Source organism: Artibeus jamaicensis, unplaced genomic scaffold, assembly GCF_021234435.1.
Source record: "Artibeus jamaicensis isolate MK-2021 breed Jamaican fruit bat unplaced genomic scaffold, CSHL_Jam_final contig_786, whole genome shotgun sequence".
Taxonomy (NCBI): Eukaryota; Metazoa; Chordata; class Mammalia; order Chiroptera; family Phyllostomidae; genus Artibeus; species Artibeus jamaicensis.
Genome location: NW_026521971.1, coordinates 9,375 through 586,090, shown reverse-complemented (window position 1 = coordinate 586,090; position 576,716 = coordinate 9,375). Strand labels below are relative to the sequence as shown.

The following is a 576,716-nucleotide window of genomic DNA, read 5'->3' as shown; positions in this document are numbered from 1 at the left end:
TGTAGGTGACTGTCCCCTTAGCTCTTGCTGCTTCTAGGATTCTCTCCTTCATTTTAATCTTGGCTAATGTAATGATGATGTGCCTTGGTGTGTTCCTTCTTGGGTCCAACTTCTTTGGGACTCTCTGAGCTTCCTGGATTTCTTGGAAGTCTATTTCCTTTACCAGATTGGGGAAATACTCCTTTATTATTTGTTCAAATAAGTTTTCCACTGGTGGCTGTGCCTTTCCCCCTTCTGGTACCCCTATAATTCGGATGTTGGAACGTTTAAAGATGTCCTGGAGGTTCCTAACCTTCTCCTCATTTTTCTGAATTCTTATTTCTTCATTCTTTTCTGTTTGATCATTTTTTTCTTCCTTCTGGTCCACTCCCTTGGTTTGAGTCCCAATTTTCTTTCCATTACTATTGGTTTCCTTTGTATTACCATTCATTTCAATTAGTTTAGCTTCCATATGTTTCTCTAATTTGTGACTAAAATCAACCAGTTCTGTAAGGATCCTGATAACCAGTGTTTTGAACCGGGCATCTGAAAGACTGGCTATTTCTTCATCGCTTAGATCTATCGGTTCTGGGGCTCTGAGTTGTCCTAGAGCCATTTTTGGTCTATTCGTGCTGTTAAGTAAGCGGAGCGAAGCCTTAGTTGTTTACCAGGACGGGGAGACCGAGGTCGCTGGTTTGTGATGCTTTGTGTGTGGGGGCGTGGTCAGAGAGGGAGCAATGGCGGTCCTCTCCGCTAGCCCAGCCCATCCAGTCACACCACGCGCCTCGGGCTTGTTTATCCGATCGGAATTGTGCGAGGCTGCTGCCCCGCACAGGCTTCCCTTCTCACTGGTTTCTCCGCACGTAAATGCGTGACCGACCGACCCGCCGCGCCTCTTCCCTGTGCGCGCCTCTTCCCTGTGCGCTCCCGTAGCTAGCTCGCTCACGATGGGTGCTTTCAGCTGCTTGCGCGCTCACCGCGCACCACCCGGGAATTTTTTCTTGCTAACCTGCTCCGCTGCTGGCTTCGCTCCTCCTACCGGTCCAGCTGAGTATCTAGTTGTCCTTTGGACTCCGCATTGTCGATTTTCTGTGTGGCTTGGTTGTGACTGCTGTTAAAAATAGTTGTTCTTAGATTTGGTTGTGCACAGAGGCAAGGTGGTTCCTCCACCTACGTCTCCATCTTGGCGGAAGTCTAAATAAAATCTTAAAAAAATAAAATCATTTACTCATCATCAATTAATCAGCATGCTGCTGATGCCTATATTCCCAATTTCCAGTTGCTGAGTTCATCTAAATCTATGGGTTGTACTTGTAATATCTTGATGCTCTATTAAAATGACAGTCTTGGCAAATAAAATTTTCAAATCTACTTTGCAAATATACACAATGCCTTTGTAATATTGCTTTGAGTTTCTAAATAATAGCCTCTCTTCTTAGTTTCAAAATAGTCTTAAAGAAGTATTTACCTTTTTTGTCATCTATAAAGCATTAATCTGTCATTCCATTGTTTTTTTTTTACACACAGTACAGTTTTCATTATTGGGCAGAAGATAATAAGATGTGTTAAAGGGGTTCAATAAATTTTCCATATTCTTTTCTCAAAGTCTACCTACCTATTGGAATAAACTAGAGGTTCTTCTAGTAAGATTGCCATTTAAAAAATTATGAGTTTTAATATTTTGGATCTCGAGTTGTGGGACACAGATTACACTTTTGTGCTTTACCCTTTACGTCAAGAATTGCAGGCCATTCATACCTGAGGTTTGATATTCACACCCTTTATCTACAGGATTATCATAATGTGAGACTGCTCCAAAGAAAAGGCACTGGTAATGGTCATGTCTGGTTTTTCCTTGCCTATTCCACCTGTTTGTAGCTCTGTGATAGCAAGTTACTTAGTTTTTTGAGCTATAATTTCAATGCCTTTAAATGTGAGTAATAATAGATATTTCACAGAATTATGTGAAACTCAAATAAAAATATGTTTGCTAAGCACCCACTTGGCAAGGAGGCTGATGGACACTTATGGGGTGAAAAATGAATGGTAGCCATCAGTGGCTACCAACGTGGAACCATGAAATGGTACCCACGGTCTGTTGGAGAAGCCCTGGTACCCAGGCCTGAGGTTGTTCTTACCTGGAGCGCCGGGTGTCTGAGACACACAACAGTTTTGACCATGAGTGGCCCAGGAAATTGTACTGGGTTGGGAGGTCTTCAGAGGCTTCTGTGAGGATTCCTTACTAATGTGGCTGCTAACATTTGCCTCTGATTTTCGATGGTAACATAGAGAAGTCCTCCAAATTTTTCTGAGCAGTTCCTTAGCAGTTCCACGGCTAGACTTGATTGTAAACAGATCCCCTCATATGTGATAATAGGCAACCTTGCTGACATTGAGCCGTGAAAATGTTCTGATTGATCCACACTCCATGATTACTACATTCTTACAGCCACTGCTAAACTATATGAGAAGACTGTCCACCTTTTGAATGACTTAGTAATTGCCTTGAATTTATACACTAATTTCCAAGCCTATATAATTCTGCAAAAGAATGGAAACATTTCCAAGCCAAGGAAACATTCTGCAAAATTTGGGACTATTTGAATGGCAGTGTTCTCTTCTATAGGAACTAAGCATTTCTATAGGTGTCGATAACCTCCTTAAGGAACAGACGGTGTATCCACCCATACCTGTCTTCAGTATCTATCCCACAGGTATATGTTGGTGCACTAAGTATATTATGCTAGGCATTACTCAGACCCACTCTTCCAGTTCATCTTTAAATCACCATCAGAGTTACCATTCTCAAAGCCAAACCTGATTATTTAAGTCCCAAGCCCCCCACCCTCCCAAATCTCTGTCAGTTCACTATTGCCATCAGGCAATATTTTCAAGTGCATTATTATAACCTAGAAGATTGACCCTGTTCTCCGCAACTTAAGTCCACCTACCTACTGAAGTCTTCCCTGGTACTAGCAAGTGGCATGTCCTTTCTTTCATCCCTACCCTTGTAAACAATGTTACTATGGCCTGCAAATTCCCTGCTCCTTTTTACTTTTACTTTAAGGCAGCTCACAGCTCACTTCCTCAAGCTCCATGTCCTCAGTGCTCCGATGCCATATTATTCATGCTTTATTTGAGCTCTTTTCATGCTACGTTGTATTTTATCTCAAAGAGATGAAAGGGAGAGATGGAAAAGGATGGAAAAAAGGGAGGCAAGGCTAGAGTGATAGGCTGCAGTGGGAGTAGAAAGAGAGAGTGGGGAAAAGGAGGAGGAAAGATAAAGAGATAAAGAAAAACCACCATCCTATGCATCTGGGTGTCCAGAACTCTTATAGTCCTGTGCTGTCCACTCTCGAAGTGGCCCACACACAGAGCCAGGACTATGTCAATAAGTGCCAGGAGAATGGGAACCCACAGGACTAATTTGTTATTGATCCTTGGAATGTCAGCTTTCCCTGAAAACTTTAAAAACATAGGTAATCATACTATGAGATTAGCACACAGGAGAATGTCAATTGTGAATGAATGGTTATGATATTCAAATTAGTTTTATACTTACCCAGGTTTTCTCAAGCTCAGCTCACTAACCCCGTTTTCTAAACCTTGGCCTACCTGTTTACCCTGTTCTTGTAAGAGTGAGAGTGGCTTTTAAGTGACTGCAAATGAAATTTATTTTACCATAGTATTTAACATGTCCTGTTCATAAATTTTAATAGGAGCAAAATACCATGAAAATAGAAATGAAATGATATGAGACACTGGAGGGAAAAAGGGCTACTCTCAAATAGTTCACTGGAGAATTGCCGATGAGTAACATTTGAATTTGATCTTGAAGGATGAGAAGAGAATCCTTTGAGAAGCAGACACCAATATGGGACTACTCATGCTAGCGATTTATTGGAGGAAATATGAAGAATAAAGAGTGAAGATTTAAGAATCGATAGGGAGTGTCTCAGATGATGAGAGCATCTCAGTACCTTTTGGTAAGAGAATGGAAGCGCTTCAGACAACAGCATAGTTCTGAGAAAGTCTCAGGTAGGATGGGGGTTCTTCAACTAAGCAGCTGTAGGCTAATACTCAGAACGGGCTTGGTCACTGGCTAGGAGTAGCCCAGCCGAAGTGGGGCCTCAGCATCCACAGGGCAGGCTGCTACAGGCTACAGGTTAACTCTGCTCCCTTAGCAGGTCCTCTTACAGAGATCTGAACAGCATACCTCCATACCTCCATGGCCACCCTAGGGATCAAAGGTGGTCAGGCACAGAGAGAGAACTTGTAAGACGGCTATGAGAAATGGCAAGATCATAGATACAGCACCTATGAGAGGAGCAATGGAAATAAATTTGAAAAGATAGCCTGAGACCAAAACTTGAAGAATCTTGACTGATAAAATGGAGCATTTAGATTTCATAATCTTTCATTATAATGATTCATTACAGGTTCAATTTTTTAAACAGAAGGATCATGTTGTCAAATTGCCTTGTGAAAGAGTATCGCAGAAATTTACACCGTTGATTTTAGGGAGGGCGTAGATTTTAGGCAGCAGTTCTGGTTTATGTCTAGAGCTCAGGGCCCAGAGGGAAGATTTAAATTACCTGCTGAAGTGAGAATTAAAGTTGTGAAGCTGAATGACGTTACCTAGAGAGGCCTAAGTCAGAAGAAAATGACCAACTGACATATATGTGTTTAATTATGAGAAATCATAATTCATGTGTTGAGGAATATTATCTCTTATCCTATTTTCAAAAATTGTACGTTAAATTATTTTTTAAAAAAACACAACATTTGCCCTCTAATATATAAGGTCAAATTTCATTTAGAATTTTTCCTAAAATGAGACATATGAGGGAAATATTTGAGCACAAATCATTAAATAACATCTGTACAAATACATTTATTTCTCTTTCATTCCTCTTCCTAAGATGATAATGGTGCAAATGAATCAAATGAATAGGTCATCCAGTGCAGCTTTATAATTGAATTGACAATACATACATAATGATGCCTATCTGTATGGTGTCTTTAATAAAAGAAATCCTTATCAATTAATGCTATTCAAGTGCACACTAGGTATGTAGAATACAAAAAATTTTAGTGAGAAAAGAATATCTTACTGTTTGGTCCTGATCTTCCTCAACACTCACCTGTGCCACACATTTACACACTTACACGTGCCACTTTCTCTCACCTCACCCTTCTCCCTCCGTGTCTGTTCCAGTTCTTCCTCCTCTTTTTACTTTTCTCCATGTTTCCCTCTGCTTGTTCCTTCTATTCCTGTCCTGCTCTCACACAGTCTCTGAGTGAGCCATACACACAGGAGTTTTCTTTAGCAAGAAAGTGCTTATTGAGGGACCTTTCTAAGATAAATTCATCCAGTTTGGAAGGCCTACCCTTACCTAATAAATATAAAATTTCTCTGCAGAGCTTGGTCAAAATTTTGAAATATGGCAGGCAAAACAAACACCCAAAAGACTTGAGGCTTACAATGAGGTCAGTAAACTTGAGAAGTTGAGGGCGAGCGACGAATTGGCCAAACTCCAGACCAAACAGTCGGGGTGTAAGGCAAACAACCTTCATCTGCTTGTGGAATGCAGGCCTCACCAGCTGAAAGGGGCACAAAGGCATGTGGGGAAGCGACGGCAGCCTTGTTTGTTGCTACAGGGTTGAGCCACTTAGAAACATCTATTTTACTTCCTAGAAAATCATGTCTAGCACTTTGACCTGCAGAGAGGAAGGGTTTCAGGAATAGTTGAAGTGAGTTTCTTGTTTGAATAATGGGGACCTGATACTTAATTCCCTGGTTGACTTGAGATGGGCAGTAAAAACCCATTCAATATGCACAGACTGTTGGTCATAGCTGCAAAATGTGATTGCATTAAAACTGGAAGTATTGCTGGGCGTTGAGATGATTGCTGAGACTGTTTTTGAAGTCTCCATGCTTAACCAAACTGCGTATCATGTTTTCTTAGTCCAGCTGAGCTGTACAATTAAAACTGTCAAGCTCCAAGCCTTAGGTGTAGAATAAATAGGATATTACAGGTCTAAGGACAACCTCCAGCTTTTGGTGCCACATGGTTCCTTTCAGCTGTCACAGGTGCCACATTGCACGACCTTTTGAATTCCAGGTGAATCGCAAGCTCAGTTCTGAGATCAGGGCTGAAGCTGATCACATGCCTTATTTTTTCCCTTCCTTTAGCAATTTCATTATTCAAATGATTAGAAACAACATTACCTTTCTCTACTTCAGCAGTTTTTCTTGAAGATCAAGATTTATAAAGCCAGATGACTCAAAGCCTCATAGTTTTTGACAAGCTAAGCAATATCCTTCTGAAAATTTGACTGGGCAAGGTACCCAACTAAAGAAAAACAAGAAATGAAATGCAACAAAGATCACTAAGACTGTTAACTTTAGCAAATGTTTTAAAAAATTACTGTAGCCAGAAGTAAAGAGGAGAAACCAGGTAGAAGGACCAGTGAAAAATTAGTGTTCATAGATAGATTCAATTGCCAGAGGTTCTTTCTCAAGCAAGCAGATTATACTGAAATTTATTGAGTGGAAAGAGAAGAAATCAATGGAAATCTTGCTAAAAACCTGTTTGGAAATAAACTTCATAGAAAATGGGAACAGCATGATGATTCCAAGTGACTTACATTGTTCAATTCTGTAATGACTGTAATTCTATTCATGTTGCCCTTGCTGTTTCTTCTACAGACTCAGAGAAGCAGACACCCTTGATCTTGTTTCCCCCCCCACTACACATACACTCCATCAGTAAGTTCTGCTTTCCCCACCTCAAATGTGTTCTGAATCTCTTCTCTCGTCTGCCTTGCTAACACTCTTGTGCAGACCACAGCGTCTCTAACCTGGGGGTCTGCAGTGGCCTCCTCACTTCGGGCACACTCCTGCTGCTCCTCACCCACTGTATCTTTGTACAGCAGCCATATTAAAATTAATCCAGTGATGGTCCTGATTGAAACTCTTCTGTGATACACTTGGAATGAAACCTGTGTCCTTTGTTTCTTATGGCCCGTGCACATAAACCTCATGATGATCAGTGCAAATGGGCGGGGCATATTTTGTGATGTCTCTGAGGAAGTGAGACTGGCATGAGAACAAGGAGATGAAAACAAAAGAAAACAGAGGGATATAGGATTTATGCTATTCTTAATTTTAAGTTTTAAAATAACTTTCAAATGTGACACTGATGATCGATTTTAGCTATTATGTAACATTAATTTGTTGATTTGGGAATCTTTGGGACAATTGAAATTTTATTCTGAAGTAACAGTGTTAGTGGCAGCATATGCGTGTGCTGCACGCATGCAGTTGTGTGTGTGGCGGGGTGTCTTGTAAACAGAGGGAAAGCACCTTGGCTCAGCAGACAAACGGAGGCTAGGGGTTGGTCCTATGAGCTGGTTGCCTAACCTAGCAGTGTGAATGATGAGTGCAGGTATATAATCTCTTACTTCAAGAACTAGAATATGCAAAAACAGGCATAGTCATTTTTCTTTCTTATCATTCCTTTAGGTCTGATCTGAGCAGGTTGATAGACAGTTTCATCTTAGCCAGGATGAGGACTCAACCTGCCCTTGCCCAAGGCTGTGCAAAGATCCTAAACATCTTTGCAGCAAAGGATGCTGGAGAAGTCATCCCTAACTTGGGTCTTTACTTGCCCGACCTCATACATTCATTAAAGCCCAGCAGCTCCTGAAATTCTGCCCATTACTTGGGTTTGATTAGATCAATTATCAGAGAAGATGCTGGAAAAGTTATTAAAACTTATTGGAAAATGCACAGAGGTCATATTATTTCACCGTTTTCAAACTTAAGATATAAGGAAGAGAGAACTTCAGTGTTATTTAAACTAACCTAGGCCATGGATATATTTTAATAAAAAACAGAAACAAAAAATACAGACACGCCCATTACATCTCAACAGTGAATTGCAGGTTCGAGTGAATGCAGTGAGATGGAGGGAAAAATACAGAGTCAGTGCCCAGTCAGGGCACCTGCCTGGGTTGCAGGCCAGTTCCCAGCAGGGGACTCATGAGAGGCAACCACACATTGATATTTCTCTACCTCTCTCCTTCCCTTCCCCTCTAAAGATAAATAAATAAAATCTTTAAAAAATAAAAAAGAAACATATTAAATAAATAAATAAAAAGAGTCAGTGTAAGGACAGTAAAAGAAGAGTTAAAAGATTTCATTTCACTGTGATATACTTTTATGCCCAGAAAAATGAAGAGACTTTAGAAATATGCAGCTAGAAGTAACAATGTATTTTAATAATACCGATGGATAAAAGATAAATGTAAAAATTTGGCACTTTTTCTCTATATAAGCAGTATTATAGAGATATGGTAGTGAGAAAAGTTAATTTGTGATTCAAAAGAATGATTTAGAATACAGAAAACTAGAAAAATTGTATTAAATGCTATTATAGTTTTAAGGCAATAGAACTACCTGAAAAAATTATAAATTTTTAAAAACATTAAAACAAAGTTTACACAGAGGTTCTTTCATATTGTTAGATAAAAAGAGAGCATCACAAAAGTACTAATTCTCTCCAGAAAACAGGAGAGAAATCTGACATGTTAAACAGAATTCCTACAGGTATCTTGGAGGCAGCAGGATTAGATAAATGTTTTTATGTTCGTATGGAAGAAGAATTAGATGTATAGGACAAAACGGCTATTTTTGAGGCAGGACTGTTTCACAGGTCTACATAAGAATATAGTGTATTCCCTGTCCAGCTTTTCTCAGCCGTTACCTTAGTGCCAGTCTCATCAGACAGAACGTGATTATTTTAATAGCATTCGACAGCGGCACTCAAGCAAGCATCTAGTTAACTACACAGTGCTTTTTTCCTCCTCTTTCTGCAGCAGCTGAGTCCCACACTGTTCGGTGCGGCAGTGTACAACAGCTTTGGTTTCCGTTTGGAGGAGCCACCAGGAAGAATACACGTCAGGAAAGCCTGTGAAAGGGGCTGACCTTGCTGGTCCCTGCCCCGGCCCTGCCAACCTTATTGTCTTGTTGTCTGCCTGCCTTTGCACCTAGCTGCCCAGTTTGCATTTTGGTTAAGCACAGCCAAACTTGATTTAGCTGTTACACTGCATCTTCAACCCATCTTCACCCTTGGAGGGGCTTTCTCAGTGCACATGTAACTGTACTCGCCTCCTGCTTAAATACACCATTGGATCCTTCTTGTCCGGAGGAGAAAATGAAAACCCGTAAGCTGCCATTTACTGCCCTCAGCTGTGTCTCTTCCCTCAGATCCCTTTCCGGTACATAAAATGTCACAAAGACCTATGAAAAGTCCTGAGCAATCTTCCAAATTACATTCTGAAGCCCCTTCTTGGCTATTTTAGGACTCTCAGCTCCTTTATCAATAGCTTTTATTTAAAAATTTCTACTGATTATTTACCTCAATTCCGGACAGAGAGTGCTTTACTTAAATACAGATGCAAGTCTATTCTTCTTTAGCCCACATCCTTGTAAATGAATGGAAAATATCAGACATTCCATACATGTGGGTTCCTGATTACACTATACGCCGACTAAATTTCCAAACACTTTCCACCTACAGTTTCCTTTGCTGCCATCAGCATGTCCTCAGACAGAGCCATGAGATCCTCCTGTCTATGAGAACGCCTGGTTCTGTCCACACCGAGCACTCCAGATGTGCCAGGGCAGGTACTAAGCACTGGACATGCATTTCCTCCTACAGCTTGTAAATATCCCAGTGAGGGGCATTACGCTGTTCTCATTTTACATTTGATCTCCAGAGCTACACAGAAAATAAGTGAATTGCCCAAACTACACAGGTAGTGAGCTGTGCATTGGGGTTTACCCCAGACAGTGAGATTCAAGGGCTCCCTGTGCAGCCCTCTTCTCTGGTGTAGCTGCTAATCTAGATCCAGGTTTTAATCGCAATTCTGCTGCTTATTACCGATGTGACCTCAGGGAAACCTCTTCGATTCAATTAATCAGTTTCTTCATTTGTGAAATGGAGGTAATAATTACCTCCCTCAGTGATTTGTTGTGAGAAATAAATGTGTTGCTGTTCAGATTATTCTAAGCCATTTCTTCTTAGAATATGAGGTCTCTTTGCTTGTTCATATTTTATGGCATTCATTTTGGGGAATTAGGATACGATGTAACATGTCTTTTCAAATTAAAATTAGTTTTATTCAATTTTCAGCTTTGGATGATTGCATAGAACACTCTTAATGTTCTTTGCTTCAATAGTAGGACTGTGGAGTTAACCACAATGAAACAGCATCCACCCCAGCCCTTATGAGGATTAACCAAATCCTCTCATAATTAAATGGGTCAGTTAATTACACATGTTCAATGAAATGATAGAAATGCTCATATCTCCAAGGACTTCACTTTATTTGACTCTGACTGAACATGAATTTATTTTGTTAATCAGAACAAACAAAAGTAGATTTTTTGCTTCACCTGAAAATTTTACTTCTGCATAAACCCTTTGAAAAATATTCCCAACATTTCTGAGCAAAATGTTTAGAATCTTTCTAAGCCAAGCTAGCATAAAGAAGGAAAATATGGCATTCAGGATTGACTAAAAAAAAACCCCATTGCTTAGTAATAAAGCACATCTTCAAGAACAACAGCATTTTTCAATGTATAAGGTCGTGAACAAAAGAAGATTTGAACTATGCACACATGAAACTTGACATTGATAGATCTTTCTGGGAACTGAGGGAGCCTCTGTTTAAAAATACAACCAAGATTAACAGGATATAATCAGGTTGCAATTTAGCAACTTTCAAAATAGTGTTAAATGGTAATATTCAAGTGTTCTGAAGTAAAGCTACAAGAATTTTTGGTCCCATTCCTAAAGTGGGGCCATTGTTTAGGAACATAACTAGCAATTGCATGTGGTAATTTGTGACAATTACCACTACTTTCAACTCTAAGAATTCCCAGCTGCACGCAGCCTTTCTTAGAGTCTCGGGAAGAAATTGAGTGACTGGACCTCAAAATCCATAAACACAGGTCTGTATCCACGTAGCCCTCCCCCTCCATTTCCTCAATAGAGGAACCAAGAAATGAACATTTATTAGTCTTCAAAGGGAGAAGGATTTGTTAGAATTCTGAACACAACATACACTATTGTTAAAATTCTGAACACAACATACATTATTGTTAAAATTCTGAACACAACATACATTCCTTCTCGCCTGTGGAGCCCAAGGCCCAAACCGATAGCTTTAGAAAACAACTGCTTTTACTGTGATAGTTCCAACAAGGGGCAGAGGATCTGCAGTCACACAGGACTTGAAGGACTACTCTGTGACCCACATTTGTTTTTTCCAGGAAAGTAGCATCTTTTCACTACTTCTTTCTATAAACACTTCAGTCAGCACTGTCCCCCCATTGCTTGTCTTCAGCTTTGTAAGAGAAAGGGGCTCTCAGATCTGATAGTTCTTAGAATCCAGGGTCTGGGGACTGGCCATGTGTCAGCCACTCATGCGTTCGCTACCTTTCTTTTCTAGGCTTATGCTTCTGTCCATCAATTAAAACTCTCAAGGATCTGATTTTACTTGTCTTTTGGCTAAATAATCACTTCCAATAGGTTTTTTTCCCCCAACAAGCCCCTGTAATTTTAAGCTAATTAAATAAAATAGCAGCATTTTTCAGAATAAGGATGGAGAATCAGGGTTTTGGTTTATGGATCCCTTTTATACCCTTCCTAAGGGTGGCTCTGAATGCCAACATTCCTTAAACATCTTGAGAGACAAATATGTGATTATTCAGAGAGGTAGAGTGCTTGGACCCTTCTCTTCCTTTTCTTGCTATTTGTCTTGACTTACAAGTATAAACTAAATACTACATATTTAGTTTGTTTTCAATATTTGCTACCCATGTCCTATGGTTGATTTATAACTTAAAAATGATCCTTTCTCCTTTTCTTTCTCATTTACAGTTAAACTAAATTTGAATGAAGGCGATACTTGATACACTTGCCAGATTTATAGTATTAAGTCATAACCAGCTGCTTCAGAGAGTCTGAAGGCCCAAGAATGGGCTCAGACTTGCACAGGGAGACTGCCATCTGTTCTTACAACTACTCATCCATTTTCCTGACATGGACTGCTAAGACCCATGAATTTAGAGCATAAGAAAATGTTACCACAGTACAGACAAACACATTCAATAATTGCCTATAGAAAGTAATTTTTTGATGAAAGGATGGTGCTAACAAATCTTGTTTGTACTAATTGATGCTTCTTTAATAACAGAAGTGCTCAAACATACTGAAAAAGTTTCATAGCAATATCTGATTAATTCAACAAGTGTTTACTGAGCACCTACTTTGTGTGAGGTTGTTCAAGGCACTGAACACGACTGTGAGCAAGAGGGACGAAAGGCCCTGACCCATGGAATTTATATTCTTATGCGGGAAACAGTCAAGACACAAACATGTGTGAGTAAATATACTTATAAAATGTTAGGTTAAAGTGATAATGAAGTAAGTATAAAGCAAGATAAGTGTACAGAATATGGAGAACCATACATGGTGATCAGAGAATGCAGAAACTAAATGAAATGAGTCCTGAAATCAAGAATATCTTTGGAGGAGTCTTCCAGGCAGGAAAAAAAATGCAAGAACAAAGATCATAAGGGAGGAGCATTTGTGACTTGTTTGGGAAACAGCTGCGGAGCTGCTTGGAGAAGTAGTTGAAACCTAGGTCACATGAAGCTCAAAAAACTCTAAGAAGAAGTGAAGATTTATGGGAAGGAGTCATGGTACACCAATAGCGATTTCTGGATGGGAGTGATGCATTCTTACTACAGTATTCTGCATGCTGTATAGAGAATGCGTTGGGGGAAGCAGTTTGTTTTGGATACATTAATTGTGTGTTGTAGAGTAGGCCATGGCATACCTTTCGTCAGGAGTTCTGGAGAGGTCAAGACCAGAGGATTAAACTGGAAGTCATCAGTAAATACAGATAGTTCTTAAAGCCATGTCAGTAGACACAGATCAGTCAGGTATCATTGCATGTATGGAAGGGCAAACATCTCTATGGCCTAGGGCTCCCCAGCCTAGTGGTCAGAAAAAGAGTCACCTGTTTTAGGAGGTAGCAAGTGGTCAACTGTGTGAAATGCTGAGAGGTTAATATTATTGCCAAGTTGCCAAAGCTTTGGAACCTAGAGATTATTGTAGATATTTTACAAGGTTGCTTTTAATGGAGTAATAGAAATAAAGCCTCATAGAAGTGAGTTACTTCTCACATATTTTTTACTAAAGTTAACATTCTGCTTTGTTTCAAGTCTGTTTTTAAAATAAGTAAAATTTTGCATACACAGGTATAGTTTGAAACCTTCCTTTCCCTTTTCTCTGCCTTTGTTCCTGAAGTACAGTGGATGATCCTTGTATAAATCCTTGTGTATGTGTCAGAGAGCTTTTAGTACATAAACCTATAAAGTTAATGACTGGTACTTAAATTCTCAATTTTATCACACAGTCAACTGCCACCCAAGAAAACAAGGTATGAGTATATGCATATGTTAAAATACTCATTTTCTGCCCTGGCTGGTGTAGCTCAGTGGATTGAGCACCAGCCTGCGAAGCAAAGGGTCATGATTCGATTCCCAGTCAGGGCATATGCCTGGGTTGCAGGCCAGGTCCCTAGTAGGGGACACATGAGAGGCAACCACACATTGATGTTTCTCTCCCACTCTTTCTCCTTCCCTTCCCCTCTCTCTAAAAATAAATAAATAAACTATTTTTAAAAATACTCATTTTCTTTCATATCTCAATTATATTGTTTTCTCTTAGGTGATTTCCTTTTACCTATTGTCTACTTCTCTATTGTCCCTTTAGCTGTGTATATTGTGTTGCTTTTTGAATTTATCAAGTTTTTAATTTTGACATATACATTTAAATATTTTTAAAATTTATTTGGTTAATTTTATAAGTCCATTTGTTTTACTTTATAGTATCTTTTAAAAATGCATTTGTAACTCCTTTATTTCTTTATGATGTACATTCATGTCACATTCTCTTTTAAATTTTCCTACTTCCTGGGGTGCTAATTTTTGTCTTCTCGCACCTGTTGATCCTTCCTTGAGGTGTTTTGTTTTCTCGCACCATGCACAAAATTTTATTGGACTACATCTACCATGAGAGATGTCTATCCTACGAAAATCCCCTATGAACTGTTTTAAAAATGTTGCAATGGCGCAGTTTGAGCCCTCTTCTGCTTTTGATGGTCCTGGACAAGTTTATGAGCCTTTCGTTTTATTCTACTTGAACAGCACGATTGTACACTTATGAGTGTTATAGGTCTGGGGACTCAATTTTTATTTCTTTCAAAAATGTATTTCATCTATATTCCATGTGCCCGTAGCAGGACGGGTGGCACCTACTCCAGCAGAGTCTGCTTTGTTGATCGTAGTAGCATACTTTATTGCTATCGAATTTTATATTTAATTCAGTCACAGGTATCAATTATTACCATTTTTTAACATTTTCTGTTTCCGTGTCATTCTCTAGGACTGAATTCCCCATGCTTTTGTAGCACTTCCAGCAGTTTTGGATAAGCCTGCTCTGCTCATGTCCTGGGACAAGCTGGAAAACAGCCCTTCAGGGACTGAATTCCCTGGGCATGCCTGGGAAGCCTGTGGATTGGAGAGTTTCTTAAATGATGGTGTTTTATACCTGTATCTGAATACTGGGCACGATAATTTGTTGAGACTGTACCTGAGTTTTTTGAAGAGAGTCAAATTTAGTACTTAAACTTCTGAGTAAGCAACTACACTGTCCTAAAAATGCACATGAAGTATCTGCCAATTTTAAAACTCAGTATTGAGTTTATTCTCTCTCCCTGGGAAGTCATGAAGGCGAACACAGAGTCACGTGACTGCACTGATTTCATCCCAGGCCAGTATGTCCTCTGAACTGTGGGGTGCTGTATGTTACCAGGAACTGATTGTCCACGGAACTGACAAAGTATTTGTCCTCACCAGGCAGGCTCCTCCTTCTGTCCATTCCATTGTGAAAAGATGTCTTACTATGTATGGCATAACTACAGGATTTTTACTGGAAGGCACAAAAACAGTATTTTCTTGGCTTGGTTAATAACAAAAAGAAATCCTTGAGCTCTGTGTATGCAGGAGAAAACAGCAGCATCGGGCTGCTGCTTTGGAGCTTTGGAGCTACCATGTTACCGCCCATCACTGCAGAACACATCAATCAGCCCCAACTCAGATTTCCACTCCCCTGAACACCTCTCTGCACATTTCAGTTTTTCAATTCAGCATAAGTGGAAAAAAATTCTTCAGGTTTTCTGCTGAATAGGTAACTTCCTGGTGCTCATTCTGTGGCACCTCAGCTTTGAATTTTGTACTTTAAAATAAATGCTCTTTCAATGCTAAATATACACCTCAATTTAATGCTCTTTGTTAATCAAGTCCAAGCAAATCTTTGAAAAATACACTGGAGTTCATATGGTTCCCTAAGGAATGTTTCAAGGCCAATGTGAAGATAAGATTGATATGACACCCCTGCACACATTCAAAAGTTACCCAAAGCCAGGTCTTAATGGTTTCATAAGCAGTCGGTATGAGTGATGCTGCTGGTGGGAAATTTACTGCAATAAATAATTGGGTACACAGAGCAATTCCTCCTCAATATATCATTCTGTTATTCCTCAAGGAAATATATAGTGAATCACATGTGTGGATAATTTACTAAAATGAAATAAATAGGTATGATTTCTTTCCAGAAAAGTAATGTAGCTGTGTCTGGAAGTAAAGCAGATAAATATCAAACAGTCTAATAAATTGCCTTCTCAATTCTTTCTTTCTTTTTTTTTTTTTTTTTGCCTTCTGCTGTCCATGTGGTGTTCCATTTGGGTTTTACATTAGCTTTCAAGGCTGCAGTTGAGATCATGAGATCAGCCAATAACAACAAACAAACAAGCGGAAAGAGTAAGCCAAGAGTGCTACTGGTGCCAGCATTCCACAATGATGCCTCTTTTCCTTGTCACTCCTGCTGCTGTCTGATTAGAAACAGCAACTAAGGACCCACTGAAGGTGCAAGAGTCTTACCTGCTGTAATCAATATCGAATTTGACAAATGTGACAACCTGTCAGAAATACTGATCTGTGGATTTTCGCAATTAGGCTAAACCAATTTATACCTTATTTGTCTGCTGCACAAAAATTGTGCAGCCACTCCCAGCCTGCAGTTCCTGATCCTGAGGGTTCCTGAGTTAAGAAATGTCAAGAGCCAAAATACTTGGCAATGATGGGAGAAGAGATACAGCAAATTCTAAATTCAGACCTTTCCAAAATATAAAAACAGATTAGTTAATTGAGTACTAATATATGCCATGAAGCTCTTGCTGATCATGGTATAGAGACTATCTAAAGTATAATACAAGCTATTTTCAAATGAGGTTTACTGCCATTAGCTTGTGACCTTTTCTAGTGCAATTATGGAGACTATGTCCAGAACAAGTCATGAGAAGATGCCTCTGAGGATATGCTACACATGGTCTCATTCCAACTCGCCAAGCCTATGCTCATCTTTCAACCCTGCTCTACTCATACAGCAGTCCTTCCCTATCTGAGACTTCGCTTACTCCATTTCAGTTACCCACAGTCAACTGCAAGTCAGGAAATACTAAATAGAAAATTTCAGAAATAAACAACTCCCAAGTTTTAAATGGTGCACCATTCTAGGTAGCACCATGAAATCTCATGCTGACCTGCTTTGTCCTGCCCAGGACGTAAATCATCCCTTTGTCCAGGACACCCCAGACAGCTACTAAAGTGAGCAGCAGGCCTGAAGCCAGTTCCTGCCTGTTAGTCACTTAGTAGCCTTCTGAGTTATCAGATCGACTGATGGGGTAGCGTGGTGCTTGTGTTCAAGGCACCCTTATTTACTTAATCATGGCCTCAAAGCACAAGTTAGGATCGAAAAGAAGCCATAAAGTGCTTGTTACACCTATTCTCAGAAGGTTATTAGTACCTTGACACTTCATCAGAAGGACTAAGTCACTCACCTCACTGCATCTTACCACGCAGCCCTTTCATTCCCTTACATGTCACAGGGAGAAAGGTGAGTGGCGTGCAATAATGGATTTTGAGAGCAAGACCACATTCACGTGACTTTTATTATAGTATACTGTTATTATGATTGCTCTGTTTTATTATTGTTTATTGTGGTCAATCTCTTACTGTTCCTAATTTATAATTAAACTTTATCACAGGCATGTCTGTGTAGGAAATATGTGAACATAGGGTTTGATACTATCCATGGTCTCAGGTATCCAGAGGGGATCTTCGAAGGTATCCCCCAAGGATAAGGGGGGAGTTTTTAAATAACTTTACATTCACACAATCATTTATGCTGAAGTGTTTTCTCATCCACTATCTCTTAGGATCTATGTATAATTATATATTGCACACAAACAAGACTTCAAAATAAATCTGGGTGACAGTAAAATTCACACTATTATTTGTTGTTTTTAACCACATCCTTGATTTATAACCAGAGTGGGAGGCATGAGCTGCACTTGGGAGAAGAGGATTAAAATTCACGACCTTCATGACGACTTTAAGATAGGTTAGTGGTAAACAGAAGAGATCCTGTACGGGAAAGTATCCAGGGTGAATACAGGAAGCATCTCAGTCTGTTCAACCTGCTGTAACAAAAGACCACACACAGATTGGCTGATTGGTATAAACAACAAACATTTATTTCTCACAGTCCTGAAGAATAGGAAGTTAAGGGTAAAGGCACCCACAGACTGAGTAGCTGGGGAACACTGGTGTCGGGGTTGGACGCTGCCTTCTCTCTGTGCCCTCCCAGAGGAGAAGAGGCACGGTCTCTAGTTCCATGCATGAGAGTTCTGACAAACAGTATCTCCCAATGCCATCACACTGGGGGTTCAGATTTCAAAATATAAATTTCAGGGGGACAAAATTTAAAAATAAAACTGCCTTTGACCCAATGATTCCACCTCTGGGAATATATCCTAATAATCCAGAAACCACAATTCAGAAGACGCACCTCTGTGTCTATGGCAGCATTATTTGCAATAGCCAATATCTGCAAACAGCCCAAATGCCCATCACAAATGAGTGAATAAAAAGCTGAGGTACATTTACATGATGGAATACTGCATGGCCATTAAAAAGAAGGGAAACCTTATCTTTTGGGACAGCATAGATGGACCTGGCATGTATTATGCTAAGTGAAGTAAGCCAGTTATGTTACTGAACAGGGGTCCAGTGGGGGAGCAATATTTGGCCCACCGAGGGATGCCAAAAACTGCTACAGAACAACAGGGGCCCCTCCCAAGGACGGTATACTAATACCTACTGGGCTCATCTGTCTGCTGCCAATTGGAAAGACATCTCTCAATGCCAGAGATTTGTGAAAAGAAAAGGAAAGATTTAAAGCTGTACAGACTTAAAGTAGTGATCTGATGTCTCCATAAAAATATCGAAGTACTTTAGGATAACCACAGATGCCCACAGCACTTCCTTCTCCCCCTGCCCTAATTTCGGGTACTGTATCTCAGGAAAAGAAGCACACGTCTGTGTTTCAGGTCGCTGGCACTGTGAGCTGTGTTGCCGTCCAGGCATGATCTCCAGTTAATCCAAAGTCATGTGGCACCTTTTCACTGTCCACTGGCAAGAGTTCTTCATACACATTTTTCCAGGCAAAGTCCCTCCTGCTTCCCAGGCCATATGGCCAAAGGGAGCATCCCAAAGCTGAGTGGGCCTCTTCTACCAAAGCTGCAGGGGTCAGGACTCTGACCAAAAGCGTGTGGCTTTCTTCTTCACCTGGCTGCAGAGGTCCCCATTCTGGCAAAGCACGTGGTTCTCTTTCACCTGGGCAAGAGGGGGTCCTAACTCTGCCCAAACAGCATGGCTCTTTCACCTGGCTTCAGGGGTCTGCACTCTCCCAAAGCCACGTGGCTCTCTCCTAATGGCTGCCCCGTCTGCCTTTATTTTATTCTTTTGTTTGTTTTTTTAAATTTTATTTAGTTATTTTTCAAGTACAGTTTTTTGTGTATTTCTCCCATCCCAGCCCCCCCCCCCTGCCCTGTGATCCTCACCTCCCTCCCATTTCCACCCCCCTTAGTTCTTGTCACTGTGTCCTTCCTATTTGTCAAATTCTTCCCCCTTTTCTCCCTTAAATTCCCTTCCCTCTCCCCTCTGGTCACTGCCCATTTGTTCTCTATTTCAGTGTCTTTGTTCTGTTTGCTTGTTTGTTTTGTTGTTTAGCTTCCTGTTAAAGGTGAGATCACATGGTATTTGTCTTTCAACGCCTGGCCTATTTCACTCAGCATAATGCTTTCCAGTTCCATCCATGTTGTTGCAAAGGGTAGTAGCTCCTTCTTTCTCTCTGCTGCATAGGATTCCATTGTGTATATGTACCACAATTTTTTGATCCATTCATTTACTGATGGGCACCTAGGTTGCTTCCATCTCTTGGCTATTGTAAATTGTGCTGCTATGAACATTGTGGTGCATAGGTTCTTTGAGATTGATGTTTTAGGATTCTTGGATTATAATCCTAGCAGTGGAATTGCTGGGTCAAAAGGCAGGTCGATTTTAATTTTTCTGAGAAAATTCCATACTGTTTTCCATAATGGTTGTACCAGTCTGCAATCCCACCAACAGTGGACTAAGGACCCCTTTTCCCCACAACCTCAACAACATTTGTTTGTTGCTTTGTTTATGATAGCCATCCTGACTGGTCTAAAGTGGTACCTCATTGTGGTTTTAATTTGCATCTCTCTGATAGCTAATGATATTGAGCATCTCTTCATGTGTCTCTGGATGTTCTGTATGTCCTCCTTGGAGAAGTGTCTGTTCAAGTCCTTTTCCCATTTTTTAATTGGGTTAGATGTCTTCTTAGAGTGGAGCCATGTAGGTTCTTTGTATATTTTGGAGATTAAACCTTCATCTGAGGTATCATTGGCAAATATGTTTTCCCATACAGTTGGCTATCTTTTTAATTTAATACTGTTTTCTTTAGCAATGCAGAAGCTTTTTATTTTGATGAGATCCCATTTGTTTATTCTTTCCTTTATATTCCTTGCTCTAGGGGACATATCAGTAAAAAAGTTGCTGCGTGAAATATCTGAGATTTTCTTGCCAATGTTCTCCTCTAGGACTTTAATGGTGTCACGGCTTATATTTAAGTCTTTTTATCCCCCTTGAATTTATTTTGGTGTATGGTGTAAGTTGGTGCTCAAGTTTCATTTTTTTGCATGTAGCTGTCCAGTTCTGCCAACACCATTTGTTGAAGAGGCTATCTTTACTCCATTTTATGTTACTGCCCCCTTTGTTGAATATTAATCGACTATAGAGAGTTGGGTTGATTTCTGGGCTCTCTGTTCTGTTCCATTGGTCTATCTATGTGCCTGTTTTTATGCCAGTACCAGGCTGTTTTGATTACAGTGGCCTTGTAATATAGTTTGATATTAAGCATTGTGATCCCTCCTACTTTCTTCTTCTTTCTCAAAAGTGCAGCTGCTATTCAGGCTCGTTTATGGTTCCACATAAATTTTTGAAGTGTTTGTTCTATGTCTGTGAAATATGCCATTGGTACTTCAATAGGGATTGCATTGAATCTGTAAATTGCTTTGGGTAGTATGGACATTTTGATGATGTTAATTCTTCCAATCCATGAACACGGTATATGTTTGCATTTGTTTGTGTCTTCCCTGATTTCTTTCTTCAGTGCTGTGTAGTATTCTGCATACAGGTCTCTTACCTCCTTGGTTAGGTCTATTCCCAGGTATTTTATTTTTCTTTTTGCTATATCGAATGGGATTTTTTCCTTGATTCCTGCTTCTGCTGATTCATTGTTGGTACAAAAATGCCTTTGATTTCTGGATATTGACTTTGTAACCAGCTGTTTTGCCAAATTCATTAATTAGTTCGAGCAGTTTTTTTGTAGAGTCTGTAGGATTTTCCATGTACACTATCATGTCATCTGCAAACAGTGACAGTTTTGTTTCCTCCTTTCCTATTTGAATGCCTTTTATTTCCTTTTCCTGCCTGATCGCTGTGGCCAAAACTTCCAAAACTATATTGAATAGAAGTGGTGAAAGTGGACATACTTGTCTTGTTCCTGATCTTAGTGGAAAAGCTTTTAGTTTTTGCCCATTGGGTATGATATTGGATGTAGGCCTCTCATATATGGCCTTTATTATATTGAGGAATGCTCCCTCTATTCCCACTTAGCTGAGTGTTTTGATCACAAATGGGTGTTGTACCTTATCAAAAGCTTTTTCCATGTTTATTGATATTATCATGTGGTTTTCTTCTTTGCTTTTGTTTATGTGATGAATTACATTTACTGATTTGCGAATGTTGAACCATCCTTGCATCCCTGGGATGAATGGTCATGGTGTATAATCTTTTGAATATATTGTTGGATGCGATTTGCCAATATTTTGTTGAGGATTTTAGCGTCTATGTTCATCAGTGATATTGGCCTGAAGTTTTCTTTCTTTGTTGTATCTCTATCTGGTTTTGGAATTAGGATGATGCTGGCTTCATAAAAGGAGTTTGGGAGTTTTCCATCCTTTTGGATTTTTTGGAATAGTCTGTGAAGAATAGGGGTTAGCTCTTCCTTAAATGCTTTGTAGAATTCTCCTGTGAAACCATCTGGTCCGGGGCTTTTGTGTGATGGGAGTTTTTTGATTACTGCTTCAATTTCTTTTGCTGTTATTGGTGTATTCAGGTTTTCTGCTTCTTTTTCATTGAGTTTTGGGAGATTATATTTTTCTAGAAATGTGTCCATTTCCCCTAGGTTCTCAAATTTCTTGGCACACAGTTCTTCATAGTAATTTCTTACAATCCTTTCTATTTCTGTGGTATCAGTTGTAAGTCTCGGTCCTGTTTCATTTCTGATTGTGTTTATTTGTGTCTGTTCCCTTCTTTTCTTGATGAGCCTACTTAAAGGCTTGTCTATTTTTGTTTATCTTTTCAAAGAACCAACTCCTGGATTCATTGATCTTTAGAATTGTGCTTTTAGTCTCTATGTCATTTAGTTCTGCTCTGATCTTGGTTATTTTCTTTCTTCTACTTGCTTTGGGCTGTTTTTGTTGTTGTTCCTTGAGTTCTTGTAGGCGTAGAGTAAGGTTGTTTCTTTGAAATGTTTCTATCCTCTTTAGGTAGGCCTGTATTGCTATAAACTTTCCTCTCAGGACCGCCTTCACTGTGTCCCATAAGTTTTGAGTTGTTGTGAGATTGTTTTCATTTCTTTCCAGAAACTTTTTGATTTCTTCCCTAATTTCATTCTTGACCCATTTGTTGTTTAATAGCATACCGTTTAGTCCCCATGATTTTGGGTATTTTGGGTTTTTTCCTTTTGGGTTGGTTTCCAGTTTTAGTCCCTTGTGGTCAGAGAAAATGCTTGGTATGATTTCAATATTCTTGTATTTGTTGAGGCTCGTTTTGTGTCCTATCATGTGGTCTGTCTTTGAGAATGTTCCATGTGCATTTGAAAAGAATGTGTATTTAGCTTCTTTGGGGTGAAGAGCTCTGTATATATCATTAGGTCCATTTCATAAAGGGTGTTGTTTAATGCCACAATGTCTTTGTTGATATTTTGTTTGGAAGATCTGTCCATTTTTTATAATGGGGTGCTAAAATCCCCCACTATAATTGTGTTGCTGTCAATATCTTTCTTGAATTCCTCTAAGATTTTCTTTATATATTTGGGTGCTCCTATGTTGGGTGCATATATTTTTATGATGTTAATGTCTTCTTGGTGGATTCTCCCCTTGAATATTATGAAGTGACCTTCTGGGTCTCTCTTTATGGCCCTTTTTTTGAAGTCTGTTTTGTCTAATATGAGAATTGCTACCCCAGCTATTTTTTCTTGTCCATTTGCTTGGAAAATTTGTTTCCAGCCTTTCACTTTTAGTCTGTGATGGTCTTTGGTCCTGAGGTGGGTCTCTTGTAGGCAGCATATGTGTGGGTCATGCTTTCTTATCCATGCAGCTATTCTGTATCTTTTGATTGGAGCATTTAGTCCATTTACGTTTAAGGTTATTATTGATAGGTACTTATTCATTGCCATTTTTGTACCTGTGTTCCTCTCTGTCTCTCTCTTTTCCTTCCTTTCCTTAAAGCAGTCCTTTTAGTATTTCTTGTAGAGCTAGCTTGGTGGCGGCAAATTCTTTTAGACTTCTTTTGTCTTGGAAGCTCTTTATTTGGCCTTCTATATTGATTGATAGCCTTGCTGGGTAAAGTAGCCTTGGTTGTAGGCCTCTGGTTCTCATTACTTGGAATATTTCTTGCCATTCTCTTCTTGCTTGGAGTGTTTCCATTGAGAAGTCAGTGGCTAACCTTATTGGGGCTCCCTTGTATGTTACTTCTTTTTTCTCCCTTGCTGCCTTTAAGATTCTCTCTTTGTCTTGGAATTTTGCCATTTTAATGATGATGTGTCTTGAAGTGGGCCTCCTTGGGTTCCTCTTGAATGGGACTCTGTGTGATTCCTGGATTTGTGTGACTTTTTCTCTCATCAAATTAAGGAAATTTTCTCTCATTACTCGTTCAAATACGTTTTCTATCCCTTGTTCTTCTTCTTTTCCTTCTGGTATTCCTATTATTTGGATATTATTATGTTTCATATTGCCTTGAATTTCTCTTAATACCTCTTCATTCTTTCTGAGCCTCTTTTCCCTTTCCTGTTCTTTCTGTGAGATGCTTTCTACTTTGTCCTCCAATTCACTAATCTGATCTTCTGTGTCATCTACCCTATTTTTAATGCTTTCTACTGTTTTTTTTTTTAATTCAGAAATTGTATTCTTCATTTCCTCTTGGCCCTTGCTAATAGTTTCTGTTTCCTTTTTCATGTTGATATAGTTCGCGGTGAGATCATTATAGCTCCCCTGTAGTTTCTGGTAGCTCATTGTGAGCTCTTTGAACTTCCTGATAACCAGTGCTTTGAATTCAGTATCTGATAGTTGACTTGCCTCTATTTCATCTCACATTCTTTCTGAGGGTTCCTCCTTTCCTTTCATTTGGGGATTGTTTCTTTGTCTTTCTATTGTTTGTGAGACTCTTCTTGTTAGCCTCAGCTTCTTAGATTAATCTGTTTTGACACCCTGGGTTTATGGTGTGAACTTTTGTGGTGGAATGCCTGTGAATTTCAGTGGTGCAGCCTCTTTTGGTTATCCTGTCGTTCTCTGCTTCCACCTACTCAGATATGCAGCAACTTTTGGCTTCTCTCCTACAGCAATGTGCAATTTGTCTCTGTGACTCTACTATTGGGAGGCCTCTTCTATGGGTCCAGCTCTGGTCATTTCATATTTTCAAGTTGATTGTGGGTAAAAGAAAGAAAAGACAAGAAATAAAAGGAAGAAAGAGAAAAAAAAAGGGTAGGGCAATGGAAGAAAGAGCAGTAAGTTTAGAAAGAAAAGAAGAAGAAATAAAACAGAAAATCCGAGAAAAGAGGACAAAAGTATCAGAAGATGATACAGTAATAAAATTTAAAAGAAATAACTGATTAAGTCTGGTTCCTCCGTGACCGTCGAGGTTTCTGGTCCCTTATTTTCATAAATGTTTGGCAACTGCTGGCTTGCTGGCTTCTCCTCCTCTGATCGGACAGGTTTCTCTCCCTTTTGTACTAGGAACTGGTATCTGCTCCATCCTACTCCATTGCCATCTTGAAAGCCCCCCTCGCGTCTGCCTTTAAATCCCTGCGCCAATCCTCCTTTGCAGCCCCATTTCCGACTCCTCCCACAATTAATTATACCTGCCATTATCTCTGTATTATTACAAGTTTACTGGGATGCCATCATGAGTCTGGGCAGGTGTGGCCCCATGGTGTAGAGCCAATCGACTCCAAGCTCTCACACAGGCGCTGTAACTCAGGGGACTAGCCCCCAGTTATATTCTGGGTAGTAGCCATTCTCTTCTCCCTGGCTCAAAGCATAACCACAGCTATTTAACATACCTATGAAACCAGTTAAAGGTTATAGATATGTTAAATGACCATTCCAGAGGTTAGCTGTGAAACTGTTGCTATGCAAAACAGCTCTCAATGGCCCTGCTCCATTTGTCCCTTGGGAGTGGTGAGGACATCTTAATATTTCCTAGACAGCCTGAGCTCTGGACCCCATTCCAAATTCTTTTTGGAGGGGCCCCCTCTCCTGGCTGCACCCTGTTACAGTTAGAGAAAGACAGGTACCATATGATCTCACTTATGTGTGGAACCTAATGAACAAAACAGACTGACTGAACAAAATAGAAATAGAAGCCTGGACACATGGAACGGACAGCTGTCAGAGGGAATGGGGGAGGAGGGACTGAATGAAAGAAGGTGAAGGGATGAGCCGAAGAACATACATTTGTAAGCCATAGACGGAGACCACAATGTAGGGCTGTCCAGAGGAAAGTGGGGGTGAGGATGGGGAAGGTGGGTAAAGTGGGGGCGCAATGGGAATATCTGTAATAATGTAAACAATAAAAATAAAGAGAAAAAGTTATTTTTTTTCTCCCTCTTAAGTGAGAGAAAACTAACACACAGAGGTCTTGTGAAACAGACCTATTTCTCTTCCATTTCTGAACTCTACAAGATCAGAGAGGAGCTACCAGCAGGCTCCAGGGCTTGAGCCCTATTATTTGATTTCTTTATTCAGTTAATCGTTTGTTCAATAATTCCTCTGTTGACCAGTCTTTCTTTGCCAAGTACGGTGCAAAAAACGGAAACACAAATGAAGTATGAACAATACCGTCTCTCACAGAGCTCTGATTCTGAGAGTGCCTGGGATGGGAAGTAACAGGCTGCAGTGCCCAATTCAGGTCTCTGTGGAAGGTGAGTCTGGGGCAAGACAGCACCGGCTGAAGAATAAATAACAAGTCTGGCTGCAGTAACTGACTGCCGAAGTTCCTTTTAGCTCCACAAGGAAAAGAGCTGCTCTAAAGGGCGAAGTGAGAACAGAAATTGAAATTCCAGAGACACTTCTGGATATCCAAATTTGAGTAAGAGAAGTCAAATATTTCTCCTAGGCAGAATTTACATGAGCACTGTAATCAGCAGTTGAATTTAAGGGGCGGAATTAAGGCTGATAGCTAGTCTTAGATGCACACATTTCTTTAAATCTCATTTTACATTTATTTCTATGTTACAAATGTATTGTGTTCAAATGTGCATTTTGTTATTATGATAAAGAACTCCATTCAGAATATGCAGCATTATGAAGATCTTATGCCCCTTTCAAGTGCCTGCTTCTGAAGAGGCTGTCCACAGATGTAAATTTAATGTAAATTTGCATCTGTGGACAGGCTCCCAGAGCTGCAGGGGCTGAGTGGGCGAGGACAGGTCAGACTGCAGGGATTTATGTGAGGCAGTACCAGGAAATAATCAGAGCAATGGTATACGGAAAAAGCATGTCTGTATTTTTAAAAAGGGGAAAAAGTAACCCTAAATTTATCCTCTAGCAGAGATTTACAAAATAACAATTCTGATAATCTGAACCATAGGAAATAATACTCATTTCCTTAGAATGTGCAATAACACGGCTTGGAGAATGGGCCAGTAGATCAGGGAAAGGGATGTAAGAAATACGTCTACATGCAGGGAATCAAGGACCTCAGGCAGAAAACTCCGGTTGTTTAAAAAGGGACCCTGCTCTTCGAAATGACATCTTTTTTCTTTTGCTATTCAGGAGACTACTCACTTTCTACACTTACATTTTTGGTTGTATTTTGAAATGAGCCGAGTTGTAAAGTTAACAACTTCTATGCCTCTCATTTTTATTTTTGCCTTTTCTCGCCTTTGCCTAAGTTGAGCACATTTTAATATTCTTTTCTCTAATTAATTTGGTAGTCTTAGTAATACTAAGATTTTGTGTTCTGTTGATGTTCATTTTTCATTTCTGGCATTAAAACGTTTTGTATTTTACAGATAATGCACGATTTTATAAATACGAGGCTGGCAGTGAGTGCCCTCTGGGTGCTTCCTTCCTCCCGTGCGTCTGCCCTACTCCTTCACTACGAAGCTTTCACTTCCTCTCCGCATCCGTACTCAGACGCCGTGCTTGCCAAAGCAGTGAGGAAGTTCAGGTTCTATACTATCCTTATATTGTTCCTTTACCTAGTTTTTCAATTTCACGAATAGTTAACACATGTATTAAAGAATCCTCTGAACTTTAGAATCCATTTGGAATTGAATTGCAAAGAATTCTAATGCTATTTCACATATGCTGTTTGTCTTCCTATTGTGAGATGTGTTCAGTTTAATTTTTAATGGTTAGAATGCTTTCTTGAACACTTTCTCAGTTAGATAATTTGGCTGGTAACTTGCTAAATCTTTTCATGACCAAAATGTTTCTCTTTTATTTGACAAATAAATTATATGCCAGCTGGATATAATTTTCTTATACCACAATCTTTCACTCTTAATATTGTGTAGACAGCATAGGGTTTATTTTGACTTCTTTACCCTTTATTTGTAACTTCTTTCTGTTGGTGAGAAACCTGGCTCTCATCCACCAAATAAACTTTTTCTCAATCCTATAATACATATAAAGTTCATTCAGAATTGAATTGTCAATCCATAACCCTGTAAGAAACAAATTCCATAAAATGTAATGTTTGTATATAGTAATTTTTCAAATCAACCATACCATTTGTGAAAACTGTAGAGTCTTGGGCAAATGATATTTTCCAAAGTTACTTAGGTGTTTTCTTCCCTGCCTCCTTCAGGGCAGGTCTCTTATTCACTTAAAATAGAGTTAGGATCACTTGTTGCTCTTTGTACGTTAAGTCTCCCAAGTCCCCTTCCTGGCTGCTGCATACTTATCTCATTGAATATACAGACTGATGCATTTATTGATTGATATGTAATAGTTATCATGGTACTACAAGTCAGAGAAATACAAAAAGGGTTACTCAGGAAATGTTGCTCCTCTTATTACTTCTACTCCATTCCTACTTTCCCATTCTTTCTATTCCACTCTTACTGAGAATTCATGTTAGAACCTCGTATGTTGTCTAGTTGTTGACCACAGAGGTTACAAAAAAATTGGCTCTATAACTATAAATTTGTATGAAAACATTTTAATTCAAAGTATCGTTATAAAATGTGTATATTCGTATATTTTTATTTTTCTAACATTTTAGTTGAAAAAATTCTTATATTTTTTATATTCTTTATATTCTTTAATTTTTACAAATTAAAAAGAAAGTTCTGATACTTGGGCACAAGTAACAAGCCAACATTCTCACAGCTGGTAAATGACCCTTAATTCCTTTTTCTTTTCGACTAGGCTGTATTTACTGGACTTTTATGTCTTCCTTTATGAGTTAATGGTCCATGTTCTTTGACCATAGTCTTAAAACATAACATGTTTGTCTCTTTGATTTTTTTACAAAGCTCTTTATAATACAAATTAAATTTCTCCTGCACTGACAAAAATATTTTTCTTTGCCATTTGCATTTTAAATAAGTCTATGCTGTTTTGGAAGGTATAGACAGTCATTTTTAATGTATTTAAATGCATTAGTGTTTTCCATTTTTTGGCTTCTTGGATGCCTACCAAGACAGAGGATGTTCAAGAGCCAAGAGAGAACAATACACCAAGTGAAATAAAATCACGTTACCCTCCCCTCTAATTCCACCCCCAACCTGAAGGAAATGGGCACAGTAGCCACAGGGAGGGAGGAGCACAACAGTGTGAAGGAAGCCTCGGGCTCTCTAAGCTGCTCCCCACAAGGAAACAGGCCTGGGGGTTCACTGAAGATAACATAATACCTTTATTTAGGCCTCCCTTTTTGACACCTACAAATGAACGAAGTCCATGGACTCTGTCTAAATTATTTCAAATGCAGGACAGAAACACCCATCACAGCAGCAGGTATAAGGGCAGTAACAGATGAATGGGGTTGTGATACTTTATGTGTCAGCTGGACTGCCCCTTGGGGTGCCCAGATATTTAACTACATATTATCCTGGTGTGTCTGTCACAGGGTATTTCTGAGACATTTAACATTTGTATCAGGTAGACGGGGGAAAGCAGACTGCCCTCTCCATTGTGGGTGACCCAAATTTCTGTACATAGCATTTTCCCAGGATAGATTACCTTAGAACTTGAGAAATTGCATAAACTCCACATTCATGAAATGCAAAAGAGGCAGTTCACTTTTCCTTACAATGTGTGCTAAGAAGAAGATTACGGGACTAATAAAAAACCTGTTATTCCCCGTTATGCCCTTTAACATAGAGTAATTCCCTGAATTACTTTTCTAAATATGTTTTTACCTTGGCAGCTGGCCAGACAATGCTGCTTTATATTTCTAGTGATTAGCTCAAAAGTAAAGTAAATGGAACATTCTATAATATTTTAGAAATGTGAAATTATAAAATGGCATCATAGGGAATGCATAAAAATTTCCATTTTAATAAACTAAATTATCCATAAAATGCTAAAGAGAAGAAAGGTAAGCCACTTATGACTTCAAGATATTTTCAACTCAGATGCATAAGACATATTATAAATGTTAATAAAAGAAAGAACCTCTTTCATTGCAGCTTTATCCTGCTTTTAGGAAGACTTGATTCAAATCAGAAATAAAACCTACACACGCACATCAAACACCAACACTCCCTCACACATCTGCACAGCTTGCGGCCTCACGCCCTTGAGTCTTTACTCCACTGTCACCTTTTCAGCGAGACCTTCTGTAACCATTCCATGTTAAATTGAATCCTTCCCCTCCCCTTTTCTCCCCCACACTCCCTCTTCACCTTAGTGCTTACCACCATCTGGCATCTTATTTACTGTCTGTCTCTCTCCACCAAGAGTGTAAACTGCTATGAAAGCAGAAACTCACCCATGTTGCTCACCTGTCCCAGAACATTGCGTGACACACCATAGGCACTCAGTACAACGATGGCGTTCCCACATATTTTATGTTTCTTTTTGATCCATTCACCTTTTTCACCCAGCCCCGCAACACCCCTCCCCTCTGACAGCTACCTTTGAGTTTGTTACTATTTTGTTTGTTAGTTTATTTTGGTCACTAGATTCCACATTGAGATCACATTATTTGTCTTTCTCTAGCTGGTTTATTCCACATTTTTCTTTTTTATGGCCAAGTAGTACCCCATTGTGTAAATGCACCAAGCTTTTTTAACCACTCATCTACTCATGGGTGCTTGGGCTGCTTCCCAATCTTGGCCGCTGCAATGAACACAGGGGTGCGTGCATTCTTTCAAATTAGCGACCCACGTTTCCTCAGATATATCCCCCAAAGTGGGACTGCTGGGCTGTACCAACCTGCATTCCCTTCATCTCACATATTTTAAAATATACCTTTTAAATTTAAGCATCTTTTATGATTTTCTTTGATATAGAGTTTATTTGGCACTTTATCTTTCAAAATATATTGAAATAAATAAATTTCAAAAATTTTGCTACCAATTTCCATCTTAATATTTTGTTATGAAGTAATGCTACCAATGTGCTGCTTTTTTGAAACTATTTTTCATTCTGTGCTTGGTCTATATACTCATTTAGGGAGACTTCGTCAAATCTATATACTTCATGATTATTTTGTCTGCTTCATGAAATAGTTATCATGAGAAAATGTGTTAAAAATTTCCCGGAAAATATCAGATTGTAGATTTATGTCTTTCTCATTGTAGTTGTGTTAAAGCTTTACTGTATATATCTTGATAACTTCAGCATTATCATATCTTCTGTTGAATTACATCTTTTAAAGTTTTATGGTGATCTTTCATTTCTAGTGATATTTCTCCCCACAATAAGCTATTCTCATGTAAGTACAGCCAGATCAGTTCTACTATTATTTACATTTGTCTTGTGTTCTGTTTCCCGTATTTTAACTTCCGATCTTCCTTTGCCCCACAGAAACAACATGGGGAACAGATTTACAAACCTGGATGTCCTTTACTAGCCAGAGAGAATTAATGTGACTATCAAGTAATTTAAACCCAAAGGAAAACAGTGACCTAATATGATGTTATGTCTTTGTATTTATATACTGTATCTTCTGTGTGGTAGTGAGTGCCAGGATTTATGGTGGGCACAGGAGAATAAATATTGACTGACATGAATGTATATGATTCTTTTGACAACTCTGTCAGATAGTGAAAGTGTTATCTTTATACTGCAGGTAGGGAAATATAGGCTTTGAGAGCTGTGAATGATTTTTCCAGCTTACTCAGATGGCAGTAAGAGAACTGTAATAAATATCTTTGGGCTTCCAATTTAGGTTTCTTTTCCTCCATTATGATGCCTCTCCCTAGCACTGACATGTGTCAGGTAGGCAGATATGGGATGTGGTTCCAGATAAAATAATGGGGATGTTAAGACACTAAATATTTGCTACTCACCACAGGCTCATTCATGAAGCCACCAGGACAAAAACCATCACTGAGTCCCGTTGCAAAGGAGCATAATGGAAATAGTTAAACTGAGATAGTCATGCTAATAAATGAAGAAGAGGAAAATTACAACACAGAAAAATACATCTGTGGTAAATCTCTGAATGTTTCCTTTCTCCATAGTTTTAATGTAATCTCCTACCAGTGTATATACATGCATCACTTTAGTAACTAAAATGAAATAGAAGACCACTGGAAAAGTCATAGCTTTAATAACAAAATCACTGTCTTTGCTTTTAGTATGTGCTCTCTCATTTTATTTAATAAACTGCAGGTGTTTAAATATTATCTCTTCACAGTGAACAGAAACATTCCTATGAAGTAAGCTTACTTTATGAAGCAAAGTAGAGAAACAGCTTTGTGGAGTTTCATATCTAAAGCAATTAGCTGCAATGTCTAGTTAAGGAAATATACCATCCTCATTAAACACATGAATGGTAAGAAGCCATTTCCTTAATGAATCCCTTTTAAGGAATATTAAAGCCGACTTTACAAACAGCCTTACAAAATCATTTGGACTAACCACATTTATTTAGCCTGCCAGATTATCAGCATCCTCACCTATGTTTAAGCTTCTTCTGTGCTCTGAGAAACTCACCCTTCCTCTTCAGCATCCTTTTTCTTATTGCTGCTCCTGGCAACCTCCCTCTGAACCCCTCCCTTTTGCTCTTAAGCTCTGTCTTTTTTCCATTTTCTCTGTGACCACTGTGAGGAAGGAGTAAATGGTAATGAGAGTGTGCCCTTCTTAATCCTCAGTTTTACTTTGTGGACATTTTCTTGGCTGACAACATCTGTGTCTTTCTACAACTACACTCACAGGCTCTGTAGAACGTCTAGGCTGACACAACATCCCAGCATCTCCGTTCAGGGATGCAGGCTTCCCCATAAACATAACCTTCTGTCATTGACACTCCTGATTTTTACTCCTTTTCCTGGACATCATTTTTAGCTGCTGTCAACATGATATGGTATTTGGAACCATATTGAAGCTCTCAAGGTACATGGGGAGTATATAGCACCAACAGATATTTATTGAGATTCTTCTTTTGGCTTTACACAGTGGTTAGTGCTGAGGTGCTGGGTGTGGGCAGTTTGAAACTATGTTTTATAAACTGAAATAGTGATATCAGGAATAATTACTAGGTTCACAGATATGTGTGACTTGTCATCAGGACAGTGTCAAGATATGGGGAAACCCAGACAGCTGAGGAATGTGAGTCGAGTTCTATACAGTTTGCATCATAGACTTTAATTCTACTGCAGAGCAGTAATACTAGGTGCCCTGGAAGTATATGTGGTCTTTGATGGAAAGAATTACAGAGAACACAACAACAGCTGAACCATGTGAAACATCTACCTGTGGAAGTAAAAGTGAGGTTATAATGCAAGGAATTAAAAACAGAGCATGATAAACTGCCAGAAATAGTATAGCAAAGCCTAGGCCTTCTTAGTGCTGCAAGAAAGAGATTGAAGGTCTGAAGAAGACTTTATCTCTCTTTATCTTCATTAAAAGCAAATCAGACTTTCTGGGTCTAAGATGGCAGTACAGGCAGATCCTGAACTCACCTCTTCCCACAGACACACTGAATATACATTTATCTACATATGAAGAAATTACTTCTGAAGAATAACTAAGGGTGGATTGAAAAGCTTCTGAAAAACAATAAAAGGGACCACATAGAGAAGGGCAAGAGAGATGAAAAGGAAGTAACCATAGGAACCCTACCCTAAAGGAGCAACCTGCAATTGGGAGGGATATCACTATGGGGCTGTACTATGGCGTAGTGATAAAACGGCAATTTAAAGGGCACCTAGACTATTCATAAAAGAGTACATTTACTAACCCCAAGGCACTGCCAAACAAGTTGGAAGCTGGGAGAGCTCTCCAAATTCTGTGAGAACTCTCTGGGATTAGAGGTGCCTATAAATGCCATTGTTTATGTTCTCCCTCCACCCAGATAGTACAGCAGGAAATTAGTCTAAACACTCTAGCCAGCCTGAAAATCCACCATAGTGCAAAACCCCAGGCCATCTTGGCCAGCATATGCTCCCAAACTGGCCACCTGGATGCCATGGTGCCCCCAAACCACACACTGCAGGACACCTAGCCCATGCTTACCCCAGATCCAGCCAGCTGGCCTGCCAGGGTATTCACATCAGTCTCAGCTGGCCTGCCAGAGCCACCAGCATATGCAGAATACACAGAAGTCTCACAGCTACACAGGTCACTCCTTCAAGATCGGGAGAGGTAGATGTTCCACCCAATCCACAGAAATAAACAGAGGGTCAAACAAAGAAAAGAGACTGAGAAATATGTTCAAAATAAAAGCATCACAAAAAATCCTAAACAGAGATAAATAATTTGTGTGATAAAGAATTCAAAGAAATGATAAGGATGCCTACCAAACTTGGGAGACAAATAGAGGAACATGGTAAAAACTTTAAAAAAGAGAAAATATAAAAATGAACCAATAAGAGATCAAGAACACAATAACTGAAATAAAAAATGCACTAGAGGGAATCAATAAATTATATAATCCAGATGAGTGACCTAAAACACAAAATAGAGAAAATCATCTAATCAGAAGACCAGGAAAAAAAACAATAAAAAAGGGTAGTTTAAGGGAGTTCTGGGATAACATCAAGCAACTACTATTTGCCTCCTAGGGGTCCCAGAAAAGAAGAGAGAGAAAGAGGCTGAGAACTTATTTGAAGAAAAAAATGGCCAAAAATTTTCCTCATCCAGGGAAGGAAACAAATATTTAGGTATAGGAAATACAGAGAGTTTCAAACAAGATCCGCATTAAGACATGTAATAATTAAAATTACAAATGTTCAACAGAAAGAGAGAATCTTAAAGGTAGCATGAAGAAAACAACCAGTCACACACAGAGGAATCCCATAAGGTTCTCAGCTGATTACTCAGCAGAAACTATGCAGGCCAGAAGGAGTCAGAGGAAATATTTCAAGTGCTGAAAGAACTTACAACCTACAATACTTGTCTACACAGTTAATCATTCATAACTGAAGGAGAGAGAAAGTTTTTCAGACAAGCAATAACTAAAGTAGTTCATTACCACTAAAACAGTTTTCCAAGACATGTTAAAGCATTGTTTTAAGCAGAAAAGGCCATAACAAGAAATAAGATATATGTGAAAGAAATAATCCCACTGATAAAAGCAACATATAGCAAAGATAGTGGATCACCTACTGAAAAAGCTAGTATGAAGGTTAAAAGACAAAAGTGGCAAAGTCAACTATAATTACGATTAAGTAGTGAGGAGATAAACAAATTAAAAATATCTAAAATATGATAAAGTGTTGAAACAAAGTATACAGGGGAGATTAAAAGTTGCACTTTTAGAATGCATTCAAATTTAAACAACTATCAACTTAATGCAGACTGCTATACATATAGGTCAATATATACTAATTTCATGGTCACCACAAACCAAAAACTTTAAAAAGTACACAAAAATTAAAGAGAAAGAAATCCAAACATAACGAAAGTCAGCAAACCACAAAGGAATAGAGCAAGAGAAGAAAGAAACAGAGAACAAACAGAACAGAAACAGACTCATGTGTACAAAATGGTATTGGAAAAAAATACAATAAGATCAAATTCAAGGAGTTCATCATCACCAAGCCCTTATTATATGAAATGGTAAAGGGACTTACCTAAGAAAAAGAAGATAAAAAAGATGAACAGTGAAAGGACAGCAAACTCACAGTTATTAACAACCACACCTAAAATAAAAGCAAACTAACAGGACAGCTAAATCAGGAGCAGAACCATAGAAATGAAGATCACATGGAGGGTTAGCAATAGAGGAGTGGGAGAAGGGGGGAGAAGGTACAGAAAATAAGTAGCACAGACAGTAGGTAAAAAATAGATAGGGGGGCAAGAATAGTATGGGAAATATAGAATCTAAAGAACTTGAGACATGTGGTCATAAACTAAAGGGGGGAAATAGTGGGGGAGGGGGTGTGCAGGGTGGAGGGGAATGAAGGGGGAATAGAACGACTGTAATGGCATAATTAATAAAATATATTTTAAAAAATAAAATAATAATTAATTTTTAAAAAACCCTGATAGTGGCCAGAAGGTAAGAGATTGGGGAGATAGGTAAAAAAAAGGTAAAGGGTTGTAAGAAAAAAAAAATAACATGTATTTATAAAATAAATTTCATGGAGATATAATGTCCAGCACAGGGAACATAGTCAATTACATTGTAATAATTGTGTATAATGACAGATGGTCACTAGACCTCTCACGGTGGTCATATCATAAAGTAAACAAATGTTGAATTACTATGTTATACACCTAAAACTAATGTAATATTGTATGTCAACTACGCTTCAATGAAATTAACTTAAGTTTCACATTCACAGCACAATCATTCAAAGGTAATTTTCAAAAATTAAAAAATGAATAAAACTAAAGAATTTTTATAAAATACAACTATTCTTAATTTGTCTGTGTGAAAAACAAGGCCTGCAGGGATTGAAATGTTCTCACTGAGAGACCAACAACTGATGACAGAACTGGAGTTCTAATCTAGGTCTTGTTCTCTCACACCTCTGTCAACCAGGTCCCTTCAAAGTGAGGCAGGGGGAGGATATAAACACACTGCTGCTCATTTAAACCTAAGTAATGGGAAAGCCACTTGGTTTAACAAAAAGCAGCTGGTGTGAGAGGTCAGAACACTTTGCATGACTGAAAATTCCCGTAAATCTTCCTTCTTTTTGATAGGGGGTCATCAGAAGGAGTAAAATTTCCATAGAAAATATGGTACTTTTCATTCATTAGGTCTATAATTAGGTCTATGTTAGGAATAGGCAGAATCTGTGTTAAGATTAGTTGATAAATAATAATTTAATCATGACTTAAAATTTTTGGCACATTAAAATGTTCTTATATTTTACCCAAAACAACATTTTCTCCTTGTAATACATACATTAAGGTCTAGGATAATATTAAGAGGGAGATAACTATTTGCCCCAGATATTCAGATATTTGTTCCAGAGAACCAAATGGAGCGTAGATAATGTAGTCTTTAAAAAATTTGCATTTCTTTCTTTCTTTAAGTTAAAAACAATTTTTTAAAATTAAAGTTTACATTCAGTATTATTTTGTATTAGTTTCAGGTGTACAGCATAGTGGCTAGACAATCACATACTTTACAAAGCGATTCCCCTGGTATTCCCAGAACCCACCGGGCACCAGTGTAGTTATTACAATGTTGTTGACTATGTTCCCTGTGCTGCCCTCTACACATGACTATTTTGTAACTGCCAACTTGTACTTCTCAGGCCCTTCACCCTTTTCACACAGCCCCCCACCCCTTTCCCTCTGGCACCTGTCAGTCTCTTCTCTGCATCTATGAGTCTGTTTTTGTTTTGTTTGTTCATTTATATTGTTCTTTAGATTCCACATGTAAGTTAAATCATATGGTATTTGTCTTTCTAGGACTAATTTCACTTAGTATAATACCCTCCTGCTCCATTCATGCTCTTGGAAATGGTAAGATTCTGTCCTATTGTATGGCCAATAAATATTTCATCGTATGTGAGCACCACCACTTTTTTTATCCACTCATCTCTTGATGGGCACTTGAGCTGCTTCCAGATGTCGGCAATTGTAAATAACACCACATTGAACACAGGGGTGCATATATTCTTTCAAATTAGTGTTTTGGGATCCTTTGGATATATTCCCTGAAGTGGAATCACTGGGTGATAAGGCAGGTTCATTTTTAATTCTTTGAGGTAACTCAATACTGCATTCCATAGTAGCTGCACCAGTCTGCATTCCCATCAGCAGTGCATGAGGGTTTCCTTTACATCCTCACCAACACTTATTGTTTATTAATCTATTGATGATGGTCATTCTGACAGGTGTGAGGTGATATTTGATTATGGCTTTAATTTGCATGATTTCTGTGATGACTCGTGATGCTGAACATCTTTTCATATGTCTATTCACTACCTGTATGTCCTTTTTGGAGAAGTATCTATTCAGGTACTTGGCCTATTTTTTGATTGGGTTGTTTGTTTGTTTGTTTGTTTGATGTTGAGCTTTACAAGTTTTTTAATAATTTTTTTGAAGTTAACCTTTTATCAGATGTATCATTGGTGCATATGTTCTCCCATTAAGTGGGCTGTGTTTTCATTTGGTTGATAGTTTCCTTTGCTGTGCAAAAACATTTCAGTTTGCTATAGCCCCATTTGTTGATTTGTCTTTTGTTTCCCTGGCCTGAGGAGATACATCAGATATTGCAAAAAAAATACTGCTATGAGCATTGTCTGAGATTTTACTGCCTATGTAAATTACACTCTCTAATAAGAACTGGGAGTGTTTTCAGGAAAAAGACATTTGGAACTCAAACACTGTTCCCAGTCAAGGCACTCAAGGGGCCTGTCCAGTTACTCTGCCTCATTGTGAGCTCTCATCTGGTAATAAAATGTGACCCTTCAGAGTCGGGCAGCCATGGATTTCAATCCCAGCCCCCCCATCATTAGGGCTGTATAACCCTGGGAAGTCATGGGTTAATTTAACACCTTATTAGCGTCACATAAAAGTTGCCCAGTGGATTCAACTACCTAGAAAATAGGAACATTATCCAACTCCAAAGAATCTATCCAATCTGTAGAAATATATACCCCAATACCAGATGGTAAAATAACCTAAGACAAAAGTAAACCCAGGTGCCAGCAGAAAAAATATCACCCATGCAGGGAAACAGAAGGCTACGAAGGGTTTGCCATTGCTCTTGGAGACAGTTGTCCAGCAGAGAGCACGGCGGTCCCCTTTGGATCTCCTCCCCAGTTCCACCATGACTAAAAAGATGGCCCTCACAATGAATTACATTTAGGTAACAAGCTTTATAAAGATTCTGTGCTAGGGAGGTATTATAAACCACAACAACTAATTATGAAAGTTTATCTTTCTGGACCTATATTCATTTTAAATCAATATTAAAGTACAACGCAACTGATGTAGAATTATGGATTATTTGAGTACCATTTATTTCAAATGCTTTTCAGTTTTGGAAAAATTTCCAATCCTTTTAGTTTGTCAAATTGAACAAAGAATATAGTACAGAAAAAAGATAACCTTTAAATTAGAAATAATTGATATATTCCCACTAACATTTTATATCCTCCCCTGAGTGCCTATGAAATATTCTCACTTTGTCCCTCCTTAGAAACCAGTGGGAGTGGTCTGTCAACTCGGAAGACGAGAGACTTCCAAGTGGCCAAGTGTGAGTGTTGACTCATGTGATAAATAAGTGGTATGAGACATGTAAAACAGTGAGTATATGTGTTCACTTAACAACACAGAGGACGTAAGATTTTTAGATCAAGATACACCCTCTATTGTGAACTACAGTATGTGTGTTTGGTTCCAACTTTTAAAAAAACATTTTAGGGAGTGTGTCTCTCCTTCTTCCATTTTCCATCTGTGCTCCATTTCACCTTTCTGTAGTGATAAGTGCTTTATACTTGTCAATTAAGTAAAAACAATGTCATTGGTTTACACCCTAATCCAATATGACTGGTAGCCTTATAAAAAGAGGATGTTAGGACACAGAACACAGAGTGAAGACCATGTGAACACACGGGGAAGAGTTGACTGTCTACAAGCCAAGGAGAGAGATCTCAGAAAAGACAACTCTGCTGACACCTTGAACTTTGAACATTAGCCTCCAGAATTTAAGGAAATAAATTTCTGTTGTTTAAGCCATCCAATCTGCAGTCCTTTAGTATGGTAGCTCTTACAAACTCATATACCCCATCTCAAGATCGTTAACTTATTCATATCTGAAAAATCTTTGCTTACGTAAGATAATAATCACAGGTTCTATAGATTAGAACCTGATATTTTTGGTGGGCCATTTTTTAACCAATCATACTTTCATTTTGCAAGTGAAGAAGAGCTTTGAGAGATGAAAAGAAAATTTATAAGTATCATATATTTATAGTCTGAGGCAGGATTTAATCAAAATTTAGTTGACATGAAAACCAGGGTACAAAATCAACTATGGTACTTTCACAGTACCATCTGCTATGTCCGCTCAAGAATAGAAAACTGGAATCATGGCAGATATTGATGAAGAAGGACAGTGGGGTAAGCAGCAAGAGAATATTTTACTTATCTGTGGTGTACAAGATCATTTTGATGTAGCAATTAATAGTATTTGCTGACAATACAGTAACCAGAAAAAGGATTTACTGACCCAGTGGTAACAGCCTGTGGATCTCACAGCTGTAAATAGTAGATGTAGGGTAGAACATGGAGCACAAAGGAAAAAGTAAGAGTCCTCAAAGGAAATTCCAGTACTAAAATCCTGGGCATTTATTGCTAACCCTTTTCTATGGTTTTCCAAATATACATTTCAAATATTGATATGATTTAAATGACTCATTAAATAGCTTATACTTTTACATAATTACTCATTTCCAACATATTGAAAAGATTAAACTTTGCCCATGCATTTATCCTCTACCATGTAAAATAAAATAAAAACCCTTACAATGAATAAACCCCAAATCAATTCTATAGAAATGACAATTTGGCAGAAGGCTTTATAGTCCAAAAATTTGTTACATTTTTTTGAACTGTATTTTCAATTATTACTGAAAACTGTTCAAGCTTACAATTTGAATTCTTTCATGCCTGACCTTATTTTGAGCCTGTAGGACTAGGCTAATTTGTGAGTTGAAATTTACTGGAAATTCATTTCAATTTTTTAAAAGATTGTATTTCTTTATTTTTAGAGGGGACAGGATGGAGAAAGAAAGGAAGAGAAACATCAGTGTGTGGTTGCCTCTTGCATAGCCCCTGCTAGGGACCTGTCTGGCCTGCAACCCAGGCATGTGCCCTGACTGGGAATCGAACTGGCAACCCTTTGTTTCACAGGCCTGTGCTCAATCCACTGAGCCATATCAGCGAGGAACCATTTCAATTTTTTAAAATATTTTATTTATTTATCTTTAGAGGGGAAGGGAAGGAGAGAGGGAGAGAAATATCAATGTACGGTTGCCTCCTGTCTGTCCCCTGATGGGAACTGGCCTGCAACCGAGGCATGTGCCCTGACTGGGAATTGAACCGTGATACTCTGGTTTGCAGGCCCACTCTCAATCCACTGAGCTACACCAGCCAGGGCCCATTTCAATTTTTATAAGCAGCAATGTCAGGATTTTCTGAGTTCCTCCTATCTAGAACTATTATCAATAATTAGTGATAGTTGGTCATTGTCAATTCTCCATGAATTACTTACATGTAAGTTATGTGGATTTTTAATCCATTTGGAAGAGAATTTTTTCTTGGCTTTAATTTGTCAATATTTTGGTTTTTCTGATTTCCTCTCTCCATAAACTCTGCTTTCCTTTCTGCCCTCTTCTGTTGTGGTAGTGGAGTTAACCCACTGTGGGACTATTCACCATCTCCCTCCTTCCCCAGTATAGCAGCAGCTTAACTTCATGTCTCCTAACAAGGAAGTTATAATGTCAAATATAACTTATATGAAGCACAAGTTACAATATCAAATATCAAACATAACTTATATGAAGCACAAGCTAGTAATATTTAAAATGTTACAAAGAAAGCCTATGTTTTACCTTTGTTCAGATGATTATCAGTCTTGGCTCAGCTCTAGGAACTAGCTGTTTCCTAGGACAAGTCACTGGAGCTTTCTGGAATTCACTGGCCACATTTATGAAATAAGTAAGTATGAGTACATGCTTATGTAGTGTTCGGTTCTGCGATTCTTGTCTAATCATCTAAGTTTAAACTACTAGAGGTGGAAACATACCAGCAAGATCATCAAGGCTTCCAGAAAAAATAATTTGAATGGAGTGAGTCATCTATACATTTAGCCACTTACTAATCGATTAAACAAACTTTTACTGGGTCCTGTAGCAGGTTTTTAGGACACAGAAATTAATCAGACTTAATCTCTGTCCTAAAAAATCTTAGCAGAATTTTATTAGGGACAGAGAAATATGGAAAAAATGCAGCTCTCTAATAAGTATTACAAGCATTTGTATAAAAACACAGTGGTCACAGAGAAAGTCTACAGATCATTATATTTGGAACATGGAAGAGGTAAGGTTATTTGGTTTTAAGTAACAGGCACCAACTTTAGCTAGCTTTCGTTTACACAGAGGGGCTAATGGTAAAGATTGAGGATGTCTACAGCATCCATGAATGAAAATGCAGTTTGGATTCTGAAAGGCATGGGAACTAGAAGCTAAAAAATGATGTCAGAATTATCTCTTAGTTCTTGTGCCGATTTCTCTCTACACATATGAAAATCTTCAGTAATAAAGAGAAATATGGAGACAATATAAACCATTAGAGCACCAGTATCAGAATGAAAAGTTGAGAAGACTACAGGTTCAATGCCAAACTTCTGGTTTGTGGAGTTATTTAGATTATGCTCTTAAGTACCAACCTTGAGATTTAAGATGTGGGCAGAGCTAAGTGTGAACACAGCAAGTTCGTCCTGGCATTTGTTGTATGTAAAGTCACTGTGGAGAGTCTAGTTGGAGATGACCAATGAGCATGTTGTTATGTAGAAATGGAACTCAGCAAAGAGGAAGCGGCTAATAAACAGATCCACCAAACTCGGTGTTTCTCAGATGATGGCGGGATATACTTTGGGAATCAAAATGAGAGGCAATATGTGCAAGTGTAGAGGTGGGAAGGATTACTATATGCCTTAGTCACACTGTAAATAAGTCTAAATAATGAACAATAAATGAAGAGACCAAATGAGGTGACTTAATCAAGGAAATAATTTTTTTTTATGTGTCAAGTTCATGTGTGTGAATATTATCTTCTCGGTCAAACTATAAAGGCAGCTACCACGTTATCATTATGTGATAATATTGTTTGGATTAGTATGGTGTAAATGTTTTATAAACATTTGTTGAATGTATGAATGAAATAGTAGTAACACTTTAATATCAGGTATTAACAATATATTAAGGAAAATACTGTATTTGAAAAAGGCTGTTTTGTCTGAGTGGCTTTGTCTGTACTCAACATTTCAATGGATGGGAAAGTTGATGAGAGACACTGTGCTGATAATAGGGTGGTAGAAAAATAGAATCAGCCCTGGCTGGTGTAGCTCAGTGGATTGAGCACGTGCCTGTGAATCAAAAGATCAGGGTTCGATTCCCAGTCAGGGCACATGCCTGGGTTGCAGGCCAGTTCCCAGCAGGGGTCAGTTCCCAGCAGGGGATGCACAAGAAGCAACCATACATTGATATTTCTCTCCCTCTCTCCTTCCCTTCCCTTCTAAAGATAAATAAATAAAACTTAAAGAAAAAGAAATAGAAAAATAGAGTCAGTAATTCTTGAGCAAAAGCTTTGTGTAATCAGACAAAATAGATGACCTAATAGTGATGTTTGTCTTTCATAGCTAAACATTTTGAACTATACAAATACCTTTAACATTTGAAATTTATACAAGGAAAATGAATGTGTTATTGCAAGTCTGAAAGTCTCTCTCCTTTAACCCACTGAAATGATAGATTTTATAACTTGACGTTTGGTCTCATAAGTTTGCTTAAGAACATAATTATATTGAACAGAACAGGCTGAAGACGGTTATTTTTTAGCATCCCATATTTTCAATCCTGACCATCAGGATAAATGTCTCTAAGAGAATTTTTGGTACTCAGTGTAAAGGAGTGTAATTGCCAACAAAAAAAAAAAATTGCAAAGGGGACATTTTTTTGCCTTTACCTGATAGGCTATCTTGTTCATGAAATGAAAAGATTCAAGGTTATCAAATGCCTCAAAACTGATAGATAGATTTAATGCAATCACAAGCAAAAGTTAGCAGATCACCCTGGCCAGGTGGCTCAGTTGGTTAGAGCATCATCCTGTACACCAAAAAGTTTGTGGGTTACATTCCTGGGCAGGGCACGTACCTAGGTTGAAGGGTTGAACCCCAGTCAGGAAGCATATGGGAGGCAACTGATCAAAGTTTCTCTCTCACACTGATGTTTCTGTTTCTCTCTCTCCCCACTCCCTCTTTCTCTTCCTCTCTCAAGTCAATAAACATATCCCCAGGTGAGGATTAAAATTTTTTTTTTTAATGTTAGAAGGTCTTTTTGTAGAATCTAACATGCAATTTTGAAAACTCACATAGAAATACCAAGAGCTAAAGATAGCAAAGACATTCTTAAATGCATGCTACCGAGTAGCAAGTCTTAGAGTAAAGCCACATTATTTTAAAATGTTTTGGTCTTTTTATGAGGTTGGTCAAATTGTCCAATGGAACAGAACACATTTGGGCAAGTAACTAATATACTTATGGACATGTGATTTATGACCAAGACAGCACTCTAAAGCAGCGGAGTAAGTAAATTTTTTACAAATAAAAGCCTGGGTCAATTGAATACAACAGAAAGAATAAATTAAACATTATCTGTTCCTCATACTATATATAAAAGTTAATTGCAGGACAATTGTGAAGCTAAATATGAAACATAAAATAATAACGCAAGTAGAAAATAACATATACAAACACCTTCTTACTTAGATAACTAAAAATTTCTTAAACAGGTCATACAAAACACAAAATGGATAATGAGCATGATTGACAAACTGAACTATATTAAAATTAGGGAAGTCTGTGCATCAAAAGCCATTCTTAAGAAAATGAAGAGTAAAGACACATAATGGGGAAAAAATTACACAACATACAACCCGTGATAATACAATAAAAGATCAGAAAAATATTTAGGGATCTGGCCAAGATGGAGGCATAGGTAGATACATTTTGCTTCCTAAAACAACCAAAGAAGGACAATGACCAATTTAAAAATAAAAGCCATCAGAACTGCCAGAAAAATCAAACTGTATGGATATCCAACAACCATGGAGTTAAAGAAGAAACATCCACCCACACAGGCAGGAGGGGCAGAGATGGGCAGGCTGGGCAGAGGATGTGTGGCAAGGTGGCAGCTAGTGGAACAGATGGGTGAGGCAGGGGCTGGCAGACTGGGTAGTCCCACATTGATGTCCAGATAAACTGGGAGGAAAAACTGGGGGACAAGACAGATGGCATAACCCGGGGTTCCAGTGTGGGGAAGTAAAGACTCAAAATCTCTGGCTGTAAAAACCTATGGGGGTTGTAGCAGTGGGAGAATCTCTCAGTCTCACAGGAGAGTCTGTTGGAGAGACCCATAGGGTCATAGAATGTACACAAAACCACCCACCTGGGAATCAGCACCAGAAAGGCCCAATTTGCTTGTGGGTAGTGGGAGAAGTGACTGAAAGCAGGGTAAGTGCTGAGAAAGTGGCGTTGTTCCATCTCTGGCCTGTTCCCCACACATAACCCCAACAAAGTGCATTGCCCCACTCTGGTGAATACCTAAGGCTCCAACCCTTAGAATGTAATAGGTGCCCCAAGGCAAAGAAACACAGCCCAAATGAAACAGATCAAAACTCCAGAAAATGAACTAAGCAAAGAGGAAATAGCCAACCTATCAGATGTACGGTTCAAAACACTGGTAATCAGGATGCTCGCAAAAATGACTGACTACAGGTGCAAAGCAAAAGAAGTGAAGAAGCCTATACAAAGTGAAATAAAGAAAAATATACAGGGGAGAATCCTAGAAGTAGCAAGAGATAAGGGGACAGTCACCTACAAAGGAGTTCCCATCAGACTCTCAGCTGATTTCTCAAAAGAGACCTTACAGGCAAGAAGGGGCTGGAAAGAGGTATTCCAAGTCATGAAATCCAAAGACCTACAACCAAGATTACTCCATCCAGCTAAACTTTCATTTAGAATGGAAGGACAGATAAAGTGCTTCTCAGATAAGGTCAAATTCAAGGAGTTCATTATCACCAAGCCCTTATTATATGAAATGGTAAAGGGACTTACCTAAGAAAAAGAAGATAAAAAAGATGAACAGTGAAAGGACAGCAAACTCACAGTTATTAACAACCACAGCTAAAACAAAAGCAAACTAAAAGGACAGATAGATCAGGAGCAGAACCATAGAAATGGAGATCACATGGAGGGTTAGCAACAGGGGAGTGGAAGAAGGAGAAGGGGGGAGAAGGTATAGAAAATAAGTAGCATAGATGGTAGGTAGAAAATAGATAGGGGGAGGGCAAGAATACTGTGGGAAATATAGAATCTAAAGAACTTGAGACACGTGGTCATAAACTAAAGGGGGGAAATAGTGGGGGAGGGGGTGTGCAGGGTGGAGGGGAATGAAGGGGGAAATAGAACAACTGTAATGGCATAATTAATAAAATATATTTAAAAAAATATACAGGGAACCAATGGTGAAGGGAAGGAAAATGGGACTCAATGACTTGAAACAGATGGAAGAATAAACATTCAACAAGAATACAATGAAGAAACAAGAATTAAAAAAAATGAGGAGAGGCTTAGGAACCTCTGGGACAACTTCAAATATCCAACATCTGAATGATAGGTGTAGGAGGAAAATAGGAAGAGCAAGAAATTGAAAACTTATTTGAACAAATAATGAAGGAAAACTTCCCCAATCTAGTGAATAGACATGAAAGTCTAGGAAGCTCAGAGAGTCCTAAAGAAGTTGGACCCAAGGAGGAACGCACCAAGACGCATCATAATTAAATTATCCAAGATTAAAGATTAGGAGAGAACATTAAAAGCACCAAAAGGAAAGGAGAGAGTTACCTACAAAAGAGTTCCCAGAAGATTATCAGCTGATTTCTCAAAAGAAACCTTGCAGGCAAGAAGGAGCTAGAAAGAAGTATTTGAAGTCATGAAAGGCAAGGACCTACATTCTATATCCAGCAAAGCTATCATTTAGAATGGAAGGGCAGATAAAATGCTTCACAGATAAGGTCAAGTTAAAGGAGTTAATCATCACCAAGCCATTATTATATGAAATGTTAAAGGGACGTATCTAATAAAAGGAAGACCAAAAATATGAACAGTAAAATTACAACAAACTCACAACCAGCAACAACCGAACCTAAAAAACAAAAACAAACTAAGCAAACAACTAGAACAGGAACAGAATCACAGAAATGGAGATCACAGGGAGGATTATCAGTGAGGAGGTGGAGTGGAGAGACTAGGGGAAAAGGTACAGGGAATAAGAACCATAAATGGTAGGTACAAAATAGACAAGGGGAGGTTAATAATAGTATGAGAAATATAGAAGCCAAAGAACTTATATATATGACCAATGGACATGAACTAATGGTGGGGAATTCTGGTGGGAAGGGGGTGCATGGAAGAGGGGAATAAAGAGAAAAAATGGGACAACTGTAATAGCATAATCAATAAAATATACTTTAAAAAAAGATCAGGAAAATATTAAAAAGCAAAATGTGTGAAAAGGACATGACAAAATGACCTAAACATATGAAAGGATGCTCAACCCTTAGTTATCAGAAATAATAATTAATATCCAAATGAGGTACTATTATACATATACCATAATGGCTAGAATTTAAAAATACAGACAAAAATATCAGAACATGCTGTGGAAGTATAAATTAGTATAGTTGGTTAAACTATTAAGTCTGGAGTGACAGCAGCATCAGAGAGGCATGAGATAATCCTTTTGTCTCTTCCCTTCAATCTACATCCAGTGGGACACCAGTATCTCAAAGCAGTTCCCTCTGCTTAACACACAAATGCATCAGAGAGATCTGTACATCCCAGTCTCTGCAGCTGAGCCCATATGCCAGTGAATCCACAGCAAAGATAGAGTGGAGACCATGAACTCGGCCCCCATCAGGGCCACAGTGGGAAAAATTTAACCAGGTAGCAGCAGCATAGACACCCACGTCTCCAGCACACCCTACACACTTGGTTGTGGTAGTGCACCCACTCCCAGAAGCGCTGGTCACCCCTGTGACTCTAACCCCTGGCTGCAGCAGTGTTTGTGGCCACAGGGAACCACACAGCAGCAGCAACGGCAAACAGCAACTGTGGCCACCCCTGACCCAGCAGTGCCCCAAACCTCACCTCTCTAGCCGTGGTGGAACATGACATCCTAGGATTCAGCAAAAGTGCCCAACATTATGGTGACCCTGGCAGCAACACCATGACTTTAGTGATGCCAGCCACAGGGACTCTAGGGGCACAAGCCAGAAAAACAAGGGCACCAGCAGTATGTCTGGCCAAGGGAATGGGTCATGGAAAGTACTAGGCTCTTATATGTAGACGCGGGCTCAAGTAAGAGACCAAAAATCTTGTGCTATAGCACCATCTCCTGGAAAACAAATGCACGGGGGAGGAACAACTCATCAAGCACATGAAAAATCATGGTTAACTTTGTACCACAAAAAAAATGACAATTCTCTAGAAACCAAAATTATAGAAGTTTGTGATCTGACAGAGAATTCAAAAACAGCTGTCCTGAAAAAAAAAAACTTACCTAGGTACAAAGAAACTGAGAAAAGTACTTCAATGAGCTCAGGAAAAAAAAATTAATGAACAGAAAAACTTTACCAAAGAGACTGAGATTTTAAAAATTAATCAAACAGCCCTGGCTGGTGTAGCTCAGTGGATTGAGCGTGGGCCTGCGAACCAGACAATCACGGTTCAATTCCCAGTCAGGGCACATGCCTGGGTTGCAGACCAGTTCCCTGCAGGCCAGTTCCCAGCAGGGGACGCACAAAAGGCAACCATACATTGATGTTTCTCTCCCTCTCTCCTTCCCTTCCCCTCTAAAGATAAATAAGTAAAATATTTAAAAAAATTAATCAAACAAATTCTGGAGCTGAGGAACTTAATAAATGAGATAAAAGTGCACTAGAAAGTATTAGAAACAGAGCAGATTATATGAAAGAAAGAATTAGCAAGCTTGAAGATAGAAATCAAGAAAATATTTATGTAGAAGAGCATAAAGAACTAAGATCTTTTTTTAAATGGGGGAAAAAAACTTCTACAAGAACTACCAAACTCCATTAGAAAAATGCGACAATAGGATAATGGCTATCCTATAAAGGAGAAGAGGTGGAGGGGTAGCAGAGACCTAATTTAAAGAACTCCCCAAACTTGGAGAAGGAATTAGATTAGATATACAAGTCTACCAAGCTAATAGAACACCTAATTATGAACATTGAACGCCTCAATGCAAAAGACCTTTCTCCAAGACACATTATATAAAACCTTCAAAAGGCAACAGCAAAAACAGAATTTTAAAGGCAGCCAGGAAACAAAGATAGTAACTGACAAAAAAACACCTATGAGGCTATCAGCAGATTTCTCAGCAGAAACTCAATAGGCCAGGAGAAAGTGGATTGACAGATTCAAAATACTGAAAGATTAAAACTGTCAGCCAAGAATATCCAGAAAAGTTATCCTTCTGATATGAAGCATAAATAAAGGTTTTCCCAGACCCCCCAAAAAAGCTTATGTAGTTCTCTGCCAGCAGACCAACTTTACAAGAAATGTTGACAGGAGTTATTCTACCCGAAACAAAAAGTACACAAATCTTTGAGTAAGGTGATAAATAGAATCAGAAAACTGCAGCTCTATTTCAGAATAGGTGTTAAAGACTTAATTACAGCATAAAGGTTAAAAAGGGAAAAAGCAAAAATAACTACAGATACTTCAATCTGGTCACAAATGCATGATATAAAAAGGGATACTGTGAGACAAGAAAAACATAAAAGGGAGAAGGAAAAGGACAGAACCTGTATAGGCAAATGAAGAAAGAACACCGCTAGCAGAAAACGGCCTATTTATCTGTGATGAGATGTTTTATACAAACCTCATGGTAAATACACATGCACAAAATACAGAGCAGAAACACAAAACATAATAAAAAAGAGGACACTAAGAGCAAGCAACACAATAGAAAAACCACCAAACTAAAATGACAGAAACACAAGGCAAAAGAAACAATGAAGATACAGAGTCATCAAAGTGGCAGTATAAGCCTCTCTATACCCTAAATGTCAATGATTTGAACTCACCAATGACATGGGGCAGAATGACTGGATGGATCAAAAGACAAGACCCAACTATGTGCTGCCTTCAAGAGGCTCATTGCAGTTCTGAAGACAAATAGAGGCTCAACGTGAAGGGGTGGAATGCATTACTCTAAGAAAGTGGTAGCCAATACGAAGCGGGTGTAGCCACACTTAATATCAGACAAAGTAGACTTTTTAAGTGTATTTTATTGATTATGCTATTACAGTTTTCCCCTCTTTATCCCCCCTCCACCCTGCACCCCCCAACCCTCCAGCTTTCCCTGACCCCTTAGTTCATGTCCATGGGTTGTACACATAAGTTTTTTTGAGTTCTCTGTTCCCTACACCATTTTTAGCTCTCCCCATCTATTTAATGCCTACCAATGCTTCTTTCCCTGTATCTTTCCCCCCTATTCCTCCCTTCCCTCTGCCCACTGAAAATCCTCCATGTAGTCTACATTTCTCTGATTTTGTTCCTGTTCTAGTTGTTTAATTTTTGTTTTCATCTTTTTTCTTTTATTTCTTTCAGGTTAATTTGTTGATAGTTGTGAGTTTGTTGTTATTTACTATTTATATTTTTGGTCTTCCTTTTCTTAGATAAGTCCCTTTAACATTTCATATAACAAGGTCTTGGTAATGATGAACTCCTTTAACTTGACGTTATCTGGGAAGCACTTTATCTGCCTTTCCATTCTAAATAATAGCTTTGCTGGATAGAATAATCTTGGATGTAGGTCTTTGCCTTTCATGATTTCAAATATTTCTTTCTAGCTCCTTCTTTCCTGCAAGGTTTCTTTTGAGAAAATAGCTGATAATCTTATGGGAACTCCTTTGTTGGTAACTCCTTCCTTCCCTCCTGCTGTTTTTAAGAGTGTCTCTTTAAATTTTATTTTGGGTAACTTAGTGATAATATGCCTTGGTGTGTTCTTTGGGTCCAACTTCTCTGGGACTCTTTTGCCTTCCTGGACTTCCTGGAAGTCTATTTCCTTCACCGGATTGGGAAAGTTTTTCTTCATTATTTGTTCAAATATTTCTCGCTGTTGTTCTCCTTCTAGCACCCCTATAATTTGAATATTGGAACATTTCACATTGTCAAAGAGGTTCAAAATACTCCATTTTTAAAAGTTCTTATTTCTTTATTCTGTTCTGGTTGGATGTTTATTTCTTCCTTTTGTTCCAAATCACTGCTTTGAGTTCTGATTTCCTTCCTGTCATCGTTGGTTTCCTGAATATTTTGCTTCATTTCATTTTGGATATCTTTCATTTGTTATTTTTTGACCATGCTCATTCAGTTCTATGAGCATTTTGATTACCAGGGCTTTAAATTCTCCAACACATAGGTTGGCTATCTCCTCATCGTTTAGCTCTCTTTCTGAAGTTTTGCTCTGTTCTTTCATTTTGAGCCTATTTCTTTGCTCAGGGCACTGTTAAGTTGTAAGTTGTAAGGGGGCAGGGCCTTAGGTATTCACCAGGACAAGGCAACTCTCCTTGCTGCCCTAGAGTGCTGCCTGTGGGGGAGGGGCCAGAAAGGGAACAATGCAGCTCGCCTGCTGTCTCTATCCCACTTTTCAATGAACTCTCACGTGAGAAGGGGAGTTTCTCCTGTGGAGGTGACCTCCATAGTTCACAGCCCACTCTGAATCTGTTTCCCCATAAGTCAGCCCCGCCTGCATGGTCCATAGCCTTACCAGTCTGGTTTTTCTGTTTGACTGGGGTTATTGCAGTTCCATGCAGTTTGATTTTCTGGCACTTCTGGTTGTTTATTGATTTTAGATTGGTTATTATTCTACTTTTGGTTGTGCAAGAATGCAAAGGGTTTCTACCTACCCCTCCATCTTGGCTGGAACTCACAAAGTAGGCTGTAAGCCAAAAAAGGTATATGGCTTTATATAGATATAAAAATATCTCTGTGTGTGTGTATATATATCTGTATATACTATATAATGTCTATATATGTGTGTATATAATTACATATATACAGATATTATATAACAATAGACATAACAATGAATATCAGTATGGAGTTACCTCAAAAAATTAAAAATTAAATGGCTTTTTGACTCAGTGATTCCACTTCAGGGAATATATCCAAAGAAACCCAAAACACTAAGTCGAAAGAATAGATGCACCTCTATGTTCACTGCAGCATATTGACAACAGCCAAGATTTGGAAGCAACCTAAGTGCCCATCAACAGATGAGTGGATAAAAAAAGCTGTGGTACATTTCCACGATGGAATACTATTCAGCCATAGGGGGAAAAAAGAAAGAAGGAAATCTTACCTTGTATGACAGCATGAATGGTCCTGGCGACCATTATGCTAAATTAAATAAGACAGTCAGAGAAAGACAAGTACCATATGATTTCACTTATATGTGGAATCAAGTGAACAAACAAACAAACAAAATGGGAACAGATTCATAGATACAGAGAACAGACTGATGGGTGTCAGAGGGGAGAGAGGTTGGGGGCCTTGGTGAAAAAGGAGAATGGACTAAGCAAAGAAAATACTCATACAGTGATGGAAGGAGACTTGACTTGGGGGGTTAGCACACAATACAATATACAGATGATGTATTATATAATTGTATGCCAGAAACTAGTATAATTTTATTAACCAATGTCACCCCAATAAATTCAATAAAAATATAAAAATATATATGTACCTAATACAGGAGCACCAAAATGCATACAACAATTATTAAGAGATTCCCAAAAGGAGAAAATGACAGCAACACAATAATAGTGGGGGACTTTAACTTACCTACATTAATGGATACATAATTCAGACAAAACGTCAACTGGTAAACATTGACCTTAAATAACACAATATATCAGATTGACTCAATAGATATAAATAGAACATTCCACCCAAAAGCCACAGAACACACTTTCTTCTCATGTGCACATAAACATTTTTAAGAGTGGACCATATGTTGGGACAAGTCTTAATAACTTCAACACAATTGAAACCATATCCAATATCTTTTCTGACCACAATGTTATGAAACTAGAAATGAACTACAAGAAGAGAAGTGGAAAGGTCACAAATATTTGGAGATTACACAACATGCTCCCAAAGAAATCAAAGGAGGAATAAAAGAAATATATGGAGACAATAAATGTCTAATCACTCTGCTGTACACCTGAATCTATTGGGTTGGTGAGAGAGTCTGTTTAGTTTTTTCTGTAAAAAAAAAAGACATGTTTTTCATTTTCATCAGTAACTTGACTGGGTTGAATATTGTGAGTGGGCTGGCTATTTCTCCCATATGGGTCTTGATTTAATCACTATCAGTTTCGACTAGCCTACCCGACTGCAGAGTTTCATCCAGCAAGAAATCTCCAGCACAAAACTTTACAAAGCACTTTGACATGTTCAGCAAGTCATAGCACCTTCTCTCTACACTGCACAAACCTATTTTTTGTATTTCAGTTGCATTTTTACCTTTCTTGAAATAATGAAGACTATGCTGAAAATGTTGAGTATTTTCTTCATTCTTCAATATTAAATGGCTACACAAAAATTTACTAATTTTGGTAAGTTTTTTAAATGCATGCTAATATAACAACTGTCACAACACAATCTAACAAAACTGTTTCAAATGAAATTAAAGACAACTAAGCACCACTGGAGTCTTCTTACAGAAAAAAACTAACAAACTTTTTGCCCAACCCAGTAACATAATATTGTATGTCAACTCTAATTAAAAATAAACTTTTAAAATAGAAAATAAATATATGGAAACAAATGAAAATAAAAATATGACATACCCGAACCTATACAGTATAGCAAAAGTGGTATTAAGAGAGAAGTTTAGAGCAATACAGGCCTACCTAAAGAAAGAGAAAAAATCTCAAACAATCTACCATTATAGCTAATATAACTATAAAAAGTGGACAAACATAGCCCGAATTTAGTAAAAGGAAGAAAATAATAAAAATCACACAGAAATAAATGAAACAGAAACTATAAAGACAACAGGAAAAAAATCAATGAAACTAAGAACTAGTTGCCTGTAAAGATAAAGTTGACAAACCTTTACTAGGCTCATTAAGAAAAAGGAGCAAGGGCTCCAACAAATAAAATCAAAATGAAACAGAAGTTACAATGGATACCATAGAAATAAAAGGATCTTAACAGACTAATATAAACAGCTATACACCAACAAGTTGTACAACCTAGAAGAAACTGATAAATTCATTGAATCATACACCTTTCCAAGACCAAATCATGAAGAAATAGAAAATCTGATCAGATTGATCCCAGTACAGAGATTAAAACAGTAAGAAAAAACCTTAAAAAAAAAAACACCAGGACCAGACTACTTCATTGATGAATTCTACCAAATATTCAAAAAATTAATATGTATCTTTCTCAAACTCTTCCAAAAGAAATGAGGGGGAGAAAGTACTTCTTGACCCCTTTAATGAGGTGAGCACTATCCTGACACCAAGACCAGGCAAGGACAACACCAAAAAAGAAAACAGAACTCACAGAACTACTACTAATAATAATAATAGTAATAATAATAATAAACCATTTTAAAAATGGGCAGAAGATCTGAATAGACATTTTTCCCAAAGATGACATACAGATGGCCAACAGGTTCATAAAAAGATGTTCAATATCATTAATTATTAGGAAAATGCAAATCAAAACCTCATGAGATATCACTTCATACCTGTCACATGTCTATTATAAAAAGACAAGAAACAACAAGTGTTGGAGAGGATGTGAAGAAAAGGGAACCCTTGTACACTAGTGGTGGGATTGTAAATTAGTGCAGCCACTATGGAAGACAGCACAGTGATTTCTCAAAAAATTCAGAATAGAACTACCATAGGATGAAGCTATTCTACTTATGGGTATTCTTTTAAAGAAAGCAAAAACATCAATTTAAAAAAGATACACAAATCCCTTTGTTGATAGTAGAATTATTCACAATAGCCAAAATATGGAAACAACCTAAGTATCCATCATTGGATAAATGGAGAAAGAATATGTGGTATGTATTATATATTCATCCATTAAAAAGATGAAATCTTTCCACTTGTGACAATATGGATCAACCCTGAGAGTACCATGCTGAGTGAAATAAGTCACATGGAGTAAAACAAGTACCTTATGATTTCACTGATGTGGAATATAAAACAAAATAAAGCTAAACAAACAATGAACAAATAAAACAAACAAAAAAACTTGTAGATGCAGGCAACAGTTGGTAATTATCAGAGGGGAAGATTGAAATGAGTAAAGGGAGATAATAACTATGTGGTGAGAGATGGTAACTGGATATTTGGTGGTGAGCACGCTGTAGTTTACACAGATGTGAAATTCTGGTATTTTACACCTGAAACATACAATGTTATAAACCACTGTTAACTCAATAAAAACAAACAAAAATATTAAATTTTATTTGGCAGAATATAAAGTTGTGCACATAATATAATATATAATTCAACAATTTCACTCATAAGTAAATAGCTAAAAGAAATAAATACATGTGTGGGTGAAGAAAATATATACCAGAATATTTATAGCAGCATTATTCATACTGGAATGAATAAATATTGGTATATTTATGTAATGAAATATGATCCACTGATGAAAGTGAATAGACTACTGCCACTTGGAGTATTTGGATGAAACTCACATATATAATATGAGCAAAAGAAGGAAAACAATAAATATACGTATGATTTTATTGATATAAAGTATAACTAATCTTCGTGTCAGATGTCAGAATACGAGAATACTACTGAAAAACAGAGAAGGGCTGTTAGTGACTGAAAAAGGATGTGAGAGGGTTTGCGATATTCTGATAATGTTCTATTTTAAAATCTAATTTCTAATTGCTTGGATGTGCTTAGTTTTTCATAATTCTGACAACTCAGCAAGCTTACTGACACCTGAGAAAAGCAACTGAATGTACATTAAGCAACGTGTTCAACAGAGCACAGTTATGCTTCCCGGCTATTTTGCCTTCTAGGTCAAAAAATGTTTTTGTGTACTCAGTGGGCAAATGAAGGGTCCCATACTATCATATTACAAAGAAATATATATATATATATAATAAGTAAAATAAACATACTATAAATTTACACATCCTGCCCAGTGGAATTGGAATAGCCTGTTACCACCATCACCACCATTATTTTGATGTATTCAAAAAGTTAAAGATTTAGGTCAGTTAATTTCACAGTTTTTTCTAAAGTTATTGAATCAAACATGACTAGATAAGCTGAGTGCATGGAGTTTTGATGGCTCCTATTTCTAGGAAGTTTCTCAAGAATAACTCTTAAATATCTTTTCAGTAAGTATTGTCACTATGTAGTTCACATAATATTTTAGGGTCTATCATTGACCTTTGAACATAATTTTTCTGCACTGAAATGTTTCTAAAAAACTGTTTACAAGGAAGAGATGACTTTAGCAAAAGATGAGAAAGAATGATAACAGAAAAAAACATGAAGAACTCATGGACTTGGACAGCAGTATGGAGAGTGCTGTTGCGGGAGGAAGGGGAGGAGGGTATGGGAAGGATAAATGGTGACGGACAGAGACTGACTTGGGGTGGTGAACACACAATACAGTGTACAGATGATGTGTTGCAGAACTGTGCACCTGAAGCCTGCATAATTTTGTAAACCAGCATCACCCCAATAAATTCAACAACTAAAATAATAAAAATAAAAAACACTTTAAGATAAAAATTGTGTTACATTTAAAAAAAATAGAAAAAGAATATGCACCAAAATGAAATATCTGGCTGGTAATATTATGAGCATTGAATTTTTTAAAATTTTATTTACAGCATATTTTCTAACATGTATCATTAGTTATATAAAATAAATTATAAAGATTATAGAGCTTAATAAACACATATGGTTGTTTACTGACATTTGATTTGATATTGAGAAAACTGTCCATACTCAACAAGAAACCTTAAATTTCAGTGTACCAAAGTGGCCCAGTGATCCTGATGCTTTTGTTCTTTTTTTGTTCCTAGGAATCATGTTCTTTCTGGCAGTACATAGCTGCATAACATGGAGAAAAACAAGAGAAAGAAAATTCACAAAAGCTACCCACACAGACTCGGATGTGGTGGCCTGTTGAAAGGTTGCGTGCATATGTGCTTCCTGAAAGGGTGCTTTTAGCAGTCCTGTCTTTTCCAGAGGACATCCTGACAAGTGGTTAGTTGGATCACTAGTCACTTTGATGTGCTGTTTTGCTATTCTAAAAGGGGGGTAGTTTTAAGAGATAGTGGCATGTAAACTAAATAATGAATCTATTTTCCTCAGGCAAATATTTGCCTGTCATAATCCCTAATTTCCTGGAAAGATGGGAAAGCTCTAGGCAAAAATAATTAATTTTCAAAATACAATTTTGATGTTCTAATTAATTTTTCCTTCATAGTGGGAAACATTAAACTTTCTATCTTTGCAGTATTAATATGCCAGGAGCAGACAACCTACATTATTATAAAATTTCCTACAAATAAGCTGGAAACATTAACCTGAGAAAATAATACATTATAGCAAAAATATACCAGAGCTGCCAAGATTTTTTGCCAATCTCCAAAGCCATAAAAGCATAAATTTATTTAGTGCTTATTATATGGGAAAAGTGATCATCTCAGGATCTACAGAACTTCATATTTCTATTGCTAAAATATCATAAAATAGTTCAATTTTGAAATAATTCTCTACAGTACCAGTAAACTGGGAAAAATCACCATGGCTTTGGGTTGATATAGATAGTTCCACATGAAACACTTATCTCTAGGAATATTTAATAAATATGCTATAAGAAATAATATAAAGAAATTGACATCTTAAGAAAGATAAGGCTTTGAATTTGTAATAATTTTAACTGCTTGAATTCACACAATGGCGCCATAATTTGTTGAACAATTTTAAAACATTCATCAGATACTCAAGTTTATTCTTTTAATTATGACATGTTGTTTCCTTTTTGCCTTGAGCTTTTTCTATGTCGTATAAACTTTATAAAGTTTGGGAATTACCCATTGTATTTAAAAAAATGTCTGCAACCTAATGAATAAGAACCCAAAGTAGGTTTGGGGGAAACTGAAACATCAGGTTTCACTACACACTCTGCTAAACTGGAAACTCACAGAATCTTCATTTCATTCTGTGTGTGTTGGAAAGAGCACTTGACTTTGAATTGGGAGACCCCTATTAGGCCTGCTTTAGTCACTTGACTGGTCATTCTCTCCCATATTAGAATAAGATGTGATTCACTAAATACCTGTGAACATAACTAGTAATATAGGGGGACATCTATCTTTCCTTTACTTTTTAACAAAGATAAATAGTTTTGATGCACTGCTGTATTTGGTTTTCTAATATTCTGTTGAGGATTTTAGTGTCTATATTCATCAGCGATATTGGTCTATAATTTTCTTTCTTTGCAGTGTCTTTATCTGGTTGTGGAATTAGGATACTGCTGTCCTCATAAAATGAGTTTGGGAGCCTTCCCTTGAATTGAATTTTATAAAATAGCTTGAGAAGGAGAGGTGTCCTGATAGGAAGTCTGACAGAGTGCTTCTCAGAATGTTTGGCAAAATTCACCTGTGAAGCCAGATGGTCCGGGGCTATCATTTGTTGGTTTTTTAAAAAAATTTTATTACTGCTTCAATTTCACTAGGTGTAATCAGTCTATTCAGATTCTCAGATTGTTGCTGATACAGTTTTGGAACATTGTATGATTCTAGGGATTTATCTATTTCATCCAGGTTGTCCAATTTGCTAGCATATAGTTGTCCATAATGTCTAACAATTCTATTTCTTTGGTGTCAGTAATTCTTCCTCCTCTTTCATTTCTGATTTTATTTATTTGGGTCCTCTCTTTTTTTTCCCCTTGATGAGTCAGGTCAAAGGTTTGTCAATCTTGTTTACCTTTTCAAAGAACTAGCTCTTACATTCATTGACCATTTGTATCACTTTTTTTACACTCTATTTCATTTATTTCTATTCTGATCTTTATTATTTTCTTCCTTCTATTCACTTTGGCTTTGTTTATTGTTCTTTTTCAAGTTCCTTTTTTTTTGTAAAGTTAGAGCGTTTGAGGTTTTTTTTCTTGTTTCTTTAGATAAGACTGTAATGCTATGAATATCTCTCTTAGGATTGCTTTCCCTGTGTCCCAGAGATTTTGGGTTATTGTGTTCACATTTCACTTGTTTCAAGGTATCTTTTGATTTCTCTCTTTGTCTCATTGTTGACCTATTCATTGTTTAATAACATGTCAGTTAGCTTCCATGTCTTTTTTCAGTTTTCTTCATGGGATTGCATTGTGGTCAGAGAAGATGCCTGATATGATTTCAGTCCTTTTTAATTTATTGAGACCTGTTTTGTGCCCTAACATGTGGTGTATCCAAGAAAACACTACACGTACACTTGAAAAGAATGCATATTCTGCTGCTTTGGGTTGAAATGCTACATAGATATCATTTAAATCCATTTGATCTAGTGTGTTATTTAAGGCCACTCTCTCCTTGTTGATTTCCTGTCTGGAAGGTCTATCCACTGAAGTCAATGGGGTGTTAAAATCTCCTGTTATTACTGTATTCCTGTCAGTCTCTCCCTTTATATCCGTCAAGATTTGCTATGTTGAATGCAAAAATGTTTACTATGGTTATATCCTCTTGTTGGACTGTTCCCTCTACCATTATGTGGTGCCCTTCTTTGTCTCTTACTCTAGCCATGGTTTTATAGTCTATTTTGTCAGATATAAGTATTGCTACACCAGGCTTTTATTTCTTTCCATTTACATAAAGTATCTTTTTCCATCCCTTTACTTTTAGTCTATGCATATCTTTCATTGTGAGGTGGGTCTGTTGTATATATATGGGTCTTGTTTTCTTATCCATGAACTACCATGTATTTTTTTGATTGGAGCATTTAAGCTGTATACATTTAAAATGACTACTGATAGATACATGTTTATTTCCATATTATTTTTCAACTATTTTCATCTTTTCTTCATCTAAACAAGCCCTATAACATTTGTTGCAGTACTGCTTTGGTGTTAGCAAACTCCTTTAGATTTTTCTCATCTGGGAAGCTCCTTATTTCTTCTTTAATTTTAAATGATAGTCTTCCTGAGTAAAGTAGCCTTGTGTGTAGGTCCTTGCTTTTCATCACCTTGAATATTTCATGACAACCCTTCTGGCCTGAAATGTTTCTGTTGAGAATTCAGATGAGTCTAATTGGAGCGCCACAGGAGCTCCACGTGCTTTTCTCTTGTGGCTTTTAGGATTCTCTCCTTGTCTTTAAGCTTTGTGATTTTAATTACGATGTGTCTTGATATAGACGTCTTTGAGCCCATCTTGTTTGGGACTCTCTGTACTTCCTGGACTTGTGAGTCTTTTTCACCAGAGTTGAGAAGGTTTTGGTCATTATTTCCTGTAATGAAATAACAGTGTCCAAAAAATACAGCCATTACTAACATAACGATAATGGTTTGTGTGACAATGATGTAATCTGGCAGCCAAGGAGAGTGGACTGGAATGTGCATGCATGAACAATGACAACTTGACTGTATTAGTGGAAGCAGCAGATGCCATTAAGTGAGTATATGTACAGTGTAACCATTACACACAAAATGACTGAGCAAGTAGAGCAATGAATTTGCATCAAATTTTGTGTCAAGCTTGAACACTGTTCCAAGAACTACTGGATGATTCAGAAGGCAACAGCTATGGACAACTGGTGATTGGCAGCTTCATCACAACAATGCGTCCACTCACGCATCACGTCTCATGCAGCAATTTGGTAAAACATCAAAATCACTCCAGTGACTCAGCTCTACTACAGCCCAATTTGGTGCCCTGTGACTTCTGTCTTTTCCAAAACTAAAATCACCTTTGAAAGGGAAAGGATTTCAGACCATCAGTGAGATTCAAGAAAATATGACAAGGAAGCTGATGGTGACTAGAAATGTGTGAGGTCCCAGAATGTCAACTTTGAAGGGGACTGAGGTGTCAGTATCCTATGTACCATGTTTCCTGTGTCTTCTTCAATAAATATCTCTACTTTTCATAGAACATGGTGGGATACCTTCTGGACAGACCATATCTAAATCTATATCTATTCTATACCTATATCTATCTATATATCTATATCTATCCATCCTATTGGTTTTGTTTCTTTGAAGAACCCTAATAACAATAATAAAGCTTGACAGTCATGGACTCTCATTAGCAAATGGTCATATATTTTTGTACATATGTTTAAATACTTGTATGCAATCAGTTGAGATTGCTATCTCTTTCTACTCTATTTCCAGTTCCATTCCATTGTATATGATTTAGAGTCACTTCTCAGTATAGTTATTGCCATGTGTACTTAGTGTAGGAATAGCTTCTGGGAAGTACACTGTCCTGACTCATCCTGCATCAGGACATAAAAAGGTCATACTGATGCCCTGGCTGGTATAGCTCAGTGGATTGAGTGCCGGCAAGTCAATGTGTTGCCAGTTTAATTCCCAGTCAGGGCACATTCCTGGGTTGTGTACCAGGTCCCCAGTAGGGGGAACATGAGAGGCAACCGTACACCAATGTTTCTCTCCCTTTCTTTCTCCTTCCCCTCTCCGCTCTCCCTATTTATATATATTTATAAATATATAAATAAAATCTTTTTTTAAAAATCAAAGATATAAAAAATTTTAAAGGTCATATTGCAATATGAAAGTCTTCTAGTGTCCAGTCCAGCCCTGAGAATATGAAGCAAGTGATTTGGAATGCATACACACAGAATATTAAAAAATGACTCCAGTCATCAGATATGGAAATCTGTATGAGGGGAATTTGTTTTTTATTAACCCCTGGCCAAAACTGAAGTTCTTATATACTCCAAAATTAAATATATATAATTTTGAATGAATCACACCATTTTTTATACAAGTCATGCAAAATGGAATTCATCAGATGCCTTATGATTATAAAGTACAAAATTGTAGCAGTATTAAAAACATGGCAGCATGCTTACTTGTATGTTTTATACAGCCAGACATCACTAATAAAAACAGATTCTGCACTATAATATTATAGGAAAGACTAAAATATTTTTGTTTTACATTATAATGATCTTCAATAATATAACTGCCAACTGATGAAGAGATGCTTAAGAGAATAAAGAACAAAAAAACAATAGTTTTATAGGGATATGTAAACTGGTAATTAATAAAAAGTGCTGGAGAAGATTTAAGATAGTGGAGGGAGAGGATTTAAGATAGTGGAGGAATAAGTGGAAGCTACTTTTCCCGGGAACTATCTGGAATTGCAACTAAATTATAGAGGAATCATCCTGAATAAACAACTGAACACTTGCTGGGTGAAGCCTTATAACCACAGACAGTTCACCACAACAAGACTGGCAGGGAGTGTGAAGAGCCAAAGGAGGATTGGCTGGGCTCCCATGGGTGGAAGCTGAAATTTGGAAGCTATTTCAGTGGCAGAGGGGTTTCCTCTGAGGATGGTGGAAACCCCCTCAGAGGGGCTCCTCAGCCTATAGCATCAGAGCCAGAAAGGAACACAGATAACATCCAGCTGTGAGAAGCAGCAGGATTTCTGTCTTCTAGGGAGAGATCACTGGAGATGCAGAGAACCTTTTAAAGGGCCAAACACAAAAAATTTTATCTGCAGCCACTTACCCTGAGCTCCAGCAGAGGGAGGGCAGAGGGAACTACAGATGCTTGAGTAGAGCATGGGGTTAGTGGCTCCGGGAGAGAAAACTGAAAGAACAGCTGCGAGGAACCTGTGCTGAGTCATTCCCTGTGATGCAGAGTCCATCTTTTTGAAGAGAGTACTCCTCTCCAAATGGCATCAGCCTGAAGGGAAACAATAGTACCACCCACAGGATTATTCTGCCCCACTTTGTAGAGCTTAAACCAGGCTGCTGATTCCAGCTTGAGGATATATAAATGATTAGCTTAACAACTAAGTGGGATCTCAGGGAACTCTACAAGACTTCAGCTGACCCTGCCCAGGGCCCAGTTCTGACTGAAGCCAGCCTTAGTGAGAAGCCTGCTTCTTTCTGCACACAGACAGGCCCTGCTAAAGGGAGCCACACTCTGCAGACCACTGATAACTCCAGGCAGCGTTTGACAAAGGTCTAGAGTCTTTGCAGATCAACCTAATACACAGAAACAAGTACAAAGAAGCAGTCAAAGTGGGAAGACAAAGAGACAGACCCCAAATGAAAGAACAAGAGACTTCTCCAGAAGAAGAGCTAGATGAAATGGAGGCAAGCAATTTATCAGAGAGTTTGGAGTAATGATTACAAGGATACTCAACAGCATGAAAAAAGACACAAGAACCATAATAAAGCACCAGTAAGAAATAAAGAATGCAATATTTGAAATAAATAATACACTGGAAGGCATAAACACTAGGTTAGATGAAGTAGAGGATCAAATAAGTGATTTGGAAGACAAAGTAGAAAAAACACTCAGGCAGAGCAGCAAAAAGGAAAAAGAATTAAAAATAGGTGAGGAGCACTTTAGAAACATGTTGGACAACACGTCTGCATCACGGGAGTACCAAGAGGAACAGAGAGCGAGAAAGGGATTGAGAACCTATTTGAAGAAATAATTACCAATAACTTCCCTAATCTACTGAAGAAGAAAAATGTATAAGTCCAGGAAACTCACAGTCCCAAACAAGTTGGACCCAAAGAGGCCTACACTGGGATACAATGGAATTAAAATGAAAATATTATGAAGAACCATATTCCAACAAAGAGGACAACCTGGATGAAACAGATAAATTTCTGGAGACATACAATCTCCAAAACTATGTTAGAACCTGAATAGACAGATTACACCTAATGAAATTGAATCACTAATCCAAACACTCTCAACAAACAAAAGCCCTGGTGTGGATGTCTTCACAGGTGAGTGTTACCAAACATTTTGAGAAGAACTAACATCTATCCTCAAACTATTTCATAAAATTCAAGCCAAGGGAAGGCTCCCACACTCATTTTACAAGGCCAGCATTATTCTAATTCCAAAACCAGGTGAGGGCACTCAAAGAAAGAAAAGTGTAGGCTGATGTCCCTGATGAACATAGACGATGAAAGCTCCTTCCTGAGCTTATTCTCACTATAACTTGTAACCATGTGTCTAGAATTGATGAAATGACCCCATTTGGTCCCAATCAGCTCAGCCACAGAGACTGTCATGCCTAGGAACCAAGTGTCACAGATTTGAGGTAAAAGTTAAGTGACTGAAGTGGTGTAGAGGGAAAACCTCACAGGCAAATCCTTTAAAGACACCCTGAATGCAAAGTTGAGACTTTAGGAGAGTAATATTGAAGGAAAATAAGGACTAAGCTAATAACTTATGCACATGATTAAAACACTCAATGTACTGCAGTAGGGAGCTTTCTTTGAGGATGAGTCTGAATATAACGTTCCAGAGGGTCCCCAAGTGTCCTGCACGCTCCCTCTGTGCTGCCATAAAAGGGCAGACTTGGACCCAACATGTCGCCTCACCTCTGTACCTCTGCAGAAGTCCTTTCACCCAGAGGCTTCCAAGTGTTGTCACACATGTAAATTAACCAACCTCATCATCACTCTCCTCCCCAGAGATGGTTCCTTTGGGTAGCACAGACATTTACCTACATGACTACTCAAAATCCCCTGAGAGGTCCTTGTGGGATGTGCGAATGGATGTCCCAAGTGTAAAGGTACCTTGCAGCCTCAGTGCAAATCCCAACTCATTGCCTCCTTTGGCAAGTACCTCTGGAGGGAGGAATCATCATCTTTAATCTTTGCAGCAAGGTCCCTACCAGATGCTTTTCCTCAGGCTGACCAAGTGCACACACACCTGGAAACCCCTTTCAGCCTTCCTCCTTCCTGTCTTACCTGCCCCAGAAGCTGAGTGAGGACAGACATGAATGTTTAAAGATACTTTAAGACTTTGATTAAATACAGAGATGGCCGTATTTCCTTTTGTCCCCTCAAACTCTTCTATTAATCCAGTGGCCAAATATTTATTCAACATTTACTTTGTTGCCACTCACTGTGCTGGACACAGGGACCACTGTAGTCATGCCTCTCACTTCATGGGAAGGAGGGACAGTCACAGGAATCAGGTGCCCTGAGGTCAGGGCTGAGAAGATGACAAATGTGATGGGTAGGGTGACACGGTAGGACAGGTGAGTCAGGGAAGCCCTCTCCAAACAGGTGGTATTTGAACTGAGGCCTGAAACCCGAGAATAAGCCAGATTTTTCATTTTCTTTTTTTGTATCTTACAGGTTATTGTTTTTAATACTTTTATTGATATGCTACTACAGTTTTCCCAATTTTCCCCCTCTATCCCCCCTCCACCCTGTCCCCCGACCCTCTAGGATTCCCCTCCCTTAGTTCATGACCATGGGTTGTACATAGAAGTTCTTTGAGTCCTCCATTTCCCATAGCACTTTTTCTCTCTTCCGATCTACCTTATGCCTACAAACCATGCTTCTCCTCTTTACCTCTTCCCTCCATTCCTCCCTCCCCTTGCTACTGAAATCCCTCCATGTCATGCCCTTTTCTTTGATTCTGCTCCTGTTCTACTTGTTGGCTTACTTTTTGTTTTCATTGTTTTTCTTTTCTTTTAGGTTCATTTGTTGATAGTTGTGAGCTTGTTGTCATTTTACTTATTCTTAGATAAGTCCCTTGAACATTTCATATAATAAGGGCTTGGTGGTGATGAACTCCTTGAACTTGACTTTATCAGAAAAGCACTTTATCTGTCCTTCCATTCTAAATGAAAGCTTTGCTGGATAGAGTAACCTTGGATGTAGGTCCTTGCCTTTCATGACTTGGAATACTTCTTTCCAGCCCCTTCTTGACTGCAAGGTTTCTTTTGAGAAATCAGCTGACAGTATAATGGAAACTTTTTTGTAGATAATTCTCTCTTTTCCTCTTCTTTTAGGATTCTCTCTTTATATTTAACCTGGGTAACTTAATAATGATGTGTCTTGGTGTGTTCTTCTTTGGGTCCAACTTCTATGGAACTCTGGGCTTCCTGGATTTCCTGGAAGTCTATTTCCTTCACCAGATTGGGTAAGTTTTCTTTCATTATTTGTTCAAATAAGTTCTCAATTTCTTGGTCTTCCTCTTCTTCTTCTGGCACCCTGTAATTCAGATATTGGAACCTTTCAGGTTGTCCCAGAGGTTTGTAAGAGTCTCTTCACTTTTTCGAATTCTTGTTTTTTCATTTTAATGGATGTTTATTTTTTTCCTTTTGTTCCAAATCATTGCTTTGAGTCCTGGTTTCCTTCCTGTTACTGTTGGTTCCCTGAATATTCTGCTTTATTTCACTTTGGGTATCCTTCATTTGTTTTTTCATTTTTTGACCAAGCTCAATCATCTGTGAGCATTTTGATTTACCAGGGCTTTAAATTCTCCATCAGATAGGTTGGTGATCTCCTCCTTGCTTAGTTCTCTTTCTGAGGCTTTACTCTGTTCTTTCATTTGGGCCATATTTCTTTGTCTTGGTGCAGCTGATAGGTTGTAAGGGGGCAGGGCCTTAGGTATTCATCAGGGCAGGGTAACCCACCTTGTTGCGCTGCCTGTGGGGGAGGGACCAGAAAGGGAACAGTGTGGATCACCTGCTCATCACTAGTGCACTTTTCAATGGACTTTCACGTGAGATTGGGAGCTTCTCCTACCACTGCAAGCACTGTAGCCCACAGCCACCTCTGAGTCTCCTTAAGTCAGCTCCTCCTGTGCAGCTCGCAGAGCTCGGCAGCCAGTCCTGTCCCCAAGGTCTGCTGTGTCGCTCCAGTTTTTCAAACTTGGCCCACGTGGTCCACCACCTTATTGGTTTGGTTGTTCTGGTTGATTTTTTCTTTAATTCCTTTGTTGGCGGAGTTTCATACAGTTTGATTCTCTGGTGCTTTTTGTTGTTCATTGATTTTAGATTGGTTGTTATCCTCCTTTTGGTTGTGCAAGGAAGCAAAGGGTTTCTACCTATGCCTCCATCTTGGCTGCAATTAGATGATCATTTCTAATAAAGTAACTATCAATCTTTAATATCCAATATTGTAAAAAAACTTTCTTGGGACCGTTTTATTATTTTTTTTCCAGAGTAAAACTGTCATGAAACCAAAAGGTGAGAAAACCATTGTAGTTTATCCCTAGCTGCCACTGGTCCACTTCCTGCTCTGACCTCAGAAGGCCCCACTGTGATGGGTCACCGACCCTCTGCTCCTATAAAAGCTTCTGGCTGGTGGACGTCTTTGTCCATTAGAGCCCAGGAAGCTGTTGGAAGTGACCTGTTGGACGTGGACAAACTTTCTCCCTTTCTTGTTTTTTGTTGATTTCTACTTTTGTTTTCTTTTTTCTCATATTTTTCTTTTTCTTCTCATTTTTTGTGTTTTTGGCTTTATTTTTATTTTCATTTTCTTTTACTTTTTAAAATTTTATTTGTATATTTGTTTATATACTATTTTATATTAATTTATATTTTTATTTTATATAATTTTATTTTATGACTATATATTTTATTACATTACTACTTGATACTATTTTATATTTATATAAAATAATGTATTTTATATATTGTTTTTAATTTATATATTTCTGTATTGATTTTATAATTAATATCTTTTAATATTTTTATTTATTAATTTTATTGTATTTTATATTTTTATTTTTTGTATTTTATTTTGATTTTGTTATTTTGATTGTTTTTATTTTGTTTTATATCAGTTTTTCAAAATTATTTTATTGTGTTTACTTTGGCTTGGTTTGGTTTGGTTTGGTTTCTATTTTGAAGTCAGCATATCTAATAGACTTTGTAGCCACCGTCGTCAGTAAGATGTGCCTCATTGGTAATTATATAACCCTTAAATAAATTGGCAAGGGGTCCTTTGCAAAAATTAAACTGACCCAGCACTGGCTTACTGGGACTGAGGTGGCTGTGAAACACATTAGGAAGCAGGGCTTGACTAGACGTTTTGAGGATATGAAATCTCTTAGGACCTTACATCATCTGAATATCACTGCACTATTTAGGTGATCATCACCTGGAACCAACATATTCTTTTCATAAAACACACAAGCAGAGGCAACCTCTACGATCACCTGGAGGAGTGCAGCCGCAAAACTGAGCATGAAGCGCGGCCTATGTTCAGGCAAATAATTTCAGCCCTTCATTACTGTTACCAGAAGGGCATTGTTCATCGTGATCTGAAGCCAGAAAACATCCTTCTAGATGAGGACCTCAATATAAAGGTGGCCAACTTCAGTTTCAGCAGACACTTTACTAATTATAAACTGACAACCATCTGTGGCACCTACTCATACATGGCACCGGAGATTTTAGAGCATCAGGTGTACGATGGCCCCAAGGCGGATGTCTGGAGTCTGGGGGTCAGCCTCTACCACAGGGTGACGGGGGAATGAGCTGTTTGTGGGGGACACCACTGGGGAAGTAACAAAAGAAATACACAGTAAAAAGCTGCATCTACCAGATTTTACGTCAGTGGAAGTTCAAGACCTATCACACAAAAAATGCTGACTACTGACCCCAGCCAGAGACTCACCTTAGATGACATCATGAAAGAAACATGGGTGAACATGGGTGAGGATGAGAAAATGAGGCCCTACAGTGAGCCACTTTGGGGGGACATTGACCCCCAGGTGGCCAAAATAATGAGGAGCATGGGCTTCAAGAAGTGAGAAATATGGGAGTCATTGACACAAAATAAATATGACCGGGTCATGGGAATGTACCTGATCCTCAGGATGAAGACAGCCAAGATGCAGGGCCGCATCATAAAGGTAAGGCCCTGCCCCTCCTCAGACCCCAGCACCAGCACTTCCTGCAGTGAAGAGGTTGAGACTTCCATCCCCTCAAACAGCCCTGCACCCAGCCTGGACTCAAACTCCAGCACTTCCCAGGTGGCAAGGAAGTCAGGAAGAAAGATCCCACACTCAGAGTGGGAGTGAGGAAGTCCCCCTCCCCCACACCCAGCCTGCACTCCAGCTCCTCCTCCTCCACCTGCATCCCAGGAGAGATGGTGCCAGCCTCGCCGCCCACTCTAGATGCAAGGACCACCAAATTCCCTACCCAGCCCAGCCCTCCAGTGTGGTCCTGGGGGCTCCCCCACCGCTCACAGCAGCAGCAGCAGCAGCAGCAGCAGGTCTTGCCAACAAACTTCAGAGCTGGGCATTGGGACCCCAGGCTCTCCCTCTGGCCCCCACCATGGCTGGCAAAGGGTGGCTCAAAGAGCCCTCAGGTTTTTTAAAAAAATGTATTTGCTGTAGGCTGTCCACTAACAAAAAAAGAATTATGCCGATGTAATGAATAAAAATTGTGGACGGCATATAGCAGATACATTTTAAGAAGAACCTGAGGACCCTCGGGCCCATCCAGGGGCCTGGCCACACGTGTGCTCTGACTGGGAATCCAACCAGGGACCCTGTGGCTTGCAAGACGACACCCAACCCACTAAGCCAGACCAGCAGGGGCTGCACTCCCTACATTTTAAATGGTGGATCTGGAGGTACTGAGCTCCAGGGAGGCGGGTCACTGGTGTGGGAGACAAGCCAAAGGCAGCACACTCACAGCTGCAGGTGAGAGCACTGCCACACACACACACACACTGTGTGTGCAGGTGAGAGGACTTGGTCCCAAGGACAATGGACGTATGCAAACCCCCTCAGCGTTCCTGCAAAGGATTCACATCAGGAGGGTATCGGTATCTTGGTGGCCTTCAGAAGTATCTTGTCCAGATATTGGCTGAGCTTGGAGGACGACCTGGAGCCCCCTGGGGGTCAGCAAGAGAGGCTGCCCTCACTGCGGGTCCAGCTCTCAGCCCCCACCTAATCAAACCTCAGAGACTGGACTGTTTTTCCCGGGACCCTTCCCCCCTCCCCTGGCTCTTCTTTGCTCCCATATTTGTGGGGTTCTTATTAAAGTACTTGGTTTTTCCAAATTTTGTAATAAACTTGATGCTCCAGAGAGCTGTATTGGACCCTCTGTTTTTATCCTCTCTGCACAGAATTGGGGCGGGCATCCTGTAGTCTGAGAAGTGTGTAGTGGTGCAGTGCTTGGGCTTTACTAGGGGAACTCCCAACAGTAACAGATGCGGTTTTGCAGGGAAAAGGCCTGCACCCAGCACGCTGGGTCTGTCCTGACACCAGGGCACAGCAGGAGTGACGCAGGTAGAGTCTCCATTGTCACGCAGCACACAGCCAGGCTGCTCTGTGACATCAGCAGAAACCACCTCTCCTGACCTGGCTTTGCTGCTTCCCTCTGGGCTGCTGTCAGTCTCAGGGGGCCTGTCCCCCTATACAAGTCAGACTAGTAAAGCTCTGGAGGAAGAGCGCTCCAGGCAGGGGGAACAGCCAAGGCCCAGGCAGCTGGAGCTGAGTGAGCTGGAGTGAGAGCAGCAGGAGATGGGGCTGCAGATGAAGAGCAGACTCCTGGGCCTCAGGAAGGGATGTGGGTTTGCTTCTGGGAACAATGATCAACCCAGGAAGGGTTTTAAGCAAGGAAGTAATATAATCTGATTTAAGTTTCAAAACTACTCAATTGTGGAGAGTATTCTTCCTCTGCAACAATTTTTATCTATCTCTACATGTTACGAGATTCACCAGGCAGGGCAGGTTTTCTTATAAACACTGAAGAAATGTGAGTTGGAAAATGCATGTGGTTTTTCACTTCAGTCCTTTTCACCCCAGTTCCCTGAACAGATAGACATACAGGTCAATACATTATTTTAAATGGGAAAGACCCACCTGCCTCTGTGGAGCTGATTCACTGGTTCTTACATCACCGAGTAGCTGATCTGCTCGCCCTTTGCACTGAGGAACCTGCAGTGTTCCTTTCATTCACCTGTCCTCCTGCCCTGTGATCCAAACAGCACATCACTTGGTGTCAGCATTAAGTGGTCCCCTCCCCTTCTTGCCCTGATCTTCCCTTCCTGAGTTCTTGAGGGCTGGGGACTGTCTTAGTCACCTTTGTATTCCAGTCATTACCCCAGAGCTGGGTCTAGAGTAGGGACTCGGAAAAGGATGGACAGGTGAACCATCCACCTGCTGACTATACAGTGTATTGTCCCAACTCAGGACACATTGGAGTGGAAAAGGGGTGTGATAATAAGCATCATGCAGGGATGAGAGTGTGAAGTTGGGTGTGAGGGACTGGGATGTACAGTCACCTTGGTGATCCCTGTGAAGCATCGTGAACAGAATTGTGAGTTCTGCAGCTCTTGAGTATTTAGAAGCACTTGTACTCATTTGCCCGTGCTGGCTTAGACCAAAGGTCCCCACAGCACAGGAAGTGATTGTGAGCAGCAAGGGTGCCAAGTCTGATACAGATTCACATTGTCGTCATGTAATTCCCTTCCGATTCTACTTCAGCATTTTTGATTATTGCAAAAAGAAAATCTCAGTTTGGTGCTAGGTTGTCTTTAACCCCTTCAAACTCTGGCTCTTCTTCCTTTTCACACAAAAAGTAGAGAGACCTCAGGATCAGAACCTTTGTATAAGAAATGGAAAGAAATTGGATAAGAAATGGAATTTAATATTATGTCCCTTATACTTACTTTATGCTTTCCTTTTCTTCATGACAAATTATGATCATTGCCCAGGTAAGATTGGGATATAGAATCTCATTTTCAATTCAAGTCTTGAAGTAATAAATTATTTAAAATACATATGGTGAAGGTCACACACAGATTTTCGCAAAAAAAGCAGGAAGTTGTACAAATGAGTGAAGTTTGGGAAACTAGATCAGAAGATTTCCAACTTTGTTTCTGAGCCCACCTTGAGGGTTCATCCACATTTAAAAAAAATTCACATGGCCCTGGCTGGTGTGGCTCAGTGGATTGAGGGGAGGGTCTGAAAATCAAAGGGTTGGGTTGGATTCCCAGTCAAGGGCACATTTCTGGGCTGCAGGCCAGGTCCCCAGTAGGGGGTGCACTAGAGGCAACTGGACATTGATGTTTCCCTCTCTCCTGTTCCCTCTCTAAAAATAAATAAATAAAATCTTTAAAAATATTCATATAAAATTATAAAGATTATGCATTCTTATTTTTAGTATATGACTAGAAAATATATAAAGGCATAGAGATATTTAAAAAGTAAAAAGCATAGAATAATACCAATCAGGGAAAAAACACATTTAATATGTGAGTTCTTTTTTCTTGCTATGTATTCAGAAACACAATTTGGGATCTCAAAATATAAATATATATACATAACTGAATTTAGATAAAAGAAATAAAAGGGATATGGTTTTGTTTACTGAAAACTATTAACAATAGAATGACTAAGTATCAAACCTTCCCTTGTGCACTAAAAGTTACTCAAAATTTATACACATTTAATATTTAGCCCCATACTCATCCAGCAATTTAAGACTCATCTTCATTAAGTAAAATTTCATACAATTTCAATCAGTTATAATGACATGAGTGAAGGTTCCTTTTGGAAACTGTGCATTTAAATCCCTGCTTTTCTTACTTTCCAGAGACTCACACTTGCCAGCTCCTTGCACACTTTCTACGATGGAAGAATAAAAACATGGCTGACTGAGTGTGTTCTAATTTTCAGTGAGAGGAAAATTGGCTCTATTTTCCTACCAAGCCAACGGGTGTAGGGATACACTTACTTATTTATAAAAACAGTACGGGTATCGAAAATGTCTCCTTACTTTTGTCAAAGCAGAATGTCAACATGGTATAACATCACTACCTTAATGACAAGGAGGCAAGACAGTGAGACGACAACTGCTGCTGCAGCAGCAGCAGCAGCAGCGGCAGCAGCAGCAGTGGACACACTGGCTCCACACCAAGAGGAAGACCTACTGCTCCCCTGCCGGTTGCACCTTCCTCCTCTGCCCTGAGGACCCCCCAGTCAGCAGGCTGACTGCACCCGCACCGAGTTCTCACTCACAGGGTGGGAGACGTGGGGGCACACGGTCTCATTAGAGCGCTCTGTCAGGAAAGCTAATGACGCCAAGGGGGGAGCCCATGGCCTAGAAACGAGCTGCGGTCCATCCCCCCAGCTCCACTGACCCGAATACCAACCACTGAAAAGACTCGTCTCCGCGAAGACTGGGGCTCCGTGAGGTCGGCTGTATTCTCTGTGCCTCACCCAGTGCTCGGCTCTTAGAAGACACTTCAATGTTGCTGAATGAATGAGCCACTAGCTCAACTGCTACTATTTCTAAACACCGCAGATGCATCCGGCGCTGTGGTTTACTCTGCCAATCCAGAAGTCAGTATGGTCTGTCTTGTCTCACTGAGGACCAGGGCGCAGGAGTGTTAGGTCACCTTTCAGGCTCACATGGTGATGGGACTGGGGTTCAACTCCAGATCTAATGTCTGAGGCCCACGCCTCAGTATTTCCTACTGAAGGTAAAACCGTTTTATGATTTCAAAATGGCTTTGTATATTAAAAATGAAAACTCCAATAGTACAGATTCAGATTCTTTCATTTAGAATAGATATCTTTATCTGTATTACAGTTTATATTCAATATTATATTCTGTTAGTTTCAGGTGCACAGCACAGTGGTCAGTCACACACTTCACCACATGCTCCCCCTGATGTTTCCAGTACCTGCCCAGCTCATTTTACAAGGCCAGCATTATCCTAATTCCAAAACCAGATAAAGACACTACAAAAACCAACATTATAGGCCAGTATCACTGATGAACATAGATTCCAGAATCCTGAACAAATATTAGCAAACCAGATCAAGCAATACATCAAAAAGATCATACACCATGATCAAGTGGGTTTACTCTGGGAATGCAAGGTTAGTGTGACATTTGCAAATCTATAAATGTGATACACCACATAAACAAAATGTAGGATAAAAACCGTATGATCATATTGATAGATGCAGAAAAACCTTTGGATAAAATTACGCACCTGTTTATGATAAACACTCTCAACTTAGTGGACTTAGAGGGAACATACCTAAACATAATAAGGGCCACATATGAGAAACCCACTGCTATCATCATACTCAATGGGTGAAAACTATAAGTGTTCCCATTAAGATCAGGAACAAGACAGGGATGTCTGCTTTCACCACTCTTATTCAACATAGTACTGGAAGTCCTGGCCACAGCAAGAGAAGAAGAAGAAAAGGAAATAAAAAGGGAAACATAGGCAGCATAATTTCATCTATTGCTTGTAGCAATATTTTATCAGATATATCTCCCCAGGCAAGGAAAACAAAAGGAAAGAAAAAAACAAATGGGACTACATCAAACAACAAAGTTTTTTTTGCACGGCAAAGGAAATCATCAACAAAATAACAAGACAACCCACAAAATGGGAGAACATATTCACCAAAGATACATCTAATAAGGGGTTAAAATCCAAAATTTATAAAGAACTTATAAAAATTAACACCAAAATAGCAAACAACCCATTTAAAAAATGGGTAAAGGACCTGAATAGACACTTCTTCAAAGTGGACATACAGATGGCTTATAGACATATGAAAAGATGCTCAATGTCACTAATCATCAGAGAAGTGCAGACTAAAAGGACAATGAGGCATCATCTCATACTCGTTAGAATGACTATCATCAATGAACAAGTGTTAGTGAGGATGTGGAATAAGGGGAATCCTTTTGCATTATTGGTGGGAATGCAAACTCCTGCAGCCACTGTGGAAAGCAGTATGGAGATACCTCAAAAAATTAAAAATGGATGTGTCTTTTTACCCAGCAATCCCACTTCTGGGAATATATCCAAAGAAACCCAAAACGATAACTCAAAAGAACATACAGCATTATTTATAATAGCCAAGGGTTCACTACAGCATTATTTACAATTGCCAAGATATGGAAGCAGCCCAAGTATTCATTGGTAAATGAGTGGATAAAACAATTATGGGACACTCACACAACGGGATACTACTTGGACCTAAAAAAAAAAAAAAAAAAAAAAAGAGAAGAAAATTGCCCTGGTTGGTGTGGCTCAGTGGATGGAGCCATGACTTGCAAACCAAAGGGCCTCTGGTTTGATTCCCAGTCAGGACACATGCCTGGGTTGTGAGCCAGGCCCCTAGTAGGGGATGTATGAGAGGCAACCACACACTGATGTTTCTCTCCCTCTCTTTCTCCTTCCCTTCCCCTCTCTCTAAAAATAAATAAATAAAGTCTTTTTTAAAAAAAGAAAATTTTACCATTTTTGATAGTATGGATGGACATGGAGAACATTATGCTAAGTGAAATAAGCCAGTCAGAGAAAGACAAATACCACATGGTTTCACTCATAAGTGGAATCAGATGAACAAGTGAACTAACAAGGAAAATGGGGACAGACTCATTGATGGAGAGCAGGATGATTGCTAGTGGGGGGAGCTGAGGGAGTGGAGGGATTGAGCAAAAAGGAAAAAAGACTCATGGACACGGACAACAGTTAGGGCTTGTTGGGAGGAAGGGAGGCATAAGGGGACTCTATGGTAATGTAAAAAAAATAAAGATTAAATAAAAAAAAGAAATAAAGGTGTAATGAGAAGTTAAAAAAATAAAATATATTAGATGAACATTACTAATAAACTATTGAATCTCTTTTAACAGATAAATAATCTGACTACACAAAATGCAAGATATTTCATAAGCAGAACAAATATAAGCAACAGTAGAAAGCCAAAGCCAGTGACAAGTGGCTGATGAATAAAATAACAGAACAAAATGAAAAACACTGGGTGGGGGGGAGACCACTATTTGAGCTATATTTTCATCCATTGCACAGAATAATAAATATGGATATTTTGAGGAAAAAACAGCAACAAGTATCCAATATAACCTTAGTATGAACAGTCACATGTAAAATTGTTTGGGTACTCCTAATAGCCCCATGGAGAAAAGATGTGTTTTCAATGTTAGGGAGTCTCTGATGTAGATATGTAAATACATGTAGATCCAATAATAGTGGTTCTTGTCTTCATTATTAACACATTTAAGAACCCTCCTAAATTTTTTCAGTCCCAATGACTTTAGCTAACTCTGTGGGAACACATGTATCCCTAGTATCTTTGATATCATTGTTAGGAAACCATGTAGGATAAGGGCACTAATTATTCATCTTTTCTTCTATTTGAGACCCATCTGGCATTTACCTCTCCCCCAATACAGCCTCTGCCTTTTTAAGTCCCTTTCACACCAATTCACATATTTTCCTTACAGTGCTGGTCACACTGCCATATGTGTTCACTCATTTGTGTCCATTTCCCTCGCAGGAGTGTCCCTGCCCTTCTCTCAAGGGCAGGGACACGGTTAGACTTGACACTACTTCATCCTGAGACCTTATTACATGTGTGCTGAAATAATAATTTAAAAAATATATAATTGACATTGTAGAAAATATTATTTCGTAGATGATGGGTAGCATAATAAATGGATTATAGCCAGGAGGAAGGGGCTCTTTTAGGACAGCAGTATAAATATCTTTGGTGGGTCATAGAGTGAATCAAAGTATTCAATATTAAAGTGGAATTTTAAAGCAAGAGAAGAACACAGTCTTAAATTCCTGGGAAACCATATATTATCTAGGACAAAGTTGTACTCTAAAAAGGAAGAAAATAATTGGTGAAAAGATTTTGGTAAATAGCAGGGGGAAACTAGCAATGATGGTTAGGAGCAATACTTATGTATGGTCATACCACACACGTGCCAAAGATATATTTATATGTAATACTTACTTCTTAGTTTTGTGTCTATGTTTCATTGCACAGAGTCCAGGTAATGGGATAAGCTTGGTTTTAAAAGAACAAAATGTGTATGTTCTCATAGATGTATGTGTACCTGAGACATCTGTAGCACTGTTTATGGTTTGAATATGGAACAGAAAATAAATTGGCATTAGAGATTAAAATGATTACATTCATCTGTAGAAAAATTAAAAACTTGTGGGGTGGAGTACGGGTAGGGGCTAATTGCCTAAGGGAAGTTAATACTGAAAGAGAAAGAAGAAATATGTTTGGGGAAATAAATATGCCACAGATATTCTAGACACATAGAGAGCATGGATAATAATAGTGGAAACAAATCCATGATTTAAAGGATATCAACTATCCTGACACCTAATGGTAATGTTCTGCCACAACTGACCTCGGAAGTTAGAAGAAGGAGTAGGTGCTTTTGTTAATCTGGAGTTGTTGCTGTAGTTAAAGAAGAAATGGCTAATGATAAGTAGTAGAGGGTTTGGGAAACAGAGAGTTTATATAAGTCTAATAAAGGAATTGAGTAATTAACACATTCAGATAAGTTTGTGTACACCAGGCTTTAGAAAATCAGATTAATGTTTCTTATGACAAAATTATGTGATAAAAGTTATTTCAAAATAAGATGAAAGCTCTGCTTTACCTCATGACAAGAAACTCTAAAGTATACTGTGACTGAATATGGGAAAGTCCTCAAATAAAGTTTTATAGAATGTAGACAAGGATGAGCAGCCAATTAATTAAACATTTGTACTTATATATAGTACAGACATTCAAACTAAATAATATATGTTTTAGAGATGGTTAATATTTAAAGTAAAGTAAAAAATGACAAACACACGTGGGCCTGGGAACCAGACAATCGCGGTTCGATTCCCAGTCAGGGCACAAGCCTGGGTTGCAGACCGGTTCCCTGCAGGACAGTTCCCAGCAGGGGATGCACGAAAGGCAACCATACATTGATGTTTCTCTCCCTCTCTCCTTCCCTTCCCCTCTAAAGATTAAAAAAAATGACAAATGCAATTTAGATTAGTCATTCTCTTTGAATAGGTAGAGAGGAAGGGGTGGACTGGGCGCGATGTAGAGAATGCTAAAGATTGTTGGTGATGTTCTATTACATTAATGGGGGTAGGTATATGGATGTTCTCTACATTGTACTGCTTTAATTCTGACATTTCACAAATGCTTTTTAGTTTTGTATGATTCAGTATTTATTCAGAACATTAAAAATGGGTCATCTATTCCGATTGTACCATGTTGCTTCACAAGCAGAAATATTTAATGTAGCATAAAAATGGATATTAGGAGCTACTACCCTTTGCAACAACATGGATGGAACTGGAAAGCATTTGGGGGTGTGGGGGGGTAGGGGAGGGTGGGGGGGGGGGGGGGGGGGGGGGGGGGGGGTGGTGGGAAAATAGTAGTGTTAATATATATAAATGTGTATATAAGGTGGTTATGTTTGAATATTGACTAGTTCTAAAAAGAAAGACAAAATAACTAATAGTGTCTACTAGCAATGCTATAAATAGGACTGTGGAAAAGAAAATGAAAAAAACATTTGTTTTACTTACTACACTGTTTTATTTGAGTTCATTTGTAATAATTATTACATATCATACTTCCTGTGATAAAAATCTCAACTTAATCATGTACTGTCAAGCAATGTAACCTCACTAATTCCATTCTTCCATTTGTAAAAGGAAGCCAATAATATTAACTACAACTCATAAAGTTATGAGGAGAATAAAATGAACAGTTCTTGGCCCAGAGTAAGCATTGAAATATTAGAAATTACTTCTATGAAATATAGACAATATAAAATATATTTAAAGAGATTTAACACTAGATAATAACATAAAACTATATAATGATAAAAATTGTTTCAAAATAAAATAAAGGTATAAAAGTAGGGTGAACTCCTCAGCTTGATTATAGTTTATATTTTTGAAAAGATTCAAATACAGGGGTGAACAAAAGTAGGTTTACAGCTGTGAGTACATGAAACACAGTTTATTCTTTTATTACTTATTAACTAGTGCATTTTTATTTGCATTACAGCTTTAAATCTACTTTCGCCCAACCCTGTAAATACTTACTGATGTTAATGCTTAGTCTATTATTTTTTAGACTAACAAGCACATGTGGGGAAATTACCAACTCAGACTATATACACTATTGGAACACACCAAGGTTTTGAACGGACACTGAATGTCTAGTGGAGTCTTTCAGATCTGCCTGTATTTCATATTTCTTGTGCTCTAAATTCACTAAAAAACTGGTGTTTTCTCTCTAAACTATAATGTTTTCCTTGTTCATTTCTATAATAATACTATATTTATAATGTCCTACTAACAACTGACATTTATAGCCAATGATTTAGGCACAAGGATATATAAATTATGAACTAAATAAATACCCAGAGGCATCTTTTATAGAAAAATCCCTGAGAATATTTTAATAAAACTGGGGATTGTTATATACTAGCCAAGCTTCAGTAATTTATTTCAAAAATTGCTTTAGAACTAAGAACTAAAATAGAAGATATACTGAAGTAGTCACTTACCAAGATGAGGTAATAAGAAGTAAATGTGTTAGTAAATTGATAGACTTGCTGTATTATGTGTAATGTCTCAATAAGTACATGATTTTTAATGTACATTACTTTTAGTACAACTCTGTCTTCTAGAGATTTTATGTTAATTTATTCATTCAATATCAAAGTTGGAACCCTTCAAAATCATTTTATCCTAACTCCTGGAGTGCTGGAAGGCAGCTATTAGTCTCTCATCCCATTCTTCTGTTTTTTCCTCCAGGTAAGAGAAATGACGTACAAGATTGATGTAATTGGTGACTACCAACTGGACTGAAATGGGGAAAAACCTGAATGAAATTACTATAAATTTACACAGAAAAAGAATCACTAAGTTTATAAATTGTTTAACCATTGCATGAGAATTGATTTGGTTAGGACATCACTTTTCAAATTTTATTTTATTTTGATTTTTAGAGAGAGAAAAGAGATGAGACAGAGGGAGGGAGGGAAGTGGAGAGAGGAAGGGAGACTGATTTGCTGCTCCACCCGTCCATGCATTCACTGGTTGGTTCCTGTAGCACTTCTCAAACTTGATCAAACTTTAGTATAAGTATAAATCACCTGGAGACCTTGCTAAAACTCGAGTTCCAATTCAGCAGATCTAAGTGAATAGTTCTAAAAGTTTTCATTCCTAACAGATGATGATGTAACATGGATCATGTCAAATTAAGGACAACAGTTTGATTAATAAGGAATTAGAATATGTAGCACTAGGATATTGTTATACATGAATAAAGAACTAATTTCTATTAACTTCAGAGATAACAGAGCAAACTGAAAGATTACCAGGTAACAAACGTAGAAAGGAAGATAATTTAGAGGAGGCTGAATAGATCCACAATATAGTAAGTACTTCCCCCCAAAGCAAATTGGATCCAAGAAGCCTTGGAGAGTCAATTTCTTAAAGCTTTAAAAAGAAAATCAATTAAATGAGCTATTGAAAAATTCCCTATGACAGTTAAAATATAACTATGTGAAGTGGCAATGTACAATTTGACAAAGTTGAAAGAGAAAGGCCAAGAAGACCAGTATACCATGTCATTATTTTATAGTAGTAGTTATTTTAGGTAGGAAGCATGACAAACACATTTATGGAGTTAGAAATCCAAGTAAAGGCCCAAGCTACAGTATCCAGAGTAAAAGGGAATGAAGCATACCCAGATTAAGCACGAAAGAAGTCTGGTTTAAATGTTGGCTGATGGAAGCCTAAATCTTTGGGTTTTAGGCTTCCATCAGCCAAATTTTCCAGGACGTTTTTTAAGCAATGGGTTAAATTATTCTATGACTACATACATGACTCTGCTGAGGTGAATTTGGAAGCGGTGTTAACTCATCAAGTATGCAGGATTTAAAGCAGAGAGAAAGACCACCTCTATGCCTGACATTTGAACAATGAACAAACATTTAGATGGGGTCTGTAGTGGGCCGAGTGCTGGCCCTAAATATACCAAGTCCCAATCTCTGGAACCTGTGAATATTATCTGGAAAAAAAGGTCTTTGCAGATGCAATTAAGTTAAGAATCTCTAGATGCGAGATTTTCCTGGGTTACCTGAGTTGGCCCTAAATGCCATCCTATGTATCCTTATAGGAGAGAGGCAGAGGGAGGTTAGACACAGACACTGCAGAGAGGAAAGGTTAAAATGGACAGAGATCGGCACAATGCAGCTGTGAACGAGGGGATGCCAGCAGTCACCAGAAACTGGAAGAGGCAAGATATGGGCTTTTCCCTAGAGCCAATGCAGGCAGTGGGGCCCTTTGGACACCTTGATTTCAGCCCTATGAAACTGATTTCAGTCTTCTGGCCTCCAGAACTGAGAGTGAATAAATTTCTGTTGCTCTAAGCTACCAAGTTTGTGGTAATTTGTCACAGCAGCCATTAGGACACTAATAAGGAGCCCCAAGAGGAGAATATGAAAGCAGTGTTCAAGGCAGAAAATCAAACATCACTGAGAGTGACTGAGAAATATGGATCCTGAAGAAATAACGATCATCACCGATAAATGAAATGGCTAATTTGAAAATAAAACTGATTTATTTTCACAGTATATTGTCAAAATTGTATTGGTAATAATTTTTGTATTATTTTATTTCTTTTTTTATTTTTAGAGAGAGGGGAAGGGAAGGAGAAAGAGAGGGAGAGAAACATCAGTGTGTGGTTGCATCTCAAATGATCCCCACTAGGGACCTGGCTGGCAACCCAGGCATATGCCCTGACTGGGAATCGAATCGTGATCCTTTGATTCACAGTCCGCACTCAATCCACTGAGCTACACTAGCCAGGGCTGGTAATAATTTTTTTAACCAGTAGAATTACCTCTTTAATGGAGGCTTGCAATCCCAGGAAACCACAGAAACTTTGGAAGTAGTTAAAAGTTGAATTTGGAAGAACCAGAACTGACAGAAAACTGAACTATATGGAAGTCTGACAACCAAGGAGTTAAAATAGACATATTTATCTCGATTGGTAGGAGGGGCAGAGTTGGGTGGCCAGGCAGAGAGGGGTTGTGGCAAAAAAAAAAAGTGGCACCAGACTGGTAGGAGGGGCAGAGTTGGGTGACCAGGCAGAGAGGGGTTGTGGCACCAGGCGTGCAAGGCAGCAGCTGACAAACCCTGGGCATACAAGACAGCAGCTGGTGGACCCTGGGTGCACAGGTTGTGGCTGGCAGACCCTGGGTGGGTGTAGGGTGGCAACAGGCAGACCCAGACTTCACAATCAGGTGGCGATTGTGAAGCAGGGCATGGCACCCAGGGCGGCTGGCAGACCAGGGGGCCCCACATTCATGCGCAGATAAACCAGGTGAAACTGGGGAGTCAGACAGACTGCACAACCCAGGCCCCAGTGCAGGGAAATAAAGCCTCAAAACACCGACTGAAAACACCTGTGGGGGGTGAGGTGCTGGGAGAGACTCCCAGCCTCACAGGAGAGTTTGTTGGAGAGACCCACAGGGTCCCAGAACGTACACAAACCCACCCACCCAGGAATGGGAATCAGCACCAGAAGGGCCCAATTTGCTTGGGGGAAGCGGCAGAAGGGACTGAAATGAGAGAGAGAGCAAAGCAAGTACCATTGTTCCCTTTTGGACCCCTGCCCCCAAATACAGCATCACAACCCAGTGACTAGCCCTGCCCTGGTGAACACCTGAGGCTCTGCCCCTCATATGTAACAGATGTGACCAGACCCCCCCCCCCAAAAAAAAAGGCCCAAATGGAAAAAGATCAAAGCTCCAGAGCAAATACAACTAAGTGACGAAGAAATAGCCAACCTATCAGATGCATAGTTCAAAGCACTGGTGATCAGGATGCTCACAGAATTGGTTGATTTTGGTCGCAAATTAGATAAAAAAATGAAGGCTACGCTAAGTGAAATGAAGGAAAATGCACAGGGAATTAATATCGATGGGAAGAAAACTGGGACTCAAATCAATGGAGTGGACCAGAAGGAAGAAAGAAACAACCAAACAGAAAATAATGAAGAAATGAGAATTCAAAAAAATGAGGAGAGGCTTAGGAACCTCCAGGACATCTTTAAATGCTCCAACATCTGAATTATAGGGGTACCAGAAGGGGAAGAGAAAGAGCAACAAGTGGAAAACTTCTTTGAACAAATAATAAAGGAGAACTTCCCCGATCTGGCAAAGGAAATAGACTTCCAGGAAATCCAGGAAGCTCAGAGTCTCAAAGATGTTGGATCCAAGGAGGAACACACCAAGGGACAACATAATTACATTACCCAAGATAAAAATGAAGGAGAGAACCCTTGAGGCACCAAGAGATAAGGGGACAGTCACCTACAAAGGAGTTCCCATCAGACTGTCAGCTGATTTTTCAAGAGAGACTTTGCAGGCAAGAAGGGGCTGGAAAGAAGTATTCCAAGTCATGAAATCCAAAGACCTACAACCAAGATTACTCTATCCAGCAAAGCTTTCATTTAGAATGGAAGGGCAGATAAAGTGCTTCTCAGATAAGGTCAAGTTCAAGGAGTTCATCATCATCAAGCCCTTATTATATGAAATGTTAGAGGGATTTATCTAAGAAAAAGAAGATAAAAAATATGAACTGTGAAAGGAGATAGCAAACTCACAGTTATTAACAACCACATCTAAAACAAAAACAAAAACAAACTAAGCAAACAACTAGAACAGGAACAGAACCACAGAAATGGAAATCACATGGAGGGTTAGCAACAGGGGAGTGGGAGGAAGAGAGAGGGGGAAAAGGTACAGAGAATAAGTAGCATAGACAGTGGGGAAAAAATAGACAGGGGGAAGGCAAGAGTAGTATGGGAAATGTAAAAGCTAAAGAACTTATGACACATGGACATAACTAAGGGGGGTGATATGGGTGGGAGAGGGTGTGCAGAGTGGAGGGGAATGAAGAGGTGGAAATGGTACAACTGTAATAGCATAATCAATAAAATGTATTTTTAAAAAATTTTAAAAATGTTGAACTTGGGAACAGAACATCATAGGCACTGGATAAAGCAGTAGACTAAGCCTATGAACTCAGTCTGAGAACGGTGAGCCCAGAATTAGGATGTCCAGCTGTCTTGGATGTAGTGTTTTACCAGGACTGAATCCATCAGGCCCAGTTCCAGGGAGTAAGTATGTTAATGGGTGGGTTATTTGTGCAACAACTGGGGCTCAATTCCAAGGGGCAGAAACTTTTGGTTTAAGAGAAGTTAGTTATTTTCATAAGGCTTCACCTTGCAGACACAGTCTTCTATGAACTGGTAGAAGTCTGCCTTGTTTCCAGGGAGGCCCCATACCCAGTCTCTTTGGAGAGTATTTGAGTGTTTGCTTCTCAGCTAACCAATCTCAGTGTCCACTACAGAGGTAAATGTCATGGTTCATTTGCTCACTATCTAATCACATTGAAAATCTGATTCTTGCAAATTATTATGTATGTGAATGTGTGTTAACACCTGATTTGCCTACCTCGTTGTAAAAAGCACCATGCACTGTGGCTTGTGTGCACATTTAGATGTTACTGCTAATTGGATGGAATCACTGGCTCAGATACTTAAATTGTGGCCTTACCTTTTGGCCAATTCTGCATACTGATTTCTATCTGCAGAGGTGTGTTCTCTTTCTCAATGTTATTTATTTTCATTTCTTCTGGAAAAGCATTATGGGTAGGAAGCGTGTCTGTCTCCTGTTTTCATTGGCAATGGAGTTTTCTTCTCTGTTTTTGTTTTCTCTTTTGCATTCAGTATTTCTCAAGCAAGAGCATGAAGAATTTACTTTTCCATATTTAACAACAATCCACATGTGGTCATTTGCCTAGTAATTAATGGTTCTTGCATTGGGGACTAAAATATGTGCATTTTATTTCCATGGTTACAAGCCATGATATCATGGAAAGGGCAGTGGGGCTGAAAATTAATCTCCATGCGACTGAAAATTAAAGGGCTTAAGTATTGATTTCCTTGCTGCTAATAAAAATATCATCTGATTCATGGGAAAAACAACAGCATTCATGACACAGATTCAACAGGATCATTTTCTCTGGTTTCTCATTCATAAACTGTCCTTTTTATTATAAACAGGGGTGAAAATATTCTGGGATCATTTGCGAAGTTAGCACAAGCTGTAACTTTGACATCCTAATCTATATACTTATATGTGTAGTACTGGCATTTTGAAGACATGTAAGTCATGAAAACTGCGCTCTTACCTTTTTTGGCTCATAGGTCTGGTTCCAATTCATTACGAGGAAATACATAGCACTGGGTTCTGCAAACTTAATGTGCTGCTTTGAAAACCCCATTTCTATGAGTATTAATGAGTGAAATGTCTGTAAAGAGAATAAATTACAGGGACAAATCTCAGATATAAAAGCCCCCACAATTTACTCTCACACACACACACACACACACACACACACACACACACACACACACACACTATTTTTTCCCTTCCCCAGGCTGGTGCAGTAAACAGTGTGCTGTCTGCACTGCCTTCTAGACCTGTTCTTACTGTCTACATCTTAAACAAGACACTGTTTTAACTTCTATCAACTTTCAGCTGATGCCTGTAGGAATTACCAACTAGATGGAATCCCATAAACAATTAGGTTCAATATTCTAGGTTTTTTCCCAGAAGAAAAAAATAATAATCTTATATTTTACAAAAAATACCCCTGTGTAACAATGGAGAAGTGTAAGTCCTGGGAGGGTAGAACCCTTTTCTTTCTTTCTCCAGTGCCTAGACCATCACCAGGATCACTGCAGCACTGCAGGCCCTTATTAAATGCCTTTGAATGAAAGAACAAATGAGAAATGTAGCAATGCTTGGTATCTATAACAGCGTTTTATGATTCATAATGTACATTTAATAAATCATATTAATTTATACATTTGAACATGGAACAGCCTTTGTTTTGGCCATTGACATCCTGAGGTCACAAATGAGAAACTTCCATTCACTGTATTTTACCAGGTATAATGTACACTTTTTTTTTGCCCACATTTTTGAGGCTAAAATAAAAATGTGCAGTATACATGGGTATAATGATTACATGCCATGGGTATAATAATCCCATGTATAATGTACCTTAATCTCTCTCTATCACTATTAATCTTTGCTTAATTGCTGTTGATATAGCTGATGTAGTAGGGGGTATTTTAGTTGGTGCGGGTTTGGTTTTCAGGGTAGTACTGCTTTGTTAACCAGCATGTGTACAACAGCATACAAGACATGGTAGAGGTTGTGAATCCCAGTCAGCCAGCTGGCAGGGAGAACCCACAAATGAATGAACCACCAATAATCAAAGCCCAAATAAAAAAGAGAGCCCACATAAACTGCATAAAGGGCAACCCTAGAGTATCTATATCAGGAGATGAAAGAGGGTGCACCACTGAGTCCCAAAGAATTACCACAGAAGTCCACCCCACTTTGCTTTTGCTGGCAATGCAAAGTGACCTGAGACATAGGAACAAACACAAAGAATCACCTAAAGTGGTAAGACAAATAAATAACCCCCAATTGAAAGGAAAGGAGGAATCCCCAGAAAAAGAGCTAAATGAAATTGAGGCAAGCAATCTATCAGGCACAGAATTCAAAATAATGGTTATAAGGATGCCAAGGAACTCAGTGAAAACTACAAGGAACTTTATGGGAGCTACAAGAAACTTAGTGGGAACTACAGCAGCATGAAAAATGACATAGAAACTATGAATAAGAACCAGGAAAAAATGAAGAATGCAGTATCTAAAATAAAAAATACACTAGAAGGAATTAAAAGCAGAATAAATGAGCTGAAAGACAAGGTAGAAAGAAATACCTAGTCAGAGCAAAAAACTGAAAAAAGACTCATAAAGAATGAGGACAGTTTACGGGAATGTCAGGAAAACATGAAATGCAACAACATTCGAATCATAGGAATGTCAGAAGGAGAAGAAAAGGCACAAGGAATAGAAAACCTGTTTGAAAAAAATAATGACAGAAAACTTACTTTCCTAACTTGGTAATGGTAAATGATACAGAAATTCAGGAAGCACAGAGGGTCCCACTCAAGATGAGTCCAAAGAGACCTACTCCAAGACACATCATAATTAAAATGGCAAATTTTAAAGAGAAAATGAAAACCTTAAGGGCATCAAGGGAGAAATAGCTAGTAACAGACAGGGGAGCTCCAATAATGCTATCAGCTTACTTCTCAACAGAAACACTATAAGCCAGAAAGGCTGGCACAAAATATTCCAGGTAATGAAAAGCAAGGACCTACAACCAAGATTACTCTATCCAGCAAGGCTCTCATTTAACATGTAAGGTGAAGTAAGTTTCCCAGACAAAAGAAGGCTGAAAGAGTACATCTCCACCAAGCCAACACTGGAAGAGATGCTAAAAGGACTGCTATAAAAAGGAGGAGAGAGAGAAGTACAAAAAAATGGCAATTAACAAGCACCTATCAATAATAACCTTAAGTGTAAATGGATTAGATGCTCTAATCAAAAGACATAGGGTAGCTGAACAAATAAGAACACAACCTGCATATATGCATTCTACAGGAGATGCACCTCAGAACAACACATCTACATGGGCAGAAAGTGAAGGCATGGAAAAAATATTCCAAGCTAAAGGACATGAAAATGAAGCTGGAGTAGCAATACTTATATCAGAAAAAGTAGACTTTAAAAAAAGCCATAAAAAGGGACAATGAAGGTCACTACCTAATGTGTAAGGAAATAGTCCAACAGGAGAATATATCTTGAACATATATATGCACTCAACATAGGAGCACCTAAATATATAAAGAAAATCTTGGAGGACTTCAAGAAAGATTGACAACAACACAGTCAGTATAGGGGATTGTAACACCCCACTGTCAACAATGGACAGATGTTCCAAACAAGGAATCAACAGGGATATTATGGCACTGAATGACACTCTAGTCTATAGCAAAAGGAACTTCTTAATATACACAGAAACTTTCACCCCAAAGAAGCAAAATATACATTTTTTCAAGCACACATGAAATATTTTCAAAGACAGATCACACAGTAGGACACAAAAGAAGCCTCAACAAATTCAAGAAAATTGAAATCATATCAAGCATTTTTTGGATCACGATGGCTTGAAACTAGAATCCAATCTCAAGAAAGAAACTCAAAAACATTCAAATACATGAAGACTGAATAACATGTTATTAAACAATGACTGGGTCAACAGTGAGATCAGGAAGAAATCAAAAAGTATCTGGAAACAAGTGAAAATGAACATACAACAACCCAAAACCTACAGGACACAGAGAAATCAGTACTGAGGGGGAAGTTCATAGCAATACAGGCCTACTGAAAAAAGACAGAAAAATCTCAAATAACCTAAACCTATATATACAATAAGTGGGGGAACAACAAACAAAGCCCAGAGTGAAAGAAGGGAATAATCATGATCAGAGCAGAACTAAATGACATAGAGACTAAAAGAATGATTCAGAGGATCAATAAATCCAGGGGCTGTTTTTTTAAAAGATAAATAAAGTCAAGAAGCCTTTAATGAAACTCATCAAGAAACAAAGAGAGAGGACCCAAATAAATAAAATCAGAAATGAGCTGGAAACATCCTGAGTGCCTATCACTAAATGAGTGTATCAAAAAACTGTGGTACATTTACACAGTGGAATACTGCACAGCAGAAAGAAAGGATTGCATGGATGAAACTGGAAAGTATTATTCTAAGTGAAATAAGCCATGCAGTGAAAGACAAATACCATATGATCTCACTTATAAGTGGAACCTAACCAACAAAACAAAACAAGTGAGCAACATAGAACCAGAGACCTGGAACTAAAGAGCAAACTGACAATAACCAGAGGGGAGGGGAGAATAATGGGGGAAAGAATGGGAAGGGCCAAGTCGAGAAACATGTATAAAGGATCCATGGACAAAGATGATTAGGGAGGATGGGACTGAATATGGGAGGTAAATGGAAACAACTTTAACTGAATAACAATAAAAATTTTTAAAAATGAAAGATGAGAAGTTGCAACTGATACCACAGAAATACAAGGGATTTTAAGAAATTACTATGAACAACTACGTGCCAAGTGATTGCACAATCTGGGAGAAATGGACCAAGTTCTAGAAACATATAATCTTCCAAAACTGAATCAAAAAGTAGCAGGAAGCCTGAATAGACTGATAGCAATTAGTGAAATTCAAGCAATAATCAAAAAAACTGCCAGGACACAAAAGTCCTGGACCTGATAGCTTCACAGGGAAATTTTACCAAACATTTAATGAAAAACTTCTATCCTTCTTAAACTATTCCAAAAAATTGAAGAAGAGGGAAGACTCCTGAACTCTTTATAAGGCCAGTATCATCCTAATTCCAAAATCAGGTAAAGACACAGTGAAGAAATAAAACTAAGGCCACTATATCTGATGAACATATATGCTAAAATCCTTAACAAATATTGGCAATCCAAATTCAGGAATACATTAAAAAGATCATACAACATGACCAAGTGGGATTCATCCCAGGGATGCAAGGATGGTACAATATTCGCAAATCAATAAATGTAATACACCACATAAACAAAATAAAGGACCAAAATCACATAATCATATTAATGGATGCTAAAGAAGCATTTGATAATATCCAGTGCCCATTTACGGTAAAAACACTCAGCCAAGTGGGAATAGAGGCAGCATACCTCAACATAATAAAAGCCATATATAAGAAACCAACAGCCAATATTATACTCAACAGCCAAAAACTAAAAGTTTTCCCACTAAGATCAGGAACAAGACAAAGGTTTCCACTTTTACCACTCTTATTCGACATAGTACTGGAAGTTCTAGACATAGTACTGGAAGTTCTAGCCATAGTGATCAGACAAGAAAAAGAAATAAAAGGCATCCAAATTAGAAAGGAGAAAGTAAAACTGTCATTATTCACAGACAACATGATAATGTACATAGAAAACCGTATAATCTCCACCAAAAAAACTACTCAACCAAATAAGTGAATTTGGCAAAATAGCAAGATACGAAGTCAATATTCTGAAATAAATTACATTTTTGTACATCAACAATGAAATATCAGAAAGAGAAACTGGGGGGAGGGGAATCCTATTTGTTACAGGAACAAGAAAACTAAAGTAACTAGGAATAAATTTAACCAAGGAGGTTGAAAAACCTGTACTGAGAAAACTATGGAACACTGAAGAAAGAAATTAAGAAAATACAAATAAATGAAAGCATATATTATGTTCATGTATTGAAAGAATTAGAATCATTAAAATGTCCATACTACCCAAAGCAATCTATAGATTCAGTGATGTTTCTATTAAAATACCAATGGTATATTTCATACAGCTAGAACAAATATTTCAAAATTTTTTTTATCAAAAGGGAATCAAAACATACCACTATGGAAAATCATCAATTCACAAAGACATCAAGAGAGGGATAAAGAAACAAAAAATTTTAAAGTATCCAAAAATAACCAATGAACAAAATGGCATTAGTAAATCTTTACCAACAAATATGTTAAATATAAATGAATTATATTATTCTCTAATCAAAAGACAAAGAATGGCTGTTTGGATTTGTTAAAAAGAAGATAAACTATATGCTATCTACAGGAGATTCACTTCATCTTCAAAGACACACATAGGCTCAAAGTGAAAGGATAAAAAAAGATACCCCATGCAAATGCAAACAAAAGATAGCAAAGGTAGCTATACTTAGACAAAGTAGACTTTCAGAGTAAAAAAACTGTAACAAGAGACAAAGCACATTATGTAATGATAAAGGGGTCAATTCATCAAAAGGATATAACAATCATAAATATTTATGCACCCAATGTCACAGCAACCTAGATATATTAAGCAAATACTAACAGATCTAAATGGAGAAATGACAACAATACAATAATAGTAGAGAACTTCAGAACTTCACTATAGACAGTGGGTAGATCATCCAGGAAGAAAATCACTAAGAAAACACAGGACTTGAATTATATATTACACCCAATGGATCTAACTGAACATTCCAACAGCAGCAGAGTACATATTCTTCTAAAATGTTAATGGAATATTCTTTGTGTGTGTGTGTGTGTGTGTGTTTCAGCTGTTTTACTTTTCTTTTTTTATTTTTTATTATCTTATCTATTTGTTTTTTTCTTTGTTTATTGATTATGCCATTACAGTTGTTCTATTCCCCCTTTCATTCCCCTCCACCCTACCCCCCGTCCCCACCATTAACCCCCCTTTAGTTTATGACCATGTGTCTCAAGTTCTTTAGATTCTATATTTCCCATACTATTCTTGCCCCCCCCATATATTTTCTATCTACTGTCTATGCTACTTATTTTCTGTACCTTCTCCCCCCTTCTCCTCCTCCCACTCCCCTGTTGCTAACCCTCCTTGAGATCTTCATTTCTATGTTTCCACTCCTGATCTAGCTGTCCTTTTAGTTCGCTTTTGTTTTAGGTGTGGTTGTTAATAACTGTGAGTTTGCTGTCCTTTCACTGTTCATGTTTTTTTAACTTCTTTTTCTTAGATAAGTCCCTTTAACATTTCATATAATAAGGGCTTGGTGATGATGAACTCCTTGAATTTGATCTTATCTGAGAAGCACTTTATCTATCCTTCCATTCTAAATGAAAGTTTTGCTGGATAGAGCAATCTTGGTTGTAGGTCTTTGGATTTCATGACTTGGAATACTTCTTTCCAGTCCCTTCTCGCCTGTAAGGTCTCTTTTGAGAAATCTGCTGACAGTCTGATGGGGACTCCTTTGTAGGTGACTGTTCCCTTAGCTCTTGCTGCTTCTAGGATTCTCTCCTTCATTTTAATCTTGGCTAATGTAATGATGATGTGCCTTGGTGTGTTTCTTCTTGGGTCCAACTTCTTTGGGACTCTCTGAGCTTCCTGGATTTCCTGGAAGTCTATTTCCCTTTGCCAGATTGGGGAAATTCTCCTTTATTATCTGTTCAAATAAGTTTTCCACTGGTGGCTGTTCCTCTCCCCCTTCTGGTACCCCTATAATTCGGATGTTGGAGCGTTTAAAGATGTCCTGGAGGTTCCTAAGACTCTCCTCATTTTTTTAAATTCTTGCTTCTTGACTCTTCTGTTTGGCCATTATTTGCTTTCTTCTGGTCCACTCCATTGATTTGAGTCCCAGTTTCCTTTTCATCGCTATTGGTTTCCTGTGCAATTCCATTCATTTCAATTAGTTTCACCTTCATATATTTGTCTAATTTGTGGCTATAATCAACCAGTTGTGTGAGGATCCTGATCACCAGTGTTTTAAACTGTGCGTCTGAGAGTTTTGCTATTTCTTCATCGCTTAGATTTATAGGCTCTGGGGCTCTGAGTTCTTCTTGAGCCCTTTTTGGTCTGTTCGCTCCCGTTAAGTATGAGGAGCGAGCGGAGCCTTGGACTCCCAGTAATGGAATATTCTTAAGGGCAGATGATACATTAGACACAAAACAAATCTTAGCAAATTTAGAAAGGCTGAAAACATGTGTAGTACCTTTTCTCACCACAATGCTAAGAAATTAGACATTAAATTAGAAATTAACAGAGGAGGAAAAATAGAAAATTTATAAGCATGTAGAAATTTAACAGCACATTCCTGAAAAACCAGTGGGTAAAATAAGAAATAAAAACACTGAAATAAACATAAATGAAAATACAAAAAAAGTTCTAAGAGAAATTTATAATAACAAATACCTGCATTTAAAAAACATCTCAAGTAAACCTGACTTTTTTACCTCAAGGAACTGAAAACACACAAACTAAGTAAGTCCAAAGTTAGAAGGAAGGATATAACAATGGTCAGCGTAAAAATAAATGAAATGGACACCAGAAAAATAATAGAAAAAATAAAACTGAGAGCTAATTTTTGTTGAAGAGATAAATAAAATTGACAAATTTACCTAAAAATTAAAAAAGAACTCAAAACAGAAATGAAGGAGTAAATATTACAACTAACACCACAGAAATGCAAAAATCCTAAGATACTACTATGAACAATTAAATACCAATAAATTAGAAAATTTAGAAATTGATAAATTCCAAGAAATATCAAGCCTGATTCATAAAGAAATAGACAGCCTGAATAAACCACTTAAGAATAAAGACACTGAATAGGTGTCAAAAACCTCCCAATAAGAAAAAGCCCAGGGCCATATGGTTTCTGGTGAATTCTACTAAATATTGTAATAGAAGTGATACCCAGTACAGTAGAACAAGAAAGTTAAAAAGAAATGAAACATATCTAGATTATAAAGGAAAATTAAAACTGCTTTTATTCATGAATGACATTGTCTATTTAAGGAAATATATCAAAAGAGATGTACATGACACTGTGACTCTAAAATATTAAGAGAAAATCTAAACAAATAGAGATTTGGTGTGTTCACTGGTAGTGAGTCAGATAATTTAGTAATCTAAGATGTCAATTCTCCCCTAATTGATAGATCCAATTCAATTCTAATTTTAAAATGTCATAAAGTTAATTTTTTGTAGAACTAGCTGATTTTATAACTTAAGTAAAATATAAAGAAAATATAATATCAAAGACAACATAAAAAAATCTTTGAAATGTTATTTTTTATGTTGTCTTTGATATTTTTATTAAAGACTTGTTTTAAGTAAAAAGAGTTTTTGAAACCTTCAAAAAGATGACACTATTATCAATATTTATTGTGACATGAAGTTATGAAGACAGTGCTGTTTTGGTACAAAATAGATTAATAGATGAGCTACTATGCAGAATAGAGATTCTAGAAATTGATCTACACATGTTTAGACAACTGATTTTTGACAGGTGAAGGCAACTTAGTGGCAAAAGTATATAATCTTTTCAACAAATAGTGCTGAAACATTTAGACATCCATGTATAAAAACATGAAGTTCAAATCTGTACCTTGAAATACTTATAAAACTTAACTAGAAACATATGCTATACCTAGAAATATATGAAATATAAAATATATAATAATAAATTTCTAGAAGACAATAAAAAAGAAAATATTGGTAACTTTGGGTCTAAAATTACTTAGATACAAAACCAAAAACTTATACTGTATATAAGAATAAACTCAAAAATGGATTAAAGATTTAAATGTAAGACCTGAAACCATAAAACTCCTAGTAAAAATATAGGCAATAAAATCTCTGACATTTCTCTTACCAATATTTTATTCTAACACATCTCTCTGGGCAAGGGAAACAAAGGAAAAAATAACAAACGGGGCCACATCAAGCAAAAAGTTTCACACAGCAATGAAAACCATCAACAAAATGAAACACAACCTGCTGACTGGAAGATTATTTTCTTCTGACAAAGGGTTAATATCCAAAATTTATAAAGAACTCCTATGACTCAACACTAAAAGAACCAAACAATCCAATTTAAAAATGGGCAAAGGACCTCAGTAGACTCTTCTCCAAAAAGAACATACAGATGGCCAACATGAAAAGATGCTCAATGTCACTAATCATCAGAGAAATACAGATTAAAACCACAATGAGCATGTCTGTCAGAATGGCCATCATCAATAAATCAGCAAACAATAAGTGCTGACGAGGACGTGAAGAAAAGGGAACCCTCGTACATGGTTGGTGGGTATGCAGACTGGTATGGCCACTGTGGAAAGCAATATGGAGTTTCCTCAAAAATTTAAAAATGAAACTGCCTTATGACCCAGTGATTCCACTTCTGGGTATATAGCTGAAAAACCCCAAGACACTAATTCAAAACCTGTGTACCCCTGTGTTCATTTCAAAGCAGCTCAAGTGCCCATCAATAGATGAATGGTTAAAAATGTAGTGGAATATATATACAATGGAATATTACTCAGCCATAATAAAAGAATGAAATCTTACCATTTGTGATAGCAAGAGGGTATTATGCTAAATAGTCAAAGCAAGACAAACACCAAATGATTTTATTCATGGAATCTAAAGAACAATATAAACAAACAAGCAAAACAGAAACAGACCCATAGACACAGGGAGTAGACTGGTGGCTACCAAATGGGAGATGGGTAGGGGGACCGGCTGAAAGAGATGAAGGAGTTAACAAGTACAAATTGATAGTTACAATATAGTCATGGGGATGTAAAGTACTGCACAGGGAATATAGTCAGTAATGTTGCAATTGCTGTGTATGGTGCTAGGTGAGTGCTGGGAATATTGTGGGGGAACACATTTTGGTGTATGTGATTGTCTAATCACTGTGCTGACACCTGAAACCAATACAAAATAATATTGAAAGTAAACTGTAACTAAAAAATAAAGGTTGGGGGAAAAAGAACCAAACATATAGTCCTTAAAAGAAATACATAATTACAGTCATAAAGTTAAAAAAATTTGTTCTAAAAAATATAATGGTAAGTGATGTGCACACACACAAAACCTAGAAAAATACTTACTTCTATCTAGATTGTATAAAGAATCTCAAGACCCAATATTAAGATAACAAGTAATCTAATGAAAAGAACGGCCAATAAATTATATCAAACATTTTACCAAAGAAGATATATGGTTGACATAGAAGCACTTGAAAAGATGGTCAACATCACTGACTATAAGGAAAATGCTATTTTAAAGCCACAAGGAGATATCACTATTATTTGAAAGGCTAAAATTAAAAGGATTGATCATACGAAGTGTGTAGCAAGAATGTGTTAAAATTGGAACTGTAAAAGCACTCTGAAAAAGTTTTGTAGTTCCTAAAAAAATAGAACATACACAGACTATATGATTTAGTTCTTCTACACCTCAGTATTTACCCAAGAGAAGTCAAAGTGTATGTCCATGCAAAGGACTCATTCCTAAATGCTAGCAGCATCTTTATTTATAAATAATGACCATTGAAATTGAATAGATAAACAATTTTTGGTACATCTATATCATGAAGCCCTGTCACCAATACAAATGGGGGAAGGACTGATATGCATAATATCATGTATGGATTTCAGAGCAATTATACTAATTGACAGAAACCAGACACAAGAGTACGTACTGTATGATTCCATCTGCATACTATTCTAAAAAAGTCAAACTAACCTATAGTGCCTGAAAGCACATCATTAGTGGTTGCCTATAGATTTATGAAGCTTCATGAGGGACAATTTGTGGTGATAAATGTTTATTTATCTTGACTGCTGGCAAGGTTTTATGGGTGCATCCATGCATCAAACTGATTGTCAATTTGTATACTGTGAATATCTGCAGTTTATAGTGTGCTTATTATACCTCAATAAAGCTGTTTTCAAAAGATAATACATCTACATGACAAAGAAAATGCATCTAAAACATTAATTCCTACATACCAATAAAAACAGATAATCTAATAAACATGGACAAGAGACTTGAAAAGTAATTTGACATGGTCATTAAGTACATTTAAAGCTGTTCATAAGCAATTTTTAGGAAAATAAAAATTAAAAGCCACAATGACATATTACTTTAAACCCTTTAGAATAACTAAAATGTAAGACAAAATGACATGTTAGTGAGAATGTGAAGCAACAGAAACTTTCATACATTCTTAGTGGGAGTATAAAAGAGAACAATTACTTTAGAAAACTATTTGGCAATTTGTTGCGAATTTAAACCTACATTTGTCCTGTGGCCTAGAAATTTCACTCTTAGATATTTACCTAAGAGAAATAAAACACACAGCCTCACAAAGACTTTTATAATATTGCTTCTAGCAAATTTATTCATATCAGCCTCAAATTGGAAAAAATCCATATTCCCTCGATAGGATATTTGACAAACAATATTTGTTTGTCAAATACTATCATACTATCTTTATACAGTGAAATAGTACCACATAATACAGGTATTAACAATAGGGGTAACTCAGCAAAACATTGTGTCAGAGAAAGAAATCATTAAAGTCCTAGGGGAGAACATTGGCAGGAAAATCTCAGATATTTCATGCAGCAATATTTTCACTGATATGTCCCCTAGAGAAGGGACATAAAGGAAATAATAAACAAATGGGGCCTCATCAAAATAAAAGGCTTCTGCATGGCTAAAGAAAACAGCATTAAAATGAAAAGAGGACCAACTATCTAGGAAAACATATTTGCCAATGATACCTCAGACCAAGTGTTTGATCTCCAAAGTGTATAAAGAACTCACACAACTCCATTCTAAGAAGACAAGCAACCCAATTAAAAAATGGGCAAAGGACTTGAACAGATACTTCTCCAGGGAGGACATACAGAGGGTTCAGAGACACATGAAAAGATGCTCAGCATTGCTAGCTATCAGAGAGGTGCAAATTAAAGCCACAATGAGATACCACTTCACACTGGTCAGAATGGCCATCATAAACAAAGCAATAAACAACAAATGTTGAAGAGGTTGTGGAAAAAAGGGAACCCTATTGTATTGTTGGTGGGATTGCAGACTGGTGTAACCACTATGGAAAACAGTATGGAATTTTCTCAGAAAACTAAAAATGGAATTGCCTTTTGACCCAGCAATTCCACTGCTGGGATTATACCCTAAGAAACCTGAAACATCAATCCAAAATAACCTATGCACCCCAGTGTTCATGGCAGCATTATTTACAATAGCCAAGTGCTGGAAGCAAACTAAGTGCCCATCAGTAAATGAGTGGATCAAAATACTCTGGTACATTTATACAATGGAATTCTATGCAGCAGAAAGAAAGAAGGAGCTCCTACCCTTTGCAACGGCAATGAATAGAACTGGAGAGCATTATGCTAAGCAAAGTAAGCCAGGTGGTGAAATACCATATAATCTCACATTTAACAGGAACCTAATCAACAAAACAAACAAACAAGCAAAATACAAGCAAAGACACTGAAATTGAGAACAGGCTGACAGGAACCAGAGGGGCAAGGGGAGGGAATTTCAAAGGAAAAGCATGAATGGTTTACAGAAACAAGTATAAAGGACACATGGACAATAACGTGGCAGGGGTGGAAATGAGAGGGAGGTGGAGAGGGCTGGGGGGTGGGCTGGGCTGGGGGTAAAATGCAGAAAACTGTACTTGAACAACAATTAAAATTAAAAATAAAATGAGATAAAAATAATTTCAGAAAGCAATTATCTTCTTCGGCTAGGATGAGGAGAAATAAATATGAACTCAAACATAGCTGAGATCCCATTCTTATATTCACTATTAGTGGTTATTTCCAAAGTCTACATAAACAAGGGAAGCAAACTGAAAAAAAAATATGTGGATTTAAGAAAACTAGCCTTTTCATCATGGCTTACAGGGCCCTTACCGAATGCTGCCCTTCCATTCCTCTGACCACCTACCACTATCTGTCTTGGTTAAATAACATTGCTTGAGTTTGTATGTTTCTTTTGTTTTTTTTTTTTTAATTTTATTTAGTTACTTTTTAAGTACATTTTTTTTTCCCTCCCCCCCCCCCGCCCGGTCTCCCCCCTCCCTCCCATCCCCCCCCCAGTCCTCATCTCTGTGTCTTTCATACTTGTTCCTCAAAATCCCTCCCCCTTTTTCCCCTTAAGTTCCCTTCCCTCTCCCCCTCTGGTCGCTGCCCACTTGTTCTCTATTTCAGCATCTTTGTTTTTATTCTGTTTGCTTGTTTGTTTTATTCTTTAGCTTCCTGTCAAAGGTGAGATCATATGGTATTTGTCCTTCAATGCCTGGCCTATTTCACTCAGCATAATGCTTTCCAGTTCCATCCATGTTGTTGCAAAAGGTAGTAGCTCCTTCTTTCTCTCTGCTGCATAAAATTCCATGGTGTATATGTACCACAATTTTTGGATCCATTCATTTACTGATGGGCACCTAGGTTGCTTCCAACTCTTGGCTATTGTAAATTGTGCTGCTATGAACATTGTGGTGCATAGGTTCTTTGAAATTGATGTTTTAGGATTCTTGGGGTATAATCCTAGCAGTGGAATTGCTGGGTCAAAAAGCAGGTCAATTTTTATTTTTCTGAGAAAATTACATACTGTTTTCCATAATGGTTGTACCAGTCTACAATCCCACCAACAGTGAACTAAGGACCCCTTTTCCCCACAACCTCTCCAACATTTGTTGTTTGTTGCTTTGTTTATGATAGCCATCCTGACTGGTGTAAAGTGGTATCTCATTGTGGTTTTAATTTGCATCTCTCTGATAGCTAATGATATTGAGCATCTCTTCATGTGTCTCTGAATGTTCTGTATGTTTCTTTTGAAATCTGAAATAAACTACAGGATATTACATGTCAGAATTCTGTTTAGTAAGTAGTTTTATTATTTTCAATGTCTAACACACACCCTATCTGGGAAGTTCTCTGGAGGAAAGCTTTGGGTCAAGGTGGAGGGATGCTGATGACTTCACTGACTGCTATGCTTGTCATCTTTCTGGTGAACCTAAGCATGGAGCTACCAGGCCACCTACATGCTGCCGGGACTCCATCCCTAACATCTAATGGGTACAGGCAGGTTCCTGCTTATTACCAAACTGAAGGAAATAAATTTCTGTTTTAATAATTGACACTGTTATTCGGGGTGTTGCAAATTAATTAGAAAATGTTTTTTAGAAGCTTTTGAAAACCACTTGGAACAATTTTGCAAGAGAATTTTGAAAAGGCTTAGCACTTTGCAATTCACTAGAAAAGCTGGCTAATCCTTTTTGTAAAGGAAGGAAGAGCTACTCCAAATGTTTATTCTACATTCAACACTTTCTGCTCAGTAAAGAACATGTTAAAGATGTTTAAATGATCTTTCCTGGAACATAAAGACCACTGCTATAATGAAAAACTTTTGGTGCCCAATTAAGACTTAATATAACATTTTAGTCTTCTTGACTTCATAAATGTAATACACTTCCTAAGTTTTAGATATTATAATAAATTCTCTTAATGGGCATCATGAAGTAATGTCTAGTTAAGAACTCATCCTCAACAACAACAATAACAACAACACTTTATTGAATGTTTAACATGTGCCACTCTGTTATTAAGTGCTTTACATGCATCTACTGATTTAATTATCACAACAGCTCTGTATTACCCACTTTTTTACTGAGAACTTAAGAAAGACTAAATTTTATAAATTCACATAGCTAGTAAAAGAAGAAGTAGGACTTGAATCCAGGTTTTCTAACTCTAAAGCTCATACTTTTAATCTTCATGTAAATTTTTCTCTTCATTCATTCATTCATTCATTCGTTCATTATTTCAGCAAACTGTGTTGAGTGCCTACTGTATGCTAGAGGTAGAGTGCTTGGTGCTGGGTACAAAGCTAAATAAGACATTTTTAGGAAACTCACATTAGGGCAAGAGTCAGATATGTAAAACAATTACAAAATTATACATAAAATTAAAATTTGCTTCCAGCTAATTTAATGTTGTTTGGTAAAGAAAACTAGACAGGTTTAAGGGGGAAAATTATTAATTTACACAAAAGCTATAATGTAATGAACATGTTAATAGTTTATAAGATGAAATCATGAGTGGTAAAATTACCCTCAGTATATCTTAGCAAATAGTCACTCAGATGATGAGATGCCACCACTAAGTGAATATAATGTCTTTTCCAGGGGCTGGTTCTCTAGATGAGTCCAAAGAGGGTGGTACTGAATTCAGATGTGATGTCCTAAGGAAGCCACTTAATTTTTATAACTGAAATCACATTCAGTTAGGCTGGACTCTCACATCCTGGGAGGTCCCTGGGAAATGAGACCCATGAAGGATTGCCATTTTTATATCTCTAACTTCTTGTTCACTCACAGAAGTAGACAATCCAAAGTATTTATCTTTTTTAGAATAATTTTATTATTCTACATCCCATTTTGCTACCTCTCTTAAACTAAACATCCTTCTGAAGTCCGAATTTATCATTCCCATTTATACTCTTTTTATGCCTACATATCCTTTGAGTGAGTTTGTTTTTATTTTAACTGTATTAAAGTATATTAGATGAAATATAATATTGGGGTAATTTTTTAAACTTAATATTGTCCCTAAACTCGTTCATCTGGTAATTTTGAACATTCCTTTGACTATTACACAATATTTTGTGTGTAATGCAACAGAATTTATTCATTGACATTTGAGTTATTTCTAAGTTTTTGCTATTGTCAACAGTGCCACTATGAATATCCTTGTACGTATCTTTTGTTATACATATGGAGTGGGGTTTGGGTTTCTTTTTTTCTTGTTTGGTTTTATATTTAGTAGCAAAATTTCTGCACCATAAGGCATAAAATGCTCAGATTTATGAAAAAATATAAAATTTTTTCAAAGTGGATGCATCAATTAGCATTACTTTTAGCAATATGTGAGAGATATTCTGGTTATACATGTGTTGATACTTGGTATTGGCTGGTTTCTTCATTTTTTTTCCAAACAAATGTAAAATGGTCTCTCATAATAATTTTGATTCCTGTTTTCATAATCACTAATACTTTTGAGCATTTCTTTATATGTTTATTGCCATATATAGTTCTTTCTGAAACTAACATTTGTAACTTCCAACCACTTTTTATTTACTATTTGCTTTTTTTTATTGATCTATGGAACTTTATGTATTTTCCACAACAATTTTTCTGCCAGCTGTGCATAACACTGGTTATCTTCTCCAAATTTGTTAAAATTAGCTATTCTTCTTAGCTTTAACATATTCTAATTTATTGATTTTTTTGTACAATCGATGCATTTTATATTAGCTTAAAAAACTTTTCTTACTCTTAGGTCTAAAAGGAACCTATCTATATATATTTTTTTCACTAAGAAGGTTTAAGTCCTAATCCCTATGGAATCAATTTTTATGTACTATGAAGTAGGGATCTAATTTTATCTCCTTCATTCAGGTAACTATGTTTCTCAATCTTCGTTTACTAAATAATTCTGTTAGGAGAGATAGGCAGGGAGGAGGAGAGAGACATATCTCCCCCATCGACCCAACAGTCCTGAGCTCAAAGTCTCGAGATCTGGGTTCCTGTTACTTGATGGGGGAATGGTACGTAGCAACTAGGAATGAGCAGCTAGGGGGAAATAAAGTGAGGGTCCTCACCATTGCAATCTGACAACGAACTTAATACAGGAGGCTAAAAGCAAAGGAAGACATGTCCCACCCATTGACCCACTATTCCTGAGCCTGGTTTGATAAGGTTTCCAGGCATTCCGAACAACACCAGTGAAACCATGATAGTGTGAAGGGGAACTCATGAAAGTCTGTGTGTATCATCTCTACTAGCTGGGGAAAGGAAAATCTTGAAACTGTGGGAAAAAAACCAAGGCCTGAAAGGGAGAAGGGGAGGGGTCTACAGTGAAGCCCATAAAACAGCTTTGGTTAATTGCCTGCCTCCTGTCTTATATACAAAATGAACAAATAGAGTCTGGAGAAAGATAAGGGTTCAGGCTAACAGACCGCCACACGTACCTATGTTTGTGTAGTCACAGCCCCCCAGGAAAGCTGGCACCACCTTTATCTGTCAATCACTATGTAACTTCTTCATCACCATCCCACCACCTATGTAAGTCCTCAGAACAAAGGACTCACTCTCTTGGCCCTGCTGCCTTACAGGTGGAAGGGCCTGGCCCTCTGGGCCTCTGGCCACCCAGGTGCTGGTCACCTGGCCTCTGGCCACCCTTGCTTTTGCTTTCTCATTAGATCTTGGCACTAATAAACTTTGCCTGCGGGCTAATAGGCTTGCTGATCTGTTAATTCCTTACTGTGTTGGCAAGAAGAACCCAGTTTCTGGGAGTTTCTCCCATAACAATTCCACCTCTATACAGAAATCTGGCATATTACCTCTGTCATATAACAATATTCTAAACACATCTTTAGCATACTTACTGTTTAAAGCATACTGTCTATCCCTGTTCCAATACCCTACTATCTCCATTATTATGACTTCAAAATATCTAGGACACATCTTCAACCTTGAACCCTGGATACTTATTGGCTCTTTATTGTTTCATATAAATTTTATAACCTGAATGAGTTTTATTAAAAATGACCCCATTATATTAAATCTGTAGGTCCCTTTGGAAAAAATTGATATTTTATCATATTAAGTTTTTCTTATTATAGATACATCTCTGAAGTTTTCAGTTACTTTTAATAATTCTAAAAGTTTTATATTTTACCTGTAGAGATTTTATACATCTTATGATAAGTTTATTCTTATATTCTTGTATATGTTATTCACATTGTTACAAGTAATGCCTTCTGTTTATTTTTTAGATGTTTGCTTCTGGTATATATAAATGTCAAAGTTTTATATTCTGTTTTAAGCTAGAATTACAGGTTCTTTTGCACTTTCTGTATTTAAAAAATGATCTCCAAATAATTTTATGCTTTCTTACCCTATGCTCTAATATCTTTTTTTGTTTCTTCAAATACTACCTAGGTCTGCCAATGAAGCAGGAAAAATATAATGGTAGTGAGTATACTTGACTTATTTCTTATTTTAAAGAGATTGCTTCTATTTTTATCCTGCTTAAGTCAATGTTTACTTTAGATTTCTATGAAAAATTCTATTGTGCTTTGGAAATTCCCATCAATTTCTAATTATTAAATGTTTACTTTTTAGATTATAATTGCATATTGAGTAGCATTTTGAAGCAAATGCCTTTTCTGCATCTGTCATGTTCTGGGGAGAGGGAATGCTGTGAGGAGAACCTAGTTTGGCTCTCTGAGAAGAGTTCCTGGTTTGTGGCTCACCCTCTGTGACTCTAGTTCCTTCTCTGAGTCATTCTTCTTCTATGAGAAATGAGGCCCGCATTAGCAGCTGAGCTGCTCTCTCAGATTGCTTTCTCCCAGAAGAAAGATGGGGGTGTAGAAACCTCTTTTGATTTTCAATAAACCTACCCTTCAGTCCAAGATAGCACACATCCTTTAAAACTACTTTAAGTTTAAATTATAATCCACTTCACAAGACAAAAGCCACACCTACATATATCTTGAATCCAGGGTCATTTCTACTTTGGGCTAAAAAGTCAAGAAACTATAAGAAAATGTCCTTAAACTTCTTTGAGGCCCTATCGTCTAGCTGAATAACTACAGGGGCTACCTCAAATTATCAAGGTCTTACCACAGAGTATTATAGTTTCACCCTTAACTTGATCTGATCTCAAATAGATTTTGAAATGAAAGCTAATTACAACTCTTATATGATGGACTTAGACCAATTTCAGTGATTAAATAAGTGAAAAAACAAGAAAAGTTGATTTCAGGGAAAATTATGAATACATATTTGAATATGTCAATAATAGGGAACATGAATATAAAGTAAAATTAACAATCCACTTTTTGTTTCATTTTAAAAATGGCAATTACAACACATACCTCAAGGACTGGTTAACTTCCCCTTTTATTATTATTTTTTATTGTTGTTTAATACAGTTTTCTGCCTTTTCCCACCACCCTAGTCCTCCTCACCTCCCTCCCCCTTTTTCATCCCCCTTGTTATTGTCCATGTGTCCTTTATAATTGCTCCTGTAGACTCTTCACCCTTTCCCTGCATTACTGTCTCCTCTCTTCCCTCTGACCACTGTTAGTCTGTTCTCAATTTCAATGTCTTTGGTTATACTTGCTTGCTTGTTCATTTTGTTGATTAGGTTCCTGTTAATGGTGAGATCATTTGGTATTTTTCTTTCATCACTTACTTTATCTCACTTAGCACAATGCTCTTTAGTTCCATGCATGCTGTGGCAAAGGGTAGGAGCTCCTTCCTTCTTTCTGCTGCATAGAATTCCATTGTGTAAATGTACCAGAGTTTTTTGGTCCATTCATTTACTGATGGACACCTAGGTTGCTTCCAGCACTGAGCTATAATCCTAGTGCTTAGGATATAATACTAGCAGTGGAATTGCTGGGTCAAAAGGCAGTTCCATTTTTAGTTTTCTAAAGAAATTCCATACTGTTTTCCATAGTGGTTACACCAGTCTGCAATCCCACCAACAGTACAATAGGGTTCCCTTTTCTCCACAACCTCTTTTAACATTTGTTGTTGCTTTGTTTATGATGGCCATTCTGACCAGTGTGAAGTGGTATCTGAGTTGTGGTTTTAATTTGCACCTCTCTGATAGCTAGCAATGCTGAGCATCTTTTCATGTGTCTCTGAACCCTCTGTATGTCCTCCCTGGAGAAGTATCTGTTCAAGTCCTTTGCCCATTTTTTAATTGGGTTGCTTGTCTTCTTAGAATGGAGTTGTGTGAGTTCTTTATACACTTTGGAGATCAAACACTTGTCTGAGGTATCATTGGCAAATATGTTTTCCCATGTGGTTCATTCTCTTTTCATTTTAATGCTGTTTTCTTTAGCAGGGCAGAAGCTTTTAACTTCCTCTTTTAATTTTCAAATGTAACAACATTTGAGTGAGAAGACAAAAAACCTAATTTTTTACCTCCTATATTATAAGGGGCCAAGCCACTCTCTTCATTCTTCCTTTCTTCTTTCAGCTTCTGAAGAAATCAGGTTCAGAGCCTCCTCCTCATGATCAGCTCCTAATGGAGACAATCTGCACTGCTCCTATTGAACTTCTTCCCGACAAAATGCCTCAGCTCTAACTGAAGCAGGGGACAGGATTTCATGGGAAAAAAATGTGGTCATTAATTGCTCAACTGAACTAATTGAAGTGGGTCATTTTACTTGCACTATTTAATTCTCGTAATAATCACTGATACGCTTAAAAACTCAATTGAGGCCTTTTAAGACTAAAAGAAAAATCAATATTCATTTAAAGTCATGGAAAGAAAGACTGTTTCTAGATAAATTCAATGTGTAAGAAAGAGACTCACAAATCCATTTAAATGGGAAGATTAACCATAGAAACTTAACGTATATCAAAAGCTAACCAGCCATGACTGTTTCATTATCTCCTAGTGAAAGGCAATCTCTGGAAATTGTGTGCTTACGATTGATATAATTTACACAGCCTGGTTTTATTTTGCTGACAAATGTTGTCCACAGAAAAAATGATCAACTACCCTTCCTTTCACAGGTAAAAGAGACATAGGTTACAAAACTTCTATCAAAATAAATTCATTTATTACACTAGGTATTGTAAATAAGGATTCTGCATGAAAAGAAGCCTTCTTCATAAGATGATAAATAACAGTGAAGACTTTGTAATTCCAAGACTATATGTTCATTGTAATTTATGATTACCAAACATATTAAGAGTGTACCAATTTTATACTATTCATAATGCAAAACTTTTAATAGTTTAAATCAAACTAGGTATTAAAAAGTGTTCTACATGCAATATAATGTGAATTATATATCTAAGCAGAATAACTTTTCTGGCTATTTATAAGGGATTCAAATTTGTGATCTTTAAGGCTCTAACAAGATGCTTCTTTCATGTTATAATGGCTTTATTTATTTACTTATTTATTTATAATGAAGCCCAAAGAGACTAATCAAGCTGAGATAGTGGATGTAGGTTATTTTTTGTCATGACATTAATTAGTATTTTTGTCTTTACATTCGTCCATACCACACGTTGACAAACTCTTTCTGTAAAGCACCAGATTGTAAAAATTTATGCATGGGCCACTCTCTGTCTATAGTTGTAGTGGAAAAGCAGTTATAAACAATACATAAATAAAATGAGTGCACCTGTGTTCCCATCAAAATTTCTCTCAAAACACAAGGTGGGCTGAATTTGGCCTGTGGGACATACACATATTTTACCAATCTGTGCTATATACTATAGATATTTTTCTATGTTATTAATTGTAAGATCTCTTTTCCTTTCAGCCTTTATTTTATGTAATAACTTTTATATTTATTCCTTAAGAAATGAACTTCCAATATAATTGATATTATCATAAAGTGTTTGTCATACCTTCACAATTATATACTTTAACTCTTAATTTCCTTCAAATTAATTATCATAGCATTTTCTTAAGCTGTTTTTATTACTACATGATGACATACTTGCATAAATTACACATTTTGTTTATGGTAGCTTCTACTGAAAATCTTAACTTGTAATCAAGTGAAATGCACCGGAGCTAGATAGTATCCGTAACTTTGAAATGTGGGACCAGGGAAAGATGAAAGCTGCAAGAATTTATCGTGTATTTAACTAGCAACAGAGCCTCTGGGAAAAGTCTCCAACATGTTGCTTTTCCTACTGTACCATGATAATGTTGAAGCTGACCTCATTAACATGCATCATTTCTTCTTATATTCATGACCTTTTTCATTTTCAGTAGCTGTGTCCTTAATGTTATTTGTGTGAGAATTATTTCATTTCTCATGATAAAGATGAATGGTAAGTACATTTTTTGGCATTATTCTCTATACTTGACTATACAGTTGCATGCTTCATAATAAAAAAATATATAAAATATAAGCTCAATCAGAAAAACATATAAACTATTCTACAGAAAGGGAATATTAGATATATTTCTTGGCCACTTACACAGTAAACCCTAGCAGTTGACTGCAATAACTAAGGACATATGTCCTCTTACTCATCTTATTTTCTTTAATAATTATAATATTTTCTTTTGGCTAGATGTTTTCCAGTTATTTGGGGAATAAAAAGAAGAAAGGGTGACCCCCAAAGAATACCTAACTCCTAAGGATCTGTGTTTTCCGTTTTGGTCCGGTGTGACCGGAGGCCGTGGAGAATCGTTACTCCACGGTCTCCAACAGCACATTCTGGCAGCAGAACACTACTGACGGGAGATGCATTAGTATGCCTACCAAGAAATCCTGCCTGACTTTTACACTGACAATTTCTTATGGATAGTTTTTATTATGTTATTAACTCTATTATTAAAAATAATGGTCTCCAAGAGTACCCCACTATCAGGGGGTACACAAGGCAATCCAAATGAACTGAAAAGAAAATATTAAAATTTCTATTTGTTTTTTCATAAAACCTAAGCTCCATCCATTTTCTGGCACTTACTATTCAAACATTCACATTCCCAACCATCCACAGGTGCCACAAATAGGAGGTGAGGCATCCTGAGGAGAAAGAACTGCCCCCCAATGCTGGAGGAGTTAAAACCAGTGCCCCATTTGTTTGCTGGTTTGTGGTATAGTGTGCACAGTGGACTGGAAGTGTGAAGTGTTCCTACCTAAAAATCCTTTCTAATTTTTACACCAATAATTTTTTAAAACAAAAATTAATATAATTACCATGGAAGAAGCATTTTTTGCAAAACTCTCAACTCTTTGCCTTTTTCTACATATTTTTGATGTTTAATTGATTTACTTTTAATTAAATTTTCCCCAGAAAACATCTACCAAGATTGAATTTTTAAATCAAAGCTAAGTTTGTGTGCGTGTATGTGTAAATATTCCTGTTTCTTAATTCCTAGTGAATCAATAATGTAGTGAATAACTTATTAATTTATATTTTATTTAAATGAGATGAAGAATCAAGTATGATTTTTCTTTGTCTCACTCATTCTACTCTACATTTTGATAAGAAAATTTGGGATTTTTACATGCAGATAATACTGTTTGTTATATTTATATTAAATTTTATAAACATACATACAGCAATTATCTAGATGGAGTTTTTGTTTACAAGATTTTGTTACTATGTTTTCTGGTTCTTGTACCAAGACTTCTCTGGTAGAAGGATGTTGCTCCTAGTTTTTGATTCCTGAAGGCCCTGTCTCTCCGGGAGGTAGTGAAAATATCCTATTTCTTCCTGCGGTTAAGATTTATAGTCCTTTTGTGATTTGACTAGTGAAGACTCCTTTGAGATCTTGTAGGTAATTAAATCAAAATTGAATTTTTATAACTGCAGTAATGTTGCATATAAGTGTGCATTTTCATGAATGTTTCAATGGAAAATAAGGTGACAATTCAGAATCCACTAGTAACTAGCCATTATTGTATCCTGAAATTTTATATTTTCAGAAAGAATAGCTTAAAATGTCTTGGAAGAGTCATCTTAAAAAATGTTTTAAAAAAAAGCAAACAAACATGTAACTACAACAAAAATAGTGACTGTATTTTCACTACTTACTCTCACTTCAAATAACAAAACCGTTTTTGATCAGATTGTTGTGATCTGATCAAACCTACCTATTACAAACATTTTATGGTCCATTTTTCCCTAAATATTAAGCAGTTTAAATGAAACATTCCAGAGGGGAGAGGGCAGGGAATTTCAGGGGAAAGGGGGAAGGGTTTATAGGAACTAGTATAAAGGACACATGGACAAAAACTAAAGGGGGTAAAAATGGGAGGGAGGTGGAGAGCACTGGGGGTGGGCTGGAATGGGAGTAAAAGAAAGAAAACTGTACTTAAACAACAATTAAAATAAATAAATTTTAAAAAAGAAAACAAATAGAAGTCACTCCCTGAAAAACAGTGTACATGACTATGTCCTTAAATATCTTTCTTACACATTTGAAGTAACATGATGAAGAAAGCTTATCTGAAAATCATATTATTAAAAGGTCAATATTTTCAGTACAAATCTGGAGCTATATATAATGAATCTGAACTATGTCCAACATATTGTCAGGTCTCTGGAGCATTTTGGATAGATAAGAAATTACACTCTAGTAGACAGAGACATGTCTAAAGAAATAGCTATATGATCAGCAAAAATGAGAAACATTTCCCTAGACTGCAGTTTAATTCTTCTTACAAGTATATGACTCCAAGTTCCTGATTTCTTTCTTTTTCTCTAAGTAGAGTTGATGCTGTGCAATGGTTTAATTCTTTGGAAATTTTACTGTAAGGCTGAGTACAGAGAGTCTTTCTCTAAGCAGTGGGTTCTTTTTCCAGACTCTTTTAAATGAAGACCACTAACCACACCTGCTGAAGGACCCATATACTTATTGGGCAAGTTGCTACTAGAATATTACCCAGTAGCACTGAGACTAGATAAACTACTTTTACATGAGTAACTAAATTTTATATAATTTTTTTCATTCACAACTAGTATTTCAGATATATATATGTGTGTGTATATATATATAATACATATATATAATTTTATTCATTAACTTTCTATTCTATTTATTCCTTACTTATTCTTTAAAAATAACAGTGAACTTCAAATTTAGATAAATATATAAAATAAAATGAAGATTGCACTTTTGGGGAATTGATAAAAACAGGTATGGTCCAGCATGAGAAGTTATACTAGACTCAGTGGTTAAAATAAAATCTAGAGAAATTCCCAGCACTTTAGCGTTCTTACATCTGCTAACAGTTATCTATACCTCAGACATCCTCAGAGTTGGATGATTTTTACCCATGTTCAGTGCAAAAGACTACTTCACCAACTCTTTACTTAAAATTTAAAAATCACCTTGTATGTACACAGTTCCCTGGGAGAATGACATGAACGGAAAACTGTAAAGAGAACTTAGTATATGAGAACCAATTAAACCTTACACAGGCTTCTTACACCCAATTTTCTTTTGAAAGAATAAAAGCTACTTCTTTCTGTACAGAAAAAAGCAGATCATATTGAGAGGCCAAGAATGTGTTCTACTTAAAACACTAGCAATAATGCCACTCACACCCTCATTTTCTTATGAAATATGTGAAGAATACACATACACACAGTTTTCTAAGCTTTGTGGTTTGTCTCCATTATCAGTAGATAGTTCATCTCTCTCAAATCTCAATGCTTTGACCTTTCAAAATGATTTGTTGCTATTAAATAAATACATAATACTGAAAAATCATTTGTATACTCTATTCACATAGATTTCAGCATGTGATAAAAAGCAAAGTCCAGATGTTGGAGAGAGATTATGAAGTATCACAGTCCACCCAGGCTTATAGAGAAGAACAAAGCTATATGCATTGCATAAAAAAGAAAAAAAACTTGTTTATGCTACCCTTTGAAAAGCCAAAATATAATTGGCATTAAAATTGGGATTTTATGTCATTCTGAGAAATTTAGGGGAAAAAAGAATTAGAAGTACATAGTATAAGATTATAAATTTCAATATGCTCATCTGAGTAATATTCTAGGAAGCTTATTAAGTTATCGGTACCCAGAAATTCTATGAACACACGTGTCTGCTGAGAAACACATATCATTCCTCAGGTAGTGGCTCCCTCATTTCATTCCTACTTTAAAGAATTTGTCTTTTCCACCTGCACAGACATTTAGGTTAAACGAAATGAAGATGAATATCAGTAATGAGTATCGGACAGTGGGTAGCATTGTTTCTATAGCATATAAAATACCAGAGGATGGCATGAATGGAATTATGTCCTCAAACACATGGAAACATCGGGCACAACACCCTTGGAAACCCCGCAGCTCTGGGGCCACACAGGACCGATGCCTCCAGTGAGCACACTCTGATCAGGGAAATGGGACACAAGACTGACCTCCTTTCACCTCACATCAGGATACCTGAGGAAATCAGTGACATTTAAGTTCAAATAGAAACTTATTTTTCATACTGTTACTTATGGTGAAATACTGCTCAGACGCAAACAATCGGCTCTCTTTTGTGTCTCTACAGCCCCAATGCAGGGCTCACTCATCACAAAGACTTTGTCTGCTCTAGTTCTCCTGGACACAAGAGACTGAACAAAAACCAAACAAACAAAAAGGAATTTCTCTCAAAATCACCACTTTTTACCACTCTCTTACCCAAATTCTCCAATGCAAATTTGTACACATTGATTCTTTGACTTCCTCATCTGACACATTGAGAAAGTAAGAGACAGGTCTTGTTATTGAACCCTGGAGTCAGCCTTCCATCACAGCAGGTGGTGACTTTTTTCTCACAAGGCTCACAAGGCAAGGACATGTGCAGACTGATGAATTCACAGATATATCAGTCACTCCCCCTCCTTCCCCTTCCCAGCCCACATGCATCAATGATGACTATATGAAACTATATGGTTCTTACCTGAACCAAATGAGTTTAATTTCTGTAAATACAGGTAAGGCACAGAATGAGAGCCAGGAAATTCTTAAGTACTTAGGGTCTAGTTTATGCTTTAGAATTATGTTTTTTATCTCTGTTATAAACTAAGGCAAAAGTAACAGAAGTGGCACGCATAAGTATGGATTGTAACATATCAGAATCAAACTGTAGAAGCTTTTTAAGTTGTGGGCATAGGAAAATACGAATGCCCATTTTTGTTAAGAAAAACTAGTATCTGTAATTCTAAGTAGACTTTGTATAAGAAGTCTGAAACCAGAAACACAGAAACACATTCTATTATTATCCAGGATCTTCACTGTACTAACAATATTGTAAGCAAATGAATAAATCATAAAATACTTACAGTCAGAGCTACATCTTACTTAAAACTATAAATTCATTAGATATTACAGTAAGTTGGATAAGGTATCTATGTAAGAAGTTTTACTAAATAACTTATTCAAATTGAAAAGAAATATACATGTTTATAGTATGACTTTTAAAAATAGAGTAAAATTTATGTAAAAATTACAACTTTCCATTAAAAACTTAAAGCCCTATATTAGAGTCCATGTTAAAAAAAAAGAAATCAGACAACTAATTTTCTCAAAGAGCTAACTTTCAAACTCAGCAAAGCTAGTCTCTCTCGTGACCTTGCATTCTCTTTCTCAGAACAATTCTTTCTGCTCTATTGGAAGTCCTGCATTTGCTGTTTATTATTTCATTGAAGTCCTCTAGAAAAGTCACACCAAATTCATAAACACAGAGGATACTTTGCAGCAGCCACTCTTCCTTGACCATCCAGGGCATGTCACACCATTACCGTCCCTCCGGGCTAGGGCGGCTCTTCCCCCTCAGCCTGCCCTTCCCATGGGATCGATTCCCAGGCTTTGCACTTCCCTTTGCCAGCTCTGAGAAATCTTAAACTTTCCTCGGGCTGTAGCCTTCACAATCATGCCAAATGTAATACAGAAGCTTAGGATTCATTGTTACTTTATTCCCTGCTACATGCCCATGAAATAAAACAATCTGTTTATAAGTTCTTCCAGATTGATACATTTCCAAGCCATCATATTGTGAACCAAATAAACGGCCTGTTTCCCCTGATGTAGTTCAATGATGATGGGCAAAATATCACCAAGGATATGGGAATGAACCCAGAGGAATATAAACTAGTTATTCCTCACAGTGTCTTCTGCCAGGATACAGCTCACAGAAAACCACGGCCAGGAACTCTAGACCTTTCACATTAGCAGTTGAAATAAAAAAGTAACAAAAACATTGTTAAGAACAAATCAAATCCAGGTAACTTTCTGGCTGGGGCAGCCTGTCTTCTATTTGTGTGTTCAGGTATGTCTGTTCTCTGTGTTTTCTGTTTATATTCAAAATGTATCAGCATATTGTTTCAACATATTTATGTAATTCTCACTGTACTACAAATGGTGTAAAGCAAAAATCAGTTAAGTTTATATAAAAATTCTACTTCACAGAAAAATAAGGTTTGTAAATAATTTAGATGATAGTTAATGTTAATTAATGGTAATTGTTCATTGCTAATTTTAGTTCATTGTTAAAGTTTAACAATACTCAGATATTTAAAACTGATCATTACAAATGCCATTATCTGAAAAATAAAAGTTAACTGACAGGGTAAAAAAGTACAGAAAGGTCACTGCTGGATATCTCTGACTATTCATATCGAAGTAACGATAATATTTTATTAGAGGACCATGGAATTTAACCCCTGGGGCCATGTTAGAATTTTTACTGAAAAAAATGTAAGAAATAATTATTTGCAGCAGAGACTATTATGTCTAGGTAATATCTCCTTCTTGAGCTTTAATTTTTTTCCTTATTAACATATTTATAAACCAAAGTTATAGAAAGAATTAAATTTCTACGACAGATAACAAAGCTGCAAGAACACTTTTTAATTGGATTATTCCTATCTTTGTTAAGCTTGCTTCAAAGCAATTTTAAAATACTGAATTCACCCCGAGAATAAAACTGTTCAAGCAGAAATAGCAAGATAAACATGTGAGAGAAAAAGGGACAAACTGCTATTTGACTCGATAAATTATCTGGTATAGTTTTTTGTTTTCCGTTGTGTGTAAGGTATTTCAAAGGATTATGAAAATGAGATGGAATCAAGATTAGTGTTCTCTTCATACACCAATAACTTTTTAATGCAGCAGTTAACTAAACTGTTTTCCCTCAGAGAAGGTCACAAAAATATTACTATTAGAAGTTTTGGTGAAAAGTGTCACACTCATCAAAAATTAGAAAAAACATCTTGCTACATTTACTTCTATTAATTTACAAGAGGAAACTAGACATAATCTTAAAAACAGATAAACTACTGGCAGGGTTACAATTTCTTCAGTTACTTTAAATGATTTTGCTCATTATTCATTGTCTGAGGGAGGCAACCAGTACTGACCATCCTATTACGGAGAATACTATAATAACAAGATTAGGACCTAGAAAAATACCTTTAGGATCAAAGGTCTTCATTTATACTGACACTTCCTAGAAGCACAGAGAACACAGATGACTGCAGCCAGTAAAATTCTTACACCTAGGGGCCCCTGGTTAGATATTTGACTTCAAATGACCCTTCTCTGGTCTTCCATTCACTATGTCCTAGCTCACTGTGATGCTGGATGCTTCCTCCTTCTAAACCATGTGTCTGATGCCCAAGACCCTGGCATTCCCTGCCTAAATGGTGCTAAGCCCATACCCAAAGCCTGTAGCAGACCCTTACAGGTTCACCTTCTCAAATTTAGACCACACCTCCTGCGTGGCCACCTCTAGCTTACATGAAGGATGTGCAAGAGAATCGAGCTGAAAAGGGTGCATGACTGGGGGCAGACAGAAAAGGTAGGTAGGCCCTGGCTCAGCATCTCCCTGGTAGCTGCATCTGCACCGCTGCTCATGCTGTTCTTTCCATGTGTTGTTCTCCTTATTCCCCTGGTGACTTCTGACTTACCCTGCAGGGTAATATGCATAGGCTAGCTTCCTATGCATATTAATTTCTCAAACAATTTATACATGTTCCCATCACTGGACTTATCATATGACATTATGTTTGTTTGCTTGTCTATTTTCCCTTTGAGGTTCTGAGTGCTCACAATATATTCATTTTTTTGCATCCATAGTGCCTTCCTTAGTGCATCTACTAAATTATGTGATGGATTTACAGTGAGTTCTTTTGAGCTAATAATAATCACACATTGTCTAAACAAAATCTGAGACTCTATTCCATCTGTTTAGTGGATGACCCAAATGAATTCATCGTGCAATATCCTTGTCATTGTGGAACTGCTATTCTAAATAAGTCTCCTGGAACAAATGGGGTTTTGTTGATATGATATTCTATTTGTTATATCTCATGCTGAGTATAAGGGGGGAAATGGCTAGAATTAAATGGCTAATTATGATATTCCAAATGTTCTCATTAACTGTTTTACTCAAGTACTCAGAAAACAAGAGAATAATTGCTAATAAAAAACAAAGGAATGATGTAATGGAAATTTATCTTTTAGGATACTTTGTGGAAACTTTATAGTTGGTAGTATAATTTCACCAGCTATAGAAAAACAACCTACATTTTTGTGTCTTGTAGCATTTTGTGGCAACTTGTCTTTTGTTATTCCATATAATTTTGTGTAAAAATGGCCCTGTAAAATTACGAAGTAACCAAAAATATGGTTTTATTGAAAAAGTACCAAGAAGCCTAACAATCCTGAAATACTTATTTCTACCAAGTACAATGGTTTGAAGTTTCTGTTTAAACATCTCTCCATTTAATATCTCCAGTAAGCACCTGTTAAAAGTTCTATACAGTTACCATTTGTTGAACATCTTTTATAACTCACCACTGTGCTGTGCAGTTTCCAGGAGAAATAATAGTGAGTTGTGAGTCGTAATTCAAATACTGAGGACTTCCTAAGAAAGAAAATCCAATACATTGGGGGAATAGGAGTGTAAGAATAAAATAAGTACTCAGCAAGGGACTTGGAAATTTTAGGAAAAAAGACATCACTGCAAACTAAGTATTCCACGTTGGCTTCATGGGATGGGAATGGGTCTTGAATGACAGGTAGAAATCGAATAGTTAAAAGAGGGGAACTTCAGGGATGAGGATTCGAAGTGGATCATGCTCATCTCTAAGGACCACTCTTAGAGCCATGCAGATCAGAGCAAGTACATACCTGGTTTAAGATAATATTTAAACTCATCAGAGCCAAACATTAACCAACTGTCATATTAGATCAGCTCTAAATAGAACAAAGGAGATAATAATTTTGATTGGAAATAAAGGAAACAGGTAATTCTAAAAAATAACTTATTCATTGCTGTATGAAATATTTAACCCAAGATAGTAAAGTTCTGTGACAGAACTGGCAAAAATCTGATAGGGGCAGTCTGAATGGTGGCCCCAGACCACTAGAAGTGGCTTTTATATGAATGGGGATGAAGAATAAATAAGAGAAAACTTCTGACTTATAGGTGGCTGATGCAAGAAGTGAGGTGCACAGTATTATTCAATAATATAAAAAGGCTGGTTAAGGGTTGCTATTGAAAAAATTAGTAGAAAAAAATGTTATGGATGGAAATAGGAGTTTATACCTCATTTGTATGATCTTGAATTGGACTTGTACCTCATTATGAACATATGATCATATCAGCAGTAGAAAGGATTCCTTCAAATAAAATATATATATATATATATTGATAATCTCTAAAGATATATTTGTAGCCCAAATCATTCCTCTGAGTTCCAAATTCTTATTTCCACATGAATTCTTTTTTAACATAAACTTTTATTTTTCAATTACAGTTGACATACAATATTATATTAACTCAGGTATGCAACCCAGTGACTAGATATTATATAACCTCCTAGGTGATCATCCTGATAAATCTAGCACCCACCTGACACCATAAAGCATTAATGATATTCCCTGTGCTGTGCCCTAACCCCCATGAGTATTCTGTAACTACCAATTTGTACCTCTTAACCCTTTCACTCTTTCACCCATTCCCCTCACCTCTCAGCTGGCAACTGTCAAAATGTTCTCTGTATCTATTAGTCTGTTTTTGTTCTGCTTGTTCATTTTAGATTCAAATGTTGAAAGGTGTTTATTGTCATTTTAGAAATTATTAATAGAAATTATGCCATTTCTGATGGCAGAAATTATTCATATTTCTGACCTTTTTTTCCTTCTTAAAGAAGACCCTTTAACATTTCTTGTAATACTAAAGGTGATGAACTCCTTTAGCTTTTTATTGTCTGGGAAGCTCTTTATATGTCCTTCAATTCTAAATGTTATCTCTATCTCTGCTGGGTACAGTAATCTTGGTTGTAGGTCCTTACTTTTTATCACTTTGAATATTTTGTGTCAATCTTTTCTGGCCTGCAAAGTTTCTGTTGAGAAATCAGCTGATAGCCTATGGGAGCTCCCTTGAATGTAACTAACCGCTTTTCTCTTGCTGCTTTTAAGATTATCTTTAATCTTTGCCATTTTAATGATGTGTCTTAGTGTGGGCCTCTTTGAGTTCATCATGTTTGGGACTCTCTATGCTTCCTAGACTTGAATGTCTATTTCCTTCACCAGGTTAAGAAAGTTTTTCATCATTAATTTTTCACAAGCATTTTCAATTCCTTGCTCTCTGTTCTTCCAGCACCTCCAAGTTGTGAATGTTGGTGTGCTTAAAGTTGTCCCAGAGGCTCCTTATACTATCCTCAAGTTCTTTTTTTTCTTTGTTTTGATTGGGTGTTTCCTGCTTCCTTATCTTTGATTCCTTCCATATCTGATTTGATTCTCTGCTTCATGTAATAACACTGTTGATTCCCTGTAATGTATCTTCATTTCAGCTAATGTATTCTATCTTCATTTTAATATTTCCTATCTCTTTGTTGAAGTCCTCATTAAATTTATCTACTCTTTCCGTAAGTTCGTTGAGCATCCTTATAACCAGTATTTTAAACTCTGCATCCAGTAGATTGCTTGTGTCCATTTTGTTTAGTTCTTTTTCTTGAGTTTTGTTCTGTTCTTTCATTTGAGCCATGTTACTGTCTCATCATTTTGGCAGCCTTCCCGTTCATTCCTATGTATTAGGTAGAGGCTCCTACATCTTCCAGGCTTGGTAGAATGGCCTTATGTAGCAGGTGTTGTGTATGGCCTGGTGGTACAGCCTCCCTGATCAGCCAAGCTGGGTATTCCAGGTGAGCAACCACCCCTCGTGGGGGCTGTGTACACCCTCCTATTGTAGTTAAGCCTTGATTGCTGTTGGCACATCAATGGGAGGGATTTACTCCCAGGCCAACTGGCTGCAAGGACTGGCTGTGACCACCATGAAGGATCAGCTGTGCAGGAGCCCACCCCACAGAGCAGGACTTATTACAGTGGGGCTCTGGTGCCTGCTGAGTCCACTTTTTGAGTGTATCACTTGTGGAAGAGGTTGGGTGGTGCTTCAATGTCCACAGGGTTATCTGGTTCTGGGGCCTCCTGGGAGGTGCAGGACAAGGTCAGCTACCACCTGTGTTCTACCCAGAGCCACATGACATGAGCTAGATAGTGATATGCAGATGGCTGCTACTTGTGCTGGGCTTGGAGGTGCCCAGGAAAGGCCAACCAGCAAGCCAAAGCTAACTGGCACTAGTGTCAGGTCTGGGGCCACTTAGTGAGATACATGGGGCACACTGAGGCCAGATGCTGCTTGTTTGAGAGATTTTAGGAAAGTCTGAAGCATTAGCCAAGAAAGGCCATTTGTATGAAAAAGCTACTAGAAAACAGTTTGAGTGGACCCACAAGCTGGTTGGGATAGGGTCTCAGGGAGTCACCAAGGCAGGGGAACAGTGTGAGCCAGGTTGATGAAGTCTCAGATATAGTTAAAACCTGCCTGAAGGCTTTGTCAGGGAGAGCTCAGAAAGGAACAGTGGTCTTTGCCAGCACTACTGCTGGGGAGAAAGCTGCTCCTCCAGCTCTCATCCTAAAGCCAGACACTTCAGTTCCTGGTGTCCCAGGGCTGGAGCTCAGAGCAGTGAGTCTGAATAAATCTGTGTGTATGGGCTCTTTAAGAGGAATGACTGGGAGTCCAGAAGCCCACTGTCTCATTCAGCAACAACTTCTTTCCAACACTGGAACCCTTGGCTGGGGGCCTCATATCAGGATGAACCACTTGCTCCTTAACATGAGCAAAAAAGATCATGTTAGCAGTAATTTGGAACAAACCATGCTATATGGTTTGTTATAATGGGATAAAATTTTACATTTACATGTTTATTGCTCTCCTGCACAACCTCAGTGAACAACTGTATCCTTAAGAGGTATACAGTTACAGTTATAATAGAATTTCATTATTAAAAGATAAATACTTTGGATTTTAATCTTTCTGTTTCAAAGCAGCTTCTCATTTTGGGGCAAATACCACTGCAATTTTTCTACTTGCCATGAGTAAAAACTTTCAGGGCACTGATTGAATGAAAAGAGTGATATATCTTTGTAAAAAATATTATGTAAAAATAAAAAAATATCCTTTGTATTTTTAGAGGGTGTAAAGCAAATTCAGCTACTTATTATTCACAACTCTCTCCAATATCTCTACCTGGCGATGGCAAATTAGGTGGTCCATGCAGCCTTAGAAGCCAAGCTGTTGCTGTTTTGATATGTTGGGGAGAAAGGAGAACAAAGTAGGAGGGATCACAATACCTGATACTGGGGAGAGGATGAACCACAACTTCCATCTGACTACATAATTGAACTTGATGTGCCAGTCTATTTTTACAGCCTGTCCAGGCCTAAGCATGAAGACACAAGACAAGTGGCAAAATTCATACATTGCACACTGTTGTTTACTGTAAAGTCCTAAAGCAATTTCTTAAACAGAGAAAGGGGTATTTTCCAAAGCATGTTTAGATCATCATGGGATTCCTGAACTAAGAAACTTCAAGCCAGGAGAAATATAAAAAATATTTGGCATTCCTCAGTGCAAACTTGTACATATTTCACAGGGAAAAAAAAGGAGAGCTCTTTCTTAGAACAAAGTAATTTTTAAAAATATTATCTTTTCCTAAGAGAAGGGAAACATTATCTGGCAGAATAAGAGATTCAGATTTTCCCCTAAATTTCTCATAAAGTTGTAAACTATAAAGTAAATACTGGGCTATGATACCAACTGGATGAATCACCATTAAACCTGGAATTAATTTTGTCATATTTAGGAACCATCATAAATATAAAAATCATATGTAAGCTATCACATATAAACCATAGTAGGTATTAAAGTAGATATTAAAATCATGTATGTTTCTAATTTATTTTGTGTATCATGAAATACTATAGGTGAAGAGAATAAAGAGGCACTCTTAAGAGATATTTTCAATGACTTCCCATAATTCAAGCAATTTAAAGGTATAGAATTTTTAACAGCAAAGATGCTTCTTCACAAAATGTTACATTTTTAAGAGTAGATGCAGTTTAACAAATGGGATTAGTCAAAGCACCTAGAAATCCAAAGTAAGAAATTAGGGTGGGGTTTAGATGAACTACAGAACCCCTGAACTAAACGAGCATCTCTCTCCCATGAACCTAATAAGCTTACATTATAAAGATACCTTGATTCACTCTAGCAATCCAAAATTGTTAAAGCATTCAGCAAAGTAGTAATTTTATTTGAAATTACTTGGAACTTATATCTGCTGAATGGTCATGGCTTATATTTTTATTAGTTTTGAACTATCACAGATGACCTTCTTAGATATACTAGAGGTTAGCAGTCTATTTAAAAGTTACTTTTTAATAAGAAATTCCACATTTATCTCAAATAAACTGTAGGTTCTTAACATGTACAAGTAATGCCCAGAGTCTCGCCAGTTTCACTGAAGACAGGCCATTGTATAATTCATCCTTCCTATGGGCATATTATCACCACCTCCTTCCTTCCGCCCACATTTTTTATATACAGTGAGTCCTCAAATAATGCTGTTTCATTCAATGTCATTTTGCTATAATGTTGGTAAGATGCTGTAGGAGCTTAACTCTTGTTCATATGTTAGCCTGTGGTACAACTGGTTTTGTTACACGTCATTCTGCCAATGTTCCAAGAACCCGCTGACATCAGGTAAGGACTACTGCCCACGTATGCAGTGCCATCAGCTCGTGAACAGCAGTGATCCATCTGCTGCCCGCACCCCTCCTTCTGAGATCCACAGCTATGAGGGGATTCGAAACTCTGTAACCCTAGGGAAGGTCCAGTCTTGGCCAGCCCTTCACAGGGGACACTTAACAAACATTTATAGTTCTGCCATGGGGAAGAAGGGTAGATCTGGGAAAGTTCAGGCATGTTTCCGCACACTGTAAGGAAGAATCTAAACTGTTAGCTGTTCAACAAGCCTCAGAAAATATTGTTACCTTATGTTTCTCTGTCTCTCTCCCTTTCTTGCTCTCTCTCTAAAATCAATAAACACATCCACAGTATCACTGCCTTCACTAGAGTTTTCAAGTAGATAGGTAATGACCATATCAGAGATACTTATTGATTCATCTACTGAGGGTTATACAAGGTAACCGCTAAAGTTCTTTTCAAGTCCAAGATTCTATTTCATAATATTTAGTCCTTTGATTCAGAAAACTATTATCCCTTTCTTCACACAAAAAGTAATTTCCAAATGTGGGTAGTGAGACAGTGCGTTAGGATGTGCAGTTGGGCTGCAGTATATACAGAGTGCCCCTCAAGTAAAGCCCTGTGATGCAAAGTCATGGGCAAGCCCAACGACAACAGAAAGTCCTAATGTCTTTACTTTAGATGCTCAGCCTTGGGCAAAAATCTTGTCTCACGAAGTGTTGATAAATCTATCTATAAAATGAAGGGGTTAGACAACAACATTACTTGTCAAATTTTTTTAATGATCACTATATTTCAGGCCCTGAAGATACAAAATGTAAAAATGTATCTTCTAAGTACTTAGAGTCAAGTTACATGTTCTATGATGGAGCCCAGTAGGGGATGGCATTTCAGGCAAGCTCGCTTGGAGAGGGTGAACTCAGAATCTGAAAAAGATAAGGACTGAGTCAGAGAGCTTGAGACCGTGATGGGTACAAATCCAAGGCCTGGCACAGCTGCAAAGTATTGGTGGGTGATTGTGTGTGTAATGGGACTAGAGTGATGGAGAGAAAAGATGAAGAGTCCTTTTGAACATTCAACTCCTCTGAAGTTTGTGCTCCACTGACTCTAAAATTAAATTCATTCATGTTTTGTGATCTCACTTATAATGTTGTTTTGAGTTTTTCTTTTTGCCCTCTGAAGCTCTCTAAACCTCTACCTTCCTTACAGTGATTGCACATAGGAGACTCAATATAGTAAATGCTGGTCCCCTTTCCTCCTAGCTAAGGGTTAAAACTGCAGCATGAGACTCTGAGCAAGTGCCCATTAGCCTTTCGCACAAACAAGTCCTGGCCTCTTGCCTCCACTCCATCCTGCCAGGCTTCTGTAGCTTCTCTCTACTTCCTCTCAATCTGCATACTTCAAATTGGTCTAAATGGGGAACTGTTACCATACTTAAGAGACATCAATGTGAAATGGAGTCTTTAACTGTGAAAAATACTGTTTTATAGCCTCTCAGCCTCCTTGGAGGTAAAACTGGTGCTCAAAGCAGCAATGAGGAGCTGAATTGGTGGCCTAAAATACAAATGCAAGTAAAATCAAAGCTAGTTGCTAAGTCTGCAGTTCCATGTCGTGGGGCTTTTTCTGAGTGCTCTCTACAGCTGCTGTATATCACTGCCTCGTTTCAGACAGAAACGTCCCTGTGTTTACTCACTGCTTATTAAATGGCAGCACTAACCTCACAAAGCCATTTACGGGAAGTATCCACCAATGTGGCTAGAGTAGGTATAGCTCATGAGGCACAAAGTGTGCTATGGAGCATTTCTGTGCCAAGGGCGCTAATTAATGAGAGTGTTTAAATAGGCACTTGACAAATAATCATAGGGACCTCATTCATTTCAGAGCCACTAAGTGTATCTGGCAAAAGTCAACACAGACTGTTTTCGTCCAGCACAAAGAGTAGCAAAATCTCCAAACCCCACCAGAAAGAGGAATCTTTTCATCAACCCTGCTAAAGACTGTATTTGAGAACAGTCCCTTTTCTTTGGTCCCAGTTCATCCTGGTGGCTTAATGTGTGTGGTGAGGTTCAAGGTCTACATCAGGTGAAGTGATTTCCTGCGAGTGGGGGGAAGAAGAGTTATTTGTCCCAGCACTAGAATGTAGTGGCACTAGAAAGAAGTAAAACAAATGGACTATGTGTGTAACTCTCTTTCAGCAGCATTTACATACTTGGACCTAGGTAAAAAATGGTTACATATCAAATGATTGTTTTTGGAAAAAGAAGAGAATGGTATTGAGATCTTTCTTTATTGGTCACTTTTAAGTAATATATGCTTCAAGTCTACAGAAAATTAATTCATAATATAGGTTATCCTCTTGCGAAAGTTATCAAATATTTTTGCACTTCCTCAATAAACTATCACATTGGGTGCATTTGACTTCATACAAGACAATTTTCTCATTAAGAGAGGAGGAAATTACAGAGTAGCTTTTAGTTGTAAGTCACTAGATATTGGTGATGATCCCCTTGAACTTTCTCTGTCCTCAGTACTGAGAAGCACCATAGCATATAGATTATAGCATAAACTTTGAAGTCATGCAGAGCTAGGTTCAAATCCTGGTTCAACTCATGTATCATCACAAGTGGACAGAAAAACACAGTTTAAACTAGCTGAAGCAATAAAAGAAAAGTTGTTTGTTCATATAATTAAAAACTTCCAGCATAATAGAACTTTATACACTTTAACCACCATCTCCCTATTTTCCCCATTCCCTGCCTCACAGCAACAATCTTTCCTCTTCTACTTCTATGAGTTTGACTTTTTAAGGTTACACATATAACTGAGATCACTGGTATTTGTCTTTCTTTGGTGACTTAGTCCGATGCCCTCCAGATTCATACATGTTGTTGCAAATGGCAGAGATCTTACACATTCTCACCATAAAAAAACATGGTAACTGTGTCAGGTGATGGGTATATTAATTATGGAACTCTTTCCACAGAGTATATGTATGTGAAAATATCACCTTAAATACATACATTTATTAATTTATCAATTATCCCTCAATAAAGCTGGGGTAAAACAGAATTCCAGGGAAATATGGAATCAAGTAGATCTGAATTTAGACAGCAAAGAGTGTTATCATAACTGAATTTCTTTCAACATAGTATTGGAAGTCCTAGCCACAGCAATCAGACAAGAAAAAGAAATAAAAGGCATCCAAATTACAAAGGAGGAAGTGAAACTGTCATTGTTTGCAGGTGACATGATAACGACATAGAAAATCCTATAGACTCTACCAAAAAACTACTAACCCAATAAGTGGATTTGGCAAAACAATGGGATACAAAGTCAATATTCAGAAATCAAAGGCACTTTTGTACACCGACAGTAAAATATCATAAACAGAAATCAGGAAAAAACCCATTTGACATAGCAACAAGAAAAATAAAGTACCTAGGAATAAATCTAACCAAGGGTATAAAAGACCTGTACTCATAAAACCACACAACACTGAAGAAAAAAAGTAAAGAAGACACAAACAAATGGAAACATATATCATGCTCATGGATTGGAAGAATTAACATCATCAAAATGTCCATACTACCCAAAGCAATCTGTAGATTCAGTGCAATTCCTATTAAAGTACCAATGACATATTTCACAGATATAGAACAAACATTTCAGAAATTTACATGGAACCATACATGACCCTAAATAGCTGCAGCAATTTTGAGAAAGGAGAACAAAGTAGGAGGGATCACAATACCTGATATCAAACTGTATTACAAGACCACTGTAATCAATCAAAACAGCCTGGTACTGGCATAAGAACAGACACATGGACCAGTGGAACAGAACAGAGAGCCCAGAAATAAACCCAAGTCTCTACAGTCAATTAATATTTAACAAAGGGGGATGAAGCATAAAATGGAGCAAAAATAGTCTCTTCAACAATTGGTGTTGGGATATCTGGACAGCTACATGCAAAAAAAAGAAACTTGATCACCAACTTACACCATACACCAAAATACAAGGTGGATAAAAGTCTTAAATATAAGTCATGACACCATAAAAATCCTAGAGAAAAACATCGGCAGGAAAATCTCAGACATTCCATAAAGCAACATCTTCACTGATATGTCCCCTAAAGCAAGGGACATAAAATAATGAATGAACAAATGGGACCTCATTAAATTAAAAAGCTTAGGCATGGCTAAAGAAAACAGGATTAAAATGAAAAGAGAACCAACTATATGGAAAAACATATTTGCCAATGATACTTTAGACAAGGGTTTGATCTCCAAAATATATAAAGAACTCACAAGATTCCACTCCAGGAGGACAAAAAACCCAATTAAAAAATGGGCAAAAGATATGAACAGACACTTCTCCAGGGAGGACATACAGAGGGTTCAGAGACACATGAAAAGATTCTCAGTATCACTAGCCATCAGAGAGATGCAAATTAAAACCACAATGAGATACCACTTCATGCTGGTCAGAATGGCCATCATGTACAAAGCAACAAACAACAAATGTTGAAGAGGTTGTGGAGAAAAGGGAACCCTAGTGTACTGTTGGTGGGAATGCAGACTGGTGCAGCCACTGTGGAAAACAGTATGGAATTTTCTCAGAAAACTAAAAATGGAACTGCCTTTTGACCCAGCAATTTCACTGCTGGCATTATATCCTAAGAATCCTGAGACACCAGTCCAAAAGAACCTATGCACCCCAATGTTCATAGCAGCACAATTTACAATAGCCAAGTGCTGGAAGCAGCCTAAGTGCCCATCAGTAAATGGGTGGATCGAAAAGCTCTGGTACATTTACACAGTGGAATTCTATGCAGCAGAGGGAAAGAAGGAGCTTCTACCCTCCAGGACAACATGGATAGAACTGGAGAGCATTATGCCAAATGAAATAAGCCAGGTGGTGAGGGACAAATACCATATGACCTTGCCTTTAACTGGAACCTAATCAACAAAAGAAAAAAGCAAGCAAAATATAATCAGAGACATCGAAATTAAGAACAATCTGACAGGAACCAGAGGGGAGCAGGGAGGGGATAATGGGGGAAGGGTTTTCAGAAAAAACTACAAAGGACACATGGGTAAAACCAAGGGTGGGGGGTGGAAGCAAAGGAGGGATGTGGGTTTGGTTTGGGTGGAAGATAAATGCAGACAACTGTAATTGAACAACAATAAAATAATATTTTAAAAAAGAACCAAATTTTCACCCACCTCTTGGTATGGGTTTATCTCTTTCATGTTATGACTTTATTTGGTGGAAAATGGCTATAGCTCCACATTCTCTCAGGTTGCCTTCGAGCTAAGAAGACCATAGTCTTGTAGAGATGAAAAACACATGACTTAAAAATTGAGGGCTATTTTTGGAGGTGAAGTTGAGTTGATTCTTAGTGACAAAAATTCCATTTTCCCCCTAAAAACATTTATGAATTATGTGATTTCAGGCAGAATGCATGATAAATAAGTGGGCAATAAAACTGCCAAAAATGTTCCAGAAAGAGCTAGGAGCAGGAAAATGGGGTCCTGATTTCAGTCCCTGATCACTGGGACTGATGGTCTCTCTAAAGCAAAACCACATTTGTGTGACAAAAATGCATTTGAAAGTGTGTGATTAAGTACATACAATAGCTTAAACTTGCCACAGAAAATTACACCAGCATTTGTAAAAGAGTAGTATGTTTGGTAGAGACAAAAAAAAAAAAGAAAAAATAGCCATATCCTTGTTACATGAAAAAGCATCATTTCTTTTATTCCTGCCTACAGAGGAAACAAAGAGAATCAAGGACAAAAACATACCTTCATGCATAAGCACCACTTTCACACAGACGATCGGAGGGATTTCCCTGTGTCTGGCACTGGTCTTCAAACTGATGGCTCAAAGTATACCCACTGGACGACAGTGAAGGGGGAAAGATGGAGGATGGAAGAATAAAACAGAGATGGGTGCATTATTCCACCCTGGCAAGTGAAGAAGAGGCTTCCTGTCTCCTTGGAAACAGGCTGATGACCTTATCCTGATTTCTTTGTAAGCGATATGATTTTCCAGGAGGGCAGCAAGAAGTAATGGTCCTTTTTAGGGCAATGGTTGAAAGTGGAGTACTGACTCCAAAATCTGTTTCATAGTCCAGATTTTCAGGAGACTGTGGAGCTGAAACATGGTAGCTCCCCACTCCTTTAGCTATACATGCTCACATGGCAAAGATGGCATGAAAAGTACAACAGAGCAAAGTGTCTGATATGCTGTGATAGGCCTGGCAATTGTCTTCTTTGCTCTTTCTGTATCAGAATCCCATCAGGCACAATATGCATTGTTATGAAATGACATTCCATACATGTGTGTGTTTTTGCCACTGAGATATTCAAATTCATCAGCATGCTCTCATAATAAAGTATGGAGCAACTTGGAAATAATAATTATGAAGAGTAAATTAACATGCTATGTTGGAGATAGCATGAAAATACAATCACTATTGTATGTTAAGGAAAAGAAGTACTAGGAAGAGTAGTTAAGGACTGCAATAATCCACATGATGAACAAAGATTCTTTCATAAACTCACCTAATTCAATGCCTGGCCCAGGGCTTGAAATTCTAGAGAAGTATATGGGATGAAGCAGGCAACAAATACATTTTACCTATTACTAATCTCACCACCAAACAAGAACCCCACCCATTGATGTTATAAAACCCTCAAATACACTGTTATCTGTCAACTTTAAATTGTCAATAGTTTTTAAAGTGATTGAAACTAAAAAATGAAACTTTTATATTTGCTCTTAACTATACCTTTTCCATTGCTTTCATATGCTTTATCTAGATCTAAATTTTTCTTTGTTGTAAGATTCCTTGTACCTGAAGAACTCCCTCTAATATTTCTTGGATTGCAGGTGTGCAGAAATGCAATGCATTCTTTGAGCTTTCATTTTTTAAGAAAATCTTTAATTTGCTTTTATTATTGAAGGATATATGTGCTGAGCATAGAAATCTGGATGAGGTATTTTTTTAATTCATAACATAAAGGTATTGCTTTTTCTGACATATTACTTTCTGATGAAAGGTATGCTATAATTCTTATTTTTTCTTTCTAATGATTGTTTTTTTTCCTGTTGTCAAGATATTTTCTGTATTTTTGGTGTTCAGAAGTTTGACTGTAATGTGTCTATGTGGTATTTTGTTTTTTATTTTTTTAAATCTTGTTTATCCTCTAGGTTTTTTGTGTTTCTTCAATAGCTTCTCTCACTAATTTTGAAAATTGCTAGCCATTACTTCTACTATTCTCATCCTTCTTGGATTCTAATCACATGTATGTTAGGTTCTTCAATATTGTCCCATAGCTCTCTGTGCCTCAGAGGTTTCAAATCTCTCCAATTATAAGCTGCTGGTATCTTCTGCTTAGTATTTTATATGGCCTGAGATGCCAGAGTATTTTTCTCGGTATTTTGTCTCCACCCTTGGCTTTTAGTGGTTCCTGGATGCCCATGCCACTGACAGTGCATTTTCTTGCTCTTCATTAATAGACTGCTGGACTCATGATGGTGTGGCAGGAAGTTCTCCGTTCCATTTGTTCAGCTTCAGTAGTATTCAGGCTTGTGTGGAGCCTTGGATATGGGGCCTTTTTTTTTTCCAATTACAGTTTACATTCAATACTATTTTGTATTAGTTTCAGGTATACAGCATAGTGGTTACATAATCATATGCTTTATAAAGTATTCTTCCCGATATCTACAATACCCACCTGGCACCACACCTAATTATTACAATACTATTGACTATATTTTCTATGCTGTACTTTATAATATGGGGCCTTTAAGCATGACTGCTCCTCCTTCATTTGGCAGCTAAATTCTACCTGGTCGTGGGCAGGGGGGAAATTCCTGTTCCTCCCCTAGTTGGCCAGGCTTCTGTTTTGTATTGATGCCAGAGTCTGGGATCAGATTTTCCTGCTTCTCCCCCAGGGCAGACAGCTTTTGCTTCCACCCTTCCTTAGAAGCAGTTCTGGAGTTGGGAGGATTTGGATCCCATCCCAAGGCCCTGTACTTTTATTTTACATGAGATTAGGGTCCAGAAAAGCAGTTGGTATTTTGTGACCGACTCAAGTGGTGGCTGATCACCTCCTGCAGACCTGTGTGGTGGAGGAGGCGCTTTCCGACTTCCTGCTCTTTTGTGGGCACTATGGAAATAAATTTCACATTAGTATGGCCTCCCCTCCTGGCTGGACCACTCAGTTATTCTAAACTGATCTGCAAGCCCTGCTCGGTGGCCTACTTATTACACAGCTGCAAAGGACGCAAGGGGCTGCAGAGCGCTACAGTCTGCTGCAGAGAATATAGCCACTGCTGTGAACAACTCAGAGAATCAGGAGCAGAGGCCTTCTATGCTCTTGAGCTCAGTTAAAGAGGAATAAGTGGTTTAGTCAACACTAACAGAATTTAAGTCAGGAATTTCCAAATTTTCCAGTAGTAGAAATCCTTCATAAGAAATTAAGTGAAATCTCCAAAACCAAGAGAAAAATAACCATAATTGCATTTGTATTTAACTACATAGGATTAAATGTGTAACATTTACTTATTAGAAAGTAAAAAACCCCCAGAATTTTATTAGTATTATTTAACTACATATGATCAAATGCATGCCATTTACTTATTAGACAAGGTTAGTTTTTGATGAACATAGGCATTTGAAATCTGAAGTTATGGGCAACAGTTAAATCTAATATGTACATCTAAACTTCATTTACATGGACAATTGGATAGTTATGATAAAATGGGTGTAATAGTTTACTCTGAAATTTTAGGCTTTTCTTCAAATAGAATCAGCAAAAAAAGATTTTCTCCTTGAAAACTGCATAAACATAAAAATCAGCGTACTTATCATTTTTATATGCTAACCTATTCTACATAGCTCAATCATGTTAATTACACATTTTAACATAATAAATGCATTTAGTAAAATTTGAATTAAATTTTGTGAAATCCTGAACCAATCCCGAAATTTAGCATCCACCTGATTATTAGTTTACAAGACAGAGTATTCATAAAAATGCTTAAATGAATAAAATATATATAATTTCAAATTAGTCTGATGGGGATGAATAAATTATTCCCTAGCCTCAGGCAGATATTTTGAATGAGGCTCAACCTCTGGCCTCCTGTCATATTTTCCTCTAACTGAATACAATAGTTACTATTTTAGGATATTCAGTAAGGTTTTCCAAGAAATTTAGCTTCATAATACCAACTAAAATAGTTCTGCCTCAAGAGATTGTATTATTAAATCACTTTGGTAAAAGCACACAATTTACTTTTTTTTGTACCACTGAGTTTATCTAAAACCTTTCTGGGGGGAAGGCACAACTCTGCAGCTCTCTTTCTCTCCCTCTCCTCCCCCCTCCCCCATGGACATATGGCCATGACCAACGCAAGATGTGTCAAGGCCTTAGAATGATCATTTGACACCAAGGACATATCTATTCCAATGACAGCCTTATCCATAGGACATGATATTTGAGCTTTCCAAACTCATTGATGTAAATTCAGCCTCTACCACTAAGAACATTTTAATACACTCTGGTTGAAGATTTAGACACCTTTCAAATATAAAGTGATCAGCATTCAAACATTTTTTTTCCTTTCAAGAGAAGCTTCTGAACAAATTGATTTGTAAACTGAACAAAGTTGATCCTTTGTTCCATCGCATTATTAAGGGACAGCATTCTGGCACTTTTCTGCTGGGTCCTTTATTTTAATAAAAAATGGCTTACAATTTGTGATAGATGGAGTCTACAAGCTCATTTATAATACTTCTGTCAGGTCCCTTGTGTCTCGTGGAGACCAGCTGAATCTCATTTCTCTTCCATTCTGGGTTATAGACTTGGAGCACCATGTAATGGCCTTGGCTGCATGCGCAACAGCAGATGATTCAGAACTGTCCCAACCATCGCTTTCAGCTTTAATTTGCTTTCATTAGTGTTTGATTGTGTTGACAAAACCCAGCTGTGAGTCTGATTATTAATATTTCTGTGGTCTTCGTACTTACGACACCATCAGAACCAGAGTAATCAGGACTGGTATTGTAACAAGTTATAATTTAAAGTGACTTTAAATTTCTGATAATAATGGATACTGCTTTTAGACCAATCAAAAGATGATTCTCTGACATAGCAAATAAAAGGGAGAAAAACTTTGCATATATGGCTTTTTACTGTATGGTTTTACTATATGATTCAAAAGTTACTGATAAAAACTAGAATTAAACAGAAAGGATTTCCACTGGTAAATATTTTAAAAGCCAGTATTAAACAAATACCCATAGAAAATCCTGTGCCTGTTACCTTGAGATTCATTTTCGCTTAATTCATTCTGTTAGACATGTGGAGAGATTATACTAATGGCTGTTTGCTGATGATGTGTTTCTAATTGTGGTGGATAAAACTTCAGTGTAAATCATTTATCATTTTGGGGGAATTGTAATAGTTTTGTAAAATATCACTCGGCTTGTTTGAAAACTACATTCCCCAGAATTCCCACTGCTTATTAGGATGAGCCATAAAGAGTTTTCTTGCAAGAGTTGGAAGAACTAGGAAAGGAAGCAGCCATTTTTGTCACTGACCCACTTTGTTGCTGACTGACCAACTCATCTCAAAGATGTGAAGCAGCATTTGAAACTGCAAGTGCTCCACCTTCTCTGGATTCTCCTTTAGTTTTTCCGAATCCCGGGCCAAGTGTGTGTTTAGTTCTGCAAAAAAAGCTGCTTCTGCAGGGTAAATTTTTCACTCAATAAGAGCGCGTAAGAGTTTCAGTTCATCCTCATGGAGTTTCAGCACATTTTCATGGGGGTTCAGCTCATTTTCGTGATTTCCCTTCTTGACTGTGGACTTCAAGCTCCAATATTAGGTGTGGAATCAGGCACAGCTTTAAAAATACTGCTTAACCAGCTCCTGTGATTGGGTAAGCCAATTAATGGCATGCGTGTGTGTGTGTGTGTGTGTGTGTGTGTGTGTATATATGAATACCTATGTATAAAATGGAAACATGACTAGTTCTGTTTCTCTGGTTGAATCCAGAATTCCTAAGCAAGCACTAACCCTAGTGGAAGAACACTGAATGGACTCATTCAGTGTTCTATATTTGCTGTGGGAAGTATGGTATTTCATGCTGGAAGAAGGCAGGATGGCTATATCTAGGAAGGAAAAACAAGAAAAGGGACTTTGAGATAGTGGATGGTAAAAGGTATGTGAAAACAATATATAATATTCTCCTTTTTTTCATTTTTTTGCACCCTGTTTATCTCAAATTCCATGAACTCAATGTACCTACTAACAAAAGATTTTTATAGTGGAAATTTGTCTTCACTTCTTTTTCTCACACCCAATAATACACTATTTCTATAGTGAAAACCATAGTGTCATTGCCAATACTGTTATTGCCTAGTTACATAAATAGGGTACCCCCAAAGAAATTAGGAAAGTTACCATTAACAATATAATTAAAATCAAGTAAGTGCTAAAAGAAAATGGACCAATGTCTTCACAGCTCTGAGAAAAAATAATTTTGAATCTAGGATTCTATACATAGCCAAACTTTTCACTGAGTTTAAGAGACAAATAAAATAATTTTCAGACATGGAACAAGTCAAAATTTTCCTCCCATGAATTCTTTCTGAGAAAATTAATTAAGAGTGCCCTCTATAAAAACAGAAGAAGTCCAAGAAAGACGGTCCATGGAATCCAAGAAACAGGGTAACTAAACCACAAAAGCAAATGGAAGAATTCTGAGGAAAGCAGCTGGCAGTAAACCTGAAAAGTAACTAGTCCAATGAATGAAGGAAGTCTTACAATTTCAAGAATATCCTTAGGAAAAAAAGTGGATTTACTGTAACAAATAATACGATAAAGATAGTAACAGTCTTAGGAATAAAATTAATTCTTATCTTCTTCTTTTCAACAAAGAAAGAGAAAGGTCACTACAAACTCTAGGATGCAGAACAGGAAGGGTTGTACAAGGAAGTCATGAGCAATTACTTCTGTGTTAGAAAATGGTATGGATTGGAGACAGGCATGCTGTTTGGCTGCCTTGAACCTTTTACACACCCCTTCTATGCTTGGAGACTTCTGTCTCTGAATCTGCACACCCAAGGCTGAAATCCCAAACTCACTTCCCCAGCCTCCCTTTCACATGTATGTGCTCCAGGCTCTTCCAGTCCAATGGACCCTTGTAAGTAAGACTTTGATTCAAAAGTAGATAATGTGGAGATGTGAGCACCACCTTCTGACAAGGGGTTGGAAGAGACAACACTGTTCAGTGAGAGAAGTAACAGAAATTTAAACTTCATGTGCCCAGAAGACACAGATATACTCTGGTGACTGTGTGTTTGGATGGAGCAGTGGGGCTTCTCTGAATTGCTTCCATGACATAGTTTGTCCACGTAGCTCCTTACACTGCCTCTAAACGTGGCTGTCTGGCATCAACATAAATTCTGCCCATGAGTTTATTTTCTAATTACATTACATACAGGTTTTGCCATTTTAAATGACGAAAATCACTAATATAGGAGTTGTTATCAACAATGGTTTCAGGAAGCAGGATCTGAAGGAAATGAGAATTAGCAATTGGTTATTTGACATCAGTGAAAATCTCACTAGAATTAGAGCATACAACTCTGGCTACCCATAATAGACAGTTATAAAATAGTTAATAAAAAGGCAAGTGCACCCTGGCTGGCATGGCTCAGTGGATTAAGCACCAGACTGTGAAACAAAGGGTTGCCAGTTTGATTCCCTGTGAGGGCACACGCCTGGGTTGCAGGCAGGCTCCCTGGCTGGGGTCACACGAGAGGCAGCCTCACATCAATGTTTCTCTCCCTCTCTCTCTTTCCCTTCCCCCTTCTCTAAAAATAATAAAATCTTTTTAAAAAGGTCAAGTGCAATTTCCTAGAATAAAGTATAGACTGAAGGGAAGCCTTCTGAGACCTTGTAATCACTGAACAATGTAAGGGATGTAAGATTCTATACCAGAGAGAGCTTAAAGAAACTGATGGCAAACTCAATGTTCTACATGACGGCTTAAAGAACTAGGGACTTACAGGATTTATTAGGACTTTACTAAAAAACTTAATCTTGACTTCCGGCCAAGATGGAAGCATAGCTGGAAACACTGTACCTCCTCGCACAACCAAAATTAAGGACAACAAAGATTTAAAGACAAAAACACAACCAGAACAGACAGAAAACTGAACCGTACAGAAGTCTGACAACCATTCATCCAAACTAGTAAGAGGGGCAGAGTTAGTGGCCGGCAGAGAGGGGTCATGGCAGGAAAAGGATGTGGTTGGTAGACCCCAGGTGCAGGGAGGAAATGAGCAGACCCAGTAAGGTATGCAAGGCAACTGGCTGACCAGGCTCACACATTCTCTCGCAGATAAACCAGGAAAAAATGGGCAGTGAGACAGATCGTGTAACCCAGGGCCCCAACGACAGAAAATAAAGCCTAAAAGCGCAGACTAAAAAAACTTTGGGGGGTTGAGGTGCTAGGGGAGGCTCCCAGCCTCACAGGAGAATTCATTGGAGAGACCCATAGAGTCCTAGAACGTATACAAGCCCACCCACCCGGGAACCAGCACCAGAAGGGCCCAATTTGCTTATAGGGAGCAGCAGAAGGGACTGAAATCCAAGAAAGAGCAAAACAAGCACCACTGCCCCTCTCTGACCCCACCCCCACACAGAGTCACAACCCAGCAACTGGGTTGCCCCGCCCTGATGAACACCTAAGGCTCTACCTCTCATATATAACAGGAGCAACTAGGCCAAAAAATTATGGCTCAAACAGAAGAACAGATCAAAGCCCCAAAGCCAATACTTTTAAGTGACCAGGAGATAGCCAATCTATCAGATGCACAGTTCAAAACACTGGTGATCAGGATCCTCACAGAACTGGTTGATTATGGTCACAAATTAGATGAAAAAATGAAGGCTATGCTAAGTGAAATGAAAGAAAATGCACACAGAACCAATACTGATGGGAAGAAAACTGGGACTCAAATCAATGGAGTGGAACAGAAGAAAGCAAATAATGGCCAAACAGAAAAGAGTCAAGAAGCAAGAATTCAAAAAAATGAGGAGAGTCTTAGGAACCTCCAGGACATCTTTAAATGCTCCAACATCCGAATTATAAGGGTACCAGAAGGGGGAAAGGAACAGCCACTAGTGGAAAACTTATTTGAACAAATAATAAAGGAGAACTTCCCCAATCTGGCAAAGGAAATAGACTTCCAGGAAATCCAGGAAGCTCAGAGAGTCCCAAGGAAGTTGGACCCAAGAAGGAACATACCAAGGCACATCGTAATTACATTAGCCAAGATTAAAATGAAGGAGAGAATTCTAGAAGCAGCAAGAGATAAGGGGACAGTCACCTACAAAGGAGTTCCCATTAGACTGTCAGCTGATTTTTCAAAACAGACTTTGCAGGCTAGAAGGGGCTGGAAAGAGGTATTCCAAGTCATGAAATGTGAGGACCTACATCCCAGATTGCTCTATCCAGCAAAGCTTTCATTTAGAATGGAAGGGCAGACAAAGTGCTTCTCAGATAAGGTCAAGTTCAAGGAGTTCATCATCACCAAGCCCTTATTATATGAAATGTTAGAGGGACTTATCTAAGAAAAAGAAGATAAAAAATATGAATAGTGAAAGGCCAGCAAACTCACAGTTATTAACGACCACACCTAAAACAAAAGCAAACTAAGCTGACAACTAGATCAGGAGCAAAACCATAGAAATGGAGATCACATGGAAGATTAGCAAAGGGAAGTGGGAGGAGGAGAGGAGGGGAGAAGGTACATAGAATAAGTAGCATAGATGGTGGGGAGAAAATAGACAGGGGGAGGGCAAGAGTAGTGTGGGAAATATAGAAGCTAAAGAACTTATGACACATGGACATGAACTAAGGGGGGTAATGTGGGTGGGTGGGAGGGAGTGTGCAGGGTGGAGGGGAATGAAGGGGGGGAAATGGGACAACTGAATGGCATAATCAATAAAATATAAGAAAACACAAAACTTAATCTTGCTTTTACATTGGTGAAATAACTAAAACATCAATAATAATTTAATTTTTGCATTGCTAAATGATACCATTTTAACTTGAAATATTATCTGGGCTCTTATGGAACAATTCGAACACCAGCTGTAAAAGAATGGCACCCTGGAATTGAAACAGAGATGTCGAGGGGTAGTGGGATGACCCCGAGAACCCCAACTGAAGGCCTCTCCAGCCATCCTGACAAACTAGCAACTCCTTTTTTTCTACCCAAGGAGGCTGTTCCCACTTGACACAACTGTCAACTACTTCTGACCCTCTCTTTGCATTGCTCTCTCTGAAACCTTAGGTCATGGTTAACAAACCTACCTTGTCAAGAGCTAACTCTGTTAATTATCCTTTTACAACAGGCTCTTAAATCCGAGGCTTTGAAATATGACACCAGGTCTGGTTTTGCATATAAGGGGCTTGGAATCATCACCCGCCCCCCAACAACAAGTAAAAATCTCAACAAAATAAAAAATTAACAACTCTTTTTAGAGCCATAAGAGAAGTAAGATCATAAGGCAAATATAAGGTCTCTCCAGAATTGGAGAGACCAACAGGCAAATACAGAGAATCACAACTTGCCAGGACAGAAATTCATGAGCTGAAATCTCTGTGGGAACTGGTTTCTGGTTGGAAAACCAGAATTGTGTTTGACAAATTGTTGGAGCCTCAGAGTGGACAGGTCTAAGAATTAAAAATGCCAGCAATCTCAGTAATAGGGAGCCCCCACATTTTTGTTTAGTTGTAACTCTAGAAATGTAGCATAAATTTTCAGGGTAAATATCATAGACTCATTCCCTCATGCTTTCAGCAGGGTGAGGGGAAAGACAAACCATTTTGTGATACACTGGAGCACTCTGTCCTTAACAAGACCTGACCTCAGGAGAAGCTGGTTAACAAGAGCCTAGCCTGGGAGAAGGGAAATACTCAACTCCAGCCATCTCTAGCCATCCTCTCCCAGCTAAGGAGGAAGAAAGAAACTGAAAAACAGATGTGCAATTCTCAGTCCAGAGGCACAGGCTCATTAAAGACCTAACCGCAGAACTACAGAATGCTTCCTGTCCCCCCAACACCCCACTGCCACATCACTAATGCCTTGTGCAGCAATTTCTTTTATCTGCTACCATCATGTCTAGCTATCAAGAAAAAATTACAAAGCATACTAAAAGGCAAAAAGAAAACACACACACACACACACACACACACACAATTTGAAGGGGTAAAGAAAGCATCAAAACCAGGCATGTGAAAATGGAATTATCAGATCTGAAATTTAAAACAACTGCTTTATATGTTACTAAGAGATAAAGTAGAAAGCATGCAAGAACAGATGGACAATATAATCAAAGAGGTGGAAATCCCAGCCCCCTCCCACTCTACCCCCACCCCAGAGAAGCTAGATATAAAAAACACTAATGGAAAAGAAGAAACCTTTTGATAGGTTTACCACTAGACTGGACACAGCTGAGAAAAGAATCTCTGAGCTTGAAGATCATTAATAGAAACTGAAACAAAGGAAAAGAAAGATAAAAAAACACAACAAAATATTCAAGGACTGACTGTGGGACAACTACAAAAAATGTAACATGTGTGTAATAGAATTAATGAAGGACAAGAAAGAGAGGACAAACGAAATATTTGAAACAATTATGACTATGAATTTTCCTAAATTACTGTCAGACACCAAATCACTGATTCAGGAAGTTCAGAGAACACAAGCAAGATAAATGTCAAAAAGTAACATCTAAAAGAGTGGAAGACAAATAAAGGACCAAAGAACAAAGGCAAAAATTGAAAACAGTAAAGTACAATATAGGGAAGTTATGGAATAAATAAATGCCAACAATTCAATAAAACTCATGCAAGGAGACAAAGAAGAAAATAAATAATTCATGGTATATAAAATATAGAATATAATTGGAATAAACCTAATATCAATAAATGAATGAGAATTTTTAAAACCATGAATAAGGAAGAAGGCTAAGATTGTCACATTTCATAAACAAAATCTAAAGCCACCTATATCCTGTTTGCATAAATAAATATAAAATTGTGTTAAAGAAGTTTAAAGAGGTAGAAGCCAACAAAAATATGTAATAGTAATAATTATATCACATAAAGTAAATTAAGGTAAAAACTTTAGATCCTCTCCAACCAGAGAGGAGATGGGAGGGGATGATGGGGGGCAAAGGGGGAAGGGCTTTCAGGATCATGTATAAAGGACACATGGACAAAACCAATGAGGTTAGGATCCAGGGTAGCAAGTAGGGATGGCTGCGCTGGCGAGAGTGGTAGGGGGAAAATGGAGACAACTGTACTTGAACAATAATAAAAAACAATAACCATAAAAAATAAAGCTAAAAACCAAAAACTTTAGATTCAGGAGATTCTATACAGACTAACAGAATTTTCCAAAATGAGCCGTGAGTACACCACCTGCCTGTAGCAATGGCACCTGATGAGGTTCTCTGTGGACCCTATGAAAAAGCCATTATTTGAATTAATACCATAACACAAGCATCCCACAGAAATGCACTCTAGCCAGTGTTCTTGTGTCTTTTTTTCATCAAACAAAGCTAAGCAGATACCTATTTTATGACTTTGGCACCCATATTTTTCTCTGTGTAGAATTTCCTCACCCTATGTGTCCTATAACATATTCTATCACTTCATTCAAGTCTATGGTCAAATGTCAATACATCAGAAAAAATCATTCCTGAATACACTGCATCATATAGCAGCCAGCCTCTCCATTCCTCTCCTTGGCCCCTGCTTCTATTGTCTCTATACCCCTTGAAGTAACCTGACAGGATCTGTTTATTTCTTTATTTGTCCATCTGTCTGTCTCACTCACCCCAGTAGCAGTAATGCTTCATAAGGGCAGGAATGTGCTTCTTTTGGTCACTGCTTTAACCCCAGCACCTAGAAGAGTGTATGAATCGACGAAGAGAGAAATGCAAAAACAGCAGCCGTAGGATTCCACCCACAAAGAACTGGGAAGGAAGAGCCATGCAAAACCAAAGAGAATGTGTTTGGAGCCAGGGAGTTGATAAAAACAAAACACTTCCTGACTGTATTGATTTCAAACAAGCCAATAAATAATTTCAAACACTGGGCAAAAACATTTTTAAAATTTAAAGAGAAATAAACCAATACAAATGTATGAAAGACCTAAAAATATCATCAAGTAGATCATAAAAATAGTACATACTATAATAAAAATTTGAAAGTGATTTCAATTTGGGTTGGAGGTGGAGACTGGAAGAGTTTTGCAATGTGTGGCAGAAAAAGCCCAGATTTCCTTGAAAAGACTGTTGGTAGAATTATAGACATTAAAAATGTTCTGTTGACGTCTCAGACAGAATTGAGAAACATGTTACTGGAAAATTGAAGGAAGGAGATCCTTGCTATAAAGTTGCAGAAAACTTGGCTGAATTGTGTTCTGGTGTTTTGTTGAAAGTAGAACTTAAAAATAATGAATGTCAATATTTAGATGAGTTGATTTCCTAAGCAAAATGTTGAAGGTATAGTCTGGTTTCTCCTTGTTGCTTTTAGTAAAATGTGAGAAGGAAGAAACTGAAGAAGGGATTGTTAAACATGAAGAAACCAGAACGTGAAGATCTGAGAAATTCCCAGGACATCCATGGGGGTGGGGTGGGGAAAGAGACCGTGTCTGGAGAGAATGTCAAGAGTGTAGGTGGGTGCAGTTTCCCAGGGAGAGGCCTGTGAACCATGTGTCCATCCAATCAACCATCTCAGGAGCAGCCAGGTCAAGACATGTTGTTACCCAGAAAAGATCTGTTGAGGAACCTCCTGTCTTGATGGGGTGGACCCCTGTGATTGCATAAGAGGCCAACGAGATTTTTGAGAATTTTACAGCAGTAGAAATGCTGCTAGCTTGGACAAACGGGAACAGAGACAGGACAAGATGAAAGAAGGCTGTTAAAGTTCTGGGAGTCTACAGAGAGGTACAGAGCTGACAGAGTGAACTTAAATAATCTTTTTAAAAGAAGGAACAATGACCAGAAGGTGGTTCAGGAATTGGCAGGACTGCCACTGTCACCATGGGCCCACTGGGGACAGACCCTTGTGTGGGGTTGTCTCCTCCTTGGTTCCAGAGTGACAGGCTGCCCTGCCCAGGGCAAAGAGGGCAGAGCTGCCACCTGCCACCCCTTTGGGCCTGGAGAACACAGCATTAAGCCAAAGGCAATTAGTAGCTTTAAAATCTAGTAGAATTTGCTCTGCTAGGTTTCATATGTGTTTGGGACCATGAACACTTTCTCCCTTCAAATTGCCTCCTTTTGGAATGGGAATGTCTATCCAATGCCTATCCCACCATTGCATTTTGGAAGAAGGTAACTTTTTGCCTGATTTCATAGGTTCACAGCTAGAGAGGAATTTTGTCTCAGGATGAATTATATTTCCAGTCTCACCCACACCTGACTTAGATGATACTTAGGTGGGATCTTGGGTTTAGAGTTGATCTTGGAATGGATTAAGACTTCACCATGGTACTGAGTTGGGGTAAATGTATTTTGCACATGAGGACGTGAATTTCAAAGGGCCAAAGAGTAGAGTGTTATTGGTTGAACTGTGTCCCCCAAAATTCGTATGTCAAAGTCCTGGCCTGCAGTACCTCAGAAAATGATCTTATTTGAAGACAGGGTCCTTACAAAGGTAACCAAGTTAAAGAGAGGTCATTATGGTGGGCCCTAATCCAATATGATTGGTGTCCTTACATGAAGGGGGATACAGACATGCACAAAAGGAAGACAATATGGAAATACAGGAAGATTACCACATGAACATAAAGACAGAAATCAATAAGCCAAGGACCTTTCCTCACAGACCTTGGAAGGAACCAATTCTGCCAACACCTTGATTTTGGACTTGACAGTCCAGGACTGTACAACAATAAATTTGTTATTTAAGCCATTCAGTTTGTGACACTTTGTTGCAGCAGCCCCACTAAACTAAATGATTTGATCATATTAATCATATGTATATTAAAAATATACCCAGATGCCCCACATAATACACCAAGGTTTTATATTCATTAAATATAAATAATGTCTACACTTTAGTAAGCAAAAGGTACATACATTGATGAAAATTAGAAAAAGACTAAAGTAACGATTCACAAAAAAGTGAAAGAAGCCCATATTCATGTGAAAAGATGGGGCACCTCACTAGAAACCAGGAAAATGCATACTAAAACAACAACATGTTTCACCCCTCAGATTACTACAAACTAAAACAAGTGTTGCAGAGATGGTATGTGAGGTTAGGCATGGAATTTAACAAAATTAGTGACAGCAGTATCACTGGTGCAATCTTTTTTTTGGAATTCTGTGTTGAAACAAACATGGTCTTATATATTGTTGGACACAGTGGTCCAATTTTGGAAACTGCTTCATGAGAATATCTGCATATGTTTATTTATATCTATTTAATTATGCTATAGATATTTTAATATAACAACAAATATGTAAAGCTATTCATTACAGTGTTGATTATATTAGTGAATAATTAGTAACAACTTCTATACTAACCAGTAGGGGAATAGGTAAATAAATTGTTACCTTCATTTATAAAGCAGTTAAATGAGATCACTATTCTCTGAAATGGAAAGACCACTAAGTCACTGCTAAAAGTAAAAGGAATATTAAGAAGCATACAGTGTATAGCAAAAGTAGGGCCACAGTTGTTTATATAAAAAACAATAAAATAACTAATAGGCAAGAACAAACTCTTTGTTTTGCATTCTCACAACTGTAAACATACTTTTTTTTACTGCTGTTCCCATACAGTTGTCCCATATTTTCCCCTGTTGCTCTCCCCTGCCCACCGCCCTGCCCTGCTCCCACGGTCAGTTCCCACTGCACTGTCTGTGCCCAGGGGTCCTCTATACATGTTTCCTGACTTGCCTCTTCCCCTTCTCCCTCTGCCCCACCATATACAGTATGATTTTATTTAGCAGAAATTTATGTTCTTTCTGTATAAGTTATATATTTGTATAAATGCATAGAAAAAGACTAAAGGGTATGCATTAAACTCTTTTAAGTGATTAAGGTCTCTGGGATAGGAGTGAAGAGGATTTTGGTAAAGAAGAATCTGTAATTTTTATTCCCAATCCTATGATTATACTATATTCATTTTATTTTTGTGTATCAACTTTTTTGAAGTTGGTAAAAACAATTTTTGTACTATTTTCCCATTATTATACCCATGCATTGAGGACAGTATATTTATTACATACAACAGCATTAAATATTTTTGGTTCAATTAATAGGGGGAAGAGGTAGGAAGTAAACATTAATCTCAATAGAAAATTATTTAAAATGTGTATCAAAGGTAAAATTTTTAAAAATAACAAAAAATAAGATAAAATTAGAAAAATGCAGAAGAGAATTACACATGGCTTTATCTTGGAAATCTACTGGTGAAGGAGGAGGGATACAAATTAAAAAATCGGGATGGGAATAAATCCTGCTTTTTCTATCCATAGAATGGATGTGGGACCATGCAGAGTGTGAGATATATAATTACAGAATTATTTACAGACTGATTTAAGAAAATTGGTGTTCTTTCCATGTAATTAGTTTGAATTTATTAAAATTCTTTATTTTCTGTCCAACTGATTCATAGACAAAGATCTTTCTGTAATGGCTGTTTTTCTTCAAATAAGAGATGTTTTGTTATGTAAATGAATGGAACAGAAAAAATATGGACACAAAATCTAAAAATCCTATGCAGCAGTTGGTAAAAATAAAATTGTCCTTAATAAAGCAGTTCTAAAACCAACTCCAGCTTAAATTTCGACTTGCAATGTGGATGTGAAAGAAAACAATATATTTCTTTTTTAAATTTTATTTAGTTACTTTAGAAAACAATATATTTCTTAAATGTAATGATACAGTGAGCTCTTTCTGTTCCTTACTTTTTTATTCATTCATATGAAAATAGGTTAATCAAATCTTTGATAAATTACATGTGGTATAATAATCCAGCTAATATCCACATCAATTTAGTAAGGACAGTAAAAAAATTGTTAAAAGATTTAGTAATCTTTTCCTTAGAGAAATATCTGATGTTTTAAAACTGATATTTAAGTATTCTTTTACTTACTGCTTTAAAAAGTATTTTAATGGAAACTTTACTATGCAACCTAAATAATAATCTTACCTAACTTGTCAATATTTTTAAATAAGATGACAGAATAAATGATAAAACAATACTATTTACACCACTTCTTGAGAACTTTTTAAGATTATATCTATCAAATCTCTCATAAAGACTACTAAGAACAATATGGTCCAACGTATTAGCTTAAAATTTTCTAGTCTGGAAAATTTTTTTAACTAAATAAAATTTATCTTGGAATTTCTAACCTTTAATTCTATCTTTCTTACTTGTTCAGGGCAATGTAAAATGGAAGACTTAAAATCACTCTATATAGTCAAACAGCTGCTTCATCTTCAAGTTCAGCTTTGCTAATCTTATTTATAAGATCAATTATCTTCAACTTACAGCACCGTGTCTCTTCCTGAACATCAAAGAGTATAAATATCCCTTGTATTCATAGGACATAGGAACAGATGCTATACGATTAAACTCTTCCAATTTAAGACCATTTTAGAACACTTCAATGAATTTACCACTGATTTGATATGATGTCTTATTTTCTGCATCTTGAAATAAATTTTTTCCTTCACATCTTTCAGGAAATACTTATACTTTATGTATAAAATTGATGGATTATTTTCCCAATTTTATGTGTGACTCTGAACGCAAACTCCTAAAGGTCAACATCTTTTCATATAGCATATGCTAACCTAATGTTGCTCATGAATAATAAGTCAACAATGCAATCCCTCTATCCTTCAGGATTCACTGCAGGGAATAGATATTGCTCAAGGTATTTAAGCAGGAAGAGGTTTAATATAAAAAATTGCAATATCTTTAAAAAAACCAAAGCAGCTGCCTTTAAGCTAGGCATCATAATGACTCCCAGAATAATAAAAATAATTAAAAAACAATTATATATACAACAGCATCAGAAATAATAAAGGCATGAGAATAACTCTAAAAAATAAGTGCAAAACTTGAGGAAGAATTTAAATTTGGCCAAGAAATCCCTGAACTAAGACTGAATTTCTTGGGGGGAAAAAATCTAGATTGAGCTGCCTGCAGTAAGGCAGATCAGGGCCTAATTATAAAATACTATGCAAAACTTCATTTTCAGACACTGGAACTGTGCAATGACATGAGTCTATAACTCTAAATGTCTGCAGACACAAAAACTGTGCCTTCATATTAAAATCACACTAACTAAACTGAATGGAAGCCACTGACCTAAAAAAGTATTTAAATATCTACTAGATAATGAATAATTAATTAGACTCAATTTTTCACTTTGAAATGAGTTGGGTATTTTTCCTGCAGGATGTATTACAAATACTCAGAAAATATACATGTTGGCAAGTATTTATTTTAAAAGATAGATTTTATTCACTGTTTCTAGCTCATTTTTAAAGATATCATTCAAATTGCTTTAACTGCATAGGATGTTTATAATACCGATCTAGTTCAACAAAAATGTTTTTGTTATGGAAATCATAATGTTAGTGTAAAATATAAAGTATTATATCAGGTCCTAGCCTCAAATTTATCTAAGTGCATGAGTCAAATACACTTCAGTTTTAGCATGTAAAAATTCTGCAGCATATTCAAATTTTCTCTTCCAGTATTCAGAGAATAAATTAATGGGAAAACTACCAAAAGAAAGTCTATTGTGTTAACCTAGTTAATTATGAAAAGTGGCTTACTATGATGTACTTAGCTATATCCAAAATGAGTTAAGACCATAGAGTGAGGTAGAAGTTAACAAGGAGAAGCAGAAGAAAGCTGTAACAGTTGGTATTATAATACATCAGGGGAAATCATTTAAAAATGATTCATAAAGCTTTCAAAATAGACAAATGGTTCCATATACGCCATTACCCACAAGAGCCACTATTTCCATTTTTGATAGCTTGTTGGTACAAAAAGGGGCTGATAGAAGTGGTCAGTAATTACTTATTTGATTGTGTTGTACCTACATCATTAAACCAATAAAAGATGAACCCAAGGTAGTGGCAGCTAGAAACCAATTTTCCTGTTGCTTTTAAACATGCTATTGGCTAAGTTGTCAGTACTGAATCACAGTGCAGCTGGGTATTTTTTTATGGCTTTTAGCAGATTCCTGAATTAAAATTCTGCTTCTCATGGCTCTACAATTAGATATCTTAATTTGCTCATGTATTCTGAGTGCCAGGATTTGTAAAAAATCTGTTCCCCTATTCCGAGAATTTCTTCAGATACCACATTTTGCAACTTATCTCTCCCATAATTTAGGTATTTGGGGGTAATGAAAGCTAAGCAGAGAACTGAAATTTATAGGTGATTTACATCTAGAACATAATTATTTGGCCATGAGAGAATTATTTTCTGTAGTGCTCATCTAACACTCAACACAGTCCCTGGCATGATTAACTATCCTTCTGATCATTATATTAGGGCTTTCAGAATCTGTGGTTAGGGATCATGGTTTTCCTTCCTGTGTCCCAGCACATCAGCAGACATCACATGCAGTCACAGGTTCTGGAGCTGGGTAGGTTCATCTCACCCAACCTTCACAGTGCAGATGAGCAACTGAGATCCAGAAGTTGGGATGACCTTGCCAAAGTCACAGAGTTAATGAATTACAAGTTGAGAGTAAACCCCAGGTTTCCAGCATTCTCCCAACCGTGCTGCACAGCCTGGGAAGCAAGGGCATCATCCTCCCACTTCAAGGACGCTGGCCCTTCTGCAGAGGAGTGCCTCTTTGGCAGAGCACGCGCAGATGGAGAGGATGCTGTCCCCGGGCTGCTGCTGCTTTTGTAAAGATGCTGCTGTTAATTCTCTGCAAGAACTTGCAGTTGAGCCACATTTGTGGTAGAGACCATAGATTATTGATTAGCCAAGCATACTCTACTTTCTACTAGGGTTTATAGCCAGGAATTAAAGTCAAAAATTGCCTACATTTGCATTATTATCTCAATGAAATGCTTTGCAAGAACCATCCACAAAAAGCTGGGAAGAGGTCAATCTCAGCAAGAGCCCATAGGAGGAAAGGTCTGTTTGGGCTACAACTTGATTACTTCTTACCAACCTATATACTAATACTGAAAGAAAGCAGATGTGTTCCATTAAATTGATACATTTCAAATAATATGACCCCCTCAGGACTACTGAATGACTGACAACAGATTTAGCTTAATATTTTTTCTTTTTAGTCAAAAGAGAATTCTTATTTCATCTGAGGGTTAAGTACCATTTATTCAAACAACTCCTACAGAATATACTCACAAACTTTGACAGCAGGAGATAAAGTGACTAACCTGCATATTAGAGATGGACTGTCTACACAACAACAGAAATTCTGTTGAACTGCTCCCCATTGAAACTGGTGAAAGCTGTATCAAAAACAAAACAAAAACATTTAAAAAAATACAAACTTTGTAAATTGTCCTAAAAACAAACAACAAATGAAGAGACATCAATTAAATAAAATATATGAAAATTTGGTTTAAAAAAATGGCAAGAGTCTGTGATATCAAAAAAAAAAACAAACAACTTTCCTCACTACCCCCTTACAACTCAGTGAGGGGGGTTCCACTCCAGGTGCTGCAAGCACAAAGCCAGGGCTCCTTTTCCCCTTAGGTCCCAGCCAGAGACCCCCTTGCCCTGAGAGGAGTAACATCAGCATCTCTCATTCCATCCCCAGCTGCTGTGCCTGGCTTATGGGACAGGGGTTCCATGCCAGATGAGGTAAGCAACTGAGGACCTCCAGCTCCCCAGCTCCCAATCCAGACACATTCAATCCTATAGAAAATAGAGTCACTCAAAGACAAGCTTGACACTGTTCCCACTCTGAGCTCCACAGCCCTTATAGATTTCACCTAGACAGGTCCTAATGTCTTACCAATTGATTTCACTGGAGAAAAAGTCAAGTCTAAGGGTACTCTCAGTAACAGGAGAGGCTGCAATGACAGGCAATTGCAATTAGCCGAGTTAAGATACAGGCTTAATTGTAGGTTGGCTACTTTATAAGCGAGAACAAATTATAGACTACTAGGTAGAATAATCAGACAGAAGATCAGCAAGGAAACAGAAGACTTGAGCAACTATAAGCCAACTAAACCTAACAGATATCTATACAATACAGCAGCAAAAGAACATACGTTCTTTTAAGTGCACATGGAACACTCTCTGGGACAAAATGTATGACAGTCCATAATCAAGACTCAAAAAAATTTAAAGGACAGAAATAATACAAAATGTGTTCTCCTATCAAAATGGAATAGTAAGAAAAAAATTGGGAAACTCATTTGGTATGTGTAAATTAGACAGCACATACCTAAATAATCAATGGGTAAAAAATAAAATCAAAAGAGGAATCAGAAAATACATTGAGATGAATGAAAACAAAGACTCAGCATATAAAAACTTACAGATACAGCTAATGCAGTGCTTACAGAGAAGGGTGGAGCCACATGCCTATATTAAGAAAGAAGGTCCAAATCGGTAACCTAACCTTCCACATAAGACACTGAAAAATAATAGGCACCTAAAGTAATTAGGAGGAGGGAAGTAATAAAGGTTAGAGCAGAAATTAATGAAGTAGAGAACAGAATTTGCCTGCTAATGTCACCAAAGGAACAGCAGCCTTCTCTCTCCAGCAGAGCTAACTGTACCATTGGAAGACTGTTACTAATAAATTCAACAGTTTACTTTGCTTTATTAGTCTTTGGAGTGCATCCCATTACACCATATGGTGTCATTCAGTTGCACTTCGGACAGAATTTCTATCTGAAAAAATGGCACCACTATCTACGCACATGTGCAACCTAGGTAATTAGCCCTAACCAAAGCTGCATTTTACTTTGCATGTTTAATGTGCATCTTAAACAACATGGATGATCTAAAATTCTTGATTTTCCCTTCTCTCCCTGGAAAACATATGCCTCCCCAGATCTTCACCATCTAAGGCTATGACTACAATCTACTCAATTGTTCAACTAAAAACTTAGAGAAGAATTTTAAAAAAATATTTGCATGTAATTCAACACCAACTCCTTCCATATTTACCTCACAAATAACTCCAAGGACATTTACTTTCTCCATCTTCAGCAACCGTAAACTAGTCGAAATTATAACCATCAACTGCCATCTGATTTGTTGCAATTGGATTCTGTTGCAACTGGTGATCAGAACATTGCTTAAAACAATCTCACGCCCTTTCAAAAGCACTAATATGATTTTAACTGTTTAACAAGGCGTACTGATCCCTACGCAATCTAGCCCTGCCTATTTCTCCAGCTTCATTCCTCCTCTACCCTTTGCTCACTGATTTCCAGACAAAGTAGTCTTCTTTATCCATGGAGACATTAGCGTCTGCGCTGGCTGTTTCCTCTGACTGGAGTGCTCCAACTCCAGTCCCTGTGGCCAGCCCATTCTTACCATTGAGATGTCAACTTAACTCTTATGTAGATATTTCTAAGGAAAAAATTTCTTCAGTCACTCTCTATTACATCACTGCAGTTTATTTTCCCCAATGCACATATCATTGTTATATCCTTTTGTTCATTTCTTGTTTGTCCCCTCCACTGGACTGTAAATGCACAAGAACAGAGACCTCGCCCATTGTGTTTGCTGCTATATACTCAGCTACTAGAACAGGGCCCAGCACATGTGGTAGCTCCATAAATACTCACTAAATAAAAAGGGTTTTGACACTCCTTCTATCCCAACCCCATATTCAACCTTTCACTAAGTCCTACTGATACTAATTTTAAGTATACTTTGAATTTATCAATGTCTCTCCATCTCCTGTGTTACCTTGACAGACTAAAATTACCATTTATCTCTTAACTAAACTTAAAAATCTCTAAGTCTGAAGTCTCTATCTGAATTTCTGGTATCATCTTTTGCTCCTCTGTAATCTATTACCACCTCAAAGATAGGACAATCCTCTTAAAACTATAATTGCATATGACACCCACCTAGATGGTGTTTGGTGGTGTCCCATTGCTCTTAGACAAAGATCAAAATTATTAATACGCTCTACAAGACTAGGGGTTGTCTTATTCCTGTGTACTTCCACAGTATCATCTCATGATTTTCTTCTTCACACTCCCAGTTCTGATCACTACAGCTTTCATCTAATTGCTTACTCCATTCTGCTTTTTGACCACCACAGAGGCTTTGCACATCCTGTTCCATTTGCCAGGACCACCCTTCCTACTCCTCTTTGTTCCTACTCCTACTTCCTACTTATGTTTCAGATTTCCATCAAATCTTGTTGACCCACAATCAAGGTCAGATTCTCAATCCTAGGTTATCAAGAGAAAAACTTTTGAACAAAGAAGAAAAAGACAAAGACAAACCAGATGAGATGTCTGGATCCATCCCAGGCTTCTTGGATCAGAATATTAAGGGGCAGGTTCCTGTCATTCATATATTTTCTAAATAACCTCCCTTTTTGTTTCTGCTCTTAGATTATAAACTCAACTCTACAGGATCTCCAACAACTGCTTAAAATAATCCAGAGACTGAGAATAAACTGCTTCCCAAGGCTGAACATCCCACTTTGGATGAACTCCAATTGGTCATTAGAAAGTTTAACTTTAGCAATTGAATAAAATCTGGTTTTCCCTACTCTCTTCCAATTGATATTCATTTCTACCTCTGACACATATAACAAATTAGAATTTAATGAAGCTCAGAATTGCTTTCTTAACTGACAAGTCATTTTATACTTTGACTTTTAATAAGCTTTCTTTCCAACTAGTACCTAAGCCTTTTCTTTCCTGCTAATATCGATGCTAATTAATGCCTCCCCCCTTAATGCAAACAGACAGTTTTCTTTGTGTTTGTTTTACTTGAGTGTACTGTTCTTCAATCTACCCATCATATTTGATGTTATTTAATTTTATTTTACTTACCCTGTTGTTCTAGAATAGGGGTGTCAAACTTACTTTCACTGGGGGCCACATCAATCTTGTGGATGCCTTTAAGAGCCAAACATAATTTTAGGACTGTATAAATAAATACAACTACTCCCTAAGAGCTAAGTGAGAGCTTGGTGCTGCCACTGGGTAGAAACAAGGTGCCATGCTGGATAAAATAAGGTGGAGGGCAGAATTCAGCCCATGGGCCTTGTGTTTGCCACCTGTGTTCTAGAATAACAAAAATCCTTCGGGTCCTGACTGCTTCTACACTTCTGTTTTATTTCATCTACTAGTGAGTAACTGTACTGTCACAAAATCATTTCTGAAAAATGTTATCAAGTAGGGTCTAGGCCACAGACATTCATTATGCCACCAAAGGCATTTCTTTATGTTAAATTCTTTCAATGTCAGCATCCATTGTAGGGTGATGATACTGAATGATATTCACTTTATCATTCATTCAATATCATCATCATACAAACTCACCTAAATTACAGTAAAATCTGTCCCTAATTTGCTCCATTTAATCAATTTAGAAAATATTAAGAACTTTCCCAAATTTTTTGATGAATACCCAGAATCTTAGTCTTTCAGTTCAGGCCACTATAACCTAAATACCATAAATTTGGGAGTTTATGAAAAAACAAATTTATTTCTCACAGTTCTGGAGGCTGGGAAGTTAAGATCCAGGCACTGCAAGGTTCTGTATCTGATCAAAGCCCCCTTCTGCATTGGCAACTGTCAACTTTTTCCACTGTCCTCAGTGTTAGAAGAGGCCAAGGAGCTCATTCCGGTCTCTTTCATGAGAGCATTAATATTCATGAGGGGTCTGCCCTCATGACCTAATCACCTCCCCTAGACCCCAATCCCTAATGCTATTAACACTGGGCATTAGGATTTTGGCATATGAATTTGGGGGGTACACATTCAGCCTACAGCACCCAGTTATTTTAATCTACGCAGTTTCTTTAAAAATAATAGCAACATAATAGCCAAAAAATAGCGCTTTTTTTTTAGCTATTATAATGTATCAAGCAGTGTTCCAATGGCTTTAACTCTGTTGATTCATGTCGTAAAAGCTCAACAGATGAAAGTGAGAATTACCACTATCGTTGTTATCCTCACTATTATTATCTCTTATTCTTCTTCTTATTTCTGTAACCTACCAATCCTGTTACCTTGTCAGAAAATAGTTGTAGGGATTCTAACATCATTTGTTTTAATAAGGCCATAAAGGCTTTAATGATCACTGCTTCCCTCCCTCCCCAATTGCTCACATAGTGACCTTTTAATAATGTATTTTAAATTTTTGCCTAGAATAAAGCCTGGTTTACAGAGTGTACTTTTCAGAACAACTTTTTTTAAAATGATTTTTTACTGTGATTTTCTGCATAGTATCTCAGGGTCACTTAAGTATTATTAATAGGAGAAATGTGCAATGCCTAGAATTTGGGGCTCAAATTATTAACCAAAATCTATCTATTCAAAAGGCAGAAATAATTAATACTTCAGCGCTATGGAAATCATCAAAGTGCTAATTGATTTGTCTAAATAATCCATTTTTTATATTCTGAGGGTACTTATGTCACTCTTTACATTGGCATATGTGACCTACCACAGGGTTTCTAACCATTAAATTAAAATTATCTTGGTTCAAGCATGACACAGCATTTAGACATATACTCAGTCTGAAAGAGGTTACATGTGATGACTAATGTGTAATAAATATTAGGGAGAAACCTCCATTCCTCTGGTCTCCTGTCTCCCTGCAGAATGACAATGACCCTGCAACACCCAGTCTTCTTCTCTCATCCCTTCTCTGCTCCATGTAGAAGGAGTGAAGTATCTGTTGTCAATTGGCAAGGAGCTGACAGGCATTGATCCATGTTTTTTTAATTAGAAAGGCTCATCTATTAAATATCCTTTAGCACCGGGATTCACTTTCTTTTTTTCTTCTTCTTCATCTATTTAAGGCAGTTACCCCAGGTCAGTATATCTGCTCAGCAGACCCAAAATTTCCGTTGGGTGAGTTTTAGCAAATGCCTGCTCTGTTATAAAGCCATATTCTCTGATTAGCTTTATCAGTATTAAAGCCAATATTTGATCACTATCAGTTTTCTTCCATGTCTTATATCTCATTTGGTTCTAAATTCAAGATGAAAAAAAATAAAGGTATGGTTTACTGGTTTCCCCACATCTAAGCACCTCCACTTCTTTCCTCTCCTCTTGTTCCATTGATGAGATTCCCAAGCATCTGTCATCCTGCAGCCATGCACCCAGAGGAACCCACTTAACCACATTACTGGCAAAGGATTTTCCAATTGGATGCTCTGGGCTTTGTGTGAATGATCTACACCTACAATAGTATCCAATTCTTACACTGGTGACCTTATAAATGAACATGTCAAGATGGGTTCACATAATTTATCACATTCAAATCATTATAAAAGTAGATCAAGTATTACACACCAATAGTCTTGTCTACAAGACTAAATGTACTATGTTCTCTTCTCCCACCTACTCCTGAAACACACACATATACACATAAGGCAGGAGTGTCAAACTCATTTTCACCAAGGGCACATCAGCCTTGCGATTGCCTTCAAAGGGCTGAATGTAATTTTTGGACTGTATAGATGTAACTCCTTAACAGTTAATCGAGAGCCCAGCACTGCCACCAGGAGAAACAGGGTGCCAGTCCAGATAAAACAAAGTGGAGGGCTGGATTCAGCCCACAGGTCTTGTGTTTGCCACCTGTGATGTAAGGAAATGAACTACTTAAATATTGCACTAATATAATGGCTATGGGGGAGAATTACTGTTACAAGCTGGAAAAAACAACAACTATGGACCTCTAATAGATAGTGATGGGGAGGAGATATGAGGGGAACTTCTGGGAACCAGATAATAACCTATTTCTTTATCTGAGTGGTAGTTGCATTGGTGTTGATCACTTAGTAAAATTTCACTAAGCTCTACAACTTAGAATTTGCTCACTCTTCAGTATGTGTCATATGAGAAAGAAGCTTACATTCAAGACATAAAAGATCCAAATAATTAAAATAATGAGAACTCAAATTGTGTGTGAAACTTATTTGGATCACAGAGTATCTTGACTTATGAAAAAAATGTCAAGCTCCTACTTTTACTGGGAATATTTATATTCTCCATTGGAACAAAATATTGGGAAGCCCTATGTTCTTACAGCTTTGTATCTGACAAACATTAGAAATAATCAAAATTATGGTAAATTATTTGATGTTTTCTAAAAATATTGGTCTAAAGTGGTAGTCTGCATGAAAACAAAAAGACTGTACCTGCAACAATACCTCTATTAAGATATTTGTGTTTAATTATGAAAAATCATAATTAGCTATATTTTTCATATAATAAAATTTGCTCTGGCTTATTATGAATTTATTAGCCACAAAAATGCAACTTTAATAAGACTGGAAGAAATGTTATTAGAAAAGAGAAAGAATAAGGTTACCACAACAAGATTACATTCTTCAGAAGAATTCCCATGACCTAACATTAGGGATATAGCTAAGAAAGATTAAAATTGCAAATGCATACAAAAAGTAAGTATTCTGCTAATGCAATTTTTTTCATGAACAATATAAAGAAGTTTTGTTTTAATGTACACAGATATACATTGTCCTCATTTTTCCAAAGAATTATAAAAATAGTTTCAAGTAGAGATATATCATAGTTCCACCAGTAATTTAAAAGCAATTTGTAAATACTTAGAAAATGTAATACTAAGCATGATGGCTAAGTTTATGTGTCAACTCAGCTATGCCACAATACCCACATATTTGACAATCCTGACATCCACCACAGCATGGAAAAGAGCAGAGTGGTCCACCAAGCAGCTTCCCCAGGCCTTAGATCCCCAGGACTGGGCTCTGCTGGCTTGTTTGTTGATAGGAGGGAAATAGGAAACATCAACTACTATAAAAATCCCTATTGTCAAACTCTTATGTATTTTATTTGATCGTATTGGGTTGGCTAAAGAGTTGGTTTAGTTTTTTCTGTATGATGTCTCTAGTAGTGCTCAGTTGTCTATAACTTCATTCGATAGGATTTTGTTAGATTGTACTGTGACAGCTGTCTTAGCAGTGTGCATTTACAAAAAAATTACCAAAACTGGTGAGTGTTTGTATAGCCATTTTAATATTGAAGATGCAAGAAAATATGCAACATTTTTGCTGCATTGTGCTTCATTACTTCAAGAATGGTAAAAATGCAACTGAAATGCCCCCCCCAAAAAATTTTCTGCAGTGTATCGAGAAGGTTCTATGATTGACTGAACATTTTAAAGTGGTTTGCAAATTTCCTGGTACTATCAACACTCTGGCCAAATAATTCTTTGCTGTGCGGCTGTCATACGCACTAGAAGATGTTCAGCAGCACCCCCGGCCTCTACCCACTAAGCCAATAGTGGGAGATAGGTGACATACTCAAAATATCCAAATAAAGTTATTGGTGAAAATGAAAAATGTGTCTTTTATTTTATAGAACAAACTGAACAAACTTTTTGGCCAACCTAATATACTTATTACCTTTTAATTTATTGGTCTATTATTTTCACCCTGCATGGTTCAGATCTATAAGCTGACAGAATATATAAATTAAAACTTTGTTCTGTGTTTAATCATGCAGGCATTTCTCAAAGTAAATTTCCAAAGCAACATTCCTTTCCCAGTTCATCCTTCCACTCCCATGAGATTAAAGTCATGCTCCATACTTGGTTGGTGATTCATTTCTTGAAGAGAAGCAAGAGATTATATAGTAATGTTCTGTTTTTATTTATAAAAAAAAACATAATGAACAACAGAACAGAAAATGCCCTAGTGAGAAAATAAGGACAGGCCCTGACCAGGTAATATAGTTGGTTACAGCATAGTTACTGGACACTATGGTTGCAGGTTCAATCCCCAGTCAGGACACATACAAGAATCAACCAATGAATGCATCAATAAGTGGAACAACAGTTTTCTGTTTATTTCTCCCATTATAGCCCACCCCTCCCCCATGCAAAAAACTGTACTTGAAAAATAACTAAATAAAATTTTCAAAAAAAGCACAGATTGATAGGTACAAGATAGATAGGGGATGTTATGAACAGTATAGGAAATGGAGCTGCCAAAGAACATATATACATGACCCATGGACATGAACTAAGGGGGGGATTGCTGGAGGGAATGGGAGTACCAGGTGGAGGGGAACAAAAGGGGAAAAATGGGACTATAATAGCATAATCAATAAAATAAAACTTATGATTGATGTTGCCTTGGCTGGAGTATCACCCTGTACACCAAAAACACTGTGGGTTTGATTCCTAATGAGGGCACATAACTATGTTGTGGGTTCAATCCTCAGTTGGGATGCTTACAGGAGACAACCAGCCAATGTTTCTCTCTCACACCAGTGTCTCTATCTATCTATCTATCTATCTATCTATCTATCTATCTATCTACCTATCAACTATCTATGTACCTATCTATCTCAATTCCCCCCTCCTCTCTCTCTAAAATCAATAAACGTATCCTCAGGTAAGGATCTTTAAAAAATAAAAAAAAAATAAGTGGAACAAAAAAATGATGTTTCTGCTTCTCTCTCTCTCTCAAATCAACAAATAAAAATTTAAAGAAAACAAAAGAAGGACTTGTTCAATTACAAGTGATAAAAAGCTAGTTTTAACTAGTTTAATCAAACCACAGCAGAATAAAACAACAAATAGGAAGTTAACGTCTCTATTACCTGAGAAAAGAGGAAGGGATGCTGGGTTACAAAAATAGCAGAAACCTGTATTTCATACTTGGCCTTCTAGCATGCACACAAAATCCTCAGTATATATACTTCTTCCCAAATATATAATCACTTTTAGTATTTGTTCAGAATTACTTATATAATTACACAAGAAATGTAGAATGCATTCTCATTGTTTAAATATGGAATATTATAGATTAAGGTAATTACCACAGGCAATCCCTGTTATCCTAAATTATTAAATTAATGAGTATATTTCTGGTCTTTTTTATACTTTAAGTGGACATTACACACATATACTCAAATATTTAAATAGATAGTATTGATATGTATGTGGTTCTAACAAAAAAGTCATATAACATATTATTATGAAAATGAAAATTGCTTTCTCCCTCTTCCCTTGGAGAAGTTTCCACATCATTTTTAAAGCTGATACACAGTATGCCATAATTTGTTTATACCATGATTTATTTGTAATTTAATTATTTTTCTTCTAATGGAAATATATTGTCTCCATTTTTTTATAATAGTAAATAATATTATGATGAAAATCTTAGTTTATTTCTTATTCTTAAGCATGGTGGTAAAGCTGGGTATATAACAAGAAATAAAATTGTTGGTCATAAGACACACAATTTAAAAAATTTTTTGAGACTAACTAGTTCCCATAACTCTACCACATTTGATATTAAACTGTTTTGCCAATGTAATATTAGAAAAAATGCTTAACCATGCTTCTTATGTTGCTCAGCTATATGCATTTTCTGTTGTGTAAATAGTGTCTAAATTCTCTACCTTGTTGCCATTTGTCTGCTATTTCATTATTTAGTAAGCTCTCTACATATTTTAATATTAATTCAATGACTGATATGTGTTCTGTTCCCCAACTGTCATTTACTTTATAAGATTGTTTACTATGGACTTTTCTGTTGACAGGAACTTGGTAGTTTTTATACAGTCAAATTTATCAATCTAGCTTTATGGTTAATAACACTGGTTAACAGTTTCCATAATCCATAGACATAAAAATATTCTCATTTATTTTCTTTTAAAATTTTTATAATTCTGGTTATTGTTTTAGAACTTTAACCTAACTGGAATTTATTTTTGTTACTGCAATAAAAAGGCTATTAACCCTAGTTTTGCCAAACACATGCCATGCTTCCAATACCATTTTTAAGTAGTCTACAGGTTCTCTACTAATTAAAAGAAATATTATTATTGGGTACTACTTTTCCCATATGCACACAGATAATTTTCTAATTAAACAGTTTTTAAATTCTGTACCAAATAATGTTTTAATTATTTTCTAGTAGAGCAAATTCTCTTGTAATTTCACTCTAAATTATCCTGGTTGATTTCTAATTTCAAATGAGATCCAACAGGAACCATATTTATCCACCCACCAGGAACAACTAACATGCTGGACAAAATATATTAAAAAACATCTCTAAGATACATGCAAAAATTTCTAGCAACTAAGGAGGTAAACTCATGTTATTCTATAAAAAAGGCATGAAAAAAATTCAGAAAATACAACCCCAAATTAGGAGAAAAATCAACCAATCAAAAGCAAATCAGAACTAATATAAATATTAATATTAACCAACCATGCTAGTAACTTAGTTATTATAACTGCATTCACATGGCTAAAAAGTTAAAGGAAGAATAGAGCATGTTGAATAGAGGCATGAAATACATAAAAAGATGAAAAAATCCAAATCAAAATTTAGGAGCTTAAGATTATTATGTTAAAAATTTTAAATCCTGCCCTGGCTGGTGTAACTCAGAGGATTGAGCACAGGCCTTCGAAACAAAGGATCGTGGTTCGATTCCCAGTCAGGGCACATGCCTGGGTTGCAGGCCACTTCCCAGCAGGGGACACACAAGAGGCAACCATACATTGATATGTCTTTCCCTCTCTCCTTCCTTTCCCCTCTAAAGATAAAAAAGTAAAATATTTAAAAAAATTTTTTAATCCTCTGGATTAGCTTGAAGCTGACTAGATACTGCAGCAGAAATACCATATTTAGCTGTGTATAATGTGCACCCATGTTTTTGGCCCAAACTTTCAGGAGAAAAATCTTCTGTTTTAATTTTTAATTCAATTTGTATTTATATGTAAAACTGATTATCATACTCTAGGGTATTATTTTGCATGCTGATATTGTTACTGCTTTCTTGAGTTACACTTTTAATGCACAAGCATAAATAAAAGAAAAACATTTACAAAGGTACGGAATCAACATTATCCATGTATAATGTACATCCTTATTTTCCCCTAAAAAATTTGGGCTAAAATGTGCACATGATACATGGCAAAATACAGTAATTGAACTTGAAGACATTGTAATAGAGGTTGTAGAATATGAAAGAGAGAGCAAAAAGACTAAAAACTAACTAGTGAGCTATGTGACCTCTTCGAGCTGCTTAATATACAAGGTCTGTCCAGGAAAAGTCCAGCCATTGTTAATATAAAAAGAACGGTTTGCATATCAGTGTAACCTGGCAGCCAAGGAGAGAGGACTAGAATGCCCATGTGTGAACAATGACAACTTCACTTATACTAGTCAGCTGGAGCAGTAGATGACACTGAGTGAGCATGTGTACTGTGTGGCTGTCACATTCAAAATAACTGAGTAAGTAGAGCAACAATCATGCATCAGATTTTCAATTAAGCTTGAACATTCCTCCATGGAAACTATTCAGGGGATTCAGAAGACTACAGCTTTGGGCTACCGGTGACTGGCAGTTTCGTCACAATAATTTGCCCAATCATGCATCATGTCTCATGAAGAGTTTCTGGTGAAACATCAAATCACCCAGGTGACTTAGCCCCTCTACAGCCCAGATTTGGTGCTTTGTGACTTTTGGCTTTTCCCAAAACTAAAATCACCTTTGAAAGGGAAGAGATCTCAGACTGTCAATGAGATTCAGGAAAATACAACGGGCAAGCTGATGGTGATTTGGACTACTGTGTGAGGTCCCAAGGTGCCTGCTTTGAAGGGGACTGAGGTGTCATTGTCCTATGTACAATGTTTCTTGTATCTTTTATCTTCTTCAGTAAATGTTTCTATTTTTCATATTACATGGCTGGATACCTTCTCGACAGACCTTGTATGTGTAAAAGCCCAGAAGAAAAAGAGAAAGAAGGGTTACAGAAAAAACACTTGAACGATAATGGCTAAAATTTTACAAATTTTATTCTTCACAGAGTGAAGAAGTTCCATAAACCCAAAAGCTAAAAGACCCACATTTTTGAAAATGCATCACAGTATATCATCATCAAAAGGCTCAAAACCAGTTATAAAGATAAAATATTAAAAGTAACCGGAGGAAAAAAAGATACATTACACATAAAGGAATAATGATAAGGATGACAAGACATCAGAAACAAGGCGAACCTGGTAACAGTGGAGCAACATACTGAAAGTGCTGAAATAAAACATCAGCTTAGAAATCTATACCTAGCAAGGGGTAGGGCGGGTCAGGAGCAAGGGATTATTAAGGACGCAAGGAAACTTTTGGGGGATGATGAATGTGTTCACTGTCTTTCTTGTGGTGATTTCACAGGTATATAAATAGGTCAAAAGTTAGCAAAATGTGTGGTTTATTGTACATCATTTATATTTCAATAATGCTATTAATTTTTAATTTCCTAAGTGCTTCTTCTTCTTTCATTTTTTATTGTTGTTTTAAGTACAATTGTCTATTTTCTTCCCACCACTCTCTCTGCCCCACCCATCCTCACCTCCCACTCTCGATCCTATTGAGACTTTGGCTTTGTACATGTGTCCTTAATACCTGTTCCTTGATGACCCTTCCCCCTCTGTTCCCCATTAACCCCCTCCTCCCTCCCTTCAAAATTTCTTTCAACTTTGAACTTCAGTACAGAAGGTTGTCCCTGGAAGTAAAATGTATTTTAAAGACTCATGCAAGAAAACTCCCATTTTAATAATTTATTTCCCTTTTCATATGCTACTCCTGCCCCACCACACCCCCACCTGAAAAACCATTCTGTGCTGTTTCGTGCTGTTTTTATGTTCAGTGTATGGTTTACAAAACATGTATTGTTGTTTTGTGAGCAGTATTTTAAATTTATCTAAATGCTAGTAGGCTATACAGCTTATTCTGGTTTGGTTTTTTAACTTCTCTCATATAAGCACTTAGTTTCTAATTTTGCTTTTTTTGTTGAATTTTTATCATGGGAAAATGTATATGCAGTGAAATGCACAGATCTTAAGTACAGATTCTGGTGAGTTTTAGTGAAGCATTCATTTGTCCATACGAAAAATAAGCCCACTGCTCCAGGAAATCCCCTTTTGGCTTGTTTAGTCAATTCTCAACCACCATTTGATTTCTATCAATGCTTAGCAGACAAAATTACAAATCAGAAGATACTGAAAATTATTCCCACTAGAGCAAGTAAGGAAATGAACAAACTGAATGATGAAAGATCAAAGAGTTTACAAGATTTAATTCTGAAATTCTCTAACTGCACTTTGTGATATTTGGACTTGTTGGAAGAATCTTTTGACAAAACTCCCACTTTTCATTGGAAAAATTTACATCCTAGAAAATAGTAGAATTAAATTGAGAAGAACTATGATATGCATCTAAATTTGGTGAAATATTCAAGAGGATTATAACTAGAAAGAATTTGAGTTTGAAGTTGAAAAAAATACTTATCAAAGAGATATTCTAAAACAGGTTAAAAAAAAGCCAGAACAAATAGTGGGAAAATACAATATTTATACATTTCAACATGAAAAAAAATAAAAATTTAGAATATCCTCTATTTAGAAAAAAAGTTGTTTGGTTTTTATCAGGTACTTCACCATGGATAGAAAGAAATTTTCCCATTAAAAACAGTATGGTCCTCAAAGAAGAGTTGATTAAATATGCCAAATGTTTCATAATTACTAATCATAAAATTACACTTTTTAGAGTATTGGAATTATTTGGAAAAATAAAATAAAATGAAAGAAAAATAAGTCCTTCAGAAGAATACCAGTGACTCTCTAAAAGTATTAGAGAGTAATAAAGTTTACAAAATAATTAAAGTATATAAATATGTATCAATAATAAGTACTTTGGCACTGGCCGGCAGCTAGTTGGTCAGAGCATTGTCTCAATATGCCAAGGTTGTAGGTTAAGCCCCTGGTCAGAGCACATACAAGAATCAACCAATGAATACATAAACAAGTGGAACAACAAATTCATGTTTCTCTCTCTTTCTCTACCCTCTTACCTTCCTCTCTCTCTCTAAACTCAATCAATAAAAAAAAATAAGTATTTAAATTATGCTATTTTTAGTATTAGATAATCATTGATTTTTTAAAAATTTTACTTTACACAAAAGCATGTTACTTTTATTTTAATGAAATTATATTTTAAAATAATTTTGAAGTATTTTATAGATCCAGACATAATAAACATAGTTTCTCCATTAATATTTAAAATTTTAATTGTTTCAATTATTTTAACACCCCTTGTTACCCTCCAGAGTGCCTAATACAGACAATAAATTACACAGTCAGCATCATAAAGAGGCAATGTCCTTGTGACTTTTTATATGACATCCACTCTCTAAGAAAGCAGAAGAACAATCTCTAACAATGAGTTATGTTTTTATTTTCATGTTTGGAAAGTTCCTCCTCCTTAGAATGGTAGCTCTCTATGGAAGCACAGACATTCTCTGTCTTGTTCACTGCCGTAGGCTGAGCATTTAAAGTAGTGCCAAAGACCAGTAGAGGCTGACTAACAAATTTTCTAAAAAGTGGTCCATCGTTACAGAATGGGTGCATTTTCATCAAAACTAATAGGAATTTGCATTCCCACTACACCCATTTCTATGAATTACTAGTGAAATTAATTTTATTTGGGTTTGATCATGGTAATAAAATAAATTGCACCATATACTGCTACAACATTTTGAAAATCTATTTTTATATTATGTATTTCTCATAGAAGAAATATTTATACTCACTTTAAAAATTCGATATTGAAAGATTCTTTATTTTTAAATACAAAATTTCCCCTAGAACAAGGGTGCTACAGTTTTATGTCCTCAGAATTTATTGCACTGCCCACTGTGAATTACAGATTACTCCAAATATCAAGAGCATTTATGTTCCAGTGAGATCACATTAATATTAACTTTAGCGATGTTCACTGTTATTACCACCATGCCCCCAAACTAAATAGTGTAGAGTTTCCATTCCTATAATTAAAAAAATTACATAGCACTTATATAAATAGGACTTTAAGCCCCACCTCTTCCACACAGGTTTTATTTTATTTTATTGGGTTTTCTTTCCAAAAGGCAAATTCTTCAACTTTTACTTGGTGTGTCTACAATCTGTTAATATACATTTACCTCATCAGTCAGCAGTATTCAAAACCTATGAATTACTTATTAGCATATTATAATGATTTCCAAATTTTAATGGGTGGGTAGAAGCATGAGTGATCAAAGATTGTCTAATTATTTTCCAAGGATTTAAGTTTACTTTTGAAGTTGGAATCATTCCCTGAAAGTGCTAAATTATGAGACCAATATCCAATAAAAAGACAGAAACCTCATAAATTAATCCTGGCATTGGGGTCTACTTTTCTCCTGCTTACACCTGATGATTCCAGAAGAGGAAGCTAAGAGTTATGAAGCTGGGTGGCACCTTTCACAACCTTTGGGGGCTACGCTTACAGATAACAATAAGTATATTATTTTTTATTATTACTATTACTATTAGTTTCACCAAGAGGTTTTATTTTCCAATAGGTGACTGACTGATCAACTCATAGGTCTAGTTCATTTCTTAAGAATATTTAATCATTTTGTATTCTAACTATGTTTTTATATTTTTCATATTAACTTTTCCCTTTTGAGTATAAATAAGAAGTAGTAAGTTTTTCACAGACTCAATTTGTTCCAATCAGCCATAATTATTACTCTCTTTTTGAATCTCACTTTGTACTAATTTAGCCAATGGAAATGCCTTAAAGCTGGCTTCTTTCAACACTACCCCAGATATTTTAAAAGCAGCTCTGCTTTCTGGCAATATTTCAAACACTTTTTATTTTTAATGTTTTCCTAGCTAAAGACATGAAATCTTTCAAATGACACTTACTGTAGAGTAAAAGAGTCTAACATATAGGCATTAGGAATAAATATTAAAAATTTCCCTCTATATTCGCTGCTGGTATTGATACCCTCTTAGGTCTGTTTGGTGGCAATGATGAAAAATACTCATCTTATTAAAATAGTTAGCTCACATAGATACGTCCTAACTAACTCCAACTACTAAGATAGTTTTACTCCAATATAAAATTTTAAGTAATTTTTCTACACTATATCTTCTTAATTTTGACCATTCTCTCAAGCTCTAATTTCTTCCATTTCTCTTTTATTAGACTTTACAATGAATATACACATGCATATATTCCTCACCACATTGGATTTAGCCCAGGTTCAAACTGATGTTTCTGCTAAAAGCATAGGAACAAAAGATCTGTGAACAATTAACTGAGGCATTAACTTATTTTTACTATTAGATAAAAACCAGATTTACTAATACAATGGTTGTTATAAAAAGTCTATCCCCACTTGAAATTATGAACACCTATGGCCAATTATAATTGTAATAATTTTGTTAATTTCTCCATTTATATTCTCTTCCTGTCTATAGCTTGAACTAGATTATAATGGCTTCTTACTTCTGGTCAAAACTTTCTTATTTCAAAAAGTATTTAATTATAAATTTCTTTTATTTTTTATATAAGGGACAGATATACTTATACATAAAGGTGAGAGAACAGAATGGAACTTCTATTTCCAATAATCACAATTAAGGTAATTCATACCAACAGTCCCAGTGAGAAGTACTGTAGCTGCACCAGCTACTAACAATAAATACTTGACAGTACTGGAGAGCTGACAAGGTAGTGAAGAACTGAAGGCCAAGATCCAAAAGAAGACAGAACCCTCATGAGGTGAGTCCAGCATTTGAAGCTGCAGGGCTCCAAATGATGTTTGCTGAACTGAGAAAAGGAGGTTGAAAAGCTAAAGAGCTGAGCTGTGATTTTGATAACTTTGTGCTACTGGGAAGAATACTGGAGTCAGAATATACCAGAAGGAGGCACTTGGTATCTTTTTTTTTCTCTGTGCTGGGATCCCAGAAGATAATACCCTGGGAAGAAGAGACAATGTGGAGGCGTACTGGCTCTATGATTTTGACTTGCTCACAACCTTAGCTACTTCACTGATTGAAAGAAGAACATCATCTAAGGCCTAAGTTATTTCTATACTTTGTTTTTATATTTGATGTCAGTCATTTAGAACTAAGGTGGCATATGAAAAATAAAACAGTATAAATATAAACCAAGAGAAATAAGAGACAATAAAAGTGAGTGCTCTGGGAATACAAATAATGAGGGTATAAGACATATAATCAAAATAAATGTACGTACTATGTTCAAGGAGATAGAAAACAAAATAAGACTTAGAGGGAGAAAGTACAAAAACAAAATAATCTAAATTCTACAACTTTTTAAAAAACATAACCTCAAAAGTGAGAGCCCTAAATATGGATTTAATAGAATATTGTAAAAATAGTTGCTGGAAGATATGTGAGAAGAAAATTTTCCAAAGTAAGTATAGAGATATTTTTTTAACGAAAAAAGAAATCAAAAGTATTTGATTCATGAAAGGCAAGGACCTACATCCAAGATTGCTCTATCCAGCAAAGCTATCATTTAGAATGGAAGGGCAGATAAAGTGCTTTCCAGGTAAGGTCAAGGTAAAGGAGTTCATCATCACCAAGCCCTTATTACATGAAATGTTAAAGAGACTTACTGAAGAAAAAGGTCAAAACTATAAACATTAAAATGGCAATAAATACATAACTATCAACAACTGAATACAAAAAACACTAAGCAAACAACAGAACAGAAACAGAATCATAGATGTGGAGAACATTGGGATGGTGGCCACTGGGGATGGGGCCTAAAGGAATAGGAGAAAATGTGAAGGGACTAAGAAGTACAAATTGGCAGTTACAGAACAGGCAGGGGGGTGTTAAGAACAAATATAGGAAATAGAGTTTCCAAAGAACTTACATGGAAGATTCATGGGCATGAACAAAAGAGGTGGGATCACTGAAGGGAGCAGGGGGTGCTGGGTGGAGGGTGGCTAAGGGGGAAAATATGGGACAACTGTAATAGCATAATCAATAAAAAGTCTAAGCTCAAAAAATATAATAAAATGCAACTGATTTCTGAATATTTATTTTGTATTCCGCTACTTTGCTGAATTCATTTATCAGCTCTAGTAGTTTTTTGTTGGAATCTTTAGGGTTCTCTATATATTATCATGTCATCTGTGAATAGCAACAGTTTTACTTCTTCCTTAGAAAATTAAGGCTTTTTCATTATACAAAATTCCAAAGAATTATCATCAGAAGACCTGCACCTTAGTAAATGTGTAAAGATGTCCTCAGACACAAGGAAAATGATACTGTACAGAGAGAAATATGAATCCATACAAATAAAAGTGAACACAGGAAATGGTAACTCCATAGGCATAAATAATATATATTTTTCTTATTATTTAAGCATTATTGAGAGATAATTCCAAGTTTAGAGCAAAGGAACAACAATTACACTGTGAAATTTACAGCACAGAGGGAAATAAATGTATGACAATTATAGTACAAAAGCCAGGCATAAAGAAATAGATAAATTTATTCAGTTTTAAGATCCTTCTGTTATATGTGAAGTGGTAATATCACTGAAGATTTATTGTGATCAATTAAAGACTTATACTATATAACCCCAAAGCAACCACTAGCTTACTACCAAAAAGATGTAGAGCTAATAAGATAACAAAGAAGATAAAATGGAATAATAAAAAATAATATAAAAAGAAGGCAGAGAAAAACAAAAGAAACAAGAACAGATGGGAAACAAAATTAATAGCAAAATATTGAATTAAAACCCAACCATATCATATTCATATTAAATATTAATAGTCTAATCACTCCAATTACAAAGCAAGGATTGTCAAATTGCATAAAAAGGTAATTTCTACCACATGCTGCCCCCAAAATACTCTTTAAATATAAAACCACAAAGAAGTTAAAAGAAAATGGATGGAAAAATATTCGATGCTAAGCTAAAAGTACTCAGAGCTGACTAGAGATATCAGAGTTGAGTATATTAATGTCAAAGTAGATTTTATTTTATTTTTGTCTTTTTATTATTTATTTATTTAATTTTTATTGATTATGCCATTACAGTTGTTCTATTCCCCCCTTCATTCCCCTCCACCCTACCCCCCATCCCTACCATTACCCCCCCTTTAGTTTATGACCATGTGTCTCAAGTTCTTTAGATTCTATATTTCCCATACTATTCTTGCCCTCCCATCTATTTTCTATCTACTGTCTATGCTACTTATTTTCTGTACCTTCTCCCCCTTTCTCCTCCTCCCACTCCCCTGTTGCTAACCCTCCTTGAGATCTTCATTTCTATGTTTCCACTCCTGATCTAGTTGTCCTTTTAGTTTGCTTTTGTTTTAGGTGTGGTTGTTAATAACTGTGAGTTTGCTGTCTTTTCACTGTTCATGTTTTTTAAATTTCTTAGATAAGTCCCTTTAACATTTCATATAATAAGGGCTTGGTGATGATGAACTCCTTGAATTTGATCTTATCTGAGAAGTGCTTTATCTGTCCTTCCATTCTAAATAAAAGTTTTGCTGGATAGAGCAATCTTGGTTGTAGGTCTTTGGATTTCATGACTTGGAATACCTCTTTCCAGCCCCTTCTTGCCTGGAAGGTCTCTTTTGAGAAATCCACTGACAAGGGATGGGGACTCCTTTGTAGGTGACTGTTCCCTTAGCTCTTGCTGCTTCTAGGATTCTCTCCTTCATTTTAATTTTGGCTAATGTAACGATGATGTGCCTTGGTGTGTTTCTTCTTGGGTCCAACTTCTTTGGGACTCTCTGAGCTTCCTGGATTTCCTGGAAGTCTATTTCCTTTGCCAGATTGGGGAAATTCTCCTTTATTATCTGTTCAAATAAGTTTTCCACTGGTGGCTGTTCCTCTCCCCCTTCTGGTACCCTTATAATTCGGATGTTGGAGTGTTTAAAGATGTCCTGGAGGTTTCTAAGACTCTTCTCATTTTTTTGAATTCTTGCTTCTTGACTCTTTTCTGTTTGGCCATTATTTGCTTTCTTCTGGTCCACTCCATTGATTTGAGTCCCAGTTTCCTTTTCATTGCTATTGGTGTCCTGTGCAATTCCATTCATTTCAATTAGTTTCGCCTTCATATGTCTGTCTAATTTGTGGCTATAATCAACCAGTTCTATGAGGATCCTGATGACCAGTGTTTTAAACTGTGCGTCTGAGAGTTTTGCTATTTCTTCATTGCTTAGATTTATAGGCTCTGGGGCTTTGAGATCTTCTTGAGCCATTTTTGGTCTGTTGGAGCCCGTTAAGTACGAGGAACGGAGCCTTGCACTCCCAGGTCGCTGGGTTGTGATGCTGTATGTGAGGCCGTGGTCAGAGCGGGGAAATGGCAGCCCCCTCTGCTGTTTCACACCAGTGGGTGAGGAGCAGCGCCTTAGGTTGTTCACCAGGTCAGGGCCACTTAGGTCGCTGGGTTATGACGCTGTATGTGGAGGCGGGGTCAGAGCGGGGAAATGGTGGCTCCCTCCACTGCCGCTCGCCACTGGGGCCTGCTGGCTCCTGTCCAATCGCCCACTCCCTCGGTTGTCTATCCACGCATGAATGCGTGTCCACAGTCAACCCGCAGCCCTGCTCCCTCGCTGTTTCCCCGCGGTGGCTCGCTGAGTTGCCCACCAGGTCCAACCCTGTGCCTGGATTCCAGCGCCTGAGTCCGTCTGATCGAGTTTTCCTGTGCAACCCCGCTCTGCCAGCTGCTGGTTTCACCCCTCTTACCGGTCAGGCTGAAGAATTTGTTGTTATCAGACTTCCGAAAAGTTCAATTTTCTGTGTTCTGGCTGTGTTTTCTGTTGCTGATATTCAGTTGTCTCTAAACTTGGTTGTGTGAGGAAGCACGGCGTCTCCACCTATGCCCCCATCTTGGCGGAAGTCCAAGGCTGTCTTCCAATTTTATTTTTTAATAGTTTGTTTTTACTGTATTTTTATTACCATTTATCCCTCTCATAACCTTTCTTACTCCACCCCCCCATCACAATCACCACTCTGTTGTTCTTGTCCTGAGTTCTTTCTCCTTTTTTCCTCGATCCCTCCACCCTCCCCCCACCCCCAGAGTTGTCAGCCTGCTCTCTCTGAGTCTGTCTCTATCTTGCTTGGTACTTAAGTTTGTTGATTATATTCCACATATTAATGAAATCGTATGGTATTTGTCTTTCTCAGACTGGCTTATTTCACTTAATGTTTTCCAGGACAATGTAGATTTTACAGCAAAATATTACCTGGGGAACAGCAGGCCACTTCATAATGATAAAGATGCTAATGTATCAAGAAAATATAATTTTAGGTATTTTTGGATCTGAGAACAGAATTTTAAAATACACGATGCAGAAACTGATAGAACTGCAAGGAGAAAAAAAGAAACCTACATTTATAAGTGAGATTTAATAGCCCTCTTTCAATAATTGATAGCATAAATGGACAGAAAATCAGTAAAGTTGAATGGCACTATCAACTAACTTAAACTAGATGGTATCTATGAAATATTCCCCAACAACATAAAATACACTTTTTTCCAACTACAAATGAAACATTTACCAATTAACTAACTTCCAATAAATTTTAAATAATTTGGGTCATATAAAGAATGTTCACTGACCAAAGTGGATTAAATTAAGAATACCAGTAACAGAAAGATATTCCCCAAAATTCAGAAAGTAAAAAACATAATTCCCAATAGAACATGTGTCAAAGATGTCTAAAGTAAAATAAAAAAGTATTTTGAAATGAATGAAAATACCAACAAAACACATCAAAATGTCTGTAATGCAACTAAAACAGTGTTTCAAGGGAAAGTTATAGGATGAAACACCTAATGTTATATAAAAAGGTATTAAAACTATTCAACTTATAGCTTAACAAAAAAGTAATACAAATGAAATTCAAAAGAAACAAAAATATCAAACTAGAAATCAATAAAATAGAAAACAAAATCAATAAAAAAGTAAGCTAAGACAAAAGTTTGTTTTAAAGAACAATGTAATTAATATGGCAGTCACACCTAAAATTGCATACATTGAAAAATATTTTATTTATTTATTTTTAGAGAGAGGGAAAGGGAAAAAGAAAGAGTAAGAGACAAACATCAATGTTTGGTTGCCTCTCATGTGTCTCCTACTGGGGACCTGGCCTGCAACCCAGGCATGTGCCCCAATTGGGAATCGAACCAGCAACCCTTTGTTCCACAGGCCCATGCTCAATCCACTGAGCTATACTAGCCAAGGCAAATTGTATACATTTTTGACATATAATCTTACTACTAGGAATTGCCCTATAACTACACTCATTAATTTTTGCCAACATTTATAATTATAAATAATATATTCTGTATTGATACATTCTGACACTTGATTTTATTTCTATAATATGATTTTATTTTTTCTTATTGTCTTCACCTTGCCTGCTGTTTGTTATACCAATGAGTTTTTCTTAACACTTTTCTTCTGGTTACCTGGAAATTAAAAATTCTATTTCCAAAGTAGTACTGACTAATCTTGACTTTTCAGTAAACTTATTCATTTTTCTATCACTATAGTTAAACATTAGTCTCCCACTAAAAAAAGACAAAGTCTTCAACACTTACATACATCATGTCATACAACTGAAACACAGTATGTTAAATACTAAAACTGCGAATTACCTCCCACTTAAATCTGCTCCTCCCTGATATCCCCATCTCAATAAATACCACCTTTGCCTACCTTGTTTCTCAAACCAAATATCTAGGAATCACCCTCAAGGCCACCACCTCAGTCCAAGACACCATCACTCTTGCCTAGACTACTGTCACAGACCATTCACAACTCATCAGTATTCCCTTTTCCACTTTGCCTTTATTCAATTCATGTTCCACAGAGCTGATGTAGTAAACTTGTAAAAAAAAAAAAAACAAAACCCAGCTGATACCAACTTCTGGGTAAAACCTTTAACGACATCTTACTGGATCTGAAAAATAACCCAAACTCTTCATTGTTCTGCAAGGCACTTCCCAATATGGACCCTGCCTCACTTCACATCCTTCTTTTCCTTTCTCTTTATGTTTCCAGTCCCAGTCACCCTGGCCTCTATAAGTTTCCTTAACTACTGACCCCCTCGTCCCCACCCATATACCAGGCCCCTTTTCTTACTATTCTCTGCTCAGAATAATCTTCCTTGTAACTTCTCATATGCCTGCCTCATTGTCCCTCCTCAGGTTTCATCTCAAAACTCATGTCATCACAAAGACCTTTTTGACCACCCTATATAAAGTGACCCCCTTATTACTCTCTAGTTTCTCACTTCAGTCTTCTGTAGCACTTAACAAATCTGCATTTTTCTTTGCTTATTTATTGTTTGTATTCTTTGTAAGGAATTTAACATAGTTAAATTGTTCAGTTTGTTCACCTCTGCATATCTCAGGGCTCAATAACATACGTATTAGCTAAATGAATTAATTTATCAACATAGAATTATAAAGATTAATATAGGTGACTGAAACTGTCACATCACTACATTTGTACACCTGAAACTAATAAGATATTGTATGTCAACTATGATTAAAAATAAATTTCCTAGCATTTGAAAAATAAACCAAAAGGAAATAGAAAAATTGTTATATATATGTATATATATATGTAAACACACACACACACATATACAAAAAGAGAGAGAGGGATAGCTGGCTTCAATTGCTTAAACAACTGTAAAACTACTTTTCACAACAGGCTTTATGAATAGAAGGGAGGAATTTCAATTGTGTCATTTGGCTCTCCTTCAGGTGAGTAGATGAGGAGCAGATAATCAAGTCAGAGCCTTTAAGACTGCCGAAGTAAGAGCTGACACACTAGGAATGTTACCGAACACACCTGCCTTTTCTTTCTCTTATCGTTTTGGTGTTACCTTAGGCTGATTTGTCTTCTTCCATCTCAATGCCCTCTGAGGCAGCCGTGCACCTTGCTTAGTTTACTGTATTCTTACTTGAGCTCAATAAGGACAGATAAGGACACTATGATCACACATACACACATACACACACACACACTATCCCTAGTGATATACAGATGTAAAAAATTCTCAACAAAATGTTCACAAACTGAATTCAATAAAGTATTAAAAGAATCATACATTATTACCAAGGACGATTTACCCTGAGATAGATATAGGAATGGTTCAACATACACAAATCAATAAATGTGATATACTGCATTAATAGAAGATAAAAAGCACACGATCATCTCAATAGATGCAAAAAAGCATATGATAAAATACAACATACTTTCATGATTAAAACTGAACAGACTTGGTATAGAAGGAAAATAGTTCAGTGTAATAAAGGCCATATATGACAAACCTACAGCTATCATCACACTCAACAGTGAAAGATTGGAAGCTTTCCTCTAAGATCAGGAACAAGACAAAGGAACTCACTCTTACCACTCTGATTCAGCATACTATTGAAAATCTCCCCTGGCTGGTGTGGCTTGGTGGATTGAGTGACAGCCTACACACCAATGGATCATCAGTTCAATGCCCAGTCAGGGCACATTCCAGGTTTGCACCAGTTCCCAGTAGGCAACCACACATTGATGTTTCTCTCCTTCCTCTTTCTCCCTCCCTTCACCTCTCTCCAAAACAAATAAAATCTTCAAAATTTTTTTTAAAAAAGAAAATCCTAACTAGAGCAAATAGGCAAGACAAAGAAATAAAAGGCATACAAATAGGAATACAGGGAGTAAAACTGTTATTCTATGTAACTGATACTTCCTTATGTATAAAAAAATCCTAAAACTTGAGTCAGATGTGCCATCCTGAGGGTTTCTACATTCTGAGAATGAGATTGGCAACCCTTGCCCAATATCTAACAGGAAGATATGCGATCACATCTACCCAGACCCTCCCACTGACTCCCCAGGGAATTTCCCCAGGGTCCTGGTAGGAAGACCCATCGTCATCTCTGCAGGGGGTATGTGCGCTGTGCACATGGTATGGTTTCAGATGACGATGTTTAAATGTTCCTATCAATTCCAGAAAATCTTTTTATCCTTTCCCAAAAGTTCCTCAAAAAGCAACTATTCCTGTTTTCCTGGGGTTTTTTGGTCACAGATTTCTTCCTTTTTTTCTTTAGTAATTTTTTGTTATTTCAAAAGGAATTTGGAGACAGGGAGGAATGGTAATGCCACATTTTCAGTGTGCCCTCTTGAGTAGATAATCATTAAGCACTATTCTCAGTAATCCCCACTGTACATTTCAAGAAAATTAGCCATTCATGGTGGGTTTGGGAGAAGAGCACCATAATAACTTGTTTGCCTGATGAACATTTCAATCAATTTAATTGTGATGCTCTGTAAGAAGTAAAATTGAAGTTGTGCAAATATAAGGGACTACTAGAGTGTGGGACTAAATTGAACTTTTCAAGAATGGAAGTCATGACATTCATTTCTCTAGTCCCAATGTACAAGTCATCCACAGTGCCAGGATTTTTTACATATGCAGGGACTGTCTGTTGAATGTCTGAAAATAAAGTTTAACATTTATAACATTTGCACTGAATTTTAAGCAGCTAGGGCATGGTTTTATTCGCCTTTTCGGCATTGACTCAACACTTACATGAATTTGGAGGCCTACCAATTAATCCGCATTTTCAAATAGTCCAAGTATGATTCTACATAACTTATAATTTTTAAGTCATGTTTGTTTACTTTGCACTTCCCTGATAATTAAAAATGACTGTAATAAGAAGTGAGGAGTATGGACACCAGAAAAATATTATCACTACTAGAAGGACAAGCCTGTCATCATGCACCAACTTTAAAAAATAAGTAAAAGCATGATTTTATTGGGTGATATATAAGAATCCAAAAAAGTCTGAAAAACATTGCTATAATGATTAATAGTCAGAATGTTTTTATAGAAATTCCCAAAACAAGTTTGAGAGAAAGTGTTACCCTTTTTTTTTTTGGCTTGTGTTTGATTTTAGTTATTTTAATCAATGTTTTTTCCAAGCTTAATGATGTTGTTTGCTAGTCTCCCCATGTTACATCAAATTAATTTGAATACCCTCTGAGACATCTAAATAGCAACTGCAGTAAATATTCATCATGTGGAATTAATAATGGCATCTTGAAATATTCTGGGGTTTTTTATGAACTCTATACCACAAAGAACCATCACCCAAAATGGTATTAAAAACAAAGGAGGGGCCATGGCTGAATTTTTTTTTATCACAATGACAAAAGAAAAAGCAGAACTGTGAAATCACCCTGTTGACAAGCTCTGAACAAACTCACTTTCAAAGCTTAAAGGCTTATCAAGTATGTTGGGGATTGCAAAACCTGGATTTATGATTACTCAGACAATATTTCTAACATAAAATAAACTAAATAATTATAAATTGACTAGAGAAATAAAGCATCTTTAATTACTAATTTCTGATGCAATTAAATTTCAAATTAAAGTTTTCTATTAATCCCAAGTATTTATCAGACTTGTAAAAATTGAAATTTCCCATCAGATGGTAATTATATAGAGCAAGTAAAGAAGCCTTGCAACTTTTGGTCAAGATGCAGGTATAGGTGGACATGCTTTACTTCCTCGTGTAACCATAGAAAGAATTACAACCAGATTTCAAGACTAGTAACAACCAGAACCGTCAAAAAATTGAACTGTGTGGAAGTCTGACAACCAAGGACTTAAAGAAGACACATTTATCCAGATGGATAGGAAGGGTGGAGTTGCGGAGATGGGAGGAGAGGTGGTGTGGCATGAAAGGGTGGTGGCAGTGGTGGCACAAATGGGAGGGATACCTTGGAAGCCAGGAATCCAATCCCAGCCCTAGGCCAGACCTTACAGCCCAGGGTCCCAACACATAGAAGATAGATCCATGCTACCTCTGGCTGTGAAAACCAGTGGGGGCTGAAACAGTAGAGGAAAACTGCCAGATTTTTACCACTTAAAGGGCCAGCGTGGTCTTAGAATGTACCCAAACCCAGCTATTCTAAAAAAATTTAATCTAAATTTTATCTAAAAAAATTTAATCTAAAAAAACCCACCTAAGCAAACAATCAGAACAGGAACAGAATCACAGATATGGAGATTCTCATTTGGAGGGTTATCAGCTGAGGGGGGCAAGGGGAAAACTAGGAAATGGTGCAGGGATTGAGAAGCATAACTGGTGGGAACAAAATAGAGAGGGGGGAGTTAAGAATGGCATAGGAAATGGAGAAGCCAAAGAGCTTACATGTGAGACCCATGGACATGAACTAAAGGGTGGGGGACTGCTGAAGGGAAGGGGAGTATAGGGCAGAGGGGTAAAGGAGGAAAAACTGGGACATCTGTAATAGCATAGTCATAAAATATTCTCTACAAAAAGAAGCTTTAGAGAATGATGTTATGTGATTTTTCCATAAATCAGAAAAGCCTTTCTTATAAATCAGGTCACATTCAACTAGCATATCTTCTTTACATTATCAAACGTAATAGAGAAGAAAAATAAAGAAAAAGGAGAAAAGATGAATAAAATCAAGTAACAGAAGACTTGAAGTCACTGAGATTTTTTTAAATGTGTTTTATTGGTTTGGTATTGCTTACTTGCTTTTGGCATATATTTTTGCTTTTCATGCTTAAAATAAACTTTAAAAGCTAGAAAAATAACTAGATTTGCCGATTGTTGTGGTCACTTTTCTTCCTGCCACTATTCTTATTAGCATCTACTTGGAAAAAAGAAGAGATTCCAAGAATTGATGACAGTAATTTTAGTTCTATTACTAAATTTATTTTATTGAACTGTTAGGAAATTTCAAAACTTTGGGCTAGCTTGATATAAAAATTAATATATTTAAGATTTGTCTATAGTAACCACTAAATGTTTTTAAATACACAAATTTCAAAGTAGAATAAATAGAAAAGAACAAAGAAAGCTCAATGAATTAAGTAAAAAGCAGGAAAAATTTAAAAATAAACCAACTCTCCCAAACTTCAGGAAAACAATCATGTAGATCTGGATAAATATAGACAGTCTGTTAGTCAGACTGACTTTATAGCCTATTTGGGGCACAATTCACACAATTTCTCCTTTATAGCCTTTTCTTACAACTCCATTAAATACCAAAATTAAAGGGTCCACTAGTTCCATTTTCCTGGCAAATATACAAGTTTCCATTTTGTCAGACATTTGGAAATTAAATGTTGGTATTTTTCTCATAATTATTGTCAAGAAACATTTCCTCAGGGATATCAAACTAACTGCCACTGGAAGGGACATATTTCTCCATTTGTTCTTCTTCCAGAGACTGTTTCCCTTGCCACCTCTGTGCCAATTGGTAGTGAAAACACATTTGAACAAATTAAAGCTAACAATCTGCGCAACAGACACCCACTGCCTTTCAAAATGTGCCAAAGAAATGTCACTGGTTCCACCAGTATGATTTGAATTTAAATGCAATGAAACCAGCCTGTTTTATTTGCTGAACTTGATCTGTTTGCTGCTATTTGTTAAAGACCTTTCTACTTCACTGGAATGTTTATTCCAAAGCCACCATTAAAAACTGTTCTTATAAAAACACATGACTTTTCAGAAACTCTTCACAAGCAAAGACTCTTCTTGTCTCCTAATGATGTGCATGAGTGAATATACACATATATGGGGGCCAAACTACAGTTTTCAGTAATAGGTAAGAAATTGGAATTTTGAAAAGAAGTTTAAGTAGGGGCATTAATTCTACTAGTAATTGTAGACAGATAGTTTCTAGAAAGAGTCCAATAAAACACAAAATTAAAACTGAGATGAAGATCACAACAGATGGTTTCCTTTTTCTTCTGTCTTGGTGGAAAAAATTGGAAAATCTGATAACGTACACAAAATCTGTAGAAGTCCAAGTCCCTGTTGCTTAAGAAGAATTTATTTGGATGGACTTTATAGGCCATATGGCAGAATGGGAAGCTCAGTAAGTCCCAAATATTGTTATAATCTACTAGCAACTGGAAATGACTGGAAGTCAATGTTAGTTAAATTAGACAAGTTAAAGTTTCCCAGGGAAAAGTCTCAGAACACAGGTGACTGAATATAAAGGTGGAAGCAAAAAAGTGTTCCCTCATAAATAGAGAAAACAGACCAGACTATGAATTAAAAAATTTAACAAGAAATATATAAAGACAGAAATGCCCCTGCTCATATAATCATGAAATTAATCATCAATGCCTTATTTTTTTTGTGCAAATAAGAATAAAAAGTCCTAATATTAAATGGTACATCAATATAGGGACTTTGACTCACTAGTGATTATAGTGCACACCTTACAACAGTGTCAAGAACAAGTGTGCCAGGAAACTTTGTGGTAACTACCCCAATGAATTTACCCTATATACCTATATGTCAATTTTTTGGTGAAAGGAGAAAAAAATCTAAATAATAAAGGAATCACAAAATACTATAATGGGTATCCTCAAGGAAATATTGTGCAACAATTAAAGATGTTTATTAAATTGATAGTAACATGAAAATCTTATACTTTTATAATGACAAACTATAAAAACTTAGCACAAAAATTTACATAGAAAGCTTGAACATAAAGACTAACATAAATCTTAGTCTATGCATAGAAACACACCAAAATGGTCACAGAGGTTTTCTCCAGTGGATACCTGCGATGATATGCATTTCTCTTCCTTTTATTTTCCTGTATCTTGTAAATTCTAAATTTCAGCATATACTTTATTTTTACAGAATATAAGATTGTCTTTAGGCTCACCCAGGCTATGCAGCGTCCATTTCCCTTTCCAGCTATTACTTAAAATTACTGCATTTACTCACCTCTCCTCTTGAGGTGGAAGTTCTTCTACAGCCCTCTCAGCTTCTATCTCATTGGCTTCTTCTTCAGCCTGGATTTAAATGAACCAAACATAATCAAATGATAAACAAGTAACAACACAGAATAATCAGTTTGCTTTTTACTTTTTTAAAAGATCAGATTTTTCTTTAGTTAATTAAATTATTTGATGTTGTATTGCTTCTCCCAGTATCCATGCTTCATCCTTTTTTTAATGCTTACTCAAGGATGGGTTTATTTATTTGAGAGAGAAACATCGATCATTTGCCTCCCATATGCACCCCAACCAGGGACAGAACCCACAACCTAGGTATGTGCCCTGACCAGGAATCAAATCCACAACCTTTTGATGCACAGGAGGGATGACTCTCTAACCAATAGAGCCACCTGGCCAGGGCTGCACTCCATCTGTTTAATAAACTACTGAACCAAGATACAATTCAAATAAGCATACTATCACCCAATATGATAGTAGCAGCAAGAGTGTCATGGAAGTGTCGACGTACGGAACACTTCAGGACATGCCAATTCAGTTTTTTAGGCTACCAACAACAATAAAAACCCTAAAAACAATTTTCTCCCATTAAACCTGAAACTTGGTATACTCCTTTCTTTTTAAATTTCCTGTAGTATTTCATCTCCTTTTATAGATTTGTTAATTCTCTTCAGTTTTTACATAATTACTTTAATAGTGAGTCTTTCCTCAGATGAGTAACAAAGGTCACCACAACAAAATACTGCCATCTATTTGCACTGTCCTTAGTGCATGCAAATAGCAAGGTGTCTGGTCGCCATTACAACACCCGAAATACACAGGTCTACTGGATCACTTACAGTCTGTACAAACAGCCACAGATTTTGTATCATTTTTCTTAATTATGCTAAGATGCATAAATGCCAAAGTGCTAGTACATCTCTAACTCTAATGATTTAAAATTTATGTCCAAGTTTTCTTAGTCCTTCTATGCTTAGTTCAAATGCAGAAAAAAATAATTGCTCTTATTGGTCTACTGTGACAGGTGAAAATACTTCAATGCTCATTAAAACTTATTTTAAAATATGAGGAAATTTTCTTTTCATGCACATTCTCTTTATACATAATTCAATACCAAAACCAAAATACTCCAAAAGGAGAATGAAAAAAAAAGATGTAATAAGGAAAATTGTGACTGGTATAATTTCTTCTATTTGCTTACTGACAAAGGTTTTGCTTATATATAATAGACATCTCAATCTATATAACAGCATTTCAATTAATAAAAATCTGAAGTCATCATGGAACTCAAAATTATAGTCAAATGGAAACTGAAAGTGCAAAATATATATTATAATTGACGTGTAATACAATATAATGAAGTTTCTCATGGTTAAGGTTTTGTACTGAGGGATCCTGATCTTTTAGCTCAGCCATCTATAATTATTAGGCAAATAATGAGATGGGAAGGGAACAGGAAAGGAATACAGTTCTGATTCAAGAGCCTATGAATACAATCAAGGACCTACATCCACTCTGTCTACATTATGACGGTAGGGTGGCTCATGCTTTATTGGTAACACTTTCATACAAAATGTTGTCCACCCCATGTTTTTTGTTTGTGTTTGTTTTCTTTCTCATAGAATTTCATTCTCTTGACATATCTGCCTTGGATGAAGAAGCAGATAAAAGGGTAAAGAGTAGAATAAGAGCTTTGAACATGGAGCCAGTTGGTCAGTTTTCTGCTTAACTGTTGGGTAACTTAGACCACTTATTTTTCTGGATCTCAGGGTCTTCATCTAAAAAAGTGATAATTTTATCTGTTCATCTCTCAGTAGAGTCCCAATGAAATTATGTTAGTATAATCACACTGAAAAAGCATAGTAATATTGTTACCGATCATTTTATTACACATTTTCTTGCAGTATTTAATCTCAGCACATAGACGCTTATTAATAATTATTACAAATATTTTGTGATGCCTATATACTGGGTAGACATATAAATTATTGCCCAAAATATATAATATGTACTCCAGACAGCAGGCGTATGATTAAGCAACTTATAACTACTGAGCTGGATAGTATATCATTAGGTATAAATGAATTCCAGAAAGTAATTTAACACTTTAAAATCGCCCACTTGCCAAATGCCATGCATATGTAAAAGGGATGAAATAGAAGGTTAAGGTCATCAGATGAACAATTCAAGCCAAAATATCATTTTTATGTCTTTTACAAGTAATGGCTCTGGAACTTAATTTCACCTTAAAAATGTACACTTGGTCTGTTTTTCATTAATTTCACTTCCTAAAAACTCTTGCTTAGTGTTGTACATAACTAAGTACAGTGTTGTTCTGTATCACAGTAGCAATCCTATGCAGTAGTACTATCTTCATTTTTTTTTTCACATAAAGAAACCGAGTCCCAAAATGTTACACAAGGCTTTCCCTGAAACAGTCTGGCGACTGAATACTATAATAAAGATGTACTTCTCAAAGTTGTAATGAAGAGTGGAATTTGTGTGAATCCAAAGACAAAGTACTTAAATGCTAACTCCATATAAATCACTAAATACAATACCTGTCATAGAGCAACTGCTCAAAAATGATTGCTACCATTGTCATTAATAACATTTATGACAATCTCAGACAAAATCACAGGTAACACTGAGTCAAGACAAGAGTCTATGAACATCTTTTCATTTTATAGTGAAAAGCCAATCACATTGGCAAAGTATAGTCCTTTTTCCTCATAGCTTTACAGGTCACTTACAAGAATGCTGTAAATCAATCAACTTTTCCCAGCTCCACAGCATATCAGAGTAAAACTGCCCAGAGTATTCTTTCAAGAGAGACCATTACACTGCAGCCTGATTAGATGAACAGCTTCATTGTGAGAGAGAAAAGGGAAAGTCACTCAATTTGTAAAAGTGATAAATGACTTCAATTCTAAATTGAATTAATCAGTAAGTACACATTTCAGAAAGAATGAAGTTCAAATCTTCAATAGATGTACAGACTCTTTGAAAAACGAGGATGTCCGTTATCTTCAATTTAATGGAACATCAAATACAGTGTGGGGGAAAAGTAAGTTTGTAGTTGTTTGTATGGAAAATAATATGATAATTATTGTATAAACTCTGTGTTCTCATACTTACAATTGGAAGCCTACTTTTTCCCCACTCTGTATCACCAACAGCAGACTATTTCTGTCAAAATTATGTTCATTTGTAAAAGTTTTAGAAAGCAATTAGCTATTAAAAATCCCTGTAGATCTATTTTTAGTATTCTAATGATATCTGTAGGAAAAGATTGAATGTTTGACTTTACAGACAATTTGGATGGCTAAGCACAATAATCAGAAATACTAAAAGCAGACTCCCTCTCAGACCATTGGTGGCGCCTCTGCCTATGCTCACTTTGCGCCGTCAATGAAGTTTTCCTAAGGTGTTCATTACAAACGGCCCAGTAAGGTGATAATCTATACAAAAACCATCTAATTTTCCTTCCACTGAAAAAGCCTGTTGCTGAATAGGCTTGTGCTACCTCTTCCACTGGGTCAGCTCAGCCCACCTGTCTTTGTGAGAGGTGATTATAATTGCTACCTTCCTCTTGCTCACACACACAAAAAACCTCTCCTGTCTTCTACTCACATGGAGCAAAATAAAAAATTGTATTGCCCCTTAGTTTTTTTTTAAATTTGATCATTTATTTTTAGAGATGGGGGAAGGGAAGGAAAAAGAGAGAGAGAGAAACATCCGTGTGGGGTTGCCTCTTGTGGGACACCACCAGGGGCCCAGCCTGCAACCCAGACATGTGCCCTGACAGATGAAACAGTGACCCTTTGGTTTGCAGGCCAGCACTCAATACACTGAGCCACACCAGCCAGTGAGCCTCTTAGTTTTTACAAACCCACTAACCACCTCAGCCCTGTGCAAGGAGAAATTCTAGTACCTACTTGGTAATCCGCTGTACTAACCCACAGCATTTCTTGGAATGACAGCCACTGCTCTCAACAATCACTGAGAATAAATTGGGAAATTTATTTATCTCTACTTCTTGGATTGTTTTAGCAACTCTGGAGTAGTAAAACCAGCGACTTGGGGTTTCAACAACTGTTCTCTGAAGAACAACATGGTGACCTGGACTGTGTCAGTATTTACTGGCTTGGTCCAACTGGAATATACAAAGGTTGTGAGTGCACACAACCTTTGCATGCACACAGTTGTGCACATGTGCAGGCAATGAAATTGGGTTAAAATGTTTTTTTCATGACAACTAGCACATTTGAAATTTTAAACTATCTTTTAAAATAGTTTTTTCTAGCCCAAATTTTGCTGAAAAAAAAGCCAAATAGTTTAGCTTACAATTCAGGGGTGTCCAACTTTTTGGCATCCCTGGGCCACACTAGAAAAAGAAGAGTTGTCTTGGGCTACACATTAAATACATTGGACAATCATAAAAAAAATCTCATAACATTTTAAGTGAATTTATGATTTTGTATTGGGTCCCATTCAGAGCCATTCTGGGCTGTGTGTGACCCAGGTGCTGTGGGTTGGATACACCTGGCTAATTTTTGCTGTATGGATAGTAAGCATATAAATTATGAAACATCAATTCAGACAAAGACAAAGAATTAGATTCAGCATGAGGAATTAAAATTGTAAGTCTTTTTAGTATTTAAGATAATTATAACAAATCTTTATTGAATTTTTGTACATACTAGGCACCATGCTAAGTGCTACTCCTAAGGTATTTTATTTGTTCCTTTAGCAACATTGTGAGGTCAATTCTATTACTATCTCTACTTCTAAAATAAACAAACAGGCTCAAATAGGTTAAGTCACTCACCCAGAGTACACAGTCAAAAACTGGCACAACTGGGATTGGAATGTAAGTCTGCCTCTGCCTAATGCCAAAGGTAAGGCTCACAGGATCTAAAAGCCTTACCTCTCTGACAACACCATGTATCATTTCTCCCCTAGTTCTCTGTGTCCCAGCCACTCTGGCCTTCAAGCAATTTCTCATACTCTTCATGTTCCTCATAGGTCAGGATTTCCCTCATAATGTTCCTACTCCTAAATATGCCCCATTATAGTATCTTATAATCATATTTTTATGATTATTTGATTAATTTCTTTCGCCATCATTCATGAAGGCTAAGTACTATGTCTGCCTTGCTTACTATTATTCAAAAAAAGTATGGAGTGCTCAAAATGAGTTTGGGAGCCATACTTCCTGACTTCTGGCTTTACTAGTTTATGTTAACATGGGTGAGTTATTTAACTTCTGCCTCTAGTTTCTTATCTATAAAATGAGGATAATGATAATATTTATGTCAGAAGTATTGAAAAGTAAAAAAATAAAGTACTTAAACCATATATGATACTAGCAGAAATAAGTATCTATTATTATTTTTGTCTATTTCTGACAACTGTCACAGTACTGGTCCAATAGTAGGCACTCAAAATATATATTTTAAATATATACAGGCAGGCATGAATGAATAAGTGAATGAGCGATAAATCTGTTGGAGTTCTCCCAATACCTTCTGTGGTTTCATCACATCACTGCTATTCAAGCTTTAACACTGCTTGCCAAAAATTTAGCCACAGAGCAGTGCTACTTAATCCTGCATCAAAGAACAAACATCATCTCTTTGGATGCTCTTGAAAAAGGTCTGGATTTGGGGTCTAGAGGCCAGGGATCTGATACCACTACACATAATCAAATAACTTAGGGTTATTTTTTGGTGCTAGCATCTTCAAAATATTTATTTTCATTTTTTTACTTTTAGAGAGAGGAAAAGGAAAAGGAGAAGGAGAAAAACACCAATCAGTTCCCTCTCGTATGCACCCCAACTGGGGACTGAACCCATAACCTATACATGTGCCCTTGTACCAGGGTACAGCCTGCCCTCCTGCCCAAAGAGGGATTTCTAATGGGGTCCAGAACTCAAGGTGTCCAGGAAATGTTAAAAATATAGGATGTCCTTACCCCCGTGAGTCTGAACTGGGGCATGACACACATGAAGCAGGGCCATTGACAGCTGTTTTGCACACCAACAGTTTTGCAAATAATCTCTAGAATAGTCACTTAACATATCTATAAGTTTTAACTGGTTCTATGAATATGTTAAATAACTGTGGCCATGCTTTGAGCCAAGGAGATGGGAGTGACTTCAACCCAGGATGTAACTGGGAGGTAACTCCTCCTGTTAAAGAACCTGCGTGAGAGTTTGGAGATGACTGGCTCCAATGCCACAAGGCCATGCCTGCCCGGACTTACTATGGCAGCCCAGAAAAGCTGGAAAAATATAGGAATGCTGGCAGGTGTAGCCAATTGTGAGAGGAGTGGAAAATGGGCATGCAGAAGAAGGTTGGCATGGGGATTTAAACCCATGCAGGGTGGAACCATGCGGCTTTGGGGCTCCCTTTGCCCCAAGGCTTAAGGAAGCAGAAGAGACCTTGTGAGGAAGGAACGGGGTGAAAGGATTCTTGTTGGTGGGCTAGCAGAAGTGTCACACAGATTTAGATTAAGCACTCAAGATCCCAGCAACACAGCTGATGGTGATAGGAATCTTGGGAGGCCTGCCAACTGAGCACAGATTACTGGGAAGAACCAGGGGCTACCTGAGCCACAGACTTCTATTTCTTTTCCTGAGATAGGGTATCCCAATCTGGGCAAAGGGGAGAAGGAAGGACTATGTGCATTTGTGGTTGTTTTAAGGGACTTTGGGATTTTAAAGACATTAAGTCATTACTCTAAGTCCGTATAACTTTTGAATAAATAGTTCCTTTCTTTTTTACCAGTCTCTGGCATTGAGAACTATAATTCCCTGGCAGTAGGAAAGGCAAACCTCATACAGGGGGACCCTGGAAGAAGAGGGATCCATTCGGTAATAATTTATCCCCCCCCCCCCACACACACACAGATCTGTTCTGTAACTCCCTGACTTGGAATTGAACTGGTGACCTTTTGCTTTGCAGGACAATGCTCAACAAACTGAGCCACACTGGTCAGGGCTGAAAATATTTTTGGTCTTCCAAGAGAGTGAGAATGAATACAGAAAATTCATAAACTGCATGTGGACCCAGAAAACCTATGGATAAACTGAAAAGTGCCTTATATGTATGAAACATCATCCCCTTCTAACCACACTGCATGTAGAGCTCTCATATCAATAATAACATATTGTTGGGCATGAACGATGTCTCAAGAACGTCTCATACATGATCCCCAATCACAGCACCTCTGAAGAAGAACTGCCATTATTTCAATATTATCATGAAGAAAACAACTTCATAGAAGTTAAGAAACTTGAGCAAACACACAGCAAGGAAGGCGTATGATTGGAATACTGCCTCACCCTATGTATTCTTGTATATTTAACTCTATTCAGTAGTTGAATTAGCAGAAAATATGTTATACAGGAAAGATAATTGTTAAAAGATTACATTTTTAACATACTGAGATAAGTAGGAAACATGTTAAAGAAATATCAGTAAATGTGGTTTGCCTTCAAATGTCAAAGCTAAAAATAATACAAAGATCTTTTTGGCATCTTTATTGGGCAGCCCATCTTGGGGAACAAGCTAAGGCAGTGGTTTTAGTCATGCTCCCTCAGGAACACTGTGAAGATTTAGTGGGTAGATGAAAGTGTGGAGCTCCTGTATGCATCTGTCTCTTGTAAAGAATATGTTAGACCCTTTCACTGTCATCAAATGTGGAAAGAAGCATGGTATTACTGGCTTTAATGTATGAAAAAGATCTTTCCCTACAGAGAAGCCCTGGAGGCCATCTGTCCACGGAGCCTATTCCCATGCTGACTATAACAGCACAAAAAGTATTTATTTTCAAACTCAATCTTAAAGTCCTTTGACCTGGCTCGAAATAGGCAAACTATCAGGATTTTATCCTGGCAGAAAAGAATAAACTGTCCTAGCCCAGAAAAGCAGTGAAAAGAGAATCCAGGGAATGAGTTTTCCTTTCAGTTGGAGTCAGCCATACAATGATGTTCACAGTTCCACCAACCCAGGCAGCTTTAACGTTCTCTTCGGTTTGACTAAACTAACAGACCAAGTTCTTCCCAACTATGACCCTGATCTTCCTCTTCCTAGACCACTTTACTTTAGAAAACTTGCAAGTGTAAATTATTTGGGGGACAGAGGCCCCCAAAAGATGTAGATCTCCCAGATTCTTGCCAGTTTTAGAACGGGGGACATTCCTATAATTTCCTCCTCCTTGGCCTGGAGCTGACCTTCAGGGCACTTGAGAGTTTCCTCCCTCTTGGACCTGCAGCCTCAGCAGCTCCTGGGGAGCCTTGTCCACTGTCCAACTGTGGATATGTTCCCTGAGGACCCGCTTGTTTCTCAACACGCTACCCTTCACTTTCAGGGACAGGCTGTGGCACGCAAGGCGGTAAACCCGCTTGGATTCCCGGTATCTTCAAGTAGCTGCGAAGCATTCGCATCCGCCCCGACCGGGTCCCTCTCGCAGGCACTGATTAGGGCCCTGGCAGCGCAGGATCCTCTACCCACATGCCCCCCCTTCCCCCCGGGCCACGGTGCTCCTCTGCCTTGAGCCCGGTGTGGACAGTCACCGCTTCCGGGGCACGGCCTGGGGTGGAGGCCCGCGTGTCCCGGCCTTGTCTGTAGCAGTGTTCTAAAGCAACCAAAAGGATGTGGTCGTTTTTCATGAATTCTGTGCCTGTGTGTTTGAATCATTGCTTTCAACGTGACTAACTTCCAAATTGAAAACATAAAACAGTGAAGTGAACACTTGTAGACCTACCGTATAGAAGCAGCGGCCAAGCTGCCGCTGCAGGAAGATGCGGCAGGACCCATAAGTCTCCGCGTCACAGGATCCGGCCGGCCCCCCACCTCCGCAGGCTGAGGCAGAAAGTGCACAGCCCGGGAAATGGAGTCACGTATTTTCCTCGCCAATTCCTGAAGGCTTCCTTAGGGCAAGGTAGAGAAAATTATAAATCCAAAATTATTCACAATTCCTTGCAGGACGCCTGTGCACGTGTGAGACCCTGACCGGAATCAGCCCCTGGCAGCGGGCCAAGCAGAGGGCAGGGCAAGTCCAGGCGCCCTTTCAAAAACCTGCAGGGGGAGCAGCCTGAGATGAGACTGCTGGGAATGAATGAATTCTTAAGTTAATGAGGCCTGAATTAACAGGAAACTAACCTCGTTTTGTCTGTAGTCGCACAAAGGGACTGAACACTTACAAAGCACTGCACTCTGGCCGAGGCTCAGAGAAGGGCGCAAGGATTAGGCCGGAAGTGTGGCTGCCAAAGCCAGATCTCGCGGGATCTCGGGAGATCTCGCCAGACCGTGTCAGACTTCTGGGGATGAGGCCCACGAGGGTGCCCCAGCCTGAGGTTGTTCTTTCGCACCGTAGGGAGTATGACTCACAGCATTTGCCACGAAATTCCACTGCTTGTGGACTCCTTGACACCCCGAATCAGAGTTACAAAGCAGCAGAGCCTCACCCCAGAGGTCGATCTAGGAGCCTAGAAACATGCTCAGGCCCAAACGTGGTGCATGGGAGGACCTCTCCCCTGCCGCCCAACCCCGAGGCCACATCTGGGGAGTGAACTGCACATTCCAGGCTGAAAACTGTAGACTTCCAGAAGAGGAAGGGCCCAAGGCAGTAACCTTGGCTTCAGGCACAGAATCCTGGGGCCTTAGTTGACCTCTGCCAAGACGTGTGTGTACATATTCAACTACAGCTTCCATAAGGGTAGTGACAAGAACTTACTCATCTCTGAACACCCAATGTGACAAGCAAAGTGTCCAAAATGTGTATTATATTAGAAAGCCTTTGGTGTAGGACAAAACTACCCTAAAACTTAGTGACTTAAACATTTATTCTCATAAGTCAATGGGTTTGTAACAGGGTGCAGCCAAAAGGGGGGCCCCAAATAGGGATTTGTAATGGGGTCCAGAACTCAGGGTGTTCAGGAAATATTAGAGTATATATATATATATATACTTTTATATATATATATATATATATATATATATATATTTCCTCACCCCCACCAGTCTGAGCTGGGGGATGGGACACATGAAGCAAGGCCATTGAAAGAGGCAATAGCTTTGCATTTAGGACCACTTGGTTCTGGAGTGCTCCCTTTTGCCACATGGCTTAGGCAGCAGGAGAGACTTCGCAGGTTAGAAAAGGGGTGAAATGACTCTTGCTGGTGGGCCATGAGAAGGTGCCACTGGCTTTGGACTAACTGGAGATTGTGGCGGTGACACAACTGATGGTTCCAGGAGCCTGAACCATGGACTTCTACTTCTTTTCCTGGGATATAGTACCCCAAACTGGGCAGAGGGAGAAGGACAGACTGTGTGCATCTGTGGGTATGCTAAAGAACTTTAGTGTTTTAATAAAGACATTAGGTCATTACTCCAAGCCTGTATAACTTTTAAATAAATAACTCCTTTCCTTTTCATCAATCTCTGGCATTGAGAGTTGTCTTTCCTCTGGCAGCAAAGTAAACCTAGTACAGGGTGGGGGAAACTCCCAGAGAAAAAAAGGAGGGGTCCTTTTGGTAATAATATATCATTCACCTCCCACTCTGTTACCAGCCCCCCCATTCCCCGCCCCAGGTCTGTTCTGTAACAGGTTAACCAGGCTTCCTCCAGTCTGGAACAGCTTGGTTTAGAAAGGCCTTACTCACAAATCTGGTGGTTAGTATGTTGCAAAGCTTATGTGACCTCAGCTGGCCCAGCTGGGATGGCCTCCCTCCTTGGGGCCTCTCAATCTCCAGAAGGCTACACCTAGCTTACCCACATAGTAGAAGAAATGTTCCCACCAGCAAGAGAGGTTCAGCTTTAGTCTTCAGGCACTTTTCTCTCCTCTGCCTGAATCACGTTTACAAATACTGATTACAACCTGCCACATGAGCACACACAGATTCACAGGACAGAGAAAGACTCTGCCTCATGATCTTAGTTATTTTCAATCTACCCCACCCACTCTGTTCCTAATTCTACTTCACCCTCTAGGTGACACTGAAGCAGGAATGCAAAGATTTTTCTCTATATCTCTCAGTCCCTGACCTGGTTGGAACTATATACATTTGAGGGAAAGTGAAAGTAGGAAACTATGTAGACTGTGGCTCTGTTTGTAGGTGACTAGAGAAAAGGAAATAAACGTTTCGTCTTTGTGAATAAATCCAGTATTCTAAAAATATTGAATAGAAGCTGAACAAGCAACCCCATGATATCTTACTTAACTGGTGTTCAATAAATATTATTTTTAAATGTTCTATTTCATACAACCAAGGTTTGCCAATGTGGAGTGGTGCAAAGAGTATACATTTTTGGTGTTATTCAGATTGTCATTTGAATTCTAATCTAGGCCACTTAACATAAACATTTACCCTCAGTTTTCTAATTTCTTAAATGAAATAACCATACCTCAGAAGACTGCTCTGAGAATTAAACAATGGAACATATATGCTTCATACATGTTGTGTACTCAAAAGTTGGTCTCTTTCCTTCCTTTCTTACATTTATAATTCCTTTCTTTGATTTAAACATTATTATGTACTTTTTGGAAATAAATAAGCTTTTGATTCCTAAAACTTTAAAACATCTCCTATGTTAAAGCTAACGTGTGTGTGTGTGTATACAGGAACACTGTTATAGTGTTGTGGGAAATGAAGCGACCAAACACCGAGGGATTTTGGAGTACGAGGTTTATTGCTTAACGTGCACGGGCCCAGAGGAATCATTTCCAAATTCTGAGCAATGAACAAAGGATTCCTGGGGTTTTTATAGATTAGGGTCTTCTTGTCTACGTGGCAAGGCGGGATACAGAAGCGGAATGCGGAGGTTAGCTCTAGCTAAGGGGTAGAAGCAGAGGACAAAGGCCAAACCTGAGGGTCAGTTTTAACAGCAGGGGTGTTAATCTCAGTCCTAGCTAATGCACTGTTGTTTACTTATCCTAGACAGCCCCATCATTCTCCCCAGGGCACCTGGGGCCTGGGCAAATAAAGGTTAAACAGAGATTTTTCAAAGTTTCCTATATCAATAGCTCTAAATAGGTTCAGAGTGCTGTTGTAAATGTTCTGTTAAAAGTATTTCAACCCTGGCTGGCATAGATCAGTGGATTGAGCATGGGCCTGTGAACCAGAGGATCATAGTTCGATTCCCCATCAGGGTACATGCCTGGGTTGCAGGCTACTTCCCAGCAGGAGATGAACAAGAGGCAACCATACATTGATATTTCTCTCCCTCTCTCCTTCCCTTCCCCTCTAAAGATAAATAAATAAATAAAATACTTTTTAAAAAGTAATTCATTTACACCTCACAAGATATCCATGAGGATGATAATAGTGTCACGATTTAACAGAGAAGATGGAGATGTTTCTTGCACCTGGTAAGGAATGAAGCTGGAATTCCAACCCCAGCAGCATGGTTTCTGCAGTGTTCTCCTAACCACTGTTTAAAGCTGCTACTTACTCTGTGACAAAGATCCACCACAGCTTGAATTTATAAAATGACTTTTAAATTAAACTGAAAGGTGATTGTATTATTTTCTTTTAATTAGCAGGCTATTTTCCATATACTTGAACTTATCCTCCCTAACAAAATAGCTTGCTTTAAAAGAAAAATCTAGAAAAGGAAGTACCATCCAAATGGATCAGCTTTCCAGGTTTGTCTCCTCAGGGTCGTGGTCTCCAGTGATTGGTCAGTGGCAACCAGGTCAGGAGATGGTCAGTCACTGCCTCTGGTCCTAATGTCAGCCATGGCATTGCCCTGCCTGGCCTTGCTGCTTTTCAGGGCCTGGAGCTGAAACACAACTGAGGACTAGATGTTATTTCTGGGGCCTACCGCTTAAGGGCGTGGTCATGCCAGGGCTTGTATGAGAGTCATATGTGGCTGTTTTCCAGTCCCCCCTTGTTCTAATTCTAAGGGGCTCTACTTCATAGCTGGTGACATGCCAGGGGAGGAAAGGTCAGGGGAAGGTCTGAACCCCATGACCAGTGATATGAAAGGTCAGGGGGTCTAAACCACACGACAAGAAACATGCTCAGGGAGGAAAGGTCACCCTGGGGATGAGGTTCCACCCCAGTTTTGCCCCTTGCTAGGTACCTGGGGCTTTCTACCCTAGTGACTTTCAGTGCCTGGCCTATCGGTGCTCCTCTGCTCGGGTCTAACTGCCTACTATATCTCTCTCACTCACTTACTACAGGGCCTTGCAGTTCAGAGCACATAACGATCTAAGCTTGCCCTAACAAGGATGGGTTGGATGTGCAAGAACGTACTCAACCCTAGCAAACTTTTGGAATTTAAGATGAATTTGAAAAGGACAAGGACATGGTAAAATATTTAAAAGGTCAAAGGCAAATTTTTATACCTAAAATAGTCACGCTTTATCACACAATTCAAAATGTCACCTAGATCCAAAATCATACAGTCATTTTAACTCTATTTGCATTTGTGAAATACTAAGGACATACTTGACAGGCATTTTGAAAGAGATGTGCAATGCAATTTTTTTACAGAAATTCCTTATTACAGAGAATTCGATTCGGCATTAACAAAACTAAATCAACTAAATATACTCATGTAGCTCAATACTGAAAATACATGATAGTGGGAAAAATCCCGAGTATGTCACTTTATAGAGGATAAGAGCACATTGTCTTTCTCTAGTGCTGCTTCCTACCTTCCCAAGATTTCCTTTTCTACCATCTTTATTCCCTCCACTGAATATTTTGTGCCCTTCCCTTCCTTAACTGAATACCACTTACTGGGCAATTTTCTGTTGCAGTGGCCAGTCAGCCATCTACACCCTAGTTACCTTCAGGGTTAGGTGGGGAGAAAACTAGTCTTCTTGCTGTGCATTGCCCTTTCACTCCAGATCACTGCTCATGCCTCAGGATAAAACCCCTGCAGCCCTGAGAGTCTACTACTGAGCTATACAGCATAATAACCTCCTATATTCCTATCCTGGATGCACCCTATATTCGGGGTAGCAGGCTCAATATTTTCCTCTTTGTTCTCTGTTATTCTTGAGTATGACTCATGCCACATCCACTCGCAAATTTACGGCCTTCTTCAGTTCCAGGAATTGTCAGCTCCATTCTACTGTAGCTACTCACACACATATCCCCACATTCAGCCCAGTTACTTTCCAGAATACCCCAGAGAAGAAGCTCCTTGTAACTCGTACATATTACGTGCATAATTAAATAGTCATTAAATAAATGAATACATTAATCACATCATATCAGGAAATCTTAAACTCCAATGACTTCTTTCCTCACTTCTGTTATTTTCAGCTTTCTTTGGACCCAGATTCCACTATTTATTTTACATCACAATGACCACTACCCCACCCCAGTCCTTTATTTCCTCCTGACCTCTCAGCCGTCTGCTATGTTTCACATATTTTACTGGTGATACCAATAAGATGAGCCTCTTTTCACCAAACAGTCCTCTCTGTAATGTGCCCATTCCTACACAGTGCACAGTCATAATGCAGGACTGTGAATCCTTCTGGTTAATGTCCACAACTGATACATAAGAACATGCAAATTTTAGGATGTAGTCCAAGAAGTTAAAAGTGAGAATTGGGGCAGGATTTAAAAATCCACAAAGATATGCACTTCTGATCACATGGGCTTATATAAAATAAATTGGCAACAGAAGTGATTCAATGGCAAGATTCGACCTGGGATGGTGAAAATGCAATACAATATACAGATGATGTATTATAGAATTGTACACCTGAAACCTATGTGATTTTATTAACCAATGTCACTGTAGTAAACTCAACAAATTTTAAAATATAGAGAGGCATGATAACTTAAAAAAAACAGAAATGATTCAATGGATGGCATACTAAATTGCCAATTTGATATTTTATTAAGAGATAATTATAAATATTTAAAAATCAATAACATGAATCATTAATATAACGAGGTGTTGAGCTAGAGGCCCCAGAAACAGGGTTGTCCCCCACACACCTTGGCTGGGGGAGTGGGGGTAGCAGGGGATGAGGACTCAGAGACATTGCCTATGGCAACTCAGCTAGCTTAATGGTTATGTTAAAAACTTGTGCTGGGGTCCAGGAGGATGGGCGTCACTTTGATTGTGATGTAGCTGCGGTCATCTTGGCAATGCGGTGAAGCGGTTCCCTTGTTACAGCACCTGCACAAGGGGCAGGATGGCAGTTCACCCTGTGTCACTGGGCCGCACCTGCCCAGACCAATAACAGAAGAGGAGAGAATGTGAACTGTACAAAAAACTGGGAGATGTAACCCATTGTGGGAGAAGTCAGAAACAGGGTCGCAGCAGAAGCTCCATGTCAGAATTTAAACTCGGCACAGCAGCCATGAGAGGTGTCTCTGCCATGCAGTTTGGCAAGGAATAGGGGTCTGCCGAGACGGGCCCCCACCAGCCCGCCATGAGGTCTGGTGTGGAAGGAGGCGCCATGCGGTTTTGGATTAAGAGCCAGAGAACATGGCGGCACAGCTGGGAGAATTACAGGAGAGCCTGTCCAGCTGAGTGAGTGGATCAGTGGGAGATGCCAGAGTGCTGAGCTGAGACTTGGTATATTTCGAATTGGTATATTTCGAAACTGGCCTGGTTTGGCAAAGAGAGTCAGAACTGTGTGTTTGTGAGTGTTTTAAAGGTAGATTTATACCATTACTCTTAATCTGTATAACTTTGAAATAAACAGTTCCTTTCCTTTTCACCAAACTCTGGCATTGGGAGTCACGCTTCTTGGTGGCAGACAATCGGATGCCCTAACTGTTTCAGAACTGCATAGGCTGGGGTTCTGTAACATTACTATAATCTAAAGTTAATAAATGTTATTTACTACCAACTCCTGTTCATTCACTATGGAATCGTGAGAGCTGAAGTCTGTGTTCTCCTTGCAAAGGCCGTTCTAAAATTCGGTGCCTTCACTACAGCCTGGAGCTAGTTAGGAACTAAACAGATACTTGTTCCTGTCACACTTCCTGGTTGTGATCAGTGCTGTCACAGGGTGCCTACGGCAATGAAATCTGGTTTAGAAAGAAAAGCAAATGTCAAGAGTTTCAAGTTCACAAACATTTTGAGTAGTGAAAAGTTGAGAAGTTAAAGCTATGAGTTAGGACTCTCTCCAGGACAGTGTGAATTCTTGGGTCAATAGGTGATTATTTATTTATTTTTTATTTTATTTTTTTAAAGTTTTTTATTTATCTTTAGAGGGGAAGGGAAGGAGAGAGGGAGAGAAACATCAATGTGTGGTTGCCTTTTGTGCGTCCCCTGCTGGGAACTGGCCTGCAGGGAACTCGCCTGCAACCCAGGCATGTGCCCTGACTGGGAATCGAACCGCCATTGTTTGGTTCACAGGCCCGTGCTCAATCCACTGAACTACATCAGCCAGGGCGACAGGTGATTATTTATAACAGGCTTTAAATCACTTTAATACCTTCTCACTGAGATTTTGTTATTTAAATGTAATGAGACAACCCTGTACAGGTTCTCAGGTATTGCCCTATATTATTCTTTGACTTTTGGAATCAGTGATTTTAAAGCTATTGATACTTGCCAACTCTTTCATAGTACCAAACATTTTTTTTTCCAGAAAATTGAACAAAACAGCCTCTCTGTCTCTCATATAATAATCTTTCATATATATATGATTATTAACATAGCCACATCAAATCTGCCACAGTGTAGTGAAGTTAAATATTCCTGAGCTATGTGACACATTTCATCGAGATGTTGGATGGAATGGGGCTAACAATGTGGGCAAGAAACTTAAACCAATTAAAAGTGCCTACCTCAAAAGAGTTCTTTTCAGGGCTGCTTCTCAATGGGAGAGGTACCTGGGGACAAAATTAGCATCTCCAAATGCAATGGTCTTAGAGATGCCTTTTTAAATGTAATTAAACTCTCCTTATGCCCCATTAGCTTAAAAAATGGGCTTAACCCATTTTTTATAGTTTTTGTAAGTCTCACACTAGGCAGAACTAAAGGCCTACAAGGATGTTCCTTATATGAATACATCCGCTCTTATAAACCACATGTAGAATCTGCTACAGATAAGATCCAGCCAACCAAGGGAGTGTTAAAGAGAAAAGCATAGGCGCAAAATGGCCTCACTCAGACTGAAAGCCCAGGGCACTGTTACAGTAGTTAGTTAGTTAGCTAGTTATTGACAAAGGAAGAGAGCAAATGGAACCAGACATTAACCAGGTAACCTAGGAAGGGGCAGCTTCACAGTGACTCCAGGCATCCAAGCAGACAGGAAACCAGCTTTCCAGTCTCCCCAGGAAACAGCTGGTCCTTCCCAAAGATTACTGTGGGGAGGAAGAACCAGTGAAGGGGAATTCCTCTGCTAAGATACAATGAGACATGTGCAGCAGGAGCCCAAATGGTGACGACAAAGGGAAGGAGTTTAACCTGGGAAAATCTGGGAAAAGGATCGGCTAGGATAAGGGCCCAGAAGCCTGGAAGACCCAGAAAAGGGATTGGGTAGCTGAGAGACAGCCCACGCCCACGAAGGATTAGGGAGAAGGCTGGTTAGTTTGAAAGAAGGCCTGCTCTCTCCCAAGCCCAAGGAAATATAATCAAAGCTTAACAGAGGCCGGAGGCATTTCCACGTTCTCTCTCCATAGCAGCCCCTTGGCCCCGGGTGTGGCAGCCACATGGGCCCGAGTACAGCTGAAAAGGGGGCTGGACAGAACAGAGACTGTGCTGACTACTACAGCCTCAGATGCCAGGCTGACTTCACGGCCACTGTGAGGCCTGGCCCTCCTCCTGGGCTGGACTTCTTCCACAGTGAGAAGGAGCTGAGCCCCCTGGTTGTGGACAGGACTCGGGCACCTGAGGGTAGTCCTTTGTTTTCACTCCAGTAAGTCTTGCCACTACACCTCATCGTCCTATGTGTGGATCCCTGAAATGCGCTTCCTAGGACACTGTTTAAGAATCCCATTTTCACCCCAACAATACCAAACCTAGACTTATTACTTCCAGTTTCAATCGCTTCCAGAAACATCTCAATGATCCAGCCTGGAATTTTCTAGTCAACACCAATGAGGTAATCTGTCAGGTAGGCCCTCTCCATTCCCCACAGAAAAAAAAAAGAGGCAATCTGTATTAAAAATCCTTCCATTTGCTCCTGCCCCCCAAAAGAAGACGTCCTGGCCCCAAAACAACCTTTTTCTTTAATAGCTCCCTTGCCCCACGCTTCTTCCAGTAAAAACCTTCCGTCTTGCACATCCCCTCTGAGAACGCTTGCAGCTGCTGGGTGGGATGCTGCCGTATGCGTGACCCTCTTAACAAAGCCTTAACTAGATTTTCACATTTACTCTGTTGAACTTTGTTTTCTTAACAGTATTTTTTGTCATATTGTGTTGTCTGAAAAGAGGTATGTATTTGGTCTTCTCCCCTTTCTGGCACAAAGTTCCTAAAACTTTTGAAATTTCCTCAGTGGCAACAGCCACAAATGTACCTTTTGTTATGGTAACAAGGTGACTTTTAGAAAGCAGGTAGGTAACCTACTGGCTGGGGGCTGGTTGCCAGGGGTACCAACCATGTGACCAGAGGGCTGGGACTTTCAGTACCACCCCTCCAACCCCAACCCCACACCTCAAGAAGGAGAGAGGGGCTAGAGGTTGAATCCAATGCCAATGGCAATGATTTAGTCACTCGTGTCTATGTAAAGAAGCCACTGTAAACACCGAAAGGACCGGCTCAGAAGCACATAGGTTGGTGAATAAGTGGCGTCGGGATGGACAGTGGCCTCCTTTGAGGGCACGCAAGCTCAGTGCCCCTCCCTACATACCTGCCCTGGGCATTGCTTCCATCTGGCCATTCCTGAGTTACATCCTTTAATGATAAACTGGTCATCTAAGGAGTAAAATGTTTCTCTGAGTCCTACGAGCACTCTAGCAAATTAATTGAACCCAACAAGGAGATTAATGGAATCTCAAATTCATGGCCAGTCAGTCAGAAGCACAAGGAACAATCTGGACTTGCAATTATGGTCTGAAGGTGCAGGACGACATCTTCCAGGACAGAGCCTTTAGCCTGTGTTGGGACTGAGATGGATTGTAGAGCCCAGATGGGGGTGGAGAATTGGTTGGTGGGATGGGAAAAGCCCCGCTGCACACTGGAATTGGTTGCCAGAATCGTTGGTATATTTTTTATCCTTACCCAAGGATGTTTACTGGTTTTTTTTTAGAGAAAGAGGAAGTGGGGGTGGGGAGACGGGGAGAGAAACATTGACCAGTCGCCTCCCATATATGTTCTGACCAGAAATCAAACCCACAACTTTTTTCTGGTGTATGGGATGATACTCCAAGCAACTGAGCCACCCAGTCAGGGCTAAAATTGCTAGTATTCCTTTAAAAGCTTACACTGATTTAAGGCTCTTCGAACACTTAATTAGATACATAAAATCCATTTATGTAAGAAGACCTATATATGGTTTACTATACATGCTAATGAACTCAAATTATAACGATACCTAATGGATTCTGATAGCAGCATCCGGGCATTCTACACCAAGGCAGCAATGCCAGTCCTTGATTGCAGTGGCTAGGTAAACAGTCTGTGGATGCTTTTCCGGGAAGTTATAGGGGGTTCTACGGTGACCTTGGTCTAGAAAGATTCCAGACTTGACCGAAATAGGCACTGCATCCTTCATGGTCGTTATTACTGTATCAGATAATTCTTAGGATTTGCCAGATCTATAGAACTCAAGATTTATTTGTTTAATTCTGAAACGACTATATCATGTTTCGGCTCTGGGCCTCTGACCTCGGTGTTTTATTTATGAGCAATCTTTGTTACAATGAATGCGTTTTGTCTGTATAGTTGCAAAGGAAGATGTGGTTTGGGACAGATGGATCTTTTCTTACTTGTAGTTTGAACTGAAAATAGATTTCTCATTTTTACAGTATCATGGTGTTTCATATGCCACACTATTAAGCATCCTCCAGGAATGACCAAAACTGATTTTTTAAAGGGAGACAATTTTAGAAAGTTACAGGAATATATCAAGGACTTCAAAGGAGGGACAAATACATTCCCCAGTCAACTGTAACAAGGAGTAAAAGCCACCAGGAATAGAGCTACACACGCTCCCTGTGTGTCTTTTTCCTTCACCCCCAGGATTGTCTTCACCTCCACTGGGCTCGGTGAGTTGGATTCCAGCTTCTTTCTCTCTGAAGAGCTGTTTTTTCTGGTCCTCTTGCTCGCGGACCAAAGTCACTGACTCAGACTCCATCTTCTCCTGCTTTCGTGTTGAGCTAACAAATGGACTGGTCCTTGTGTCCTAATCCTAAATTTCCTGGAGGGAGCATGTAGTTATCTTAGCCTAGACTATGGGCGGATGCCTACCGACTCAGTGAACTTCCTTGACAGCAGAGATTCACCTCTGGTTCAAAGGCAGGGGTGAGTGTTTTCAGAAAAAGAGAGTCGAGTGAATGACAATCCCGTTACCTTTTTCTCCTGGAATGATACAAAGGCAAGGCCTGCTGTTTAAATATGATCTGAGTGAAGCAAAGTGTGTTGCAAGACTGTTTCTTCTCCTTTCTGGCCTATGAGTTACTACTCAAGTAGTATTTATTTTTCAATGTTGCTCTTTTATACTTCTTAATCATTTCTCCATTTTGTTTAACATTTGACATAAATAAATCTGTGAACATGGCTTGACAGCTTTTCGGCCCCAAATGTGCATATAAATAGCAGGAGATAAGGTCAACAGCCGTATAAAAGGTCTGTCCTGCCATCCTTTACCATATTGGAGCAGTAACTAATATTCTTTTTTTTTTAACTTTTTTTATTGATTATGCCATTACATTTGCTCTATTCCCCCTCCATTCCCCTCCACCCTGCATACCCCTCCCCCACCATTTCCCCCTTTAGTTCATGAACACGTGTCTCAAATTCTTTTAGATTCTGTATTTCCCCTGCTATTCTTACCCTCCCCCTATCTATTTTCTATCTACTGTCTATGCTACTTATTTTCTGTACCTTCTCCCCCCCTTCCCCTCCTCCCACTCCCCTGTTGCTAACCCTCCATGAGATCTTCATTTCTATGGTTCTGCTCCTGATCTAGCTGTCCTCTTAGTTTGCTTTTGTTTTAGGTGTGGTTCTTAATAACTGTGAGTTTGCTGTCCTTTCACCGTTCATCTTTGAACAGTGAAAGATGAAAGCAGTAACTAATATTCTAATATTTCAGGACAGTTTTAAATGTATTTGGGAACATACACTGTTCAAAAAGCTATAATTGTTCAGTGTTCTTAAAAGCCTTTTAGATACACAGAACAAAGCCCCTTTGGCCAGCCTGTCATTATTTTCCTTTTACTAAATTCACTGCAGCCGCTGCGCTCAGTGACGCTGCAAGCAGGGCCCTGACAGGTCCCATCCACGGAGGGCTTGCCCTTGCCAGCGCACTGCCAGGCTGTTTTCCCCACGGAAGGCCATTCAGTGTTACTTCCAATATAAACATTGTTGGGGTGATCGTCCAATGGTCTCTTCTTTGTAGAAAAGGTTAAGGTACATGGCTACGTTTCCCTGTATTGAACGGTAATGAATGAGCTGGGTTGATGCCTTTGGGGTTGATTAATTGCAAACTCAAATGGTCATGATTTGCTTTGAAAAACTTTTTGCTGCATTTTCCAAGGTCTCTTGTTTGGCCTTTGTGAAGAGCAAGTATTACAGGAAGGGGAGAGAAGGAATAAACAAATTTGATAGGCACACTAAATGGATTAAGCATTTCTCTAAAAACAGCCTGCAGTCAAAGGATATCTAAAACTGAGTCTGTGTTGGAACAGAAAAATATAATGCACCAGGTTATATACATATGTATGTGTGTACGTGTGTGTACATACACACATATACATATATTCTTAGTCATCAACAGAACTCACCCTGGATGCTCTATGTTCTTTTCTGCCCTCCCAGCCAGGGGTATACTCTCCACTGTAGTCTTAGAACATTTACACACACCTCAACAACTGGAGTGTCAGTATCTGTGTTTACATAAATGCACGCATGTCAAGTTGGTTTATATGTCTGCTTAGTTTAGTATCAGCGTGGGCCTAGTACAGTGGTTCTCATATAGAAGGTAACTAATACATATTCATTAAATGAAGGGGTCGGTGCTGTCTGAAGGAGAGGGAGTGTTGACGCTCAAGAGCAAACCCCTCCACCGGCTGGTGTTAAAGGGTGTCAAGTCCAGTGGACAGTGTTACTTCACCCACCTACACTGAGTTCCTGGTCAGAGTTCCCCCTGGCATATTTTTATGCAGGGACAATAAAGAATAAAAGAAAGTTCCATAAATGAAAAAGCCCAAGACAAAGAGAAAAAAGTCCCCAAAGAAAACACAGATAATGTTGGGTGGGGGTGAGTCAGAAAAGAATGTATAGGAGAAAAACAGAACAGTCATAAAAGATAAATCTAGTGAATGTTAAAAATAGGATTGTCAAAGTAAAGGAGGGAATAGAAAGTTTAAAGCCTGTTAGTGAAAGAATATGTAGATATTGAAATGAAACAAAACGAAAGCAATAAAAGGTACACTATATGTGAAAAACAAAGAGACAAAGAATCAAATTATACCCTGACCACTGTGGCTCAGTTGGTTGGGCATCACCCCATGAAACAAAAGGTCACCAGTTGGTTGCTGGTCAGGGCACATGCCTGGGTTGTAAGTATGGTCCATAGCTGGGGTCCATGTGAGAGGCAGCTGAGCAATGTTTCTCTCACACCTGGATGTTTCTCTCTCTTTCTCCCTCCTTCCCCTTCTTCTGAAGATAAATGGATAAAATCTTAAAACAAAACAAAAAAACCAAGAACCAAACTAAGAAGGTTTATAACTAAATAACAGACCTAAAAAAAAATAAGACCAGAAATAGAGGGGGAAAACCACCGAAAAATAACATAGGATTGGAGCATTAAAGCTATTGCAAGTTAGGTTATAATAACAATTTCTAATTGCTTGTTGCTTCTACATTGACATTTGAGTAGTGATCCTGTATCTTGCCCATACATATCATTCCTGTTCGACATTTTACCAAAAGCCCTAGTCAATACAAGGAGGCATGAAAAAAGAAATAAAAGGCAGAAATAAAACTACCTCTATCAATAGATAATATGATTCTATGTAGATAATCCCAATAAGTCTACAAAATAGCTATTAGGATCAATTAGTAATTTCAGCAAGGTAGTAAAACACACAGTCAACATACAAAATTGGTTGCATTTTTTTTTATGTACTAGCAATGAACTGGAAATTAAAAATTGAAAAAGATTACTTTTTGCAATAGCATTGAAAACTGAAATATGCATTTTTTGGGGCAAATTCTTTGTAAAATATGTGTGCTGTTTATTGAAACACACTGACGTAAGAAAGCAGAAAATACCTGAGCATGTGATGGCCTGTGTTCTGCACAGAAGAGTCAGTATCATAACTTCTTCCCAAATGGATTCACAGCTGCAATACAATCACAATAACAATTTCCGGCAATTTTTTTGAGAAATGGATACTAAAATTTATATTTTAAATGATCCAATATAGTCCAAAACTATTTTTATAAAGAATAAAGGTGGAGGGGCAATTCCAACAGGTATCAATACTTATCCTAAAGCTATAATGGTTAATACAGAACAAAAAGGAACACACAGATAAATGTAAGAGAATAACAAGTGCAAAATAAACCCCACGTGTATGTGGTCAATCAGTTTTTGATAAAGGCCAGTTATTGACCAAGGCAATTAGTGGATAAAACTAATTTTTAACAGCTGGGCATTGGACATTCACATGCAAAAACAATGAATATCTATCAATGAATCATAAACCTAAATTTAAAATTGAACTGTATAACCTCCAGAGAAAATGAAGGAAAAAAATGTTCCTAAGTGTGACATCAAAAACACAATAATAAAAGAAAAATATATAATAAATTATAAAATAAACATTATAAATTTCAAAACTTTACCACTTGGAATGATAAGATCAAGAAGTGAATATAAGCCACAGAACCTGAGAAAATATTTGTGAAGCATATATTTTTAAAAAGTAACTATGTCTTCAAAAATATGCAAAGAATTTTCAAAACTTCTTAATAGGAAAACAACAAACAGAGATGTGAACAGAAAAAGTTACACAAATAGCAAGCACTAGAAAAAGATACTGCACAGTGTTAATTAAACATTAAGAAAATATGAATTAAAATCAGTGAGATATCACTATTTATATATTACAATGACTCTAATGAAATGAATAAAATAAAAACCCGACCATACCAAGTGCTGGGAGGCTGATGTACAACTGGAATTTACTCACTGAAGACCAGAATTCTCAAACATTGCTGACAGGAATGCAATGGGGACAAACAAGCTTGGCATCTTTTATAAAATTGAATATTTACACTTAATCTATCAATTGTATTCCTAGGATTTATCCAAGTGAAGTGAAATGTATGTTCACAGAAAAACCTATGTGTAGATGTTTATAATAGCTTTATTCATAATTTCCTTTGGCTGCTGAATGAATAAATTAACCACAGAATAAACATACAACAGAATGCTACACAACAAAGGAAGATACAAATTCCTGGTACAGCAAACAAGATGGAAGACTTTCAAAAGCAGGATGCTAAGAGAGAAGCCCTGCCGTTCTGAAACAGGCAAAACTGTAGGAAGAGAAAAATGATATATACACAATGGAATTCTATGCTGCAGAGAGAAAGAAGGAGCTACTACCTTTTGCAACAACGTGGATGGAACTGGAGAGCATTATGCCGAGTGAAATAGGCCAGGTGCTGAAAGACAAATACCATATGATCTCACCTTTAACAGGAAGCTAAACAACAAAACAAACAAGCAAGCAGAAAAAAAAACAAAGACACTGAAATAGAGAACAAGGGGATAGTGACCAGAGGGGAGAAGGAAGGGGAAAAAGGGGGAGGGATTTGGAGGAACAAATAGGAAGGACACAGGGACGAGAACTAAGGGGGGTAGAAATGGGAGGGAGGTGGGGAGCAAGGGGCGGGGGAGGCTGGGATGGGAAAAAGAGACAAAAAAAACTGTACTTGAAAATAACTAAATAAAATTAATTATTAAAAAAAAGAAAAATGATAAATAGTTATACTATGACCTGTGACTGAGAGTTTGGTTCTGAAAAGGCACCAACATTTTGGTTAAAGAACATCAGAACAGGTATAGATAATATAGTTAAGATATAATAGCATTTCAAGCAGTAAGTAACATTAGTTCAATATTTGTCATTTGGTTATATAATAGAACTAGTAAATCAAAATTATAGAGAGGCCATGGAACCAATATGCTTCAGGCTGATCACTCCATATCTAAAGTAATATTTTCAATTTCTGTGTCATATTTCAAAGGGCTATTTGAAAAATGATAGAAGCAGTTGTCCAGACAGAATTCAGTGTTCGATAATCATGTCGTATTTGGAATATTCGAAAGGAGTAAGGATGATTTCACTTGAAGTAATTGTCTTTTCAAAAAGATAGAAGAAAGTACCAGTGCCATGAAAAAGTACTGGTTCATACACTTTGTTTCTCCAGATGGGAGAACCCAGGAGCACTGTTGAAGTTACACTGACACATGCTTGGGTCCTAAATAAAAGCAGCACCTATTGACGGGCACAAGAAGCAGTAACATAACGGCACCTGAACACCATCAGGCAAAAGTGGGCAACCACGTGTATGAGTGATTTGAAGGAGACTCTTGTTACTGATGCAGATTTAACTGGATCACTCTCAGGGGTATATCAGCAGCTATGGCCTTTCTTGCAGCCACACTTAATCTACTGAGCATCAATATTAAGACAAGGATTGTGCAAAATGTTGGGGATGGGACTATGTGTGGGCCTCCCCAACAGAAAGTTTCTACATTTAATGGAGGAGAGAGACTGTGATACTTTGATTTACAGGAAAGAATATATATTGGGTCTTCTTCCATGGTTCCTGGCTCAGAGCTCCTAAAACCCTTGGATTTTGTAAGCGATGGGAGCCATAAAAGTGTCTTTCATGATGTTAATGAGGTGACTTTTGAACTGCACCTATGGATGGCAGCTGGTTGTCAGTGGAGCCAACCACAGATTAGAGGGCTGGAACTTACAGTCCGAACTTGTCTTCCCGCACCTCGGGAGAGGAGAGGTGGAGCTGGGCATTAAATCAATTGCCAGTGTGCAATGGTTTAATAAAACATGTCTACGAAAAGAGGTCTTTATAGAAACTTGAAAGGACAGCCCTGGCTGGTGTTGCTCAGCAGATTGAGTGTTGGCCTGTAAACCAAAGGGTCACCAGTTTGATTCCCAGTCAGGGCACATGCCTGGGTTGTGGGCCAGATCCCCAGTTGGGGGTGCACAAGAGGCAATTGCACATTGATGTTTCTTTCCCTCTCTTCCTCTCTCCCTTCCCCTCTCTCTCAAAATAAATAAATAAAATATTAAAAAAAAACCAAAGGACAGGTTCAGAAGCTTCTAGGTTGCTGAACATGTGGAAAGGACAGGGAGTGGGTGTTCAGAGAGGGCATGGAAGCCCTGTGCCCCTGCCCACATGCCTGGCCTCTGCGATGCTTCCATAATAAAATGCTTCTCTGAGTCCTAGGAGCGTTCTAGCAAATTATTTGAATCCAGGGAGGATTCAGTGGGGTCATAGGAACCTCTGATTTACAGCTGGTGGGTCAGAAGTACAGGTAACAACCTGGACTTGTGACTGGCATCTGAAATACAGGCACAGGGTGGTAGGAACCTCCAATCTGTAGCCTACCAGTCAGAGTACAAGTAACAACCTGAGCTGGGGCCTGGGGTTTAGCGAGCAGGGGGTGGGGAGAGGGGAGTATTGAATGACATGCAGGACTGAGCCCTCAACTTGCAGAGTCTGATACTATCTCTGTGTAGTGTCAGAAGTGAGTTGAATTGTAGGACCCCCACCTGGTATCTAGAGAATAGCTTGGTGCTGCATGTGGAAAACACTCCCCCGACCCCGCCAGTGGAACTGGGTCTGGAACCTACCTTAGAGATGTGTACATAAATGATACTAGTATAGTAATTGGGGACACCGAGGAAGATGAAACTGGCTAACATCCCAGCCCTCTTGCTCAGGTGGGAGACGGTTGCACACAGAGAAGAAATGTGAACTAGAAGGGCGCAGTTGTACAGCCATGGGAAAGAGCCATGCTGTAAGCCTCAAACACACACCGCAGCTCGAACCCTTGTCTGTAAACCTGATTTGCATGTTGCTGGCAGAATATTTAGAAGTTGAGAGCATATAAACATATGGTAAATATTAAGGGATTTACTTTGAAATCCTCAGTTCACTAAGTTTGTTTTCATAAACCTGATGTGCTAGAGAAAGCACCTTTTTTTCAGTTCCCACAGTGGAGAATCAGGGCATTATCACCTGCGTGGGATGTTCTAAATTTCAGTGAATGGTGCAGTGGGGCAGAGAGAATGATGACAATTATCATATGAAGACTTTGCTGCTCCTCTTATTGAACTTCCTAAAAATATATCACTCTGGCGAGAGAATAAAAAAGACATACGGGAGCCAGCAGGAAGCTTATTTTCTCCTGGTGACAAACTCATGGCAAGGCCTTGTCCGCCTATTTCAGAATGAGGTTTTCCAAGACCTGTATGAAGCGGAGAACAAATACCTAGTCTGAGAAGCAGGTCCTGTCTGAAGTCTCATTAAGAAAATGCATAATGTTAAGCATGAAAACGTTAAAAATCCTCGTTCTCTTTCTGACAGATCACTGTCACATATTCAAATCAAAAACCTATAAAAGAGGCTAGTTCATGCCTGAAATATTCTTGAATATTTATTCAGACTCATTCAAGGTAGTTTCATTAAAGTCAATCCTCTTTTATTTTTCATTCAAATGAAAAATTCCTGCTCATTGTTACTTTTCAAACACTTGGCTGTTTGCTTACTCATTTAAACTAAATTCATATTAGATATAGATTGGCTCAGTCTAAGTGCTGTGGGTTTTATTTTAAATAACACATATATTTTATTACTAACTGGGTCTTGAAGCCCTCATCTACCAGGGGGCCAGTATCTTCCTTTTCTGGCTGCTAACTTCAGTAAGTTAGACTAAATTTCACTTTAAAAATGGAAATAATATTTATACACACACTCGTATGTGTATACAAGGACAAAAATGTTCCCAATTCGATGTAAGGCATAATGTTCTTAACTTTATTTTATTTTATTTTTTTTTGATTATGAGTTTTTTTCCCTCTTTCCCTTTTTTGCTTTGTTTTAACAGCAACAGTCCCGATTTTGAGTTGTTCTTACTTTGAAAATCTGTTTTATTACACCAGGATTGATTCCTTCCTCTTGCACATGGATATATAATGTTTTAATTCTGTCAAACTATGTAATAAACATAATGGTTTTCAACCATGAAATTGTTTTTAAAATCTAGCTAAAGACAATGATGCGTACGTGTCCACATTGCTGGCCTATGTGGCGTGCTTTCATAAGGCCCTTCTAGACAACCTACAGTATTAAAACTCAGCTCTTTGTTCATGAAGAAAAAAAAAACCAAATTATTCTTCCCAATTGCAGTCCATAAATAAAGTGCCTTCTAGTGAAAGCATAACAAACAATATCATCATTGAATAAGTCTTGATAAAAAAAATTTTTTGGATAACTTCCAAGAAATGGAAAAATTCAATGACTCTAATGACAAAGTAGTAACTACTGTGAGGTCAGGTGATTTCAATTCTTTGTCTTCAACAAGATTGAGGGAGGTCTAATCAAATTGTCAACCATCAATCTTTCATTTTTTTTTTGTGATAGATCACAATGTGATTGTGGCTATACAACTCAGAAGTTAAAATACCCGAATGACTTTGAACTCATAAAACTGTTTCCATTTTGTTTATGTATCTGTGAGAATGAAGCTTCTCAACTTTTATACCTACAGAAAGAATACCATCCATATATTTAAGAGATGTGTCTCCAAGAAATCATTAATTTCAAGTTAGATATTGACTATCAAAATGTCCAATATCTATTGTTTTGATCGCACATTTACTAATGATAGCTCTATGGCTAGTTCAATTCAGATTATTTAAACTTTTAAAAACTTTGGCCATAGGGAATGCAAAAATCAATTTCAATGTTTAAATATATCTTTGTTGGAGAGCCTTAAAAATAGATGAGGTCATCTGGCCATGTGGAGGGAGAGTGGAAGAGAGTTGTAAGAGGAACAGGGTGGAGAGAAGGCCAAGAAGGTGGTAGAGGAAGGACCCAGTCTGGAGCGCTGGGTCAGCAGAAATATGCGGGCCCTTTGTCTGCATTGCTTTGCTTAATGTCGCGAATAATCCTGTGGGAGGAAGTAAAAGTGAGGACAAGCTGAGGCATCCAAGGGCCAGAGAGTAAATGTCACAAACTTTAAAAGATAATATTCATAAATCAGATGTGTTTCTTTTTAAAGAAATTTCCTTTCATATTGTCTCCTTATATTCCAAACTTATAATACATGAAGGCAGGAAAATATATCTTCACGTTAACATTTTGGGTATTCATGAGCTCCACGTACGTGTTTTCCTTTTATTTATGCCATATAGAGACGAATACGGTAACTGACTACTGACCCTCAGAGATTAAGGGGAGAGGGAAAGGATATCGAAAACGTGCAAACTGGCATCAAAAAAATAAACACGATGTAGTGATTATATTCAGTGTGTAGCACAGGAACGCCAAACCGGGGAGCTGCTTCAGTGCTCATGACGTTCTGAAGAATCCCGCCGGAGGACTAGTGGATGCGGACCCGCCGCTTGTTACATTACAGGGCAGTGCGTCGACCCCCGGCCCGGTCGGTGCACCAGAAACCGCACCTCCTGCTGTCTGAGGCTCGTTCTAGGGGGTCCCAGACAAAGGCGGCACGAGTCCAGGTTGCGCAGACCCACGTGTGGCCGGGGCTACATTACATCAGTGCGTACGTGCAAATGGAAGAGCAGTCTCAAGGCAAAACGTCACTCCCAAAAGGAGATGAAGGAGTTCCAATCCATGCCCACAACACTACACATTGCTTCTGGCCAGAGACCCTCTGACTAGCCCTCAGTCATGGGAGGTGGAAGGGCTATGTATTGACCCCTCACAGTGTAATTTAGTTTTAATTAGTTACAACCAAGAATAGATCATGACAATCAATGCTACTTAGGACACTGAAATTAAAGGAGTCTTTAATAATTTAAAATATAAAATCTTATGTGGCATTTCACTAAAAGCTTTCGTGACATTGGAGCTGGCATTTAGATGGGGTTAAAAAGTGCCACATAAAAAAATAAACTAAAGATGGAGAAACCATCAACAATTTCTTTACTTTTAAAAATACATAAGATTAACTGTGGGAGTGAGGGGGGGAGCTGAACAGAGGAGAGCAAAGTGGGGGAATGAACAGAATAACAAGAAAACATTTTAAAAATTAAAAATATATGTTTTTGCCATAGTACTATCATAGAAATGATCAAGCTGCTACTTTCCACATAAAACATTCTCTGAAAACTCCCTCCTATGAATACTTTCACCCCTAATGCTGACTGTGCTAATTGCATAAAAAAGTCATTTCTGAAGATAACCAAACAAGAGAGCTCTGAGTGGTAAATGTTGAAAAGACGGTGGTGCCCTGATGTAACCTCCAATGACAATGACGAGCCTCCCTCCCATCGTGCTGCCGGATCCAATGCAACGTAACCCTAAGATGCCTAAGATTACTGTGAGCTTTCATAGTTGGCCCTTCTTGTTCCACGATGCCATCCTGAGTTTTAGCCTCTACTATCAGCATTTATTTGGATAGACAATTTCCTATCTTCTTTAATGGAATTGATAGTAAAATATTCATCAAAAGGTTCTTCATGGAAAATAATGGATAGCTATTAAACATAGTTGTGATCTTAAATGTCGTGGTCATTTTTAACATTCTTTATTCTCTGTAATAAGGCAATTTATATTATACCAACGATCCCTTGGATAGTGTAATTTGAAGAAGGTCAGGCTGCATCTTCCAACAGGGCAGCCACCACCAGCCACGTGTGGCTATTGGGTGCGTGAATGTGGCCAGTGACACGAGCTCAAACTACTTCACACACATTAGGTTAATTAAAATATGTTATTAAAGCTTATTTTGCCTGTTTCTTTGTACTATTTAAAGGTGTGGCTATTAAAATGTTTAAAATTACACATGTGGCATGCTTTGTAATTCTACTGAACTGTGCAGGTAGGCCACGCCCACTCACAGCACGGGCCATAATGAAGAAAGGCTTTCAATATGAGGAGTGAGAAGAGGCAAACGTTTCCTCTTGGAGGCGGTCCCTGGAAAGAAGGATGCTTTCCCCACGGAGGAAAGCCGTTTGGCTGGTGGTTAAGGAAGGGACTTGAGCATTAGAGGGTCTGGGGTTTGAACTTTATCTTCCACTGAGGAGTTGTGAGGCCCTAGACAAGTTACTTAATTTCCCTGATTCTTCACCCTTCTCTTTTGTTAAAAAAAAGAAAGACAGAAAGAGATATTATTTTTCTTCTAAGAGTGTTCCGAGGAATACATGAAATCATAGCTATGGAAAGTACTAAGGCTACACAGTGAGTGTGAAATAAGTACTACCTATATTGTTGGTATTCTATTACGATTACTGACATATATGAACTAGACACCTAAAAAGACTAAATAGTGATAAATGATGATAAACACCTGGATGAACCAAATAAACTGTACAGCAAAAATTTCTTTTTTTTTTTCCCCAAAGAGAGCGAAAGAGACAAGGAGGAAGGGAGAGGGAGAGAGAGAGAGAAACGCTGATGAATGGGCGCCTCCTATATGCCCCTCAACAGAGGATGGAACCTGAAACCTAGGTATTTGCCCCAACCAGGGATTGAACCTGCAGCCTTTTGGTGCCTGGGATGTCACTCTGACCAAATGGGCCACCCAGCCAGGGCGAAAAGCAAGTTCCTTGAACACCAGCCATGTTCCTGGCACTGTGCTGGATGCGTGACAGACTCGACAGGGAAAAACAAAACGAAACAAAAGAGGGAATATGATCCCTGAGAGCAGTTTTATGCGCAGTAACGTGTGGGGAGGTTTACTCACTAAGATATAAGAAAGGCACTTGTCTTCTTTAAAAGTATGTGTTCTATAAATTTTTACATTTTATAAACTGTGACCAACACAAAAGTTGTTATAAGAGTTTGTTGTGACTTTAATCAACTATTTGAAGTTAGTAAGCATTTAGCAAGCCAAATGTTACCTATTTTTGTTACTTCAATAAGTAACATAACCTGCTAGACACTTCTGTTTTTAATAACAGGTATAAAAAATTTCTTATTAAAAATCTTTATAATTTAGCCAATTGAATAGGAAGAAATGCAGGTATTTTATTCAGCGAGCGGCCCTGTAAAATTAGCGCATTAAAACTACAATGGTTTGCATGAGTAATTCTATTCTAATAAACTGAAACTGTATTTCAGGTTAATAAGACAGATGAAAGTCTGCTAAACCCTTTGATAACAAAAAGTATAAATCTTATTATTTTAAAATTAATTTTGAAAAATATCGGATCCCCTCCCACAGTCAGGTAGGTTTTGTTCTTTGAGAAGGGAATATAATTTTCTTATAAATGGAAAAAAGCTATTTTGGATTTTCCTTCAGGCCACTAACATCACGTAACTGGACAATTTTGCTTTCACTGTGGCCCTAAGGTGACAGGGAAAAATGGATTTTGAAAATGCCAATAGGGTCCTTCCAATGTCTGAAGTTGCAAGCTGGTAGCAATCAATTCTCTCCTGCTCGAACAAAGGAAGAATTCCTTTTAAGGAAGCCTTTTTTCTCTCTGTGAAACATCTACTATCAACATGGTTTTAACGACTTTAGGAAGACACACATTCTCCAAAAATTAGAAACGATTCATTTTGAATCAAGATGAACTGGAATGGAGGGAGCAGATTTTCTCATGGCTGTCCTGATTAAAAATTCTTGACAAATATACTTGATCGGCTTCTGTGTTAGTATTTGTGTAAAGCTGATGCAAGTATCACATTCCTCTTAAATTAATTGTTTTAAGATTTTGAATATTTATAGCCTCTGCTTTTATCAAGGAATTTTTAAAGCCCACATACCTTTAAGGCTCACATGAGCACTTGCTGTGTGGTGAACACTTTAAGTATATTATATTTCACTTACTACTCAAAACCACCCCAGGGAAGTGAGTGCTATCCTTGTATGTGATGTTACAGGGGGGAAGTTGGGACCCAGAGAGATGCGGTAATGAATCCAGGGCTCGAGCTGGTGGATGTAGCCGATAACCCAAACAGGCCAACTCCAGACCCCACTTGAATAAGTTGAAACCTTACTATGAATTAGCTCCACAGATTCCCAGACCCCTGCCCAAGGAACCCAGTGACTGGTCTTTTCTACAGGTTCAACACAGTATTGGTTTTGTGTGCTTCTCTTTCCCAAAGCTGTCTTTACCCAATTTTGAGGCCCTGGCTAGTGGTGGTCAGTTCCCCTTCTTGACTAACTCATTAGTCTGAACCCCAACCCCTTCCCTTATTGGAACTCACACTCTGGGCCACTAAACACCCACCCTAAGTGCCCCAGGGTTACCAGACAACTACACGGGGCCCCAATATCCTAGAGCCTCCCAAATTATTCAAATTAGCCAATCCACTGGGAGCCACAAAACCTGGCTAAACCCCCCCAACACAGGTGACCTGCCCTCTACTGCTGCGGCTTGTTGCTACCCTGTCCCTATGGCAACTCCCTTGGGCTCGCCTGGCAGCCTTCTCTCCTTCAAGGCAATGAGTGACCCAAGAGTCCTGCCTTTTCCTGAGGGTCTGCTGTGGGTCCCTCAGGTTTACTAAGTGGGTCCGAAGCATCCCAGAGCCTCCATGGCCTACGGCTGTGTGCCAGGTCTCTCTGTGGGAATACTGAAAACAAGCAGTGCTAATTGGCTAACCTCCAGGGACCGGAGGCCAGTCCAGGTTGGACTCACTTTAAGGCAATAGGAGAGTGAGCCTTTTGAACTCATTTTCCCAGTCTGGACCTCTTATATAGGAACAAATTGATGAAAGGATCATTAATCTCACTCCTTTTGTACTGAACCGATTTTATCTGTTCTTAAGCCTGAAAAAATAAGGGGGCCCCATGGTTACTACAACCTTAATGCTGTGGTTTTCTCCATTAAGGCCCCGGACCCAATACCTGATTTTATTAGAATTACTAACTCCATCTAACCAACAAGTGGTAAATATATTGCTGTCACAGATTTGGCTAATACGTTCTGTTCTGAAGTGTCTGTTTCAACAGTCTCTTAGTCACGTTCACCTTCATCTCTGAGGGGACACGTGCAGCTTTACTGGGCTACCATGAGGTATGCCAGGAGCTTTGTCATCACACACAGTCTTTAAAAACAAGATTTTATTTATTTTTTAGAGAGAGGGGAAAGGAGGGAGAAAGAGAGGGAGAAAAACATCAATGTGCAGTTGGTTACCTTTTGCGTGCCCCCTACTGGGGACCTGGCCTGCAACCCAGGCATGTGCCCTGACTGGGAATCAAACTGGTGACCTTTTAGTTTGCAGGCTGGCACTCAATCCACTGAGCCACACCAGCCAGGGCCAGGCTGCCTTTGTGAAGGTTGGTAGTGCAGGGAAGTTGAGAAGATAAAATGTGATGTTATTTTTGTTTGTTTGCTTAGGACTTATTTGAAAATGGAGAGAAAGAAGCCATAAAATAAGCACTCTAAATATAGAGGGAAAACTAGTGTAATCCCAGAAGAAAGCATCTGGTACACAAAATTTTTAATCCATTTAATTTTCAGTACAAAGTCCTACTACAACTATATAAAATAATTTTAGAGAAGAGGCTAGACAGTATGTCTGACTTATGTCAAATTTCAAAAAATTGTAATGCTGGCAGGGTAACATACAAACACAGAGAGAAAAATTCTGATAAATAATCATTTTGATTCCTCTGAGGTAATTCTGGTTATCAATAAAAGAGTTTACTGGTGTATGCAAGAATCATCAGCAAAAAAAAAAGCATTGAGTGTTTTTTAAGAGTAAGCATAATGTAGAAACTGAGTCATCGGCCTGAATTATTAACTGAAGAGACAGATTTATTGAACTTTGTAAAGGAAAATAAACTATTTTAAATGTGTGAATTCATTGCTAAGGATGAAAAAACTGCATTTGTACAGAACAGCCATAAACTATTTTTTATAAAATCAGTGCTACTATCTAATTAGAAGGAAATAAGAGATGAAGAACATTTACACATATGGGAAAGGGAGGGAAGAAAACTTTCTAAGATGGAGGAAGGAACCATCTGGACCACATTTGGAATGCGCATAGCATATTCATAGAAAAGCAAAGACACAGCAGTGAGAAATTGAGTTTAACAACTAGGATGGGGCCCTGGCTGGTGTGGCTCAGTGGACTGAGCACAGGCCTGTGAACCCAAGGGTTGTGGTTCTATTCCCAGCCAAGGCACACGCCTGGGTTGCGGGCCAGGTCCTCAGTAGGGGGAACACAAGAGTCAACCACACACTGATGTTTTTCTTCCTCTCTTTCTCCCTCCCTTCCTAGCTCTCTAAGAAATAAATAAATAAAATCTTTTTTAAAAAAGAAAAAAATAAACAGGATAGGGTTAAATCGGTGGCTCTCAATCAGGGGTGGTTTTGCCTCCCGAGAAAACATTTGTGAATGCCTGGAGGCGTTTTTGGCTGTCACACTGGACAGCACTATAGGAATTTAGTGGGTAGAGGTCAGGCTTGCTACTCAACACCCTGCAGTGCACAGGACAGCCTTCCACAGCCAAGAGTTATGCAGTCCAAAATATCAATAGTGCTGGGGTTAAGAAACCGCGGCCTAGGTAAACTAGAGGAGCGAAGAACCCCCCAAGGTGTTCGAGCAGCGAGTGCTCCAGTGGGATCAGACCAAGAATGACTCGACTGAGGGAGGATGTAGGGCTTGGGGTGGAGACAGGAGAGCAGGGGCCAGGGAACACAGGGGCGAGGCTTGCAGGAGAGGGCTGGAGTGGTCCCCTGGGAGGTAAAGAGGAAAGGTTCCACCAGAGTGATAACTGAAGGGAAAACATCTCAGAGGACTTGAAAACAACCCTCTTCTAGACATGAAACAATAACATTTCTAAGTCTGAATATCCAGAGAACTTCTCTGAAACCCGAGTCCACACGTGGTTGACTTATCTTCAATGTTATCCTGTGTCAGCTCTTAAGATCCCAAATGTCAAAACTCAATACTCCTAATTTAGGTAGTTTATCATTATGCCATTTTGAGACTTTGAATAAAAGCATTTTAAATTATTGCATTTCTTGGTTCCTTTTTCTTTTTGACTTTTGAATATATAATACTTTCACATAGTTCTTAAAATAAAAGTTCCCAGAAAAGTACGCAGCAAAAAGTGTCTCTCTCAGCTTTGTTCTCCATCTGATGGTTTCCACCACCACCCACTTTCTTTGAAGTTTCTTACTCAACTAAGAGATTCATGTATTTTTAAATCAGTAACAAGCTATCAATTCTAAGATGGTGCTTATAAAAACAAATGGATAAAAAGCATTTATGAGAAAAAAGCATATTTAATTGTTTGAATATAAATAAGGAAAATAAAATTGTGCAATGAGGATGGGTCTTATGGAAACACTATTTTTACCTCGGTTTTTATGTGCAAAGAAATGGAGGTAAAGGGAAAAGCAGCCCTGGGTTTGCAGAGTGAAACTGTTGTCCCTTTTGATAAGAAGTCTACACCTCTGAAAATATTTCCAGCACAACTGAACTGCTGAATAAGTGGTTTGTAAAAACTTGTCACAGAACATGTGGCAAGACAAGCCTCCCAAATGAATAACATGAGTAAGAAGTGAAGCCCACCATCCTCAGAGAACTCTGCCCAAAGACCCTCCACATCTTAGACTTCAAATCTAGACTGAAACTAACTGAAGATAATCCACGAACTGCTTAGCAATGTAAATGGTGGTGTTGGGAATTCATTTTCAGGGCCACATGCATAAATTAATAAAGTCCAAATATGTTCTTAGCTAAGATAGAGAAGACTCACATATAAGGGTTATGATATGAGCTATTAGAACTGGCAGTACAAAGTTCTAAGATTTCTTTTCACAAAGAGAAAGTAGACTTTATTGTAAAATTTCTCTGAGATATATATTATACCTATATAAAATAGACTTTTTATAAACATGCCCCCCCCCAAAACAAAGGCAACTAAAAGGAGTACATTCCTTCCACAAATGTTCTCCGAGGCCCCACTGGTGTTGGGACTGAGCTGGGTGCCAAGAACACAAGAAGGGATGAGGTGAAGTTTCCGCATTCATGATGCTCACACTGACTGACAGGGAAGGGAGACAGGATGTGAGCAAAGCAGACTATAAACAAACATTTATAAGCAATAATTTCCTACGTTACAACCTGGGTAGATGGACAAGGAGGAGTACTCAGTTCCTACTCTGTGTCCTCCTTTTTCCTGCAAGGAGAATCATATTCAAACCTGGAAAGCCAGAGAACACATTTATAAGAAGCAAATCCCAGGTCAGGATACATGAAATTGTAGATAAGATGGCAACATCCCCCAAATCCAAGTAGTGGAATAATTTGCAGATGCAATCACAAATCATTGCTATTTTTTATTTTTATAGAGCTAAAGGAAGTTCCAGAAAACTGGTGAAAATTTTCTAAATGAGAGTGAAAAGGTGGTTTTGTGAAACTTTAGACTAATGTGCTAATGGTTGATTCCTAGCAGACTTCCAGAAGTGAGAGTTAAATAGGCTGATTCTAAATTTTTCGAAAAGGATGCATTGATTATCAGATACTGCCTTAGATTAACTATGGCTAGGATATCAGTGGAAATTTTAAAAAATACTTTGCACTGATTTATCAAAGGCATTTGTAAAAATGTCTCCCAAGACTTTGAAACAAAATAGAGAAAGGTGGCTCACTGATGTACACAAACTGTCAACTGACTGGGGTAACAAACCAGAACTAAAAAAATAAAATTGAGTAGGCATGCATAAAAAATTCAGCATTAAAATAAAACCACTGTGTACATATAACCCATGGAAATAAAACATAAGGACAACTTAAATCCAACATTTTTGTAAGAAAGAAATACCCAAATAGCATATACCTCCTGAAAGAGGCACACACCATACCTATGTAGCAATCTTGGGTTGGGGGGGGCGGGGAAGAAAGAAAAGAAAGCAAATAAGTAAATCTAATTTTCTTGTTTTTATGAAAGCTCATAAAATTCTTTTTGGAAAACACTGTATGAAAATTAATGTTTATGACTAGTCAACAGAGAACAGCTACAGAGGCTGAGTGGACAACCCACTTAGGAAATTGCTCCTGGGAACACGCCATCAGCCATCTGGGCAGCTTCAGGAACAGCTGGTGAGGCGATTTCACAGGAGTTAACTTGTGGAATGAGACTGGTGGGTCCGTGTCTCCATAACAACTGGGTGCGCAACACTGATGGTGGCAGGAGTTGTCTCCATTCACATTTCTACCTCAGCTCCCGTTTTCTTTAGAAATTCCAGAGACCATTCAGGCCACGTGGCCCATGACCTCGAGGGGTCCAGTCTCTCTGTCCTTGAACCACCTGGCTTAATCAGCAGCACCTATGCATTTGACCCTGCTGAATACTCTTTCTTTATCTGGCTTTGGGACCTCGCTCTTGGTTTTCCTTCTGCCTCACAGGAACGCCCAGGGCTGCCAGCAAACCAGCCGAAGCCAGGAAGAGGCAAGGAAGGGTCCCCTTTCAGGTTTCAGAGGGAGCATGGCCCTGCCAACACCCCGATTTTGGACAGCTAGCCTTTAGGACTGTGAGACAAATTTCTCAGTTTGTAGCATTTTATTAGAGCAGCCCTAGGAAATAAATACAGGCAAGTCTAGAAAAATCACTTATTTTTGAGGAATAGGTCTTTCACTTAGAAAAAAAAAGAATGCTTGCATGGGAAGTGGAATTATGAGCAAACAGGGAAAAACAGCTCTCAAAGCCTTGGTTGGGCATTACGTAGAAGAAAACGTGTACTTACTGGAATGGCTTTAGAGGACGCATCCTGGGCTATACCTTTACTGGAGTCGTATTTCAGAGCTGTGGAATATTAGGTAGTCTGGGCTTGCAGCCTGAGAGAGAGTGAGCCAGACATGACTGGCTACATCTGGTGAACAGTCTGAAAGGATCTGCCAGTTGCTTATGTAAATGGGAGCTGAGAATTCCACTGGCAAAGACCTGGAGCCGTCTGCTGCTGCGGTTCAAACGCTCCTGTACATTGCTGGCAAGCCCGCAGGGTGGAACCAGAAGAGTCTGAGTTAGGAGACTACTGAAGAACTTCCAAGAAAGAAAAAAAAAAACTAAAGGAAAAACAACCGGGTACTCTGAGGGTTCAAGCAGAGCAGAACCACTATGAGCGATGTAGAATAAGGGGCTGCTGTAGGAATGAGCCCTAACACAACTGTGCAATCCAGTGAAGAAATCTGCGATATGCCGTTGCTTTCATGTCTGGTGGTAGCCCTGCATTTGGTGCAGGTCAGCAGGGCCAGAAGCTGGGATGACAAACACAACATAAATGTGAGACAGGGGAGAGTGAGGATAAACTAGAACCTGAAACCCAGACTGACAAACGGAAATCACAAGGTCAAAAGTTAACCCTCATCTATCTCTTGCTACCTCTTCCCTCAGCCATGGGGGGACCTTCAGAAGAAGCTGCCACCCCTTATCATGGAGCTGCACCTGCGTGTTCCAGATCCGAGAAGCTGGAGGAAATCCCACAGGAGCTGGATGCACAGCTGGGAACTGAGTGAGATGCGAGTCCCCGAGAGCTATTCTTTGGCACAAAATGTGACGGGTGCCAAACAGCTTAGTAATCAAGATAAATAATATTTTAATGTAATATATCTTTTTTCATTTAAAAATATGTTTACTGATTTTAGGGAGGGAGAGAGGGCAGGAAGGAGGGAGAGGAGGGAAACATGGATGTAAGAAACACTGATAGGCTTCCTCCTATTCAGGCCCTGACTGGGAATTGAACCTGGAATCTTTTGGTGCACAGGATGATACTCCAACCAACTGAGCCACACCAACCAGGGTTTAATACAATATATTCAATTTTATATCTATATCTATCTATCTGTATATATATATATGTATATATAGATATAGATATAGATATAGATAGATAATTTATTTATTTATTTTTAGAGAGAATGGAAGAGAGGGAGACAAACATCTATGTGTGGTTGCTCCTCACATGCCCCCTTACCGGGGACCTGGCCTGCAACCCAGGCATGTGCCCTCAATTGGAATTGAACCAGCGACCCTTTGGTTTACAGGCCTGTGGGCAATCCACTGAGCTACACCAGCCAGGGCTCAATGCAATGTTTTAAAGTCAAAGTTAGTGCAAAAATCTGTAATGGACAAGATATCAGCATTTTAAATAGAAATGTTTAGCATCTAACAGGTGCTAGGGTAAGGCTCATGAGGCCAAGTTATCCAAGAGCAGGGTCCAATCCTGCATTTTAATAAAACGGTATAAATGTCAATAGTGTGCATTCTTGGTGACACAGCAAGATATGTTTACAAGAGAACCCAGGCTCTCATTCAAAAGCCTCTGTTTAGTTTAACCGGACTAAGTTTGGGGATTTGAATCAATCGGCCAGCCGACACCAGCGATCTCTGCGGATCAAACCTCCACTCACAGCTGCCCTGCTGCCTGTTACAGTCACCACGTCCTGCTTGTTTCTGGCCATTTCCAGCCACCACTTGGCTTCTAGCATTCTGGGATCCTATCTTCTCCACCGAAATCATGCCTTAAGTTCCAGGACAGCAGTTGCCACTGTCATTTCTTGCCTACCAACAAAAGCTATGACAGAGCCCTTGAAGGGTGTGGATGTTTTATTTCTCACAACCTTGGTGAAGAGACTGTTCTCTGAACCTTCTGAAAGAAACAGTTAGGAGCTGGATACATGATGTTCATGACGAATCCATTTTAGAGTTCTGATTTCCTGAAACATTCAGATACCTTCCTCTATGCTACACCAAAGAAGTTTGGACAACACAACTTTCTTCAGTGTGGGCCAACTTTGGGTCCAAGTTTCTTTGAGTCAACCAACCTAAACAACTCCGAGTTGCTCAAGTTAACACATTAATTCCAGAATCTCTGCTCAGTGCATCTGTTAACAAATTCAGTCCAGTCCAACTTTATTTTCCTTGCACCCTGATTCAATATTCACTGGGATCCACTTTCATATATGTGGCCTAGATGTATATTAATAGGAAATGACTTATTCTTGGAACTTTTGATGTGGTATGAGACTCCTCACAGGTTACACCTTTCACTTTATCTTCTGGGGCCTTCTGGAAGGTGAGCCTGGTTACAGCTCTAGGAGGCATAGAGGTGTTGGGATTAAGTCCTTAGGAGGATCAGCCATCCCTTGTAAGGTAATAACCACCAGGGAAGCAGGTGAGCAGATCCTGACCTTTTCTGATAGAAGACAAAGAATGTGTCTACTAACAAAGGAAGTTCGGCAAACTCTAGTGCTCCAGGTGGTCAGCAGCATTGGTTGCTGCCCCAAACCAACGAGATAAGCCCACAGATCAACAGCAGCAGGTGCTACCTATGGTGCCACCTGGTACCTACCTAGGGGCCACCTGGTACCTTTCTACATGACCTTAAGCACTATGGCAGCTGATCCACTTCTACCCCTAAATCTCAGTTTCTCCTGTGGCCAAACTCCTTTCACAACCATGGGTAGAAGGAAATTCTTGGAAAAGTAGTTTTAGCTTAGTTAAGTAATTTTGTGTGTGTTTGCCTGTTTATAATTTTAGACATCAAACCAGAGTGCACTAGAACTGAAACTGTTTTCATATGAAATAGAAACATATTTTTGCAAATATGCTGTGAAAGGGTATGTATGGTTAAAATGGAAAAGAAATATTTATATATTTTATTTTATTTTTACGTTAAGGGTTAAAAAAAAGTTTGGTCATTATCGCATGAACCTAAACCTCAAAGATACTTCATTTTGACTCCTTATAACTGACTGAATTTAATTTTCATTAATCACTGAAGAGTAGACATTGGTAGTGTTTCTACCCTCACTATCTCCTGGAAATCACATAACACAGAAGTAAGAAAAGAAAACTACAGAGGCGATTCAATTTCACATGCTCCATTCTGGGCCATTGTCAAAGCTATTCTCTAATACATCAATCACTATTTCCCGAGACAGGATGGTAACTGGCGAGAACATTTGCACACCAAGCACAAGCTGAGGATAGGAGCCTTGTTGCTTTCAGGAAAAAAATGTACAGATTTCTACCCGTTTAAATAAAAAAGCATTTGCCTAAGATCGCATGGTTCTTCAGGCTGCAAAGTCAAAATAAAAGCCCCTCATAGACCTGTTGCGGGGCGAGTGGAAGAGTACAAACGCGGAAGTTTAAATGAAGAGAGAAGCTCTTAGTAAACCAACGTGGTCCACTAGAAAGGGTCAGGTCCAAAGTTTGGGGAATTGTCTAGGGACAGTCATTGTCAATCTTTACAATGTGTTTTTCCTGAGACATGTCATCTGACGGCCCTGCTCTTTGACATGAGCTCTGCATCAATTGCCCACACATTCCTAAATGTTTCCTCTGACACAGGAAGTTGGATCCCATTTCTTTTGGCCTGTGGGCATGACAGGTCCTTTGGCAGAGAGAACTACTGGACCCTCTGCCTCAGCTTCAATCTGTCCTGACAAATGGGCCAAGTGGGACCACCTCTCCCTCTCTTCTCTTCCTGGTGTGTTAAGGTGAAAGACTACACAGCCAAAGTGTGTCTTTGATGTGATCCTCCACCTTTATTTTTAAAGTTCCTTCCCAGAATCCATTCACTCACCGCATCCCCAGGTGCTTGATAGTCTCGAGACGCTACTCCAGTGTCTGAGATGCTGTCACCCTTCACTAGCCGGTGACCTGGATGGCTTGCTAGGCCACCTTCAACAGGATTCTTCTAAGTTTGAAGCATTGTTAAACACACAAACAGTCCTGGTAACTCCCTGCAAGAGCTCATTGTTGAATTTTTAAATTCCCCTAGATGCTATCCACTGTCCTCTAGCTGAACACACTGTTTCATGTGTACACTGTTTCACAACTAAACGTGTACATGTGAACTGTGGCCTGCCAAGAGTTGTATGCTAAATTTGTGAACTAGTGGGCTCTCAGTTGATGATTATCATTATGCTTCATATTTTTCTATCTTGCTTTTGAAATGCAATGAAATCTACACATGTAATTTATCTTCCCCTTTTACTACATGTTTTAAAATATATAATATGTGAGAAATAACAAAAGAATATACGTAACATGTATAAAGGTCTAATATACAACCAGAGGTTTCTATCTATGTGTGCTCCTCTCCTAGCTCATCTCATTCCTCCAGCCCCTCAACAGAGCCTACATTTACTAATCTCTAACTTTTTCTCTGTGAAGTTTTATCGTTATATATCTAAATTCCTAAAATACGTTGCTTGGTTTTATTTGCTCCTGAGATTTATTTATATATGTGGAATCTCTTTGAGGACTTACTTTTTTAGTACAAAATGGTGTTCATATATAATCTCTCCCAGTCCTTCTTTCTATAGTATCCCATGGTGTACACATACCACATCGTACCAATGGCAACGTTACCATTCTGTTGTCAGCAAGCACTTGGGATGCTTCTGGCTTGTTGCTAGTATAGAGAGTGCTACTGAGAACATTCTTATATAGGTTTGGCGGTGCCCATTCTTTGTGGTGTATGCCTAGAAGTAGAATTGCTGGGTTATAAGAAATGCACATGTTAACACACAATAATGTTTAAATTTTTTCCAAAGTCGTGTGTCAAATAACTTTCTCTTCAGCAGCCTGTGATTTTGCATTTATCTATATATCCTGCTCTCTTTTTAATTCTCAATAGACGCTGTGTTTCCCACCTTGCTAATGAGGTTGAGCACAATTTTCGAATGTTTATTTATCACTCACCTTTCTATGTTTATGCCTGTTTTCCTACCCTATTATTTGTCCTTTCCCTACTGACTTCTAGCTCTTCATTATATATTCTAGATACTAAATTGTTAGTTTTATGTTTTGATGATAAGTTCTCCAAGTTTAACATTTTAATTCTGTATTCTAATGAATGTAAGTGGGTAATTTTAATAAGGTCAATTTTATCAATCTTTTGTTCTTATGATCTTACCTATTTTAATGACAGAAGCTCTTAAGTACATTCTTGTAAAATGTTAAAGGTATTTCCTTACACTTTTATGTACTTAACCATCTGAAATTAAAATTTGTATATTTTTTAATATCAAAAAAATACTCATCTCTGTCTCATTTGGTGAAACAGCTGTTTCTTCCCCAGAGCCTGAGTGGTACCCCTGCTGGCCTGGTGTCCATGGAAGGTCATGTGTCCGTGGAAGGGTTGGTGTCTGTAGAAGGCCGGGTGTCCGTGGAAGGCCAGGTCTCTTTCCAGGCACCCTTCTCCTCTCTCGTCAGCTTATCCTCTTGTCCAGAGTGGGCACCCAGCCAGTACACGCAGGACAGCCTGTCTTCTCTCACTTGTCCTTATTTGTTAGACCTTCATTTTGATTGGTCAGAAGCCTATTCTGATTGCTTAGCATCAGCATCAGGTGAATCATTACAATATTTTAACATGTCACTTCAGCCTGAATATATAAGTATATAGCTTAATCATTACATTTAATAATGAGAACTCAAAGGTCAAGTTTTTTTAGTATTTGCTCTCTTCAGAAGCTCTTGTCTGCTCTTTGGGCTTCGTACTTCCATATAAATGTATGGAAGGCTTTCAAGTTCCGTAGAAAATCTGCTAATATCCTGATAGAATTGCCTTTTATTTAAAATGTGGAAGAAGAATTTAATTATTTATGGTTTTGTTGTTTTTTTTCCGTAAGTATGGGTGCATAGCTATTTACTTACAGCTTCTTTAAAATCTTTCAAAAGTATATGTTTTCAGACAAGTCTAACTCATTTGATTGTTAATAGTTTTGTTTTATTATTATTACCACCTATAGTAAATAGTGTTTTCCTAAACTCCAATATCTACTCTTTCTTGTTTTCTGGTTTATTTATAATTAATTCATTTTTACTGTGGTTGTTAGTCTACTGTGACTTACTTACAGTATCTTAATTTTTCTGTTTGTCCTATTTCTCTGTATTATTGCTTTTGTTTTTGCTTCTTACTGTTTCAGAAATGTGTATATTTCTTTAGGTTTTATCCTTGAATTTCACCCCAAAATTCTAATATTGGTCAATTTATTAACCCTTCTCCAGAACAGCATATAGCTTTTAAAATGCTGTAATCATTCCCCACCTGATATGCTTGCTACCATTGTTTCGTATTTTAGTTTTTTGACTATACATGTAATATTTGTTTAGGTTTACATATATTTTCCATCACAATTCTCACAAGTTTCTTTACGTTTCAGATTTTCCCCTTCCTTAAAAGTACATGTTTCTGAGAATTTGCTCAGAAAACCAGGTCTGCCAGAATATCAAGTGACTAGTTTTTAAACATCCTGATAGAACAGAGTTCATGGATTCTCTCTACTTTGGATGAGGACTGAATTCAAATAGTTGATTGTCTTTTATAAAGTTAGAACTCCTTGTTTTGAAAGTGAATCCCACAGTTGGCAGAAATGTCCTCCCAGCTGGTGCATGTGGTAGGGCTATCAGCACTTCTAATTCCATATGTTTTCTTTAACAGAAATTCATGTCTGTATTTTATAGATGTTTTTGAACTTCTGATTTGTTCCTGGAAATAGTGCTGCGTTCTCTCATCAAGTACTAGTTGCTTGCTGTCTGTTTCACTGCATTACATCAGCTGCTTTACTTCTCAGGGGTCTCTGTGGGTCATGACCACAGCCTGAAATGTCACAGGAGCACAGTGAAAATCTAACTCTGACATCTTAACTCTCCTCCGAAATCATAGACAAATGTGCCTGGAAAATTGTGAAGCTGGCTCATTATGAACCCATAAAGTAGACTAAAATCATATGCAGCCAGATGTCTTACAGATATTAAAATGGCACAGGCCTCAGACAGATTGAATGCATTGTCAGTGTGGTCCTCTCTGCCACTCGGTTGAGTCATTGCTGACCAAAGACAACCTCAAGGTCGGGGAAGCATTCTTCACCCCTGACACCGATGAGCAGCACTGCTGCCCAGTAGCTACCCAGCAAACAATCGGTCCTATTTCTGAAAGAACGCTAGGCGTTCCTATGCAAAGAATTTAAAAAGTGCTTTTAGGTGCCAAGCAGTGGCTAATCAAAAGTATATTTCCACACTTCTCTACAGAACCACATTTTAGGTAAAATTACCCCAGAAGTCTTATAGATACTCTATCAAAGTATTTGTGCCAAAATATTTTTTAAAGACTGGATAAGCAAATGACTTGAAGATTCATTGTTAAAATGTCTAATTTTAAATAAAACTGCAGATAAGTCATCAAACTGCTGCACCCATCACCATACAAGAGTCCGGCATACCTGGGTGTCCTGACGTGGGGTTGTTAGGAGGGCTCCCGCAGGTGCCACTTTCTTTGTCTCTTGGTCAGTGTCCCACCTACACCAGGGAATCCTGCTATTTCAGACTTGGAGTAAACACCACACTGCAAAGTGTGGGACCTCACTTGGACTATTTCAGTGCTTGCTAAGAGGCCAGATGATTGCATTCTATCTTCTTACCATAAAGTAAGCTAGAGAGAAGAAAATGTTATTAACAATATTATAAAGAGTAAATACATTTTAGTATTTGTTGAAAAATATGCATATAAATAGACCCATGCAGTCCAAACCTATGTGTTCAAGGGTCAACTGTATATATAGATATATATGCATATAATGATGTACAAAATATAGATATAGAAACATGTATCTATATAGAAAAAGATAGCTATATAGATATCTTTCCATATCTATATATGCCTAAAGAAAAAATGTAAATATACACTAAATGCATTTTCTCTTCCTTATGATATTCTTAGCATTTCTTTTCTCTAGCTTACTTTATTGTATGAATGCAGCATATAGTACAGATGACATACAAAATAAGTATTAATCAACTATCTCTGTTATCAGTAAGGTTTCTGGTCAATAATAGGCTGTTAGTAATTAAGTTTTGGAGGAATCAAAAGTTATATGCAGATGTTTGTGCGAGGGTCGGCACCTTCACCCTATATTGTTCTGTACATGGAGAGAGTGACAGAGGGGCACGTGTATAAAAAGGGACTCACTGGAAGAAACTGCTGCCCGCCACGGCCACAAACTCCTTCTCTGCAGTTAGGAGTTTTACTCCTAGAACTTGGACTTTGGTTACTGCTCTCACTTTTCATTCTTTTTTATTCTTTATTCCAACAGCTACTGACCATACGTTATTTTCACTAAAGTGACTGCTTTTTTCCCGCCTATTGTAGATGCTTCCATTCACTGGGACAGCTTTCAGGCAAATTTCAAGGATCCCTCCATCACCCCCACATATTTGAGCTCCCCAGAAATATTTTACAACCTAAATCAGATCACATCACTTTGTCTACAATCTCCAAAGGCTTCCCATTGCACTAAAAGCTGAAGCCAAATCATTCCATAGTACAGTGACCTCTATAACCTGGTTCCTCCCTCACTACCTCTGAGGCCTCATCTCTTACCACCTTCCACCACTACTGCCGCTTTAGACTTACATGTGCTTCTTTGTTCTTCCTCCAACATCAAGTCCAGTATCACCTTAAGACACAGAGTTTACTATTTTCTTTGCTGAGGCCACTCTTAGCTCAAATATCAGTCTATCCTTAGTTAATTCTAGTCTCTGCTCAACTGTCACTTTGTTAGTGAGGCCTTCCCAGGCTACCACAAATAAAATAGCAACCTCTGCTCACTCTGGCACTCTCTACCTTCCTTACCCTGCTTTACTTCCTTCATAGTATATGGCACTCTGTCATGTTGTATAGTTGCCTGATTTGTTTTGTTTCCTCCAGGAGAATGTGGGAATGGGACTTTGTTTTGTCCACTGATTATCTCCAGTACCCACAATAGTACTCAATACTTAGTTGGACCTCATTATATATTTGCTGAAAGACTGAATTCCTAAGGTATTCACTATTTCTGTGTTGCTCATTATACTCAGATTTGCATGGCAGTTCACATTCACACCTGGTTTGTTCTGTGTATTACAGTGCTAGATCTTTGAGTAATGAGATTATGCAAAACCTCTATATAAGCACATAAGAATTGAATGGATAAACAAATGCATACTGCTGCATAGAAACAAGATACATTTCTAGATAAGAAAGAGTATGCTTAGAGGAATAAAGGATACATATTTTGTGGAGAAATCAAATACCTACACAGACATCATCCATCTAGCTTATCAAGAATGTTGAAAGTAACCAATTACTTTAAAGATATATTGAAATTTTGGGGACATGAGCAGGCTTCTTTCTTTAATGTGATTCATCTTATTCAGCAGATAGGATGTCTTTCAACTTAATCTAGGGTACTCTGACACCTGGTTTACAATGAATAATATAATTTAAAAGCAAAATAAGGTAAGGTAGTATTTTTTCTAAATATCGTTCCCTGGGGAAGTTATGCTTGTTAGGACTAGCCTGAGTTGATCTGAAGGCTTATTAAGAGAAAACGAAAGATTTGTAAATGGTTCTGTTTGTTTTAAGTAAGAGTAGGAATGCATCATTTTCATTCCCTGGGGAAAAAAATATGCAGCAACTCGATTCCCCTCTTTCCACTGCAGAGGCCAGAAGCAATTTCCTCATAAGCATTTCCATTCTTTTTCTCCAAGTTCTGTATTAAGTATTTTAACAGCAAAATGTTCACTAAAAAAAAAAACCAGGGAGTTACATGCATATAAAGCAATAGAGGATATATATTTAGGTTATTTGGGTTAGAAAGTAGATCTATATAATCTACATAATTTCTACTTTTTAAAAAATTTTGAGGTTTCCTTGGTGGCCTAATGAATAACCAGTTCTAAGAGTGTCGTGGGGACATATAAAGAAAAAGTACTCTTTATCATCAAGGTATTATGTTCAGGATAGATTGATTAGATCAACCATATGATTTATCATATTACATGCACTTGTGTGTTTTGGTCTACCCCATCAGTTGTGAACTGCCAGTGCTTATTTAAATTTACCTACAACTATTATGAATTTGTCACTGAACTCAAGGGGTTCACTGCTTAGGGTATTCTATCCAAGAGCAAGACGTGATCATCATTAGGTAGTTTTAGTTGCAACAAGGAGAGTAGACAGGGGATTCACACCCGAAGACCTTCCTCCCTGAAGGGAGCCTTACCCATAGCTTGTCTACACTCTTATGTTGATTTCTTCTTTGCAGTTAGCTAAGCTTACCCAGTTGTGATTCGGGGTCAAGCTCAAGCTCATGTGGTTGCAGCTGCGTCTGCAAAATACTACTGTGCTACATTTTAGCATTTAGCAAGAATGGCACTTAGTAAGAACTGCCCAGACCTTGAGATTCTTGTCCTGTCTAACAGATTTCTACTAGTCTTGAGTAAAACTCACCCACCAAGTCCATTACTTTGTTAAATATCCAAATACATCCTTCATTCCATTCATAATTATTTCTACATCTAGATTTTTTTCTTATAAATTTAGCCCTAGAGCTAATCCAGTGATTTTCAACCTTTTTCATCTCATGGCACACAAACACTAATTACTAAAATTCTGTGGCGCACCAAAAAATATATATATTTTGCCAATCTGACAAAACAAATAGGCACCATTTTGATTCATTCACACCAGACAGCTATGGTTGTGTTGGCTGTTTTCATTGATTTAATTTGACAATCTAAGGGGAAAACTCTTGCAGCACCCCAGTGGAAAATTGTGCTACTCTGCTATACTGAAAACTCAGAACTAAATTATAAATGTAACCACTACCAACACATTTTGGAAGAAAGAGTAAAGGAAAGTAAAAAAAGAATAATTTATTAAATACATAAATATGCAAATAGCAAAAAAAAGCATACAAAGAAAAATACTATGGGTCCATTTTATAGTTATTTCTTCAACCGGCCTTCAGGCACAGGTGGCATTTGTAACTTCTGTGACCCTCAGCTCACAGGGTTGAGTGACATAGACCTTGCATGCTGTGGTGGCTGAGCCTTGGGTTTTTTTGGTTTTAATTGGTTTGTTTGCAACTCCCATAAACATATGCAACTGGATGCAAAAGTGCTAAGAAGCATCCCAGAGAGAATCCTGGGTTTCAGACATGCTTCTCCCTTTGTCCGTTGTTTAATAGCATCAATCATATTCACTCTGGGATCAGTCCCCACAGACAGCCTATCAACTCCCTTCTTTTGATCGTCATTGCTTCAAGGGAGGAGGGGCCCAGGAGTCAACTGGGAGCCCTGGCCTCAAAGTCAACTGAACCACTATTTTGTGCCCTTGTGAAGCATTTCTGCCTGAAAAACCAGAAACTCTAAATTAGCCAAAACCATAGCTAGACAGAAGGCAGGCAAAATCATCACGAGAGGGTCATTAGGGAAATAATGAAAAGTACTGTTGGCCAAAAAAGTCCGTTTGGTTTTTTCCATAAAATAAAAGATGCATATTTCATTTTCACCAATAACTTCATTGATTTGGATATTTTGAGTATGTCAACTGTGTTCTGTGTGGCAACACGTTGATTGTTCTCAGTTAATGTCTCGATTTGATTGCTGTCAACTTCTACTGGTCTACCTGACCATGGAGCATTGTCCAGCGAGAAATCTCCAGCATGAAACTTCGCAAACCACTTCTGACTTATTCGATCAGTCACAGCACCTTCTTCATACACTGCACAAATCTTTATTTTGTGTTTCATTTACATTTTCACCTTTCTCGAAATATGCCGAAAAAGTTGCACTATCTTCAAAAAGTTTCTTCTATCTTCAAGATTAAATGGCTACACAAAATTTCACCAATTTTGATGAGTTTTTAAAAAATGCATGATGATATGACAGCCGTAACAATACAATCTAAATTTTCAATTGAAAATTATTTCAACGAAATTAGAGATAACTAAATGCTACTAGAACCATCCTATGGGGGAAAAACACTTTTCAACCACCCCAATACCATGCCCTTGGGGGCTATATCCTGGCTATGTGTGTGGGGGGGAGAATTGGATAGTGGTTACTGGTTCAGAGCACACACAGCGTTATGTAGGGGTAACACTGCAAATCTGCAAGTCGTCACCCAGCTGGTGTCATAGTGAAGTAATCTATTGACCACTGCACCATTTTGTAATAAATTCCTTAAGCATCAGCCTATTTTTCTCACTTTTTCAGCATAAAATAGTTTTTCTCAAAAGCAATGTATGAGGTATAAAATTACAGTTGTTCAGGTATTCAGGACTATCTAATAAAGACACATCTATACCTAGAATAAGTGCTGGAGGTAACGTTTTACCCCATCCATGATGGCATGTTGACTCAAAAAACTTTCTCCTTTTAACCTGAGCAAGGGGGGGGGTGTAGATTGGGTCTCTGCTGTTACGTGAAGCACTTAGCAGCGGGATTAGCCAGATGGACCTGGGTGAAGAAAAGCCAGGATTGTGGAGAATACATGGAACTTCCCTCTCTGCCACTGTGGCCACTTTTCTCATGAAGGCACTGAGCAAACAAGCACTGAGGGAAGGGACGAAGCCACACAGATATTCAAAGAACGTGTCACCTGTCCACCCAATTATTGAAAGCCTGGTCTGCGATGGGTGCCCCAGATGAAGGCCCACCTAGAACACATATCCCTGCAGGCTGAGCCCATTCAGAGAAGATCATACTTACAACAGGCCCAAATCCTGTTCCTGCTCTTCAAATCCTGGCCTTTCTGGTTATTGGACCCTTGCATTCCAACTTTAGCCAGGGCTCATGAATCAGCACACGTTTCTGGCTCCTTGTCATTTCTTTCCCAGGCCATCCAGGAACATCATCCAAAGACGGATGACAGGATGCAATTGCTTCCTCACTGTAGTCCCAGGACACCTGAAACACCACAGCCGTTCATTTCTAGCTGGCACAGTCCTATCTCTCTTACTTACCTGCAATCCAGGCTCAGTGACTTCCTTCCTCAGTCAGCTCAGGGATCCTGACCTGTGGCCGCAGATGTACGCTGAGGAAGAGGTGGCAGTGCCACGGGAGTAAAGGCACCGAGAGCAGACGCGCTCACCACCCAAGGCCACAGGCAGTACACAGGAGTTCAACAGGCCTCCGCCTACAAGGTGCTGCAGGCCTGTGGGGTCTGTGAGCTGTCCACACCTGCTGGATATTGTCCTGGGTGGAGGGGCCTGTCTCGCAATTCAGTCTGATACTGAGGCTGCAAAGGTGAAAACGGTTAGTGCCCAGTGGTCGTGCTGCTAATGGCCTGTCCTGGAAACTTGACTCCCCAGGTGTCTCTTTTGGTTATGAGTGGGTCTCACCAATCAAGGCTTCAGTGTTCGCGCCCTGTCCGGCGTCAGCAAGATTACGAATCTGGATATCGGGGCTGGCTTGGACACCGGCAGATGCCCGGTTTCCCCCGAGTCCTAGAGAGTAAACGGGCCTCTTTCGAACTGGACCTGGCAGGACTGAATCTGGGCTGGGCCTCGGTTCGGGACAGTGACGCAGGGCCCAGTAGGCATGGTCTCCTCCGCCTCTCTGGGCATGAACGCCCCAGCAATCAGGACTTTCAGGTGTCTCTTGCTGAAGGGATTCTCCAGCCAGCCCCACCCCACCAGGCCCTGGCAACACTTTTGCGTTCCCCCCCCAGCTCTGCCTTTATGGGGAATCGGCAACATTAGGTAGGATAGGGATAAAACGCGTTGGGCGTCCATGACCCCAGTGACAGGGACCCTCGTGACTTGAACTCTTCTAGCTCCATGGCTTTCCTGCACCTTAAAGCTGGTGCAGGTTCAGTGCACACAGGCTAATAGCCACCCCAGGCCTGTGGGGCCCAGGCAATTCCCAGCCCTTCACTATTTTCCTTGGTGGAGGCCTACCTCCCTGCCAGTAGGATCTGAAACTGGGCCTGCAAAGGTGGCGAAGGTCAGTCCCCGTTGGAACATTTATGCAAACTAGCAAACTACACAAGAAGATGCAAAAAATACAGGTACAAGAATAGGACATGTGAGACAACAGTAAGGGCTGTACAAGTTGGAAGAAAATGCCAAGGCTGGTAACACTGGTGCACTTGACTACACATGTCTCCAGAGGGTAAGGCAGATAGGGGGCAGTGCCACACAGGGGTCAGACTGTGAGCCACAGAGACCGAGACCACCACCAACCACTGCACACACAGGGAGTGGGTCTGTTACCACTTCAAGTCTCACATTTGCACATTACGAAGTGGGAATTCCCATGCATCTCAGAGTTGTGCTGAGGACTCAATGACATGATATACAAAAGACATCGAGAGCACTGCATAGCCCATGAAAGTGTGGAGCACATGTTAACTATTATGATTTAGATTATAAGAAGAATCTTATTAGAGATGAGTGAAAATGTACATATGAAAATTAGATTCTGCCACCCATCTAGAATTGATTGGAAGTATCTATAGTCCTGCCCCTATATAAATAATGAACATGTCAAAGAGATGGCACCTCGGGGAAATGGAGCTTGAGCTAATCACAGGTGAACATAATCCATTTACAACTTTCATGCCAGCTCACCATCTCCTGGGAGAAATCCAAGTGACCAGACCTCAACAAAGCTGCTAGAGAGAGGAAAGGACTTGCACTCCCTGCAAAATGAGCCAACCACAGAGTCTGCCTCCAACATTCTTTTCTCCACGACTCTTAGAATATAACAGAATGCACACATATAAAGAAGGAGTGTAATGGGACTCAGAATTAAGAGAAACAGTCAATAGAAGCCAATGTGGAGACAGGCAAGCTATTGAAATCAGCAGGAACTTTAATATAATATATGTTACATAACTTAAAGAAAAAGATGGATATAATTTGTGATGAGATGAAATACTTCAAGAAAAAATAGAGAGTCTGAATGAGAACTAAATAGAAATTTTAGATCATAAAAATTCAATAATAAATCAAAGTTCCAATAAATTGTTTTTTCCTTGCAATGTCCAGTTTCCTCTTTAAATCACAATCCAATGACAGCTCAGAGAAATGGAAGTTAAACCCAAAATGAAATATCAGAAAAATTAAAATTAGAAAGAACTTAATATGTACCGGAGACATTGTAAGGAAAAACAACACTCAGATGTTATTGGTAGGAGTAAACCATTCTGAACAACCCCTTCGCCCATACTAATCAAATTAAACAAACACCTATCCCCTGTTCTAGCAATTAGATTATATGATTATATGATTAGATTAGATTATATGGCGAAGATTAGATTATATGGCCAAGAGAAACAAGAGCATATGAACACAGAAAAGAATGCATAAGATGTAATCATAGCCCCAAACCAAAAACAATTCAAATGTCCAATCACAGTATAATTGATTTATATTCAGACAATAGGATACTACACAGCAGACAAAAAAAATCACTGCTACATGGAACTATCTGGATAAATCACAAAGATGTTATATTAATGAAAAATACAGGACTCAAAAATGTACCTACTATATCATTCTGTTTATGAGAAAATAAACAAAGCTAATTTATGGTGATGGAGTTTAGGATGGTGGCTACCTCTAGGCTACCTCTAGTTGATTGTTTACTAGAAAGCCTCATAGAAATACTATTTGGGAAAACGGGTATGTCTCGACTTGGGTGGAGATAATATGTGTCCATGTATATAAAAATTCATCAAGCTGTACACTAAGATTTGTGAATTTTACTGAATTCAAGTTATATTGCAATAGATAAAAGGAGGGCACTCTTTAGCATGAGCTATTCTAGCAAAATAGAATGGTAGGGGAATTCCAGAATTACATAGCAAAGTAAAAATATAAAACTAATAACAAAGTAGTAAATATAACGTGCTTAGTATTATTAGAATACAAGATAATAGCTATTAAGTGACTCCTGCTATCGTAATTTTGAAGTCTCTTATTCGAAATGGTTTAAAGACCATAGAATCCTGGTTCCTTTATTAGAATTTTTCATGCTCTACCATCTGGTAACTTAATCTGTTTCTGTGTTCTTATTTGTAAAATACAGATAATGCTACCTTATAAGATTATTATAGAACAAAATGAGAAAATATCAAAGATTAGTAGGAAAATAAGTAGCTATTAATAAAATTTTTATTATTATTTGTAATATTATTCAAACCTGCGTCTTTCTCAGACATAAATATTGGTAAAAAATAGCCCATGTACTATTTTACAGCCATTAATAACAGAGAATTATTTCAGAGTAAAACATTTCTGAGGGTTTATTCTAGAAGTAAGAAGAGATGTTTAGCAAGGCAAACCCATTCAGACTTCTTATATGAAAGGATTTGGGAAGGGAGAATGTGTGTACATGCGTGCATGAAGACATAGACAATTTTATAAACAATATGTTGAAAGTTTTTACAAAAATGAAGATAAAGGTTGTGGACTCCAACATTTGGTTGTGCAGAAAGTTCTAGATGCTGGTCCTTGTCCTTCCCCATCTAGCCCTTGTTTCCTGAATGAATTCCAAAGTCCTCGGTACGACAGGAAAGGTCTTCATCTGGCCTTTTTGGAGACGATCCCTGCCTGCTGTCTTTGGGCCACAACAAAAATGTGCAGACTCTGTTGTACCCTTGGTGAATTCCTCTGCTGTGGCATTTCATGCGTCCTGCCTGGTTCTCTGCTCTCCTTCCTCTTTTGCTAGACTATGATTTTCTTAAAGACGGCAGCCCTGTTTTAATCAACTTTGAATGACCAGAAATTAGGTACGCTAAAACCATTTACTGAATGAATAACTATTTAAAGGTCTAGAATTAACACAGGAAAGTGGGGGGAGAGTCAAAGAACACACAGCTGTTTGAAATGATCAGAAACATTCATTCTTTAAATCGATGTAGAATATGAAGTGCAGGAGAGTAATTCACTCACCTGCCTAAGGGAAGAATGCTGAGAAATAAAAATATAGCAATAGCTTTTCATTTATCATTTTAGAGCCATAAGTAGTTATTTAGAGCTATTCATCAAAGGTTACTTAAGGAAAAAAAAGATTATGATGAAATGTGATGGCCATTAGGTTAAAAAATTATGTCATTATTATTTACTACAGTGGAGAGGAGAAAGAAAAAAACTTTCTAACATTCCATTCTTGAAAATTAAAACCATTGGATACAGGACTATTGAAAATGCATGCAAATCAGACTGTTCCGAATTTATATGTATATATATATATATATATATATATATATATATATATGTGTGTGTGTGTGTGTGTGTGTGTGTGTGTGTGTGTGTATGTAAAAGCAGGAAAGAGGGTGACACAGATGACAAGGGAAATAATGACAAGGTGAAAATTTGCCAGATGCATAAACTGTGTATGCATCGTCTATTGGAGTGTCAATGACCTTGCTTGGTCGTAATGTTCAACATGTATCATAGGTATCATTCTTTTATATAAGAAACGAGCTTCCCTTCATTTGTTAGGTTATTTTATGAGATAGTGGTATGCAAAAATGCTGGGTGAAAGTGTCAAGTTCTTCTGAGCACTTGAAAACTGCTGGAGAGGTAAAGCAAGCAATTAAACATACTCTTGTGATGTAAGCTTCCTGCGTTGATTTAACACTTTTGTCTAATTAAAACACTTGCTTGGCACGTCTTTGTGGCGTTTGCAGCCCACTAGAAGCCCTTCATCACTGAGAGAGATTGGCAGGCAACTCGATAAAAGTATTTAGCGAAGTGCCTTTTAAACCTACTTTGCATGAGTACACCTGCCTTCCTCTTGAGGAAAATAATAATTTAAAAAGTCAACTCTTTATCCTGTTCTGTATGGATAAGTACATCCTTTTGTTCATTTCCAACTGTCTAATACTGAGATTGAAGTTTCAAGCTTTGAAGGGAGTCAGTGTTCCCTTCCCTGGCTTTAATTCCCAGTTTTCAGGACAGGAAGAGATGAAGCAATTTTCTAAGCATATTGAATGCATGACAGACCTAAAAGAGCCACAAATTCTTGATTAATATTCCCATTGAAAGGTAGAGTGCAATGCCTCCTCTTTATCAACCTGCTTGATAAACAAACTTGTCAGACTTCTGCAGCTGGGTTATATATAAGAAGGCTGTTTCTAGATTCCATCTTGGACTCAGAACTTCTGTTCTTAGAGCCCTGAGCTGCTTTGTAAGAATCTCGACTACCCTGTGGCAACCACAGGTTGGGAAGCCCATGTCACAGGACGAGGGCTCTGGAGGACAAGACAGGTGCAGGCAGTGAGGACCAGGAGCCCCACAACCCCAGGTGTGTGAGTGCAGACAATACCCCAGCAGATGCCACGTGACCCAGCTGAGCCCTTCCTGCATTCCTGACCCACAAAATGGTGAACAATAACAAAGTGTGTTTTAAGCCACTAAGTTTTGGAATTACTGGGTTATGCCTCAATAGTTAACCAGAACAAAGGGAAATCACCTGAAAACTTAAAATATATTTATAAAATCAACCTTGCCTTCTCTTTCTATTCCTACTTCAGCTTCAGTAGAGCATTTGGATACGTAATAAATTAATTTATTCAATTAGAAAGGCAAGAAAAGTTATCCAATTTGCATGTAGTAAAGTCACTCAGAAAATGTCCAACTAAAACATAACTTATTCTTTTTATTACAGAAATAATAGTAAGGACAAAAATTGGATAGTCTCCACACCCCTCCTGAATTTCCCCTGAGCAATGATGAAGTGTCAGCATCTCCAACCTCCTAAAAATTTCTGAAGAGTGGTGTGTGCCCTTTGACCTGGCTGCAGATGGATGAGAGATGAGGATGTTAAGTTTATAAAAACAACAAATGCTATAGATGTACTAACCTCTGTCGGAAGAAAGATCTTTCATTTGAAGGATAAGCTAAAGAAAAGTGCAATGCTGAATTTCTATTTCAATAGAAAATAAGCGTTTAATATCTAAATTCTCCGTTGGGATGAAGTAGTTTTAGTTTTAGTTTTTTAACTTATCAGTGTGGACATTAACATACAAAATGTCACATTTCCGCCTAGACAGTAAAATTCTAATGAATGGCTACCGATTGCAAAGCGAATCTTGAGAGAAGGAATACCTATTAGGTACAAGGGAGTGTTGTTTTTCCAGGAGAAAGTTTCTAAGAGTTTTCTAGATAGAACCATTGAGTCAGGCTTGATTATTGCCCCCTTTAAAAACAGCATTATATTGCTTCTTTTAGTTTTCGGAATCAATATAAAAGAGGGTCTTCAACAACCTAATTTGATGAATTATTGACAGGCAGAAGGACAATGAGAGAAGGAGAGGCACACCCACCTGGCTAACCAAGGGCTAAACGAAAAGAAAGCATTTTGAACTAGGAACCAAAAGAAAGGATGGTTAATTTGCAACCTTGATGGGAAACCTGCTTCTTGCTCCAGACACTGCCCCAGCCTGTCCCCTATGTACCATCAGTCATGAAGAAAGAGGTGACCTTAAGAGCCAGTGCACTGAGTGCAGGAGATTGTCTTCCTTGAGTATTTTGGTGCCTCTTCATGGCCAGGACAGTCTGAACAGAGAGTGACAGCACCCGGGAGGAAAAGATGAATGAGCAGCAAGCACACCTCGGATGTTAAATCTAGATTCCTCGGTGTGAGATTTAGATTCCCCACCCCCGGGAGCATTTGTTTAGATTTCAGCCATAATGGTTCTAGAGACCTTGCCCTGCTCTCCTCAAGGAGAACCTGTTGTAGTTAGAAAGATAAGGGCGCACCCTCTCCTGAGGAGGCAGCTACCCTAGCACCCTGTGAATGCTCTGATCCCTGGCATGTACCAGGTGCATCTGGATCTCCGCTGCATCACCCTGTGGGGCTTGGTGTGTGGGAAACCAATATAAGATGCTCCGTAAGTAAATAATAAGTCTGTTCACAAAGCCAGAAACCCATGTCTTCTGTCAGGACCAAATAAATATAGACAAAAAAATAGAAAACTTGACAGGACTGTAGTCTAACAGTAAAATTCCGCCATCACCATCCCTGTGTTGAGAGCTTTGTTGTTTGGGGTCTGGGCTCGCTACATTTGCTTCATCAGATTTTTATTCTTATTCTTTTTCTATAGTCCATAAAAATAAAACATGTTCATAAAGGCAGTGCTATTTGTTGGGAAATATTATTAAAGATAAAAGTTAAGCCCTGGCTGGTGTGGCCCAGTGGATTGAGCTCCAGCCTATGAACTAAGGGATCACCAGTTCGATTCCCAGTCAGGGCACATGCCCAGGTTGTGGGCCAGGTCCCCAGTAGGGTGTACTCAAGAGGCAACCACACATTGATGTTTCTCTCTCTCTCTCTTGCTCCCACCCTTCCCCTCTCTAAAAATAAATAAATAAAATATTTAAAAAAAATTAAGCATTGCCCTGGCTAGGTAGTTCAGTTGGTTAGAGTGTTGTCCCAATACACCAGGGTTGTGGGTTCGATCCCTGGTCAGGGCACATACAAGAGTCAACCAATGAATGCATCAATAAGTGGAGCAACAAGTCAATGTTTCTCTCTTCTCCCTCTCTCTCTCAAGTCAGTAACTAAAAGTAAAAAAAAAATAAGTGTTAAATTTTGAAAAATAGAATTGCATAAAAATTTTAGGTAGACCCCAAACTCTGTGCATCACCAGAGGTTGAGTGCAAGAGCAGAAAAAAATTTTTCTCTCACTTACATGAAGTGGGTGAGATTGTTGGGGGTGAGGTGCAGGTTTTACCAACTTTATGTCTCTAATCTTGGCACAGTGCCTTGTATCGGCAAGTTCTAAGGACAATTTAGTGGAGGTAAACATAGGAGTAGTTTGTCTTATGACATAGTTTGTATGTTGTGTGGCTTCTGGGACCAGAGACCCACCTTCAGATCTCACATATTCAGTGTAATAATGAGACCAATATAAATAACCTATAACCTATCATAACTGTATGTAATCAGTCCATCAGGAAGGCATGTTGCCATAGAGCAGAATAATGGTTTGTCTAGAGGCTAGAATAGGAAGAAGGAGAAAAGGCGTTTCTAACAGTACCTCTGTCATTTTAGGGAGATTGACAGACTAAGGTCTTTGGGGATGACTGGTAATTACATGCTTTTAGTGAAGGAGCCAGAGCTGGTCTGGAGTTAGCAAAGGTCAAGGTGAAAGTAATGCATCTCACAATTTGCTCTTTGTATAATCCAATTCTTTTTCATTTATACCCACAGATATGATGAATATAACGTATCAATTAGCCATCAGCCATTGGCTGTGGCTAGTCACTTTCTGAATGGATTACTTAAAAGGTGCTGCCTTCATGTACTGCTTCTCCAGTTCAGTTGCCAAATGCATATAATGGCAAAGTTCAAATGGTTAACTTAAAAAAAACATTGTAAAACTGGAGTGAGATCAAGACATTGCAGGCTTCTGGTTATTTTTATTCCCTTTTGTCTTTTTAGCCTGATGATTAGATTCATGTTTATAAGAATATAGTTCTTAAAATAATTGCTCTTGCATGGAATACAAAAGCAAGTGTTTAATTTGCCTTAGTCAATATTTCACACAAAAAATAAATGATAATGGACAAGCATAATAAAGATTAAATAGAAAAATATTTTACAAAATATAGTTTAACAAATTCTGAAGGTTAAATAGCCCAAAATACTTTGCCCCTATAAACTGAGAGGTATGTGCACAGGAACAATAGACAGTTTATCCAAACAGCACTCGTGACCAAGGCAGGACTAGAGGGACATGCACTGTTACACTGTAGCTATGGAAGGGTGACTGTTGCCATCTAGGATAAGGGCACACGGTCCAGGGAGGTCCTTGCCTTGGAAATAGTCATCTATGCTCCTTCTGACTGCCAGGCCCCCAGAGTTTGATGGTGGGGTGGTTTCAAGTCATCATCCACTTTCATTAGTTCCAAACCTGTGCTTGCCAGACAACCATTCCCCCTAAATTTTGCTTTCAAGAAGGTTTTGGATATGGATGTGATAACAATTTGAGGCCAACCAATATGCCCTTGTGAATTAATCAGCAGCTGTTATTTTTGTGTTAAGGACCCAGTTGGAATTCTGTGCCCTGTAAGATTTCCTAATACAGATCAATCATTTCAAAACCTGCTCAAAACCCCTAGATAAGGTGGGACTCTGAGCCCACAGGGGTCACTGATGGATCCCAGAGCTGCTCAGATGCAAACAGAATGGTAGCTCCCTTCAGTCATTGTTTTTTATCTGAACCTTCAAACATAGAGATTTGAGAGCATGAGTTAGGTGATAGTATAACAACGCCCAGAGGTATAGTTTATTTTTATATTGTGGAAGAAAAAATCTTTTAAAGGAAACCTCTGCCAGAATTATGCAGAGTAAGCATAAGGAGGAAAGAAGCAATTGTATGCTTGCAGATATCCTGAAGGAGACTTTTATTAATTTGGAGTTTGGTTTCTTGTGTTTCATTTTTATTATAGGAAGCAGGTGTTTTCCCCCTGTGTTGCTTAATGGTTAATAAATATTAAGCTTACACTAAAAGATGGAAAACTTGCTGATAAACGGATGGAAGAGTTAAAGGGGTTAAATGATGTAGGCCCCTGAATATGATGAAGAAAGAAATCCACAATGCCAAAATAAATGAAAAAGGTGAACTAAGAAAGAAGAGAGATGACAGAGGGCGGTAGGTGGAGAGAACCAAAGTGCAGGGGAGGAAAGGTGAGCCAGGCTGAGCAGTCACTGCTCAGTGATGTGCTGCCTACGTCAGGTTCACAGTCCTGGAACTGAGGTCCCTGAGTAGGTGTGTGAGCTCCGTGTGTGAGTCCCTCTCGCAGAGCCTGAGGGCAGGGCACTGTGCAGGACAGCTGCCATCCCTGTTCTCAGGGAGCATCCGTTTTGGAGAGGAAGGTGAGGAGGAGATGGGTATATTAAAAAGTAAACAACCAGAACACCAGGCTCACTGTAAACAGACAATACCAGACAGAGTATGTATAGGACATGCTTAATCACAGTGACAATGACTAGCTAGCTGGTGGCGATAAACAGGGAAGTCAAGGAACACAACGTGGAGGGGCGGCAGAAGCTGCTATTCGGGGAGGCTAGGAAAGCCTCTTCCCAAAGCGACGTTTGTGCCTAGATCCTATTATGAAAAGGAGCAACCACGAGAAGATCTCAAGGGCAACCTTTCCGGGTTCAGGGAGCAAGCCTGGGCCGTTGAAAGTCCAAGCAGAGGGTGGTGTGACGGATTGACTGATGGGAGCAATGGAAGCAGGGTGTGAACGAGGGAGCAACGCCCAGGGAGGACACAGGACAGGTCACCGGTTACAGGACGCACTGAGTTGTTTAAGTAAATTTGGAAAACTTGAAGTAACAATGACTCTGTGCATAATCAAGATCCTGCTTATTTTCAGAGTTTCATAACATGCTAATTCAATCAACAACTTGGGTCTTCAAACATCCATGTAGATGCTTATTGAGAGGAGACTAAATATTTTTAGATATTATTTTAAAACTAGAAGAATCTGGTCATTTCTAAAACGATTTCCTGTTTTTTTAAACTACTTTTAAAAATTCATTTGGCTGCAACAGGAAGCAAAAGAGGCTAGTACTATGCCGCTTTGATCTATTTTGAGATGAAATATATTTTTCAAAAACCTTAATGTTAAAAAAGCATTGTATTGACTATTTACTGAAAGAATTTTGAAGTATGTAGCACGTGATTACTCTTTCTGAAGATGCTGAAGAAATTAATTAGAATGATAAATGAATTGGGCTGTTCTCCTCCCAGAAAGAAGAGGCTTCAGCCGAGAACAAGAACAGTAAAGAGCTGCAGCTTACAGCTGGTTTGGGAACAAGTTCCCACTGACAGAAAGAGGTACTAGTACAAGAAAGCGCAAGGAATAAAGAGAATGGAAAAATACCTGTAAGAGCACCAAAGGAGAAAGCCACTCATTTCCGTTCCGTTTTCTCCTTGCAGCTAATTGCAAAAAGAAAAAAAAAATTAAAGCTCAAATTTCTTTTCTGAGAATGCCGAGAGAAATAATACCTGCAACTGACTCACAACTGGAGTTTTTAAAGCCAAAAATCTGCTGTTACAAATTGTCTCAAAATATGTTCTGTTTCAAAATTGACTGATATTTTCCCATATAATTCATAGTCAAAAGCTATTTTTAAATAATAATTAATAATAATGAAACTAAAAGATCTAGGAGCTATTAGAGTGAAAGCAGTAAAACACACATTTTAGCTGTATGAACTAATACATTTGACATGTTTATTTATATTTATTTAAGGAGTAAGCTCAATGAATTATGCCTTTTAAAAGCATATATAGTTTATTTCTGGAGTTCTGGCCAAGACAGAGGCATAGGTAGAAACCCTTGCTTCCTCGCACAACCAAAAGGAGGATAACAACCAATCTAAAATCTATAAACATCCAGAAGCACCAGAAAATCAAACTGCACAGAACTCCAACAACCAAGGAATTAAAGAAAAATCAACCAGAACAACCAGACTAGTGGCGGACTACAAGGCCAGCTCAGAAAAACCGAGGGGAGGCAGCAGTGCGTGACGGCGGGGCAGGCTGCACAGGAGGGACCGACGTACAGGGAACAGATTCAGAGCTGATTGTGGACTACAGCGAGGATGCCACGGTGGGAGATACTCCCAGTTTCACACTAGAGTCCAGGGTCTGTTGGAAGTGCAAGCAGGTAACCTGCACTGTTCCCTCTCCAACCCCTCCCTCACAAGCAACACTGCTGCTAGGGAGCAAAGAGGGTTGCCCTGCCCTCGTGAATTCCTAAAGCTCTAGTCCCTTACAACCTATCAGCTGCACCAAGAGAAAGAAATAGGGCCCAAGTGAAAGAACAGAGTAAAGCCTCAGAAAGAACTAAGCGAGAGGAGATCACCAACCTATTTGATGGAGAATTTAAAGCCCTGGTCATCAAAATGCTCACAGATCTGATTGAGCTTGGTTGAAAAATAGAAAAACAAATGAAGGATACCCAAAATGAAATAAAGCAAAATATTCAGGGAACCAACAATGCCAGGAAGGAAACCAGAACTCAAATCAATGATTTAGAACAAAAGGAAAAAATAAACATCTAACCAAAACAGAATGAAGAAACAAGAATTTTTAAAAAATAAGGAGAAGCTTACAAACCTCTGGGACAACGTGAAATGTTCCAATATTCAAATTATAGGGGTGTCAGAAGGAGAAGAGAAAGACCAAGAAATTGAAAACTTATCTGAACAAATAATGAAGAAAAACTTCCCCAATCTGGCAAAGGAAATAGACTTTCAGGAAGTCCAGGAAGCCAAGAGAGTCCCAAACAAGTTGGACCCAAAGAGGAATACACCAAGGCATGTCATCATTAAGTTACCCAAGATTAAAAATAAAGAGAGAATCCGAAAAGAAGCAAGAGAAAAGGAGACAGTTACCTACAAAGGAGTTTACATAAGACTGTCAGCTAATTTCTTAAAAGAAACCTTATAGGCAAGAAGGGGATGGAAAGAAGTATTTGAAGTCATAAAAGGCAAGGACCTACACCTAAGATTGCTCTATCCAGCAAAGCTCTCATTTAGAATGGAAGGGTAGATAAAGCACTTCCCAGTTAAGGTCAAGTTAAAAGAGTTCATCATCACCAAGCCATTATTGTATGAAATGTTAAAGGGACTTATCTAAGAAAAAAAAAGATTAAAAAATATGAACAGCAAAATGACAACAAATTCACAATTACCAACCAATGAACCTAAAAGAAATGAAAACAAAAACTAAGCAAACAACTAGAACAGGAACAGAATAAAAGAAATGGACATTGCATGGGGGGATTTCAGTGGGGAGGGGGAAGGGAGGAATGGGGGGAAAAGGTACAGAGAAGAAGAAGCATAATTAGTAGGCATAAAGTAGATGGGGAGAGATAAAAATGGTATAGAAAATGGAGGACTCAAAGAACTTATATGTACAACCCATAGACATGAACTAAGGGAAGGGGAATGCTGGAGGATTGGGGGGGGCAGAATGGGGGGATAAAAGGGGGAAAAGTGGGAAAACTGTAGTAGCATAATCAATAAAAATTCTTTTAAAAAGCATATATAAAAGTATGATTTTATTCCAAAATACAGGGGTGGGCAAAAATAGGTTTACAGTTGTGAGTAGACAAAACACAGAATTTATTCATGCATTATTTATGAATTATTGTATTATTTTCCATATGAACAACTATAAACCTACTCCTGCCTACTCCTGTCTACACACTCTGTGGAATTTTAAAGTCTTACTCTTCAATATTTGTCCCACTACCCGTGAGTCTCTATCTCACAATACCCAACTTCGCTCCTTCAAGATGTTTTAACGTGACCACATTATGAATTGTGGTATGTGGACAATCCAGTCCCTTGGTGTAGACTGATGCCACCAAGGCAGTGGTTTGAACAAAACGCGATGTCATCCTGGCGTCCTGTCTCATGTAAGGCATTAGTGTGTGCTTGTTAAGTGAGGGAACTAAGGAAGGAAGGAGGGAGGGAGAGAGTGAGGGGAAAAGAACGGAAGAACATTTACGCGACGGCAGTGTAAACATATCTGGATCGTGTTCACGGAGGATCCTGCGTGGTCTTTAAGATAGGAGAGTAGACAGACACACACTCTGCCCTACCTCACCTGCCATTTCCGGGGAAAGTCTGTGGCTGGACTCAGAGGGACCTGTGTTGGGGTCCCAGCACAAACCCAGACATTTTCGTTTTGGAGAATAAAATGAATCTGTAAGCCATGCGGCTCATCTGAGAAATGGGGACAAGGGACCTGCTTTAGAGTTGAAGTGCAGAGCAGATAATGTTTCCCCAGTAACAGGACAGAGTAAGCACTTAACGAACAATAGCTGTTTGGCTGTTATGATGATGAATCAAATAACAAAAAAAACCACTTTGCCTTTTCTCCTTCCTTATTACAATGGCTTCTTTTATGAACTGACAGATGGGAGAAGTGTTTGAAGACAAAGAGCTGCTTTCCTAAATTAACTGCTCAGTGCCTAAGGGCTAGGTGTAAAAGCAGGATGCTTCCTTTTCCTTCTGAGCTCTTAGTCTTCTTAAAAGAATTCTGCTTTTCTTATGTAGAATGTGAAATAGGAACATTACAGATACTGGGGAAACAGTGATAACTATAAATTGTATAATTACTTGATATTCTTTTAAAATTGATTTTAGAGAGATAGGGAAGGGGAGAGAGAGCGAGAGAGAGAGAAAGATCGCTTTGTTGTTCCATTTATTTATGATTTATTGGTTGACTCTTGCATGTGCCCTGACTGATCAAACTCACAACCTTGGTGTTTCGAGATGATACCCTAACCAACTGAGCTAACCAGCTAGGACCTATTTGATACTCTTAAGCTCCATATAATCAGGCTTATGAGATAAATTATAAAATATATTTAAACTGATATCTTTTTATTATACATTTTGAAATAAAAATAATTTCTAAAAATACACATTAAAATGTATTCATGAAATTGCTTTTCCTTCAAATGAATGAAAATTAATCCAGTAAATATTTTGATGCTGTGTTTTTTCTATTAAAATACAAAACTTTAATTTAATGTTGGATGGATTAATTGAGGAATGGGAAGCACTTGGTGGGGCCAAAGAGTTTCAAACTTCTCTGCCTTCTGTTTATCTAAATACTCAAGAGGCAGCATGAGATCCTGCCCTTGGGATTCCACTTGGCTAACAAGGAGGAGAAATAAATTCTAGCATGCTCGAAATAGACCATGCTTGATAATGAAAAAGAGTTGAAAATTGATATTAACTTCAGCCATTAAGTTCATGATTTATATACAGTGGCAACTTCTCAAAACTAACAGTAGAAATTTATTGTCTAAACCTTATATATTTTGTATCAAGTAGTTCTTAAGTATGGGAGACTAGGAAGAATCCACTAGTAGAGAAAAGGAAATTTTAAAAAAAGTAGACATACAACACATGACCATCCCGCCTCATTTTCTTAGCATTATACCTTTACCACTTTTAGTGATCACCTATTAAAGACTTTTCTTTTAGAAATAAGATATTTGAACCACTTCGGTGGGTATGGGAGGGGAAATAAACTTGAGGATGATGTGGTGACCAAATATTTAATAGATTAGATACAGAAGAGTTATTAATTCTAAGATTGTGGTATTTACTTTCATTTTTTTATATGAGCTTTTGGCCCTGAATTGTTCTTGATTGATATCAAATTGAACATGTGATGCCAGAATCAAGACAGGTTCATATTTCTTGTATTTGAACTTCACCTACAGATCTTACATTCTATTCCACATGTATACAAGCCTTCCCCACTTGGATAAAATAAGAAAATGTGGTATTTGTGGGAATTCTTGGAGTAAGTGTTGAGATGAAGCTCAGAGATGGAGAACAGCCCCATCGAAGGAGGCCTGAGAGTGGGAGAGATCTGCTTCCAGGTGAGGCACACTTTCAGTCTTAGAGTTTTTACTTGAGAGTATTGTTCCTGAATAAGTTGTGCATAAATATTTGTTAACTGATTAAAATTGCAGATAAAAGCAAGTATTCTTGCAGTGGGGAGGGGGAAGCTTCTCTTTTTTTCTCTGTTGAACTTATTGTTTTTATAATAGGTCCATTTAGAACAAAACTTTATTCTAATCTTATACTCACCAATTGTTTTGGAATTAATCCTACAAATGAGGATGAAGTTGGGTGGGAATAGAACAGCCTGTGCATGATGGAACACCGAAAGTCAGCAATCTCAGCTTTTCTACCAACCTATGGGCTAGTGCACGTGAACTGATTTTGACTGAAACAAAATCTGCAGAGTTGAATTTCAAATGTGGTGCCTACCTAGCCAGCTTCTGTTGTAAGAGAGGAAGAGGGGAACAGGTGCCTGTCAAACTGAAGGGGGAAAAGGCTGTGCCTGCATCTCTGAGCCAGTGCCAGGTGGTTTGCTGCTTGCTTCAGGTAGGACTGTGTCACCCCCTGGGGGCAGGAATGACAGCTGATGGCGCACCATGCCCACCATCTGTCCAGGCACATGGGACAGGTGCCCCAGCCAGGCTGTGGGCACAAAGGCAGAGCTGCACTGGCGTATCCCTGACACCATCCTGCCTTTCCAGTGGCTACTGCTTGAAAATGGAAGTTCCAGGAGGCTCTGGACACAGCACAGACAGCTGACCTTCACTGTGCATTTGACAATGATGCTGATGCAAATATAAGTGGAGATGGGAAAGGCAGGCACATCAGCAGCACGAAGAACAGATAACAGGTCCCTTTAGCACCATTTTGCCCATTTGTCCTGTGATCGTCACAACCACAGGCTACTTCCTGAAGACAGATGTCTTCAATAATTTCAGCAGCCCCTCTAATTTCTGGGCAGGGAGTACTTCCAAGCCTCCCGTGGCTGCCCGAAGCCATAAATAGTATTGCACCGTACATAGACTAGGTGTTTTTCCTATACATGCATACCCATGATAAAATTTGATTGATAAATTAGACACAGTAAGAGACTGACAATAATTAATGAAATAGAACAACTGTGACAATATACCATTATATGAGTTATTCGAATGTGGTCTCTCTCAAGATGCTATTGTACTGCACTCACCCCTGTCCTTGGGCTGATGTGAGATAATACAGCACCCATGTGAGGACAGGGACTGAGGGGACGAGGCAGCACTGTGACTCAGTCATGCACCACTCAACTAATACAGCCTCTCTCTCCCTCTCTCTCTGTCTCTCCCCTACCACTCAGCAAACCAGCACGGATTTCTGATTCCTTCACAATGTCGAGGCTAGAAGATTCGTTCTTACTGCATATCTCAGCAACCCCAGCATAGGCCCTTTTTCTTATGAAGTAGAGAACTTCCACCTTTCCACCAAAGGAAGCCTTTTCCAGCTTCTCCGTGGCACATCCAAACTGCCAGTTTGTGCTTTGGGTTCATTACTGAGTAAGACAGGGGTGACTCGAGAGCCAGCACGGCCACCATATGACAGCAGATCTGGTAACACAGCTGGCTACTAAGTGACCCACAGCCAGAGTGTCCGCACTGGGAGATGCTGGGAAAATGGATGAGTCACATGCTGGGCGGGACAGATTGGTACTCGCCAGACTTCATCACTACTGAGAATGGTGTGCAATTTAAAACTCATGAGTCGCTTATTTCTGGAACTTTCCACTTTAAAAACTTTCAGGCTGAGCCTGACTGTGGATTCCTGAAACCACGGAAAAGCAATGAAGCAAATAAAGGGGGGCTAACCATGAACACAAATGAGTTTAAGCAGAAAATTCCCTAGGTTCCTAACAGTCCTCTCTTAGAGATCTTCCTAGGGTACGGCCCCCTAGGCCCCTCTGGCTTGGAGGATAAAGGTGCAGTAACTCAGAAAGCAGCAGGTGGTAAGAAAAGACAGGTAACTTGGCTATATAACATAAGGTGTATTGAGGCTCCTGTTCTCCCATATAAACCTTACCACCATGGCCAAGAGAAGGCTGCATACATTTTACTGGCTACGGGAGACTCATCTTGATGCTGTTTACCTGCTTAAACAGATTTTTCTCTTGGGTGGGGAGAGGTAAGGAATGGAGACACCAAGTTTCTCTACGTCCAAGCCTGGCGGAGGCTGTTTCCTCCAGGACTCGGCAGTCCTAGGGGAGGGCTCACTCAGCCTGGCCGAGGTAAAGCCTCTCATCTGGGCGATCCCAGCCTCTGGAAAGAGGCCTCAACTTCCTCCTGGAAGAAGGAGCTGCCAGGGCCAATCTGCAAATGCAACCACATGAAACTAGTGTCCAAGCCCTGGGGCTGCCAACTAGAGAGGGGCTCCAGCTTTCTTCTGCTAAAAACAGAGGAACTCTATACCTTCCCAGTGACCATTTATTCTCTTGGTTGGAGCTATCCACATTTGGGTATTTCACTCCTGTAGCTTCGCAACTATTAACTACACACAATGCTCTCCTCTTTTAGATTCAGAAATATCTCCATTCTGACAAAGTTGCTGTAGCCAAGTCCGTAGGGGTGAAGTGACATAAATAGTCCAGCAATTCTGTGGTGGTGCTCACTGCAGACAGCTTGTGCTGTCAGCTGGCTGAGACCATACGGAAGGGCTGCTACTGGTGTCAGGAATGCTGAGCATTTTTTCCTACTGGCTGAAGTCCAGGAACATGGGAGTAAGTAGACAGAAGAAGCCCTTTCCCAAAGCAGTATACTCAGAGGGAGCTAGCAAAGGGGTGGAAGCATGAAGAGGCTCTGAGTAAAACAGCAGCAAACTTAGCTCTGTCCAGAATGAGCATCCAGCACAGAAGCAAGCTGAATGGTGGATCAAACATGTGCACAGTGTCAGCTAGACCCTTGTCCCCCATTGTCTCCTAAATCTTCCCAGCAACTGAGAAGCCATGGGTTAGAGCGAAAGATACGCACTTCACATTGAGACAGCAATTAAATCTTAACACTTCAGCATGCCAACTGTATGGAACGTATGAGGCCACTTTCTGGTGGCTGGGATTGTCCAGAGGAGAGGCTGTAGTGCCACCTGGCCAAGTTCATGGCCTCAGTTACTGTTGTAGACCGTTCTGCCTAGTTTTAGGAATTATATCTCTACCCCTTGTGGCTAAGGGTGAGAGAGGACCTTTGGAATGCCAGCCACAGGAGACAAAGCCTGTCTCTTGTAGCAAACGCTGCCTCAGTTCCTCTCCCTGCCCTCGGAGCTTGGTTGGAAGTCAATGATGGGTAAGACCCCTCACAGTGGGGGGCAACCTAAGCCAGACTGGATCACTTGGGAGGCCTTCATGGAAGGACTGGGGGGCTGCAACAGAGAGCAATGGACTCTCGCCTCCCAGCTTTGTCAAAGTCTGAGTCCCCATGTTCTCTGGGAGAAGTGCTTCCTGGCTCTAATCCCCTTAAGCCTGAATACCTGATGGGGAGAGGTGCAGCTCCTTGCCTGGCCAGAGCGTACCCTGGGGAAAAATCTGGCACCACAAAGACTTGCTGATTAACCTATGAAATCTGCTCTGCTGAGAGTGCTTTCATTCGTGTGATAAGGGTCCAAGAGGAAATGAGTATGTCTCCCAAAGTTCCTGCAACTCTCTTCCTGACAGACACTGACTCAGACTGAAACCCTCAGACCTCTTTGAAATGTTATCTACTGTTTGATCCTGGCCGCTCTGTATTCCTGTGTATTACAACCCAATAAAAGGCTATGGAGAAAGGCGCTTGGGGCCTTTTTCTCCTTGGAGAAACTGGCCACTGCTGGCCTCTGTCTTCCCTGAGAAACTGGCCACAGCCCACTCCTCCATCCCCAAACAGATCTCAGCCTGTCTCACCATATTTATTCACTCACGTGTGTCTGTGGCACCGGGGGGACCTTGAGAAAGAAGTTGCCCCCACAAGTTACTATATCTGTTGAATGAAGAAAATAATATCAACATACTGAGATCTGTTGTGAAAATTACATTTAAAAGGATAATGAAGCCCTGGCTGGTGTGGCTCAATGGATTGAGCACCAGCCTGAGAACCAAAGGGTTGCTGGTTCGATTCCCAGTGAGGGCACATGCCTGGGTTGCAGGTCAGGTCCCCAGTAGGGGGTGCTTGAGAGGCAACCACACACTGATGTTTCTCTCCTTCACTTTCTCCCTCCGTTCCCTTCTGTAAAAATAGATAAAATCTTTTTAAAAAACCTTAAAAATAAATTAATTAAAAGGACGATGCAAGTAAAATGCGCAGTGTGTTGAGTGGACGGCAGATGGTGAATAAGACGATGCTGATGGCTGACAAAACCGTTACTGGGGGACCAGCTACACAGAACGTCCACAGCTGCTTAAGTGAGGCGGTGGCAACAATGCGCATGTGCGGTGTTCCGACGGCATCTACGTCACGTCGCTCTTCCACCTTAATGTGATTTTCAGCAACAGACACCAAACAGATTTTTTAAAAACCTCTTAATTTTCTAATATAATTCCAATAAATTTTCAGTCAGGAAATATTGCAGTGCTTGAAAAAAATCAAAGGAAAGCTGAAAGCGAAATTATCAAATAGAATTTAAATGTGCCTATATGATTTCAGTATGGTATGTTCAAATGAGGTCTCTGAATTCCCTTGTTTCCTCGGTATAATTTCATCAGTGTAGCAGGAGAAAGCCACCTCCTCCCTGGGCAGCTGCCCCACGGCTCTAAGGCTTGGGGTGTTTTAAATGAGGTGTTGCTATTTATTCCTCTGTAAAACCCTCTGTTATTTCCATTGTCTAAGTTAAAGAAAAGAGCAGACCCCAATTTCTTTTCTTCGTTGATAAAATCATTAATAATTGCAATTTAGTAATAGATCTTCCCAAATGACTATTTTTACTGCAGGTTAACAGATACACTGTTCAATTTTAAAAAATTTAAACATATCTTCTTATCCAGGAGAATAAAACCTGCAAAAGAGCTAAGTCACACCATGTAGGAAAATAAGCCATTAAAGTAAAGGTTTGTGGAGGCCAGAGACAATATGAGAGCAGGCGTCAATTCTGAACCATTGGCCTTGTCAAATTGTTCAACCTCCAAAAGTGCCATTAATTCCTTTCTAATGAATGTGGCATTATGAAGATTACATGTTACAGTCCAGGAGAGTGCCATGGTGTTTGCTGCAATATTGAGCAATGCCATTGTTTTGAGGCCCCTAAATGTCTGGGCTACAAGAGGTTGCCTCCACCGAGGCAAACGCTCCATGGCCTATTGCCATCAGCTCCACATAATGGTAGCAATTTATAACAATCACTTTCAAATCTATTTTGATGCAAATTTTACTCTTAATTGTGTGAAAAAAGAAAGTGCAAGTGCAGAACAGGATGTAGAATGTGCTACATTTTGTATGTGCAGAGGTTGAAAAAATAAAGTGGGTGCCTTTTCTGCATAAGCAGCTCTGGAAGGACATGCATGCAAATGTACATGCACCCAAACAGACATGCACACAAACACACATGCACCCAAACAGAGGTCATGAGTGGTGGGGACAGACCCAGGTGGATAGGGAATGGGACCTCTTCTTGCACAGATTTTCGTTTTCTTGCTTGAAAAGAATTATGTTTTTCTACAAACTGGAACCCATTGATTCAGTTTTAAGAAAGAATAATATGTGTAATTAAATGAGATATGTTCCTATGTGGTTTCTATAATGGCACAATTATAATTGTAAAATTAATTTTATGTTCATAAATTCCCCACTGATTTTTGTGTGTGAATCTTTGAGCCATCTATGATCTGTATTAAAGGCTGTTTTTGACTTATTCTGGATTCGGGTTGATTATGGAGCTGTAGAGATTGAGGAGAAACGCTTCTCCTGGCCTGAAAGTTATCAAATAAAGAAACTGCTCATTTTAATCACTTCTGGAGGCTAGAACTTAAAGCATGATAATACAAATCACATGCCCACAGTCTCTCATTAACTTTTCCAGTCGGTGAAGCGAGCACATTTTGGTGACTCTAATTGCTGTGAGAAACGCATCGAATGTGACTGAAAGGAAACAGCACGACATTTCCAGGGTTTTTGAAAAAGAATACTGTTACACCTGCATTTTATTATAAATAACCAGGTTCTGTCATTGTTATCTTCTTGCCAGCAAATGAAGGACATGGTTTCATAAAGCTTCTAAAATGTACATGAATATTTAATTAAATCATATTCCCTTGAGAAAATAAAGTTCATTCGCATTTATAGCAGACAGCTGTGAGGAGGACATAATTTTCTTAAGACCAGGGTAGCCAGTACCGGTTGCTTGTGGAACAAAACTCCTCAATTTTTAAAACATTGTTTTAAAAAATAAACATACAATCATAAGTGTTCATTTACTTTAAAAATTCTAAAGATGAAGAAAATTATTCTATATATATTTAAGTCCTTGTATAAATTACAAAACTCAAGTTTATGTTACAGAGTCCCTTCCCCATAGGAAGCATAAAGCACTTTTGTGGTACCTTTCACCAGTTAATATTTGTGTCACATTGAATTTGACGAAATAAAAGTTGATATTGCATCTATAAGACCCAGGAGAACATTCTTCTAAGCTGTCTCTCATGATGGATGAGCTTCAAAAGTCATTTGATTGCCACGATTTAACTAATCTCAAAAAAAGATAGATAAATGTAATACACATATTGACTTCAGTAGAAATCTGAAAAATCAGTGAATTGCAGACTCCTCTTGCCTGAGGTCAACAAACATCCTTTGGAAGACGACCAAGAGTTGTTTAAGACCAGGACAACAAAATAAAATTATGACAATAATAATTATAATAATAAAAATAACAATAATAAAATAAAAACAACAACAACCAACAATGAGGTAAACTCCCCTTTAAAAAGGCAACGTGCGTTGCCTGGGCTGTCAGGAGAGAGTTCGATTGTACCTGACCCCCAAATGTTTTTCCAACCAGATTTCAGCCAGTTGCATGGTTGAGGCAAAAGTACTTGCCTTGGATCCTAAGCACATCTTATATTGCTTTGGGTCCAAGTTAGGGTCACAATGCACAGGATGGAAAATATGCACCACTCCTACTTCTTGACTTCTGAAGGGCGTTAAGCCGGATAGGATAACTTTGTTGTAGAGATCCACATCTTCCAGTCCCCAGCCCTGTATTGAGGTATCAAATCCACCTGCAGCCAGAAGATCGCTTTTGTAAATACAGGTAATTCCATATCCGTAGTCTCTCCAAAATCCAGTCTTTTTTGAGAAGATGAAGTCGTCACCAGGAGGAGGGTGTCCTCCGTTGGTTACCTTTGGATCGTACTGGCTGAAGATGATGGGGTAGTACACCTGTCGTCCCTGAACTGTGTTGTCTCTACATCGCTGGAGAAAGTCTCCTCTGAAGATCAAGTCCACATCACAAAATAGCAGCAAAGTATCATTGTCAAACTGGGCAGAAGCCACTTCAAGACCCAGACCTCTGGAAAACTCTCCCTTCATGGGGATCAGGGTCACTTCGGCTTTAGGGTACCTGCTCTGATAGGCTTTTATCAGCTCAATATGCTTGTTGGAATCTTGGCCAGAATCCCTACTAAATAGGATGATGACCAGTTTTACATTCTGCTCTGGGATAAGACAAGTTTTTTCAAAGTTCTCCATGAACCTCAAGAAAATGTCATACCTTCCAACGAGAGGAACAAGAATGTGGATTTTCTTTTCATTGTGCCCTGCCATTGCTTTGGCACTTTGAAGAGAGGACAGTATCTTTAACGAATCGGGTATAAAGGAGAAGGACTGCATGTCACCGTTAATGCTCTCCACAAGACTGTGGACATCTAGGTCTTCGGTTTCTCTGAAGAAAGGCCTGCTGAACACCTGCTGGAGGTAGGCATGCCGTCTGACGGGCACCGTCAGCTTCCTTCCCTTGTGTCTTTTGTATAAGAGGAGGAGATCCAAAATATACTCTACCCCATATGTGGGGTCCACCCTGCGGTAGCCATACTGGATTTCCTTGAAGTCGATGAGTCGTCCCCTGCTCTTGGCATTCTCGTTGATCATCTCCATCACCTGCAGGACGGTGTCATCCAGTGCTGTTCTGAGGATGCTGCTGATGCTCTGTCGAGGGGGCTGGTTCTCAGAGGCTGAGTAAAGAAGCTTTCCTGTCAGGAACTCCCATTCTATCACCTCGTCCCTCTCCCGAGGCTGAAAGTGGTTGAAAGAAGGCATCACTCCCAGCTGCTGGTCCTCTTTGCTCACTTCACTGTTACTGAGCTTGCTCATCAGTGCGCTCTCCCGGTGAAGCTGGATGGTGCGGTAGCGAAGTTCAGAGATTTTGCGGCTGAGCATGTAGTTGTGCAGCCTGTACTGGTAGGCGGGCCTTTTGTTGGGATGAAGGGTTATGGCTGCATGGATTTTGCTATTGTGAAGATCTTGAATATAACCCTTTCGATTGTGTTCATAATTTTCATGGAACAGTTGTTGCATCTGAAAATCAAAAGAAAATCAGGATGTTAGAATACATTAGAAAATAAAACAATGCCCTGGCTGGTGTAGCTCAGTGGATTGAGCACGGGCCTGCGAACCAGACAGTCGCGGTTCGATTCCCAGTCAGGGCATATGCCTGGGTTGCAGGCCAGTTCCTTGCAGGCCAATTCCCAGCAGGGGATGCATGAAAGGCAACCATACATTGATGTTTCTCTCCCTTTCTCCTTCCCTTCCCCTCTAAAGATAAATAAATAAAATCTTAAAAAAAAAAAGAAAAAAGAAAATAAAACAATAAACTAAAACATTACAATTAAAATATTTAATGTTAATTATATATGGCATTTTATAACAAAATGACTTGTAAAATTTGTACTTAAAATAAAAATAGTTTTAAAATGTCAAATCGACATGCTCAAATACTGCAAACTAACTTGTCAATTCATAGGCAAATACTGCACACTAACCTCCAGCTTTATACTTCAATGTAAAGAATCTTTGTCCCTCTACTCATTCTGAAATCAACCTAAAATATCAAAGAAAACAAGAGTTGCATACATCCACGACCCTGTAATGGATCATTGTGAGAGGCGGGTGAGTAGAGCATAGATTTTCCAAAATGTAAGGCTCATCTGAGGTGTGAACCCGATGCCCTGTTGCTTGGAATGACAATGTCACCCCCACAGCAGATGTAAATTTTACTTACTGTCCTGATATACCATCCCTACAGAGTAAGTTCATGGTAAAATAAGGTAAGACAGAAACCGAGTCGATCTATGCTTGTGATTTAAAGGATCATATCCCAGATTAGACATACTTGATATCCTTCTGCACCAGAAAGTCTCTCTGCTAGTGTAGAACAAGTTCACTACTTCTGACAGAAACAAAAACCAGCAGAATGTTGAACTATGAGATCGCACTTCAAACTGCCAGCTGATTCCTCCTTTGCCAATCAATAAAGAAACCTCCATCACACCTATTCAAGATGACTACCAAAGGAAGAGGTGGGGGGCAGGAATCCATGAATATATTAATGAATATGGAGGAAAGAAATGCTGTGAACTTAAGAATACATATCCAAAGCAAGTGAAACTTATGGACTGATCAAATACATTTAAAAAACAACAATCTCCATAAAAGGAATGAATAAATGAGCTTAAGGAAGATAACAAAACCACTGATAGTTACATTACAAGAAGGATAAAAAGAGATTTGTGGAAAACACATATAGAATAGAAGATATATATATACACACACAAGCACACAACATATACCTCCATGTCATTCATATATTTAATATAGATTTAAAAGTTGGGATATCTACTTAATACTATTAAGTAGCTATTAAAGGAGATAAACATATGTATGTAAAATATGTCTGAGGGACATACTACCCTTAAAATGAAGGCAGATATATGTGTGCAATCAGGCCAAGAGAAAAACGAAATAAAATAAGCAAACAGAGCCCACTTGGCTCTATGTAGCGAAATAATGAATCTTGCTACAACACACACCACAGCAACACTCAGGGCTGAAACACAGTCAAGCATGGTCTAGGATGACCCCAAAGGAGCCAATTAATGACTCACAATTTTATGTTCAGTCAAACTGGAACTCAAGTTATCCCAGCCAAGCAGGAGGTCACATTTTATCGCAAAAAATAAATAGTTCCTGACATATAAGAACTTGTGGCAGATTAGTGATGATGAATTCTTCGACACTCCTCCCATCAGAAGGTGGGGCCTCTGTCCCCTTCTCTTAAATCTGGGTGACTCTGTGACTATCTTAGCTAACAGACCACAGCAGAAGTGACACTGTGACAGTTTCCAGATCAGCAACTCTTGTCTTTTGGCACTCAAACTCTGAAGAGACCAGCTGCAGAGTAAAAAGTCCAAGTTATTTTCCTTGTCGCTGGCCAGGATTTTCAGCAAAATGTAGGAGAGCAGAACCCTTGGTCCAATCCCAGAGTCAATAGTTCTTGTTAAAACATGAAAGAAGTTCCTTCCTAGTACTAGTTCGCAAGGAACTTTATCATAAGTGAACTTTGATGTTGAGCAAATTCTTTTCTTCCTGCACCCATTGAGAAGATTCCGTGATGTCTTTGTGTGTGTGTTATGGTTGCACTGGTTGATTTTCTAACATGAAACCATCTGGTGTTCCTTCACTAACTCATCTTAATCCCAATATGCTATCCTCTTTACATATGGCTGGAATATATTTGCAAACATTTGTTTAGAATATACCATGAGACACCAATTCTCCCCACTTGATATATAGATTCAGTGCAATTGGGGCACAAATCCCATCATAAAAAGTTGCTATTAATATTAACAACTTGATTCTCAAATTTACATAGAAATAAAAAGGCAAGGATACTCAACAATCTTTAAAAATACTACAAACAAAAAGTTAAAGCAATTTAGAAATTAGGATATTTGTACAAAGATAAATGGAACAAGGGATCAAAATAATCCCCAAACAAAAATACACATGACTTAGGCCTTGATTTATAACAAATATGGCACGAGAGAGTGAAAAAAGGGTGGTCTTTTTGGTAAACAGTACAAGGTCATTTGGATAGTCATATGAAAAACAGTAAAAACTGACCCCCCACATTCCACAGTTTTTAAAAATCTCCACTGAATTGTTAATATGGATATAAAAGGTAAACAAATACAATTTCTGAAAGTTAACACAAGAAAAATATATGTATGACTTTTGGTTAGGTGAAGATTTCTTAAATGTAATACAATGTACTAATCACGAAAATAGATTGGCTTTTGTTCAACCCCATGGTCGAATATTTCCATATTACCCATGGAAATATATGGGTATACTTAGCAAAAAACATTCCAAACTTTTCTAACTTTTGTCTCGCAGGAGGAACATATGTTGCACAGGCTTTCACTTCACGTCTGCAGGTGTTTGTTCTCCCCTAGAGAGCCTTCAAATCTGCACTGTGTCTGAGTATTAAAAATAGATTGTAAATTGGGCTGCTTTATAATTAAGAATTCTGTTCCTCAAAAATACCATTAAGAGATATAGAGTGAAAGAAAATATTTTAATAGATCTCACAAAAAAGGACTAATACCCAGAATATATATATATATATTGAACCCATACAAATGAGTGAGAAAAAAGGACAAACTCAATGCAAAATGAAAAGAAAACCTGAATGAGCACTTCACAAAAGAGAGTATGCAAGTACCTGATAAACATCCAAAAACGTTAGTTAGTTCATTCCTCATCAGGATAAAGCAACTTAAAGTCACGATGTGATCACATTATAGACCCACAAGAATGGCTAAAACTCAACAGACTGATAATGCACTGTTGGGATTTGGAACTCTCACGAATGGCTGGTGAGAATGAAACTTGGTTCAATCGTGTGGAAAACTGTATCAGCTAAAAGCTGTGACTCAGTAATTCTACTCTTAGATATGCATCTCATACAAATGTACACATTCATACATCCAAACATATGTAGGAATTTTCATGGTAGCACTATTCAAAATACTACCACACTGAAAGTAATGTAATTGTACATCAAGAGTAGACTAGAGAAATAAATACAGTATATTCATTTAATGGAAAACAAGACATCAATGAAAATAAATGAAACACTACTACTCACAACAACGTGGGCAAATCTCAGAAACAAGAAGCCATATACAAAAAATACCTTTACTTGATTCTATTTATATGATATTCAGCAGCAGGTAAAGCTAACCTATGCTGTGATTAAATGTCAAAGAAGAGAGCTGGGAGATTTAGAGTGCTGCTAATGTTGATCTAGGTCATGGTTAAATGTATGCATTCAATTTGTGAACATTCACTGAACTTAGGGGGTGTGTTTGTCTGTTATAATCCAATTAATAAAAGATCATTTTAAAAGTGTACATATACATGAATGTAGAATTAGGTAGATTTTTCTGATATGTATGAACATAAATGTGTGTGTGTGAATTTGGTGTTGGGGGAGAGAAAGAGAGAAAGAGATTGAGAGAGGAGGAGAACAAGAGAAAATATATCACAGAAGTGCCCCAGAGAAGGTGACCGAAAAGGAGTGAGACCAGGACCACAGCAGATTCTTTACCTCCAGGATTTCACCTGGTCGTTGTCTGCACCCAGATTTTTCCAATCGACATCCTTCAACTTTGGAGACTGTAACCGAATGTATTTCGAGAAGGATTTTGGATTTGATCCAAGACTTAGTTCAATTGTATCCAATATTTTTTTTCCTGAAATCACATGCCATTGCTATCTGAAACTATGATTTTTGTTAAATCCAATTAGGTCCATAATATGCAGTGGGCTGTCATATCTTCATTTTTGTAGTATTGTTATTTTTCACCTGGAATGTTTTCAATGTGTTACTTTATATAATTTTCCACATACATTTTTCTTTCTGTGCAAGCAGTTTTTAAAAAAATTCTGATCACAGATAGACTGCGAATTATACCACTTCTAGGATATTGGTTATCTGAAACTATTTTTTCTTGAGGCATACCTTACTAAGGTAAGAAGGAAACATTCTAAATTAAATAGGAAACATTGCTCCGAGGTAAGCCATTAAACTGCAGGCTCATCCAGCTCCTTTAGGGATACTGCACAGTCTGAGAAGGTGACATTTTGTTATAGAAGAAATAATACCTTAGTGTTAAAATGTTTCACGGACTTGCATCGCTCATCACTTGCAACCCAAGTCATCTCTATAGTACTTATCTTTCTAATGTGCTCCTTTGCAGAAATATTACAAGCAGACCAAGACAGTGATGGGAGCAATCATGAAAAACTGCACATTAAAACATACTCCAGCTTAAGAAAAAAAAGCATACTCCAGGTAGTGCAGTAATAATGAGGACACCTTGGATTTGTCATATTTTTCATTGAGAAGCACAGAGCATGTCCAAGTCTTTTCCTTTTACACATAGGGAGGTACAAGCTACACAGGCTAGACACCAGAATGCTCCACAGGAGTCTGGCTATGGAGCCCGCCAGGTTAGAATTTGAGCACTGGCTCCACAACCTCTAATCCATTTTTCAGCCAATCTCTCTAAATCTCAGAGACCTCATCTATCAAAGAGAAAATGCCAACCACCTCAATATTCATTAAACTGTTTCTCAGTAAGAACAAACACATATGTAATGTTTAGCACTGTGTCTGGCATATAGAAAGCACTTCATAAATGATCATTATAGATAAATAGTAGTTCGGGGATCTACCAACAGTCCCTGAGATTGTTCTCTTTTAGCTGGGAGTTTTCAGAGAATGAGAACGACGCCCTTCACTTGGCTTGCTTCATCTTCGTTCATTTCTGGGAATGCCCGGAAGTTATATAATTGGACCACATACACTAAGTCAGGGGTGTCAAACTCATTTCCACCGGGGGCCACATCAGCCTTGTGCTTGCCTTCAACGGGCCAAATGTAATTTCAACTCCTGAACAGTTAAGGAGTTGTTACATTTATACAGTCTTAAAATTATTTCAGCCCTTTGAAGGCAACCACAAGGCTGATGTGGCCCCGGTGGAAATGAGTTTGTCACTCCTGCACTCAGTGATTCAGTGTATCTAACATGCCATCCAGGCACCGTCTGCTCACAGGTCCTTAACATTTTACTTCAAGAAAGGTAAGTTATTCTAGAAATTTCAGGAAACCAAGGTTTAAGAGGGTTGGTTTAACCAAGGGTCCAATGAAAATAATGACATTATCACTAAAGCTAGGAGATGTAGCCAGCTTTGCTACTAAATTTGGAAGGGAGCAAAATTGTCTGAAAGTTAAAATTTACTTTTAAAGTTATATTACCTGGTTTGAAATAGTTCAAGACCTCTACTTTAAGTTGTTTTCCTCTCCTTTACAGCACTTTCCGTGGAGGTCGAGGTACCTGCAGAGCCTTACTCGGAAGGGGGAGATCGGGTCATAGTAGCAGAATCACAGTGGTGTGCCCTGACTGGCCTTGGAGCCTCAGGGCCACCACTCAACACGGCACCCTCGGGGAAGGACATTATCTGAGGAACCATAAATCAAATCTATCACAAAGGTCAGGGGCTGGAAGAGTAAATGCCAAAACACAGCTGTGTGTTTTTAACCTTCTACTCTACTAAACTTCCATTCCCCCTTAGATTTACTAATATCAAAAACATAGCACAGGTCATTTCTGGGGTGATCACAGCCATATAAATTAAGGACTTCTGTTTCAACAATTAAAATCTTAAAAGAAACAAAAAGGTGTGGACCACAACCAGGCACAATGTAACTTTTGGAGTAATGCAAAGTTTGTAAAATTGCACTGTGGTAACGGTGGCACCACTGGTTACATTTACTTAACATCATTCAATTGTACACTCACAAGGGGAGAATTCTGTAGGATATAAATTATTTCTTAATAAGGCCAGTTTTAAAAAGACATAGGGAATGTTAAAAATAAAATGTAGTAACCTCCAGCTTTGGGAGACCCTAGAAAAAAACATAGTCACTAAAATATGTGTAGGATTTCCAAAAGCTGATGGAGTTGAGCAGGATCATCCAAAGCAAAGTGGAGACAAAACGCCAAGCAGAGGAACGTCAGCAGCAAAAGGGTTCAAGGACAGCAGATCTCAGAAATGCTGGGGATGGGGGGGTTAAATACAGGGTCCAGCACAAATAACACCCCTTTTTTATTACATAAAAATATTTTATTGCAAAACCACAAGCATGTACTTCTATAACATGACACTATCACACTCTGGCACACCATATGAGACTTTAGTGAAATGTTCAAATTGCTGACCTTTGCGTGTGATAGATTCACGCACCCTACCAACCACATTCAACGGCATGACTTCTGCCGGACCCTGTATCCAGCCTGCCAGTGTTGGGTGTAGACTGATTCCATTTAGGTGAGTGTACAAGCAGGGACTGAGGTGACTGGGGCTGGTGGATAAGCCCTGCTGGAAACGTTTCATTGCCGACAAGTAGATGGGAAGTGGGAGAGACAGAGGCACGAAAAGCAGAGGGTTAAACAGTTAAGCCATGTTTTCATGAAGCAGGTTTAATCTGAGACAGCAGAGAGGACCAGAGCCTTTTCTTGTGAGATCAGCAAGCCTAGGACTATAACAAATGTCTCTCCCAAAACAAGTCCATGGTGAAAGAAGATTTGACTTTGGGTGGTGGGCACGCAATGCAATGTATAGATCACGTGTCATAAAAATGTCCACTTGAAACTTATAGAGCCAATATAGAGCTTATTAACCAGTGTCACCCCAATAGACTTAATTAAAAAATAACTCTCTGGTGAAGGGCTTGTCTAGGGGAGAGTAATTTTCTAGTCATAAGTATGTTTTCTGAAAAGAGGGGAAGTGTACAGCTCTAACACAAAGTTTCTATTGAAAAAAAACCAAAAACCAGAAAAACTAAGCCCTGGCTGGTATGGTTCAGTGGATTGAGTGCCGACCTGCAAACCAGAGGGTTGCCGGTTTGATTCCCAGTCAGGGCACATGCCTGGGTTGCTAGCCAGTCTCATTTTGGGATGTGTGAGGGGCAACCACACATCCATGTTTCCCTCTCTTTCCCCCTCCCTTCCCCTCTCTCTAAAAATAAATAAATACATCTTAAAAAAAACTAAATGAAAAACTAGCCTTCCCGCTTGCCCCCCACAAAAATAAAACTAAAAACCAAAGGCATGAAAGTGAGGAAAACACAAAGCTACTGCTTTACAACACATAAGAGGCATTTTCATCTATGTCTGAAAACAGCAGAGTCGAAATCTAAGCCCTCAGGGATGTGCTGCTGAGAAGTGATGCTAGCTCACAGAACGAGGAAATAAAAAAATCAGAAATAAACTATCGCAGACATGAAAACAAAATCAGAAGGAAAGACATTTACAGCATGGAAAGCTCAGCAGGGAGAGAAGGGATGACGATTAGGCGAGCCGTAAGGCGGAGTAGAAATGGAGGGTTCCGGGGGAGAAGTCGTGCGGACATACCGGCCACAGAGCCCCACGCACATGACGCACACAGCCCGGGAAACACTAAAAGGTGTATTGGGACAGCTATATTTTACAGCAAAAACAGGCAAAAGTGTAGACTTGAAAGGGTATGATGGATTACAGAAACAACTCAGGATTTAGAGGAGTATCTGGCATTCAGTAACTGCTATCTGAGTTATGAGTTAGCTGTTATTATACTGTAGTTGCTTTTTCGGTTTACTATTATTATCAGTGTAGGTATGCAATGAACAAATTAAAATGGCCTGGGTTAAGTCTTCCTCAGAAAATAATGTGAATATGCTCAGTATGGCCATCATTTGACTTCTGATCATCAATGAAAAACTTAAAAACCGAATGATATCATGAGGGCTACTGAAATGAAGGGGAAATAAGAGGCCAAGCCATGAGTGGAGAGCTGTTCACAAACATCTTTCATGGTCGCATTTGTGTTTTCTCTGAAGGGGAAAATTCCCTTCATTTGTTTGTGTAAAGAAGCCTTTTCCAATTTAGTGCAAGTTACTTTGTTCTCATTATGCCATTCCATTTTAAAACAGAACCCTCTAAATTACAAAATTCTCCTTGAATCTCTCCCCGTGTGAGATTAAGGAGGGTTTGGGAAAAGGAAGGGTTCTTGTTCCACAAAGTACAGACTCTGCAAATGTGAGTAATTTACGAAGGTAGAAAAGGAAATAAATCATTAGAGTGGTATAAAATATAATGATGTATTTGTACCTGAGAGTTGGCTAATTTGCCTTCCAAATATGTAAATCTCATTCTCTTCCCTGTGATCTAGTTATGCAGTATTGCATGACCGCATCAAAAGTTTGATTGCCCTTAATGAAAATGCCCAATGATCTTCTATTCTTCAAGATTAGTAAGTGTAATAGTTCTAAGCCAAAGAGTTAAGTTTTCAAGTCCAAACTATTACTTTTCCTCAACTGTTGTCTTCAAATATTAACAGCAACATTCGTAGGCTGTGTCCTACTTCACTAGTGGTAACGATGCAATGAAAACAGCCCCTAATTCCAAATAGTAAAAAATACACATGCATCTTTCATAATTACGGAGAGACTAAAAATGTGAAAAGTATAACCTGAATAAGTTGTCCCATAAAATTAAAAGCATTGTTGTGCTGCTAAGATTTATAAAAATAATGACACCTTGGAAATAGCCAGATCAAATCCTCAAACTCTAAAAATTTCCTGTGCAACATGTGATAAAATCACATGGAACTAAATACATGTGCGCACACACACACACACACACACACACACACACACACAAATAAATGCAAGCACAGCTGAAGACTGTGAATGAGGCCAGGTGAACCTATCAGTGCCACTATCCTGGCTGTGATATTTAACTGCTGTTTTGCAGGATTTTGTCCCTGGGGGGAAAATAGTGAAGGGATACACGGAATTTCTTTCCATTACTTTTTTTTTTTACAACTGCTTGGAAATCAATCATTATCTTAAAAAGAGTATAGTTAAAACTACATGCAAAAATTACAAATAAAAATATTTTGTCTCACCTTGTGTTTTTTTAAATTCATCCCAAAGCGTACTTAAAAGCACCAGGTGTTGAAAACCTGCAGCCCAATAGCTGTAGGTGTGATTTGAACATTTTTAAAAAATAACTATAGTGCTTTGAACAAATTTGAATTTGAAAAATGAGAAGTGAGGACTGCATTTTCCAGTTATTTTCAATCCCAGAAACTTTATGATTGGTTTATGAATTTAAGTTGCCTGGGGGTGTTCATGTTCTACAATATCTCTTTAAAGTAACTAAACAAAATGTTTGAAGTCTTCCTTTTGAGATCCTCTCACACACTACAACATAGATGAACCTCGAGAACATTATACTAAGTGAAATAGCCAGTCACAGAAAGACAGCTACTGCGTGAGCCCACTTCTCTGAAGTACCCGAAGTAGGGAAACTCACATAAACAGAAAGCAATGGAATTGTAGACTCCAGGGGCTGGGGAGGGATTGTTCATCAGGCATAGACTTTCATTTCATAGAATAAAAAAGTTCTAGAGGTTTGCTGTACAACATTGTGAATATAGTTGACACGACTGAACTTAAAAATGATTTAAGATGGCAACAAAATTTCTTTTCCTTTTATTCCATATGGTCCTTGCTGAAAGAGGAATACAAGTCACAGTCTGGCCAATTCACCTACTTTGTCATAAAATTTAACCCAGATTAGCCTCATTCATGGGCAAGATCTCTTTCAAGGTAGCAATACAGAGTTCCCTTGCTATAGGCTCACATTTTGCACATTTAATGCCACAGAAAGGAAAGCAGCCCTTACTGCCCAGGCGAGGGCAGAGAAGCGATGAGGCAGCCAGCGCTGTTGAGAGCATCAGACCCAGTGCTGGGCTGTGCCTGAGGCCGGGCCAACCTCAGACTCTTCAGTGTCCTGGGACAGCAGCCTGTTCTCTAGCTAGAAGATTGTGTGGATCCATCACTTGTGACCAAAGGTATCCAGTGGAAAATGACCCGATAAACTGGTGTGTGTTCATTTCAGCTCTGTGCCAATGCTCTTTATGACCCGCCTTTGTTTAATTAGCTAGTTCAATCTCGGTGGAAATCCAAATGTCTCTCCTGGGCAGTCTGTACCATTAAAACTGGTACTTTTTTTCTGTTACATTCTGTTAGCTCCTTTAGTTAAAAAAGAAATATCTTTCAGACAACACAAAATAACTTCCAGATAGTATATATAATTGAATGTTCTCAACAGTATATTCTCTATAGTTTAAAAACACTTTCAGATACCATAAAATAATCATATGATACAGTTTTCCCAGCATGGTGTATTTTGGATACATGCTATCTTAAGGAAATATCAAAGAAATTTAAATCAGAAAGAAATTACTCCGTTCATCAGATTTCAGTTTATAATGCTATCATAGCACATAATCATCTTTAGTTAACCCATATACCTTAATTTACCCTGTGAGAAATAAAATAATATTCTAATAAAAAACCCAGTGACCTTGATCTAATGATCACTGACCTTGACTGCTCATCAATTTGCCTGATTTATCCTGATGTCAGTATATTCAGATGGTGGCCACAGACACTTCCTGACATGGAGTTAGGATAATAGTGGATGATTGTTGGAACCTACTCAATTCCCTTCCCCCATAGATATTGTAAAATTTTTGGTAAAATGTTAAGTAAATTTTTGCATCCGTTATATCCTTAAACTTTTTCCCTACTCATAATTCATCATAGAGAAGAGGCAAAGGAGAATTTCAAGAGGTTGTCAGGTCACACCTTCCTTATCCCTGTCTAATAGTCCCAATATAATTTAACTGCACCCTACACCGGTGATTTAACTTTTCACACCGTAACTAATAACAATAGGAAGGAGAGAGGTTATCGTTTCCAAACAAGGCCTTCAAGATCGTTGGGAAACAGAATGTGAAAAGAATTGCTTCACAAGTTTGACAGACATGAAGGAACCTGCTGTACCAATTGGAGGGAATGTACCCACTAAGCGACGGCACTGACTGTGCCTGAAATCACATCTCACTTTCCAAAAAAAAAAAGAGGAAAGAAAAGAATCTGTCTTTTAACTCCCGGGTTTTATTCCAGTTACGACACTTTTCAAAACCCAAGAAGATTCCTATTTAACTAACAGTGCTAAAGCTAAAGTGAAAGATTTTCTTAGTTGTTGTTGAAGCTGATTTTTAATTCCTATTCTCCCAACATTCAAGCAACCAGACATTTAATCCCATGGAAGAGGTAAAATGAGCTTACGTAATTCTGTATGAGTATCATGTCACTCACTAAGGTAGAAGGTGTAAGAATGGGGCAGATAAGCATGGAGATAAACATGATATTTAACGTAAAGGATAGCATATACTTCTGTGATTAGCAACTTTGGTTCTTTAACAACTTTTATTGATCATCATTGATGTTTCTATAGCAACCTCAGGGCAATTGGGAGTGCTCTTCGCAAGAAGCTCTTATTTGATGACCTCCCAACAAAAAGAAGGGCCACTACGCAGTGTTCAATGTTAATTCACCTATGGGCAAATTTCTTACATCAGTAGACCAATGTTCAAATATATTCTGACCAAATCTTTCCTGATCCAATTCTCCCCAACATCTCGGCTACCTGATTCATTCTTTTAAAAATATTTACTGAGTTTCTAAAATGTGTTCACTGCTATGGAGAGAGCAACAAAGGAAACAGACTCCCTGCCCTCATGGAGTGAACTGTCGGGTGGGAGAGATAAGCGATAAACACACAACATCATGAACAGCCGTATGATGTGGACAAATGCTCTTTGCTCTAGTTATACCATGTTGTACTTGTGCTTTATTTGACCATATGCCTTCCTAGATGGCTGGCTCCCAAGGGGTAGCCTGAGCCTGATACTTCATAAAACATTTCTAATTCATTCTTTTTAGATTAACACATGCCTCTCAGAATAGCTGATAACTAAGAGGGGTCAACACATGTACTGCAAGCACTTTAATTCTCTCATGAAAACCTCTCAGCATCCTGCTTTATCTTCCAGGTTTCTAAATGTTTTTGATCCAACGGTAAAATGTGACAGAAGATTTCATGTATCTGTGTCGTACAGGATTTGGCACAGGTCCTAGAGCCCGAATATCTCCCTGAAGCAGAGCCTCACAGCCCAGTGGGGCTGTGCCGTGACTGATGGTGATCGCTCATCTCTTTGCCAGCTGTAACTGATGGACTCGTCCAAGCAGGGAGAAAGGTCGAGAACACCCGCCACCATACCTGCTTTGTGCCACTGGAAGGCGAAATGACCCTGGGAGTCTAAAGCTGCTCCCAGTCAGGCTGGGCTGCGGCACGTTAATAACATTTTCGCACAAATAAACGAAGTGCTGCCAAGACAACACAGCAAATGAGGATGAACACAAGACTGGAAGAAGGCCTTTGCCACCGGCGGGAAGAAAAGGTTTTCTCATTCAAGAGACAGGACATAACCGAGGCTTGGGTAGGGACTGTAAAAGTGGTGCAGACGCAGGTCCGGCTTCTGGGGATATTTCAGTTACATAAGGAAGGAGACGTGAGTCTCTCCCGCATACTCCTGTGTCATTCCTTCAGCCTGTGCTCATACACGTCTATTTTGGGCCAAATCTTGGCTCCGGAGTCACAGGCCTGGTTTTGAGATCTGCTCTCCCATTCCCGATGGTCTGACCTTGGACAAGTGACAGCTTCTGGGAAAAGAACTCATGGGTTGTTCTCTACACCCTGTGAAACATGCTCAGAACAATGTCTGGCATAGATTAAATGCTCAATAAGTATCTCTATTATTATTACTTAGTAAGCTTGGGACGGCAAAATTTCTTGCAAAGCCATCCCTGTTATATGCTACTAACGACTTTAGTAGGTTACTAATAAATGTAATCTTTATACATAAAGATTAAAGATCTTAAGATTGTATATTATTTGCCTGTAAGAAAAAACTTGCCATTTTAGATCAGGGAAAATCTGCTCGTCTGCCAGTGGGTGCCCAAGACTAGGGCCTAACGTTGCCTTTGACTTGGCCGAACTTCAGACTATAGGCCCCTGACCTCCCTTTTTAAAGAGCATTTACTTTAGAAAACTTGCAAATTCTTCCTCTGCCTCTTTGAGATACAGACCTTCTTCCAGCCTCTTCTCAGTTTTACAGTGTAGGAATGTCTTTCTCAAAGACCTGGGGGCCATCTCTGGGAAATGTAATCATCAAGAAAGAGCGAGTCCCCACCTCCCACTCTTTCTGAGGGGGCGAAAGTCTACCTTCCACAGACAGAGATTAGCAAAGACAGATGGTGTGACCTTATGGACAAATTCAAAAATGCCTGCGAAGTCCTCCAGTCCATTTCCACTAGCTCCCCCTAGCACTTAAAAACTCTCCTGCCTTTCAGCAATAGTTTAATCTCTCTCCCCTATTGTAATAGTTTTTTTTCTTTTTAAGATTTATTTATTTTTAGAGAGAGAGGAAGGGAAGGAGAAAGAATGGGAAACATCGGTGTGTGGTTGCCTCTTGTGCACCCCCTACTGGGGACCTGGCCTGCAACCCAGCATGAGCTCTGACTGGGAATCGAACAAGTGACCCTTTGGCTTGCAGGCCTCTGTTCAATTCACTGAGCCACACTAGCCAGGGCACTATCACACTAGTCTTGAATAAAGTCTTTCTTGCCTGCTTAACTCTGCCCTGTGTAATTTTCCTTTCACGAGGGTCATAGGCAATGCTTGATGAAGCACTGCATTAGAGTACTTACATCCCTTGATCCATTTAAAAGTCCTCACTCTCATTAGCTTTAAAAAAAAAAAAGGAAAGAAAAGAAAGGCTCAAATTAAGGTCCTATTCCTTGTGGTGTAATCAAGGAGATAAGTAGTGCTTCCTTCCAGCTGATTTTATTAACATTAAAGTTTTATGATAAATTATGAAGATCCCTAGAGCTAAACACCCAATTAAAATAACATAAGCATGGCAGGATGTCTAGGATAATGTTTTTCTTAGAATAAAAATCCTAATGATGGTACCCTGGACTTCTGCAGGTGTGCAGCATGGCTGTGGGGGTGGACAGGAAGTGCAGCTCTAATGGACAGGTAGGGCTTTCCAAGACAGTGCTCACCTAAACACAAGCAAAGCCTAATCTTTGAAAGTCAGGTTTTCTGGAAATAAAAACACAACTACTTGAGTCATTTTGACTTTTTTAATTACACCTATATTTCCTTACTGGAGACTGGCTCTAGCTCATCTTTGTTTCTCACGACAGAAAAAGGTAATTTATGCAGGGCAAAAGGAGGTCACAGTTGTGAGTCTGAGAAACAGGAAGTTCATAAAGCTGTTGTACTGATATGACGGGCGTGTCTTTCTCTGTATGGATGCCCACGTTTGCCCGTCCCCATCACTTCAGGGGCACAGTGAATTTCACGCCGCATGCGTTGAGTGGAGGGCAACGGTTCCAAGTCTGTGTGGTTGTTACCTTTCAAAATGGGTTAAAAGAAGTTTTTTGAAAAAAATTTTCTGTCTGAGTAGAACAAGTAAATGACTTATGTTTTAGTCCTATAAAGCAAAGATAGGATTCTAAGGAGAAAATGGATGAGATCTGATGAATATAACTATGACTGGTATAATCAATGAGTTAATAATTGTATTTTATAAACAAAACTATACGCTCCAAATCCCACTAGCTTTTGGACTTGTTTTCATGACGCCATTTTCAACAGTATTGCTCCCAATATTAAAGGGTATTTTATATAGTGTTTACAGGGTTCTTTTGGATACACTGCTTAAAATCTTCAAATGAATATCATATCTAATTATATCTCATAGGGCTAGTCTCAGTGAGATATTCATTGTGAAGATATTCCACAAAAATGCAAATGACTTGGAATCACACTTTAATGTATGGGTTGTAGGACAGTTAGCTATGTAAAAGAAAAAATTATATTCATGCCTATCTCAAATCTTATACTAGATACATTATATCTCTATATATACACACACATATATGTTTGTATGTATGTCTCTGTATGTGTGTGTGTCTCAGGTGTATTAAAGACTTGAGTCCTACTCGTATTACCCCTACAAATGGAACAAGATACTGTGAAAGAAAGGGAAGAAAATGTAGGTAAATAGTTACATCTTGTAAACATGTGGAGAAGTCCTTTTGAAGTAAAACAAAAGTATCAACAAAAATAAAAAATAATAGAGTTTAATAGCATATTAACATTTAAAAGTTCCCATATCAAAAGCACCATAAATGAAATTAAAAAGCAAACATTAAATTGGGAAAGTGATTTTTGCAATAATGATGCCATGTCAGGAGTTACTATCCTTAATATATCGTTAATCTGTCATTGCTCTCGTTTAACCCTCCTCGCCAGTTCCAATCTATTCCACATCCTATCTCCTGAATCCCGATTGTCTTCTTTACATCTTTAGGGCAGCCATTCTGGTCCAAGACACCAAGAACTTTCTCTCTATTTCTGCAACAATCACCTGACTGACCAGGTCTCAACTAGCTGCTGCAAACAGTTTTCCACAACAGAGCAAAAATCATCTTTCCAAGAGCCTGATAGGTCATGTGACTCCTTTTCCCCATTAGTGACATCCAACGCTCTCAGAATAATATGAGTAATTCTCTTAGAATTATGCGTTCTTTCCTCTCCAGCTTTCTTCCCAACTCCCACCCTCGATTCTCCAGCCACAATGGCATCCTCCCTCCTTAGTGCCTTTGCCCTCTCCACCTTGCAATCCCATTGCTTCTGCTGCTTAACTATGACTCAGCTTAAATGTCACTGTCTCATGGATACTTTCTCTGGCTGGATCAGGACTGGCCCAAATTCTCCTGAGACTAAATACCATTCTTCCCCACTATTTAACCCAGTTTTAATTTTACTTTTGTTTCTTTATCCAAAAACATCTGTCTTCCCAACACATTTGGGAATTTCCAGAAAGCAGGACTGTGCCTTCTTTTCACTCTGTCCTTGGGGCCAGGCAGGTTGTGAGCAATGCCGGGCCCAGGCTGCCGGGCGATGGAGCCGCAATGCATGCAATGTGCCAAGCCTCTGAGCAGATTCTGGATTTTCAGAGAAGATAGAGAATCAGAGACCCAACTGGAATAAACCTGGTCCTTACGTCCCTGCTTTAAAGCCTATTTCAGCACAGTGTAAGATTAAACGGGGCAAAAATGGACTAACACATATCCATACTAAAACAAAGAAACAGGCATAGTTCCATCTCTAGTTCTCTAACTAGCACAACTGTTTTTATTTCTGATACAGAAAGATGACTCAGACTCCTGCTTTCGTCCTCTTCCCAATGTCCCTGTCAACACACTGTGTACTTTTTTAATGTCCTCTAATTATCCTTTTATTTTCCTCCCCTCTTACTGCTCGCTTAGATGCTGCTTCAAGTCAGAATTACAGCAAATGCTTCCCTCTGGGACTCAGATATTAGGGCTCAAAGAAACCACAGAAGGCACAGGCACGAGTGCAACGTAAATGGATGGTTGGGAAGCTGCCAGGTCCAAGGCCGGAGAAACCAGGTAGACGTATTCACAGGCCCCTGGGGCCCGTTTCCCTTCAATCAGAGCAGCTCCACTCCAAGCTGTTAAGTATTAGGTTTCAAAGTAAGAGTTCAAAACATTTCTGCAAAAGGGGAAAAAGTGTTTGAAAAATCACTGTTTTCAATCACCCGAGGCTGACCTTTCTGCATTGTGACAATTCAAATACTCCTCACCCTATTAAATTCAGCTAAATTCCTATCACACGGATGCACCTGCTACCAGTTCCAGGCCAGCCGGCTCCTCTTCACAAGACATCATAGAGCTCAGTGTAGCGCAGAGTTTGATGTCCACTGTCACATTTGGCTTCCCAATGTACTCTTTCATCAATTAGGGGTTGTTTGCTTAGTCATTTCATTATCACTATCTTCACTCCTCCCCAACTCACAGTTAGATTTTACGTTTATTTTGGCAAAGACACTGCCTAATAGATTTCTTCATTTAGTTCGTATGACTAGTGTTGGGATAATTAAGAATGATAAACTCTGATTAAATTATCACAATTTTAAAGAGGAAGAAAAAGAAATACGTTGTCCTAGGAAAAGCAAAGAGACTTTCCTCAGAGCAGAACTTAGACCAAGTGGGAGTGGCCCTGTTGGAACCCAAAGCTGAGAAAGATCCAGGCAGTGAAGGGAAGGAGAGGCACTATCAGCCAGGAGTGGCCCCCACAGGCCTGGAATTTGTCCTCTGGGTAAGGAAATGAAAGGCAACGGCACCCACTTTCTGCCTAAGTATCTTCTTTGTCCAAACAGCAGTCCCTATGTATGCTTATGTAAGTCATCTAAACAAAGGAAAAATTAACCAAGCCTGAAATATACTTTATGTTCTTTTTTGACAAATATTTTATTTTTCTATTAAATAAAATTATGTATCTTACATATAGCTTTATTCTCCTCTTCTCACATATAATTTTTTTTGATAACCAGCTCAGCTATTACCTTTCTTTTCCACACATTTGCTTTCCATGTAGTCTTTCTTTAAACATCTTGTCCCTTTTTTTTCCCCCAAGAGGAATGGGGTTGGGCATTAATAAGTACATAATAAATGAATTAAATAATTCACATACCAGAGTGCTGATTTGCATATGCTGCACTGATTGAAAAATTGCTTGATGACAAAACAAACTTGAAAGTAATTGCAATTACGTAGAGAAGGCACAATATCGCTCCGTTCACATCCCCTGAGCCTGCATCTGCATTGGCTGTGGCTGCGCCATTTGTCCCCTCTGTGTCACTGGGAGATCCGCCACAACTGGTGCATGGCTTCTCTCTCTCCTCACAAGTCCTTTCCTAGGGTGTCCTCGAAGCTTTGCCCCCAAACTGCCAGTTAGAAAGTGTAATGAGAAATAACATACACACTAAGAAAAAAACAACAACAAAGATGGGAATCTAGAGAGTTGGTATTGTGGCTTTTTAAAATGGAACATGAGGAAGGAGCTGATTGTACAAGAGCATTGGGTGGGGAGTCTGTTGATCAGCAAGTGACAGCGAGCAAACCACACTGTGTCTCACTGAGTAAGAGGGGAGAATAAATTATTGCCCTTTCTGATGTACAATGCTGGTGTAAAGGTCAAAGGAAAACAGTTACATGAAAGCATTAACATATATTTGTACATATGATGCATTATTTAAATAAGCAGTTTAAAACAGTAGTTGAAAAAAACTGTATCTCTGGTTAAATGTTAGCTTTTACAAATGTCCCAACAAACCAAGAAATGACATTTATTACACATAAAACTGTCTATGGATAAAAGATCTATTGAGGAGTAACATCAATTGACAAAATAACAATTAAATACAAAGTTCTTTCTGGTATCAACTTGAAGTATCCAAGTACTTTAAATTTTTCAACTATTTTTCAAGTAAAAAAAATCAAATGTTCTTCTATTGAAATCAGTGGTTCTCAGTGGGGTGATGGTGCCTCAAGTCTGGGGTAGTATATACAGATAAAACAGTCTACATGAAACACAGTCTGAAGTCATCACTGCTTTCATTTACTCTTACCATGTCTTCTCAATCTCACTTACAGTTTTAAATAATAGCAAAGAAGGGCATTAGATTGGGGGAGAGAGAGAGAGGCAGAGAGAGAGAGATCGAGATCAATTTGTTGTTCCACTTATTGATGCACTCAATGGTTGATTCTTGTATGTGCCCTGACCAGAGATTGAACCTGCAACCTTGGTGTACAGGGGCAACTCTCTAACCAACTGAGCTCCCCAGCCAGGGTCTCGATAATTAGAACTTAAAATTCCTTACAGTTATTTTTCAGGAAAATTTAAGAATGGCTTCAAATTAGATTTTATCTTATTTCTGAGTTTCTTAAATAATATTTGGGTACTTTTATAAGACAAAATAATCAAACTACATTTTAAGGAATTAAAATCACTCATTATGTGAAGTTCAAAGTGGTATCAGAATACTGTAAATCTTCTTTTATTGTAACAAGTTTGTAATGATTGTATAATTGACCGATACCCTCTGCAAAATCACCATACCAGCTTTATAATATACATTATATTGTATCTTCAAAAATTATAATAAGAAATGTATAACAACTACTAAAGAGAATTTAAGACTATAGGAGAAAACTCTGAATACATTGAAAATTTAACAATAATACATTAAAAACACCATTCACCACAACCAAGTGGGATTCACCCCAGGGATGCAAAGATGGTTCAATATTTGCAAATCAGTAAATGTAATACATCATATAAACCAAAGGAAAGACAAAAATCACATGATCATATCAATGATGCAGAACAAGCTTTTGATAAGGTACAACACCCGTTTATAATAAAAACACTCAGCAAAGTGGGAATAGAGGGAGCATTCCTGGATATAATAAAGGCCATATATGAGAGACCTACAGCCAACATAATACTTAATGGGCAAAAACTAAAATCTTTTCCACTAAGATCAAGAACAAGACAAGGTTGTCCACTTTCACCACTTCTATTCAATACAGTATTGGAAGTTTTAGCCACAGTGATCAGACAAGAAAAAGAAATAAAAGGCATCCAAATCAGAAAGGAGGAAACAAAACTGTCACTATTTGCAGATGACATGATAGTGTACACGGAAAATCCTATAGGCTCTACCCAAAAACTGCTCAACCTAATAAATGAACTTGGCAGAATAGCAGGTTACAAAGTCAATAACCAGGAATGAAAGGCATTTTTGTATACCAACAATGAAACAGCAGAAGCAGAAATCAAGAAAAAAATCCTAATCGATATAGCAAAAAGAAAAATAAAATACCTAGGAATAAACCTAACCAAGGACGTAAAAGACCTGAATGCAGAAAACTACATAACACTGAAGAAAGAAATCAAGGAAGACACCAACAAATGGAAACATATACCTTGTTCATGGATTGGAAGAATTAACATCATCAAAATGTCCATACTACCCAAAGCAATTTACAGATTCAATGCAATACCTATTAAAGTACCAATGACATACTTCACAGATATAGAACAAACAGTTCAAAAATTTATATGGAACCATAAATGACACCGAATAGCAGCTGCAATTTTGAGAAAGAAGAACAAAGTAGGAGGGATCACAATACCTGATACCAAACTGTATTACAAGGCCACTGTAATCGAAACAGCCTGGTACTGGCATAAAAACAGGCACATAGACCAATGGAACAGAATGGAGAGCCCAGAAATAAACCCAAATCTCTATGGCCAATTAATATTCGACAAAGGGGGCAGCAACATAAAATGGAGTAAAGATAGCCTCTTCAACAAATGGTGTTGGGAGAACTGGACAGCAATGCACCAAAAAATGAAACCTGAGCACCAACTTACACCATACACCAAAATAAATTCAAGGTGGATAAAAGACTTAAATATAAGCTGTGACACCATTAAAGTCCTAGAGAAGAACATTAGCAAGAAAATCTCAGATATTTCATGCAGCAACTTTTTTACTGATATGTACCCCAGAGCAAAGGACATAAAGGAAAGAATAAACAAATGGGATCTCATCGAAATTAAAAGCTTTTGCACGGCTAAAGAAAACAGTATTAAAATAAAAAAAGATCCAACTGTATGGGAAAACATATTTGCCAATGATACCTCAGACAAGGGTTTAATCTCCAAAATGTACAAAGAACTTACACGACTCCACTCTAAGAAGACAAGCAACCCAGTTAAAAAGTGGGTAAAGGACTTGAACAGACATTTCTCCAAGGAGGACATACAGAAGATCCAGGGAAACATGAAAAGATGCTCAATATCACTAGCTATCAAAGAGATGCAAATTAAAATCACAATGAGATACCACTTTACACTGGTCAGAATGGCCATCATAAACAAAGCAACAAGCAACAAGTGTTGGAGAGGTTGTGGAGAAGAGGGGACCCTAATCCACTGTTGGTAGGGTTGCAGACTGGTACAACCACTGTGGAAAACAGTATGAAATTTTCTGAAAAAACTAAAAATGGACCTGCCTTTTGATCTAGAACCCTAAAACACCAATCCAAAAGAACCTATGCACTCCAATGTTCATGGCAGCACAAGCCAAGAGCTAGAAGCAACCTAGGTGACCATCGGTAAATGAATGGGTCAAAAAATTATGGTACATATACACAATGGAATTCTATGCAGCAGAAAGAAAGAAGGAACTCCTATCCTTTGCAACAACATGGATGGAACTGGAAAGTATTATGCCGAGTGACATAAGCCAGGTATTGAAAGACAAATACCATATGATCTCACCTTTAACAGGAAGCTAAACAACAAAACAAACAAGCAAGCAAAATAAAAACAAAGACACTGAAATAGAGAACAGAAGGACAGTGAACAGAGGGGAGAGGGGAGGGAATTTTAGGGGAAAAAGGGGAAGATTTACAGGAACTAGTATAAAGGACACATGGACAACAACTAAGAAGGGTGGAAATGGGAGGGAGATGGGGAGCACTGGGGGGATGGGCTGGGATGGGAGTAAAAAAGAGAAAACTGTACTTGAACAATAATTAAATAAATTTTTAAAAAGAGAAAAGAAAAATAAATTGAAAAATATATATAAAAAGAAAATTTACCATAATCCCAAATGAGAACACAATTCTTTAAGTTAATTTCTAAAACAGTTAAATTAATTAGAATGTATTAAATACCTTTTAAATACAATGTAATTACAAAAGATTGGATCAACTTTTTCTTTTATCTTTAGAGGGGAAGGGAAGGAGAGAGGGAGAGAATATCAAGGTATGGTTGCCTCTTGTGGGTCCCCTGCCAGGAATTCACCTGCAACCCAGGCATATGCCCTGACTGGGAATTGAACTGCGATCCTCTGGTTCCCAGGCCCATGCTCAATCCACTGAGCTATACCAGCCAGGGCTTGTATCAACTTTTAAAAAATGTTCTTGATAGACTTATTCTAAAATATGTATGTTAGTTGAATAAAACTAGTCAAACAGTCCTACAAAGAAGAATATCAAATATTTTTCAGTAATTTAAATAGTGTGATAATAGCACAAGACTTGAAAAATAGATCAATATAATAGAACGAACAATTCAGAAAGAACCCTACAAATATACAGATATTTAATAAGTTAAAGTGTAGTATTTCCAATAGGTGGGTAAAGGATTAATTACTCAGCAAATGCTGTGAGAATAATTGCCTATAATTTATGAAAAATAAATTTGATTCTTAATTTAGAATACACCCACAAATATATATTTACATCATTAATTTACATATATATAGAAGTATTCGAGAGAAATTGCCTTTTCTCTCTCTTTTTTTTTAAAAGGGGAAAGATTTATATGATCTGAAGAGAAACCAGAGTATCTCTCTCTCTCTTTTTTCAGATGAAATACTTTAGAGCCCACTTTGAGTCATGAAAGGAAACACTTTCATAGAGGAAAGGAGTGTGCATGTTATGGGTTACACACAGGAAAAAACTCAAGATAAATAGATTTTACTCTTTGTTCATTTAAGTAAGGTATACCAAAGTCACAGAGCATATTTACCTGTACAAAAAGAAAGAGGCCCAAAGAGCTGGTGATGGATGGGCCTTTGGTGGATGGGAGCAAACACAGTCCTCCCGGGAAGCAATGTGTGGAGGACGAGGGCGGGAGGAGAAGCAGGGGCGGGGATGCCAGGAGGACTGGGGATCTGGCGGTGGCCAGGTGAGGGGCAGCCTACCACAGGGCTTCCAAGTCACTACTTCCCAGTAAGGTGAGTGTTGGGAGTAAGGCAGTCCAGGAACTTGCTTGCTCTCAGTTTAACTCTGCTTGGTTGAAATGAGAAAATCTGTGATTCTAATTTACATAATCTTTCGATGAATAAAAATAGGATGCAAAAACTCAATCTGTTCCAGATTTAGACCCAAACTGCAATGCAAGATTAGACAGAAATCGTCCTCTAAGATGGAATGGTCTTTAAATGATGCTAAAAAGTCTCAAAATAGTGTATCTCCCAAAACATATGCTTCCTTTCTCTGTAACCAGGTGACACCTTGAAACTCTTTTCAAACCACTGAGCTGCCTTTGACTTTCTTTGAAAAAAAAATTACTCTTAGGGATTTTGAGTGGGAACTGTTCCATGTTGTGTTACGTAGGCACTTGTAGCAAGAACCTGTTCCACAACAGTATTGCCAGGAGCCGTTTACCTTGGGTGTGTTTCCTTGCTGACCCCCATAATCATGGATGCCCCTCTTGGCTCCCATGGGCCCTTTCAATTACTACCAATGTACTGAGCCTCCCTGTTCACACCTCTGATCATGTGTACAAAACTGTTATGATAAGAAAAATGAGCCTATGCTAATTCAGTTGTTTGACATCATTAGATTTAATTTGCATTCATACAGAGAAAATTCATATTGCATAATTAAGATATTTCATTCAAGCTTTTCTTTCATGTATTTCTGATGTCTCCATTGCAACGGTAGGGGAGAAGACACGGATGTAAAAGAAAAGTACTTCTAACTAAATTTAAAGTCGTCTCAAGTACAATGTGTGAGTGAAACATACATGAAAACATCTTAATATGGAATGAAGAAATAAAGTTTTTTTATAATACACTGAACATTTATCTTAAACTCATTTTCTCTTTCTCTCTTTACACTTAAGTAACACTTTTCAGAGACCTGGGTAAAAACTTTGGAACAAGCCTTCAATTCATCTGGAATTTCCTTTATGAAATATCCCTGTTCCCCCGGTCAGTGGCTGCCCCTGATGTAGAAATGGAAGGCCCTCCAGGGCACAGTGTGGAGCCTTTAAAGCACACGTTACCTAAGGCCCGTTTGATGCTGACTGCTTTCTGTCAAGTCCCTCAAAACTAAGAAACTGACATTAGAGATGTACAGGGTGCTCTTGTTGGCAGTGAAGTATGCTAAGAAATTTAACAGAGGGTAGACCCAATCGTTACTTGATTCTTTGAGAACATGATAGCATTCCTTAAGAATAAGATGAGTGGCCCTGGCCAGGTAGCTCAGTTGATTAGAATTTAGTTCCTATATGCCAACATTGCAGGTTCGATTCCAGGTCAGGAACATACAAGAATCGACCAATGGATGCATAAATAAGTGGAACAAGAAATCAATGTCTCTCTCTCTCTCTGTGCCTTTCTGCCCTCCATAAAAGTCAATGACTAAAAATGGTTTTAGTTAAAAAATAATTTAAAGATACCATCAGAGAAAACAGCAGAGTTGGGATTCACAGTCTGGCTCCCCAGGCATACGCTCCCGCCATCCAGTGACTGATGACTGGGACTCAGCACCTCCATAGTTAATGGACTTATTGCTTGGATACATCTGCCTCTCAAAAATTTTCCCTATTGAACAAGCCTTTGGCCCTTTAAACCACTGGCGTTAACTCTAAAATCTAGTGTTTTAGTGCCTAACACAGATTCTATCCTCCTTCCATATGGCAGCCAGCCCTTCATGTGAAAGACGGCTGTGAGTGCTTAGGTCTGCTGCTAGCGGCAGAAGTGTTCCTATTAGCCTTCTAGTCACTTACCTCTAAACACATTTCTGCTGGGCTTTAGTCCCCTTAACGAATAATAATGAAACTGAACACTCCCTGGCATTCCAACTGTGGTCTGATCAGCATGGCACTTGATCTGGCTCATTGTCATGGCCTTTGAAAATTTCATGTGTCCCGACTCTTATGCAACATCTATGCTAGTCAGTTTCACAGGGTTCTTAACGCACGGCGTGCTTGCTCTATATGACTTCGCCTGAGTGACCGACGCAAATGTGTGAGGAGTCGATGTTGGGTAGCTGGTCAATAAAGGTCTTCTCTCCAGACTGACCTTTAAACTTATCAGCTGGATGTCTGGGGACCACAGATAAATGATTCATGAATTGGTATTTGATTCTAAGCCTGACCTCAAATCACTCAAGCAATTGGGACAAGGAATTTTAGCCATAACCTTAGTTTCTTGAATCTGCAAACGGGGAATGACAACACCTCCTCAGAGGTGTCACAGCAACGGCGTTTGTGGATCCTGAGATCACCTTGGAGCGGGTCCTCAATCCACTTCTTCGCTGTTGTCACAGAGATGGGAGTCAATTAGCCTGTGCCTGAAGTTTCAGTTAGCAGCTCCCCATGCAACGCTGCCTGTTCACACCTGGCTGACTCAGTTCATGTAGCAATTAACTAAACTTCAATCATGTGTCCCTGTGCTGCTTCGGTAAAACTATTGCAGCATTTACTAATATGAAGCCACACTGAGCACTGGGTGGAGTTTGTTCCATCTCCCAGGCTACCTTTGACCCAGTGTATTTCCTCACTCAAACAGCTCAGCTTCTGTCACCCCACTTTTCTGATCTGTAAAGTGGAGATGATGATACTGACCCCCCCTTATAGGCCTGCTGTGCAGCAATGCTGACTCATGTTGACCGGACACTCTGAAAATGAAAATTGCTATTTTGAATGCTAAATTTGTATATTCAACAGACAACAGTGTGCCTGGGGATCCATGTGTCCCGGATACTGAAATGCCTTTGTCCTGTTTGACGTAGGGAACCAAATAAGCAGCCCGACACCTGCTCTGAATCCACTCTCTTTCTCTCCCTCTGTTTTGAAGCAACACGATTTTTATGGATTTTGTGACCGAAAGCCAGAAGTAAGCAGTGACTTGAATGTCTCTCTTTTTAGGAGGTGGAGGATATACTTTAAGGGACTCAGAAGGAGAAGCGCTGAAATTGCTCAGGGGGTAAATGATTGCATGTAGGATGCAGCCAGCTAAGAAACCTGACAGTTCAAGACTCTTTTCTGTACAAACTCAATGTAACTGGAAAAGGTAAAGCCACTCTCTTCTCAGAGAGTAAGATCCATTGATTCGGATGAACAGATACAGCTTGTTCTCAAATCCTAAACTGTCAAGTTAAGAAAACATTTTGAGACGGCAAAGTAGATCAGAGGTGTGAATGGTTGAAACTCAAGAGGCCGTGAGGCCCCAGCAACGACACCGTCACAAGCTTCTGGAAAAGCAGCAGCTAAATAGTCCCCGAAACGACTTTTTACCAACCTGCCTGGTTTAGGATCCCTCCCTTGCTCCGAGGACACAAAGAACATAATAATGCCTGAACCATCTGGAAACGTTTTATTTGAGTTGTCTCTTTACCCCACCAGGGCCTGCGGCAGGATTTGCATTTTCTGGGCTTTTCCATCTGAAACAGTTAATCATCTGGGAGGAGAGGGATATGCAAAGCTGGCGGTGTTTCTTGGGAGACTGGAGAGCAACTCAGCAGAGGAAAATGAACGTTTTGAGTTTGAAGTGGAGGTGGCATTAAACATGAAATAAACACCCCTTCCTGGGCTGCCAGAGTCTAAAAATAGGCCCTTGAACAGATTTTGAAGAGCCATTCTCCGCTTTCTCCAGTGAAGCCAGTGCGCTCTCAGCCTGACTGCTACACAACGAGAGGCCAGATGGTTTGCCCTTGAACCGAAATCAAAGGGCCCTCTTCTATGTGAACATTTTTTCCCAAAGGGAGGGCTTCCTAAATACATAAAGGTCCCATGTTTACTGTGCAAAAAGAATCTGCTGGCCCATTATAAACTCCTGACACACTGAATAATGGAAACCAAAGCGATGTAAACTCATGGAAATGTCCCCTACAACCCCTGTGTTCAGACCACACTGTGCCTCGGAGAGGCTGTCTACAACTGAACCTACAGCAACTTCTCTGTTAAAGAATTGGATAGGTTGGATTTGTTATGCAAGGTGTCCACATGGGCATGACCTTGGAGCTCCTTAGAAATGCAGACTCTCAGGCCCCTCCCTGGAATAACTGAATCAGAAGCTGCTGTTTACCAAGATCACCAAGCGATCCAGAAGCAGGTAAAAGTTCTAGCTACACAAGGTTAGGCAGTTCCTCTCTGGAAGGTGCCTAACTCCTGCAGCTGTATCATCTCTGACTCCTAATAGTAACTTTAATTCCTTCTGCTACAATATTGACTAGAAAAGAGTTTAATATGAAAGTTACCCAGACACTGCCTGTCAAAGATAACACATTAACACACCACTGCTGACTGAGCATCCATGTGCTACATAACATTCAGGAATAAGGACACACTCTCAATACGAGGAGCTAAGAATGTCCAGATGCGTATGAATAGTCACAACGCTGGAAGGACAGACGGAGAAACATGGCCCTGAACAAAGCCTGGGGACATTCTGACTGAGCAAAACTGAGACCCTCGGAGGGCTCAGGAGACGTAGATGAAGATAATCTTATATTAGGTATGATGGTGTTTTATACTCCATTCTTAGGCATTTGGAATTTCAACGAAATTGTAATACTTACAAGGATCAGGATCAAATAGGTAAAGGGGTTTAGGCAAAAAGGTATTTGTCCTGTGTTAAAGAGGCAACTAGTCCTTGAATTCCAATCGGTTGGGCCCAATGTTGCCATATCTTCCGATTTTTAAAACCAGTCAGAAACCCAGATTTTATGGCATGTGCAAGCTCCTCGTGTTTAAATACTGGCTACAACGAATGAACGACAGCACCTAACAATGAATGAACCGAACAATGAAAATACCTCTGTGGGCTGATGTTTGTCGCCTCTACTTGAAACTCTGGGTCTTTTGCCTCAACAGAGGCGTGGCAGCAGCCTCACAATGAGGGTTCCTCGTGAAGCTGTGGCATCTCCAGGGGCCAACGGGGCAAGGAAGCACAGTGTGACATGTGCTGGGTTAGAATCCTGTCTGAGTGGGACAGGTACTAACTTCCCAGACCAACTCGCAGCCTGGGAATTATGAGCTGAGGCTTTGGATGCAAAGTGTGAAGGAAGAGAGATAAATGGGAGAAAGTACTCTACATGAGAAAAAATGAATTTTCAAAATTAAAGACTGGAGAAAGAATGACTTTTTGATAAAAGATGAGAGTTCAGAATGGCCAGGAGGAAAGTATATGAAGGCAACAAATTTGCTTCATATCATATGATTTCCTCTTAAGAAGGACCATTCTCCAGAATGAGGCAAAAGAAATAAATTTTCTTTAATTAGTAGTTGCTCTTATGTGATGTGTCTTTGATGTAACTGGTGCTATACAGAAAGTGCACACAGAAGTAAGAACTTTATATATTTCACCAGATAGAAACTCGTATTCCTCAGGCAAGCTTGTAGTTTGTAATAAGGTTCCAGACATTACTGGGGAGCAGACTTTGCCACCCCCAAATGTGCCTCTCTGGCCTAAGGATTATTTTGAGCTGGCTGGCTATTTTTAAAGAAACAGTAAATGTAGAAGAAGCTCTGAAAACTGAGTGGAAGTTACCCTTTTTTAAGGTGCACTTATATTTACAAATGAACTCTCCTCCTTGTCTGTTCTGGGAAGAGGGGGGTGACTAAGTCTAATCATTAGAGGAGGCAGCAACTGAAATCTGCATAACAACCTTACTTTTATTTACTGTACTTTTCCTGGTCACCTCCCATAACTAGCCTCCCTTGTCGCCCAACGTTTTCTGTTGTCTTTCATTGCAGATGGTATTTTAGGTGGTGGCTTGGGCCATTTGCGGGAGTCATTCAGTTTTCCTAGGTATCTCCTATGTATACAGGAGGTATACATGCCATTAAACTTCCATAGGTTTTTCTCCTACTAATCTGTCTTTTATTACAGGGGATCTCATTCAAGAACCACAAATGATAAAGGGAAAATTATTTTTCCTCCCCTACGTTACCAGAAGCGAAAGGAGGGCTTTTGACAGCTGTTCAAAGAACACTAAATATTATCAATAAGCTGACTTGATATTTTTTGTGAAACAGCTTTTAACAACATCTGTGATTCTTTTATCTGCTGCATCTAAAAGAAACTTTTATATCTAATGCTAAAGCTGTAGTTTTAATTGTAAGTATTCCAACTGTGATTTGTAGTTATTTATTTATCTCCAGTGTTAGCAAAGGAGCATCAGTAACTCTCCCCTCTCTTAGATGGTGTCACAGGACAGATAGGACATGTTTTAAATACCCTTTGGTGAAGAAAACACTCAACACAGTATCTTTAAAAATTATCAGAAGAAGAGAACTGATGAAATTTATCAGAGGACTAAAACATGCTGTTAAGCAGATTTTATTTAATTTTTCAATATGTGTTCTGTAACTCATCAGTACAGTCTATCTGCAGCTGCTTCTTTCTGAATACAGAGTTAGAACAGGAAGACCACAGCTTTCGTGGCAACTCAACACTTTTGGTTATGGTCACAAGTCTTGCAAATTAATTTGGCCTCAAATACTGCATTTTGCTATTATTTTTCATAATAAATATTAGAAATAAATGTGTACATCAGTGGTTTTTATTTATTTTATTTAACATTTTTAAAAACCTTTAAAAAATTGGACCATGTTTCACTGAGGAACATTGACTGTAAAAAGCTGTACATATTTAAAGTACACGGTTTGATGAATTTGGGGATATGCACACACCCATGAAACCATCACTACCACCAATGCCATAGGCATACCTATCACCTCCCAAAGTTTCCTCCCATCCCCATGATTATTATTTTATTATTTGTGTGTGTATGTATTATGAACACTTAACATAAGATCTACCCTCCTGAATTGGTAGTCTTTATGCTTCAGTGTGAAGTGACAGCTGGTCGGGGTGGTGTTTGTTAAAACACAGATTGGCAGGCTATATCTGCAAAAAGTCTGATTCTGATTTTTTTAAAGGTGCCCCTAAATGATTCTGATGCAAATGGTTCTCAAGTTACATCTCAAATGATGCTAGGTTGATAATGCACTGAGTATTTGGCCCAGCCAAGTCTTCAAGGAAATTTAAAACTTCTGAGATGCATCCACAGTGATAATGCCAGTAAGTGCAAGCTCAGTAAGTGCAGGGATGGATTTTCCCTGGTTTGTTCACAGCCATGTCTCCAGCAGCGAGTGTGGCACAGAGGGGAACTCCAGAACCACTCACTGACTAAATACATGAAAAAAGGGAATTGAGCATGTCAGCACTTGCTTTCTGAACCTCACACCCTTCACTTGCTCTTCTATGTTGCACTAATTATCTGTCAGATAAAGGGCTCATGTCACAACCTCATCAAAAGAGGCATTTGCAGGGTCGGAAGGATGACATTCTGCAAAGTCATCTGAAACTATAATGTTGATCAAAGTTTCCTTTTTGGACCACCTACAAAAACTGAGCATGGACCTGAAGGAGTAGTAACACCGTGGTGGATCACGACAAAGCAGCATCCACGTTCCAAATGCATTCTCCAGCACATCACACAAAATGTGGCACCTCTAGTCCCAGCCACATGCTGAGTGGGTCTGAATGACACTGAGCCACAGAATTCTTATTATTTTCAGAACTTGTGAGCTTGTGAAATGCTTCTGTATTAGCTGTCATGCTCTGAAACCAATTTGGTGAGAGGGGGCAGACCCATAAAAACATATAATTTCTTTTAAGAAAACTTGTTATTTCTCAAGGATACATGGAATATTTTAATGAAACCTATAAGTTACATACAACACAGAGGGAGAAACCAATACAGCTGCAAATTTTACTCTTCTGAAGAGATTCAGAAGAGATCAAAAATCCATGGTATTAACCACTGAAGCAGACCCAGTGCTGTTCCAAATGCGCTTTTCATTAGGAAGGACACAAGTGTTAATGCAATTGCAAGTTCTGACCGAGGTCCTAATTTATCTTGCAAGTTAGTGCACTTAGCAAATGAAAATTCACAGGGCTCTTAACATACAGCTAAAAGGAATCCTTCAGAAACTGCTTTAGCCCTCAATCTCATGCAAACATTACAATTCTATTCACAGTATGTCTTCAAGTATTGATTGTTATCAATCGACACACACTGTCTGACTGAACACTGCTCTGCTTATCAATAGTATTTTCAATGGTCTCTTTAGTGCACATTAGTTCTTATATTTTCATGTTAAAGTAATAAATACTTAAACCAAAAGAAAACTGAAATAGCTATACTTGTATTAGACAAAATAGACGTAAAGACTATAATAAGAGACAAAGAAGAACATTAAATAATGATACACAGGTCAATACGACAAGAGAATATAACATTTAAAATATTTATATGCCTAATACAGAAGTAATAAATATAAATAGGAGTACCTAATAAAGCAAATATTAACTGAAATATAAAGGGAGAAATAGACAGTAGTACAATACTTTAATACCCCACTTACATCAATGAATAGATCAACCAGACAGAAAAATCAATAAATAAAGAAACATTGGCCTTTTGTTAGACTAGATGGACTTAACAGATATTTACAGAATGATTCATCCAAAAATAACAGAATACACATTCTTTTCAAGTGCTTGTGGAACATTTTCTAAGATAGATCACATATCAGCCCACCAAATGAGGCTTAATAAATTTGGTAAATGAAGTCGTGCAAGCATCATTCTTGACCACAATGGTATAAAATGAGAAATTACGTGAAGAAAACTAGAAAATTCACAAATATGTGTAGATTAAGCAATATGCCACTGAATAACCAATGGATCAAAAAAAGAAATCAAAGAGAATTTAAATAATACTTCAATATACATGAAAATGTGATATACCCCCTTTTATGAGATGCAGCAAAAGTGGTCTGAATAAGGAAGTTCATAGCAACAAAGTCCTTCCTGAAGAAACAAGAAACATCTCAAATAAACAACCTAGCCTTATACCTCAAAAAACTAGAAAAAGAACAAACAAATAAAGCCCCACGTTAGTAGAAGTAAGGAAATAAGAAAGACTGGAGCAGAAGTAAATGAAATGAAGACTAAAAATACAATAGAAAAGATCAATGAAACTAACAACTGATTTTTTGACAAGATAAATGGAATCGACAAACCCTTAGCTAGACTCACCAAGAAAAAAAGAGAGGACTCAAATAAATAAAATCAGATGTGAAAGAGGAGATGTTAAAACTGACACCTCAAAAGAAATACAAAACATAATTAGAGACTACTATGAACAATTATACACCAATGACTTGGACAACCTATAAAAAATGTATAAACTACTAAAAATATTCATCCTATGAAGACTCAAGCATGATGAAATAGAAAATCTGAACAGATGAATTGCTAACAAGGAGATTGAACCAGTAACCAGAAATCTCCCAACAACAAAAGTCCAGAAGCAGCTGCTTCACCGGTGAATTCTACCAACATTCAAAGGATTAAGAGCCATAGTTCTCAACTTTTCCAGAAAATAAAAGAGAGAGAAACTCTTCCTAACACATTTTATTAGGCTAGTATTAGCCTCATACCAAAACCAGACAGGGATGCCAGAAAAAAATTATAGGCCAATATCCCTGATGAACATTGATGTAAAAACCTTCAACAAAATTTAGCAAACCAAATTCAATAATACATTGGAAAATTATACACCGTGATCAAACAGGATTTGCTCTAGGAATGCAACATGTTTTGACATCCACAAATCAGTAAATGTGATATAGCACATTAAAAAAATGAAGGATAAAATGCATATGATGATCTCAATTGATGCAGAGAAAGCATTTGACAAAATTTAACATCCATTCTTGATAAAAACTCTCAACAAAATCAGTATAGAAGGCTCGACATAATAATGGCCGTAAATGACAAGCCCATAGCTAACATCATACTGAATGGTAAAAAGCTGAAAGCTTTTTCTTTAAGATTATGAGCAAGAGAAGATGTCTATTCTTGATACTTTTGTTTGACATAGTATTATAAGTTCTAGCCAGAGCATTTAGGCAAGGAAAATAAACAAAAGGAAGAGAAGAAGTAAAACTGTTACTATTTGCATATGACATAATATTACATATAGAAAACTCTAGAGACTCCATAAAAAATGTTAATATGAATAAATAAATTCAGGAAAGTTGCAGGACACAAAATCAATATACAAAAATCTGTTGTTTCTTTACACTAATTATAAACTATCAGAAAAAGTAATTAAGGAAATAATCCCCTTTACAATTCCATCAAAAAATTAAAATACCAAGGAATAAATTTCATGAAGATGAAAAACCTGTATATTGTAACTTACAGGACATTAATGAAAGAAATTGAAGAATACACAAAAAAATGGAAAGATATTCCATGCTCATGGATTAGAAGAATTAATACTGTTAAAATATCCATACTACCCAAAGCAATATACAGATTCAGTACAATCCCTATCAAATTTCCTATGGTATTTTTCACAGAAATAGAACAAACAACTCTAAAATTTGCATGGAACTACAAAAAAAAATGTCAAAATAGCCAAGCAATCTTGAGAAAGAAAAATAAAGCTGAAGGCAATCCTCCCTGGTTTCAAACTATATTACAAAGCTATAGTAATTAAAACTGTACGGTGTTGGCTAAATATAGACATAGATCAACAGAACAGAATAAAGAGCCCAGAAATAAACCCATGCATATATAGTCAATTAATTTACAACAAGGGAGATAATATACAATGGGGGAAGGACAGTCTCTTCAATAAATGGTGCTGGGAAAATTGCACAGTGATATGTAAAAAAAGTGAAACTGGACACCATCTGACACCACACAAAAAAATAAACTCAAAATGAATTAAAGACTTGAATGTAAGATCTGAGACTATTAGCATTCCTGGAAGAAAACAGAGGTTTTCTCTTCATATGTTTTGGCAGTGATTTTTTTCACCTGACACCAAAGCAAAAGCAATAAAAGCAAAAATAACCAAGTGGGACTACATCAAACTACAAACCTTGTGCCCAGCAAAGAAAACTATCAGAAAATGAAAAGGCAACCTGTAACTGGTTGCCTGTAATGGTGAATGGTGAATGGTGACTGTAACTGGAAGAAAACTGTAAATCATATATCTGATAAAAGGCTAATATCTAAAATACACAAAGAACTCATACAACTCAATAGCAATAAGACCAAAGAGTGTACTTTAAAAACGGGCATAAGATCTGAACAGACATTTTTTCTGAAGAAGACATCCAGATAGCCATCCCTATGGAAAATGCTGAGTCATTACTTATCAGTGAAATGCCTATCTTTGAACTCTGGTTCTCTTAGTGTGTTTTAAGAGTCCTCTGTTTCATGTTCTGCTCATGTTTCCTATTAAATCAGTACTGCCATGCTGTTATCACCATATTCATACTTATCTAACTCTGGGAGAAATATTCTCTCTCTAGTTCAACCGTGAGCTCAAATCACTGTCATCAGACCAGTTGTGACGGTGATCAAAGGGAAGAGATGGTCTGAAGGACTATTTAGCTCTTTATGCTAAGCAATCAGTATTCCAGTTTACATTTATCTACAAAAAATGTTCTATAAAATTAATTTTTAAAAAATGTTCTCTCTGTTGTAATTAAGGATTTTTTTTCAGGTAAACACAGGAAAAATCATAATCCAGGCCTGGGTAAATTATATCTCTCTCTTCAAAGGTGGCTCCGTTTCCCCTCTCCGCCCCTCTCCCCACCCCTCCCCATGTCCGCACACCATCTCCTGTGTTCTGGTTAATGGGAAATCCTCGACTCCACTATCACAGGTTCGTCCGGTTCTGCTCTATTTCCTGGCAGTTGGTCCTTCCAGAACAACTAGAAACTCACCAAAGTAGCTATTAAGGCCACTGATTTTTGATTCCTCATCCTTAGAAATTGGAGACGGAGGTCTTGATCAAATGACCTAGGACCTCCCTGCACACTTCATAGCAGCAGCAACTTCCAGGATAATTTTTGCTCAGAAACAGCTCAAAAGAAAGGCTTTGATCATCTGAAGTTTCTGTTCTCATTATCTCTTGATATTATATAATTAATTCCTACAGCAACAAAAATCCTTTAAAAAGAGAGATTTTGATGCCTAACTTCAAAATAATTTCCTCAGACATAACCACACTGGAATATTTTATCTCCTTGTTTGCTAAAAGTAACATGTCGGAAAAGTGAGGTTTCAATTTTCAAATTGGAAAAGAAAAACTATGAGCAAAAGGCCAAGATTCTCACATTAGAGAATAGACGTTTGAGTCACCGAATGAAATCATAGCTACCAAATGAAGTCGCAATGTATTTTAAATAAATGAAAGCACTGCACACATATACTTGTAAGTGTCACAGATCCCCATTTTCTCAGTTTGGGGCTTTCAGGGTTGGCCGTGTGAGCAGGAGTCTAAATAAAATTCAGGAAATACTGATTGCTGATCTAGTGATATGAAACTCATACTACTATTGGCATTTTAAAAAGGGCTTCAAAGCCCCATAACGGCACCTGACTCGATAGCTAAATTTTGTGATATGAGTTATTTTTGAAGTACAAGCGGGGGATGCCCCCCAAAATGGAATTTATTCATACAATTGTGCATTTATGCTTCGATGTTTATACTTCAGTCGCCTTCAAAGTACTCTCCATTTGATGCAATACGCTAACGAGACCTTTTCCCCCTGCTCGAAACAGTTCTTGGACTTGTCAGTTTTGATGCCTGCTAGTGTTTCTGTCACTTTTTGTTTCATCTCTTTCTCCTCAGCAAAGTGTTTTCCTTTGAGAACTTCTTTTTTGTTGTTGTTGTTTTTATTTTTATTTTTTATTTTATTTTTTAATTTATTGAGTTATTTTTCAAGTACAGTTTTCTTTTGTCAATTTCTCCCATCCCAACCCCCCCTCCGCCCCATCTCCCCCCCTCCCTCCCATCCCCCCCCCCACAGACCTCATCTCTGTGTCTTTCATACTTGTTCTTCAAAATCCCTCCTTGTTTTTCCCCTTAAATTCCCTTCCCTCTCCCCTCTGGTCGCTGCCCACTTGTTCTCTATTTTAGTGTCTTTGTTTTTATTCTATTTGCTTGTTTATTTTGTTATTTAGCTTCCTGTTAAAGGTGAGATCATATGGTATTTGTCCTTCAATGCCTGGCCTATTTCACTCAGCATAATGCTTTCCAGTTCCATCCATGTTGTTGCAAAGGGTAGTAGCTCCTTCTTTCTCTCTGCTGCATAGAATTCCATTGTGTATATATACCACAATTTTCTGATCCATTCATTTACTGACGGGCACCTAGGTTGCTTCCAACTCTTGGCTATTGTAAATTGTGCTGCTATGAACATTGGGGTGCATAGGTTCTTTGAAATTGATGTTTTAGGATTCTTGGGATATAATCCTAGCAGTGGAATTGCTGGGTCAAAAGGCAGGTCGATTTTTATTTTTCTGAGAAAATTACATACTGTTTTCCATAATGGTTGTACCAGTCTGCACTCCCACCAACAGTGAACTAAGGACCCCTTTTCCCCACAACCTCTCCAACATTTGTTGTTTGTTGCTTTGTTTATGATAGCCATCCTGACTGGTGTAAAGTGGTATCTCATTGTGGTTTTAATTTGCATCTCTCTGATAGCTAACGATATTGAGCACCTCTTCATGTGTCTCTGGATATTCTGTATGTCCTCTTTGGAGAAGTGTCTGTTCAAGTCCTTTTCCCATTTTTTAACTGGGTTTGATGTCTTCCTAGAGTGGAGTCTTGTAAGTTCTTTGTATATTTTGGAGATTAAACCTTTGTCTGAGGTATCATTGGCAAATATGTTTTCCCATACAGTTGGTCATCAGGGAAAACAAAAGAAATAGCTCAGGGCGAGATCAGGTGGATAGGGAGAGTGGGGCCTGGGGGTCACGCTGTTTTAGATCAAACACTCAAAGCAGCGTAGGCAGGTGAGCTTGCAAATCCCCCATCATGAAATGGGCAGATGCCAGTTGGCACACTGACATAGGTGGGTTCCTGGAACACTCACCTAGTGGGAAAGCCGGTACTTCAAGGAGCCTGCCCTCTGGAAGATAATTCCACTTTGGGGGGAGTCCCTCCTTGTAAAGCCTATTATAGGCACAATCATTGGCTGGAAATTTGTTTTAAAATCATACCATTAAGCAATCTAGTAATAATCTCTAGAAATATTAGTGTTTACCTCCAAGCCCTCCATAACAGTCAATATCTATTATGATTACCGTGAATATTCTTTGCCATATCGTACATATGGAATACTCAGAGTAGAACTATATGGTTTTGATATTTTCTTGTAAAAACTCAGAGGGCAGCCACATGTCCCCGATAGCAGGACTGAGGAAGAAAGCCTCTTGAATTTAAAAAAAGTAGCTCTTGTTCTAAAAAACTGCTTTTAGATTTTCCTACAAAGTATTGCTCTCATCTATTCTGGCTGACAGCTCTTTGCCTCACCAGCTCTCTTGGCTTTGGTTTCAAGATGTAAGGTTATCACATTTATTGCAAGCTGGCACTCACGCTAAGTAAGACCTCAGTGTGCTGCTAAAGTATGATAGAGCCCTTGCAGCTCACTCCGAGCTTCTGAACTCAATGCAATGGGGAAAACATCCCTTCTGTTCTCTATCTCTCTCTCAAGGTTGTTTCCCACTTGTCCTGCCCAAGGGGACAGCCTGAGCCCATCGATTACCGGCCTCAGCTGAATCGTGGTTTTGGACGTCTTTTCTTTTGAAAGTCTCATCACTGTTGTACTTAAAAAGAAGGAATTCAAGTCCAACCTACAGGAACTGTATAAACTCTGGAGTTAATCTACCCTTATCTCATCATTCATCACTATTTTAGCAATCTCTTGAAGATCGCTGAATCAGATTAGGAGGTAATTGTCTAGGTGACCTCTATTTTCTCCGTATTATCCTTGTCTATGATTATAAAATGGAGCCATATTGGCCAGAATGATCCCTTTTATATACATGATGGGGCAAGAGTAGGTTTGCAGTTGTTCATATGGAAAATAAAACAATAGCTAATAAATAACACAAGAATAAAGTCTGTGTTTCACATACAGCTGCAAACCTGTATACTTTAAAATGCGTTTGGGCCTGCAAGTAAAATGAACATAAATGCTCACTGTGGAGAGGTTTGTGTTTTTTTAAACCATAAAACAAAATCTTCTACACCTTTCATTTATCACCGTTCTTGTGAAAAATATAGCTCCCACAAGCACAAATTAAGAGGGAACTTTCATTTCTCACTTACAAGACCTTAAACCACTTTCCATACTGTGAAACATTCACTCATGCCACAAATCCTGATTAAGCACCAGTATCCAATGTGTGCCATATCAGACCAGATATATGGAGGCAAATTCAATGATGTGGCACCGGCTTTCCACTAAGCTGCTTCCTTTTTCTTTTCAGACACTCGATTTAAGAATCTTATGAGGATTATCAGGAAATTCTCCTTTAGGAATATTTTATACATATATAAGCTAGGGAGATTGTATTAATTATATATATAATATATATCTTATATATCTCATTTTGTATATGTAATCTCTAGCTTTGGCTGAATCAATTTTTTGGATGTTTTCCTTTGATACAGTTTTATCATTGTTCTACTTTAGCAAAGGGGAGATGTACACACACACACATACCTATTTGTACTTTTCAAATAATCTTTATCCCTAGGGCGTTTAGGTAAAGAATAAAATCGCCTCTGTGTTAACGTGCCTGTATTTTTTATTTGTTTGCTTCTTTGACACTCCTGCTTCCCTCCTTCCCACCCTGTCAGCACCTCATCCTCAGCTCTGGAACCAGTCCTATCTCTGGGCAGAGAATGCAATGAGGTCCGTCCAGAAAAAGGCCAGCCACAGTTAATATATGAAAAACAAGGCAACCTGGCAGCCAAGGAGAGTGGACTGGAATGCACATGCACAAACGGTGATGACTTCACTGTACTAGTCAGTGGAGGGGGTAGACAACATTGAGTGAGGATGTGTACCTTGTGGTCACTGCATTCAAAATGACTGAGTGAGTAGAGCAACAAATCTACATCAAATTTTGTGTTAAGCTTGAACATTCCTCTGCAGAAACTATTTAGATGATTCAGAAGGCCGCAGCTACAGGCAGCTGGTGATTGGCAGCTTCATCACAACAATGTGCCTGCTCATGCATCATGTCTCATGCAGAGTTTTTCTGTGAAATATCAAATCACTCAGGTGACTCAGCACCCTCTATAGCCCGGATTTGGTGCCCTGAGACTTTTGGCTTTTTCCAAAACTAAAATCACCTTTGAAAGGGAAGAGATTTCAGGCCATTGATGAAATTCAGGGAGACAGGATGGGGCAGCTGATGGCAACTGAGAGAACTGTGTGAGGTCCCAAGATGACCACTTTAAAGGGGACTGAGGTGTCATTGTGCTATGTACAATTTTTTTGTATGTTGTATCTTCTTCAACATATGTCTCTGTTTTTCATAGTACATGACTGGATACCTTCTGGACAGACCTTGTAGAACGGACTTGGGACTAAAGAGTTCAGCATCAAGTCAGCCCTGCTGCCTGCTCTTATCCCAGTAACTGCTCTCTATCTTGCCTTCTTTCCCACAGCCCACCTTCCGTCATGAAACTGTTTCCAATTTCAGAATCTCTGTCTGCCTGGCTGCCTCTAAGTTCCCTAGCTTTAGGCCATGCCCACTTGCAGTGCCCCTGTGGACACAGGCTCCTCCCTTGATGACTCCAGCAGCCTTTCAGGTGAAGCCTGCCTACCTTTCGGTGGGTGTGGGGCCTCCTCTCTGCTGCTGACAGCTTCTGTCTACCTCTGGCCACAGCCTGCTGCCAGACTCCTATGGAGATGTGGCCGTTGGCTAATTTAGATGGGCCCTGGCACCTGGTGCCGGCTCAGTCCTGGCACAGCCACTTCAGCCCAGCTGTGCCTGTTTGGCTCTGCACTTCTGTCAAATGAGCTTCAATCCTGAAAACAACATCTGTAGTAGTGATTGGTAAGCAGGAGTTAGAAGCCTGCCAGGTCTGGTGTCCAGATGTATTTTGTTTGGCAAGGACAATGTTGAAACAGAGATTTCTTTTCTTTTCTTTTCTTTTCTTTTCTTTTCTTTTCTTTTCTTTTCTTTTCTTTTCTTTTCTTTTCTTTTCTTTTCTTTTCTTTCTTTCTTTCTTTCTTTCTTTCTTTCTTTCTTTCTTTCTTTCTTTCTTTCTTACATCACTACTAACATTTAAAAATTAGAAGCTTTCACATAAGTGATCAAAAAACAAAAATCAGAAACCGGGTTTCCAGGCCGGCTGGCAGGTGGAGCCTCTAACCAGCCGGGCCCAGGCTGCCACATGGGACTCGCTCCCGGAGGTGAGCAGCCCTTGAGTCTTCGGCCTGTGCACGATTTCTCTCTCCAGGTTTCCTTCTCTCTGCAGCTGCTGCCAAGCTACCGTCTTCCTCTGCTATTTCCAAATGCCAATGATCTTGTTCATCACGTTTGTACCATTTTTTCATATGGAAGATGTAAGTAGAAAGTTAATATATTCTTCTACCTTTGTTTCTACTAAACATGTTAAAACAAATGATCTAGCTACATGCTAAAAAAAAGACAAGGCATACTTCTGAATGGAATAGAAGTCTATTCCTAGGTGTTTAATGTGCAACATTTCTGATACACTGCCTGTCAACCCCCCACATTCACATTAATTGCCTGATTCCTGTTGGCTTTTAAGTATGTGACCCATATAACAGAGCGCTTTGGGGGAAAGGTTGGTCAGAATGGTGCAAGGACTCAAACATAAGTGGAAATACTGTTAACTGCAAGGTTGGTGGTCTGACACTACTGGGATACGAGAAAACTTGGAGGGTCAGGGCAATAATCTTCACATATCTGGAGAGCTGTTAGATGGAAGAAAAACTTACTTTTTCTATATGATTCCAGAGAACTGAGGACAGAGAAGAATTGGAGGGAGACGTAGTTTGGCAGGACTCAGTAGGAGGGAGGACCACAGGACCCAACTGCTTCCCTGGACACGTGCAAGCAGGGCCTACAGAACACCTAGCGAGTCCTTTCATCCCCAAAGGTCTGTCGTTTTTATACAGTAGGAGACATTATATTGAGAACAGTGATTTTTTTTCTCAGTGCTCTCTGGAGAGGAGAGGCTGGGTAAAGGATTGTGTAAAAGAAGTTACAGGAAGAATGAAGGTAGATAACAGTTTTGAACACCGAGTATCACTTGGAGCCAGTGTGAGATAAGAAAACACAAAGAACCCCTTTACCAAAAAAAGGAGGGGATGGATTGTGAGTGGGAAAAAACAATTTCTCCTTAAAAAAAAAAAAACAAAAAAAAAAAAAAAAAAAAAAAAAAACAATGAAAAGGAAGGGCAGGAAGAGTGAGGGAAAGGGGAGAAGACAAAAAAAGGGGGGGGGGGGGGAGGGAGAATTAAAACACTAAGAATTTTGAAAGCACACTAGGTTTTTTTGAGGCTTATTAGGCTTTGGGCACTGAAATACTCTTTAATTCAGGGAAAATACATTTGGATAATCTTATCGTAAAGTACCAGTTCTGCAGGAGAAAAATCCAGGGAACAGACTCTTAGGTGATTGATTAATCATAAAGCCATCTAACCACTCACACACCAAGTTAAATGCCAACCAAGGCAATTCCACACTTGCTTTAGGCATGGGCTAGCATCGCCAAAATACTACATCCTTTTAAATAAAAGTGGCTTTTTCAGCACAAGTGCATTTTTGTCTTTGAAAATGAACCCTGTGAAAATACTCTGTGCATAACACCTAAATCTTTTACTCTGGAGTACTTTCGTTCAATTAAAGAAGTAGAAAATTCAAAATGTAATAAATAGTCACCATTTTATTTTCTTTTTCTCCTCATGTATAAGTTAAGATTTTATGGGTTAGAATTTTTTAATAGGTTATTATAGCAGATAACCCCAAGCCTGGTACACAGTGGTAGCTTTTATGGCTGCATTATGACCAAATTTTACTAAAGAAATCTTTTTTAACTCCCCTGCCAACATTTTTACAAGCAGCCCCCAGTAATTTCAGATTTCAGTTGTTTGTTTTGGTTTTGCTTCAAAATTCACATGTTATTATGGATTACTTTAAAATCTCAAAGCATATTTCCTTCACACAGTAGTGTGTGTGTGTGCGTGTGTGTGTAGTACTATATTTATCATCAGCCATTAAGATGAAACTAGACATAAGCATTTATTATAGTTTGTAAATAAGAGGAAGTGGTATCAAGCAAACAAATATACCTCAACAAAATAGGTAGCTGTGCAAATCTAATTCTCTCTGGCAAATGCTCTAGAGTATTTGAAATGCATCTGCTGTTTGCGGTTGGTGCTTTATCACAGCCAATACAACGGAGCTGCACTTCCAGGAAAAGAACGTAACCCACGCTTGGGAGATCAGCTCTACTCCCCGAAAGGAAAGTCGTAATGAAAGCTTTTCTGATAAACAATGTTCACTCCACTACTGTTATATTATTGTCTTTCAGAGACCATGGCTCATAGTCTCTGTTTTTCTTTTCCCTGCTCCGAATTCTTATCTTTGAAGGGGGTAATGTACGGAAAATTTAAAAGGAAAAATAAATAATTTGTCAATTGGGAAGGAAGAGTTTCACCATAGATAAAAGGGGAAAAATACACTTTATTCCTAATCCTATGGCCTTCTCTCAAACTTTCTTTCAAATGCAAATCTTGCAGACTGGAAGAGTTTGTTTTCTGGTTATAGAATGTGTTTCCAGTCCTTATTTGTGATTTTGTGGTGTATCTGAAACAGTGGGATTATCCATTTCCCTGGTATGTTTAATTATGCAAATGAGCAAAAGAATTAATACTATATATATACACACATACATATATGATAAAGAAACAAAATCTAAAATAGAATAGTCACATTTTATTATGTTTTCCTCCTCATGTGTAAGTTTTTATAGACCAATATGTAAATATTATTTTGTTTACCTGAATGTTCTTTAAATATGTTCAAAATTTCCATCTGTTAGCATAGACATAGCTACAATTTCATCTATATCTTGTGCCTTCTCATAAAAAGTGAGGATTTGTGGGGGGAGTATAGAAATGGATATATTGTGATGCACTAAAACTTGCCTGAAAAGGCAAGTTACAGAGTGGAAGAAAACATTTGCAACACCTAGAGTTCACACAGGTTTAGCATATAGTATCCACAGAAATATAACCAAATCAATAGAAAAATAGGCAAAAGATGCAGCGATTTCACACAAGAAGAACGTGAATGGCTAATGAATTATAAAAAGATGTCTAACTCAATGAACAACCATTTGTATTTATCCAACTGGCAAACAGTCCAGGAAGCTCAGAGAGTCCCAAAGAAGTTGGACTCAAGGAGGAACACACCAAGGCACATCATAATTACATTAGCCAAGTTTAAAATGAAGGAGAGAATCCTAGAAGCAGCAAGAGATAAGGGGATAGTCACCTAAAAAGGAGTTCCCATTAAGACTGTCAGCAGATTTCTCAAAAGAGACCTTACAGGTAAGAAGGGGCTGAAAAGAGGTATTCCAAGTCATGAAATCCAAAGACCTACAAGATTGATCTATCCAGCAAAGCTTTCATTTAGAATGGAAGGACAGATAAAGTGCTTCTCAGATAAGGTCAAATTCAAGGAGTTCATCATCACCAAGCCCTTATTATATGAAATGTTAAAGGGACTTACCCAAGAAAAAGAATATAAAAATATGAACAGTGAAAGGACAGCAAATTCACAGTTATTAACAACCACACCTAAAACAAAAGCAAACTAAAAGGACAGCTAGATCAGGAGCGGAAACATAGAAATGAAGATCACATGGAGGGTTAGCAACAGGGAAGTGGGAGGAGAAGGGGGGAGAAGGTACAGAAAATAAGTAGCAAAGATGGTAGGTAGAAAATAGATGGGGGGAAGGCAAGAATAGTATGGGAAATATAGAATCTAAAGAACTTGAGACACGTGATCATAAACTAAAGAGGGGGAATGGGGCGGGGGTGTGCAGGGTGGAGGGGAATGAAGGGGGGAATAGAACAACTGTAATGGCATAATCAATAAAATCAAATAAAAATTTTTAAAAAGTTAGCAGATAAGCATTAGTGATGATTCGGATGGTGGCGAGACCTGCATGCCTGGGGCTGGGAGTGTGAGCTGAGACAATCACCCAGAAATGAGGTGGCACTGCCTAGCAAAACAGACCCCGTGGCAAGCCCACACCTGAGATCACACCCTGGGGCAGTGCCTGCCAAAGTGCGGTCCCCAAACCCTTTATTACTGTCTGCAACAAGGCAGACACAGAAATGGGGCTTTAATAATAATCTGACGGTATTTCCATGACTGTTAAATACAATTAAAAATTAGGCCAGAGTTTTCTATTTTCTTAGAAGTTAAGTTGTATAGTTTCTGCTGTTTTTTACAAAATGGTATTTTTAACCCATGAAGTATTGATAATAAAACAAATAAAAAAGAAAACTGAAAGGGATCATTCAACAAAGATGGTTTGAAAAGCACTATTTAGAGGATTCTTGAACTAAGAAGCTGTCAGGAATAATCTCACTATTTTGTAACAGCAAAACAACAGCACAAATCTTAAAACCAAAACTGAAATATACCTAAGAAAGAAAAGAAAAGAATGTCCATTAAAGGAAGACTAGATAAGTAATTTATGGTATACTCACACAATGGAATATTATGCAATAGTAAAATTTAATTACCTATAACAATGCAAAATAACATACATGAATCCTAGAAAAGTAATGTTGCGTGATGAAAGCAAGTATGAGAAAGACCTACACAGTGTGACACCATGTGTATGAAGCTCAATTACATAGTAAATCCATTAATTAATTGGTTGATTAATGAATTAATTAATGTAATTTTTAGGCATACATACCCACATGATAAAATTATTTTTTATACATACGTGCATGAAAGAATTATTATTTAGAAGAAAAATGTTGAGCAATAATCCAATACAGTGGTTACTATGCTGAGGCAGGGGGGTTAGGATGGAGGTAAAATAAATACTGTACATAGATCCCTTTATTGATGACGATCTGTTTCCTGAGTTGGGTGATGAGTTCAAACATGTTTCGGTTATTATTAGGCTTCATATTTTAAATATATGTTATAGATAGTTTGGGTGTATAAAATTACATACAATTTTTAAAAAGCAAACATATTCCAAATAAAACTTCATCTCTTTTGGAGAAGCACTGTCAAAAGTTTAATGGCCTGACCTGACCAGTGTGACTCAGTTGGTTGGGCATCGCTCTGCAAAGCGAAAGGTTGTTGGTTCAATTCCCACTCAGGGCACATGCCTGGGTTGCATGTTCAGTCCCCAGGTTAGGGCGCATGCAAGGGGTGACCCATGGGTGTTTCTCACATCAGTGTTTCTCTCCCTGTCTCTTTCCTTCCCTACCCCTCTCTATAAAAATAAATAAATAAAATCTTTTAAAAAAGATTAGTGGCTCAAGGTTGCAGATAAAGAGATTCTGACTAAAATCTCAAGATAATTAAAATCTCCATTTAGATTATGAAATCTAAACAAATATATGAAGTGAGGTACTGTAGTAATACATGCTGTTAACACAAAAATATATATGATACATGAACATAACAAAACTGCCATGGTCTTTCTGCAAATCCACACGTAACTGAAAATAAGAACAAAGAGGACAATGATATATCCCACATACAAATCAAACCACATCTCGTGTTAGGAATTTGACCTTCTTTCATGGTTCAAATGTCTCTCAAGTCCTACTGCATCTCCGCACAGAGCTAGGGCTGAAAGCAGTGGCAAAATCTGTAGTGAGGATCCTACTTCATGGCCGTTCAGGACGGAGGGAATCAGGAGAGGCAATGGGACACTACATCAGTGTCATCCAAGGTCATCAGGACATATGCCATGGAGATAATAAAGTACGGGGACTGTGACAGAATGACAGAGATGTGAATGGGGGAGGTGTCTAATACAGGGTGGTCAGAGATGTCCTCTGTGAGGAAGGAGCCATTATGCAAAACATATTCTGCAGGAAAAAACAAAAACAAACTCCTGCTCATTCAATGGCCCCAGTGGGAACCAGGTTGGAGTATTTAAAAAACAAAACAAAACCCAGAAGAGCCTTGAAGCTGGGTTTAGTCAGCACTCTTTCGGAACATTCGGGTATATCCTCATGGACACAACCGACAACTCCACATAATAACGTTCAGATCTGTTTTGCGTCTTTTGCCAGACCACACGACTGACGTTCGGTCCTGTATATTCAGCCACCTACTGGCCTTCTGCACTCATTGGGTGGCCTTCTGGGTGCAGAAGGCCTGTGTTTCCGCAGGTTCCTAAAGCTTGGCAGAACCCGAAGCTCACACACTGTATTTCTGGAGACGCAGTCCCCTCTGGGCTGTTCCTGCCCTGCTCACTCAGGGGGCGCTTCCAGAATTTGGGAGCCACCCTCCGCTCTCTTGCTCTACTCATCCCCGTGCTTCATGACTATGACTATGGATTCTAACTCAGGCCATGTGCCTCGTGTCCCCCCTCCATTCCTGCCATGACTTTCGTAATCCTTACCTCCCCTGTATTATTAAACTAGCTTTTTTTTTTACTGTTCTTCCCGCCCCAAGTCTTGCTCCATCTCCAATCTGCCTTTCACAGTAAACTTTTTAAAAGGCCTAGCTAGCTTAAAAACCTGCCAATTGCTTTCCTTGCCTAGAGGACAAAGTCCGAACTCTTAATGAGGCCCCTGGGATCTGCTCCGAGTCCTTTTGGTGCCATCCAACGCAAAGCTCTAGCGGGACTGAGCCCGCAGTTTCCCAGACAGAAAGGATTATCTCTGCTTTGGGCCTCACTGCCTGCCTATAAACTTGCAGTGGAGAGATTATCGTTGCTCCTACTTGGTACCTTGCCACTTTCTTCTTACCTGCTGTGGATCCTCAGTATTTAGGACACAGCCCACATGTAAGGAGGTCCTGCGTGCCTTCCTATTAGATGACTCAGGAGTGAATTAAGCTCCTTCTGTTTAATTTCTAGATAAATCTGCAACTGTTATTTTCTTTCCATCATCCCTGCCAGCGTTTCGGTCTGTGTCCCATCAGCTGTTGCCTGGACTATTTCAGTAGCTTCTGACATGGCCTACTCGCATCGTTCTCAACTCCATCTGCCAGGCCGTGGCCGGAGCTGAAGGCCATTCCCATGGCTCCCTGCCTCAGACTTCCGGCGGCTCGCAGCTCCTGGGCGTGGGAAGCCATGTCTGCGCCTGGGACTTCTTTGCTGACATCACAACGCAGTGCACTCGGGTTGTGCCAAACTGCTTACTGTTTCCCAGACCCGTAAATGGCTGCCTCCTTGGATTGAGTTTATTCCTTCTGCTCGAATCTGTCCCATTTCTCCACCTCTTGCATGGCTCCTATGCCATCTCTTGTCCGTCTGCCTTATCTTCTCAGACATTAAGATCCAACTCAAGCACATCACCTTCTTAGCAAAGCCTTCCTCTGACCCCCCCACCTGGCTACCTTCCAGTTCCCACAGTATCCAATGCACACCTTGATTACAGAACATCATGTATTTTTTTAAAATTTTTTCACCCACTTGCTTGTCTCCTTTATTAGCTTTATTGAAGGCCAGGGTGTAGAATTTTTTTTGGGGGGGTGCCTAGACCAATGATCATCAGCTGCCCAGATACCAAAAAAGTATATTTCTGAGATCTCTCGATGTCGATTCTGCACGCAGAGTAATGTGGGGCTTTTCTTAGCGAGTCCTGAACACATGGCACAATGCTTAGGAAATGGAAGGTCTTCAGTCAGTGTTTGGAAAACCTGACTTCTCACGTCTTTGCCATGATCACCCCCGTATAAGCCCCCATTTTCTCCTATCTGTCTCCTACTAATCTGAGTGTCCTACCTGAAATACACCTTTATTGTCGTCTTTACCTGCTTCCTTTTATTTTTTTTCCTCATGACACTTTTTGAACACATGATACAATTTGTCTTTCTTTGTTTCCACCATGGGCTCATTTTGTTCACAGCTGGGTCTCCAGTTCCCCAAAACACTGCTCAGCACATGGTAGGTGTTTAATTATAATTCATTGAATGGTTGACAATAAATACACTAAGGTAAATTCTGAATCTTAAAGAGGGTAATATAGTACAAATAAATAAATGAATGAATGTTTTATTTTCACTTATGTTGGAAGAACAAAAAAATAGCATTCTTAATTTTGGTCTACTGATAAGATACAGTCTCTAAACAACTATATAAGCAAAATAACAATAGATTTTTCCTGATTTCTTCTAAGTCTGAAGATTAATGAGTAGTAAAATAATCTTCTGCCATTTTTACCTTTATGAGGAAATATATAATCAAGATATGATCCCTCTTGAGAAACTTTAGCTTATTTCCAGAGAAATAAGTCAACAGTTTAATGTGCCTGGTGAAGCCAGTGAGCCTCCTGAACAGTGTTTTGGGGAACCACTTCACCATGACACAAGGAGGCAGAGAAAAATGGTGGCAACCAAACAAATAGTACTGAACTGGACAGTGTGAAAATCTGGGAAAGAATGTGTCTGGACTAAATTAAAAACATGAAAATATGTGAAAAATGAATTAAAAGTTTATTTCCAACAGTTAAAATGCTTCTCGGGCTTTTTTTTTCCCAAAGACAGATCTCAACATCCATTCGGCAATTCACTCTGCAGTTCTTCAAAGGAATGAAATAAGTCTGTATTTGTTATGGTGCAATATTTTAACAGATACTATTAAATGAAAAAGAAAACTAAGTACAGAAGAATATTTACATAATATACTCACTTTTATAGCCAAAGAGGAGACCACTTACATACATGTGTTTGTGTATGTATGTATATGATTATATGTGTATATAGCTATAGTTATGTATATCTATCTGCACAGAATATGCTGGAAAGACAAGGTTCATAAACGGGCAACTCTGGTGACTCTGGGGAATGAGCTTTAGAGTGAATATTGGAGAGAAACACTTTCATTGTTTACTCTTTTGTAGCTTGTGACTATTTAGCCACATTCCACATAATAATCAGGGGAAAAACACAAAATGTGAAAGAACACTTAAGTAAATAAAACCAGAGAAGATTGTGCAATTTAATTATCCATTTTGCTTTAAGAAAAAACTATGCTGTTCTCCTTACCATTGAAAACACTGACATATGACACTGGGTATAGATAAATGTTGCAAACATAAAAAACTACATTTTAGTTAAAACCTTTCATCACACAACATTTAATAAATCTAAGTAATAGTATCAACAGTAGTAAGTGGTTTCAAGTTGCTTCAACAATTTTTAGGCATAGCATTTTTAAACTCAGTTAATTAAGTTTCTCCTCTCAGCCGGTGAAAGCCCTCTTTAAGAGAGTAAATGTCTTCAACGTATGTAAATAAGATGTCACTTAGCTCATAATTACAGATTACAGTGGGTGAATGTCAAGAGGACCCAGAACTGTGCCGTACGTGCTTGACCAGCATGTGCACGTGCCATTGTCAAAGTAATGATCCTAAACCTTTTTGTGCCTTATCAAAATATATAACATATATTCTATTTTGATTTCTAAGGCTCCCCTTCTGGAGTTATCATAAAACTTATGACTTCCCTAATGGAAAAAAAATTCAACAAAGTATATTGTTTGAACATTAAAATAAATCGCCACGCATGCCAGAAGAGTCATAACTTGGGGATCGGGGCCCGTGGCCCGTGTCCAAGACAAGAAGAGCCTGGATTTGGACCCAGATCCTCCTGTTACAAACTGTGTGACGCCAGGAGAGCCACAGAGCTTCCTTCACCCCCACTGTCCCCTCCAGTGACAAAGGAGCCCATCACACCGGGCTGCTTAAAGGATGAGTGGGAAAATGTAAATACCGTAACACATTCAATGGCACTTTGTAGATGCTCAAATGTCAATTATTAATAGTTGTTAATCACAATAATGTGGTGTAGTTTTTATAAAGCAACTGAAGTCAAGAACTGGAATCAAGCATGGGGTGAAAGCAGGCGACCGCGGTAAAGGGAGCACAGCTTGGGGGCAAATGCACGCAGCCCTCCCCACTGCCCTCCTCGCCCAGGTTGGCAGCTGGCCTCAGAGACCCATTCACTGTCCTTTATCTTAGAAACTTATCTCCATGCTTAACTTCTTCTGAAAGCTACTTTTTGAGGTATAGTAAAAATCGTAATATTCATTAATTCCAAGCTCCTGACCATTATAAGTTTAAATTATGTGTCCCTGACGGCACCCAAGGCCACCCGATAGTCACACGTGTCTGTGTATTGGCACCACAAGGGGTCAATTCCAAGACTGACTGGGAGAAGATAAAACACATTACAAGTACTTTACACAATTACTTCACAGACAATTGAGAGTTTAATGAAAGCAAAACTATTAAAACTTTCTAAGTCTGCCTTTGTCATAGCATTGAGGCTATGAGTCCCTCTTATATCTACCAAGAGGAACTTTTGGTAAATTGGTAAATAACTATATAGTCTTTTACATAAAAATCCCAGGACCCAGGGCTAATAACACATCTCTCCAACATGTCCAATTACATTACAGAAAGAGTCAAGGAGTGCCATGTCTTATACTCCCATAGTGATTTCCAATAAAGGTTTTCTGAGTGTATTATACCTAGTAAAGGGGCTTAGACAGTATTAGCTGTAACTTTCATGATGTCTTTGGGGAAAGACTATAGAAGTCTGATTCTGAAGCCTGCATCAGGCTGCCCCAGGGTTTTCAAACCTTGGTACTGTTGACATGTGGGGCTACAAAAGTGAGTGTGTGAGAGAGGGAAGGGGGCATCCTGAACAGTGTAGGGTGTAGAAAATTTGGCAGCACCCTGGCTTTTGCTGACTAGATGTACCCCCGGCTGTGACAATCCCAAATGTCTCCAGACATTGCCAAATGTCACCTTGGGTGGGAGGAAAAACTGTCCCCAGTTGAAAACCATGGGGCTATCTGTATTAACCAAGTCAATCTCTCTTTCTAAAAGAGTGTATAAATTACATGTTTAATTTGCTTTGGGGCAGGGCTGTCTGAGGCTTTATAATTTTGGTAAGTAACACCATTGCTCCTTCATCAATTTATTTCTTTTTTTCTACAGAAATGGTCAGTAGCTATGAATATTATTTTTTAATTTTGTTATTCAATTACAATTTATATTTACTATTATTTTGTGTTAGTTTCAGGTATACAGCATAGTGGTCATACGATCATATACTTTGGAAGCACTTTAATCGTATTTAGGGATCCAAGCTGCCAACTGGTATTCTAGAAGGATGGGAATTTTTGCTAACAAAGGCTTTGTTTTTTGCTTTGCTTTAATTTTCTACTGACTCTTTTTGGTGTAAATGACTAGGACAATGTATTGGTTATCATCACCATCATAATTATTCCCCTTCATGTTTAGTTTCTCATTGTGAACACAAGTCCACTGTAAGTACTGTCCACTGAGTCGACTCTTTTGTTATTTTCATGGGAGGCACCCATGTAGTTTACATACACCAGCCCCACACATGAGCACACACACATACACCCATGTGGGAGCACATGACATAGAGTGTGGAAGAGAGGACAAGGCATTAGGTCCTTGGATGGCTGATGTCTGCATCCATCCTCAACAGAAATTTGGGGCTCAATTTCTAAGATAGATTGTTGAAAAATTCAATAAAGTGGGTAAAGATAAGAAAAGTGTGATGTCTGGAAGAGAAAGGGTGAACTGAATTTCCGGGAAATTAGCAGGCCACTGCCGTAGAACAAAGCTGAGTTAGACACAGTGACACAAAATCATGGAGGACAAGGACAAGCCAGAGGACATAGAAATGGAAGAGGGTGTGCCTTCTTGACAAGTTCAGTCAGCTGTGAGGTCCCTTCCGCTGGGGCAGATGCCAGAGCTTGAGAAAGGGCTAACAACAGCAGGAATCACTAACAATCTGCCCGGCTGGCCCAGGGGGCACAGAACGTGACCCATGAGAGGCGCCAGTTCTTAGAAACAATTTCTGCTGGAAGTGGGTCTGAGAAGTACTTCTTAAAACAAGATGACACCTGTGTGGAGGTGTGTGTGGAGGTGTTACCGAACAAGAGGAGGTTGTCCGAGGGAGGGGCAATACAATATTTGGCCCACCTAGGGATGCCCAAAACTGCCGTACAACAGGGGCCCCTCCCAAAAACCAAAATACTAAAATCTACTGGGCCCTTCTGTCCGCCGCCAATTGGAAACACATCTCTTAATGCCAGAGATTTGTGAAAAGGAAACAAAATGTTTATTTAATGCTATTCAGGCCTAACGCCACTACTAAAATATCAAAGTCCTTTAGGGTATACACCTACACCCACACAGCGCTCCCTTCCCTCTTGTCCCAACTCCGGGTACCGTAAATCAGGAAAAGAGCACACGTCTGTGTTGCAGGCCGCTGGCACCGTCAGCTGTGTCCCTGTGCAGGATCTCGAGTTAATCCAAAGTACTGTGGTACCCTCTCATGGTCCACTGGCAAGAGTCCTTTGTACCCAGTTCCAGTCAAAGTCTCTCTTGCTTTTCAGGCCCCGCGGCCAAAGGGGGCACCCCAAAGCCGCGTGGGCCTCTTCTACCAAAGCTGCAGGAGTCCGCACTCCACCAAAAGCATGTGGCTGTCTTCTTCACCTGGCTGCAGGGATCTCCATTCTGGCCAAACTGCGTGGTTTTTCCCTTTCACCTGGGAAAGAGGGGGTCCGCACTCCGCCATAACCACGTGGCTCCCTCTTTCACCTCACCAAGAGGGGGTCCTCACTCTGCTGAAACCGCATGGCTCTCTCTCATCTGCCCAAGCAGGGACCCTTCATGTCCTGGAGCCAGTCTTTTCCAAGCTCCCACACAGCGGCCCTTCCACTCAGGGGCGCAGCCCTTAGTTACATCCTGAGTCCAAGCCCTCTTCACTCAGGAGAGCAGCTCATAGATCCCATCTTGAGTCCCAGCTACTCCCTTCTCCCCCTTCTCAGGAGCGCCGACCCTAGTTACATTCTCCTGAGTCCCAGTCTACTCCCTCAGGACAGCAGCCCTTAGTTACATTCTGAGTCTCCTAGTTCCTTCCTCAGTCCCTGCTAGTTCCTTCTCCCTCAGGAGAACAGCTCATAGATCCCATCTTGAGACCTCCCAGTTCCATCCTGAGTCCCTCGCTAGTTCCAAACTTGGCCACTGCTATTTAACATATCTATGAAACCAGTTAAAGGTTATAGATATGTTAAATAACCATTCCTCCGGAGGTTAGCTCCAAAACTGTTGCTATGCAAAATAGCTCTCAATGGCCTGGCTCCATTCTTTCTTCCCCCTGGGGGGGGGGTGGGCAGTAAGGACATCTTATATGTCTCTCCAATATTCCTATACACTTTGAATTCTGGACACTTTTCTAAATCTTTTTGGGGGGCCCCCCCTGGCTGCACCCTGTATCAGAGGAACCGGGAATGTGCCAGTGAAGACAAAGACGAAGGGGACCAAACGACTGGCACTGCAGGAACACGCTAGGACAGCTGGCCGATTGGGGAACGTGCAATGCCCCCTGCTGTCCCTCAGGCCCTCACCAGTGAAGGGCAGGAGCAGCGCTGAAAGCCAACTGTGAGGGCTGTCAAGGACTGAAAGGAGCCTCAGTATCCCATGGAGGAGACATGACTGGGGGATGGGTTCCCACAAGCCTAGTTCCGGCTAGGGAGGAGGAATGGCTTAGGGAGAGGCTGAGAACCTCAGGATAACGAGATCACAGTGCCTCCGCCATGGTGAAAGCTGGGGAGAGGACGTTAGAGGAGAATTCAGGTCTACACCATAGATTTTAAAATGTGGGTCTCTAAATGATTACACAGCATGGAATTCTGGGAGGGGATGGTTCAGAAGAATTGGGAATTCAGAAAAGCATAAACTGGGAGAGCTTGTCAAGAGCATAAAAAAGCCAGGTGGCCAGGTGGACAATGCCTAGGTAGGAAACCCTCCGGTCACCGAGGCAAAAGTCATAGTATCAAGCTGCCTTATTTGTATTTGGGTCTGAGGTCAGGAGAGTAAAATAAGAACAGGAGAGAGGCACAGCAAGAGAGATGGAGAGCAGAATAAGAAAGAAGGAGGAGAAAAAGAAGAGAAAAGAAAGCAGTATGTAAGGAAGGAGGCAGGAAGGAAAGAAGGGAAGAAAAAGAAATAAAGGAAGAGAAGCCCTGGCCGGGTAGCTCAGTTGGATAGATCGTTGTCCTAATATGCTGAAGTTTCAGGTTCAATCCCCAGTCACGGCACACACAAGAACCAACCACTGAATGCATCAGTAAGTGGAACAGCAAATTGATGTTTCTCTCTCTGTCTCTCAAATCAATCAATAAAAAAATTAAAGAAAGAGACTGAGAGAGAAATAAAGAGGAAAACTGTAGGAGGGACATATGTTAATGATACAGGGTGCAGCCAGGGGGGCCCCCAAAAAGGATTTGGAATGGTGTCCAGAATTCAAAGTGTATAGAAATATTGGAGAGATATAAGATGTCCTCGCCGCCGCCCCCCCCCCCCCGGGGGAAGGGATGAATGGAGCCAGGCCATTGAGAGCTATTTTGCATAGCAACAGTTTTGGAGCTAACCTCTGGAGGAATGGTTATTTAACATATCTATAACCTTTAACTGGGTTCATAGATATGTTAAATAGGGGTGGCCAAGTTTGGAGCGAGGAAGAAGAAAGCAGCTTGGGGCCAGAGAGATGGAACTAGGGGGACTCAGGATGGAACTAGCAGGGACTCAAGATGGGAACTAGGAGAGACTCAGAATGTAACCAAGGGCTGCTCTCCTGAGTGAGTGGACTGGGACTCAGGAGGATGTAACTAAAGTCTAGTCTCCTGAGTGGATGGGGACTCAAGATGGAACTAGCAGGGACTGAGGATGGAACTTGGGAGGGGACTCAAGATGGAACTAAGGGCTGCTCTCCGGAGTGAGAAGGGCTTGGACTCTGAATGTAACAAGGGGCTGCGCTCCTGAGTGAGAGCACCTAGGTGAGAGCTTGGAAAAGACTGGCTCCGAGACATGAAGGGTCCCCGCTTGGCCAGATGGGAGAGAGCCACGCGGTTTCAGCAGAGTGAGGACCCCCCTGTTGGTGAGGTGAAAGAGGGAGAGCCACGTGGTTTTGGCAGGGTGCGGACCCCCTCTTTCCCAGGTGAAGGGAAAAACCACGCAGTTTTGCCAGAATGGAGATCCCTGCAGCCAGGTGAAGAAGAAAGCCACATGCTTTTGGTGGAGTGCGGACTCCTCCAGCTTTGGTAGAAGAGGCCCATGCAGCTTTGGGGTGCCCCCTTTGGCTGCGGGGCCTGAAAAAGCAAGAGAGACTTTGACTGGAACTGGGTACAAAGGACTCTTGCCAGTGGACCATGAGAGGGTACCACAGTACTTTGGATTAACTAGAGATCCTGCACGGTGACACAGCTGATGGCACCAGCGGCCTGAAAAAGGGACGTGTGCTCTTTTCCTGATTTACGGTACCCGGAGTTGGGACAGTGGGAGAAGGGAGCGCTGTGTGGGTGTAGGTGTATACCCTAAAGGACTTTGATATTTTAGTGGTGGCATTAGGCCTGAATAGCATTAAATAAACATTTTGTTTCCTTTTCACAAATCTCTGGCATTAAGAGATGTCTTTCCAATTGGCGGCGGACAGAAAGGCCCAGTAGATTTTAGTATTTTGGTTTTTTTGGGAGGGGCCCCTGTTGTAGAGCAGTTTTGGGCATCCCTAGGTGGGCCAAATATTGTATTGCCCCTCCCTCGGACCTCCTCCACCTCCTCTTGTTGTTCGGTAACATTAACAGTAGGAAGTTTAAAAAATAAATCATGTCAGTGAAAACGTATGCTTAGACCATTTTTCTAGAAACTCATCCTACTAGAATAAACATTTCACAAAATTTAGATTACAATGAAGATCCTTAATTCCTCCATATCTAATTTCCTGTAAAATTATCTTGGTGTAGAAATTTGTGAAATTCAGTTTTCTTATCACTGTGGCCATCTTTTCCCTATGAAAAGCCAGTTTTGCTTCACTTAAGATCTGGAAGAAAAGTATGTTCACTGCAATATTTTTCATAACATCCATTGATAGGTATACAGCACTTCACGGCCTCAGCAGGACTTGCACAGGCTTTCTGTCACTGGGTCTGCTGGTTGCTCTGAGCTCAGGCGAGGTGGTGTCGCCCACACTCACTCACAAGGAACTGGGCTCAGCGCCTGTGGCTTCCCTGCAGGCAGCGCCCCCTCCCGACCCCCCAGCCTCCACTGGTGGACCATTGTTCTTTCCATTTCAATAGGCTTTTATGACAAAATTTAATGACTAATTTTAATGTTAATTTTTCTAAACTGCTCAGTGTATTTACACCATTGCTTTTACACAAAAGGATAAGGGCCTAACCATTCTATTAGCTTTATAAATAGCACAAGCAGAACCCCATAGGGGATGATTGCCAATCTATTCTGTGACTTAGAAAGATAAACAAGATAATGAAGTTCTTGTGTAATGTAAATTAATTTGTGCCTTGTAAACAGGGGGGATTTCTGACAAAGCCAAGGATTCCATTGTTTATCTGAATACTGGGGACCCTTAACCATATGAAGCCAGTGACATATGGAGGAACGAGCTTGGCAACCGTTGTTTCACTGACCCTTTCCCGTGAGCCCACACTTCAGGTGGGTCACACATCAGCCCAACCAACCACCCCAGGGTCCGGCAGCCAAGGGAAGGTCTGAGCCGAAAGGACGATATCCTTAAAGAATGTTCTATCTTAGGCATGCTAAGTAGTGGGAAATAACACAATGCGGGGGACTGTCTGCACGACTGGCACAGATTATCTCGAGGAAGCTGGGCACAGGGGGCTTTCTGTGTGTACCCCGGTTTAGATGGTCCTGTGGGCTTTCCCCTCCAGCGTCAGCAACTAGAAGGGCTCCAGGCAGAGGTGCAGAAAGGGGAAAAACAAGATCTCACAGTTTCATCAACACACGCAAGCCCATGCTCTTCCTTTAAAGAGAAATAAAGAATTATCTTCTTAATTTTGCTCACTTCTGAGAGCGGAATTTTTAAAAGAGCTTTTTTTCTCTCACTCTGTGGCATTTTTCTATTTTCATTCTTCAGTATGTATTCATTGTTAGAGCTGAAAACATTTTCTTGGAACAAGCTAAAACCATTACTTTTTGTATTATATTCTCCACAAAAGTCGGGACATACTTCTTTCAAACTTTGTGAACAATTTAACGTTGCAAATTGTTAGTGTGGTGGTAACAATTTAGGTACACACTTCCTTTCTTAGTTGCTGAAATTATACCTCGTTGCTTTACTTCCAAGCATATATTTATAGAATTGAGAACACTAATGGTGTATAATCATAATAAAGCATCCTACACTCTGAAATAATCTTCTTGAGAATAGAACAAAACCTTGTTAGTTCAACTTCACAGAGAAAAAGCACAAGAAACAGATTAACCCTTCAGCAGCTGCTGCTGTGTTTGCAGCTTTGGCAATGGCAAGTTCTTGCTGATTTACCCAAATCTGAGTACTTGAGAATTTTGTGACTGTTTAGAGTTCCTAATTCATGACTTAACCATAATCTAAAGTAACATGAAAGTAAAATACTTTTATTCATAGCTTTATAGAAAATGACTATCAGCTAATAACTGAGAACAAGACATACTTAGGTTCTGGAGTTGATGGCTGTTAATTAAAGAGGCATCAGCCCTGAGTAGAAAGAACAGAGGCTTTGGGTCCGAACACCTCGGATGCAACCCAGAATCTACAGTGTATGGAGCAGAGAGCTTCCTGGTCCACCTGCTCTTCTTCAGATGGCACAGGGGGACCCGGCGCTGAGCTCGAAGGGTGGGCTGTTTTTAATGAGACCATGCAGGAAAGTGGCACTGAGCAGGGCATAGAATATTAATACCACTTGGGAATACCACTCGGGAAATATTAATATTACTGGCATAATTCCCACAGGTTGAAATTCAGAAACAGGCCAAGTCCACGATGATTAGCCCAGGAGAAAAGCATGGCACGAGTCACATGGCTCATGGGACAGCATTTTTCTCTAGAGCAGCACTTTTGATAATATCTACTCGGAAACAAAAGCTGGGGCTTGACTCAGAGTAGATTCCCTGCTACTGTCTGGCTGTGCATCAGAGAGAAATAGACACAGCCTTCGCTGGGAGAGGCCATCACCTTCCTGTCTTTTTGAAAGATGCTCCGGCGGGGACAAGCAGAAAGCAGAAGCAGAGCCACGCAGGCCATGGGCAGCAGACACAGCGAGGCCCTTCTGGCTTCTGTTGAAGTCGGACAGAGGTGGTTCTCAGGGAAGGAAGAGCTTAAAGGGAAAAAGACAGTAACGACAAGGTGACCCACAGTTCCCGATGGTACTTTTTATTCTTAGGTAATTATGAAAGTGCCCCCCTTTACATAAAGGTGTCCCGGTTTGTGTGACCTACTATATGGTCATGCGACTCTTAAATTATAGGACAAACAAAATAAATGAAATGTGGATGATCGATCTGAACATTTGTGTTTTGGTTTACCAGGCAAAAATGTGAAATCATAAATTCATAAAAGCATTATACACTCCTCGGCTTAGAGACAGAGCAGGACCTCGCTCTCTCTCTCTCTCCTATAACAAAATTACAAGTCAATCTTATCACGACAGGAAAAAAAAGACAGACGGACAGCATTCGAATGAGGAAGCTCTGCTTCATACCACAAGCGTAATTGTGTCTCCACTGATTCAGAGCTGGTACCTCCATGACCATAAACACAGCCCAACATTTTGTATAAGAATTGGGAAGCAGCAAGCTTACATATGTCACAGCCCCAGACCCAGCATTTTCCACTGACCCTGTATAACCAGGAATCGCTGGCCTTTCTTCCTCAGGAAAGGCTGAGGATCCCAGCAGAGGCCAGTCAGCAGGGAAGCGGTATGTCCATAATGCGTTAGGGACTCTGTGTCGGTGAGAAACAGCGTCCATAAAATAGCTTGTGACACAGTGGTAACAAAGTTCATGTCTGTGGACAGATATGAAATGGGGACAGACATGTCTGTATACTGGGGACAGACATGAAATCAGTTCTCAGGCAACCTCGAAATGTGATTATCAATCAGAATAGCACTGGTCAAAAAGCAACGAGAAAACAAGTATATAAAAAGGGACGCAAAAGCTGAAACCCGGTATTATTAGCATAAAGACCTATGTCCAGTGCATCAGAGAAGTGTGGGAGGGAGGCACCTCGAGACCTGGGAGGTTACAATCCAGTTTAAAAGCTTGGATTCACTCTGCCCTTTCATCAGCTACAAAGCAGGAGGGACGGCCTTCCCGGGACCTGTTTGCACAATCATGACATAGATTCAAAACATATAAAATTCAGGCCTTCTCTCCAAGTAAGCCTAGGAGAGTAGCACGTGCTCCAAGAGCAGCTCTCTGGGACCACTTGTCTCTTCTGCTTTCGCCACCATTGACTCGAGAGCTGCACAGGCAAGCACCTGCTCCCCAGGGACCGTCACAGTCATGGGTGGGTTTGGGATCGAAATGGGGATCTGAGGCTAAACTTGGACCCTCTTACTCTTAACCTAAAATTAGACATTTACTTTGAGTTCATTGTTCTCTCTGTATTATTTTTAATATATCTTTATTTTTAATTGAATTTATTGGGGTGGCATTGGTTAGTAAAATTACACAGATTTCAGGTGTACAATTCTATGACACATCATCTCTGGCTCCATCTATATGGTGGTGTGCGCTCACTGTCCAAGGTCAAGTCTCCTTCCATCTCCACTTGTCCCCCCTCTATGCTCTTCTACCTCCCCTGGCCCACCTTTCCTTCTGGTAATCACCATACTGTTGTCTGTGTCTACGAGTTGGGTTTTGTTTTTTGTTTTCCCTTAATCCATTCACTAATATCTTAGTGTTTCATTTCTAACCCTTCTGTTCTCTTGTTCTCAAGGGAGGAAGTGAAAAAGCAGAAAAATGCACCATGACTGACATGCAATCCATTTATTTTTTTAACGAGCATTTTCCCAGCTAGAGTTTTCACTGACTTTGACAGCAAAGTGTGAGCGATGCTGTAAGGATAAAGACAAAGCCACTTCCAGCCAGATGTAAAGAGCTGCCTTTCTGAACAGTGAACGCTCAATGTGCATGTTTTTGGTATTCTTACTGAGAGAACTTTCTAGCACATTGAAGCACTGATACGCTTGTAAGACACAAACACAGCTTCACTGCGGTTTACAGACAGGGCTCTGAAGGTAACTACTGCTGGTTCCTTCTCAGTTGGGTGTTTCCACGGAGGGATTTCGGGGCGGAGGACAAAGGAGGAAGGCAGGAGACGCAGGCTGGCCCTCCAGACTGACGTCGGCTTAGCAGGAGATTTTAGCCCTCGGAAACACTGCTGTGCCACCAGGGCACGGTTCCTGCTGACATCACCTACAGACCGTCTGGCAAGCTCTGTCCTCTACCATCTGACTTTTCTGAATCTTATATGGTTGAATCCACGCTATGCTTTGTCCCATTGCTCCAAGAACTGTTGATATCCATTTGTTTATATTAACTTTGTTACCACTGTGTCACAAGCTATTTATGGTACTGACTGCGTGTGTGTTTGTGTATTAATCAACACCTGAGAACTGAGAGAGAGGGCAGTGGCTGAGCATCCTATAAAACTTTAAAAACCACCATATTCCTTACACTGAAAATGGCGAATTTTAAACCTACTCTTTTTCTGCAATAGTCTCCCTAGTTTGAAGTCAATAGGTATGTTTTCAAATTATTCTGATTTTATTTTGAACACACTGGCAACTCTTTAAAGTGAGTCTTTTACTTTATAAATATTTGTTGGAAACAGTCTTAGTTTATGGCTCTCTTTGCTGTTGGGCATTTAACTAACCTTTTTTTCTGTGCTCTCAGGGGCAGGGGTCACACCTAACAAGAAAAGGCCAGAAGGATGGATTCCAGAACATGTCTCCCAAGTACATGAAATCTGAAGGCGAGGTAACATCTCATTCCCCAGAGAAACTGTTACATGGTCAGTCACCATCACCTCCCTGGGTCACTAACCAGAGACCAAATGCACATGAGAAACGCCCCCGTGGAGGCGATTTTCTCACATTATATACTGCTTCTGCTAGATGTTGACGGAACATTTGGAAATGACATGAAAGGAAAGCACTATAATAAACTTACTCCTGGCTGGCCATAATATTTTTTTCTTTGATTGCAAAATAGTTATGGTAGGCCAAAATATTTATCAGGTTTTCCGGGAAAACCCTGTTCAGTGTGGGAAGCAGCCCTCAACCCCGCAGCAAACACTGGCTGCTGCGTGTGCACCCCCTGGGGCCGTCTGAATGCCGCTCTCTGAAAACGGACACTCTTCCTTCCAGACTGTGCTGTCGGAAGGCTGAGGGCAGCTTTTGGGCTACTTGCCATGAGCTCTTAGAGAACAAGAATGTATACTTTTTCCCTTCCAGTAAGGCTTCAAGAATAAGCCTAAATGTGAAATCATTCATCATTGAGACATGAACAGCAACACAAAACAAAAGTTCTGCTTAGATTAGACACATCTTTTGCTTTCCCCAAATCCTTTTGTTTTTATCCTCACATGAGGACATGCTTATTGCTTTTGGAGAGACAGAAAGGTAGGGAGAGAGAGAAAAAAACATCAGTATGAGAGAGAAACATTGATTGGGTGCCTCTTGCATACACCCTGATTGGGGATCAAACCACAACCCTGGCATGTGCCCTGACTGGGAACTGAACCTGTGACCCTTAGGTCTATGGGTCAATGCTCCAAACCACTGTGCCACACTGGTCAGGGCCCAAATCTTATCTTAAAATCTGAAAAAAAGATCTAATTCAACTCCAAGATGAGATATGGTCTAATAATTATGGAGGGTGGGTAACAAAAGGGGCAACAAATTTAAGAGTCCCTACATCTATCACAGATCAGTTTTATGTATGTGTGTATTCACTTATTCATTCCTTTACTTACATACTTATTCATGCATGTATGCATATCTGCTTTGGCAAGTCACAGATATTACTGACTTGACAATTGAGAAAAGGTATTGTGGTCTCCAGATTCAATTCCTGGACTCACGCATACACCTCGGGTCCAGGACCTTCACACGGAAGAATCACTCCATAAACACCTGCCAGGTTGGTGGACGATGCTGGCGGGGAGGTGGAAGTGGCCCAGACACACCCCGAGGGCCACTCGGCCTCCAGCTGCCAGGCCAATCTCCCGCCTTCCGCCCATTGCCACCTTCATTATGCCAGACTCATCCCTCTCAGCCTCACTTGCTTCATTTCCAAAATGAGATAAGCAATTCGGAGATCAAACAAATATCTTCCTTTATTGTTTGTCCATCGCCAATACCGAAGTATGCCCTTTTTGTTAGTTGTTAGGGGGAGACAAGTAAATACTGAAAAGGATGGGTTCAAGTCTATTCAATAAGACTACTGCCCTCAACTCTTCAAAAACTGCACACCTCTCCCGGCACACAAGCATTTCACAGCCGTTATTCAACAGGAGAGGTACCCCGTGTACCTGTACATGGCGGGGCTCCGTGAGGGCCAACCGTCACAGTTAGGGCTACAGGGAAGCCGGGGGGAGCTCAGAGAGTTCCTCTAATGGACTTGCAGTCTGGCCCTGAACTGTGGAAAATGTTTACCTACAGAAGAAAAATTCATGACTCTCCTCTATCCTCTTATCTTTACTTTGCACCTTTTCTCTAAATACATTGAAAATGGATCTCTAGGTCTTGTGGTTTGGAATATGGCCGTAGCCCTCCATTAAGTTGCCCATCGAGTCCGTGTCGGTTTTAAAGCTCCAGGTCTGTGCCAAGCACCCAGCCAGATGGGAGCACCTTGCTAGTCAAAGGGGCGCTCAGCAGCATCAGCCCCCAGAGCCACTGAACCAGAACTTGCATTTTCACAAGACCCCCAGGGGATTCACATTTGAATCCAAATTAAGGAAGCCCTAGGAATACACAGTCCCTACCCTAGAGGGTTACAGAGTCCATCAGGGGAAACAGCCGGGACCACGGCCAGTCCAAACAGAGCAGCTGGGCACATTTTTAAAAGGAGCTGATCCCCAGATGGTTGAAGCCCTGTGGGCACATGGCTTGGCAAATGGAGAAATTTTTGTGCAAATTAGAAAAAGGAGTCTCTTCTTCCAGGCAGTCGCATCCGCACGCTTGGACTCGGGGCTGCAGAAGGCAGCGTGCACTCCAGATCCAAGTCATTGGTGGGCTTGCGCAACCAGCGGTGTTGTGCGGTGTGCCCCGAGGCAGTCCTCTTCCTTTGTCTTCCTCCCTCCCCCTTTCTCTCCGTCTGTCTCGCCCCCTTTCCATCAAGTGTTACTCCGGGAAGATGGTGTTCTCCACAGACAGCAGAGCACATCACGGGACCAGCCCAAGCTGAGCTGTATGATAAGGTGTGTTTTTCAGGAAGAGACTTTGGCAGTGATGTAAGAAAAAACATGGCAGAGTTATTTGAAGGAAGTCCCTAACATTACCGAGACGAGAGGAGGAGGTGAAGGGTACCCAGAGCAGGGACAGAAGACGCTCCCTGTAAATGGGTGGATGGGGTGGTGAGGGGCAGAGAGGAGGCTTCTCGCTGAGGAAGCAGCCTGGGGCGATGAGTCAAGACTCCAAGCAATGAACCTCTCCCAGGGGAAGGCAATCCTTTACAGAAGCCTGGAATAAAGACGAGAACTTGGGAGTCGTCCTGCTCCGGGCAGAGAGGGAATGTGAGTGGCCATGAGAGGGCTCCCCGCCGAGGTCTGAGGACCTTCAAGGCATTTCACACACTGAACACCCACATCGTGAATCAGCCGCCCAGAGAAATAGCTGGGGTATTTAGGATATTTCCGCTTTCCCCAAGTATTCCACCCTGACTGCCACAATCACGGCCACAAAATGGCATGTTTGTGCCCATACTCTGGGAACTGCTGACTTGGACAGAAAGAAAGGGTAGAGGAGAAAGCGTCAGCTCTGGGGTCAGCCCAATCAAAGGTGAAATCCTGCAGGTTCCACTTTGGAAACATGGCCTTGAGAAAATGACTTATTCTCGCTACAGCTGGTCTTCCCACCTGTGCAGTGGGAGGGTCTGACACTGTCATCTGGTGGTCACAGATTGGATGGCTGCATGTCCCAGCGTCCCCAGGGTAGTCTTTGCTCACACCTGGTGTCTGAGTAATTACTAACAGTGTCGCCATTTATTCTGAGACGTGTCCCGTTTGGAAGCACGTCTTGTATGCTCCCTCCTTGCCATGGGGACATTCAGTGGTGTGACGTGTGTAAAGCCAGCACTGGTCTCCCAGTCTTTCTCCACCCTCCTCTCTGTAGGTGGAGGAAGAAGGGGAGTTTGGCAGGATCCTCATTACCGCAGCCTCGTCTAATGACGGCCTGGAATACAAAGCGTCAGAGCGCTCCTATTTCATGGACCCTTGGCTAAGGAATCACTTCAGCAAAGTGATCACCCAGGGTAATTTAGGGAAGAAAATTTCACTTCCATGAAAAGGCACAGTTCTTCATTGGAAGGTTACATGTGCAGAAAGGAAATTGACAGCATTTGCAAAAATACTGCTGAAAAGTATCATACTCTGCAGCTCACACTCCGATTTCTCCTCTCCATACACAGAGAAATAGCCTAAAGTCAATGCGGATTATTAGTAAGTGTAGTAACCCCAGGTGTGCCGCTAATTGCTTCCTTAGAATAACCTGGCCTAGTGATGAAACAGCTTGGCAAATTCTGACGGTTTGGGTAAATCTCTCTGCATTTAAACTATTATGAATGCCCTGATCTGTATGCACGGGGTGAGGCAAGAGATTTATAGTTGTTTATATGGAAAACAATGCAATAATTAATAAATAATATAGTAATAAACTGTGTTTCACATACAACTGTAAAGCTACTCTTGCCCCGCCCTGCATGTGAGAAACAAAGCTAAATTGTTGGCTCTGAATGCTAAGGATTTTGTGGAGATGCAGCAATATTACTCTGAGCACCAAAGAAAAAGATCCTGAAACACCAGCGTTCCACAGATACGTGGCTGTTTGTCACTGCACGGGCTACTAATGCCTAGCTGTCAGTATTGAGCCAGGAGATCTCAAGGGGACTTCTTTGGGCTTTGGTTTCATTGGCTATAGACTAAATGGCTTGGAAGCCTTTATCCCCAAGATTCTGTCACCAAAGTTCCGCGAGTGCACAGTTCCTCAGTGCAGAAATTGCTAATACACGACACGTCTTCTGGGCTCCTGAAGGCACACGGGCCCCATCACTCCTTCACTGCCACCGAGTCCGTGTCCTCCACAGGGGGGCTCCTGGTGCCCACGCAGACCTCCTGTCTGGTTCTCATCACACCTGTGGCAGGTTTCTGCCTTCTCCTTGACATGCTCCCATTCAGTGCAACTTGAGTGACAAGTGGTTGCTAGGCAGGAAGGGGCCCATTCCCACTACAAGAAATAAGGATGCCCACCATTCCCACCTCCACCCTTTTATCCAGCCTCCAAAAGGCAGCCTGTCTCCCCCTGAAAGGATTCCAAATTGTCTATATACACTGCAAAAGGTAACAGTTCTGTTTTTACTGCAATCATTTCATTAAAAGTCAAGTGATTTAAGCCAAGGCTGCAAGGCTATTTCCGCTAAGGGCCAGTGAGTTGAGTATCAGCGCCCTGCTGGCCCCGGAGAGCAGTGGCAGACCACCTGACCTCTGCTGGTGTTGCCTTTGGGCCAGCATTCCTGCCAGTGGCACACAGATGGGCTCTGCACGGTTTCGGGCAATCCAGGCAGGTAGCGAACGCTCCGTTTCAGGGAGAGCGACGGGCTAATGACATCAGGAAGAATCACTCCACTTGGAACCCGCTGACCGCCCATGGAGGTGGAATAATTCATCACAGCCAACTACAGTGGCCATAACATCAGGAGGAAAGAGAAGTGTGTGCCAATGACGCTTCTTGTCCAGACTGTGAAAGTTACAGACTAACCCTGCCCGTGAGTCTTCCTACCCTTTGACTCACGGGAACTCTTGTTTAGTCCATAGGAACAGACATGCCAGAAGAATTAAATATTGGATATAAAAAGTGACAAGCTTATTTCCAGAATATAGTTAAAAGCATGGTGCTGATTTTGTTCTAGGAGACCGTAGTTATAGCCTGATCATATCAGAGAGTGAACATTACAATTAGTGCTCTCTGTCCTTGTCACATTTCTGTGAACTCTCGTAAGATAATTAGTGTGATTGCTTAAGACTGTAGGAGTATAACCCTCCTCTTTTTACTGCTGAAAATGTTATTGTTGCTATTTGGGTCAACTATCTTAAAACTTCCCAGACAGGACTTTCAGAAATAATTCTGGGAGGCACATGAGGGAATGGCCAGGGAGATTCTGGAGGAGTAATGGGCTCTGGTGCATGTAAGTCGTGTCCCTTTGGGGTCGATGATGAACTGAGCACCAAAAGCCTCCCTTCGACAAGAAGTGAGAACCTCCTCATGTGACTGCTGAGGGGAGACGACTTGGGAAGAGGAGCAGAAGGAATCTTTGAGCCATTATGAGAGGAGTTTGACCCGAGGCTTGGAAGACCCATCTGGGCTTCCCCAGGCTGCTAGTCTGGGAGAAGAAGCCAGGACAGTTTCAGTCCAAAGAGCAGCTCTGCCCTGAGCTCATCATGCAGGCCCGACTGCTCTCGGATCGAGTGATATGTAGCACGAACGATGATGATGCACTCTGTCCCTACTTGTTCGAAATTCACGAACACAGCTGGGCCCGGACAGGAGGTCAGCAGAGGCGATGCTCCCATACCCCGGGTGAGAAAAAGACAGTAACTGGGCTTTACGTTAATAAAGTGTCACAGGTTGGGACAGAAGACCTTGTGGAAGTAAAAATGCCCCAGGAGCGAAGAGAAAGGCTGGATCATTGGTTTAAGAAATTACGAGGGGAAAGGACAGCAGAGGGTCAGACCTGGCTCGGGCAGCACGATCGGGCCTGTCGGGTACAAGGAGCATTGTAAGTAGTGAAGAACTCGGTGTTCTGGGCTGCAGTAAACCGGACACACGCAGCATCATGGGAGAAAACCTTAACCCGGAGAGACACTTTCTGGAAATGGGGAAATGTGAAATGTGAAATTCATGCATTGCTTTGAAGTGGCTTTTTCAGATCTAATTTTGCTATTTAGGAACATAAACGCAGTACCATCAGAACTTTAAACTGGATCACTTGCTCACAAAATAATCCTGTTATATGTGCTTATGAAGTGAAAACATATAAAAAAAGAAAAGCCTAAAATGTTTCTGTTCATAGTGAGGGCAGGGGATGAAATTTGAAAAAATATGTCTTCTCTGTGATCATTCATATCATAACCTTTGGATCTCATTGGGAAAATTTGTAAAAAGTCAAGAGGATGGAATAACCTAAATCCAATAAACCCTTATGTAACATTTGCTTAGTTTTTTTCCGACACACACATTGTGCATAGTTGTGATCACACTGCACACACAACGTTGTCATCATTGTTCAGGTTTTCACACGTGTCAGTTGTACACTCCAAAGTGAGAGCAACTGACCCCGCTGATGGTTGGTAGAGCCAGGGCTAATTTAGGGGGAGCTGCTCCTCACCACAGTGGTACCTTCCGGAGCCAGCCAAGAACAGATGTTCCTGCAGGACACAGACAGGAAGAGAAACCGGAACGAGGACCAGGAGCAGGAGGATCACGTCGCTCAGCCCCGGGCTGCAAGACGATGTCCTGGAGGAGAAAGGACACCGTCTGCAGAGTGCATGCAGGTGTTTTGAAAATGGCAAGGACAATTTAAAGGATGAAGCTTTTTGCTTCAGGGATATCACCTGAGAAATCTTCCAATGCATCTGTTTCTGGTGAGTCCCTTATTGTATTGATCACACATGCCCACTGCACTACCGCACGTCTGACTCTATGAGGTGGGCACTCCTACCACCATCTGAGTGTGGAGATTGGAAGTATCACAGGCTTTCACATGTCTAATCTCATTTAGGTGCTTCAGGATCTTAGGAAGCCAGAAAAAGAGCAACATCCAACAGGCCTTTGCTCTGTTATTGGTTATTCCACATACTTCCCATGACTTCTCCCCCACATCAGCCACCACCACGATAAACCACTTTACTCTTGACTCTCTACTCAGAGTGCTCTCCAGGCTCTGAGCTGCTCTGCTGTTCTTATAAGCCAATATCCAAAGCAATAAAAATGACAAAAATAAGGTCGATGATAACTACACGGGATAAACTATTATCTGAGGTTTTTAAATCTACAGTGATGTTTTTTCTTGGTCTGTTTCAGACAAATCATTTAAGGCAAAATGAAGGAAAAGAATGTGAACCCAGATGGAGTCTCAAAATGATTTAAATGCTACAGAACCATAGACGTGGTGTCATATCCTCATACTCAAAGACAACACATTCCCACAGTGGCGAGGATCGAAGGAATTTTAGGAATTCTCTAATTCTTATCAATTCCACTTGTAGAGAGAAGTTTTAGCCCTTTCCTGCTTTATAACAGTATTTTTGAATGCAGCATATTTTTTAGAAAATAATTGATTTTTATGCCTGTAAGAAAAAGCACTGCCAAAAATGATTGCATTTGCTGACGGACATGGTTGGTGAGACAGCTCAGGATGGTGTAGTCTTGCCTGTGAGTCTGTCTCCCCTGTAACTCCTGGGAAGCAACCAACAGAAGACTGCAGATGGAGACACGGCCACGTGATGGGTGGGGGAATCTTGCAACGGAAGCAGAGAGCATCCGGCGACAGATGCCTACCGGGTGCCTGGTCACAGAATCAAAGTGTATCCATGTTTCCTAACTGCTGGGTCTCTCTCAAAAAAAAAATCTGGATTACTAGTTATAATAGCAAATATGATTTTGTAGAAGGAACTGAAAATGTTCTATGAATAGTTCCGTTTTGCTTCTGAGTTTAAATATACATTGTGACATTTATCGACAATGAAGTACACAGACTTGTGCTGAAAATACATTCCCACGGAGATCGAAACTCACACTTGTATTTGACAAGCGTGTACGAGAGATCTAAGCTCTGACAAAATATATGGGGACACTAGACATGATTTACACAAACACTAATGTTTTGGGCTGAAATATTACCAGAAGGATAATCTATGAACTCATCATTTATTTTTCTCCTACAAATGTTAGTTGATATTCTGTCTTACTTTCCCAACAGAAATTCTCTCTCATACATACGATATATGTTGTATACATAAATCATCTCTATGGCATGAATTATGGTTATAGAATTCCAAATATAAAACATCTCTCATGCCAATACAACTACACAAAACACAAGATTAATACTACTAGTTTCAAATGTGACTTTTAATTTCCTCTAAATATCATCTACAAGTAAACCGGTAAGAATAATTTTCTGTATTACATTGCTAACCACTGATTTAGCCAAAGGATAATAGAGTAAGAATGACATGTGGGAAAGTACCAAAAGGGTGGAAAGAGCTGGACCGTGGTCAAAGGGACAGCAACACGAGGACACTCCATACCTACGATCTCACTTCCCTTCCACCGCCTGTTTGTCGCCAGCCTTGCATCAAGAACTCAGAGACAGCCTGTACAATTTACACACTGATTCATCAACTCAAACACTGCCAGCTCACGCCTCTCCAAGTCACAAAGGGGTAGCAGAAACATCTGATGTTTATTGAGACCTGAACTTTCACACTCACATGGTTCCCATCAGCAGAGAGACTGCGGTGCACTGCATCCCGGTGGACCATTCCCAGAGGCTTGGCGGGTACTGCTGAGCTTTCCCAGGTGCAAGGCCCAGAGCTGTGGCCACACCTCGGAAGCTGGATAGGTCAATACACAGGCCTCACTCCAGGTTTACTGCATAACAAACTGGGGATGAGGCCTGAGAATTTGCACTTCTAACAAGTTTCCAGCTGAGGCCGATGCAGCTGACCCAGGGATCACTCTTTGAGGACCTATGGATTGATCGAAACATGGCTTCAGAAGCCAGCTCAGCCCCCACCAGCTGAGTGAGCTTGAGGAAGCCAGTTCTCACATCTGCATGTGGGACAGTTAGCATGTGCCTCACAGGGGTAAGTTAGTATGTGCCTCACAGCACTGCCAGAGGGTGGAGTCAACCACTTAAGATTCGGCCTGACATCTGGTTAAGTCCTGTGTTTTTTAAATAAAGTTCGTGTGAAATCAGTTGTTACATCTTACTCACAAACTCAACTCGTTTTTACCTGCTTTTGCTCTTCCAGCATCTGGTTTCTGGATGAGTAGAACAAACCAGTTTTAACTCAATGGTTCCAAATCCCTGCTACCTATTAGAATCACCAAGGAAGCTTTAAAAAAAAAAATTCTTGATTTCATGATTTAAATTTATTTGACTTAGGCTGAAGCCCAGGCATTCGAATACTTTAAAGGCTCCCCAGAAAACGCTCACACTCAGCCAGGACTGGAAACTATTGCCTTATCTTATAAACACAGCGTATGTTTCTACGAAGGTCATGTTTGGGATCCTTCGTTTACCAATGTGAGTGACTTCACATGACTAGAGCAAAACTCTACTGCCGCATGCAGAGCTGTTTAACGAGCTGGGCTGCTGGCGTTCTCTACTCACAAACGCGACATCTGGACGGTGACTTATCGGAGGCCTTGATAAAATCAGCCACGTGTATTCTGGGTTATAAAATGTACACTCTCAGGCAATGGAATACAGACACCTGGCTGATTGAAGAGGCGTTCCTTCCATCCGGGCAATACTAGCGAAAACACAGCATAGCAGATTCTTGGCTTTTGAGCGTTTAACATGATTAGTTTTCGTCCTGAGGGTTTGTAGCTATGGGCATCTGTACTTTACTGAAACACAGATTTGGAGGATGCAAGCCATGGGCCTGGCGAATTGGATTCAAGCTGCTGAGTTTGGGAGCGAGCCTAGCCCATCGGGCAGCCTACTTCCCCCCCATCCATCACATTTTCAAGGATAAAAACATGAGAGTTTGTGGATGGCGAAAAGGCAACATGTCAGACTTAACAAAAGCAGAGGGCTGTCCAAACATTTTTTTTCAATTCCCAAGCCTGGAGACTTCTGAAGATCTTATAAATATTCCTCTTTGGAAGATATCAAGAATATACTGTACATGGAATATAAAGATCTGTAACACTCCATGTCTAATTTAGAGGTAACAAACCCCCGAGGTAATCAAGTATAAAGAAGCAGTGCCTCTCCCATGAAGTAGAAAATAAGTTGGCATCTTTTTTTTTAATCCAAAAATACCACAAGTTAGTGTCCCTCGGCTATAAAGATTCTCTCCCTAAGCCTCCAGACGGACCCCTGGAGGTCTGTGATTTGCCGGCAGTCAGCACAAAACTCCCTGCTCGGAAGGAAAGCCACAGATTAGATTGTGGCTTATCTGGGTTCTCCCTTGAGAAAAGTTAGAGCGTATTTCCTATGAAGGACAGAGTCTGGACAAGCTGCCACTCCCAGCAGCTGCTCCTTCTCTGTTTTTATAGACGTGGTAGCGAGGTGGAGAACATGGCTGGGGATAGATTGTTTTTTCCTTAATCCTAAATTTAGGCATCCATTACATTTAAAACACAACTCTTTATGGTGTAAGTTTTGACTAAAGGCAAAACTTTAGTCAAATTTTTATCAGGAACTTCAATGAGAAACAATGGTGACGATAGCAAACTGATGTTCACCAGAAGCCAAGGCTAATTTTCAAAGTCACTATAAAGGCAAGGTTCTGGAGGGAAAAAGTCAGAAGCAGCAGGTTTGCTACAGAGGCCCACGAATCCTCGATGTTTCTCTGCATCAGGGAGGTCACAGGGGATTTGGTACCTCCACCCTCGGTACTTAAAGGCCTTTTACTTTAGTAAATAATGAGCAATGGTTTTCAAAGTCATTGTGAACCTCCCATTCTCTCTCCTACCTCTCACTGCCCAGTGGGCCATCTCTAGCCCACCTCCCCTTTGGAAATGTACAGAGTTTTCAAGTTACTCATGGGCTGAGCAAGGAAACGGTGAAGACGAAAGGAGTCGACGTAGGAAACCTGACTCTCACAGCATCTAGTTCTGAGTGGACTCTGGATTATTTTCAGATTTCAGCCTCTTCTCAAGTCTCACCCAGCATTTTCCAATATTCATCACCACACTGTTTACACAGCATTACATACGCAGAATTTTGTTTTGGAAAATGACTCTCTCCAGAATAGGAAATTTTGTTATTTAAAGAGGAAGCAAAGGTGAAGTCCTCTTTGATTGCAATGCTCCTTATATTCCACATGGACAAGAAACAAACTTGAACTCCAGAAATTTGGAAGTTAGAAGAAAAATGTATAATAGACTTTAAAGTTCTCGTTGGAGACACCTCCAAAGGTATTAATTTTATTTTCTCTTACTTTTACTTAAAACATTTTTTTGAGAGCTTTCTACCAACAATTTCCATTTCACATCGGAAGGGCCACGGTATGTTTGCAAACCTTCTCCTCTTACTACTTTCAATGGGAGATCACCCCCTAGTGGAAAGGTAGCAGGTACTACGACATTGCTGTGCTTTGCTGGTGAAAATTTAAGGGAAGCCCATGACACTTAAAATGATGTTTATACTCCTCTGCTGAGGAGAGACTTTCTGGTAAGCAATGAAGGTTCCTAAATTGTGGTGAGTCCCCCTTTGCTTGAGAACACGTTAATTCTGTTAAAGTTTCTTGGACTTGTAGCCCAGTTCACAATCAATCCCTATTTCCATTAGAACATTCATTTTAAGGGAACAGTGTGACCGTTAAGGTAAATTATAGAATCTAACTGCAGTCGGTTGCAAGGTTCTATCTTCCCAAAAAACTGGAGGGATAAGACATCCTCAAATGAGCGATACCCATGCTTTAGGGTGCTTGGGCCCATTTGTGTAAAAAATTGCCCACAACACGTGAAATGCTGGTATTTACCATATACTGATTAAATGTTATATGCCAGGACCATTCTGTGAGCTGGAAAGATGTTATTCCATCAAAAAACCTTTAAAAATACTTCTGGATAAAAATGCTTAATTATTGTCTCTATTTGTGAATCCACTTCTGAGATGATACAGCATTTGAATATTCTAGTGAAAGCCTATGTATCAATGCAGTAACTCTTTTAAATGTTTTAAAAACTTATTACATTGACAAAGCAAGACTGAAAAATTCAATCTCACCTTTGATCAAATTTCACACTAACGCATCACAGCCTCATATAGATATAATAATATAAATTTGACAATGCATTACAACCTCGATTGATTGTTAGTTTTACATGTTTTATCATTGTATGGACTATTGATTACAAGTATTATTACCAAAAGACTAAAATTTCAGTCTTGGATAAATGGAAAATTACCACTTAAATATAAATTAGCCAAAGGAAAAGCTACTTATTTGCATTTAGGAACTTTACAGAGACTCTGGGTTGCTCTATAAAATGTATACTTTATCCCTAATATGAAGATAAAAACAGTGACGCAGGAGAGTATGCAATTTTTAAAAAGAATTCTCTGGAATGCCACATAGAAATTCCAACATGAGCATAATCTTCACAGGTACTTCAAACATATCACTAACAAATTTAAATATATGTCTACATGCATATTTGCTATGTAAAAAGTCTCTGTAAGCAGTTTAAAATTAAATGTACAACTAAAAGGCACTAACCATATAATTAGGCAGGAATCTTAATTTTTGCCCTACAAACTCACAAGGCTGTTGGGAGTACCAATTTTTAAAAAAATGTATCTTGAAGTCCTTCATAAATCATGAAGAAATATGAAATTATCAGGTGTTATGTTTGTAGCTGGGTGAATTGTTTTGATGACAAAGACTATTTCTCACTGAACTACAGAAGGAATCTGCTGACTTTATGGAAGAGAACACAGAACACTGGAGCAAAGGGAACCCCCAGGGCTCTCCCGCAAGGAGAGAGAGGAATTAAGCAGTCGATTAATTTGGGTAATTGTGGGGAGAGGTGAGGAGGCAAGAGGCTGCTTTGCATGCATAATACCAAGAATTAGACCCACTTAGTAAACTGAACTGACTTCATTGATCAAATATCACCAAGTTTTACATTATGTCTATTCCACGCTAGGCTTTCATTTCTGAGTCCTGCCAGGATAGGTTGTATATGCTCACAAAATGTATTTCGATGACACATTTAATACTCTAAGGGTGAAGTTTGGGCTGCCTCAGCTGACAGCACCTTTGCAGAAGTGGTATATGTATGTATGAAGCAGAAGGAGACAGTTTATTTCAAATGCATTTGAATATCAGGACCATTTCCTTTACACAGACATACAATAGCCCTATAAGAAATGCTTAATTATTCAGTAAAAGGGACTCTGAGGGAGTCACCTTCATTTTAAAATACACACTACTCATTTTGCTGAGCTGGTGGGAACTCTACATAGCTATATTAACATTAGCTATCGTAACATTGTGAAGAAGGTCAGGGAAATTATCCTTTATATAATGCTTGGATGGCAAAACTGCAATTCAGATCAGTCTTATCTCCATTTTCACAGATGAACAGTAAAGAATTAAGGCTCTGATCCAAATGATACAAGCCATACACGTACAAGTCATTTTGCGTTGAAAAGCAGAACATTAACTGAAGCAACTGCTATCAATGTTAGGCTATTTTAAGCACATTAATAACCTTAGTTACTCATGTTTTGGTAAACATCCTAAGATCCCTCAGTGGTAAAGCCAGAAATGGATGCTTATGGGGACAAAATGATAATAATTAATAATGCCACTCAATCTCAACTCTTCAAAGCATAACCAGAAAAGGTCACTGAGATTCTAGAGTACGTGTCACATAAAAATTGCTTGGACCGAAATTATCAACCTTCCTTAACATTCATGCAGGGCTGAACTGGTTCTTCCATAGGGTCATCTTTCTACCCAGGCTGATCTTCAGGGTTTGGAGCCCTCGCAGGGAGTAAAGTGGTAAGTGGTGCAGTTGGCGGTGGTAGCACTACTCCCAGAACAGTAACAGTTGAGATTATAAATCTGTTTGCAGACAAATGTGACTGTAATCATGTGTCATACAACTGAGACTTTGTAATAGATGATGCCAAGTCACAGAAGGACAGACCGAGCTGTGTCCCATGCCTTCCTGCCAACAGTCCCTTCCCACTCCTGTCCCATTTCATTTCCCTTCACAGAACTTCATCACCGCCTGCGTTTACTGTCTGCATTTCTGCCGTAGAATCAAAGCTGCATGAAGGCAGGGACTTGATCTATTTTATTCCCTTTTGTATCCCCAGAGCTTCCTACAGTGCCTGACGCACTGAGCGTTAACTGCTGAGTTCATGGGAAGTGGATTCTCCTCCTGTACAGCAGGGGGCACTCTGCCCTAAACACTATGTATTTTGTGATAAGGTGGATCATTCAAAAGCACTGAAATTCTGTGAATTAATGGAAAAGTGTAAGCGCATAGCAATGTAATACACCCACTCAAGCCATCGCAAAGCTGAGCATTGTTTCTTCATACGACTAACAAAATTCTCTTGCAATTAATATGTCTGATTAAATGCATCATGTGGTACATTTATATTATATTCAAATAATATAATTGACAACTAGTATTCTGAAAGGAGCTGGAAACTCTTATTTTCACATCTGAATCCACTTGGACTTGTTTGCTTTGGGAGGCCACATAAGAGTCAATCAGAGTGAAACATTTTCACGTATTCACAATGAAAAGTATTTTTTTTAAAAACCTGTTTATGAGAAACAAAAAAAAAATCCTAGTTCTTTGGGGAATGCTAGGGAAAGGCATTTTGATGCAATTATAACCGGACATAAGTAGACCAATTATTGGGACTTTTTGAGAACTTAATCCTTGAGTTGCTACATACCACCTTTCCAAGAATAACTCGATCTCCAGCTTGTTTTAATGACCTTGCTTTACATCTGATGTTTCGATAAGATAATCTGGACTCAATTCAATGGTCATAATGACATAAATGCAGCTGGGAAGTAATGATTACAGATGGAACACTTCAGTGAGCTCTGCCGGAGCTTTAAGCAGAGTCAAGAGGCTTAAATGAAAATATGATTTTAAATATCTAGTCAGTCGCTACGGTGCGGGAGTGTGCACAACTTGACAGCATAAGCACAGCATCTTCAGAATGAACCAGTGCCCAGGATGAAAAGTTACGCTTATCTCCACATCACGTCATTCCAACAACGTGTCACTTCATGCAGGCCTTTAAAAAAACCTCTCAACATATATTTACTGTAAACCTTCATATCAATAGTATGCACTTAATATTAACAAATGCACACTTACAATTTAACTCAGTGTTTATAAAACCAATATTGAAGAGATGTCTGTTCCATCATGCAGGCCTTTCTTGAGGTTTAGTAATTAATCCCCGTTGGTCATCTTTGTACACTTGACCCTTGAACAATACAGGGGTCAGAGGTGTTGACCCCTTGCACAGTCAAATGTCCATGTATTACTTTTGACTCCCCCCAAACTTAACTATTAATAGCCTCCTGTTGACCAAATATTTTGTTACATGTATCATATACCCACTCCTACCCACTTTATGTCCCTTCATAGAACTTCATACAACTAATAAAATTAGTCAGATGAACAGTCATCTTACAGTAAACTAAGCTAGAGAAAAGAAAATTATAACAGAAAATACATTTATAGTACTTTACTATATTTATTGATACCATAAGTTTACATTGTCTGTTTACAAGATGAATTGTCTGTTTGCCATCAATATTGTCCCAAATGACACAAAACATTGCAGATGCTATATAGGTTACTAACACTAGGCACCAGGTGAAAAAGAAATTCACATTTATTTACCGGTATAAAAATTCATACATTAATTACAAAGAAGTAGCGAGGTGATTGGTTTATGATAGCCTAGTCCAATCAATGTGGTTGCTGCATGGTGGCCACATCTACATATTAATGAACAAATTGTTCTAAAATTTTTATGGCATACGGTGTTACAATCCTTTTCATAATCTAATATTGTAGACACTGTTACATTAAAAAAAATCTGCTTGCCTGTGATCATAGGCTGATAGGCATTTTCTCCAATTACAGGAGAGTCGAACATACCGTACAGTGGTGCACTCTTTGAAAACAGTTATAAAACAGTCAGAAAACTGACAGGTTTTAACTTTTATGTTAAACATCACTGGCATCACGCATGTGGAGCCACGGGCTCTCTACTTCCATACAAGTCTCCCACACAGTGTTGCACGTGCGAGTACTTAGGTGATGGGGATGGCCGTGAGGGTGAGACAAACGCATCTCATCCAGTTCTTGCTGAAGAGTTATCCGATTTTTCACATAATGATACTCACACACATATACAAGTTTATTACCTATATGGTGTGATGATTATTCACTTCGTCAAGTGGACGTGAATTGTCACGAAGGTCTTGGTCCTTGTCACCTGGAGTAGACTGAGGAGGAGGAGGAAGCGGTGGGGGTGGAAGGAGAGGTGGGAGAATCAGGCGCACTTGGGGTAACTTTACAGAAATTTACATCACAATGTCTGTCCAGTGTTTTTGCTTTTCGTTTCTCTAAAAATGTTTATGGCGCCAGTTCTTCTTCCACCGTCTGCTTTAGTTTCATGTGCATATCAGAGAAGGGTCCCTGCCGTCAAAGAAGTCCACAGCAGTCTTGAGTCATCAGAACCCCACCTCCAGGTTGTCCAGTGTTGGTTTGTTTTCTGGCTCTGATTCTTCCACTTCTCCTTCCTCCTCATCTGGCCCCAGCTCAGAGTCACTCATCCCCACCAAGTCATCTTCTGTCAGTTCCTCCAGTGTGGTGTCAGTTAGCGCTCGAGTGCCTCCAAATCCACATACTGGAGGCCTTCGCACACACTCTGCCCCCCTTGTTGCCACATCCAGCCTCATAATTTTCTGGAGGCTCTGTTGTAAATCCTTTGAGGTCATCCACAACATCTGGACACAGTTTCCCTTGCAGGCTTGATGGCTTTCACAGCTTTGTCTATAGCAACAATGGCATTTTCGATGGTGTAACTCTTCCAGACTTTCATGATGTTCTCTCCATCAGGGTTCCGTAGTGCTGTCCTTTCCACAGAGCACCACATGTAATGAGCCTTAAAGGTCCTCTGACGGCTGATCTGGAGGCTGAGTGAGAGACGCTGTATTTGGGGGTGAGTAGACCTCTTCGGCACCTTCAATGCTGAACTCATGGGGAATCTGGGGCAGCCAAGGTCATTGTCCAATATCAAAAGACCTTTAAAAGGCAGTGCCTTACTGGCAAGGTACTGTCTGAGTTCAGGGAAGATGAATCCACGGAACCAATGCAGAAGTAGGGTTCTCATGGCCCAGGCCTTCTTGCAAAGACTGGCAGCGGGTGTTTATGTTTCCCTTCAAAGCTCTGGGGTAAACGTCTTTACAGAGAAGGGTGGCCCTGATCATAAACCCGGTGACACTTGCACAAAACACGAAGCTAGCCTGTCCTGTCCTGCCTTTTTAACCCTGGTGCCTGCTTCTCTTCCTTACACGGCATTATTTTACCCAGAATGGGGCCCTTGGCCTGCATTAAAAACCTATTCAGGAAGATGTCCTTTCTCCTCAGTGGTTTTCTTCATGGTGTCTGGGAACTCGTCTGCCGCTGTTAGGTGGGCAGACGCAGCTTCTCCTGTTATCCTGACATCTTTCAAGCCACCTCTTTTCAAAATTATTAGACCACTTTGGCTGGCATTAAATCCTCTAGCTTTAGATCCTTCCCCTTCCTTTTGTTTTAAGCTGTCCTATAATGATTTTACTTTTTCTCAAATCACATTAGAGTCTTTAGGTATGCCTTTCTTATGGCAATCTGTGCCCACTTGAATGCTGCATTTTCAATACAAGATAAAACAGTATTGTGCAAAAAGTGCAACATTTTCACACCCGCTGGTGTAGTTGTAGTGAAAGCTTCAAGCATTTCCTTTCCTTTTTTCACCATGGTCTTCATGCTGGACACATTTATCTTGAACTGCAGCTGCAGACTTCAACCCATGGCACATAGTGAGCGAGTCAGCTTTTTCTTGTAACGCTCCCCTGCTTCTTGAAAACCCTTCCAGTGTCACTAGTAGCACTTCCTACGGGTCCCATGGTGTTATTCAAGGTTTATGGTGTTGTACTAGACATGATGGAAAATACATGAGAACTGCAAGAGATCACTTTGTGATACGCAATTTACTGGAGAGACGAACTGCTCACATGGAGATGATTAGTGACATGCAGCGTTTGGAGTGGTCACAGCCACAGGAGGTGGGGACTAAATTATTACAGTAGCGCAGTATGTATTACAGTTAGGTTTACAAAGTTATGGTTTAAAACGACATTTTTTCATTTCTCTTGAATGTGAAGGGCACCAAGTGCATAAGTTTTGATAAATTTTAACTTTTTATAATAGATTTGTATGGTAGAAAATGATAAAAATACACTAGTATCTACATATATTTTATGCATTCATGACATACTTGTTTCTTAATTTTTTTGGATATTTATAGGCTATGCAATTTATCTGTTTTTATCCAATTGTCACAAATCTCTAAAAATTTCTTCAATCTAGTTATTGAAAAAATAATCCATGAATAGATGGAGCCAGGCAGTTCAAAGCCATGTTGTTCAAGGGAGGGCTGGTTTGACTCAGAAAATTAGAAACGATGCCACAGTGCAAATGTCGGTGTGAAACAGGACATGAGTGGGAAACTCCACACACCAAGGGGCCGTTTCTATTTCAGTAAATGGCTCTGGTATTGTGACAATCATTTTGTCTAAGCATTAGATATTTGAAATAAAACAGTACCTGGGAGTTCTGAAATTCTTACGTTCAAATTATTTGTAAGAGAAGAGAGAAAGGGGAGTAAAGAGAGGGAGAGCGAGAGCCTGGGGTCGCCCTGCTGGGACGGCTCCCACTGAACCCTCAATCTCATAGTCACACTTTCCACTTCCGGGTGGTCACCACCTTGCTGTCCCATCAGTCACCCCTGAAAATGACTTCGCTCCTCTGCTCAAACAGCAGGAATGATTTCTTTGACCTGATGAATCTAACCCATGTTCCCCTCTCTCCTGAGGCCTTTGATAGCTTGAGCTTACCTATTTGTCTCACATTACCCGCTGGGATAGCACCTTTAAAAACAATGTCCTGGAAAATCCATCGCCCTCATCATTCCCCGCCCCCCCCCCCCACACCCCTGACGAGGCCTCTGCTCACAGCGGCACCCTTCCTTCTGTCCGTTCACCTGATGTCTCAGGCTGTGGCTCTTGGTGTGGAGTCTCTCCTGAAACAGGGTAATTTCTTCCCCGGTCTCCAAGCCCCCAGTTTTTCTTTTTTGAGTCTCATTATGTTTCACCAGTGAAACACATTACCGTGATGGAAGGTGGTATTTGGAAACACATTTAGTTAATTTGATTAAGGGTGTTAATTCATTCCTGAAGCCACATATGTATGTGTGAGAGCTCTTTGGTGAGAAAGGATTCCCATAAGAAAACATCACAGTGGAGACGTGCTGAAATATGTGTTTAATCAACAGCTTCAATTTTAATCTGCTGGCAAGAATCGTGGAAGCATTTTTTTTAAATTAATGTGAACAATCAGGCTACCTGCCTCTGCTGAGTTTTATGGGCTGGTGATCTAAGCAGAAAGAGGTAAACCTCCCAAAGTAAAAATCAACTTGAAAAAAATACAACACACTAAAGTTCGCATAAAATGTGCTTTCAAGTTTAACTACCAAAACAGCAGATGCATTTGGCCATTTATGAAAAAGGAAGGACTTCAAGTCCAACAGCTCACAACACTCTCTGCCTAGAACAAGCTGCCTCTTTTAGGAGATGAGCCATGTTTAAGATAGGAGACTCCTGGCAACCCATTATCAATGAATTATCGCAGAGCACACAATGGATCTTCACAAGTTCAAGAAGTGTACAAAGCAAGGAAAAGCCAAAGCCAGGGTGATATTTTACAAAAAGCAAAATGCTAGTACAAAAAGCAAGGCTTGCCTGTGGGTAGAAGCCAATGCCCGCAGGTAAACTTTTGCTTCATATGAAGAATCCCATATTTGTACTGGTACTTTAAGATGGTCCACACAAAAAGATTTCATTTCCAGTAAAAAAAATCTTTTTACACACACATACACGTATATATCCCTCTCCATTTATTTCCTCCAACCGTGAGATTTTTCCCTCTTAATGTATCTGATAACACAGTGCTACCTAATTTCCTAGGTCCAGAATATGTTCAGCAGAAAGGTAAAACTCGAATGGACCAACGTATAAAAAGAAGATAATTACAATAACAATGAAACTGCAGCTCAGAAAAAGGACATTTATGCAAGCCTTATAAGACATACTTGGCCTTCATAGGTTTGCCTTACTTTCTGCTCTCAATGTTGTACAACACCATAGGAGTGGAACACTCACTGAAGTATATAATTAGAATATAATCTTCACAATATTAATTTCAGAATCCCACCGATGCCTTCACTTCTGGATTGCGTACAACCTGTCTCCTGCATAAGCAGGCTTGTCACACAACTTGCAAATGTGGCCAGAAGGCTAAACAAGACCGGAATGTGCAGTTGCTAGAAAATGTCAGCATTCTAGCGGTGGCTCTGAACGTGGCTGCTTCCCAGGAGGCGTCTCTCAATTAGTCTCTGCCATATGTTCATCTGGCTGAACCCATGGCTACACCCAGGCACACGGAAGCTGAGCAGCCCTATTTTTCCAGGAGGGCATGGCATTTAGGTTTTTGTGAGGCAAAAAAAATAACCCTTCTGTTGCCCTTTGAGTCCCTCAGTCAACACTTTCATCCTCAACTGGAACACTTTGCTAGTGACATTACACAGTCTTCTAAGGGAACAAGTGGTGAGGAAAACATGGAGGTGAGAAGGCCAGAAGGAAGGGAGCAGGATGAAGTTCTGAAATAACAGGCCAGAAGCGCTCCCATCCCAGTTTCCTTCTCCACGACCAGGCCGATATGTCGAAGCTCATACTCCAATGAAACCATACTCATAACTTAGGCTTCGGCTTTGGAGTCAAGGATTATTTGTGGTCACCACATCATCTCGTCCTATTAATTGTGCTCCTCTAACTAGCAGATAAATGCCAGGCACGTGCTTACATGCTGGCAAGGCAACTGGCCCTGCTGAATGTGGAGTCGTTGACTTGCTCCTACGCTAGACCATTAAGCAAATGTGTTTCTGATAGAAACAATTGAAAATATTACTGCTCACTAGGCTGAACTATATTTTTTTTGGTAGGAGGAGAGTGGTAACAAAACAAAAAGAGAATGTTTTTCACTAGTTAACTCTCTGTAAGGTTTTTGAGTTAACTCAAAAATGTGAATTTTGTTAACTTATTACAAGATTTCAAATTACATCGATTTATTAAATAGTAAACATTTTAGTGTTGTTTGATTACAATGGCATTCACAGTTGATGATAAAGGCAATCTTTGAAAGATTTTAAAGTCCACTGTATTGTAAGATACAAGGAAAATATATTAGAATTTACTCTTGTGATAGATACTGACCTGAATTCTGCGTGTATGATCACTTTTTTTTTGTTTCTGGCTTTACTGAAATATAACTGACATCACATTGGGTAAGTTTAAGGTGTACAATGTGATGATTTCATACACCAAACACTGTGAAATGACGACCACAATAGAGTTAGTTAACACCTCATCACCCACATAATTGCCTGTGTGTGTATGATTAGAACATTTGAGATCTACTCTCTTAGCAAATTTCAAGTATATAGTAGTGCTGTTAACTGTATTATAATGTTCTATATTAGAGCCTCAGACCTTATTCACAGTTTAACTGGAGGTTAAACCCTTTTTCTTAGTGAAAAAAATATAACTGACATCTTCCATGTAATAATGAAGCATGTCAATGTAATAATGCTACAAACAATACATCTTTTCTTAGTAGAGTCCCAGTTTTAACATTTCTTACAAGCCGCAAAATGCAAAAATGAGATTCTGATCCTTTTAAACTAACACAGGGGGAGCAACTGAATCATGACAGGTCTATAAAAACTGATGAAAGAGAGAGTTAATATGGCTCAATTTCAACCATTGACAAAGTTCAAATCCTTCCTAAGTCAAAATAGTGAAATTAATTTCAATTAAGTGATTTCCCAACATCCTTTTATTACATAATGACAGAATCGTGTACCTATATGTGAATATCTAAATAAAATGACTTGAGTTATCTCACTTGGCATGCTTACCAATCTCCTTTAAGACCTATCTAATTTGAAAGATATCACACAGATTTGATTGATAAGGTCAGTCATTCTGGTGATGTTTTTTCCAGGGAAAATTTTTTGTGCTGTGCAGTGTTTCTCAGAAGTTTGCAATAATTGCTCAGTTGATAGTTATGATGAATATGGCACAGCATATTTTTCTGTGGGAGGAGTGAGGAAGAAAAAGATGGCATGTCTTTGGTCATTCATCTGGTTGGAATTACTCTCTGACAATGTTAAGAATAAACAAAACCATGGATGCATTTTTCAAGATTTTGCAGCACCGTGATTCCTTGTTAGAGAAAGGGCGTATGAAGAAATATATAGTCTGCTGAATGCCGGGATGCTCCAGCTGTCAGACAACTGCTAGCAGTCTTGCTTTTCAATTAAAGAGCACTTTAGGGACTGTTGAATATATTTAGATTCAAAGGGATAGTTTTTACCTTTGTGGCAACTCAACTGGAGAACTTTAGACCAGGGAAACATTTATGTGTCAAGGCAAAGTTGAAATGAGCTTTTTCATTACTGGTAGAGTTGATGTTTAATTAAATCAATAAGTCAACAAGTTGTGTCATTTTAAGACTTCTTTAAGTGTTGAGATAGTAATTACACATTTACAAAGAATACATTTGCCAGATATTTACAACCTGGGTTAAGCTACTTATCTTCTGGAAGCCTCAGTTTACTGTAATATTTATAATGAAATATCAACTTCATAAGTAGTAGTCTGAGGATTAGATGATACAGTTCATGCAAATCACTTAACCCAGTGCATGGAGCAAAATAAGCACTCAATTAATAGCAGCTGCTTTATTTAAATATTATCACTAAGGGACCTACCAGTAAATTTGGTTCTTCTATTCAAGCTTCAGGTGAAATCTAGAGAAAAATCAACAATCAACTGACAGATACTTTGATACAGCAAGCATCAAACATAGAAAAAAATTAGAAGTCTAAGTCTCAAACAGAGGCCATCAAAAGCCCCCTTTTTGTCTGTTGGTATGTGAACACTCCCATCCCTGGGCCCTGTGCTCACAAAAACACTCCTCCAGGAATCGCTGATATTTTCCCAAATATAGTATGTATTTTCTAAGTTTCTCCCTGCATAACTTTCTCTACATCTTGTGATTATTTCAGGTACAATGAAGAAAAAATGGCAGATGCCCAGGGACTCAGTGACGCAGCCTCACGCCCACCCCACGGGACTCTGCCCAGCCTGTGGAGCCTGCACCAGCTGCACCGCACACCCCCGCACTCTGACAGCTGGACAGAGCCTGCGGCGGCGGGAGGCTGGCGTGGGTCTCAGGTGCTGTAGCTGACCTTGTGATTTCAGCCTGAGAATCTCTCTCTGCAAGGAAGATCCCCTGGGAATGTTTCCTCATTTACCTTGGACCCCATGCTAGACTCACAAATGCAATTTATAACAATAGACACCTCCTCACACAGGTAAAAAAGAAGTGATTGATTGCTCAACCTCACTTTTATGGGTAATGTCTTGCATGTGTAACGGAATACATTACATTTAATCATTCTCACACATTCACATGTGGACCTACATGTTCATTCACTTGAAGAGGCAAGGGAAATTCCTATTTCATTGTCATTGTCAAACCATGTAAGCTCTGAGAATTCTGCAAGGCTTCACACAAACAATCATTCCTGGCATTGGTGGTAAAATGTGGCCCAGTTTTGTTCGAGAAGACAAGACTAACAACGAACACACCTCCTTGCTTCCACGTTGCTGGCAGCCAAAGGAGGCGTGGCAAACAGCAAGCATTACCTCGCAAATATCTCCCCAAGGAGACTATTTGGAAAGGAGCTTGGAAATGCCAGAACAATAAAACCAATTCAACATGATTATTCCATTTTAACAAACTGCCAAACAGACATTAGCAGATAGTCTTGAAACCAGGTTGTGGGAGGGAGAACTCAGGTTTATTTTTAGATGTATACGGCTGCACGCCTCACCGGGGGAAATAAGTGTGTTGATTTACCAATATGTTACATCAATTACAGGCACTGCTCTGCCCAGCTGCTCCTGAGATCTGCATGCTTAGTAGAGAATAGATTTAAATCTGCCCAGGTGCACACTTAGGGCTGTGCTGCGGAGTCATGTCAGCCCACGTTGCAAAACAAAGGCATTTTAAAAAGGGAAATTCTAATCCAAGATTACTCTATCCAGCAAAGCTTTCATTTAGAATGGAAGGGCAGATAAAGTGCTTCTCAGATAAGGTCAAGTTCAAGGAGTTCATCACCCCCAAGCCCTTATTATATGAAATGTTAAAAGGACTTATCTAAAAAAAAAAGAAGATAAATATGAACAGTGAAAGGACAGCAAACTCACAGTTATTAACAACCGCACCTAAAACAAAAGCAAACTAAAAGGACAGCTAGATCAGGAGAGGAAACATAGAAATGAAGATCACAAGGAGGGTTAGCAACAGGGGAGTGAGAGGAGAAGGGGGGAGAAGGTACAGAGAATAAGTAGCATAGATGTAGGTAGAAAATAGACAGGGGGGAGGGCAAGAGTAATGTGGGAAATATAGAATTTAAAGAACTTGTGACACATGGACATGAACTAGAGGGGGGGGAATGTGGGTGGGAGGGGGTGTGCAGGGTGGAGGGGAATAAAGGGGGGGAAATGGGACAACTGTAATGGCATAATCAATAAACATATTAAAAATTTGCAGATACCAATGGATAGGATCTCATTATAGATGACGAAAAGCAAATATCACTACTCACTGCTATTCAAAGTTAAAATATTTGTCAAGGATTCTTTCTAATTTTAATTCTAATTTCATAGTTTTGAATATCTTGATGATTCCTTTGGTTGAGTGACCTTCTTCTTTCAATCCAGTGTTTTTCCCTCCTGGGTCTGAGAAAGCAGAGTTAGGAATTTGGGTTCTCAGAGGTCACTTGCCTCTTCCTCACTTTCTGAACTCTGCCAGAAGTCACCTCCACGGACTAACAGCCCCAGAAGGATTAGTAGGCACCAGTCGCTGTGCTGAGTAATTAATTCACTGAAGTCATCTCCTGTAGTTACCTCTCCACACTTTAAGGGGCAGGTCTTTATTGTCCCCGTGTTTTAGCCCCTGGGGTAAGATCATTTTATTTCAGAGAAGTCTCTCCATTTGTCCAAGGTCACACAGCCAGGAAGATACAGGGTGAACATTTGATCCCTGGTAGCTTGGGGCTGAGCCCCGTGAATTTGCCGCCAAACCACCAGTACACCAACTCTCGCAGACACAAAATGGACAGATGACAGGTCTGCATCTCGTCTGTAAGTGGGGCAGCACCTACCCTCCAACTCACTGGAGAGGGACTGTCTTTCACTGGGAAGCAGGCAAACTTTTCTCTATGAATTAGTATTTTTAAAAACACATATGAAAATAGACAACTGTTTGATGGTTACCAGGAATTAGGGAGGAGCTAGGGCAGGAGGGAAGTGAGTGTGGACATTAAAAAGCAACCCAAGGGGTCCTTCAGGAAATGGAAATGCTCTGTATCTCATCTGTACCAATACCTTGTCCTACAAACTGAACATTTGTGTCCCCAAATTCATAGGTTGAAACTGCATCCTGGATATGATGGAACTGGGAGGTTGACCTTTGGCAGGTGATTAGGTCATGAGGGTGGAGTCCTCTGGGATTAGGGCCCTTACAAAAGGGACTCCAGAAACCTGCTGGCCCCTTCCTCCATGTGAGGACCCCGCAAGAAGACTGTCTCCTATGAACCAGGGAGCCGGCTTTTACCAGGTACCAAATTGGCTGGTGCCTTATCTTGGACTTCCCAGCCTTCAGAACTCTGAGAGATAAGGGTTCGTTATTTAAGCCCTGCTATCTAAGGTATTTTTGTTACAGCAGCCCAAATGTACTAAGACATTCTGTTGTGATGTTGTACCAATGTTTTGGAAGATGTTTCCACTGAGGGAAAAGCGCATGCATTACAGCTGTATGTGTATCTATAATTATCTCAAAGTAAAACATTTAATTCAAAACAGTATAGGCATTTGACCTAGAGTCACATAGAATGAATCTGAAATGCAAATTACACAAAACTAAACAACTGGCACTGATGTTTAGAAAATCAAAATTCTGGGTAGGAGCCCAGGAGGCAGCTAGGGGCAGGTAGTGGAATCCTAAAGAAGCATTTTCTCAGTGAAAGTCACTCCCTCAGGCAGCAGGAAGGTCCTGGTCTCTCCTGAAGTCTCATCCCTGACTTGTGAGGAGAAAAGCCACAGCAGCCAGTCTTGGGACTGTTCTCCCAGGTGCTGAGTCCGGAGGGAGGCTAAGCGGAGGTGGGAGTCTTTCTGCATGTCTTATCTGGCCGCATTGACTGACTGGCTGCTCCCAATGGCCTGAGATTAGATTTATCCAATACTTGTTGTCAGCAGTATTAAGAAGAGCCACTCAGAAAATGACAGGGGCACTGAAGAGCCCACTCTGCAAGCAGAGGAGAGCGTGTGGCCTGCTGTACTGTGATTTACATACTGCCCAGCAGCATAGGGCCCCTCAGACAGCCAATAATTCCCAGTCTCGTAGGGAATTTATAGCTAAGCTGTGATGCTATCAAGAAAAACTTCTGTACTTTTATGAATATGCATGTGAATGCCCCTAAGGGAACCAAAAAATCCAGACTGAGCCCTTAAAATACACTAAAATACTGCATTTTAGTATCACAATATTGTAGATCATGAATTATAATGGGAGAAAGACAAACAGCAGTAAAAATGGTAGCATAATTAGGAGAAAAGGATGAAATCTTGCTTTGTGGATAACTTGGTGTCTTAGTCCAGGCACTTCTTCCAGGTACTTCTCCCCATTGAGACCATTTGGAAGTAACCAGCTTTGTACTGGGGATAAAGAGGCTGACTTTGCTACAAATGGAAGATGGCAGTACTGTTTCTAACTGCAGGTGCTGATCATGCATTAAAAAAACTCAGAAGAGCCCTGGCTGGTGTAGCTCAGTGGATTGAGTGCGGGCCTGTGAACCAAACAATCGCGGTTTGATTACCAGTCAGGGCACATGCCTGGATTACAGGCCAGTTCCCAGTGGGGGACGCACGAGAGGCAACCATACACTGATATTTCTCTCCCTCTCTCCTTCCCTTCCCTCTAAAGATAAATAAATAAAATCTTTTAAACAAACTCAGAAGAAATGGTTGGCAAAGTTCTACTTCATATTTTGGAAAGAATATTTATTGTGAAAAATAAAAATTAAAAAATACTTCTTATTTCGAGATAACTTTAGATTTAAAAAAGAGCTGCAAAAATAATAGAGTAAATTCTCAAATACTTTTTACCATCTTCCCAACTGTTGACATCTTACACAACCATAGATGATTTATAAAAATTAAAAGCTCCGCTACAATCCTATTAACTAAATTTCAGAACAGAACTTATTCAGGTTCCTTCAGTTTTTCAAAAGACTGCATTTACTTGTCATTCTCAGACTGCATTAGTTGTTTTTCCTCCTTGAAAAAATGTACAAACCGCTCTGGGCATCATTATGTGGACTTTTTCTATGCCTAAATAGCAATTTCTCAAAGTGTGCTCCCTGGTGGTACTACCTGTGGCTACAAAAAGATACAAGGATGGAAAAAACAAAACAAAACCACTCTTTGAGAAGATGCTCATGAAGTTCACCCCTGCCCTGGGCCAGCTGCTGAGTGATTCGGGGCAACCCACCACATTTCTCCTAAGTTTCCTTCTTTGTAAAATAAGCCACATACTATGTAACTACCAAGGTTGTAATAACTAAGCAGATTCAAGTATATGTAGCATCTAGCACAACTCAGTATGTGAAAATAGTAATAATAATATAATAATAATAATAGACATTAGTACTAGTGTATGTGCATATTTTCTTAGGTGATAGAGAAATTTAACTGTGTGGGAGTAGCAGTGTTCAATATTTACAAAACAGTATTAAAACCATGATTTTAAATAATCATGATTACAAAGAACCTCCATGTGGTTAGGTCATTCAAGAAAAGTAAATAATGTGTGTCTTTAAAAAATTATAAGACAACATTCACTGATACATCTAAATTTCTCCCTGTGTCTAACTCTTTATGGAGTGAAGTTCTAGAAAACTGAACCACGCTTTTGTCATAATTGTATCTCTAAGGCCTTCCAACAGTAGGCAAACAAAAACACTCTAAATTCAGCTGAATAATAAATGTTTCAGATCATAGCAAAGGCTAATACATAAAGTGCAAGATGGTTAGCAATGTCCTGGGTGCATTAAAATATCCATGTTTGGAACTTTGAAGAATCAGAAGAATATGCTGATCTATGAATAGAAAGCACATATGAAGGTCTGTCTGGAAAAAGTCCAGCCACTGCTAATATAATGATAACGGTTTGCATGACATTGATGCAACATGGAAGCCAAGGAGAATGGACTGAAGTGGACATGCGTGAACAATGATGACTCCAATGTACTGGTCAGTGGGGTCAGTAGATGCCACTGAGTGAGCATGTGAATGAGTGAGTAGACTAATGAACCTGCATCAAATTTTGCGTTAAGCTTGAACATTCCACCACGGAAACTATGCAGATGATTCAGAAGGCCGCAGCTATGGGCAATTGGTAATTGGCAGCTTCATCACAACAATGCCCCTGCTCGTGCATCACATCTCGTGCAGAGTGTTTTGGTGATACAGCAAATCACCCAGGTGACTTAGCCCCCCTACAGCCCAGAGTTGGTGCTCTGTGACTTCTGGGTTTTCCCAAAACTAAAATCACCTTTAAAAGGGAAGAGATTTCAGACCATCGATGAAATTCAGGAAAATACAATGGGGCAGCTGATGGTGATTGAGAGAACTATCTGAGGTCCCAAGGTGCCTACTTTGAAGGGGACTAAGCTGTCATCGTCCTGTGTACAGTGTTTCTTGTATCTTGTATCTTCTTCAGTAAATGTCTCTATTTTTCAGAGTAAATGGCTGGATATTTTCTGGGCAGACTATAGTCCCTTTGGGTCTATAATTTACAGTAAAGAAAACTCTTGAGTATTTTATGCAGAGGTACAAACCTAAACATCATCCAAGTGGAGGTCCCAGCTCAAGACTGTGCTGAAATCACAGTGGGTCTGGGCCAGTTCATGCAAGTCTGAATCACAGTAGAGTAGGCCTGCCACTGTTTCCTATATCACAGCATCTGTAACTCAGGTGTATCCCCCACACTACTAACCTCTTTGCCACCATGTGACAAATGCAGCAGGACAGGCAGAAAAAGCACGCTCCCATATCTTAGGCAAGGAACCAGTCAGTGTTTTGACAGTTTCAAAGGTTAAGGTCGGTCTGGCCTCTGGAGACGTCTGCCGCAGCCGAGGGCTCAGTGGAGGGGGCGGCGGGTGGATCGGAAACGCGGCAGGGACACCACGGTACCAGATCTCGCTGTGCTCACATTATTTTTAAATAACCTTTTAATGATAAAACTAATAAATTCTTATTATCAGAAAACATATACAGGCATAATAAAAAAAATGAAGTACAACTGTTGGAGGAAAACCCCCAAAAATCTAAATGCAGGATCGATTCTGAAGAGCTGGAACATAGCCTTATTCAAACTCAAGCTTCAATAGGAGAAACCTCACTGAAAGCAGCAGGAACAGAGAGGAAGACGATGACACACCCTGAACAGTCACGGGTTTGTCTAAGAGAATGTATGGGAGCAGGTTCCCTCCCTGGGGAGGGAACAGCAGTTCCAAACACAACTGCTGGTGACCTGACCTGGGCAGGAGTCAGCAACGGATGGGGTCTGTCACCGTCCCTGGGATCCTATTTTAAATCCAGGCTGGTTAATGTCACTTTACACTGGGGTACCTAGGAATGTGTTAACTTTGCCAAGGACAGTAAGATTGGAATTTTAAGAAATTTTCTTTTAAAGACAGATTTTATTTATTTACTTTTAGAGAGAGAAGAGAGGGAGAGAAGCAATGTGAGAGAGAAACATCAATCGGTTGCCTCTCTCACATTCCCGGCTAGGGACCTGGCCCAAAACCCAGGCACGTGCCCTGAATGGGAATGGAACTGGTCACCTTCCCATTTTCAGGATGATGCTCAACCAACTGGGGCACACCTATCAACGCAGAAATTTTTTTGAAGTACCCTTTTTTCAAGTGCATTTTGAAAGGCACTATTTTTAAAGATCTCAATATAAGGCAGTATTAGAGAAAAGCATTTATTCTATGCCTTGTTTTAGGCACTCCATGTGACCTGTTATTTAATGTTCCTATGAATTTCATGAACTACAATTCCTTTAATCTTACAAATAGAAAACCCTGAAAATGAAAGAAATGAAAATTTTTTTCAGCAATACATGTTCTTAGTCACATTACAGGACTAAGACCCAGAACAGCAATTTTCAACCTTTTTTCATCTCATAGCACACATAAACTTATTACCAAAACTCTACAACACACCCAAAAAATAGGAATAATTCTGATTCATTCACACTGGACAGCTATTGTGGTGTTGGCTGTTGTCATTTTTTATGTGTGACAATCTAAGGGAAAAGTGATCAGTGCCCCTCACTCAATAGTCAGGTGTTGCCTGTTTTAAAAATTCTTGCGTCACACCCATTGAAAAATCACAGACTTAGAAGGATCTCCAAAAGATCCCTCGGCCTGATCCTGCCATCAGACCTTTCAGCTGCTCACAGCTGGTTCGCAGATAAGACAGTGCACGCTGAGAATTGTCCTCCTCTTTGCTGGGTTCGTTTATTTCAAGATTAATTCGCTTTACCAAGGAGGAATCACAATCCGTGTGTTTACATTCAAGATCACAAAGGCACAAGTGGAAACAAAACGCTTCAAAAGATTTCCAAAGCAGAACAGCATTGCTTTCTGACAAAAATAGAGATTCTCGCTTTAGCAAATGGAGGACACTTGGGATAATTACACCCTGAAGGGACTGAATCACAGTCCTGATAAGAGAAAACCAAAAGCCTACGTAATTAAACTGAACAAAAGCAAAGACTTTTTTTTTTCCTTCTTAAAAAAAGTTCAGAAACAGCAGACCTGGTGCTTTTGGCAATGGTCCAAATTCATTTCTGGTAAACAGGAATTATATTTATAAACAGAACATACCAAATGATAAAGCTGATCTGAAAGGGAAGAAAGCACCCAAGCGTCAGACAGCTTCTAGCAGGCCACACTCACGACATGCTTCCAACAGTACATTCATTCACGTGTTTCACAGGCAAAGGCAAAGTACAATACAGAAAGACGCAGCATGCCCCCATGTTGGGATGTGCCAGTCGGAGAGGTGCCACTTCTCACGAAGTCATTGCTTTTGTCTTCCCCCACTGGTGGTATCACAAGCATGGCACTCTTACCCGGAGACTCCATGTGACCTGTATGTGTCCTGAGTGAATGAACTATGGGCGGTCAGGTCTGTTGGCAATGAAGGGAACCACTGTGGAGAGAACTGTGTCCGCATTGTGATGCGATGATACCTGTTCTCTGGAGTTTGGAGGATGCAGGATGCAGGGAATGGTATAAAGTCACAGCTTATACCAATGCTGTTTAAATGCTCAGTAGACCTACGACGTTCAGAGTGAGGAAAGAGTAACGGGGGTGAAAGGAGAGAGAAACCAGAGGTGGACCCTTGATAGAGGGGTCAGCCTTGTGTGTTCCTGAAAGTGACTCCACCTGGTGCACACTCGAACTGACCCCAGGGGAAGTGCCAGTAGCCAGGCACTGAGAAAGAGTTAGGCGTAGGGGCTAACTTGGAGGGGCCTCATCAGGCCCAGGAATTGCAAGACCCCAGTGGGGGCTCTCAGTGGAACCCACAAAAGCACCTGAGAAGTAAAAGAATCTGCATTTGGATATCAAGCCGTCAGCAGGCTTGGACACCCTACCCCGCACCCCCTGCCCAAGGCAGAGGCAGCCCTGCACAGGGGACGATGGGAGCTTTGTACATGGCAAGGGTTTGACACTTTGCTATTAGGCCAGAGCAGACTTTTTATGTCCTGGGGGGAAAAGAAAACCAAAACAAATTCTTAATACCTTCACTAAATTTAAAAGGCATGGGAAATGTGGAGACTTTTAGCCTGGGCACAAAGGGAAGATGGCCGTAGGAAAGCATGACCACGGTGCCTCTTACTGTGTCCAGCCAGTTCAATAAATCAGCGACAGCTGCATTTTCACCTTGAAGTGTAAATACCGGACGAACAGCCTCCTTAGCCTGAAGGTGCTATCAGAACACGTGCTGACTATAATAAGCTTGCATTTCCCATGTCATCAGGACTTCACGGATACCAATTTACAGAGCTCCGCGTGTCTGCCCACATCCTCTCGCACAGAGGAAATATATGTAATTATACACGTGCAAGTCAGTCATGGGAACTGGCTCTCCAAATAGATGAGAGGAAATCCAACAGGCATGGCCAAGTCAGGCAATGCCGATTCCTCTAACATCAACTCAGCAAGTCTTTTCCCACTCACACTTGTGTATCCACTGTCCCAAGTGGATAAGATACTGAAATTTAAGTCAAGGTTCTACACCTGAACACATCTTGTGCATCTGCAAATTGAGACTACTGATAAGCAAAATTTTAATACCTCCTTGAAGGCAGCATTTTTTCTCTTTTGGTCCCTTGATGCTCAATGAATGTATTAAAAACTGAGAAAGTAACTCCATGTCAACCAAGACAGAAAATGCCGTAATTTACAGATCATCAGAATTAGAGATAAATTTTCTGAGTGAGCTCATTTTAACCTATTTGTGATGGTTGTCACATATCAATGTCACTATTTGATTAACAATACATTTACATTTTCCTATTTAAAACTGTTATAAGAAATTCCCACTCATTGAAGAGTACATTTTTAGTAATTTCAAATACCTGAAATGATAATAAAGCACTAAGTGAAGAAAGGTCCTGTTTAATGGTATCACAGAGCTCACATAAATTACGTTACAAGGACTATAAAATATTATTATACCAAGGAAATTCAGTTGCAGTCATATTACATTAATTGATAACACAATTAGTTATTTGGTCTGATTAAAGAGAAGTAAATATGAGGGATGAGCAATAGGGCATTTAACTGATAAAAATGCATGTTTCATATTTAGAAGGTGGCAAACACTAGAATACAATATCAATGGTGAAAAAGTAGAAAGTAAAAAGAAAGACCGGCACAAATCTATGTATAAAGATGCCAAAAAAGTACACTCCTGCAAGGGTTCTCAGGAATTTCAATAGAGAAAAACATAAAACAACAAAAAATATTCTTTATGATGTTCTTGAATCATCATAAAAATAGAATATTATACTTCAAGATTCATAGAGATATCAATTCATTTTAGAAAGACATATTGGAGAAAACTTACTAAAATGAAAAAGCATATAAGGAAATACCTATCATCTAGAACACTCATTTATATTCATCACCTAATTTATTAGTAATGCCAGGTAAATCAGATGTTACCACATACAAAGATTCAAATTGGTTTCAGTCTATTTCCTGTCAGGCTTATGCCTAAGTAATAGTACCTGCTTATAACATAGAACTGTTGGCCTTGGGGCACTGGAAGTGAGAACGGAGAAAGATAGGACATATTTTCCTCTGAACACATTTCCATAATATACTAACATGGCAGAGACACATTTTTTAAAACAACAGAACAGGATGAAGTGAAAAAAGATGTCTTACTGCCTCGGCACTTGCTCTATTGCACATAAGAACACATGTAGGAAGAATTGGCTTTCCCGATGACCAAATGTACAAACCCCAAATATAAAAGAATTGAGAGGAGACCAAATAGTGCTTCGGAATACAGTTATCATTGGTTATATTAAAAAGAGAAAGACAACTCTTCAGATCTTGGGCAAGTTATGTTTCCACACTGTAATCAGTGGGAACTTGCTACTCAAAATGATTGAAGCTCCTTATTTCTGTTGCCACTGTTTCCATGATAAACACAAATCCTTTTTCTAAAAAGAAGGTTCTTAAAGACCAGGGGCTGGCAGAGGAGACAAACACGTGGGGCACAGAGGAGTTTTAGGGCAATGAAAACACTCTGTGTCATACTATTATGATGGATACACGTCATTGTATATTTGTCCAAACCCACAACACATACACCACCGAGAGTGAACTCTGATGTAAACTATGGACTTTGGGGGAACATGTTGAGTCCCTGTAGGTGCATCAGTTATAACAAATGAATGGCTCTGGTGGAGGATATTGATAATGAGGGAGGCTGGGCATGTGTGGGAGAAAATGATACACGAGAAGTCTCTACACCTTCCTCTCAACTTTTAAAAATTAGTTTACTTTTATTGAGATATAATTGACACATAACACTATTTTAGTTTCATGTGTACAACATGATTAAATATGTTTATACAACATACTGCTAAATGATCACCCCAAGAATTCTAGTCAGCATCCATCACTGCACACAGTTACACATTTTTGATCAGACTGTAAAAATTTTTTTAGAAACTTTCAAATATACAACACAGTATTAACTATAATCACCATGCGGCACATTGTATCTTCAGAACCTATTCGTTTTATAACTAGAAATGTGTAGCATTTTTTTGTTTTGCTTTGATTTTTTTCTTCCTCTCAATTTTTCTGTGATCCTAAAACTGCTCTATAAAAGTCAAGTCTTTAAAAAAAATGTTCTTCAGCCTCTTATGAGAACTCCTGAACCCAAGCATGTGCAAACAACGAAAGACACCCTGCTTCTGTAATTGGGAAGCTAGCGTTTATCATTTGTTTGTTGAAGACTTTTTATAAGCACAGCCAAGAACATGTAAACATGCCTCCTCACCCCTATTCAACCCCTGCTCAACTGTGATTTGTGGGGATAATACACAATATGCTCAATAGGGAGGAGTCATTTTTAAAAGTCAGTAGACAAGGAATTCGGTCTGATTCTTTGATTAGGGGTTAGCAATAATAAGTTATTCATATAAACTGTCACAAGAATAGAAGGGGTTCCTTTCATAGAATGCAGTACAAAATATAAAGCATCATGAGAAAATGTTCTGTTGAAACAAAGATGTGATTTGAAACAAACTATTGCTATTTGGGTTTCTTATCTCTGAATAAAATATACTAGTAACTGCTTCTCAAATTTGCCATACCCAGGATCCCTTGTGTTAATTTTTAACATAGAATTAATGTTTTAAAAGATGTAATGAATCATACTCCAATTATCAACAAATTGTTTTTTTAATTTAATTTTTATTGTATTTTTCCACTACCATTTAGTCCCCTTATACCCTATGCCCCTAACAATCACCACACTGTTGTCCATGTCCATGAATCCTTTTTCCTTTTTGCTCAATCCCTCCACCCCCTCTATTCCCCCACTATTACCTGTCATCCTGCTTTCCATTTATGAGTCTGTACCCATTTTACTTACTAATTCAGATTATTAATTAGATTCCACATATGAGTGAAATCATATGGTATTTGTCCTTCTCTGACTGGCTTATTTCACTTAGCATAATGTTCTCCAGGTCCACCCATATTGTCAAAATGATAAATTTTTCTTCTTTTATATGGTCAAGTACTATTGCATTGTGTAAATGTCCCATAGTTGTTTTATCCACTCATCTATTGATGGACACTTGGGCTGCTTCCATATCTTGGCTATTGTTAATAACACTGCAATAAACATGAGGGTGCTAATGTTCTATTGAATTAGTGTTTTGGGTTCCATGGGATGTACACCCAGAAGTGGGTTTGCTGGGTCAAAAGGCAGATCCATTTTAATTTTTGAGGTATCTCCATACTGCTTTCCATCATAGCTGCACCATGTGCATACCCACCAACAGTGCAAAAGTGTTTCCTTTTCTCTATATTCTTGCCAGCACTTGTTTGTTGACTTATTGATGGTAGCCATTCTGACAGGTGGGAGGTGGTATCTCACTGTGGTTTTAATTTATATTTCTCTGATGATTAGTGACACTGAGCATCTTTTCATGTCTACTGGCTATCTGTATATCCTTTTTGGAGAAGTGTTCATTCAGGTCCTTTGTCCATTTTTGACTGGGTTGTTTGTTTTTTGCTTTTTTTTTTTGGTGTTGAATTTTGTAAGTTGTTTATAAATTTTGGATATTAACCCCTTATCAGCTTTATCAGAGGATATGTTTTCCCATTCCATGGGTTGTCTTTTTATTTTGTCGATGATTTCCTTTGCTGTGCAAAAAGCTTTTCGTTTGATGCAGTCTCATTTGTTTATTTTTTTCTTTTGTTTCCCCTGCCTGGGGAGCAATATCCAAGAAAATATTGCTACAAGCAATGAATGAGATTTTACTGCCTATATTTTCTTCTACAGTTTTTATGGTTTTGGGTCTAACATTTGAGTCTTTGATCCATTTTAAATTTATTCTTCTGTGTGGTGTAAAAAATGGTCTAGCTTAATTTTTCTGCACACATAGGCCCAATTTTCCCAAGACCATTTATTGAACAAATTCTCTTTAGCCCATTGTATGTGTCTGCTTCCTCTGTTGAATATTAATTGACTATAAAGGTGTGGGTTTATTTCTGGGCTCTCTATTCTTTTCTATTGATCTATGTGTGTTTTTATGCCAGTGCCATGCTATTTTGATGACTATGGCCTTATAGTATAGTTTCATATTAGGTAGCATGATTCCTCAAATTTTGTTCTTCTTTCTCAGGATGGCTCTTGTGTGGGGGGCCTTTTCTGGTTCCATATAAATTTTTTAAATGTTTGTTCTAGTTCTGTGAAATACATCATTGGAATCTTGATAGGAATTGCATTGAATCTATTGATTGCTTTGGGTAGTATGGATATTCTAATGATGTTAATTCTTCCTATCCATGAATATGGTATATGCTTCCACTTATTTGTATCTTCAATTTCTTTCTTCAGTGTCTTATCATTTTCTATGTACATGTGTTTACATCCTTGGTTAGGTTTATTCCTAGGTATTTTATTCTTCTTGTAGCAATTGTGGATGGGATTCTTTTCTTAATCTCCCTGTTAGTTCAGTATTGGCATATAAAAATGGAACTGATTTCTGGATATTAATTTTGAATCCTGCTACTTTGCTGAGTTCATTTATAAGTTCTAGTAATTTCTTGGTGGAATCATTGGGGTTCTCTACATACAGTATCATGTCATCTGCAAATAACGACAGTTTTACTTTTTCCTTTCCGATTTGGGTGCCTTTGTTTCTTCTTCTTGTCTGATTGCTGTGGCTAGGACTTCTAGCACTATGTTCAATAAGAGAGGTGAAAGTGGACATCCCTGTCTTGTTCCTGATCTTAAGGAGAACCCTTGTAGTTTTTGCCCTTTGAGTATGATGCTGGCAGTGGGTTTGTCATATTGGCCTTTATTATGTTTAGGTACATACCCTCTGTTCCCATTTTGCTGAGAGTTTTGATGATAAATGGGTGCTGGATTTTATCAATTGCTTTTTCTGCATCTATTGCTATGATCAGATGGCTTTTATCCTTCATTTTGTTTATGTGCTGAATCACATTTATTGATTTCCAAATGTTGTACCAAGTTTGCATTCCCAGAACAAATCCCACTTGATCACGATGTATTATCTTTTTGATGCATTGCTGTATTCAGTAAGCTAATATTTTTGTTGAGCAAGTTAGCATCTATGTTCATCAGGGAGATTGGCATATAATTTTCTTGAAGTGTCTTCATCTGGTTTCGGAATTAGGATAATGCTGGTCTTATAAAATGAGTTTGGGGGCCTTCCCTTCCCTTGAACTTTATGAAATAGTTTGAGAAGAAGAGGTGTTAGCTCTTCTCAGAATGTTTGCTAAAAGTCACCTGTGAAGCCATCTGGTCTAGCAAATTTGTTTGTTGGGAGTTTTTTTAATTACTGCTTCAATTTCACTAGGTGCAGTCTGTCTATACAGATTCTCTAATTCTTCCTAATTTAGTTTTGTAAGATTGTATGTTTCTAGAAATTTATCCATTTAGTTCAGGTTGTCCAGTTTGTTGGCACATAGTTGTTCATAACAAAACTTTACAATCTTTTGCATTTATTTGGTGTCTGTCGTTATTCCTCTTCTTTCATTTCTGATTTTATTTATTTGGGTTCTTTCTCTTTTTTTCTTGATGAATTTGGTTAACGTTTTGTCAATCTTGTTTATCTTTCAAGCAACAAGCTCTTGGGATCATTGATCTTTTGTACCTCTTTTTTAGACTCTATTTCATTTATTTCTGTTCTGATCTTTATTATTTCCTTCCTTCTACTCATTTTGGGCTTTGTTTTTTGTTCTTTTTAAGGTTCCTTTAAGTGTGAAGTTAGATTGTTTATTTTAGCTTTTTCTTGTTTTTGAGATAGGCCTGTGTTGCTATTAATTTCCCTCTTAGTATTGCTCCCACGCATTTTAGATTGTTCTGTCCTCATTTTCATTTGTTTCAATGTATGTTTTGATTTCTTCATTGATCTCATTGTTGACCCATTCATTGTTTAATAACATGTTACTAAGCTTTCATGTCCTTGCATGCTTTTCAGTGTTCTTCTTGTGATTGACTTGTAGTTTCACAGCATTTTGGTCAGAGACGATGCTGGATATGACTTCAGTCTTCTTAAATTGAGACTTGTTTTGTGTCCTAATACGTGCTCTGTACTAGAAAACATTCCTGTGCACTTGAAAAGAGTGCATATTCTGCTGCTTTGGGGTGAAGTGCTCTGAAGAATCAATTAAATCCATTTGATCTAGTATGTTGTTTGAGGCTACTGTCTCCTTGTTGATTTTCTGTCTGGAAGATCTATCCATTGAACTCAGTGGGATATTAAAATCCCCTACTCCTGCTGTATTTCTGTCAATATCTCCTTTTATGTCCATCAAGAGTTGCTTTACATAGTTAGGTGCTCCTATGTTGGGTGCATAAATGTTTACCAGGTTTATATCCCCATGCTGGATTATCCCCTTTATCATGATGTTGTGTCCTTCTTTGTCTCTTACTATAGCTGTGGCTTTAACGTCTATTTTTTCAATGTAAGTAACTTCAAGCCCAGCTTTTTTATCTTTTCTATTTGCATGAAATATTTTTTCTATCCCTTTATTTTAGTTTGTGTGTATCTTTTGAACTGAGATGGGTCTCTTGGAGGCAGCATATATATGGGTCTCATTTTCTTATTCATTCAGCTACCATATGTCTTTTGGTTGAAGTATTTAGGCCATTTACATTTAATTTGATTATTGATAGACATGAATTTAGTGCCATTTTATTATTAGACTATTTTCTTCTCTCCCTTTCCCCCCCTCTTTTCCTTGTTCTTCTTAAACATCTGTTTAAGAAGCCCTTTAACATCTGTTGCAGTACTGGTTTGGTGTTAACAATCTCCTTTAGCTTTTTCTTGTCTGGGAAGCTCTGAATTAATTTCTCCTTTGATTTTAAATGATAGATTTGCTGGGTAAAGTAGTTTTAGTTGTAGGTCCTTGCTTTTCATCACCTTGAATATTTCACACTACTCCCTTCTGATCTGAAATGTTTCCATTGAGTAAGCAGATGACAGTCTAACTGGTGCTCCCTTGCAGGTAACTACCTGCTTCTTTCTTGCAGCTTTTAGGATTCTCTCCTTGTCATTTTAATTACATTGTGTCTTGGGGTGGGCCTCTCTGGGTTCAATTTGTTTGGGACCCTTTGAGCTTCCTGGGATTGTGTATCTTTTCCTTCACAAGATTAGGGAAGTTTTCGGTCATTATTTCTTCAAATGGGTTCTTGACCCCTTGCTCATTCTCCTCTCCTTCTGGTATTCCTGTGATACAGATGTTGTTAGATTCATGTTGCCCAAAATGTTTCTTAAGCCCTCCTCATTTTTAAAATTCTTTTCCCTTTTTGCAGTCCTGCATGGGTGTGTTTTTCTACCTTGTCTTCCAAATCACTGGTAAATCCTCTGCTTCATTTAACCTATAGTTTATTCCTTCCAGTGTATTATTTATTTCAGATATTGCATTATTTATTTCTGACTGATCCTTTTCTATGTTTTTTAATGTCTTTTTTCATGTTGTTGAGTATCCTTATAATCATTACTCTAAACTCTTTATCTGATAAATTGCTTACCTCAATTTCATTTAGTTCTTTTCCTGGGGAATTCTCTTGCTCTTTCATTTGGGGCCTGCTTCTTTGTATTTTCCAACTTAGTATTTAAACTCATTACTATTTAAACTTCAATCAGCAACCTGGCTTAAACTCCATGAAGTGGTGCAGAGTAATTCCTACAGGTGGGGCTTTGCTTCCCCTCAGGCTGATGCCGCTTGGAAAGGAGTGCTGTGCCTGAGAGAGACGGCTCCTGCAGTATGGGGAATGGCTCAGCATAGGGATCTTCACAGCTGTTCCTTCAGTTCTCTTCCCAGAGCCACCAATCCCTGACCCTCCTCAAACATCACTAGTCCACTCTGCCCTCCCTCTGCTGGAGCCCAGGGTTAGTGGCTGCAAACAAAATTCTGTGTGTTGGCCCTTTAAGAGGCTCTCTGTGTCTCCAGATATCTCTCCCAGCTATTTTTCACAGGTGGATGTTATCTGGGTTCCTTTCCTGGCTCCGGTGCTATAGGCTGGGGAGCCCATTCTGAGGTTTAGACCACACACCTCTCAGGAGGAACCCCCTGGCCACTGAAATATCTCCCTGGAACTCTAGCTATTGCCTGTGGAAGCACAGCCAGCCCTCTTGTGCCTCCTCTGCACTCCCTACCTGTCACGTTGTGGTGAAGTGGTTTCTTCTGTCTGTGGTTATAAGGTTTCTCTCCAGTTAGTGTTGAGTTGGTTATTCAGGATGACTTCTCTACAATTTAGTTGTAATTCCAGATTGGTCCTGGGAGGTTAGCATAGCTCCACTTACTACCTCCACCATCTTGAATCCTCCTCCAACAACTTGCTATTTTTTATAATCAAAGATCTTTTTCATATAACATATAACCCAAAATTCAGCAGTCTACTCTAAACATCATTTCTGCAAGGCTTTTGAAATAGTGACCATCGTGACCATAATTCCATGAATTTCTCATTGAGATGATTAATGCTAACACATGGATTTGCATTAGTTTGAATTCAGGTGAGAAATACCATAATGTATGCACCAGGCTGCGGGTATTCTTGGACAAAGATAATGTTCAATGCAGAATGTCTTCAGGATTTACTTTTGAAAGACATGTAAGCAGAGATAATTTCTAGTTTTAGCAATAACTTGGGATTGTTTTCCTTAATTTCTTTGTTAAATCTTTGTGCCAAATATTTAAACAGGGAGGAAAAGCATATAGGTTGGGTGTAAGATGCTGTTTGGAAAAATTATGCAATATAACGAACTTAATCCTAGCACTGTGCCATTGGGTATATAATCTTCAACTCAGAAACAGGCACTTAGAAAATCTCAAAGACTCACCAGAATCACACAGTAAGTGAAGCTGCCCATGATTTTTAGGTATTAATGAAATGAAATTATACAGATGGTCTTTTTAAAAGAGAAGCCAATCTGTTCAGCTCAGCATACATTGACTTCTACTGTTGATTATTTTCCAAAGATTGCATTAAATAATGACTAAAATTTTGTTTAAAGTCCCAGATTTTACCTAATATCCTAAGAACAGGGCCAGCATATTATGAACAAAAAATAATACGCTTGTTTCAAAGTGGCCTGCTTGCAGAAATCAACTGAGAATAAACAGAATCTCAGTGGGCTTCAATTGGCAACACACAGAAATCAGCCCAGTTATAAAACATTCCCACAATCAATATGGACACAGTGCCTACTATGTGCAGGCCCTGTGGGGTGATGAGCAAAACAGATATTACAAAAATTATGGACCCGGGAAACACTGGTTCACATGGAGGGATGGGCACATGGTGCAATGGGAGCATGTGATGGAGGCAGGACCTAGTTAGAGAGCAAAGACTGGCTTCCTTGATAACTATACTTGGAGATAAAAAGAAAGGATACATTTCAAAATCTTAAAAATTAAAAATCAGAAGTTCATCTCATGCAAACTCTCCATCTTCTAGATCGGGGGTGTCAGACTCATTTTCACCAGGGGCCACGTCAGCCTTGTGGTTACCTTCAAAGGGACGAATGTAATTTCAATTCCTTAACAGTTAAGGAGTACTTACATTTATACAGTCCTAAAATTGTTTCATCCCTTTGAAGGCAACTGTGAGGCTGATGTAGCCCTCAGGGAGTTTGACACCCATGTTCTAGATGAATAAACTGAGGGCAAAGCTACTCATCTTGGTCACAGAATCATTAAATAGACTGACTTTTTTTGTGGTTTGTGGTGCCAGCCTCATTATGAACAGACAGATAGACTGCTGTTTGCATGTGCGTGTTTATGGTATGGTTAAGAGCATATGTATGTATATAAATGTTCAGATGGATTTTCTAAGGGCTAATATATTTCTCTGAGTACAATCAACTACGAGCTGGCCAGAAAACAAACAGCAGAATAATTTAATGATTCTGTAAGGCCATCCAGGTCATGAAAAAGAAGCCAGAGAGAGAAGTATTAGCCTACTAATTTTCATACTGATGTGCCCACAAACTTCTTTGCTTCCACATACTTTGAAAGCACAGAAGCATCATCTGCAATGACCCTTCATTTTACGCTTATGCCATGTACTTCATGTAAGTATCTGGTTTCTCTAAGACATTTCCATGCAACACGTATGACTTTTATTCTTTTTTACAGAAGAATGAAGATACACCAAGGTTGAACTGTTTGCCTGAAGTAAGGAGTTACCAAGTAGCAGATTCAGTATTTTGAACCCAAGTCTGTAAGTTTGTATCTGCACCCTTAACTGAGATCCTCTTCTGCCTCTCTCTGAAACTATTTTCTCTGGATCCTGGAGAGAACCTCATTCTATGTGTGAGAACAAACATTGAAATCACAAATGCAAGTAGCGAAAATATTTGCTTTTAAACATAATAATACAACATTGTTTTCCACATACAGCCTGTAATTTATCAAAATGTCAAGTTTATCCCAATGTCAAAACTCAACATGATCCCAGCCAGGAGATCTTAGAAAAAAGGAGAGCAATACGAGTCAGACTTAAATGTCTATAGAGAGCAGCTCTGGCCTCAGCTCTTAGCCCTGTCCTCTTTCCAGGCCTCACCCAGACTGGGGAAATGTTGCGAAGGGTCTCAGAAGCAGAAAAGGGGGAAAAAAAACAGAGATGGATGGTGTTTTGCTTCAAATACAGCAGCTCTTGGTATGCACAGTGCTTTTCATTGATGTCTGCTGGAATCATACACAATGTAATCTCATCAATCCTCAGAATAATCTTTGGAGGAAAAGGCATCTTGGTGCTTAACATCCTGCTTTGATGACTAGAGCATCTTGGACAAGTGAGTGTCGCTTGGGGGGGCAGGTGTTTAGGCCGGCTGAACCCAAGACAGCATGGGGCCAGGTACCAGAGGACCCCTCTGCCCCTCCACTGGCCACACAGCCTCCCAGACATGCACAGCTCTTTTCTAGATAGCATCCCATCTTCCCTCCTCTCCTCTGCACCCCAGTGGGGCATTGGCAAAGGTCCAACCTCTGAGCAAAACAGTCAGGGCTGACTTGAAGTCAACAGGAGTTTACTTTGGGGATTTGTATTATGTGTGTGTGCTGTATTTTATTTTTCAACCACAGTTTACATTCAGTGTCATTCCACACCAGTTTCAGATGTACAGCAAAACAGCCAGAAAACCACACACTCGAGTGGTCCCCCCACTGCCCCAAGCACCCACCTGGCCACATTCCTTGGGATTTCAACATCATTGACTGTATCTCCCACACTGCAAACCACCTCTCTGTGGTTATTCTGCAGCTACCAATTTGTACTGCTTAATCCCTTCACCTTTTCCACCCAGCCCCCAACCACCCTCCCCGCTGACAGCTGTCAGTCTGTTTTCTGTGTCTGTGAGTCTGTTTCTATTTTGTCTGTTTGTTTATATTTTTCATTAGATCCCATATACAAGTGAAATAATGTGGCATTTGTGTACATTTTGTTTTCAAGGTCCAGCTATGCATCCTATATCCAAATATCTTTGATACCTTGTTCCTACAATAGTAGCTGCAAAGCAACCTGCCTTAACAATATCTACAGCAACAAGTAAAAGTAATATCTACAATTTTTGAATAGCTGATAAGACATTGAAGAATTAGCTTCCACTGGTGACAAAACTGATGTGTGAACCTTTAAAATATCTTCAAAAAGGATCTCAGAAATTAAACCCTTGGTAATCCCAAAGTGACCATGTCATGGACACGGGTGGCTTTTCCGGGCCCACGACATGTGCTTCTTTACAGCAGCTCTGTAGCCAAGTGCTCACCTCCCCAAAATGATGGGTGGGCACAAAGAGTAAGGGCACCACAGCGTGATGGGCACATACAATTTAAAGGAATGGCATGTGGTGTTTCTGAAGCCCTGGTCGGTAGGCTGACAAGAAGGCATTTGTGACTGAGGCAACACAGACAGAGCAGGCAAAGGGGGCATGGATGCCCCCCACCCCCATGTGGTGCATTTGGGAGGTGGAGCCAGACAGCCTGATTTAAAATCCTATCACAATTACTTATGTGACATTTACCTTGGATGAGTTATTTCAACTCATATACATGTGCACATGTATATGAGGCAACATGTATTTAGGGTTTTAGGATCTTTTGGTGGGTAATATGTGTACTTCTGAAGTATCCCTGCTGATATTCAGATTTCTTGGGGAGTCTGAAATTTCCATTTACCAGGATAAAACACCTCCTTGTACACACAGTATACTATGCATTCAGAACTTTCCAACTCCCTTTCTTGCCTGCCTCTCTGAACTACATGACTGTCCTGATGGTGGAGAGCATCACTTCTGTTGCATACACCCTTTGCATACCACATGTACAATGTGTGCAGATCAACACCTTCACGGTGAAAATGTCCCGTGTTTATCCCACCAGCCACCTTTAAAATTTCTGCCTTGGCTTTACCACACCTGAGCCATGGTATGGTATCTAGCTCCTTCAAATTATAAGGAGGGGGAGTTGCCAGTGTACCTTCCAACTGTATGTGTGGTTGAAATTGCAACAAATTCCAGAATCACTGGGAGCGCAGGTGTGGAACTCTGAACGTTTTGTGAAGCAGCCCATCACTCTCTTCCAGCTGCATACGGATGACATTTACATGTCTCTTCCACCTATTTTTGTCACTACTTTTTCCTACTCTAAAATCTTTAACTCAAAGGAAAGACCACAGACTCCCCCACCTTAAATGTTACATTTAAACCTAGCAGGAGTAAGGTAGCACCCCTGGGAAGAAGGCGTGCTTATTTTTATACTGAGAGTAAAGTTCAAGTAAAACACTATGTATATGTGCATCTAAATACATATTTTTTTCTTTAGAGAACTTTTGAAGTGTGTATATAGAAATATTTCCAAAAATATTAATCTCAAGGAGATGTTGTTAAATCACTTAAGTCTGAAATTATCTGTGGTTATGCATTCATGTATTCATTCATTCATACACACACATTACTACACAAGTCTCAGCATACCAAAATGAAAAGAAACAGGCCTTTTCCAGCAGGGCCTTTTGGGCTAGTTAAGAAATAAAGAATGTTCTTCTTTTTTTTTTTTTTTAAAGATTTTATTTATTTGTCTTTAGAGGGGAAGGGAAGGAGAGAGGGAGAGAAACATCAATGTATGGTTGCCTTTCGTGCATCCCCTGCTGGGAACTGGCCTGCAGGGAACCTGCCTGCAACCCTGGCATGTGCCCTGACTGGGAATCGAACCGCAATTGTCTGGTTCGCAGGCCCGTGCTCAATCCACTGAGCTACACCAGCCAGGGTGAAATAAAGAATGTTCTTAATAATTATATGCAGTGTAGGATGGGGCAGAGCCACAAAAGAGGTAGAAATGGTGGTCCATGGGGTTTTGAAAAAGATTAACTTTTAGGGGAGAGGGGAGGATGTCCTGAAGCCAGATGCAGAGATCCATGGTGAAGTGGAGGATAGGCGAGGTTCATGGACAAGGTTGTGTCTGAGCCAGCTGTTTCTGGTCCTCAGTATAGGAGGGCATTCCGGGTGGAGGAAAACATGCAAGGGTGCAGAAGGGCACTGGCAGGGGGTCCAAGTACGAAGTGGGGAGGAGTTAGCTCAAAGTGAGGCTGGAACCAGGAAGGCAATAGACAGAGAGAAGTTTCCTCCAAGATACAGATTCGATGTCTGGATGCAGAGAATGGGGAAGGATGAAAGATTACAAAGACTTTAAGCTCCACATCTGGGATGGGGGTAGCGCTCTTAAAAGAAATAGGAAAATCAGGTTAAATAAAAATAGTCATTTTAAAAACCATGATAAATCCAGGTTGTGTGTCATTGAAGGTGAGGTACTGGGATAGCAACATACCTATCACAAGTGATGTGAATAAAACTACTTTGGCCCACACAGAAAGGACTTCAGGGCCACATGCCTTATTTAGTCTCATGCCACTGGCAGGGCCTTCTCCCCCTCAGAGGTGGCACAGCAACCACCGCCCCGTCTCCCAAGGCACTACTGTCTTCTTTGCAGTTTGTATTTCATACATCTTCACCTGATTGACCTTTACCCTACTAGATGCTGAGCACTTTGAGGACAAGACTTACACTTTCGTCATTATAGTCTTCACAGTGCTTAGTAAAATGTCTTCTGCATATAACAGCCACTTAAAAATTAATTTTTGAATGAACAGGGAAAAGAAATGAGTCTGCCTGGAAAATCTAAAGAAGATCAAGAGAAGAAAGAACAGAGGGGAACTTCAAAAAAGAATGTTTTTCCATTGATTGAGGACTATTTCATTAGCTGAAGTAACCAAAGTATATGATATATATTTATAACCCATCTCTTTACATTTCAAACTGCTTTATTGTATTATCACTGCATTTCAATTAGTTTTAAGGCATTGAGCACCAGAATGTTAAAAAAAAAAAGAGAAAAGCAAGATGTTTTGGATTCACGATTAACAAGAACAAAAAAAGGAAAGTGTTTGAATTTTTCCTGTAAAGCAAGGAGAGAATAGTATGTTCCCTGGGCCAGAAATACTTTATGCACATACAAGGAATGTACACAATATCCTTTCCTGGTGTTGAACAAAATGACAATAGTTTTAAGACAAATGATGCAACACCTCACTGCCTGAGGCTTTCTAATCTCAAATCCCTTTTATTCCATTTCATCCCAGCAACATTCCAGTAAGGGAGGAAGTTGTTATTTCATTGGCAAATGATGGAACGGAAGCTTGGGCAAACTCGTCCAAAGACATGTGGCTATCACGTCAAAGAGCATGACACATGCTCCCTGTCTTCCAATTTGTCTCTTTCATTGTTATTGTAACCTATTTGTTTAACTCCAATGGACCACACTCAGATATTTAGTTCTCCTCTTTATTTTGTATAAGAGCAAAGCTTCCAATGCATTCAGTAACTATTGACTCCTAAGTGTGGAAGCAATATTTTTATGAAGCATTACTGAACATTTATGCTGCTGATGGGTTAATGTATAAAAATCGAAGGAATGGATGGTCCTAAAATCTTTAATAAATTATTTCCAAGACCATTTAGAGCAAACTGTTTCCTATTTTCAGAGCCAATAAATAGGAGTATTTCAAATATTTCCCACACATATGTAGTTTGACCTTTTTTATATAGCTTTTGAAGGAATTATATTGCAATTCCTTATCTTACCAATATTTTACTTTCAGTGGTTCTAAGTTTTGAAGAGATCTAATTTGATTACATCCAAATCTATCTTCTTATTTCCTTCTGTTATTGCAGTTTTATTCTACTGTGTTGCCTGGTCTTTTGTATACTGTACAAAAGTATGAAATGTATACTTTCATACATTCAGAGAAATGCACATGTATCTCCGAATAGGCAGTGTGCTATGGAAGAACTGATAGTTAAATTCCAGCTGAAGAACTGTCCACTGTGATTTCATCTTATAAGGACAGACCAGGAAACAAAAAGTCAAGTGAGCTGAAGCCTGACCCCCCACTGGGAGAATGCTGACCTTTACATAGTAGTTCTGCAAATTTGGGTTTGTCACTTCAAATCTCTGTACCTCATTTTTTCCTACCTATGACCTTTAGCATGAGATAAGGTAAAAAATAAACATGAATGTGCTTTGAATACTATATGCAATATACTCTCCAACATAAACAGTATTTTAGAGAATACTACTATATTGACTTCAATTTTACCACTGGTGATACTTTTCTCTGCAGCTATGTGTACATTGTTCTGAACTATGAGATAAAATAAAACTACTTAGTGTTCTCTCACAGATATGGTGGGTATTTTTGCTCATTTATTAATTCTGTCCAAACTGTTCAAAGGATGGGCTCAACTTTCTTCTAAAAATATGCAAATATGAAGCTTAACAATTAATTTAGAATGGAAACATGTATTCATTTCCAGGCAAATGTCTACATTTAAAAGACTAGTCTACACCAAAACCAAACCAAAACCAAAACAAAACCTAGTTAATAATTCACTGAACAAGTGTTTCTTTGGTACACAGTTATAAACATGTGCCTTTACAGGTTTTCCAATTAGTGAAAAAAAATGTGCTCATAAGGCTCTCTGTATCTCAACAGTGCTATCACCAACAGAACACTGCATTGATTTATTGTCGACATTGGGCATCGGATTGGATTTCACACCGTTGTTATTGTCTTCAAAAATATATAGTTAGAAGGCATTGATGCATAGATATATGAACACATTGACATATGATACATGCATGAAACCTCCAACCCTTTCCCCTGCAAATAAAAAGGAATCAAGTAAAAGTGACTTCCAATGTTTATTGAAGCACCGATAAAACAGATCCAAGTTTGAAAGCAGTCAAAATGCGACTGTTCTCAAAAGAAACCATAAACAAAATAAAAAGGGAACCAACTGTATAAGAGAACATACAGTTCTCTTATTAACATAGTCTCTTACTAATTGTATTAACATACAGTTCATTTCCAAAACATATAAAACACTTAACATAACCAACCAAGAAGACAAACAACCCAATTAAAAATGTGCAAAGGACCTTAATAGACACTTCTCCAAAGAGGACATATAGATGGCCCATAAAAATATTCTCAACATCACTAATCATCAGAGAGATGCAAATTAAAACTACAATGAGGTATCACCTCACACCTGTCAGAATGGCTGTCATTAATCAGTCAACAAATGACACATACCGACAAGGATGTGGAGAAAAGGGAACCCTGGTGCACTGTGAGTGGGAATGCAGACTGGTGCCGCCACTGTGGAAAGCAGTATGGAGTTACCTCAAAAAATTAAAAATGGGTCTGCCTTTTGACTCAGTGATCCCACTTCTGGGAAAATACCCAAAGAACCCTGAAACACCAATCAGAAAGAATATATGCACCTTATGTTCATAGCAGCATTACTCACAATTGCCAAGACCTGGAAATGGCCCAAGGGCCCATCGGTAAATTAGTAGATTAAAAAAAGCTGTGGTTCGTTTATACAGTGGAATATGCCATGGCAACTCTTGCCCTTTGTGACAACATGGATGGGCTTGGAGAACATCATGCTAAGTGAAATAAGCCAGTCAGAGAAAGACAAATACCATATGATCTCACTCATGTGTGAAATCTAATTTACATAATAAACTGACAAACAAAATTAAACCAGAGACATGGATAGATGGAACAGACTGACATATCTCAGAGAGGAGGGTGGGTAGGAGGGCCTGGAAGAGATTAGTCGAAGAACATATATATGCTTAGATGCCTGGCCCATGAACACAAACAGCAATGTGGTGGAAACTGGAGTGGGAGAGGACTGGGGAGAACAAAAGGAGAGAAAATGGGGTACATCTGAAATAGTAGCAACAATTAAAAAAAGAAATACATATAAATTCACTACAAAAAATCTGACTGTTCTTACTATGTTTATTCTGGTTGGTTTTATTTTGCTGCTGAAGACAGCTTTAACTCTACTGAGATTTACTTACTTTTGCTAACACTTCAACGAGACTGAAGATCTGTAAATTTTAGCAAAGTAGTGAAACTTGGGTTTCTTTTTGTAAAACTATAATAAATAAGTCAAGAATATAGCCTTTAGCCAAATAAATAAGCAATGACCTTAAAAATTCCCAGTTTCAACTTTCAATAAAATCAATTGCATTTAATCATTTCAAAACTGCACTGACTTCTTTAATTAATTATATGTTTATACATAAAAGCCTTCCCCCCCATGATATAGCCAGAAAAAAAAATGGGAAACACACTGTGACAAACTAAGAAAATCTGGATTTGGAAGATTCATTTATCCAAGTCTTTGCCTTTCAATCAGTATGCCCTAATTTTGGCTCAGTTTTTGGCTGAAAACTCAATTTTCCAGCCTTCACTAGCAAGAAGCTCGACAACCCAATCAATATCCAATCAATTCAAGGAACAGCTCAAATTGATTACTTTAATAGCAATGATTGCATTTAACAATATATGGCAATGAGAGCACAACAATAACCTAAATGAAATACAAATATATGTTCTTCACAAAATTCTTATGTATCTTGTCTTTATTTTGTGTACATATATATGATTTTTATGAAGAAAAACATTTGCATAGGCAATACTCCCACAAGTTAATATTGAATGGAAAGATGTTTTTGGAGTTCTGAAGAATGTACCATGTTTGTAAGACAGCCCATAAACTAAAAAATCCAATTTTCCACTGTATCTACTATTAGTCCATTTTTCTTAGACATGGGATCTTCTCAAGTGTTTCTGATTCTGATTCTCTGTTTCTGTGTGTATATTAATATACACACACATATATATGTGCATATGTAAGTTTCATAAAAAGTGTTAATGCTTCTACAAAATTTTAACATAAATGCCAACTATCATTTGTTAAATGCAAATATTATAGTGGTAATGGTAATATAGTGCCTTCTTATTGAAATGTCAAAAATATCAAAGGTAATTCATTATTTCTTAGAGACAGAGGAATTATCGACTAACATCTTAATTGAGAAAAATTGATGAGAAGAAAGGGAAACATAAATGTAGGTAGTAAATAATTTTTGTTTTCCAAATTATGAGGTCCTTACCCAATGGCTCTATCTGGAGCATAGTCTAGAATATGGTAAGAAACCTGGAACTGTAATCCAACAATAATAAAACAAGAAGAGGTCAAATGCCATATGATGCATTATACAAATACAGCCATAAACTTACACAAATGTTAACTATCCAACTCAGAAAAGATAAGTATGTATACCCTTCGCAAATAGGTTGTGGCACAACAAAAAGAAGGAAAAAAGTTCCATGAGCAAATTGTTCCAAAAAAAGAGAAAGAAAGAAAATTGTTCCATATAAACTCTTTTATTATTATTATTTTATTGTTTATGCTATTATAGTTGTCCCCTGTAAGCTCATCTTTTATCTTTGACTAATATAATTAATAAAATTCAAATGTATATTTTGTTCCTGATCACGTTTCTAGTTGTAAATTACTATTAACAACAATTTCCTCCTATCTGGTCTTGTATGTTCAACTGCATCTATCTCCCACACCTGGGAGGATGATACACAGTGGGTGCCCAGTGAGCATGTGTTTGTTCGCAGTTGCTGAGGATAAGCCTGAACTTGGACATGCCTGTCTCTTTCATAACACTGTCTATCCAGTGAAATAATTACTACTTATGTTTTCCACTCAACCCTTGGCTAACTCAATTTAAAAGAGATTGAAACCTGGATAGCCTAACAGAAACTATATGGATTTTCTAAGATAACATATGTACAAATAAAAAAAATGTACATATCTTCTTTGTATTTCACTCATGTATTTATTTATTTTAAAAATAATTATCAGTGTTTTAGGGTGAGCCCTGAAACACCAATCCAAAAGAACCTATTGCATCCCAATGTTCATAGCAGCACAATTTACAATAACTAAGTGATGGAAGCAACTTAAGTGCCTATCAGTAAATGAATGGATCAAAAAACTATGGTATATTTACACAATGGACTATTATGCAGCAGAAAGAAAGAAGGAGCTTCTCCCCTTTGGGATAGCATGAGTGGGACTGGAGAACATTATGCTACGTGAAATAAGCCAGGCAGTGAGGGACAAATACCATATGATCTCACCTATAAGTGGAACCTAATCACCTAAACAAACAAGGGAGCAAAATATAACCAGAGACCCTGAAATTAAGAACAATCTGACAGTAACCACAGGGGAGATGGGAAGGGATAATGTGGGGGAAGGGAGGTAGGGTTTTACAACTATAAAGGACACATGGAGAAAACCAAGGAGGGTGGAAGCAAGGGAGGGAGGTGGGAAGGAGTGGTGGGGGTAAATGCAGACTATACATGAACAACAATAAAATAATTTTTAAAGAGAAATTATAAAAATAAATGAACAAAAAATAATTATTGAGTTCTAGACTGGTGATAGACTCTGATACTAGATTCTGTGGATGCTGAAATAAATTTAAAACTGAATACTTTTCCTCAACAAGTTTGCTCAGGGTGGATACTGAGCTATCCATATAAATCACCTTTTTACTTACTTGAACTGTGCTTTTTCTCTGGGGAGGTGTAAAACATAAGCATGAACTAGTTATACAAATAATTTCAAAATGCCTCAGAAGTCCTGTTTCTTTGTCAAGTGATAATTCCAAACTCTGGATTAACAAAATCAATAAAAGGTAGAAATCACTCAGTGTGGTAAGCAAATATTACCAAATGTGAGCAAAGGTTTCCACTATAAGTTACCTAAAGCAGAATGAACACATATTCTCCTTGGGGTGCATGTGTATGTGTATGTGAGAGACTTGAACTGGGTGGAATTTCTCATTTCCTTTCTAGGGAAGCCCACATGAACCATTATGGAGGATACTCCTAAAGAGGGCTGCCTACTCACAGTCCCTCTCTGTTTCATAAAAATAGTCTTGGATGCTCAATGATATGTGTGTGCTCCCAAACCCTGTGTCTGACCAGAGCTTACCAAGTCAGGGTGAAGACCTCTGACCCGAGCTGGAACATTCAAATGCACTCTCACATTTAGACGGAGAAGCCCAGGAGTGTGAAGTCACCAGCAGTCAACTATTGTAAAGAGCCAGCCCTCCCCCTGGGTGGCATCCAGAATTATCTGTTATGACCTGGCCTAGGGGTGAGTTCAGCTCCTCCTTCAACTGAGCAAACCACCCAGTCTTTTCTCCATAAATCCTCAAAACCACAGAAGGCAGCAGTCAGTTTCTACCGCTTGTGAGACAGTTAGTTGATAAAATAGGTAAGTAAAAAGGTGGGGAGAGATGGAGGGACAAAACAAAAGCACTTTGTCTCTGGTCTTGTGGTCGTTACTAGCAAACTCGAGGTCACAGTCACCTCTTTAAAGAGCCTGGCTGTTCAGAAAACAGGAGGATGCCAACAGGATGAAGAGCACTTCTGCAAAGAAGAAGCAAGGTACCCAGTGTCTTTCTAACATTGTACAAAGAAAGTAATCCTCAGTCTACTTAATTTAAAATGGAAGGTTAAAAAACTCACTTCAGTGAACTTTCTCATTTATGATCATCTTAGACTTAAAAGTTTAATCTATGACATAAAATAATCTAACATTACTATACAAAATCCTTGTTTAAATTTTACTTAAATACTACTCACATATTTAAAGAGAATCTTTCTCTTTTAACCCACATTTTAAGGAGTTTTTTTTAGTAGCAACAGACAATAATAGAAGAAAATAATTGGCATATAAAATCAATGTGGACCTAACTGGAAAAAAAAAAGAATATTGTGACTGACGGCAGACAGGAGGGAAGAAAGAGGACAGACTCGTCTTTGTGAATGAGGGGAAAGTTCCAGGTTTTTACATTATCAAACCTCTAATACATCCTCCTCCTACTACCTCCATTTGTGGGAAAAGAGAGTAGAATTAGGTTGACCGAAAAGGCTAACTCAGGGACCTTGTCCTGCTATAGGGACTGTGTGTGAGGGGACCAATGCATGTCCAAATGGCCTGCGGAAAAATAACTCTTTGATACGAAGTAAGAAGAAAATTTGGAACAAATCACAGAAAAGGATTTTAAGTCCAAGGTAGAATTCATGGTAAACCCCCCAAATTTAAAAAAGTGAATATGTTTCAGATAGGTATCAAACTGCACCTTGTTTTTTTAAAGCCTGCTCCAAAATAAGTGTGTATCTGTGATTCTGTTCACCATTTATTGAAAGTTAGAGGCATTAGGACAGCTGCACTTTTTACAGGCACCATTCCTGATCATGTCTGCAGACCATTCAAGAGTCCACACTTGAACTTTTGTTGGAGAACACTACAAACCAGAGTATTCACTTTTTCTTTTCCATATGGATGACATCGCAGAGGCTCGTCGGGGAGCTGCACACTATTAGTTTTCATTCCAGCTTTGCTAGTGACTACTTTTATGCATGTGAGCAGTTTCATTAACCTGAAATATTATTTTGCATGCATTTTTAATGAGTTCCTCCTGGAAACAAGAGTCTCCATTACATTGAAATGTGCATGTCTATGATAAACCTACACACCAAGATTTCTACCCACTCTCCCGATATAAAACCCTTTGTGGGGAATTCACTTCACACCCCAGAGTGAGTATCAGACGCATAGTAGGCCAGAAGGTACAAGGGAGGCAGGCTGCTTGCCTTCCAGGGTCATTTCTGGTATTGGCATAATAAGTACTGAAAAAAAAAGAACATTTTAAATAAGCGAACAGATCAATGAAATAATAAATATAAAAGATTATTTGAAAAGCTTTGGCAAATCATTAAACTGACTTAGGCAGAGCCTTCCTTCTTGAACAGCTCACTTATGAGGAGCTATGTCTTTGGGGGCTAATTCAGGGCGGGCTCTCGGGTCAGACCACCTGCCCTGCCAGCCCTGACACCTACTACCTTGGTGACCTCAGGAGAGTTACTTCTGGATTCTGGTTTCTTTAGCTGAAAAATGAATTTAATAACAGGTCTCACCTCATCACGTTGTTGTGAAGATTCAGTAAAACAACACATGGAAAGTGTTTAGCACAGCACCTGGCACACAGAGCGGTCACTGAGGGCTGGCTATTTTCAATCCATTCTATCAGCTCACCTAAAATGAAAGATCCATGCCGGGAGGTGGGCCCCAACAGCGGCAGCCCGCAAATAAATGGACTGCAAACATCACGTACCGCCACACGTGATGAAGGCTTTTACAAAATGTTTTTATGGAATCATACTACTCAAAACTGTCTTCTTCACAAGGAAACATTCTCTGGCGTGATCTCGTTCGCTTCCTGTTACCTACACAGACTTTTCTGCTTGGCATCCCCTTTGCCCTGCTTTACCCCTTCCGACACCCACCCAGGGATGTGAAGTGAGTTTCCCATAGACTTTTATCTGAGAAAAGGCAACAGAGATTCCGTTCCGTGGTCTTTCGGGCTTTGGAGGGGTGGTATTCCTCTCCCACTGTTTTCCTGGCGACTACCGACAAACACACAGCAAACTGGCACAGCCAGATTCAGCCAGTCCTGCGAGTACCTGGGCCACAATTCCCAGCCAGAGGCACCCGGGTGAGCAGCAGGGACACGCTTCTGTCATTATGAAACCTTCTGAAAGTGAAATAGGCAATTAGTGGATTTCCATCTTATTTTTAAATTTTCACGGGAAACTCAAGTGTATTCAATTCTTTCACTTGCAATTACAGGGCTAATTAACAGAACTGGTGGCACTCTGTGCATGATAATGACACTTAGTTGCTGGCTGGAAAACCAATAAAGAATTGCAAATGAAATTAAATTCAATATGAAAAGAGGCCGCACTGAAGCAAGGGTGAGAAGAGGTGCCAGCAACTTAAATACTAAGCAGTTACACACAGTCCATGTTTCTAGTCGCCTGGATGCTTCTCCACCAAGTTCTGCTAGTCAAGCGGACAGTTATTCACAGACTGACCAGCATTAAACTTTCACAAACCTAAACTATGGCTCAAATATATCTTCTAAATAGTTCTAGGTATTTGGGGGAACCTCTATCACATTAAACCAATCAGCCATGTTTTCTTGTGACTGATGCTGGGAATCCAAATATGAATGAAATATAGCCCATGCCTCCGACATCAAAACTGAGTAAAAAAGGCAGACGCGCCAAGACCCACAGGCATTGGTACTCTCTCCCTGACTCTCCTTTCCCCCCTTGCTCTAACCTCTCTGCTGTGAGGGCACCACTTTCCCTTGGACCTTCTAGAGGATCAGAGCGGCCGTTCTTCTCCTAAAGCTCAGCGCTGTCCAGTACAGAAGTTCAGTAGGTCTCTTACCTGCCACTGCACACGGTCCCCTTCTGCCCTCCACAAAACACCCAGTTTTGAATTTCCTGTCTTACGTTGTAACTACATCCCTCCTTGTCACAGTCCACTATGGCAGCGGTGGACTCAATCCTTGACACATTTAGCCCCTGGGTTCCTGTAAGTATCTTCACACTGTCATAATTCTTTCTATCAATATCCACAAAACCCACCTCCCAATAGTCTGGCTTCTCAAATCCTTAACCTCTTACCTCTAATAATATAAAAACTCATAACCGCTTTAGCTCAGCCCTTCTCTCTTAAGCCACACTCTCTGTCTTACTACCAACAAATGCAAGCTGTGCATGATTTCAATTTCCATAACCCATCCTAAGACCAACATCTTCTATCATTATTCCAGCTCACTCTTGTAGCACAACCACAACTATTTAAACCCTCTGGGACTAAGCTGATCAATCTAATCATTATTTTACTTAAGGCCTATTTCTCTCCTTACTTAGCTTAAAATCCATGGTCCTTTAGTATAATCTTTATGAGAATCTGTACCCCCAACTATGGCCACTCACCTGATTCACTTCTTCAGTGTTTGAAAACATCTGTAAAAACACCCAAAACTCCCTACCTGCACAGCTGAATCAGTTGGGAGAGAAAAACTGCTTTCCATGTGGTCCTCATCTTGATGGCAATCTTGCCTTTCCAGCTGTCAGGTTAAAACACGTGTGGTCATCTCCGACTCCTGTCCTTCCCATGTCCCCCCACGTCCACCTCATCAGCAAGTCCTGTGGACTCTAACACATTCCCAGCCTCTAAACCACATCGCACTACTTACTGCCATTGTAACCCAACACATCATGTGTCCTTTGTGGTGAATGGATTCCTGCTTCCTGCGTTGCTCTGCTATGGGATTGTCAACACACTGTCCTGCTACAGTCCTCGTCACTGACCGCCTCTGAACCACACTCACCTCTGTTAGTCTTCCAGTCATCCAGGCACAAGTCAGCACACTTGCACTGACCTTCCCTCGGCCTGGAATGCCCTTCCTATGGACAGCCACATGGCTCACACCTGAGGTCAGATGGCATTTATATCGCCAAAATGAAGACAATGGGACCCAATAAAGTGTTTAGAGAAAAGACAGCAAGAACATTTGGATGTCAGTACAGCTAGGAAGAGTGAAAAGTAAAGCCAAAAGAATCAAATATGGGGAAAGGCATTCTGGGGGGAAAATCCAGGGAAAGGAAGGCCCTGTGGCACCCCTGTGAGGATCTCTCTAATTGACAGGCATCTACGTAAGGATATGGATGGATCCAACAGAAAGTAACCACATAGCAAAATGACACTGCAATGCTAACACGTTTGGTTTAAATTAAAGTGACACAGGGCTTTGTTTTGTCTTTTTCATGGAAGACAACAGGGTTGACAGGGAGCTCAGATCTAAAGACTTGACACCTAAGAATAACAATTACTTCACCTAGTGACTCAAAGACATGGTTTCCTTCTCATCTCCTTCCTGCTGTGAACAACTTTAACTCTTGTCAATAAACATTTCTACCCCCAACAGTCTGTTGAGCAGAAACAGTCTCGATGCACGCTTTTATTTTGCAGCTATTTGACAAGTTGGGAGAGAGCACAAAATTTCATCTCCAAGAGTCATCCGATTAGAAAACACGTGAGCACCCACTGCGTGCAAACCATTCTGTCAGTTTTGTGCAGGGTATGCCAATTCTACGAATGGCCTCTGCACTTGAACGACATGACAAAAAGAACTACAGAGACACCACTAATAAAGATGCAGAAAATAGTACACTCACAGAGACAGTTACAGGATACTAAGTGATCGTAAAACTTACCGAGGGACAGAACTATTGGGCTGGTGGAATAAAAGAAGACTTTAGGAAAGGGTCTATTTTGCTATTGTTAGACAGTCAGTCTTACTTGTTAGTTTTAGAAACTATAATGTGACAACTTTAGTAAAGAACCATTTTCCACCCAAAGTCATTACAACTTGTGTTGCACAAAAATACATTTTAAACCAATAAAAATGAAATGCAGGCAGGATGAGAAACTGAAGTAGTAACTTGCAAAATTCTAACGCACTATTATGCAACACCTTTCTGGCATCAGCGGGAAACTGCAAGGGAATGTAGCACCAGGCCTGGGTGGCAGCTGTCCAGCCCAGGATCAAACGCCACCCTTGCTGAAGAAGTCACTACAGCCTGTCACAGACCCTGGATCCTGAACACACACTGAGAAGTGACAGAACCGGGAGGGGCGCCCCATGCACACTGGCTAGCCTGCATTTTGGGCCTTTTCCTGGTCTGAAAGGGAGACCACATCTCAGAGAAGGCGACTTTTCATTTTACTCATGGAAACATTAGACTATATAATGAAAATCATCCAAAAAATGTCAAAGTGCTTATGCAAGTTACATACAAATTATACAAACAAACAAGTAATCTATGTAAATAAATCTTTACCTGTTAGGTAAAGGACCAGGGCAAATTCTTGGTGTTGGGAGGAAAGCTATGCTTTGGTTTTTGACTCACGGTCTTTTTGCAGCAGTCACTCCCTACTGTAGCAAATAGCCCAGCTCTACTTTGCTTTGAGAGGGGACCAGTACAGAAATAATACTGGGCTTAAGAGTAGGGTGTCCTGAGTCCAAATTCCGACTCTGTTACTAATTAGTTGTGTACCTTTGGACAAGGTGCTTCGTTTTCCTGCCCCTTAGTTCCCTTATTATTCAAAAGGAGGAAGGTTGAGTAGGCAGCTCCTGTGGCCCCATCATGTGCTATCATTTGAAGGGTAACAAAAGATTACACTCAGAGTGTTCTGGAATAACACCTCGTATAGTTGTGTGTGAGATCAATGAGAACCGAACTCAATAATCACTAATGCCTCCTCCAGAATACGAAAAAAGACAGAAACTATGAACAGGGGTGTTAGGAAGTAATGACTAGCAGAAAGCTCTGGCAGAAGCACTAGAAAAGGTGGGGTGAGGGAGTGTGCAGAAACAAGGGCAGGGGTCATGACCTTTTGTGTTGGTAGGCGCAGGGCACGGTGCATCCAATGTTTGGTTTATTTTCCATGGGAGCAGCCAGTATCTGCTTGGGAACAATGAGTTAATTAATGCAGCACAACTGAAAACACATTGGGGAGATCTTAGCATAATATAAAGCAGCATGAACATAGAAATTGTTTAGAATTAGCGAAATAAAGGCCCTGAACTGACGTGACCAGGGAGGGTACTGTGTGAACTAGACATTTCAGTTTAAGAAGCTGGAACCTCAGCACGCTGGACGAGTCGATGAATAGCTGTGATTAAACAATGATGTTAGACCATAAATTTAGGAACATACTAACAAGTTGGACTGAATGTCAGACTAGAAGTATGTCTTTGTCTGGCCTTTTCGTACTGTGCAAAAACAGCAGTGATAGCTGAGATACTTTACACCTAACTAGCTTTTCTTGACCTAATGGTGAGGGTTCTAGGGTGTAGTCCCTGGTCCTCTGTGATCTCCACCTGTCTCTCAGATGGTCCCAAGAACAAAGAGCCGTCTCAGGGAAGAGTCAGGTAGAGGATGAACCTCAGTGAGCTCCATTCAACACCAACAAACCACCTCAGGGTACAGTTAAGTGCTTTATAATCCTGCATCAGAATTTTCTACAGAAAGGAATGGAGGCAGGGACTGTTTTCCATGGCTTATATTTTGTTTGTTTTTATGAGACCAAGAGATCTGAGAGCAACTATTAATTCTTCAATGAATATTCAAACGTTGTTAAGTGAGGACTTTGCCAACCAGTTCTAAATGCCAAAGTCAGCCCCCAGCCACGGTGCCCACCTTCCTTCGAAGTGAGTTTATTCTTTCAAAATAACAAACACTGAGTTTATACATTAAAGGCTAACTCAAACAAGCATCACATAAAACAACAGATTTTTTAATCAATTCAGTTGTTTTAGGCATCTGCCTCTGTTGACTAAGTGGTAGAAGTATAACAGGCTTTTCCCAGATGAATGAGTTCCAGCAAGTTCTAGCCACAGCATGTGCAGGAGATCACCGCACACAAAGTTAAGAAAGGAAGGAAAACACACTTGCAAACTGCTGTATGCAAAGCAGCTACACGGTCCCTGACTGTGCAATAGAAAAACATTCCTCCCAGGCACATGCAAGGCCCATCCCACACTCGAGGCAGCATCAGAAGACAGGGGAGAAAAGAGTGTTTCAGATGTTGCACGATTATCTGGTAACCTCTCCAGCTTCTCATGGTAAATGACTTTGTTTGGACTTCACTTTCTAGGCCCTGAAAATGATTTGGAAGAATTCTGGGAGCAGCCCTCGCCCTTGGCAACCACCTCAGATCTGATTCTAGAGGGAGAGTCAGGCACCTGCAGAGTTAAAATCATACATTCGCCATGTGAAACGCAAAGTCAATGAATAGCAGACAAAAGTTTGATGTTTCCCAAATAAAGTAAAAGGATGTGAACTGCTTTCTAAATTCTTAACATGTGTCACAGACGTAGGTTTGCTTCAGAAACTAGCCAGGCCAAGCGAAGACCATTTCCAAACCACCTCCTTTATTCCAAACACGAAACGGATGGCCAGGGAAGAACTGGAGCAGTAAGTAGACCTGCCCCCCCACCCCAGTCCTGGCTCAGCCTCTGGGCAAACGCGTGCAGGTTCCTCAAGCTCTTAGCCTGAGTTTCTCCACGTAAAATGGAACTTATACCTACCGACCCACCTGCTGTGGGGACAGGAAACAATATGGTGTGTAAAACATTTGGCACGTTTTTGACAGAGTATGTGTACCTGAAAAGGACTGCTAATACTATTACTGGGAATCTCTATCAGCTTATATGCTAATGATGAAAATATTTTTAAATGCAAAATTGTCTCTAGCTCAAATGCCAAGACAGTAGTTTTCTGACTTCATTAGCACATATCTATCTTCATTTGCCAAGCAACATACAATTCCTCTTTGTTTTTTTATCCTAGAAATGTTACAGTTTTATTTTTTATTCATTGTATTGGGGTGACATTAGTTAATGAGATTATACAGGTGCTTTGGCCAGTGTGGCTCAGTGGGTTGGAAAATGTTGAACATCGTCCAATGTTGAACCCAACTGAGCTGAAAAGCTGTGGGTTTGATTTCAGTTAGGGCGCATGCCCGGGTTGCAGGTTTGGTCCCTGGTCGAGGCACGTATGAGAGGCAGAAGATCCATGTTTCTCTCTCACATCAATGTTTCTTGCTCTCTCTTGCCCTCTAAAATCTGTAAGCATGTCCTCAGGTGAGGATAAAAATAGATTACGCAGGTTTCAAGTGTTAAACAATTCTATGATACACGATCATATATTGCATCGTATGCTGACCACCCAAGGTCAAATCTTCTTCCATCACCCTGTGTTTGACCTCCTTCACCCTCTACTACCTCCTCCCCACCTCACTCTCCCTTTTAATAACCACCATACTGTTGTCTGTGTCTATGAGGTTTTTTTAAAAATTAATTTGAGAGAGGGAGAAATACCAATTTGTTGTTCTACTCATTCCTGCATTTACTGGTTGACTTCTCTATGTGCTCTGACAGGGAACTGAACCCACAACCCTAGTGCATTGGGATAATGCCCCAACCAACTGAGCTACCCAGCCAGGGCTCTGAGTTTTTGTTGTTTCTTTTTCTTAAGCATCTGAATAGAGAGGCAAACTTAGGGTGATTTCTTCTACAGTCATCTTCAAGGACTTTACTATTAGAAACCTTCCTGATCAGAACTTGAAACCAAGGGTCCTTATGACTTTGGTTAAATATAGCTTTAAATCCTAGCCCTAGGAATCACCTCTCTCTCCCCTCACCCCCACACAAGAGACCTAGCTAGCCTTTCTCTGAGATAATCAGCAACCCCAAGCAGCAGAAGACAGTAGTCTGAACCCAGGTGACGGTCACACTCTGGACCTCTGGCTGGCTAAAGTAACATCTTCACCTAAATTATGTTTCAGGTCCTGGGCTCTAAAGTAAAAATACCTGCTGGCTTCTTTCCCATGAAATCAGACAGAGGGATGCCAAAAGATACCTCAGAACTATCTTCAAGACCTGAAGAAACATTTATTACCCTTTCCTCACCTTTGACCAATCAGCTCCCAGCTGGACCCCAAACCCCTTAACTCATGGTATCTTGTGATTTTGCCCTCTGTAATCATAACCTACACACACACACACACACACACACACACACACACCATTGGGGAGGTGGGTCTTCAGAGCACTAGCTCCCTGTCTCATATTAGCCAATTCAACAGTCAACTATTTTTTCTCTCTGTACTACAAACTCCTGCTTGCACATTCCTTTGGGCCAATGCACATGGGCAGGTGGACCCAGGAAAAGACACTGGGGTTCTGGTTACATGCTTCCCTAACTACCCATAACAGAAAATACTAATGTTACAGAAAGACTGATACCCTCTTCAAATATTTAATTCAACAATGACAGTCTCTCAAGAAAGCTAAAGGTGGGAATTTAGGAGAAAAAGAGAGAGGAGATATACAAAACTGCTGCATGAGTGTATGTCTCAGATGGCCCAACAACCATCAACCGGACAAGAACATTTCAGTGCAGTGGAAACTGCCTGTGAACACGCCCGAACCTGTGGACCTTGGCACAACCGGAGTGTGAGGAGGCACGGAAGCTGAGCTTCAGTTTAAAAGTCATACAGCGCATCTGACTTACGCTGGGATTCCTTTCTTTTTTACTTCATTTTCAGCTCTTCCCTACCCACCCTCCCAAATCAAACAGTTGATGAGATTCTAGCCAGTAGACATGTAGTCACAAAACTACTGCTGAGAGGTTTTTTTTGCATATAATAAGAAAACCTTTAGAAATTATATTGTTTCATAAAGGTGAGAAAATAAATTAAAAAATCAAAAGCATACAAACTTGGTAGTTATAACATAATTAAGTCAAGGCGGTGTAATGCAGAGGATGGTGACCAGAGTCAGCAATACTGTGTCTCAGAACTGAAAGTCTCTGGGAGAGATCTTAGACGCCTCATCTCACACACGGACAGGAAAAATGGCAGATGCGGACATATGATATGGAAGTCTAACTTCTACTGTTGAATCTTAAGAGATTTTAAATACAAGAAGGAAAACAATGCTAAAAGAAGCCACACTCAACAAAATGCAGAAGCTATTTATTATCCACTAAATGCAAAACTATTTTTAAATGGAAATCTATTCTTTGTTTAAGTAGTGATTTCTCTCTGAAAAAAATTTATATTTTTTCAACACGCTTAAAAATTGGACAGGCAGAGGGAAGTTACTACATACCTTAAAAATATGGTCATCATTCATTTCAGTTTGACACATAATGAGTTTGAACAATTTATTCACTAGAAAAAAACTTCATTAAACTCTGGCAAATATGCAAATTAATAAAATAAATATAGTATGTGCTAACCTCTAGGCCTAGTATTTAAAAATTAAATTTCTGGTTTGTAGAAAGATAAATTTCCTTATAAATTCCTTTCCTTTCTTTCTTTGAAGTGGGGCTCAGACTTTAAATTTAATTAAGAAATAGAACTATGTGCATGGATTTTAAAGTTACAATTCACTATACTATTTTTTAACCCACCTTACAACATTTTTCTCTGTTATGAGTTCCATTTGGTTTCCATATTAATTCCTTGATGTGAACAAAACTAATTTTGTGTTGATAATGGTTTTGAGAATTCTTTCACTTCTTGAAAAACTTGGTAACATTCTGTGGCACCCATGAAAACAGAACCAAGAATTCCTGATTTACAGAGTAGTTGCAGTAGGAAGAAAAACAGCCCCCAAAAGATCAAATTCCTGAAATTTACAAATGTTACCTTGGTTGGATAAAGGCTCTTTGCAGATGAACTAAGTAAAGCATCTGGAGATGAGATCATTCTCGTTATCTGGTTGGGTTCTGTATTAGTGATTAGCCAGGGTTTTCCAGTGAAACAGAACCAGCTGGAGATACAATATTGACCTCCCTGTATATATCTATCTGTCTGTCTGTCTATCTATCTTTCTATGGACAGAGATTTTAGAGTTTCAAAGGAACTAGCTCATGCAGTTCACATATGCTGGGGGCCAGCATATTCGAAATCCAGAAGGCAGGGAGCAGGGAGAGTTAATAGTCTGGAGTCTCAAATCTGTAGGGTTGGCCAGCAGGCTGGAAACTCATGCACGTTTTTTTTTTTTTATGTTATAGTCTGAGGCAGAATTCCTTCTTCAGGAAACCTCAGCTTTCACTGTGGAGGCCTTCAACTAACTGCATTCACGTTATTGACAATCATCTTCTCAAAGTCAACTGATTGTATATGTTAATCACATCTATAAAATACCTGCATGGAAGCATCTAGACTAGCATTTGAGTGAACAGCTGGGCATCACAGCCTAGCCAGGTTGACACATGAAATTAACGCAAGTGTCCTTAAAAGATACACACACACAAACAGAGACAGAAAACAAGCCACGAGAACATGAAGTAGAGAGATATGGCCACAAGCCAAGGAAGTGACAACTGAAGCTAGAAGAGGCAAAGGACCATTTCTCCCCAAGGGCCCCAGAAAGAGCATAGCCCTGCCCACCCCTTGGCTTTGGAAATCTGGCCTCCAGAACTGTGAGCGAGCAGCCTCTGGTGGTTTGAGGCACCCAGTGTGTAGACTATATTATGACAGCACAGGAAACTAATACAGTAGCTTTAAGCAGAAAACTAACATCTGCTTCATCTAAGACAATTAATCTAAACTTCTCATATTATTTATGATATAATGGTATGACTATTATATCATTCCATGCCCATTCTTCATCTACCCACATTGAAAGGATAATCAACCAAGACACGTTTTTAGAGCAGTGAACAACTTGCATTTAGATTTGATAATAATTAGAACTAATTTGATCAACAAATACACATTGTTACATACAGTGTTATTGTGGAAAGAATAAAATCAGAAATTGTGGGTTTTATCTTGAGTCATGACAGGTGGTAGAATAGAAGGAATGTAAAGGAGAGCTCATTTTCAAGGCAGATCCACTGATAATTTAGTTGCCTGCTGAGTGAATGAAATGAAGATAAATTATGAATCAAATCTGACCAAAATTTTGGGTTTGGGTGATTAGGAAAACAAAGGTACATCCGACAAGAAGCTGAGCAGAGGTGCTGAGTGTGGATGTGCTAATAACGCAAGCGGAGAAAGGGGAGGGTGTCGGGAGAGGATGAGAAAACAGAGAAGCAAGCACACATGAGAAGCACCCAAGTCCGCAGTCTGGTTGAATTGGAGGGGTTCACTGAACATCTTGTTATGAATGTTTTCATCAATACACAGTTAACATTAAAGAAAATCCAATGAGAAAACAAGCCAAGAGTTATAGATGATTCCATTAGTCCTTTTGTACTTCCATTAAAAGGCATTGTCGATCAACAAATACAAAAGTTTCACATGATTTTTGCCATTTGCTCCCACAGTGAATCAAAGAGCTAATAATATTATTAAGCTAGGCTATCAATGACAAATGTTAGCATTATGTGATGACTGATAACATTTTTCTTTCAAAAGCAGCACACTATGTTATCTGTACTTTTTATAATGACCCGTCCAAAGGAAAGAAAAATATTTTAATTTCCAAAAACAATAACACCAGTAAGATCATTTACTATTTAATTACCTAATAGAAGTTGGGGAAGTTATTTAACAGTCATCGACAACACAGCATCATAAGCACACAAGATTTTTTACAAGACTTCAGAAATAATGTCATTTTGTATAGTCTAAGACTTAAGCTTCCCCAATTTCAGGTGGTTTCCTTTAAAGGAAATACTAACAGCAAACACATATAGAGGTTGCCATGTAGTAGGCCCCGTTCCCTGTGCTTTCTGCATATTGACTCATAGGGTTCCCTTAATACTCCCAGCAAGCAGATATAATTAGTATTCCTAGTTTATATACAAGGACATTGAGTCACAGTGCAGTTAAGAATCCTGTCCTGGACTACACAGCTAGTAGGATTTAAACCAGGATGTTACCCATGCTCCAAATCACTAAGCTGTGCTGCTCTCTGTAATAATGCTTGCAGGAAATAAAGGCTGATGTTCACTTTGGGAGAATGTGATAGGCATAGAGGTAGTTTCTTTTTTTTATTGAGATGGGAACCAGCTGTAAAACAAAAAGATCAATTATGAAAGTCAACCCTCCATGTATCCTTTGCTCTTACGCTGAGATCAGTGAAGATTCGTCTTTGTCTCCTTTTGAAATTGCTCTTGTTTCTTTCAAAGAAAATGTTGAAATGTCCTTTTCTCTTGCACAGTGCTGCAACCCGACTCTATCAAAGCTCTTTAAGCAAACCCACAATAAATGGAATGCTATGATTTTAACAAAAGGGCAGCACATGTTAAATCAAACTGAGCGCTAAGCTGTCAAATGAATTGCCTGAGTTTTTTAGTGGTTTTTTAAAGTTTCGTTTCTCATGAACCAGAACTTTCTTTAACCAGCTGAGTCAGAGAGTTTGTTTAAGTGCCAAATCAATGCCATCAGATACTTTCTGGGTCAATGAATTGCATCCAACCCAGAGGAGTTAGGATGTGCAAAGGAAAGAAATTACAGTGTGAGGTTTTCCGGGCATGCCACCCAAACCCCAGTCCGTACGGCATTAGAGGTTCCCCCTTTTCTACCAAGGACAGTCTTAATAAGCACCAAATTCTAGGCAATATTAGCTCTTGTGCTCAAAGAAAGAAAGGAAATCAAAATCAATTCTCATCACCCTTCCCAATCTCTCTGCTGGCATCATTTGTCTCATATGCCGTTTCTTGGTGTGGGTGACCAGTTGTCACAACGATAGCTCTGCAAAAAAGGGACAGAAGTGCTGCTGCCATCACCCTGAATGAGCTTGGGCACTGATTACATCATCTCCTCAAAGCAGCCAGCCTCACGGGCACCCAGCTTGGGAAACTGAGCCCACTCCTAGCACAGAGCTCTGGCTGCTGCCGCTGCTGTATGACCAGGGCTCCACTCAAACCATCCTTTGGGATGTGGAGGGAGCACAGGGATACTGCTAGGATACCTGTCTCTTCCCCAGACATTGTTGGTTCTGTGAAAATAGGGAAACCAGCTTATCAAAATAATAGCTGAAGAAACTCTCATGCCTCTTCTAATATTTCATCAGCACAAAAAAAGTGAACGACTTAGATGTTTCCCAGTTGTTCCCACTAGTTGTCATAGAATGGAAACCAAGGTCTTATCTTTAAAATGCTTTTGTAGATTGCCATATCCGTAGCTAGCAATGACCATTTGGACAAGAGGCAAATCTGAATACCTCCTGGGAAAGAAGAGAGCATGTCAAAAATGCACACTGTTTGTCTACAAGTATGAGGCAGCTTACGTTTGAAACAATCATGGAGGATCTGCTCAAGATGGGGGTCAGGGCACAGGCTGAACTTCACTTTCTTGTCATAAATCCCTACAAATGACATAATATACAGACCCCAGGGAGACACACCTGCCCCATGGGGTGAAGGGCAGTGATATTAAATTGGAGTGGCTAGGTGGTCCTCCCCCTACACACACACACACACACACACACACACACACACTCTTAGAGTGAGAAAGAGATACCATGCTGCCATGACTAGTGTAGCTCAGTGGGCTGGGTGTCCTCCCACAAACCGAAAGGTTGCTGGTTCGATTCCAGGCCAGAACATATGCCTGAGTTGTGGGCCAGGTCCCTGGTTGGGGCAGCTGATCGCGCATCATTGTTTCTCTCCCCTTCTTCCTTTCTCCCTCCCTTCCCTTCTCTCTATAAATAAACAAATAAAATCTTCAAAAAAAAAAAGATACCATGTTCTCCCTCCCACAGCTCCAGATGCTACCGACCCCCATGGAAGAGTCAGTGCCCCAGGCGGCTGACTCCGTGCAGCAGGATCCAAAAGCCCCCGCACTTGGAGGACAAACTACTAGTATACGCCCCCCAGTGGCACAGCCTAACAGCTCAAAAAGTCAATTTAGTAGTCATATAACATTAACAGCCAGTATTTATTAATACTAAACACTTCATTGTTCTCCTAATATTCATGCTTAATGAGTGGTAGGGATGGGGTGTGTGCCAGGGGCCTTCCAAACCCTCTGCATAGCTTAATCATGTAAACCTCAGAAAACCCCTGTGGGGTGGGAGCTCCAAGAACCTTTAATTTATAGGTGGGGGAATCGACACATACACATGTGAAGTCTTTAAACACATCCCTTGACCACCTCACCAGACTCTTTCTTGAGGTAACAGGGAATATCAATGGCAAGGGGGAGCACACAGACATTCGAGGAGAGGCAATGTCACGAAAAACAGGTAATACATATTAATATATATGGAAATGACATTAATAGAACAAGCTGCTCAAGAATTTAGATCAAGTATAATTAATATCATCAGAGGAATATGAGGCTGTATCACCCACAAGGAAGAATCAATTAGTTTCCACAGAAATGACAAAAACGATCACTGACATTTAAATCTCAAGAGATGAGCTGAATAAGAGAATGGGCCCAGCTCAAGAACAAAGTAGAAGAATGAGCCAAGGAATTCTCACAGAGGCAGTTAAAAATACAAAGACGCAGCAAGGGTGGGAAGAAAAGCCAGAGGATGAGAAGGACTGGTTCCAACATTTGACAACAGGCTTTCCAGAAAGAAAGAAGAGAATAAAGCAAGAGAACATGTAAATAGAACAAAATGTCCCCAAACGAAGGAAAATTTTAGGTTCTCAGATTTAGAATTCCCAATGAATGCTGGGTAAAATGAATAAGATAGACACATCATGATAAAATTTCCAGAGTTACTAAACATTTGTATTTCATGGCTTTTGGTCACCTCTAAGACTGAGAACACCTAATCTAAACAGACTCATTTTAATTTCCTTATTCTATCACTAATATTGATATCCTCTCAATCTCTCGGTCTCCAGATGCAATGCCCTCTAACTTCTCTCTTCTGACGGAGGTAGACTGAATTATGTCCCTGCAAATTTATATGTTGAAGCCCTAATCCCCCAGTGTGATGGCAGTTGAAGTAGGGGCCTTTTTTCCTTTGCTTCAAGACTTCTCAGACCCCTTCATGTGCTGATACTCATCGTGAATCTCCACTAAAGGAACGTGCTCTGCTGTATGTCTTCACATTCGACCACATTTCCTGACCCCCTTCTCTCTCTCCCCCCACTGCTCCAGGACTTCCATTTTCTAGCTCCACACCCAGGGAGATGCTATCACCCACCGCAAGGAGCCTTCTCAGCTTCAGGCCCCGTCTATGCCTGTCAGCATTGCTGCGGCACTGCCAGCTTCTTCTGGTCTTGGCCTGTTCACCCAGACGCCCCTCCAGACCTTCTCCTAACATGAGCCCCTGCTGCTCCCCCAGTGGGTGGACTCACATTCTGCTCCAGGATGAAGCAGAAGTCCAAGACGGAGACCCCACGCCTCTATCATGTCTACATCTACAGATGTCCTAGCTCCTCCCAGACAGGTCATTCCTCCTTTTGAAGGGGGACAGAGGCATTTTAGTCTCAGAAGAGAAAAGAATTGTCAGAGAAGGGAGGCTGCTGTTTGGGGTCACAGAGTCAGCCAGAAGCAGGGAGCCGGTTAGAAGTCCCCTGAAGCCCAGGCGAGGGCCCTTTCCCCCGGCCGTGCTGCCATCTCTCATACATGCCTCCTAGGAGGCAGCCCTGGTCCCAGAGGCTCCCACAGGATGGACACACGCCATTAACACGTCACTTAGATGGCATAAAAGTACCTTCTCATCTTGTGACTACATATTGGCAGTATCCTGTCAAGCCTAGAGGTATTTTGTTTCCTGCCTTTTAAAATGTTTTATAAATTTTAAACTTATTTTTTGGTGTAAGGTAAAGCATAGGGAATACAGTTAACAATATATGTGGTGCCGGGTAGGCACTTGATTCATGAGAGGGAAAACTTTGCAACCTATATGAATGTCCTATATATTCCATATGAATCTGCTGGAAACTAATACAAAACAGTGTTGAATGCAAACTGTAATCAAAACAGAAAAATGATCTTTACATTTACTTTGAAATTATAGTTTATGTACACTATGACAGTAGTCTCAGTTGTACAACATAGCAATTAGACACTGTACACCTTACAGAGTGATCGCCGCAAGTTCAGGGCCCCCGTGGCACCAGGCATAATTATTACAGTATTACTGACCGCATTTCCTGTCTGCACTTAGCATCCCTGTAACATATTTTATCACTTTGTACTTGCTTCCTTCTTCTTCCCTGCACTGTTTCCTCCAGATAAACTGATGTAGTCCTAGAACTGCCTAGGGATTAGATAGAATGCTTTCTGTCCTAACAATCAAAACTAAAACTAATTTCTTCAGCTGCCTCTCAGAGGAACTCCATTTTTCCCCAGCATTTTCTCTGGGTTCCCACTGTGCTGAGGATGCCCCAGCAAAGGTGAACACAGAGGAGGAGCCACACCTGCAGGGCCCACGGAGGTGGAAGCTGGGCAGTGCCTTCCTTTCAGCAGGCAGCAAACTCTGCTTTCGTCATCATCTCCCCTCCCACGTCACCACCACAGAAACACACACATTCAGGGCAGTGGCTCCACTTAGACATTTCATTTAGAAACAACACGTGAATAAAATAACCATTGAAAGCCCTCCGTGAGAGGAGAGGGGAGAACTCCCCTCTGGGGAGAATTAGTTTTTGCTTTTTTGTTTTTCAATACAGAAGACTGAGCCTTTTGGCCATAATTAGAGTTAAAGCAGGTCAGGGGGTGGGGCCCTCATGATAAGATTAATGCCCTTCTAAGCAGAGATGCCACGGGGTGTCTCTCTCTCCCCAGGTGAGGACATGGGGAGAAGACAGTTGTCTGCAAGCCAGAAAGAGAGTTCTCACGAGAAGTGGACCATGTTGGCACCTTGATCTCAGACCTCAAGCCTCCAGAACAGTGAGGAAAGAGAGTTCTGTGGTTTAAGACACCCGGACCATGGTACTTTGTTAGGCAGACCAAGCTGACCAAGACATTTACTGTATTTACTCATTATTCTGCAGCTCTTTCAGTTAGAAAGAGCAGACTCACTCAGGCCAATAGATAAGCCACTGTAAAGACACACATATGAAAAAAGTGATGAAATCCTATAGAAGTTCACAATCAATGGAGGCCATAACCCTGGTTTCACAGTTAGGAACTGGAAGGTAGTTCTGGAACCAAGGCAGGATCCACGGATCTGAGACTCATAAATATGAGAAATGACCATCATCATGAACAGATTTAGTTCTACTCTATGGATTCCTCCTACAGATCTGCCTACTTGGTATTCTTAGCTCCAATTCCCCAGTTCTTACCTTTCATTCTATAGAGCTTCCCCTTAACTATAGTTCTTGCTTCTTTGCAACTCTGAGCTGCTATGACCCACTTGGGGCCTGACTTTGTCTCTGCCTCATGTCCACACCTGCTGCTTAGACTCAACTGCAACCTAGTTTTGGTTTTATTTACTTAGTCTTCCTGTGATGCTACTCTCTTTTATGAGCCTGAGTCTATAAAAAGTAGCTGTTTTTCTTTTTATAACAATTGTCTTCATTGGTCAATTTAACAAGAATGTCTCTGTATGGGAATTTATAAATTGTTGAGCATGTCCAATTTATAGGATATTGCCTTCCTCTGGACTTATTAATTATTATACAACTAACTCAGCAGTTAATCACAGATTTGCTGTCCAATTTGCCCCTTGTTCACGTTCTTTCATAGTTAGTAAATTTTTATGTTGTTTACTTGTCATGGTTTACAGGTTCTTGTCTCTCCTAGGTATTCTTTCTAGAATCAGAGCCTTTTCTAATACTTAATGTTACATATTTATGGATTCAGCCCATTTTCTCAGCCCATTTTCTCAGTATTAGTAGCTTTGAGAAGGTTGAAGTGCTTCAGTTTTTCCATTTTCAAAATAGGGGCAGACAGGATCAATTGAGGCCTGTAGATATTAGCTGATGACACCATCTAAGTAGCATTAAATTTCAGAAAGCCATGGCCAGAGGCAGAGGCTCCATGGGAAGACCACACACACACACAAAAAAAAAAGATTCCCAAGACTGGTTTCAGCACTTCCTGATTGGAAAGAAATCTCTGTTTTCCTTTTTTCTACAATTTTTGCTGAGGAGTCCATAATAAGAAAATATGTCATTATTGCCAGAGGACTGGTGTGGCCAGTGCCATGGACCAACACTTTGTCACAAAATATTTCTTCACAATATTTGTATTGATGGTAGTTCCACGAGGAAAATCTCCACAACGGCCACTATATGGTTAATAGAGTTAGTAGATGGAGAAGTTGTCTGGTTCACTACTTAAACCCCCACTTTCTGTGGGAACTGCATCCCCACACTGGGGTGGACTCACGTGATGGAACGACACAGCGGCTCACCTCTCCTCACTGGGAGATTACTGGATGGGTTCTAGAGCCATGCTTGGCTAATCAGACTTATCTCTCCCTGTAAATAGATCTGGGTCTAGTACCTCTGCACCCTGTGGCACAGGCACTGTGGGAGCGGCCAGGGTGGACTGAGATTCTGTGACCACGCACCCGCAGAGAAGGGAAGAATGATACAAATACGCCAGGAAAGCAGAGGGGATACAGTCTAGTGCCTGATTTGCTCCACCCTAATCCCTTCAGTACATTCCACTTTTGTTTTCAAGTCTTACCAGACACAGTTGTCACTTTCAATTCTACCCCCAAATTTCTGTGACTTGTCACCTCCTCTGGCAACTCTAATCCTACATCTAGTTTACAAGCTTGTTCACAACTTCCTCTTCTCCACTTAGCTTCTCCAAAACACTTCATCAGTTTTGCCTTGCACTTGGATCTCTGTCTCCTGAATATGCCTTAAATGTCCCCCTACTTGGGTCTATGGGATTTCCTCTTTCTTCGAATGCCTGCCCTACACTCCAGGTAGTCTCACTTGCTCTCCTCACAGAAAATGTCCCTGTCCCACACCCCAGGTTTTTATGACATTTATGACATTATCATGGTTTCCTAAGCCATTCTTTTGGGGCCTATTATGTACCTCCTTGTGATGCCAGCCTTCTCCTCCAGTGCATAATAACTCAACTGCACTGTGAGCACTGCGAGCTCACCCTGGGCTCCCAGCCAGTGGCTCCTGCAACGTGTGGAGTTAGGAAAGTAATGCAGGCTAGAACAAATCCAAATTTAGCAGAATCCTGCTGCTGGATGCATAGTCTCCAAAGAACCTGAGTTTCCTTTTTATAACTAAATTTACTATTTTTGTTGACTCTCCATTATATTCCTTGTACTTCACTTACAGAAGCAATATGGGAATATATATTTACCCTAAAAACAAACCCAAATAATAGATAATTACACAGCACATAACATGAAGCCTCCCCCGCATGCGGCATGCACCTGGCCCCGTCACTTGTCCCCACAGAGCTGATCACTGGTGACAGCTGAGAGACACCATTCCAGATCTTCTACTGCTGATTTACTTGCAAATGGGAATATGTTTTCATTTTATTAACAAAGATCACATTTTAGAGTACTCTAAATTTATTTTTCTGTAGAAGAATAGGTTATCTGTCTATGATAATACATACAAACATACCACATTTGTCATAGCCACACTAATAGTCCGAAGACAGATGTATAGCAAACATGCTCCCACCAACTTACTGACGGACATAAGTTGCTATTGCAACAATGCTACGGTGAAAAAAGATAAATAAGTCGTGGTGAATTTATTTGTCAGCTGAGTTTGGTGACAATAGTTCCAGATGGTTTGCCTCAAGCCCTGGTGAGTCTGGCTGGCCTGTATGGGTTTGTCAGTACTGAAAATGAGTCTATTTCCACAGGCCAAGTTTAATTCTTGTTCTTCTGACAGTGAAGATGGGCTCTTTTCTAGACTCTGATTCCAACTATCTGTGATTCCAGTGCCCATGTCCCTTTCATTTTATCAGGCTTCCAGTTTTAAACCACATTTTTTCCCCTAAATGTTAGTGCTTAGTAAATCTTCCTCAAATGGCAAAATGGTATATGCAACTAGCTATTATGTAATAGCCATTAAGGCTTTTTTTTAGAAATTGCTGGTATCTCAACAAAGCAGATGGTTAAATCAAGATTTCACAACATAATAAGTTGGTATTCTTTGTGTAGACACAGGACTGCACTTTCTCCGGTTGGCAGATGGTGTCATTTAAAAATGCCCACTTTTCACTATCATGTATTATTCGAAGATACCACAAATGAAGTTTAAATTATTTTTAAATAGAAAAATATAACACGTGGAAGCTAATTTGGATTAGTCTCACCAAGTCTTTAACCAGAGATAATAGGACATAATTGACACACAACTGGCAGCATTTATGTAACACGGGAGGGGATGTGCAAGCCAGATTGCAGCACTTAAGTTCAGTCCTGCTGGAGCTGCACGCATGGCATAGCTAAGCCAAGTCCCACCTTACCGGGTGGCTTTGGCAACACTTTGGTCCTCAGTGTTCAAATATTAGGAAGGAAGACACAGCTTACACATCATAGCCGTCAAAAGTTCTCCTAGGAACCTTTAAAGGGATGAAGAAACAGTCTTAAGATACAAGTTCCACTTTCAACTCCCTTGGCAAGGTGCTCAAATAAATACAAACCATAGAGAAATTCTGCTACCCAACTGAGAAAGCAGCATGAGGATGGTGGGTGAACCCATTCTGCTGACCGGGCGGAGCAGAAGCACTGGATTGCGTCCCGTCTGTGAACTGCTAAAGAACAGGCATGGTCATTGTCGTCTCAATTAAGGACATGGGAAGAGATGCAGGAAGTGTTTTATCATTGATCGGTCGCCGGCCGTGGGAGAGAACCACCCGATTATGCACAAATTAATGAGTTCAGCAAGCAGCATTTCCACGATCAAAGAGTACAATCTGGTGGAGTTTGCCCTCAAGCTTATCCTGTTACCAGAGTACTTTGACAGCTTCTCTTTCAATTAAAAAAATGTATATTCGGTTTCAAATAAAACATCTTGAAAGCTTTTTCCCAGAAGTCTGATTAGACTTCCTAATTTTGAGGAGCTGCTACACGGTGGCCTTTGGGTCGGGACAACGTGTAAGGGAACATCTGAGAATGATTTCTTGTTCTTTTTCAGGGCGAGTGCCGGCTATCTGTAGGCAAAATGTAAGGGGACACAGCTTTAACAAATTAGCATCTTTCATAAGAGAAGCCTTGTACTACGTCAGCATGTTCCCTAGTCGCTGCCAATGAGAAAATTTTATAAAATACCTTCTTGGAGTGATGGTTCCTTCCCAACCATGAGAACCAGAACTCTCAACTCTGGCCAAATGAATGTCATACTGTATCTTTTACTTATAAAGTCTGCGTTAAGTTCTAAAATGAGAGTTTGGGAGAGTGTTAATGTACCTCACAACTTAGGCCAGATTATAAATGTCGATTCTGCAGCCAGTACCTCATCTTCTTTTCTGCAACTTTGGTGAAGGGGAAAAACGATGGATGAAAGGTGGGTATCATGCACAACCCAGATCTTAGCATTTCCCCTCATTATCTCACTTGCAGCTGGAAGAAGACTGGGGAAAGAGAAGAAATTGGAGAATAGATAAATAATAAGAACAAAGAAGAAGAAAAAGAAAAATAAAGGAGAAGAAAGAAAGAGGAAGAGAGAGAGAGAGGTGCGAGGAAGGGTGGGAGGGAGGAAGGAGAAAGGTACAGGGGAATGAATGTGCCTAGACTTGGACTTGGTGAGGTCCCTAGCTGATGACAGGACTGCCCTCAGAGACCTGCAGAGTCATGGCTCTGTCTACCTGCTCCTGCCACTACCTCAAGCTGCACCCACGCATTTGTAGGGACACAAAAAGAGAAGAATCGCATCTGCTAACATACTCATTCACAGAGTGGTCATATTTCAGAGATACACATTGAAAATCCTAAACTGTAAGATAAGAAATTACAAAGTATGTGGAAATATTCATGGAGGAAAGGGAGTATATTTCATGGGGTACCTATATATTTCACTTTATATTAAAAAAACAACTCTTTTTACTTTTTTCTTATTTTTTTTCCTAGTGCCGTTCTTTTCAAAGCCACACATTTGCAAAGAAGATATAGTTACACTTATCTTTACCTATAAAAGAAAGAAAAAAATGGACACTCCTAAGATTTTCAGGTTAAAACAAAACAAAACCAAAAAAAAAACACCCTGACAATATATTATTCTGTTCAATCATTACAGAGAGCAAATATTATATTAAATATTGAATTTATAAAAGTAGTTCAAACATGTATGCCTGCTTGTGTAATGCAATGGCATCATTCTCCGGGATCTGCTTAATGACCAAAAAAAAGTGATGACAATATAAAGTGATGCTCTTTAGTTCCTGGTTCCTACAGCTCAGATAGCATTAGATCCTACTGTTATATGATGGCATTAGAGACAGTTCTGTATATTGCTTTTGGGGCTTTTTGGAATTTATTATGTAAGAAGTATTTTTTGGAACTTTATTCATCTCAGCTAGTGAACTGCACCCAACAGGAATTTTCCTACCATACTGAGGTGAGATCTGATCCAGGAAAAACCTGCATGATGTACAAGGGATCATGATGTTCTCCAAGAGGCCAGTGAATTACTTATCTCAAATAGTTTGGAAAACACTTTTTGTCCTACAAGGTGGTGTTTAATTCATAATTTTATCAGGGTGCATTTATAAAACCTGTGTGGAGGGAGAGTCCTGTCTGGTATATTTTGATATCATACTCAGAACTCATGTGGTACTTGATACAGAGGAGGTGAAAAAGAAATGTTTGTAGAGTGACTGATTCATTACTATTCCTAAAAGCAGTTAAATATTAAGGGAGAACAAAGATAAAAGCCAAGATGAGCTAAAGTCATTTCAATGCCTTCTTAAATACAAACACAATTCATAGTGATCAAAGATAAATTTTAAAATATTTTCTCCCTCATTTACACCATCCCAAGGGTTTTGTAGAACCAGATTTTAACACCTTCTCAAATATACTTTTAAAATTTGAATTTTGTCTTGTACTTACAAAAGATATGCACCACTGAAATGGAAGAGGAGAAACAATGCCATGTTTTAATATTGTATTTTAGTAAATATTTTAATGAACTTAATTTAAGTATTAATTAATTTCAATCACACCTCTTCCAAACAGATAACAACTGAACTTATTGATAATTAATTGCTAGCAATGAAGAGGTCACCAAAAGTCAGATTTTTCTAGACAGACATTTCAACAGTAAATTCAGCAAACTGAAATTCTGACTTCATGTGGCGATGTCCGTGGAAGTTATTTGTTGGTGCAGGGTCCCTGTTCCTCTGAGAGGTCTGCCCTTCCCCCGCCCCAAGTGCAGGGGCCCTGTTCTTCTGGTGTAGGTGCCAATCAATTGTATCTTTTGCTAGATAGTAAATCCATTCAAGCCAGGAAATATGTCATCTTTAATACTGTATCTGCAGGAACAGCTTTCCTCATATTAATTGTTTAACAGCTCTTTAGGATAATCACAAGATTAAACCTATTTGACTGAAGTTTAAGGTCATGGTGAAAATGTCAAGTTGTGAATCACCTTAATCACTAGCTAGTTTGGGGGGGTATATATATATTTTTTTTTGCATGATGACATCCCTCTCAGCATCTCCTCACGCTTCAGCCATGTATTTTACACTAAAAGAAGAGCATAGTACACACGGCATTTCATTATTAACCAGCTTAGTTTTTGTCATGGGAAAAACTGCTCACCTTCATTTGTATGCTACATTGCTTCCTAACCTTCAAAAAGATGAGAGAGAAAGAAATGTAAGTTCCAAATGCAGTAGTATTTCCACTTACAGGTAATGTGATGGTGATAATATAGTGGCCTCCCTGGGCCAGGGCCCTCTTCCCTTCAACTAGGTAATTTTTAAGACATGAGTTATCGTGGCTCTTTGCTGCTCTCCAACCTCACTGGCCTCAACATAGCTGAGACTGTCACTTACCAAATAGGCAGAAAAGTGCATTGAAGTCACAATAAAGAAGACAATGTTATCAAGAGCCTGGCATAGCGGGGTGCTCAGTAAAAGCTCATTCCCTTCACTCCTTGCCCTGCCACCGAGCACTGAGAATTTCCCACAGCAATCGGGTTCCAAGCACACCCTGGCAGGGCTGGGGACCTCCACGCACTCTGGGGACGCACGCTGCGTTCCCGTTGGCTGACAGAAGAGTGACACATTTTCTATCTCGGAAGACTGGCCAGGTTTTACAGGAGCCAGACTGAGGCAAACTGGAGGGAGAAGGAACAACGCCCCCCTACCCTTGGCAGGAGGGGCAGCTCCCAGGTCAGGGCTTCCGATTCATCCCCACAGCGAGCACCAAAACCTGCTCTGCCCCAGGTTCCCAGAACCCACCAGGTTTCCTATCACTCTGATGCTCCCAACCACGCCCCTGGCCACCAGCACAAAGCGAACCTTCCAGATCATGGCACTCACTCTCACTCACTTCCAACCCCAGGCTGTCCTCTGCACGTTCTCTAATTCTCCATGCTCCACACCCTTGTAAACACTTCAGAGTCCTCTCAACCCCGTGTCTGTGGTCACTGAACTTCCCTCCACCCTCACTCTCTTCTTTAATCACTTCCTTCACTTTCCCATGACCTAAATACGAATGTACCTGAGCACATTGGTTTACCTTTTTACTGTTTTTTAAGCAACTTTCCTTAGTAAGTGCTTTCTGGCTTTCTTTTATGACCCATGTGCCCTGGTGCCAGGAGGTGGAGATGAGGGTTCTTGGTCTGTTTTCCCATTAGTCCCGTTAAAAACCTGCACTTCCCTAGGCCACCCAAATGCACCACCCACCAAACCGTCTTGCTTAGTTAAGAGTTATATCTTTAAAAAACATATATTCCTGTGACCTCATGTTTTCTCTGGCTACCCTTTTTCTGCTCCTTTAAAAGGTTTCCCTCTCTTTCTGCCCTCTTTTTTCCTACCAATCATGCTTCCGTGCACTCCAACCTGGGTCCGCCTTTGTGCTTCTGCTCCCCAAGGTCCCCTGTGAAACTCCAGGTGGCTGAATTCGGTGACGTCTGTAGCTTCATCTTTTAGCAACAGCTAACGTAGCTGACCTCCTCTCCCCTTCTGGAAACACTCTATTCTGCTGGTCTCCATAATGCCACACTCTGCTGGTTTTTATCCTGCTTTCTTTGCGACTCCTTGATCCTATTTCCTTCTTCCTTTACTTGACCTCCAAACCATGAAGTTCATTGATAGTCAGTGCTGGACTTTTTAGATTTTCTCAACTTACCTTTCCTTCTTACAATGAACTTACTGATTCTGGGCTCTTAAATGCCATCTGCAAATGCTGAAGAGTTACATATTTTAGGATATGTATTTCCAACTCTGACCTATTTGATAAGCTGTAGACTCAGTTCAGCTCTGCACCTGACATCTCCATATTGAGTCTGCATGGATTTCAACCTCAGCATGGCCAAGTCTAAGTTCTGATTCCCACCTTGATACTGTCACCCTAGAGAGAGACTAGATGAGACTAGTTTCTCATCTCTGCCACCTCAAGAAATATCACCATTTACTCACTTGACTCAAATTAAAAGAAAAAAAATAAAGATATCCTTGACTATTCTTTTTCCTCTTTCTTCCTAGATCAGCCAGTCCTACTGGTTCTATGTCCCAAACTCATCTGTAAGACACCAATTTTTGTTTCTTTCTATTGTTAACATCCTTTTATGTAAGTATCCTGGTAGTCTAACTGATCTCCTAGCTTCTTAACAACAGGGATTAGGTTACATTGCTTCCCTGCTTTAAAAAATGTTACTCATGCTTCCACTTTTCTTACAGTAAAACCCTCCCATTTGTCTTTAAGACCTTGTGAGATGTGGTCACTGCCCGGCCTTCAGCCTCATGCTCTGACATGCTCAGTCTCACTCTGTAGGGCCCCAGGGCCCCTGGCCTGCCTGCCTTTGCTCAGGCACAGGGACCATCAATCTCCCCTGGTCACAGCAGGCTCCTTATTAACCAAGCAACTTAAGGTAGCCTCCTCTTGTTACTTTCTATCACATCACATCACTCATGCATTTCCCTTCACTGCATTTCCAAGATTTATACTCATTCACCTTCCTGTTTATTTGACTCCCCCATGTGACCTTAAGTTTCACAAGGGCAGGATCCGCTCTCCTGTTTACCTCAAGGTTCCCAGCACTCAACACAGGGAAGAACACTGAGTAGGCGCTCGATAAATATTTGCTTCATGAACAAAATGAATGAGGAAATACATGAGATCACCAACTTCCTGTTCAAAGTCCTCATTTATAGTACACTCATTTGTTATAGAACTGACATTAGAGGCCCCACATGGTGACATGGTGTGTCTCAACACGAAGATACACTGATCTTCAATCTAGAACTAAATTCTAATTGAGTCCAGAAGCCAGTATTTTTCACTCAAGAGGCTGTAAAGACTGCTCCATCCCGATTTCCTGAGCACAATGATAAACTCTCTCAGACCTGTGCACATGTTGGTGCTTCCCCAGAGATTTCCTAAACTAGTTCCACTGCCTGACAGCAAATACAATGAATGAAGAACCAGCATTGTATGTGACTGACTTCCAGATCAGAAGGCAGTAGCACTGCAAAGGATAATTATACCGCCCGTGCCCCTTGTTTAGGACTGTAGATGGGCCATGTTCTAATGCTTGATTCAGACATGGCGTATGCATTTCTCCTATCTGTCAAGACAGATAAGGCAAACAATCCCATGCAGGCAAGTTTGTGAAACTGGGAAAATATCTCAACTAGCAGGATTGGAGGTGAGCCTGCTACTTACCTCCAGCCCTAGGCTCTCCCTTCCCTTGACATCCAAATCCATTCAAAACCCTCCTTTCCATCCCTTAACTCTTTATTAATCTATACTCAGGAAAAGATCTGATGAATGAATCATTCCCCTAGTGTTACAAATTATAGGAGAGCAAAATTGGTGACCTCTCCCTATTTGAACATTTAACATCATCTGAACATTTAACAATAAGGTTCCAGTTTAGCAGAGCAAACAAAACAAACACAAAACTAACTGAAAAGAAAAGTCAACTCTACCACGGGAGATTTTTGCGTTTCTGACCTTGTTAGTGGAGAAAGTCTTGGAGGCGAGAGGACTGCTCATTAACAAAATTTATGTCATGATTGAGAAACACATCTCAGCTTGCTCACTGGGCCAGCAGCTGTTTTAACCTAAGTTTCGGGTTTTAGGATAACTACCTGAGGTCAGTTGCTTACCTCCCAGTAATCAAAGTTGGCTCTGTCGGTTCCCTAGATGGAATTCTCTATCAGGAGTCTGTCTGCCAAGGAGCCAAAGAATGAAACTCCTTTTCTGACTGTATTTTTGTGCTTCTACTCATGAGGTTAACATGACATGTGGCATTATAACAAACAGCATTTCCTCTAGGGTGTTCCACTGAAGACACAGAATAATGAATTCATGTTTATTTGCTCCATGAAGAGAGAGGAAAATCAGAGACTGCAGTGCACTGCTTTGCCCATAACTCTGCCCGGCTCACCATAACTGTTACATATTTCCCCACACGATAAGCAAGTAACTGATTTTTATCTCCACAGCAACATCATTTTAAAAATTTAAAACAAAATCTTATAGAGAAACTTTATCAAACTTAGAATGCACTTTATATCTTAAAAACACAGAAATATTCTGTTAATGTAACAATAATAATGGACCATAATAATATAAATAAAATAAAAAATACAAAATCAAATAAATACTGAAACCCTGTCTCACACATGCATGGTGCTGATCAAACAAGTTGATGAGCTTGGCTCATTCAAACCAGTAGACAAAAATATAATTGATACTACAGTGAGAATTTATCACTTTAAAATTGTAATAGGAAGTGCAAATAATTCAAAATTAGAGTATATAAGCATTTATTTTTCCTTGATCTAATTAAAGACTGGCCTAGGTAATCACTGTCTGAAAGAAAATGCATATTAGGTGCTATGCTACAATAAATTTATATGGAAATTAAAATCTGGAAGGTAGTAACAATATCTGGTAACAAAGGAGATTCTTGATTCTTAAGCCCAAGCTTCCTTAAAATTCCTCAGCGAGCTCTCGCCACTTCCACCACTGTTACCCTCTCTGTGCTCTTCCCAACATTCAACTGATAAAAACACAGGCATCCCTAAAAAGATGTAAGACATACTTTTACATTTCTTAAAATGTAGAATTCAATGATTATGCATGTAGTTTCCATCATGCAGTTTATTTATATCTATATTTAAATATAGCTTTATAACCTTTAAAATAAGCAAAATAATTTAAAATTGCCAAAAGAGAAAAATTTAATGACCCTACATCAGTGTTTTAAAATCACTATCTGCACCTTTCTCTTTCACTGATCTTCACATTTACAGAATTAGGACATACTTTCTGAGAAAACACTTCCTGGTGTATCAGTTTAGTACAATGACCGGAGCTAAGTAACAGATGCCTTCTGGTGTCTCTTACATTTGATGTTAGTAATGCAACAGTCTAGTGGAAGAAATGCAGCAGTCAATTTGCCTTGGGTTTGGTTGCCTAGATTCAAGTTCAGGTGCACATGTCTTATCAGGGAGCTCTCTTGGGGAAAAGACAGTGAGGGGAGCAGAAGGAGCTAAGCTCGTCATGGTCTAAGTGGAGTCTAGCTGCAGCCTGATTTGGGGGGAGCAATAGGCATCAATTGCAAACTGCATAGCAGAGTGTATTCTACCTGGAAGCAAAGGGCCACTTCCTATATCCCCCTTATCATTCATTCATTGTGTGGGGAAGGGAAGCATAACCTCTGTGGTGGTTAATACAACTCAACTCCTGCTGTGCCAACAGCTGTTGTGCAGAGAAGGAGACAGGCTGAGCAGTCAGCAGTCAACACTTAGAGAAGCTTGCTGAAGGACTCGCCTACAGTAGGTGGGGATCTGAGCCACAGCCCAAAGGCTGAGACAGCTGGGATCTTCCTCAGTATTACATGTGTTCTTCAATACTAATCCGCTGCTGTCAAAGAAATAGCCAAATCATTTTTCTGCATGAGCTTACTAAATACCTGAAAACAAACAGACCACACTTTGCATACTTAATCATAGAGGTGGCCTCCCGAAGGGAACTGTGGAATACACACTGAAGGGGCTTAGGAAAAGCCTCAGAAGGACCACTTTTCCTCTTTCCTCAAGAAATACTGTCAACATAGATGGAAAATTGCTCATCAGGTGTTTGCTGTAAGAACTGATTTTCCTGAAAACTAACCATTTGCTCATTTCCTATGCCCACGAAGTTTCAGATTGTTTTCCTTTCTAATTTCCATCACCATAGCTGCACGGTATGAATTACAGTCTTCCATGGTATTCCACTGAAAATATTAGGGCCTTAGAGAGTTTATCATAAACCACTGAGTAAATTCGCCACTGGGGTGAAACTTCCCCATCTCCTCAGAATGAATAAGGGCAAAGAAAGGCAGTTTTGACAGCGGTAACCTTTTCACGGTCTCCAATACATGTGATTACACGTCCGAACAATTTGGGGCAGCACATTTTAGAATGGCTATCTTGTCACATGATAGGGAAATCAGTGCTCAGGAGGACTGATGACAATCGAGTGCTGTCATCTGGACAAAGAGAGCAGTCCCAGTAACTGGATTTTACTGGGTTTACTCTAAATGCAAGACAATCACTCAGGATTGCCATGAACACAGTCACCGATTAGGAGTTGAGAATTCAATTGATTCTGAAAGCAGCTTTATCTCAATGTGATGGAAAGACAGCCAAAGGCCTGCAGGGCATCTCCTGCACCTGGGCACCTGGGAATGTGCTTAGAGATACCAGTGATGGCGTCTGCAGAGCACATGACTCTGGACTGAAGCGCAGAAGGTTTGCCGTTGCACTTCACTCCTCTCCTGGAGGAAGAGGACTGATCCCACCTTAGCCAACCTCCCTAAAAGCACAGCATCAGTGTCCAGATCTGAACATCTCAGAGTAACATCCAGAATCTTTCAAAGGACAACCCTGGAAAATGAAGTATTATGAAGAGATTGGAGCCCAGAAGGGTTCTTCCAGAGCAAAGCACCTCGCCACAGTTGCCATTTAGGGAAAAGAAAAACATTTACACCCAGGGAAAAAATTCCAAGTCCCAGACAATGACTGCAACAGAGCTCCGTTGCATGAAACAGTCTTGTACAATTCTTCAGCATTCAACAAAATAACTTCAGGAACATTGTGAAACAATTACAAAGCTCTCATCCCCTACACCCTCCACTACACACACACACTACACACACACTAATATCAGCTTTTATTCTATAACTATCCTGTTGCTAGAATTCTATCCTAGTAGATACTCTAAGTAACTCTACAGTCCTAGAAAGAAAATGCCAAAGAATTGCCATCTTGCTCTTGGCGAATCTTTGCAGGTAAATCAAAATTAGAACAGTATTTTGAAAATATATGAACTCTAATCTCTTGATTGTTCCACTTTTTCTTCTACCTCTAATAAATTTTTATGAGCCATTATGTTGTAAAAACATTCATCAAAATTTTGTTCTTACTGGTGCTTTTCTTTGAAATAGTGCACTAGGTGGAAAAGGAGAAAAGGCTGTAAAGCAAGGGTAATTAGATGACTATGCTTGCCTCTTCTTTCCTGATAACTTAAAGACAAGCATTCACTCTTAGCCACAGTAATGGAGCACATGCTGTATAACACAGGGCAGATACACATTCTCTGCTCAGCCTGCGGCATGCTCGTTGTCTTCGGTAGCAGATGTAGAGGGAACTAATCATTTGGCAAAGGAACAAATAGTCAAACAATGGACTATGGAGGGGAAGGTAGAGAGTCCCCACAAAAGAATTAGCTGCCTCACATCACTAGGATTTTGATGAACTTCACCCTTTGATGAATCTGCATGCTGGGTGTGAGTCTATACATGCAACATCTCTACTTTATTTGCTTTTTTTGGTTACATCCAAACTCATAATCATATATAACAGAAAGCTTGTCAAGCCACCTTGAAGTCATAATTATGCTCAAGGATAGCATAGTCATCTAGTAAGTCAAAAAGTATGTTTTTAAGTTTAATAACAAGAGACTATATTATGTACTAGAAGGTAAAAAACCGGTACTGCCTTGTAACTTTCCAAGGACATAAATAAAAAGAAATGCCTTTTTCACTATCACTGAATTCTGTCCAGGGACAAATGTTCTGGAGATGAAAGGAAAGAATAATTACACAATATTAATACTCTGCCCTTTCCCTAGGCAGATGTATCTAAAGTGATTTCCTACAGACAGTTAAATACAGCAAATGTAAATTTCAGCAACTCCCTCCACGGCAGAAATTAACCTACTGCAACAGGTACCTTTTGAGTTCACTACATATCACAGGAGCTAATGAAAGATAAAGCTCAAGTTAATAATATTTCTCTCACTTACATCCTCTTACAGCTGTTTTTAAAGTCAAATAGCACTACAAATTAAGGGTGAAGAGGATAAGTGATTCTAAAGATAAATATCTCATCACCAATACTAATGACCCTTGGATTAAAAGACAATCTGCATTCTTTTCTCTATACACAATCGAATGACCACTTTAAGCGAAGGTAGATTTCCAACAACTTAACTCCTTAAAAAGGGTAAGTTCTCTCGTAGGGGGCCAGGCTCTGGGATACTGACTGCTGCCTACTATGAAGCCAGCAGTGTTCTGGGTGCTTTGGGGAATTATCGCTCCCCCACCCCGCCCCGGTTCATTTAGAAAAACTTTAAATATGAGAGTGAGTCCTATTGTTAGTAAAGAATTCAAACAAAATAAGAAATCATGAAATGATAAGGAAAGGTGGCCACTATTAAGGTCTTATTATGTATAATATTAAGGAAGTGGGATTTCTAGGGAAAAGAACTGGGAAACTGCCTTGCCTACCCTCCCCCACTACCTTTCTTGTTGATTTAAAAGCTTTTTAAAAATTTTTTGAAGAAATTGACGCTTTCACTGCTTTATGTTTTACAAATAATGTTTCTAACTTGTCTTTTTCTTTTGATTTCACCAAATCTTGCAGCCTCTGCCCTGTGGGCACAGCTTTGCCTTCTGCACCTCCCTTGGCAAGAAAGCCTGAAGGTGGGAGGCGTGCAGATCACCAAGGTCGGAGCGCTCCTTAGTGGCCCCCTCATGTTGTTTCCAACTTTCTCAGCAGTCTTTTGGCAGTTTAACAAGGAACAGTTTTTAAGTAGATTTTATTGATTATGCCATTACTGTTGACCCATTTTTTCTCCCCTTTATGCCCCTCCACCCTGCAACCCTCTCCCACCAGCATTCCCCCGCTGTAGTTCATGTCCATGTGTCCTACGTGTAAGTACTTTGGCTTCTCTATTTCCCATACTATTCTTAACGTCCCCCTGTCTATTTTGCATCTACCATTTACGCTTCTTATTCCTTGTACCTTTTCCCCCCTTCTCTTCCTCCCCCTCCCCACTGATAACCCTTATGTGATCTCCATTTCTGTGATTCTGTTCAAGAAAGAAAAATTTTAAGCAATAAACAAATCAACTTCATGTTTTAAAAGGGAAGCATCTGTTTACTTTCACTTTTGTTGCTTATGCTTCAGGTGTTTTATTCTAGGAGTTTTATGATTTCAGGTCTCACATTTAAGTCGAATTCATTTCAAGTTCATTGTTGTGGGTGGTGTAAGATAAGGGTCTAGTTTCATTCTTTGCCGTGTGAATATCCCATTTGCCCAGCACCACTGAGTGAAGAGACTGTCTTTTCTCCATCCAGTGTTCTTGGCTCCCTTGTCAATTATTAGTTGGCCACATATGATGGGGTTTATTTCTGAGCTCTCCATTCCATCCCATTGGTCTATATCAGTGATTTCAATATTTTTTTTACCTCATGGCACACATAAACTAATTACTAAAATTCTGTAGCACACCAAAAAACGCATTACATTTTTTGCCCACCTGACCAAAAAATAGGTATAATTTTGATTGACTTATGAAAATTTAATAATAGTAATTCCCTACCCAAAGTGACTTTTTAAAAAGTCAGGTGTCTGTACTTGCATAGAAGGATATCTGGTACAAAGAATTAACCAATCAGACACACGCTTATTATGCAATGTGACCAATAAGATGCAACTCTATTACATGACCTATATATTTATGGTTCAGCAGACAGGGCATTCATACTGGATGGCTATTGTTGTGTTGGCTATTGTCATTTTTTCATTTGAAACCCTGAGGGGAAAAAAGGTTAGTGCTCCTGACTAAATAGTTAGGCACTGAGTTTTTAAAAAAATTCTCGTGGCATGCTGGTTGAAAATCGCTGGTCCATATGTCTGTTTTTCTAGCAGTACTGTGCGGTTTTGACTGCTATTACAGGGTAGCTTGGAATCAGGATGTGTAATGCCTCCTTCTCTGTTCTTCCTCAGTGTGTGCTTGGCTGCCTGGGGGTCTTGTTTGATTGCATATACATTTTAAGATTATTTTTTCTACGTCTGTAAAAATGCCCTTGGAAACTTGATAGGCATTGCATTGAATCTACAGGTGGCTTTTTGTAATACTGTCATTTTAACAATATTAATTCTTCACAGGAAAGGAAACCATCAGCAAAATGGAAAGGCAGCCTAGGGAATGGAAGGAGATATTTACAAATAATGTGTCTGATAAAGAGTTAATATCCCAATGTAAGGAACTAAGTCAACTCCACAGCAAAAAACAAACCATCCAATTAAATAGGCATTTTTCCAAAGAAGGTATTCGAATGGCCAACAGGTACATGAAAAGGTGCTTAACATCATTTATCATCAGAGAAATGCAGATCAGAGCCCCAATAAGACATCACCTCACATCTGTTAGGATGACTGTCATCAGAAGGAAAAGAGACAGCACGTGTTGGTGAGGATGTGGAGAAAAGCGGGCCCTTCCTCACTGTCGTCACTGGCACAGCCACAATGGAAAACAGTATGGCAGCTCCTCCGAAATGACAAATTGATCTTTCGTATGATCCAGTAATCCCCCTCCTGGGGATAGATCCAGAGGAAACAAACTCAGAACCTTGAAGAGGTATCTACACTCCCATTTCACTGCAGCAATACCTGTGAAAGCCCAGACGCAGAAACAGTCTGCGTGTCCGTCGGCGGATGGCTGGGTGAAGAGAACATGGTGTATAGAAAACGGAATAGTATTCCGTTTACAAAATAGTATACAAAAGGAAGAAAATTTTGCCCTTTGTGACAGCATGAATGAACCATGAGCACACTGTTTAGGTGAAATAAGTCAGACAGAGAAAGACAATTCTATATGATCTGATTTACACGTGAAGTCTAAAAAAAACCCCAAAACTCATAGGAACAGAGAGCAGATAGGTGGTTGCCAGAGGCAGAAGTGGGGGTGGAGGAAATGGGAAAAGTGGTCAAAAGGTATAAACTTCCAGTCATAAGACACATAAGTTGTGGGGGTGAGTGTACAACATAGAGACTGGAGTTAACAATACTGTACTGCCTATTTGAAAGTGGCTAAGAGAGTAGATGTTAAAACTTCACATCATAAGGAAAAAAATTATGACTGTGGAATGATGGATGTTATGTAAACTTACTGTAGTAATCATTTTGCAATATATTCATATATATATATTTGGTATACATATATCAAATCATGATGCTGTACACCTTAGCTTATATAATTTTATATTCCATTACAGTTCAATAAAACTGGAAAAATATACCAAAACAGCTAACATATCAATAAGAATAAAGGAGAAGGTAAACAATACCCACTTAGAAAGTAATCTTAGAGCATTTTAGATGCTTTTTAAATATGGTGATCTGGGTAAGCTATGATAGGTACAGAAATGGAAGGAATATATTAGGAAAATTATATCTGGGGAATGTAAGCATGCACACGAATTCTTAATGTGGTGATCTCACATAGACAGAATAATAAGGTGCAGGAGATGCAAGTTGCTGGAGGGTCTGGGGAGACTGACTACTGTGTGTGGGCAGTACATTCCCTAAGAAGTGCCTGCTCCGTGGGTGTTACTTAATCCCTTCTCCATCATGTGCTGGACCTACTGCAAGAGCAGCGTGCATCGATTATTGCCATGCTGCATCAGACAGTGGGCCAATGCTGGGATGCTAAGTCCATCATCCCACACCGTGTTAAGACAGCCAGTACACCGGCAGCCAAAGCCACTCTCTTCCCCAGCCAGTATAGAGCAAAGCAGTCCACGTAAGCACGTGCAGCTTCTACTTTTAGGAGGATCCTGACGGCTTAGTGATGGGCCTGGGAAGCTGCTCTCAAACTGCACAGGGGCTGCCTGTCTTCTGATTGGCCACACCCCTTGCTCTTAACTTCAATGTCACAGCAATTAGCTGTACAGATTTTAAGATGTTATTTGCATTTAAAAAGAAAGGAATTTAGTTAGAAGCAGTTGTTTTCTGAGCGACTGAAGCTCTGATCTATCAGAACTCTCAGGAACAGAACTGAGTAGCCCCTTCGCCCTGTCACGGGTGCCCTCTGCTACTGACCTGGGCTCACTCCCTGCTGCCTGTACCTACTCACTTCCTCAGCATTATGTACAGCCTGAGGTCACCTATAGGCCTCAGGTTGCTTTGCTTTAACTACAGCCAATCAGGTTTGCTTTTCCTCCTCCTTTCTGGTAACACCTCCTACTATGACAAGTAAACACCCAATGCATGCATGATTATAATTAGGCTATAATTATTCACATACTCTGGTAACTCCATCTTTCCCCTGCTGGTTGTTCAACCAAAAGTCTTGGAGGCAGACTGAAGTCCACTGGTGGTGTCATCCCCACCCACTGCCAATCCCTCAGGAAATCCCTCTAGCTCCATCCTCAAAACAGATCAGAAACCTCCTCTTCTCCCCTTTCTCCTCCTTGGCTATGGCTGGTGGAGGCCACCAGCATCTCTCTGACCTGGATTACTGCCACGGCCTCCCCACCCCATCTCTGCTTCTGCCTATGCCTTGCTACAGTATATTTTCAATATATGTTGAAATGGAAGTCAGACCATTCTCGTTCCTACAATCAAAATACTTCCCTGCATCCCCATCTCGCTCAGCATAAAAGCCCTTGATCCTACAAAGACTCAGAAGACCTGACCCACTATGTCCCTCATTCTCTAGCCTCATCCTCTCTCTTCACACCTCTGTCCACTCCCTGCTGGCCACGTCGATCTCCCTGCTCCTTCTTTAATAAGACAAGCTCTTACTGTTCTCCCTGCGTGCAATGTTCATCCTCCAGGTATTTGTCTGACTCGTTTCCTGACCTCCATCAAGTCTTTCAAAGGTTATTTTCTCAGTGACAATGTCACGATTTAAAATGACAACACACTGTCCACTGTCACCCCATCACACACTCTGTACTGACATTCTGCTTCATTGTTTCATTGTAGCACTTACTACCAGCAGGTATGCTACGTATTTCTTGCTTGTTTTTAATTATTATCTTAGTTTTCTAGAATACAGGCTCTGTGAAAGGGCTTTGTCTGTTATGTTCACAGTTTTATCCATGACCCCTAGAACTAAGCCTGTACCATAAAAATCCGTTGAATATATACTTTCCTGGTTTTGAAAGGAAACCAATTAAATGTCAATGAAGAGAATGGTGACAAACTCTCATAATAAAAGGCTGCTAAAATTGTCAGCACTCAGGTTTCTATTTGGGGAACTGAACCATTCTTTTAAAAACTGTAAAGTTGTACCTCTTATAAATATGGAAGAGATGAATTCTGAATAACTTAGGAAGCTAATAATGGCAGAGTCTCCCATAGGAGAATCATCCCAGATTGAATGTAAAACCTTTCAGAATATTCATTGTAAAAGGAAGTAAAATTTGCTTCCATTTCATTTATGCTCTTTGTAAACAATAATAGCGAACAAAAAGAACAGATCTCAACTTCTGTATTACCCTGTAACAAAAAAGTTGAACTAGCCACAGTTAATGTATGTTCTAGCTCAAGTGATACACACCAAAGCAATTTGTGAACAACATCGGCAAGACCTGGTTGTACAGACACACCTGAGCAACAGCAAAAGGCAAGTTTAATTGAATGCAATTATTCTCCTCAGCCCCTTCTCTTCCCTAACATATTCCCTCTTCTTGCAACTTGTAAAAATGTATTCTCCTAAAGTAAAACATACATTTTTACATTTAAAACTACCTTCCAAACATGCAGGGAATTGCAAGTTGAATTTCTTGAGTTTGTTCTGAGATAGTTCATCATATTTACTCACTTGATCTGAACTAACAGTAAGACCAGCAATTGATAAAAATAATCAAACTCAAGAGTGTTCATGGGGTAAAAGTAGAAAAAAAGAAAATATAAGGAATGTAAAAAACACTTAAAAAGTCTACTGAACCTTTGGGCACGCTCCAACCTGACTCCCAGATTCCAGCCCCTCCACTCACCAGTGGGGGGCGCGCCTCACCTGTAAGGATTAGCGCCAGGGTTGCAAGCCCACAGCGTTTGTGAACCCAGTGCCTAGTGGGGTCTGCTGGAGCAGCGGTAGTTACGATTAATGATGACACATGCAAACACCCAATTCTCTCATCATTCCACAACAATCCCCCATCACAAGGTAACAACATTTCACAGAGAGAAGCAGTGACCGCACACCTGGGTCAGGGAGACCCCAGCATTGTCCCCTTTTCCGCCGACGCCTGTGCTCTCTGGGTCTAAACTCCTGGCAGGTGGACAACCTCCCTCGGGCTGGTCCGAGAACGAAGACTGAAAGGCACGTAAGAGGAGTCAAATACTATGCGCTGGGGTAACAGGGGGAAGAAACACTTGGAAGAAAATTCAGCATTTTGAATTTTTACGCTAAATTAAAATTTTTCAGTCACCTGAGTGAGACTGTTTCATAACTAAAAGGACAGGAAGGATTTTTAAGAGTATAAACAGAAATGCTAGGGGATTTGTTACAAATGGAGATGCCCGTACCGCACAACCTCCCCTCCAAGAAAGCACCGGATGCCCATCTGTGAAGAGAGTGTGGTTACCAAACAGCCTCCATCTGTCAGCCTCACCTGGGTCGGCCTTGGCTTTGAAGCCAAGGACACAGTCTCCTCAGGGGAACCCCAGTCCATGACTGAGCAAGACTCTGGTCCAGGGCCTGGCTGCTGCCACCCAACGTGAGCCTCTTCTGCATGCACTTGGCTCAACGCCCCCTGCTGGGCTGCTAGGGACTGCACCAGGCCGCGGGGCCCACGGATGTCTCCCCTGCTCCAATTGGTCTGGCCCCTCCCCTTGTCCTCTCTTGGGTGTTGACGCTGCACTACACCTTTCGCACTACTTCTGTCTCAGTGTCTGCTTTCTGGTCTGCAACCTGTGACAGGACTTGTTTGAGATTCATCCTGGGAAGCTCAAACAACCTTCGGGAGTACAGGTTTCTCCCCAAGCACCCACCTCTCATTTGTTTTCAACTGCGCTTGCTTAGGCCTGTTTTAGACAGTCACTCACTCCAGCTCTGCACTTCAGTGGACTCACTGTGTGCCCTCCGAACCGGTCTCTGGAGGTGAAGTGGGCAGCATTCCCCGGGTCATGAGCACCAGAATGGGCAGTGGAGTTCTCTCCAATAAGTATCCTTAAAGACTCAGGCTTGGGGTAGGAGATGGCATCTCACACTCTTCTCATTTTGGAAATGAGGGCTGGGGGGAGTGTTGAGTCACAGTGGTGGGGTGCTCTCTGGGTGAAGCCCGGGCGAGATCGGCCAAAGCTTCCACCTTAACACAATCGCGTGAGTAAGGGCAGTCTTAACAAAACATTATTATTACATTCCTAGAAATACGATACATACAATCTGGGTGCCAGGAATACTATCTTCCGAACCATGATAGTTTTAGGGGGAAAATACTCCCCCACTGTAAAGTTGTCACACATTTCTTTTTCATTTTCTTTTTTAACAGAATTCTAATATATGAGAAAAATGATTTGCAAATGGATCTCATAAGAGACTATAATTACAGGGAAAGAACATACTACAGAGAGAGGCAATAGACACATTCCAATGTCATCCATGGGTAACCACATAGTCGGATTTATGGACAGGAAGTAGAGGAAGAGTAATCAGCTGGAAGTGAAATACAAGTTTGCCTTTGCTTGGAATTGCCTTAACATTTCATTGAATGCCTGCACACTCTGATTTATTGAGTTTCAAATTTATCAAATTACATTTGAGCTGAAGATCATTTTTTCCTCCTAAGAGTTTCTAGTATGCCTCTGTGAAATACCAAAATGTTTGGCCTGGGCACACTTCTGATAAAAAAAAAAAGCTTCTTTCAATAGACATCATTGATTTTTAAAACTGAAAACAGTAAATGGTTACATACTTGTGACACCGCCTTGCATGCTTCATGAGGGAAGATATTGTATTTATTTGGTTCACCTTTGTGTTCGTCCAGCATCTTATATAATTCAGGTATATTGTTGAATAAATAAGTGGACTGTTTTCAAACTGTGCAGGATATTACAACTATTTTATAGAACAATGCACCTGGCATTCACATTTTATGTGAGATTTGTGCCCCTGCAGACCTCAGGCGACTGAGAACGTGTTCAACTGACGTGAATTCCGATGGCCAGTGGCAGTTTGATTGGCTTACCAGTCAAAACCATGTTGCCACACGGAATGTCATGAACAAGGTACGCAAGCAACCACCTGTCTTTGAAATTCTGCAATTCATTAGGAAGTAAAAAGTCAACTTGTGGTTCTCCTCTATTAAAAATTATATGAAATTTTTAATGTGCCATGTATATTATGCACACAGTGAGACAATAAATCTGTATATTACACTATTTCAAATTTGTGTGAGTCAAATTTGCATAAAACCCATCAAAGAATGAGAAAGCAGCAAACAAGTAAGCTATTTCTCGGACTAATAAAAACAACTAGAATCTAATAATATCTGTCAGTCCTTGAACAGAGCTCCAGCCCTGTCGGGTGTCAGTGAAGGCACAGTAGGTGAGGACCCACCCAGACACATAGGAGGAGCAGAGCCGGGTCTTCTCCAGGCCTTACCTGCAGTGAGCAGGGTGCGTTTGTTTCAGAGAAAAAGGAAGACCTGGGATTTCATTCTCGCAGAGCGTGCCTCTACTGCTGCTATATTCTAGCTCTTAAGAAAGTAAAACTATGCCCCGTTTTGCTTCCGTAGTACTGTGCAATAAGGCAAAAGTTTCTTTTCACTTTTCTTGTAGCAAAATGTTTGAAAAGAAACTAATATGCTGATGAGTCTGAACTGCAGACCATTTTCAAACCTCGTAAGGAGGGCTCAGGAGCCACAGACTGGGCTCAGAAGCACTTGCGCGAGGAGGCGTTGCTGGGTCCCAGCACCTGTGCCACAAGACCCCAACTCAGTAAGGAGCCCACCGGGAGCACGCGGTGGGATCGCACCTCACTGAGAGTTTAACCACTTCGAATGTGGATTTTGGAATTAACAATGTCAAATTACTACTAATATAACACTTTGCAAAAACAAAACAAAACAGTATTTAAAAACCACTACTGAATTAATAGGTTATTTTCAGAAAACGAAACAACAATAAATGGTGCTTGCAGAATTTTTCTAATTTTGACCTCACCACCAGCAATTATATCAGAGTTGTGAAACGGGCGCCTCTGGGGGAATTAACTCTGAAATGGACTTTTAACAATAAAAGTAACTGCGAGATTTCCTGATAAGGGAAACTTAAATCATCCTGCTTCCATGGCCAGAAGAAATAAAAGACATATCAATGAAAAAAAGCCTTCTCACAAAACTGTGGAGACAGTATAAAGAGCAGAGGCAGCCAGGGCGCAGGCTGGCGGGGCGGGGGGAGTAGGTGAGAAAGCACCGAGTCCCTGTGGGGCGGTGAGCACACTGCCCGCGGCGCGGCAATGCCCACCCGTCTGTCCAGACCTCCAGACCATGCGATGTCAGCAGTGAGCCCTGACGTCAACTGTGGACTTGTGGTGACTGATGTGTCCATACGGTTCATCCACTGACACATGGGCCACTCTGGTGGGGGCCGCTGACATGGGGGGGCGCTGTGCACATGACCGGGCAGGGAGCATATGGGAAATCTCTGCACCTTCCCCTCAGTGTTGCTAAAAAAATATTCAACTGCTCTAAAAAATTAAAGTCTTCCAACTACTCTTCTAAAACCTGCCCTGCACAAAATGGGCCGAAAGTCATTGTCACGTTTAAAGCTTCCCTCGTCAATTCATTAGAACAAAATATCAGTGAGGATAAAGATACTTACAAGAGAGTTTCAAGTTATTGTTAAAGTATACAAAATAATTTAAAAAATACAGGTCAACCTAGGGAATAAATTAGAGGTTTTTCTGAAAGGAAATAGAAAAATAATGAGAAACAAAACCCAGAAAACTCATTTAGGGGGGGAACTCAAGTACAGGACACATGTAAACAGTTATGTCTGTAGTAACTTTCCTTTAGCATATCCAAGGATTTTAAAGAGAGTCAGTCCACACTTCATATGTTTTTTAGCTACACAATGACAGTATGATTGGGCATGGGGTTGAGAATGAGGAGCCTTTGGGTTTCAACCCCTCATTTCTGAAGGAAAGGCAGAAGTGAGGCCGGGAATGGTTAGGGGAGCCAACATTTTCCCTGTGTGCACAGTGGCAACCAGTGTTGATTTCCTCTCTGATGGCAAGAAGAAGCTGTGTGTCCTGGCCGGGTGGCTCAATCGGTTGGAGCATCATCCTATACACCAAAGGGCTGCAGGTTCTATCCCCAGTCTGGGCACATGCCTAGGTTGTGGGTTTGATCCCTGGTCAGGGCACATACAAGAGGCAACTGATTGGTTTCTCTCTGACATCAATGTCTGTCTGTCTGTCTCTCTCTCTCTCAGTCAATAAACATACCCTCAGGTGAGGATTAAAACAAAAGAAGAGGCTATGTTCTTAGGACCTCTTGGTGGAGCTGAGACAATGCATTCAGTAAACTCCCACGCATTGCTATTAAAAAAAAAAAAAAGGTAACTGGGAGCAAATGGGGAGGAGCCCAAAATGCCTAAATACATTTATAACATACTGCAAATGAACTGCAAAATTAATACTATCAGAACTATGTAGCGGCCCCGAGGATTTAAATTCCTGGTGAAGCAGTGACGCGCGCGGACTAAGAACGCGGATCCGGGCCAGTCAGTCAGCTTTCTCATGCCCGCGCAGTTGGCTGCTTGATGTTCCCTGGGCAAGATACTTAGTTTTTCTAAACCTCCATGCCCTCATTTGTTGAAAGGGAATAATAAAGCTTTAAATTCGAAAAGAAGTTATGAGGATGTAAGGAAATTATAAAAATGTGCAGCACAGGCCCTACTATATAGTAAACACATAATGAGCTACAGCGTTCATTACTGCGCACACAAGCCACTTTGAGTCTAACAGATGTGGGTGGACCAAAACTTCCTGCTCCAGGCCTGGGCAGACACAGCACTTCACTCGCTCCTGGGGCTTTGGGTGGACGGGCTGTTGTGTGAGGTATGGAAGTAGCAGTATTCTCCTCTCGGTGAGACCACCAGCACTGGTTCCCAATACACCGTTAGGAGTCATCCTGACACCAGAGTCTGCCAAGAATTATATCCAACACAAAGGAAAGTAGGGGGAGGGAGACAGGATAGGCGAAGTGACAAAAACAGGGACAACCCAGAAAGAGAGAGAGAGAAAGAGGGAAAGAGAAGAGACGTAGGGCAGTGGGGAGGCGGGAGAAGGGGGGTGAGGGGACAGACAGAAAAAGGAAGATGCAGAGAGGCAGAGAGAAGAGAGGGAGAGGCAGGAAGAGATAATGAGAGAAAAACAAAGGGAGCCAGTTTTAGAGATCAATAAAAGACAAAGAGAAACAGGGACAGAAACAGTGAGGCAGAGACAAAAGCAGGAGTAGTAGAGACACAATGACAGAAAAGAGAGAGAGAGAGAGAGCAGGAGGAGCAGGAGAAGAAGCAGGAGGAAGAGGAACAGAAAGGAGGAAGAGGAGGAGGAACAGGAGGAGGAGACATTGATTTTTTTCCCCAGTCCCCTCTCCAGATGAACGTGAACTAGGACCATCTCTGGACATTTCAGTGATATGGGAGAGTAATTTCTCATTTTCACTGTAGCAATTTAACTAGGGTTTCCCTTCAACCAAAATTATTATTAAGCAGCTATTATGTACCAGGCAACATGTTGAATGCTTGGCCAAATAATAGTATTAACAACAATAATGATAGTCATGGTTATTGAAAATTACTATGCATCTAGCATTTTGTTGCATGCCTTATTTAATTTAGTCCCCATGGAAATCTTATTATCACATCTCTTTTACAAATAAAATAAATGTTCAGAGAGGTTCAGGAGGTCAAAGTATTGCACCCTTTGTAAAGTCCAGCTAATGACAGCAAAGCCATGGCTCATCTTCCTACCACCTACTCTCCCTTCCCAAGGTTGGCTAGAGTTTAGGCTGCTCTAGAAGGTCCAGTGTGAGACTAGATCCTGTGTCTGCTGTAGATTCATTCGACTCACACCATACAATCTGCCAAGTTCAATGCAGAGCAGAGTTTCCTACAGACAGTGCGGTACTCCTTCCCGTGTCTCAGGAAGTGACAGGTGCTCGAGAACAAATGGTTGACATTACCATGGTGTCTTGGGGCACATCGTCAGTTCCTGAAGGGGCTGCAAGAGGAGTCATGTGAGGGAGGGGCCCCAAGTGACAAGGGCCATACAGACAGAAAAAGAAAGCGCTAAGCAACCCATTGCCTATGATTTTAAATGAGATTTATACACACATACACACACACAAACACACACACACGAACCTTGGGAAAAAGAATATTTTCTTCTTATAAATTACAAAAAAAAAAGGTGAACAAGCCACAGCCAAGATTTTAAAAAATGAGATACCAAAATGAAATGTTATAAACATTTTTGTTCACTATATGTTGTTATTGAATTTAAATTTAAATAGACAAATCTGCCACACTTTCAGAAGGAAAACCAATTTTGATTGTAATTTGTTTATAAAAACTGAAGTTTTTTAAATACAACCTTCTATAACTACCCCAAAAAAGTTATTTACAATTTTAAAGGCAGAGAAACCCCATTTTTATTATAAATACAAGTTTTGTATCTTTAAAAAATTGTTACTGTATTTTTCCCATTACCATTAACCCCTTGAGGTCCCCCTTCCCCCAGCAATCACCACACGGTTGTCCGTGTCCCTGAGTCCTTTTGCCCCACCCCTCTAAGCCCTCACCCCCAGGCTCCAACAGCTGTCAGCCTGCCTCCATCTATGAGTCGGTCTCTGTTTTGCTTGTTACTTCAGTTTGTTCATTAGATTCCACATATGAGCGAAATCATACGGTACTTGTCTTTCTCTGAGAATTAGACTGAGACTGTGATTAAACTTGATTTCCCCGTAAGAAGAATACAAATTGGCAAATTAGGCTCAGAAAATACAAGGCATAAATCCATTCACACCAATACCACTTAAAATGTATCACTGCCACTTACAAATCCCACCTGAGAATCCATAATAACCTGTTTTCCTGATGTAATGCAATTAATTCTAGTGAAGGAAATCCTGCTTCCCATTGTTTTCAGCAGGCTATTTATTTTTTAAAGGCTTTCTCTTTTTACTACAGTATTTTATTATAGTGAAAACAATTTATATTTTAATCACTTCATTACATTTTAATGCTTTTTGAAGTAAAATGTGATGTTTTTCAAAATGTTGGACTGATGAGTAAGGGGAGTTATAGATACACAGTAAGTCCTATGTATGGGCATGGCAGGAAGCTGCTGAGGCATCCGTGGTGATGTGGAAATTTCAAGGGGAGGAAGGCTGGTCCACAGAGATGAGAAGTATCAAAGAAAAAAGATAAACAGTAACCCTTCTGGGTTCCAGACAGCATGACCCCATGAGATTTCCTTCACACCCATTCACTTCTCCTCTTCCTCACTGCCCCGGCCCTCGGGGCCCCTACCCTTCCTCACCTGGATGCCTGCAAAGCACTTTGTTTGGTAAGGGACGCTGACTCTCCTAGCTTCCTTCTTGGCCCCTCCATCCATTTACAACACGGTGGCCAAAATGATCATAAGTCAGATGCCATCACATTTCTCATTTAAATAAGTCCTTAGCTGCTTCTATTAAAAGACAAATCTTTTTGGTGACCGACCAAGGGCCCACAGAAGCCAGCTCCCACTGGCTCTCTGGAATCTCCCTCTTTCTTGCTCTCTGCACTCTAGCTGCACTGGGGTCCCAGGACGGCACCTCATGCCCTCTGCGTCTCCTGACTAGAACACCTTTGCTACATTTCTCACAGGGCTAACTCCGCCAGGTCTCACCCTGCAGGGCACTTCTTTAGAGAGGACTCCACGGATTGCTCCACCAAAATCCAAATTAGGACCTTCTATTATTATTTTTCCTCATGAAAAATCAAGTTGAGGGGCCAGCCAACCAAGAGGATGTTTGGAGCACTAATCCATAAGGGTCCCTACTATGACCTCGGAAATGAGTGGAGAAAAATATTTATCATCACCCTTCTTAGGGGGAGAACTCTTTATTTTTTAAAAAGATTTATTTATTTATTTATTTATTTATTTATTTATTTATTTATATTGATTATGCCATTACATTTGTTCTATTCCCCCCTCTGTTCCCCTCCACCCTGCACACCCCTCCCCCACCATTCTCCCCCCTTTAGTTCATGAACACGTGTCTCAAGTTCTTTAGATTCTGTATTTCCCCTGCTATTCTTACCCTCTCCCCATCTATTTTCTATCTACTGTGTATGCTACTTATTTTCTGTACCTTCTCCCCCATTCTCCTCCTCCCACTCCCCTGTTGCTAATCCTCCACGTGATCTTCATTTCTATGGTTCTGATCCTGGCCTAGCTGTCCTCTTAGTTTGCTTTTGCTTTAGGCGTGGTTGTTGATGACTATGAGTTCGCTGTCCTTTCACTGTTCATCTTTTTTATCTTCTTTTTCTTAGGTAAGTCCCTTTAACATTTCATATAATAAGGGCTTGGTGATGATGAACTCCTTGAATTTGACCTTATTTGAGAAGCACTTTATCTGTCCTTCCATTCTAAATGAAAACTTTGCTGGATAGGGCAATCTTGGTTGTAGGTCTTTGGTTTTCATGACTTGGAATACCTCTTTCCAGCCCCTTCTTGCCAGTAAAGTCTCTTTTGAGAAATCAGCTGACAGTCTGATGGGAACTCCTTTGTAGGTGACTGTCCCTTTATCTCTTCCTGCTTCTAGTATTCTCTCCTTCATTTTAATCTTGGCTAATGTAATGATGATGTGCCTTGGTGTGTTTCTTCTTGGGTCCAACTTCTTTGGGACTCTCTGAGCTTCCTGGATTTCCTGGAAGTCTATTTCCTTTGCCAGAATGGGGAAGTTCTCTTTTATTATTTGTTCAAATAAGGTTTCCACTCGTGACTGTTCCTCTTCCCCTTCTGGTACCCCTATAATTCGAATGTTGGAACGTTTAAAGATGTCCTGGAGGTTCCTAAGCCTCTCCTCATTTTTTTGAATTCTTGTTTCTTCATTCTTTTCTGTTTGGTCATTTTTTTCCTTCCTTCTGGTCTACTCCCTTGATTTGAGTCCCAGTCTCCTTTCCATTACTATTGGTTTCCTGTGCATTACCATTCATTTCAATTAGTTTAGCCATCACATGTTCCTCTAATTTGTGACTAAAATCAACCAGTTCTATGAGCATCCTGATCACCAGTGTTTTGAACTGTGCATTTGAAAGTTTGGCTATTTCTTCATCACTTAGATTTATCAGCTCTGGGGCTCTGAGTTGTTCTTGAACCATGTTTTTATCTGTTTGTGCCTGTTACATATGAGGAGCAGAGCCTCAGTTGTTTACCAGGGCGGGGCTACCCAGGTTGCTGGTTTGTGATGCTGTATGTGGGGGTGGGGTCAGAGAGGGAGCACTGGCAGTCCTCTCCGCTCGCCCAGTCCATCCCATCGCTCACCCCCACCTGTTTATCTGAGTGAAAATGTGGGAGCCCAACGCCCTGCGCCATGTGGTCTCAACACTCGCCTCTTCACTGGTTTATCTGCACGCAAATGCTCGACCGACCGCAGACAGCCACCCGAGCCTCTTCCCTGGGTCCGCCCATAGCTAGCCTGCACCTGGGATCCACACCTTTGGCTGCTTGCACACCACCCTGGTCAGGGATCTTTTTGGCCAACCCGCTCCGCTGCTGGCTTCACCCCTCTTACCGGTTTAGCTGAGCATTTCGTTGTTTTCGGACTCTGTATTGTCAATTTTCTGTGTGGTTTCATTGCATTTATTGTTGTTAAAAGTTTGCTGTTTTTAGATTTGGTTGTGCGTGGATGCAAGGTATTTCCACCTATGCCTCTATCTTGGCGGAAGTCTTTTTTAAAGATTTTTTAGTTTACTTTTTAGAGAGTGAGGGAAGGAGGGAGAGGAGAGAAACTCCAATGTGTGGCTGCCTCTGGAGTGCCCCCTACTGGAGACCTGCAACCCAGGCATGTGCCCTGACTGGGAATGGAACCAACTACCTTTTTTTTTTTTTGGTTGTCAGGCTGGTGTTCAATCCACTGAGCCACACTGGCCAGGGCAAGAGAACTCTCTATTTTATTTTACACTCTACAACCTGCTCCAGGCCATGAATTAATCACTCATTAAACAGAATTCAGCAAATCACCCATTTGCTGAATCAGTTCATCACTGTGGGCCATAAAACAAAATCCCCTCTCAGCCTGCCACACTCAGTTTTGATCCTGGAACTCTGAGACTCAGATAACTGATTCATCAAACTGGAAGTAAAATGACAGCTTTCCAGCCTATTCCACAGCACTTTTTAAAGAGTTAAATGAGATGGTAAATGTGAAAAGGTATCTTGACTCTGCAAAACACTTCTTAATACTCGTCAACATCATGAACTTGCCCAGTGCATTCCTACCGAAGTCTCACACATTTCCTTCAGCAGAAAGGACTGGGATGGGGGTCAGAGGGCCACTGTGGTGCTCAGTAATATCAGTCACTTTTTGAACCCTCATTACCCACTTCGGTTTACGTGTACTGGTTATAGTGCGGTGGCGGGAAGCAGTTAGGATGTGTCTGCTGTGGGCCACATGTGCTGTATGGACCCTGTCTCCATGTCTGTTCTTTCTCCTTATAGTAACCAAATAAAGACTAAATAGAGACCAATGCAGTGGCTTTTAAATATAAAAAAAGACTTAGATGAACCACTGACATTGTGAAATCATATCAAATTGGATTCTATCTTTACTAGAAAAGCTGACGGAAAAGACAACTTGAAGATTTGTTATCCCTAATGTGGAAAGAATTTAGATCACCTCTGGGTTAGATCACCTCTGGGTTAGATCACCTCTGGGTTAGATTATCTCTGGGTTAGATCACCTCTGAGTTAGATCATCTCTGGGTTAGATCACCTCTGGGTTAGATCATCTCTGGGTTAGATCACCTCTGGGTTAGATCGCCTCTGGGGATGGGGATCACACAACTACAAGACAGGTGAGGAGTGAACCCTAAAAGGGGAAAGGGCAGTTTTCAGTGTCTTTGTGCCTTCTGTTCCTGGGCAGAGAGGGGATGGGGCTGGGGGCAGTGAACCAGGAGGGGTGGGGCAGGTAGGGGGTAAGTAGGGTGCAGAAGAAGCATCTCTGCTGGTGGCATCTTTTACGTGGTATACACTGTTTGAAAACTTTGAGGGGTCCTTGCAACACCTGGGATCAGGAACATGGGACGCTATGAGTCAGCATAGCAGTTCATGCCATGAAACTCGCATTTCCTTTCAAGGAGCTTTTGGGGGAATTGGGGGCAGGGGATAAATGGGGATGGAAGGAGACTTGATGTGGGGTGGTGAACACACACTACAGTGTACAGATGATGTGTTGTGAAATTGTGTGCCTGAAACCTGTGTTATTTTGGCAACCAGTGTCACTGCAATAAATTTAATCAAAAAAGGGTTTGCTGTGTAATGTTTAAATAATGTTTACTTTAATGCTGGGTATTGAGGGAGCAAATGTCGCCACCTACACGAGGGTGGATTGCCTGACTCATTTTCCCTCTTTGTACACTTCATTAATGCAGGAGGCCAACAGAAAAGAAGTGAAGTGTGTTCCCCTAGGCCTGGGCATTCGTTTCCATGACCCTGTTCTCAGGATGCTCCTTAATGCCCTGGGAGCACGGTGGCAGCCTGCAGTAGCCTCTCTCCACTGCACACACACCCGGGACTGGAAATCTGGGAACTGGAAGGTGTGATGCACAATGACTTTCTCTCACTTAACCTTAGGTGAGCTTTCCCCATTTACTGGTTAAATGCATTGGTTTCCAAGGGCTGATGAAATTCTCATGAAGATCCTTTATTCATTCCCAAATGTATTTCCCATTACTTTGGGCATATGTTCTTAGTGTTACTGCATTACATCCAACTTCACAGCAGCTGCTGAGACGAATGGGGAAACAGACCCCCGAGGAAGAGCAACTGCAAGCACAATCAGAACCAGTGGCCACACTATGGTCCCTCTGCCGTTCATAATGTCTGTAGAAGGGATGTGCACCACAACCTGTTGTTATTTACTAGACTCCCTACAGTTGGGGTCACTAACATCAGTAACACCTACGATCCCGTCTTTTCTGCAAAGGGTGGGAAAAACAAAATTTTAAAACCCGAAACACTGTGCCATTTGTATATAGAGATTTTCCCATTTATGATGGGGAGTTGAGGGTCTCATTAGCTCAAAGTGAATCACAGATATTACTCTACCCGGGACATTCTACAGGGTGTTATGAAGTCTTTTGAGAATTTTGATGTCTTTGCTAGGAACTTTCAGGGATATTCTTCTAGTCATTGTATGGTCCCCTGCTTCTCAAGTTTATGACGCCACCTCAAGTCAAGTTTAGGGTATCTCAAGTTCTTGAGCCCATCAGCGTTTGACTTTTGAACTATCTTTCTCCAAATACAACAAGCATAGGGCATATTTTTATAGTTTAAATTTCAAGTGAATGCAATTTCACATTACTTGGAAGTTTTATAGAAACAAAACAGGAAGAAAACTCCCTACTGTGCTTACATTCGATGAAATATACTTACTACCTACTCTGATACAGAATCTAAAGTAAGATACAAGTTACAGAGGCAGCGTTTAAATAGTGTGATTTCATGAAAGGCCACTTTGGAAAGAGACAATGCCCTGAATGTGAAAGGATTAAATTCTATGCAGAGATTGTTCTTCATTAAATTAATCATTTTACTCTCTGTTCAAAACGTATTTCAGAAAATCAATTATACTTGACTGAACAGGGTGCCAACAATTAGACAGGACATCAGTGACAGAATAAATAGTAGAACTGGTATAACTTTCAAAGATTTTCCTGTAATTTTCACTTTTGCTATGATCAAATGCAAGCTACAGAATATCACTATCAGTGGTGGCATTAACAGCAGCAACTCAAACCCAAGTGCACACATGAGAACCATAAAGATACTCAGCACAGTCTGTAGTCATGACCGTTTCCTAAGGTTACAGACTGCACTAATACAGGCCCAGAAGGAGAGTATACTGCAGACTGGTGCACTCACAAACCAAAGTTAAAGCACCCATGGTAAATCCAAATTATAAGATGGTATAGGTGAAAACAGACATTCACTAGTCTTATAAATAGAGAATTATTTTCTCTATTAATACTGTACATTAAATTGTCAAATCAATCTAGCCCCCATCAGGGTGGGGGCAATATTCTAAAAGCAAATTCAGCTTTTCACAGGACAAAAGAAATTTCATTCACTTGCCCAAGAAATGACCTAATTCATTCATACTGGTCAAAAATAATACAGTTAGTTCTCTCCGTACCCCCCGTGTCTATCAAGTTGCATGGACCCTTCCCACAGATGGCAGGTGATCCTGTGAAATGGGTCCTGGCAGGACAGTAAGGAATAAACACCATCCACTCCTGAATGTCCTTGGAACACCAGTTACTAGAGAAGCCACACCTTCACAACCCGAGGGTGGTGGTATATTTGGAAAAGGTAACACATTGGCTCTCTTCTCATTTCCTAAACAGTTATCATACACATGCATTTAGATAGCGTTTACTTTTTTTGATAAGGAAAACATCACTAGGTAATAGAAATTAACTGAAGCAGAAAAAAGTATTAAAATTTAATCCAGTTTCGACAAAATTTGTCAGAATAAACTTTTGTGGCGCACGTTTGTTCACTATGTCAGTATGTGTGTATGAGTGTGTGTGTGTGTGTGTGTGAGTGTGTGTGTGTGAGTGTGTGTATGTGTGTGTGTGTGTGCCTGTGGAGGGGAGGTGGGGAGAGAGAGAAACCAGGTTGTCAGCAGGTCCCCGTTAGCATCCGTTCCTGCTTAAACACACAGAAGGCTCCATTTCCATGGAAACGAAGAAGAGCAAGGTTTTTTTCTTATTCTCTTCCCATATTAAGCAGGGTATGAACAGAAAACCAGGTTGCATTGCTGCAGTTAGACTAGAAATTCAATCACAACTGAAAATAACAGCAATGAAACCTTCAATATTGCTAGTTAAGCACTATCACTGTTGGGGCCCACTGTGGGCAGCGGTAGTAGGGGTAACATCACAACCACAAGTGTAGGCATAGTGACCAAGAATTTCGTGGTGTGGCCCAGAGCCATGACCCCAGGCTGAGCTTGTGTAGATCATACTAACACAGGCTCACTGAAGCTGGGAATTGGGATGAGATTCTTGCGACTCTACCCATCATCTTAAGCATGGAATGAAAAAAAAATAGGAGAGCAGATGCTGCACATACTACATGGACAATATAACAATAAAGAAGGTCCTGTCTCCTGGGTGTGCTCCCTTCACAGATAAAGACTTTTACTCATCTCTTTGTCATGTCCTTGTACATGGACATGGGCTACATGCTAAATTCTGGGGACACAAAACTGAATGAAATGTGGCTCCTTCTCTTGAGAGTCTACAACAGAAAAAAACATGCAAATAACTAAAATACTGTGAAGGGACAGGTGTGACAGGTAACAGGCTCCACAGGGACAAACAGGAGCACAGGCCGGAAGCATCGTGCACACGCTGTGAGCAGGGGCAAGGGAAGGCGCAGTGGCCGCCCCAGGGGGCTGGACAGGCAACTTCACTGGCCAAATGCAGCTACTGCTTAGGGGAAGGCCAGCAGCTTTCACGTTTATGAGTGTGCAGGAGGGGACAGGTCCCTGAGCTTTATTCCCAGAACCTCTGATTCCGCATATGTGGGAAACGGCCTGCGAACTATTATTTTTACGTGCATCTCAGATGATTCAGATCCAGGTGATCCTGGGCGGGGAAGGACTGGAGAAGGGTGGTGTGCAAGTCGTGGGGAGGAATGTAGGGCTTTCTCTAAGCTAGAGAGAGTCTGAACTTCACTCAAAAGGGTGTGGGGGTGAAATCTGTGTTTCAGTAAGATCTGCAAGACAATAGTTTGGAGAAAGTACATGAATCTCATTCTTACCATTGATAACCCATGGAAAATAAGATGTTCTGATGTCCTTCAGCAAAATGCTACTTGGAGCTTATTTCCCATTATTTTAAGTGAAAAGAATGACAATGTGTAGTAAGTCCGCCAAAATTCCTAAGTTTTTATTTCCAGGTGGAAATAAGCTCCAGGTGGAATGATACGGTTGCTAACCCACAAAACTTTGTGAGGAGTCACATGGGCTCCCATTGTACCAGGGATACTGAAGACTCAGAGACCTTTAGTTGGCCTTCAAATTGATGTACTTTTGCTAAGTTAAAAGTGTATAAAATTTTCCAATGCAAAGATCAAGTGAAAACACCCTATGCAGTTTTAGTTGTAAAAACCAAAAGAGGTTCTACCAGGGAAACATGAACCAGGTTGTTATTCTGTGTGGTAAATGTGTATAAGGACCCGCCAATCTGGACATAGATTACTTAGGTGGAAATTGCAATAATCTAGGTGACAAAGGATGAGTATTCAAACTAAGGAGGGGAGCCAACTTAGGAGACAAGAATAGAGAGAAGGTGAGAAAAGTTAGAGATATTAACATCAACCAGATAATAACTGTGGAGGGATGAATGGGTACCAGAAGGCAGAGGATGCCCAGGTGTCTGGGCTGAGTGATGGGGAAGTTGTGTTGGCATTCACAGAGATAACAAACACGTGACAATCAGCTGACAGTCTTATGGGAGCTCCCTTGCAGGTAATCAACTGCTTTTCTCTTGCTGTTTTAGAAATTCTCTCTTCATCTTTAACCTTTTGTATTTTAATTATTATGTGTCTTGATGTGGGACCTCTTTGTATTCATCTTGTTTAGGAGTCTGTACTAGAAACTAATATAATATTGTTTGTCGGCTGTAATTGAAAAATAAAAAATTTTAAAAAGAAAGCATGAACAGAGAAGGGGAAGGAAGACAAAATGAGTTATTCTAGAATACATGCTAAGGTCTGATAATATTGCCATGTTGATGATAATTGTAAGAGCAATTACTCTTCAAGCATATTAAAATAGTTATTTAAATGGGAACATACCAGTTTAGAGAAATAGTTTATATGAGATATACTCAGATAGAGCCATAAAAGATAAATAAGGCTGGCCATGAGTTATCAAGTAATGTTATAGATAACAAAGCTCTAAGAAATATGGTTGACCTAATATGATTATGACAAAATCCTTCCTAACAAGGGGCACAAAGCTACAATGGGACAAACTGAACCCAAAGTAGAGGACTGCAGATGTGTGTGCTGTCTCAGCTACCAGACCCATCCCATAGCTAGTCATCTCGTGTGTTAGACAGCTGGAGATTTATGGGTGTTTTCAGTGTAAATAATAACACTGCTGGATGCCTATTAAAACACCAGATGTCTATCTGGGCAAGAGGAAGAGCATGTATTTAGCAAATAAGGACTTACTATATTCCCACTAAGTTAATATGATTTACTTCAACAAACCATACACAACATATGTGAATACATAATATATTCTATGTAATATGATTTATCACCAATATATGTTTAATATATGTAAGTATATACACTTATAGTTAATAGATATGTGGCTCTATCATCATATTCTCTCCTTAAAGAGAAAAACAAAACAGTTGAGCTAGAAGTTTATCTATTAAAAAATAAAAGCACCTAAAGGTGTCCCTCTGCAATCTACTTTGATTCTCTCTGGTGGCAATTCCCACATGAGACAACCAGGCGGTGGGACCCCTGCTATGAGCCCCAGGCCATGTGCCAGGAAGCACAGCGGTTACCACAAAGGAGCCACAGGTCCTTCACCCCATTTTCCCGAGTAAGGGAGTAAGCATCCTACTGGTTGGAAGAGGTTGGAAGAGGGTTAGGGTTGGTTTTCTCCTCTCCCAGTGACACTACAAAATCAAGTGGGAGCAGAACTGGTTTTGTTCCTCTGTGAAGTTCCTGTGTTAAATGGAATATCATGGCTTTATTATGTTTCATGTCAACAGGTTCCAAAGCCACATTTTGGAAAGCTTCATATTCTACAACAAAAAATTGTTCCTAGAACACTTTCTGACAATTACTTCAGAGTATTAGCATTCAACTTGTCTGAAGGAAAAAAATAAGTAAATATAAACCTTGTTCACGGGAGAGGAAGATGGAGTGAGATTTCCTCGGAAAGACACTATATAAAAGCCTGTTAAATGTTCTTATTGGAAAAAATAGGATAATAGGACTTCTCAGGAGGTCAGCTCAGCCAAGAAACTTCCTGGTGGCTTCCTCTGCCATTAGGACAAGTGTCCCCTCAGTGCGTGCAGACAGCAAAGGTCTATTGTCGAGGAGGTTGGAGCAGGAACGTTAATGGCTCAGGAAAGGCCGGGGCAGTGGAGAGACAGCTTGTGAGGGGAGCTCAAGGTCAGAGCTGGGAAATGGGAGCAGCAAGAATCCAGGTGCACTGCAGGCACTGAGCTCCAGAATAAGTGGAAGCAGGTGTAGCCCTCAATGCAGACTTGACAGCCCAAACTCCGACACCTGCAGAGCAGCAATACCAAATACATGCACACATGAACGAGGAAACTGCCAGCATGTTTGAGTCCTTTTCCTCAAAGGGCTTCAAAGCACCATGAAGAAACTAGAGAAAAGGCACACCTACGTAACTGACTTATGGTAGTGCCTTTCAATTGCCTTCATCCTGGCTTCTCCTACCACGGCGGGGAGTTACCATTGTTGCCTGACAGACTTGGCTCTCTTCAGGCTCTCACCAGCGTCACCTGCACCTGCCACACAGTGAGATTATGCTGTGTCCCTCGATCACCTCCCTATACCAGCACCTCCTTCCAAATCTCCTCTATTCACTCAAAAGCCTTTAATGGGTGGTGCCAATTGCCTACCACATAAAAATCCAAGCAAGAATTCCAGATCTAATAGGCCATTTAAACCTCATGCCTGATTAAACCTCAAGGTGATTGCTATACTTCAGACATCCAAGGCCTTTCCTTTCCTTGAATGTTACTATTTGCATTTCCAAGGTACAGGATTTCAAATTCTCAAAGCAAAAGAACTGAGGCAGGCTAGTTAGAAGCAAGGAAAACTCCTTGGTGAATGGAATGGGGAAACTGAGACAGATGGCTGATTCAGCCTGGCCTCATCTGGTACCCTGACTCGCTTGCCTCCTTCTCCTTTGCACAAGCACTCCCCTTCACACTAAACCCTCAGTACAATGAGGTTCTGACCAGCATCCACTAATTTTTAGGAACAAAGCCTTGAGTCTGTTGACCACAGAGACAGAGTTCTGGTCAAATGAGAGATAATATCCAGGCCCCAGTTGTGTTTCAGCTCCAGGCCCAAAAAAGCAGCACAACCAGACAAACCAACCTCATGGCTAGCATCAGGTGCAGACGCAGTGACCCATGACCCTCTCCCCAAGTGCTGCTGACCAATCAATAGAGACCACAACCCTGAACCTGTACACTCATTTTGACGAAGCAACACATTAAAGGACACAGCTGGAAAGCTGATGAATAGTCTATTGAGAGCCTCTCCTGAGATCTCCTCTAAAATTCCTGCCTTTAGAAAAATAGATAAAAACCCTTAAGGCAAAGAACCCAGTGTGCTCTCTCTCGCTTGCTCTCTCTCTCTCTCTCTTGAACATACCAGCACCTTCCTTCTTTGGGCATCGATCTCTCCTTGATTCCTCCTAAGCTCTAGGGGCCCTTCTTTGCCTCCGTAACTTGTTCTCTGACTCCATGCAGCCAGGCTGGCTCACTTCTGCTTCTGTGACTTTCTTTCTAAAAGGCCAAGCAGCTCTCTGAGAAGCCTGCTCCAATCTCTTTGAGTATATACTTTCAATTGGCATGCTAAATAAACTTGTTCTTCTTCATAATTGTTCTTGGCTATGAATTCTTTCTTTGCCAAACTGGAGAACTGAGGGCTGACCTCACTGGTAACAGAACCTTAACACTGACGTTGAAGTATATAAAAATCTTAAATGTTGCAAAACACAAGGCTATTCAATGAAAGATACTCCACTATTCATGATTTGCCACTCAGTAATCAACTTCATATTGTGTAGTTTAGACAAGAAAAAATCTTAGTTTAATAAAAGTGGGTTGACCTATACAAATAATACAAAAATAAATGAGACAAATTCTTTTGAACATTTTTGCATTTCAAGAGTTCGAATGAATAAATTAAAGCAAGCTTAAAGACTGCATGAATCCAGGTCATATTCAACTTATCAATGGCTCCATGTGTTTCAGAACCTATCCCAGGTAAAGATTTGTAATAAGTAAAGTTCTCAAAGAAAAAAACAAAACTGAAAGTGTTATCTCATCAAATCAATCTATAAGTAAATAAATATCCATATTACATAAAATATTTAGGACAATTATACAGCTTTATTACCTCCACATGCAAAAGAATGAAACTGAACCCCTATCTTCACCACACACCAAAATCAACTCAAAATGAATTATAGACTAAAATTTAAGACCGTTCTGTAAAACTAGAAGAAAAAAAACCCATAGAGAGTACTCTGACATAGGTCTTAGCTATATTTACTTCATATTTAACACCAAAAGCCAAGGCAACAACAAATAAATAAATGGCACTACATCAAAATACGGAGCTTTTGCACAGTGAAGGAACGCACTGACAAAATGAAAAGAACACTTACAGAATGGGAGAAAGTCATATGTCTGATAAGGGGCTAATATCTAAAATAGATGAAAAAAACCGCAACTCAGTAGCAGAAAAACAAACAATCCAATTAAAAAGGGGAAGAGGATCTAAATAGATGTTTTCCTGAAGAAAACATACACATATCCAACAAGTATATGAAAAGACGCTCAACATCACTAAGTATCAGGGAAATGCAAATCTAAAGCCACTACAAGATGTCACCTCCCACCTGTTAGAACCATTATGATCCAAAAGATGAGAGAGAACAAATGTTGGTGAAGAGGTGGAGAAAAGGAAGCCCTCGTGCCCTGATGGTGAAAATACAAATTGGCACAGCCTCTATGGCAAACAGCATGGAGGTTCCTTAAAATGTGAAAATAAAACTGGATATAACCCAGAAGTCTCACATCAGGGCTTATATCGGAAGGAAATAACAACGGGGTCTCGAAGACATATCCGCATACCTGTGTTCATCGCAGCGTTATTCACAAGGGGCAAGACATGGAAACACCCTAAGTGTCTATGACGAATGAGTGAATAAAGAAAACCTGGGTATATGAGATGGAATATTATTCAGTCATAAATAAGTTCTGAATATTATCCAGAAAAAACAGACTTCTTGCTGTCTGAGACAACATAAATGAATCCCAAGGGCACTATGCTAAGTTAGATAAGTCATTTGGAGAAAGACAAATACTTCACAGTATAACTTGTATGTAGCATCTAAAAAAGAAATCAAACTCATTGGAACAGGGAGTAGAGAGCGGGAGCCAGGAGCTGGGGTAGAGGAAATAAACAGTAAAAGGGCGCAAACTTTCAGCTATAAGATGGATAAGGTATGGGGACGTAATGCATAGCACGGTGATGTAGTTGTCATCAACTATAACAGATGACACAGTGTCATCAACTGTAACAGAAATTTGCTAAGAGGGAACTAAAATGTTCTCAAGAAACAAACGTGAGGGGATGGATGGATGTGTTCATTATTTAGATAGAGGACATCCTCACTGTGTAGGTATACATCAAATTATCACAATGTGCACTTTAAATATCTCCCAATTTTATTTGTTAATAATACCTCCATAAAGCTAAAAAAAAAAGTGAACAGTTCTCATTCACATATGAAATTTCTCTATGCAATGTGGACCAAAACCAAGATCTTTATAAAGTGGTCTAGTTAGCTTAAAGACTATGAACTTCCCATACAGGCACTTCATTAAAAGAAATAGTTTACTTGAACCCCCCATTTTGGCACTAGGTGGTCATGGTGATCATCAGCATCGCTCTGAAACAGCCACTTTTCAACAACAAGCATGGTTATTCTGACTCCTGGTAAAACGCCCTCCTCAGCACTTTTTGTAAAGATTTATTTATTGATTTTAGAAACAGAGAGGAAGGGAAAAAGAGAGAGAGAAACATCGATCTGTTGTTCCACTTACATATGCATTCATCGGTTGCTTCCTGTATTTTAAACAAGGGTAAATAAGGAACTTTATAATAAATTATCAAAAATACTAATGGTTTAATATCTGCTTTCCAATGAGTTAAAAATAAATCACCCTTAAAAATAAATAAAATATATGACAAAAATTGATTAATGACATCTCAAGGCATGATTTTTTTTTTAATGGGTGCACATCAGAATGGACAGTTGAGGAGTGTGAGGAGCACATGCCAGGTGTGCAAGGCTGCACCGGATTTTCCCAATTACATCAAGTTCAGATAAAATTAGACCTCCAGGTCTCAAATTGCTCAGGCAAGAACTTAAAAATTCTTCTCCTTTAATTCTTTGAAATGACTTTTCTGTTCTACTTTCCCATCCGTTAAATGCAGTGTTGCTTTATCCTGGTTTACTCATCGTGACCTTGCCTCCTCAGCACAAGCAGAGGACAGAAGGCAATCTGATTGCTTCACCAGCTACCACTGTGCCCTGGAGCCCAGGGCCACTGACGCTGCCAGTGGCACACTGCCCTTAGCCCAGTCTAACCTGAGCCATCACAGGGCCCCAGCAACAAGCCTTCAGGTCATTTTTTCCCTCAAATCAGTTTACAATTTAGGTTGATCATCTATGAGACGCGAGTCTGGACGTGTGCACTCTGACCACAATAAACCCCATGAAGAACGACAAAATATCAAGCCGGAAAGCCCTCTGTCCACTCGAAGGAAAGAAAGATGTGCTATATCCTTCCTACAGGCCAGCAAAGTCGATTGCAGCATGGCATTGCACCTTATGGAAAGCTTGAGTAACATGTGCCTGACCACATCACATTGTGGAAACAAGAACCCGAACTGTCATCGGTCTCCTGTCCGGAGTCCTGACAACTAAATTAGCAATAACCACCCTAGTTGCAACATTAAAATACAGGACAAAGTTTCTGGTGATCCATACAGCCGATCCTCCGTCGCTGAAGGGCAGCATAGAGCAAATCAGTTTGCGGAAAAAGTTCCCTGAGAAGTCTCGATCTGATTCCTGTGCAGAGCAACACAAGGAAGCCAGGAAGGACACGAGAGATTTAAAACCAAGGCCAACAGAAACAGGAATACATAAACCAAAAATGAAAGCATTTGTGAAGCCATCTGGGAGCACAGTAATTAGGTTGGGAGTGTGGCTATGTGAACTCAAATAATAAGCTCCCACCAAAAATAAACACAGAAAAGAAAGATAAAGGGAAGAACACTTAATGCACATGTCAGGTTGCAATGATTACAATTTATTTCTGTCTCTTTAGACTCTAAGCCACTCTCTGTGGCTCATTTCTCTAGTACAAGGATCAAGGGTGTCTGAAAATGACTCTGAGCATATTTTGCCCCAACAATGAGCAAGCTGAGCAGGGGGCTCCTGTTCCCTGACCAGAGGGGCTGCAGGGCTCAGTTCCCCACCAGTCTATTGACCCCCTGAAGGCACTGTAATATCCCAGGGCTGCTAAGGTCTGCGAGGGCTGGGCAGTTGGCACGTCCAGGCTTTGTAATGGCTGGGACGCTACATCCAGGCTTTCAGCGCCCATCAGCCTGCACATGTCCCTCTGACAGCGAGGCCTCAGAAGCACCCTTGCCATGACACATTTCTCCCTGGAATGATGGGAGGAAGAAAGGCACCCATGGCTGGTCTTCCTCCTGTGAATCCTTGGCTGTGTACGTTTTCCCAAGAAAGCTATTCCTTAGCTGCAAATGGTGCATAGAGAAGGCAGAGAGACCTAGGTGGTTCTTGTAAAAAACAAACAACAACAACAACAACAACAACAAATAGAGACACAGATAGAAGCCATCTTGTGCCACCTTCATGGACAGACAGCAGAATGTCATCTTCTATCCTTGAAACTTAAAAAGACTAGACCATGGGCATTGAGAGTAACTGAAATGTAAATATAAGCATATTGGCTTACATATCATGAACCTAAAGGAAGCCAGGCAGAATTTTAACTGTTTTTTGTTACTTTTCCCCTCTATTTGGTTGACATGAGACTGTATTTGTGGGTTAAATCTCTGAATGTCGATCCCAGGGATTCAGGCTTTTTGCATCCCCCTAACCTAGAAATACAGAAAGCTATTGGCGAGGGCCCATTCAGAATAAGGGTACCCGATTTTTATGAGCATAAAGACATTTTAAAAATAACTGTGAAGAATAGTAAATGCACACGCTTTTAAATTACTCTCTACATAGGAGCCTGCCCCCATCCTAGAAGCAATGGTACTTGAACGCTCAGAAAATGCTCACTCGGTGCTATTCTTGTGGGATGAAGGAAGGGGGTAAGGCATTCTCAGTGAGGTCCCGCTTGTCTTGGTTCCCATCCCAGGCCCTTCACTGCATCCTGGCCCCGATCCCTGCCACAGGCACAAAATGACAATGCCTAATGTGTTACTGGCAACACTTCCACCATCTGGTAATTTTTTCAGTGACCTACTTACTCAATTGTCTTCCCCCACACACACAAAAAAAAGGGAGAATTAAAAAAAATAAATTCCAGAGAGACCCATATTCTAAAATTTTTTGAATCATAACTGCTTCTCAGAAAATCTTTTCTTTCCTGTGAGAATGAATTCATCCTCCAAGGAACCCGAGGACTGGGGGGTGGAGCCCTTCGCCTACATTCCTGAGCACACACGTAAGAAAGAACCCGGGAAGTGTGCGTGGCCTTTACCAGGATCTGTGCATAACTGTCAACCTCGAGGTTACACGGATGACGAGAGAGAAAGAGAGAGAGAGAGAGAGAAAGGGAGCAAAAACATAAGCACATAATTAAAAGACAGTAGACACAAAAATCTTTCACACTCACGGAAATGACGTAGATTGTTAAATCAAGTATAAATTTGGGTGGACTTGAAATTTAAAAGCAGAGGTAACTCTGTCATTAACTGTTTCATTGCTGACAGTTGAATCAAAATTATGAAACCTCACCCCATCTACTTTGTTATTTGTACTGTTAACTAAAGTGTTATTTTTGTAGTGTTGCCCCTCAAAATTGTACACCAAAATTGTAAGATGCTTTTAAATGAAGAGATGGAAAAGCATACTTAGCATACCCTCGTCTCTCATAAAAAGCAACAAACAGTGTAATGTGTACTATCCTCAATCATTATCTTTACAAACTAGGTGAACACTCTTCTAAAAAGTCCTAAGTTGTCCAAATATAGTGATCATCTTTATGAAAATTACTTTTTCACTGTGCATAGTTAGCTGTTTCTGAGACACAATGCTGAAATTCATCACAAGTGTCTTGGCAAGCAAGAGATTATAGCTTCCTGAGTGAACAAAATGATGTTGTGTATGGGAGAAATGACAACCAAGTAAGTCACAGACTCATAAAAATCAGCACTTCTTAGATAAAATATGAAAGATTTCAAATGTAGTCTTCAGTGATTGGTACTGGTATTACTGGATGGAGGACCATGTTTTAAAATATATGTGTGTGTGTGTGTGTGTGTGTGTATATATATATATATATATATATATATATACACACACACACATACCACTGGAACTTGAGCCTGTGACTGATACACACTCTGAACACAAATACATATTTAAGGAGAACAAATTAGATCACATTGCTTACTACTCTCCTTCAGTCATTCAACAAACATTTCCTAAGAACCTGTTCCTAATAGAACAGCGCATGTCATGTGTGGGCATATAACAGGGAGTGACAGATAGATGGTGCCTGACCCTATGAAGTTTATGATCTAGTGAGCAACACAGAAATTAGATAAGTAACTGCACATTCAGATGGGATTATATTGTGCTAAGTGCTATATGGACAGGCGCCCTGGGAGACCATTTAGAATGGAACATCAGGACAAAGGCCTCAGGAAAGAGTCATAACTTTGCATTTAAAAGAGTTCAGCATGAAAAATACGGTAGAGTTTGAAAAAAGAACAAACTGAAAACATATCTTTGCCACTTACGGCAAAGAACCAATTTCTTTACTGAATGAACTACTCCTGCAAATCAGTAAGAAAAGACAGAAATACAGAAGAAAAATGGGCAACAAAAAAAGAAACATAAATAAATACATTTCAAATGAATAAAAAGATCTTGAGACTTTTAATAATAGAAAGTGCAAGTTAAAAGAGCCTGAAAAGGGCCCTTCATTTTTCACTCATCAGATTAACAAAATTCAAAACAGCTGAACATAAACAGTATCCGTGAATGACGGTTGGAAAAGGCACTTCACAGACTCTCAGTAGGAGGATACATTGCGGCGACAGAAGTGGAGCAGAACTTGTCAAGCGCTGTTATCACTCAGAAAGCACAAACCTTCGACCCAACACTCCACTTGTAGAATTCTTCCTGTAAGGATTTAGAATGTGTACATAAAGAGTACTTACAGTAGTGTTTACTGCAGCACTGTTTTTAAATATCAAAAGGCTGAAAACTATCTTCATGTTCCTTAACAGAATAATGATTCAATAAATGGAATTCTAACCACACAATAAAACACTGTGCAGAGGTTTTGAAAAACAGATGCTCATGCACTAACACAAGAAGATCTTAAAGGTACATACTGCATTCTTTAAATACTACTTTTGAATTACAGTTGCCATTTAATATTAGTTTTAGGTACACAGCACAGTGGTTAGAAAATTATATAATTTACATAGTGATCCATGCCCCCCCATTAGTCTAGTACCCTGCTGGCACCATACATAGTTAGTATAATATTATTGACCATATTTCCTGTGCTGTACTTTACATGCCTGTGACTATTTCGTAACCACCAATCTGTGCTTCTTAATCCCTTCACCTTTTCCACCCAGCCTCCTGATCCCCGCCCTCTGTCAACCATCAGTTTGTAAATACACATACTCTTAAGTAGGTAGAAAAAAACCAAAGGGTTATAACAGCAACTGTAGTTTTCATTTCAGTATATACCCACACGTACTTGCTAGCAAAGAGTAAAATGCTTCTAAATATCTTCCAGATATACTACTAAATGCTTCTAAATATGCTTCTAAAAACCCTTCTAAATATACTACTACATTACTACAAATTAAATAACTGACCACTTCTGAACATGTCGCCGAGGGGTCTGAGGCGGAAAAGACTCTCTTGTGTCAGTCACTGTGCATGTCCTTTGAGTTCTTAAAACCATGCACGGATAGCTGTTTCCCCGAAAGAAAAGCTGGCTGGGGAGGGGCCCAGTGAAACGTCGGGTAGCATTGCTGCTTGGACTCTGCTGTCGGAATGATGATCGGGTGGCTGTCATCCTTTGGCCACAAACATGGCTTCTGACAAAGTGCAAACAGTAAACTAGTCTGGTTTTCTTTCACTCGCCAAAATCGTTACCCTCTGGAACACAAACAAAAGAGCTGGAAGTTTTAAAATATGCTTTGAGTCATCTGAGAAATGTGTCCATCAGCGGACTTCAATCATCAGAAGTTTATGCAAAGATGATTCAAGAAGGAGGAAAAAACTAACAAATATTATGGAAGGCACGGTTATGAGCCAGACATAGGCCTGTTACAAGGTTTCATTCATTAGTTCAAAAAATTCATATAAACTCTGGGATTGTGCTATACACTAGGGTATTGAAAGCAAGTCAGATAATATCTCTGTTTTATTGGGGTTTTTTTTTAGTATCATGGGCAAGACACATCACAGACGAGTAAACAATTAGATAAATAAAGTTGTTACAAATATAATAACTACTCCACAGAAGAAAGAATCAAAGCAATAAGCTTATGGTACGTCTGTGTGTGCGTGCATGTTGGGGGTGGCAGAACTTAGAATTACTTTGGGCTTACTATTAAGAGAATAAGGAATTCTTTGAAACATCCAGTGTGGTTTCAAAGTCCTCTTCTTCCAAAACTTGATCACATGAAACTTTTCCATGACACCTATCAAGACAGACTCGGCTGTGAATTTTAAAAATAAGGTCTTTCTAACAATCAGCTAAGAAACCCAACCAAGAAATCCAGTGTGTTGGCTGGAAGAGAGAAACCATTGCTGACTTTAAGGTCTACAGCATTTTTTAAATGTCGTAGGAAGATGTAAAATAAATACATCCTCACCTCCCTGCAACGGTGGGGTTCTTAGAGGCTGCCATGTTCCCCTAGGCTCCGTGGGCGGTGCCTCAGGGCACACTCAGAGGGTGCCTGAATTAACAGCACGAGGCTCTGACGTGAGCTAAAGTAATAACATGGGCAATCCTAACAAATTTTAATAATAGTAACAACAGCTACTGTGCTTAGGCACTTCCCAGACACAAAATCTTTTAAATGGAGATTCCTCTGATGAGGGCACCCTTATCCCTCCTTTAAGATGGGAAGCTCCCTAACTTCCTCAAAATAAAAGACAGAACCAGTCTTCAAAATGGGGCCTATGTGGTCCTAACCCCCATGTTCTACAGAATTGGAGAGAAAGAAAGAGTGGGGGAGGACAGAAGACAGGGGAAGAGGAAAAAGGAGGGAAGGAAGAGAAAAGAAAAAAATTTTACAAGCAGAAGAAAAATGCCCAACACACAAACCCAGGGTTTTCCAACCTGGAAAGAATGGCCCTAAGAGGGGTTATTGAATGTGGTTGGAAGTCTCTTGGTGCACATTCACTGTCAAAAAGGAATTAGCATAAACTTTACGAAATGTGCACAACTTTTTAACGTACACAGAAGCTTTGGAACCAGATAATGATATGAACCATTGTCAACCATGGTATCATCACCCACTGCTTCTCTATGGCCCCTGTTCTGCTGTTGACTTCTGATCACTGGGATTATGTTTATTTTTTTTTTCATTTTCTTGTCCTAAAATCCTAACCCAGAGAAGGTAGTCAAAAAATTGTTAATAGATGAATTAATGAATGAACGAGTAAGTCCATAAATAAATGAACACCAGTACTACACAAACAAATTGAGTCTGATGGTATTAATCCAATTTTGATATCTATGAGGCTGGGCTATTTCAAGAATTAAGTAGTTACCACTAGGCAGTGAAGTTCTAAAATCTATAAAGTCAAAAGTTTAAGTTGATACAGGTTACCTAGCCATCTTCAAGTTCGTGCATTGCTTCCTATTCAATTTTTTTGTGTGTGTGGAGGGGTAAACATGCTTTCTGAATTCAATCATGGGTGACCCTGGCTGGTGGAAAGGCTACAAGTCCAGAAAGTAGGACACACACAGAGACAGACACAAACACATGACACTCGTAGCATCAGCCCCTGTTCCTACTGCATCCCAGTTTCTCAACTGCACCCAAATCATTGGGCATTCCCCTAAGCCAATTCCATTTGTATTCTTTCATAAATATTTTTGGATCATATCACTTGATCAATTTGAGAATGTCCTACCAGAAATTTTTAGACATTCTTTCACGCTATAATCATCTTATATGTTGGTTTGAAAATTAGATTTCAAATACGCTGTTTTTTTATACATTGGAAAATTCTATATGTCCATAATGTATTCATTAATATATGCTTCATAAGATGGAATAAAATACATAATCATTTTGAAACTTCATTACATATTAAGTTAGGGGTCAGCAGCCTATGACTCCTGGCCTGTAAATGTCGGTAAATATGGTTTTGCTGCATCACAGTGATTTTCATTCATTTACAGATCATCTGTGACGCATGCAGAGCAGGACAGCAGAGTGGAGCAGCTGGGCAGGGGCCATATGACTTGCAAAGTCTTACTTATGTGCCATCCGTCCCTTCGCAGGAGAAGTCAGCTGAATGCTGCTCCAGCACTTAACTATTTTAAATCACTGAATCACAAAAGCAACCCTCTGAGGTTGGCACTATAATCATTCCCATTTTATGGATGATAAACTGAGGCACCAAGAAGGTAAGTAATTTGCCCAATGGCACAAAGTTAGCAAGTGGCAGAGCTCAGACAGAGCACTTGAATTCTAAGCCTTTGCTCTGAAGCCTGGCAAGCTGATGTAGTAGAAAGGAATTAAACAAAGAATGCTATTCAAAATATCTTTTTTGGTGTTGCTGAATCTATATCTTATTTTCTACTCTTAACACATCAATTTTACAAAACTAGAGGTGAGATAGGAAAGAGTGTCTGCGAACTGGCAAACTGGTTGTCACAGGGTTTTTATTCCAGTTAACCTGCAGCACATTATTTAACACACAGTTCGCTAGTGGCAAAATTACAACCATCATAACATATTCGGTAGCGATGCACATCTCATACCTGTATCAGTATATAACACACACCACAGCATTCTTCGGAGTCAGGCTGTATGTTCTGAAATCCAATAAAATCTACTTGAAATCATCACTAACCTTGACGCTTTCTTCCTTCAATGATATGCCTTCTCATTTTGCTTCTAAAAGGGGATGCTTTAGGGCCAAATTGTTAGAAATACAGATTATTTCAGGTAGATTTTACTGAGTTTCCAAATTGTACAACGCATGCCTGCCTCCCTTCATCTGGAGGCAAGATGTTCTCAGCTGATCCCTGGGGGCGGGGGGCTGACTGGCCCCTCAGACGACGCTCATGCCACCAGTACAGGTTCGAGTGCTTCCTGTCTTTAAGTTCTGGTGGGGTTATGCACTTGCAGAAAAAACACATTTTCTAAAGTCTTGAGCAGCAGTTAAAACAATGTAATTAGAGTTATTATTCTCTCTTGAAAAGTTGGTAGCTCCAAAGACTCCACCTTTGACTCGATCAGCCCAATGATCTAAAGTTAATTCACTCACACAAGTGGTAGTTCTAATAGAATATAAGTAATGCATTCATTCAGTGTATTTATTGAGTACCTACTGTGTGCCAGGCTTTGTTCTAGGTGCTGGGAACACAGCAGTGAACAAGCTAAACTGATTTTAAAAATTTTTGATTAGTCATCCTGAAAGTTTATCATAATTATATCTTAAACTGGCCGTAAATAAAAAGCCTTGCTCTGGATTTTAAAGAAAACTCTAAAAAATATGATAAATTTGTATTTTTTTCCCTTTCAAAATCAATACATATAGAGAAGTAAGAAAGTTTTGCTACTTGGACTAACAAGCTGTAAGAAGATTCCTTCTCATGGACACTACTTCCATTCTGGCTTCAGACGCCAGCCATTCCACTGGCTACGTGTGGTGCTTAGGAATTTTTGCACATATTCTTAAAACGCTGACAATCTTTTTCCTCTTGTCAGAAAAGAATGTCTTCATGGGAACATTGTGACACAGGGAGGGAAAGGAAGAGAGAACACAACTTTCGCTCGACACCGCAGGAGTCAGAAGCAGGCCCTTAGTTACTCACGCACTGAAGTCCTGTGCCCACTCAGAGGAAGGACTCAGCCCACAAAGCGCCAGACACAGCGACACACAGAGGCAGAGCCCTCGTCGCTCTCCTGCTTTCTGAAAAGTACGTGGACTCCTATGCCCTGCAAGGGCGGAGACCAACACTGTCTCCAATCCTAGGAAAGAGCATTTCCAGAGATGCTCTGGAAGCCAGGGGCCCTCGCGCCCGCCCTCACCGCTGCCTGCTTCTTGCGCAGCGACCGTAAATAGGCCTGCTTCTCAAAAGGCATCTTTAAGGAGAGTACAGGAAAATGATGATGACCTTTTAGAGGGATAATCGAGGGATAGCTTTTATCAAAATTACCTTTATCCTGTGTACTTACTGCCTGAGTGACTCAAGAGGATGAAAATAATCGAAGAGATCTGGACGCACACGTGTAATGGGCCTGGTGCTGTTGCCCGTCCACATTCAGGGCCCAGTACATATGCCGTTATCTGGAGAGTTCCCCGGACAAGGAGAGTACCTTGTTTTCCGCCCTGAGTCCAAATGGCATGTTGAAGCAAAAGTCATTTTATGGCTATAAATTTATTTCATTGCACTCCTTGGTTTTTTGTGTGTGTGTCTATCTTTTCAGCTACCTGAAAACTTTAACTGCTAATTATAAATTTCCTGGCACAATGTCCGTTTCAGAAGGAAGGTGTAGAGAGTGGTCTGAAACAGGCAGTCACGTTACCTTCAGCTGGTGTTAATAGAAATGACTTCAGAGCCATGTTCCCAACTCTTTCAACCTGTTTAACAATAGAAAATGCTGGTCCACATGTAAGATCACTGTTCTCAAAATATTTATTTTTCTTACTAGTTATAATTCAACTGCAATTTATACTCAAGTAACGCAGAACACAAATATGTCATGTTACGTGTAGGACCAAGACAGAAAAAAATATACGGCAATTTTTTCTTTTTTTTACTGCTTACCACAGGACATGTTTACTGATTTTAGAGAAAGGGGCAGGGAGATAGAGAGAAGAAAAGGGAGAGAGGAAGGAGGTGAGAGCCAAAGAGACAGGGCGACGGGAGACTCAAACAGATCTGCTGCCTCCTCCCAGGGGCCCCAGCACTGGGGCTGGAACGCACAGCCCTCTGCTGTACCGGATGGTGCTCCAACCAGCTGAACCCTGGGGCCAGAGCCAGGGCAGCTCTCTTTTTAGAGGATCTAAAGCCAAGCCACAGAGCAGCAGCTAATCTCTAGTGTCTGTGAATGAGGTCATTATTCCCCTCGAGAAGTCATTCCTTGAAACACAAGTGATACATGTCTTTGCCACAAGTCCAGCATATTTTAATTAAGAGATTACCCCCAAAGTATTGTGAAACAGCTGAAATCATTAAGAAATATCTCCTATTATTAATTACACATAATCTGTCTTAAGATCTAATTAGTAAAAAAGTCTATTAGAATAAAACATTTTGTGCCCGCTGCATAGGGCAACATTTTGCACTCTCAAGCACATCATTAACTGGGGTGGGTGTTTGATGTTAGTTTTGTGTCATGAGATGCCTCTACTCTTCAAATATCTCTGCTAGTGACACAGTGTTGAACTCCCTGCATGAGGCCCATAGAATTTTATGAGCAGACTAATGAACATAATTCCTTCCTTTGCAAATTAGACTCTAAGGTAGCGGTGAATCTATACACTTTCTGTGTTCTTTATTTTAATATTTTTTTCATTAAATACCAAGGTCTAGTATAACTACTAAACTTTGAAAAAATGTACATTTAATAAAGGCAAGTTTTTAGCATTTTAAATATTTATAAAACAATGGGAAAATGTTGCTGCAGTTTTACAAGTCTATTTTCCAGATTCGTTCAATGTTTTTAATCCAAGAAACCTAATAAGAAACCTTTCTTCAAAATACAGAAAATGGCAATAAATTTTCACTATGCTTGTATTTTTTAAAAACCAGTCGTATATGGAGAATTAAAATATAGTCCAATCAAATAGAGTGTGCATCCTTGATTAGTAGTAATACTTAACAAATGAGGTTTCTGATGAACTTCGCAGTTATCATCAAGCAGACAGCCCTCCTTGTTTATTGCATTTAAATTTTATACCAAAATGCGTTAGGATGTTTTGCTTAATATTCAGGAAATTATCAGGATCATAAGTGAATCTTTACTGATGACTGAGGGTTTGGTGATCATTCAGAGGGATAATTCTGAATGTAATTATCATTCTACCTTCTGAAGAGTTGTTTGGGCTGAATTCACTTCCTGGAAGCCAGATTAGGTGCTGCTCCCATAGCGCTTATGGGTGAGTTGGTCTTAACATTTAATAAACCACAATGAAAAGAATTACCTTGTGCCTACACACTCTCAAGGCACTTTCCATGGCTTTATCCTTAGCATCCACCCTCTCACCTGGTATACAGTCGGTGCTCAGTAAGGATGTGTGGAACTGATCATTCACAGCCCACAGCAGGTAAGAATGAAAGGACTTTGCCTTTCTCAGAAATCAAAGCATATTTAAGCTGAATCTACATGTAGAAAGTAGAAAAATTGTTAATGTGGCTCTAAAAATGGGACAAATAATAAACCTCATGTATTATATGACTTCTAATTATAATGCTACACACAAAAAAAACAGATTTAATTATATTGTCCTGTGAATATAAAACTTAAAAGAATTATGATCTAACACAGCACTGGAGTGGCCTGAATGAGATGCTGGAAGTTAGAGGTTTTGTCTTTTCATTCTGGAAACAGTTACAGGACTGCTAAGGAAAAGGTGAGCCCTGGCTGGTGGAGCTCAGTGGATTGAGCATAGGCCTACGAACCAGACGATCGTAGTTCGATTCCCAGTCAGGGCACATGCCTGGGTTGCAGGCCGGTTCCCTGAAGGCCAGTTCCCAGCAGGGGACACATGAAAGGCAACCATACACTGATGTTTCTCTTCCTCTCTCCTTCCCCTCTAAAGATAGATAAATAAAATTAAAAAAAAAAAAAAGAAGGCAGGTGAGGCATGGGTATAGCTTAAAACACACAAAAGATGTCTGTCTCATTATGCTTTTTAACTCAGTAGATAGATAATGCAGTCTTTTTCAAAGTATCCCTTAAAACCTGAATTTGTATTGAAATAACTATGCTTCACTATAGCATAGGAAGTTACAAACTGATTAGTTTAATAAAAAATAAAATTCAAATCCCATCCAGGAAATTATCATGTACATTAAACATTAATAAAGGTTAACATTTGTTGAACATTTACTGTGTGCCAGGGATGGTGTTGACCCCTTTACCTACATCGGGCCATTTAATTCTCGAAACGGCTTTGCGCAGTAGCTATCATCTTCACTCCTATCACATTAGGAAAGATTAAGAGGTGAAGTAAATTTCATGTTTAAATCGAAAACTAAAACTATATCTACTTTCGACTCAAGTTTCATTCTAGTAGATATTATATAACTTGCTGAGTGCTGCTTCTGACAGTTTGCATTAATTAAATTAATGTACTTGTCCTAAAGCCTGGAATGGAATGTTTCATTTACAATGGAATTCAATGAGACTAGTGAAATACATTGGGAAGAGTGAACAAAAGGTTTGGTATTAAATATAGTAACTGTTCTTCCCCCACCTCCTCTTGGAACATAGTTCTAAACTGTCTGGAAGAAACTTACAGAGTGGCCTAGGGATCTAAGACACAAATTTTGATCAAATTATATAATTGCTTTAAAGACATTATTTTATTCCAAAGCAGAAAAGATGCTGAAAGGAATGTGTTCACATCTACATGTAATACATGGCTGACAAAAATACAGTCCTTATTTGTCTTATGTTTAAAATATTTATAATTATTTTCAAAAAACAAGCCAACTGTGTTAGTGCAGGGTTCATTGAAGGGCTGTTTTTTATCCAAAGAATATAGGTAAATTTAGGAACACGTGAAGAGAAGGATCATTGAAGACTGAATTCTTGTCACATAAATGAACTAAATGAATAGTACATTATAAAGAACCTAAAAGAAGATTTATATAAGAAGCTAACTTATGGCACTCAAGTCCTATTAAAAGGCAAGCTTTTTATCTCTAATTGAACTAGCTGTTATGAATTAAAAAGTTAAAACACCACATGAGAGCATCCAGTGAATGAGTATATAATACATAAGAAAGATCTAAACTTTAAGTCAACTTTTAAACCTGACTTATGATTTTAACTTTTTAATATAGTGTTTTCCACTTTAGATTTATTTCTGGCTTATATTGCTCACTACTAAATAAGTAGTCATTTTTCTAATGACAGTAGGGTGCTAATGGACATGTCTTTGAACTACATAAATACATAAATAAATCCAGTTGTCGTTGGGAAGCTAATCATATTTCAAGCTTTAAAAATGAATATTCTTACAATGAATGTTCAATTCAACAAACTTCTGTGAGCTTGCCACCCTTCCTTCAGAAACCACTGATTTCTGTGGGGACACAAAGATGAACACTTCTGCCTGGGTCTAGAGCAAGGAGCTCCCAATAGCTCTAACTTAAGAGAAGAAAATGAGCGAAGCTATTGAAAAACTTCTATTAGCATAATCTCCATTGGCAAAATACCATACATTAAATAATGTAGGTATGACTACAATAAATCTTTTATATCAGATATCATTATCCATTTGAGGCTCAAAGACATACTATAAATATTACTTAAAATATTTCACTGGAAACAGAACTTGAACCATCTGAGCCAACAAAGTGATTAGAAACTCAAGCTTGGAACTGAAGGACTACCTAAAAATAACTGATGATAAGTTTTGATTCACAGCAGTGTCAATTCCTGTACAAGTAATTGACACATTTAATTTCTAGAAAGACAGAAAGTTGTGTCTGAAGTAGAAAACAAGCACATCAGAAGGTGACAAAAAAAGTAAGACTGAGGAAACCTAGTGAAAGAACATTCTAGTTGCCTTTTATAATCACCATTTAGATATCTACCTCTGCTTCATTTTTCTCCATAAGTAGGTTATATAGTTTAGATTTTGGGTTTTTTTTTTTTACTTACACATCTAATGGTAATTCTGAGCAAGATAAAATTAAGGAAATGACTCATATTTCCATATGTGTTGTTAAAAATATTCTTATATGTAGACTCTAAAGAACAAAATAAATGAACAAACAAAATTAAAACAGACTCGTGGAGACAGAGAACATAGCCAGTGGGTAGGGGTCTCGGGAAACTGGGTACAAGGGTGGAGGGATTACAAAGCCCAGATTGACAGTTACAGAACAGTCACAGGGAGGCAAACTACAGCACAGGAAATACAGTCAATACTATTGTGTAATGACTATGTAGGGTGCCTGGTGGGCCCTAAAAACATCAGGGGATCACTCTGTAAAGTTTACAACTGTCTAACCATGGTGCTGTATGTCTGAAACCAATACAAACTAGTATTGCCTGTAAACTGTAATAAAAAAGAAAACTATCCAGAAGGCAAAAAAAATGTTTTAAAATTTATTTAAAATTAGATTTGTGGCATAGATAATCTCATCATGAACCGTTTAACTGTTTTATGGTCATGATAAAATGATATTTTTCAATCTTTTATTCTCATTCAAAGTAAAAGAATATGTAACTTTTGTAAGAAGCATAACTACCATTGAAATGCATGCACAGGCTAAATGCTGTGTTCACTCCATTCTTTTTTTATATTTTGATGAATCATCAACACCTTTCACTTATTGTTTGCCCGTAATGTTAAAGCTGTGTTACAAGGAAACTGGAACCGGTTTGCGGAGACATTAGTGCATGTAACTTACTTCACAAAGGCACAGCAGGTGAGCAAAGGACTGCTTAGTTTTGAGCTGCCACAGTGGTGGGCGGCAAGTGTTCACAAGGGCAGGTAGCCCCAAGTAATTGGTGCCCCCACGAAGCCCTGTCCTTGAAAGTTTGCTTGTACTTTATCATTTTGCTGCTAATCAGTAGTTGAAAACCCATCCTTGAAACTGCTTTGTTTGGATTCATTTCGTCCTCGGGGGCCGGGGTGGTGCCATGGAAAGTGGGGTGATCTCAGGAAAAAGAAACTGGGGTGTGGGTCACAACAATGCCATGTCCTGCATGACCTTGGGACCTTCTTGGGAAGGTCGCTCTACCTTAAGTTGCCTGAGCTTCAGCTTTCTTGCAAATAAAGCAGGGTTAATGCTTTCTACTGTAAGTAGTTCTTTTATAGATTAGAGGCGTTACATGTAATGCAGCTAGCAAGCAGTGCCTTGTACAGTAGCTACTCAATTAAATGACATCAATTAAATGAAAATATTAGACTAATATCTGAAAGCAAAACTAAAACTAAGATAAACAAGAAAATCTTATATACAGTAATATTATATCTAGCTTATCCATACTTATCTAATAAGCAACAAAGTTGTTTTATCCTCACAAATTAAAGAGCAAATTTTTATACTTTTTTAAGGAACTACTCAAATAAACTACCCCTGGTCAGAGACTGTCATAAAAAAAACAAACAAACTGCAATTTATTTAGTTCTCCTTTTTAACAAATCTTATTCAGGTTACTCTATGGCTTTCTTCATCATTAGGTAAAAAATGGCAGAGTAGCCGTTTCCTAAAACCCTGCTACCACCCTCCCTCGACAAACCATTGTATATGCAGCCTGGAATCCACCACTGGGTGGGGGGAACTATGTGTGAAGTTTTTTATGTACATGTGAGTCTCACAATCAGAAAGATCTGTATTAAATATTGTTCAAGAAATACAATGTCCAAAAAAGCTAACGTCTCCAGATACCCTGCAGTCAATCAACCCCTTTTGTAACGTTTGATTCCAATGTCCCCCCTGAAATACACCGTGTCATTGGGTGAACAGCCATTACCACAAACGTCTCAGTGTCTGCGCTGGGACGTGACATATGGAACCATGATGGGAACGGTGACAGAGCTCAAATCACTGCACATTTGCTCGCTTTAATTTTTATAATTTTAAACATGTTTCGCCCAATGTTCCTTAAAGAGTTCATAGGGAAATGCTCCATGTTACCAAAAAAAATGGAGCATGTTATCCTAAACATTTGGAATTTGTTTTTGCATTATACTTTCACTTACTAAAAGAAAATTATGTTTCAGAAGTGACTAAGGCAATCCATAAAAATTTTGAAATATCTTTAGCCTCATTAAGCAATATCCCCACATTTTGCTGTGCATGAATGAGTCATCTCATAGGAAATTCTGATGGCAAGTTAAGTGAGGACCATACTCCTAAAATAAGTGCAACACGCATGGATTGTTGAGTCTGCCCAACCTGGCAGGAGAGTGGCTCTAATAGTGGCAATAAGGGAACGAGTAGCAATGCTGGATCTAGTGACAGATCACAGACATGGTGAGCCAGTGTGCTGACTCCTGGGAAATTCCCAGGAGTGGTGACTGAATTAAGCTGACTTCGAGAACACAATCTGACTGCAAAATGGGCAGGTAAGGTGAATAGACACCACATCTGTTGATAGTTGAAGAACAGGGTTCATTCAGTTCTTCAAACTACAGAAGGTGCTGTGCATGGCGGAGCTCCTGGCTCCTTACTCAGGAATCGTCTGCCTATCTGCACAACTTGCAGTTCATAAAAAACTGATTCTACTTCCAAACAAACTGATCATATCTTCCTGCTTTGCAAGACCTCCCCTGTGTGCCTCCGACAGCTGCAGGAATCCAAGACAGGGACAGTTTCAAACCAACTCTTATAACAAAAAGAGAGCAAATAAAACAGCCAGTATCTTCAAACAAGATGAGACTCTGGCCCGTTGTTTTTGATTCCGACACCGGTTCCCTGAGTCCTCTGCTGCCCAAAAGAAGGGGAGTTAGGGTAATGGCTTCAGGTGCCAAAAAGCCTCTAACTACTGATCTAAGAGCCTCAATAAGTGTTTGAATCACCACTAAGGCAGAGAAAAAGATGACCCTGGTGCATATGAGGTAAATGGACAAACATCTCATAGCTGCTGTATTAATAAGCACCTTGTGCCCGACACACCACAGTTGTGTGAAAGTGTAACTAAATCTTAGGGCAAATTGGGTAGCAGAAACAACACTTAATTTGCAGTAATGAGGTTCTGCTTCTACCTGGCTCCTGATATGTGACCCTGGGATGGCACATGGTCTGTCTATTCAGCACCAAGGGCCGTGACAAATCTCTCAGTGCGAATGACAGGTGTTTGAAGGATGCTATGCAAAAGGGTGTAGGTTGTGCCTCTGGCTTCAATGACAGCAGCCCTTCCCTCATCCGTGCTGTACACACAGAACATAGAATTGGGTCAGCCCAGCTGGGATGCAACACTGGCTGTGGCCACTCCCTGGCCTGGGGGAGTTACTGCCACTCTCCAGCTTCAACCTCCGGCCAGTATAAGAGGAAAACGATGGCACCCACCTCACCAACTCACCCCTGCAATGCAGGCAACAACCCCACACAAAACGCTCAGAATGCCGAGTTGCACCCACTATCAGTTATTTCATACAATAACTGTCACGTTGTCATCGCCATTGTCATCCTCACCACTGAGGAGAAATCTCACAGGAGAGAGGGTTTAGAAGTAATGTCTCCATTAATTACATTCATGTTTCACAAGGCTGAGCCCACGGAATACCTCGAAGGAAAATATTCTTCACACATTCACAGAATGACCTGCTATAATATAAAAACAGTTTACAAAATGAAAAAATATCATCAAATAATCATATTAGAGAAAGTGCTTTCTATTTGCAATTTATATTTCACCATCATAGGTAAATTTCCAGAGAAATAGTTCTGTTACATATGAAGTAATTTGTAATTCATTGTATTAAAATATTGTTTTAACATTAAAGGTCATGATACTCAGCTTATAATCAAGGCTTTGCTTACATTCTTCCACTTGCTACTTCCTTTAGATATTAAGGGTCAAGAAGAGGTTATTTGGTTACATCACAAATTATGAAGGAACTACTTTTTAAGTAATAATTGCGAAGGGTTCAAAAACTGAAGTTTTAAGAAGCTGCTTCTGTGTCAGAAACAATGAAAGCCAAGGTCATACTAGAGTTTAATACCACCATGCCTAACATCATTTCTCCGCCCTGTTTCTTTCATACCAATACCATATCTTCCAGTCTAAATTATGCATGGAGATCATTTCTACAAAAAGAGCAAAGGGCACTCCAGTGTGGCCTGAACTCGGCAGGATCAGATGTGTTTCTCTGCCCGCCCGCTGCGTGCCCGCCATGGCCCTGTAAAGGAGCCCCCGTGGCTCAGCTGTCCCTTCCCAGAGTCCCTCACAGCTGCGCCATGCAGCTTTTCTAGAACAGTGGAGGGCACCCAACACCCAACCACACTCAATACCCTGAAGAACCATAAGTATACAGGGGCCTTTGCTTTTTAATTCTTAACCATGGTGCTTTTATTTCACCAGAGATAACTTAAAAGATTCTGGTGTCCTCAAACCCTACTTGAAAGATGAGTGACAGGAACTACATCAAGAGCACTAAAGGGTGGGTAGGGGTGAGTGTAAACGTGTTTTAAATATTTTGTTGGAATGACTCTTCCTCTGACTGAGCCAGACTCAGTCCATATAAGGGACAGTTAGCTTCTCCTTCCTGGGCGCTGACCTGTACACCCAGACTGGCACATCCCCTCCCTCACAGGGGAGTCACAGGCAGGGCCAGGCAGGAGTGTCACCAGCTCAAGATAGAGGGTGCCAGCAGCTTTAAGGCATCCCTCTGGTTGAGGACTACTAGAAAGAAGCTACCTGCCAGGAAATCCCATTTGCTCTAAAACGGATCTGATAAAATTCTAACGTGTCCTATCCAGCTCCCTGGGCCAGTAAGTTATTTTTAAAACTATAAAAAGTTCAGGGTTGGTCAATCTATTACGAATGTAGGCCCGATAGGAATTTGCCAAACAGACAAAATTAAAGCATTCCAGACTGAGGATCCAACGGGTAAAAAGTGATAGTGTTGTGAAATAGCGCGCCGTTCTAAGAGAAAATGCAACTAGCTTGGGTTTTAGAGGCAGTTGGGTAATTTTTACTGAGAATGGGAGTAGGGGTAGATCTTGCCATAAAGTATAAAAATGTCTTGTACAGAATGACGTGTGTTAGCAAGACTGTCATGGACGCAACCACCGGGTGAGGGGATGGGCGCAGGCTGCCCCTCATCGCCCTTCCAGAGACAGAACAAGGCCCTTGAGCAAAGCACTGCCTGCAAAGACTGAGGAGAGTAGGTTTTACAAAATGACAGTACAGGCTGCTGGAAATTTCTAACAGAAATCCCACCAAACAGCAGTGGGCTTTAGAAAGACACAGAGAGAGGGACATAAAAAATCCCTTTGAAATCTTGAAGAAACTAGGTTGTATTTAAAATGATCTCAAAAGTTTAGCAACTATTTGAAAAGAAATGTTTTATATTCATTTGAATAGGAACAAGAGTTTTATACTCAGAAAATAGCTAGCAGTATGGAAATACAACTCAAGAGATCTATACAAACAGGCAAAATTTGCTCAGTTCACTTGAAATGCACTTCGAGGTAGCCAAGCTAGGACTATAATAGGATTCTAGAGTCTCTATAATTCTTCATTAAAAGTATCATGAAATTAGGAGAAATAAAAGAGCAGCAAGCACTTTTTGGAAAGCATATGACCTTGCACTGAGTAATATGATGTAAATCAACAATCATGGCTGAGAAGACGACATTCCTGGTAAGGCGTGATTGATGGATAGTGCAAAAGTTTCATAAACACCATAGCTCTGGGATAACTCACAAGAGAGGAAGTCCATGAAAGAACCATCAGAGGGGCTGGAGAAGCAGCAAGCACCATGTGAGAGAGGTCCAGAGACAGTGTGAGAGCAACAGAAGGCATGAGACTCATCATGAGATCAGGAAGCATGAGCGACCCATCACAAGACCTGGTCAGTGGGCTAAAGGGCACGTAAGAAGAGAAAGGGCAGTGCATGGGAGAAAAGGGGAGAGCAGGCAAGACAGGCCCGTGAGACAGAGATGACAGCCATGAAAAGACACAAGCACAAAATGAATACACAGGCAACAGAGAAGACGCCGGACGGCATATGTAAGGGCTGGACGTGGGGACAGGATCAGACAGTCCTGCACTTCTTCCTTGTCTACCACAGGCCCCATTTTGACTGCCTGGTGGTGCGTGGGGAAAATATCCCTGAGTGTCCAATGCAGGGCATTTTCCCATATTCATCCAGACACATGGACACACACAGACACACGCACGCACTTGACTGCAGAGCTAGGCCAGTAGCTGCTTTCATGGTGTGGCTTTACACAGTAAAGCTGCTGAAAGAGACACGGAGATTATTACTCAGCTAAGAAGGGCTACTACCACCGAGGATTTTGGGTTATGGAAAAACATGGGGATGCCAACTCCTGTCTCTACACAGGTTGGAAGGCAGCTATGCTCACCACTATACCACCAACGCTGTCTCGACACAGGTTGGAGGGACTAAAGCAGGCTTGTTTCACCACATCCTGGACACTAGGAAGAGAAAGTGGGAAGGGAAACACTCCAGGGACCGGGGTTAAGTACCCTCAGGTCGTCCCCTCTCTCTTGCCTAATATTTCATCCTTCTCTGTTTCCAGAAACCCAAAGTCTGTTTAGACATGAGGTCTTCTGAGGATGTGTGGTTTTAGTATAGCTAGAATTACAAATAAATTCCTAATGTAAATGAAAAAATGTTTTTTTTCCAAGTAAACATATACTAAAATGCTAAATGTAAATAAAACACACAAGTACAGGAGCATCCCCCGCCCCTTTTAATCAAAGCTCTAGTGACAAAATTTCAGTCCAAACCACCCTCTCTCGGGCAGTGATGGTTCAAGTCCACCCCAACCGGAAGGAGAGCCCACAAGGGCACATTGGCAGAACCCGATTCCCTGGAGACATGGAAGTCTCTTCCCCCCACCTCCCTGCATCACTCAGCTTAGTGCTAATTCTTGAAGCCGGGCATTGAGTTTGATAAAAAGAAGTATTACTCCCTGGCATGTTGTATATGAATTTTGTTACTCAGGTTATAAAAAAGATTAGAAATGGATTGGAAATACAAGCTAACAGATGGTACCCTGATAATGGGTTATTACCAGAAATTAGACACATTCGAGCTTTAGTATCTAGTTAAAGGTAAAACAAAAGAAATGATGCCAATGTCACAAAGAGGATTTGGCTGAATGGAATGATATGGCAGTCACATGTTTGTGGTGATGACGTTTGGGGCACATTTTAGGTTCAATAAGCTTTTAATGGACTTCAGCAAGCAATTTCTCACTTTTAAGTAGAATCATTTACACTTTTGTGAATCCTCAAAATTGAAGTAGAAGCCCAAGTTTTTTCATCGTAGATTCCTTGTACAGAACAAAAAATGTTGGCCCTCTGACTCATAGGTGATGGGCAATAATAGCAAGTAGGTACTTACTTATGGTAAAATCTTTCCCTACTGAAATACTCAGTGCTGAGGAATCAGTCCTGGTCTAGCAATATTTCGACTTGAAATGAGTTATGTAACTCTAGCTGCTGCTGCTGCTGCTACTGGTCCCTAGAAATGATGATCCTGACCCAGTAACGGGGTTTACTCAATGAACCTGCGTGCATTAAATGTCAGCCATGGCTGGCGTCCGGGCAGGGTGTTGCAAAGACAACTGGCGAAAGTGAGTGTGTGATGTGTTTATGGTCTATTTGGAAATAGTCACAGAGTGAGGAGAGAGATGAATGAGTGCACAAAAGGGTAGGGAACAAGGAATGGTGAAACAATAGGGCTAACAGAGTTCTGGGAAGGGATGATTAATAGAAATGGAAACAGTTGAGAATGCCTCGCCAGGAAAGATGACCTGAGCCAGACATGAAATACGAGTAAGATTTGCCAAAGCAGCAAAAACACTCCAAGCACAGAGAACCCCACAGCAAGGTTTAGTGCCAGTTACCACCAGGGCAGAGTCAGGGAGCGAGGAGGTAGACAACAGGCCTTTTGGTTGTGTGGTTCAGAATGGTAGCCGAGAGACAATCTGGAATGCTTTTAGAAACCGATGATATATTTCTTAAGTCAACACAAATAATTTAGATTTATTTCCTCCACGTATAGAAAGCACATTGGTGTTCTTTTTGTTCCAATTACCTACTTTAATTCAGTCAAAATTCCCATCTGATTCATCAGGGAAAATCCATCTGCAGCCGGAATTATTTAGTCATTGTGGGTTAAACAAGGCGCAGTGAGAGTCGCTCTAGGGAAAGGAGCCCTCTCACACTTGTGCATTAGCTGGCGGTGAAGAGCTGTGTAAAATACCAGTTGAATTCCGGGTAGAACCCAAGCATGTGTGGAAATTTACAGCCCCCAGAGACCATTTCCCTTAACTAAACTAAGGTCCTTGGAGGCAAATTTCATGGGTAGTTTTAAAATATCCCCAATTCTCAGCGATGCCTGGCCACTTCTTACACACGTTTGTTGACTGACTAAATAAAAACATAAACTACAGAGATAATGTCTCTGGTGTTATTTTAAATTGCTGAAGCTCTTTGCCAGCAGCAATATGATTCAGCATAAAAAATTTGGGATCTGAAAGCAGATAAATTTGAGTCAGCAGGTTTTTTTAGCATATGGCTTTAGACCAACAACCTCTGCAAGCCTCAGCTTTCTCATTTACGAAACACAGGCAGCAATACTAACTTGCAGAGTTCTTCTGAATACAGACATATAAAAGTCTGGCCCACTGCAGTGCCTGGTAATGAAATAACAATCTGACCCACAGTACATAGTATTCTGATGCTAGTCTTTTACTAATCAATGACTGAAGATTTATAAAGCTAATGGAATAGCATGTAAAAACAAAACTAGAAACAAGCCCATACTTTTAATTTTTTTCATCTTTATAATAGCATCTATCTTAATGTATTATATTTGACTAATTAAATAATGTATTAAATACCTACTGTCTGTTAAATTATACCAAATCTAAAATGCAGTTTCCTACCTTACTAAAATTAAAATACATGCCGAGTTACTTCCACCTTCTTATAAATTAGAAAACAGAATCATCTTAAAATTTCTTGTTATCAATGTCTTGGACCTGTTCAGTATATTCCCTTTGAACTTTAAATATTCCATTTTCTCCTAAATGTTTTATGTATTTAAAAAAAAAACAGAAAACCAAAGACTGCTAAGTATACCTTGTATAGGTACATACTGTCATAAACCGGAATTTTCTAGCTTTCATGGCAAAGAGCTGCCATGGCCTCATATTTATCTGACTCAATGGAGGCATTTACATCGATATTTAACGCTAATAATTTAGTTGCATGTATCTACTCATTTTTCCCCAGTGCTCTCCCATACATCATCAGGTTCAGACATTTACCAAATTCAAATCACAGCACGGCTCCCCAAAGCATGGCTTTATGGCCTGGAGTAGCTGGTGGCATTATATTCATCAAATTACATCCACACATCATGCCTTTTTTTACAAAAAGAAGAAAACATATGCCCACACTTACACAAAGAAAATCACAGCTATAGTATCAACCAAGTCACACAGAACAGTGTGAATAAAGTACAGGGTCTCAGAAAAATGACACAAGCCACAAAAAGCCCCAACTTGATCAGTCAAATTCCACTCAGGTAGTTTAGATAAACGTACAATACCTCTGAGCATTTGTCATTCCTCGCTACTACTCCTCACTACTAATCAAATGCAAGCCTTATTTAATGTTAGCATACCGTTCCAGGTCTCTCTCATTGCAAACATTTTCAGCCCAAGAGCATTTCTCATTCGCCTGCCGGTCAGTCCATCCATCTGTCCATCCATTCATCTATCCACCCCTGAAGTCAAACAAACATATATATACTGAGTACCATCTTATGTGCCAGTCATTCTGCTAGGCCCTGGTGATGTAAATGTTTATAAGACAAATATTTTCTCTGATTACAAGCTGCTCACAACCCAGTGAGAAAGACACACATGGAGTGAGTCAACAGAAAAATAAAACAATCATAAGTTGTAATAAGCCTTAAGAAAGAAGCAAACAGAAGGCTGAAGTGAAGAGCTATGTTAAATAGAGCAAACAAGGCTGACCTGAGAAGACTGCCTTCAAGCGGGTGCCTGGGGGTGCCGAGGAGGCAGGTTTGCAAACTCGGGGGACCCTTTTCCAGAAGAGGCACAGTGTGTGGCAAGAGCCCTGCATCAGGCAAGGGTGGGGAGTGTTGGGGAACCTGAACCTAGCACAGCCCTCCTTTTATTTACTCATCAAATAAATATGCGCACAACGCTTCACTAGTCTTTGGCTGTGAGTTCGTTTTTTTCCCCTTGATTCAACAAGAAAAAAACCCTGCCTTAATGAATTAATTAAAGTAGGACATCGTGCCCAAACTTATATTCCTGGCTGACCTTCAACTCTTATAGAAATAGCACTTAAGAATACCTTGCCAAAATGATTCCACTGTTGAATAAAAGATTAAAGAATTTAAAATTGGGAAGGGAGATCTATTTTCTACTCAAAGAATCTTGAAAATCCACTTACATTGTGCTTTGAAATTGCATGTGCTGTGTGTAAAGAGAAATGAATTAAATACTTTATGAGAAAGTTTCTATTCGAGCCTGAGTTCATGCAGAGGCAAATAAAAATACTTAAGAGTTGTTCAGTCGTATTTCAGATTAAATGTCTACAAAGAGCAAGAAAATGTGTTTAGTATGCAATCAGTATACTTAATGACTCAACTACAATTATCTAATGCTTAGTTGAAGAAAATATGCATCATAAAACATGATCCATTTAATTACATTAAGTAATGTTTAAGTATTAAACATTAATGAGTAAATCATTACCTTGATAATGAAAGCAATATCAATTACTTTAAACATAGTGATATTTATACTGACTCCAGAAATCCGCCCCGAACTTGTACCAATTATTTAACCCTGGCTATGCCACCTCATAACCTCATGTGTGTGTTTGTACAAGTATAAAGTCAATTTTTTGAAGTACCATTTTATGAGAAAATAGGAAAGGATCTATCATCATGGCTCAAGTTACTTCCACTGACCCTCAGATGCCTCTTTTGAAAGGGAGAGTAATTTTGTAAAATATACACAAATACACAACAACACTGATTTAACTAATGTGATTTCCACTAAGTATAAACATTCTCCGCAGCAATAAATCGCCCCCCAAAATGCTAGTCAGAAAACTTAAATCAGTGGTAAGAAGTACCCAAGGAGTGAGTGAAATGCAGATTCCCAGTCTTCACTTTTCGGGACTCTGACTCAGTTAAGTCCAAAGTGGGGCCAAGAAACCTGCATTAACCAACACCTCTACGTGTCAGGCGCAGGTGGACAAGCACCGGCCTGCACTTTGGGAAACACTGCCCTTCAGAGCCTGGAACATCTCCACAAGGATATTTAAATGTGCATCAGCCTGTTTGCTCTGGAATCTTATTCCCGGATGGGATCTTATTAACAACAGAATGCTTACCATTTAACAAAAATCTACAGTCAAAATTACTGGCTCACATTTGCTTTTGCTCCATCAAAGCTGGAGAAACATCTGTCACATATAGGCAATTGTGCCTGAACTCAAAAGAACTGGTGAGAACACAGCTGCTCAGATCAGACTCCAAACAGCCCGTTCACACCAGGGGTGCAGCTGGGAAATCGCTACCTGGCTTTTCCCAAGGTCAGTGTTGAAACTTCCAGGTTTTGACCTCCCATCAAAATGGTTTAATGCAGCACAGTGCATTTTGCAGTCAATATTCAGTGTACGTTTGATGAATCACAGTAAGGCAGACGATTTGAATATTGGAAATAGGAATTTGGCACACAAAAATTAGAGGCAAGCATTTGACTTTAAAAAGAGGCCAGACTCGAGAGCACACGGCCACTTTCAAAAGCATTAATGGCACAGACAAAACTGAAAACACAGAGTTCACACGGCGCTCACTGCGCATTCATTGTATTCTAGATTTATGTGTGGATGTATACAAAGGTATTATGAGAAGATGTCTCTTTAACAGAAATGAAAGATGAATGTAGATTCCCAGTACAATCCCTATTTAACGAGACACAATCTACTTGCTGACATCTTAACAATTCAGGTGTGAGGATTGCCTCTTCCTGGATCCTTATACTCAGGAAACATTTGAACTTGTAGTGAATTTTAGAAGAGTACACCATCCTAGTTTATGACAAGGGGAGAGGAATTTAGTCCATTAACACTGACCTGTAGCTTCTCAGGACTTATTCCTATTATCTCATATTTGCTCCTTTCTTGCCACTTTCACCAAGGAGTTATGCAAAGTCAAAAAAAAAAAAAAGATTTACCAGTACATTAAATTAAATGAAAAAAACTAGACATCAATGTTCCTTCTAGATGTGTCCTCTAAAAACTCCTACTCTGGCTGATTCCAAACACTTAGGCAGATTAATCCTCGTCAGGTGAAGTGTCTAAGGTTTGAGGACGCGCCAGGTTTAAGCACGGTTCGCCTTTGAATGATCCTTTCTAGTCACTCACCGCCTTCTGTATAATTAATAGCCACTCTCCCAAATCACATGCCAGTTAACGAGATGCAGATAAAGGCTGAGAGGTCTGTACTGCAATTCAGCCTTAATGAAAGTCGATATCCCTTTGCCAAGAAAGCGCAGATCACATTTGGCTCTCTCAGGTAATTAGGAGGGTTTTTGTGAAACCAAATAGTATCAGTGGCTGGTAAATATTAGCCCTTTTTAAATAGATGCCATATTTAGCCAGAAAGAGAGCAGCATAGAAGTCATTTTTCAGAAATAAACTTGTTTTATTCTTCCAAGGACATTCAAATATGTGGCATGTCTGTTACTTGCATGTCATATACTTTCTATTACATATGACCACTTGAAAGTCATCTTCATTCACATTTCTTGATTTTTCTTGGATCGAATAGTAACTCTTTAGGATAAAGGCCTTCCTTAACTGGTCCACCTTCCTCCAGGCTCCCCCCACTCTTTATTTCCCCTCACCCCGTGTAAATGTGGCCCAGAAATTTTAACATGCTATCCCATATAATCAGCCTTGTTCTCAAGTTTCTAAAACTCCTACTTTTGAACTGCACTTCATGCCCTAAATATGTCTGTGTTCCTTCTGACCAAATGCTTTAGAGGACAAGTTTTCGCTTGGAGCTCTACTCAGAACTAGCTCTGTGCTCGTCAGCCCTGCCCGAGAGAGACATCTGCCCCCTGGAGCACGGGGCTGCCCTGGAACCATTTTACAGCTCTTCCCAGACACAGTCCTGCTGAGTCCCTTAGACGAGCTGCAGGAGTGAGTGCCACCTGTGTGTCTTCCCCAGGCCACTGTCACCTGAGTCATGGGGACTTTTTGCAATAAGTTTGGTTTTATTCAGTCTCATTTAGGTGAATAAAATGATCTGGAGAGAGTGAGAGATAATATTTCCATTTTCCTCCCTCCCCTTCTTATTTTATTTTTTAAAAGATTTTATTGATTGGTTGATTGATTGATTGATTTATAGAGAGGGGAAGAGAGAGAGAGAAACACCAGTGTGAGAGAGAAACATAAATCAGTCACCTCTCCACTCCCCAACCAGGACGGAACACAAAACCCAGGCACGTGTCCTGACGGAGAATTGAACTGGTGACCTTAACATTCTGTGGGATGACACCCAACCCACTGAGCCACACCAGTCAGGGCCTCCCTCCCATTTTTAATGATAAGAACCATACCCACCCTGGCCAGGTAGCTCAGGCTATTAGAGCACTGTCCCTGATATGCCAAGGTTGCAGGTTTGATCCCCAGTCAGGTCACATGCAAGAATCAACCAATGAATGCATCAATAAGTGGAATGACAAATCAATGTTTTTTTTCTCTCTCTCTTACTCTCTCCTTTTCTCTCTAATCAATAAAATAATAATAATAAAAAAATACCATAGCCATCATGGAGAAAGAAAAATGAGAGGTGTTATAAGGGGGGGAAATCCAGATTAAAATACCAAAAAATAATTCTGATTTTATTTTACTCACTTTTATCACGTAACTTTTCAATTTCAACCTAAAAATCTAATCCCCTAGTTTGAGAATGACTATCAATTGCATTTTAATGATTACTATGATGACAAATTTGAAAGACTCTATGTTGTTAAATATTTAAATTTTGAACCATTTTAACAAAAGATCATTGATTTTCAATTCTGAAAAATAAAGACAATTGAAACAAGTGAATCTAGTCGTCTTAAGCTGTTTCCTACTCTCACACATACAGAAGAAACGTTTTGCTACACACGGACATACAGCACAGGTCAGCCCAACACCCAAATGACCATGCCTGTGACCGAGTTTGTGAGAGTTCTGATATTCCTCCAAACTAGTGTTTGAATCAAGCTGACCTCAAATTATTGCATTAGCATCACATCTAATTAGCATGTAGGCAGTACTGACTGTATGTGAAGCACATTAGAACAGAGAATCAGTGAAAGGAGCCCATCATTTTTATTTTACAGGTGAGGACCTTGGGGGCCATGGAAGAGTGAAGTCTGACTTAATTTAAACATAAGCTTCTTTGATGATAAGATCAGTGTGTTTTCCATTACAACCCTGCCAGTCTAAATTGGTTATATAAATAGAGGATGGTCAGAATCATTCATTTATTACCTTCTTAAATTGCTTTCGACACAAGGAACACTAGTAATGTGAGACCCTGCACAAGGAACCCTCTGACTTTAAGTGTAAAGTTACCTACAGTAAAACAGACCAATTGACAGACAAACTGGTCGCCAAGACAGAAAATGAAGTCAGGCATTGCCTCCCTTCTCATTGTTACTTTTATCATCGTTTTCTTTTTCCTTTTCAAGGCTGGAACTAAACACATTCTAAGACAACTTATTCTCAATAGTAGGTAAGAGTCTCCCTGCTCAAGTAGCCACTGTGTAAAGCTGGTAAATTTTTATAGAACTGGAAAAGCCCCTATTTACTAAAAAATCTTGGCTGGATTTGCAGGCTTTATACACTCTGAACTGATTTGATGGGAATCTTTCAGTTTTGGTTCTTCTAAAATATACTAAGCCCCAAATAAAAATCCTTATTTATTGTTAAAGTTTTATTATGTAATTACACCTTCTTATCCAATGCAGTGCTCCCACCGGCCCCACGATGTCGGTCCCACAACTGCCCCTTTCGTGCACAGGACTGCAAGACAGAGAAGGCGTGTCAGGCAAGCCACTGGCGGAGTCAGGACTCTGGTGTGCACCACGGGGCAAGGTTCACAGAGTGGCCTGTGTTCCTGCTGAGCCATGTGCTGGAATCGAGACGTGGATTACTGCCACTCCCACAGGGGATGCTGTGTCAGGTACAAAGCAGTGGATAGTGTGCAGGGATAAATTTATTTGGATGAACAGATTAAATAGAAGAACATTCCACACTAGAGCTTCCACCACACAAACACGCCTCAAACTTGCAGAAACTGTGATCCTCCAACCTCTGGTATTTCTAATACTTGAAAGAGAATTTTCCTTTAACAGCCTACAATACAATTACAGGATAACATCAGGAATAAGGCATCTTGTCAGAAATGTTAGGATGACTCTTTGTATCTTTGTAAATGTGTCTAATACTCCCCTCATCAAAATATGTTTCTGATGGATAGAACCCAGACTGCTTGGATATGAGAGGAGTTAGTCAACTATTCCTCATCTAATCCCTTTTAAGACAAGAATTTAAGACTCTGATCTCACTAGTGGAAATGTTTTACAACCAGAAAATTTTACAGGAGACGAACAGTTTATGAATTAGTATTTTATAAAATCAAACAAAATCTCTGGCGGCCCCGAAAGAGACATCTCTGCCCTTCTTACAGCCGCACAGAAGAATTACTGAAAAGAAGAAATTGTTTGAGGAGAGTAGAAAGACCATCACCCTTGAGCAATTAATTATGGGTTTGAATAAGTAACCTCCCCACTCTTCCAGGATTCTTTCTGAAACCTATCAATGATCTTGTTTCAGCTAAACAAGGTACAATGAACACTTGACCACCCTCGGAAGCATTGTATTAATACACAGTGTATTTAATGGATCACCCTCGGGGCCCACCAACCACCAAAGCGGCATTTGATAATGAGGAATGGAGCAGTCCGCAAAGCAAGTGCACATGATGTGCCTCTGATTGTTGGTCCTGACAGTAGAGCAAACTTTTGATGACACGCACATCAGACAAACTGAACCACAGGGAAGTGTAACTTGGAAATTCTTCCCTAACATGACAGAACATGCGATGGTGTCAGGTGTTAAAGCTGGCTGTCATGGACTGGACGTGTGTGCCCCCATGTTCATGTGCTGAGACCTCAACTGAATGATATTTGAGAGAGAATCGGGTCATGGGGGTGGAGCCCTCAGGATGGGATCGGAGCCCTTGTAGGAGAGCCAAGGAAGGTGGTTGCCCCCAGGCCAGCAGTTACCACTGGGAACCCAGGTGCCCTGCTCCTTCATCTGGGACTTGTGGCTTCCAGAATTGTGCAAAATACGTTTCTATTGTTGAAGCCACCAGCAGCCCATGTGGACTAAGATACTGACCAGCAAAGCCCTTGGTATCCATCTAGCTGAATTCTGCTTCTCTGAAGCAGAAATATTGAAGGAGGAACATCATTTGCCCGATGTCAAGTAGCTGTGTTTACTGGAAGTTGGCCTGAAAACCCGATTTCTGAGAGCCACTTCAGAGTTTTTGTTTTTAATAAAATAGTATGTACCCATACCACCACCCAATCTCTTATCTCTCACTCCTGAAATGCAAACTTTTCTTAAATCCAAGTCTTTGCTAACACACATACCCAAAGAATTCAAACTAATGTCGGAATCTGGAATAACAAAAATTTTTAAGGAAAATTAAAAAAAATAAAGCGTGTGCTGGGGAGTTGTAGGCGTGGGGCCAAGTTGTCTGCCTCACCTATAGCTCTCTGCTGGGCCAGCTCGGCTAAGTATAGGGTGCTGGGTAACCATAGCAAACATCACGGATATTGGGTTGGGGTGGCTCCACCAGCCAGTTACCCCAGAGGTGATGGACAAGGTCCTACTCTCTCTTCTTGGTGACCCCAAGCTGTTTTGAAAGTCCCCACTGGTTTCCCTGCTCACTCCCAGGAAAAGCCACCTCCCGACAACTGAGTCTGAGGCCACAAGGCTTTGCTCCTGTCATGGGCCCCCAGGCTACTGCACTTGGCTTTACTTCCTCCTCTCTCACCGCCCAGGCTGTCCTGGTCAGCCTGTGAGTCCACCGAGCAGACCATCGCCACAGAGACCGAGCATGTTCTCTGCCTAGAGCATTCTTTCTTCAGATGTTCATGAGGATCACTATTGTACTTCCCGCAGGTCTCTGCTTACATGTAACCTCAGACAGGGCTCGTCCTGATTTTCCTCCATGGCACTTGCCACAGAATCATTTATTTGTTGGATGCTTGCCTGTCTTTCTAAACTAACACATGAATTCTCAGAGGGCTGAGGCTGAGTTTTTTCATCTTGGCATCCTTAGCACCTAAAACTCTCCTTGGCACATAATAGGCAGAGGAAGTTTTGAGCAAGTAAGTTTAATATACAAAGCTTCTAATAATGCTCATGCACTTATGAAAATGTCACACTAAAATTAAATTTTAGACCACAATGACCTGTATCAATTTGTGCTCGGGCTGCAGAGGAATTAGGTCCAGAGCAGCTGTATCAGACCTGCCCCCTGAATACCAGTTCACTCACTCACTCACTCAGAAGTTGCTCAGGGGGGGCCCCCGTGCACGGGACATGTGAGGACACTGGCAGTGCAGACCCAGCAGCGAACAAAGCGGATAGTTTTTTAAATCTCCTATCATGAGCTCACATTCTGTGAACTGCTTAAACAGTGGTGATGATCGCAGTCACCCACAGCTTTGATTAGATGAGAACTACTGCTTTTCACCAAAAAGACACAACAGTGACAGAAATAGATGTCAGCAGACAGCTCCTGGTGTGTGTGTGGCCTGGCTGCCCGACAGTCTCTAGTCCCTTCTACACATCCTCTGTCCCCCAGCCACACACACACACACACACACACACACACACACACACACTCTCCTCATGTCACAGTACAGCCCCCAGCACTGACATCTGCATTTCAAACGGCAGCCGAGCCAGTACTCACAGGTGGTGTCTGAGGACAAAGCAAAGAACACAGCTGCAGTCCCTGGTCCTGGAGACGGGTCGGTCCTGGGTTGTGGTGTCAAGACTTGCGATGAGGGAGTCATGACCATGGCTGTCTTGTGAGACATGTGCAAAGGTTTTGCGATTCTCAAAAGTGACGGCTCAAATTGGTAGAAATGAAAATCTCTAAATGACTCAACCCACACTTTTTGACAGCAGACTAAACGTATTTCAAAAAAGATACCCATGTTTAAATGACAAAAACAAAAAATGCATGGGTAAGGGGAAGAAAGAATAAGAATCCTTTACTTTAGAGCTGTGTTCAGTCACAGTTCTGAAAAATTTTAAAAAAGAAAAGAATTTTTTATATCATGAGCAGCTTCATAGTGCAAGAGTTTGTACAGAGAGAAATACTCTTCATATTAATTTGAATTTCACACATACCAGAATGACTAATAACCTGTCTTATGTCAGCAATTAAGATTATTTCTAAAGTGATTAAAATTCCACGCACACTCCTTGCTATTCACAGGGGGGAAATCACACTGAATGACTTAAGCCCAGACTGTTAAATCGTATCTGTTAAATTAAGGGGCGCTGAAGACCATGCACAGTTTCCAGCTGGGACTCCCAAACGGAGCAGAGGCTGTGACGTTGGCAGGACAGAGAGGGAGCTGTCAAGTCTCCACGTGGCACGTGGATGCGCTCAGGCTAGGCCAGCCCTAGCCTCAAGGGCCGTTAGAATTGCTCCCTTCTCTTTCCTGGACCACCATCACTTCCCTCTACCTTCTCCTTTGCATCCTAGGCAAGGGCCTGATGGGCGGACAGGAGAGGGAGGCTTTGGCGGTAGTACTAGGAATTGCACCATATCTGAGGACACTCCCGCTCTCCTACACCAATGCACACATTCAGACTCCAACCAGACCTGCAGTCGGTCACTCCAGGGTGCCATGGCCAGCCGGATTCTCTGTTCTGGAAGCAGGTTCCTACCCACATAGAAGGCCAGGCTCCTGAGGAGGAAGTTGAACCGTCCTTTCACTCCTGTCCAGCGTGGCCTTCCCCATGCCTGATGCAGAGGCGACACTCCTGCTCTGTGCTGGACTGGTGCATGCATTCTGCAAGGTGAGGATGGGGAGCTCAGTACTGACAAGACTCAGAAACTTCCTTCACGGGTGAATGACCGGGGACACGTGCACAAAGAATAGTTTCTTAAGATTTTTCACATTCTCAAATGAAGAAAACAACAACCCTGACTGACATTACATAGGACTCAAGATGAGCTGAGCTAATACTGCAGAAGAAAATACAAATGTGTATTTTCTGAGTCATATTAACATCATAAACATTCAACTTGATGACTAAGGGAAAGTAACGCCAAGCAGGAGGTTGTAGACTCTGTTCAGTACGGCTCTGGGCTTCATCCCAAACACAACTAAAAATAGGTGGATTTAACTGCTGAGAGAGGGCTGCATTGTGAAAACCAGCTGGGAAAAGCCTCCCCGATGTCCCTACTAGTTATTTGCTCGCCGCATCGCACCTCGACACCGTGTGAACAGAACATGCTGTGACCAGAGCAGTGTTAAATTCTACAGCGACCCTCTGAGGAGCAGCACAGGGATCAGACGTGGCTGTTTGTCCCGACTTCTAAACCCAAATGTCACGGTAAAGTTGCAACCTTTCTCTTTGCTCCTTTATCTATAGAAAAAGAATTGTAAAAAATATTTGTTGTGCCTACCTTAAAACTCAAGTGAGCTACCAACCAAGATAGTAGATGATAAGAGTTTCATACACATTAAAAGGCTGTCGAGATAAAAATGTATTTATAATTACAATAATGCTCTTCCTTAGCCTGAGAAATAAAATGAGGCCATACTGTTCCTTAATAATCAGTAGGATTCTAGCCCATGCCTCAGCAAAGAAATCCTCTCTCTCCATCACATTGTGGCTTTGCTGGACCGGTCATAGGTAATGGCCAATTCTGGTCTCTCATTCTGGCTTCACCCACTGAAACTTGGCAGCTGTCTTCAGTTTCCTAGAAACCACCTTGAGGTCAGAAAAACTCTAGCAGCAGAACACGCAACACAAACCCTACCTGAACCTGGCTGTCCCAAATGGCCACCAGCACCCAAGGTTGCTGACACCTCATTCACAATTGCTGTGTTCCAACTTCATGTACAGCCAATTTACCATTCTAGATAATGTGGATAATTCTAGATAACCTCTCTCTTTCTGCTGGAGTTTTCATGCAAATGCAATCCTTGAAGTCAGAATTCTGTCACTGACTTAATATATGCAAAAATGCCAGAGTCCAAAATAAGGAAGAGGCAGGACTCCTTTCCAGAGGGAGAAGTGGGTGTGGCTGACACACAGGGAGCAGGGAGGGTGGGGCAGGGCTGCAAGAGCTGGTGGGGGTCGGGCCACATGGGGTCTTACAAGCTATAGAAAGGAGCTTGGTTTTCATTTTGGTTGTTATGGGAAGTGACTAAAGAGTTATAAGCAGAGGAGTGATAGGACATAAAAGATAAATGCCTTCAAATTGGGCATATGGAAAGGACATATGGAAAGAGGAGGGTATTCTGGAGACCTTGAAGAAGCAATGTCAATGTGACTTGGGATAGACTGATTTCAGAGAGAGAGAGAAGGACCTCATGAATGACTCATGTCTCTATGCGCAGTTGGCTTGGAACGGTGCCGTTTACTGAGGTCAGAGGCTCAAAGGCAGGGAATGGTGTTGAAGGCCACGTGTTCGATGGTGGAGACGCTGAGTCTCAGTCTTGAGTGGAGGGATTCCTTTGAGGGAAAAACGGGATGGGAAAGAGAAGGGAGTAATCGGTAACGACAATCCTGGAAGAGTTGGGGATATAGGAACTGAGACAAAGGGGCCGGCTGGTATAATGTAGGTTGGGACCTGTCTTCCGTAACTGAGGAAAAGCTGGAAGGATGGCTGTGGAGAGGGGTGGCTTCCAGGTCTGTGCTAAGAGAAGCTGAGTTTCCATGTGACTTTGCTCTTCTTTTGGGTGGAAGAAGCAAGGTCAGTTGTGGAGAATGCCATGGGAACAGAGAAGTGTGAGAGAATAGCAGGCTTGAAAATACTGAAAGTTTCTTTTAAAGAGTATGTCGACCAGAGAAACAAAGGCCAGTTGTTGTACAAGTTCACTTCAGGTTGTGATTTTACATGAAAGTTTGGGCTGAACAGGAGTTACAACAGACAGTAAAGTGTTACTGAAATTGTAGTCCATGGTGTGAAGATACACACATACACACACACACACACAGACATCCCTAAGAAAAGAAAGCAAAAAAACAAAGCTAACAGGGAGAAAGGTAGGAAACAGTGGAATGATTTTACTGAAAGAAAAAAAATTGTGATCAGAGAAGGGACTCTGAGGAAATTCTGTGTTGGAAATTAGGGACGTGGAGGGCCGAGCGGAGCCTGCAGGCGGGTAGGGCTTCTGGGCACCAGAGGGAGTCCCAGGCTGAGTGTGCAGAGTGTGCAGTGAGCTCATCTTTTTAGAGGGAGAGCACACGACTGACCACTGTTTCTTAAAAGGAACGAATAAGTGATTTAAAATTCTGTTCTCCCATGAAAGGGTCCAACTTGGGCAGTGCAGACAATTCCGAAGGACAACATTCTCCGTTTTCCTGTGGTTTCCCATCTGTCAGAAGAGATGATGCACCAGTGTGAACACATGTCACTCTCTGTCAACACAAACCCTTTCACACTCTTACACACCTCCCCTATGTCTACTGAGTTCCTGTGTTACAAATAGGAAAGTCGGCACCTTCAGCGACCACCTCGGCGATGTCAGAAGTACTAAATTTAAAGAGGGAAGGAAGAAAGCAGTTACCCCTCTTGGTGTATTCCATGCATTAGCTGTAATTTCCACTGCACATTTTCTGACAACTCACGTCTGTACCATTTATGGTGAAAAGCAGGTCAGATTTGCCGCAGTCAACCAAACATTCCAATTCAAGTCACTCTGGGAAGAATTTCAACTCAAAACATGCTGTGGAAATTTTCTATGGGGTTGAGCATAGCCACTGGTGGACAGATTATTCACAGGAGCTTAGAAAATAAATTGTAATTTGACAATTGGGCATACTTGATACAAAGAAAATTGTTACAAGGGCAGGCCTATAGCACTCACTTCCCTTATGCTAATGTTGGGAGTAGTGTACGTATCAAATGTTCCATAAAAACCTGCTAAATAGATTCCAGGAAAAGAAAAAAAAACTATTTCTTGAACAATGAAACAAATTAACTATTTCTAAAAATAATAATTACTGTATAAAACAATTGACTTACTAAGAGAACGCTGATGCAAAGTTTCACATTTACCAAATCATCAGGGATTATTACAATACATTGAAAGTTTTAACACATTAAAAAACCTCACCAAAGCCAGAGCCGAGGTCCAATCACCATTTTTATCATTTGTATTTTGTCATGTATTCAAGTAAAATGTCCAAACACTTGCTCATCTCATGCAGTTGTCTGTTTCAAATAATAAAATCTGTAAATGATTTCAGCCAGTGCATTCAAATATATCAACCCTTGAATTATTTTATTCTTTAAAAAATATACCAAGTATCGATAATAAAATCCTGCTATCAACAGCCATTTTAAAGAATATTAGGAAATAAAGTTTTGAAACACATTTTCTCCATGTTATTTTTGGTGAAAAACCTTCAGTGATTCTTCATTGTTTGGCAAATCAAAACGTATGCATTCATTCAACTGTTGCTTAGTGAGTATCTGCTATATGTCAAATGCTCATCATCCTTCTGGACAAAATCAGGGGGAGAAAGAGGCCGACAGAGACAACAAAAGCAGTGTAGGGGCCGGGCTGGAAGGATGTGCCGAGAACAGAGAGAAGCCGGGCATACCTCTGTCTGTGGGTGGGAAAATGGCACTGATGGGCTGCAAAAAGCCACGTTAACTTCACCAGCTGCTGTTTGTTGTCACAAAACCAACGGATCAACTCTGAGTTCTCAGGATCAGAGATTTCCTAAGGTTTGGTTGGACAACAGAAGCAGCGTCAGAAATACTTCAACAACATGACTCAACTCCGGGGCTGTGAAATAATCAAAATAGATATCAGAGTTTTAAAGTACTCTTAAAAATTTTTTTAAAAAAAGATGTACTTTTATCCACCACAATGACAGAAAAAACAGCGCCTTCACCTGCAGTGGTCCCTCTTGTCTGCGGAGGACATGCTCCGAGATCCCGGGGGTTGCCAACAGCACTGACCCTCACGGACACCATGTGTCTTCCTGCACATGCACACTGCTGGCAGTTTAATTTCTAAATTAGACGCAATAACAGATTAACAATAGCCAATAATAAAAGAGAACAATTATAACAATATTCTGTAATAAAAGTTATGTGAGTGTGGTGTCTTTCCCTCTCTCCAATTTGCTTACTGTTCTGCACCCGCCTTTTCACTTACAGGAAGCACTTCCTGCGGTCTCTCTGGCATATCCAAGTTGCCGGTATCACTGTTCTGTAACTCTGGAGTCATTATTAAGTAAAATAAGGGTGCCTTAAACACAGCACTGCAATACTTTGACAGCAGATCTGATAACCAAGAGGGCAACTAAGTGACTAGCTGCCCCGTGGGTAAAGGGGTGAGTCACATCCAGGATGGAGGGGGTGAAACGGGATTTCATCATGCAGCTCGAAACAGCGTGCAATTTGAAACATGAATTGTTTCCACTGTTTCCTTTTTTTTTTTGGTAGTGCAGTTGACTGTGGGTAACTGAAACCATAGGAAGCAAAACCAAGCATAAGGGGGACTCCTACATGACAAAATTCAAACTACATTTGAAAAAGTTTACAAATTTATTATTGCTCTCAGCATCTTTGCTATGCCAGTGGCAGAAATCTTAATGCAAATATGCCTAAAAATGCTGTCTATGGAAACTACTTCTATTTATAATATTGCCTCTTTAGCTGTATATTCAAACTGAATAACAATGAGCTCAACTATTCCAGATCATAAATATGTTTGTTGTCATTTTTTCTCTATTTAACAATATTGAAAGTGACACATCTCACACTCTTTTACATGCAAATTAGAAGCTTCTTTAGTGACATAATAAATATGAATGTGGAAAAATAGAGAAGAGAGTATTTCTGTTCAAACTTTTCATTTATAGCATCCAAATTTCAGGATGCAAACCATAATTCAACATACAAATTCTAATCCCAGAGATAAATTTAGAAAATATGAAGGGTACCCACCAAGTAACAAATTACTCTTGGAAAATGATGAGATCGGCATTGTTCCAATCATTCGACCAATATTATTTACATGCCTCCTAGGCAAAAATTCCCAAGAAATAGACAAAAAGAATTGACAATTAAAACCTTGTTCATAAGATTAACATCTAACATTAACTATAATATTAGTATCCAAGTCAGAATATGAAGGAAAACATGGTAGGTCTCACTAGAGAAATACGATTGTAAGTAACTGGACTAGAGAAAGCACATCTCACTGGGGTTTATCAAGGAAGACTTTACTAAAAGAACTAGGATTCTAGTTTTCAATGCCAAATAGGACTTAGCTATGTTTGGCCAATAGTTTAGGGTAACAACTCATTTATTTAGGCTAGTAAGGAAATACTGAGTGCTGTGTTTTATTTTCAGGGATTAATCTTTACACATTTCTTTGGCCCCTCAACAATAATCTTCTCTAAAAGAAATTATTTCTCTATTTTCTTGAAAAGTCACTGACCACAGTTTAATGTGGAGATTGTGTGACCTGTTATTCATAGTGTATGGTTTCATCTTCTATTCACTTTCCATCTCCAGTGGACTGCCTACTTCTGACTGTACCTCTGTTTTCCCTTTCTCTCTTTTTTCTATGGTTAAAAAACCAAAACAACAATAACAACAAGAAAGCAACCTTGTTAGAAAAACAGAAAAACAAAAAATCAATGAAGTTGTATACAAAGGATAAGAAATCAAGTGCATGCTTTTTCTCTAAGGTTTTTGCGATGGATACTTTGGAATCACCGTGCCTTTTGTGAATTGACTTTCAGTTCTGCTTTGGAAGGTCAAAATAATTGACTCTTAATTCATTAGTAAGTAGGATTTCTCTGAATATAGACCCCGCAGTAAAGTAAAATATAATGGATAAAAATATTTCCACTGAAGGATATAATTCTCAAAGCTGAGAAAGAAGCCTTGGAGGACAGGCCCCCCATACAGGCTGGGGGCACCCACTCCATGCCTCCTGGTCTGCCCCTTGACCTTAGGCAGCACCTTTCGGCCGGCCCCTCTCCCTCACGCAGCTCCCAGCCAGATGCACTAGTCGGGGGGCGGGGGGGGGGCGGCAGGAAAGAGGCCTGGCTATACAGCTTCAGAAGAAATCCACACTGTCTCCTTAGGATAATCAACCAAAGTTTTCATTCAAATATAGGCAGATAACCAAAAATCACCAGATTTCCAAGGAAAATCAACAACATGAGCAAGAAGAGACAGGAAAAAAGTGCCTATTCCAGCTACAAAAGAAACACATACAAACTAAATAACACTTAAATATTCAAGATGGGTATTAGACCCATAAAAATAACTGGAGGCTCTGAGAAAACCATCTAAGAGCATTAAAAACCTTTAGAAAATTGTTAAGATTGACCATTTAAAAATCAATACAAGGCGTGAAATATAACTTTGAACATATTGCCCAGGATGTAAATTTGAGGAAGAGAAAGAGAAAAATATGAAAGCTTGATTCTAAGGGAGAAAATCAATACAACAGGTAAAATGTCTGACTAACAAGTATCGATTTCAAAAAAGGAATGAAAAATGGAGCAGAGTAATGTATCAAATAATAATAATGGGATGAACCCCAAATCTGAAGAGCACACGTTTTTATATCAAAATGAATATGCACCTACAACGTCTAGACATGTTGCAGTGGAGTCTGGCCACGCAGGATGTATATTTACGTCCACATTTGCTCCTTCAACAAGCCAATAGGGCCAATGAGCCAATAGGGGTCTTTTCAGTAGACCCCTGAGCTAGGGATAGCTGAAGAGAGTCAGATTTAATAGAAACATAAACCATTAGCATCAAATGAAGATAAAAATACCATGGATGCACACTATGAGAAAGGTGTGGTAGTAGTTCAGAGAGGACTAATTGTTTAGCTGTTACCATCTTCTGAAGACTATATAAAATGATGAGCTTTCATAAATGAAAATTGCTGAGATTAAAAATATTCTTAGAATACCTGTGGGCATGCATGCTAGTTTAATCACTCTTGAATGGAGGTAGACTCCAAAAATTATTCTCAACGTTTCCATGGTATTCTAACAAACCTGAGTATTAAGCAGTATAGATGTCATGTTTCCTATTTGTACTCTTCCAATTGTTCCTGCAACATGTTAGTCACAGTGAAGACCTTATATGTCATTTCTTGCACTAACACTGCACATCTGAATTTATCAAAGATTTGACAAAAACCTGAGGAATAATATTAACTCTCAAAATATGGAAAAGGCATAAAAAACTAACAATGTTATATTTATTATTATACTATCTTTCTCCCTGATTACATGTATTTATATAAACATGTATTGCTTCAGTATGATTACTCATACTAATACCAATTATTAAATACTACAAAGCAACTTACGCCAAGATGCTTCAGTATTTCATGTAACCCATATTTAAAGTCAAGTAGAACATTTCCTATATTTTGCTTAAATGTACCTTTTTTAATTAAAAAAGAATATGGATGAATGCAAAATTATCTATGAATACTTATACAATTTCAACGTAAAAAATTCACATAAATGTATACCATATTTTTTGGACTATAAAATGCACTGCCACCGCATTTGGGAGGAAATAGGGGTGCGTCTTATAGTCCGAATAAAGCTTACTGGGCTCGCTGTGGTGGGGGGCGGTGGTGGAGTGGGGTCACAGGTTATTAAATATTTTACCACATTTTTTGCTTCAAAATTTTTTTCCCTATTTTCCTCCTCTAAAACCTAGGTGCATCTTATGGTCCTAAAAATAAGCTACAATTGTGTTTGGATTGTTAGGTTTAAAAGATATATATTTTTTACTTTCAACCCTATAATTTTATATTTTACCTTGACCTAACTTTGATATCCTCATATGAAAAAAATCTTTTCTGGAAATATGTTTACACCCTAAATCCCCTAAACTGTACTCAAACATACTCTTTAGAGGCAGCTATGAAGTAGAAAATAAAAATTTCTAGAAATCTCTATTTTTTCTAAGACAAACAAAAACATCACTTCGACTGTGCGACTTAACATCAGCCCACATACTCAGAGACAAAAGAAAAAGCTGGTGAACAAAATAGCAATAATCATGCACTATTCATAAGGGTGAAAAATTCAGCCCAGCACCTCTCTGCGCCTCCCCAGTCAAGGTACGCTCTTCTGAGTCTCTATGAGTTACTGCTAATGTGGGAAGACTGTTAAAAATAAGTTTTGTGGCTCAAATAATATTTTTATAGTTTTACTTCTCTCAAAGTCTTGTTCTTTTTCCTCCGAGTCAGAGCCCTTTAGACCAGGGGTGTCCAACCCGCAGCCCCTGGGTCGCACGCAGCCCAGGATGCCTATGAATGCAGGCCAACGCAGAATCGTAAATATACTTAAAACCCTTTTTTTGCACATCATTTTTTGTTAGTGTTTGTGTATTTAATGTGTGGCCCAAAACAACTCTTCTTCCAGTGTGGCCCAGAGATGCCAAAAGGTTGGACACCCTTTTAAAGAAGTACCAGCCAGTTGAAGACTTTTTTGAAAAAACTCACTGGGCAAGTCTGAGAGCTGGTGCTCAATGGCCAGCATTATTTTTCCTTAATAAGAACAGAAACTGCACCAAATACCCACAAGCATTTTTATAAGCACTACCATCAGTAAGGTATTATGCTACAGACTGTGAGGAATTAAAAAAAAATGAGTGAGAAATACTCAAGTTTTATTTATCTACCCACCTCTTCTCCCAAAGTCCCAAATGAAAAATCCACAAGCCTCTTCTCTCTCTTCTTTCTCTGTATCCTCAGCATATAACAGAGTTTCTCAAATTTACCCAAACAAAAGAACCTTTAGGGGCAGAGGATGTAAGATACAGGCCCTTAGGGGTGGGTGGTATAAACTCAATGCCTTAAAAAGTGTGTTGTTTTATGTTAAAACTTAAAAATTCCCATAAAGTCAATGCTCAATTTTATTCCTTAACATAGTTTTATTTTACTATAACTTGTTTTCCCTTAAAACTTCAAGCAAAGCTGAGAGGACTCCAAAAAAGCCAGGCCATATTTATCCTGTGGCTTCTCTTGGGGTGCCCAAGCCAACCTGAAACAAACAGACTAGCGATTTGGGGGATTTTGCTTCCTCCCAGCAGGCGCATGTGCCATGTTCCACATTCCATCCATCCCACAGCCTCGGAACTCCCATCTTCTCCTGCAAAACCTGGGGCAGCAGCTCCTGCAAGGCTTTGGGCGGTTCACTGACTCTGGATATTGGAGTAATCAGGTATTTAAGTAGACATCTGTTCCTACCGAAGCACAACGTTTTCACTCCCGTTAATCTGGGGAGAGAAATTCAAAGCAATGAAAAGGAAATAACAGATTTCCTACCACGGCATATTAGTGTACTAAAATTACCATTTGACATCAGCATTTGCTAAGAAAATGACAATTTTCTTAATCTTGCTGTGTCAGACATTTTGTAAGCAAAAAGTCATTGCTTGGTCTAAACTAGGAGCACACACACTGTAAAGAGTTTCAGAGAAAGGAGACTTTTTGTCCCCCTTACCTGTGTGTGCTGTGACTTTACAAGAAGCATGCATTATTATGCAATTATTTTTGTAATTTAAAAAAAAAGAAGAAAACTGCAGAGCTTGGAGTTTTCATCTGGAAGAAAGGTAAATTTGTTTTCATGTAACACTTTCAGAAGTGTTATCAATCTAAGAAATTAGATTCAGTACTTTCTAATATATGTTCTAGTTAACAGTTCAAAATACTAAATCCATCTCACTGTTCCAAATGATTGAATGGAAGGCACACAGGCAATTTATAAGACCATCTTCACACAGAGCTTGTAGTTCTGTTTAAGCAAATTGAACAGCGCTCTTTCTAGTTATATCTTACACTGCCAGTCCAGCGCAGCTAGTCTTCTCCCTCCTCCCTCCTCTGCCAGCAACTACATGGGGACTCAGGTGAGTCACTTATCTTGCTCTAAGAAAGGAGACCTCTGGGTTAGAGGTGCTGACTCTTCCTCTGATTCATTTCACGTGCCCTTTCCCAAACACCGCAGGAGAGAGAGATTGTATAGTTGGGGTCAACACCCAGAGGAAAACAATAGTTCTGTGACCATCACTCACCCCTTTCCAAGCGGAAACCCTACGTGTAAGAATCCTCAAAGAGCTCTCGTGAGAAAAGAGACTCAGCATTGCACAGTGGGGAGGCAGTCATAGAAAGCCACTTCACACACGTAGGTTCCCCAGCTCTGTGCGCCCCACCTGGCATTCACCTAATTTTGTGAGATTTCTCATTAATGCCTTCCAAAGTCTATGGCAATATTTAATAGTTAACCCTCCAAACCTCATTTTTATAGTAGCAAACCACAGACATGGCAATCCATTGACACTTGAATTAACAGTAATTTCGCAATCTTTTAGCATCACAATTGTTTTGCAGTTTTCTTAGGGCACAAGTTCTTTGGAGCCCAGCATGGCAATATGGTTGCCATCTGGCGAAGCAATTACTCTGGCAGTTTCCTCTGTTTGAACTACCACAAAACCTTTGTCCTTGGTGGGCACTGCGGGTGTTTCAATCTGCGTTTTGCTTTTAACGTCCATATTAAGTCTGATCCTCGTCTGCTACACTCCTCTCATGATAATGGAAAGAGTCCTGTTTGGCTTCAATGATATATACATATACAGGCTGCATGGCAAGACGCAATGCCAACGGTGCCCTCCAAACAACCCATAATCCCTTCACGGATCATGACATGTTTTTCAATTATCATCAAAACAAAAACACAGAATAACTTTTGTGGAGAACTTGCAGGCCCATGAGAAGGCAACCGCTGATTCCCAGAGAGGTCCAGGAAGGAACCGCAGTGGGGCCTTTCCACTGCAGGCAGGGTAACTATTATAAGGATCCAAAGAAGCTGGGAAACATGTTACCACTCAATCAGAAACCTGCTGTAAGTGAAGAAAACAGTAGGCATAAGATCTACCTCCCTACTCCATCACCCAGTGAAAGATTATTTGAAATATTCAAGCCAAAGTGTGCGCCCCCTCCCTGATCCGGTGAGGTGGAGGACAAAGAGCCCGGGCCTGAAGTCAGAGTTCGGGACGGTTATGTAACCCTTCAAAGTATCCGTTTTCTTCACCTGTCAAATGGGGATAAAAATACATAGCCTCAGAGCTATTGTAAAAACTAAATAAGTTAATATATTTCTTGGTAAGTGCGATGGCTGGTTCAAAAAATGAGAATACCTTCTTTTATTCTGGCTAATCAGGGCCATCTCCTTGGAGAATAACTTCTAAATAATAATTATGGGATTTTATTATTATACTTGAAGAAAATCTATATTCAAGAATAGAGGATATATTTACACAAATGGAGGCAGATACTCCCTCCTAGAGGAAAAGGGAAGACTTTGTGGAAGACGCTGGGTATTGAGGCACCCCCTTGAAGGACCGTCTGCAAACAGGGCTCTAAGGCAGCAACACCTGACCTCCTGTAGCTCCGAGGGCAGTGTCTGCTGCAGGCAGAGCCACCGTGACACCTGACCCCACACCAGAGGTGGCTGGAGCGTAACTCTGGGCCCTGTCCCTGGCAGCCTGGCATCAACCTGGCTCTTAGGCTCGGCCAGAATTCTGTGAATTGCCCAAGATCCTTTAACAAGTCTCCTCTGTATAAATTAGCCCAACATGGTACTTTGCTTTCAACCAAGAATCCTGACTTACAAGCCATGTGAGAGTGTTTGACCTGTACTTTGTAGGATTTGTAGACCCGAGAGCCAATTAGACGCAAATTAATTTTCTCCAAATGTGGATTTCATTTAAAAGTGTTATTTCTTTTTACCTTCTAAAGAATTTTATAAACTTGATCAAATTTTCCAAAATTTTACATAAGGACATATGTGCTGTTTAATTAATGGTTTAAAACAATATAAATACTGATCACCTTTTAATTTGTACTTTGCCAGAGCTTTGAAATACTGATTTTTTAACTGTCAAATAATTATTTTTGCCAAAAGTTGCCTTCCAAATCAGCAAATAAGAGGTTGTCATAGATGCAAAAACCCACAACAAAATATGAGCAAACTGAATTCAGCCATGTGTTAATAAAATCATACATGGAATTTATTCCTGGGACACAAGGTTGATACAGTATCCGCAAATCAATTACTGTGATACATCCCATAAATAAAATAAAGGATGACAATTATATGATCATATTAATAAATGTAGAGAAACCATCTCAAAGTCCAGCACGATGGAAACGCTCAGCAGAGGGGGAACAGAGGAATCACACCTCGACATAGTGAAGGCCACGCATGACAAACCCACAGCCGACATCATACTCTACGGGGAAAAAATAAAAGCATTTCCCTTCAGATCAGCCCCCAGTCAAGACAGGGATTTTGACTGTCACTTCTCTTATTCAACATAGTACTTGAAGTCCTGGCCACAGCAACCAGACAAGAAGAAAAAACAGAGGACATCCAAATTGGAAAGGAAGAAGTAAAATTGTCATCATTTTCAGATGATGACATGATAGTTTAGAGAGAAACCTAGAAGTTCCACCAAAAACTACTAGAACTGATAAATGAATGCAGTAAATTAGCAGATACAGAATAAATATTCAGAAATCAGTTACACATTTAAATTTTTTTAATTATAGTTTACATTCAATATTATTTTGTATTAGTTTCAGGTGTACAGCATAGTGGTTAGGAAATCATATACTTTACAAAGTTTCCCCTGATACATCAATAGCCACCTGGCACCACACATATTTAGTGTGATATTATTAGTATATTCCATATGCTATAATTTACATCTCTGTGACTGTTCTGTAACTACCAATTTGTACTTCCTAGTCCCTTCACCTTTTCCCCAATCTCCCTAACTCTCCTCTCCTGTGTCAAATGTCAGTCCACTTCAATTTTTTGTTTGTTTATTTTGTTCTTTAGATTCCACATGTAAGCGAAATCATTTTGTCTTTCTCAGTCTCACTTATTCCACTTAGAATAATACTCCCTACGTCCACCCCACCCATGCTGTTGCAAAAGGGAAAATTTCATTTTTTTATGTCCATGTAGTATTCCATTGTGTTTATATACCACAGCATTTTATCTACTTACCTTTTCATGAGCATTTGGGTTGCTTCCATATCCTGGCTATTGTATATAACATTGCAATTAACATAGGGGATCATATATTCTTTCTAATGCTTCAGATTTCTTCAAATATGTTCCCAGAAGTGCAGAAATTGGTCGCACTTTTATACACCAATAATGAACTATCAGAAAGGGAAACGAAGAAAACAATCCCATTCAAAAATGCATTAAAAATACCTAGAAATTAACCTAAGGATGTAAAAGACCTGCATTCAGAAAATTATAAGACACTGAAGAAAGAAACTGAAGAAGATATACCTAAATGGAAGGCTGTAACATGCTCACAGATAAGAAGAACTAATATCATTAAAATGGCCATACTACCAAAGCATTCTACAGATCCAACACATGTCCTATCAAAATACTAATGGCATATTTCATAGAATTAGAACAGATACTCCAAAAATGTATATGGAACCACAAAAGACTCAGAATACCCAAGGCTATTTCAAGAAAGAACAAAATTGGAGGTATCACTCTATCTAATATCAAACTATACCAAAAGGCCATAGTAATCAAAACAGCATGGGACTAGCATAAAAAAAACCCCATGTACATCAATGGAACAGAATAGAAAGCCCAGACACCAATATGGTAAATTAATATTTGACAAAGGAGGCAAGAACATACAGTGAGGTAAAGACAGTCTACTTAACAAATGGTGTTAAAAAATTAGATAGGTACACAAAACAATGAAACTAGACCACTTTTTTACACCATAGACAAGAATAAACTCAAAATGAATTAAAGAGTTAAATGTAAGATCAAACACCTTAAATCTCCTAGAAGAAAACAATAGGCAGTATATTCTCTGACATTTCTCTTAGCAATATTTTTTTCTGATATATTTCCTCAGGTGAGGAAAACAAAAGAAAAAATAAACAAATGGGACTATATCAAACTAAAGAGGTTTTGCACAGCAAAGAGAATCATCAACAAAACAAAAAGACAGTCTACTGAATTTGAGAAGTTATTCACCAATGATGCATCTGATAAGGGGTTAATATCCAAAATTTATAAAGAACTCACTCAACTCAACAACAAAAACCAAACAATCCAATTAAAAAATGGGCAGAGGAACTGATAGACACTTCTCCAAAGATGACACAGGGATGGCCAACAGACATATAAAAAGATGGTCCATGTCACTAATGGTCAGAGAAATGCAAATTAAAACCATAAGGAGACAGCAATTGTCAGATGTCAATCACCAATAAATCCACAAACAACGAGTGCTGGTGAGGATGTGGAGAAAGGGGAACCCGCATGCACTGTGGGTGGGAATGCAGACTGGTACAGCTACTATAAGGGTCCTCAAAAAATTAAAAAATGTAACTGCCTTACAACCCTGCAGTTCCACTTCTAGGTATATATTTGAAGAAACACAAAACACTAATTGAAAAGAAGATGCACATGCCTGTGCTCATTGCAGCGTTTTATACAATAGCCGAGATATGGAAACAGCCCAAGTGCCCATCAGTAGATGAGTGGATAAAAAAGTGGTAGCACATATATACAATGGAATAGCACTTATAAAAAAGAGTGAAATCTTACCTTTTGCAACAGCATGGATGGACCCAGAGGGTATTATGCTAACTAAAAAAAAGTCAGAGAAAGACAAATAGCATAGGACTTCACTTATACATGGAACCTACAAAACAAAATAAACAAACAAAAAAAATTGAAGTGGATCGAGCAGAGGGAGTTAGGGGGATGGGGACAGTGAAGGGACTAAGAAGTACAAATTGGCAGTCACAGGACAGTCACAGAGATGTATTTTCAGCATGGGGAACATAGCCAGTGATATAGTAATCATTATGTTTGGTGCCAGGTGGGTACTTGAAATATTGAAGGGAACACTTTGTGAAGTATATGATTTTCTAACCATGATGCTATCCACCAGAAACTAATGCAAAATAATACTGAATGTAAACTGTAATTGAAAAATAAATTTTTTTAATAAAAGCGATTGTCCCCAGCCCTATTCCCAGACCTGTGCAGTCAGAACCTGCTCAGCAGCCATCTGGTTTTAAAAGGCAGGGAGCAGGATGCTGTCCTGCACCGACTCTGCAGATGATGCTGTCCAAACTTCGGCCAGTGATTTATGAGCTATTTAAAACCAGCACCTGAATGTGCCAACCTCCGTGCAGAGTCTGAGAGCTGTGAATGGCACACTATAACACTTATTTTAAAATGCAATATTTCCATAGATTGACTCAGAATTTAGTAACAGGTAAATAAATAAAAAGAGTACCCCTATCTCATTTCTAGGTATAATTTTCATTTTTCTTTTCCATCCATTCTTCCTTTTCCTCCAGGCATTTCTGTTTGTGAAGGATTCACCCACACAGCTATTCATTATCCCCCCTGTGAATGAATGAACTCTGAAAATGCAAACTGTGCCAAATGAATATCTTTTGCAAATGACAGATTGTCAAGAACCAACCTTTTCATTGGATGAATGACAGAATGGACTCAAGAGTCACATGTGCCCTTCTTTATTTCATGTGGGAAAATGAGTGTTCTGAGGTAAGACTGTATAGCAAGTTTAATTTAGGGACACAGGATAAAGATAGGGGTTGCCAAAAATAAACGAAAATTTTATTTGATTTTTAACTTCATAATTTATATATGACCAATGTGAACACTAGAAGGGAGGAAGGACACATTTTTTAAAAATCCTTTATGGTTGTGATTAGAAAGAGAAATTATTTAAACATTAAAGGGACTGCTCAAAACAAAATATTTCAGAAAGTACCTCAGAAAAGTGCATTTGAGTACTGAAATTAAAAATTCTCTCACATTTCCCCTGACCAGTGTGGCTCAGTTGGTTGAAGCATCATCCCATGCAGCAAAAGGGTGCAGGTTCAATTCCCGGTCAGGCTGCACACATAGGTTGTGGCTGGACCCCCAGTCGGGACACGTGCAGGAAGCAAAGCCCTGCACGATGTTTCTCTCCCACAATGAAGTCTGTCTGTCTTGTCTGTCTCTCTCGCCATCCCCCCCCCCTTCCTTCTCTCTCTAAAAGCAATGAAGAAATATCTTCAGGTGAAAATAATACATAAATAAAATTACTTTCTCTCATTAAAAAAGATAACTGCACAAGAGAAAACATGTTACAACCCAGGAAATTTTACCTTTATTAGAAATGTACTTCTTAGCACTGTAGTTAAAATAGCTCTTTTTTGTATACTGTCTTTCTTTGAAGCCCAGCTCATAGTACGGTTCATTTAACAAGAAAGTCTAATTCTTACTGTAAGAGTCTTATTATGCCCATCATCTGACAAAGTACCCCTCCATGTTTGTTTCTATCTTTCATTTTTCCACAGGCAAAGGCACTCTAAGTTTCATTAAACAGAGTGCCCACAGTGTTTTATACATTAACATATTCTTATAGAGAATAACAGGCCAATGTACTGTCCCCAAAGTCCTACTTATACTGCAGTATATAAATATACTGAATTGAGGTAATGATGAATATTCCATTTTTACCACATCCTTTTCACATAGCATTATGTTGTAAGTACCTTTTTATTTCATATAATGAAGATAGAAAATCATTTTAATGGCGGCTTGCAATTCTGTCACATGAATACATGGTAGTTTAACTATTTCTCTATTATTTAAGTTGTATCACATAATAATATTACACATAAATCTAAGATCATCTCTACCTCCCTTACGATAAATGACCAACAGTGAAATTGCAAGGGAAAAGGACCAATCACAAACCACCAATGTGAAAAACTGGAAAACAACTTATAAGTGTCCACTTCACATTGGACATCAAGAACAAGTGTCAACAGCGAGTGCTTACAAATTTCAAAATCAATATTTTTAAGGAATTAAACTGCTAGGTATATCTTATAAATTTTATAAATGAGAAGTTGATATCATATGTAAACATTAAAATCATTTTCCTCAAGACCTTTAGAATTAAATGAAAGAAGTCAGAGATTAATATTAAATGGAGTTAGGGTTATGTAAATCCCATTCAGCGGGTACATTTATAATCAACTATTTTTGGAAGTTTAGCTGATTTTGATATGCTTGAAACGATGCCTCACTGAATTAAGAAATTGTCAACGACTTTTAGTTGTGCCTAATTATTCTACCTACAAGTAAAATTAACTCCCATCACTTGGAACTATTTAAAGGTTGTTCTTATAAATACAACATTAGGCAAGCTCTTCTGTTACTCCCTGATTTATTTATTTTTTTAAAAGTTAATACTTAGCTCTAGACGTCTGTTCTTAAAATAGAATGGTCCTTGTATTATATTTTTGCCAGTATTAGCTGAATAATTGTTGTGTATTTCCAAAGAAAACAGCAGAACAAGCACAGACGGAAACGGCTGCCACGCTGACCCCACCTGACAGCCCGATGTGAATTTCAGCACATCCCTCATCTGCCCAGAAACGGCCCTTGGCCTTCCCTCCTCAGAATCACACTCATAACACCGTGAGCCTCCTGGGAGGCTCTCTAGGCTACAGCTTCCCCTGTTGGCATTTGGACCAGACGGCTTCTGAGTCTGCATGCAGCTCCAACCTTCCACCTGACAGCTCAGCAGCCAGGCCATCCTCCCATCAAATAGGAGGTATGTATAATAAGGTATGTATCTTTATATTCCAGTGTCTCTTTATACATTTTTATCATCTATGGCTCATAAAGCGTTTGTTAGCTCCATTATCTCATGTAACTGTCACAATGCAGTAGGAGAGGCAGGAAAGCTATCACTAGCCCTCATTTATAGGTGGTTCGGAAAGACAAGGTGATGAGTGAGCTGATGGCAGAGATAGTACAAAAACCTCCTCATTTCCAGGCCAAATTCCACGGTCCCTCCCAGCGTTCTCGGGCCCCTGTAGGCAAAAGCACTCTCACTAGTTAAAAGGCTTTCAGTCATTTACCACATTAGAACTAACGAAGAGCCTAAGAAATCCTGATAAACCTTTCTTTTAAGCTTTTCCCTTGTTTAAATGCTTGTTAGCATTTTATTTAACTCTATTTCAGAATTATCATGGAAATTTTCTGGGGTACATAGAAAAATCATTGCATTTAATACACACAAGCTAAGCATTAATCAGAAATAGGGGAACACACTAAAGCTGATACTGGCCTTGAGGAGGCCAAAGCTCTAAAGCATTGGTTACAATCGAACCTTACTACATACTGTAGGTATGATGATTAATTGCATGTGTCAACTTGGCTAGACTATGACACCAGCTATCTGGTGAAACAGCAGAATAACTGTTGTTATATGTGTATTTTTTAGATGTGGTTAATATTTAAATCAGTAAAGTATGAACATAGCAAATTCTACTTCCCAGTGTGGGTGGGCCTCATCCAATCAGGTGAAGGCTTTGAAAGAAAAGAATGAGGTCCCCCAAAAAGCTAAGAAGAAAGGAATTCTGCCTCCAGACTGCTCTTAGATTTGAGCCACAATATCAACTCCTGCCAGAATTTCCAGCCTGCCACCCTTCCCCGAAGATTTTAGACTTTCCAGTCCCAAAATTGTGTAAACCAATTCCTCTAAACCTCTCTCTCTGGATAGCTAGACAGGCAGATAAATAGACATGCATCCAGTAGGTATGATTCTCTTTAAAAACCTCAGTTTCATAGGTTGGCTGTGTTTATACCTGTTCCCAAGCTCCTGCTCCTTTGCTTTTTTCTTCTACTAATGCTAGAAGTGCTCAGTGGACCCCCCTCCCCTGTAGCCACAGATGGCCGGATGATGCAATTCCAACCAGGGAGACGTAGGCAGAAGCTCATGGGGAGAACCAGCATCATGAAAGTAGGACTGATCTAATGCAGCAGAAAGTCTCTCCCCTCCCAACCTGGAGCTGGGATTAGAGATGTGAAAGTGCCCTGAAGTCTAGGGCACGAGCACAGAAGCCAACACTCTCAGCAAAGGCAGGGTAAGAGGGCAGTGACAGCCTGGGACCAGGATGACGTCATTCCGCATCCACTGAGTCCTGGCCTTCTCACCCACGCGTCTGGAAGACTGACAGACAAAAGCCACGATGGCCAAGTTTCCTGTTTTCTTTAGTCAAATGCATTCTTATGTGACACAGTAACTTATAAAATGTCTTTATATGCATCTATCCCCATATCTATTGCCTTAAGCTGGTACATATTGGTTTCCTTACAGAAGGTTGGTAAAAAAGTATTTTTTAAAAATAAAAATATTAGAAGTCCAGGTATAACTTATGAAGCACTTAATAATTTTCTTAATTAAACTTTGAGACAGCAAATAATGAATGTCTTTTTTTCAAAGGCCTCCATTTATAGCGATGCTGGAAGAAACAAGCCCACCCGTCCGCCGAGACCCACCAAGCAGAGCCAGGTTCTCCACAGGTGCAAACAGTGGTAGAACTGCATCAATAAATAAGAATATTGTCCTGTTTTAGGCCAGGTATATTTTTCACAAACATGTATATTTTAAATTACTTACAAAGCTTCACCAAACAGGAACTGTTTTCAGTGGATTATTCAAAATGAAGAAACACCTTTTCTTAGTGAGCATGACAATGAGCCCACCAATGCTGCTACAGGTGGGTTGTAAAAGGATCATGGAGGCTGAGACAGTTTAAAGTGAATCTGACGGCAAAGGAACCATTGACACAATGGAAAGACAACCCACAAAACGGGAGAGCACGTTCGCCGATACATCTGATGGGGGGTTACTGTCCATAAGTTACAAAGAACGTATAAAAAACTCAACATCAAAAAACAATCAAGTTAAAAAATGGGCAAAGGACCCAAATACACATTTCTCCAACAAGGACATGGTGATGGCCAATAGACAGTTGAAAAGATATGCAGTGTTAGTAATCACCAGAGAGATACAAATTAAAACCACAATGAAATATCACCTCACACCTATCAGAATGGCTGTTGTCAATGTATCAACAATAACAAGTGCTGGTGAGGATGTGGAGAAAAGGAGACCCCTTCTGCACTGTTGGTGGGAATGCAGACTGGTGCAGCCACTGTGGGAAGTAACATGGGATTACCTCAAAAAATTAAAAATGACTTCTGTCTGATGGCTCAGTGACCCCACTTCTGGGAATTTATCCAAAGAAAGCCAAAATACTAATTCAAAAGAATATATGCAGTCCCATGTTCATCGCAGTGCTATTCACAATAGCCAAGCTTTGGAGGCAGCCCAAGTGCCCATCAGTAGATGAGTGGATAAAAGCAGCCGTGGTACATTTACACAATGGAATACTACCTAACTGTAAAAAAAAAAGAAAGTTTTACCCTTTGTGACTACACAGATGGACCTGGAGAACATTATGCTAAGTGAAATAAGCCAGGCAGAGAAAGACAAATACCATATGATTTCACTCATATGTGGAATGTAGTGAGCAAAACAGAACTAACAAGCAAAATATACACAGACTTACAGAGAGAGAGAGCAGGCTGACAGCTTTGGTGGAAGGGGGTTTGGGGGTGGCGTGATCGAGCCAAAAAGAAAAAGAACTCATGGACCCGGACAATAGTGTGGTGACTGGTGGGGGGGAATGTGGAGGTGGAAGAGGGTATAGGGGAAATAAATGGTAATGGAAAAAATACAATAAAAAGGGAGAAAAGAAAAGAAAAAGAAAAAGGGCCACCTGGCTTGACAAACTAAAGAAAAAAATGACCTGGATTGGAAAGATGGCAACACCTTGACAAAAATTTGAGGAAAGCTTCTTGCAGAGATGAAATTAGCCAAGTGGCCAGAGGGTTCCTGAATTCCAAGAACTTACTCTAACCAGAAGGCTAGAGAACATCCTCGGCCCCGAGGTCACAGAGGATTCCATTCATATTTTTCAGGGTTCACCTGTCATCCCGTCTGTAGTCTTTGCATTGGGTTTGCCAACACTTTGGCTCTGCTGCAGTGGCCGACACAGTCGGCCCTGTGCGGGTAGACTCTCTAGCTCCCTCTTTCCATGCTGTGACACCCTCTTCTGTGGCTCTGGTCCGAGGGAAGGCCCTCTGACCACCGCGCCCTCGGGGCACCACCCACAGCCCATGCTTGGAGAGCTGACCTATCCACTCTTCAAAGTCAAGATCAACTTCTCCATGGAACCTTCCTGCCCACACTTCACAGCTTCCGCAGGGACGGCTCCTTTTAAACATCTACAGTGCTTGTCTATGCACGGTCCACCAATGCCAGCTCGCTTCCATGTTATTAAGCTGCTCATGTAGCTACTCTCCCAGCTCCACTCCAAACAATTCAAGGGAGGAGGCTGTGCTTGGAACAGCGCACGGAATCTTGTACTTGATAGTGCTTTACACACACTCAGAAAGACACTGTCTAACGTTCTGTTATTTGTGCTGTATGACTTTACATTTGGTCTCAGAAACCACTGTATCTTTCTACACCTGTTACCAAGACAGCATCTTTGTCCTCCTGTTCTGTCTACAGCAAAGCTTATGGCTGGCACTCAACCTGAAGCGCATTACTACAATAACTCCAACAAAGATGGTAATAAGCCCGTTAATCCTCAGGAATTGTGACAAGAATTTATTAACAGCATAAGTCCATGTAAAAGTCACTCCTAGAAACAAATAGTTATAAAACACTCACATTAAAACTCTCTGAAACAATAAGAGTTTCTACAAAGCACTGGCTCTTGTAAAAAATATATATATTCCTGTATTAAATATATATGTATATATAATTCCTGTAAAATCTTTAAGCGTATGTTATTCCTGAGCAGTAAATGAAAAATCTTCATTCTATCACGATGAGTTCTCAGGGTGCATCCCAATCAGTGAAGTTCTAGTGGGATACATATGCCTACATGTACTTTGTTCCTAAATAGTACAACTGAGAGAAAAATAATTCAGATAAAACTGACAGCCTCCATTTTTATTCTTGCCCTGAGGTAGAGTAAAATAAACAATTTTCTGTTTCTATCAAAAATGAAAACTTTATTGTTACACAGTTTTTCTATAAACCTGTAGGCTAAGGGCTGGAGGAACTGTGATCATTTCGGTCCCTTTCCTTCCCTCCTCAGAGACCTCTCCCAGAAGGATGAGGAGACTCCAACAGGTGAAACCACATCCAGTGAGAAGAGCACCGCGATGGACGGCAGTGGCTCTCTGTCCGGGGTCTTTGCTGTCTGCCCTTTGTCACCTACCTCTTCTCCTTCCAATTTCCTCATATTGAATGTATGTAAACCTTTCTATTCCAACCCGACATTGCAGTTTTAAAATAAAAATGAAATGTCATATTTTGAATCTTTCAGCAGAATGTCAATATACATTCCAAGGAGAGCATGGTCTCTGGAATCAAATAAACCAGAGTTCAAAGCAAGATGTTAACAACTTTCTAGCTGTGTGACCTTGAGCAAGTTACTGACTCATCTGAGCCTAGTGCCATGTGCAGCATAAGGAAAGGAAATTTCTCACTTAACTCCCCCTTACAGCCTAGTTCAATATTTGGTACATAACAAATAATCAACTTTATGTTTACAGCTATATATAAATACAAGTCAATATGGTGGTAACTATAATTATATTATATAATCAGGAAGAAGGGTGGAAACTTAGATTATTGTTCACCTTAGCATTTTGAAACAATAGACATTTCAGATGTATCCTAGCATAGTATTTTTTTCTTAACGAGCTAGAGTATAGCCGGTTAGAGTATAGAATATAGAGCATATACTCTACAGAGTATAGAGTATATACTGTATAGATTATAAATTAATAGAACCACACCAAGCTACAGATCAGCATTTGATCAGGTTGTCTGTGTTGCTTTTGATACAGCAAGAAGTTCTTGTTCTGGCTTCCAGTGTCTTCACGGGCCATGTACCTTAACTGTTCAAATGACAGAATCTAAGTTTACATTGATAGTAGTATAGTATTTTAAAGAAACCAATCTGATCAAAACGGTGATATCAAATGATGGCAGCATCATCTGCCAATTTTTAAAATAAAAGAAACTCCGTTAGACCCAGACCTAGATTAGTTTGGTCAAACTGCATCAATTCTACACTATAGAAAAATAAATGGTAGATATGTAATAAAAAAGTATTTTCACTATTTTCAAATATTCCAAAATCTGTGACTGATAAAAGATACATAAATTGGCTATTAGAAGCATATGCTACTAACGTCTTTTTTTGATTCAACTCAGCTGAGGATCGTGCAGGGTGGTGGGAAAATGTGAAGTCCCATAAACTCATGCGTATAAACTGGAATTTAATGACTGCACAGAGAAATGGAAAACCAAAATAATATTTGCCACTCAAATTCCTAAAAGTATTTTTTTCACATAATGTTTTCAATCACAAATCTTTTGGACAAAGACTAAAATAAAGCTGGGGTTCTTTTAAAAATAAAAGCACATTTTACATAATCAGGAATTGTCAGTATCATTACCTATATATTTATATACAAAAATGATAATAACTAACAATAACAGCTGAAAAGCAATAGAACAAACCTTTTTCTTATTATCTCCAGACACATTTTACACTTATCTGCCAAATTTGGTAAACCAGTTTCACTCATTAACAACTGTTTATGCAATTCTTCACATAATATATTTGATAAAATAGAACTTTGGTCTAATTCAAAGGCAATTTATGTTTTACAAGCCTTGGATAGTTTGAGGGTGTTGGCTAGGACGGTCCTTGCATCTCTGAACATAAAACCTACTTCATGTGACCCTTTGTTAAAAGAAAGAACAGAATAAATGAACAAGCAAAACTGAAACAGACTCATAGATACACAGAACAAACTCATAGTTGCCAGAGGGGAGGAGGACTGAGGGCTGGGTGGAAAAAGGTGAAGGAACTCAGAAGTACAAATGGGCAGTTACAAAACAGTTGTGGGGATGTAAGGTATAGCCGAGGGAATACAGTGGGTATTATTGTAGTAACTATGCATGGTGTCAGGTGGGCACTGGAAATATCAGGGGAAACACTTCATCAAGTATATGACTGTCTAACCACTATGCTGTACATGTGACAGAAAATAGTATTCAATGTAAACTGTAACTGACAAGATCTAAAAAGTGTCAAAATTAAAATATTTTTTTCTCTATTACTCTGACAATTTAGTTTTATAGGAAAAGTGTGATCAAAATCCATAATATGTCCAGAATGTGAGGCCAATGTGGCTGAATCATTTTTGAAAAGGACTGAGGCAGAATAAAAACTGGTAACAGCATTGGAACACTTATCAGCATTAGAAAACAACCCCCCCAAAATAGGATAATAAAGGACAGAAAATTAAAATTTATTTAAATTTTATTTAAAGTATATAGCCTCATAAAAAGGCCTATACTTACAGGGTCTGCTTCAAATTTTTGTCTTATTCCAAAAGTGTCGTAATTATATTATAACCATAATTATGTACTCCAATTAATGTCCTACAATCCATTATATTGCTTAGGTTTCAAAAGCAACTTTATAATATACTGTTATGTATAATCAAAGGAAAAACAAATCAATTTTAATGGTTTGAAATTATTTTTTGAATCAATTAAGTGCTAGGCAATCTCTAGGCAGAATTTACTGGATTGAATGTATAAATATTATGACGACAAATATATATAATAATAAGAGCAATCATCAGTTATATACATATAATCAATGAAAATAAGTGTTTACAAACACTACTACAAAATATATTGTCAGAAGAGCAAATACTGACTAGCGAAGATTATTTGATTATAATGAGTCCTTCCATAGACATTCTAAAGTCAGAAGATATTCTTGCTGTAATTTAATGGCCACAATTTCATAATTTTTATGGTTACTTAATAAAAAAGGGAAACAAGACAAGATAAAGGTTAAATATGAGAAATGCAGCTTTTTAAACATATAGGAGAAAGACATGAATCTATATGTAAGCAATTATATAGGCAGGAAATCAAGGATGATGGATTTGCATGCAAAGTAATTAATCTAAGATTATCCTGCTCTAAATCTATTTGTAGCTAAAGCATTTACAATTCAATTAATTAAGATGGCAAACTGAATTATATGTTCCTAATTCCAAAACTCCAGTTTCACACATATGATATGTACCTTCAGAGATTTGGAGCACTAAACTAAAGCCTTTTCAGACAAAAACTTTATAAAGTGTTTCTACATTATAAGAATGACTTCCAAGTGTAACAAATAATGTCATGTAATTATGCAATACATTACTTACCTAAAATTATCAACCAAAATGTCAAGGGAAATCAAAAGAACTTTGGTCTATTGCCCAGTAATATTGCATGGCAAAGTCCCATGCTATATGCTTTAATGACCTAAAATTTGTTTTGTAATCCTATTGCAAAAAATTATACAATGACATACTATATTGCATACAAATTCTGGTAAATCACATATAATAAATGGAAGCCTAAATTTATGACACTTATAATGCTTTATGTCCACTATCTACTTACTGTTTATTTGGTAACAAAGTACTTTTGTGAGTACCTATTAAATCTGTTCTCACAAACTCATGTATTATTAATGTTTTACATATATACACACATATTAAATACAATATGCATAATTAATATATACTATTTATAATAATTATGTAATAACATACTAAATGTGCATTTAACATAAGTAATCTTCAAAAATGTTTTTAATATTACAATTTGCATCAAGATACCTTCCAGGTCACAGTATATATATCTAAAAAATTAGATAATAATTTTACATGTTCACATAAATACAAATTATTTGGAAGGGGAAAAGGAATATGAAGTTAGAAGCCAGGCACACCATTCAGCCCTTTAAAACTTTTCAGGCCTTCTCATTCTCTTACCTGTCTGGAACCTCATTCTTACACCACTTCCTGCCGGGATTTTCTTACTTCAACCACACTGGCCTCCGGCTGGTTCCACATACACCTCAGGGCCTTTCCACTAGCTGTTTCCTTAGCCTAGATAGCCAGCTCTTACCAAGTTCATTATAATGCTCTGCCTCTGGGCTCAACTGTCACCTCTTTCCAAAGCCTTCCCTGGTAAATCTGCCTAAAGTGGACTCCACATGGACTCTTCCCAGCAACCTCCTGTTCACTTAATATCAGAGTTCGTGATCATCTATTTGTTTACTCATTTATCATCTGTCTCCTTCTACGAGACTATAAATTCCACAAGGACAGAGAAATTACCTGTCCCAGTCCTATCAAAGTATCTGAAACCCAAGAAGTACCCAACAAAAGTTTGTAGAGTAAATGAACAAGACATAGTTTTTAAAGCTAATTATTTAACAGGTTATAAAGGGCAAGAATTTGCATATAGATTTGCGGCCACCTGCTGCCTCTTTTCCTTTAGCTCTCACGTGCGACTTCTCACAGTAACAGTTCCTCCTACTGTTACAACAGGCAGCATGAAAGGAAAAAAGAACGAAGATTTTGCTTTTTGGACATGAGATTTCATCAGCATGAGGTACTGATATGAGAATAACTCCAAGAAAGAGTCTTTACTGGAAAACCCCACATTCAGAACAACATATATAGCTGGCTACTCCTCGTGTCAGACAAATCTGGGTGGGGGAATGCAGTGCGTACCTAGTTGTCTGACATGCAGAGAATCTGGGAAAAGGACTGGGAGCTGGTTGGGTGAGGACCCCTCCAGGCAGAGGGAGGACAGAATTTGGGAAATTTCTCATTGTATGGATTTTTATGCTGTTAGGTTTTGAACCATTTTACAATGTTACTGGTTTTAATCACCAACTACAATCTAAATTTTGAATAACTTTAAAGAAATTATTCATCTTAAATGTTAAACAAACTGAACTTTCTCATTCTATGACTGTGCCATGACTTCTCATTTTTGTTTTAAACAATCACTAGTTCAAAACGCTTTTTTAAAATGCATTTTCGGATATACTTCCAGCCAAGATGGAGGCATAGGTGGAAACACTGTGCCTCCTCGCACAACCAAGTTTAAAGACAACAAAGTTTAGTAACAAAAATGCAACCAAAACACAGAAAATTGAACTGTACCAGTCTGACAACAATGAACCACTCCTCCAGACCAATAAACCAGGTAAAGGAGCGAGCAGTGAGACAGACCAGGCAATGCAGGGCCCCAGCAACAGGAATTAAAGCCTAAAGACACCAGTTGAAAAGACTTTCGGGGTCGAGGTGCCGGGAGAGGCTCCCAGGCACACAGAGAGTTCATTGGAAAGACCCACAGGGTCCTGGAGGGTGCGTAGGCCCACACACTGGGGAGCCGGCAGCAAGGGAGCCTGGTTTGCTTGCAGAAATCAGCAGAGGGGACCAAAATCCGAGAGAGAGCAGAACAGACGCCATTGCCCCTCTCTGACCCCACCCCCACATACAGCTTCACAAACCAGCGACCTGGGTTGCCCTGCCCAGGTGAACACCTAAGGCTCTGCCCCTCAGAGGGAACAGGAGAAACCAAACCAAAACATTATGGCTCAAGAAGAACAGCTCGAAGCCCCAGAGCCAGTACTTTTAAGCCACCAAGAGATAGCCAACCTATCAGATGCACAATTCAAAACACTGGTGATCAGGATGCTCACAGAACTGGTTGATTTTAGTCACAAATTAGAGGAACAAATGAAGGCTAGACTAATTGAAATGAAGGAAAATGCATAGGAAACCAATAGTACTGAAAGGAAACTGGGACTCAAATCAAGGGAGTGGACCAGAAGGAAGAAAAAAATGACCAAACAGAAAAATATGAAGAAACAAGAATTCAAAAAAATGAGGAGAGGCTTAGGAACCTCCAGGACATCTTTAAACACTCCAACATCTGAATTATAGGGGTACCAGAAGGGGAAGAAGAAGAGCGACAAGTGGAAAACTTATTTGAACAAATAATAAAGGAGAATTTCCCCAATTTGGCAAAGGAAATAGACTTTCAGGAAATCCAGGAAGCTCAGAGAGTCCCAAAGAACTTGGACCCAAGGAACACACCAAGGCACATCATCATTACATTAGCCAAGATTAAAATGAAGGAGAGAATCCTAGAAGCAGCAAGAGATAAGGGGACAGTCACCTACAAAGGAGTTCCCATCAGACTGTCAGTGGATTTCTCAAAAGAGACCCTACAGGCAAGAAGGGGCTGGAAAGAAGTATTCCAAGTCATGAAATCCAAAGACCTACATCCAAGATTGCTCAATCCAGCTAAGCTTTCATTTAGAATGGAAGGGCAGATCAAGTGCTTCTCAGATAAGATCAAATTCAAGGAGTTCATCATCACCAAGCCTTTATTATATGAAATGTTAAAGGGACTTATCTAAGAAAAAGAAGTTAAAAAACATGAACAGTGAAAAGACAGCAAACTCACAGTTATTAACAACCACACCTAAAACGAAAGCAAACTAAAAGGACAGCTAGATAAGGAGCAGAAACAAAGAAATGAAGATCTCAAGGAGAGTTAGCAACAGGGGAGTGAGAGGAGGAGAAGGTATAGAGAATAAGTAGCATAGACAGTAGGTAGAAAATAGACAGGGGGGAGGGCAAGAATAGTATGGGAAATATAGAATCTAAAGAATTTGTGACACATGGACATAAACTACAGGGGGGATGGTGGGGGAGTGGGTGTGCAGGGTGGAGGGGAATGAAGGGGGTGGGAATGGGACAACTATAATGGCATAATCAATAAAATATATTTTAAAAAGCAAAAAATATGCAGTTTCATAGCCCGATAATACTCACCATGGAGTGATGCCCCTGCCTGCCTCATGGGGGAACAGCTGTTCAAGCCATGTGGGCCTCACATTCCCACTAAAACTTAAGTGTTCAGAGGGCTGCAAAGCTGTCTGTGGTACCCACCTCCATCTCTCACCCCTTTTCCTCCGTGAGCTCTCATTTTACTGTGCTCCAGGCCCCTTACTCATCCCTGGTTTCCCTAGCTTTCCTGTGAGCTCTTGACTTGCCACAGGCATTTCTCTAGGGACTTGGCCAAGTCCTGTTTTTAGGCCAGAAAGCTTCCCCCTCATAGATCCACATGCAATGCCATCTTCCCAGTAAGGCCCACTGAACCATCTCATTTCACACTGCACACCATTCGGCTCTCCTTCACATCTCTTTCATCTTTAAATAAGACAACAGAAAATAATCTGGCCTCTTGGAAATAAAGCAGGGACTTTTGCCTTGATGTTCCATAAATGTTTGTTAAATAAATGAATAAGGAATGAAACTCAATGTATCCAAAGTATAACTCCTTTCTCCTCCACCCAAGCCTCAAACACAGCAGTTCCCCCCAACCTAGCCTTCTCCCTTTATTCCTTGTCCCTAGACTTATCACTATCATCTGAGGCCAAACCTAGGAGTCAAACTCACACTTTCCTCATCCCACCCCTTGAGCTAATGAATCACCTACCTTTGTCGATTACTCTCTTCTTGATAGCTCTCAGTTTCACTTCCTTCCTTCTACTTTGACTTTCAGGACGGTCTCTCACTTGGCCTGGGGCAATAGCCCCCTAACTGTGTTGCATCCTCTCCTGGGCATTAGCGCCTCCAACCCTGCCAGACACCACACGGTAATCCCACCACAGTGCTCGCCCATGACAAGCACTTAAGAGCCCCCCCATTACCTATGAAACTGCTTTTTTACAATTTGTTAGAATCTCCCAGAGACATTTTTAACATACTATTCATGGGTCCCATCATAACTGTATCTAAGCCAATTACATCACCCCCAAGAATTCTAAGAATCACTGATCTACACGGAACACTCTAAACCTCTGCAGAGGATCTACAAGGCCTTTCATAATCAAATTTTACCAGCATCCTTTGAGCCTCATTTCTCCTGCCTCCAGATTCACTTGAACCAAACACACAATTTGGTCCCATGCTATCCTCCCATCTTTGTCTTCCCATGTGTCCCCACTCACCTGGCGATGTCCCCTGTGCATGACTTCTAGTTTGCAGAAAGCATCACATTTGTTCGTTCTCCTCAGGGACTTCTTCCCTCACACTCCTGTGCACCTTGTACTTTCCTCGGTGATAGCAGTTGGCTATAGTAGGTAGGCATGAAAATCCTTGTTGACAATGACTGGTTGAAATCAATTACCAAGCTATTATATAAGTTATAGTTTCTGCAACCATCAAACAAATCACTCATTTTTTTTCCTTTTGAATTCCGATTCAAAAGGCAATGTTAAAGCAACCAGTCAATGAACACGCTCCACCTACACAGGCACATCAGGGAGATACTGTGCTTTCGGTCACCACAATAAATGGAGTATCACAAGAAGGAGCTTTGTAATCTTTTTGCTGGTGGAGGGTCTTGCTTTTGATTTGGAAACACACACACACACATACACCAGTGAAGTATGATAAAGCAAAGAATAGTAAAACAAGGTATGCCTGTACTTTAAGAACTCTATTACTATACATTACCCCAATGTAACATAAAAACAGCTATAAAACCTTAAGCTTTGCATGAATGCACAATATATTTTTCCTAAGAATGTTTTAAAATCCATTTGGAATTTTTCTTAAATAGAAAGGAGTACTATACAAAAATGAAAACCAGACCATGAGAAAACATGCTGTGGTTCTGAGCAACAGCTTTATACTCCCTTTAACCCAGCGACTAGCTCTTTGGAACAGATGTGCAAAGAAATATCAAAGTGTTGATTACTATGATTTTCCCCAAAGGAAAGTTAAATGAAAAGTAATTTATCAGAAATGCTTGAAAGCTAATTAGATGTTTGCAAACAGAAAACTAAGACAAGGATGCTACAGGCCTCCCCCGGGGAGAGATTCTGATCCTCTGGGTCAGAGGTGGGTTTCAGTGGCAGGACTTCTCCAAGTGCCACAGGTGCCTCCAGGGTATGGGCAGGGCAAGAACCTCTCCATCAGCACCTTCCCCCACTCACTGCCTGTTCTTCAAAGAGCACCTGCAATAAACTCTTTCCAATCCATGTCATTTCTTTCTCATGAAGGGAGAAAAAGGAATAGGAACACTGTTAACTGGGAAATATTAGTAACCCTGAACAGTTACATCGGAATTATCTAACATGCAGATTTATTAATCACCATGGCTTCGGACAGTTGGCAAAATGTCCATTTTGCATCAGCAAAAACAGCCACAGTGGCAGAGTGCTTCATGTGGCCAGCTATCTTCCTGGGGCTGCTGTGGACCTCGGCCCACTCGACCTTCACCAGAGTTCTCTGAGGCAAGTCCTGTCCCCACATCCCCTCAACGGATGAGGAAACAAAGGCTCAGAGAAGAAGGACCTGTCTGAGGCCACACAGGGAGTAAACAGCACAGGGGGGATGTGAAGTTGGGTGCTCTAGCTCCAGGCTCCATTAAAAAACAAAAGCCCAGTGCTCTGTGCTATACAGCAGCCTCAAAATACATAAACATGGGCTTGCATCTCTCCACGTGGCTTTCTCTCTCTCCTCTTCAGAAGACAGTAAATCAAAGGGGAAGATGCCCGTTTAGGGAAACTGAAGTAAGAATCATTTGATTCTGGTTCCCAGATACGTATCTAGCATTGTTGGATTTATCTGGAGCTTTTGTAACGAAAAAGAATTAAAGATGGCGAAGAAAAGAAACCGAGTTCTCTATCCATCATGAAAGCCGGAGACGGGTTAGAAGCCAGAACCTCGCTTCCATGAGCCCCATGAGGACAAGCAAGACCCCTGCACCTTCGCTGCTCAGACAAGGTGCTAAGGAAACAGATTTGAGCAAGTGAAATCATCTGGCCACATAAGATGTAAGATGGCTGAATTCTATGGCATACTGTTTTCAACACTTTTAACACTATCTTTTCATGTTTTAGGATATTCATCATGTATATTAAATGTCCTCATTTCATAGGAAATTTGTTTCTATACAATAATAGAACATTGGATTATTAAAATATCTTGTTCTTTATCAAATGTTGATCCTTCAGGCCTGGCTGGTGTGGCCTCTGAACTAAAGGGTTGCCAGTTCAATTTCCAGTCAGGGCACAAGCCTGGGTTGAGGGCCAGGTCCGCAGTAGGGAGGCCCTTGAGAGACAACCACACATGGATGCTTCTCTCCCTCTCTTTCTCCCTCCCTTCCCCTCTCTCTAAAAATAAATAAATAATAATCTTTTTTTTAAATGTTGATCTTCTAACATTTTAACATATGCATGCAAACTTTACCATAAAGTTAAATTTATGTACAGAATAAATTCAACAAACATGTGATTATGTATAATTTACAAGATGCTTGTAAAATTATTAAGTTTATGAAAACAGATATTTCTACTATCATTCAGTAGCTAGGTAAACTACTTTGCTAATTCGAGGCCATGTCGGAAGGCCTTCTTCGGGCCTGACTCTGCTCCTCAGGACATAAGGGACATAATTTTCAAAATTATGAATGGTGAGTAAAGATTTTCCAATCTCAAAAAATGAAGACATCCATTTCATTAATTACTTCCAAACAGGGCCTGCTGAATGGTTCTCACATATTATTTTGATTCAGTTAATTTAGAAACTTGTAACATACTTATTGTAGCCTAAATGCCCAACATCATTGCAAAAAAAGGGTCATGTTAAATGTTACTTAATCACTCCTACTGATCTATGTGCAGTTAAGCAGAGAATTGTTTTAATACGACAGTAAAGAAAGAGAACATCAGAATTCTGAGAAACTGCACCTCCTTGGTATTTCAGTTCATTCGAGTTGTCCCGCGGCTCACTGGTATCAAGGAATGATGCCTGTGACTCAGGACACTGATTCTCTTTAATTTCAATTAAATTTATGTTTAGCTCAAATACCTTATTAAAAGTTACAACTTTGTGCAAAAGTACATGCTATAATCAAAGTAAAATGTAGTATGTTTACCTGATAGATTTGTTTGGATGTCGAGCACGAATTCAGTAGGTAAAAAAAAGAGATTGAAATACATATTTCTCAAATCAGCCATTTGGAGACCAAGACAAAGAAAGTGGATGCAGAAAACTGACTTGGAATCTTTTCAGAACATTAGAATCCTTATGCTCAAAGATGGAGACTATCCAAAGTTTATAAACTGGTATGAATATTTATGTTACTGTGGAGCTTATTCCATATTGCATAAAAGCATCGTGCAGACTTAGCATTTTTCACAACGGCTGGAAACTGTCTTCTTGGAAAGCACACACGGCTACCGCCCAGGGCACAGGGCATCAGTGAACAGTGGAAGCAAACCAGCTGAGGCCATGAAGTAGGGAGAACCACGCCAGGTTTCTCCTTCAACTCAGAATGCAGTCTTCTTTTGTACCGTCAAGGAAACAGTGTGGTGGGAAAGAAATGTCCTAAAACTGATGCACGATGACTTCATCTGACAAGTAGAATGGGGGCAGGAGGTGTGAGAAGCTCACTGCCTTCAGTCAAGTGAAAAACTAAATACACTGAATCAGAACGAAGGAAAGAGTTTCAAAAGACTGACTTCTAGATAAGAATTCCAGATTGATACATTCCCGTAGATATGAATACACTTCTTCTGCATAAACCATGTTCATAACACAGTAAAATTAGCATTGCAGAAGAGGGACGCCCATAAGTATGAGGAAGGAGCTAAAGTGATATGCAACAGCCCTATAAAAATGGCACATACATGTTAACATGGTTATGTTATGAAGAACTTATGCATACTCATATTTTATCATGTAACCCTCTGGTATTACAAACCCAGAGAAATACTTCTAGAACATACCCTTTTGTGAAATAATGGAATTTTCTAGGGTGTTTATAGCCTTTACGGAGCCAAGATTAGATATAAGTCACTTTGAATTTAACTCTTTCAGGAATCTAATAAAAATCTGTTTAGTCATAAGAAATGGGTTTCTTCAACTCACAGATAAATATTTTTTATCAGCATGGAGCTAAGTTTTCTGTGAACCAACATTTAAGTAGATGAAATAAAGATACATATTCTATGACTCCATTTAACTGCAAACATTAAAAAGATAAATTCAAACTATTCTGAAAATGTCTCTTAGATAGATGAAATGCAAAACTCCCTAATAGGGAAAGGAAACATTAGAGTTAAAATTATTTTAATGCTTGAATATAAGTGATCCTACTAAAACAAAAATTTAAAAAAAAACTGAACTTCCCATTCTGTTAAGACACAGGCTGAGAATGAATCATATAAACAATTTTTAACAGTGGGGGCTTCCTAGTTATTTACTAAAAGCATACAAGTATATTACATATATATTTCTAGTTATTTAGTCAAAACATAGAACTACTAGTATATTACATACATTTCTAGTTATATAGTAAGAATACATAACTATGTAATATGACATATGATTCTCACAGCCAAGTTTTAAAAAAATTATTTCTTCTGTAAATTATTTAAAATGCACATTGCATCATTCCCACTGGAAAAATCACTTCACTTTCTAGAGACTATTTTAAAGAAATTTGCAACATGTGGATTATCTGGTTCAAAATATCAAGATGTTTAGGTTACCTGAACCACTTAAGCATCCAAGGGGGATTAAATGTGTTGTGCAAAGAGTTACAATAAATGTTAACATGAAACACACAAGGGGAACGTCACGAACAACAATAGGACATGAAGGGGACTGAAGACTGCTAAAGTCATCAAGACACAGAAACAAAAAACCCTCAAACAGCCCCGGGCCTGCGGGCCCGCGATTCTGAGCCACATGCAGCCTCCCAGACTGCGGGGCCGCAGCGCAGACAACCGAGAAAACTGCAGCCACGACGGCGCTGGACCACAGATGTGAACGTGGCCAACAGCAGGGCCCGATCGATGCTAACTCTCGCAGAGTGAAAAGAACACTTCTCCCGAATATCGAGTCACTCTACTGACACAACTGGTAAGTGCATTTAACAGCAGCCCATCAAATCTGCTGATTAGGAACACCGGCCACACCCTTGCACACTAGCTGTTTGCACCTGCAGGCGCCGGAGGGCGACTCTCAGGCCAGCAGACACCCCGCAGGCCTCTGTGAGGCTCACCAGCAGCCAAAGGCCTCTCCACGGTGACGGGGTCCAGCCGCCCCGGGGCCCCACTTGTGATCGGGGTGCATGTACACCCGTGAGCTCTGGGAACACCGGCGTAGCCTGCCTGAGCATGTCAGTCTACTGAGAACCATGTCCTGTGAGTCTGAGATTTGTTTTATTTTATCATTTTATTTTATCATACAGGAAAAGTCGCTGGAGTTGACGGAGAAGGAGACAGAGCAAGAGGCAGACAGGAAAAACCAATATCCCCGGACCTCCGGGCCTCGTCTGGAGAACCAAAGCTGCACACCCTGCGCTGAGACACCGCAGGGACTCCACCGGGACCTGAGGGCCGCCGCGAGGGACACATCCCCATGAGCTGACCGCAGAACGGGCACCGCCGACCCCCAGCCCTGCCGACCAGTCTGGAGGGACTCAGAAGAGGGCTACTTTTTGGCAACTAATCTGGAAATCCACACACTAAGGATGTGTTAATGGAGATGGGGTGATCTGTTTCATGTTCCTTCATTATATATATTACATAATGTCTTGTTAAATATTTTCCTTACTGTCTTCTAAGGTCAGTTACTTAATAATGTAATATGATGTTCAAAGCCTGAAGAAAATACCTGTAATTCATGTTTTAAACACTCTTTCTAAAACACATTGGTTTCTTTTTGTTTGCTAAAAACACCTTCAACTTCATTCTTTAACTGAAAAAAAAAGTACATTGTTTTGATACAGCTAAATCCATGAATCCATGTTATATATGATATAATACATGATCTCTTCAGCCCTGTAATAAAAATAGTTAACTTCTATTGATAACTTACTATGTGCCAGACACTATATTAAAGGCTTCACTTGGATCATTTCACTGTTTCACTCAATCTTCAAACTCTCTGAGGTAAATACTGTTACAATTTCTACTTTCAGTTCAGCTGAACAAGGCTCAGAGAAGTAACTTGGAAAAGACAATGAAGCTAATACGTAGTAGAGTGGTGACTGGACCCGAATTCAAGTTCATATTCTTCTCTCTCTCTCTCCATTGTGCTTTATTGTACATACAACACAGAGGAAGAAGACCCTGATTAAACAATAAACAAGAATACTAGAAGATTCCTGTTTTATAAAAACAACAATTTATGTTCCAGAAAAGCTCTATATTTTAATACTTTGTCCAATTCTCTTCCTACAAGATCTGCAAGCCTGTTCACCACTTTTTAAAAGATCCAATTCCATCATTAATCTATTTAATCTATTCAAACTCAAAAAATTGTGAACCTGTCCATAACAGTGCTGTTGACTCTGCAAGAACTTTCATGGGGAGGAAAAGCCAAATGAAACCCTGAACTCCGTGAGAGACAGAGTAAAAGACATTCGAAAACTTAAGGAAGTTCTGTCACAGATGGTTCTTTTCAAGGAAAGATGGAAACAAAATTACTGATCAACTTCACACCTTACTCTACTAACAGATATGAAATCTCACCCTTACTAAGGCTGCCAGCCCAGAGGGGAGCAGGTAAGTTTTTGCATGTAACGTGAACACTAGAGAAGGCGAACACCATCTTCCCCAACCGGAAACCCACACTGGAAAGCCCCAGTGTGGCTCTGCCCAACCAGCCTACTCAGTGGCTCGTAAACACAGAACGCACCCTAATATTAAAATGCTTAGATGTGTTTTAATTGTATATCTATCTTTATTACACTTATTAATAATGTTGCTTATTATATCCCTAGATAATAGTATTTTCCACCATTCTTTTAAAGGAGACACTGAAATTCTGCATTAGGATTAAACCAGTGCCTCCACTAAAATAAATATTGCATATATTTATCCTTTAAACAGTGAAATACCAAAACAAAATAAATTCTATGTAATTGCTCAGCAAAACATGAAGTCTACATTCTGAAACAGGATTCCTTTAGAAAATATTTTCTACTGCTAAAAATATGTAGAAACAATTTTCATGCAGATTCTGAAATCAGTAAAGGACAAGGATTGGTCTAAAATTCAAAGGTACAGTGGAAAGTCGATAAAAATGTGGCAATCATAAAGTTCCACGCAGCAAGGCCTGGAGTCCCTATTGTCTGTCTCTTCATGACGGCAGTTTACGAAAAGTTCTAAGTTTCCACAGCTCTCACAGAGTGCCTATGTCATAAATAAAACATGAGATCAGTTCTTGAGCATGCAGGTCACTGAAGCATACTGGACTCTCCTGGAACATGAATGGGGAAGCTGGTCTGTAAGGGTTGTACCTTCACAGCAGAATCAGTGAAAACTTGAAGGCAGGGACACAAACAAAAGGTTTTTTAAAACTTTGTATGTGAAGTTAAGGCAACGAGGTATCAAGTAAAATAATAATTTTCCATTTTTATGACTGATTTTCTTATCTATATGGATTAAGCCAGCAAAATACTATCCTCATGTAAATAATCCCCTGGATGTGTTTTCTACATTGAGTTTGGTTTGTTTTTCTTTTTGCCTTACAGTTTATTGGATTTGCCAGAAAGTCCATTTAGTGTTTTCCCATAATGTAAAAGACACATTTTTTTCATTTATACCAATAACTTTATTAATTTGGATATTTTGAGTATGTCGGCTATCACCAAGTGATACAATGTTGATTGTTCTCAATTAATATTTTGATTTCATCAAAATCAACTTCAACTGGTCTGTGGACCATTGTCCAGCTAGAAATCTCCAGCGTGAAATTCTACAAACCACTTTTGACACATTCGATCAGTCACAGCACGTTCATCATACACTGCACAAATCTTTTGTTGTGTCTCATTTACATTTTCACCTTTCTTTTTTTTTTTTTTTTTTTTTTTTAATTTTTTTTTTTTTTTAGAGGGGAAGGGGGGGAAGGAGAGAGGGAGAGAAAATAGTATGGTTGCCTTTTGTGCGGGTGCTTTCTTGAAATAATAAAACATAATATGCCAAAATGTCACTTATTTACCTCCATCTTCAGTATTAAAATAGACACACAAAAATTAACCAATTTCAATTAGACTTTTTTAAAACACACTGATACAACAGTTGTCACAATACAATTGAACAAAATTGTTTGGAAGGAAGTTAAAGAGCACTAAGCACTATACAGTCATCTTATGGAAAAAAACAAATGAATTTTTTGGCCAACCCAATATATTAAATACCTAAATACAAATCTTTTCCGTTCATTTTATTCTAAATTATCTTTTTGAAAGATATAATATGCTTCCGTAAAATTGTTTTCTAGAAAGTAGCTATAAAACAGTTTTATAAAAGAAAAATGATAATTTTTCTTATCAAAATGAATGAGGTATACAATAATTTTAAGTTTGCATACTACATGTTCCAAATAACTAGTTCTCAAATAATTTTTACTTTCTGTAATAAATATGAGAACTATCTCCCCACAGTGTGTATACCACAAAACAGAAAAAGACAAAAGCCAAATTCACCAGGGTGAGATTAAACTTCTAAGTGAAAAATGAATAAGACTGTGTGATCTTGAAGACAAGGACCTTGAGGGCAATACAGGGGTGGGCGAAAGCAGGTTTTAAGCAGGAAGTACATGAAATATAGAGTTTATTCTTGTATTACCTATTAATTATTGTACAATTTGTTTATATTAGAACTGTAAAGCTACTTTTGCTCATTCCTGTATATTTTCATAAAATGTTTCTTCTGTACCAAGAGGCATGAAAATGTGGAGAGTAAATGAGCTATTGTTTACGAAGGTGTGCACTAGGTGCTAAAATATATTACACTCCAACTACCTGAAAACCGAGCTAGAAAACTGCAACACAAGACTGAAGTGTTCAGTCAATTTGTACTAAGATTATTTTCAGAAAAACATTTTTTTGAAAAAATTAAAAACCAATTTCTGAAGAAAAACCATCTCAGAGTATTTCATAAAACTAATCACTGCAATTAAACAACAGTTTGCATACAACTCAGATCCTTTACATAGTAGTCGCTATTCAGAAAATGGAGTAAAGGTGACATAAACAACCTCCAGGAGCCCAATCAAAATACCAAGTGTTATTTAACATCTTCAGAACTACTGTTTTCTAGATCATTCATTTCTTTTAAAATTTGTGAATAAATCGATCATAAGTGATATATTGATTATGAGTTAACTTTTCTTATGCTTTAAAGAAATACATGTTAAATTCCACATGAACATCTTCAAAGCAACTTCAGATTTTAACTATTTGAGGAAACACAAAGACAATTACATCCCTAACCAACACATCAACAACAAACAGCTAAGCACCAAATGCCAAAAGCTACAGCCCCAGAGACTCGGCCCTCTGGGTAGAGACAGGAAGTGGATACACGTGTGTATAAACCCCAGTGAAGCAAAAACAGGGGAGGGCATCCCACCGAGAAGTGACCAGCCGTCCAGGCTGCAGGATGGGGTGGAAGGGAGTGGTCAGGGTAAGGAGAAAACCTCCGGCCTTAGGCCTTGGCTCTAACAAGAAAGGTGTGTCCCACCATCGCCCCGTGTCCACAGCCAGCGGTGCTATCATTCTCAAGTGAACGCCAAGAGAAAAGGCAGAACCCGCAGAATCCATTGCTGCCCAGACTGGGAAGAGGCCATGCATCTGTCACAGGCCAACGCTTTCGTCACAGCTCCTCTTACCTCATAAGACCAGACACACTGAGTCCCGCCAAACCGCCGGACACACCTTCCCACCTCCACGTCCTCGTGCGTCGTGTACATTTCTCTGAGGCACTCGCCGATGTGCGGCACCATCCTCCTGAGGACCTCCCGGCTGAAGATCATGCCGGGCCCCCCCATGCAGAAGTTCTCCCCGGGCTCCAGGCCCAGCTTGCCCAGCTCTTCGACGCTGCCCAGGCCGGTCTGGCCCAGGTACAGGGGCTTGCTGCTGTTCAGTGACCTGAGAAACTCTTCCAACTTGTCACCTGCAAAGAGAAAGGCCACGATCACTGCTCCTCCTCATTTCATCACCACCTGATGTACAAAGGGACGGGACTTCCAATAAGGAGTGTGAGCTCCCCTCAAGTCTTAACTGAAAAGAAGAAAAACCTCTCTGAACATTCTACTATTATAAAAATGCTAATTTATACTTAAAATTAAATCACAGTAAAGTTGTATCAACCTTGTAGTCAAGGTCACTGAAAAACCTTAAAAAGTCTTCACAATCATTGATTTTTTAAAAGTTAAAATAATGATAAGGAGAAGAGGTTTCTTAGCATGTTAGAAGTCATGATAAAGTTCCCAGGTAATAATTATTGATATTTAGCATTGACTGGCAGAGTGTTAGTATCCAATAATAATTTTTCTACCGACAATTGATTTAGTTTAGTGTTTTGTCCTTAACATGCCTTGAAATTTAACTTTGGACTTGGGAAAGCTTCTTTTAAGAAAAAACAACATTTGTAAAAAACTAAGGAATAAAATTGGTTTACTTATAGCTTGTGAGTTCATCAGGAAAAACCATTTGAAATGAGCTGACACAGTTCCAAAGCATCTGAGATTCCAGCCAATGATGCGTCGGAAGAGGCCACCTTCCCACACTCGAGTCCGCGTCGCCACCACCATCTGTGATGAGCGCGGCACCTGCCTCACTCTCTGGATCCCGCGCCGCCCCTCGGACCTCAGCGTGTTTCAGCGGACTATTATTGGGTTCTTAACACAAGATGCCTTTCCTTCTTAGTGGAAATGGAAAGAATATGGCATTTCCACGTTCTAAAGGACAATCTTTCAAAGCACTAAGAGAAATGCTTGTTTTTCCTAGAGCCCTGGGGAAGGCCCTCCTTCCTGCCGGGGTCCGGGGAAAGCAATGAAGCTCCAAGTGCGGGGCAGGAGCTAAGCAGGGGCGGCCCCGGTTTGTCCCTGGAGCTGGGAAACTCGGTGCGCACCGGGAAACCTCCGCCCACACAGCCTCTACTTCCCTTTCGTCCTTCTCCACCCCTGCAACAGGCTGGGCTGGAAAGATTCACTCCAGCTCTCGGGAACTTCTCTATGCTGAGTCCAGAAATCTCTGGCCAGAGCCACCGTCACTCAGAGCGAAGGACCGCGCTTCTCCAAAAAGCTGACAAAGTTTTCTCTTGCTGTGGCTGCGCGTGGCCTGGGGGCTTCCAGCCTCTGCTCACCGCCGCAGCCACCAGGCTGGACGGAAGGACCCCCACTGGTGTGGGCCCGCACAGCTGGGAACTCCCAGGGTCTGGACAATTCAATGGCGCTGTCTCTTTCCTCCCACCACCAGATCTGACTATACGCCCATCGCCTGGGGGTCTCACTGAAGTGATGGGGGTGGGGGGCGTGGCGCTGCACTGCGAAAGCTGGAAAGAGCTGCGCCCGAGGCGCCGGGGATGCTCTCCGGTTCCCAGTGCGCGACCCGTTCTGCCAGAGGAAAGGAAACGCACAGGGGAGGGTCCCGGGAAGGGAGGACGGCTCCTCAATCTCCCGAGTTCCGAAACGGCCCTAGATCCATCTAAAACAAAAAGATGGGGAAGCAAGAACAGCGATCTCTAGCCAGCCAGGCTCTCGCCCGCGTCCACTGTCTTCCCTTCCTGCTCCGAGGACACGCCCCTCTGGACCCTTTGGGAACCTGCCACCACCCGGCTCTTTCGGAGCAGGGCAGAGTAGGAACAGCCTTGCGTGGGACCCTAAGGTACCTGCCCTCACCTCTCCCACCCCGTAAAGAGCCGGGCTAAGCGCTGGGCGGAAACGGGAAAGCAAGTGTGAGGAAGGCGGATAAAACCGGGCAGGTGTGAGGAGAGCCCAAGCCGCAGGAAAGGAGGAGGAGCGGAGCAGACTAGGGGTGGCGGGGATGCGAAGGGTGGGGACCGCAGGAACCCGGAGCACGTGCTGGCAGAGAAGCACAGCGGGGCTAGGCAGGGGTCGGGTTGGGTGCAGGGAAAGGAGGCGGGCAGGCGGGGCACCAGGGGCTGGGAGGTCACCTTTGATGTAGACATCGTCGTCGGCGCGCATGAACCACTCATACTTGTCCAGGTAGTGGTCGTGCATGTACTTGATCATCATAAAGGACTTTTTCTGGGGAGGGTAGGAGTCGTCCACCCCCGGCAGCTCGATGACAGGCAGAGGTGGCGGGGGCTGGCCAAGCCCGGCGTTGGGCGGCTGCTGGCTGGAAAAGAACTCCACGCGGCCGGGGATGAAGCGCGCCCAGGTCCGCTGCGCCGCCAGCGCACGGCTGCCCAGGTACTTCTGCGCGGTCATCACCCCCACGTACAGGAAATCTCGAGGTCGGGAGCTCGGGGCGGCGGCGCTCCCGTCCCCGCTGCCGTTGTGGCTACTCCTCGGCCGGCTGCCTCTCGGTTGGCCAGCCGCGCCCCCGTCCTCCTCCTCCGGCTCCCCCTCAGCTGTGGGGCCCCCGGGGAGCCCTGTCCCGCCTTCGGGCTCGCGCCCTCGCCGCCGCTGCTGCAGCAGAGGTGGCTGCTGCCAGGGGCTGCTCCTAAAACTGGTCACCCCAGCCACGGGCTCAGCCAGCTGAGGCCCTAGGAGCTCCGGGCGCGCAGGGGGCGGTGACTGCTCCGGCCGCGGCCCGGGCTGAGGCTGGGGAAGCGGCTGCTGCGCGCCGGCGGCCGAGCGGCCGTAGTAGGAGCAGATGCTGGAGCCGCGTCTCTTCCTCTCGCTCAGCTCAGCCACTCTGGGGGCGATGAGCCAGGACGCGGCGGTGAAGCCCAGCACCAGCCCCAGCGCCACGCTGACCCACGGGCGGCGGGAGCGCACGGCCATCGCGGCTGCCGGGCGCTGACCCTAGCGGAGCGGCTACGGCGCTGCGCGCGGGTCCACCGGCTCCCACCCGCCTCGCCTGCGCCTCGTAGCCCGGAGCCCCCAGCCCCCGCCGCCGCCCAGGCGCCCACGCCTGCCGGGGCTCGGAGCGCTCTGTGTGCGGAGCCCGCCGTGGGGAGCAGCGGCCGGCCACGGTGCCCACTGCGCTCTGAGTCCGGGGCTTCTGAGCGAGGGCCGGAGTGAAACTTCTCCCGGCGGCGGCGGCGGGAGCGAGCCGCAGGAGGAGGTGAGCGGCACCGACCAGTCCGCTCCGGGGCTGCCACCCTGTCACTGGCGCGCCTGGTCCCTCCCTCCACCCTCCTCCCAGATTCCCCGCCCTTGCGCCCGCCTCCCGCTCCCCCCGCGGCGGGGCTCGGGACTCCGACCGGGAGGAGGAGCTGCCGCTGCCGCCGCCGCCCGCCGTGGGAAGCGCGGCCGCGGAGTCTCCCAGCCCCTGGCCCGCCGGCGCCCGCAGTCCACGCCTGGGTCCGGAGCCGGCCTCCCCTCCGGAAGGAAACGATCCCGCTCGGGCCGCCTCCGGTTTCCAGAGCCGACGCCCCCTCGTCCCTCCTCCAGCGTCTCCGACTCCCCGTCTCAGTTCCCGTCCCGTCCCGCCCCTCCGCCAGCCCCGCGCCGCGCCCGCGTCCGGGGGCCCCGCGCCCCTCCTCCCGGCGCGTCGGCCCCGCTGACCTCAACGGCCGAGCTCGGGTCCCCGAACCCCGAGCGGGCGCACGCGTCCCCCCGCCCCGGCTCGCCTCCCCCGGCCCAGCGCCGAGAAGCCCCGGCGGGACGCTTCCTGCTTCGGCCCCACCTAGGTCGGCCCTCGCTCCTCTCCGCGTTTTCGGTCCTTTTCAGGTTTCTCCGTGGACTCCTTGTCCCGCTCGCTGCTCGGAAACCCAACTGTCCCACCTCAGCACCCACCCCACGCCCCGGACCTTACGGAAACCGCGTCCTCATTCGCATCCCTCACTGCCTCTCCACCGAAGCACCAGGGTCACGCGGCGTCTCTCCTGAGACAATCTAAGAAAGACCTAACCCTGAAAGGCCGGGGGACATATGGGGAGTGCGGGCTCCACCCCATAAAGAACAAAAAAATTCTGTGTCCCCCACCTGCTGCGTGAGGAAATAGGGGCCCGTCCAGTGCTCCCCTCTCCTCCTCTCCCACCGGCCTCTGGTCTAGAAGTGAGACCCGGGAACCACCGTCAATCCTGGGACAAGACCAGGAGAGCTAACGCACGATGGGGCCAGTGCCCGGGACATTGTTACCTGCCCGCAGCAGCATAAGGGTGCTTAATCAGAAAATAAAATGTAATTTTTTTTCTTTTCTATAAACCGTTGTATTTTTGAAGACAATGACAGGAAATGTTTTACCTCTCCAATTAGGGAGGTAAAATCTCCAGCAACAGAATTAAAAAATAATGTTAAACTGTATGGGCCAAAAATCATTGCACGTCGCATTATGAAGCAATCACCTGGATGGAGATATGTGACATTTTGAAGAAGGGCACTTTGAGCAACTTTCCCTCTAGACGCTGAGGCTCTAACTGTAGTCCGAGGTGCCTTTGGCATCCCAAAGCCTTTCCTCTTCTCCAATTTCAGTTGTCTGTTTTGTCCATCAAATGCAGAGGGATGGTCCTGAAGGGCATTAGACATGGGGCTCCGCCCAGCACGGCTCTGGCAGCCTCCCTGGAGCGGCAGACCTGGCTGGAGCCCAGGAGCGTCTTTCCACACCAGACTGGCCTGGCCGCGCACGTCTCACCAAAGTGCCGCGTGTCTGCACCACGAAGCTCCTTTTCCATGTCTAGGTCTTGCCCAGGAACGCTCGGGGTTGCTGATTATTGCACTCTTCCTCCCAGCTTAGTTTTAGTTAGAGTACAAAAGTAATCCAGCAGGTCCCCTCCGATTTGAATACATGTCCTCCCAGGGACATTTTACACTTTCTAGAAGGTGCTGTTCAATAGAACTCCTCCTTAGTGGGAATTTACCTGGGCTGTCCAATAAGGCAGCCCCTAGCCGTGCATGGTTATTGAGCACTTGGAATGCGGCTGGTGTGATTGAAGAACTGATTGCTCAACTATATTTAATGTATATTAACTTCGATTGAAGTGGCCTTGGAGGCCGGGAGCTGCCGTGCTGGACAGCACACCGTCAGGAAATCGTGCCACCTGGTCCCCCGACGCACCAGCACACTGTCCTGTGCGAGGCCCTGCCAGGCTTTATTTGGTTGGTGCCATTCATGTAGTTGCCCCACAAAGTCACTCAGTCTCACGGGGCACACATGACCCATTCATCAACTATTTTAACATTTTGGGAGAAAATGAACTTTACTTGTTCTTTGATTTAACAGATAGGTGTTAGAGATGAAGCATTGGACAAGGAGGAAGGCTCCGAACTTGGACATGTCAACAAGATACTTACCACTGCCTGTCATTAAGGTTACAGTGTGGCAGCAAAGTCAGACCCTGACTGCCACCCGACAAAACGTACCACAGTGGTGACCAATGACGTGAGGGACAATGCAGGCGAGTCCCCTGCGGGCGTTCGTATGAGCATCTGATTTGGTCTGGGAGTCGGGGGAGCCCCTTGGAGACAGTGAATCAAACGACAACATTGAAATGATCTTCTGTACTGACTGAGTGACACTGAGAAAGGTATTTAAATGATTCGAGCTTTAGATTTGTCATCTGTAAAGATCTTTTTGTAAGGATTTATTAGGATATACATAAGGGCTTGGCACAGTGTCTAGTTGATTGTAGGCGCTCGGGAAATATTAGTTCTTCTCATTTACCAATCTTTTTATTATAAAGAGGCTTTATAATAAAATCTTTTAGATTTAACCTAATTTTTGTGATATTTCACCCTTCATTTATTTAACACATATTTATTTATTAATATTGCTAGATACTATTCTAGAAAAACAGCAGTAAAACAGACAAGGACCTTGACTTCATGGGGGTTACCTTCTCCTGAGGAGAGATCATCCCCCTGTGTGTAGGCTGGGCTGTCAGTGTGTCGAAACAAATAGAGATTTAGTGGATATATACATGCATGGGAAGCCATAGTAAATTGATTATTCAGAGAAATTCTTTCGGGTAATTTTAGCAGAAAGCAGAAGGAAGTGAGGAAACTCTCCGTGAGGATGTCTGAGGGAAGGATTCCCAGGAAGAGGGAACAGCCACGCCAAGGCTTGAGAGACACGTGGTGAGTTGAGAACAGCAAAGAGGCCAGTGCGGCTTGGAAATGGGAGGGAGCTGGTGACTGGGGACCATTTAGGCCAGAGCCGTCCCACGGGATTGTGGTGTGAGCCACCCATGCAAGACATGGAATTAAAGATTTTTTTCGCCCTGGCTAGTGTAGCTCAGTGGATTGAGCACGGGCTTGCGAACTTGAGGATCGCGGTTTGATTCCCAGTCGGGGCACATGCCTGGGTTGCAGGCCGGTTCTCACTCAGCAGGGGACACATGAGAGGCAACCATACATTGATGTTTCTCTCCCTCTCTCCTTCCCTTCTCCTCTAAAAAATAAAGATAAATTTTTAAAAAAGAAAAGTTTTCTTATAGGCACATTTTTTAGTGTGAAATTAAATTTAATAATATATTTTATTCAATTCAACATAACCAAAAATTGTCATTCCAACAGATAGTCAATATAAATCATTAGTGAGAAAATTTGTGTTCTTTTCATTACTATGATGTGTTCCACCCATTGTATAACTAACACAGTACAACGCAATTCAGACAAGTTAGTTTTTTCATATTCTTTTAAAGATTTTATTTTCGGAGAGAAGGGAAGGGATGGAGAAAGACATATGATGTACAAGTTGTGGGCCTGATAAGGAATCAAACTGAAAATCCTCACATCACAGGCCGGTTTGCAATCCACTGACCCACAGCAGCCAGAGCAGACAAGCCCCTTTCACATGCTGGTGGACACGCAGAACAGTGCCTCCCACAGGGCACCGGGAGCATTCTGAGCCTTGAGGACAATTGTAAAGAAGTTAGCTTTTATTCTGAGCAATGATGAAGGTCTTGAGCACGGTGGTGATGGGGCTTTATTTGCTTTACAAGGACCACTCTAGAGCCTGTGGGATGAAAAGACTGGACGGAGAGAAGAGTGGGAGCAGAATAGGCATTTCAAACGCAATTGAAGGGGCCCCTGCGGAATAGAAGAAAAGCCAAATATGGTGTCCTCCTTCCCACACAGCGTCTTCCTCGTTTGTAATAAGTAGAGCATTGGGAAAGTTTTTTTTCTCTGAGTTTAATTTTATATTATTGAGACTCCTCTACTATTTATTTGGTATTTCCAAAAGCCCAGTGAAGTAATTTCCTCATATTTCAATTTTGAAAATTCCATGAGTTTTGGGGTAGGTAATTTTCTGGGAAACTTCTACCGAGCACTGTTTTTTATTAAAACAAAGACTAAAGCAATACATTCCAGGGAGAATTTAAGAAAACATTTTTATTTGGAGAAAAGGGGTGTAAATAGACAAATTTACACAGAAACTCTTTATCATTGAAGAAAATAAATATACTAAATGTAGACTGAACTACAGCTGGTCTGTGCACTATGTAGCTAATTCCAGGATCACTGGCTAAAACTATTCCATAGGATCACTGCTCTTGTCTAAACCAGAAAGTTTCAATCGTTATTCTTTTGAACCACCTGATAAATTGTGTATGAAGCACTTCAGTGGATTTTGAGAAAAACTATAAAACAAAAACTTCTTAAAATTGTAAGAGTTTCTGGTGAAAAGTGTACAACTGATTCCCTGTCCTCTCTGAATCCTTGAGCGATTTCGGACTTGCCCACACGTGACTCCCGCAGCACAGGGGTCACTGGCCACCTGCTGGGAGCTGAGGCTGTGAGGACGGAGGGATCATCTGACTCCCTGGGGAGCAGAGCTCTCACGGGGGCTGTGTCCCTGGCCTTGGGACGACGTTCATGTCACCCACCTGAAACCAGTCTGACACACTTAGGCCTATTCACCAGACTGCTTTGAAGGCACTACACTGAGTGTTGGAATTGATTGGGAAGAATTAGCAATAACTTTACAATTACAGAAAAGGGTACAAAAGAATTTAAATGGAAGGATGTCATCATTTGATCCATTATGAGAGTAAAAGGTAAATATTTAACTATGGGGCTCAGCACATGCTGCTGTCACGAGGTGCAAGCAGGTCTAGGCTAGTCCTGCCGCTCAGATTAGTACTTCACGGTCAGGTTTGGAAAGTTGTTTTTTCTTGACGGATAAGGGCTGTGCTGATTTCCTTTGAGTGTAGCAATTGTGGCATCTAGTGGTTAATAATCATAATGTAATTCAGTTTGTTCCTAAAGGATAAGTTGTGTTATAAAATATTTTAGACGTTGTAGAACGTTGTAATCACAGAGACATAATAAGATAAGCACTTAAGTGTATATTTCCTCAGAAATAAGCACATGAAGAGATGATAGAAGTTCACACACTGAAATAGGAACGGGGAATTATTTAGAGCACGTGGTAAGACTATGTCAGTTGTAGACTCTCATACTAACCTACCTTCAGTTAATCAACATACATGAAGATGTTGTAGTTAATTTTTTATACTGACCGGATACTTGATGCTATGGGGGAAGTATTTCTTTTTTAGTTATGATAATGTTATTGTGAATATGCTCTTTAAAAGACCTATAAAAAGGGTATGGCTTTTCAGAAAAAAACCTAGCGAAATGTTCAGAGATTAACTGGGCCGACACTGGAATTCCCGTGACATGAAACTGTTGGTGGTGTCAGGTGGGTGTGACGCAGGCCGGGCCAGTGGCCCGGGTTGTGGCGGCTGTCTGGTGGGGGCTTGGCACTTGGCAGCTCTGAGGTTCTCCATAATGAAGAGTTTAAGGAACATATTGTATTTAAGCTCAGCACACATGCAGTTTTTACTGCCTGCAGATTTGTCGGACTGTGAGATGGACCACATGTTCACACTCCCAGTGTGACAATGAGACCCCCACTGTACCTTCCGAAAGGATCAAGAGGAGACCCCGTCCGAATTAAAACAACCAGTTCTTCCATCCTCCTGGGCTCTGAGGAGTGAGTCTCTCAGACATAACTGAGATGCCCAATCAAGCTTTTACAAATAAAGAGGCACTATTTACAATGTGGGGCTTTTTTTTTCTTTTTAAGTCGCAATAGTTTATCATTAAACAGGAAGTGGCAAAATCATCAGAGAGTGCCTAATCACCCATCTGAATTTATTCTAACAAGATTTTTAATTTTAATTTTCTCCTTTCACTACTCTCCTAAATATTAATAAGCTCCAATTCTGTATTTTCTTTTAGAAAAGTTAAGATACATGTGTTATCTCCCCCTTTTCTTTAATTTTCAACCTCTGTTAATTTCTCAACTCTATTTCTGTCCTACAGATCACTGCTGTTGAAAAGAACTGTAATAATCACACATGTAATCATAATGTTTCTAACAGCTACATTTAAAAAATAAAAATGAGTAGAATTAATGTTCATAGTATATTTTATTTTATTTTATTTTATTTTATTTTATTTTATTTTATTCAATATATCCAATTCTGACCATTCTTAAAGCTCACTTTTGAATAACAAAGGGACAACCGGATTTCAGGATATTTATAAGATTTATTGTGCTGTGTCCGTGTGTATCAATATACAAATATTTCCCATACTGATACATACAAATATGATATGTATGTATATGTGTACATGTGTATACATTTGAGAACGATAGTCTAAGAAACCTCTTCTTTCATCTGTTTTCTCTCCCAGAAACCACTCAGTTTTTTTAGAGGGGCAATCAGGCATTAGGATGTCTTGCTGCTGGTGGAACTCCAGGTCTAATCGTTTGGGATGGCATGACAGTGGCAGTCCTGGAATTTGCATTTGGAAACTTCGGCAGGTTTATAGGTGCATCACAGCCTCCATCCTTTCAGATGCATGCCTGCTGCATTCTGGGAGGCCAGTGGCCAGCCTGCCTTTGCATGCGCTGGGAATGGCAGGGATGAATCTTCTGAGACAAACGGGATTTAAATCATTCAGGTGTTTCTGCTTCTAATTCGTACCATGTCACAAATTAGTGTCTCTAACAAATTTGGGAGCATACTTTTCATTTCTACAAAAACAGACTGAAGGACAGCACATTGTTATAGGGCTCAAACCATTAGGTATTATTGCACCAAAGAATGAATGTCTCAGTTAACGAATTCTAGACTTGGAGTGTCACAATGTTTAGTGAGGAGAAAAGGTAACATTGTCACAGCAACCAAGTAGAAGGTACAATTATCTGCCCTTTGAGGCCAATGGGAGCTCTAGGAACAGACAGAATGCAACCTCCAAATAAAATGGTGAACTAATTGAAAAGGTAAATTGGCTCCTATACTGGAAACAAGTGGTCATTGTTTGGCAATTGCTATGAGAATTGGGCTCAAGATGGAAACTATGGGTGGGGGGAGAGGATCTTTTCTGTCACTGGGCCCCTGTGGCCTCATCTCCGCGTCTTCACAGGGCAGAAAGAGGACTAGAAGATGAGCTTCGAGAGAAGGACAGGAGCACATGGCAGCCTCATTGCTAACCAATTTCTCCGCAGTGCTTTCTGCTTTCATCTCCCCACCAGCCACAGAGATTCAAAAGGACATGTGGCTGAGGGCCACCCAAGAAGGAATTGAGGGGTACAGTGCTGCGTTCTGAAGGCCTTCTTAGACTTCTGCTTACCACACTCTCCATCCTACACCACACTTTTTTCCCCACAGTGTACCTCCCCTGTCTACTTTCACAGAAAGCGGATAGGAATAGCAACAGTACCATCTAAATCGGATTAAAATTAAATTTAGGTTCTAGTATTAGAACCTACCAGCACAGAATTGGGACTCTGGGACATGGGACAGCCATCAGAGTCAGATCAAATATTACAGGCATCTAGGACCCAAATGGCCCTGACACCTTACAAGTAGTTACAACTTTGTCCCCGACGTCGAGTTTCTCAAAGTGGAATTCTCAGCACTCCCATAAATATTTCTAATGTTTTCATGTATGTAACTATTGACCGTACCTCTAGATTTTTTCTGAATCAGAATTCCTGAAGGTGGGGCAAGAATCCATATTTATAACAAGACACATGAACAATTCTTAAACATACTAAAGTTTGTAACCTACTGTTCAAAATTTCCCTCATAACCGGGATAATTCAAAGTCCTAGGAACAGACATTAAACAATTAACAACAAAAAACCAAAATTATTATACCCTTTTTCCTGACATTACCCCCCTTTAAAAAACATGGATAGCTAAGATTCTAGGTTCTCCGGCCTAAAATGAGAAAAGAATCTTTACTCACTTGCTGTTTGCAAATTGAATGTATGTACATTTCTCTTCATCTTGGTTTCTCTCTGTCTTCAGACAAGAATTTGAGAGAAGCAGTTTATTTGAACACAACCCCAGGGAATGCTGGTAGAAGAATGGAAACCTGAGAAGCAAGACAGGAAAGGAAGGCAACCAGTGAAGGGTGAACTGTGAGTCAGTTACCACTACAGATAGAGTTCAATGCCACTTGGGAAACTCCTATAGTCAGAGCAGACTATGGATGGACCTCAGGCCTATCCTGTGGGAAAAGCCAAGCTATTGGTTGTATTTACACTATACCTTGTGTGAGTTGCTGATTAAGGGCTGCTCCTGGGGGACACTAATGCCCAGACTTCCAGGCTGCCCCTTGCAGGCTCAGAAAAGGTCCTTCTGCAAAGATTCAGAGAGGCTGGTAGTTGGAAGAGGGACCACAGGTGGAACTCTTATGGAGAGAGGGAGGTGCTGTGGGCAGGACTCTGGCAGCCTCCACTCCAACTCACAAGTTAAAAGCAACGTGTGTATCTCTGTGTCTATGGGTATGTTTCTGTTTTGCTGCTTATTTTGTTTCTTAGATTTCACATATAAGTGAACTCGTCTCATATTTGCCTTGTGCTGTCTGGCTTACTTCACTCAGCACGATACCTTCTAGGTCATCCATGTTGCTGCAGGTGGCAAGATTTCATTCCTTTTTCAGTTAACATTCCATCGTATATATGTACCACTTCTTCTTTATCCATTTATCTAGTGATGGACACTTAAGTTGCTTCCATATCTTGACTATTGTATATAATACTGGAATAACTGTATGCATATAATAAGCCTTTTCGATTTAGTATTTGGGGTTTCTTTGGATAAATACACAGAAGTGGAGTTGCTGAGTCCTTCTTTGTCTCTTGTTATGGCCTTCGTTCTAAAGACTATTTTTTCTGGTGTAAATACTGCTACTCCAGCTTGATTGTTTGCATTTCCATGAAGTCTCTTTTTCCATCCCTTTACTTTTGGACTGTGTCTTCGAATTGGAAGTGAATGTCTTGTAGACAGTATAGGTATGGGTCTTGTTTTGTTAGCCATTCAGTTAGCCTATGTCTTTCAGTCGAAGCGTTGCATTTAAATTAATTGTCGATAGATATATATTTCTTGTCATTTTAGTATACCTATTTTTATCTTTTTCTTCTTTTTGAAGAAGAATACCATTTAACATTTCTTGTAATGGACTTCTTTAGCTTTTTCTGGTCTGGGAAGCTCTTCATATGTCCTTCAATTCTAAATGCTTTGCTGAGGAGTGAAATCTTGGTTGTAGGCCTTGCTTTTCATCACTTTGAATATTTCTTGACAATCCTTTCTGACATGAAATGTTTCTTTTGAGAAATCAGTTGACAGTTTTATGGGAGCTCCCTTGTAGGTAATTGCTTTTCTCTTGCTGCTTTTAAGATTCTCTCTTTGTCTTTAGTCTTTGCCATTTTAATTACAAAATGTATTGGTGTTTGGGTTCATCTTGTTTGGGACTCTTTGCACTATCTGGACTTGTATGTCTACCTTTTACCAGGTTAGAAAAACTTTTCATCATTAATTTTTCAAATAGGTTTTCAATTTCTTACTCTCTGTCTTCTCCTTCCAGCCCCCCCATGAGGCAAATATTAGTACACTTGAAGTTGTTACAGAACCTTAAACATTTTTTTCTTTATGTTTTTCTGATTGGGTGTTTTCTGCTTTCTTATATTACAAATTGCTGCTGTGACTTCTTTATTTCTGTTAATGTATCTCTCATTTTTTACTTTTTTTTTGTCTTTCTTCATGCTATTGAAGTTCTCACTAAGTTCCTTGAACATTGTTTTGAACTCTGGTACCCAGCTTTCCTTTAGTTCTTTTTCTAGAGATTTCTCTTATTTTTTCATTTGGGACCTTTCTTTGTCTCCTCTTTTTGGATGATTCCCTGTGTATTAGGTAAAGTTGATATGTCTCCCAGTCTTGGTAGAGTGGCCTTATGTAGTAGGTGCCCTATAGCTTTCAGGGGCATAGCCTCCCCCGTCACCCAGGAAGGTTGCTCTAAGTGTGCCCCTGTGTGAGCTCTGTGCACCTATTGTAGTTAAGCCTTGATTGCTGTTGGCTCATCACTGTTAGACATTTATCCTTAGGCCAATTGAATGCAAGCACTGGCTGCAACTATAGAAGAGTAACTGCTGTGCAGGGGTTGAACCCACCCACAAGAACTCCCCTCTACAGGGCTTTAGTACCTGGCAAGTTACCCCTTATGTGTGTTGCTTGTGGAGGTGGCTGTTTACAATCCAGCATTGTATGAAGCTTTGCACCATGTCCACTGGCTCTGAGCCCTCCCAGGACATGTCAGCTACCACCTGTGCCCTGCCCAGGGCCACACAGCATGAGCTAAAAAGTGATCTGCAGATGGCTGCCACCTGTGCTTGGACATGCCTGGGAGGGGCCCAGATGAGAACTGGGACTGGCTGACACCAGAGCAATGCCTCAAGTTACTTAACAAGGAACATGAGCCAAAGCATGAGCAAGAGAGGCCTTTTTTTTACAGAAGACCTATTAGAATTGGCTTAGGTAGGCCCATAAGTTGGGTGGGGTGAGGTCAGGTCTCAGGGAATTACTACAGCAGGGTGAGCAGTGGAGGCCAGCTTGATGCGGACTCAGATGGTATCTATCTGCTGGCTCTGCGTGGGGAGGGCTCAGAAAGGAACAGTGGTCTCTGCCGGCCCTTCGTCTGCAAGCGTCTTTAAGGGTCATTTTCTTTTTGGTTTGGCTTCACCCATTGTTTAGGGTCTTCTAATATTTACATCTGGGCTTCTTTTCTCCTTAGGTTTTTATTAATAGCCCAGCAGTGTCAGACATCAAGAGACCCACTACGCAGGTCACATTTTTCTCTGGCTGCTGCCACAGTCTCTGGGACCCTTCCACAGGGACTCGATCCTGCTCAGCGTTTCTTCACCTGTAAGAAGAGGGATCCTTGGGTGATTACAGCCCAAAGCTCAAGTTCAGCTCACTGCCATTTTTTGGGCGACATCCAAATTAAGAGGGATTTTTACATTTTAAATTGTTATATTTTAAACATTATATAAGTACCTCCATGATATCCTCACTATTGCCTCTTGGCTTGCAAAGCCTGAAATGTTTAGTATTTGGTCCTTTCAAAAAAGAGTTCACTGACCCCTGGGCAACATCAGGGATTTTCATACTATTTTCAGTAACAGAACATCCAAAAAGAAAAAAAAAATATGTCTTATACTAAACTACTTTGCTTAAAATAAACAAATGCATGTTTACTTCAATTCATTTAAAATTGTTAATAATTGGCCCTGGCTGGTAGCTCAGTGGATTGAGCACGGGCCTGCGAACCAAAGGACCACGGTTTGATTCCCAACCAGGGCACATGCCTGGGTTGCAGGCCAGTTCCCAGTAGGGGATACACAAGAAGCAACCGTACATTGATATTTCTCTTCCTCTCTCCTTCCCTTCCCCTCTAAAAATAAATAAATAAAATCTTTTAAAAAAAATAAAATAATAATTGCTCACTAAAACATTCAAACAAACAGGAACAGTGAGGCTGCTTTGATGAACATGACAGGTTGAAAGAATAGTGACAGTTTTGACATTGGGGATTGTAGATGACAATCACAGCCCTAGAGAAGATTCAGCCACTATTCGTTCTCATGGATTTTTGTTTTTGCTAAATGATTTCAAAAACATTAAAATTCTGTTTAAATAGATACATTGTTATAAGTAGTAGCAATTTTTAACAGTTTGCCTCTCAATCTCAGGACACTGAAATTAAACTAATCCAAAATTTAAGGGAGTAGACCATTTGAATTGTACTTACAATATCAAAAGTCACCTGCCCATCAAAAATAGCAATCGGACAAGGACACCAGCACTGTCATATTGGGAAGCTGTGTCTGCATCTGAACGCTGTGGGTGTTCTCTGAACACTGACAGCTGTGCCCTGAGGAGCAGGCGCGGGGCAGATGAGCTCGTTGCCACAATTGGGGGTGAGTGGACACAAGTGAGCTTGAGTTTTAAAGAGTGTGCAGGTGGGGAGCAAGGGGCGGGGGAGGATGGGATGGGAGAAATAGACAAAAAAATGTACTTGAAAAATAACTAAATAAAATTAATTTAAATAAAATAAATAAATAAATAAAAGAAAATACTTTTAATATTAAAAAAATAAAATAAAGAGTGTGCAGAACAACCCCTTCCTTGTTCCTGGGGTCCCTAACAAAATGCTCCAGTATGCACACAAGCACGACCATGGAAGCAGTTCAAGCAACAGCAAGGTAACCTGAAACCACAGTGAGGTTAATGTCTCTGAAAACTGAAGTTACATTTTTAAGAGATTAGGAAATAAGCTGAAAATTGGGTTGAAGAAAAATTGCTCTTCAAAATCCCTGACTTGCCCATAAACTTGATTCGACACGGCCTTGGATATTGATCCCGTGCAATGTATTTTGTGCCACTTATATTTGAGGGCTGCTGAGCAACTGTAAGAAGAAGAATACATTCAAATGCATGGGCGTTCTGCCTTCAGCATAACCCACCACACCCTTGCAGTGATGAGGGAGCAGTGGAGAATTCTAAAACACCCCTGTTTTCGGGGTTTAGCTGCTGTTGAAATACCTTAAAAGCTTTGCGGGTGGTTGTGTGAATCACGGGAGTTAAACAAGATGAACACTCCCGGCAGAAGGTCTGGATCACAGAACGTGCTTGATAAGTATTTCCTGTATTTGAATATGATTCTTAAATACATGCATATATTTCAATAAGTGATCAGATTTTTCTCTACAGGTGTGTGTGTGTACAGGAAGCTCCAAGTTTGGAGTAAGACTAAAGCTACCTCCATTTTAACACTTTCAGTGTTAAAAACACACACAAACACAGACAGAGATGTTTATATAAAGAAAGAGTTGAGCCCTTGCTCTGGTCTTTCTGAGGTGGCATTTGCTCTATTAATTCCAGGGATGATCTTATCTTGACTCCTATTTTTTCACTCAACAAAGATTTAGTAAGCGCACCTCTAGGTGGCACTGTTCTAGATGCTGTGATTTCATCATTAAATAAAGCCAACCAAGTTCCTTGCCCTTGTTCCCGGGAGATGGCGCACTAGCTGGTGGTGGACAGTAAAATAAACCACAACATTAAACTGCACAGTATTTTAAGATGGTGAGAACAATCTATGAAACGTTAGTCAGGGAAGACGGGGTAGGGCCTTAGAGACAAGGAGGCAACTTTTAAATTTGGTGATCAGGAAGGGTCTCATTCAGAGGTGGCACTTGAACAAATGCTTGAAGAGGTGAGGACCAGAACAGAGTGATGTCAGTGGAGCAGGCCTGCTGGCAGCTCGGAGCATGCGCGCTGCTTCAGGAGCAGTGTGGGAGGTAGGGTGGCTAAGGGGTGAGAGCCAGGGAGATGCGGGAGCGGAGGAGGTTAGCAGGGCCAGGGCACCCACAGCACCCTTTGGCCAGGGTGAGGCTTTCGTCCAGACGGGAATGGGAAGACATTGCTGGCCTGGTGTGGGCGAGTGCTTTGACCTCCCAAGTTTTAACGCACATCCTGCCAGAATAGGCCTCTCAGAGTCACACCTGATGTGAAAGTGAGGATCTCCAACTGAGGGTTTTTTAAATTATTATTTATTTATTTTATTTTTATTTTTTAATATATTTTATTGATTATGCCATTACAGTTGTTCTATTTCCCCCCTTCATTCCCCTCCACCCTGCACACCTCCTCCCCCACCTTTCCCCCCCTTTAGTTTATGACCACGTGTCTTAAGTTCTTTAGATTCTATATTTCCCATACTATTCTTGCCCTCCCCCCTATCTATTTTCTACCTACCATCTATGCTACTTATTGTCTGTACCTTCTCCCTCTTTCTCCTTCTCCTACTCCCCTGTTGCTAACCCTCCATGTAACGCACCCATTTGGTATCTCTTCACAATACAGCACTTTTGGGGGCACTTTCTGTTTTTCGTTGTGGTGTTAAAAGTAGCAAAAATAAAAACAAGAACAACACACCCACTCTTTTTAAGCAGAATTCCAACCCAACATTTCTGGAAACCACCTTCAAGACCCTCTGTGGACCCACAAGGCAGAGGCTGACGACCTCTGAGTTAAATGAGCTGAAGTCCCTCCAGGTGCTAGCAGTCTCTCTGCCACCCATTGCTGGGAGGCTGCACAAGGGGCCTGACTTCCCTTTTCTAGCGGAAGGCATTTCTCTCTGACCTTGCTAATCTGTTTCCCAGCAGTTCTTAGGTATGTTTATGCTGCATTTCCTGCTTTTCCTAGTGACTTGTCCCTTCACCTGGCTGCTGTGTGGGGTCCTGCCAGCCTCCATATGGGCAGCGCTGCCCACTTGCTGCAGCCCAGACCCATTGCATTAGCCAGACTTCAAGGCCACTAGAGGTGACGAGATTTGGGGTCATGTAATAGGTCTTTTCAGAGGTAATGCCGTCTGAGATTCAAGCTGCAGATCTTGGTTAGATATGAATAACAGGACAATATTTTTGAGATTATAGTTGGTACTTACCTTCTGTGTCTCTCCCTCCTATTTCATGCTGGGAGCCAGGCTGTCTGTATGGGTTTCCCTGCTCCTGGACTTTTTAAAGAACTGGATGCAGAGAACATGAGGGGACAGCAGCTCCCCCTATCTTTGCCCAAGTGTTACCTCTTGAGATGACACTTCTAAAACCTGTGAGCAGGACGGAGACTGGCAGATCCCCTAGAGTCCCTCTGGTAGTGGCCCTTCAGGGAGCCCAAACTATTACACAACAGACCTGGGGTGGGATGAACAATATACCATTACCAAATGGACCCACCCTTGTGCTCCAGGGGGTCCCCCACCCCATACTAGGTTCGCCTGGCCCACCGCCAGGGAAAGACATCTCTCAATGCCAGAGATTGGTGAAAAGGGAGGGTATTATATATTTAAAGAGTTATACAAACTTAAGAGTAATGACATAATGTCTTCACTGTGATCCCAAAGTCCTTTAGAACACCCACAAATGCACAGCGCTTCCTTCTCCCTCTGCCCAGTCCATGGTACTGTATCTCTGGAAAAGAAGTGGAAGTCCATGGTTCTTCTCTGCCCAAGCCACATGGTCCCAAAAAGACCCCGCCTGGCTGCTGTGCCTGGGTTTAAATCCCAGCACCAATCTTCCTCTGCCACACCATTTCCCACTCCTCCCACAACTTGCCACAGCTGCCAGCATTCCTGTATCCTTCCAGCTTTACTGGGCTGCCATAGTAAGTCTGGGCAGGTGTGGCCCTGTGGTGTGGAGCCAATCATATCCAAGCTCTCACGCAGGCTCTCTAACCAGGGGGAGTTGCCTCCAAGTTATATCACGGGTTGAAGTCACCCCCATCCCGCTGGTTCAAAGCATGGCCATAACTGTTTAACATATCTATGGAACCAGGTGAAAGTTATAGATATGTTAAATGACTGTTCTAGAGGTTATCTGCAAAACCGTTGCTATGTAAAACAGCTCTCAATGGCCCTGCTCCATTTGAACCATCCCCCAGCTCAGACTTGTGGGGGTGAGGACATTCTATATATTTTTTTTCTAATATTCCCTGGACATCATGTTTTAGACCTGTTTGGGGCCCCTTTTGACAACACCCTATTATAAAACCATAGCCACAGAAGTTCCAGCCTCTACAAGGACCTGGCGCACACAGGAAAAGGGAGGTGGACAGCCACTTGACCTGAAGGGACTGTGCTGGAGCAATGATGGATGTATCAGCACAAACATCTGCTACCATAACCTCAGCTGCATCCCAGATATTCGAGGCTGCACGTACCCTAGGATCTTAGATAAGCAAGGTGTGGGGGGCAGTGCATATCCCAGCTGTGTCTTAAGTGTCATATCTTGCTATTCACAGCAAATGGAGGCCTGGGGATGGACCGAGTTGGCTTTGAAAAGGGAAAGAAATGTGGCACGGGGTGTATATTGAGTATGTACAATAGATTAAGATTTACACCACATGTAGTCCCCCCTCCATTAGTCAATAATGACCTTTAAACATATTAAAAAATGGTATCCTTTCCCCAATGACAGAACATTAACCAGGTACGTGTTGTTGCTTCAAATTCTTGTAATTTCAAAACTCTTTCATTAAAAACAGTTCTTAGCAATCCTATTTATTCAACTAAAAAATGTCGATAAAACTGACTTTCATCCAATAGAAATTTCCCCTCTTTGATTTTATACCCTCGGGAAATGGCAAGTAAATTATGCGATGCATAGAACATTAAAACATTTTTTAAAAGATCAATGATCACCACACACTGAAGGACTAGATCACACAAATGTCTAATTTTACCCATTTAAGTATATTTAATCTTTTGAAAATTGATGCTGGTCATCAGAGGCAGTCAGAGGATGAAGAGGATGAAGCCACGAAGAGGGCCAGTGATGGGCCCTCGGTGAGACAGGTGACTGAACCCAGCGATGTTTGCAGGCCACTCTGAGACCTTATGCCATGTCTCGTAAGCGAGTTCACGATACATTTCTGACACCAATAGAACTTTCACCAAAAGATTAAGTGTGCTTTGAAGTCAGACCACATGTAATCAAAGCCCAGCTCTTTCTCTCCCTTGCCAGCTTTGTGACCTTGGACAAGGTCCAGGGGCCCTTTGTGCTCAGCCTCTTCCTCTGTAATACAGGCACGTAGCAGTGCCCGCCTCCCCGTGGGGAGGGATAACTGTGTATGGGTACTACTGTGCAGTAGTACCCCTGGCCCTGGGTAAGTGCTCCGAAAATGCAAGCTAGCACACTCACAAACAGTGGGCACACTGAGAATAAGTTATCTGGTTAAGTAGAGAAGCGCTGAAACAACCAAGTCACAGTAAGACACCGAACAACACTAAAGCGAAACGAAGCAAAGGTGGGGAAAATACGGCGCACTGACCTGAAATGGAGCTCCAAGAAAGGTGGGGAAACTCTTAGTAAAAAATAGGAACCTAAAAAAGCAAAGACATAAATTTTTTATTTGATGACACCAGCAGCACAAAATCCATGAATCAAAACTTGCCAACCAGTGGCCCAGACATTCTATTTATGTTATTTTTAAAATGGAATCTTTGATTTTGGCGCTAAAACAAACACTCTATGGATAGCACCAGCCAGTACATATTCTCAACTGGCAGAATGTTTGTCAGCCATTTCAGGACCGTAGCTGTAAATCTCGCTGAATTTTTTCCCTAGTATGTTAACAGAATTATATGAAACTTGAATGTTAAGTTTCCAGTTTCCTGAGAATTTTATACACATAAGGCAGACATTTCTACAGACATGTCGTAACAGGTATTTCATGGAATGCAGTTCCAGTCTGAGGTTTTAGTTAGGGTTTGAGGCAAGTAAAATAATATTAAAAAATATTCTATATTGAAATTGGAAAATAAAGTATATGGCAGCAATTATATTAAAATGAAGATTTATATTACCATTTTATTGTTTCCTTTTAAATGTATCTAGTCAATTCCTGGGCTTGAATCAAAATGTAGGAATGGCAACTGAATGAAAATATTACCATGTAAGAAAATAGAACAACTCATGACCTTTCTGACTATAACAAGAACTTTTTCATTGCCTAAAACTTATAAACGTATCCATCTATTCCGTACACATTGGGTTTTTATTAAATCTTAAGATAAATGTTATTACTTTTTCACTAAACTGAATTTAGCTCTGAAATGAAAGAATTAGCAACATACAGTCTCAGTAAAGTACTGCAAATTGCATACTTTTACATAAAATAAATGAGCAAACCTATTTAAATATTATTATAGAAAATGATTTCTTATTACATCCACATTTCCACATAATTTAAAAATATTTAAACAGTATAATTCCTACATTTCCCATTTGGACCTCTATGTCTCCGAAACATCCGTGACTTAGATTATATACAATCATGTGCCTGTAGCTTCAATCGTCAAGCTCTTTCATGTAAACAGATATATCATGGTATTAAATTCACACACATACTCTACAGATGTCGAAAGAATGTGAGGATCATTTCCTAAACTATCCACAAGGAGACACAGGCAGTGAATGGGGAGGGGAATTTTAACAATAGCTCATTATCTTTTGTTTTGAACAGTGTCTTCCTATTAAAACCTCCACTGCATTAATATTCTCTTCATTCCAAATGAAACTTCCTACAGGGCTCTTCCTCCCTGGCACTTTCTTCTTCCAGGTAAACTCCAGGTACAGAAAACACTTTGCCGTCCTTGAGGCTGGGGGTAGGGTTTCCTAGGATTGTCCTGGGCCGTCCTTGTACTAGCCTTTGCCTTGGGGGGCGGTAAAAGCACCTTTGATCTTTCTAATCGCTCCACCCTGTTATCCCCCCACAGTGGGGAGGACTCAGCCGGCTGGTGGTCTACCAGGACTCTGAAGAGAGAGCAAGGTGAAAGCAACTGTTTGCCACTTTCTGCAGAACCTGTCTCATAGATGTTCCCATGACTGAACATCTTCCCAGGCACCAGCCTGGGAAAGGGCAGTCAAGACACAGGGCACAGGACACAGACTGTCTGTGTCCCCCTTTCCTCAGGTCCAGGTCACTCAGGGCAGTCTCTCTCTCCTCTCTGTATGAGGTCTGCCCTTAGCCTACTCTGTTTTGTTCTATCCTTGGCCGTAATAAAACTTTACAATCCAATCAACAAAGCTTGGCCCCAGATCTTCTCATGAAATTCTCTTCTCAACACAGCCCATCTCTCACACCTATTTTTATGTTACTCACTCACAAATCCCATTCTGCACACCACATGCTAAATGTTGACTCTGTCTACCTCTGGGCACCCTTCGGCAACAATCACAGTCTCTGCTGAAGAAACGTGATGCGTGTGGTGGAAGGAAGAAAGAAAAGAAATTTTTAAAGGATAAAAATGCACAACTGCATTTCAAAATCTATTCTTTACTCTTCAATTAGAACAAGCCAACACTTCCTTTATTCAGACATAGTGAACAGTCACACCTGCATTGCTATGCTCAACGACAATGTCAAGTTAAATGTGTTTAAACATCACGTATATTTCTGGAGGAGTATAGAAATAATGTTAATTGTAATACAAATTTAACCAAACAAAAAAAAGGGAGGAGAGAGGGCGCACATGGAGGATGCACATGTGAGAGATGCTATAGAAATCTGACATTCTATTTATTTTATTTTTAAAATGGAATCTTTGATTTTGGCGCTAAAACAAACACTCTGGATAGTGCCAGCCAGTAGATATTCTCAACTGGCAGAATGTTTGTCAGCCATTTCAGGACTGTAGCTGTAAATCTTCCTGAATCTTCCAAAGCTTTGCAAATATACCCCCATCTAGGGGATTCTCTTCGAGCGCCACCCCCTCCTTCTCTTTACTGTTGTACATAAACTGTGTGTAAGAGTTGTCTGCAGGTGATACAATAGTCAACTGGGACCATGACTGAATTTGAAGAGTAATTAACTGGCAGAGAACTGGAGAGTGACTGCCTGAGACGAATTCCATGCATGAAAGGGGGCCACGCACTGAACCCGACAGGGCTGGGGAGACCCGTGTGGTGGCCTTACAAACTCAGAGCCCCAAAGCAGCCTCACAGGGTGATGGTCTGAATATAAAAATTTCCAGCTTTAAAGCAGATCATGGCGAGCAGTTAAGTCCTGGGCCTGTAGCGTCTTCAACAAGTCAGTCTGTACTATAATGGAGGCTGTCTATTGTCTTTGCAGTGTGGAGGAAAACAGACCTTTGGAATGTCAGAGTAATCTCCTCCTCCAGAGCCCCCAAGGCAGGAGACCACAGAACACTCATTGTCATCTTGGTCCCCATACCACCCTTCTGTCTGGTAAATGTTAAAGGTTAACCATCCTGTACACACCAGTGTAAAATAAATGTCTCTCCACTTTATTTTTTCATCCAATCCTAGAGATTCCTCCACTTTGCTTCCTTTCCCTTCCCTAATCTACCTCCCGTGGATGTCATGTAACACCCCCGACCCCCTTTAAATCTCCTCCTCTGATTCTAATGTATAAAAGAAGCTGCAAAACTGCAATTATCCAGAGTAATTCCTCAATCCATTGAGATTTTGCTTCCCAACAGTGGTCGCTTTGGCTGAAATGAATGCAAACATTCTCCACAGGTTTGGACATTTCTTATGTCCAATGAATGCAAGGCTGTTGGAATTTTGCTCCATCATATTTGGGGAAAAGAAAACATTTCCATTTGTATGAAGAATAGTTGCATTATGTGAAGTGGAAATACAGAATTCCTAATTTTTATCCAAAGTTTTATATGGGTGCTGAGTAATCAAAGGTAGGTTTGCTAGTTACTGAGCTCTTCTCTCTCAGCTCCAGATCCTCCTTCCTGTTCCTTTTGAGGAATTAGGGCTGAAATGCTACAAATCCCGTTGATGCTTCAGGCTGGCTCCCTGTTGTCTCAGCACCAGGGACACAGAGACAGAGAGAGACACTCAGAGACAGAGAGACTCAGGCTGCAGCAGGGAAAAGAAACTTGTTCTGTCCCGTTGGCCTTGTGTTTGCCTTCTGCTCCTATGTCGTCATCTTATCAATGCTTTAAAAAAATATTCCCACAAAGGCAGCTGTGGTTTCTTCCTGTAGCATTGTCTGAGTCCATTTTATGTTTTTTCCAGTACTTTCAAAATCAGCTTCGTGAACCTGTCTTTAGAGGAGACCAATCTGGTGGCCCCTGGAGTAACACGGATTTGGACTTACACGTGGATTTTTCTCATGTTGTGAACAGATGGTGTTGATGTACAGTATCAGTAAATACAGTACAGTAGTGTAAATGTATTTCCCTCATGATTTTAAAGACAGTTTCTTTTCTCTAGCTTCCTTTGTTTTAAGAACTAAGTATGCCATACACACAACATACAAACCTCGTGTTAATCAACTGTTGATGTTCCCGGTAAGGATTCCAGTCAACAGTAGACTCTTTGCAGTTAAGTTTGGGGGAGACAAAAGTGATAGGATTTAGACTGTGTGTGGGTGTGGCGGGGGCGTGTGGTGTCCCTACCCCCGTGTGGTTCAAGGGTCAGTTGCAGTGTCTTTGTCAGAGACCTGGGTTTCAGCTTCATTGGCCCCTCCTCCTTCAAGCTTCTAATTTATACGAGTTTCATCTTTTTACTTTGTTTTCCCAAATCCCGGGGGGATAGCTGCTCCCTGCTGTTTCTCCCTTGTGACACCATAGTGTCGTTTTTGTCTTTTTTTCTTAAAATTGCTTTGTTAAATGATCTCTCTTTTGAAACAGAAGACTTTTCCTTTAAAATAGCAAATGGATACCAATGAATACTTGTTGTGACTGTTCTTTGTGTGCTGAAAAATAAAACACTTGCTCTCTCTTTGGAGGGTGATGTTCTGTATAAAATATGTCCCAGACATGTTCTTTCTTTCTGTTGATCTTCACCTGAGGACATACTTACTGATTTTAGAGAGAGAGAGGAAGGGAGGGCAAGAAACGTTGATGTGAGAGAGAAACACCAATCGGTTCCCTCTCCTATACGCCAACCAGGGACCAAACCCACAACCTGGCTACGTGCCCTGCCTGGATATCACACCTGCTCCACCTTTGGTTTATGGAATGAACCTCCAACCAACTGAGCTACACCGGCCAGGGATACGGTCCAGCCACTTTCTGATGACATTACATGTATTAATTCATTTAACTAAAAAAAGATGAGAAAAAGAAAACAAAATCCTGGGTTATTGGTAGGTAATATTATAATTCCCATTTACAAGTCAAAAAAAGAAAAAGAAAAATGAAGCATAGGAAAAGAAAGTTCATTGATGCACGATCACACAGCCATAAAGTATCACAGTTGGGATTCCAAACCTGTCAGAATATTGCTCTTAGCTGCCAGAGGTGCTATGTGTGTGTTGGAGCCAAGATCATGTCCATCAGAGTTCAGTGCAGGAAACAGAAGCCCATTTACATATTTCAAGCAGCAAAGGACCCACTATAGGGGATTGTGTTTTCACAGGACTTTGGATGAGAACACTGTGGGGTCAGAGCCTGTCGCCAGACTTTTGAATCAGAAGTGACTGCCTGACACAATGGTCCAGATTCCAGGGAATGATGGCCACCATTTGTGACTCTGGGAACTGCTGCTGTCACCACATCGCTGTAGTTGACACAGCGACTCTGCAGCAGGTGCTTTACAGTGGGACCTGAATCATTCCCATGCCCCACTCCTATGTTGCCTTTAGACCACAACTTGCATCACATCCCCGCCTGCTCCAAAATAATGATCCGGAAGATGCTCATATCTGGTGAGAAGATCAGCTGAGGTCCTGGCCAGATGGCTCTGTGAGTAGGAACATCAACCTGTAAACCAGAAAAGGATGTGGGTTCCACTCCCATTTGGGGAGCATACAGAAGGCAGATGGCTGATGTTTGAATTACATCAATGTCTCTCTCACTCCCTCTTCCTCTCTCTCCCTCTCTCTCCCCACCTGTCTCTTTCTCTATATCAATAAACATATCCTTGGGTGAGGGAAAAATCATTTTTTAAAAAAGATAAACTGAAATATGTTAAAATTTTCAAGAGTCTTCCCTGGCAATGTAGCTCAGCTGTTTGGAGCATCATCCAGTACACCAGAAGGTTTGAGGTTGGTTTCCCAGTCAGGGCACGTATCTAAGTTGCAAGTTCAAGCCCAGGTTGGGGCCCCCGTTGGAAGCAACTGATGTTTTTCTCTCTCCCTCTCTTCCTTCCTTGCTCTCTAAAATCAATTTAAAAATAAAAACATATCCTCAGGTGAGGATTACAAATTTTTTATTCAAGAATCTTTTTTAGGAAACATCAGTTCCAATGGGGCAGCACCAAACCAAGAGCAGTCAGGGTCCTCTGAGGACAGGAGCCAGTGAAGAAGGGCTTTTGAGAGCAGCTCAGGAGCAAAGCCAGGAAGTTACTTGACTGGCTTGTGGGTGAAGGGGTTGCCCTCTTTGGGAAGACCTGTTGGCTGTGGCCGACAGATTGCTCTCAAACTTCCTTTTCTGTCCCAGGTTTGGTTTGCTCCTGGAGGCAACCAAGGGATTAGAGCCACCTCAGTCTGGCAGCCTTGAAGGGGAGAAGCATGTGCCACCCCAAAATATTCCTCTTAAGCAAAAGTATAATTTTAGGCTGATTAGTTTTAAGAAATATCAGACACAGGTAAAGCTCTGAAAACAAAGTGGAAGTTGACCTTTTGTAAGAGACTTTTGTGTTTATGAGAGAAACCTGCATTTGTAGGGCATCTTCCTCTCCCTCAGCAAAGGAGAAAGTCTTGTGGACCCAGAGGCAATGACCTCAATCTGCATTGCAGCCTTCCCCTTGTTTGCTGTGCTTTTCCTTGGTGACTTCCTATAGCTGGTTTCCTTCCCCTCCCCCAATGTCTTCCTTTGTCCTTAACTGGAGGTGGTGTTTAAGCTGGTGGCTTGGGCCATTTGGTATATACATTGGAGGTATACACAGAGTTAAATTTGTTTGTTTTTTCTTGTTAATCTGTATTTTGTTATGGGGGTGATCCTCCCCTACCACTTCCTTGTTTAATGACTTTAATAATTTTCATCCTGGGAGACCTGTTAGTTTAGGTGGCTAAGGGTCTTGGCAAGAAGATCCTGAACTGGGTGGGTGAGTCAATGTAATTGAAAGGATCCTTCTCATAAGAGGGAACAGAAGGGTCAGGTTCAGGGAGAACAGAAGCTGCTGGGCTACTGGCTCTGAAGGTGGAGGATGGGTCTGGGAGCCAAGGAAAGCAGAGACCTCTGCAGCAGGAAATGCAAGGAAACGGTTTCCCCCCAGAGCTTCCAGGTGGAAGAAGCCTCCCTGACCATTTCAGGGTTTCTGGTATCCAGCATTCTAAGAGAATAGATTTGTGTGGTTTTTAGTGCTAAGTGTGTGGCTATTTTTCAGAGCTGCCACAGGAAACTGGTATGGCAGGGAACAAACACGAATCTGACCCACGAGGAGACAGCTTACACTCAGAAAGATATGCAAGAGTTTGCTTCTTTCTGTGGAGTAATCTAGGGAGTATGTGTAGAATGGCCAACGATGAATGCCATGTTCCTTCTCCTGTGACCCAGCACTGGTGAAAGCCCTGAACACACCTCTGTGAGAGGAGGTCATCACCCGGGCCTGGGACAAGGCGCGGTCGGCTTGACACAAAGCAGAGGAGAGGGAATCTCTGCTGGCCAAGGACGCCCAGGGCACATGCCTGGGCTCAGAGTTCTCCGATTCATTTCTCTGCAGCCTAATGCCAGTGTCCAGCTCTCAGGGGGCCAGTGTTTCTCAGTCCATCCCCATCATTCCCCACGAGAGTCCTACAGAGCTGGGCACGCTCTGAGTGCAGGGTCTGATCCCATCTGACTTTGCCGCCGTGTGGGCCTGTTTCGCCCAGCTTGTGAGATCCACTTTAGGTTTACGTTCAATCTTTCTTGCTGAGTTCTTTGCTCATTTTTCTCTTTACAACATTTATTGTATTTAACGTCCATTCACTTATTTTAGTATTTGATTATATAACAATGTATTGCTCCTCATTTTCCCATTTGAAGTAAACTGAATTATCTAACAGTGTCTGTTTCCGCCAGTGTTTCCTGAAGTCTAGGAACGTGAACAACTTGTGGGCAAATGAATAAAAGTTATGTAGCAGAGATCAGTGGTTCTTATATTTCCATATACACATTTATATATTTCCATATGTTTATATATTTTCATATATATATATATATATGGAGCTTTTCTAAATTTCAAAAGTCACATTGGCTGAGGTTGTATGCTTTTTGTTTTCCAAGTCATCTTGATTTTTTTTATAGATTATATTCCTTTAGATGAATGAAGCTTTTAATATCCTAGGGAAATAATCTATTTTAAAAAGTCATTAGCTAGCAGTTAAGAATTTGCTGAACATTTTACAGGTGAGATGAGTGAACACATGTAGCCCAAACCACTAATAAATGATTTGGTAAAGCCTCACACGGTACATCGGGTCCTGTGAACGTCTGTGGAGGCCAGGTGCACCCTCTCTTTGACCCTCAAGGCTGATCTGGGGTCTCTCCCGCCCTCCCCCACCCACTGCCTTTGACACACAGCTTCCTTTTTCACCTGGGAACCTGGAAACACACCTAAGATTCTTTTGTTCCCTTTAGTAAGCTCATCAAAGTATTTTACTCAACAAGCTGTGTACCCAATGCTTGAATTGTTGCAGAAGGTGCTGAACAATTTTTTTACGTATTAAGTGTTTATGAGCCAAGATAGCTATCTCGGTTTACATACATAGCTGGTTATAGCTGTATATTGCTTGATATCTGCTGGTTATACAGCTTGATTGCACTGAAATGTTTACTTTCTACATCACACCTTAATTGCTTTTGCAGACATTACTTTTTCTCTTCCTTTACTACTTCTTACTTTTCCTTAATATTCTCAACAATCTTTTTTCCCTACTCCTTCCAAATCTCTGATTCTCTTCCTTCTGTAGCAAAAATGAAATCTCTTCTTATTAATTTGGGGGGTTTTCTATTAACTTTCTAAATACACACAGCCTTAGATGGCATAAGAATTTACATCAGAAGAGTTTTGGGGAACTGCTCAGTTCTGAGTAGTTATTTCTGTGATCCATGGTGCATCTTCTCTCATCCTCTGAATCTTCTTCATGTTTCTTCCACTTCATTAACCTGACAAGGCACAGCAACTCTGCTTCCTGGTAGCTTCTGCTCTCTCCTTCAATTAATGACAAGGAGCAGCAGGTGGTGAGATGATGGGTAGACACTCACAGTGTATGCACCCTGCTCACCACCTGCCTCTCTAGCAGCAAAGCAAAGCAGAAAGTGAGAACTAAGTCACTCATGCCAGCGCAGATGACAACACAGGCATTGTAAGGAGGCAGATACCTGGCTGACAGAAATCCCATGTTTGTGCTTTTGTACTGCAGAGAAAAGGAAAAGCAAGTCCTGGAAGAATAAAAAATAATAAATGCAAGAAGTCATAGGGCTTAACATCTTTCCCTTGAATAACTCTTCCAGCAATTATTTTAAGACAACACATGCTATTTATTTGTGCTCTATTTGCATTAAGCAATGTCATGACTGTGAATTACACGATTTTCAACTTTGATCTTTGATATGACCTTTGGTAAATTTATGTGTCTATCTCATTTCTCAAACAAAATACAAATAAACCTCACTTACCTAGCATTTTCTCTTTTAATCCATCAATCATTTCCTTTGGATATTACTGCAAGGATCACTGTAGCCCTGTTTGGGATGGATTTGCCTGCCTCGTAAAATGTGGCTGCAATGACAGACACCATTAATTAGTATCAAGTCTAATTAGTAGGAGCCCTGGCAAACAGGAAGTGCTGATGCAGCAAGACCAGGAAAATGGGGGTTCACTGAAACACAGAAACAGAAATCGATTGATCTCAAAATCTAGATTCGAAAACTTTGAAATTCCAAAAGGTACTATAGATGAGCAAAAACAAAAACACAAAACACCCCCAAGACCAGAAGGTTGGGTTTCTTTTTTTAGCAGAACCTAAAAATAACCACAAGATAAAAGTATAGCAAGACTAAATGAAAATGCAGGCAATAAATATCAGCAAAATCACAGAGGCAGTTGGACCCCTGACTCTTGTATTTATTTGTGGGCTTTTCGCCAGTACCTGTACACATGTCCCCCATGTTCATGCCCATATGTGTACATAAATCCCCCATGCCCACACCTGCGCCTGTACATGTCCCCCCACACCCATATCTATACACATGTACCCCATGTCCACGCTTATACCTGTACAATCAGTAATGGAGGTCAGGTCCAAATCAGATCAAATCAGATCTCATCAAATCAGATCAAATTTTCTTTGGTCCTGGGTGAATAAATTATTTGGGGTGACATGGTTTCAATTTGTTACATCAACTGAGGTATAGAGAATGAAGTATTAGTGTTTAAAAATCGTAAGTTAATCATTTGAAATATAGAATTCTGTAATGGTACTTTCCGTAATAGTAATAATAGAATTCTGTAACAGAAGAGAATAAAAGAGGGAAAAAGAACTGATTGATTCAGTAGAGATGAACAGAAGGAAAAAGAGGAAACATTATGACAAATGTTATTTTGTTAAAAATAGAAGAATATAACCAAATGCTGTTTCCTCCAAATCTGACATTGAATCGCTATCAATACTTCAACCATCTTCAGGGGTGTCCAACATTTTGGCATCTCTGGGCAACAATGGAAGGAGAGTTGTCTTGGGCCACACATGAAATACATTGTCACAGATAATCACAACACACAAAAATCCCCTAATGCTTTAAGGAACTTTATGACTTTCTGCTGAGCCCCAATCGTAGCCATCCTGGGCCACAGGGTGGATGCCCCTGACTACGCATTTCTCCACACTCCCTATGTGTGGGAATAAAGTTCTGATGATGCCTCCGGACACCAAGTCCAGCTGTCAATCTACTTGAGTCTCGTGTGCCAGCTCTCAGGGTGGTACTTATTAGAGTTGGAACAGAGGGCTGAATACGGGCAATAAAAATTAAATTTACTATGCACCACAGTGGGCAGCTGCAGTTAGAACATCACTAAGCACAACCCCCCCAGGTCTCTATTGCCTTATTTCCTCCCTCTGGCACCATGGGTGATTTGCTTCCTTTTCCTTAATCTCCCTTTTTCATAAGGCTGTGATTATTCTACAGGAACTGACGTCATCACCATCTTCTTCCTTCAGTTTGGGGATTCTGGAGCCAATGTTCACCGTGCTTTCTTCATCATTGTGTTTTACCTACTGGATTGACCAGGAATGGGCAGCTGAGTGAAAGTCAGTTGTGGACGACATGACTCTGTGAGGGCATGGAGAGCCTCACGTAGACCTTTCTCATGTGTGAATTTTACTGGGGGGAGAAAGGGAAAAGAAGAAAGGAGAGATGGGAGGAGAGGTGAAGGAGGAAAGGGAGGGTGGAGAGCGGGGAAAAAGAGAGAGAGAGACCGAAACAGAAAACGTGTTCCCTGCTGATATAAGGTTAAACTAGATTTTCTTTGAAGAAATATCCTCATGGAAATTTGTTTCAAAAATCAACTCTTCATGAACAAATCATAGTGTCCTGGCTGGCTGGATAACAATACATTTGAATGACCGATGCTCATTGCTTCCCTGTAATAATGAGCCAGTGTCTCCCGGTCTGGGAATGAATCTGGCTCTGCTGGAACACATACCGTCAGGATGCTGGGCTATGCCTTCAGAAGGCCTCACTGTCGTCTTGCAGAAGCACTGGCTGGATCTGGCTTTGGGTCACACATCTCAGTATGACAGGAGATTTTTCTGCCTGCTGAGCTCACTCCCCTCTCTGGAGGGTTTGCTGGTTTGGCCAGACAGTGGATTCTCTAAGGCACATCTGGCTATGTCGTTAAGTTATTCCTGAATGTTTTGGCCATTGCCAAAGTGGTCTGCTGGTTTAAAAAAAATCAGAGTGCCATCTTGGAAAATATTACTCTTGCAGACTGCTGTGTGCAATCCAACTCAGTTATCCAGGCAAAACTACTTTTGGGCATCTCTTAAATCTTTTCAGAGAAAATGTAGTGAAGAGTTTCTGTCTTTATTTACATTGAAGGTTAGTCACATGTATTTTCTTCCTTATTGGCAATATATTGATTACAGGTGTCAATATGCTCTTAAGCCTAGAAGTTTTTCCAACGTATTTCCATTTTCGGGGAAATGGGAAACATCCTCCGAGGACCTCTCTGTTCCAACTCTTAATAGAGAAAGGGATGTAGGTGGGGACCCTAGACATTCCTTTCACTTTCCCCTTATTTTACCCTGTTGCTCATCTTTGATTTTGGGATGTTCAAGTTGGTGAGAAAGTGTTTCCACGACATGACTCATGCCAAGAGAGCAGGTAGAGTAAGTTAAAATCCCGCACGTTTATTCTGACCCTAAATATATAAGCCTCTGTGGGTGACAATGTTACTTTGCAAGTATTTAATGAACAACTACCCACTGATCTTTCCCAAACTTAACATCTAATGTTGGTTAACACTGCCCATGTGCCAGGCACTCTTCCAACACCTTCCTCATATCACTCATTCCATCACCCCAACAACTCTATGAACTGGGTTCTATTTCCATCTTCATGTCACAGACACAGAACAGAGGCAGCAAGAGGAGGAGTCAGCTGCCTCAGTAAGTGCTGGGGCTGGGACGGAGACCTGGCTGGAGTCAGAGCCTGCATCCTCGCCCATCCAGTCCCGCCACCCAGACCTCTGGGCGTCTTTCCCTGCTCACCCCCAGGCCCATCATCTTCTTCAGCATCTGCTTGATGGTGCAATGGTCAGTTAGACATCAGGAGCATTTCCTCTGGCTTCCTAAGGGGACACAACTCATGATCGGGTTTTAGTGGACACAATGGCAACTCAGAGAGCTGCCTCTGACAAACTGTCTAGGAAAACCAAACAAAACTGCGGTTTCAGTTCAGCTAATGGTGCTTATAACGACCTTATTTCTCTCAATCAAAAATGGAGGGCATAGTCATGAACCACATACATGTAAAAAGGGAACACAGCCCTGGCCATGTGGCTCTGTTGGTTGGAGCATCGTCCCCATATGCCAAAAGTTGAGGGTTTGATTTCTGGTCAGGGCACATATCTAGGTTGAGAGTTCAATCCCTGGTCAGGGAGGCAACCAACTGAAGTTCCACTCTCTGTCTCTCTCAGTCTCTGTTTCTCTCCCCCTTCCCCCAGCCTTCCCTTCTTTCTCTAAAATCAATAACCATATCCTTGGGAGAAGATTAAAAAGGGAGAGAGAAAATAAAGTGAACTCAAGACAAAGCACAACCCCAACAAATCAGCCATGTGTCTGTGTTTAGCCATATTCACCATGCAGCTCACGCCTCCAGCACGGCTCCCCTGGACGTTTCAATATCCTCCTAACTGAGGCCCTTGCTTTTGCTCCCGCCCTCACTCTGATCTTATTAGCTCTAACCTTCATGCTAAACTGGATGGTTTCTGATGAAATCCACTCTAAATAACAGAATACAAGTAGGTTAAAAGTAAAAGAATGGAAAAGGCAATACCGTGCAAACACTAACCATAAGATAGCTGGAGTAGGTATATAATATCAGACAAAAAGAACTTCAGAAAAAGAAATATTATTGAGGATAAAGAGGGACATTATAGGATACTAAAGAGGTCAGTTTTCCAGAAAAGATAACAATCTGAAATAGATATGTACCTAAAAAATAAACCTTCAAAGTAGATGAAGCAAAAATAATAGACCTTAAAAGAACTAGATGTATCCACAATTATAACTGCAGACTTCAATAGTCCTCCCTCAGAAATTGACAGAACAATAGACAATAAATTGGTAAAGATATCCTTGGGCTCTGCAGTGTGCCAGTTCAGCCAGACTGAACTGCATCCCCACTTTGCCTGTCCTGCATGTTCCTGATTACAGTGGAGGGAAAGAGACATTCTGATGTAAGAGTAGAGGTGAGGAAGTGAAGGACTGGCCATTGTGCAGCTCACGCCGTCTGTTATCTGCTGGCCTGTGGAACGAGGGCAACCATCTGGCTGCACCTTCCCTAACCTCCTGAGCCAAGTGCATGTCAGTTTCTATGGTGAAGGCCACTAGCTGTCGCTTCTGTAGCAGAACATCCAACCATCCACAGGGGAGGAAGCCAGAGCTGGCGTGTGTTCCTGTCTGTCCCCACGTGCCCCAGCCCTGGTGTGGGGGTCACGTGGCCCTCCCCTTCCTTCCTAACTGCCTGCCCTGTGGGTGTCAGTGCCTGCAACAGATACAAAGACAATCATCTTACTAACAAGCTCTCATAGTTATATAAGGTCCAATCCATGTAGGGAATTCTTTAATTTGTGTATATCTGCATTTATATATCTTTATCTTTGTATGCCTGCATCTGCATGCCCTTCTACCTCTACATCTCCTAATGGTTCTCCTTCTCTCATGGAAGGCTCATTGAACTGGGTGCAGAATTTTGCACCAAGAGCCATTCTAGAAAAATAGAATCATTAGGATCCGTTTTCTGAAGTGGTGTGAGTTTTCTGGACTAGATCCTCCAATCTAATTCAACATGCAGACATCGAAGACCTCACACCCAGGGGTAAACAGAACTCTGGCCATTCGTGGCCCACAGTGGCCAAATAGTTCCTCAAGTTGTCACCTATTGTTGACTATCATCAAGCACCTACCAAACCAAGGCTCAGAGTGGCCTAGTGATTGCCACCATAGCATATTTTAGTGAAAATAAGGAGTGCTGGGGGCTGGTGGGCTGTGGCACAGTAGAAATGGGGAAAAGAAGATGATGAGTTCAGAGTTTTACATGTTAAGCTTAAAGTCTGGATGAGGAATCTGAAAGGTTCGTAACTGTCCTGTCTCACAGCCACAGGAAAGCTGTGTCTGAAAACCTAACCCAGTGCGCAATCCTGTGCCAACTGATTTGCAATCCTATAGGACCTCTCTTGTCAACTCGAAGCACTGACAGGGCTGGAGTAGAACCTAAGCAACCAGGAGGGGCTCCTGAGGCAGGTCCAGTGAGGCTCAAGATGCTGAAGCCCCAGATTCTGCCAAGCCTTCTCTGCCTGTAGAAGCAGGCTTTTCCAGAAACCTGGGGGATATATGTAGGAATGTTCAGAGGGTAGGATCCAGGTGGAAGCAATATAAAGTTGGATCAGGATAAATTTATTGCTAGGGCTCACTAATCAGGGATTCTGTATGCAAAACCAAAGCGCTGGTAATGGCTCTACCACTTTTGGGGGTAGTTGTCTACAGTGCAACCCACGTTAAATGAAGTTGAGGTTCCAGAGTTTGGGGTGCTATAAAGTAAGGTACCCAAAGGTTAGGGAAACTGCAGTATTCAAGTGAGTTAAGTGATTGTTTAATCACTAAATGCTAGGCCCTCCCTGGCTAAGAAGGGAGGTTATTGACTAAGAAGGAATAGTTTCAAAGCTTTGAAATTCTCCACTGGTTTTGTCTAGATTAGATCAAGTTAACTTTTGAGGGTCTTGGCCTCTCTGAAATTGAGAAATAATGAAAAGTACATATAGTGAAGCATCTTACAGACAGAAATTAAATGAATACTGTTTTTTAATTAAGAAACTAGAAATCTGGAATTTTCTAGATTTTTCAATTTTCTCTTAAATTAATTTTTGCATCAATTGGTCCTAAATGCTTTTAAATGACCTCATTACAATATTTCTTCTTTTTTACTCTTTTGGTGATTATGTATGGGTAGAAATCGTTGGTTTTTCAAAACAATTTTCTAAGCATTTCCAAAAGCTTTATTATTTAAGAAGGATAGGTTGTTTTCTTAAAAACAAATGTCTCCTAATGAATTTGTTAAAAAAATTTAATGTTGAGTTCTATGGTCTTTCAAGGTTTCAGAAATTACTTTATAAGCCCAGCTGGTATGGCTCAGTGGATTGAGCGCTGGCCTGCAAACCAAAGGGTCACAGGTTCAATTCCCAGTCAGGACACATGCTTAGATTGCAAGCCAGGTCCCCAGTAGGGGGTGTGTAAGAGGCAACCACACACTGATGCTTCCTTCCCTTTCTCCCTCACTTCTCCTCTCTAGAAATAAGTAAATAAAATCTTTTTTTTAAGAAAAGAAATTATCTTACAAGGACAATCTTCTGATATGGAAAGTGAAGACTGGGCTGTTATGAACTGTTGGAGAGATAGGAATTGAATGTTTTTGTTTCCAGGAAATACAGAAATTGTCCATCTTTATTTCCAGGGGCCAGGCCTAGTCACCTACTAGAAAGACAATAATAAGGAGAGAGAAATACTATTGGAAGAGAAAAAGAAAGTTCTTTAGGTGACTAAATTTATTAAATTGAAAATGTAGAATGTCTACTTTGAAATAGTATTTTGTATTTTCTACCTACAAGCTCAGCTGTATGAAGCATAGAGTAAGTATATCAGTTAACATAGGTTGAAATTTCTGTAATCAATATGCTCTTAACAATAAGAAATCCCATATTAAAAAAATAAAAGAAATAGACTGGGCATTTTACCCTAAGTCTTTAGTGCTGACTTACTACTGCCTAGCTAATGCCACCTCTGCCCTTTCTTCTTAACTTTAGTAAGATGTTACCATCTGGCATCTGCCACCACCATGTGACCATGGAAAAGCAACACACAGCAACAAGCCTCTCACTGTTCGCAGCCTTAGCAGTGGATAGAATGTGCCTTGTATAAAATTTGATGGCAGGTTTTTACTTTTTCAATTTAAGAATGTGGATGAACATGACCAAGTGGATAACTGAAAGATTTTCTTTTAGGTGAATGAAATATAGTCTACATTCATTAGCTGCAAGTCTGCCTGCCACATTGCCTGGTGCTCCGGTGAGCGCAAAGAGAGCACCGTCCTCTGTCCTTGAGAACTTACAGTCTAAGTCCAAAACCAAAAGTGATACGCATGTGCTAGCTAACAATCCACAGCTCCCACAGTGTGCTGAGGATCGTGGGGACTAAGAGGGATGAAGGGAAGAAACTGTGTCATTTTACATTCAGAAGACTGTAGCAAAATGAGACTAATGAGTTTTATGCTCTTTTTTAGATGATCAGCCAGAGTAAATATGCTTCTTTTCCCATCACTTCACTATATTTCGTGTAATTTCCCACTCTTTTCTGAAGAAGTCAGATTCAGAGAATACCCTGATACCTGCATTTTCAATAAATTTCATATTAAATATTCTTGAAAAGAATAAAATATAAAACAGTGAAATATATTTTCCATTAATCTTCTTTTGTCATTGATAAATAAAGCTTTTAAAAAATATTTTATTTTGTGCCCTGGCTGGCATAGCTCAGTGGATTGAGCGCGGGCCTGCGAACCAGAGTATTGCGGTTCGATTCCCAGTCAGGGCACATGCCTGGGTTGCAGGCCAGTTCCCAGCAGGGGACTCATGAGAGGCAACCATACATTGATATTTCTCTCCCACTCTTTCTCCTTCCCTTCCCCTCTCTCGAAAAATAAATAAATAAAATATTTTAAAAAATATTTTATTTTGTAATGTTTTAAAAAATATTTTATTTATTTATATTTAGAGTGAGGGGAAGGGAGGGAGAAAGAGAGGAAGAGAAACATCAATGTGTGGTTATTGCTTGTGCACCCCCTACTGGGGAACTGGCCCACAACCCAGGTATGTGCCCTGACTAGGAGTCAAACCAGCAACTCTTTGGTTCACAGGCCAGCACTCAATCCACTGAGTCACACCAGCCAGAGCTGATAAATAAAGCTTTTAAAATCATTGAGATAAATATGACTTTCAAGCAAAAACACATCTTTTTACAATATATTTCTTTTACTAGTTAATATATGTGATGCCCAAGCTAAGGCTTCCACAATATATTTGGTAATATAAATGTTTAATGAACCAAATAATACTTTATCAGGCCCAATACGCAAGACTGTAATAAAGAAAACATTTTTCTCTAATTGTTTTTACCATCTGTGGCCACAATGACAATATTTCTGAGCTCTTCATATTGCTAAATTTTCTTCTTTAATGTAGTATATTAGTACGTGGCTAAAGTTAGAACATAAAGAAAAACAAATCCCAGCCAGGGAACAGAAACAAATGAATTAAAGGATAAAAAAACCAAAAAACCTAATTAATGAAAGACTATGTTTTGAAATAAACATAGTCTTTCATTAGAGAGACTATGTTTTTTTTAAAAAAGATTCACAAAATAGCTCTAAATAACAAACAAAATTGCTAACTTGTTGAAGAAAGAAAAAGGACAATGCACAGATATATAAAATAAGGTACACGGGGAGAAACAGAAGACATTTTTTTAAAAACAAAGATACTGTTTTGCAGACTTCTATGTAAATACATTTGAAAACCTAGGCCACATGAATAATTCCCTAGGGAAATATAAATCATAAACATTCATTTTATTAGTGTATTAATACTGTATTAGCTTATACAGACCATTTTCTATAGGGGATCAGAGAAAGTTGTTAAGCATCTAGCCCACATAAAGCACCAGGCCCAGATGGTTTCACAGGTGAATTCCTCCAAATTTTCACTGTCACATAAAGATGGTTCAAGGCACAGGTGCTTTCTGTCTTTTATTAATACCATCAGTGTAAACTGATATTACCTGGGATAGGTATTTCTTAGAGGAATATAGGAAATTAATTTTTCTGAAAGGTTACATTTTACTTGCTTAAAAACCACAAGTGTCATCCTTTCTTTTTTCTAAGAGAGAGACAAAAGTCATTCAATTTGTAAGTGGAAAATGATTTCTGAGCAAGGTTTCCCCTCAGAAATAACACCAAGATGCATAAGGTTCCCACTACTTCCTGTTCTCCAAGGCCTGTTGCATGTTACCCTGTGGAAACCACACCATGGAGGACTGCGGTGTGCAGTCCCGATGGATTTCAGTCCAAACAAGATCAAGCTTGTGCCAGAAGAGTAAATAAACCTGAGTCTAGAGAGTAAGTGTGCACTGTAGTATTGCTAGGTTAAAGCAAATACTTAGGATATTCCTACAAACAGACAAATACATTCAGCTTACATAGTTTTCTACCATGTGCAGGAGTCTCATTGATTTGCCTCAGTAAGAAAACCACAGCTGAGAAACAAGCAGTGTTTCAAGTCATCACCTGATTAGGTTTATAATAACTTTGCCATTCTCTGAGACTTTTCAATGTTTTTAACTCCCTATCTCTGCAGTTAAATGAGGATATGATCAGAATGTAGATACCAATCTTGCAGTTCCTCCAGTGAAATTATTTTGCTTTGAATTTCCTAGTTTGGAAGGAAAGAAGAGACCAAAGGACTTATTTCATGCATAAGGGATTCCTAGAATTACTCAACATGCATTCTAAGTATACAACATGGGACTTGGGAAATAACTACAAATAAGATTGAAGGGCCCTTTGAGTCTCCCATAAAGCAAACTTAGCTCAGACGTACTTTCATACCAATTAGTGCTCGTGACATAATGCTATTGGACTGACCTGGAATCCTGGACCTCCACAAATTAACGTCCTCTCACACTGCATCCAACAGTCCCTCCTCAGAGGACTTCATCTGGACTCCCTCAGGAAAGAGCAGAGTGAAGGGACTCGACGGAAAGAGTTTGGCTCAGGCACAACATGGCATTGCTGCCTTGGCACCCTTTATCCTTGGCCAAGCAGGCTGCAGTGACTTTACACTGACACTAGCCCCCTCAAGCAAGGTCATGCCATGGAGAGCAGCTGAGGGAGTGGCAAGGAAACAAAAGCTCCCGATAACACTTCTTCAACAAGTCTCCCCCGTCCCCCAGTCTTCCCCTCTGTGCCCCTTAAATAAGACCCCACCATGGAGCTTACTCAAACCTTCCTCTTCTCATCTGAATTGACTAATCGGACCTCAGCCTTGGAACCCCAAAGTACCCGACCTACAGACCTTAATAAAGGCATGTGCCTCGGCCCTGCCTCTGACTGAATGTGACCTCTCTGCATCATCTCAGGAGGTGGGCCAGGTGCTTCCTCCAGAACCTGCAATTGGTAACTGTCTATTTCAACATCTCTGTGGTTTGTTGCTGAACTGTGGCAGCTCACCATCCCATACCCTGTGCTCTGTGTAACAAGTGTTCATTTGAGCCCTGACTGGGTGGCTCAGTTGGTTGGGTAATTGTCCCACACACCAAAAGGCCACAGGTTCAATCCCCATTCAGGGTGTGTACAGGAGGCAACCAATGGATGTTTCTCTGTCTCTCTCTCCCCCTTCCTCTCTCTCTAAAAAAATCAATAAATATATCCTTGGGTGAGGATTAAAAAAAAAGAAAGTAGTACTCATTTCACAAATTCATAACATTCTGCTTAATGGGACCCAACCTCTTCATTACCCAAAGTGCTGTGAGCCTTGATGTGACTCAGGCACGGGACCTGGTGAGAGGTTGGGACTTTTCCACTTTTGTGACTCAAATCGGGCCTCTGTTGACCAGTCTTGGAATTTGGGGTTTCCTAATTCAAGGGAGACCTAAATGACTTTCTGATTATTTCATCTCGCTGAACCACTATAGTTATTTAACCATTCTAGAGAATTCTGAGTGTGCAGTCATGCCCCAAGATGTGGACTTTTCCCACCCTCCTGCTCCTTTGCCAGCACCTGGGCCCTGCCCGCCAGGCTCCTCCTTTGTGCTGAAATCACAGGGTCCCGTTGCATTCATTCCTACTGCTGCCTGTCCCACTACAATTCCTGGCCTAGAATGAACAGCCAGCCAAGTTGTCTTTAAAGATCCTAGGGCTTCTCTCATCTATCTATTCTTCGTCATAAATGTAAAGGAGAAGTGGGAGGGTCCTGGAATGAGGTGAGGTTTTTTGAAAGCATGGGACATTCAATCTACCCTTTTTGTCTCCAAACTTTTTCAGTCTACCTCCCAAATTATGCCAAGGTTTTTCTGGTCTTTTCTGCTATTGAAAGTCTGTGTTCGGTTTAAGTTGTATTAAAGAGCTTAGGCAATGTTTGCATCTCAATGGGTAGGGAGACTCAATAAGTTCACCCATATAAGGAAATGCAGCCTGACCCAGAACTGTTTCCCTATCCTTGGTTATGGACACCAAATATCCATTTCCCCGGGCACTTCAACTTCACAAGTTCCTGAAATGACCTGTACTCTGATTTTTTATTTTATCACCTAGGCAGACTTGATATTTTAAAAGTCCTGCTTCCGGAGAAGCAATAAGGGACCAGGGAAGTTTTGGCTTCGTCTTTCACGTGGCATATGTCAGCCAAGAGAAGAGCAATGAGAATTGTTTCAGGTGGGCTCATTAGCACAGGGTTTGCAAAGCCTTCAAAATCCTCACAGATTCCCTTGATTCTTTTATCCAAATCTCTTATTTAATCAAGGTGCTAACTCTCACTTAAAACATTTGACAAGAGTATCTACCTAAAGACTGCTGTAATTCAGGGACAAACTCCCCCCAACCCCCCAATCTCTCCATGTGATTTTCGGTGATCTCTACAAGCTGCTCCAGTTGCCATGCTTTTTTCAAACTCCGTCACAGGAAGGCTAATACTTTCATTCTGTGTCTTGAGGGAGCCTGTTTCACATTGTGAGCTTGTTTTCTCTAGTCCAAGTCATCCAACACCATCAGGGTAGAATAACCCACCCCGCTGTTCAACATCTCTTATCCCCTGTAGCTGAGCCTCAGGACTAACACCCTGCCCCTGAGAGCATCATCCTCAGAGGGTGCACAGCTCCAGGTGGGCAGGCCCAACCAGCTGATTAGTCCCAGGGTCTTACTGCATTGATTCCCATCTCCTCTGAAAACCAAAGCCAGTTAATGCATTTTCCTGAGGGTCTTTTGCCTGGAACCCAATTTTTGTATTTAATTTTGTTACATTTCTTTGGTTTTCATTGATAGAAACCAAGTATGCTTAATTTAAGGGGGGGATAATTTATTAAAAGAAAAATATGTAGCTCACAAAATCAAAGGGAAAATTGAAAACAATCTTAGAGCAGACTAAAATCAGAATAGTTTCAGGTATTTTAATAGTAGAGATTTGCAAATTCATCGTAGGGACTATAAGTAGACAATCCTCTTTCATTGTTTCCCACCTCTAGACGGTGTTTCTGTCTAATCAATGAATTCCAAGCGTAGAGAGTATGACTGCCTAGCATGTTGGTGAAGGCTAGACTGGGCTCCAAAATTCCTCCCAGATTATACAGCATAGAAAAGAATTAATCCCCACTCTACCTCCCAAGGAAGAGGTGCTGGGAGGAGCACACACAAATACATACATACCTACATATGCACAGGCATAAAAGACTGTGTACTACACATGGGAAATGACTAGAAATTCCTCTTGCTTTGCATGATAGTTCTGGGAAAGCAACTAGATTGCTCAAATGGTGGTAAGTGCTCTTAGTTCAACCTCATGCCTGAGCTGCCATCCTCACAGCTTTGTGTAAATTATTTCCAGGGCACAATTCTACATGCTCTTCTTTCTGAAACACGGCCCTCACTCCCTTTGGCTGAGCTTCAGGAATGTGTCAGTGCAAATGTTAGGTAACGGGCAGAGGAGACTGGTGGTCAGGATTGTGTGGTTACCTTACCACTCAACATGTCCCTCCAAACTCCACCAAAGGTGCCAGTTCTAATTAGATGATCTCTTCACTGTGTGTGTCAAGATGTAAATAATTACAACATACTAATTATAACACAATGCTTGTAGATTCTGGCTAATGCTTTGCTTCCACCACCAACTGCTCATGTGCTTTTTCCATGCAAGAATTAGATTTTTCTGCCATGGTAACTTCAGTTGGGGGCTTTTTTTTATGGAAAAAAATACAGCATTGGCCACCAAAACACCATCATGCTGTTCAATTTTGAAAACTTTTCTCACCTTGGCCAGTGTGGCTCAGTTGGTTGGAGTGTCATCCTGTAACCAAAGGTCACTAGTTCGATTCCCTATCAGGGCACAAGCCTAGTCTGTGGGTTGGGTCCCTGGTCTGGGTATGTATGGGAGGCAACCAAACAATGCTTCTCTCTCACATTGGATGTTTTCCTTTCTCTACCTTCCTGTCTGTCTAAAAAGCAACGAAAAAATGTCCTTGGGTGAGGAAGGAGGGAAGAAAGAAAACATTTCTCACATGTCCTCTCCTCTGGGATGGGATTAGAAAAGCCACTCAGGTGTACAATTTGTCAAACAGAGCAAGAGCAGAACTTCGGCCACACCATGCCGCATGGCTTGGGGCTTTGTGCAATGTACAATTTGATTTATCACTGTGGTGGTTTGGCTCTGAGGGTCATTTAGACCAACATGAGCAACTAGAAGCCTTTGCTTTGAAGTCATCTGTTTGGAAGCATCATGAAAAATGACCACAGAAAATCTCAAGTTGGAGTCATCCAGTCCCTACATTTACTGGAGAAAATGGCACCATCCCATCGGTTGAGAGGAGGGAGGGAGAAAGACGGAGGGAGAAAGCAAGAGAGCGATGTGTCAGGGAAACCAAGGGGCGGGTGTCTCAGTAAGGATGGGGTCAGCAGAGTTAAATTCCAGTCAGGGATCAAGTAGAGAGGGCCTCAGTGACCTTGTGGGTGAGACATTGGCAGAATTCACATGTAAATGGCCTTAGATAAAGTAGAAAATGGAAAAACTGAGACAGCAACTCCCGCAAGAAACTTAGTTAAAAGGGAGAAGAGAGGTGATAGGAAAACTGGGGTGGGGAGGGGACACAGGATGGCTGAGGATTCTGTGACAGAATATTAATATCTAGCTCACGAAATGGCTTCACAGCCTCTCTGTGTAATTATCCCCATGTGTGTCTCTGTCTCGTTTGATTCCATTTACCTTGTACCTCCACTTAAAAGGTCTATACCCTCAGCATCTGCAGCTCACTTGATGCATCATAGGAAAGTCATGCATATTTTGCTGAATTAATTAAATACCTCTTTACTACTGCTTAGTGCAAAGCAGGCTTGTACTTTCTACCAAACAATGGAAATGAAGAGCTAGCTATCATCTCACTTGAAAGAAACCTTAAAATGCGGACGTGAATAAGGCCATAGCAGCTAACTGATCAATAGACAGGAGAGAAAAAACATTTAAAAACTGTAAAAAAATGATACAAATAATTTTTTAAAAAATTCTCACCCAAGTACATGTTTTTTTGTAATTGAGTTTAGAGAGGAAGAGGGAGAGGGAGAGAGATAGAGAGACATCAGTGTGAGAGAGAAACTTTGATTGGTTGTCTCCCATATGTGCCCCAACTGAGGACTGAACCCACAACCTTGGCATTTCAGGATGATGCTCCAACGACCTGAGCCACCCTGCCAGGGCACAAATCATTTTTAATCCTCAGAAAATTGTGCATCCTTTGTTCCTCCCTGAAGAGAGGAGGTGCATTAACCAGGTCTACTTCAGGGCAGTGTCCATGGCAGAGTCGGCAACGGTGGGGACTTGGAAAAAGGAACTGACTTCTGATTGATGTAAAGATGTACTCAATGCACCTAAGTATATCTAATAAGTGGAACTGTGACATCTTAACTATGTACTGTGATTATTAACAGTGGTCTTTCAAAGGCCTACAAAGTATTAGTGAAGTGAAATCATTGCAGAAAATCATATATTAGAAGAAAATAAAATGAGGCTAATCAAAGTCGTGGTGATTAAATTTATGGGTCCAATTTATAACTCTTCCATTATTTTCGTGAGATTACTTTGACATCTGTGCGTTAAAAATGTCATTACAAACACAAGACACACGGGAGCCTGTGGAGACTCAAAAATAAAATGGAATTATGCACAACTGAGAACTCAGCAGCACACTAATGACCATTTGTTTTATTCATTTGTGAGAAGGGTGATTTGTGAAGCGAATATTCGCTACCGTAATTTTTCATTAAAGAAATATTTTTCTTCTGGACTAGAAGCGTGTTTTAAGTTCCAGGGGTATCCAGCTTTTTGGCGTCTCTGGGCCACATGGAAGAAGGAGTTGTCTTGGGCCATGCATTAAATACATTGTGACATGTAATCACCAAAAAATCCTTGTAATGCTTTAAGTAAATTTACGGTTTTGTGTTGGGCCACTTTCACAGCCATCCTGAGCTGCATGCGGCCTGCAGGCTGCAGGTTGGACACCCCTGTAACTTAGCCAATGGCAGGCTTTTGAAATGAATTAGTAGCTGGTGTCCAGCTCCCATGAACTGATAGAAAACGCTCAGGACTAGAAAGTATGTGGTTAGAAAATAGAGTAGGAACTATACTTCAACCCTACTTGTAATGACATTGGTCATGTTCCTCATTCCCCATCATCTATGGCCTTTCTGGTTTGGGGGAAATGTCTCCATTCGTGATTGTTAGCTCTCCTGTGTGGACATCAGAAGCCAGTAAGCCTCCTTTGCAGGCAAGGTGAGGGCATGTGCCCAGAGCTCCACAGGCAGACACACTCACTGGTTCCGTTTTTTAGAAATGAGCAATGGGAGCAACTGGATGCAGGCGGGGCAGCAGGGTCAGCAGCAGTGTCCCCGTGGGTGAGGCTGAGTTCCTGGTGTGGAAGTGCCATCAGTGCCGGTCACATGGAATTTCTGGCATTAGGCACCCAGCAGGGGCGTGGCACAGTTTCCTCAGTCGTCCAGTCCTGTGTTGTGTTTTGGGATATTATTCTATAAGTTTAGTTTTGAGTCTATGTTTTTTTATTTTCAAAGTACCCCAGGGAATCTGTTTGACATCTGACATTCTTAAACACGTTGCTTTTCTGATTAAAGTAGCCAGAATAAAGTGTTCTGACTGATATACCCTTGCAGCTCATAAATTGTGGGGCAGGGGGGAATCAAGCTCTAAATGCCTCACTGAGCTACTCCAATCTTTATTGCAAGAACTTCTGTGAAGTTAATACACTGGACACTAACACTTTAAAAGGGTAATGGCATTGAACAGCCAAGTTCAAGGAGAAGCCTGGCCTACAGGGCTCTGGGCCAATGCCACCATCACTAGCTGTGGATGAGCAACTTAATCTCTTTGCCTCTCAACTGCATCACTTATACTAGATGACAATAATACTAATGAGTATTACGATCAAATGGGATAATATTCATAAAGTCTTAGTACAATGCCTCCTACTTCAGACTGACTGCCAACACTTTTATTCAGCTATTGCTAATGCCTCATCGTATTGGCAAATTTTCAGTTAGAGATTCTAATCCACTCAAGCTATTTGAAGTAGAAAGGAATTTCTTTTAGAAGATTAAATCACTTCCAGAATGTTTGGAAGGGGTAAAGCAATGGAATCTTGAAGAAGCTTCTAGAAAATCCCCCAAAGCCAATCCAGAATATGCTAACAAGGAGGCTGCCAGCCCAGTCCCAACCAGTCACTGGTAGCATAATGGTATCCTTCTTTTTCCCTCAAAGATTTGGGCAAAAATGTGCGCATTACACATGGCAAAATATGGGTATGTTCACAACTTAGATCTACAGTCAGCTGTTCGTTATCTCTCTGGGGAAAAGTCTGGTCTGCTCATCGCCAGGCCGCAGAGTAGTCTTTGCGATCCAAGGGCAGCCAGGTACCCAAGGTGCGTGAGCCACGTCAGGGGGCGTGCTACTCCCAGAAGCATTGGAAAGGAGTGCGGCTTCACTCAAGAATATACTCGTGAAGGTAACAGGTAAACTTTTTAGTTCACCCTACACTGTTAGAATTGCTTTTTAAAAAAAGAAACAAGACCTCAATAGTATGGAGAAAGTGGTTAAATTTACGAGGTTTTCCCACTCACAATATGTACCTTTTGGGAGCTTCATTTATTGGTGGTTATGCCCTACTAATAACACTAAAATTCTAAATTTATAAGAAATGTCCATTAATTTCCTGGAAAACATTTGGAACTTAGCTTGGACAGAGAATTTTTTTGGACAAAGCTTCTTGGCCCAAGTTAGTAACGTTTGTCCATCACTGTCAACAGTTACAGAGAACACAATACATGTGGAAAACAGACCAAGTTACAGCTTGCAATTTAGCACAAAAATATAATCTAACATAAGGTTTGCAAAATACTGCTAAGATGTGTACTCTTATCACTAAATTTGTTTTTCACAAATATGTCTCGCTACTCAACTTCAGATATTATCATACTGCACATGAGCAAAGTTGAACAAGGTGTGCTACTGGCCCTCTAGGATCTGAGCGTCTGGTGGAGGAAACCAACGCGGAAGCTTCAGTGATGCAATAACCCCTTTGACACTCTAAGCGCACTTTGCACATTGAAAGCAGAAGGCAGTTTGGAAACACTTCCCGGGATAAGTCACACCTGAACAGAATTTATAAGGATGAGTAGGACCTAAGAAAACAATGAACAGGAAAAAGAACTTTCAGGCAAAGGGAATAATGTGAATGAGAGTGAAAGAAGCAGAAAAACACAAAATGAACTTGGTTAGTCACCAGCACGCTACCATGTGGTTGGGGGAGAGGGCATATCTGGGAAGGGCAGGGCTAGGAGAAAGACCTTCGTCAGTAGTGGGGAGGGTTTGTTCTGTTTGGAGACGAGCATGTGGAGAGAGAGTCTGGAGGGAGGAAGAACGATTAAAAAGCTATTGAAACTGAGAAAGAAATGGGGGGGCGAGTCCAAGTGAATTAAGTATCAGAGAGAACTGGGAAGATAGAACATGCACTATGGGTGAGACAGCCTCCCCAGTACCAGCCCTTGTTAGATAGGACTGGGATGGTGATATGAACGAAACTGGAGACCATCCGGGCACCTAGCAGGCCACCAGTTTGTACCCGTCTGGTCCTTCACCAAGACAGAGAACAGAAGCAGGTCTAGAGGGTAAAATAATATTGATCACATGGTGTAGGGGCCTAGAAGCAAGACATTCTGGTCCAATACTGTCAAAAATAAGAACAATGCATGAACTGGGAAACAGGTTGTGAGGGGGTGGTGGACATTGCAGTGGATGGACGTCTCATTGTCCCAGCTCCCTTCTTGTGCGGCAGGGGCTCAAACTTCAGGCTACATCCCCTCATTGCTTGCAGTGAGGGTATCAGAAATGAATTTTATTTTTGCCAGTAAGATGTAGCCATCTGACATTCGGGTTTAAAACCACATAGGGGAGGGAAAGACCAGGCCCGACTCTTCTTTTATGCCCAGAGCGGGGCAGAGACGGCAGGTGCCAGAGACACAGGAGCCGTGGCAACTCCTGGTTCTGCAGTTGGTGATCATAGAATGGCCTACATTTTGTGTATTGCTTTGATATTTTTTCTCTAGAAGTTTAGCTGATAGTCTGTTTCTTCTGTTCTCCTGTCCATTCTGGATGAATGATGAAAATTTTCCTTTTGGATTAAACCCGAGATCGTTTCTGAAACAATGCATGTCTCAGGAACAGGAATACTTGTAGGTCACAGGACTCCACAGGAAATGGGAATCTGGGACAAGCTTCTTACCTGGGAAAGAGTGTGTGACCATGAAATAACAGGAAACCGGTCTGTAGTCGACCACGGCAAAACAATGAATTGTCATCTGTGGTCATTTAATGTCAAAGCAGACTTTGTCGGACAGTGTTTCAATGACACACTACAGTCAGGAGAGTGAAGGACACAGCCCTGGATGTGGTGGGAGGCTCCCCGCTCTGGCTGTACGAGAGGAGGAAGAAAGCAACAACCTCACAGATCTACAGTCTCATCCGGGCAGTCAGTGGTTGAGAGAGCTGCTGTGACTTTTCTGAGTCTCTTACCTACTACAGCTGCAGGGCTGGTGTAGCTGAAAACCAGAGACAGAATTTAATACCATGGGATGTTGAATGACAGTGTAGAATGATTACATCGAAAGAAGGGGAGGGAATTTGGGACAGGTGTGAATGAGTGGGAAGTCTCAGGCCTTATGACTCCACGGGACACTTGTGCTTCCGGCTATGATGGAACTCAGCAGACCTTTCCTGCTGGGGAGAATGCTTACAGAGCTGATTACAAAATTGCTTTGAAAAACAAAACATCTGTTTGATGTTGGGAGTCTCAGAGGCAACCAGAATGCAAGACACAAGACAAGAAAGAGAAGGGAAGCATGAATAGGTGAGCTGGATTCGGTTTTTCCCCCTCCAGGTTGGGGGCAGTTCCTGTTGTGGACACTGGGGTTAGAGAACCAGAGGTAAGAAGTGGGGACACCAGGAGAGCTCTGGGTAACTGTAGAGGTCTAGAGAGACACAAGCAAGATTTGGGATGAGCAAGACCCTGAAGAAAAGGAGGAAGAAAGAGGAGAGCCTTAGACTTGAAGTGGCTTCTGCAGAGAAGCACAGAGGTGGAAATTAGGAAATCACACTTGAAAGCCACTGCAAATGACAGAATCTTAGGGCATCTCACAGTGTTAAAGACACAAAAGTTTTGGTAAATGCCCACCTAAGGGGCACAAAGGAGTTTCTAGAATGAATCACAACTCCGCTAAGTGACAGCCTCACCACACTGAGATCATTAGGACCCTTCACCTGGTCAGCGTGCGTGCATCTCCAATGCAGAACATGGAGCTGCATATAAAAACAATACACGCAAGCCCTGGCTGGTGTAGCTTAGTGGATTGAGCATGGGCCTGTGAACCAAAGGACCATGGTTTGATTTCCTGTCAGGGCACATGCCTGAGTTGCAGGTCAGTTCCCAACAGGGAATGCATGAGAGACAACCATACATTGATATTTCTCTCCTTCCCTTGCCCTCTAAAGATAAATAAATTTTAAAAATTAATAAAATAACACATGCAGGTTTTTAAAAATATTTATTTTATTGATTATGCCATTACATTTGTTCTATTTCCCCCTTCATTCCCCTCCACCCTGCACACCCCTCACCCACCATTCCCCCTTCTTTAGTTCATGACCACATGTCTCAAGTTCTTTAGATTTTATACTTTCCCTACTATTCTTGCCCTCCCCCTATCTATTTTCTATCTACGGTCTATGCTACTTATTTTCTGTACCTTCTCCCCCCCTTCTCCTTCTCCCACTCCCCTGTTGCTAACCCTCCATGTGATCTTCATTTCTATGGTTCTGCTCCTGATCCAGCTGTCCTCTTAGTTTGCTTTTGTTTTAGGTGTGGTTGTTGATAACTGTGAGTTTGCTGCCCTTTCACTATTCATATTTTTATCTTCTTTTTCTTAGATAAGTCCCTTTAACATTTCATATAATAAGGGCTTTGTGATAATGAACTTCTTTGCCTTGACCTTATCTGACAAGCACTTTATCTGTCTTTCCATTCTAAATGAAAGTTTTGCTGAATAGAGCAATCTTGGATGTAGGTCTTTGGATTTCATGACTTGGAATACCTCTTTCCAGCCCCTTCTTGCCTGTAAGGTCTCTTTTGAGAAATCTGCTGACAGTCTGATGGGGACTCCTTTGTAGGTGACTGTCCCCTTAGCTCTTGCTGCTTCTATGATTCTCTCCTTCATTTTAATCTTGGCTAATGTAATGATGATGTGCCTTGGTGTGTTTCTTCTTGGGTCCAACTTCTTTGGGACTCTCTGAGCTTCCTGGATTTCCTGGAAGTCTATTTCCTTTGCCAGAATGGGGAAGTTCTCCTTTATTATTTGTTCCAATAAGGCTTCCACTCGTGACTGTTCCTCTTCTCCTTTTGGTACCCCTATAATTTGGATGTTGGAGCATTTAAAGATGTCCTGGAGGTTCCTTAGCCTCTCTTCATTTTTTTGAATCTTTGTTTCTTCATCCTTTTCTGTTTGGTATTTTTTCCTTCCTTCTGGTCCGCTCCCTTGATTTGATTCCCAGTTTCCTTTCCATCACTATTGGTTTCCTGTGCATTTCCCTTCATTTCAATTAGTTTAGCCTTCATTTGTTCCTCTAATTTGTGACTACAATCAACCAGTTCTGTGAGTATCCTGATCCCCAGTGTTTTGAATTGTGCCTCTGATAGGCTAGCAATTTCTTCATCACTTAGATTTATCAGCTCTGGGGCTCTGAGCTCTTCTTGAGCCATGTTTTGATCTGTTCGGACTATTACGTTTGAGGAGAGGTGCCCAAGGTGTTCACCAGGGCGGGGCCATTCAGGTCACTGGTTTGCGATGCTGTATGTGGGGGCGGGGTCAGAGAGGGAGTAATGGCAGTCCTCACTGCATGCCCCCCCCCCCGGTCTGTTTATCTTGGTGCAAATGTGTGACCACAGTCAGCTAGCCGCCCCACGCCTTCCCTGGGTCCGCTTGTACCAACCCCGCACCTGGGATCCGAGCCCTCAGCTGCCTGTGTGTGCTGCCCAGGTCGGGAGATATTTTTTGCCCGACCCTCTCTGCTGCTGGCCCCGCCCCTCTCACCGATTTAGCTGAGCGGTTCGTTATTTTTGGACTCCGTATGGTTCGATTTTCTGTAGCTTGGCTATGTTTATTGTTGTTAAAACTTTGTTGTTTTTAGATTTCGTTGTGCGAGGAGGCAAAGTGTTTCCACCTAAGCCTCCATCTTGGCAGAAGTCTCAACACACACAAAGTTTTAAAAAAGAAAAGACAATACAAGAAATATTGGGCTGAAGACTCCATCAGACCCTTCATAAAAGTAACTATTTTAGTGGGAATACATGTTCAAAAGATGCGTAACTGTATTAGGTATCATGGAAATTGACATTTAAATCACAATAAGATGCTGTACACTCACTAGAAAGGCTAAAATGCAAAGGGCAGGTGATACTAAGTGTTATCGAAACTGGGGATCAACAGGAACTTTTCTGCCTTTCTGCCTAGAGAATTGCAAGTTGGCTCAAAAGGCATAGTAACCAAGTGATCCTCCTTTTCAGTACATCTCTCATAGTAAGCCACACATATAGTAACCAAAACACATACATGGATACTCAGAGAATGTTATTATTACCAATAACAACATTATTGGTAATAACAGTATTGTTATTGGTAATAATAACATTTTTGGAAACATTCCAAATTCCTTCAGATAACAGATTGGCTAAATAAACTGTGGCATATTTGTAAAATAGTTCGCAGTATTGTTTCTCTCAACTGCGAGTGATTTGGGCCCTGGGGACATTTGGCAATGTCTGGAAGACACCTCGGTAGACACAACTGGAGGAATTCCTAATGGTATTTAGTGGGTAGAAGGCAGAGATGCTGCTTAACATTTCACAGGACCGGTCCCAACAGCAAAGGATTATCTGGTCCAAAAATCAGTAGTCCTGGCCTTAGAAACCCTGCATATTAGTTTTCTATAAAACTATAAATTACTACAAACTATGACCAACTACCCCATGTTTAGTGGCTTCAAACATGCTGATTTCTATCTTACTGTTTTTTGCTCAGGAGTCCAACGCCAGGCACTGGGCTAAAATTGAGGGTTGGCAGTGTCGTTTTCTCTCTGGAGGGTCTGAGAGGGTTCTGTTTCCCTGCCTTTTCTGGCTTCCAGACACACCCACTTCGCAGCACTGCATTTCATACTTCATCTCTGGGCTCCTGGACCACTTCCTTCTCCTTCCAAGCTTGCAAAGCCAGCCGGCCCCTCTCATAGTTCTCTCTCACCTCAGGTTCTGCCTCTCTCACTTCCAGGGACCCTGGTGATTGCCTTGAGCCCACCTAGAGAATCCGGCTCATCTCCCCATATTCAAGTCAGCTGACTAGCAACCTTAATTCCACCTTCCAATCACTTCTCCTCTGCCAGGTGTTAGATCAGGTTCACAGGCTCCAGGGATGAGGATGCTGACATCTCTGGGGGCCACTACTGTGCCTCCCTGACCCAGCCACTGAGTGAGGAAAGAGAACCGTGCTCACAGATTGCACCAATGTGACGGCTCAGGGGTGACACAGAGGAGCGTAGACTGTATTGGTCTGTTGACACCAAGTTCAAAACTAGTCTGCACTAAGCCTGTTGTTACTTTGATAGAAACTGAGCAATGGTTTCCTGATTCCATGGTAGCGCCCTGAGCACAGCACAGGTGGTAGAGCTGGCAGCTCTACCAGCTTCCAGTCACTAGAGTTGCTTGTTTTAGCTCATTTTTAATTGAGATATAATTTATATAACATAAAATACACCATTCTAAAATGCACAGGTCAGGGTTTTTTAGTATTTCACAAGGGGGTGCAATCATTACAATATCTAATTCCAGAATGTTTCTATCACAATCCTTCAAAATACCTCATAGCTGTTAGCAGTCACTCCGAATCTCCGTTTTGCTCACAATCACTGATCAAACTTCTCTGTGCATTTCACATGAAAGAAATCATGTAATCTGCAACCATGTGTGTCTGGCTTCTTTTGCTCAGTATAATGTTTACAAGGTTCATCCATGTTGTGACATGAATCGGTACTTTGCTTTTTATTGTTGAATAATATCTCATTGTATGAGCGTATCGCATTTTGTTTACCCATTAATCCATCCCAGTTTATTTCTCCTTTTTTTGGCTACTGTGAATAATGTTGCTATGAACAAGTGTTTGTGTGAACACATGTTTAGTGTACAAGTTTTTGTGTCACTATCTGTTTTCAATCTCCTTGGACATGTACCTAACAGTGGAATGGTTGGATCACGAAACTTTATGTTTAACTTGTTGAGAAACTGCCAAAGTGTTTCCACAGAGGCAGCCCCATTTTTCATCCCCATCAGCTGTGTATAAGGGTTCCAACTTCTCCACATCTTTGCCAACGTTTATTATCTTCACTGAAAGAACTCTTATAACTGAGCAATAAAAAAGCAAATAATCCAATTAAAAATGAGCCTGTGAGCGCTGGCCAGGTGGCTCAGTTGGCAGGAGCATTGTCCTGAACGCCCCAAAGTTGTGGGTTTGATTCTCTGTCAGGGCACAGACCTTGTCTGCAGCAATCCCTGGTTGGGAGACATATAGGAGGCAACCTACCAAAGGTTCTCACATTGATGTTTCTCACTCCCTCTTTCTCCCTCCCTTCCCTTCTCTCTAGAAATAAATAAGTAAATTCTTTTAAAAAATTGGAGTATACTGTAGAGAAAAGTGCACATATTAGAAACGTACAGCTTGATGAATTTTTACAAACTGAACATGCTCATGTAATAAATATGCCAGACGAGCAGCAGAAGGTAAAAAAAGAAAATGGGAAGGAATTGTAAGAATCATTTCACATGTGCATTAAACCCTTTTCTTAATGACAAAGCATGAGATCGTGTTTAAATAGAAGCCCAGCATATTTGTGCATGCTGGTAAGAAATACTATATCATATCATTGCTTTAAAAGAGGTTATTAAAAATGAGAAATATATCTTTGTATGACATTTTAAGTTTTATAAGCTGCTTTATTTCCAAATTTAGAAGAATATACTGAAGCATGCTCATAGATGTTTGCAAATAAAGTATGAGAGACTGTATCAGCAATGCTAATCTTAGAAGCATTTTGATATCTTCGATACATATTCATGCATATTAATGACATTTGAATTCCTCCTTGCCTATACTATTGCCTCTCAAAGACTAAGCTTTAAAGGCTGACTTAAAAGATTTCACTAAATGTGATGTTTTGCATTTGATCTCTGGGCATACACTTGCTCTTATCCTGCATCCTAAGTGGCTATGTATATGCTAAAGGGAATAATTTCAACTGGCGCTCATACTTATAAATACTAGTAACTCTAGTAAGGTTAAAATGTGTTTTTTCTCCCTCACTTGTGCCTCATTTTCTTCAACAGTCATCTGCATTACCTGACCTGTTTTCTTTCAAGGGCTGGAATACTTCCTGTCCTTCTACCCTCACCCGCCCCCAGGACCATTATACAAGGTAGAACCTCAATCTTCCCAGGAGCTTGAGGTGTAACCTGTGCGGTGGCCTTTGTTACTCATTCCTCACCCACCAAACAGATGATGGACACTAGAGAGAAATACTTAAAACCAGTATCTATGACTTGAATATTCAACGGACTTTTAAAATGATTTGTGTCATTAGTACGAGGCTGCCATTTACTCACATATTCTATTTCAACATGTGGTCTTCTGTTAGGTCTGCTGCCTTTTGATGATGTACACTTAAAAGGGCACGCACATAAATTTTTATAGATGTTTTTCATCTCCCCTCCCTGCTGGCACATTTGAAAAATGAAATGTGTTTCCCCTATTACTGATTATTGTCACTTTCCCTGGGGCAAACTCAGGTCCTTACCTCTTGACTTCCTGAGCACAAGTCAGCCTGTGTCCTGTTCCTTCGCTGTTCCTCTCAGCACAGAGCTAAGAGCACATGGCAGGGTGCACAGGAGGACCCCAGGACAATCCATAAAGCATTAGGGCCTCCTCAGCATTGCCTGCGCATGGATTCCCTGTGTCAACGGGTCAGCACTACGCGGCCACCCCACCGGGTCTCCGTGGCCACCGTGCAGCTCCCAGCCTTGCTCTTCCCACAGCACCTCTGTGTCCAGGGAAAAGAAGTGGTAAGAAAAATAGACCCAATGGCCATGAACCATCAGGGGATTGAGGGGGTTTTCAAAACTCACCCCCAAATCTCATCCCCCGTTGGTTCCAGTCTCCTTGATTGGATTTCTGTGAATGGGAACTGGAACAGTGACCCTTAACATCTCGTCAGTGGAGACATGAGCTGAATCCGGATATCAAGGCTTCTGGGGACCACAGTCATTCCAGTCCTTCTCAACTCAATTTTAAAAAGTGGCATTTTTCAAAGGCATGTGTAAGAAAGTTAGGTTAAAAAACTGAAATTGACATCAGAAAAATTCGGACTCCTCAAAGTGAACAGATGAGCACAAACCTTGTGTCCTGATTTAGTGATAACTGATAGTGTTTATCAAACCCTCATTATGTGTAAGGCCATGTTTTAAGTGCTCAGTGTGAATAACTTCATTGTGTCCTTGCAAGAAGCTAACAAGCAGATGACTATCCACCTTTCACAGCATAGAAAACTGGTAATGGGTAGCAGGACTAGGGCCCTGTGCTAACAAGAAGCGGGGCTGTAATTAAGACTAAGATCTGTCTAAACAGACACAGCCCCGAGACAGAGCACAAGGGGCCCCTCAGTTTGGCCCTGTTTGGACAAACTAGACTCCACGCCATTGCTTCCAGCTGTTGAGTGATGGATCTTCTTTGAAGGAAATTATCTGAACTATGGACTCTAGCTTACGCGTCATTACTAAAGTTTGTTTTATAACTACCCACCTCATCCACAGAATCTTTGTCATATCAGAAGAGTGAAATAATGTAAAATTTAAAAGAATCTAAAACTTCAAGTATTCTTAAATGGATATGTATTTTCTATTCTCATAAGAAACCTGTTGATAGGTGTAATGTGGAGGCACATTTGGATAGGCAAGAATCATGGGCAAGTGAGTGGACAGTAAATAAAAGACGGTAGGACATTCCTCCCCACTAAGAAAGGACAACATTTGTGGGGAAAACCAGTCTTCGTGAAAATGCAGTCAGGGAGAATCTTGTATCTGTAATCTTGGATACACTGCAGTGGTAGCTTGGAGCACATCTGGAGGAAGTGCATATGCACTGCAGCACCCATTTGTGGGACTCCTTTTCCATTTTGCAGAGGGAAGTGCTCTGGGAGCAGCTCCTCCCCAAATCCATCCACTGTGTCAGGTAATACAGCAGAAACAGGCAAACAGGTTGTGCTTCATGCCCCCAGACACACAGAAGGCACACAAAACACCAGAGAAGGAAAAGGCAGTGTGTTCTGCTGGCCCGAGAGGGAGGCAGCTCCAGTTCCAAGTGGCAAACACCCCAAACCCTCTGATGCCATCCAGAGGGCCCAAGGTTTGTAGGGACCCCTGGATCCTAACGAGCCAGTGCCTTCTGAAGCATTTCTTCAAGGCTGAGCCCTAGTTCCCCAAATATCTCAGAGGCCCAATACTGAGTTAAATTTTGGGCTAAGGACAGAGGAGTTACTAACAATGTAAAAATGTCAGAAAAGAAATGTGAAGTGGATGTAGTAGAAATGGATGGACCAAATGTTTCTTCCATCCTTAGAGTTTTCCATGCCATATAAGGAGCTTTTTCTTTCTTTACCATGTTTGTGGGCTATCAGAAAATATAGGTTGATAAATAACTATATAAAAATAGGAAATCACTGATTCAGGTAAGCTGCCTCTAACAGAATCTGCCATAATAAAGTTTGGTCCTTATGTACCAATTGGCATCATATAGATATGTACACTTTGGTATTACAAATGCAGCTATTAAAGCTTAGAGAGATCCATGCTATAATTGTGGCATGATTTTTGTGCCTTCCATTTTATTTATTTGCTGACCTTTCAGGTCATTGAGAGAAATAGAACCTATTTCAGATGACAGGTCACTTAATAAAATTATGCCAAAATGTCATTTAGCAAAATAAATGAAAAAAAGCAAGATTCTTGAATTGTTGTAAAAACTTACAAAATATTATACCAATTAGGAAACGCTCTAAAATGCTTTTCTAAGGTTAAAAATGGAATCCCAAAACAGATTACAAGGTTTCTAATCATTTAATATTGGAAACCATTCCAATAAATTGGTTCTAAGAAATGACTGTTCAAGTTTTCCTCTATTTGTCTCACTGCCCTCTTTTCAACTGCCAAAAAACCATTAAAAGGGCAACCAGGAGAGCCTGATACAGAAATGACAGTCATCTCTGCCTGCTTGGGACTGGACAACCCACCCATTCCCTGGCCCAGACAGAATGATAGCAAGAAATAAATGTCTAATAACCGAGCCATTCTGAGTTTAGACTAACTTGTTACTGAAACCTGAACCTTCCTTAATGAATCAAGAATGAAAAGGTTCATTTGCTTACCTTCTTGTTGTAAACTATATAATCATAGTTGATCATCAAGAGAGGTGGCTAGTCAAGATTACTTTAGTCTCGTTCCACAGGGAAGATGCTTAAAGAAACCAAAGGAGCCAAGCAGTCATTTAGACCAGAGGGGGAGAGAGCTGCAGTGAATTCGTAGGCTGAGGAAAGATGTATTTGTTCTGACATTACAGATGTAGCAGCTTTGGGACATTTTGATGAGAGAGATTTCCTGAACATTCTGGTAATCCAAATAATAGAGCAGCATTTATGATACTCTGACCTGTGTATCTACCTATCTATACACCTGTCTACATACCTGCTGGCCTTGCTGCTGCTTTTTTGTTGATTGACTAACTGATGACATACATAAAACATTAGGTTCCTTTGCTTTGACATCAGCTGGATGCAATTTTCGTGTGATCCTAAGGACAAGTGTGGAGACATCAAGCTGTCCAGTGAAAACCAGACCCTTAGCCTGTAAAATGGTGATGCTGATCAGTAGTTGGTAGTAGTCACTTATCGAGAAATGAAAGTATTTGTAAAATTAATCAATATTAAAATGTAAAAAATTTTAAACCCCCCCAAATCACAAAAGTGGGTGTGATAACTGAAATAAGCAAGAGAAAAAATCAGAGATGTTAGAGAATGAATTTATGAGATGAAAATGCAGCCCTACATCCATGACAAGAGAGAATGTTAGAACCATAGAAATGAAAACAGTGGGATTGCATCAGATGTGAGTAACTAACAAGCATTCATCAAAGTTACAGAAGCAGAATATAGTAAACAACATAAAGTTTAAAAATGAAGCATTGTAATATGAAATATACAGGAGAAGAGTTACCTCCACTTAAAAATAATATAATTTTATGAGTAACTATTAAGTTGTCCTGGGTAAGTTTGTGTGCGTGTGTGTGTATGCGTTTGGGGGGTATAGAGGGTAGTCATATTGTGAACACAGTTACTTGGAATCCAACATTAAAAGAATACTTCAGCAATGAAGCAATAGATAAATTACTTGTTAATGATACCAGCCAAAAACAAACAAAAAAAGAAACAAAAAGGCAATTAGATTTTTTTTAATTTTTCACAAAAATATAACAGGTGCTTGACATTATAATAGGAGTTTAGAATTAATAGTTTGAAGAAAAAAGAGACATTGTTTATATTTGTCAGTAAAATTCTCCAACATATGCATCATTTAAAAATCCCCCCTTGGGAAAGAATGACTTTAAATGGGTGTTTTTTTCTTCCTGATGAACAAACCAAACAAATAAGCAAGTGTGAAGCCTAAATAAATCTTTAATTTTCAACATTTATTTTTATAGATTTATTTAATTAGTGTTCAAGTACAGTTTTCTGTCTTTTACTCCCATCCCTGCCACCCCTTCCCCTAGTGCTCCCCACTTCCCTCCCATTCCCTGCCCCCCACCTTAGTTTTTGTCCATGTGCCCTTTATACTTGTTCTTGTGAATCCTTTCCCTTTTCCCCTGTGATTCTCTACCCTCTCCCCTCTGGTCCCTGTCAGCTTGTTCTGTATTTCAGTGTCTTTGATCATATTTTGCTTGCTTGTTTGTTTTGTTGTTTAGGTTCCTGTTGAAGGTGAGATCATATGATATTTGTCTTTCACTTCCTGGCTTATTTCACTCAGCATAATGCTTTCCAGTTCCATCCATGCTGTTGCAAAGGGTAGGAGCTCCTTTTTTCTTTCTGCTGCATAGAATTCCATTGTGTAAATGTACCATAGTTTTTTGATCCATTCATTTACTGATGGGCATCTAGGTTGCTTCCAACTCTTGGCTATAATAAATTGTGCTGCTATGAACATTGGTGTGCATAGGTTCTTTTGGATTGATGTTTCAGGGTTCTTAGGATATATTACTAACAGTGGAATTGTTGGGTCAAAAGGCATGTTCATTTTAGTTTTCTTAGAAAATTCCATACTGTTTTCCATAATGGTTGTACCAGTCTGCAATCCTACCAACAGTGGACTAGGGTCCTTTTTTCCCCACAACCTCTCCAACATTTGTTGTTTGTTGCTTTATTTATGATGGCCATTCTGACTGGTGTAATGTGGTATCTCATTGTGGTTTTAATTAGCATCTCTCTGATAGCTAGTGATATTGAGCATCTTTTCATGTGTCCCTGGATCCTCTGTATGTCCTCCTTGGAGATGTGCCTGTTCAAGTCCTTTGCCCATTTTTTAATTGGGAGGCAGGCTTTCTGGAGAAGTTTTCAACATTTATTCTTTACACCAGATATTTGTTTTAAAAAATATCTTTAGATTTTGAAAAGTAAATATCAGGTACAAAATTAATTGAGACTTTGAGTTCCAGCCAAGATAGAGGCATAGGTAGAAACCCTTTGCTTCCTCTCACAACCAAAAGAAGGATATCAACCAATCTAAAATCAATAAACAACCAGAAGCACCAGAAAAATTAAACTGCATGGAACTCTGACAACCAAGGAATTAAAGAAAAATCAACTAGAACAACCAGTGTGCCAAGACAAAGTAATATGGCCCAAATGAAAGGACACAGAAAAACCTCAGAACTAAGTGATGAGGACATTGCCTACCTAACTGATAGAGAATTTAAAGCCCTGATAATCAAAATGCTCACAGAACTAATTGAGCTTGGTCACCAAATCAAAGAATAAATGAAAGATACCAAAGATGAAAGAAAGCAAAATATTCAGGGAACCTACAGTGACAAGGAGGAAACCAGGATTCAAAGCAACAATCTGGGACAAAAGGAAGAAATAAACATCCAACTGGATCAGAACGAGAAACAAGAATCCAAAAAAATTAAGAGAGGCTGGGGACTCTCTGGGACAACCTGAAGTATTCCAATATCTGAATTATAGGGGTGCCAGAAGGACAAGAGGAAGACCAAGAAATTGAAAACTTATTTGAAAAAATAAGGAAGAAAAACTTCCCCAATCTGGCAAAGGAAATAGACTTCCAGGAAGTCCAGGAAGCCCAGGAAGCCCAGAGAATCTCAAAGAAGTTGGAACCAAAGAGGGACACAAGAAGACACATCATCATTAAGTTACCCAAGATTAAAGACAAGGAGAAAATCCTAAGAGCAGCAAAAGAAAAGGAGACAGTTATCTACAAAGGAGTTTCCATAAGGCTATCAGCTGATTTCTCAAAAAAAAAAAAACACAAAAACCCTTATAGACAAGAAGGGGCTGGAAAGAAGTATTTGAAGTCATGAAAGGCAAGTACCTACATACAAGATTACTCTATCCAGAAAAGCTTTCATTTAGAATGGAAGGGCAGATAAAGTGCTTCCCAGATAAAGTCAAGTTAAAGGAGTTCATCATCACCAAGCCCTTATGATATGAAATGTTAAAGGGCCTTATCCAAGAAGACAGATAAAAAACGTGAACAATAAAATGACGACAAACTCATAACTATCACCAAATGAACCTAAAAGAAAAGAAAAACAATGAAAACAAAAACTAACCAAACAGCCACAACAGGAACAGAATCAGAGAAATGGACATCACATAGAGGAAATTCAGTGGGAAGAGGGTAGAAATAGTGGAGGAAATGTACAGGGAAGAAGAAGCATAATTAGTAGGCATAAAATAGACGGGGAAAGATAAAAAATGGTATAGGAAACAGAGGCCTTAAAGAACTTATATGTGCAACCCATGGACATGAACTAAGGGTGGGGGGAAGGCTGGAGGGTTGCGGGGGCAGGGTGGATTGGGTATAAAGGGGGAAAAACTGGGAGAACTGTAATACCATAATCAATAACAAATATCTAAAAAAATTAATTGAGGGACTTCAAGCCAAGATGGGGGCATAAGTGGAAATACTGTACCTCCTTGCACATCCAAATTTAAGGGCAACAAAGATTTAGAAACAAAAACACAACAAAAAACAGTAAGAAAAGTAAATTGTACAGAAGTCTGACAACAACAAACTATTCATCCAGACAGGTAAGAGGGGTGGAGTCAGCGGCTGGTGGAATGGGGTACCAGCAGAAAAAGGAAGCAGGACTGACCCAGGTGCACAGGCAGCAGTAGCTGTCAGATACCTGCACGGGGAATATACAAGCAGACCCAGTGACACATGCAAGGCGGCTGGCTGACCACGGACACACATTCCTGTGCAGATAAACCAGGCAGGTTTAAAACTGGTCAGTAAGACAGACTGAGCAACTCAGGACCCCAGAGATGGGAAATAAAGCTTAAAAGCACCAAGTGAAAAAACTTTTAGGGGTTGAGGTGCCAAGAGAGGTACCTTGCCCCACAAGAGAGTTCATTGGAGAGACCACAGAGTCCTAGAATGGACACAAGCCTGCTGACCTGGGAATCAGCATCAGAAAGGCCCTGTTTGCTTGTGGGAAGTGGCAGAGGGGACCAAAATCCTACAGAGAGCAGAACAAATGCCACTGCTCTCTCTCTGACCCCACCCCCACATACAGCATCACAACCCAGTGACCTGGGTTGCCCTGTCCTGGTGAACACCTGAAGTTCCACCCCTCATACATAACAGGCACGAACATACCGAAACATTATGGCTCAAGCAGAAGAACAGCTCAAAGCCCCAGAGCCAATACTTCTAAGCGACCAAGAGATAGCCAACCTATTGGATGCACAGTCCAAAACACTGGTGATCAGGATGCTCACAGAACTGGTTGATTTTAGTCACAAATTAGAGGAACAAATGAAGGCTATGCTAAGTGAAATGAAGGAAAATGCTCAGGGAGCCAATAGTTATGGAAGCAAAACTGGGACTCAAATCAATGGAGTGGATCAGAAGGAAGAAAAAACAACCAAACAGAAAATAATGAAGAAACAAGAATTCAAAAAAATGAGGAAAAGCTTAGGAACCTCCAGGACATCTTTAAATGTTCCAACATCTGAATTATAGGGGTACCAGAAGGGGAAGAGGAAGAGCAACAAGTGAAAAATTTATCTGAACAAATAATAAAAGAGAACTTCCCCAATCTGGCAAAGGAAATAGACTTCCAAGAAGTCCAGTAAGCTCAGAGAGTCCTAAAAAAGGTGACCCAAGGAGGAACACACCAAGGTACATCATCATTACATTAGCCAAGATGAAAATGAAGGAGACAATCCTAGAAGCAGCAAGAGATAAGGGGACAGTCACCTACAAAGGAGTTCCCATCAGACTGTCAGCTGATTTCTCAAAACAGAGCTTACAGGCAAAAAAGGGCTGGAAAGAAGTATTCCAAGTCATGAAATCCAAAGACCTACATCCAAGATTGCTCTATCCAGCAAAACTTTCATTTAGAATGGAAGAATAGATAAAGTGCTTCTCAGATAAGATCAAATTCCGAGTTCATCATCACCAAGCCCTTATTATATGGAATGTTAAAGGGATTTATCCAAGGAAAAGAAGATAAGAAACATGAACAGTGAAAGGACAGCAAACTCAAAGTTATTAACAACTACACCTAAAACAAAAGCAAACTAAAAGGACAGCTAGATCAGGAGTGAAATCCTAGAAATGAAGATCACATGGAGGGTTAGCAACAGGGGAGTGGGAGGAGGAGAAGGGGGTAAAAGGTACAGAGAATGAGTAGCATAGGCAGTAGGTAGAAAATAGACAGGGGGGGGGCAAGAATAGTATGGAGAGTATAGAATCTAAAGAACTTGTGATACATGGGCACAAACTAAAGGGGGGGATGTGTGGGGAGGAGGTGTGCAGGGTGGAGGGGAATGAAGAGGGGGAAATGGGAAAACTATAATAGCATAATCAATAAAATGTTTTTTAAAAAATTGAGACTTGGCTTAATGGGAAATAGGAAATGAAATGTTCCAAATCAGGAATTATTATAACTTTAATATTAGCTAAAGTTCATTGTGTTGGCCACCACGCTAAGGAATTTACATGCTTTAGAAGGTACCATAATTCACCCAGTTTTTACAGGCAAAGAATCTGTTCATAGGCACTTAAACCTACTAACCGTCAAATGTTCAGCCATGGAGACCCTCACTTCCCCTGGGGGTGGGCTGTTGGGAGATTGGGAAGAGGGGGGAGGCCCAAGGTTCTGGTTGGAGCTTTTTAGTGCTGAAGCCTATGTAACTATGTAGGAAAATGAAAGGTTCCAATTGCACTGTATTTCACTTTTTTAGTTTGAAATTCATAAAGCAGGAAATTCAGAAGTACTAAGTATAATGTTAATACAGTAGTACTGGACAGCTAGGCTTTACTAAATATATAAGTTAGCTGTGGTTTGCCTCCAAAGAAAGTGGAGCTCTCTCTGGTCTGGCTCAGTGGGTTGGACGTCATCCCACAAACTAAAAGGTTGCTGGTTAGATTCCGGGTCAGGGAACATGCCTGGGCAGTGGGCCAGGTTTCTGGTTTGGAGCTTGCGAGAGGTGACAGATGTTTTTCTCCCTTTCTTCCTCTCTCCCTTCCCCTATCTCTAAAAAATAAAGAAATAAAATCTTTAGAAAAACAAAAAGAAAGTGGAGCCCCCCCACCACACACACACAGAAAAAACAGACAAAGGCAGATGTCTGAGGCTCCATGGGGGACCATCTTTCACGTGGCTCTGGGCTGGAATCAGGTCTTTCGTGTCATCATACCTAATAAAATGACAGCCAGGAGGACAAAAATAACAAACCTAAGGCAGAGAACCATTAAAATTTGTTTAGAGGGAGAGAGGAGGGACTTGGCATTTCATAGTTTAGAGTGAAGTTCTCAACAAATTAACCACTGCTACTATTGTTCAATTTTTTTTCTTACCACTCAGACTGTGTTCTCTCCCTCTTACTCTTCCAAAGAAAGAGAAGAACGATCATCAATGGCTATTGGCAGTTGCAAAAGCAACACCAAATGCCGGCTTCACTCTCAGAAGAGAACACTGAGCCTCCTCCTTGTGGTTTCAGGTGCTCTACACATTCAGAGAAACTTCTCTAGTAACGAACTATAGAAATGACTTCTAAAAGTATAGTTTTACTATTGTTTAATTTTTCTAAAATCTCTGACAATGTTCTTCTCAGCCTTCACTGTGTCCTCTTCTCTGCCTTCTTCTCCTGCAGCTCTCTTTTGGCCCCTGTCCCCTGATTTCCTCTTCTTCTCCAACCTCAGTGTTCCTCTCTCTGGCTCCCTTTCTCTCATCTGTGATTCTGCATTTTCATCTATCAACTTGCTTAACAAAAAGAATCTAAGGATTCCATCCAGTAAGGAATCTCGAGATGGCAGGAGGGAATGTCCCTCCTAATGAGGTAGCCTATGTCCCCTAGCCACACTTGTACCAGCATTAAGATCAGTGGACAGGAGGTTCCCATGCTGAGCCTATTATCTCTCTAACCTGCCCTTGGGTCTTGAAGAATTAAGTTCAGCATGGAGGACTTTGATCTCCACTTTTTCCCCATGTTTGGAAACAGTACAATACTGAAGCACTGCCGTCTATACACAGAGAAACAGAGATGCTAATGTTCTCTCTGCTCATGGGAAACTCAATTCTTGCTGATCCCGGCTGAGAAGGGGAAGGAGTCCTTCTAACAGATATTGGAAAGGGGAGCAACTCTTGGCCACATCACCTAGCTGCCCAATGTGAGTGACTTTGTCTTCTCTTCCACGTCCTGTGACAGGCACCTCTGAGAGGGTGCCCCTGTCACTTTTACTGTTGTCATTTAATGTCTTAAACCATCTCCAAAGAGGTGTGCTACTTTGCCACACACACACTTATATGTATGCAGTATACATGAGGGCACTCCTGTCATTACATGGGTTCCTGGTCACCACTGTCAGTGGGAAGTAGGCGAGCCTGGGAGCCGAGGGTAAGATCAGCCCTGAGGGTGTTGGAGGCCAGTGGAAGGCTCTGTCTCCATGGGATCTTACACCTCCAATGTCAGAAACCACCAAGCTTCCCAAACCTGCAGTAGCTAACAGGAACCCTACACCCCCATCAGCACTCACGGTCCCCTTCCATGTCTGTCACAGGAACACAGGCCTAACCTCATCACTGCTTCATTTTGGCAAGTGTGAGCCACCATGACTAGGACCCCCATTGTGCCTGGCCCTCATCTCCACGTGGCTTCGCAGATGGCCTTCTCCAATGCCGTCTTTATGCCTCTGCAATTGTTGGAAGCCCTTTTGTGTGCTTTCTATGACCCAGAAGTGGTGATAACGAAATTCCCTGTATCCTCCTCCGCTTCTCTGAGCATTTCCTTCACTCACGTCATAAGGATGTAGTATGTCCTGGCTCTCTTTATTGCCATCATCTACGGCTGCTGGGACATCACCTCTTTGCCCAGAGGACTTTATTTCCTTACAGTAAGTAAATCTTTGCCCCTTTCCGGTCATGTCCATGCCCATGCAAATGATCTATTTAATACTCTGGCCTCTCAATCCTTGATATATTCCCCACTATCTTAGCTCAACTACTTGTACCCTTAGTCATACCCTTGACCTTGTCTCTATAAATAACTACAACACCCATAATCTCAATTTCAAGATGCTACCCTCTGACCTCCGGTCTCTAGGTCTCTCCCAACAACCCCACTGCACCAACCCTGAGATACTCTAGGACTTTTGCATCCTCCATCCTCTCACCCTTCCTTTCCTAGCTTAACTCCCTGTCAGTCACACCACTTCCCAGGAAATGTCCTCAGCTCCCTCCCCTGTCTTCAACTCTGCCCCTTGGTTATACCTTAGGTCACATTAATTTCAACTCTCTGCAGCCAAAAGGTGCTAAAAACACACAATTATGCTAACTGGTCTCACTTTTAAAAACATGATCACTAACCTCAGATGGGCTCTGGTAGTTGCCTGGCACTCACACTATATTCCTTTGCTCCACTTGCTTAGCCACTTGACCAAATGATTGATTCCTACTCTCTGATCCACCAGAAGAACATTTTGGCAAGCTCCCTCCATACCTGGATCTTTGCCCACATACTGTGCTTAATCTCCTGGTGCCACACATGGAAAATCCTTTTGGTTCTTCTCTTTGGCAACATTCACATCTGCATATAACTATGCTACTACTTCTTCCAGCTTCATAACAAATCCATGAGTATTGTGCTTTTCTCTTTCCCATTACAACAGAACCTCTTTGAACTGTTGTCTCACACTCCCTTCCTGGTTTCATTCCTCTTACTCACTTGAACCTGTTCAAACAGGTTTTGGCCTCCACTGTTCCATTAGAAATATTCTCAGAAAAGTCACCAAGAAACTCCATGTGTCTAACCACAAGCTTCGTCCTCATCTTACTTGACCTGTCCATAGGTGATATATTAAAGTAGAAGTATTGGTATGAGTTCATACTTTTAAACAATATATAAACCGAGGTAGATCCAGAAATAGCTATACACACATGTCTATATGGGCATGTGTTCGTGTGCACACATACAGGCATATATCTCCAAGCTCCATCTGCTAAAAGGGTCCAAAAGCAGTAACCCCTTTGTAGCAACTGGCATATTACAAATCCAGATCCAGTTTCTAAATACCACCTCCACTGAAAGAAACCAAGGCTCCCCCTGGGATCAGAATGGACAGAGTCACCTGCTGCTACTTTGCCACTGGGGCATCCTGTCCCATCCATGCTGGCCTTTGAGCTGATGATAGGACCTGCGTCCCTGAACAGCTCTGATCTGTGTTCTGCCCCTAGAATGTTCTTTTCCCAGGTGCCTACATGTTCACTCCCTCGCCTTCTTCCTACCTTCAATCAAAAGTGAGCTTCCCAGTGAGACCCCAGATTTCAACCCCCAACCTTTCTCCCCACTTTCTCCATAGCACTTATCACTCTCGAACACAGTATTTCACTGTTTTTTATATTATATCTGTTAGAATATAAAACAGAGAAAGGTAAAAACTTGCATTTTTTTATACTACTGCATCCTCAGAGCTAAGAACAGGGCCTGGCACACAGTCAGAGCTCAGAAAATATTTGTTGTTCAATAAGTGATATTCAAGTGACTAACACATTGGTGATCAATGATGTTTTGAACTAATAATTCATTGACTTACTGACTGAAAAAAGGAACAAACTTAAATGCATGGAATCAGAGAATGTAGAGCTGAGTGGAGCGTGAGAGTTGAGAGATCATTTGCTTCTACCTGCTACTTTCCCAGACAGGGAGACCAGGCCCACTGACTCTCACACCCCAGGTGAGGAGCAAGGCCAAGGTGGTTCTCCAGCATTCTGGCCTCTGAGTCCAAGGCCCCACCACATTCGTAGAGCCATTTTAGGGGGGAAAAATATATATGTATATGTATATGTATATGTATATGTATATGTATATGTATATGTATATGTATATGTATATGTATATGTATATAATAGCCTAACTTTAATTGTATATTCAGATATTTATGGAAATAATTGAATAAATCACTCCAAAACTTAGTGCAGCGGCACATTCTCAGGGTGTGAGTGTAAGGGAACACCTGTCATTAGACGGGTTCATTGTCAAAGTTCCTGCTGTTACTCTAGCAGCTGCTTGATACTGCTTCTCTGTGCATGAGCTAGGTGATCTTTCTAATTGAGCTAAGGTGCTGATCTTTCTAAGCTTAGAAAGGGTGATCTTTCTAATTCCACTAAGCTGCTGAAGCTAATAAAATAAAGACTTTTTTGCCTCTCTAGCAGCCCCGTTGATGTGGAGATGTTTTTCTGTGTTCTCTTGCACCAAACCCTCCTGCTTCTTAACTATCCAGAAGGTGGAAAACCAAAAATAAAGAGCATTTGTGTCCAGCCCCTACTGGAACAGGGGGAAATAGTTTCCAAGGTATTTCTATTTTTAAAAGAGTCAATAAGTAGAAAACTTCTTTAGTTTCAATCCTTCTCTATTATCTGCCAATTAAAAGTGACGTGGAAACAATTACACAACAGAGGAACTCTGAGCGTTTGTGATGGTGGTGGTGATGGACCACTTGCTAGTTTTTATTCATTGTACACCTTACAGAAGAATTGACTGTTTTTTAAAAAACAAGTATAAATAATGGTTTGGGCCTGATAGAAACTTAATGATAACTCAGTAATTTGGTCTTATTATCCCACTGAGAAATAAGAAAATAGAGGTAAAAAGAGCTGTTTAAGGTCCCAGAGGTAGAAAGATTGGGTTTTAATTCAGGTCAGATTCCATTACTTAACCACTTTTTACTGTTGTCATCATAAAGGAGAACTGGTATTCTCCTGAACAGTAATACCAATAATTCTAAACTACCATTCTTAGAGAACTTGCATATCTTTTGAAACATTTCAGTTGGATTCCAGAGCACATATTCTCAAGACTGAACTTCTTTGGAGTCATCTAACTGACCCCCTCTGGCAGCTTCAGTCTCCGACACAGTTCCAGGCAGCTAAGCATCTTGGCCGCTGCTGAACAGTGCGTCGAGGTGGGGATCTGTCGCCACATCCCACGTAGGTCTCGGTACAACTGTGCTTATTAGCACAGTCATTTATTTTGACCTAAGTTCTGTATCTCTAAGGATTTCGAGGTGTGGTCTTTAGAACCAAGACATATCTAGGTCATCCAAACTATGCTCTAATTCTCTCACAGATCACTCTTATTCTAGAGCGCAGGGTCAGAACAGAATGCAATATTATGAAACCCCACTCTCAAATGTCTGGGGAGGGAGCTGGTCCAAAAATTCAAATGTGGTATCACCAGCCAAATGGAGCCTGCAGTCCAAGAGTCCTGTGATCCAGCTGCAACCCTTCCTTGCTGTGCTTTGGCGCCACCTTGTGGTAGCTGCTATGTGGCCACTACTGGGATGGGAGCACTGGGTGTTCATTCAGCTGATTGGCAGAAAGATAGACTTGAACGTTTAACAATGAGACAAATAAGAGATGATAACAAAGTGTAATCATTTCAGAAAAAGTAAGAACAGTAATAAAAAGAGGGTAGAACAAAAACACTTAATTGAAAACAGAAGTGAGGGAGAGCCTGTTTGAGGAAGTAACTTTTAAACATATATGATTATAGGGATCACTCTCACAAGCAGTTAAAGGAAAGGCAAACAGCAGGTAAAAAGATCCCCAGAAATACAGGAACTGTATTTTTTTAAATCTTCAAGGAGACTGGTGAGGTTGAAAAGCTAATAGGAGGAAAAAAGACTGGACAATGGGCCAGAAGCCTGACCTGGAAGGTCTTGAAGAGACTGGAGGTTCTCAGGCTGCACTGAGAAGTTGTTAAGAAGCTGGTGAGATCAGAGTGAGGGCAGGAGCAAAAGCAAGGGCCTCAGTTAGGAAGGTATTGAAACGTCCAGGGGAGCCGTGCTGGAGGCATGAGCTGCATGGTGAACATGGCTAAACACAGACACATGGCTGATTTGTTGGGGTTGTGCTTTGTCTTGAGTTCACTTTATTGTCTCTCTCTCTTTTTATTCTTCTCCTGAGGTATGGTTATTGATTTTAGAGAAAGAGGGGAAGGGTGATGGGCAGAGAGAGAGAATGAACCATCAATGTGAGGGAAACATGGGTCAGTTGCTTCCTGTAGGTGCCCTAACCAGGGATCAAACCCTCACTTTTGGCTAATGGGGATGATGCTCCAACCAACAGAGCCACCCAGCCTGGGCTGTGTTCTCTTTTTACATGTATGTGGTTCATGACTATGCCCTCCATTTTCCATTGAGGGAAATAAGGTCGTTAGAAGCACAATCGGCTGAAGTGAAACCACAGTTTTGTTTGGTTTTCTTAGACAGTTTGTCAGAGGCAGCTCTCTGAGTTGCCATTGTGTTCACTAAAACCGGAGCATGAGTTGCGTCCCCTCAGGAAGCCAGAGGAAATGCTCCTGATGTCTAACTGACCATCGCACCTTCAAGCAGATGCTAAAGAGGATGATGGGCCTGGGGACCCTTCCATCAGGGTGTGTGCCCAGCTTCCTGGGGGTGAGCAGGGAAAGATGCCCAGAGGTCTGGGTGGCGGGACTGGATGGGAGAGGATGCAGGCTCAGACTCCAGCCAGGTCTCCGTCCCAGCCCCAGCACTTACTGAGGCAGCTTCCTCCTCCTCTTGCTGCCTCTGTTCTGTGTCTGTGACATGAAGATGGAAATAGAACCCAGTTCATAGAGTTATTGGGGTGACAGAATGAGTGACATGAGGAAGGTGTTGGAAGAGTGCCTGGCACATTGGCAGTGTTAACCAACATTAGATGTTAAGTTTGGGAAAGATCAGTGGGTAGTTGTTCATTAAATACTTGCAAAGTAACATTGTCACCCATAGAGGCTTATATATTTAGGGTCAGAATAAACGTGCGGGATTTTAACTTACTCTACCTGCTCTCTTGGCATGAGTCATGTCGTGGAAACACTTTCTCACCAACTTGAACATCCCAAAATCAAAGATCAGCAACAGGATAAAATAAGGGGAAAGTGAAAGGAATGTCTAGGGTCCCCACCTACATCCCTTTCTCTATTAAGAGTTGGAACAGAGAGGTCCTCGGGGGATGTTTCCCATTTCCCTGAAATGGAAATACGTTGGAAAAACTTCCAGGCTTAAGAGCATGTTGACACCACTAATCAGTATATTGCCAATAAGGAAGAAAATACATGTGACTAACCTTCAATGTAAATAAAGACAGAAACTCTTCACTACATTTTCTCTGAAAAGATTTAAGAGATGCCCAAAAGTAGTTTTGCCTGGATAACTGAGTTGGATTGCACACAGCAGTCTGCAAGAGTAATATTTTCCAAGATGGCACTCTGATTTTTTTTAAACCAGCAGACCACTTTGGCAATGGCCAAAACATTCAGGAATAACTTAACGACATAGCCAGACGTGCCTTAGAGAATTCTCTGTCTGGCCAAACCAGCAAACACTTCAGAGATGGGAGTGAGCTCAGCAGGTAGAAAAATCTCCTGTCATGCTGAGATGTGTGATAGAGATACTGCTGTGACCCACAGAAGCCAGATCCTGCCAGTGCTTCTGCAAGACGACAGCGAGGCCTTCTGAAGGCGTAGCCCAGCGTCCCAACATTATGTGTTCCAGCAGAGCCAGATTCGTTCCCAGACCAGGCAACACTGGCTCATTATTACAGGAAAGCAGCATCAGTCATTCAAATGTATTGTTATCTGGCCAGCCAGGACACGATGATTTGCTCCTTAAGAGTTGATTTTTCAACAAATTTCCATGAGGATATTTCTTCAAAGAAAATCTAGTTTACCCTAGATTTTCAGCAGGGAACACGTTCTCTGTTTCACTCTCTCTCTCTCCCCCCCTCTCCCACCCCTTTCCCTCCTCACTCTCCCTGTCTCTTCCCCTCTCCCTGTTTCCTGCCCCCATTTCCCCCCAGCTGGATGCTGGCAGGGAGATTCATTCTCAGCTGTACCTGGTTCCAGGAGAAGTTCCTTTGCTTGTAGGGATTCTGCATCTCCTCTGATTTCTGTCAGGTGATAACCTTATCAGATGAGCTTGTCCCAGGGTACTGGGGAGGGGGCATGAGAGAGATCTGACAGTTTATTTTTGAGAGGGGGGTAAATTCAGTTCAGAGGCACAAAGCAGAGCCCCTTGAACTGCTGATGCCAATAAGAACCTAATTATCAGTGGACGGGGTGGGGTGGTGCTGCCCTCAGTGATGCAAGGTTGGGATTCTGGGGCAATAGGTGCTGCTTGTAAAGTATCTCCAGCACTGGACTCAGAAGGGTGACAGTCAGGGGTATGACTCAGACTGGTAGCTGCTCCACGCCATTTAAGCACCCAGGAAAGAAAGTGACAGTGTCACAAGTGCTAATTCCCATCTCAGGTCAACGTGGGAAAGCCCAGAGGCAGAGTTTAAATGCCTCTCATGCGCAGGAGTAAGAGGGCGAACTAGTTTAAAGGCCTCCTCCAGGGGCTGCTGGGTTTATTAGCAGAATTACAAAGGTTGTTGGAGGAACAGCCCTCAGAGCCCAGCTGAAGGAGTGAGATTCTGAGATGTGGGATGAGAAGGTGCAGATGGCTGCGCTTGAGAAGGTGACATCCAGAGTCTCCCAAACCTGCAAAGCCAGCAGAGGGGTCCCCCTCCTGTTGTTATAGGCTGAGCACCCTCTCTGTGCTGTGCCTGCAGGTCATTAAAGGCCTCTTGGGAGGTGTGAGCCTTGAAAGATGATTCTGGCTCTTTTCAAGTTTGGTCCTAACTTCCCTCCTTCAGTCTCAGCTCTGTCCAACCCAGGAAGTATGAGCCCTGCTTTGGCAGGAAATGGATTATTCGTCAAAAACCCCTCTGGACCTGGTGAAGGTGCATCAGCAGGGACTGCAGCAGCATGCCAGGTACTGGATGAAGCTACCCTGTGATTCCCAGTGTCATGTGCTAGCAGTGACACTCCGCTTATTCCTAATAGGCTGCTACTATAGCTCCTTGGAGCTGGAGAAAATGATAGGTGGAAAAGCTGGAAATCCACGGGTGAGTATGGAGGGAAGCCTCAGAAAAGCAGTCCTGTCAGAATGGATTTACCACACAACAGGAGACCCAGAGGAGACTGCCTTGCACTCTGAACACAGGAGTCTGTTAAGGAGGGAGAACCTGCTCTGTTGAGAGGCCAAGCCTGCTCTCAGCCCTGGGACCTGTACATTTAAGAAAAGTCAGGTGCCCTGAAATACCTCCATGGTTTATATTGTGACCCACCCCCAGCCCTCCCTCCTAGAGCCCATAAGCATTTCCCAAGGCCATGTGCCTTCTCTGGGGAGAGATCATACCTCTGAGGGTAGTTGGATACAGGGCCTGAGATAACTGGAATAAAGGGCCCAAAACCATTTTCCTGGCTCCCCTGTCAGAGCATGGAGGCTGTGGTCATGTTTTGGCTCACAGATCATCTCACAGTGGGGCCCATGTGTCATTTTCCTGGTAGCTGAGAGCCATTGGTATGAATACACTTGGTGGCTGGCAGTGCCCTCATGATGGTTGGCTGGGTTGTGGAGCAAGAGGCAGAAGGGAGGAAGGGCCAATCAGAAGCTCTTGAGCTGGCTGACTCTGGCCAGGATAACAAATGGGAAGTAATGTGTCATCCTGAGTGGAGCCACAAGGGAGCAGTGCTGTTCTCAGGAGTGTGAAGGGACTCAAGCCCCCTCTGTAGCCCCATTTAACCTACCCGTCTGGCCCTGCAGAAATGCAATGAGTTATGGCAGGTGATCTGAACCCATTTATTAGCTGCTATGGAAGGCTGTCACTTTTGCATGGGGCTTCTGGGAAAGTTCAGGCTGCATTATAAGCACTGCTGCTACATGGCCCATGTGTCATGGCAGACCCCATGGTGCCAGAGGTTTCTCGAGAAGAATGGCTTTTCTTCAAGCTCCAGTAGAGAGTCACAGGCCAGAAAGTTTATAATTTTGGAGCAAGACAATGCCAATTGCAACAGAGAATTGGGCATCATTTAAACATCAACTCCTAGTGTTACTGGATGCTCCTACTCACAGAGCCATCTGGCCAGGGCTTCAGTTGACCTTTTCACCAGATATGAACATCTTCGGGATCATTATTTTAGAGCAGGCAGGGATGTGATGCAAGTTGTGGTCTAATGTGATGCAAGTTGATGCAGAAGAACTACCCCATGGCGGAGGACGATGCCCAGGCCAAATTTCGGCAGATGGCATCAGCCCTGGAATACTGCCATCACAAAGGAGTCATCCATCAGGACCTGAAGCTAGAAAACATCCTCCTGGACAAAGAAAACAAAATCAAAGTGGCGGATTTTGGGTTTAGCACAAAATTTCTAGATGGTAAACTCCAAACCTCCTGTGGAACCCTGCCCTATATGGCCGCAGAACTGTTGAAATTCACACCCTATGATGGCCAGAAGGTTGACAGCTGGAGCCTGGGTGTCATACTCTATGCAATGGTGACGGGCAAACTGCCCTTTGAGAAGACCAACTTTGAGGACGAAAGAAAAAGGTATTGAGTGGGCATTTCCACATCCCAGACTCTCTGTCTTTGGTGTGTCAAGAATTGCTAAATAACTTACTGACTGTTGACCCCAGCCACAGGATAACTGTAGAAGAGATCATGGAAGACCAGTGGATTAACACTGGATACGAGAAGGTCTTGAGGCCATATAGTGAGCCCCCCCGGGGATGACATAGACGCCCAGGTGGTATAAATAATGGAAAAGCTGGAATATAAGAGGGAAGAGATAGAAGAATCAGTGTCCCAAAAAAAGTATGATGAGGTCATGGGCACATACATGATCTTACAGAACAGACAAAATAAAATGGTCAGACGCACCATTCTGGTAAGGCCCTGCCCTGCCTCTGACCCCAAGATCAGTCTGTGCACAACGCAGGGGACTCCGGCATCAGGGTGGAAATTGGAGAAATGCTCCAGTCTCCCAGGCCACATGGAAGCAAGGGTGCCCAGTCCCCCACCCCACATGGAAAGGAAGACCAGGTCTCTTGAACCCAACCTGGAAAAGATGTTTATCCCCTCCGTTAGCCTGCAAGTTGGGGGGTTCATCCCCTTATTCAACCTGGAAATGAGGGGGACTGCTAACCCAGAGATGATGGAAGCAAGTGTGCCCAGTCCCCCATCACTCATGGAAACTCGGACCAGTTTCCTTCCACCCAGCCTGGGGACAAGCAGGACCATTGCCACAGACAGCAGAGAATCAAGGACGACTGTTTCCCCAAGCCGCCCATTCTCAAAGATGGCCAGTCCCCAAGACAGCCTGGATAGCACAAAGAGCATTCCTCCAGCAAGTCCGGCCTCAAGAGTCCCCTCTTCCCTGCCCATCCCAGGGTCCATGAGGGCCTCCTCAGTTGCCCAGAGCAGCAGCTCCTGCACACAGGGTGGGACCCCAGCTTCTCCCTCCGGCTCCAGCCATGGCCCGCAGAGGGTGGCTAGGAGGGCCCTCAGGTTTGTTTTAAAATGCTTTTGCTGTTGGCCGTCCACTAAGGAGCAACACCACAAAAGGGAAAGAGTCAAGCCAATTTAAGTTTTAAAATTGTGGACGGCCTACAGCAGATACATTTTAAGGAAGACCTGAGGACCCTGGGGCCCAACCAGGGGCCTGGCCAGGTATGTGCTCTGAGCAGTAATCAAACCAGGGACCCTGTGGCTTGGGGACAACACCCAACCCACTGAGCCACAGCAGCAGGGCTGCACTCCATGCATTTGCAATGCCAACCCTGAGGTACTGAGCTCCAGGGAGGCCAGTCACTAGTGCAGGAGACAAGCCAGAGGTGGCAAAAAGACAGCTACTGGTGACAGCGCTGCCAGACACACACTGCGTGTGCAGGTGAGAGGACTCGGTTTGGTGGACAATGGACATCTGCAAAGCGCTGCAGCGTTCCTACATGGGATTCAAGTCAAGAGGGCATCGTGCTTCTCTGTGGCCTTCAGAAGCATCTTATCTAGAATATCTGCTAAGTGGGAAGGATGGCCTGGAGCCTCCTGGGGGTCAAGAAGAGGGGCCACCTGGGCAGCAGGCCCACCCCTCAGCCCCCACCTAATGAAACTTCAGAGACTGGACTGTTTTCCCCCTGGCCCCTCTTCTCTCCCCTGCTTTTCTTTGCTCCCATGTTTGTGGGAGTTCTTATTAAAGTACTTGGTTTTTCCAAAGTTTGCAATAAACTTGATGCTCCAGAAAGATGTATTGGATGCTCTGTTTTTATCCTCTCTGAACAGAATTGGTGGGAGGGCAGGCATCCTGTAGTCTGAGAAGTGTGTAGTGGATCAGTACTTGGGCTTTATTGGGGGCACTCCCAACAAGAACAGATGTGGTTTTTTGGAGAAAAGGCCAGCGCCCAGCACACTGGGCCTTTCAGACTCCAGGGAGCAGTAGGGGAGGAGCAGGCAGAGTCTCTGTTGTCAGACAGCCCATAGCCTGACTGCTCTGTGACATCAGCAGGAACCCCCTCTTCTGACCTCTTGGCTTTGCCTGCTTCCCTCTGGGCTGCTGTCAGTCTCAGGGGCCCTGTCCCCCTATACAAGTCAGAGTAGTAAAGCTCTGGAGGACAAGCACTCCAGGCAGAGGGAACAGCCAAGCCCCAGGCAACCAGAGCTTAGTGAGCTGGAGTGAGAGCAGCAGGAGATGGGGCTGCAGACAAAGGGCAGACTCCTGGGCCTGGGGACGGGGTGTGGCTTTGACTCTAAGAACAATCATCATCCCAGGAAGGGTTTTAAGCAAGGAAGTAATATGATCCAATTTTAGGTTTAAAACTAAGAAATTGTGGAGCATATTCTTCCTCTGCAAACTTTTTTGTCTATCTCTGCATATTACCAGATTCACCAGGAAGGGCAGGTTGTCTTCTAACCACTGAAGAAATATGAGTTAGAAACTGTATGTGTTTTTTCATTGAATTCCTATTGCCTGAGGTCCCTGAGAGGTAGAAATGCAAATTAATACATTGTTTTCAATGGGAAAGACCTACCAGGCCCTGAGGAGCCCATCATTGTCCTTCCATCACTGAGTTGCTGATCTTCCTGCCCTTTTCACTGAGGAACCTGCCCTGTTCCTTTGATTCATCTGTCCTCCATCCCTGTGTTCCTAACAGTGTATGACAGACCTGTGTGTGACTCTCATCACTTGGTG

General features: G+C 40.0%; 1 protein-coding gene and 1 non-coding gene across 2 annotated transcripts; both read right to left on the bottom strand.

The window, feature by feature from the left end:
• Positions 1-249,655: 249,655 nt before the first annotated feature.
• On the bottom strand, positions 249,656-503,060 carry CHSY3 (chondroitin sulfate synthase 3). The gene is made up of 3 exons (XM_037129875.2): positions 501,955-503,060; positions 499,667-499,950; positions 249,656-252,018 (listed from the first exon to the last, which is right to left on the bottom strand). The coding sequence occupies exons 1-3, from the start codon at positions 502,748-502,750 to the stop codon at positions 250,456-250,458; spliced, it is 2,643 nt and encodes an 880-aa protein (XP_036985770.2). The 5' UTR covers positions 502,751-503,060; the 3' UTR covers positions 249,656-250,455.
• Positions 503,061-564,007: 60,947 nt separating this feature from the next.
• Positions 564,008-564,221, bottom strand: LOC128628502 (small nucleolar RNA U3). The gene has a single exon (XR_008392908.1). It is a non-coding gene; the product is annotated as a small nucleolar RNA U3 (small nucleolar RNA).
• Positions 564,222-576,716: the final 12,495 nt, after the last annotated feature.

Excerpts from the sequence above, each read along its gene's own strand:
- CHSY3 (XM_037129875.2), bottom strand. The coding sequence starts at position 502,750 with ATGGCCGTGCGCTCCCGCCGCCCGTGGGTCAGCGTGGCGCTGGGGCTG. Across the intron at positions 499,951-501,954 it reads CGACGATGTCTACATCAAAG|GTGACAAGTTGGAAGAGTTT; the intron begins GTGACCTCCCAG and ends TTCTCTTTGCAG. Across the intron at positions 252,019-499,666 it reads AGTGTGTCTGGTCTTATGAG|ATGCAACAACTGTTCCATGA; the intron begins GTAAGAGGAGCT and ends TTTGATTTTCAG.